This window comes from Petromyzon marinus, chromosome 2 (genome assembly GCF_048934315.1).
Source record: "Petromyzon marinus isolate PM22_M1 ecotype Great Lakes invasive population chromosome 2, UKy_Petmar_22M1.pri1.0, whole genome shotgun sequence".
Taxonomy (NCBI): domain Eukaryota; kingdom Metazoa; phylum Chordata; class Hyperoartia; order Petromyzontiformes; family Petromyzontidae; genus Petromyzon; species Petromyzon marinus.
The window spans coordinates 2,801,598-3,318,573 of record NC_133668.1 but is presented as its reverse complement, the minus strand read 5'-3'; the positions used below and the strand labels follow the sequence as shown (position 1 = coordinate 3,318,573).

At 47.2% G+C, this 516,976-nt stretch overlaps 9 protein-coding genes and 1 non-coding gene across 23 annotated transcripts; 5 read left to right on the top strand and 5 right to left on the bottom strand.

Moving 5' to 3' along the window:
- Positions 1-55,512: 55,512 nt before the first annotated feature.
- On the bottom strand, positions 55,513-73,115 carry LOC116949434 (G protein-activated inward rectifier potassium channel 1-like). 2 transcript variants are annotated; one of them, XM_032966779.2, is made up of 3 exons: positions 71,121-73,115; positions 66,342-66,558; positions 55,513-58,543 (listed from the first exon to the last, which is right to left on the bottom strand). In XM_032966779.2, the coding sequence occupies exons 1-3, from the start codon at positions 71,814-71,816 to the stop codon at positions 57,885-57,887; spliced, it is 1,572 nt and encodes a 523-aa protein (XP_032822670.1). In that variant the 5' UTR covers positions 71,817-73,115; the 3' UTR covers positions 55,513-57,884. The 2 variants fall into 2 exon arrangements, with proteins under 2 accessions (XP_032822670.1, XP_032822679.1); XM_032966788.2 differs by having other exon boundaries at positions 58,425-58,557.
- A 97,619-nt stretch (positions 73,116-170,734) lies between these two features.
- Positions 170,735-170,806, bottom strand: TRNAA-UGC (transfer RNA alanine (anticodon UGC)). The gene has a single exon. It is a non-coding gene; the product is annotated as a tRNA-Ala (tRNA).
- Positions 170,807-175,936: 5,130 nt separating this feature from the next.
- Positions 175,937-193,583, top strand: LOC116949444 (nuclear receptor subfamily 4 group A member 1-like). The gene is made up of 7 exons (XM_032966801.2): positions 175,937-176,107; positions 183,607-184,757; positions 186,365-186,494; positions 187,833-188,011; positions 190,585-190,787; positions 191,901-192,079; positions 193,057-193,583. Exons 2-7 carry the CDS (start codon positions 183,630-183,632, stop codon positions 193,302-193,304), a joined length of 2,067 nt encoding a protein of 688 aa, XP_032822692.2. The 5' UTR covers positions 175,937-176,107; positions 183,607-183,629; the 3' UTR covers positions 193,305-193,583.
- A 41,734-nt stretch (positions 193,584-235,317) lies between these two features.
- LOC116949450 (activin receptor type-1-like) lies at positions 235,318-290,721 on the top strand. Of its 2 annotated transcripts, XM_032966824.2 has the most exons (11): positions 235,318-235,580; positions 262,669-262,801; positions 265,503-265,589; positions 267,185-267,442; positions 273,906-274,114; positions 278,866-278,965; positions 281,183-281,329; positions 281,579-281,854; positions 282,231-282,428; positions 282,982-283,112; positions 283,668-290,721. In XM_032966824.2, the coding sequence occupies exons 3-11, from the start codon at positions 265,523-265,525 to the stop codon at positions 283,800-283,802; spliced, it is 1,521 nt and encodes a 506-aa protein (XP_032822715.1). In that variant the 5' UTR covers positions 235,318-235,580; positions 262,669-262,801; positions 265,503-265,522; the 3' UTR covers positions 283,803-290,721. The 2 variants fall into 2 exon arrangements, with proteins under 2 accessions (XP_032822715.1, XP_032822706.1); XM_032966815.2 differs by lacking the exon at positions 262,669-262,801.
- A 10,703-nt stretch (positions 290,722-301,424) lies between these two features.
- LOC116949461 (TGF-beta receptor type-1-like) lies at positions 301,425-328,505 on the top strand. Of its 3 annotated transcripts, none has more exons than XM_032966853.2 (9): positions 301,425-301,516; positions 311,341-311,589; positions 312,335-312,580; positions 313,419-313,649; positions 315,945-316,112; positions 317,708-317,864; positions 319,632-319,756; positions 323,686-323,816; positions 326,015-328,505. In XM_032966853.2, exons 2-9 carry the CDS (start codon positions 311,439-311,441, stop codon positions 326,138-326,140), a joined length of 1,335 nt encoding a protein of 444 aa, XP_032822744.1. In that variant the 5' UTR covers positions 301,425-301,516; positions 311,341-311,438; the 3' UTR covers positions 326,141-328,505. The 3 variants fall into 3 exon arrangements, with proteins under 3 accessions (XP_032822744.1, XP_032822734.1, XP_032822728.1); XM_032966843.2 differs by lacking the exon at positions 301,425-301,516 and adding an exon at positions 302,315-302,526 and having other exon boundaries at positions 312,338-312,580; XM_032966837.2 differs by lacking the exon at positions 301,425-301,516 and adding an exon at positions 302,316-302,526.
- Positions 328,506-328,785: 280 nt separating this feature from the next.
- On the bottom strand, positions 328,786-357,230 carry LOC116949484 (alpha-catulin-like). Its single transcript, XM_076069195.1, has 14 exons — positions 356,847-357,230; positions 355,389-355,652; positions 354,704-354,916; positions 353,070-353,156; positions 350,917-351,075; positions 349,478-349,570; positions 349,147-349,288; positions 347,607-347,641; positions 341,401-341,579; positions 337,430-337,490; positions 334,147-334,203; positions 330,325-330,459; positions 329,457-329,540; positions 328,786-328,950 (listed from the first exon to the last, which is right to left on the bottom strand). Exons 4-14 carry the CDS (start codon positions 353,121-353,123, stop codon positions 328,939-328,941), a joined length of 1,011 nt encoding a protein of 336 aa, XP_075925310.1. The 5' UTR covers positions 353,124-353,156; positions 354,704-354,916; positions 355,389-355,652; positions 356,847-357,230; the 3' UTR covers positions 328,786-328,938.
- Positions 357,231-357,642: 412 nt separating this feature from the next.
- Positions 357,643-366,667, bottom strand: LOC116950800 (alpha-catulin-like). 2 transcript variants are annotated; one of them, XM_076069196.1, is made up of 5 exons: positions 366,441-366,667; positions 360,852-361,047; positions 359,834-360,060; positions 359,571-359,690; positions 357,643-358,202 (listed from the first exon to the last, which is right to left on the bottom strand). In XM_076069196.1, the coding sequence occupies exons 1-5, from the start codon at positions 366,504-366,506 to the stop codon at positions 358,059-358,061; spliced, it is 753 nt and encodes a 250-aa protein (XP_075925311.1). In that variant the 5' UTR covers positions 366,507-366,667; the 3' UTR covers positions 357,643-358,058. The 2 variants fall into 2 exon arrangements, with proteins under 2 accessions (XP_075925311.1, XP_075925312.1); XM_076069197.1 differs by having other exon boundaries at positions 358,062-358,876.
- On the top strand, positions 366,483-396,312 carry LOC116944346 (polypeptide N-acetylgalactosaminyltransferase 5-like). 4 transcript variants are annotated; one of them, XM_076069193.1, is made up of 11 exons: positions 366,483-366,562; positions 382,281-383,760; positions 385,246-385,412; positions 387,731-387,850; positions 389,566-389,701; positions 389,842-389,961; positions 390,537-390,654; positions 391,649-392,032; positions 393,405-393,494; positions 394,141-394,293; positions 395,637-396,312. In XM_076069193.1, exons 2-11 carry the CDS (start codon positions 382,364-382,366, stop codon positions 395,766-395,768), a joined length of 2,817 nt encoding a protein of 938 aa, XP_075925308.1. In that variant the 5' UTR covers positions 366,483-366,562; positions 382,281-382,363; the 3' UTR covers positions 395,769-396,312. The 4 variants fall into 4 exon arrangements, with proteins under 4 accessions (XP_075925308.1, XP_075925306.1, XP_032813800.2 ...); XM_076069191.1 differs by lacking the exon at positions 366,483-366,562 and adding an exon at positions 376,352-376,553; XM_032957909.2 differs by lacking the exon at positions 366,483-366,562 and adding an exon at positions 376,352-376,559.
- Positions 396,313-396,623: 311 nt separating this feature from the next.
- Positions 396,624-482,368, bottom strand: LOC116949498 (polypeptide N-acetylgalactosaminyltransferase 13). 3 transcript variants are annotated; one of them, XM_032966881.2, is made up of 12 exons: positions 482,006-482,368; positions 476,137-476,786; positions 460,372-460,540; positions 443,870-444,036; positions 432,774-432,981; positions 431,017-431,187; positions 419,466-419,583; positions 412,729-412,909; positions 410,702-410,841; positions 405,835-405,933; positions 400,889-401,023; positions 396,624-399,221 (listed from the first exon to the last, which is right to left on the bottom strand). In XM_032966881.2, the coding sequence occupies exons 2-12, from the start codon at positions 476,276-476,278 to the stop codon at positions 399,081-399,083; spliced, it is 1,671 nt and encodes a 556-aa protein (XP_032822772.1). In that variant the 5' UTR covers positions 476,279-476,786; positions 482,006-482,368; the 3' UTR covers positions 396,624-399,080. The 3 variants fall into 3 exon arrangements, with proteins under 3 accessions (XP_032822772.1, XP_032822779.1, XP_075925309.1); XM_032966888.2 differs by lacking the exon at positions 476,137-476,786 and having other exon boundaries at positions 482,006-482,367; XM_076069194.1 differs by lacking the exons at positions 443,870-444,036; positions 476,137-476,786; positions 482,006-482,368 and having other exon boundaries at positions 460,372-460,503.
- Positions 482,369-497,177: 14,809 nt separating this feature from the next.
- On the top strand, positions 497,178-512,942 carry LOC116949515 (protein reprimo A-like). Of its 4 annotated transcripts, none has more exons than XR_004403910.2 (3): positions 497,178-497,476; positions 497,747-497,797; positions 500,787-502,530. XR_004403910.2 is itself a non-coding variant. In XM_076069190.1 (3 exons), exon 3 carries the CDS (start codon positions 511,405-511,407, stop codon positions 511,789-511,791), a length of 387 nt encoding a protein of 128 aa, XP_075925305.1. In that variant the 5' UTR covers positions 497,195-497,476; positions 497,747-497,797; positions 509,629-511,404; the 3' UTR covers positions 511,792-512,942. The 4 variants fall into 4 exon arrangements, 3 of the variants coding, with proteins under 3 accessions (XP_075925305.1, XP_075925304.1, XP_075925303.1); XM_076069190.1 differs by lacking the exon at positions 500,787-502,530 and adding an exon at positions 509,629-512,942 and having other exon boundaries at positions 497,195-497,476; XM_076069189.1 differs by lacking the exon at positions 500,787-502,530 and adding an exon at positions 509,626-512,942 and having other exon boundaries at positions 497,195-497,476.
- The last annotated feature ends 4,034 nt before the right edge of the window (positions 512,943-516,976 follow it).

Below are 516,976 nucleotides of genomic sequence, written 5' to 3'. Positions count from 1 at the left end.
GACATAGCACTCTCTCTCTCTCTCAATATGACTCGATTAACGATCTGCTGCTGTACAGCGGCATGGGGCCCAGAGAATGATAACCGCAGGGGACAGGCAGAGTGGCGTGTGGGGAGCGGTAGCGCAGAGGTTAACGCGCTGCGCTACAAACCCAGCGGCCAACACCAGTGACGATTCCATAATACAGGGTTTTTTTTTGTTGGGTTAGATCGCGTAAATATATAAATGTGTCGTTGAACCCGCCACCACCCGACACAGCCAATTGGTAAGGTTTGTCACGTAAAGAACGTGCCAATTCGTCACTAGTACAGCACACCGGTGTGCTGCAGAGCTAAGCCACAACATTTACAATCTGAGTACTCAGATTGAGTACTCAGATTGTAAATGTGTACTGTTTACGTATTCTATGAGACATCCTTTGCCAGTAGCAAGATATAGTAATAGGTTTTTACCCTATTACTATATCTTGCTACTGGCAAAGGATGTCTCATAGTGTAAATGCTTACCCCGAGCTCTCAATACTCAGATAATGCGCTGTTTTTGAGTTGTACGCCTTTTGGCGTCTTCTGGTCCAACACCAGTGGAGACTAGGCTCTAAGAGAAGCTGTCTCGGGTGTGAACCAATCAATTTCAAGGACAGTGCATTTCATTATCAGAGTTGTCTCTTTTTGTTTGCATTTTGACTGCTTTTGTTGTGGTTATTGCAAACATGATCCCTTGTATAAAGGTGTCAGTTTTTGTGCCAGATAAAAGTGTAAAAACCTATTACTATGTTTACGTATTTTTTACGTGACAACCCTTACTAATTGGATGAGTCGGGTGGTGGCGGGTTTAACGACGCATTTATATATTTACGCGATCTAACCTAAACAAAAACCTTTGTCATGAATGATATTGGTCGCAAAAGCCTACGTGTTTAAACTGACCAGTGACGATTATCTGAACAGGTCCTGCGCCTCCTCTAGGTCGACTCAGCCTCATAATGAGTCCCTGATGCGCTCTGTAAACATCGGAGGGAGACAAAGGCGAAGCAGCCCCTTTTCGTGCCTGGCCGGCCTTCATTGGTGCTCGCGAACGGCACTTTGCCCCTACATTCTGCCAAAGGCTACACGGGGTATCGTTGTCTTTTGTGGCAGGCAGCGCTAGCTATGGGAGATCTGTCCGGGTGCCACTGTTTGGGAGAGCGCTTCAATCAGAATCGGACGAGTCGGTGATCGATTCAGCCCATCGCATCTTTGTGTGTAGGCAGCCCTTTTGTCAGTCCACCGCGAGGTGAGTGCCTCCCCAGGCCTTATGCGTTAGGGGGGGGTTATTTATGTCCCTACTTCAACATGATGGTCGGTGCTGGCTGGTGAGGGCAGGGACCATAGACACGGAAGCATCGCAGTTGAAGTGCAGCAATGGAAATTGCTGCACTTCAATGGAAATTGCTGCACTTCAACTATGCCGGTTCATTCCACTGCCGATCAGCTTGGGCCGTGGAAACAAAAAGAGATGTTCATAGCTCATCGGGTCCTTAATAAAAAAAAATATCCGTCTATCCCAAGGTCTAACAATCTTGCGGATTGCAGGTGCTGATCGTGAGCACTCATCTCTCTCCGGGACATAAGTTCTACCTTGTTGGCAGTCGAATAGACAATCTGCTTTAGAGCTACTGGCCCCCGTTACATGGATTTTTAATTTGTCAATTTCTCAGGACTCCAGAGACACGGGAGGGGCGATAGTGCCCCCAAGCTCATTTAAACAGGGAGCTGCTTCGATTTCAACCTCACTACCTCGAGAATAAGTGAAGACTGCACCGAAACATTCCTCGGTGACACATGGGAACAGCCGAGGGTCGGTCTCCTGACCAGATCAGTACAATTGGCGTCACCCCTCCCTTCCCTTCCCCCCGAGAAGGGATCTTCGCTGAAGATCCCCCCGAGAAGGGATCTTCAGTTTCACAAAAAAATCCACTGCCGCTCAAGCGTCGCCGCCACCGCCGCACCCAAAGCCCCATCCCTCTGCTGAGTCGTAGACATCGCTCGCTAAACATCGCCACGCAACACCAACCGTCGCAGGCAGGCAACACGGGAAAAGCAAAAAAAATTGGCGACTTAATGGATTTGCATGCGCGCTGACAGCACGCGATTCAATTAGGCTAATTGAAAGTGATCGAAAAGCCATCAGCCGTCGCTGTTCAACGGAGCAGAGCGTATGAGAGAGGCTTCGACGGGGCTTCAAAACAATTGGTGCACGGTGGTCCAGGAACATTATTTCAGGGCTGACAAGTGACGTATGTATGTCTGCTGAACTTCTTTCGCACCGTACGTAGCCAAACGTGCTAATCGGAGGTGCGGGGGGGGGAATGACAAGAATCAAACACAGATAACAGTGGGGTGCACGTGAAGACGCGTCTTCGGTTTGCTTTCGGGGGACGGGTGCAGGACGTCGCCTCCGTGAAGATCTACCGCGGAGTAACGCAAGACTCATCACTCTCTCGGAGTGCAGAGCAACAGAATGCAAATTGTTACGTTGATTACAGACCAGTCCTGGCTTCACCGGAACGGATCTGCTTGCGCGGGGCTTTCTTCTGCTGTTTGAGCCGTCTGTGCGACGTTAAAAGGAAGACCGTCATTAGCGCGTGCCAGCATATCCGTTCTTTTTTTTTACGTTTCATCCACCACCCATCGCTCGTCATAGCGTGTGGCAGCATTTGCACGTCATTTCGTGCAGCATTTAATTGGGATTTTGTCAGATATATTTCTTACTCTCCCTGAGAAGCTTTCCCAGGGCGGAGGGCTGCAGAATCCCCGAGGCTTCAAACCCCGCACCTCATTATCCTGCGAGCATCACCAGGACGCGTTGCATCTCCTTCTGTAAGGCTTCGTGTAATACTCCACACAAGCAGCAGCAGCAGGAGGATGAGGAGGAACCCCACAGATTCAACCAACTGCAGACAATCCCCCAGCACGCACGGCGACTGCGCAATTCGAGGCATTGTGATGGTGGTTGGGGGCTAGACTACTGTTCCATGGCTTCACGTCTGTTGTTGTTGATGATGAATAATGACGATGGTGATAATACAGGAGGTTGATTGCTGTTTGATGATGATGTTGATGATTCCAATGGGATTTCTCGGACAAGTGCAAGACCCTCTTGCCACAACACTCCACCGCACCCCTGTGGAATAGGGGATAACTCGTGAAGGTTCGGGATGAATGAAATAATAGGCGGTCACCCTACCGAGTTTGAACGGCAAAAGTGCTTCAATGTGTGCGGAAGGCACTAGAGAACGGCTCTAAGGTCACAGACTCGAGGCTCTGTTGGCTGCTCCCTGAAAAGCTCCACTGAATTCCCACAAAGTGTCAGTGCTTTCAAGCAGGGGCCACATTTGTCTGTCGGGATTTAAAAATGGAATTGGCGGTGATTGATATTTTAATGTGGCATTGAGAGAGAGAGAGTAGCCATAACTGATCCTTTCCAATCTGGCTGCAGGCCTGGCCAGGATGATGATTGTTTACAATATGTAGCTGTCTTGCGAAACGGATGAATACGTTATATTACGTATTGCTTTTCAAAATTATATTTTTGTTAACACATTTCCTGCAAGCCAATAATTGAGATTTGTTTTTATTTTTTAATCTCGTATTCAATGCAGACAGACACACTTGTTGATGTGGCACAGTGCTGTTAAGCGAGCATGGTGCAGCCATTGTGTTACACGGAGCCACTTGAAATTGCAATTTGTATGACCGAGATGAGCGTTTACAACTTTTCAACACCCACAGACCGTCAGGTGCGGGGGGGGGGGGGGTGAGGAAATCAAACTGAACACCCCACTGCTATCTGTGTTTGATTCTTGTCATTCCCCCCCCCCCGCACCTCCGATTTGCACGTTTGGCTACGTACGGTACGAAAGAAGTTCAGCAGACATGCATACGTCACTTGTCAGCCCTTAAATAATGTTTCTGGACCACCGTGCACCAATAACGTATTTTTTTATTATAAAATTGCTCTAAAAGTGCTGTCAAATCTTAATGACTTTTTTTTTAAAAGATTAACTTGCTTTTTTAATTGACTAGTCTAAACAGTTGTGCAATGAACACAAACACTCAAGAGATCCATCAATAATACTCTACTACCTTATGAGAAAAAAAAACATTCATAATAAGCGATGCTTTGGGCAATGGTGCGCTCCTAACAGAACGTAAAGAAAGAGTCCAGAGAGTCAACAAGGGTGAGAGACTGCACACGGGGAGAATTACATTTTAATAAATGTCTCCTGACGATCAGGTTTTAAATAGGCACCACTGCTGCCAACGCAGCGTCGCCAAAGAGGATGCTTGAATCGTTTCGCGGCGTGCAGGAAACAAACGAAAACAATTATTTGTTTACAACAGACTGTTTGGGGGCAAGTTGTCATGAGCGAGTACCACCCATGAAGGTCGGCACGGCGCAACGCGTGGGTGGGTGGCTAGCACCACGCCCCGGTCGCCTTTGTTTCCCTCCTGAAGATGTTTACACGCCGCACCAGGTACGTGTACTCATTTGAGGCTGAGTCGACCTCGGGGAGGCCCATGACCCGTTCAGACAATCGCCACTGGTGTGGGCCGTGATCGGAAATCGAACTTGGGTCGCTAATCAGCGTGGTGAGATTATGGTCAAATAACCCCTTTGCGATGGTTAAACTCATCTGTGCCTCCCATGCTACCGACTGAGTGTTGAATGGATTTGTTCGCTAAAAGACCGCAAGTTAAATTGTAAAATTTTAATTATTTGCAAATCATATATGCGCTGTATTGTATATGACAATGGTTCGCATTGGCCTGGTTATCTTAATTAAAGCGTCTGCATTGAATCATTAAATCGAACTGGTCCAAACACCCTCGGAACATAGTCGTGCCAGAAGTTGAGTTGCTGAGAAGTCTCAAGCAAATGTGATACAACCAAAAAGAATGCTTGCCGGAGCATAAATAATGTTCAAATCATATATATTTTTTTATTATTTTATAGAAGGGAAACAACAAAATAAAAAAAAATCCAGAAAAACGCATGTCAAAAAATAATATTTTTTATTTATTATTTTATTGTTTCCCTTCTACGTGACTTTACCGAAAGAGCCAAGAATATGAATCCCTGCAGTCACGAAAGCTTTAAATAAAAATGTAATGTTCAAATCGTTACAAAGGATAATCCTTGCCATAATCAGCTGAGTCGCTCTGGTCAAAAAACCATACGGAAGCATAGCTAATTCTGGTTTAAAACAAACAAAAAAATCATACCCTTATTAGCCTTCGTAATATTTCGATTTAAAGCTTTCGTGACTGCAAGGATTGATCTTCTTTGGTTCTTTCGGTAAAGGCACGTAGAATGAGAATAAAATAATAAATTGATAAAATAAAATAACACAATAATATTCTCACGACGTTTCGGCCACAACACAAGCGGCCTTCATCAGGTGATTTTGTACGGACAGCGTACTCCAGCGCTGTCCTCCAGACAGTCTCGTCCCTTCACCTGATGAAGGCCGCTTGTGTTGTGGCCGAAACGTTGTGAGAATATTATTGCGTTATTTTATTTGATCAATTTATTATTTTATTCTCATTCTACGTGACTTTACCGAAAGAACCAAAGAAGACTTCGTAATATTTTTTTAGACGCTGTGCTTTGACCGCAACCGCCATGTCATGCGAGCGTGGTGACAGTATTCAATCTGCAAACTACATCTCACGTACAGGGCACAGCTATCACTCTGCCCCCAAGCCCGGCACACACTATACTACGCCTTATTAATTCAAATCTGGAGATGTCATGAAGTCTTCAATGTTCTTGCAGTGAGTGAAAAAAGTATTTGATCCCCTGCTGATTTTGTACGTCTGTCCATTGACAAATAAATGATCAGTCTATAATTTTAATGGTAGGTTTATTTAAACAGTGAGAGACAGAATTACAACAACAAAAATCCAGAAAAACACGTCAAAAATGTTATAAATTGATTTGCATTTTAATAAGGGAAATAAGTATTTGACCCCCTCTCAATCAGAAAGATTTCTGGCTCCCAGGTGTCTTTTATACAGGTAACGAGCTGAGATTAGGAGCACACTCTTAAAGGGAGTGCTCCTAATCTCAGCTTGTTACCTACTCTTTGCTTCTATTCGGTAAAGTCGCGTAGGTAAAAAATAAAACAACAACAAAAAATCACGACGTTTCGGCCACAACACAAGTGGCCTTCTTCAGGTGAAGGAACAGAACTGTCGGGACGACAGCGCTTCAATGACCGCTGCTAAGATTCGCAGCGTCTTTTAAGCTCGGTGGGAGGAGCAGGGCGCCTTGACAAAGGAGTTTACATATCAAAAATAGCTGTGTTAAAGTGTTGAAGCAGCAGGGTTTTAAAGTCAGAAAATTAGCTGGGGGATCAGCATGTTGTTGTGTAGAGGGTGCGGAGGATGGGTCACTGTGTGTGTGCAATAGAAACGGAAAACATTTAAGATCGGCAAGAATGTGCTGTCAGGGGAGAGTAGAAAAAGGATTTAATAGAAAGTTCGGAAGGAATATGCTTGGTATACCATTACTAGAAATTGTGTTAGAAATTTGTTGACGTTTGGTATGATTTAAAACGTCTTTCCAATGGTTGCTTAATTTGAAACCATCCTCTCGGTTGAAGTTATGTCTGTGTTTGTATATCTGAATGGCTTCGCGGACAAATCTCTGGTGATAACCTGTAGGTTTACAGAGAACCTTGGTATCGGAGAAGACAATCTCATGATCACCCATAGCGTTGAAACAATGATCAGCCACAGCAGATGAATTCGTTCTGTGAATTAAAACATGTACACCTGGCCCTCAAGAGAAACGGATACTCTGACCGTACCATCCGCCAAGCTGTTTCTCCCTCCATACAGAAACAACCACTTGATACTACAGTCAAAACCATCACACTACCATATATAGCAGGCGTTACTAAAAAGATCTCCAAAATTCTAAACAAACACAAGATCCTGGTCCGGTTCAATACAGTACACAAAATCCGTGACCTGATCCCATCCGTGAAGGATGTCATCCCTGACTTACAGTACCCCGGAGTTTACAAATTGAGTTGTACCTGCGGTGATTGCTATATCGGGGAGACGAAACGACATATCTCTGACCGAATTCGCGAGCACAAATCAGATCTGAAACACGGCAGAACGAATTCATCTGCTGTGGCTGATCATTGTTACAACGCTATGGGTGATCATGAGATTGTCTTCTCCGATACCAAGGTTCTCTGTAAACCTACAGGTTATCACCAGAGATTTGTCCACGAAGCCATTCAGATATACACACAAAGACATAACTTCAACCGAGAGGATGGTTTCAAATTAAGCAACCATTGGAAAGACGTTTTAAATCATACCAAACGTCAACTAATTTCTTACAGCAATTTCAAGTAATGGTATACCAAGCATATTCCTTCCAAACTTTCTATTCAACCCTTTTTTCTACTCTCCCCTGACAGCACATTCTTGCCGATCTTATTTTTTTTCCGTTTCTATTGCACACACAGAGTGACCCATCCTCTGCACCCTCTACACAAAAACATGCTGATCCCCCAGCTAATTTTTTGACTTTAACACTCTGCTGCTTAAACACTTTAACACAGCTATTTTTGATATGTAAACTCCTTTGTCAAGGCACCCTGGTCCTCCCACCGAGCTTAAAAGACGCTGCGAATCTTAGCAGCGGTCATTGAAGTGCTGTCGTCCCGACAGTTCTGTTCCTTCACCTGAAAAAGGCCACTTGTGTTGTGGCCGAAACGTCGTGATTTTTGTTGTTTATTTTTTACCTACGTGACTTTCCCGAATAGAACCAAAGAGTATGGATCCTTGCAGTCACGAAAGCTTCAAATCTAGCTTGTTACCTGTATAAAAGACACCTGTCCACAGAAGCAATCAATCAATTAGATTCCAAACTCTCCACCATGGCCAACACCAAAGAGCTCTCCAAGGATGTCAGGGACACGATTGTAGATCTACACAAGGCTGGAATGGGCTACAAAACCATTGCCAAGCAGCTTGGTGAGAAGGTGACAACAGTTGGTGCGATTAATCGCAAATGGAAGAAACACAAAATAACTGTCAATCTTCCTCGGCCTGGGGCTCCATGCAAGATTTCACCTCGTGGAGTTGCAATGATCATGATAACAGTGAGAAATCAGCCCAGAACTACACGGGAGGATCTTGTCAATGATCTCAAGGCAGCTGGGACCATAGTCACCAAGAAAACGATTGGTAACACACTACGCCGTGAAGGACTGAAATCCTGCAGTGCCCGCAAGGTCCCCCTGCTCAAGAAAGCACATATACATGCCCGTCTGAAGTTTGCCAATGAACATCTGAATGATTCAGAGGACAACTGGGTGAAAGTGTTGTGGTCAGATGAGACCAAAATGGAGCTCTTTGGCATCAACTCAACTCGCAGTGTTTGGAGGAGGAGGAATGCTGCCTATGACCCCAAGAACACCATCCCCACCGTCAAACATGGACGTGGAACCATGTTTTGGGGGTGTTTTTCTGCTAAGGGGACAGGACAAATTCACCGCATCAAAGGGACGAAGGACGGGGCCATGTACCATCAAATTTTGGGTGAGAACCTCCTTCCCTCAGCCAGGGCATTGAAAATGGGTCATGGATGGGTATTCCAGCATGACAATGACCCACAACACACGGCCAAGGCAACAAAGGAGTGGCTCAGGAAGAAACACATTAAGGTCCTGGAGTCGCCTAGCCAGTCTCCAGACCTTAATCCCATAGAAAATCTGTGGAGGGAGCTGAAGGTTCGAGTTGCCAAACGTCAGCCTCGAAACCTTAATGACTTGGAGAAGATCCTCAAAGAGGAGTGGGACAAAATCCCTCCTGAGATGTGTGCAAACCTGGTGGCCAACTACAAGAAACGTCTGACCTCTGTGATTGCCAACAAGGGTTTTGCCACCAAGTACTAAGTCATGTTTTGCAGAGGGGTCAAATACTTATTTCCCTCATTAAAATGCAAATCAATTTATAACATTTTCGACATGCGTTTTTCTGGATTTTGTTGTTATTCTGTCTCTCACTGTTTAAATAAACCTACCATTAAAATTATAGACTGATAATTTCTTTGTCTGTGGGCAAACGTACAAAATCAGCAGGGGATCAAATTCTTTTTTTCCCCTCACTGTAACTTCTTCCCAAGATGATTTTGAATTATTTATTCGTCATATTTATAGGCGACAACTAAATTATACTTGTGGTTTTTCACGAATGCACGTTTATTTCTCTTAAGTAGCCATGCTCCTGGCTTTTTTTATTGCAAAAAAATTAGCTTCTGAGAAGCGTCGTTCAGCTATTTCATTATAGCCCCTGCAGGGCCACAGTGACACTGGAAGTGATTTTTAAAATGAAATATTTTATATCGAAAACACATTATATGCCATAAACTTCACGCAGCACGTACCCCATTATTCCGACTGCTTGTGCTGATGCCCGCAAGTCAAACTTGCGGCTCGTGTTTATATTCCTGAGGGCATGCTGTGTATACTTTCGAATTTCCATTTTTAGGGCTCAACTTTACGAAGCCCACTTACGCCACGAATGTAATGTAATGAACGGCTGCTCTCGAGCACTTGTCTGCTAATGTGACACAGCACTGAGTGTGGCTTCAAAGATATAAAAACAAAAATCCCACTCATGCACGTACCCTCGTTCTCCCAACAAACAAAAAAAGCATGCACAGTAAACAAAGCGAGGATTTGAACTGAAGGAACATAATGGGATTGGATATCTTCTTTCTATCTGCTGAAACAACATGTGTAATCTTCCCGTAGATACACCGAGTGGTTAAACTGGAAGAAATCCCGCGCAAATCTGTCTGGAGGGAGACATTTGATGCTGGGCGATGTGAACACTTTAGTTTTTTTATTGCAGCCTCGGTCTTGCTCACCATTTCAGTTGAACATTTATGCCTCTTTTATTTTCAGTGCTACAGGCCAGCATATCATTAAAAAAAGCCATCACACTTATAGCACTGCATCACAACACACTAAAGTGCTCTTTTGTGGTTGTGAAATTATGTGTTTTTGCCAAAACATCAATACAAACATATTCCACTCCTGTGGGTTAACCGCTCCAGCCCACGGTGTGGTAGGTGTAATACAAAACTGTCCTCGTGTTATAACCAATTAACCTTGCCAAGATCGAAAATTGGAATTATGGCGCAACTTTACGGTCAGCACCGCAATCAAAAGACAGAGGCCCACCGCCGTAGGCTTGCAGTAAACCAACACATGGTCAATGCAAATTGCTCTACCTGGAGGTGCAGACGAAGCAGGCAATAAACTCTCTTGCATAAGCAGCCGGTACGTTCTCCGCTATGCCGGTACATTCTCCACTATACCGGTACATTCTCCACTGTGCTGATACGTTCTCCACTGTGCTGGTACATTCTCCGCTGTGCCGGTACATTCTTCACTATGCCGATATATTCTCCGCTATTCCGGTACATTCTTCGCTATGTCGGTACATTCTTCACTATGCCGGTACATTCTTCGCTATACCGGTACATTCTTCGCTATGGCGGTACATTCTTCACTATGCCGGTACATTCTTCGCTATACCGGTACATTCTTCGCTATGCCGGTACATTCTTCACTATACCGGTACATTCTTCACTATGCCGGTACATTCTTCGCTATGCCGGTACATTCTTCACTATACCGGTACATTCTTCACTATGCCGGTACATTCTTCACTATACCGGTACATTCTTCACTATACCGGTACATTCTCCGCTATGCCGGTACATTCTTCGCTATACCGATAATTCTCCGCTATGCCGGTACATTCTTCGCTATGCCGGTACATTCTTCGCTATGCCGGTACATTCTCCGCTATGCCGGTACATTCTTCGCTATGCCGGTACATTCTTCGCTATTCCGGTACATTCTTCACTATGCCGGTACATTCTTTGCTATGCCGGTACATTCTCCGCTATTCTGGTACATTCTCCGCTATACCGGTACATTCTCCGCTATTCCGGTACATTCTTCACTATGCCGGTACATTCTTCACTATTCCGGTACATTCTTCACTATGCCGGTACATTCTCCACTATTCCGGTACATTCTTCGCTATGCCGGTACATTCTTCGCTATACCGGTACATTTTCCACTATTCCGGTACATTCTTCGCTATGCCGGTACATTCTCCGCTATTCCGGTACATTCTTCGCTATGCTGGTACATTCTCCGCTATTCCGGTACATTCTTCGCTATGCCGGTACATTCTTCACTATACCGGTACATTCTTCGTTGTGCCGGTACATTCTCCGCTGTGCCGGTACATGCATGCACGTACACTCAATGTAGTGAATTGCAGGTATTTTTAAAGTCAGGCATCGAACTCAGGATCTTCTTGCTGTGAGGCACGAGTGTTGCCACTGCGCCACACAGTGCCACCCTAATATGGGACTGATGAAAGAATTTGTACTCGAATGAGATTACATACATCGCAATATCACGCAAGTACATGCAGCCGAATCGGTATCGTCGTCGGATTGTCACATGTCATCGCTGTTGTTGTCAATTTCAATGCAAATACAGTGCTGTACCTAAAGGTATTCTGAATGGAAAGGGAACAAAACAAAAAAAGCAAAGCTGAAGGTTTTGATTTGCTTTCAAGCCGCAAATCTCCCACATTTGTCACCGCGGTGACCTTCGGAAGGATCCAATGAGGAGTGAATTCGCACAATGGCAGTCAGCGTGGCTCTCTTTAGGGAAGGCTTCGCGTCCTGTCGGCGGCTAATGCGGACGTAAATGAGCTGTAAAAAGGTACGTTCCAGGCCGTAATGAATGGTGCCGACGTGGCCATCGCCAGCGCCTGCAGGCACCCTTCTTCTCCAGGACGTTCCTCTGTGACCGTGATGGCCTCCTCCCCAGGTGCTGCTGCTGCTGCTGCTGTTTCCACCCATTCTAAATGACTTCGACCCAATTCCAGCACAGCTAGCGTCGTGCTCGTGATGTTCGGAGAAAGCCATTAAAGAAGAAACATTCTCCAGAATACATTTGATTTATTGCAGCACTGGGGAGCAAATTTTCAAGACGTTTTTTTTTTGCTCAGAAAACTGGACAAAACCGCATGAAAAATGCAATGTACTTTTGGTTTTGGCACATTTTATACATTTAATTAACCAAGAGATTGGTTGGTGTATTATTTAAGTAACCACGTACTTTTTCTGTACACTAATAAAGTGGAAGAAAAAAACCACACGCGCACATTGTGGGAAGTCAACATTTACATATGGGGTGAGACTTGGGCCCTGCAATGAGAACACGGCATTCCCATAGCTGGCTTAATGCCATCAACAAAGATAAGTTCTCACTGCTCTTTTAAGTGGCGAATTTTTGTTGGCTTTGACTCGCAACAAAACATATTTGAAATACCCAAGCAGGGATGAACAGCTGAGTAAATTCCACTACAGGGGAAAAGTATGACATTTAGGGGGAATTATTCTTTTGTCGTATTGTACAATTTCCACTGGGAATGACAGCTGTGTAGCAAGGCTTTAAATTTGGACAGTTGTCCTGAGTTCGATTCCCGCTCACGGCCAACTCCTCCAGTGATGTTTATCTGAACCGGTCATGGGTCTCCGCTCGGGCAACTCAGCCTCAGCTGAGTACCTGGTACCATTTGTAAACATCGTCAATAGGGAGAGAAAGGCGGCCGGGCGTGGTATTGGCCACCCACCTCCTCGTGCGTCGTACTGACCTTCATCGGTGCTACTCGCTAACAGTACCTGCCCCAAGAGTCTGTCAAGGCTATACGGGTGGTCTTTGTAACTTAACGTCATCATCAAGCGTAGTGTTGATTGTTGCAATGTAGAAGAATCGGCCCAATTCCCCCTGTCCTCACCTCGCACTCAGTACTGAGTGAACTAGCTCCCGAGGAGCTGTAAAGAAGGGACAGAGCGACAACATAGAGATAAAGGTGCAGTCCTGTAAATGTTGGTGAAATAACCTCACCCGCAGGGAGCTCTGGAGAGCTCCATCTGGAAGGTATTTTGACCGACTCTTCGAAACTGATTCAAAGATGGTCTTGGAAGAGGCGGGGGCACCCACACTTTCACCCCGGCGCACGTGACCTTTTTGTGGTGAACCCATCCATGTACTCCTGGGTGTAACAGAGGCGGGGGAATACAAAAACAAAACCTGCCCCATTGTTTTAACAGCTGCACCGGGAGATGGAATCGAACCGGTGTCCTCTCGATTGTAAGTCCAGTGTCCAAACCGTTACACCAGGGCAGTTATAACGAAGATGGAAGTCAGAGCTAATTTGTAGAGGGAATGTACAGGGCACAACGAGAATAAATTAATTGAATGCTGGGTATGGCTATTAGCATGCACACGGCTCATTTTCTAGTGACGCTCAAGACCCCACAGGAATAGACTTTATTTTACAAATTTTGCACATACGGGTGATTTGGCTTGACCAGAGGTCACATGGTGGACATGTTTCGGCATTTAACACACACACACACAGATTCCGTTGTTATATCGGCAACTCTGCACAGAAATCGGGAGTCAGTGCTACCACACGTGCATCTGGCAGGACCGACCGACCGACGGTCACGTGACCACGAACCACGCGTATATTTGTGGAATGGCCGCCGCTAGTGCGACCTGCACCGTGGTGGAATAATCACGAGACATCCGCCTGGTGCCCAATGTGGCCTCGGCCGCGCCTGCCAGGTCACCCGCTCGTCTAAACATCGCGTCTCAGGTTGCCCAAGGGGAATCCAGCATTGAGGGCAAACCGCTGCTATTGTTAGTTGGTCGCCGTTGTTCGTCGGGCACGGTAGCGTCCTAATTGCTTGACCGCACGCATCCTCATGCGGTCCCCTCTCCTGCGGGGACCGCTGCATGTGTGTTCGCCACAATGACTTGTTTACGCGAGAACCCCGCTGAGACCTTCCCCCCCTTCACTGACCTTCCCAGGCGGAGGCGAGCTCGCTCTCTGAGCGTCGGGGTAAACGTTCGCGAGGTCCCCTTCCTACGTGACCCGCAGGAGGCTGCGAGGAGGCGTCGTGCCTTGTTTATGGAGATGACCGTAAATCGTGTTCCCCATGGGGCGCGCGTACATTTAAGGGGGCTTTTTTGAATCTCATTTCATCACGGTGGTGGGGGTGGGGGGGGTGTCTCACGAGTATTAACACCTTCTTAGTTGTTTCGGTAAAGTCACGTAGAATGGAAGTAAAATAAAATGTTTTGTTTTTATCATTTGATTTCCATTCTACGTGGTGACTTTACCGAAAGAACCAACAAGATGAATCCCTGAGAGTCACGAAAGCTTCAAATCGAGTATGAACACCGCGAGTTAGGTGTGTGTGTGTTTGTGTGGGTGCTGAACTTTTTTGGCTCCGTCACGTAGCCAACCGGAGGTGCGAACACGTGCTCTTGCCACGTTGGGCATCGGCGATTGCTTCTGCGCCTTTGATTCGGACGAGGACAACGCGCCTCCTGCCCGACACCTCCGTGCCTGCCAACAGAACACAGCTCCATTCTCCCTGGGCGCTGTATGATGCGAACAATAGCAATGTCGTATTAAATTGCTATCATGCCTTTGTCAGCAGTTCCTCGAAACGAGTGCCCTGCGTGTCGATTAACTGCAGCAACATTCGCAAACAACAATAGGAGCAATAATAATAATATAGTAATACATTTATCCAGGAGGTTAACAAAGTCACCTCCATGCCCTTTGTCGTGGACAGGGCTAGTTATGTTAATGTTTCATATTAACATAACTAGCCCCGCCCACTTCATTTATGACCCTTTGGCTACGCCCATTTTTCAACCTTTAAAACAGTCTGCCTCAGCAGCTTTCCCCCTCTTTTTTCCTCCTCGTGATGACGACTGCTTGTGTTGTGATCGAAACGCCGGAGTTTTTGTTGTTATTTTTTTGTTATTTTCCTTGAACCTATCTACGTGACTTTACCGAAAGGCCCAAATAATCTTGATTTTAAGCTTTCGTGACTGCAGGAATCCATACTCGTTGATTCTTTCCGTGAAGTCACGAAGGTAGACAAATTATAGAATGCGACGTTTCTATAGCAACGCAAGCCACCGTCTTCAGGTTGCTTGTGTTGCGATAGAAACGTCGTGACTGTCTTCAGGTCGCTTGTGTTGCCATAGAAACGTCGTGACCGTCTTCAGGTCGCTTGTGTTGCCATAGAAACGTCGTGACCGTCTTCAGGTCGCTTGTGTTGCGATAGAAACGTCGTGACCGTCTTCAGGTCGCTTGTGTTGCCATAGAAACGTCGTGACCGTCTTCAGGTCACTTTTGTTGCGATGGAAACGTCGTGACCGTCTTCAGGTCGCTTGTGTTGCCATAGAAACGTCGTGACCGTCTTCAGGTCGCTTGTGTTGCCATAGAAACGTCGTGACCGTCTTCAGGTCGCTTGTGTTGCCATAGAAACGTCGTGACCGTCTTCAGGTCGCTTGTGTTGCCATAGAAACGTCGTGACCGTCTTCAGGTCGCTTGTGTTGCGATAGAAACGTCGTGACCGTCTTCAGGTCGTTTGTGTTGCCATAGAAATGTCGTGACCCTCTTCAGGTCGCTTGCGTTGCCATAGAAACGTCGTGACCGTCTTCAGGTCGCTTGTGTTGCCATAGAAACGTCGTGACGGTCTTCAGGTCGCTTGTGTTGCCATAGAAACGTCGTGACCCTCTTCAGGTCGCTTGTGTTGCCATAGAAACGTCGTGACCGTCTTCAGGTCGCTTGTGTTGCCATAGAAACGTCGTGACCGTCTTCAGGTCGCTTGTGTTGCGATGGAAACGTCGTGACCGTCTTCGGGTCGCTTGTGTTGCGATAGAAACGTCGTGACCGTCTTCAGGTCGCTTGTGTTGCCATAGAAACGTCGTGACCGTCTTCAGGTCGCTTGTGTTGCGATAGAAACGTCGTGACCATCTTCAGGTCGCTTATGTTGCCATAGAAACGTCGTGACCGTCTTCAGGTCGCTTGTGTTGCCATAGAAACGTCGTGACCGTCTTCAGGTCGCTTGTGTTGCCATAGAAACGTCGTGACCGTCTTCAGGTCGCTTGTGTTGCGATAGAAACGTCGTGACCGTCTTCAGGTCGCTTGTGTTGCCATAGAAACGTCGTGACCGTCTTCAGGTCGCTTGTGTTGCCATAGAAACGTCGTGACCGTCTTCAGGTCGCTTGTGTTGCCATGGAAACGTCGTGACCGTCTTCAGGTCGCTTGTGTTGCCACAGAAACGTTGCGATCTATTATTTTTTTCTACCTACGTCACTTTACCGAAAGAGCCAAAGAGTACCCAAGAATATTGTCCAGACGAGACACACTGAGTGGTGGGGAATAACATCCACAGTGCGGGAACTTGCCCTAGAGGACAGCCACCGTGGATCCGGAGCGATCATGATACCGGCCCACGTGCAGAACGGTCGTAGATTGTTGCTGCATCACAAGACCACAAGACGCAGCCTTCTTTCGCGCTGTATGTACACAGCCGCCGCGCTAATCGGAGGTGCGTGTTGGTTTTCGTTCAGTGGCCGATAATTGCTTGCAAGAGCACGGGATGTATTAATATTGCGGGTTGCGTGAATGATTGGAATTTCGATTTAAAGCTTTCGTGACTGCAAGGATTCATCTTCTTTGGTTATTTCGGTAAAGTCACGCTGAATGAGAATAATATCATAAATTAATAAAATAAAATAACACAATAAAATTCTCACGACGTTTCGGCCACAACACAAGCGGCCTTCTTCAGGTGAAAGGAACAGACCCGTCGCTTGTGTTGTGGCCGAAACGTCGTGAGATTTTTATTGTGTTATTTTATTTTATTCATTTATTATTTTATTCTCATTCTACGTGACATTACCGAAAGAACCAAATAAAATTATTGAAATGTGTGTGTGTGCATTACAGGAAGAAGTCCCGTTGGTGGTCTGTTTTGCCGAAGCATTACTCAGAGAGTTTCTTTGTCAGCCTTTTATTGAATCCCGTTGGCTCAGCAGGGCGGATACGTATTCAGAAAAGTAACACCGAATCTGTATTGCTGCGGCTTTTTTATTGTTATAATTGTGAACGGGTCGTCTTAATCCCTTAGCATATCTGAAAAGAACAGTTAAGAAAGTTCGTTTTAGATTTAAAGCTTTCGTGACTGCAAGGATCCATTCTCTTTGGTTCTATTCGGTAAAGTCACGCGGTCTGAGCGTGGCTGTGTTCCACTCCAGCGCTGTCCTCGAGACAGCCTGATCCCTTCACCTGATGAAGGCCGCTTGTGTTGTGGCCGAAACGTCGTGATTTTTTGTTGTTTTATCTTTTACCTACGTGACTTTACCGAATAGAACCAAAGAGTAAAGTTCGTTTTGTTGCGCGGGGTTTTTTTTTCCATTAAACTTAAATTGAAGGTCCCCCGTTTGTGCAGTGAAAACAAATACAACGCTTCAAGTGCTCACTGCGTTTTGTCTCAAAAGCAAGGGTTCGAATTTCTCAAGTATCGGCGGCAAAAAATACAAATTTAGCAAGACTTTATCGTACCCCATCACAGCATACAATGCGCTCCAGGTAATTGACGGGGCTGCTAAAGTGGGATATATAATTGTAAACATTTCACTTGAGCGGAGCTGTAGCCTCGACCGCCAACCAAATAAAATCCACTGCTGGGTTACGGCTTTCCAACCCCCTTGTCGGCCTTTGGTGGTTGTTTGACCATACTTCACCACGCCGGGGGGGAGATAGAGCCTAAGGGGAACCGGTTCAGATATCCCCCCGCGCCTTTCTGCCAGAAAGGTCCCACGAATAAATGTGAAACTGTATCTGGCATTGTCCCTCCTCCTCCCCTCCTCCTCCTCCCACGCCCCCCTGATGTTATCCTCGGTTTGGGATTGAACTGAGGGTTGGCCGGGTGCATGGTGCCAGGAACGCGGACGATAGCTTCGCCACTTTGGTGGGTTTCAGTGGGCGAGTTCTGCGGGGCATTGTCTGTGTGTTTGGAGACATGAGCTGTTTTTTTTTCTTTTTAAAATTGTGTCTTTAAAAAATGGTTTGGTCTTCATTTGTGTGGTCGATGTTTGCAGCATTTCTATCTCATCGTTTTGTGTTGCGGACGGGAAAGCGCACTTATCGGCGACGAACGTGACATCATCCTGGGCTGCCTCCTCCTTCTCATAGATGTGAGCCTTCAGTTGCGTCGGCATTCATTTATGATTCATTAATAACGTTTTATAATAGCTTGTGATATCAGTGATTCCCACTTAAACTTAATGCTACTTTTCAAATATTGCACACACGCCACGTTCGTATCAGTTCCGTGGTTTATCACGCTGCAGGATGAACCCGGTGAACGTCAGTGGCAAGTGATGTGTGATCCGATCCTGAGCCTTCTAATCACCAGCATGCGGTGTGACGATGGTCAAGTATGGCCATAGTACGATCTTCTGGGTCACCTGATGATGCTGGCTGTGATTCCCAGTAAAAAAAATGTTTGTACGTAGCAGTCAAATGTTGCACGCGTTGCCTTTGAGCACAACACCAGTTTGGCTGAAGGCAAACATCAATCGACATGTCTCGTCCAAGAGACAACTTGATCCGTTCGGCTGTGTCGCGTTGTTTGAGGCTGTACGACTGAAGCGAACCGACCCAGAGCACAATGACCATCCATAATATTGGTCGTGAAAGCCTACGTGTGAAACAATGACAATTGGTCCCGCAAACCAACAAAAAAAACCCCGCAAACAGCCCACATCAGCGACACGGCGCCTCGTGGTCCGCACCCAACTGTTCGTTGACGCACGGCTGAAAATGATCGTTTATTGTTATTATTAATGCTGATTTAAATATAAAGTGTTGAATTTTTATGCGCGTGTGTTTCTGTCACCTGCGATGCTTTGCCGTCCGTGACACTTACAGCGCTGGCTCTGTGGCGAAACAAAACCTTCAATTAACCCGAGGCTGCTTCATAAATCACCTCTGACGCGTGCTGACGGCTGCAGCGAGGTGCCGCGTCATCCGCTGCCGTCTTCAGCGCGCTGCGGCGGTGCCCGGCGTCAACCCCCAGGCTGGGCCCTGTCTCAAAGCGCCCCGTGATGGGCCACTGACTGCTGTCTCTACTAGCCTCGGTGTGGGTTTTGTGTCTGTGGTTGAGTTGGTAAATGACATCTCCGCCGGTCTTGAGCAGCACGCCCCCTATGTCAGGGGGATAGCAAGAGCCATTTTTTTGGTTCGAATTCGCTAAACAAATTCAATATTTCAAGAGCGGCAAGTGCACGCGAATGCGAGACGCTGGTCCTCAATAAAAAACGTCGCCAAGCAGTCCTTTAAAGGGGCCGAGCGCGGCTCCAGAACCGCAGGTTGCCGACCCCTGCCCTAGGGCAACTCGGGATTAAATGAGTACCTGGTGTGGAATATAAACATGAGCCCTGAGGAGACAAATGAGACTAGGCATCGTGCTGGCCACACCACCACCAACGTAGTGCTATGCCGACTTTCGTAGCCTTTTGCTTACAGCACTTGGCCCCAACCGTCTATGTAGGCTACGCTGGGGATGTCTTTGTCTTGGTTTCGGCCCGTGTGAATCACAGAGTGGTGAAATCCACTCAAAAGTTTTCAATTATCCTCGCGTCACCTTTCTAATAACAATAATTATTGTTATTATTCTACACGTGGTCGCGTGCCGCAGTGGTTAGAGGCACACAACGCAAGGTTGTGAGATCAAATCTCAGTCAAGGGTCATCTCGGCCCATCATCCTTTTCAGGGATGATAAAAATGAGTACTATTTTGTGGGCATTTGGACAATCACTCCTGTCAGAGGAATGTGGAGTGTATATTTTTGACTAAGGGCAGGACAGAGGAGAGTGAGAAAAACCTCTTTAACGTTCAGATTTTTTTAGTTGAAAAGTTACATCAATGAATTATACTTTTTTTGTAATGAAATACAGATGACAAACAAAATCCTGTTTTAATTTTTGTTATCACGTTTTGGTTACAAATATTTTTGTTTAAACTGGCATTTGGCATACACAACTGGCAAGTTGATGGCGCACTCCTGCAAAATGCCGCAGCATCCTAAGCCTCAACTTCGCCACAGACGACAACCGCTGGGCAATGTTCTGCAAATAAAAATCACCAGGCAGCTATTTGTTGTTGAGCCATTGGCTCCAGAGACAAAGTGGCCGAGCGATGTACGCTCCAAACCCGCTTGGCCATCCAGATCCAATAAACGAATCATTGTTTATGTATTGATTAAAGCAGGAACATCTGTGTTGATAATCCAAACATGCGGGTGGGGTGGGGCGGGGGAGGGGGGCACTTTTCCATAGATTATTTCACGCGGCACACTGCCGCATAATGGTTCTGCATGATCACCCCCTTAGAACACGGTAAATACATTGACTGCACACGATGGACACCAATTAATATTTGTGGTACGATGTGTTTTTTTCAACCCTTAATTTATCCCTAATTAAGCGGCTTTGGCTTGCGCCGATGGGTAATGAGAAGCTGGGGACACGGTCGGCGTCATGCAGAACAGACTGTCTTCAGACACCCCTAATTACAACAACAACAACAAAAGAGTTCAAACATTTCATTTAATTTGTGTGCGCTCGGGTTTGAGGAGCGACGTTACTGGGGTAATGGTTTGAAAGAGCAATAATAATTATAACGAACGGCCTTTTCACTATTCCACTCACTATCTGATTAAGGCCTTCGCATGCCGTGTCGGTCGTGGTGAAGGGGGGGGGACTATTTGGACGATACTATTTGGACGATACTATTTGGACGATACTATTTGGACGATACTATTTGGACGATACTATTTGGACGATACTATTGGGACGATACTTCGAGATGTGGTCAGGAATTGAACCAAGGTTCGGCCAGTTTTATGGCAGTTACGATTTTTTTGTATTAGAGCTGTAAATTAAATTTAATTAAAGGAGGACATTCATGAGATTCTTCAATAATCCACATTTTATTGTAATCGTGTGACATTCATGGAACACGGGTTTTTTTTAATCCCCCCCCTCCTCCTTCCTTTCGTAAATACTTCAGATGCAAACTTCCACCACCGGGGGAAACCCGGGTGTGGTGGCCGTGGCTGCACCTGATCAAGCAACTGTGCAGGCAGCAGCGATGGTCGGTCTTGTTTGGGCCCTTCCCCGCACCTCCGATTAGCGCGGTTGGCTACGTACGGTGCGAATTAAGTTCAACATTCACACACACGCGTGTTTTATATTTTTTTTTGCTCGTGACGATATGCGTGGAGTTTCCTTGCACGGACGTCACCCATTTAAAAGAATATACATCAGGGAAGCGGATGACCTCGTTCGTCCTCCGATTCGTGAATTGTTACGATTAACGTCGCGCGGCAGCTGATAGGAGCACAGCAATGAGGTGGCGAGGGCCAGGAGACGCGACGGGAGCGCGTGTCTTCGCTGCGCATCTCCAGGTGTCTACATTGTCACATTTCAGTAACGGCAATCCAAGCGCCGAGCGGTGCATTTTGCGTCCAGAGTGGCAAACATCGTGATGGCAGCAATGAAACAGCCTCGCTCCGAACATGTGACCTGACTGACCGCTTGGAATGTATGTGTGTGTGTACCGTACATTGAACTTCTTTCGCACCGTACGTAGCCATCCGTGCTAATCTGAGGTGCGGGGGAAGGACTAAATATAGCGTAAGTTTGTGCTTGATTAAAAGGTGAACATTGCTAGGATATGATGAAGAGGAACAAGGCTGATTATTACACGTGGAGTGATGAATTCCACATATATATTAATAACAGAAAAATATTATTGAAATGTAGCTGTTTCCATGCGTTCTTTGTATTGTGTATTGGAGCTGTGCGCCGTGCCGGCCTTCATAGGTGCTACTCACTAACAGCACTTGCCCCAACAGTCTGTGAAGACTATACGGGGATTGTTGTTAAGAGCTGTGGGACAGTGGTAAGACCACTGGAAAGCCAGCAACCTAAGTTGAATTCCTGGCCACGGCTAACATGAGTGGAAAACGATATCCGAACGGGTTCTAAGCCTGGGCTTCCCTTACAGTGACTCAGCCTTACATGAATACAGTACCAGGTGTAGCGGTTAGCACCTTGCGCTGCAAACCCGGCCACCCGAGTTCGATTCCCGCTCACGGCCAACTCCAGTGACGATTGTCTTAACCGGTCCAAGGCCTCCCCTAGGTCGACTGGGCCTAAAACGAGCACCTGGTGCGGTGTGCTAAAACATCGCCACTTGGGGAGACAAAGGCGGTCGGGCATGGTGCTGGCCACCCACCCCCCTCGTGTGCCGTGCCGTCCTTCATAGGTGCTCGCTAACAGCGCTTGCCCCAACAGCCTGTTCGGGTGGTTCGCATGCATACACAAGAGCCTCGGGGTCATTGTCGGCGAACACTATTTTCTTCGCTTCGCTCGACAACTTCAGACTGCCGTCGCGATGGGAGATGGCAAGAGGAGCCCAATTAAAGCGCATTTGTCGAGAATCCATCTCAATAGGCAGTTTCATTCACACCGCTGACTGCCCTCCTTCATTTTTCCTACCCGACCTGTCTGACGGATGCGACCTTTGGGGATCCTCCTGGCTGGCATTGCGCTAAACGGAGGCTCCCTTTGTCAAGGAACTCGTCCCAGATATCGTCTGCCACACAGACCGTTGTTTGACGCACGATCGCTGCCTGTTGACTTTAATAATGCCACGGAATTAGCAATGTCAAAGGCACAAAGATGATATGTTTAAAAAAAACCCCGCCACTTTTTCCAGATTTTTTTGCCGTGGTTTTCACACCTGATGATGACTGCTTGTGTTGCAGTCGAAACGTCGTGAGAATTTTATTGTTTTATATTTTTATTATTTTATTGTTTCCCTTCCACGTGACTTTACCGAAAGACCCAAGAATATGTTAGAATCAGTATATGTATTGACACAGGAGGAATTCGACGAGCTATAAAGCCATATTTCACAGATGTCCAGTCGACATATAGAGCACAGAAATATGAGCATTTATTCTCCCTCCGTTGACGCGGCTAGCAAACAACACACGTGTTTTTTTTTTTTAACGAGGATAAATAAATTTCCGTTCACACGTAAATTCAATACGAGACAATTAACAGGGTGACTTCATGCTAAGCCCTCGATTGCTCCCTAGGATCGCCATTTCCAGTGGAACCCTCTGGCTGTGTCGGTCTTCTTCATCCGTACGGCTGCTGATGTAGATGCGGAGCGACAGACTACAATGTCCCATTCAGGTGGTCGAGCCCAGATCGACCGCGTCAGGAGGAGCAGTGGAGCGGTGTATCATTGTCGCTGTGATGTCTCCTTGGTATTTGTGGATGTGGCATTACGCCGTCATACGATGTACGGGTCTGTTCTGGACGGCCCACAGCCGCACGCTGGAGAGTTTCTCATTTTTACATTTGTGCGTCAGGTTATCCGCATCTGCCATGGTTTGTGCAGTGGATGCCCTTGAGGGTGCGACGTGAGCTTCGTGGAAGGTCAAGCCCAGGGATCTTCGGTGTTTTGTTTCGTGCGTTATTTTGAACTTCATTCAGATCTCCAAGCTGTCGGTAAAAGATGACAACTCTGTAAATGGGAAAACGAGGTTAATTTTATATACGTGGGCTTTCACGACCAATGTGATGATTCGTAGTGGGTTTCTTTCCGGTTATATCGACGTGTCGGTATGAATATCCATATATTTTTTGTTACTATAACCCTCCGGCACCCTATTGAGGTAATCAAATTAAGTTGTCACGTCATGGGCAAATGAGCCAGTTTATTTGGTTTATGAACAAAAGCGCCTTTTGGCGTCCTCTGGTCTAACACCGTTTGAGAGGAGGCTCAAAAGAAAGCTGTCTCTGGTGTGGACCAATCAGTTTCAAGGACAATGCATGGATTATCAGAGTATGTTTATTGTTTGCATTCTGACCACAAGCATTGTGGTTAATGCAGACATGATTCCTTGTAAAAGGTTTCAGTTTGGCGTTTTAACATGTTAACACAACTGTTTTGTTGCCAGAAAAAAAAGGGGAAAAACCTATTATCAAAAAGCAGGAATGTTGAAGGCAAGCAACATTCTTTGACAATCGTCGACGTATTTTATCTGCACGTGTGTTTTATGTTCGTAAATAAAGTTGTCAACAACTTTGCTCAGTGCTCAACATTCCTTCTTTGCTTATAAAGCACAAGCTTATTGGCAACGTTTGCCCAATTTTATTGGGCTCTGCTGGATGGTTGGAGGAATGGGGTAACACCGTTGACACGATACCGACACGAGCCGAGCCTAAAGAAAACTTAATTGGCGAAATGAGGCAATAATGCAAAACATAAATCATGTTCTCTGTGCAGCTGACATATCTGTGCTGCCGGGCAAAGCAGAAAATAACCTCAATTCTGCGTAAAATCTGCGGTCCTTCTCTCTCTGGCGTTAACTACTTTTCCTGTGTGACCTCAAGTGCAATCCGTCAGCGTTGTTCGGCTTAAGTTTAATTGCACGCACACAAATCGAATAAAGTGATTTATGTATGCGTGGTGTAATTACAATAATACGTTTGGCAACACAATTATTTAGTGCCTCGGATTTTAATAAACATGACAAATAGAGATGCTAGGCTGGAGCGTCGATGTTAATGAACACAACGACTTACCATTTGCGTGCTCACTGCTGTCGGTTAAGAGATGTTGATGTGAAGGAGATGGGAGTACATATGGCACATCCCATTCGAAATGCACTCGAAAGCATCTAGGGCACATTAAGGGCTGCTACTTTCAGGGGGAGCTGAGCCATACGCACACAGCATGTTTCAATAAAATTCATGAAATATCGTTTGCTCCATTTTTTTACATTTAATTTCATTGTAATAGTAGAACTTTAAATTTACATCTCATTATATTATATTTGGCCAGGTGGCTCAGCGGGATAGCGAGTGGCTAGACATTATCGAGTTCAAATCCTAGTTGCGTTTTTTTGACTCTGCCCATCATCCCTCCGGGGTTGACAAAATTTTTTGTACCGCTTTGCCGTGAAGTCAACAGCGGTTGTCCTAATGGAGAGGCTCACCCCCCACCCCCACCACCCCCACCATGGGACTTGCGGAATTCCCACCACTGGCTCGGAGGCTGTAAAGCAGGAGGTGAGCACCGCCCCGACGCTCATTTGAGCCGGAGATCGCTTCCACTTTGACCACTTCACCTCTGGCGCCATGCGCGTGTGTACGTGAGACGCGCGTGGGGTGACCGCAGTCATGCGCTACCTCCCACTGTGGCCGCCGCTCTTTACCTTGCATGGCGAACAAACCCACCAAGATTAAGCGGCTGTATAATTAATTGCGAAGTGGTCAAAGCTCGCGTAGCGTTACGGTCTCCTCGGGAAACGGCGTCTTTGGAGGGTTTGTGCGGTCCTGGTTTTTTTGGTTTCATTTTGAATCGCGGACCCCTGAATGTGAACTCTTTCGCGAATTGCCGGGGAGGATGACTTATCACACCTCGAATTAAAATCTTAACACATTTATCACAAACAACTACTGTTTTTACAAAATGTTACATATCGATGGCTCAATGTATTATGCATGTGTGAATGTAGTATACGCGCAAAATAACGGATGCTGCGTCTGTTCACAGTTGTAATGAAAACACGAGGTCAAAATACATTATTCACTCTGTGACCATTTTTATTTTTCCACGTTTGACGGAAGAATTTCTTTTGTTCTACATTAATGAATGACTGCATGCAGTAGTAGCTTGAGAAATACCGAGGGAGGCATCACTTTGGTACAAATACATTCAAGATACAGTCTCACAAAAAAGGTGATTTTTTTTAAAGGTATAATGGGTTTCTTTTAAAAAATTCATGACACGGCACTAATGCTTTCTTGCGGGGTAAAGTGTTACTCCTGAAAGTCTGCTGCTGCTGTGCTTCTCCTCCCGCTGTTTGTACGTATGGCTCTCCAGCAGATCGGAAGGAACACTCAGAGACCTTTGAGGTCATGTATTTGAAGTCATACCTCTATGGCATTTCTGGGCATTCATGTTATGGCTTTAAGTTTAGCCTGTGACAAAATCACTCCGCATGCCCCCAGTCATCGTCATGGGACTTGTTTGGGCATACTTCACCACAAACTTCACCACACACTTCACCACATACTGAACCACGTACTGCACCACGTACTGCACCACACACTTCACGTACTTCACCACATACTGCTCCACACACTTCACCACACACTTCACCACACACTTCACCACACACTTCACTACACACTTCATCACATACTTCACCACATACTGTACCACGTACTTCACCACATACTTCATCACATACTTCACCACATACTGTACCACGTACTTCACCACTCGCTTCACCACACACTTCACCACATACTTCACCACATACTTCACCACATACTTCACCACACACTTCACCACATACTTCACCACACACTTCACCACATACTTCACCACATACTTCATCACATACTTCACCACGTACTTCACCACACACTTCACCACATACTGTACCACGTAATTCACCACATACTTCACCACATACTGCACCACACACTTCACCACATACTTTACCACACACTTCACTACATACTTCATCACATACTTCACCACATACTTCACCACACACTTCACCACATACTTCACCACACACTTCACCACATACTTCACCACATACTTCACCACATACTGCACCACACACTTCACCACATACTTCACCACACACTTCACTACATACTTCATCACATACTTCATCACATACTTCACCACATATGTACCACGTACTTCACCACATACTTCACCACATACTTCACCACATACTGTACCACATACTTCACGTACTTCACCACACACTTCACTACATACGTCATCACATACTTCACCACGTACTTCACCACGGTGGTCACTGTAAGCTGGCCCAGGAGACGCTGAGACATCAGTCGCAATCGAGGTGAGCACTGTGTTTGTTGTTAGCTGTGGTCGGTAGTCAAACTCGGGTCAATCGCGCTTTTAGGGAAATGCACTCGACACTACCGCTTCCAAAAATGAACAAAATGAAAAGTTGGGAAGGAAGAACTGCATGTAAAATAACAGCCGAGTAGAGGTGTCCATTAAATATAATGTAAACAATTTGTGACGAATCATTTTTTGTTTATTTTATCAGGTAAGGCTCCACTGAGATATATAGCTCTTTTTCAGAAGCGATCTGGCCACAAAAAAGAAACGACAGCTCAACGAAATGGCTTATTGCGTGAAAGTTTATAGCAGCCAATTACTCTCGAATGCACGTTTATAAATGTGGAGGGAAAAATAGGAGGAACCCGGAGAAAAACCCACGCGACCACGTGGAGAGAGACACGCAAACTCCAAATATACAGCAGCAGCAGCAGGCGTCAGGGATCGAACCCACGACCTCCTGCATACCGGGCGAGGCAGTTACCATCTCGTCACCACTGCGGTGCCCGTTTCAGTGACAGCATGCACAAAGGGGCCGCATGCTTTCAGCTAATTGAAAAATGCGAGCATTATATCCACGTTAGAGCCGTGCATTTAATAAGCTTTTGGTAATTACTCTGCAGCATACTTTGCTATTTTTTTTTTATATATCGTGGTTGTGTGTTTTGAAATGCTACGAGTCTCATCCAACGGTGTTATTGCATGTCGCTTGAGCACAAGTCTCTGTGTTCGAAATCAACGGGTCCATTTAAAGTAAAACACGCTTTGTATGTCCGTATATAACAGTGATTCATGGGCAGTCACTGTGAACTTAAGAATGCTTTCGCTTTCACTTCCAGCGGTGATTTATGGAGGAACATATTGAACATAGGAACGCTTTTCCCGATGACCTATTGCAATGATTGGAAAGTGAACATTTTCGACCTAAGAGCGCTTCGTTTTTCCACCTACACACCAGCGATTGGGTATTGTTTATACTACTTTTGAAAATCATCATCCGCGTTCTAGCCACTGCTGCATAAAGGCCTCCCACCGTATGTCGGTTGCCATCTGTCATGGGCCTGCAATGCCACAATCCATTTCAATCATGCACGTGACACGTTTTCATTACCCAGACTCCTCAGTGGGAGGCCCCTTGGGCGCTCCTTCGACTGCCATTCCGTAACCAGTCTCATCCATCAGCCGTCACTGCCTTTCAGCGATCTTCTCCGACCCATGCATTTCTATTTCCATCTCTCGACGTAAATTCCAGCAATCATCTTCCCATGCTTCTCTTTTTGTACTCTTCAGATAATATATGATTACAAACAAAAAGTTGTGTTATTGTCACTGCTAACACATTCAAGAGCATGGTGGAGGCAGTACAAAGCATCTCACAATGCTGGCGTTTATTACATCTTGAACCAATTTCACAACCTTGAGAGTCTTTCCAGGAGGCCCGTGAAAGCGATGCCCCATATACTGTAGCTCTTTCAAAGTTGCAGCCCGCATGCGAGGAATACCAATGTGAGTTGCAACTGCTTAAGCCTGCGCGCACGGGATGGATGCACTGCTTGACAATGACTTCTACGAGCAATGCTCTTGCAAGAGGTGTGTTGTTTTTTACCAACACCGCCGGAGCTAGGATTTAGTTGCAAATTACATTTGTTGGACGCGTGCTCTTTGTTTTCGAATTGATGCTGAACAAAGTTTAATTTCACAGGTCGGTAAAAAATGAAAGAAAGTCCAGTACAAAGGATACTTGATAACAAATTCTGGCTTTGAAGTTGCGGGGCAGCTCTTGCAGCAATAGGCAATCACATATCTTATTCTCTTTGGTTCTATTCGGTAAAGTCACGTAGGTAAAAAATAAAACAACGTGACTTTACCGAATAGAACCAAAGAGAACCAAAGAGTATGGATCCTTGCAGTTACGAAAGCTTCAAATCTAAAATATCTTATTCTTTATTAACCATTGTACTAGTACCTTCAATACACACGTGTAATCAGGTTTCCCACCTAATTGCAGTGGGAGGTATAGGACCCCGCAGATGTATTAAGAAAGTGCTCTGTGAACCAAACCTGAAAATTACCGCATTGAATACGATGTTTTTTTTTTAAATATGTGCAGTCATTAGTCACTGGGCTTCAGGACCATCAATATGGTAATGCTTTGAGAAACCTGTTTAAAGTACGGGTGTCTGCAATGATTGGAATCCTGGCTCTCGCCTATACGGTTTGAGCCATGTAGAAGTCACGAGGCTACCTCCGACTGCAATTATTTGTTCCTTACGTTAATACTTCTCTATTTGTGCAAATAATTGTGCCATTATCATGGGACCTTTTTTGCCAGCATCGAAGTATGAAAAATGAGAGTAGGTTTCACCCTTTCTGGCAATAAAACAGGAGGTGTTAAGATGTTCAAACACCAAACATAAACCTTGTGCAAGGAATCGAGTCTACATTAACCGCACACAGTACTTGTGGTGAACATGCAAACAAACACGCTCTCATAATTACATATGGCATTGTCTTTGATTGGCCTACACCAGAGACAGCCTTCTTTATGTCCTTGTCTCACCAGTGTCAGACCAAAGAATGCCAGATGGTGTTTGCATGTTCACCACAAGCACTGTGTGTGGTTAATGTAGACTCGATTCCTTGCAAAAGGTATCCTATTTGGTGTTTGAGCATCTCAACGCCTGTTTTATTACCAGAAAGGGTAGAACCTCGTTTTATTCTGTGGTTCTTTCAGTAAAGTCACGTAGAATGAAAATAAATTAAATAATAGAGTACGACGTTTCGATTGCAACACAAGCAACCGTCATCAGGTAGAACTAAATTTGAGAGACCAAACACACCCAACAAATGACTCAGGAGAGAGTCCCTCACCACAGAGATCACACGAGATGGCAGTAGACCCCGCTCCAACTCCAGCTACTGCCATGGAGACTGAGGCTCAGCCAGCCACCCAGCCGTCATTGACAGCCGGACCTTTGAAGAGAAAATGTATAGAGAATTCAGCTTCATTATCTCCAGAGTCAAGTGGGGATGAGGTCGGTCCTTTTAAAGATCTCCCAAAGTTGGAGTCGGACATCGCACCCACGCCTGGGGGAGATACGGGGAGGACTGGTGGCAAAGATGGGTTTTTTGCCATCCCAGATGCCCCTAGAGGTGGAACACGCACAGGGAAGAAACCCCGTGCAGAAACCAAGACCAAGTGCAGGACACCTGCAGAAAATCTGGAGCCTGCAAAAGAAGCGGAGGAAAACGCAATCTATGAAGCGGCAAAGGAAACAAGTGAAGAGGGTCGCACTTCAGATCTCAACGATGCACCCATTGAGGCAGCCGTGGGCTCCCAGGAAACGCGAGCAGCCGAGAGCACAGAGGAGCCCAAACAGGACCCAACTGACCAAACTGCGGGAGGTGACCAAGACAAGGACAATGGAGGGCCGTCTATGGAGGGGCAAGTGGCATCACCCAATAAAGCACCGACAGAGGATACCACGACGACTGAAAATCCTCAAAGTCTCGGGGCTGAGGAGGGAAGCCAAGAAGAGGAGGTGGAAGAAACCCTCACCACAGGAAGTGGGGTGAGCCTGACTGAAGGGGCACCAATATTCTCACAGTCGGAGTTGTGGAACTATTTAGATGGAGTACATGGTTCAGAAGAAAGAGTGACTGCAGCTCTATCAAGGTGGCAAAATGTGTAGGCAATTAAAGCCTCCCTACTCCATGTTGAGCAGGACTTCAAGTGACAGGGAAAATCGTCATTTGGAAAGGAAAGGATCAGGTACTTCCTGAGCTAAATAAATATGTGGAAAGAAAACACACTTGGCAACAACTACACTGACAAATAATGCTGCGGATAGCCGCAATTAAAATAAATGGGTGGAGAGGTGCACTCAAGAGACACTTTGTGCTGTCTCTCATTTAAAAAAAAACACAAAGCCTTGGTGATCTTTGTGCAGGAGACGCATCTTACAACCAGCGAGGAAAATGAATGGGAAACAGAATGGAAAGGTGATTTGTTTTTCAGTCACCTTTCTCATTATTCTTCAGGGGTGGCAACGTTATATGCACCACGGTTTACACCCACAATAGTTAACCAAGTTTGAGGTAGTACCAGGAAGAGCCCTCAACGTAACGATCAAACTTAATGACATTTCTGTCCACCTCATAAACATCTACAGTATACAACCATCAATGAAACGGAACAACTGAATTTTTTTCAATGTGTTTCAGAACTATCTCAAAAACATCCCAAATGACGGGTGTCTGATTTTTGGAGGAGATTTCAACTGTGCACTCGATGTCCTCGACCGCACTGGCACCGAGCAGTCCAAAAGCGGTGTCCTGAACACCTTGCGGCACGTGCTCCACACGTACAGTCTGGTAGACGTGTAGCAGACGAAACATCCAAAGCAGCAAGGTTTCACCTTCACAAGAACCCGAGCTGACAGGACACTGTCGCACTCAAGGATTGACTGTTTTACATCTCAAAAGATCTTTAAAATAGTGCAGTGTCGTCCAGTATTCAGGCAGCATTACTGGCCGATCATCACCTTATACTACTTCAAATGAAAGTACAAGGGGATCGGCATACTGGCATTTCAATAATGCCCTTTTGCAAGACACCACCTTAACTGATCTTTTTGGGGTTTTCTGGGTGGAGTGGTAGGGAAAGAAAGATCGGTTTAATAACCTCGCACAATGGTGGGACAGGGAAAGTACACATCAAAAGACTATGTCAGGTATATGCCTGGGGAAACACAAAAATATTGACCAAGAAATTAGTGAGCTCGCGAATGGTCCACAATTTAGAACAAAGGCGGAAGATTGGAGACGATCCAGGCCTACTGCAGGAATATGTGGAGACCCTAGAATGTCTTAAAGGGTTGCAGAAAGAAAAGGCAAAATGGGCATTTGTACGCTCTCGTTTTAAAGATGCCCTTGATATGGACTCCAGCTTTACACTATTCTTCTCATTAGGGAAGCAGAATGGTGGACGCAAAGCCATGGAGCATTTATTTGATGACAAGGGGGTCCTTGTTTCTAATAATAATCAAATAGCTACAACAGTAGCACAGTACTCTTTGGTTCTATTGGGTAAAGTCACGTAGGTGAAAATAAAATAACAAAAAAATCACGACGTTTCGGCCACAACACAAGCCCCCTTCATCAGGTGAAGGGACGAGACTGTCTGGAGGACAGCGCTGAAGTGGAAGAAGCCACGCTTAGATCACGACCTTTAAGCTGCGTGAGAAGAAAAAGACCAAGCGCCTTGACAAAGGAATTAGCATATAATTTAGCATTGAAATGGCTCATTGAAATAGCTAAGTTAAAGTATACACATCCGCAGCGCTGTCCTCCAGACAGTCTCGTCCCTTCACCTGATGAAGGCCGCTTGTGTTGTGGCCGAAACGTCGTGATTTTTTTTGTTATTTTATTTTCACCTACGTGACTTTACCCAATAGAACCAAAGAGTATGGATCCTAGCAGTCACGAAAGCTTTAAATCTAGAATAGCACAGTACTATGGAAATCTCTTCTCTCCGGAACATATATCCACAGTGGCCCAGAATGAAATCTGTAAGGATCTGCCTACTTTGGGTGAGGACAGGGACCTTCTAGAAGAAGAGGTCAAACAAAGCGACCTGGACATGGCAGTGAGTGCCCTGGCCAGGAACAAATCCCCAGGGATTAGTGGGATGACGGGGGAGTTTTATCACCATTTTTGGCACTCCATACGTAAAGATTACAAAGCTGTTCTAGATGAAGCAGTGGAGACCAACGTGATGCCTCAGTCCTGGAGGAGAGCCGTACTCACACTTACTCCAATAAAGGGCGACCTCAGGCACCTCAAAAATTGGCGTCCAGTCTCAGTGCTGAACACAGACTATAAGATTCTCGCGAAAGCTGCCTCTGCAAGGCTTAAAAGGTTGTTGGCTCATGTTATTGCCGATGACCAGGCATACACTGTTCCAGGGAGGACCATCCATGATGGGATTTTCCCAGTGAGAGATTTGATCAGTCTGTTGGAGCATTTGAATTTTCCACTTGCTTTCTCTCCCTTGATCAAGAGAAAACCTTTGACAGGGCTGATGACCAATATCTTCTTGGCATTCTAAAAGTTTTTGGTTTTGGGACTCTCTTCATGGGATTAGTTTGCTGTACAACATGGCCTAGTGTCTGGTTAAAGTTAATGGTGGACTAATTGTTCCTATAGATTTCAGAAGAGGTATCAGGCAAGGCTGTCCTATGTCAGGACAGCTCTACACTCTCGTTGTGGAGCCTTTTCTGCATCTACTTAGACGCCGAGTCACCGGATTAACTCTAAAAGAGCCCAGTAAGAGGTTTACTCCCCGAGTGCGTCCTCCACCAGGATGAACATGGAGAAGTGCAGTGGGCTGCTTGTTGGGAAGTGGGACGAAGCCCAGTTCCCTGAGTTGGCTAAAACAATAACGTGGAGCAAAGAGAGAGTCTTCACCATCTCGGTGTGCCCCTGGGACCTGGAGAAAATCCTTTGCACTAAAATTGAGATTTCTTGGAAGAGAAGGTGAGGAAACGACTGGACCCTTGGGGGCGCCTGTGCAAATCTCTCACGTTTAGAGGGAAAACCCCCCTGGTGGTGAACCAGTTGGTTGCATCCACCTTGTGGCACCGCGTCTTTTCCCTCACTCCACCCGCATACCTCATAGCAAAACTTCAGAGACTGATAGCTGCCTTCTTCTGGTCGCAGAGGAAGCACCGTGTGGCTTCTGGTATCTTGGCCTTGCCACTGCGGGAGGGCGGGCAAGGTCTGGTGTGTGTACGGAGCCAGCTCTCTACATTTTGTCTACAAGCCATACAGAGGTCTCTCTACACGGCCCCATCACCCATGTGGTGTTCCACAGCATCTTTTTTTTCTAAATAACCTCGGGGGCCTTCAGTGCAGCAAGCAGCTCTTCTTTATGGATATTACGGGTATTCCACTCGCACAGATTCCCCACTTCTACAGGAGTGTCCTACATACCTGGGGTTTCCTTGTCACTGCCCGACTGAATAAACCCCGGTCAGCATCGGAATTAGCTCACGAGCCACTGTTACGGAACCCCAACATGGCACTACCCTCTCTCTTGTGGGCCCTGCCATGGAGAAACGCATGGTAGATGCACGTCTCACGAAGATGGGCGATGTGGTGAAATCAGGCAAGGAGGGGCGGTGGCTTCCCCCTACTGAGATACCTGTAATGGCCGGAATGCACTCAGTGAGACTCGCCGCAAAACTTGTGAATGAGGTACGAAGGTCTTTCTCAACAGCAGTGGGGAGCGCGCCTGCTGTGAGTGTTGGTAACGAGTCAGCCGGCGGTGGCCCAGTGCCACCAAAACTGAATGTCGTCCCAGCAAGGAAGCACACTCACCTCTCTTCATCACAGCAGCACGGTGGACACACCTCGGGGAATGGCCAGGAGGGGTGCTTCTCAGATGTAGACCGGAAAAAGCTGTATGCCCAAATGGTAAATTTCCACCATCAGCAAATAATAACGTCACACAAAAGCTATGCTTGGAGGGACACGATGCCCTGCAGTGATCACGTGAGGCCTCACTGGGAGCTGTTTTACTCAAATCCATCGTGCATGCGCCACGGTGATCTGAGCTGGAGCATTGCCCATGGGACTGTGACCACGAACACAATTTCTGGCACTTTTCACAAACACAAATCCGGAATGCGGATTCTGTGGTGAGCTCGAAACAGTGGCGCATCAATACGTACACTGCAAAAGCCTAGACTCACTCTATAATCTGTTACGAAATATTCAACTGAAATTCGATCTTCATTTCTCCCCCACAATTCTTATTTTTGGATATAGGGGGAACGAGGGTACCAAGGATATAGAGGGGTTGACAAGCTTCATCACGAACAAAGCCACACTGGCTATCTATAGGGCCAGAAGATGCGCAATTGAAGGAAGCGGATTACCCAGCCACTGCAGCATCTTCAAGGCCCTGGTTTCTGCCAGAATTTGGCTCGAATTTCGGTACGCTCAGTTGACGGGGGGTGTCTCATCTTTCTCGATGCGTTGGACTACAGTGGGTGCTTTGTGCAATGTGACAAATGCAGGGGATCTGGTAATGAGTTTTTGAGGGTGAATTTTATTGTTGGTGTCTATGAACACAGTAGCACACCATGGGATTTATGTTACACGGGGAAACCGTGTGATATCATTGATTTAAAAAAGGGGGCACAAAAGCAAACATAAAAAAATAACAACAAAAACGACAAGAAAACCAAATGATGAACGAAGCAAAGTGCCGAAAAACCGAGCATCTTTCTGTTCTGATCGTAAAAAAGGAGGGAGGGCGAACTGTCAGAGCTAACCCCGGACAATGTATGTCTGTTGAACTTCTTTGGTACCGTACGTAGCCAACCGCACTAATCATACTCGACATTAATTGCATTGTTCTCTTAAAGAAATTGGCCCCTGCTACAGGAATGTAGAATTTCAACCACGTTCTCATGGTTGATTTGGAGACAAATGCCAGGTTGCCCGGCACTCCCGTCACCGAGGAGACCTTCAAATGTTTGGCTTTTATCGATAACAAATTCATAGCTAATGAATAGCTAACTACGGCTACCCACGCGTACCACGTGCAAGTGATAATGATGGACTGGATGGACTCCCCCTTGGTTAAATGAAGGACAAATATAGCAAGACATATATTATTCAATTCAGTTGTTTTTAAAGATGCATGCCTATTGAATAGATTTAGCCCCTTCCAATGAATTTCAACAGCCTCCGGTATACGGAGCTAGTTCGAAGTGCATTTTTCTGGGATAGCTGATCAATGTTGAGATGCAAGAGTGAATGATTTGCAGGCAGTTCCCATCTCAGAAGCTTGTAATTTTCGTGATGTACCTCCCTTATGCCATCACTCATTTCACATTTTTTTTCCATTCACTTTCACATCTCTATGAATTCCATATCCATTAATTTTATCCCATTAAAACAGCCTTTTATTATATATTCGCTTTGATTCTGCCAGTTTGGCTTTTACACTCTGGGTAATATTCCCTTTTTAAATTCTGCAGCTCTAATGTGTTTAAGTGTCGCAAGTTATCATTATAAGGGGGGGGGGGAAGGAAATAATTGGGCATTGCAAAGCAGGCTTTTTGGGGGGTTAGTAAGTTTGCCTTTGCATTAAAAATCGGAGAGGATGGGATCTGACACCCGGACTAATAGCAACTCTAAAATGTGTCTCCTTTCGCAGGCACCATTAAACGTCCTTATAACCTACAAGCAAGGCTTCATTTCTCGTGGAATATTTTTCAAGACCCCCCCCCACCACCACATCCACCTCCCTCAACCTCTGAACCCCTTGCCCCCCCCCCCCCCGCCACAGCACAGAGAATGTGGGAGTGGGATGGGGATATTTTTGGAGCTCAGGCCCTGGACAGCTCCAGCTGAGCTTAAGCGTTGCGCCTGCAACTGTGCGTCCGAGATCTCACGTGGCTAATTTGAAGAGCAGAAAACTGTCACAGGTGACCATTGCCAGCCAATAGTTGATCCACACATTATGGTCTCACGTTTTCTGTCTGTTGATTCCATTGGGATCAGCGTGGCTCAATATTGTTGGCTCTCCACTAGAAACATTGCCTTGGGGCTGAGGATAACTAATGATTAGAGGAGATGGGAACGCACCCAAGAGCCTCGGCCGCCATGGAGATGGAGCAACGAGATTGGTTCGTACACAGGTGCTGGGTGAATTGTTGGATTCTTGTGAAATTGTGATGGATGCTGAGACGGCCTTGAAAGGTCATCATCCAGCAGTGGATTGATGTGAATTGTTGGATTCTTGTGAAATTTTGATGGATGCTGAGACGGCCTTGAAAGGTCATCATCCAGCAGTGGATTGATCATGGCTGGCGATGATGACTAAGTTGAACATTATAAGACATTTAAACATTTTGAATTTCAATTCTATTCAGGGGTAAACTCAGCCTTTCCGTCATCCACAAATTCAGAAGTGATTTTTTCAATTCATAGACTGGTCCCTCTCCTGGCTTGGGGTTCTCAGGGTAGATGAGCAATGCCTTTGATGCCACCACAAATTGCCACCGCTTCCTTCCTCATGCCACATCCCTCAACTAGTGCGTTGACCGGACCAGAACCTCATCGTCGGTTCTCACGGCGTCGCACCAACCATGTGCCTTTGGGCCCCTTTCCCTAAGTTCGCCAACCTCTGGGTGCCTGTTCACTTGAGCCTTGCAACAGTTCGACTTGATTGTAGTTACAGAGCTTGACGAACGCATTCGTGTTTAGGAGCGTGCAGCGACACGCCGGTCTGACCTGCTTTATTCGAGTGTCTCATTCAGAAAAGCGACGGGGCAATTTGCTCATTTGCCGGCAGCGTATCTCGGACATTCACAACATCGCCTCCCCCGTGGCCTTCAACTGGCTCACCCAACCTCGACATCAACACCGCACGTTGCTAATCACCCCGTTGTACACGTGAATAGAGCAGGAGAATTCATACTGACACTGCTAAAAGGCGATTTATTTCAATTTGTAAACATTGACCCATCTGCGATGCCAGCTATTTTTATTTGGTTACGAGGAGCGAGTGATGCCTGCAGTGGTTTAAACAGCTAGAATGTTTGTGCTGCAGCCCTTTATCAAAATGCAAAAGCAAATAATTGCGGCGATCATGCATTATTCAACGTTACGTTCCCGGCTGCCGATCATTAATTCATTGTCCCCGCCGCTAATGACGCGCGCGCCTGCGATGCGTCGTGTGGTTGATCGTGGTGGTGGTGGTGGTGTCCTGTCCACGTCGCTCGCTCTCGCCGCGTCCCTGAGGCTCCTCCACCGCAGCACGCCACCTCCTCCTCCTCTCAACACCTCCAGCCGGTCTCTGCTCGATCGGGCGTTTCCCTTCTCCTCCGCGGTCATCCGGTAACCCGCGTATCGAGAATTCCATTTTTAGAGTGCAATTTTATTTGAGGACTACTGTGCGTTGACTTGGTGCGGTCTGGGACTGTTTTTGCTGCCTTGACCACATTTGGGAATTGGTGTACTTACGCAATTTGAACATATTTACGTTTATCTAATGTATGTATTTATTTTGGGATCTCCATTGCCAGTACCAAAATGTGATAATAGGGTTTTCCCCTTTAATTCTGGCAACAAAACAGGTGTTAAGATGTTAAAACACCAAACTGAAACCTTTTACAAGGAATCATGTCAGAAAAAAGTGGAAAAAACCTATTATCATGTATTTACTTTTAGTGATTTTCTTGCCCTTCCTATACTTTTCACGCCTCTCGTTTTTTGTATCCTTTCTTGTTGCAGCTTTCTGATCCCGTACCCCTAACTGGACATCTGTGAAAAAGAGCTTCATAGCTCATCGGATATCTCCAGGATAAATAAATATTCTGATTCTGAACTCGCTACCCCCCTGGATGTCACTGCCGCTAAATCCTTTTGCCGGTGAGATGTTAACTTCCTCTCCTGGTATGCAGGAGGTCGTGGGTTTGATTCCGTGTCTCTCCCCGTCGTCTCGTGGATTTTTCTCTGGGTGCCTCCCCATTTTACCACCACATTTAGAAACATGCGTTTAGATAATTTGTCTGCTATACATTCCACATCAGCAACTTCGGTGAACTATCCTTTGTGGCCAGGTCGCTTCTGAAAATAGCTATATAGCTCAATGGGCCTTACCTGGTAAAATACAGTGAGGGAAAAAAGTATTTGATCCCCTGCTGATTTTGTACGTTTGCCCACTGACAAAGAAATGATCAGTCAATAATTTTAATGGTAGGTTTATTTGAACAGTGAGAGACAGAATAACAACAAAATCCAGAAAAACGCATGTCAAAAATGTTATAAATTGATTGGCATTTTAATGAGGGAAATAAGTACTTGACCCCTCTGCAAAACATGACTTAGTACTTGGTGGCAAAACCCTTGTTGGCAATCACAGAGGTCAGACGTTTCTTGTAGTTGGCCACCAGGTTTGCACACATCTCAAGAGGGATTTTGTCCCACTCCTCTTTGCAGATCTTCTCCAAGTCATTAAGGTTTCGAGGCTGACGTTTGGCAACTCGAACCTTCAGCTCCCTCCACAGATTTTCTATGGGATTAAGGTCTGGAGACTGGCTAGGCCACTCCAGGACCTTAATGTGCTTCTTCTTGAGCCACTCCTTTGTTGCCTTGGCCGTTTGTTTTGGGTCATTGTCATGCTGGAATACCCATCCACGACCCATTTGCAATCCCCTGGCTGAGGGAAGGAGGTTCTCACCCAAGATTTGACGGTACATGGCACCGTCCATCGTCCCTTTGATGCGGTGAAGTTGTCCTGTCCCCTTAGTAGAAAAACACTTCCAAAGCATAATGTTTTCACCTCCATGTTTGACGGTGGGGATGGTGTTCTTGGGGTCATAGGCAGCATTCCTCCTCCAAACACGGCGAGTTGAGTTGATGCCAAAGAGCTCCATTTTGGTCTCATCTGACCACAACACTTTCACCCAGTTGTCCTCTGAGTCGTTCAGATGTTCATTGGCAAACTTCAGACGAGCATGTATATGTGCATTCTTTAGCAGGGGGACCTTGCGGGCGCTGCAGGATTTCAGTCCTTCACGGCGTAGTGTGTTACCAATTGTTTTCTTGGTGACTATGGTCTCAGCAGCCTTGAGATCATTGCAAGATCCTCCCGTGTAGTTCTAGGCTGATTCCTCACCGTTCTCATGATCATTGCAACTCCACAAGGTGAGATCTTGCATGGAGCCCCAGGCCGAGGGAGATTGACAGTTCTTTTGTGTTTCTTCCATTTGCGAATAATCGCACCAACTGTTGTCACCTTCTCACCAAGCTGCTTAGCAATGGTCTTGTAGCCCATTCCAGCCTTGTGTAGGTCTACAATCTTGTCCCTGACATCCTTGGATAGCTCTTTGGTCTTGGCCATGGTGGAGAGTTTGGAATCTGATTGATTGATTGCTTTTGTGTTAAAGGGAGTGCTCCTAATCTCAGCTCGTTACCTGTATAAAAGACACCTGGGAGCTAGAAATCTTTCTGATTGAGAGGGGGTGAAATACTTATTTCACTCATTAAAATGCAAATCAATTTATAACATTTTTTACATGTTTTTTCTGGATTTTTTTGTTGTCATTCTGTCTCTCGCTGTTCAAATAAACCTACCATTAAAATTATAGACTGATCATTTCTTTGTCAGTGGGCAAACGTGCAAAACCAGCAGGGGATCAAATACTTTTTTCCCTCACTGTAATACATTGTTTATATATAAAATATAAATATAGAAAAAAAATACGATTACTCTCTCCCTTCCTCCCTCGAGAACCTTACCCTCCCATGCTCCATCTCCTCCCTACAATCCTCCATCCCTCCGTACATTCCTTCATCCCTCTTTCCCTCGAGAACCTGATTCTATTCGAATTGCACTGTGGTGTTTATCATCGCACTGACCTCATTCATCCATCCCCCCAACATGTGCCACATTTCTCTCCGTCGTTCTCTTCACGTCTCCCCCATGAGCCTCTCATCTCACGGCCCTCCCCTGTGTTGTACCGCGACCTGGGATGTGATTTTATTTGGGCGGCTCCATTCAAATTGTATCATTAGTCTCAGCAGCGAGGGGTGAGGGTACCAAAGGTGACTTGCCTGCCGAGTCGGTGGTGTGACCTGTCGCTCACCTTCTGACTTCACAGGTTTCTGCTTGACAAGCAGATTTTTTTTTCCCCGTTCATAAGCAACTGAATGTGTGCATGTGGTGCGGTGTATGTGCAGGGAGTGGTGGCGCGGTGGTTAGCGCGCTACGCTCAGAGGACCAAAGTTCGATTCACGCTCTTGACCGACAACAATGGCGATTATCTGAACTGGTCCTGGGCCTCACCTAGGTCGACTCGGCCTCAAATGAGTACCGCGTGCGATGTGTACACATCGCCACTCGGGAGACAAAGGTGGCCGGGCGTGGTAACTTTCCACCCACCCCCTGGTGTGCCAGGTTGGCCTTCATATGTGCTACTCACGAAAAGGGCTTGCCCCAACAGTCTCTTAAGGCTAGACGGGGAATCTTTGTCTTTTTTTGGACGTGCTCCGCATGTATATGCCTGATTAATAACAGTGATTGCCTCTTCATCTGCAATGCATAAACTATCAACATTATTTCCTTTATAGAAAGCGAATATGCATGATTTTTTCTGAACAGGGATAAGGTTAAGATTTGTTTTCATGTAAAGGCCATTCCTTGTGGGACTGTTAATGTTTTCCTTCCCTTGGAAAACAAAACGATACTTGTTCATTCCTGTTAGCATGTTGGTATCTCTGCAGAAGGCCAATTCAAGCAAACACTGTCGCAAACGGATTTTTTTTTGAATTGTGCAAATTGTCCTGTGTGACGGTATTGAACAACAATTACTTACAATGAAATAATAACTGCCAAAAAGCCTCGACGTGCGGAAATATGTAACCGTAATTACAACGTTATTCACTTGTCAAACAAAAAAAAACCAGGAACTAATTAAATGTGAAAAATAGCATTTGCGCTCCGCGTGTGTGCGGTGTGGTGAAAGCGTGCGCGCCTCCTCCACTCTCCTCGCTCCTCATCCTCCTCGTCAACAAATCGTTCGTATCGAGAAAGCCGCACGTCGCGTATTTTGCGTGGCTCGTACTTTGTACGAAAACTCGTTCTTTATGTGACTCGTACTTTGTGGGACTCGTACTGTGTGACTCGTACTGTGTGACTCGTACTGTGTGTGACTCGTACTGTGACTCGTACTGTGTGACTCGTACTGTATGACTCGTACTGTGTGACGACTCGTACTGTGTGTGACTCGTACTGTGTGTGACTAGTACTGTGACTCGTACTGTGACTCGTACTGTGTGACGACTCGTACTGTGTGTGACTCGTACTGTGTGTGACTAGTACTGTGACTCGTACTGTGACTCGTACTGTGTGACGACTCGTACTGTGTGTGACTCGTACTGTGTGTGACTCGTACTGTGTGTGACTAGTACTGTGACTCGTACTGTGTGACTCGTACTGTGTGACGACTCGTACTGTCACTCGTACTGTGTGACTAGTACTGCGTGTGACTCGTACTGTGTGACGACTCGTACTGTGTGACTCGTACTGTGTGTGAATCGTACTGTGACTAGTACTGTGTGACTCGTACTGCGTGACTAGTACTGCGTGTGACTCGTACTGTGTGACTCGTACTGTGTGACTCGTACTGTGTGACTAGTACTGTGAGTGACTCGTACTGCGTGTGACAAGTACTGACTCGTACTGTGACTCGTACTGTGTGACTAGTACTGTGACTCGTACTGTGTGACTCGTACTGTGTGTGACTAGTACTGTGACTAGTACTGTGTGTGACTCGTACTGTGTGTGACTAGTACTGTGACTAGTACTGTGACTCGTACTGTGTGACTAGTACTGTGACTAGTACTGTGACTAGTACTGTGACTCGTACTGTGCGTGACGACTCGTACTTTGCGTAATCAAGTGTATTGAGATTCGTCCGAGATGTGTAGCGACTATGAATGAAAATGTTCTTTACTCTGTAATCCCTCGCTGTTGTTTTAGTGGGGCATCTATAAATGAATCGCTACAGAGCTCACCATCACCAGAGTTGAGCATTCAGGGTGCAATGCTTAGAATTGACCATTGTTTATGTTCATTGCTGCGGAGCGACTTGCCTTGATTCACGGTTAGCTCTTTGGACTCGAAGCACTTTTTTTTTTGCAGACGGTGCAATACTTTGCATGAAAGATAATGACAAGTTTGATCAGACGTTTTAATTAAATAGCAGTTCCATGGGCGATAAATTCCATTACGGCTGTTGCAGGATCGAGGGAGAGTGAGATTCTTAATTAAGTGGGAATATGGTCACGTTGTAATTTCACAAATATGTGAGACTGATACCAAGCTAACCATTAGCCAGGCAAGCTTACCTCCATTGCCTGCACAATAACATATCCTCTTATATCTATCAGCGTGGAGCGGAAACAACCGATATTGCTTTTTGTTGTTGTTGTTGTAAATCCGCAGTCGTTCAAACCTTGTTAATTTGCTCCGTAGAGCGCACTAAATAGCATTCGCAGGCATCATCCCGTCGCGGTCGTAATGTTTCTGTTGTTGTGTGATGTCTACTTGTTTATTTATCTCAAGCCTTTGCCAGCAAAAAGACAACAAAAAAACACTTGGCACATTGCAACGTATACACGCACGTACATAGCCCGCTTGTTGGGTGGTGGCTTTCCCACCAGAGGTGCTGAAGCCACGCGACTGTGGTGGGGGAATCACGATTTTTTGCAGCGTTTCACTTGGATGCTGCTTTCAGTTCCTGAAGAAGCCCCCCCCAAGCACGTGGTGTGAAACGTCGGACAACACGGGGGGGGGGGGGGACAAAGAGCGACGTCGAAGCGCCGCACAAGCACGGCCGCGAAATAAAAAAAAATCCTTAATTTTTTAAACGGTTTAATTTTAAAGTGCACTAAAAAGTAAATAACTCGATTTGATAACGGGAAGTGCACGACATCTTGATTACAAGAGACGCGCCGCGCCTGCTCCTTGGGCGAGCCGATTCCACAGTTTAGGGACCGCGGCGTTTCTGACCTACACAAAAATATATAATGAATATGCCGTCCATGAAAAACAAATTGCTTGAATAGAGGCAATTGATTGATTAATTGATGCCGATTTTGATACAGGCATGCGTCGTCACCGGATCTGAGTACGTGCGCAAAATGTGGAATTGATTGGACAACAGGAAGTAGACTAACTTTTGATTACAAGATTTGACCACGACACAGCTTTCAAGTTAAGTAAAACAGTTGGGGAACCCCCCCCCCCCCCTCTGCAGAACCTTCCAGTGGATTTGTGATGCTCTTCCTCAACAGAGTATGTGCGTGCGCCACGTCGCCAAATCGACGTAACCCTCTCCCGCTCCGAGACGTCTGCAGGTTGCAGGGCGTGGGTGTCCCGTTCGCCGCCGAATCTCGGAAACGCGCGAGTGCCTCTTCCTTTCAATTTATTTAGAGAGGCGTAGTAGCGCCGTTGTTTTTTTTTTAAAGACGTTGTTACTCTCCGCAGAGAACCGTAGCCACAAGACGGCGCTCTACGTTAGCTGGCGGCAAACTGTGCCACGCGCCCTCCCGCGTGGCCTTGTGGGGTGCCTCGGTTCCGACAAAGTTTTTGTTTTCAGATTCCGTTTCGATTGACGTACACGTACGTCATCGGAATGGGTTATGGTGTCACGCTGCCCTAACGAGCGCAGGGCGACGTTCATCTCGGTTGGTGGCCCTGAAATAGTGCTGGATATTGAACTTGACTTTGATGGGTCCAGTTTATTAATAGGACAACAGTTCATAATCCGTAATAGATTGTCTTTGGGTTAAATCGCGTAAATATATAAACGTATCGTTAAAACACGCCACCACCCGGCACAGCCAACTAGTAAGGGTTGTCACGTAAATAGAACGTGCCAATTCGTCACTAGTACAGTGACGAATTGGCATGGAGAGCCAAGCCACAACATTTACCATTTGAGTTGTTCACTGCCCACAAAGTGGTACCTATTTTCATCAGTCCTAGATGGATAGTGGGGTGAGTCACCCCCCCCCTCACCACCCCGCCATACGTAACATTATTTCACAATATTCTTGGTTCTTTCGGTAAAGTCACGTAGAAGGTAAACAAAAAAATATATAAAACAATAAAATTATCACGACGTTTCGACTGCAACACAAGCAATCATCATCAGGTGTGAAAACCACAGCAAGAAAATTTGTAAAAAAAAAACGCCACTTTTTTCAAATTTTCTCGCTGTGGTTTTCACACCTGATGATGATTGCTTGTGTTGCAGTCGAACGTCGTGAGAATTTTATTGTTTTATATTTTTATTATTTTATTGTTTACCTTCTACGTGACTTTACCGAAAGAACCAAGAATATAAATCCCTGCAGTCACGAAAGCTTTAAATCAAAATTATTTCACAATGTTTCTGTGCATGGACATAGTAAAGCATCTCCATTTATAATGAAAATGCAGGCACGATTAAGGTCTTACATTTGAGTGAAATCATTATAAACGGTCTGCCCTTCTCAACGTTCCTTCAATGGCGGTTTTAAAATTGTTACGGAAGCGCCCTTCTATAATGTTTTAATGACCGCGGCAATTTGCAGTGACCTAATTAATTCCATCACGTTACGCAACTGATTACAGGCATATACGTGCTGTCAATCTGCAAGAACATGCAGTCACACGTGGCCTTGGTTAAAACTGTCATTACTTGAGTTGAAGTGATAATTGGACCATGCTGGCTGGAGCAGTACATTGCTTTGAAATTTGCAAAATATTTTTTCGAATATTTCCAGAAACTTCGTGAAGACCTGGTATGCCCCCAACACAGTAATAATTTTCATTGTTGTGGAAGCAATCTTATCCTGCACATTGCTTTATCGCCAACTTTGGCCACAGGAGCCTCAGGAGCCTCAGGATAGTTAATTCCGGAAGACTACATGGTGCTCTGTGTAAACAACCTAATTTGAAGAACCGTTAAAAAAAAGTGTGAATGCCAAACGGTACTTGGCACGATGGGACGAGCTCACTGGAGGGAAATCACTCGGGCCAAACAATTTTACCCTAATGCTAACCGTAATTGTAACTGAAACAGCCAATCAGACTGTGGCTCAAACCCCTAGCCCTAACTCACTCGCGATTTAGAACCCTTAATCGAGCACCGACCCTAACAGTACTATCCAGTCGAACACAGACTCAAGTTTTAAACCGAACCAAAACCAACCAATCAAATGTCAACCCTGACCCTAAGGCTGGCTGAGCAAGCCAATTAAAATCTAGCCCTTGTCCCTTAACCCGTCCTTCATCACATTCTTTCCACCGTCTCTTTCACTTTTGACGTTGCCGCTTCTACTCCCTCTTGCGCTTCGCTGCTCCCCCCATGGATCGCGTCTCTCCTGAGACACTCCCAAGGATCAAACTAGATTCGAAGCTTTCGTGACAGCAGGAATTACTCTTTGGTTATTTTGGTAAAGTCACGTAGAAAATAAAGTCAAATAATAGAATACGACGTTTCGGTTGCAACACAAGCAACCATCATCAGGTAAGAATGAATGATACAACACAGACACGGGAACAGCATAGGCAGACACACATGCAGAGAGAGACACACAAAGACACACCGAGCGAGACTCTCTCTGCATGTGTGTCTGCCTATGCTGTTCCCGTGTCTGTCTTTTATCATTAATTCTTACCTGATGATGGTTGCTTGTGTTGCAACCGAAACGTCGTATTTTATTATTATTATTTCATTTTCTACGTGACTTTACCGAAATAACCAAAGAGTGCTCCCAAGGATGTCGACATCCGTGAATACTGGGCATCTGTGGAAAAGAGCTTCGTGGCTCATCGGATTCCTCCTACGGTATAAATACATCTTCTGACTTTGATTCTGTGAAAGCGCCTCCCGGCTTCAAATGAGCTGTGGGGCAGCTGGACGCCTTAGCTCCACTGGCACCCCATGAGCTTGCCACAAATGAACCACAAGTGTACCGTGCTGATGTCAAGGAGCATACATTCAGTGAACTGCAGTCATCCTCGGTTGCTTTTGGCTGGCGATCGAACAAAGACGGACACTGTATCGCGCGTTTTCAGGTGCTCTTGTGCGGCCGTCTACAACGCTCTTCCGATATTAGGAAGCCACTGGAGCTATGCACTTTTAAATCATCGAGGATTGAGCACTCATTCAGAACTCGTGTTTTGTGTTTAGTTCATTGCCCTTGTCCCGCACCTCCGATTAGAACGGTTGGCTACGTACGGTGCGAAAGAAGTTACACGCACGCTAAGCTTGGGGCTAAGGTTTTTCCTGTTGGATTATAATCCGTGTTGTGCGCCTTTGACCAAATTGCCCAGATTGCCACCGGTATCTTTTCAGATTTTGGAGCGCATTGTTGAGACTGGATTCGTGCATTGACACGCGACTAACCACGCATGGCATGACAGGTGTTATAGGCATATCTGTCAACCGATATGGTTTACTCCTATTCTTGTACAGGGAAATTGAGTTTTCAGGTCCATACGGCGTACAGCCGTTTCAATATTTGTTTGTGTTTCTGCCTTGTGATTGGACTTTGGAGGATGCACGTTGAGATGTATAAGGGGCACGGGGTGACCAATAAGATCGGAATTGGTCTGTAAGAAGGTAGGGCACTGAATAATAAGCGGTTGACAGGTACGTGTAGTCTGCTGTGGTGGTTACGTGGTGGGCAATCGGGAGTGCAATGCGGCGAAATGAGTGCACTGTGTAGGAACGTGCGCTTTGGCGTCGATGCACCCTAGCTTCTACCGACCCACTCGGAGCACCGTGGGGAAATGTGGCAACGTCCCCACGACACGCATGGCGTGGGGAAGGCCCTCGTCCAGCAGTGGGTGAACACAATGGCTGTACCGCGTACATGATCACCATCGCTGTTAACTTTAGAAAAAGCGGTTATAAAAACACATGTCACCAGCCACCGTGGGATGGCAGGTTGAGTTTGACATCCAACTGGGTTTCGAACGTGCAGTCTTCTCTGACTTTAACCACCACGTCAGTGGGGGCTGGGGCTATCACCAGCCCGCCGATGCCCTTAAACTCGTTAGATCCACGTCGTTGTGCCGACATACGGCGTGGCATTTGCTTTGGCAAAAATCTGCCACGGCAAATCGGAGCTGCATAGGACATCGCTTTAATGCGAGTTATGATATTTAGCCGCGCCATCATCTTACATAAATGAGCGCACAAAAAAAAGGTTTCGCCGGATAATGAATGTTGCTGCTGCAGCTTTCTATTATTTACATGACTTTTAAAGGTTTTGTTAGTTATAATCCTCCCTACCCCATTGTGATTATTCGATGAGTTCTTACGATTACGTCGTCGCAATTAGAATCAAGAACGAATCTCTTGTTTTTTTTAACACAATGGTTTACAGTGCGTGTACGTGTGCGTCAGCGTCTCTAGAGGCTGCCACGTACAATCTAATAAATATACAATGTGTACGAATCGAGAGTCCCCGTATGAAGCCCGATGCTCGCGCACGCGTCAATCGAGTGCGGCATCCACGAACGCGACAATCGATTTTAATCACCGATATTGATGCGCCGCTGGTTTTAAGTGCCTACCTGGGGGGTGAGCGGGGGGCTTTGCACGTGGAACCGAATTCATTACCGCAATGCACTCTCGTGGCGGGCCCCGTCACGCGGCGGTGAGGATTTGTGTGTGTGTGGGGGGGGGGGGGGGGTGGCCCCCCGCACTTGCGCCCAAACGTTGCCACGCCGATCACCGGTTCGGGAAAACATTCGCAACCTCGGCCCATTTCCTTCCATCGTTTTAGTCTCGGCCGTCATTAGCTGCGCTCGCCTGATCGTGTGCCCCCCAACTTATTGACACAACCGCGAATCACGTGATATGCGTGCCGTTTTTGTTGTCGTGGGTCTGTGCCGGATGAAGCTAGCGCGGGGCCTGTAGCATGATGTTATAAAGGGGCCCTAAATAAAATCAAAAACATAAATATTACAAACGCAACATTTTTAACTTGCATACTAAAGTAAGTACTTTTTCATTTGCTATACAGCCAGATAATACGACAAATCGCTAACCTTAAACACCCAGTCGTTCCTAAAAGTTGAAGGCAGTATAGTACTATAGTAATAGAGCAAGTGCAGAATCACGGAACCGGAATTGATAGCTTGAAAGCATTTAGCGCGGGGCCCTTGAAAGTGCGGGGTCCGTAGCTACTAGGATAATCCGGCACTGCTTCGGGTTATTGAGTACGAACGTATATAGCTCGGGCGCATGAGAGCGTAATTCACCGTAAGGGAAATAAGAGTACTGCAGGTCCCATCGTGCCTCCATCACACCGCAATGCCACATATTGCTTCATATTCCAGTGGGAAGTATTTGTTGTACCCCTGGACATTGACGCAGGGCGGCATGAGATGAAAATCGGCGATTGTCAGCAGCGCTGTCCGTACTCGGCGGTTTTAATCACCGTATCCATCGCAGGGAGAAAGAGAGAGAGAGAGGACCAAAAAAAACAACCTCACACCTCTACCTTTCTCCCCCTTCGACGTCCTGTCAGGGATCTTAACGCACCGGCTGATTTTCTCAGCTGTCGTTCGTTGCTCACGTTCACATTTCCCTTTTGGTTGCGGTCGTGGGGTCGGGTGAAGGTGAACGGGGGAACGTCGTTCCAGAGCGCCGGGGGCTCCGAGACAGGGCTGAGTCGCAAGGTCACGAGCGGTGATATTTTAAGTAGAGTTCACAAAGGTCACCGGCCGGCAATCTCCCTCTACCAAGGATTTGTCATATCACTCCACGGGTCGTAAACAACAACAACAACAACAAAAAATGCCCCCAAGCTTGAAAAGCAGGGCCGGGGCAATTTCCTTACGCCTCTACTGCCCGCTCGGTTTGTGTCGTAAGGAGGAGGGGGAAAACATATGAAGCGATGAGGATACTGTATTTCATCTTCGCTCGATGAAAATTCGTCTCTTCATTATTTTAAGCGATGAATTCGAGTGCCGTATAACGTATCGACGTTGTCATTTTTGAAACCGTTCGATTTTCTGGCGAGATCCGGCTCTGTATTAACAAAGAAAAATGTGAAACCTTTCAAGTTTAGGTCGTATCTTGATCATCATCATCATCATCATAAGCCATGATCTATCCACTGCCGGATGAAGACCTCTGCAAGTCGTCGTCATCTCTCATGGTCTCGCTGTGCAGCGATCCGCCTGATCTGCTGCACCCTGCACACGAGCTGATGTCATTGTTCCTTCTCCGCACGCAGATGTCCTCTTCCTCCTTTGCCTCTCTCGTACCTTGTTGCTAATGGGGTCACAAACGCACGATGCTAGGTTTTGTTTTTATATCTACCTTACATCATTGTTAAACATGCTTCGTTGATAATGTACAAGCTTACCACGTTCTAATTCTTAAAGAAAAAAATAAAATAATTATTTTTATGTCAGTACACCAGTGTTATGCAGAACTCATTTATATTTAGCTCGATGGTATGTCTTGTGTATGCTGCTCGATTGATATCTGAAAGTGATTAACCCTCCTTCATTTGTGACGAAAAATAAAAACGTTTTTTTTTAATTTGGCTGAGCAGACACTCCTTTGTATAGCAACGGAGCAGCGCTTTCCAACAACACAATCACATTAACGCCGTTCTTCAAATGGAATTTAAAAAAAAAATCACTGAAATAGGTCTCGTTTGTGCATCCTGCTATCCGATGCGTTTGTTTGCTGGGGAAATAGGCCCCCGAAAAATAATTCTACATTCTGACGAACATTACGTTTCAAAGCGTGCCGAATCCTCCGGAGGGCTGCGCAATCTGCCCGGTGCATTTATTTTGATTTAATGGATTGAGAGCTCCAAAGATGTTCATAAAATAATGAATGATAAAACAATAGAGACCAAAATTTTGCCTTCAGCCTTCAAAGCCTGGAGAGGTGTGGGCCAGGGGGTAGTAGCTTCGTAAAGTGAGAACATTAACGATGTCTGTCTTGGTTATTTTCAGACACGTGAGCTTCTCTTACGTAATTGGTTTTGCGTGTGCAGGATAAATCGGCGTTTAGTTTAAATCCTCTTTTTTACGGTGGATAAGTACCGGTCCAGGCTTGGTCAAGGAAATTAACACCAATGGCAAGTCGCCAAGCATCCTCTCTCTGCCTCGTACCTACTGTAAGTTAGATGCACGTTGAACTTCTTTTGCACCGTACGCAGCCAACCGTGCTAATCGGCGGTGCAATTAGCACGGAACCTCAGGCCCCCCTCCGAGACGCCGCAAGGATCTTTGTTTACTCGCCCAAGCGAGATCTCGGGATGGCGTGCTTGATTTTATAAATAAGCCGCGGGCTAAAAAAATCGAGTGTTTGAGACGTGCACTGATACTGGCGTTGTTATCATCGTCGATTAATAATAATAAAAAAAGCCGTGCCAGCTAACGTGAGACTGCAACTCCCGGACGCTGCCATGTTTCCGCAAGCTATTCAAATGAGTCTGGTGTGTTTCTAAATGTTGCGGACGCAAACAAACCCGCCGAAATGTCGATAATTCTGTAAGACGGTAATTGCAATCGAAATATCCGAGTGTGTTTTTTTATTTTATTTATTAAACTGTCTTTTCGTTGGCAAAGTGGGAGGTTGCCAATTCATCTCGGTGACATGTGAACAGTGTTGTATGAGTTGGGGGGTGGCGGGGTGGCGGGTCGCACGGTGCCAGCTATGGGTCACGCGCCACCAAAAATGTTCCACAGCCAAGATGTTGGGAACCACACGATGCCACGTCGTCGCAGCAGCGGCGGCTTTTGGCTACCCGTCGGACGAAGACGGTCTATCCGCGTCGCTCTTTCATGCGTGCTTCTGCGGCCGTCTGGAACGCTCTTCCTTCCGATATCGGGAACCCGCGGGAGCGATGCACTTTTGAATCGAGATTGAAAGCGCATTTTTTTAGAACTGTTTTTTTTTGTTGTTGTTTAGTTTTGTTGTCCTTCCCCCTTCACCTCCAATGATCACGGTTGGCTACGTGCGGTGGCAAAAATAAGTTCAACATACGTAACAACGATGGGATCCATTTAAATGCCCCTTTTTGCGTTTGTGCCTGGTTGGCAATGTCTTCTCTTCCAGTAAGAATTGTCAACAGTCTTCAGCCTTAAACAAAAAAAAACTGTCACATGACCCACAGCTTGGTCCATGAGAAGATTCACGAAGCTTTTGCATTCTGGATGGAAAAATAACACGTCGAAAGGACTTCATCAAAAAGCACAAAATTCCCAAGTTACCTTTTGAATCATCGGGTTCTATCAGCTGTGACGCATATTGCAAAAGAAACACCCCGTTGTACGATGTGCGTTGAACTTCTTTCGCACCGTACATAGCCAACCGCGATAATCGGAGGTGCGGGAGATGGACAACAAACTAAACACACGCAAAAATAAGTTCCAAATAAATTAATTGTATAAGCCGGTCTCCCTCTTTGCGAGCAAATGTGCATACGGCCCTGCGATGTGTTTCCGGGTTGTAGGAAAGTCGGAAAACCATGCCTGAACGACATTTGGCACAACCCGAAAACAACGATAGAGCAAAGACAAAGATTCCCCGTGTAGCCTGAACCGACTGTTGGGGCAAGTGCTGTTAGCGAGCGCCTGATTGTAGAGCACAACCCCGACCACAATGCACGTAATCCTCTGCGGCGAATGTATTTATGGATTAGCAAGACCATACTCTTTGGGTCTTTCGGTAAAAGTCACGTAGATAGAAGACCATGCCGTATTTTTTTTTTGCGCCGTGACCCTGTTTTGGAGTTCATGAATAAAGATGATTCGACCAAAGACTGCTTTTTTTTGGCGCCCGCGTTCTCAGTGATGTGTAATCGGAAAAGCGAAGAGGCAACCAGAGCTCACGGTGGTGGCGAACAAACAAACAAAATAAGCTGACATTTTTCGCTTATTTTAGCCACGAACCGTCAAAGAAAATGATCGGCTTGTATGGCGCGGGATCACAGTGCAAACAAACAACGCGTTGACAATAGAAAGGCTGCGGCTAAGCCTTTCGAAGAATAGCTTTACAACAGAGGTGTGCGCGCGCGTGTGCGCGTGTGTGCGTTTGTATATTTCGGTGGCTGCTTTATTCGTATGCATGTCCGTGGATACTGCCTGTCATCGTACTTGTACTGTACGTGCAAATGACAAAGCTGTATACGCACTGGACATATTGGCATACACTTATGTTGACGACAAAGATCCCCCAATGTAGCCTCCACAGGTCGTTACGGTGGTGAGACAGTGCTCTGTTAGCTAGCGCCTACCGAAGGCCAACATGGCACGGCAGGAGGTTACGTGGTCAGCACCACGTCCGGCCGCCTTTGTCACGCCAGTGCTGATATTTGTTTTTATACCCCCGCACCAGGTATTCATTTGAGGCTGAGTCGACCCAGCGGAGGCCCAGGACCGGTTCAGATAATCGCCAATGATGCGAGACTTGGCCATTAATCCAACTCAGTCCGCCAGTTCCTAAGTGCTGTGCGCTAATCAATGTACCACTGCTCTTCGCACGCACACATACCGAGACAAAGAGACCAAAGATGTCCCCGTATGGCCTTTAACAGATTGGTAGGGCAAGTGCTGCAAGCGACCACCTACAGTGAGGGAAAAAAGTATTTGATCCTCTACTGATTTTGTACGTTTGCCCACTGATAAAGAAATGATCAGTCTATAATTTTAATGGTAGGTTTATTTGAATAGTGAGAGAAAGAGTAACAACAACAAAATCCATAAAAACGCATGTCAAAAATGTTAAAAATTGATTGCATTTTAATGAGGGAAATAAGTATTTGACCCCTCTGCAAAACATGACTTAGTACTTGGTGGCAAAACCCTTGTTGGCAATCACAGAGGTCAGACGTTTCTTGTAGTTGGCCACCAGGTTAGCACACATCTCATGAGGGATTTTGTCCCACTCCTCTTTGCAGATCTTCTCCAAGTCATTAAGGTTTCGAGGCTGACGTTTGGCAACTCGAACCTTCAGCTCCCTCCACATATTTTCTATAGGATTAAGGTCTGGAGACTGGCTAGGCCACTCCAGGACCTTAATGTGCTTCTTCTTGAGCCACTCCTTTGTTGCCTCGGCCGTGTGTTTTGGGTCATTGTCATGCTGGAATACCCATCCACGACACATTTTCAATGCCCTGGCTGAGGGAAGGAGGTTCTCACCCAAGGTTTGATGGTACATGGTCCCGTTCATCGTCCCTTTGATGCGGTGAAGTTGTCCTGTCCCCTTAGCAGAAAAACACCCCCAAAGTATGTTTCCACCTCCATGTTTGACGGTGGGGATGGTGTTCTTGGGGTCATAGGCAGCATTTCTCCTCCTCCAAACACGGCGAGTTGAGTTGATGCCAAAGAGCTCCATTTTGGTCTCATCTGACCACAACACTTTGACCCAGTTGTCCTCTGAATCATTCAGATATTCATTGGCAAACTTCAGACGGGCATGTATAAGTGCTTTCTTGAGCAGGGGACCTTGCGGGCGCTGCAGGATTTCAGTCCTTCACGGCGTAGTGTGTTACCAATTGTTTTCTTGGTGACTATGGTCCCAGCTGCCTTGAGATAATTGACAAGATCCTCCCGTGTAGTTGTGGGCTGATTCCTCACCGTTCTTATGATTATTGCAACTCCACGAGGTGAGATCTTGCATGGAGCCCCAGGCCGAGGGAGATTGACAGTTCTTGTGTTTCTTCCATTTGCGAATAATCGCCCCAACTGTTGTCACCTTCTCACCAAGCTGCTTGGCAATGGTCTTGTAGCCCTTTCCAGCCTTGTGTAGGTCTACAATCTTGTCCCTGACATCCTTGGAGAGCTCTTTGGTCTTGTCTATGGTGAAGAGTTTGGAATCTGATTGATTGATTGCTTCTGTGGACAGCTGTCTTTTATACAGGTAACAAGCTGAGATTAGGAGCACTCCCTTTAAGAGTGTGCTCCTAATCTCAGCTCGTTACCTGTATAAAATACACCTGGGAGACAGAAATCTTTATGATTGAGATTGGGTCAAGTACTTTTTTCCCTCATTAAAATGCACATCAATTTATAACATTTTTGACATGCGTTTTTCTGGATTTTGTTGTTGTTATTCTGTCTCTCACTGTTCAAATAAACCTACCATTAAAATTATAGACTGATAATTTATTTGTCAGTGGGCAAACGTACAAAATCAGCAGGGGATCAAATACTTTTTTCCCTCACTGTATGAAGGCTGGCACGGTACACGAGGTGGTGGGTCGTCGACAATATGCATGGCTGCCTTTATCTCTCCGAGTGCTGTTTGTGCACTAATTTAAGGCTGAGTCGACCTAGGGGAGGTCCCGGACCATTGAAAATTTTTCTCCAGTTACTGGTCGTGAGCAGGAATCAAACTCCCATCGCCGGGATCGTGGCACAGTGCGCAAACCACGGTATTGCTGCTCCCCATACACGCACGCGTACACACCTGTAGTCACAAACGCACGTGCGCACACCTGTAGTTACAGATGCACGCGCGCTCACCTGTAGTCACAAACGCACGCACACCTGTAGTCACAAACGCGCGCACACCTGTAGTTACAAACGCACGCGCGCACACCTGTAGTGACAAACACACGCGCGCACACCTGTAGTGACAAACGCACGCGCGCACCCCTGTAGTGACAAACGCACGCGCGCACACCTGTAGTGACAAACGCACGCGCGCACACCTGTAGTCACAAACGCACGCGCGCACACCTGTAGTGACAAACGCACACGCGCTCACCTGTAGTTACAAACGCACGTGCGCACACCTGTAGTGACAAACACACGCGCGCACACCTGTAGTGACAAACGCACGCGCGCACACCTGTAGTGACAAACGCACGCGCGCACACCTGTAGTCACAAACGCACGCGCGCACACCTGCAGTCACAAACGCACGCGCGCGCACAGTCGTAGAAAACCCACAGCTCACGCGTGAATTTCTCACACGCAGCAAATTCAATCTGATGCAAAACCCCGTGAGTTTATTCGCCTTCCGCTTTCCCTGCACGTGCCACGCACACGCTTGTCGTCCCGACACGTACGCTTCCACGCACCGAAGGCCAGATTCACATGGCTACTGCTCCTTGCATTATGCATCCATAAAACCTGGACCCCCCCCCCCATCAGCAGTCCAAGGAGGGGGGATATAATGGCTGCAGGGCGAGGCCTATCATCCCCGAATATATTCTTTTCAACGACGTATCCCAACAACACACAAACAATCGTTTTGCCGGTGTCCATCTCCGTGCGGTGGCACCGAGCCAGCGGAGGAGAGTCTTCTCCGTCCAACTCCTCGCCGTTACAAATTTTCCACCAAGTGGCACTGCATTGTGAAAAGACCCCCCCCCCCCCCCAGGAGAGACGATGTGGTTGAGTCATTATCCCGAGTGGGGACTTTGAACTCTCGAACCGTGAGTAAGGAGCGTTCTGCCACCGTCCCGCCTGGCCAGACAAACGTGAAATTAGGTTGCTGTGTGCATGGTCGAAGGGTTATCCCCATTCTCATCCGGCAGCTCAAAGTTTCGACTCGGCTAGCGGGGCGGTGGGTGGTGGCTGCAGATTACTCACGTAGTCATCATCCGTCACGGCGGACCCGATATAATCCCAAAGAACAGCTTCCTCTTCCTTCGACCCCATCCCCCCACTCCGCCACCCACACAGCATCGCCACAACCGGGTAGGGAATGCCCCCCGTTTATGCCAATGCGTGCCGAGGCGACTCGGCTCGCGTGTGTCGTCGCTCAATTAGAAGCCAACCTTGGCACGCACCACGCTCGGCGAGGGACGGCGTCCCTTCTCATCCTACTCCACTTCCTCCTCCTCCACAGCGGCAGCTGTTCAGGGGCAATGACCCGGGCGCCAATGCACAGTCGACACAGCGGCTCGCAAAGCAGCACGGAGCGCCACTCATGCATCCGTTGGCAAGCTTGGAGATGAGACGAGCGCGTAACGGGAGGGGGACGGGGAGGGGAAGGAGGCGATGCGGTGCGGGTTCAGGGCCGTCAGTGGTTGCCCCGTGAGCGACACTCGTTTACTTGTACACTGAACAACACAACGTAAGCATGGGTGCGGCAGTGGCTGTTGTTATTATTGAGGCTTTGTCATAAAGCCAACGTCCGACTTGTCTAAAATGCTGAATGGATAGAATCGAATACATATGTTTAATGTAAATGCGAATAGACGTTATGTAAATATGCTACGTTTTTTTACTACAGCTGTTACAACGTGCTTAATCAAGTAGGTTTCTTACACGAGAGACATAAACAGCACAGACACTGCATCACCGAGTGACATAAAATATGTAGTGCATGTATTATATGATGATAATTTCGTTTTGTATACACATCACAAAGGGAACACATGAGCAGGTTAAATTATATATCGAAACATTAACGTGTTATAAAATTGTGCAATAAGCTTTACAGCTTCAATAAATGTGTGCTATTTTGTTGCCTTTAATAATAATATAGAATTATGTATATATAGGTAGCCCTGTTTATATTATTGTCACACATGCTAGGGCGAATCAGTAATCAAAGGTCTTTCATTGTAGGCACGGTATTCATGTATGGCATCAAAAAAGCCACTCTGTTACCCTGAAAAATATGCACATTCATCAATGTGAAATTATTTTCGTTCACACTCTCTTTCCCTCCCTCCCTCCCTCTCCAATTTTCTTGCCGACGGTGACCGAAATGCACGCTCGCTCTGCGTGGTAAAACTTTGTGCTATTCGGGATGCCGTCGGTGTGGGCTCGCCGTACGTGAAGGGGGCCGAGAGTTCCGATGTCCCGGAGGGACGGGGAGGTGGGTGGGTGGGTGGGTGGTGGGGGAGGAGGAGGAGGAGCGATGAAAGCAGCACCGGTGGCAAATACCTCGCGGGTCGACGGTGCAGTAAATCCCGAAGATTGTGTCGGCCCCGAAACCAACCATCAGCGGAGTGTGGATTCGAAACCACCGAAGTCCCGTTGCTGTTCGCGGTGTTTCTGTTTCCCCCCCCCCCCCCACCCATGTTGGCGTTTCGCGGCGGGCTCGCGTTGAGTCGCAATTAAAACGGCAACAACAATAACAACAACAACAAAAACAGCCAATGCCTCGTACTGCAGCTCAAGGGGAGATTTCGGCTCGAGAAGTCGGAGGAGCGCCAGCGCCGCCAACGCTCTCACAAGCCGCGAACTTCCCACGTCTCCCGTCGCCCGGCTTCTGCCCGCCCCGTGCTCTCCATCTCCGTCCGCCCGTGGCGATACCGCCAGCGCTCACGCGGGTTAGCACAGCAGCAGCAGCACAGCCGCCACCTCCCCCGCCTCCTTCCCGTACCCGCGCCAGCGCCTATCCGTTCATCTTGCGCAGCTTGGCCGGCAGGATCTCCTCCGGAGCTCGGAAACTGATGCACGTGTTCATCCGCTGCAGCTTGGCCGGCAACTCCGACCTGCCGCCCACCGCCGGGCTCCTCTGCACGCCCGCGTCCGAGTTCATCTTGAAGGTCCTGAGCGGGAAGCGCTCCTCGGGCTCCGAGCCCATGCGCTTCATCCTGAGCGGGATTTCGCTCATGCTGTCGCTGCCCAGGCCGAAGCCGATGCCGGCGCTCGACACCGTCTCGCTGATGGTGGAGCTCATGCGCAGCAGCCGCCTGCTCTGGACGTCGCCGCCTCCCGCGCTCATCCTCTGAAGCTTGGACGGCAGGCGCGCCGCGGCCGCCGGGGCCGCCGCCTCGCCGGGGCCGCCGTCTTGGCAGTCCAAGCCGCCCGAGTCTTTCCTGCGGCTCTCGGCGAGCAGGGCGCGCTGCGGCGACAGCGGCGACTGCAGCAGCGAGGTGGCCTCCTCCTGCTCCTTGATGCTCTGCGGCGCCGTGGGAACCTCGAAGGTGCTGTGGAACTGCGAGTAGTCGACGCGGAAGAAGCCGTCCTCGAGCGACATGACGGGCAGGAAGCGGTGACCCCAGAGCACCTCGTCCTCCGTGTAGGAGGTGCGCGCCTGGCACGTCATGCCTGCGCGACAGCGGCTGCACGGCTTTAATTTGCACGCGGGAGGCACCCGAACTTCGCCGCGGCAAACCGCGAACGTCGATGCGCAGGAGAAGCCGGATGCGAGCACGAGCCGTCGCGAGCAAGTCCAGCTGCGTGCTCACGTAGAAAGTGTTTTGCTTTGATCGGGCATTGTTTCCCTTTGCATGCCCCACCACTGGTCCAATGTAAGGGGGTGCTGTTGCTTATATCCAGCTTCTACTGCATCTCACCTTTAGCTTCGACCGCATGCACGGGCAAGGCGAGTGACCGGAAGGCTTTACAAAAAGCAGTCGTGGTAGCTTTGACAGAGAAGCCGAATTCAGTGGGGGTCGTGCTAGGAGTTCTTACAAGAAGATTTCAAGCAAACACATCATGGGACCTCCTTTGCCAGTACCAAAATATGATAATAGGCTTTCCCCCTTTTTTCTGACCAACAAAACAGGTGTTGAGATGTTAAAACACCAAACTGAAATCTTTTACAAGAATCATGTCTGCATTAACCACAATAATTGTGGTCAGAATGCAAAAAAAGCCTTTTGGCATCCTCTAGTCTAACACCGTTTGAGACGAGGCTCAAAAGAAAGCTGTCTCTGATGTGGACCAATCAGTTTCAAGGACAATGCATATATTATCAGAGGTTATTTTTTGCATTCTGACCACAAGCATTTTGGTTAATGCAGACATGATTCCTTGTAAAAGGTTTCAGTTTGGTGTTTTAACATCTTAACACCTGTTTTGTTGCCAGAAAAAAAGAGGAAAAACCTATTATCATTACAAGAAAAGTTAGAATTAATTTATCGTAAGAAACAAATTCGGTTTCATGAAAGGGTGCGGGGCATGAGAAACGATGAGAATGCTTTGTGAACGGTGCATAGAACATGGCCAGGCGTTGTGTGTGTGTGTGTGCGTCGTGGACTATGAGAAGGTTGTCATTGACAGGTTTGCAGATTTTCAAGGGATGGTGGCAGGCACGTATGTATGTACAGTGAGGGGAAAAAAGTATTTGATCCCCTGCTGATTTTGTACGTTTGCCCACTGACAAAGAAATGATCAGTCTATAATTTTAATGGTAGGTTTATTTGAACAGTGAGAGACAGAATGACAACAACAAAATCCAGAAAAACGCATGTCAAAAATGTTATAAATTGATTTGCATTTTAATGTGGGAAATAATTATTTGACCCCCTATCAATCAGAAAGATTTCTGGCTCCCAGGTGTCTTTTATACAGGTAACGAGCTGAGATTAGGAGTACACTCTTAAAGGGAGTGCTCCTAATCTCAGCTTGTTACCTGTATAAAAGGACAGCTGTCCACAGAAGCAATCAATCAATCAGATCCTTAACTCTCCACCAAGGCCAAGACCAAGGAGTTCTCCAAGGATGTCAGGGACAAGATTGTAGACCTACACAAGGCTGTAATGGGCTACAAGACCATTTCCAAGCAGCTTGGTGAGAAGGTGACAACAGTTGGTGCGATTATTCGCAAATGGAAGAAACACAAAAGAACTGTCAATCTCCCTCGGCATGGGGGTCCATGCAAGATCTCACCTCGTGGAGTTGCAATGATCAAGAGAACGGTGAGGAATCAGCCCAGAACTACACGGGAGGATCTTGTCAATGATTTCAAGGCAGCTGGGACCATAGTCACCAAGAAAACAATTGGTAACACACTACGCTGTGAAGGACTGAAATCCTGCAGCGCCCGCAAGGTCCCCCTGCTCAAGAAAGCACATATACATGCCCGTCTGAAGTTTGCCAATGAACATCTGAATGATTCAGAGGACAACTGGGTGAAAGTGTTGTGGTCAGATGAGACCAAAATGGAGCTCTTTGGCATCAACTCAACTCGCCGTGTTTGTAGGAGGAGGAATGCTGCCTATGCCCCAAGAACACCATCCCCACCGTCAAACATGGAGGTGGAAACATTATACTTTGGGGGTGTTGTTCTGCTAAAGGGACGGGACAACTTCACCGCATCAAAGGGACGATGGACGGGGCCATGTACCGTCAAATCTTGGGTGAGAACCTCCTTCCCTCAGCCAGGGCATTGAAAATTGGTCGTGGATGGGTATTCCAGCATGACAATGACCCAAAACACACGGCCAAGGCAACAAAGGAGTGGCTCAAGAAGAAGCACATTAAGGTCCTGGAGTGGCCTAGCCAGTCTCCAGACCTTAATCCCATAGAAAATCTGTGGGGGGAGCTGAAGGTTCGAGTTGCCAAACGTCAGCCTCGAAACCTTAATGACTTGGAGAAGATCTTCAAAGAGGAGTGGGACAAAATCCCTCCTGAGATGTGAGCAAACCTGGTGGCCAACTACAAGAAACGTCTGACCTCTGTGATTGCCAACAAGGGTTTTGCCACCAAGTACTAAGTCATGTTTTTCAGAGGGGTCAAATACTTATTTCCCTCATTAAAATGCAAATCAATTATAACATTTTTGACACGCGTTTTTGTGGATTTGTTGTTGTTGTTATTCTGTCTCTCACTGTTCAAATAAACCTACCATTAAAATTGTAGACTGATCACATCTTTGTCAATGGGCAAACGTACAAAATCAGCAGGGGATCAAATACTTTTTTCCCTCACTGTATGTGTGTTGATATTATTTCGCACCATACATAACTAACCGTACCGATTGGCTGACGAGTGAGTTAATCAACACGGCAAAGCCAGATGGGTACAATGATCAATGTAGATAGGACAAAAGTTATGAGATTGTCAAGGAAAGTCTGAGGAATATTGAATGTCAAGATTGACGAACAATGGGTAGAACTGTTGAAGACATTGAGGATCCTGTGCGCATTGATCCGTGGAAGATGGATTGGCGTGTCGCAGAAAACAAAGATTGGGGATTGACGGTGGAGGAAGAGGCATTCAGGAAGAAGAAAGAGTTGCTGACAAGAACGACGAGTGAAATGGTGAAGAAGGATGAGACGATGAAGAAGGTGAAGAAGAAGATCAAGAAGAAGAAGAAGAAGAAAAAGAAGAAGACGAAGGAAAAAGAAGAAGATGAAGAAGATGAAGAAGATGAAGAAGATGAAGAAGGAGAAGATGAAAAAGGAGAAGAAGAATATGAAGAAGGAGAAGATCAAGAAGAAGATGAAGAATAAGATGAAGAAGAAGATGAAAAAGGAGAAGGAGAATATGAAGAAGGAGAAGATCAAGAAGGATAAGATGAAGAAGGAGAAGGATAAGATGAAGAAGTGGTGTGGAAGTGTAGCTCTGCGCGGAGCGAAAAACGTGGTTACTGAGAAAAGACGCGGCGAGACTTTGGAAGCGTTAGGAGACGTGGATGTTGGATGAGGATGCAGAGAGTGAGGCTGGACAGAGAAGAAGACCAGTGAAGGGATATTGCAACGCACCAACGGAGGAGGAAGGAGAAAGGAAGTCACTGGAAGGAGTGAGAAGAACTGGATTGGACGCATTCCAAGAGGGGACGTTTAAATTAACAAAGGCACCACAGGAGGAAGTCGTGACTGGAAAAGAAGGCCAAGGATTACGATGTTGAAAGAGCCAAAAGGAATAAAAATTGTTTCGTGGAAATGAGGAAAGCAGAGAACAGAGGAAGATGGGGAAGATTTTTTTTTAATTTATGCTTACGAGGTAAGGCCCAGTGAGCTATATAACTTTTTTTAGAAGCGACCTGGCCACAAATGATAGCCCAATGAAGTGGCTTATCACGTGGAAATTTATAGCAGACAAATACTCTAAATGCGTGATGTTGATTCTAAATGTGGAGGGAAAACCCGGAACACCTGGAGAATAATCTGCGCCACCACAGGAGGAACATGCAAACTCCAAATATACAGCAGGCGTCAGGGTCAGGATCAAACCCAGGCAAGTTAGTAAACATCTCACCACCACAGCCAAGGTCCTGCCGTTACTGTTGCTCGTCATCTCGGAGAGGCACTTCGAGTGACAAGGCACATTTTTTTGTCACCAAGGTCAACGAGTAGCCAATTCCTTCCTGCGTGAATTATCTCGTGGGTTGAAACTGGATTACTCAAGGGAGAAAACACACAAACATACAGACTAGTCTACAAGGCACTCGAGTACACCTCCCTGCTGATTGGGACTCCCACGCACGTGGAGGCCTTTTGCACAATAGAAGAGCCCGCCACCTCTGAAGCGGCTGCATTACAGGTGGGCAGATGCCCATACTGGACATGTGTGGGGAAAAAAAGAAGAGCTTACCAGCTCATCGGATTCCTCCTGCAGCCGAAATAAAGATTCCGATTCTGGGAGCCGAAAACGCTTGGCAGGTCACACGAGAAGGACAAACCCGTGACTTAATGATTTTGTGACTGCAGGAATTAATATTATTGGGTCTTTCGGTAAAGTCACGTAGATAGGTTCAAATAAAATTTCCGACGTGACTTTACCAAAAGACCCAAAAATAAGGACAAACCCGTTGTATTTTGGGGGAGGGGGTCAGCGCACTTCTGGTCACAACGCTTCTCTATCTGCTTCTTTCCCTCGCACTGCTCCACTTGGGAATTTCCCCCCTCTCTTTTTCCACAAAGGTCTCGTAATGATCTTTGCTCACTTCGAGAAATGCGTTACACATCGCTTATCCTCACCTTCAAATTAGCATGACGTACATATTTTACAAATTTTACGGTATTGTGTGTTGCTGGCCGCTTAATGTTGCATGCAGGAGATCGTGGATTCAATCCGGAGCCTGACGATGCCTGTTGTGTATCTGTAATTCCGCAAGTTCTCTCCTGGTGGTCGCGTGGATTTTTCTCTGGGTTCCTCCAGTATTGCCCTCCACTTTCAGAAGCACGCGTTTACATGACTTCACTGCTCCCCGAAATTCCCACGTGTGATGATATGAGCCACTGCGGTGAGCATTCATGCGTGGCCAGGTATCCTCTGAAACAGAGCTGATAGCTCAGCTTGGCTTCATCTGGTAAGTAAAATGGTACGCAAAAAAAAAACTGCGCTGTAAACAAATATTATTTTTTAATATATATATAAAATCGCAGCTAAGCGTGAAACAGCTTTGCGTTCCACCAAGGTAGCTTCCAGGCGGCTTTTATCCCCAAGGGCCGTGAGAGGCGCTGCACGGCACACATGGCAACAGCGGCAGAGTGGTTGGCCGCTCTTCACTTGTGAGATTAGAAAATATGTAGATATTCCCATAATTCCTTCATCGGCTTTATAGTGTGTAGGTTGTCAACCTTGTCGGTGGTCACACCTTGACATGGGGGGGGGTGGGTGGGGAGGGGGCAGAATTGGCCGAGCGATTGAGCCCGAGGTGGCGAGCTCGTTGTGCGATCGCGACCGTACGACGTTTGATTAGAGAGGGAGCTAAAAATCGCAAAGCTGATTGCGCACGCTTACCAAACAAAAAAACAAGACAATATCGCTCCAGCGTGCGCATCAACAGCAACCACGGTGTCTGGCGTAATGGCGTGCGTCAAGTGTGTAAAATAGCACCGTCCTACTTCAATGCAAACGCCTTCATTAAGATTCTCTACGTGGGGTCCCTTCTTTTTCTACGCGGCTATTAATAAACTAATGGATTGCTAAAATCACAACGCTTGTCAAAATTAACCCCTTTATTAACATCAATTAATGTAGGCTCAGCGGGGCGGGATCAGCTGCATCATCTGCACACGCCGGGGAATCAATCAGCGTTGGCACCTGGGGGTCGCGCTCCGAGCGCGAGGGCATTGCGGGTGGCCAGGGCTCGCCGCTGCTGCCACCCCAATGCGCGGTGGGGGAGCGGCGGTGCAGCGGTCCAGCGCACCGAGTTACGGTAGCCGGCCACCGGGGTTTCGATTCACGCCGTCGGCTAACGCCGATGACGGTTCGTCTGAACCCCGGTCATGGGCCTCGCCTAGGTCGACGCAGCCTCAAATAGGCCGTTCAGATTTGGCTGCTGTAAAGTGTTTGGCTGTGATATATGTCTACGTGATAAGCCACTTCGTTGAGCGATCATTTGTGGCCAGGTCGCTTCTGAAAAAGAGCTACAGCATAGCTCAGTAGCCCTCACCTGGTAAAATAATAAAAATTGTTGATAGTTTAGTTTCAAATGCGTACCTGGCACGGTATGTAAACATCGCCACTGAGGAGACAAAGACGTTCGGGTGTGGTGTTGACCATCCACCCCCTCTCGTGCCGCATGCTGGCCTTCATAAGCGCTCGCTAACAGCACCTGCCCCAACATACCGTTAAGACTACACGGGGGATCTTTGTCTTTAATGAGCTGTGTGCTCCCAGTTCGGAGGGATAATGTAACAGACAGCCGCGTTTCTCTCTTGTGGAGAAGACAAAGGGACGGTGCTCTGCATCGCTTGGAGACAGGAGGGAAGCTCTACCGCTTGAGTGTGGAAATCGAAAAAAAGACAGTGCCGCAGTTACTCATCTGCCAAACGGGCGTAATGCCGCTCGGATGCAGTGGCCTTGCTGACTGATTGTGAGGCTCCGTTTGTGGGTAGGCACTCGGCAGCACGTACGGGTTTTTTTTTTTGACAAACAAGCCACTCGTTTGAGCCAATCAAGGGAGAGTGGTGTGTGAGCGGTTCAGGGATTTTCAGGCTGTGCGATGTACGGTGACTGACCGTCATCCTGGGGTTACACATGGGCATTAGCTGTGCAGGCTTTCAAGGCAGAACGAATGACGACATGGAATATACGCCGCAATTATTTGTCCTACACCTGAGCGTGACGGCAGCGCTCTGACGCAGCTGTGCCACCAAACTCGGCACTCAGAGGGGCGGCGTCGGTCATTTCCATCTCAGCGCGTGAGCAGGTACGACGTCTAACACTTCACAGACAGCGTGCAGCTAATGCGACTCGTGAGCGCTCTTCGTGTGTCTCTTGAGTCATATCATGTTTCTGTCTAATGAGACATTGTGGGTTGGCGCTCATAAAGACTTGGAGTTTTGCCAAATAACATGTTTCGCCCATTAACACAGTTGATTCCTGTCATTGCCTCTGTCACCCAGTGATTATTTTGGAACTTTACAATGGTAACGTGGTGTGATGGAACTCAATGCCTCTAGTTACTCTGTTACAAAACTCTGCTCCGGTAGCTCTCATCCGATCGAGCGCGATTCTCTAAAACGTCAAACACAGGTGGGCGAAGAAACCACATGCGATCCTGTTTGGGCCTGTGCTGTGTGCTCGGGCCCCAGCTGTTGTAAAACCAGAGCGTAAGAACATTGCGCTGCAGTCGAGATGAGATAAAAACCCAGGCGGTGGAGAGCATTTACTTTACGTTGCAATAAAAGCCCAATTAAACTACTTAAAAAAACTATTTTTTATTTTAGCAGTTAAGGCCCATTGAGCCAAATATCTCTTTTTTCAGAAGCGATCTTGCCACAAATGATAGCACCTCAACGAAGTGGCCTATCATTGCGTGGAAATTTACAGGAGCCAAATACTGTAAACGCGCATTGCTTCTCAATGTGAAGGGAAAAACCGGAAGACCCAGAGATAAAATCCACGCATTGGGGTGCCGATTGGGGGTCCTGGAGAAAAATCCACGCATTGGGGTCCCGATTGGGGGTCCTGGAGAAAAATCCACGCATTAGGGTGCCGATTGGGCCACCCGGAAAAAAAATCCACGCATTAGGGCCAGATTGGGGGGACCTGCAGAAAAATCCACGCATTGGGGTCCGATCGCGGGACCCGGAGAAAAATCCACGCATTGGGACCCAACGGGAAAACGGCTTGAGCAGAAGCTCACACACAAGGCGCGTCCGCCGTTTATAACGCCGCGTCGGCGCAGCCCAACTCCGAGTTTGCCGGCGCGGCGCTCTCTCACCGGTCGTCTCGACGATGCCCTCGAGGATGACGACGATCTCGAATTGCTCCGTCTGCATGGAGCGATAGGAGAGCTCGTAGAAGGGGCTGTTGGTGTCGATGACGTGGCAGATGGTGAGGGGCGACACCAGAAACAGCTGATCGGCGCCCGTGCCGAATCCCACGTCCAGCTCCAGCTGATCCAGCGGCAGGAACTCGCCCTCGGGCGTCTGCCGCGACTGCCCGCCCGGCCACGCGCGCACACGGCAGGGGTCTCGTTACGGTCGCGCGGACGCTCGCAGGTAAGACTCCGGCAGGGCTCGGAACGCGTTCTCTACGCCTTCTTGTTTACCCAGCAACAAAAAACTTTAACAAAAAACTTTTTTTTTGTTAAGCATTTTTTTTGTCGTCGTTTACAGAACCCAGAATGCAGGTGGGAAATTTTAAAAAAGGAAGGGTTAAAAAAAAACAACAGGTAACGTGTAACAAGCTAGGTGCGTAACGCACCCTCGGAATTAGGGAATGACCGAGGGCGCCCAGGCTGGCTGCCCAAACCGCAGGTGGGAGTGACGATTGGGAGGCAGTGAATGTAAGTTGAGCGGGGAGGGGAGATGAGAGAATGGGAGAAAAGGGAGTGGAGAGGTAATGTAACCAAACAGACCCCCCCCCCCCAAAAAAAAACGCGATGTCCAAGTTTGTCAATGTTGTGACCTCCAAGGAGTAACGGTTACAGTACCCAGAGTTGAACTCAGCAATCACTGGCGATATCATGGGACCTTGTTTGCCAGTATTGACAGCTGTGTTAAATATTTTTAAACGCCAAATAGGCACCTTTTGCAAGCAATCGAGTCTACATTAACCACACGCACTTGTGGCGAACATGCAAACAAACATCTCTTATAATGTGTGCATTGTCTTTGAAACGCAATGTCTCTGGTGTCGGCCAACCAGTTTCAAAGACAATGCGTATATCATAAGAGCGTGTTTGCTTTCATGCTTCGACACAAGCACAGGCGCCTCATGCAGACTCGATTGCTTGCAAAAGGTGCCTATTTGGCGTTTGAACATCTTAACACCTCCTGTTTTACTGTCGGCAAGGGTTCAACCTATTCGTAGTTTTCACACTCCAGCAAAAAAAAACTTTTACCGGCACACATCTCCACTGCAACGAAGGTCGTTTACGGCGAATCTTTACATTTTATTTCGCGTTCAGTGTGGCTTTGCCTCGAGCATGCATTGTTTTTTTTTATAGTGACTTTACCGAAAGAATCAAGAATATGTCTTGGGCTCTGCCAATTAAATTAAGTCTGCTGTTTTCACCTTGTGCTTACGTGTGGTACCTGCTCTGTCAAGTGCAGCAACTGCGGGGTGTTTCACACGGGCAGTGGGCTTTGCCTGGTAGGATGGGGATGGCTTAGGTTAATTTGTTTGTGTTTGGGTAATTTGTTTACCTCTCTTGTACTCTGCACTCCTATCTTGTTTTAGTAACTGTTTGTTGTTGCAACGTTCTTACCCGGCCCCTACTTTGATAAATAAATATCCTGATTTTTGAAAGAAGAAAAAAAACTGCAATCTCACTGCGCAGTTGACGTCTGCAGGCAAGTCGCCCGTCAGAGAGTGTGTCACAGATGACGCATTCACTCTCGTTGCCTTTAAAGCGAGGGAAATGTAAACTGACAAATGTTAATATAATAACAGTTTTTTTTTGGGGGGGGGGGGTGAGATCGCGTAAATGTAAATGTGCCGTTAAACCCGCCACCACCCGACACAGCCAATTCGCAAGGTTTGCCACGTAAACAAAACGTGCCAATGAGTGACGACTTCAGAACAACCGGTGTGTTGGAGAGCAAAACCCACGACCTTTACAATTTGAGTACGACTTACAAATATTCTGCCAAGGCGTACGCCAACACTTTGAAAATGCAACTTGACGCGAATATACTTAGCTTGAACACTTCAACATATCTCCTGCGGCTGGAGACCACAATTGTTCTATTATCATCTTCAATAGCAGTAGACCGCATGGGGAACAAGTGACTGATGATAATAATTAAATGCCGGATGGCCCAATTCGGTATAAGGCAAGCCTCTGAAGGGATCTATGTGCAACGTGATGAATGCATTGTGGACACAAAACAGCGGTGTCATTGAGTCACCCTCACGGAGACAGCCAATAATTGGGTCTGCTGGCTCCACCAGGTCCGGTCGAGTCATCAGAATTTCGTAACCCCCCCCCCCCTTTCGGACGGGTAGGAACATTGCAGGCGGCTACGGAGAGATAAATGAGCCACTGATGCATTCGTCCATTTCGCTAAAGACTTATGGCTCCCCCGGGTTCCGCGGCAGGGCGATGTGAAGGTGCACGGTGGGGGTGGAGATCACTGCGGGTGGATGGGGCGCCACTGGCAGCCAGCCGTAAATCAGGGGGCGACACGCGCGCGCACACACAATGCGTTTACTGCCGAATGGCGAATTCCCAAGCAATATACACACGATGACAATTGTCTCAAACAAATACCGCGCAGAAAATTAAATTGCATTCCCTCCGAAGCTTTTGGCCGGCATCGGTTTGTTAAATGTATCGGGCATTTCGCGTCCAATTGCTCGGTTGGCCGAGCATTCTATCCGTCATGGGGCACATGGCTATGGCATTGCTTAATTTATACATCACCCCCCCCCCCCGCTCCTTGCGCATCGCACGAATGAATCTTTGTTGGAAATGCGTGATTACAGCGTAGTTATATTCTTGGTTCTTTCGGTAAAGTCACGTAGAAGGGAAACAATAAAATAATAAAATAATATTTTATTGTTTCCCTTCTAATAAAAATATATTTTATTGTTTCCCTTCTACGTGACTTTACCGAAAGAACCAATAACATGAATCCCTGCAGTCACGAAAGCTTTAAATCAAAATTTTACAGCGTAGTTACTTGCTCCGGTACGGTATTGGTGTGGCGTGCAGATTAATTTGCTTTGTGTTAGTTCATGGGAACGAGCTTCGTCACCTGCCCCAAACAATGTAAAACATTTTCTGAGACTGATGCAATTGAGACAAAACACGAGTATGTACCGACGTGTGAAATTGCAATATGTGTCCTATTGGTTTTGGTTGCAAGATTTCATATTCGAGAACGGTTTTAGGGCCAGCTCAAACTTTCTGTTCCCAGGTACTGTGCGGATACAACTCTTAACATGATTGGGATGCCAATGTCACGTCAAGATAATCCCCCCCCCAAAAATAGATCCGAAGAAGACCAGACTTCACACAAAACGTGAAATCCCCGAGATGGGTTTAATCGAAAAGAGGGCTTCGTGAGGACAGAAAGTGCCGGGCCCAGTCATGGCGAAGACAGCAGATTGGTTTGTTTGCCAAATAGACAGCTGTTTAAGTTAATTAACTTTTTGTCTCTAATTAAAAACGTATATGTATATTTTAGAATGACGCTCTAGTTTCAATGTAAAGCTTTCGTGACTGCAAGGATTCATCTTCTTTGGTTCTTTCGGTAAAGTCACGTAGAATGAGAATAAAATTATAAAATAAAATAAGACAATAAAATTCTCACGACGTTTCGGCCACAACACAAGTAGCCTTCATCAGGTGAAAGAACAGAACTGTCGGGACGACAGTGCTTCAATGGAAGCTCTGATTGAAGCACTGTCATCCCGACAGTTCTGTTCTTTCACCTGATGAAGGCTACTTGTGTTGTGGCCGAAACGTCGTGAAAATTGTATTGTCTTATTTTGTTTTATTATTTTATTCTCATTCTACGTGACTTCATCGAAAGAACCAAAGAAGACGCTCTCGTTGCCATAAACTTGACAAGAACACACGAGAAGTACCCTCTCAATCACAGCTAATGTTGTGTTTTAATCAAATTATTCTATATTGGGTGCGGGTAAATGTATTGGAAAGTAAAAAACGTCGAGCTTGCGATGTTTGGTTCGAGCCGAGTTCCGACACCCACATTTAAAACAAAGCCTCGGGTAGGATCTCAAAAGTGACATCACTCCGTGTGCCCTGCTCAAAGCACGCGTAGGGCTGTTACTCAATTCCGCACGATTGCGCGTGGAATTTCCACGTTCCAATGGGCGGGGATCATCATATATGGTACAAAACTAATTTCCTGCCCGCACAGCGATTCCAGTAATTTATAGGCGCCCGGAGGCACGTTCGGTTGATTTGAACCCCGTGATTCCATTTGCCCTCCCGCTACCGCTTGCGGGTTGCGCGCTCGAAGCACAACGACCGAGAAGAGGAAGAAGAGAGAAAACCTCGACCAGTGAGAGTGTCCCCCAGCTCGCTCTAAACGAGGGCGGCACGAGCTCGCGAGATGAAGTCGCCACCGACTCAGCCCCAGAACCGCAGCGTTGGGGGGGGGGGGGCGCGCGGGAGTGCGAGCTGAGCCCCATCCCCATACTCAAGGCCCAGACATCCCCTTCTATATTCGTAGTCATGTCAAGACATATTCTTGGTTCTTTCGGTAAAGTCACGTAAATAGAAAACAAAAAATAGAAGCAAAAATAAAACTCCACGACGTTTCGATCGCAACACAAGCGATCTTCATCAGGCAGAGAGAATAAAGTCAAGACATATCGGTGCCCTAGAAACATAGAGTGGTGGTGGTGGGGGGGGGGCTGGAGTAGAACGCACGACAGACAAACGCGCGTCACATCGTGACTCATTCCGTTGAGGGTCACCAACATTTGTTGAAAGTTTGTTTAGCGTCCACTCTGTCGCCCCACCTCCCCTCAACCGCCCCCCTCACTATTCAAACAACCTCGCGCTGCCGTGTTTACTCACCCTGAGCAGCTTGCAGCGGATCTGCGCCGACACCATGTGGCTGTTGCGCAGGTTCCCGACGCGGAACATGAGACAGAGTCTCCCGTCGCGCATCGAGATGACCGCGCTCTCGCTGAACATGAGCGTCTCGGCGCGCTTCTTGGGCTGCGACATCTTGATGAACATGCAGCCCACGAGGAAGGCGTCCACGATGGAGCCGAGCAGCGACTGGAAGAGGAAGAGGAGGATGCCCTCGGGGCACCGCTCCGTGATGTAGCGGTGGCCGTAGCCGATGGTGGCCTCCGTCTCGATGAAGAAGAGGAAGGCCGACGGGAAGTTGTAGACGTTGGCGACGCATGGCGTGTAATCCGCGTCGCGCGCGATGTCCATGTCTCCGCGCACGTAGGCGATGAGCCACCAGAATCCGGCCATCACGAGCCACGCCACGGTGTAGGTGAGGATGAAGATGAGCAGGTTCCAGCGCCACTTGAGGTCGACGAGCGTGGTGAAGATGTCGGAGATGTATCGGCCCGTCTCGCCGCTCACGTTGCCGTGCTGCACGTTGCAGCGGCCGTTCTTGGCGACGAAGCGCTGCCTCTTTTTCTTCTTCTTGAAGTCCGTGCCGCGACCTCCTCGGCCTCCGACGCCCCCGGGCCCGCTCACCACGCTAGACACCACCTGATACTCCTCCACGGATCGTCTGCAGAACAGGGACATGCTTGAGGCGTCGCTGCTGGGGAGAAGTGGGGGAGGGGGGCGAGCGGGGGTGGGGGGGTGGTGGAACCGTTCCGACTACAGCCGTGCGTTCTGGGGGTTCTGTGCCGAGGCCGCTTAGGCGCCGTCGCCGTTGATGCTGCTGCTGCTGCTGAAGCTTGCGGTGGTGCCTCTCGTGAAGAGCCAGGTGATGTGTCTTCGAGATGACTTCCTCCGAATCCTCGATCTCACCATCTCGCACACGTGACAACCGTGGCCCTTGTGTTGTTGTGTGTGTGTGTGTTTTATCCCAAAGGGTCCGTGGTTCCGTTGTTTTGTTTGTTTGGTTAAAAAAAAAAGTGCGACTGCTCGCAATGGAAAGCGGGCGAAATGAGCCCGCCGTGTGAGTGGTGTGAGGGAGAGAGCAGAGGAACAGCGCTGAGTATGAGGCGTGGAGGAGGAGTGGTTCGTGCGGGTGGGGGGGGATGTGTGGGGGGAGGTGATGGTGGCTGGGGAGGAGCGCTGGGCGGGCCTTGGTGCTGAAATGGACAGCGTCTCGGCAAGGGCTCAGTGCCCATTACATAACACGCCCCGTGCTGATCCGAGACGTGACCGCGCTGCGCCTTTAAGCCAACGGAGCAATGCAATCGGAACGAGGGTTTCTGGAGCGGTGGGTCGCGTCCTCTCCCTGTGTGCGCGCGCGCGCTTTAAGGCTTCTCCACGCGCTATGCGGTGTGACAAAGGAAAGGCAGATTCGATATTAATTCAGGCACGGGAAATTATGTAAATGGAGCATGTTTTGCCCGGACAATGCAAGAGGAACGATGTCGGTGTTTGTCCGTGCCGATATCTTTGTAGCAGATTTGCTTCGGCTCGTGGTGTCCGTGTGTTTTTGATGTAGATTATTCCAGAAGAGACGCATTCGTACCGCCATAGGGAAGTACAATTAACAAAACGAGATCGCCTGATCTTCCTTCCCAAGAAATTGGCATTTTGAATGAGAGATGATAAATAAATGAAACTAAAATAGTGTAAATGCTTGTAATTACAGAGCACCAGGTTGCTTAAAGTTAGTCTTTGTATGCCTGCTCCTTAACTTCTGAAGCTGCATTGCACACATTTCTGTCTGGTACGGTATATTTTTGTTACAAGTGAGTGTTAACAGTGGTGTATTATCAGTTTGGAGGATTATCGGATGATTTTCAAAACAAAACAACCACGAAAGTAGAATGAAGTAAGAAAATACGAAATACTCAATAAATCTGGAAAAGGAGGTTCACCGATTACATAAGGTACTGTTACAAAAAATGTAAGTGAACAATAGGAAAGCTAAACGTGTTGGGATCAAGATAAATAAATATGATCAAAGCTAATTCTGTGTACAACAAGTTCACTCGACATGATGACGTCAACAAGTTCACTCGACATGAAGACGTCAACAAGTTCACTCGACATGAAGACGTCAACAAGTTCACTCGACATGACGTCAACAAGTTCACTCAACATGAAGACGTCAACAAGTTCACTCAACATGAAGACGTCAACAAGTTCACTCAACATGACGTCAGCAAGTTCACTCGACATGACGTCAGCAAGTTCACTCAACATGAAGACGTCAACAAGTTCACTCAACATGAAGACGTCAACAAGTTCACTCGACATGAAGACGTCAGCAAGTTCACTCAACATGACGTCAACAAGTTCACTCAACATGAAGACGTCAACAAGTTTACTCAACATGACGTCAGCAAGTTCACTCGACATGAAGACGTCAACAAGTTCACTCAACATGATGACGTCAACAAGTTCACTCAACATGAAGACGTCAGCAAGTTCACTCAACATGACGTCAACAAGTTCACTCAACATGACGTCAACAAGTTCACTCAACATGAAGACGTCAACAAGTTCACTCAACATGACGTCAACAAGTTCACTCAACATGAAGACGTCAACAAGTTCACTCAACATGACGTCAACAAGTTCACTCAACATGACGTCAACAAGTTCACTCAACATGAAGACGTCAACAAGTTCACTCGACATGAAGACGTCAACAAGTTCACTCGACATGACGTCAACAAGTTCACTCGACATGAAGACGTCAACAAGTTCACTCGACATGTAGACGTCAACAAGTTCACTCGACATGACGTCAACAAGTTCACTCAACATGAAGACGTCAACAAGTTCACTCAACATGACGTCAACAAGTTCACTCAACATGAAGACGTCAACAAGTTCACTCAACATGAAGACGTCAACAAGTTCACTCGACATGAAGACATCAACAAGTTCACTCAACATGACGTCAACAAGTTCACTCGACATGACGTCAACAAGTTCACTCAACATGAAGACGTCAACAAGTTCACTCGACATGACGTCAGCAAGTTCACTCAACATGAAGACGTCAACAAGTTCACTCGACATGAAGACGTCAACAAGTTCACTCAACATGACGTCAACAAGTTCACTCAACATGACGTCAACAAGTTCACTCAACATGAAGACGTCAGCAAGTTCACTCAACATGAAGACGTCAACAAGTTCACTCAACATGACGTCAACAAGTTCACTCAACATGAAGACGTCAGCAAGTTCACTCAACATGATGACGTCAACAAGTTCACTCAACATGAAGACGTCAACAAGTTCACTCAACATGACGTCAACAAGTTCACTCAACATGACGTCAACAAGTTCACTCAACATGAAGACGTCAACAAGTTCACTCAACATGAAGACGTCAACAAGTTCACTCAACATGACGTCAACAAGTTCACTCAACATGAAGACGTCAACAAGTTCACTCGACATGAAGACGTCAACAAGTTCACTCGACATGACGTCAACAAGTTCACTCGACATGAAGACGTCAACAAGTTCACTCGACATGTAGACGTCAACAAGTTCACTCGACATGACGTCAACAAGTTCACTCAACATGAAGACGTCAACAAGTTCACTCAACATGACGTCAACAAGTTCACTCAACATGACGTCAGCAAGTTCACTCAACATGACGACGTCAACAAGTTCACTCAACATGACGTCAACAAGTTCACTCAACATGAAGACGTCAACAAGTTCACTCAACATGAAGACGTCAACAAGTTCACTCAACATGACGTCAACAAGTTCACTCAACATGACGTCAACAAGTTCACTCAACATGAAGACGTCAACAAGTTCACTCAACATGAAGACGTCAACAAGTTCACTCGACATGAAGACGTCAACAAGTTCACTCAACATGACGACGTCAACAAGTTCACGCAACATGATGACGTTAACAAGTTCACTCAACATGATGACGTCAACAAGTTCACTCAACATGAAGACGTCAGCAAGTTCACTCAACATGACGTCAACAAGTTCACTCAACATGACGTCAGCAAGTTCACTCAACATGAAGACGTCAACAAGTTCACTCGACATGAAGACGTCAACAAGTTCACTCAACATGACGTCAACAAGTTCACTCAACATGAAGACGTCAACAAGTTCACTCGACATGAAGACGTCAACAAGTTCACTCGACATGACGTCAACAAGTTCACTCAACATGACGTCAACAAGTTCACTCAACATGAAGACGTCAACAAGTTCACTCAACATGACGTCAACAAGTTCACTCGACATGAAGACGTCAGCAAGTTCACTCAACATGACGTCAACAAGTTCACTCGACATGTAGACGTCAACAAGTTCACTCGACATGACGTCAACAAGTTCACTCGACATGTAGACGTCAACAAGTTCACTCGACATGACGTCAACAAGTTCACTCAACATGAAGACGTCAACAAGTTCACTCAACATGACGTCAACAAGTTCACTCAACATGACGTCAACAAGTTCACTCAACATGAAGACGTCAACAAGTTCACTCAACATGAAGACGTCAACAAGTTCACTCGACATGACGTCAACAAGTTCACTCAACAAGACGTCAACAAGTTCACTCAACAAGACGTCAACAAGTTCACTCGACATGAAGACGTCAACAAGTTCACTCAACATGACGTCAACAAGTTCACTCAACATGACGTCAACAAGTTCACTCAACATGAAGACGTCAACAAGTTCACTCAACATGAAGACGTCAACAAGTTCACTCAACATGACGTCAACAAGTTCACTCGACATGACGTCAACAAGTTCACTCAACATGAAGACGTCAACAAGTTCACTCGACATGACGTCAACAAGTTCACTCAACATAAAGACGTCAACAAGTTCACTCGACATGAAGACGTCAACAAGTTCACTCAACATGACGTCAACAAGTTCACTCAACATGACGTCAACAAGTTCACTCAACATGAAGACGTCAGCAAGTTCACTCAACATGAAGACGTCAACAAGTTCACTCAACATGACGTCAACAAGTTCACTCAACATGAAGACGTCAGCAAGTTCACTCAACATGATGACGTCAACAAGTTCACTCAACATGAAGACGTCAACAAGTTCACTCAACATGACGTCAACAAGTTCACTCAACATGACGTCAACAAGTTCACTCAACATGAAGACGTCAACAAGTTCACTCGACATGACGTCAACAAATTCACTAAACATGAAGACGTCAACAAGTTCACTCAACATGAAGACGTCAACAAGTTCACTCAACAAGACGTCAACAAGTTCACTCGACATGACGTCAACAAGTTCACTCAACATGAAGACATCAGCAAGTTCACTCAACATGAAGACGTCAACAAGTTCACTCAACATGACGTCAGCAAGTTCACTCGACATGACGTCAACAAATTCACTCAACATGAAGACGTCAAGAAGTTCACTCGACATGAAGACGTCAACAAGTTCACTCAACATGACGTCAACAAGTTCACTCGACAAGACGTCAACAAGTTCACTCGACATGAAGACGTCAGCAAGTTCTCTCAACATGAAGACGTCAACAAGTTCTCTCAACATGACGTCAACAAGTTCACTCAACATGAAGACGTCAACAAGTTCACTCGACATGAAGACATCAACAAGTTCACTCAACATGACGTCAACAAGTTCACTCGACATGACGTCAACAAGTTCACTCAACATGAAGACGTCAACAAGTTCACTCGACATGACGTCAGCAAGTTCACTCAACATGAAGACGTCGACAAGTTCACTCGACATGAAGACGTCAACAAGTTCACTCAACATGACGTCAACAAGTTCACTCAACATGACGTCAACAAGTTCACTCAACATGAAGACGTCAGCAAGTTCACTCAACATGAAGACGTCAACAAGTTCACTCAACATGACGTCAACAAGTTCACTCAACATGAGACGTCAGCAAGTTCACTCAACATGATGACGTCAACAAGTTCACTCAACATGAAGACGTCAACAAGTTCACTTAACATGACGTCAACAAGTTCACTCAACATGAAGACGTCAACAAGTTCACTCGACATGACGTCAACAAATTCACTCAACATGAAGACGTCAACAAGTTCACTCAACATGAAGACGTCAACAAGTTCACTCAACATGACGTCAACAAGTTTACTCAACATGAAGACATCAGCAAGTTCACTCAACATGAAGACGTCAACAAGTTCACTCAACATGACGTCAGCAAGTTCACTCGACATGACGTCAACAAATTCACTCAACATGAAGACGTCAAGAAGTTCACTCGACATGAAGACGTCAACAAGTTCACTCAACATGACGTCAACAAGTTCACTCGACAAGACGTCAACAAGTTCACTCGACATGAAGACGTCAGCAAGTTCTCTCAACATGAAGATGTCAACAAGTTCTCTCAACATGACGTCAACAAGTTCACTCGACATGAAGACGTCAACAAGTTCACTCAACATGATGACGTCAACAAGTTCACTCAACATGATGACGTCAACAAGTTCACTCGACATGAAGACGTCAACAAGTTCTCTCAACATGAAGACGTCAACAAGTTCTCTCAACAAGACGTCAACAAGTTCACTCAACATGAAGACGTCAACAAGTTCACTCGACATGAAGACGTCAACAAGTTCACTCAACATGACGTCAACAAGTTCACTCAACATGATGACGTCAACAAGTTCACTCAACATGAAGACGTCAACAAGTTCACTCAACATGATGACGTCAACAAGTTCACTCAACATGATGACGTCAACAAGTTCACTCGACATGACGTCAGCAAGTTCACTCAACATGAAGACGTCAACAAGTTCACTCAACATGACGTCAACAAGTTCACTCAACATGAAGACATCAACAAGTTCACGCGATATGAAGACGTCATCAAGTTCACTCAACATGAAGACGTCAACAAGTTCACTCAACATGAAGACGTCAACAAGTTCACTCGACATGACGTCAACAAGTTCACTCGACATGACGTCAACAAGTTCACTCAACATGATGACGTCAACAAGTTCACTCGACATGAAGACGTCAACAAGTTCACTCAACATAAAGACGTCAACAAGTTCACTCGACATGACGTCAACAAGTTCACTCGACATGAAGACGTCAGCAAGTTCACTCAACATGAAGACGTCAACAAGTTCACTCGACATGATGACGTCAACAAGTTCACTCAACATGAAGACGTCAACAAGTTCACTCGACATGACGTCAACAAGTTCACTCAACATGAAGACGTCAACAAGTTCACTCAACATGACGTCAACAAGTTCACTCAACATGACGTCAACAAGTTCACTCAACATGAAGACGTCAACAAGTTCACTCAACATGACGTCAACAAGTTCACGCAACATGAAGACGTCAACAAGTTCACTCAACATGACGTCAACAAGTTCACGCGACATGAAGACGTCAGCAAGTTCACTCAACATGAAGACGTCAGCAAGTTCACTCAACATGACGTCAACAAGTTCACTCGACATGACGTCAACAAGTTCACTCAACATGAAGACGTCAACAAGTTCACTCAACATGAAGACGTCAACAAGTTCACTCAACATGACGTCAGCAAGTTCACTCAACATGACGTCAACAAGTTCACTCAACATGAAGACGTCAACAAGTTCACGCGACATGAAGACGTCATCAAGTTCACTCAACATGAAGACGTCAACAAGTTCACTCAACAAGACGTCAACAAGTTCACTCGACATGACGTCAGCAAGTTCACTCAACATGATGTCAACAAGTTCACTCAACATGAAGACGTCAACAAGTTCACACGACATGAAGACGTCAACAAGTTCACGCAACATGACGTCAACAAGTTCACTCAACATGAAGACGTCAACAAGTTCACGCGACATGAAGACGTCAACAAGTTCACTCGACATGACGTCAACAAGTTCACTCAACATGAAGACGTCAGCAAGTTCACTCAACATGAAGACGTCAACAAGTTCACTCAACATGACGTCAACAAGTTCACTCGACATGACGTCAGCAAGTTCACTCAACAAGACGTCAACAAGTTCACTCAACATGAAGACGTCAACAAGTTCACTCAACAAGACGTTAACAAGTTCACTCAACATGATGACGTCAGCAAGTTCACTCAACATGACGTCAACAAGTTCACTCAACATGACGTCAACAAGTTCACGCAACATGAAGACGTCAACAAGTTCACTCGACATGAAGACGTCAACAAGTTCACTCAACATGATGACGTCAACAAGTTCACTCAACATGATGACGTCAACAAGTTCACTCAACATGACATCAACAAGTTCACTCAACATGAAGACGTCAACAAGTTCACTCGACATGAAGACGTCAGCAAGTTCACTCAACATGAAGACGTCAACAAGTTCACTCAACATGACGTCAACATGTTCACTCGCCATGACGTCAACAAGTTCACTCAACATGACGTCAACAAGTTCACTCAACATGAAGACGTCAACAAGTTCACTCGACATGAAGACGTCAACAAGTTCACTCGACATGAAGACGTCAACAAGTTCACTCGACATGACGTCAACAAGTTCACTCGACATGAAGACGTCAGCAAGTTCACTCAACATGACGTCAGCAAGTTCACTCAACATGACGTCAACAAGTTCACTCAACAAGACGTCAGCAAGTTCACTCAACATGAAGACATCAACAAGTTCACTCGACATGAAGACGTCAACAAGTTCACTCAACATGACGTCAACAAGTTCACTCAACATGATGACGTCAACAAGTTCACTCAACATGAAGACGTCAACAAGTTCACTCAACATGACGTCAGCAAGTTCACTCGACATGAAGACGTCAGCAAGTTCACTCGACATGAAGACGTCAACAAGTTCACTCAACATGACGTCAACAAGTTCACTCAACATGATGACGTCAACAAGTTCACTCAACATGAAGACGTCAACAAGTTCACTCAACATGATGACGTCAACAAGTTCACTCAACATGATGACGTCAACAAGTTCACTCGACATGACGTCAGCAAGTTCACTCAACATGAAGACGTCAACAAGTTCACTCAACATGACGTCAACAAGTTCACTCAACATGAAGACATCAACAAGTTCACGCGATATGAAGACGTCATCAAGTTCACTCAACATGAAGACGTCAACAAGTTCACTCAACATGAAGACGTCAACAAGTTCACTCGACATGACGTCAACAAGTTCACTCGACATGACGTCAACAAGTTCACTCAACATGATGACGTCAACAAGTTCACTCGACATGAAGACGTCAACAAGTTCACTCAACATAAAGACGTCAACAAGTTCACTCGACATGACGTCAACAAGTTCACTCGACATGAAGACGTCAGCAAGTTCACTCAACATGAAGACGTCAACAAGTTCACTCGACATGATGACGTCAACAAGTTCACTCAACATGAAGACGTCAACAAGTTCACTCGACATGACGTCAACAAGTTCACTCAACATGAAGACGTCAACAAGTTCACTCAACATGACGTCAACAAGTTCACTCAACATGAAGACGTCAACAAGTTCACTCAACATGACGTCAACAAGTTCACGCAACATGAAGACGTCAACAAGTTCACTCAACATGACGTCAACAAGTTCACGCGACATGAAGACGTCAGCAAGTTCACTCAACATGAAGACGTCAGCAAGTTCACTCAACATGACGTCAACAAGTTCACTCGACATGACGTCAACAAGTTCACTCAACATGAAGACGTCAACAAGTTCACTCAACATGAAGACGTCAACAAGTTCACTCAACATGACGTCAGCAAGTTCACTCAACATGACGTCAACAAGTTCACTCAACATGAAGACGTCAACAAGTTCACGCGACATGAAGACGTCATCAAGTTCACTCAACATGAAGACGTCAACAAGTTCACTCAACAAGACGTCAACAAGTTCACTCGACATGACGTCAGCAAGTTCACTCAACATGACGTCAACAAGTTCACTCAACATGAAGACGTCAACAAGTTCACACGACATGAAGACGTCAACAAGTTCACGCAACATGACGTCAACAAGTTCACTCAACATGAAGACGTCAACAAGTTCACGCGACATGAAGACGTCAACAAGTTCACTCGACATGACGTCAACAAGTTCACTCAACATGAAGACGTCAGCAAGTTCACTCAACATGAAGACGTCAACAAGTTCACTCAACATGACGTCAACAAGTTCACTCGACATGACGTCAGCAAGTTCACTCAACAAGACGTCAACAAGTTCACTCAACATGAAGACGTCAACAAGTTCACTCAACAAGACGTTAACAAGTTCACTCAACATGATGACGTCAGCAAGTTCACTCAACATGACGTCAACAAGTTCACTCAACATGACGTCAACAAGTTCACGCAACATGAAGACGTCAACAAGTTCACTCGACATGAAGACGTCAACAAGTTCACTCAACATGATGACGTCAACAAGTTCACTCAACATGATGACGTCAACAAGTTCACTCAACATGACATCAACAAGTTCACTCAACATGAAGACGTCAACAAGTTCACTCGACATGAAGACGTCAGCAAGTTCACTCAACATGAAGACGTCAACAAGTTCACTCAACATGACGTCAACATGTTCACTCGCCATGACGTCAACAAGTTCACTCAACATGACGTCAACAAGTTCACTCAACATGAAGACGTCAACAAGTTCACTCGACATGAAGACGTCAACAAGTTCACTCGACATGAAGACGTCAACAAGTTCACTCGACATGACGTCAACAAGTTCACTCGACATGAAGACGTCAGCAAGTTCACTCAACATGACGTCAGCAAGTTCACTCAACATGACGTCAACAAGTTCACTCAACAAGACGTCAGCAAGTTCACTCAACATGAAGACATCAACAAGTTCACTCGACATGAAGACGTCAACAAGTTCACTCAACATGACGTCAACAAGTTCACTCAACATGATGACGTCAACAAGTTCACTCAACATGAAGACGTCAACAAGTTCACTCAACATGACGTCAGCAAGTTCACTCGACATGAAGACGTCAGCAAGTTCACTCAACATGACGTCAGCAAGTTCACTCGACATGAAGACGTCAACAAGTTCACTCAACATGACGTCAACAAGTTCACTCAACATGAAGACGTCAACAAGTTCACTCAACATGAAGACGTCAACAAGTTCACTCAACATGACGTCAGCAAGTTCACTCGACATGAAGACGTCAGCAAGTTCACTCAACATGACGTCAGCAAGTTCACTCGACATGAAGACGTCAACAAGTTCACTCGACATGAAGACGTCAACAAGTTCACTCAACATGACGTCAACAAGTTCACTCAACATGACGTCAACAAGTTCACTCAACATGAAGACGTCAACAAGTTCACTCAACATGACGTCAACAAGTTCACTCAACATGATGACGTCAACAAGTTCACTCAACATGAAGACGTCAACAAGTTCACTCGCCATGACGTCAACAAGTTCACTCAACATGACGTCAACAAGTTCACTCAACATGATGACGTCAACAAGTTCACTCAACATGAAGACGTCAACAAGTTCACTCAACATGAAGACGTCAACAAGTTCACTCAACATGACGTCAGCAAGTTCACTCGACATGAAGACGTCAGCAAGTTCACTCAACATGACGTCAGCAAGTTCACTCAACAAGACGTCAACAAGTTCACTCGACATGACGTCAACAAGTTCACTCGCCATGACGTCAACAAGTTCACTCAACATGAAGACGTAAACAAATTCACTCAACATGATGACGTCAACAAGTTCACTCAACATGAAGACGTCAACAAGTTCACTCAACATGAAGACGTCAACAAGTTCACTCAACATGACGTCAGCAAGTTCACTCGACATGAAGACGTCAGAAAGTTCACTCAACATGACGTCAGCAAGTTCACTCAACAAGACGTCAACAAGTTCACTCGACATGACGTCAGCAAGTTCACTCAACAAGACGTCAACAAGTTCACTCAACATGAAGACGTAAACAAATTCACTCAACATGAACAGGTCAACAAGTTCACTCAACATGACGTCAACAAGTTCACTCAACATGAAGACGTCAACAAGTTCACTCAACATGACGTCAGCAAGTTCACTCGACATGAAGACGTCAACAAGTTCACTCAACATGACGTCAGCAAGTTCACTCAACAAGACGTCAACAAGTTCACTCGACATGACGTCAGCAAGTTCACTCAACATGACGTCAACAAGTTCACTCAACATGAAGACGTCAACAAGTTCACTCAACATGACGTCAGCAAGTTCACTCGACATGAAGACGTCAACAAGTTCACTCAACATGACGTCAGCAAGTTCACTCAACAAGACGTCAACAAGTTCACTCGACATGACGTCAGCAAGTTCACTCAACAAGACGTCAACAAGTTCACTCAACATGAAGACGTCAACAAGTTCACTCGACATGAAGACGTCAACAAGTTCACTCAACATGAAGACGTCAACAAGTTCACTCAACATGACGTCAACAAGTTCACTCAACATGACGTCAACAAGTTCACTCGTCATGAAGACGTCAACAAGTTCACTCAACATGACGTCAACAAGTTCACTCAACATGAAGACGTCAACAAATTCACTCAACATGAACAGGTCAACAAGTTCACTCGACATGAAGACGTCATTATTCAATGCAAGGACAACCCCTGACAAAACACATCAGACTGTCTAAACCTAACCGAGACCAATTCTAGGAGCGTCATGAAGATAAAAATAATGAAATAATGAAATGAACGAGACCAGGTCGGAAGGGTTGGAAGAGTGATTCTGCAATAAATCTGAAACATATCCCCCAATCTTGTGTCTTAGATACATCTGGCTGGTAACTGCCTGATGATGTTGGCTGTAACTATCAACAAAACATCTTACCAATCCATGAAATGTTGTGAATCGCTCTCCAGCACACCGGTGTTGCGGAAGCAGTTTGTTCATCACGTGGCAACCTTCTTGATCGGCTGTGTCGGGTGGAGGAGGCTGCACGACACACATGTTACCTATATGTGATCTGACCCAAACATATATTATTTATTCACAATATTCGTCGCAAAAGCCGATTGCATGTTCAATTTGATTGCGACTAGATCTGGGATATTTAAGATGTGTTCTTCATTGACAGGTCAGATATCACATTATTGACTACTATAATAAGCCAAGAATGTCTGTGTGTCCCGCGCGTGACATCACTCCACGCCGGCCAGCCCCCCTCATTAATAATCATGAACAGGTAACGTCCTCCACATGGACCCCCCTCTCATTAATAATCATGAGTGGGTGACGTCACTCCGCATGGAGAACCCTTATTAATAATCAAGACCAGGTGACGTCCTCCAAATGGACACCACTCCCCCATTAATAATAATTAGCGGCTGACGTCACTCCACATGGGGGTGGGGGGGGGGGCGAGGCGCCTCCTCCCCCCTCCTCGGCGTCGACTTACAACCCTCACTACAAAGGCAGAACCCTCACGTCACGCGATCTCCGTTATGCTATTGAGACATCGAAGTAAAAAGGACGTCATGATGAACAAGGGATTTTAACCTTTAAATGAAATAGGTCTGTGTCACTGTGCCCTTACAAATTGCACGCGAATGGATGCAATGAATATCACGTCGCGGTCTGTTTTTCGCTTGCAAGTTTCAGATTTACTGCAATACACCCGTCCTTGGACGGGCAAAAGGCCAATTTACTTTAATCATGGAAAACCAGCCTTTCCAAATTGCCCAAAGTACCTGTGCGAGAGATTAATTGTGGAATGTGGGATGGCAACAGTTTGGGAGGAACTTTTTTAAACAGTGGATAAAACATCCCTGATAATTACGAGGATGCTCTAACTTATGAAACATATCTGCAGTGGATCTTATATGGTGTTTTAACTTCCTGCATTATAATTGTGCATCCACACACAAACACATCTATTTCACAATTCACACTTTACATTGTGACATTGCAAAAGTCGACTGCATACACAGTGGACTTTTAGGCACTCACCCCATGGAGTAATATCCTAATGCAATGCCCTCATTCACACATCTCTGACAGGCACACACATTACGATTTATAATTATCACTGACGTCATCGAACGCCACACAGAAGACATGTGCTTGTTTGGGAATACGGTATTATTTAGATGCCAAATAGGGTTAAAACACTCCTTAGAGGTGACCGATTTTTACATAAACTTTCGGAAATTTTAGTACACTGTTTAAATTCCACTAATTATATTCCACTGATGTACATTTTCTATAAATGCTCTGTGTGTACATTTGTAACAACGTGGACATATCCCAATGGATATCCCTCTAAAGTGCACGTTGTGGTGATAATTCAACAATTCTACTTGCAATTATTCCAGCTATATAGTTGTTTTGAGACTGCATATTCAGTAGAGCCAATGTCAATGATGTACGGCATTGGGGTGACATTCTTACTTATGGATGCATAAATATGCCCCATCTAGCTGTATAGTGAAGCCAGTTTTAGATAGAGGCCAGACATAGCATTCTCCAGCAGGTATCCAACGTGCATGATGTGGTGCCGGATGAGTGACATGGCATGGTGAAGAGAAAGCGTGGTGCATTTGCACAGAAATCCCAAAAATGTTAATGCAATGAGCAAAAGTAAAGAAACCCAATCAATAATGCATGCTTTTAAAATACAGTCATTTAAAGCAATACCTTCGATAACGAGAGTCTTGAGACCCAGTAGCTTTCATGGGCGTTTCGTGATTATATCGCTATTTTCTGCGACATTCAAATTCCAATTTATTATTTCCTGATCATTTCAAAGTGTTAATATTTTCCAAATTCCATCCCATTGCAGTTTCTGCATGTTAATTTGTCAATCACACTTCAGTATCGCTCACAGGTCGTGGCACGATACGTTTCATTTTCGCTCTTGGGAACGTCACTGCCTGGGGACGATATTCTTTCCCTCGTGTCGGCAGCGGTCGTCACGCTCATCTGGCGTAACTTTCACGTCGCCTCTGCCCTTTCAAGAGTCCTCAGCGGCGATCCGTTCCAGCTCCGGTGGACTGGCACCTCATTTGGCCTGCCTCCGTCTCCCCAGGTTGATGGAGTCAGCGCTGGTCACTGGTTAATTGGCTATTTGTTCAAAAATAGAAGCCTATCCCAGCTGAGGGGTGAGGTGCTCTGCTGACAGGGTCTGTGAGTAAAACTTGTTGTTTGGGTGCATTCATTTGGGCTATCTATGCAGAATGAATGTTGTCAAAGAACACATTTATTCACAGGGGAAATATTAATGTTATTTTCCTTGGGTCTTTCGGTAAAGTCACGTAGATAGGTTCGAATAAAATATCAAAAGACTCCGACGTTTCGATCGCAAAACACAAGCGGTCCTTTTTCTGATGACGACCGCTTTGTGTTGCGATCGAAAAGTCGTCGTTTTTTGTATATTTTCTGTGAACCTATCTACGTGACTTTACTGAAAGACCCAAATAATATGGATTCCTGCAGTCACGAAAGCTTTAAGTCAAGATGTATTCATGTTATTCTTCTCTAATCGAACCTAACATTGGGATGGACCAATGTCACGGTGATTCGCGCACTGCGCTATTTACCCGGTAAATCTGAGTTTGATTCCTGATCCACTGCTCGCCAGTGATGAGTGAATCAGTTCTGAGCACCCCCTCCCCTCCCCCGCCTTTCACCAACACCGACTGACCAGTGTGGTGAAGTATGGCCAAACAACCTCAATGACCGAAAGACATGGAGTGGCCTTCCCACAGCACCGGATTGCCAAAGGGCTGTACATATCACTGCAATGTTACATTGAAATTATACTTTATATAATTTCGTCACACAAGGCAATCGTGTTTTTTTTTACAAACACGGGTAGGTAATCTTTCTGCTGTCCTGATTAACATTGCCTCGTAATAGAACACACATGTCAGGCTAACATTTTAGACATAGGCTATTTGCTTTTTTTCCCTATAAATATTGATCGCTGTTAACAATGCTAGTCTACTGCTTTTTGTGCACGTTTTTTTTAAATATATATAGGGCAGTGCTAATGAGACCGGTACATTGTTCTTGATACAATATGGTAAAACGTCCTTTTAAATTTACTTCAGCTGCTTGGTCCCATTGAGCTTAAGCGGCTTCGTTATGAGGACGACCACAGAGGCCAAGACTGCCAGTCGTGGCGGCAGTCACAGGACATTGCGAAGTGGAGGCAATTTGCAAACGCACAAGAGCAAAAACAACAACAACAACGACAAATTATCTACACGAAACCCACGCCAAAACTTACTGCAAGCAGGATAAACGACAAGCAGCGCTTACACACAAATACAAAAAAACCAACAATTTGTCAACAAATTCCGTCACGGGCGCGTGTAAAATAAACCGCGTACGATAGTTTGAGAAGCGACGCTGCAATGTTACAGAGATAGCACCCCGCGATAGAGACGAGGGAGGGGGTGTAACTCTGCAGCATGACCTTAAATCACGTGGCTAGAGAAGGTCATCTGTGGCTATGAGGGAGGGACATTCCCAAATGTGGATGCTGTGCGGGAGAAGGCCCTGAAACCATTCTGAGTTGTTAAAAAAAAATGCGCATTTATATTCGATGGATTTGCAATCCCAACGGACGAGATCGTCAGCAAGTATTTTAAGAGCTCCGTGAAATAGTTTCGGTCAATAATTTCCACAGCATAAGTTTCTGTAAGTTTCTGTATATATATGAAAGTTATCAACTAAGCTGTCAAGAGGATAATGCAATAGGACAGGTATAAGTAGACTCAGAGTCAGATGACCCCTGCCCAGCATGAAATAATTGGCGTAAATGCCCTGGAAGTGAAATCCAGAAGGATATGGTAGCGCGTTAAGTCATACACTCTTCGATTACGGTGACTTTGAAGTGAGCCATGAGAGGAAGAGGATGGCTTGCGATCGTCATTATACTTAAGTGTTGGATCAAACATATTTATTGCATTAATTAATTGCTCTCACCGTATTGGCTGCTGCGAATTATGGTCGTGTAGAAGTGTCGATTTTAACATTGTTCACCGTAATCCGACCGCGATGGCTGAAACTGAGGTTGTACTCGGTGTGAAACACAAAATTAATTAATAATTCGTGTTGTTGCGGAGAAAATAAACAAAAAAATTGTCTGCATTCTCTGCATATTTATTTTGCAACGGGTACGTGTGTGTTTGCGCACAAGAGAGCCAATGCGTCAAACATCGCTTCATGAGTGGCAGTGGCGGTGGGCAATTGGATACAAATTGAGCATTTACCAAGTCCTTTCGTATTCTGATTGCTGCGAGTCACTTTAGCCAGGAGTTACCAACACACAAACTACGTGATTAATGTGATTAACGGAACTTAACCTGGAGATGTTTTTTTCTCCTTGCGATGACAAGCTTTTGGCTGCTCCTGACATTGACTTTTAAGAAACTCCCCGCAAAGCTCATTACTTATTCACGCGTAGATTTCGCAGTGGATATTTGGCTGCCTGAACTTGAGGCTTTAAGGAGGCAGCAGCAGTTCGGTGCGAACCTTTGGATATTAGCTGTCAGCGTGATGTGAGTGCGTGCATATTGCCAGGGGTATTATTGGAATCCGTGTTTTATTATACGAGCCAGAAATTAAATGACAATGCAGTTTTGTCTTTGAAATATATAACAATAAAAAGCGGGGGGAAATTTTGTTTGAACATTTCTCACGGTGAGCCTGCATAGCTTTTTAATATCGTGTTCTGGTCGAAAGTGTTTTATTTGACTGATAGGTGTTGCCTATGGTTTTAACCAATCAGTGCACTGTAGGTCGGTGGCATAAAAAAACACACTATCTTGTATTTATTTTCGGATTGGGTGGCTTAAAACGAAAGAGTGAACATTCCCATTATAATTGCGTAATTATTATTATTGTCATTGTTCTAATTATAGCTCGTTTATCCAGGAGAACCGCACAGAGTCTCAAAACCATTCGAGGACTCTCCCGGCCAGTTTTGTTTCGCATTCGGAGGGGGCGATGTGCCTACCGAGTAATCATTAAGTCGCTTTCAGCAACCGCGTTACCCAACTGTTTGCCGAACGTGCACGGATAGAACCCAGTTGACCACGCACCGGACACACAGGTGCAGGTTTTTAATGCTTCCGTACTGCGGTTGACGCGACGTTGATCACCACTGTTGCTGCGTGTCACGTTGGGGTTGAGTGAGCCAGCGGACGACCTCGGTGTTGGGGGGCGTGGGGGGGCTAAACCCCGGAGTCAATCTTCAACGTGCACCAGCGAATGTTCAAAGTGGGCAGTGGCAATAGCTATGTGTGGTCCACCGTTTGAGATTGGTGCATTGGTGCACCGTGGACTCATTCCTGATTGTCCGTGGTTCGTGTCGGAGATAGCCACACCTGCGTTGCAATGAGACCAATGCTCATATCGGGGTGAATTGCCATCGAAAGCAAATATTGCTTTTAAATTTAGTCGATGCAATGTTATACGGACAAAATAACAGCGCCATCTTTGAAAAGGTTTCAGTTTGGTGTTTTAATATCTTAACACCTGTTTTGTTGCCAGAAAAAAGGGGAATACCTATTCTCATATTTCGTACTGGCAAAGGAGATCCCATGATGTAGCGCCATCTTATATTTAGAAAAACCTTAAAATAAATATATATAATAGGCAACGTTTCGAGCAATGGACCTTCATCACAGCGCATAAAATTGAATTGTCATGACTCAGGTTCGTGGTTCAAATCAAGAATCGTTGATATTACAATTACAGCTAACGTAGCGGCCTCTGGTGGCAGCGGAGGGTGACGTGAACATGCGGACCTTTGCGAATCAAAAGGAATCGGATGTTTTGCTCCGCACTATCGACATATCCACGGGCATGAGAATCAATGTTACTCGTCGATACATCTAGAGTGCCACCGTCCTGGTGATGATACCTCACCACCCACCCGGTACCTCGAGTCGAATTTTCAACACGTTTCCGGTGCAGTGGAATAAACACCTCTTTTTGTTCAAATAAAAACGTTGTACTACCACCCGTGTTACGGCGTTCAACGTTGCCGTTCATTATGACGACGGCAGGAGCCGGCTTTATTTAGTTATTTATTTATACCCTCCTTACATCCACATGTAAATGTATTGCTTCTCACCCAATCTGCGAGGGTGCGCGAGCAAGCGAGCGCGTGCACAGTTTGACAGCCCACGGCGCCTCCCAATCCGGCCATTGGAATGCCTCTACGACGGCGTCCGCATTTCGCAATTAGCTATCCACCAGCGCTTTTAGATTTCCTCCCAGCATCAGCTTGCCGCAACCATCAAGGCTGCGTACATACCTGCCGCCTGCATCTCCAAAACCCCCTTCCAGTCACTCGGCCGTTTGTCTCGCGTCGATGCCAATTTTGTATCATTAAGCCCGCTGGAAGCCAGCCGTAGGGAGAGTGTGATGGGCTGCGGCGTGAGGGCTCGTTTGATCCGAAGCACACGTGTTGGCCCTCCTTTGAGTGTTCCTTCAATACCGTTGCTGTTAAAATCCCCAATTTACATATACCGAGAGCTTCCAAATCACTGCTGATGCTGCTTAGGATTGCCACGTTTGATGCATCCAGCTTACCAATGTGAGATTAATAAGGATAAGTGTAGGATTATTTGAATAACGGTCGCTCACACTGCCACTTATGTAAAATTACTCTTTCGGCTCCAGCGCACATTCGTGCCATAACTGCAAAATGCATTGCAGTAATGCGGAATGGTCAAACACATAATCATGCAGCTTCTAATAACAGGGTACAGATGCCCATTCAGGCACAGCAGCTGAGGACCGCTGGCGAACTCTGCGGAGCTGTACGTGTGCTGAACGTCCTTCTCACCGCACGTAGCCTACCGGTGCTAATCGGAGATGCGGAGTTCTGCCGAGGTTCCAGATCAGAGCCCAGTCGAGGGTTACCTCGCCACTGCTCCGCGCGGCTTTGGACCTGCTACGAAAACTGTGGCGGTGGCGGCAGCTCCTCCATTAACCGCTTCGGAAAACGACGAACTGCTCGCCGCCGCTTCCGCTGCTACTGCGGCGGCACGCCTCTTCTTTCACGCGCAAGGCTGGATTATGGACCGGGCCAGTGGGGCCAGTGCCCTGGGGCCTCGGACTGCCAGGGGGCCTCCAAGCCTCAGGCCACGAGCGGTGCGTGGCCCAAGAACTTCCGAAGGAAGTTGAACGCCAGGGCCCTCAGTGCGCACAGCGCAAGCTGACCACTAGGCCCCTGGGTGCTTAGAGCGTGAGCTCACCACCAGGGCCCCCCAGACCCCACAGCGCTTACAATGTGAGGGCTCCCAGACCCCTTGGTGTTTAAAACGTGAGCTGATCACTACTGCCCCCAGACACCTCAGCACTTACAATGTGAGGACCCCCAGGCGCCTTGGTGTTTAAAACGTGAGCTGACCACTACTGCCCCCAGACACCTCTGCACTTACAATGTGAGGGCTCCTAGACCCCTTGGTGTTTAAAACGTGAGCTGACCACTACTGCCCCCAGACACCTCAGCACTTACAATGTGAGGACCCCCGGGCGCCTTGGTGTTTAAAACGTGAGCTGACCACTACTGCCCCCAGACACCTCAGCACTTACAATGTGAGGACCCCCAGGCGCCTTGGTGTTTAAAACGTGAACTGACCACTACTGCCCCCAGACACCTCAGCACTTACAATGTGAGGACCCCCGGGCGCCTTGGTGTATTAAACGTAAGCTGACCACTAGGGCCCCCGAGCCCCTCAGCGCTTACAGTGTGAGGGCTCCCAGGCCCCTTGGCGTTTAAAGAGTGAGCTGACCACTAGGGCCCCTGGGTGCTAACAGTGTAAGTTTTTAAAGGGTTAGGGTTATGTTATTTTATGTGCTTTTCTATTTTTTTCTTTCATCTACTCAAAGTTGCCTTTAGGTACAAGTAGACTATGAAATACTACCACTTGATTGTATTTTCCAACAACAGTTTTTAGGAGGGTGTTGTCATTATGAATATATATTAATTCAATTATCATTTAATAAGTACTGAGATATGCTATAAATATATTCGTATAAATAGCATACTAGTTCTGAAATATGGATCGCAAACGTTGGAATAGTGGTGCTTCCAAAAGGAAAGCCAAAAAATAAAAGGAGTCAAGAGGGGCAGGTTTGCTTCAAAGTGTTCCACTCATTGCCAACTTCTTTCAAAAACCCTCTGATAGTAATCACGATGACAGCAGCAGCACTCTTGTCAGCTGTGAGGAAGGAACTAGCACGAGTTCAGTTTCCAGTAATGTTGTCACTCCCCCAGAGACATCCCTTGAAGGCGAACCCTCAACAGCTAATGGTATACAAGAACCATCATTTCTACCTCAGGAGCAGTTGGGCAGTTCACAAGAATCAAATCAGCAACCAAGCCATTCTTGGTGCCATGAGGTCACTGACCCTGCATTATGTCAAAGCACTTCCAGTGACATTGTTAAGTCAGTGCTTATTGAAAGAGGAGCAGTCCCCTTCCAAAGCAGCAGTGAAAAATACCCAGTTTCAGTCCGCGATAGAACGTTTGGTGGAAAGACTAGAAGTTTCCACAAATATCTTTTGAACTGTATATTGCCAAATGGGCAGAAGGTTTCTAGACAGTGGCTACTGTACTCACCCTCAACAGGTTGTGTGTAACTGTTTTGCATGCAAACTGTTCTCCAGCAAGCTCGGTGGCTTTCGTCAGGGGTTTAGTGACTGCAAGCACTCTGAAGAAATAGGGGAAGACGACAAGAGTGCAGAACACAGATCATGCATGCTTGCCTTGCACCAGCGGACAAAGGGCAGTGCTATAGATGCAGATCTCATGCAGAAACTTGATAGGGAACGTAAATACTGGAGGGACATTTTGAAAAGAGTTGTAGCAGTGATCAAGTTCTTGGGTGAAAGAGGACTTGCGTTTAGGGGGAGATGATGAACGGTTTGGGCCAAACCCATAACGGTAATTGCCTTGGCATCCTAGAATTGCTATCACAATTTGACCCATTTTTAGCTGAACATATTAAACAGTTTGGCGGAAAAGGAAGAGGCACAGTGTCCTATCTGTCATCGACAATATGTGAATAACTCCTTGAGTGAATAACTCATTGAGCGAATGTGTCAGAAAATTCGCCAAACAATAGCAGATTAGATTCGGGATGCCAAATATTTTTCAATAATTTCTGAGTCCACCCCAGACCTGTCACATGTGGACCAATTTACGTTCATATTCCGGTTTATTAACAGCAGCGGGAATGTGGTGCAGCGATTCCTGGGCTTTGGGCCAATTGAGAGTCACACTGCTAAAAGTTTAGCAGACTGTGTGACTTTGATGGTGGAGAGCCTTGGGTTGGACCTCTCAAACTGTAGAGGTCAGTCATATGACAATGCAAGCAACATGTTAAGAAAATACAATTGGCTACAGGCCCACCTGAAAAAAACCCTCTGATAGAGTATGTGCCTTGCGCAGCGCATTCACTTACCTTAGTTGGTGTTGACACCTTAGACGGCAGTAGCCCAGAGGCGGACGAGTTTTTTTAACATGTTGCAATCATATTCTTAGCTCTTTCGGTAAAGTCACGTCGAAGGGAAACAATACAATAATAAAATATATATAAAACAATAAAAATTCTCACGACGTTTCGACCATAACACAAACGGTCGTCATCAGGTGTGTCAGTTTGCATAAATTTATTTATTTAAAACGGTGCATCTATTTATTTATTTAAAAAAACGTCAGTGCCACGCGCAGCGATTTGGCAGTTTATTTAGAAGGACTAGTCCATCTATGTTCTGAAAGAGGAGGGGGGAGACGAAAAATTAATGTATGCTGTCTGAAAGCCACTGTAAGCGTGAACAATCAATTAAGACCTGAAATGGTTTATCAAATCTTTCCAATGATTGCTAAGCCAGAATCCATCTTCTCGGTTGAAATTGTCTCTGTGCTTGTATATGTGGATAGCCTCATGAACGAATCTCTCATGGTAGCCAGATGGCTTACAAAGAACCTCTGTCTTGGAAAAGTCAATGTCATGTGAGCCTACTGAATAATAACAATGATCTGCCATGGCCGAGGTGTTGGTCCTACCGTGTTTAAGGTCTGCTTTGTGTTCACGAATGCGGTCCGAGACAGAGCTTGGTGTACGTGCTTGAGTTCACTGCCTATGTGTTCCTGGTCGGATATGCATTGGGCTCTATGATACAGAGTCTTGATGAGAGAATTCTTCTGTGATGGATGGTGGTGGGAATCCGGTTTTAGATAAGCATCCGTATGGGTAGCTTTCCTGTAGACAGAGTGGCTCATTGAACCATCAGGTCTCTTTTCAATAAGGACATCCAAAAAAGGTAGCTTGCCATCTTTTTCGACTTCCATGGTAAATCTGATGGCTGGGTGTATGGAATTGATGTGGTCGAAGAATTGGTCTAGAGCAGGCCGGCCATGTGGCCAGATGACAAAAGTGTCATCCACGTACCTCTTCCATAAGGTTGGGCGCAGAGTGGCAGTCTGGATAGTGTCAGTCTCAAATTTCTCCATGAAAATGTTAGCTATAACCGGAGATAGGGGGGAGCCCGTTGGGGTGCCCTCAGTTTGTTTGTAGAAAGTTCCATTCCAAGTGAAGTATGTATTGGTTAAACAGTGTCTCACCAGGGGGGGTACCTCAGTGTTTAGTCCTTGATGAACCAAGTCTTCAATGATTGCGATGGTGTCAGGTACAGGAACCTTGGTGAATAAGGAAACTACATCAAAACTCTACATCAAGCTCTTAAGGCTAATGGTTACTCCGACTATACAATCCGCAAAGCTATCACTCAAACCATGAAGAAGGACCCTCTTGAAGAGCCTTTCAAAACCATCACTTTACCCTACATTGCGGGGATCACAATAAAGATCTCCAAAATCTTGAATAAACACAAGATCCAGGTCCGTTTCAACACATTACATAAAATCCGTGATCTGGTTCTGTCTGTAAAAGATGTGATTCTGGACGTACAGTACCCTGGTGTCTACAAACTAAGTTGCCTCTGTGGTAGTAGTTGCATTGGAGAAACCAAACGCCATGTCTCGGACCGCATTCGTGAACATAAAGCAGACCTTAAACACGGTAGGACCAACACCTCGGCCGTGGCAGATCATTGTTATAATTCGGTAGGCTCACATGACATTGACTTTTCCAAGACAGAGGTTCTTTGTAAGCCATCTGGCTACCATGAGAGATTCGTTCATGAGGCTATCCACATATACAAGCACAGAGACAATTTCAACCGAGAAGATGGATTCTATCTTAGCAATCATTGGAAAGATTTGATAAACCATTTCAGGTCTTAATTGATTGTTCACGCTTACGGTGGCTTTCAGACAGCACACATTAATTTTTCGTCTCCCCCCTCCTCTTTTCAGAACATAGATGGACTAGTCCTTCTAAATAAACTGCCAAATCGCTGCGCGTGGCGCTGACGTTTTTTATAAATAAATAAATACACCGTTTAGAAATTAATAAATTTATGCAAACCGACACACCTGATGACGACCGTTTGTGTTATGGTCGAAACGTCGTGAGAATTTTTATTGTTTTATATATATTTTATTATTTTATTGTTTCCCTTCAACGTGACTTTACCGAAAGAGCTAAGAATATGAATTACTGCAGTCACGAAAGCTTTAAATCAAAATGTTGCAATCACTCTGCACATTTTGCTCTTCATCCACACACAGATGGGGGAAAGTCTTTCAGAAGACAGATGTCAGACTGGCATTAAAATCGCTGTCCAGTACTCGGTGGAGTGCTCAGGGCAGAGTCAACCAAGGCACTGTGGAGAAATTACACCCACATTAGAGAGGTCTTCGGTGGTATGTGCAATGATGGTAATGAGAAAAGAGATACTCGAATTGAGGCCGCTGGACTATGTGCTAAATTGGACACCTTAGAGATGGTGTTCATGGCACATTTCTGGGACGTCATACTTGACCGGTTCCACGCTAAAAGCATGTACCTACAGAAAAGTGAAATTGACATCTCTGTAGCAGCACAGCTTTTGGCTTTGTTGAGGGATTTTGTGGCGGGACAGCGAAACCGTTTGAGGCTTTTGAAAGGGCAGCCTTGAATGTGACAGGTTCTCTCTCAGTCATATAAGCACGATCTTCAGCGAAAGAGGAAACGCAAAACATTTTCAGATGAGAGCTTAGAGCCAGGTGTGACACTTGAGGGGAGGGAGAAGTTCAAAATAGAAACATTTTATGTGGTCATTGATAAGCTGGTAGCATGCCTTGAGCATCGCTTGGACGCTTACAAGCGTGTGACCAGTCTCTTTGGAGTTCTGTTTATGTCAGATCAGGTGTCTAACAGTGACGTCATAGTGGAAAAGGTCAATGCACTCTCCGCTGCATATCCATCAGACCTCGATATGGACTTTGCCAACGAACTCATCCAATTCAAGTCTTTCATGTCTGACTCTGAGGGTGAGAAGTGCCCAACTAAATAGCTTGAGACGTTGCAGGCACTTAATCTGCAGTCAGTGTCCCCCACTGTTTTCGTGGCACTTGGGATTTTTCTATCTCTCCCAGTGACAAACTGCCAGGGTGAGAGGACATTTTCCCTTTTAGGCAGAACAAAAAATGAGCTGCGGAGTAGCCTGTTGCCAAACGCGTCTCAGCTCATTGTCACTTATGTCAATAGAGTCAGACGTTGTCAGACAGCGAGATTTTGACGATCTAGTGGATGATTTTGCGAGGAGGAAGGCAAGAAAGACACCGATATAGGAAAGCCGGGGGGGGGGGGGGAGGGCTCCAAAAGACACGTGACCAGGGGCCTCACGGGACCATGATCCGGCCCTGTCCACACGTGGGACATTCAGAAACGGCGACCCACAGGGCAATCAGCGTGGCCAAACAAATTGGCCGCATCGCGAACGACTTTTTCGTCCTATGCCGGCTCTCCGGCCGCCCGGACGGTGTTCGTCGCGCCCAACTCCGGCGGAGCCTCCTGCCACGTGGCTCACAGAGCTGGACGCGTCATGTACACAAAAAACTTGCCAGACCTTTCTTCCGACGGGAGGGAAACCTGCCGTCGCCGTTTTTGTGGACGCGTCGCCCGTCGTCGGCGCTTCGTAAAACGCCAGCGAAATTGGGCGCTTCGGTTTGGCGCACGACGTTCCAAGTGGGCCGCGAGCCCTCGAACGAACGGCAGCGCCCTCCGCGTGCTCGCCCCGTGGATCAAACAGAATCACTCGAGACGACTGCATACGGCGGCCAAGAGCAGTCGATGCGAATGCCGCCGTGAGGAGGTCACTCGTTTGGCGCGCAACGGTTCCTTCGCTCACCGTCCGGTGATGAATGAATCTCATACGATAGAAGACGAAGAAGAAGAAGAGGCAGCAGCAGCAGCTAGTCGATACAAAGACAAAGATCCCCCGTATTGCCTGAAAAGACTGTTGGGGCAAGTGCTGTTAGCGAGTACCAATGAAGGCCAGAACGGTACTCGAGGGGGCAGGTGACCAGCACCACGCCCGGCCGACCCTGTCTCCCAAGTGGCGATGTTTTTTACACAACGCACCAGGCACTCATTTGAGGTTGAGTCGACCTAGGGGAGGCCCAGGACCGGTTCAGATAATCGTCACTGATGTTTTCCGTGAGCGGGAATCGAATTCGGGTCACCAGGTTCGTAGCGCAGGGCACATTCCCTCCATCAACGAAACGTGCAGCTTCGAGAGAGGTCCCTTTGACCATCGGTGATATCCGGGCTGTATTAACACAGCTCAATAATGGTCAGGAGCATGGGGGGCATCCCGTGACTCCAACCAAACGGCCCAGAATGCTTTCGAGTTCCCACGAGTGTACACACGTTATTGTGCGCTATTTATCACTTGACAGACAACAAGACAGTCGGAGGTTCTTTTTAGTTGTGCTGCCTTTGCTTGGCGCTCCAAGCCGTGAGCGGAGAGCATTTTTCACCAAGGTGTCTTGACCTCAAACGTGCGAGGCAGGTGCTCTCCTCTTGTCCTGCATGGGAAGTAGGAGAGGATATGAAGGTGTACGCATCCTTCGTAGCGTTAACAGTTCAGTGAACCATTGATCCACTTTCATATTCATGTGTGTGCCGCCCCGGCTTGAAGATATCAAGAATCTGTCCACGCACGTGTACCCAGCTTATAAGATGTTCCTAGAGCAAGGTGCAACGTCATGCCATTACACGTGTTAACAAATATTCACCTTTCATATTTCAATTGTGTCACACAACGGAATTTCAGTCCAAGAATATGAGACACGGTGATTTTTAAATGGGCTCGTTTATGTACCACGCCTGTTGTGTGTGTGTTTTTTTGTATCGTTCGTCGTTGTAACGTTCTTACCCGTACCGACTGGACATCGGATCCCTCCAGTTGTAAATGAATATTCTGATTCTGTCCCTAGGGTACGGCGAATCGGGTCGATCGCCCTGGGGGGGGGGGGGGGGGGGGCCTGCAGCTTCGTCCTCACGGTGTCAGATGCAATACTTCGTGTTTAGTCTGAAGGCGCTGCGGCGGTGGGGAGGGGTCCACACGGTGGAATTCGCCCCTGGGCCCCGCGCACTCCCTCCCCCCAACATCGACGGTCCGGATCACACCAACGTATTTCTCTCTCCGATTGCGAGGGCGATGGAGAAACGGCTTCCTGTCGACATCGTTATCCTGTTTTTGTTGCTGCCGCTTGAGTTGCCTGGCACATTTCCACGCGCGTGCCTTCAGTAAGGGGAGACGATGCTTCTTTACCATTTGCGATGCCACTTTTCTCTTTATCGCGCAAAATTGAATCGGGAAATGCCGCAATGAGGCTGCCCTTGGCTTGATTCATTATAGTAGATGCGCCCACAAGAATAAAGGCGAAAGGTCTCCAGCGCTGCCTGTCCGCCCATGTCTCGAATGTATGGCGAATATTAAATGTCAAATCCCATTGCGATGACAGATACGCGAACGGTGGGGGGGGGAGTGTTTGCGTTGTTTTCAAAGTGCCCTTTTTATTGTTTGCATTGGTACGAAGGAGCCGCACATGCAAATTAAACAACCCGAAGGGTCCAACGGTAAATAATAGCAACAACTCTGAAGCCGCAAGGCGCTGCATAATGTTTGTGTTGACAGTGCAGCGGACTGAAGGCTTTCCCACACATCATGCCAGTCACGTGGGTTGTTTTATCCATACTTCACCATGCTGGTCAGTACGGGTTGCTGAAGTAGGGGCGCCACGAATGGGGCGTAGATTTTGCTCTGCGCTCGCTCGAGGCGTGACGGGGGAATTGGTTTATTGCCGGGACTGTGCCTCGCTTGCCAAAGGCAAGCGAGTTACGTGCTGAGCAGCGCCTTGCTGGGTGTCTGGGCAGCTTCTGCCTACGCAGGCACCTGAAGGCCACGACTTCGAGACACCGGCCAGACGTTGAGACGTAGGAGGTCCTCCTCCTGATGGGCCAACAAAAAACAGCAACAACAAAAAAGCGCTTCCTGTCCATTTTCGATAAGCGTATCAAAGAACACTTAGGGAACAGGCCGAGAAGACATGGCTCGGAACCCAACTCGGGTTGATGAGTTCAGAACGCATTGTGCTAATCATTGTGCCACCTCTACACTCTGTGCTATACTTAAGCGGTCTAAATACTTGCATTATTACCAGACTAGTTACGTTAGTAAACGTTACTTTTTGTCATATTTCACTGACATTTACCTCGTCATCATACTGCAGTCAACAAAAACCAAACCAATTCATGCACGTCTTACAAATCAACTAGTGCCTAATGATCTCATGAATAAATACTTTGTAAATCACATCAGTGACTGATCAGTGACTGATGTGATTTATATATATATTTTTTAAAATTTTACCAGGTAAGGCCCACTGAGCTATCCGGCTGTTATTCAGAAGCGACTTGCTCACAAATGATAGCTCAACGAAGTGACTTATCACCAAGTGGGCATTGAAAGCAGCCGAATACTCTAAACGCACGTTGATTCTAAATGTGGAAGTTGAAAAACCGGAGGACCCGGAGAAAAATCCACAGGACCACGGGGATAGAGACACGCAAACGCCAAACATACAGCAGGCGTCAGGGATCGAACCCACGGTCCTCCTGCATACCAGGCGAGGGAGATGATTTCTCGCCACCGCTGCACCACAAAGCAGTTGGGAGGCGTGACTGTGAGGACCGGCTGGGGCCCGTGGTGCGAGCGGGATTGTTGCAGCAAAGCCATCGCCTCCAGGCGCTGTAGGGAATCCCGTAATCAGGCACAATGCGTGCCGCTCCTTCGCAGTAAAACAGTCTCAGCATACATAAGCAGTTGTAATTCCACGTGAATATTTCTGTAATGGCGTTAAATCAAAACGTGTTCATCCCGAGTAATTATTTTGCCCGTGCCATGATTTCCTTTGCATGGTTAATGGCTCGTTTACCCTCGGTGTATGCTGTTTACCGTACTGGGTTTCCCCTGTGTATGTGTGTGTTGAACTTCTTTCGCACCGCGCGTAGCCAACCGCGATAATCCTAAGTGTTTGAGAAGGACAACACAACGAAACACTTCACCGCTGATGCTTCCCTTGGCTGGTAAAACTAACATCAACAGCTTTTTTCCGAATGTGGTTTGTTTCTCAGAAATACCGTTTCGTTTCGAAAAAATGTCGACTAAAATTTCCTTTTCAGAGATCTTGACGAACAAAATACAATGAATCCATTGTGTCCACGGGTACCAGGTGGATTGGTGCGTCACAGGATCCAGCAGTGGATTGATCACAGATGATTCGTAATAAAAAAAAACGTGAAGAAATGCTGATGATATGTAGAGCCAGCACATTCTAGAACTGAAAGATCTTGGGGTCTTACGGCATGATGATGATGGTGATGATACGGGTGTCGTCTCAGGCGATCGTGATTCAGAGGAGAGAGGCACGCACCTCACGCTCGAGGGATTCCCACGTGGGGGCACGGGCGTGCCCGGAGTGCATCGTTTGGGAAGGCTCAGAAGCACCCTGAAGTGTTTGCTCATCGCGTGGTCCGTTCACACGGAAATTGCCTGTTTACAATGCTGTTAACGGTGCGATCTAGGCCACCGTTAACCCACGGCTGGCTGGCCGACTCAAGACGCGTGCAGGGGTGCGATGCTAATTTTAACAAGACCCATTTTTCCATTCGTTACCTTGTCCTGAGCTGAGCCGAACGGAGCTAGTACAGGCTTGTTATACCCAGTAGCTACGGGATTCATTTCACACTTGAATGGCCGGCTCATTCAAACGAGAATATTGTCAGAGCTGTTACATCTTGCTTGCGTGCAATTTCAACAAAAAAATGTCCCTTTGCTATAATTGTATATATTTATGAGTTTACGGTAATACGTGAGCATCTTGCAACTATTGTGTACCTGTAATTGCATGCAGCTGCACTCGTAGTATATATTAAAACAATTTTTATTTTACCAGGTAAGACCCATTGAGCTGCATCGCTCTTTTTCAGAACCCACCTGGGCCACAAATAATATCTCAACGAGAAGTGGCTTATCGCGTGGAAATGTATAGCAGTCAAATGCTATTAATGCACGTTGGTTCTGAACGTGGAGGGAAAAAAAAACAGAGGACCCGGTGAAAAATCCACGCGACCACGCGGAGAGCACGCAAACTCCAAATGTACATGCGTCAGGATCAGGATCGAAACCCACGACCTCCTGTATACCAGGAGAGGTAGTTAACATTTCTCCACCGTGGCACCCTTTATTAAACGGGGGCTTTCAAGACTGAAATGTTTACGTAGAAAACAGGATGATTGAATTATAGAGTGCTCTACCGGACAGCATAATGCTGTTTGAGATATTAAACATTTGCACTCACAATAATTATGGTAGCAATTATCGTCGTTATATCGTGCTTACGGAAATGACTGTAAAATATGTTCGTTATAGAGCGCACATACATTTCAGAAGTTCTGAATCTCATTTCATCACGGGAGTTTCACTCGCGTGGGTTAACACCGTGTGTATGTATGTTGAACTTCTTTCGCACCGTACGTAGCCAACCGTGCTAATTGAAAGCGCGGTGTGGAGCATGACTCGGTCTTACCGTCTGCTTTTCGCCAACACTTCGACTCTCAGACATTTGATCCGATCTTCGCACAGCACCTTCACCATAATTACACGCCAGAGCAATCACGTTTTGACGCTTAATTCCTCACGTGGTGCTTTTAAAGGCTTTCTCTCCGAGTGCGCCGGGTTTTCACAACTTTCGCACGAGTGTGTGTGTGTTTACTTCAGGTGGGGAGCGTTAGTGTAATGGTTAGCGCGCTGCGCTACGAACCTGGTGACCCGAGTTCGAATTCCGCTCACGGCCAACACCAGGGACGATTATTTGAACCGGTGCTGGGCCTCCCCTAGGTCAGCCTCAAATTAATACCTCGTGCGGTGTGTAAACATCGTCACGGGGGAGACAAAGACAGTCGGGCGTGGTCCTGGCCACCCACCCCATTGTGTACCGTTCCAGCCTTCATAGGTGCTGCTCGCTAACAGCACTTACCCCAGCAGTCTAAGGCTATACGGGGGGATCTGTGTCTTTGTTGTGTTTACTTTGTTACATAACTCAGTTTTTTAAGAGAAATCCCGTTGTGTAAAACTCACAGCGAAACGGCTCTCGTTAGAAGAGCTGAGATGTGATTTTTTTAAGGGGTTCACAATAATCCTACTCTGACCCAAACTACTTTGATATACGCAGAAAACACCGCAGCCGTAATCTCGAACATATGGTAACGCCCCTTATTTTATTGTGGCATTAATTTTCAAACATCTGCCGCGTTTTCTCACATTGCACGAAGACTAAACTCTCAAATTATTCTTTGTCGTCACATCAAAATGTCATTATCTTTATGGCGCAACTTTGCAATTACCCCGCATGAATCCAATGACATTGAATGGCGATGCGTTGTCAGTGAAATGTGTTCAAGCTTGTAATGGACATGTGATGGGGGACACGTGGTTGGTGTCACTGCTTGTCTGCAACAAAAAAACACACGTGGCGAGGCAACCTGCAATTGTAGCAGCAGAGAGTTCCATGCAGCCTCAAATTCATCGACGAACAGACGTACGTACATAATAGAGTTTCATTTTTTACTAGTTGGCTGTGTCGGGTGGTGGCGGGTTTTAACGACACATTTATATATTTACGCGATCTAACCCCCCCCCCCCAAAAAAAAAAACACCTCTGTTATGGATGATATTGGTCGCGAAAGCCTGCCAACGTGTTGAACAGACGTGCGTACGCCATCTGCAAACATTAGCGGATCGTTCTGTTGATGCATATGCAGCAACAACAACAAAAAGGCACCATTCTTTGTGCTCAGTTAAGTATACTTAAAACATGGTGATGGGTTTTTTGGGGAATTGTAAGATATCAATATTTTAATAAATATCAATCATTTTGATGATGGTCTGCCCGTATGAAATATCGTGTCTATATTCATTCCGCCATTAAATTGTTGTTGGCCGTACATGTGTGCTTTAGGTGGAACCCGTGTATTATTTATGCCTTTAATATGTGGGACGCTGACCATTCACGCCGCTGCCTATCGGGTTATCTGTGAACATTTGTTTTTATACATAAAACGGCCCATCCGTCGCGGGCTCTGGATGAGATATCACTCTCCCGTGCGTCCGGGAGCCTATCGATCACAGAGAGAGCATTTTAACTGTGCACAATAACAACGATAATAATAGCACTGCTACCTGCGACTTGAGGAGCTCGCAATCCCCCCCATTATCGATGATTGAGAAGGGAGCCGTGTGACCGGGGTCGCGAGTGTCAGGAGCCGGTTTTTGTTGTCGCCCCCTTTGAGTCTGACCTCCCTCCCTCCCTCGGGGTGCAACATTACGCACCTCCCTTCCTTTCCGTTCAGGAGTCGATACAATGAGCATCACTTTGTGGGGAATTCACCAGTGGGTGCCCTGTGATAGAGAGACGCCCTGACGTGGAATTTCCACCACGTGCTCAGCAGGGGCCTGTGCACACTGAATGAGCACCAATGCCCCAACGCCGATTTGAGCAGGAAATCACTCTGACTTTAGATTACTTGAGGTGTCTTCTCGACACAATCTCCGCAGTCCATATTAAATGGTTTAAAAAAAAATCACATATGTCGCAGAAGGTGTAATTATGTTTTCTGAGCAACGGTATCAAAATTCGATGAATGATAGGTGTTTATGTATTTGTATTAACGTGAACCGAGACACTTAATTTTTACTGCAGGATATTGTCTTTTAATGTCGCTACGCTTGCCGTACGCTGAGGCTCTGGAAGGCAACGATCGGGGGTGTAACATTACGCACCTATACAGGATGATCACATTAGCAATAAGTGTGGGGTAATTTGCATCGTATTATCATCTCTGTCATTTTCGGCTCCGACACCGATACAACCCATTGGGCAGAGGCAGTGGCCTCGTTTTACGTGATAAGCCACCCCCCACACCTCCTCCCCTCTTCTTTGACCAGTGATAAATGACCTGTTCTGCCTTCATTCCCGAAGGGATGGCAATAAAGATGGTAAACCCCACTTTCGCTATTCTCGTACTGGCGTGAGGTCAGCTGGGACAACGATCTCGTACGTTTACGGACGTGCACGAGACGACGTTCGCTCGGTTTGTCTCAGAAAATAATTTAGGTCACGCTTAAACATTATCATAACTGTGGCTGCGTTTACTGTGGGGCTGCACATTTTTTATTTTGCTTTCGTACGCCACCGTCTCTAGCTCTGCGCTGTAAGAATCTGTAATTTGTTTTACAACGCGCTGTCGATGTTCGAAGACGGCAGTGAACCGGCAGTGAACGATATGTATATACTTGCTTACGTCTTCAGAGTTGATGTTTCATTCATGCGAGAGGAAATGTTGAAAAGCAATCACATTTAATTTTTAAACCTACACAGTCGAACCCAAAATATCGGTCGTGATGGGCCCACGTACAGTGAGGGAAAAAAAGTATTTGATCCCCTGCTGATTTTGTACGTTTGCCCACTGACAAAAAAATGATTAGTCTATAATTTTAATGGTAGGTTTATTTGAACAGTGAGAGACAGAATAACAACAACCACAAAAAATCCAGAAAAAACGCATGTCAAAATGTTATAAATTGATTTGCATTTTAATGAGGGAAATAAGTATTTGACCCCTCTGCAAAACATGACTAAGTACTTGGTGGCCAAACCCTTGTTGGCAATCACAGAGGTCAGATGTTTCTTGTAGTTGGCCACCAGGTTTGCACACATCTCAGGAGGGATTTTGTCCGACTCCTCTTTGCAGATCTTCTCCAAGTCATTAAGGTTTCGAGGCTAACGTTTGGCAACTCGAACCTTCAGCTCCCTCCACAGATTTTCTATGGGATTAAGGTCTGGAGACTGGCTAGGCCACTCCAGGACCTTAATGTGCTTCTTCTTTGTTGCCTTGGCCGTGTGTTTTGGGTCATTGTCATCCTGGAATACCCATCCACGACCCATTTTCAATGCCCTGGCTGAGGGAAGGAGGTTCTCACCCAAGATTTGACGGTACATGGCCCCGTCCATCGTCCCTTTGATGCGGTGAAGTTGTCCTGCCCCCTTAGCAGAAAAACACCCCCAAAGCATAATGTTTCCACCTCCATGTTTGACGGTGGGGATGGTGTTCTTGGGGTCATAGGCAGCATTGCTCCTCCTCCAAAAACGGCGAGTTGAGTTGATGCCAAAGAGCTCCATTTTGGTCTCATCTGACCACAACACTTTCACCCAGTTGTCCTCTGAATCATTCAGATGTTCATTGGCAAACTTTAGACGGGCATGTATATATGCTTTCTTGAGCAGGGGGACTTTGCGGGCACTGCAGGATTTCAGTCCTTCACGGCGTAAAGTGTTACCAATTGTTTTCTTGGTGACTATGGTCCCAGCTGCCTTGAGATCATTGACAAGATCCTCCCGGGTAGTTCTGAGCTGATTCCTCACCGTTCTCATGATCATTGCAACTCCACGAGGTGAGATCTTGCATGGAGCCCAAGGCCGAGGGAGATTGACAGTTCTTTTGTGTTTTTTCCATTTGCGAATAATCGCACCAACTGTTGTCACCTTCTCACCAAGCTGCTTGGCAATGGTCTTGTAGCCCATTCCAGTCTTGTGTAGGTCTACAATCTCGTCCCTGACATCCTTGAAGAGCTCTTTGGTCTTGGCCATGGTGTAGAGTTTGGAATCTGATTGATTGCTTCTGTGGACAGGTGTCTTTTATACAGGTAACGAGCTGAGATTATGAGCACACTCTTAAAGGGAGTGCTCCTAATCTCAGCTTGACACAATAAACCCCCTGGGAGCCCGAAATCTTTCTGATTGAGAGGGGGTCAAATACTTATTTCCCTCATTAAATGCAAATCAATTTATAACATTTTTGACATGCGTTTTTCTGGATTTTTGTTGTTGTTATTCTGTCTCTCACTGTTCAAATAAACCTATAATTAAAATTATAGACTGATCATTTCTTTGTCAGTGGGCAAACGTACAAAATCAGCAGGGGATCAAATACTTTTTTCCCTCACTGTATTGGAAACTCTGTCCGCCATAAAAAAATAAATGCTCGTAAACTTGAATGGGGAAACATCTCCGCTGTCGCAGGTGACATTTTATACCCGCTGTAAAATGAATATTTCGGCCAGAAAAGATCTGTAAGGCGACCCGCAAGGCGACACAATAAACCCGGTCAAGTGGCCCGTGGATTTCACACACGCGCAGCCCTTCTAGGCCCGAGACGTAATAGAAATGCGATTGCATATTTCTAAAAGCTGCATTATTGATCAAGTTCGAGGCTTGGTGAGAATTCTAATGAGGAAGAGCTCGACTGTGCTCATGTTTACAGTAAAGTTGCAGCATCAACAACTCCCCTAATCCACCACAGTACAACTGCGAAATCGTAAAAAAATATATATCTCGATCGTTCACAATATTTCAGTGGTACCGTCTTTAGCAATTAATGGCGTTCCCGCATGAATGTGACCTATCATTTGATCCCTCCGTGTCTTCGGCAAACATCGATTGGCAGAGATGAGACACCAGTTAATAAAACACCTCCGAGGCGTTGACATCACTTGTCGCACAATAGGCATCAGCAGCTGCTTGGCTACATCGGCTCCTCGTGAACGCGGTGGGGTGTAGGTGCTGGCACGACGTTGGGTGCATCCGTGTCTCGAACCACTTAGCCGCGCGTGCGTTTTGCGTCGACTTAAGTCGCGTCGACGTTGCAAAGGTCGACGTAAAAAAAATATCCGCCGCGAGGCCTCGCTCTTGGTTGCCTCCCGTCCCTGCACGACAAAGATTATCTCCCCCCACCCCCACCGCGTAGCCTTCACAGACTATTGGGACAAAATCTGTTAGCGAGCAGCACCGATAAAGGCCGGCAAACTGTGGCGCACGAGAGGGTGGGTGGTCAGCACCACGCCCGGCCGCCCTTGTCTCCCGAGAGGCGATGTTTAATACGCCACACCACGTACTCATCTGAGGCTGAGTCGATCTGGGGGGGGGGGGGGGTCCCAGCACCGGTTGAGATAATCGTCACCGGTGTTGGCCGTAAGCGGGAATCGAACTCGGGTCGCCGGGTTTGCAGCGCATCGCGCTGACCGCTACACTGCAGCTCCCCGTGCGCGTCCCACATTCACGCAGACATCATAAGGCTTCTGTATCGGCAGTCTTTACGGTAAATGTCGCACCACGTTGCTTGGCCGTGAGATTGGCGCGGGTGTCAATATTTAGCGTAAATATCGACGCGAGCCCCTTCACGTGAGCGCTTAGGTCATACGGGCGGTAGGGTGACGCAGTGGAAGCGCTCGTGGCTCACAGCAAGAAGGTTCCTGGGTTCGATTCCCAACTCGGGCGCCTTGCTTCGTGGAGTGTGCACGTTCTCTCCCGCCCCCCTGTTCTCGATGGGTTCCATCTGAGTTCTCCGGTTTCCTGCCATAGCAAAACAACCCCTAAAAATATATATACAATGTAACCGGTATTTGTCAGAGCATCCCAATGGATAACCAAATGACGAGGGCAAATTTCCCCATTGGCATTATGCGTAGCAAGAACACCTGCATTGCAGCATCGCAGGGCCGTCCTGAAAAAAAAGTGTCTCGAGACTCAGCTGAGGCGTTTGTCGGCGTAAGAGGCTTCTCACACGGGGCAGATAGGGAGACGAAACTTACGGCGATAAGGATGATGTCATCTGGAAAGCCTCGCTGTGTCCGACTGTCAAAGTAGTCTCTGAGAATACGCTCCAAAATTCAATGTCCCGTATCAAGAGCAATAATATTATATTTTAACGTGCAGTATATTAATCTGTTATATATGTTTTTCGTGTATTAAGAACATATTTCGTCACAGGTGCTGATTTTTCTTCTGATAGTCATGCGCTGGGAACTTTCTTCCGATATTAGGAAGCCACTTGAGCTTCGCACTTTTAAACCTTGATTGAAAACTAATTTCTTTAGAACTTCTTTTTGTGTTGAGTTTGTTGTCCTTTGCCCGCACCTCCGATTAGCACCGTTGGCTACGTACTGTGCAAAAGAAGTTCAACATACATCTGGACATACTGACTTGACCTGCAATAGGAATGTGAAATTTCCACCACTAACTCCTCAAGTACTCGGGGGGGGGGGGGGGGGGAAGTGACTCCATTATTTATTTGGGAGGAGATGGGATGCTTCGGCAGTTATTAAAGCACAAAGTCAAGATCGAGGTCTTAAAAGATGATCACATATGGTGCTCACAAATCTTTTCTTGCATTTAAATTGCTCCACGTTGCACAAAAAAAATAAACCTCGTGGCGGCAACGGAGATCGATTGCTCGTGGAAAACATAGGGGAAGTCGCGCCCCCCCCCCCCCCCCCCCCGTTTTGTGGAATAATAATAATATTATTATAAAAAATCTCTCCGCCGTGTTTCCAGGTCGTACCCGCGAGCTGTTGAGCACGAGGTGCGACGTTTTCCTCGCCTGCGCCGGGAAGGGTTTCAGTGAAGCTCGCGAAGATGCATCCCGGCGTGCGCAGCGAAACGTCGGTAGCGTCGCGGTGAACAGCACGTGGGGCACGACCCGGAAACACCGCAGAGCCGCGCGACACAACCGAGGAAACCTACGCAGCTGTGCGACATTCAAATGGTTCATGCCGGACGGTAATTTAATTCTCTATGCCATTTTGCGTTTGGCGTGAAAAACGCGTATGGTGAGCCGTTGGCTAATAAACGTTCATCAGAAGGTTTAGTACGTGGTGTAAACGAGTGTAGTCCTCTAACCTAGATGAATAACAGGGGAGCCATCAGTCTCATGTAATGAATTACAATCTGTCCATACAAGGATAGCTAGTTAATGGTATTGGTAATCAGAATGCAATAAAACGCCATCTGTCTCATACATCATATGGCACTGACATAAGCTTCCAAATCGCATTTTATTGCACGTCTCATGGCGAAATATAAACTGAGCATCTGTTTAGTGGCCAGATTATGCAAAAGTGCCTAATTTTTAGTCTTTAAATGCATTGCAATGTTCCCGTGTTAGTGTTCCGGCTTGCTCAACTGTATTCAGAGTATTAAATGCGTTCATTCGCATTTGGTATTGCTGTTTTCTGGCAGATAATGTTTCGAAATTACTGCACGAGCTTTTGAATGCAGTCCTGCAGGTAATACCGCCGGTTATTTGCGTCTTTAAATTTCCTCTAAAACAACATCTGATGAGCCAGATATAATGGCTAATGGCAAAGCATCATTACGAATTGCCATCGTTTCTCGGTTACTCGGTATATCTCTGTGAACTCCGAACAGTGGCAGAGAGGCTCTAATTGAACGTGTCATTTGTATCAATAGCGTACAGAAAAATATGAAGGTGCTGTTTTGGAAAACGCTGCAGACGATGTGCATGCCTCATGAATCCCTTCCATCGATTCCCCACCAATTACTAGAGCCAACCCTTCCACCTCCGATTGTATTTCTGCCCAGCATTGTTCCAACTCTGAGGTCACTGTTTATATAAATCGTGCTGCCTTCGAAGCGAACGGACGTTGACGGGCCATTTGGTTTCTTGTTGTTGTTTTGTTGTCGTTGTTGTTGCCTCACTCGGAATTGCTCGACCGCATCGCCAGCCCCTTATCGCCACCCCTGGTCACTCTTGCAAATGGGACTCATCCTAGCATCTCGAGTCTTTTTTCTTCTCCTGGTAGAAACGACAAAAATAAACGCGTGATAATTGAGCCTACTTTTTAGACGATTCATTATTTAATCTGTTTTTTGTTATTTCCTAAAAAAAAACATTTATTCGCTTTATTTTGACTGTTTGTGAAATTGACCAAAATAAATGTTGAACCGAGGGCATGTGCATTAACAATTTTACATGGACGCGTAAATATACTGTATATGTCAATGCACAAAAAGGCGAGATTGGATTAGGAGTCACAGACCGTGCCATATACTATGCAAGTAACCCTGACATATCGGAGCTCACGCCGCCACGACGGAAATTAATCCTCGCCACATGTGGCGGTTACGTAACGCCTAGTTCATTAGTTAAAACGTGTGTTGCGTTTTCCGATGCGTGCCAATTCTACACACGGAACTCATTATGCATTAAACGTTCATGATCAATGGCACGCGGCTTATAGACAGCTCCGTTTGTGGCAGGACGGCTGTGATCTTTGGTGGCTGCAAACATCCCTTGCTCCAGGGTTAGGCAGCCGAATCGCTTGTGCGACCTTGAAGCGAGAAAGGGGCCTCACTTGGCCTTCCCAAGTGGGGCGCCTGTCTGTGTGGGAGGTTCTGTGTTTCGCTTCGGTTTCCCCCTGGGTTCTCCGCTTTCCTCCAATTGCTAAAACAAAAGAAGGCAATCATACAAGGTCACTAATATTGGCCAAACAGCCCAATGCATAAAATGTACAGTAACTGCAAATTTACGCAATTGTGATTACACGTAGCAGCAACATTGCCCCCTACTGTGAAAACATGGGCAGGACCCTCCAAAAAATATAGAAGAGTTAAAAAATATTGTACTCACTGAGGCCATTATTGGATGAACAAGCGTAATAATGATAACAATAATTAAAAAAACGAGTACTGGGCAGCTACTGTTTCCAATCTCGGCACTGAGGCAGTTTGAGAAACTTCACAGCTGTGACTGCGTAGGTATTCTTCACAGTTGCACTGTATTAATAATAATAATAATTTACATTTATAAAGCGCCCTTTAACAATCTTTCTCAGGGCGCTACGCATGAAAATGTGGAAAAGAGTTTCACATCAACCAAGGAAAGAATAAAGTGAGAAAGACGTTTGAAAATAACTAAAGAGAGAGAAAGCCATTTTAAACAGACATGTTTTAGTCGAGATTTGAAAATGTTGTAAGTGTCTTGGAAGTCGCTGACCTTGAAGGTCAACGGGTTCCAGAGTTCAGCTGCCGCAATTGCCAAGACGCCGTCACCCCCAGTTGTGAAGCCTAGGTCGTGGTGACAGTGAGCAATGCACAATCTGAGCATCTTAAAGATCTCGATAGAATATTCGTGGCTGAAGGAGGTCATGAATGTAGGTAGGAGCAAGTCCATTTGAGGCCTTTAACACCAGCGAGAGAATCTTAAAATAAATACCGGTGCGGACAGGGAGCCAGTGAAGGGACATGATCACAGGTGTGATGTGTTCCTTAAAGGGTGTACCGATTAGCACATTGGCGGCCTCATTTTGAACATACTGCAGCTTCACTTAAAGTTTTCGTGACTGCAGGAATTCATATTCTGCAGCTTGTTTAGGAGCTTGCTCGGGGCTCCAAAACCAGGGCATTGCAGTCGTCAATGCGGCAGGAGGCAAATGCGCGGATCGGTCTTTCGGTGTCTGCAGTGTCAAGGATGTGATGCAGCTGGGATTATGTTTCCCGGGTGGACAAAAAAGAGGTTCTCGCTATTTGCTCCTACGATGTGTCTTCGGGTTGTACCGCGTGCTGATGTCGGACTTTTTGCGATACGTGTGTTTTTGGAGCTTCTTCAGGTCCTGGCGGAGGGAGAATTAAATTCTCGAAGAAGCTCCCCGGCTCGTGGAGGGTGAAATGTAGGACAATCGTGGCGAACGATAACGAGGCACAACCCGAAGAACAGTGAAGAGCTAAGACACTAAACTCTTTGGTTCTTTAGGTAAAGTCACGTAGTTAGAAAAATAATTGATCACGACGTTTCGATCGCAACACAAGCAATCGTCATCAGGTGAGACAACCACAGCAAGAAACAAAAACTACTTCAGCAGCTTATTCTTGCTGTAGTTGTCTCACCTGATGACGATTGCTTGTGTTGCGATCGAAACGTCGTATTCTATTATTTTTCTACCTACGTGACTTTACCGAAAGAACCAAAGATTATGGATTCCTGCAGTCACGAAAGCTTCAAATCAAGCTAAGACACTCTTTACTCACCGCAAAGTGGAACTCATTTCATCAACCACGGCCAAACGTAGTACAAGCGTTGTTGTTAATAGAGCCCATATATAATAATAATAAAATGCGTAACGTATTTCTACGATGTAGAGAGCTGATTTTTGCAAGTTCCCCCCAGGGATTCTGCAATTGATTGCATTTTGTCTTGAACACTACATTTGCTGAGCTTAGCCCACGCAAAACAAACTCATTTAAAAAACAAAATCGACGTTCCGTCTCTTCGGTTAAATATGCGCGTGCACGGTACATCTAGCATTGACAGAAACTGCTCTTAAACTCCGGCGTCTGACATTCATCAAACTGACCCTGCGTTTCGCCGAGGCGGGGACGTGATTCCGCTCCCGGATGTTTGTCCGGCAATCTTCCACCACGCGGTTCAACGGATACTTTATGCTCGACAATATCACCATAAGTCAATGTTCTCTTGGAATCATGCCGAGGCAGGAAACCCCATAATCTATATATATAAGGGAAATTTGTGAATGTGCGTGTGTCTGTTCAAAATGTTTAGCATACTTCCCAACAGGCAACAAACTTGAAATGTGGCACGTGGGTAGCTTCCAGACTGTACACAATGCAAACAGTATAAAAATAGACTTTTGTATTTTGGGGGGGTGGGGGCGCAATAATGGATGTGACGTCACATCTGTGATGTCACCCGCATGCGGCAGCGTCACGCATTGTGCCTGCTGACGTCACGCACCCCCCCCCCACCCTCCGCGTAGGCCGTGTATTAATCCAAGACAAGAATCCAAGTCTCGGGCGAAACCGGGTAGTAAAACTAGTAAGTCATGAAATCAATTGGGCAGATAAAAAATGTGCATTGTGCTTATATGGCCAAGTGATAAGAGGTGCTCGTAGTCCCTTAGACAGAGTGATGGTGATGGTGATGTGTTTGACCGTGAATAAAAGTGATGACCTCGTGTCATGCACAGTATTCCCATGGCATTTGACCTTTCCTTTGACGAAGGTCACGGGCGCGTCGCGTTTATGGATGGCTTTAGAAACACTAATGCCTGGCGCGAACTCCGTACGGCGACGTGTGATTGCATTGGTTGGCGACACAAATACGAGTTTATCAGTCACCGACTTCACCACACCGCCAAGCCCGGTGCCGTTTGGCTTTGATAAATCGTGCCTTTGCATCAGTCAGCGATGACATCAGATTGTCAGCGATGACATTCAGAGAGTAGTTAGCTATGTGGTGGATTAAAGTTGATATTTTTTTCTTACAATGCATGCAAATATGTTTTATTGTTGTCAGTAAACTAACTTGAAAATTCGTTCAAGTTGTATTTGTTTGCTAATATTTGTCAAATTTAATCAAATGTATGGTTGATTGTGTGGCACAATGTGACCATTTCATGCGTGTGCTATTGAATAAATTAATACTTACGTTGATGAACACGAAGTAAATGAATACATAACCAGATTAACAAAGGGATGTGAGAGTCAAGTATTGTCTGGCATGCAGCTGAGCTCCGGTGTCGGTTGACTTGTTTAGAGAATACACACTCGAGGTCAAGTGTATCTTTACCTCTAGCGAATTCATATATTTCTACTTCAAGCAGCGTGACCTTCATATCCACACCAGTCTCCTAATGATCGGACCATTGCTCGTTGTTTTTATGCTGCTCCTCTGGCCTATAATTGACCTTCATCTTGCCACCTATAATTTTAAATCAGCGGTTCTTAACCTGGGGTGCAGGCCCCCTCTTTGGCGTGCGAGATGCCCTTTCTGTGGGTCCGAGGCATGGCCGGATTGTTTTAGGAGGTAAATAATCGAAAAAAACGAATTAAGCACGGGCACGTGAGTGCAACTACTTTGTTTAATCAAACCCTCGATGTATTTATTAACATACTCTTTTTACGATCGTGAACCAAAGGGGTGCAAGACTGCAGCAAACGTTAAAACCCACCGTTTTTAAACGAATCCCCATATCCCATTCTTTCTCATACTTGCTTTATGTTGGTAAGCACTCGAGGTCGTATTCTGTGCACTCTATTTACGAGTCACATATTTCACCGGTGTACACTGTTTGAGTTTACAGTTTGTTTATATCTGGACCGCTGGTGCTGCGGTAGGAACACTTCGACTCCCAATCACACGATAATTCACCCGGGCCAATCTTTCCTCCATGGTGCGTGATTACTCGACGACTGGACTTGACAATGGGAACGTGGAATTTCGGCCACTGGCTCAGTAGGTTACTTATGGAGATCAGCTCGCGTTCCTTTGCTTCCTTTAGCAGCGAGACACTCTGATCTTCTCTGCTTCACCCTCACTTAATCTCCAATGTAATCGTTCCACAGCGTGTACAACGTCAAAGCCTCACCAAAAGCGGCGCTGATATTTATTCAGATATTGTTTTGCACGCACGCGGCTGTGACTTTCATTGCAATAGGTTTGTATGTACGTTTGACTTTGTTGGCACTGTACGTAATCAGCCGTGCTAATCGGAGGTGTGGGGGAAGGACAACAAACACACAACGCAGTTCTAAGGAAATTAGTTTTCATCCTAGATTTACAAGTGCATAGCTCCAGTGGCTTCCACACACACACTCAATAACGGGCCTTCATCATTTGAATTCCTACAGCACTGAAGTGATACATCTCCCATATTACTATATAACATATTCATACATTTTCGTCGGTAACCGATTCATAATGCAACGATTGTTTTCTTAAATAAAAGCACGACGTGCGTCCAAAAGCAATGATACCAATGAAGGAGAGGGCTCTGTTATTAATGTGACTGACTGATTTTCATATCGGTGGAATAAGACGACCGTTCTGAAGCCCGATTTAAAAGTCCGCAATGGACCACAGACGCAATAAACTACACGTGGTTTTTTTTTTGTGCTCGCGCTTAGCCATCTCGACGCATGGGACGCAATGACGTTTTGTTTGCGACGCAACGTACGTAATTTTATAGATTCGTGCGGTGCCACGATTGGCAAGATCACCATCGCGGCGCCTGTCGTCTCTCGAGCTCGAGTGAACACTATTATTCGAGCAGGCGCTAACCATCTACACCGAATCGTTCGCTTCGTTTTCACTCTAAAGCACGCTCAGGTGCATCGGCGATGAAATGCACGCGACATTCCGGCCTGCGCTAATTCGCAAGGATGGCACGGGCGCGGACTTTGAAATCGAGTTGGCGAAGGCGCGCGGATGGCTACGCGAGAAGCCCGCTTGCACGCTCTCGTTGTCTCGCATTCATTACCATCCTCAGCCTTGATCTATCCACTGCTGGAATCAGGGCCCTCCCACAAACAATCACACCTTCCATCAAGAGTTTTTGTGGTGCTCCCCGCACGTGAGCTAACCTCGCCGCTCCATCTCCGCCCTGTGCATCCTTTTGGGCCCCTTCTCTCCCTTTGGGTGCCGGTTTTTTTTTCCATCGTCAGTATTGACCAATCCCGGGTCCCTTGTCCCTTCTGAGCGATGGAGCGCTGCTGAAGTGCCACATTACCCCCGCCCCCCCCCCCCCCCCCCGAACGCGTCGCAATGTGATGACTCTAATTTGCATTTGTTCTCTGAGCCACGAATATCCACTCCTTTCTGTCTCTCGGTGCAGTGCCAAGCGTCAACCTCCGCCCCCCCCCCCCCCCCCCGTGCTCCTTTGGGCAAATTTCAGCTCATGTTCCATATATTTTGTCAGTGAGCATGCTGCTGAATTCGTACGTCATTGCTGGGGATTCCCCCAGTCTAAATAAAGATGCTGATTCTGGAAGCACGCCACTGATTGAGACATCCTTGTTGAAGGTGGCACGCCAGTGCATCGCTTTACACAATAAAGATCAGTTTTACGAAATCGTTCCAATCTTCTTTCGCTCTCCTCTCGGCCATCATTTTCATTGCAGTCCATCTTCAATCATTTCCCCCTCGGTGGAGATACACCGATGTGTTTTTTTATCTAATTGTGTCCCCCCCCACCCCACCCCGATATATCTTCATTTTAACACGTCAAGGTTTGCGCAGCCGCTTGTTACCAAACTCCTGAAGATGCCCGCAGCGGGGCGTGAAGAACGCCTGCGAGAGACGAAGCAGCCGTCGCGCTGGCCGACCCCGGAAAGCCTGCACTTGGCAGTATCTTCATCTGTTCCGCTCTGTGTTTTGTTACGACGCAGAATATCCCTGGCCTCGATCCTCCGCCAGGGGCTTCACGAGCGCGGCCGTAAACCGCATCCGTGCGCAGAGGCTGCAGCAGCAGCAGCAGCAGCGGTTACTCGATGCACAAATGGGAACATTTGAAACTCTCCGGTCTGCGGCGACTGTCGTCATCCCGGAACAGAGCCATGGAGCGTGCAACGGCTCTGCCGCGTTGACAGATTCGAAGGAGGCATCGTCGCGGCGCGCCTCCGATTAGCACGGTTGGCTACGTACGGTGCGAGAGAAGTTCAACGTAGGTACGGTGTGATTCGCCACTCCGCTACTGCGGACGCTATCACCTGGCTCATCAACCGCCTCGATATAAAATTATAACTGCTGCTGCTGCTGCTGCTGCTGCTCGACAGCAACATCAGCAGCCATGCGACGAAAACTTTGTTTGGCAAACTTGTAACACGTGGCGTTGGTTTATCTTGGTCCCACATTTCCAGCCTTGTCAAGTTCATGAATCAATTCCAGCGATGCATTTTCATTGGCTGTTATAACGACAATGTCATCAGCAAATTTGTGAATGATAATATCTTTATTTCTCCAAACCAACCTTCAGAAAAAAAACTTATTTCGTCACTCATCTTCTTGGTTCTTTCGGTAAAGTCACGTAGAAGGGAAATAATAAAACAATAAAAATAAAACATAATAAAATAAAATTCTCACGACGTTTTGGCCACAACACAAGTAGCCTTTCTCAGGTGAAAAAACAGAACTGTCGAAAAGACAGCGCTCCAATAAACACTGCTAAGCTTGGCAGCGTATTTTAAGCTGGGTGACTTTACCGAAATAACCAAGAAGATGAATCCCTGCAGTCACGAAAGCTTTAAATAGAAATTTATTTCGTCACTGTGAATAACTTTTGTGAATTCGTGTCCCTGTGCCCGACTTCCCTTCTCATCAGTATTTTCTCACACTCTTTGTGAAATTAGAAGCCAAATATATATGTGTGTAGTGGTTCAACGCGCGCGTATTCGATAACGGCTGCATGTCCACACTCGGCAGCCAGAAGAGGCGGTGGGCGAGCATCATTGTTTGGAACTTCGAGAGCAGCCGGGGTCAGGGTGACCGTTGGGGTAAACAAGGGGTGGAGGTGGACCGGAATTGAAGAGACCGGTACCTGCCAATCATAGAGGAATCTTCCGGTCAGAATGTTCTGGAAAGGGGTCGCGAGGGATATATAAGACGAGCAAACGAGCCCCTAGCGGCAGTATGATGAAGACAGAAGACAAGAGAAGGTGAAGTCGGACCCGCCCAGGCTAGTTAGAGTATTCCAGGGCGAGAGTAGTCCTGTGTGGACCTGCATAGGCTAGGATAGGGTCGCTAGGGGCGTAAGCGCAGTCCGTACGTCGGCACTCTTGATCCCCGGGGCTACCGTGGTACCGACTCACTGAGACAGCGAGACACGGCAGCCGAGAGGGGTGAGGAAAGGAGTGTAGAGAATAGGATAGGGACGTGGCGAGTGAGGGAGCGAACGAGCGACGGACGGCGGATTCTCGGCAAAGTGAACAAGTGTTGTAGAACAGACTGTAATAAAGTGGCCCGGGAAAAAGGCAAGAAGTCGTCCGCCTTTATTTACAACACGACATGTGTTTACCTTATTAATGTATAACATGTGCAAATCATGAGATAACCATGACACGTCTGTGTTTAGAAATTGATAAGATATTTTTTTTACAATCGCAGCACAGCTACGTGGAGATCGCCTTCCATTGTAGATTCGCCGGTTTCCAAATAATTTGTAGTGCACATTAAAATCACTTAACAATGTTAATGAGATAATCAGTAACAGAAGTCGTCAAAGCAAGAAGATTACATTCACATCGCTAATTAAACAGCAGGGTATTCTTAATCTTAAATATATATTTCGTGAGCACACGATGATCTTACCACCCAGTAGAATTGCAGATTTAATTCATAATGCGGTGTGAGATTACTGCGAGAGAACAATTACCATGAAGATTTTCTTCACAGTGGAATATTGTGTAATTTGTACTTCGCACTCGGGAGGAAAACATTTACATCGTGTGCCCAAGGTGTACAGAACGTTACACACACACACATCTCAGTCAGCCAAATCAATACCATTCATTGCGTCATCAGCAAAATGAGCCCCATTATGGCAACGAGTTTCCTGTACGGGGAGACCTTTTCTAAGGCTGGCTGTGTATGCTTATGAGCACAGACATTGAAAAGGCATTCAGTGGCCTGGGCTACCCATGGATATATATACACGGGCAGCACAAGCCACTGATATATACAGAAGTTATATTTATTTTTATCAAATGTTCAAACTGAATCCCATTAACATTAAAACGCATGATCACTTTTGTAACAGATGAAAATCCAATGTTTCTGTCAGGGTGCAGCATATCAAAGTCTTCAGCGAGTGATCGGTGCGTGCTGCCTCCTTCAGCATGCATAGAAATTAATTGAACTCGTTCATCTTTAGTCAATTTTCGTAACATCTTAAAATGTCATCTGAATAGGAAGACTACAAATAGATTTTAATAATGATAATAGATTAAATGTTAACTTAGAGAATAAACAATGTTTTAATGCCAGTGTTAAAATAAACGAAACAACCCGATGTGTTCTGACTTTCGGGCCACCCTGTGTTCATGGACACGTATTGTTATTACAGTTGCTGTGCACAGGCCCGCAAGCGCCCAAAGGTCAGCAACAGACAGCACATTGAAAGGTGTAATAGCTAAAGAGTTACCATTGTAAGAACTTGGGAAAAGTGACGGCGGGACGGAATTCCAGTGTCAAGAAGTGCATGGAAAGAAGCAGTGCATTGAGGTGCAGTGCGGTGAGTTAAACACGTGGGAGGCTTTCGCGAACAATATTTTATTCATGATAATAACGGTTTTTGGGTTAGGTCGCGTGAGTATAAATGTGTCGTTACCCTCCACCACCCGACACGGCCAACTACTACAACTAGTAAAGGGATTTGTCACGTGAACAAAACGCCAATAAGTTACTATTTCAGCCCACTGGTGTGTTGGAGAGTAAATCCGCAACATTTACAATTTGAGTAGTACGACGTTCAGCTGGTAATTACATCCAGGATCATCGGGAAAGTCGCTCAAATTTTAAATGTTGTGGATTTACTTTCCAAAACACCGATGGGCTGAAATAGTAACTAATTGGCGTTTTGTTTACGTGACAAATCCCCTTACTAATTGGCTGTGTCGGGTGGTGGAGGGTTACGACACATTTATATTTACGCAATGTAACCCAAAAACCTTTATTATGCAGTGTGGTGGTTAAGCACGGTATGGATGAGCTGGTATGGATGGGATGGAATGAATGAAATTGTACGGATGAGGTGATATGAATGGGATGGTATCGATGGGATGGTATGGATTAGATGTTATCGATTAGATGATATGGATGAGATGGGATGGATGGGATGGTACGAGCAGTCTGGTCGACTGAATCGTCCGTGCCGTTGCTGTTTCGAGCCAAAAGGCTCTTCTGCCTAAATTCCTCTACGTGCAGGAGGGAGCGACGTGGAACCACGCGATCTTTTTACTGAAAGTTATCGATCGCAAAGTGCGCAATCGCCTCTCGCCACCGAGTCTGGCCGGAACTGACATGGTGTGCATTTGGAACTGGGGGTGATCCTCCTTGTTCTCACGCGAGCCTGATTAAGACCCTGAAGCCGATCTTACCTCAGACCGAGACCGTGATGTCTCCAACAATTATTATTTTTTTAAGTCCTCGTCAAAGGTCCCTGGTCGGTGATCTAGTCAAGGAACGTTCACCCTGGAGGATTTGATAGGCCTACAAATAACAAACCTATAAAATGCCCTCTAAAATTTCCCCTAAACGCACCTGACTAAACCCAAAAACGTGTCATAGGTAGAGCAGGTGAAGGGCCTTGCCTTCACCTTGAAGATCATCCACAATGCAGCGAGTATGAGCCGAGCCGCGTGTGTAACGAGGGTGACGGACACACACACACGCACAGGAGCCTGGATGGCACCACAGGAGCTGGACAGATCGTTGGGACCATGAAGATCGTAAAGGGTGGAGAGTGAGCTCATGGTCCCACGGTCCGAGGCGTGCAGCAAGTTCCCAAGGTGATCCACTGGACATCGGTGAAAAAGAGCTTCATAGCTCTTCGGATTTCTCCAGTATATTTACATATTCTGATATTAAACCTGCAGAGGGGAACTTCTCCCACACACAACTACTCTTCAGTTACCCAGCCTACCAGCTTATCAGTTTTTTTTTAATGTGATGTCTATTTTACACAATAACTTACTGTGAAATACTCGGCCTGGCGGCGGAGCTGCGGTCAGAGTGCTGGCGTGGGTGCTACAAAAAGAGATGAGTGGCGAAAAATGTCTCGCTTGAGCTCGCGTACACGACCCTGATGATGGTACACGACAAACGTCACACTCCTTACATCACCAGCTGGACGAGGGCATCGCCCGAGCTGCCACCATCTCTCACAATCCTGAGATGCAATGATCCACGTAGCGCCTGCACGCGAGCTGAATTCATCGTCTTTCATCTCCCTCTGTGGAGGTCCTCTCAGATGTTGTTCCATGCCTCGACAATGGTGACTTCCAGAAACGTACCCGAGCCTAAATCCGCTAAGTTTTCCGATTCTTTTTTTTAAAGTTGTAATTAAACTGCGTGTAATCTCGAATCCGTGTGTCCATCTGCCTCTCGATGTAATGTCATTCAGGAGAGCATGAACCCGTCTTATTCTTCTTGATGATATGTTCCAGATTGATATATATCAACCGTATGTTTAGCATTAGGAGGCTCTGTGACGTGCCCCGCTCTGGGAGATCGTAAAACCACTGCGTTGACAGGATGACAGATTTGAACTCTTAAGCCGTTCATGCGTGAGGCCATGAATGCTACATCATTAATATATGTGCGTGTAAAATGTGCACGTGTCTGTTTATCTGGCTGTGTGTGTCTGTCCGTGAGCCTCTCCTGCCAGAAAATGAACAAATATTGACAAATGTGGCCCCATAGGAATCTGAATGGCGTGTCTGTCATAAGGTTACAGAAAAATGCAATTGATTGGTTTGACCTTTAATCGTCAATACATGACATTTATAATATCGCATAGAATGTACAACATAACAAAAAACTCCTACGAAGCCATTGGGCAGCCGAAAGTGTCAAATATTTAAGTCAGTGGATTCACATTTCTTCTTCATTAACTGTTTAAGCTATCTGGTTTACAATGCAACTGCATTTTTTTCTGACCTACGATGGCCTTTCGTGCTCGTAGATTCAAGAACACGCGTGTCAATTTTCATCTCTGCTCTTCATTTTTTTTCCATGATCCCAATGGAAACGACGGCGCCACACTTTGGTGCGCGTTAAACTTTCGTCGCGATTTAGTCGCGTTTCTTAACAACAACAACAAAACAACAACCCAAATCTTGACCCTTCAACCAATCACGTCGCGTGTTTGCGTCGTCACCAACACGTGGCGCGCTGCCAGCGCACACCGCGCGACCTGTTGCCATGGCGCCCCTGTTGCCATGGCGCCCCTGTTGCCATGGCGCCCGGGGTTTGCCGATGCCCATCATTCATTTTGGCATTCCCAGCATCCTTCGCCGAATGGGATTCTCCGCTCGGGCTTGCGAAGTCAGCACTTTTTTTTCTTCTTCTTCTTCCTCCAGCAAATCCACAGCCCGAGGCCCCACAGATGACTTTCTGGTAGTCGGGCAAAGAAGCAATGTGCATCGAGAGGGTGTACCGCGCCCCTTCGTGAATTAAGCATTCGAAGAGTAAACCATCGTCACGGAAACTCCGCTCATCCTCGCAGCCGCTTGTGGCTGGCCGTCGAAGAAAGAGGACCGTCACCGCATCGCGCTCGTTCCGGTGCGCCTCTGCGGTCATCTGGAGCGCTCTTTTCTTCTTGATATCAGGGAGCCACGAGAGCTATGCAACGTTTCAATCTAGATTGAAAAGACTCAGTCCTTCAGAACTGCTTTTTTTTGTGTGTTTAGTCTGTTGTCTATCGCCCGCACGATTAGCACGGTTGGCTACGTACGGTGCAAGAAGAAGTTCAACATAAATATCATTTTATTTTTATCATGTTTTCGTTTTATTATTTTATTATGTTTTATTTTTATTATTTTATTTCCATTCTACGTGACTTTACCGAAAGAACCAAGAAGATGAATATCATGCTCGAGTGTCTGCGTTCCCCGCCTTCACGAGGTTGTTGCAGACTAGCACGGCCAATTATAACCCCCAAGGCTTGCAGAGCTTTTGGAGGCCCTCATCCAGCAGTGAATGTTCACATGAGGCATGAGCTAAGTGGGGTCTTCTTCCACCCTTGTAAGTGTTCATGCACGCACGCTCCTCAGTCCTCCTCAAAATGTGACCGTGGAACTCTCACCGCTAAATTTCACTGCATGTAGAGGCACCGGCAATTGCATTAACATCTCGGATTCCCTCCACGAAACAAGGTTAATCGTTATTATTATTGTTATCGTAGGAAATGTTATTTAAACGATGCAAAACGTCATTAAAGTGAAACGCTCCGTTTACAACAGCAAAAAAAATCATGTAGACATTGCGATCTACTTTTCAGCAGGAAGGCACAATTTCTACGCGGATGAAGTTTCCTGGCTTCGTCTGCCTTGATTCAATCCACCGCTAGACGAACGTCTCCCCGTTGGCCGTCGTCATCCGTCACGATCCTGCGACGACACATTCCACCCGGCGCCTGCGCGCGAGAGGATTCCGCCGCTCCATCTCCAGCGGTAAGGTACACCCCTGCGCCGGTGCATATTCTCTGCTCGAGTAAAGGTCCCTGGTGCCGCACCTGACGACGGAAGAGAGTTTTGAGCAACAAATCAACCTTTCCCGCAATGCGTGCCAATCACGCTCCACTCGGCACAGCGGACAGCCCCGGCAGCGGCTCACATCGTATGGTATAAGCCAAGATCGGTGAGAAGCATCGGGACGTGTGCTCATCGTGTGCCTCGCGGGCATATTCTGGGCTAAAACAAAACCCACTGTCATGCGCACTCTGAGCAGAAGACGTGCCAAAAGTATTGCAGTTGAAGTCTAAAGGAACTGACAGCGAATTAGGATTTTTTTTTCCAGACCGATTGTACTTGCGCAAGTCCGCTGAGCACTGAGCAATGTGCAGCGGTGCACAAATGTCCCGCTTGCCTGGCGTGTCATCAACATTTATTTATTTCTATATATTTAATATCTCGTGTTCATAAATGAAAGACAAGCTGTACAGCGGGACAAGTGTGTCTCAGTTGCATGCGAGCGCTTTCATGATGCAACGGATTACAGCTTGCAGCGACTGAAAGAAAACACGTGACGTTCTAAAATATAAAAAAAAAATCTATGAAAAAAATAAGTCAAAATTGCGTGGGATCATAGCGTTGTAAAAGGAAGAATTAATGTGGCAGTAGGATCGGACCAATGAAATGTACTCCAGCGTGCATTCAGAGAAAAAGAGACGAAGCAAAAATGGAATTCGGAGTCACGGACGGTTTAAGGAGTTACACGGGGACATTGAAAGGCAACGAAGCAATAATTTAATCCACCGCTGGCTTTGTTTTATTAGTTTGTGTACCTAATTATTTTTTGCCTTTAAAAGAACCCTCAAGTGCGGCTCTCACTCTCTCCCTCTACCTGCTGAAGGCGCTTGAGACATGGTGGGTGTGAGGTGGTGCTGGGCTCAGCACTACCACGGGGTCCCATTGGCCCACTCAAGTTCACTCCCCTTAGCGGTCCATCACTGTTACGGTGCCTCCACCCTAGGCCTCGGCAAGGTAAGGTGAAAGGTGAAAACAACGAGCCTACCTTTACTCTACCTTTTACCTTACCACAATACAATCACTCTACCCTACCTTTTACCCTTCAGCAGGTAAGGTAAAAGGCCAAAAGCAACGAGCCTACCTTTACCCTACCTTTTACCCTTACCCCATACAAATTACCCGATTACAGGGTAATTACTGGGGTACTACACATTAAAAAGGTTTATAACAGGTAAATGGTAGGTAGAGTGCTTTATTCATATATAATACTCTCGATGATTCCAATTTTACACGCTTTCTTTAAACTCACTCTGTTGTTGTATCCTCAAATAATTTAACTCAATTTTAACCCACTTCCCAATGTGGTTTCGACTGCAAACTTGGTATACTTATGTCATACTGATGACAATACTATATTCTATCATTAAAAAATAAAATACAAATATTTTTAAACATTTTATATGTTATGTTTCGGCTTGGGTCTAATTGTCCACGCTCAACTAACGTTGGCTGTAATTGCCCACGGCCCCTTACGCTGTGGCCAAGCTTCGGGGCCACTTCCTGGAGTCGTGGAGTTCTGCCATTACTCGCACATTTCATTAAAGCGTGTTTTAAAAAAAGTTTAAAAAATATATAACTTATTAAATGGAGGCCATGGACTGCGCCACGGAGCTTTTAGCGGTAAACAATGTACCGTATTTTCCGGGTAATCGCGCTACCTTTACCCTACCGGGTAATTCTTCCGAGCTACCTTTACCCTACCCTTTACCTTACCCCTTGGCATGTTGACACCTTTACCTTTTTACCCGGTAAAAAAGGTAAATTACCTTACCTTGCCGAGGCCTACTCCACCCCCACCCACAACGGCTCTGCTGGCCCTCCCCACTCCTCCCCCCACCATTCCGAGAGGAGCTGGTGCCGTGCCTCTGTGTCATTTAACCTTCTTTTTTGCTCTATTCACTGCGATGCGTAAAGCGCATTGTCCCCCGCTGGGGCCCCATATTTTTGTTGTTCAAATGCACAATGTCTGGGCACAACAAAGGTATCTCCTTTCTTCTATTTTGTTGCTGACAGAAGACCTATATACACGTGTCGTTCCTTTATTAGGAGGGCCGCCTTTGAGAGTACAAAGGTTCTTGAAGAATTCATTAGGGCAGGTCAAAGCTCTTCCCCAGACACCGCGTGGTTCTGGCTGCTGGCCTCATTAGAGAGGGGATATTGAGGCAGTTAGTGGGGGGGGGGGGGGGGCGGCTGAGAATCAAGAAGCTACAGCCGCATATCTTGGATACAAGTCAATGGCAACAGAAAACAATGCTCTTCAACTGAATGGACTGCGTGTGCGTATGTTGAACTTCTCTCGCACCCTGCGTAGCCAATCGTGCCAATCGGACGCGCGATTGCAGAGGTAACCGTGTTCGTTCGATGGCTTAGCCAAAAGCCGCTGCTACTGCGAGAATAACCGGAATTCGCGTGATGGCTTATGCCCCTTTGACGAGATCAGCAAGGTATCATTTGTGGCAAACACCTTGTTCGTTCTTTGCTTAATTCGGTAAAGTCACGTGGAAAGAAATTAAATTAAATCATAATAGAATACGACGTTTCGATTGCAACATAAGCAACCATCATCAGGTACAAATGAATGAGAAAACAAACCTAGTAAACTTGGAAATATAATGCAATACAACACCTTATTTTTGGTTCTTTCGGTAAAAGTCACGTAGAAGGGAAATAATAAAATAATAAAGATAAAACAATATGATAAAATTCTCACGACGTTTCGGCCACAACGCAAGCAGCAGCAAGTGAAGAAACAGCGCTGTCGGAAAGACAGCGTCCTAATGAACACTGCTAAGCTGTCTTTCCGACAGTTCTGTTTGTTCACCTGAGGACGGTTGCTTGCGTTGTGGCCGAAACGTCGTGAGAATTTTATGATATTATGTATTATTATTTTATTATTTCCCTTCTACGTGACTTTACCGAAAGAACCAAGAATATGAATCTCTGCAGTCACGAAAGCTTTAAATCGAATTACACACCTGGTTTGTAATGAATGATTCTACGAGTAAAAGATCACAGCAATATACTTTGAAGTAGGTAAAGTATAACATTGTCATCTAAACATTATTATTACTGAATTAATTAAAAAGTATTTTGAATAAGCAGTCATATTAAAAAAAAATCTAAGTGTCTTTGAGAGGAAACAAGGATAAGTACTCACTCTAGCCGGTCTTAAGCCAATGTTGCAAATTCCACATTGCTATGACCGAGGCCTGTTTAGCCAGAGTGCAGCTACATGTTATCGAGACTGGAGGAGCGATGGGGTCAGTTGACCTCCAAATGGGATTTGAACTCCACGGACTTTCCCATTGTGAATAAAAAAAAAACCTTGGTACAGCACCACCTGGCTCGCGCCGTCAAATTAGTTAAATATTCATTTATTTCAGCAAACAACATGTGCCTATTTGTTAATCTTTACAATAGTTTATCCATGCCAAAATGTTCACCTTTTCCATTGAACATTTTTGTTCGCAGCAACCCAATTTCAAGTTACATTAAAATGTTTTTTTTTCCCCAAAACTTTATCCCCCCCCCCAGCCCCGCCAAAGCATTTTAAATTCTGGAGGAAAAAAATCCGATAAGCAGCCCTGCAGGGTGCTGTGTGATGGAGGAGCTTTCTGTGGCCGTGTCCCAGTGGTAGGAACGTTGATATCGCGTTGTTTATCAAGTCCTAGCCTTGTCCAGAAAGGAATGGGTTTTAATAATCGGGTACCCGTAATATTTATTGTACACATACTGTCTTATATAAAACATATATACCAGTATGCATACTGCCACATTTCAACTGATTACAGCTTAACCGTATACACTGCCTAGATTTGTATCTCCAAAATAAAAGCGATTTGTTCGTGTTGTTCAATTAGTAAACTAAAATAAAAATAGCGGTGGTCATCGTGAGACAGTTGAAGTGCATTAACACGGTCCCATTAGCCCATGTGCCAGAGTAGAAATCGGTACCCATCTCAGGTAGCAAGACTTTAGGAGTGCCCATTCATTTCTACGGCGAATGAGACCGAATAATTTGACAGCCCAATCATTTGAAGTGATTCTCACATAATTCACTGTTACTGGCCACGTTGAGAAATTGGAACCCGCTAACGTTGTGGTACAGTACCGGCAACTGAATTAGCATTTTTGTGTTCAGTGTTTATTGTTCTTCTCTCGCAGATCCGATGTGCACGGTTGACTCCGTATGGTGTAAAAGAAGTTCAACATGCAATACATACAATATACATGCATACATTTAGTCTGGGCCCACGGACTAGATTTAGTGGTGAGCCTAATACTGCAGCCGAACAATGTTCAGCGCCAACCTATGCAAAGTTCATACGTTGAATTGTATCTCAAAGCACTCGTGTAGTGTGTAGCCATGCGGGAGTATATCTTTTGCACTCATATGCAAGGGAACATCGGCTGGAGTGCCATTAGAAAGCTTCGTCTTATCAATGTTTTATCTTCTTGTTTGAAAGGGATAAAAATAACCCAGCCCTTCATTAAATTTTACTCATGATTTTGGGATATATTTATTTTTTCACAAGCAATCCGTAAAGTGGCTATTTCAGCTCGTTTTAACTCTTAACATTTGTTTCTATTACATTTTTTTAAAAAGCGCAACCTTGTGCGGATAGACCACGCACACATTTTTTTTGCTGCATCTGCCGAATGTTCAAGAACATCACAAGTGCGGCGGCCTTGAGGTCCAATGATTTATCTTTTTTTATTTGTGTTATTTTAAAACCAAATTTGCCTCATTTTCCTATAGATGTGAGGCAGTATTCATGTCTATTGGGGGGGCGCGGGGGGGGGGGAGGAACTGAATTCGTGGTGGAAATTACACATTTCCAGGGCATGGCCAGTTTTCTCGAATTGACTTCGCACAAAATCGCGATTTAACCGACCCCCATTGGGAAAATGATTGGAGTCACCATGCTCCCCCCCCCACTACCTCTGCCCCCCACTACCCCTGCCCCTCTCACTATAACCCCCCCCACTATTCCCCCACTACCTCTAACCCCCACACTAATACCCCTGCCCCCCCACTACCCCCCCTACTTCCCCCCCACTACCCCTGCCCCCCCCTCCCACTATCACACCCCACTATTCCCCCCACTACCCCTGCCCTCCCACTTTCCCCCCCCCACTACCCTTGCACCCCCCCCCCCCACTAGCCCTGCCCCTGCACTATCCCCCCCCCCACTACCCTTACACCCCACCCCCACTACCCCCCACGACCCCCCACTTTCCCTGCCCACCACCCTCTCCCACCGACCGAGATTTTAACGATCAACCTTCGGCGTTGGGAGTCCGAGCAACCTCTAATGAGTACGTTAAAGGGCGTGGGTGCACCTGCAGTCTGCCGTGCAAAACAATGCGTGGTTGCTTCTCGTAAAAAAAAAAGCCAGCGCCGCCAGCCGTCTCTGGGCTTTTCCGTAAACAAAGAGGCAGCAGCAGCAGGCCGATCGTCTCTCCCCACCCACCCACCCACACCCCGTGTCTCCCCGCAGTGGGTGACCGATGCGAGGGGGAGCTGAGACGCATGCCACCGGGCACGTCGTGTTTGTGGGCACACGACGGGTGAGACGGCGGCAAGTCGACGTCGCGGCTTTGCGACCCCATTGGCTTTGGAGAGGGCCGAGAAAATACATCGAGGGACCTCCCTTGCCAGTGTCAAAATATACGAATTGCCAGAAAGGGTAAAACTCATTACGATAAAACAAATTGAATTATCCATTAGGCGATTGCTACTCTGGGAGAGAGCGTTTTATTTTTGCAATTGAGATGCATAGCAATGGAGATGCATTATAAGGTCGCCCTGATTACACACAAAGTGCTTGCCACAAATGAACCACAATGCCTTGCTGATCTCGTCAAGGAGCAAAAACCATCATCACGCGAACTCCCACAGTCATCCTCGCAGCAGCAGCGGCTTTTGGCTGGCCATCGGACAAAGACGATCGCTGCATCGCGCGCTTTCGGATGCGCTTCTGCGGCCGTCTGGAACGCTCTTCCTTCCGACACCAGATTGAAAACTCGTTGCGTTACAACTGCTTTTGGCGTTTAGTTTGTTGTCCTTCCCCCGCACCTCCCCGATGAGCACGGTTGGCTACGCACGGTGCGAAAGAAGTTCAACTCGCGTACGTCGTTCCGCGTATGAGGGAGCATCGTGGGTGGAAGCAAACGTATCCGAGCCGAGGAGTGTTTACTCAGTAAACGTAGTCTCACACTTGGGTAGGTACGTCGGTGGCCTTGGAAATACTGCAATCCAATGGCACGGGGTCAGCCAGTCTCTCTAGAGGACGACCACTGTTGGCTTCCCACAATGTGGAACGTATTTCTACCAACCACCCCATGGGGGGGAGGGGGGGCATGATGGGCTTTTAACCTTTGACCAGTATTTGTACTCACAATTGTAAGTGAAGCACTCTGCCTGGATAATGATTTAAGTTTGGAGTCGTAAGAACATCATGAACCATACGAATAAAGATCGCTTCCTATACTGCGTATGCTGCTTATGTTGCTGCTACGACTGATACAATTCCAGATAATTCATCTCGCTGTAGCTCATGATCTGATCTCGTCACTCCATCTCTCTGGGGTTGTCATCCTCTCATAATGATCAAGATGAAAATTACAATCTCTGTAAATTCCCCCCAAAATCACTGCATTATTGACACGATCGTCACCTCGTCTCGCAGAGATAATCGTAATGATAAACACATCTAATCTTTTCTGGTATATACTGTATATCATGTTTTTTGTAAATGTCTTTTTTTTACTTTCAGCAAATGTGATCGTGGCAGAATCACATTTCCAGTCAAGTGATTGGGGAGGGATTCAATACGAAAAATGTTACATTTTAATTCAATCATTGTTCATTACGTATAGCAGCAAATCTTTAATCGTGTAATTTTGTGGAAATAAAAAAAGTGCGATGATATGAAATTCAATAGAAAACAATAGAATGTTATCAGTAGCAGCAGCATAAGCACTAGAGCTACCGATGTGTATTCTTCTGCCACAAATGAATGTCTCAGTGCACATTAATCCTCTTCCCACCGTCGTGTACCCTTTTTCCAAAGCCTTCTGCCAATAAATAGTTTCAAATTTAGTCGTTACAATATTTAAATCCATTTGTGCATTGTTTGCATGCTCAATTCCCATGCTACAAAGAAGTTGCTGCCAAACATGCAGTAAGGTCTGATGTGCAAATGGTCATACACGTGAAGTTGTGAAAAACCAATACGTAATATTTGGTTTTACCCCACGGCAAAAAAAGTTGTTTTGAGTCTTACATCAACACGGCACATTTATATTGAACTTTATTAAGCTCTTAAATGGTGTAAGGCACCCTGACCACCTGGTTACGTGGGAATCGCCCAAGCGATCCACTGCATGGGCATAGGATTTCTATTGTGATAAAAGCACAGGAATTAGTTCAGATATTTTGTGCGTGTGTGTATATGCATGTTGTGTTCCCTATGTGCAAATGTACAGCCCTAATGTCAATATGCTGCTGACAGTCTAGCCCTGCCATGTGGGTCGCCGGGGGTTATCAAAACATTTTTCACCACGCTAGTCGGTGGCGAGAGAATCCGTGGTGGCTTGGAGATGTTAACCACCTCGCCTGGTATACATGAGGTCGTGGGTTCGATCCCTACCTGACGCCTGTACATTTGGAGTGTGGATTTTTCTCCGGATCCTCCGGTTTTTCCCTCCACATTTCAAATCGACATCACGCGTTTAGAGTCTTTGGCTGCTATACATTTCCACGTGATAAGTCACATGGTTGAGCTGTCATTTGTGGCCAGGTCGCTTCTAAAACAAGTAGCTAAATCGCTTAGTGGGCCTGACCTGGTAAAATAAAAAATATATTTTAGTTTAAATATGTTAGTGTCAGTGCGGGTTTGGTGAATACGGGAATATAGGACGTGGGAATAACAGAAGTACAGAACGTCAACAACAATTTATTTCCCTGGACTCTCCTTTTCCAACCACCACGTAGCCCTACAGAAGCTTACATTCGCCATCTGTATTATGCAAGCTGTTTTTTTTTACTGTGACTTTTAAAGCACGTTTTAATGCGTGTTTTGTGCACGGGGTGTATGCCACGTTAATGCAGCACTTTTTTTATAATTAACTTTCCGAAGCCCTGAAATCTGAAAGCCCACATCAAACACCTCCTGTCTTCTGGGAATTGTGAATCGAGTATTTTCACGCGTATTGTGAGAGCATATATACTGCGCCATAAGCCCAACATAAATGAGTTCAGATCTGTTTGCATCTGTGAAATGATCATTATTATTAATCATTATTATTATATATGCAATATTGTACATTTTATACAGGCTTTGCGACACCACAGATGCGTGTGTGATGGCTTTGCGGAGAGACGCATCTATCGATCACAGCTGATGATGATGAGTGTGTGTGCATGGGCAGAGTTTGCGGGGGGGGGGTGGGGGCAACGGCCCGCCCAAAATGCACACCTATATTAATTCATTTTCAGTAGTTTACAATTAAGATTTTAAAAGATATGTCATCATATGCTCCCGCGATTCCTCACGTGAGGGACAATTGAATCCCTGTCCCACCCTACCCAACGCCCCCACCCAAATATAGAAGTCAATCTCCGCCTATGTGTGTGTGTCGAGTCTGTGTGCTCTCAAGATCACAAGCATACGCTGCCACATTAAAAAACACATCTGCCTGATTGCGCCGTGGGCTTCAGCGTGTGAAATCCGTCTAACTTGCAGGGAAACTCGCGCCGATAAAGACGGCCGCTTGTGCACGAGGCCCAGGGTCTAGTTTCCGGTGACGAGGGGGATTTTTCTTTCTGCCAAAAATTGATTTCGCTAGCCACAATTATGGGGGATGGGGGGGGGGGGGTGCTTGGTCCACAGCGTCAGCATCGCATTAAAAATAAATATAATTTTTGTCGTGATGGTCCATGAATATTGATCAGTATTTTTGTACCTTGGCTGCTTCGTTGCCACTAGGGCTCTTTGTTAAAGAAAACATGCATTTAGAGTATTTGGCTGCTTTACATTTCCTCGTAATAAGTAACTTCGTTAAGCTATCAGTTGTGGGCAGGTGGCTTCTGAAAAAGAAGCTAATAGCTCAGGGGGCTTTACCTGGTAAAATTTTAACTAGTTTCTTAGTACGCCTTTTGGCGTCATCAGGTCGAGCACCAATTGGGTCGAGGCTCAAAATTAACAGCCGTCCCTTGGTGTGGACCAATCAGTTTCAAGGACAAAGCATATATTAACATAGTATGTTTTTTGTTTGCATTTTGACTGCAGGTATTGTGGTTAATGCAGTAGACATGAATCCTTGTAAAAAGGTTTCAGTTTTGTTGCAAGAAAAAAGGGGAAAAAACCCTATTATTATTAGTTTCTAGTTGTATATATATTATTATTTATAAAAATCAGCAGGTTTATTTTCAATCCACTGCTGGATGAGGGCCTCCGCATACCGGATTTGCTCGTGGGGTTGCTGTTTGACTATATTGACTATACTTCACAGCGCTGGCCTAAATGTGGGTTGCCAGCTATCTCCCTTCACCGCCGACGTTAGCCGTGATGGGGAATCGAACTGGAGTTCATGGCACAGGCCACAGACAAATGCACCGCCACTCCCTACTGGTGGTTTATTTCTTTCGTGCGTTTAAGTGTTTGTGATTCGTTTCCTCAAGTACCTGGCACAGAAATGCTTCGGCTGCAATGTTGCAATCGCCGCCCAAGTCATGTTTAGATTAGGTCTGTGTTAAATACTCAGCATCGGATGCATCGATCTGTAAGCAGGGATCTAAACACTAGCAATGTTTTTCAAGCTTTGAGTTCTGTGGGGAGTAATGTATATAATTATATATAATTACAGACGTAAAAATATGTTCATGTTTGCAGAAAATCCATTATGAACACATCATCCGGAATCAATTGGAATGACTGTATGCTGACCCAGCAGTGTAATTAATAAGTAATTTTATATTGCAGTTCACTACTTACTCGAAGGGTAAATTACAATGAAATTTGCATGTATATGGCTAAATGAGACCACATCTCAAGAATCTGGACATGATGATGATGATGATATGAAGGGTTTTTTTCCACTCCCCTTCCTACAAATAAATTCCTATATTACCTCCAAACACAACGACGTTATTAACATCCCTTTTTACACTAGAGTAAGTAACACATTTTAACGTAGCCATTTTAAACTAAATGATCATTTCGTCTTTTAACATCTTAACGTCTGTTTTGTTGCCAGAAAAAAGGTGAAAAACCTATTCTCGCAAATGGTCATTATAAACACTGTTCAAAACCTTCAAAAGATGGATCCAGCCTGCACACTTCTTGTTAAAATGCAGAATATATCTATATTAATGCTGCATCATCATGTCACACTGCAGCCAATGAAATATGAATGGTGACAGCAGCTGACATTTATTGCTGTGACTGCTCACATAATTACAATAATTTAAACTTGTAACGTGCCACACAGTATTCACTCACTCTTGCAGAGGGCGACTCAAAGGCTCGAGAAGGAACCAAAGGCAAGCAGGAATGCAGCCACGCGACGAGCCGGCGACAACAAATCTCCTGCGGTCCACGATGCATTAAGGTGTTATCGTCCAAATCAGTGATTGCTTACACGTGGGAGAAAATCCGAGCGCCTGCAACAAAACGCACGCGTGCGAGGGGGAAACACGCTATCCCATTTACACGGAACTGGTGAAGTCTACATTATTTTGCTGTGCCGCCTTCTCCTGGCGAGCCAGGGTATGGCACCGAGACGCCCATGGGAAGGGGCTTTCTCAATATTCGTGTGCGGTGATCCAACAAACCCTCGCTACCTCCACAGGACTGGATTATCGGCATGCATAGCCACCACTGCCCAGCTTCTGACATGGTACAGTAAAGAATAGCTGGCCTGGTATTTTAAAGGGATGCTTTGTTCGGACGGAAATTCCTGTGGCTTTTAAAACTCGACGATCTTGCTTTTAGACATCCCAGGTATTCAGTGAAGGAAAGTAATCCTGATGCATTGAAACTACTGTATAGCTCTCAATGTGTTTTGGTTGTATTGTTCGGCACGATATCCAATGTTTTGCTCCAAGTAATGGGCGCTTCTTCAGGAACAGATTTGAGCAAGCTCACTTCTCCCTCGATTATGTATGTACGTATGTTGAACTTTTTTTCGCACCATACGTAGCGAACCACGTTAATCGGAGGTGCGGGGGAAGGGCAACGAACTAAACACAAAAAAAGCCCTTCTAAAGAAATTACTTTTTAAATCTAGATTTAAAAGTGCAGTGCTCCAGTGGCTTCCTAATATCGGAAGGAAGAGCGTTCCAGACGGCCGCCGCTGGTGTTACTGGTTCTTGAAGCAGCCGGCATCGCAATATAAGGGACGGAGTGAGTGAACTGCTCGATTAAAATATCGAATAAGCTCTCAACACGTTGATCGAAAACGTCAGACATCGTTCTGAACAACACGTGGTACGACCCGAGAGCTGTACAGCAAAACTGAAGACAAAAAACACTCAGTCGCACAACAGCCGAGAATATGTATTTTAGTCGCACGTGTTACACAGAGCTTAAAACACGATACGTGAAAAATAACACCAGATGAATGTAAATTGTCTTGAGAGCAGTATCGTTTTGTCAAGACCTCTCTTGTCCAATATAATGCAAGTAGGCAGGTTCAGTGTACCCTCTTTAAAGGACATGAGCACATACAAGCGCATGAATGTGCTCGGGCTCCCATATGTGGAAGAGCGCTTTATTTGGTTTCCAATTACGGAACATTAATATGAGCATGCAGCTTCCGGAGTCCAAAGAATACCGCATTTGCATTCCGTTTAGGTCACGGCTGTCACAAGGAGGTTTACTGTTGCTCCCTTGAGTCTCTTTTTATATTAGATGTGATCTCAAATAACCAAATAAATGTCTATCTATCCGTGGCACATGTGCTGTTGGCATTGGAGGGCCGGCGATTCACCGCAGTGAATTTTAATTAGAAGGTTTCCCAGTCGACTCAGCCGTGTTGGTACTTATCCTCCTCCAGGGAGTACTTTCTGGGTCGATGTATTGATTGGCACGGAAAATTAATTGCAATCGGGGCGAGCAACAGGTTGGGACATAATTTCACGTTTACTCTGACCTGTCTCAGCGGCCCAGGGAAAATCAGTGCCGTCCGTCTGAATCCACCATCCCTTAAGATCAGGGAGAGATTTTGCTGTTTTTTTTTGACGACAGTGAATTTTTCAAACTTTTTTTTTGATGGAGTGCACGAGTGATTAATGCCTGCGCTGAGCTGACAGCAGAAATGTATGATAATATCGCATCGGCATTTACGTATCCGATTCCAATAAATTTTCTACAGGCAAAAACTGAAAGTAGCGCCGTATACTCCGTTGGTTCCGAACACAGTGGTGGATACTCAACATTCCCACGGTTGGAAAAGTTACTCATGTAACAACAATGGTTGATTTCCCAAAAATTTGTCCTCATTTTTATCGACCCTAGAGAGATGATTATGGGCTTAGTAGACACCAGACTGAGATTTGAACTCCCAGACGAACATCACAGATCCTATCATCTGCGATGCTACCCACAAATCTACTCCACTTATCCATGGAGGAATAACGCGGCTAATTGTGGATAATAGTAAGTATACTCTTTGGTTCTTTCGGTAAAGTCACGTAGGTAGAAACAAAAATAGATCACGACGTTTCGATCACAACACAAGCGACCGTCATCAGGGTAAGACAATCACCGCAGGGAAACTGCTAGAAACAGTCTAGATATTTGGCTGCTATACATTTCCACGTGACAAGCCATTTCGTTGAGCTATCATTGGCCTGTTTCAGCAGTTTCCCTGCTGTGATTGTCTCACCCTGATGACGGTCGCTTATGTTGCGATCGAAACTTCGTGATCTATTTTATTTTTCTACCCACGTGACTTTAGCGACAAAAACAAAGAGTATGTATTCCTGCAGTCACGGAAGCTTCAAATCCAAATCGTAAATATAGTGGGTGTATCATACATTTTGTGGACCCTACAGCTCACACGAATAGTAGGTGCTATGGATAATAGGGTCACAGATAATAGACGTTCTAACAACTATTTATTTTACCAGGTAAGGACCACTGAGCTATATAGCTCTGTTTTCAGAAGCGACCTGGTCACAAATAATAGCTCAACGAAATGGCTTTTCACGTGGAAATGTATAGCAGCCAAATATCTAAACGCATGTGTTTTTTAATGTGGAAGGAAAACCCGGATGACCCGGAGAAAAATCCATGCGACCACGGTGAGACACATGCAAACTCCAAATATACATGTGGAGTCAGGGTTGGGATCGAACCCACGGATCCCGTGTATACCAGGCGAGGTAGTTAATATCTCGCCTCTGCGGTACCCGATACAGTACATAAGATATTTATAGAGTTTCCACACATGCACGCTGTATACCTAACATCTGGCTCCTCCTACACTTGCACACATCCATCGTTGACCTAAGCAACGAGACCTGCCAGAACACACATGTCCTGGCGTGTGCACCGTAGCCTCTGCAGGAAGTGTGTTTACGCCTATTCTATTCTTGGGCATGGCAATATAGTTCAGGAGCTAAATGCCAATATCGAGGTCTGCTAGCCACGAGAGGGACTCAGGAGAGAGATTGTGTAGTTTTTGCTATCCCCACTCCTCCTCCCCCTCCGTTAAAGGAGCGCAGACGACTGTACCATGTGGTCCACGGAGTGCATCTGATCATCAAAGCACGATTCCGATCTCTGGCTTGCGCGTGATAGGGCAGACGAAGAGGCAAATTCTCTACAACATTGTTATTTTTGTTGTCGTTGTTGTTGTCGTGGCTGTGCTCAAGCATCACCACGGATCTCCCGTGTAAAATAGCCGGGGGGCAACGGGCTAAACGGGGTCATCATCCGTGTAACAAATAAAATGTATTTAAATTTCCTGCTGTGTTTTTTTTCGCTTGCCATCGCAGTGTGGTTGTTGACCACGGCGTCAACACTCACGCGTTGCACAGCTAAAGGTTTAAAGCCAGATGGTGATGTCGTGCGAAATCATCCTGTACGTACTTAGCGTCCATTTGTAGGCATTTGGTAGGCGCTTACAATGTTTAAGTCTCGCTCATTTAAGCAGGGAGCCACTTTCACTTGAGGATTATTACAAATGCAGAATGGTGTGAAAAGCCACGGACCGTATTTAATTACTCTCTTTTTACAAGCTATTGGCTGTTCTGCAGAGGCAACAAAAAGCATAACATGTCTATGTATTTATCACAGAACCTGTGTTGTACAAATCACAAGATACGTTAAGGGGTGCACTGTGTGTCGTCTGGAAACCGTTTGCAAGTCTCACCGCTGATTTCAATAAGTACCATTTGAGTGCATCAATCATTTGAATCAATTAGTTTTATGCAAAATGTGTTCAAATACACACATTTTGGGCCAGTTTCATTTTTCGGAGTCACATCAGCCCAACGAGGAGTTACTGTATTGGAGTAAAATCGATCCTTATGGTTGTAACCCGGGGTACCAAGTAATACTAAATGGCCGAGGCCAATTAAATATTTTATTTCTGGGACACTATTTTTTCCAGGGGTGTACTTAACTCCGCGACTGGGGTAATCAATCCGAAATCAGTGCTACTCCGTGCATCGAGTACAGCTCGTCGAGATGAGTCGAATGCCGGATCGCCGACCATCAACAGACTAAGAATGACTGCATCACGGACATTATGTACTATGGATACCCCGGGGTGACCGCCATAAGGTTCAATTGTCAAAGTTGTTTATAAGTTATGTAGAATGGCGACCTCTAGCGTTACACTATGAACACTACAACGAAATAAAAAAAGTTATACTCTCTTTACCGAAAGAACCAGAGAGTATGGATTCCTGCAGTCACGAAAGCTTCAAGTCAAGATCAAAACAGTTATCTTGTATTTAGTTTTACCAAGTGAGGAATGAAGAGACCATTTTGCGAAAATGACCTGGGACAATAATCTGCCAGCAGGTGGCGATGATTGCTCTGTTATAGTCCCAGTCGATTCATTTGCGGGTCATTTTCGAATCTCGTAATTTTTGGGTTTTGAAGTTTCAATTGCAATGGGGAGATCGGCGGTGCCGCTCGTGAGAGGCTCGCGGCTGAGCTGCGCTCGAATTTACCTCCTCTGGGACCTCTTTCGTGAAAAAAAAGTGTCTCGTGTGATTAATTGAATCCGATTTTTTTTACTGAGCCGTGCTCGAATTGAAATTAATAACCATATATCACATTTGGATTTCATTATTGTTATCATCTAGTTTGAGTAGAGTAATCGTTACAATTATTGCTACAACGGCCGAAGTACAGACGTGATAACCACGGTGCTCATCTCCCGTTTACAGCCCGAGCCCGATTGGGGAAATTCCACATTACTATGACGGGGACGCGTTAAACCAAAGGGGCCGTCCATAAATGACGTCACGCGATTTTTGGACGATTTTTGACCCCCCCCCTCGTCACACGGCGTCACAAAAAGTCAGACCCCCCCTCAAATATGACGTCACAAAGCTCTGCCCCCCCCCTCCCCAAAACCATATTTCCATTTTGAAACATAAAACATGCTTCAAATCGCTTTAAACTATTGTCATTGTAGTGCGTATTTAATGTGGCGCTGCACTCTGATGTTGTAGGAGAAAACATTTATTAAAAAAGTCTATTTAATTAAGTAGAACGTTTTCTTGGTTCTTAATAAAAAAATATTTTTATTATTTTATTGTTTCCCTTCTACGTGACTTTACCGAAAGAACCGAGAATATGAATCCCTGCAGTCACGAAAGCTTTAAATCAAAATTTAAGTAGAACGTGTTGTCTATATTTATTTAAAGTTGCGCATTTTGATGTGACGTCACATTTCTCAACCCTCCCCTCCTCGTCACACATCGTCACAAATGTCTGACCCCCCTCCCTCCCCCTAGGTGCGTGACGTCATTTATGGACGGTCCCAAAGGAGAATCGAGCGCTTCGCTGATAGGGGATGGGTGGATCCGCGTATGTTTTGTGAACCTCCCAAACTATGTTTAGACTGCTTACTCGCCAGAAGATGGCAGTGCAGCAATTGGGTTCATTTGCGAGTGTATATGGACCATTCAGCGTTACGTCCCGGGACCTTTGATCCACAGATACGAAGGAGACATCACAGCGATGCACTCCGCCGCTCCTGACGCGGTGATCTGGACGTGAGCACTTTGAATGTGAAATTCGCAATGCGGGCGACAAGAGTACAGCAGAGTCGATGTCTAATGGCGCACTTGGGTGGAGGCCTCTCGCCACACCTTGCGTGGATGACGGCTGCGTGGATGTCCTTGGCTGGACAAGTGAGAGGCGAGCTCAGTCGACCGTGGCCTTGCAAGGCCGCGGGGCCACTGGCTGCCCCTGGTGGCCTTCGGTGCGGCCCCCTGACGTGCGGACCCCCCGAAAGTACACAGACACGTGACAACAACCCCAGCCGTGCTGTTGTCAAACCCCAATGGTTTCAAATGGTGTGGCGGTCCTCACGCTGATGATGTCTTATCGGCGACAGTGACCCCCCTCTAAAATGAGTGAAGAACATCGACTTAAGGGACACTCAATTTCTTCCCCAGTTGAAATATGTTCTTAATAGAGCCAACATCCTAAGGCAAGACCCTCATGAAGAATAGTCTCTTGAGGCTCCTGAAAAATAAGTGCTTGCAAGGAAGCGTTCGAACATATTTAGTGAATGGAAATGCGTCCTAGAGGATTATCCAGGGAGATGGAGCGATGCAATGAGCTCGTGTGCGGATGCTCGGGTTATTATATCACAGGGTCGTGAGCGGTGGTGGTGCATTCGGGAGGTCTTCATCCAGCAGTGGATTGACCGTGGCTGATGCCCAGAATGAGCGAATATCAATTCGTCCGTTTCAGGGTTCGTTTGGTGTCGCAGCGCCACCTGGTGGCAAAAATTAGAAAAGACAAAGATCGCCCGCCCCCCGTGTAGCCTTTAAATAAACCTTTGGGGCAAGTTGCTGTTCGCGAGCCACCAGTGGAGGGCCGTTAACGACACCCGAGGGGGTGGGTGGCCAGCACCACGCGCGGCCGCCTTTGTCTCGCTCGTGGCCATTCTTTTACACATCGCACCAGGTGCTCATTTAAGCCGAGTCAACCCGAGGGAGGTACAGAACTGCTTCAAAGACACCGTTACGTGTGGTGGTGGCCGTGATCGGCAAACGAACTCGGGTGATATACCACAGCCCGGCGGTGGGGCAGGCGGTGTGACTGCACCGGGCTCCCACGGCCCCCCCAGGGGCCTCGGGCTCTGGGTGTGGGGGGGGGGGCTAGGCTCTGGGTGTGGGGGGGGGGCTATGCTCTGGGTGTGGGGGGGGGGGGGCTAGGCTCTGGGTGTGGGGGGGGCTAGGCTCTGGGTGTGGGGAGGGGGGCTAGGCTCTGGGTGTGGGAGGGGGGCTAGGCTCTGGGTGGGGGGGGGGGGGCTATGCTCTGGGTGTGGGGGGGGGCTAGGCTCTGGGTGTGGGGGGGGGCTAGGCTCTGGGTGTGGGGGGGGGCTAGACTCTGGGTGTGGGGGGGGCTAGGGCTCTGGGTGTTGGGGGGGGGGGCTAGGCTCTGGGTGTGGGGGGGGGGCTAGGCTCTGGGTGTGGGGGGGGGGCTAGGCTCTGGGTGTGTGGGGGGGGGGCTAGGCTCTGGGTGTGTGGGGGGGGGCTAGGCTCTGGGTGTGGGGGGGGGCTAGGCTCTGGGTGTGGGGGGGGGGGCTAGGCTCTGGGTGTGGGGGGGGCTAGACTCTGGGTGTGGGGGGGGCTAGGCTCTGGGTGTGGGGGGGGCTAGGCTCTGGGTGTGGGGGGGGGGCTAGGCTCTGGGTGTGGGGGGGGGCTAGGCTCTGGGGTGTGTGGGGGGGGGCTAGGCTCTGGGTGTGGGGGGGCTAGGCTCTGGGTGTGGGGGGGGGCTAGGCTCTGGGTGTGGGGGGGGCTAGGCTCTGAGTGTGGGGGGAGCCTAGGCTCTGGGTGTGTGGGGGGGGCTAGGCTCTGGGTGTGGGGGGGCCTAGGCTCTGAGTGTGGGGGGAGCCTAGGCTCTGGGTGTGTGGGGGGGGGCTAGGCTCTGGGTGTGGGGGGGAGGCTCTGGGTGTGTGGGGGGGGCTAGGCTCTGGGTGTGGGGGGGGCTAGGCTCTGGGTGTGGGGGGGGGCTCGGCTCTGGGTGTGGGGGGGGCCTCGGCTCTGGCTGTGGGTGGGGGGCTAGGCTCTGGGTGTGGGGGGGGGCTAGGCTCTGGGTGTGGGGGGGCTAGGCTCTAGGTGTGGGGGGGCCTAGGCTCTGGGTGTGGGGGGGGGGCTAGGCTCTGAGTGTGGGGGGGGGCTAGGCTCTGGGTGTGTGGGGGGGCTAGGCTCTGTGTGTGGGGGGGGGGTATTGGACAGTCCCTTCCCGCCCACTTTATTCCGTGCCGAGGACCCATGCCAACCAAGCTTCACGACTCCCTTGAATCCACAGTCACACGCGAGACCTTGCAGTTCAGTTTTCAGTTTATTTATTTTGGTATAGCCCTGTGAGCCATGCGGCTCTTGAATCGGGTGCAACCACAACAAACAAAAACACAAAAACACGAACAAGAAAAACATCTGCAGTGAGAAGTAAACAGCGGTTGTCCCATGGAGGTAAATCGTCCCGGCCATAGGAATGTGGAGTTTCTATCACTGGATCTGGACTGTAAACGGGAAATGTTCATTTTCCAGCCAGTTGACTTTCGACTTCATCCATGACGGTCATCGCCCGGACCTTAAACATCGCTGGGTGGCACTGTGACCAGGGATTTGACTCTCGATTGAAAAATGTTTCTCGCTCGCGCCGCTGCTGGTGGAAGGGTCGCCCACTCGGGGCGAACTCTGGAGGGTATTTGGTCTGCCACGCTGGGCAGACGTGTTGGAAGCCGTCCACACTTTACCCCACCACTACCTGCCGATCAACCAACTGTGGTTGTACCCATACACAGGACCGTATCCTGTTGGCTGGACAGAGTTTCGTCGGGGGAGGGAGGAAGGGAGGGAGGGGGGAATTGAATTAGCTTAACAATTATAATTATTGCTTTTTCCCCTTTTTTTTCTGGCAACAAAACTGAAACCTTTTTTTTACGAGGAATCACGTTACAGCATTGACCACAATACTCGTGGTCAGAATGCAAACAAAAAACACACTCTGATAATATGATGCATTGTCCTTGAGACTGATTGGTCCACACCAGAGACAGCTTTCTTTTGAGCCTCGTCTCAAACGGTGTTAGACCAGAGGACGCCAAAATGACGGCTTATTTTAGACCAGAGGACGCCTTTTGGTGTCCTCTGGTCTAACACCGTTTGAGACGAGGCTCAAAAGAAAGCTGTCTCTGGTGTGGACCAATCAGTTTCAAGGACAATGCAGATGTATTATCATCAGACATGATTCCTTGTAAAAAAGGTTTCAGTTTTGGTGCCAGAAAATAGGGGAAACCCCTATTCTTACATTTTGGTACTGGCAAAGGAAGTCCCATGATGTAGAAGCTTAGGGACCGTCCATAAATGACGTCACGCGATTTTGGACGATTTTAGACCCCCCCCCCCTTCGTCACACGGCGTCACAAAAAGTTAGACCCCCCCTCAAATATGACGTCACAAAGCTCTGCCCCCCCCAAAAAAAAAACATGCTTCAAATCGCTTTAAACTATTGTCATTGTAGTGCGTATTTAATGTGGCGCTGCACTCTGATGTTGTAGGAGAAAACATTTATTAAAAAGTCTATTTAATTGAGCAGAACGTGTTGTCTATATTAATTTAAAGTTGCGCATTTTGATGTGACGTAACATTTCTCTAACCCCCCCCTCCCTCCCTCGTCACACATCGTCACAAATGTCTGACCCCCCCCCCCCTAGGTGCGTGACGTCATTTATGGACGACCCCTTAACAATTGTTTCAATCGAACCCGGCGACCTCTGAAATACAATTCCCAAGGTTCTGACCATCACACCACGCGTTCAAATCGTATACGGCAGTCGACAGCGAATAAGTTCAAACTTGTGTCGCATTACCACGGCTTAGCCCTTTAGTCTCCCAGTTATGAAGGAGATATGCGCGTCTGCCTGGTACGTACGTACGTATGTTGAACTTCTTTTGTTGCACCGCATGTAGCCCACCGTGCTAGTCGCAAGTACGGGGAAGGATGAAGGTTACGCCCGCGTCTTCCTGGGGGAATGTTCAAAGCAAGGAGGTGCCAAGTTTGTGTCTCGAATGAGGTGGGTTTTTTTTCTGGACACCCACGCAGGGCGCTGCGGTGGCTAGGAGATGTTAACTACCTCACCTGGTGTGCAGGAGGTCGTGGGTTCCATCCCGACCCTGACGCCTGCTGCTGCTGCTGCTGTATATTTGGAGTTTGTGTGTCTCTCTCTCATCATCATCACGGTGGCTAGGAGATGTTAACTTCCTCGCCTGGTATGCAGGAGGTGGTGAGTTCGATCCCGACCCTGACGCCTGCTGCTGCTGTATATTTGGAGTTTTTGTGTCTCTCTCTCTCATCATCATCACGGTGGCTAGGAGATGTTAACTCCCTCGCCTGGTATGCAGGAGGTCGTGAGTTCGATCCCGACCCTGACGCCTGCTGCTGTATATTTGGAGTTTGTGTCTCTCTCTCTCATCATCATGACGGTGGCTAGGAGATGTTAACTACCTCGCCCTGGTATACAGGAGGTCGTGGGTTCGGTCACCAACCCTGATGCCTGCTGTATATTTGGAGTTTGTGTGTCTCTTTCTCATCACCATCACGGTGGCTAGGAGATGTTAACTCTCTCGCCTGGTATGCAGGAGGTCGTGAATTCGATCCCGACCCTGACGCCTGCTGCTGCTGCTGTATATTTGGAGTTTGTGTGTCTCTCTCTCATCATCATCACGGTGGCTAGGAGATGTTAACTCCCTCGCCTGGTATGCAGGAGGTCGTGGGTTCGATCACCAATCCTGACGCCTGCTGCTGTATATTTGGAGTTTGTGTGTCCCTCTCTCATCATCATCATCACGATGGCTAGAATATGTTAACTCCCTCGCCTGGTATGCAGGAGGTTGTGGGTTCCATCCCGACCCTGACGCCTGCTGCTGCTGTATATTTGGAGTTTGTGTCTTTCTCATCATCACGGTGGCTAGGAGATGTTAACTCCCTCGCCTTGTATGCAGGAGGTCGTGAATTCGATCCCGACCCTGACGCCTGCTGCTGCTGTATATTTGGAGTTTGTGTGTCTCTCTCTCATCATCATCACGGTGGCTAGGAGATGTTAACTCCCTCGCCTGGTATGGAGGAGGTTGTGGGTTCCATCCCGACCCTGACGCCTGCTGCTGTATATTTGGAGTTTGTGTGTCTCTCTCATCATCATCACGGTGGCTAGATGTTAACTCCCTCGCCTGGTATGCATGAGGTCGTGGGTTCCTTCCCGACCCTGGCGCCTGCTGTATATTTGGAGTTTGTGTGTGTCTCTCTCTCATCATCATCACGGTGGCTAGGAGATGTTAACTCCCTTACCTGGTATTCAGGAGGTCGTGGGTTCCATCCCGACCCTGACGCCTGCTGCTGTATATTTGGAATTTGTGTTTCTCTCTGTCATCATCATCACGATGGCTAGAAAATGTTAACTCCCTCGCCTGGTATGCACGAGGTCGTGGGTTCCATCCCGACCCTGACGCCTGCTGCTGTATATTTGGAGTTTGTGTGTCTCTCTCATCATCATCACGGTGGCTAGGAGATGTTAACTCCCTCGCCTGGTATGCAGGAGGTCGTGGGTTCCATCCCGACCCTGACGCCTGCTGCTGTATATTTGGAGTTTGTGTGTCTGTCTCTCATCATCATCAGCACGGTGACTAGGAGATGTTAACTACCTCGCCTGGTATACAGGAGGTCGTGGGTTCGGTCACCAACCCTGATGCCTGCTGTATATTTGGAGTTTGTGTGTCTCTTTCTCATCACCATCACGGTGGCTAGGAGATGTTAACTCTCTCGCCTGGTATGCAGGAGGTCGTGAATTCGATCCCGACCCTGACGCCTGCTGCTGCTGCTGTATATTTGGAGTTTGTGTGTCTCTCTCTCATCATCATCACGGTGGCTAGGAGATGTTAACTCCCTCGCCTGGTATGCAGGAGGTCGTGGGTTCGATCACCAATCCTGACGCCTGCTGCTGTATATTTGGAGTTTGTGTGTCCCTCTCTCATCATCATCATCACGATGGCTAGAATATGTTAACTCCCTCGCCTGGTATGCAGGAGGTTGTGGGTTCCATCCCGACCCTGACGCCTGCTGCTGCTGTATATTTGGAGTTTGTGTCTTTCTCATCATCACGGTGGCTAGGAGATGTTAACTCCCTCGCCTTGTATGCAGGAGGTCGTGAATTCGATCCCGACCCTGACGCCTGCTGCTGCTGTATATTTGGAGTTTGTGTGTCTCTCTCTCATCATCATCACGGTGGCTAGGAGATGTTAACTCCCTCGCCTGGTATGGAGGAGGTTGTGGGTTCCATCCCGACCCTGACGCCTGCTGCTGTATATTTGGAGTTTGTGTGTCTCTCTCATCATCATCACGGTGGCTAGATGTTAACTCCCTCGCCTGGTATGCATGAGGTCGTGGGTTCCTTCCCGACCCTGGCGCCTGCTGTATATTTGGAGTTTGTGTGTGTCTCTCTCTCATCATCATCACGGTGGCTAGGAGATGTTAACTCCCTTACCTGGTATTCAGGAGGTCGTGGGTTCCATCCCGACCCTGACGCCTGCTGCTGTATATTTGGAATTTGTGTTTCTCTCTGTCATCATCATCACGATGGCTAGAAAATATTAACTCCCTCGCCTGGTATGCACGAGGTCGTGGGTTCCATCCCGACCCTGACGCCTGCTGCTGTATATTTGGAGTTTGTGTGTCTCTCTCATCATCATCACGGTGGCTAGGAGATGTTAACTCCCTCGCCTGGTATGCAGGAGGTCGTGGGTTCCATCCCGACCCTGACGCCTGCTGCTGTATATTTGGAGTTTGTGTGTCTCTCTCTCATCATCACGGTGGCTAGGAGATGTTAATTACCTCGCCTGGTATGCAGGAGGTCGTGGGTTCCATCCCGACCCTGACGCCTGCAGCTGTATATTTGGAGTTTTTTTGTGTCTGTCTCTCATCATCATCAGTACGGTGGCTAGGAGATGTTAACTACCTCGCCCGGTATGCAGGAGGTCGTGGGTTCCATCCCGACCCTGACGCCTGCTGCTGTATATTTGGAGTTTGTGTGTCTGTCTCTCATCATCATCAGCACGGTGACTAGGAGATGTTAACTACCTCGCCCGGTATGCAGGAGGTCGTGGGTTCCATCCCGACCCTGACGCCTGCTGCTGTATATTTGGAGTTTGCTTGTTCTCTCTCCCCGTAGTCGCGTAGATTTTTCTCCTCGTCCACTGGGTTTTCCCTCCACATTTAGCATCAACATCACTCGTTTAGAATATATGGCTGCTATACATGTCCACGTGATAAGCCACTTCGTTGACCTATATCATTTGTGGCCAGGTCGCTTCTGAAAAAAGAGCTATTTCGCTTAGTGGGTCTTACCTGGTCAAAAACAAATAGCTTAATAGTTTTCGTTTTCTGTGCCTCTTCTCAGCAACTAGTTTTTAGTTCCACTGCAATAATAATGGACACGTATACGGTACATGAGGCGACTCCGCTTAATGAATGTGTCTTGCAATACCATGCCTCTTTCCAATCGCGTCAAGGCGCTGGACAATCGCAAACAACGTTCAACCGGCACATCACATGATCGGTGCATAATTTAAGAATATCTTCTAAAATAACATTCAGGGCCGATAAAAAAAAACAGAAAGACAGGGTTACGCTCTCGTTTCAAAGCTGAATTTCATGAGCTTTTGAAAAACAAATGAAGGGTTCTAGATATGTGGTAGTGGGACGACTTCTTGCGTTCCGCCCATTACGTGTTTCCGCGTCACCTTCAACACAGCTAATTACTCTTTCGTTCTTTCGGTAAAGTCACGTAGAAAGAAATTAAATAATAATAGAATACGACGTTTCGATTGCAACACAAGCAACCATCATCAGGTACAAATGAATGAGACAACAAACGTAGTAAACTTGGAAATATAATGCAATACAACACAGAGAGTCGGCCAACACAACATTCAACACCCTACCTGGTTGATTACGTTCTTCCAAAGATTGCTAAATTTGAGAGAGAGAGACAAGACACAGACACGGAGACACACAGACAGACACACAAGCAGAGAGAGACTCACACAGAGACAAACAGAGAGAGAAACACGTACGCACAGAGAAAGACAACGTCTCTGTGTCGAGGCCTTAAATAGAGAGGGGAGGGGGCAGAGGGGGAGTTGTGTGGAAATACTGCCCATAGCGGCCGGAGGAAAGAATGGACTTATAAACAAGCACGGTAGAAATAAATAAGAACAAATTTGACCTCAGGTCTTCGCTCATTTACCAGCTTCACATTCCATATTGCCGTACAAAAACCGGAGGAAGGGCCTTTGCTATTGATGCCCCCAGGGTCTGGAATGCTATTGCCAATAAACTGCAACTTGAATCACTACCTATGAGATCTTCACTCAAAACTGCTCTAGAGGAGTTGTACACCCCTAGCTGCCACTGCTATTCAGTGGCCTAAAATATGGCTCTAGGATTTGGTGTTATAATTTATTTATGTAGTTTATTGTTAAAAATTCGGTCACAGTCCCTATGATCACTGTTGCATTGCATTTATGGCTTTTATTTTGGTATTTCGAAAAGTTTTTTTGGTTTGGCCATGTTTTGGTTTATTGTAGTACGGAGTTAGACTAATGGCCTAAATCTTAGTTGTCTTGTGGTTGTTGTTGTTGTTGTTTGACTTGCATCCCACTGGGATTTTTGCACACAGCGTTGGTGTACGGTGCTATTTCAGGAATATTTTGATGTTTTTTTTCCTGGATTTTCTGTTTGTACAGTCACATAATCACTTTAAGATGTTTTCTTGTTCTTGTTTTTTTGTTTGTTGCGGCTGCACCCGATTCAAGAGCCGAATGTCTCGCAGGGCTACACCAAATAAATGGAACAATGAACTAAATTTTAGTAAAATTAGAAAGTGTAATGCAATGCAACACAGAGAGTCTGTTAGCACACAGTTAACGCATAGCCTGGTTGATTGCGTTCTTCCAAAGATTGCTAAATTATAAGTTAAGTGTGAAACAAACAAGCATGGCAAACCCTCCCAGGAGAGGTGGTTCAAACTCGATTCGAAGCTTTTGTGGTTGCAAGAATTACTCTTTGGTTCTGTCGGTAAAGTCACGGCCTCGACACAGAGACGTTGTCTTTCTCTGTGCCTACGTGTGTCTCTCTGTCTCTGTGTGAGTCTCTCTCTGCTTGTGTGTCTGTCTGTGTGTGTCCGTGTCTATGTTTTGTCTCTCTCTCAAATTTAGCAATCTTTGGAAGAACGTAATGAACCAGGTGGGGTGTTGGCTGTTGTGTTGGCCGACTCTCTGTGTTGTATTGCATTATATTTCCAAGTTTAAGATGTTTTTTCTCATTTATTTTTACCTGATGATGGTTGCTTGTGTTGCAATCGAAACGTCGTATTCTATTTTTATTTTATTTTATTTCTACATGACTTTACCGAAAGAACCAAAGAGTAATTCCTGCAGTCACGAAAGCTTCGAATCTAGTTTGACAGCTAACACCGTCAGCTGGGCGAATTTGACGCCGTTAATTCGAATTCAGATGGGATCAGTCGAGCTAAATGCGCCACTCACTCAAGGCAAGCATTTCAATGCTAAATTATATGCTAATTCCTTTGTCAAGGCGCTTTGTTTTCTTCTCACACAGCTTAAAGGTCGTGATCTAAGCGTGGCTTTTCTCACTCCAGCGCTGTCCTCCAGACAGTCTTGTCCCTTCACCTGATGAAGGCCGCTTGTGTTGTGGCCGAAACGTCGTGATTTTTTGTTATTTTATTTTCACCTACGTGACTTTACCCAATAGAACCAAAGAGTATGGATCCTAGCAGTCACGAAAGCTTTAAATCTAGAAATGCTTGTTGCCTTACACGTGTGCATCGACAGATTCTTCTCTTCTCGTGATATGTCCCAGTTTTTGTTTTTGTATATGTTTTGAAAATAAACAACTTGACACATTCGTCAATAACAAAGAGAGGGCCAGAGGTGTCGATCTCAGGCCTCCCTATGTGCTCTAAGGAAGGACTATTGCCCGAAACGTCACCTAATGTATTATATATTTTCTTTTTAAGGCCACGGTGTTATTGAGAAATGTGCTGAGTTTATTCTTTTGCCGTGTGTGCACCACTGCCGACGCTGCTGCATCAACAAAACAACTTAGCGGCAACGGCATTTGAAGAACCCGCCGTTGGAGAACAACTTTCCACGCTTTTGCCGTGATGCTACACAGCCTTAAACAGCGGCCACTGTAAGGGACAACTGCGCAAGTCTCGGTAGGACATACTTAACCCACACTTGCCTTTAGCATCTCCCCCCACCCCCCCCCCCTTCCCCACAAGCTACACTTAAATGCGTTCAAAAGTCTATCCTTGTCCGGACAAGCACCGTGTGCAGGTGCTGGCCTTTAATCGTCGAAGCCAGCTGAATATTAGCGGCCAGCGCCCAGCTGTTGGGTTCATTTGGCCAAGCGCTGTGGAATGACTCGCCTGGCGGTGTCCCAATCCATCTGATGTCGTTCCATACCGTGCCCCTCCACCCCAATCCGCCCACAGCTGCTGGGCGAGGCAGTAGCAGCAGCGACATTCCCCCAGCTCCACCACCCTCCCCCCTCTCTCCCCCGAGGCAGCGGTGGCGAGCGTACGGACGGCGTAACGAGATTTTCAGGCATTTTTTTTTTCGCCCGACGTGAAGGTGTTTTCTCTCATAGTGCATGTCACAAGAGCCTTCCTATCTGTTAGCCGCTCCGAAGAGTTTGCTGCGTTTGGACCTTCTAATTGTCATCGTATTGGGTTGAGTGGCGATGCGCTGTAACGCTGTACCACTACGCGACGCAGTCCCGCATTCATTAGCTCGGTAGGGGTTTGCATTGTTATAGTCTTAGGTTATTTGGCAAACGGCTTTGTCAAAATTACTTAATAAGGTAGAATGTTGTTTTACGGCTTGTTGCTGGTCAGTGTTGTGTGTAATTACCATGTGTGTGTGTGTTATTATTAGCATACAGTTATTTCAATGTATTCTACGATATGTGAGCAAAGTGGGCGAGCGATGTTATTGGACTTTTAAATAAGGGTTTATACCATGCAATTTGTTTAACAGCAATATTTACACGTGTTATTATGGCGATCCGTGATGAAACACCCATGTTTCATGGCGGTAAAATCGGATGCGTAGGGTAAGTAGGGTTTTTTCTCTCTCTCCAAACTTCAATCCTCGCGACCCACCATCAAGCGCCACCAGACCTCCCGCGTATTTGCCTGTTTACCCCCCTCCCATCCCACTACAAATTAACTCGTTCCACACTGCACGCGCCCGATGAGATTCGCCCATGGGGCCATTCCGTCAGTAAGCCTGCAAATTCCGCCGCTTTTGCGGACCACTCAGGCTGATGATTAATGAACCCTTTTAAGGTGTGCATATTAACATCAAAATGTGTTTTTCTTCTTCTTCGTGTTAATGCGATTTTTAGGATGCAACATAACTCCATAAATGTGACGAAGACGTTTAATATAATTTCAGAGCGGTCGTACGTATTTCACGAAAGAAAGGGGAGAAAGAAAACCCACCTTCGTCGTGAAAAAAAAGAAAATAATTCGCGACGTTTCGGGCGATTACCCTTCCTACACAGCGGGGAAGTCATTTCCTTCAGAGCAATCCACCGGTGGACGCGATTGCACGAGCGTAGGGTTTGCTGATGCCGTGCAGCGCTAGGCGCTGACCTGAGAGGCTGTGGCTGAGAGGCTCCTCTGTTGTGCGTGCGTGGCGAGGTCGCGGCACAAATGTGGGTGAGTGATGTTTGTCGGTGTGGTGTTGTTGGGTGGATTATGACCCCGATGCGAATGTGAGCAGTTGCGTGAAGTCGCTGGATTGAGGCGCTTTTCATCCGACACGGCGACACGTTAACGTTCTTCTGCGAAACAAATAAAAAAATATATGCCATAATAGGGTCTTTTTTCGTGGGGTTAGATTGCGTAAATATATAACTTTGTCGTTAAACCCGTCACCAACCGACACAGCCCCACTAGTAAGGGTAAATGTTGTGGTTTGGCTCTCCAACGCACCGGTGTGGCTGTACTATTGACGAATTGGCCACGTTCTGTTTACGTGACAAACCTGACGAATCGGCTGTGCCGGGTGGCGGCGGGTTTAACGACACATTTATATATTTACGCGATATAACCCCCCCCCCCCAAAAACATCTCTTATGGATGATATTGGTTGCAAAAACCTTCTACGTGTTAAACCAAATTTCAAATAAAAACCCTTCGGAGATGCGTCGGATGAGCAGCGGTGCCCAAGAGGCTGCCGCTTGGGAGTCTGGCGGGCCCAGCCTCATGCATTCATGGGGCTGCGTGAGCGGCACTCAAACATTACCTGGGGCGTTACGTCTGCCCACCGCATTCATGTTGACGCAAGCCAGTTACCGACCATCTCGTGGTTGCCAATGTAACTGCCCTGCGGAGAAATGAGAAACACACAGACGCAGTGCCCCCCATCAATTAAAAGTGCAATTTTGTCGAACGCTTATGGCAGGAGGTTGCCAAAAAAAAAAAAAACACATGGTCATTTTTGTTTTCGCTTTATCTGCCGGTGGGCGCGTCTCGCGCAAACGCCGAATTCGGGTCGTGCCCGAATCGCAATCGGGGTACCACTGCGCGATTTTCCGCAAGTACTTGGCGCGAGTAAAAGCCCCGCAACGTGAAAACAACGCCGTTGGATGATCGCAAACCGACAACGCTTCTTCCCAACTCGCCCCGACCGCAATCGCGCAGAAACTCTACGGGGGGCTTTACCGCAGCGCGGTGGCGCTCACGGGTTCCGCTGCGTCCTCTTCCCCCGTCTCCGGAGAGCGAGGGGGTGTTCGGGGGTTGAAGAGGTTTAATGAGTAAAAGATGGGAGATCGAGGGGGGGGGGGTGGGTGGGTGGGTCGGGGGGGGAGGGGGTGATGGCACTTTTCATTTCCAACACCGGCCGAGCTTTAATGTCAACCCGCCTTGCCGCGAAATGAACTCGCAGACTTTCATTAGACGCGCACCGGCTCGGTGTGATTAACGTGTGCTCTCGCCGGATCGCCGATCCCAAGGTAAATTCCAGGGATGCGGTGGGGGAAAAAAATCGCACGCGCGCGCGCGCTCGAGAGAGCCACGCAGACAAAATGGCATTTTAATTCGATTAGCGCATCGCACCACGCCACGCTCTTGCTCGCCACGACATATGCGAAAAGCCGGCCGCTAAACGATTTGTAATTGCACCGGGTAGCGTCGGCATGGAAATGTATTTATTCTGAATATATATCTCCCGGCCGTTATCGAAGACGAGTTTTTTTTTCTTCTTCTTTTTTTAATGGTAAATGGCAACGGATTATTCCGTCCGAATGCGAGAGCGTGTGGCGGTGCTTGCAGCATGCAATCTTCGTTGGAATGCAATAATGGACGCAAAAGGTGTCATTTGTCCACCGTTATAACGTCCGTACATCGTGTACACCATCATACACGTCCGTTAAAAAAAGCCCCCCCACAATTGTGTAAGTGCTCGGATTAAATGACACTTTTCATCCCAAATCCGACATCAAACGAGCGATTTATATTGAATGCACGTAATGTTTTTAGTTTTTGTTTGCTCCATTTAGGAGACATTTGCACGCTGACTTTGCCAGCTCAAAATCTCGTTAGTACTCAGATTTTGATTTAGCGGGGGGGGGGGGGGGGGGGGGGGTGGGTCGTTTTTTTGTCTGCTTGCGTTATTTACTCCGCCAAAAAAGTTAAGCGGTGGGGACCGCCCGTGCAGCGGTGTAACGTTGCAGGCGTTGTAGTCTACCCAAACTAATGCCCGGATCATATCGGGGGACGAGTAGATGAGTGCCAGCGCTGCCCATGTTAAAATCGAATGTATTTGACGGTGGTGGCAGATGTATTTCTTTGTGTCGAAAAAGCTGGGGCAAGAGAGCGTCGCACAGCTTCATCTTTGATCGTAAAAACCCATTCCCGCGATATTTACTCTTCAGCTGCAAAACTCTTAATGGAAAGCATAATATCATCACAAAGCGCACGGACGGGTATAAAGTTGCAGCTGAATAATGGAAACCACATTTTAGCCGCGGAACAGATATTCAGACAACTTCGCACGGGAGACACATAATAAGCGGACATCGCTCAAAAGGTCGTACATCCGCCGTGCGGTCAACAATTGCAGGCTCTTCGTTACGATGGAAAAAAAACGGCCGCGTCTTCGTGGCGACGTCTCAATCAGCGACGATGACGAAAATGAAGGCTGCTTTGGGTGCGAATGCAAGAGGCATTGACACCTTCCACGTGATAGAAGCACGTGATAGAGGCACGTGATAGAAGCACGTGATAGAGGCACGTGATAGAAGCACGTGATAGAAGCACCGGATAGATGCACGTGATAGAAGCACGTGATAGAAGCACGTGATAGAAGCACGCGATAGATGCACGTGATAGATGCACGCGATAGAAGCACGCGATAGAAGCACGTGATAGATGCACGTGATAGAAGCACGCGATAGATGCACGTGATAGAAGCACGTGATAGATGCACGCGATAGAAGCACGTGATAGATGCACGCGATAGAAGCACCGGATAGATGCATGCGATAGAAGCACGTGATAGATGCACGTGACAGAAGCACGTGATAGATGCACGTGATAGAAGCACGTGATAGATGCACGTGATAGAAGCACGTGATAGATGCACGTGATAGAAGCACGTGATAGAAGCACGTGATAGATGCACGTGATAAATGCACCGGATAGATGCACGCGATAGAAGCACGCGATAGATGCACGTGATAGAAGCACGTGATAGATGCACGTGATAGAAGCACCGGATAGATGCACGTGATAAATGCACCGGATAGATGCACGTGATAGAAGCACGTGATAGATGCACGCGATAGAAGCACGCGATAGAAGCACGTGATAGATGGACGCGATAGAAGCACGTGATAGATGCACGTAATAGAAGCACGTGATAGAAGCACGTGATAGAAGCACGTGATAGATGCACCGGATAGATGCACGTGATAGAAGCACGTGATAGAAGCACGTGATAGAAGCACGCGATAGATGCACGCGATAGAAGCACGCGATAGAAGCACGTGATAGATGCACGCGATAGAAGCACGTGATAGATGCACGTGATAGAAGCACGCGATAGATGCACGTGATAGATACACGTGATAGCAGCACATGATAGATGCACGTGATAGAAGCACGTGATAGAAGCACGCGATAGAAGCACGCGATAGAGGCACGTGATAGAAGCACGTGATAGAAGCACGTGATAGATGCACGTGATAGATGCACGTGATAGCAGCACGTGATAGATGCACGTGATAGATGCACGTGATAGAAGCACGCGATAGATGCACGCGATAGAAGCACGCGATAGAGGCACGTGATAGAAGCACGTGATAGAAGCACGTGATAGAAGCACCGGATAGAAGCACGTGATAGATGCACGTGATAGATGCACGTGATAGAAGCACGTGATAGATGCACGTGATAGATGCACGTGATAGATGCACGTGATAGAAGCACGCGATAGAAGCACGTGATAGAGGCACGCGATAGAAGCACCGGATAGAAGCACCGGATAGATGCACGAGATAGAGGCACGTGATAGAGGCACGTGATAGAAGCACGTGATAGAAGCACGTGATAGATGCACGCGATAGAGGCACGCGATAGATGCACGAGATAGATGCACGTGATAGATGCACGTGATAGAAGCACGTGATAGAAGCACCGGATAGATGCGCGTGATAGCAGCACGTGATAGAAGCACGTGATAGATGCACGTGATAGAAGCAAGTGCCTGTCGCCCAGCGCCTGGGCTGTGCTTCGTGGCTGCGGTCCGCACTCAGGAGGCGTTGCGAGGGGTCCCTTTGCCTGTGGCTGTGACGGCAATCAAAACGCATTGAGTTTTAATTCGCTCACTCGACGGCAATGTTTCGTACGTATGTATGTTGAACTTCTTTCGCACCGTACGTCGCCAATTGCGCTAATCGGAGGTGCGGGGGGAAGGACAACAAGCTAAACATAAAAAAGCGGTTCCACAGAAGATCCGTTTTCAGTCTCGATTTAAAAGTGCTCCAGTGGCTTCCTAATAATTGTCTTTCTCAAAGACGTCAGCGATCGTTGCCTTCCTTCTGCCATTTACAGTACCTCTGTCCATGATATTGCTCAAGGACGTTGTGTTAGATACTCTTCCCAGATGAATCCCGTTGCTCAAATTATCCGTGCGCTTAACTCTCTTCCCCCAGCTTATTTTACCTGCAGTTTAGTTTCAAATTGCAATTATTTTATACAAGTGCCATTTATTTGAATAAAAGTTATTTGGTAATATTGATAGGACATATACAAAAGCTCTACAGTGAGGGAAAAAAAGTATTTGATCCCCTGCTGATTTTGTACGTTTGCCCACTGACAAAGAAATGATCAGTCTATACTTTTAATAGTAGGTTTATTTGAACAGTGAGAGACAGAATAACAACAAAAAAATCCAGAAAAACGCATGTCAAAAATGTTATAAATTGATTTGCATTTTAATGAGGGAAATAAGAATTTGACCCCCTCTCATTCAGTAAGATTTCTGGCTCCCAGGTGTCTTTTATACAGGTAACGAGCTGAGATTAGGAGCACTCTTAAAAGGGAGTGCTCCTAATCTCAACTTGTTACCTGTATAAAAGACACCTGTCCACAGAAGCAATCAATCAATCAGATTCCAAACTCTCCACCATGGCCAAGACCAAAGAGCTCTCCAAGGATGTCAGGGACAAGATTGTAGACCTACGCAAGGCTGGAATGGGCTACAAGACCATTGCCAAGCAGCCTGGTGAGAAAGTGACAACAGTTAGTGCGATTATTCGCAAATGGAAGAAACACAAAAGAACTGTCAATCTCCCTCGGCCTGGGGCTCCATGCAAGATCTCACCTCGTGGAGTTGCAATGATCATGAGAACGGTGAGGAATCAGCCCACAACTACACGGGAGGATCTTGTCAATGATCTCAAGGCAGCTGGGACCATAGTCACCAAGAAAACAATTGGTAACACTACGCCGTGAAGGACTGAAATCCTGCAGCGCCCGCAAGGTCCCCCTGCTCAAGAAAGCACATGTACATGCCCGTCTGAAGTTTGCCAATGAACATCTGAGTGATTCAGAGGACAACTGGGTGAAAGTGTTGTGGTCAGATGAGACCAAAATGGAGCTCTTTGGCATCAACTCAACGCGCCGTGTTTGGAGGAGGAGGAATGCTGCCTATGACCCCAAGAACACCATCCCCGCCATCAAACATGGAGGGGAAAACATTATGCTTTGGGGGTGTTTTTCTGCTAAGGGGACAGGACAACTTCACCACATCAAAGGGACGACGGACGGGGCCATGTACCGTGAAATCTTGGGTGAGAACCTCCTTCCCTCAGCCAGGGCATTGAAAATGGGTCGTGGATGGGTATTCCAGCATGACAATGACCCAAAACACACGGCCAAGACAACAAAGGAGTGGCTCAAGAAGAAGCACATTAAGGTCCTGGAGTGGCCTAGCCAGTCTGCAGACCTTAATCCCATAGAAAATCTGTGGGGGGAGCTGAAGGTTCGAGTTGCCAAACGTCAGTCTCGAAACCTAAATGACTTGGAGAAGATTTGCAAAGAGGAGTGGGACAAAATCCCTCATGAGATGTGTGCTAACCTGGTGGCTAACTATAAGAAACGTCTGACCTCTGTGATTGCCAACATGGGTTTTGCCACCAAGTACTAAGTCATGTTTTGCAGAGGGGTCAAATACTTATTTCCCTCATTAAAATGCAAATCAATTTATAACATTTTTGATATGCGTTTTTCTGGATTATTTTGTTGTTATTCTGTCTTTCACTGTTCAATTAAACCTACCATTAAAATTCTAGACTGATCATTTCTTTGTCAGTGGGCAAACGTACAAAATCAGCAGGGGATCAAATACTTTTTTTCCCTCACTGTACGTCCTTTCTGAAATATGTATACTACTTGCAGAAAACGTAGCAATGTGATTCATAACTAGTTTCTTTGGGGTTATATCTGTAGGTACGATGCAAAATTTTGTGTAATGAACAATAACCCTCCACCACCCGACAAAACCAAACGAATCAAGTTGTCACGTGGGCAAACGTGGCACTTGATTAGTTTTTTCTTCATCATCAAAACAGGAGGAATGTTGAAAAGCAAGCACAATTTTGGCAATGTTCGACGTCGAAGATAAAGGGCCGTCCATAAATGACGTCACGCGATTTTGGACGATTTTTGACCCCCCCCCCCCCTGGTCACACGGCGTCACAAAATGTCAGACCCCCCCTCAAATATAACGTCACAAAGCTCTGCCCCCCCAAATATATGTATATAAAACATGCTTCAAATCGCTTTAAACTATTGTAGAACGCGTTGTCTATATTTATTTAAAGTTGCGCATTTTGATGTGACGTCACATTTCCCAAACCCCCCCCCCCCTCGTCACACATCGTCACAAATGTCTGACCCCCCCCCCCTAGGTGCGTGACGTCATTTATGGACGGCCCCTTATACCCCCGCACCGTCCGGGGTGAACAGAATCTCAGCTTTTGATTTAAAGCTTTCGTGACTGCAGTAATTCATATTCTTAGCTCTTTTGGTAAAGTCACGTTGAAGGGAAACGTCGTAAGAATTTTTATTGTTTTGTATATATTTTATTATTTTATTGTTTCCCTTCAACGTGACTTTACCGAAAGAGCTAAGAATAAGAATCTCAGCTGTCGTGCGGAACGCAGCGGTGTGTCATCTCCAGCGAAACGTCGTCCAAACTAAATCGTCAAAAAAATGTTTTGGCTTTTCAACGCTCGCCCCGTTTTCGCTGACAAAAACAAAATCAATTGGCGTACTTACCAATGACGTGACAACTTGATTTGATTGGCACTGTCGGGTGGTGGAGGATTGTTGTAAAATAAAATACAATAAAAAAAAATCTACGCCTTCCCAACACGACGACCTTTACCCAAAAGAAACTCGATCGTGAATCACAACCTTTGGTCGTGAAAGTCTACACGTAAAAACACGGCAACCAAGTATGCATCCTTAATATGTTCTTGAATAAATACTGTATATTTAGCACGCTGTGAATAAGTCGAAACTGGCGACACGTGTTGGATTTTGCGCAACTGCGGACAGTCATAATTGGAATGTTATTATGAAAAACAATGAATTAGTCGCAAGTTAGCGATGCCAGTCATGACTGTGTAAGGGAAACAATGTCACGCTTGACAATGGCGAGTTGCTCCGCTTATTCAGATAAACACAGGGCACGTCGTTATTGATTGGAATAAGTCAATTACGCTGCTACTTGTATGTATGTTGCACTTCTTTCGCACCGTATGTAGCCAAGCTTGCTAATCGGAGATACTTAACGGGAACATCGGGGGACAAATGCTTGACGTATTAACGGCTTTCAAGAAAGTCACTCTATTGTTATTTTATTTTTGCAAAGGAGACGCGATGGTGCGACAACATGAACACCGTTTAGGGAGGGCACCGATTGTGCTCGTGGCAGAGTGATGCATTGCAAACGTAAATTAAACGCAAATTAAATTCGGTCAAATACTAATGGATATTTTGGTAAAGACTTAATTGCATATTTACATCTTCGAAAATATCACAATGCATTTAATTGTATCCATTTATATCTTCCAGAGCACTGTTCTCGTATTTAGCTGTGCCACAATGACTTCTGACCCGGTTGGTTCGCTTCGTTTGCCACTAACTGTGCTCGCTTTGGTCATCGCCAGGTGGCTCAGCGGGAGAGCGAGCGGCTCACAAGCGAAAGGTCGAGAGTTCAATCTCGGTTGGGCGTTGAGTCGGCCCATCATCCCTTCAGGGTCAATAAAATGAGGACCACTTTGGCGAGGAAATCGACACTGCTTGTTCTGTGGATAGACCAGGGGTCGGCAACCAAAATAACAAGAACAGCCATTGTCTTCGAATTCGGTAAAACAAAAAAAAAACCCGCAATATTTCAAGAGCCGTAATGCACTGTGAACACGAGACGGTGGTGGTCCTTAATAAATAACGTCACGAAGCAGTCCTAAAGAGCCACATGCCGCTCCGGAGTGGCAGGTTACCGAGCCCTGCCCGTGGTGAACTGGACTTCCATGGTAAACTGGACTTCCATGGTGAACTGGACTTCCATGGTGAACTGGACTTCCATGGTGAACTGCACTTCCATGGTGAACTGGACTTCAATGGTGAACTAGACTTCCATGGTGAACTGGACTTCCATGGTAAACTGGACTTCCATGGTGAACTGAACTTCCATGCTAAACTGGACTTCCATGGTGAACTGGACTTCCATGGTGAACTGGACTTCCGTGGTGAACTGGACTTCAGTGGTCAGGGGTCGGCACACGAAAATAACAAGAAGAGACAAAAAAATATATTTCGAATTTCAAGAGCCGCTCTGTGCAATCCTTAAAAGAGCAACCGCGCGCTGCCCGGGAGCCGCAGATTGCCGGCCCCTGGGATGTGCTCGTCCCACCGTGGGAATGTTGAACTTCCACCGCCGGCTCAGGGCTGTACAGCGGGAAGACGAGTGCCACATCGGTACTCATTTGAGCTGCAGGAAATCGCGTTCACTTTGACTTGGGTCATCGCCAGACCAGGACCACTCGTGCCAGGAGGAGACAGCTGTTACCCGAGGAGCGCACGTTAAAGTCTGGGTGGGCATTCCTTTACCCATTGGCCCACACATCAGGAATACTGAGCAGGGCCAAAGCTATTATGAAGTTCTGCAAGGTTTATAACTGCAAGTTAGAAACCTGCTGGCTCCGTACACTAACCGAGATTAATAAAGAATGTTGATGTTATTCTTATTTTTCTCTTTGGCGACGCAACTGCCTCTTTTGTTTACATTAAACTTCGGTAATTTATTACAATTACAATTTATATTCATTAAAAAAAACACATAGGAATCATGTTTTTTCAGCGGGGGGCGGGGGGCGGGGGGCTGCTTTTGATTGTTCCACGGTGTCTAGTTGCTCCCGACAGCACCGCTCTAAATGTCGGCGCGCTTTGGACCGAATAGCGTGGCAGTGGCAGGAGTTGGTTGTACAGTAACAGCGTAGGACTCGGGAAGGGTGGAGGATGGCACTGAAGATTTGTGGGAATGTGTTGAGATCTGCGCTTGTCACCCCTCCCCCTCCCCCCGCCTGATGATCTTTCGTCTTCTTTGGTTCTTCCGGTAAAGTCACGTAGAATGAGAATAAAATAATAAATTGATCAAATAAAATAACACAATAATATTCTCACGACGTTTCGCCCACAACACAAGCGGCCTTCATCAGGTGAAGGGGGCGAGATGAAGGCCGCTTGTGTTGTGGCCGAAACGTCGTGAGAATATTATTGTGTTATTTTATTTTATCAATTTATTATTTTATTCTCATTCTACGTGACTTTACCGAAAGAACCAAAGAAGATGAATCATTGCAGTCACGAAAGCTTTAAATAAATCTTTCGTCTGCAGCGACAGATCTGCAAGGTTGGGCACGTTTTAGACACCGTGCCGTGAATCTAGGATGGGAATCTGCTCGCCATCCGCTGCCTTTGACTTTGGGGTTCTCGTACGTGTGTAGGCTTTTCCGACCAATGCCACGATTTCGTAAGTAGTTCATCTTCGGCATCAAATCCGTGTACAGTTTAATAATAATAATAATAATGCCAATTAGAGCTGAAGCTCAGCTACACTCCACCGAGCCGGAAATGTTGTATTGATTTTGTCCCATTTCATATATATAAAAAAAATTGTGAATTTGTTTGATCCCTTGACAATTTTGTCAATTTACTGGAACAAAGTTGTCAACGTTTTGTTCGCTTTTCAACTTAACCGGTTGGTTGAAAGAAAAAAAAGCAAAGCCAAATTGCGACATCTATCCACGTGATAGCTACGATTTGTTTGGCTTTGTCGGGATTTTTCGACGATTGCCGCTCTAATTGACACGATACCCACACACTCTTGACCCACAGAGAAACCAATTACCTCGACTCAATCAGAACTCCGATGAATTACTACAACTAGATGAGAAACCTAGGAACTGTTTCAACCTAATAGACCACTGTTACAAAGTAACCTTAAATATATGTATAGCACGCGTTAAGGATTTTTTTATTTATTATTCCCCCTCTATATGGTGGATGCAGTTGAATGAAATGCTTACCGCTTTAATGTTTATATACAGTATATAACCTTGCAAAGACCGTAAAATGTTTTAGAAGTACTACGGTTATTAAATAAAATAATGAGAAACATAAATAGGAAAGTATTACATTTTCCTAGCCTAGTCGCTGAAAATGAATCGGAGCTTTTGGGTTATGTGTGTGTGTGGGGCTGGTTTTTTTTTGTAACGTACGAAATGAAAATGAAACTGCAGCCAATCTCCCGAGTGTTTCTGCTGAATGTTTTGACGATACTCTTCCCAGATGCACGTGGACTGGCTACAGCTTCATTAATGTGGTTACCATTTGCAGATGTTACATTGCATTCGTTTGGAGGTGGTTTTACAACCGATCCCAGTATGAGCGTGCGTGCGTGTGCGTGCGTGTGTGTGTTTATTCTCTGCCAGAAAAAACACTTTTTTTTTTGGTAGTCTGCTCAAGACGGCACTTGATTATAATGAGATGTAACGTGAATGTGATTCTGACGGTGGTGGGGGAGGGATTCACGTGGTGAAGTACAGATTCTACCGAATCTCGTCCTTTTGTATCCTCCGTGTCATGATTCACTGACATCGTTTGCAATAGTCAAACAACTTATTTGGTGGTGGTGATGCTGCTACTGCTGAGTTGCTGGTGGTGCAACTAACAAAAACACTTAACACATTCGTCAATTACGCTGTCGCCTTCAAAGGAAAAATATATCATAGGCGACGTTTCAAGCAATTGCCCTTTTTTCATGGGCTGAAAGAACCAAAAATATGAATCCCTGCAGTCACGAAAGATTTAAATAAAAAAATAAAAACTTAGTCCAATCGATAATAAACCGAAGAAAGCATTTAAAATTGCAGATGAGTAAATTTTTACGAGTGAAAAAATATTATTGAAAGTAAATCAGTGATTATGAATAAACCAAAATGTGCTGATGGTAATATATATATTTTACATTCCATTAATCCCCGAATAGTGTTGTGAAACACACGGATTGTCATACAGAGATCAGACGCGCAGCGGTTGGATGGGAAGATGAAAACTTCATGAGCAAGAAATTGGCAAACCCTCCGTTCCTGACAGTACAATTTCGTTTTTTTCCACGAGCAATACCAGAATGTCTGTTCTGCATAGTTGAATATTCGTATGATTTACAAACTCTCAAGTTCAATATGTGTTTTTTTTTTATATATAACAACAATAATAGTAACTCTACACCAGAATCTTCAATTCCAAGTCGTTCGTTTAATAAAGGTGGGCAAGACAACAAGAGAGAGAGCAATGTTTGTGCTTTGAGCTGTACGTTGAACTTCTTTCACACCGTACGTAGCCAACCGTGCTAATCGGACGTGCGGGGGAAGGACAGCAAACTAAACACAAAGAACAGTTCTAAAGAAATTAGTTTTTAATCTAGATTTAAAAGCGCATAGCTCCGGTGGCTTCCTAACATCGGAAGGAAAGAGTGTCGCAGATGGCCGCGGAAGCGCACCCGTGAGCGCGCGATGCGGTGACCTTCCTTGGTCGATGGTTCGCCAAAAGTCGCTGCTGCTGCTGCTGCTGCGAGGATGACCGGAGTTTGCGTGACCCCGCACCATGATGATGATAATTTAAATTTGTAACGGACGCACGGCACAGTATTCGCTCGCTGTCGTAGGGGATCAAAGCCATTGCAGTGCGTCGATGAAGGGCAGAGCTCCGCGCTCAACAATACCACACCTCGCCACCCAACAGATCCTGCAACGTAGTCAAGCGCTCAACTTTGTGTACACTCTACCGGGAATGTATATGCACATACACAATGTACGCTGTGCATCACTGGTCATCGTAATGATCGCGTGATGGTGGTTTTCGGGGCAATACGCCGTCAGTTTTTTTTTGCTCGCGTTCAGTTTTCCTGCCCATGCCGCTCGCAGGCCGAGCTCAGGGACGAATTCCTTTACCGCTGGATGCAATTGCCAGCGAAACGTCGTACTACTCAAATTGTAAATGTTGTGGATTTACTCTCCAACACGCCGGTGGGCTGGAGTAGTAACTAATTGGCGTTTTGTTTACGTGACAAATCCCCTTACTAATTGTCTGTGTCGGGTGGTGGAGGGTTGCGACGCATTAATATTTACTCGATCTAATCCAAAAAAAACCTTTATTATGGACGAATACCTAAACGGCGTCGTTATTTTAACAAACACAAATCGTGCTGATCAGGTGATTCATTGGAAACGTTTGCGTGGCCGACATCGTAACGCGCTTACCTTGATGAGAACTCAGAGCGAACTCGCCTTGGACGCACATTTTGGCCAGCGAACGTGCTTTTATTATACCATCAAGTCCTCCCTGAGGCGCGGGAATACAAAGTCAACTTTCAAGACTGCGAGGAGCGGCAGGCTGCCGACCATCTCGTGGGGGGTGGTGGAGTGGGGGGCACCGCTGCATCCAGCATCAGGCCACCGCGAGGGCCTCACTTCGAGACCCCCCCCCCCCCACGTGTCGAAGTGAATCGCCGCCCAAAAAAGAAAGTGAAAAGGAAACGAACCCCGGCACTGCGGATTCCAACTTCCTTCTGGGACCTGCGGCGGGCCCTCAACGCCCAAAAGATCCGCGGATCGAGGATTGGAACTCCTTCGGCCACCTCAAGAGCCGCCACTAAAACCTGATGGACCTCATCCTCGAACCACCCCGCGAGGGACTGCCGACGATCACGATGACGACGGACACATCATTCTCCTCCGTACATCATGGATGCATGTCACAGGCTCGCTTGCATATGAAAACTTCAAGGCACGGACCTAATTGGTGGTAAATTGTTGGGAGGTTTTTGTGTGTGTGTGTGTGAATAACCAGTGACGATTATCTTAACCGGTCCCGAGCCTCCCCTAGGTCGACTCAGCCTCAAATGAGTACCTGGTGCAGTGTGTAAACATTGCCACTAGGGAGACAAAGGCGGTCGGGCGTGGTGCTGGCCACCCACCCCCTCGTGTACCGTTACCGGCCTGCATAGGTGCTCGCTAACAGCACTTGCCCCTACAGTCTGTTAAGGCTATATGGGGGATCTTTATCTTTGTGTGTCTGTATGTGTCTGTGTGTGCTGTAAGCTCCAGGCTACTTTGGGCTCGCCTTCCCATCAACAGGAGGCGAGGAGTGGTGGTCGTGGTTACTTATGCCCCCACCGAAGACGAACATCCGTGGAGGGATGCAGGCAAAGCCGATGAGTCAGATGCCTTCTATGACCTCCTGTCACAGGTGCTGGCTAAAGTGGCCCCTCGGGATAGAGTCATCTTGTTGGGTGACTTCATTGCCCGAGTTGGTCATGATGCTGGCACCTGGTCTGGAGTGATTGGAGGGCATGGGCCAGATCAGCTCAATAACAACGGTAGGAGGCTGTTAGATTTTTGTGCAGCCCATGGGCTTGTAATTACCAACACGCTGGTTGTGTGGATGCGCCGACATCATGGATGCATGCCGGGTCCAAGCAAGAACATCTGCTGGACTACATTGTGACGGACCAGCGGATGCGAGCCCATGTCCTTGACATCAGGACCTACCGTGGAGCTGATCTGCCCTCTGACCATCGAGTAGTCATCTGTAAGATGCGCCTGCCATTCTTCCACTCCGGTGGTGGGTGTACACCCAGGACCCCATTCCAACCTAAAGTGGCCTAGTCTCAGTTATCTGATGAAAGTTGCAAGCGAGAATTTCATCATCGCTTGCGACTGGGGTTGGCATCGTCCCCCACTCCTCCTGATGTTGAGGGTAAATGGGCGAGGTTCAGGACTATCACTCATGCAGCTGCATTGTCTGCTTTGGGTACGCGGTCCAGACCTCCCCAGAGACCCTGGCTGACAGAGGAGGTGTTCAGGATAGTTGAGAAAAAGCAACAGGCCCACTGTCATCGGCTACAGAATCCCACGTCAGAGAATGAGGAGGCTTACCGCAGCCTTCGCCCGGAGGTTCGGAGAGCCGTGAGGCGCTGCAAGGATGGGTGGTGGTCGCGGGTTGCTGAGGAGATGGAGCCTGCCTCAGTGGCCCGCGATCACAAATCTCTATTTAACTCCATCAAAAAAATAACCTGCAGCGCCACACCTATTACCATCATTAGGGGAAAAAACGGTGATCCAATCTCTGACGCCCAGGAACAGGTTTGCAGATTTGCTGAGCATTTCTGTGAGATCTTGGGGGAGGGAAAATCCCTCAGCCAGGAAAACATCGTGGCACAAAGTGGGGATGACCCTGCTGAGGCTGCGGTGCTTCAAATATTGGAAGAAGTCACCCCCTGTGAGTGGCTGGCTGAGGTGCCATCTGTTGAGGAAGTACTGAAGGCGATCCGGAGTCTGAGACTAGAAAAGGCACCGGGCAGAGATGATCTCCCAAGCGAAATGCTGAGGGAGGGTGGCGTTTGTGCACAGACTGCCCTATATGACATCATAACAACAGTCTGGACCACTGGACGGGTTCCGCAGGATTGGAAGGATGTAACAACTACAGGGGCATCTCACTCCTCAGTGTGCCGGGAAAGGTCCTGGCCAGGATTATTCAACATCGCCTTGCCAGGCACGCTGAGGAGAGGCTTGCGGAGCCCCAATGCAGTTTCAGGAAAGGGCGGTCCTGCACAGATGCCATATTTTCTGTTCGTCTGCTACAGCAGAGGTGTAGGGAATTCCAGCAAGACCTACATCTCTGCTTTATTGACCTGGTCAAGGCCTATGATACCATCAGTAGGCCTGGCCTCTGGGTTGTTCTTCGTGTTTTTGGAGTCCCTGACCCTCTGCTCAGGATCATTAAGGACCTTCAATGATGGTGAGCGAGCCCGGATAAAACTATGTGGCCGGGAGTCAGAGCCATTCCCTGTACACATTGGGGTGCGACAGGCATGTCCTCTGACTTCCACATTATTTAACATCTATTTTGACCACGTAGTTCGTGAAGCCTTCAATAGCTGTACGGGGGGAATCTCCATATGGTACAGATGTAATGGGAGGCTGATCGATGCCTGGGTGCGGTCAAGGGATGGCTCCCTATTGCTCAACCACGTTATGTATGCCGATGATTTTGTAATAGCTGCTCATTCAGAGGAGGAGTTGGAGACGCTGCTGCTGAGACTGGAGCGTGCCACTAAGAGATGGGGCCTTACCATTAGCCCCAACAAAACTAAGCACCTGCCTGGGTATTTTGTACCATCGGACACTCCACCCCCACAACTCCCAATCGATGATGGGGCAGTTGTGGAGAGAGTGGAGAGTTTCCCATACTTGGGCAGTGTGCTTATGACCGGCTCCAGTTTAACAGCAGAGGTCTCAATCCGAATCAGTTGAGCGGCAATATATTTTCATCGGTTGCGTAACGCTGTGTGGAAGCTACCTGGTCTGTCGCTCCGCACTAAGCTTCAGGTCTTCTCGGCCACGGTCATTCCCTCCCTTCTCTACGTTTGTGAAACGTGGACCCCCCCTAATGGAACATCTTCGCCGGTTAGAAACATTTAGGCTAGCCTGCCTACGATCCATGCTGGGTTTAACCAGGCTGGATTGTGTGAGGAGCTCACAAATCCTCGAAAGATCTGGGAAAGGTCCCATCGGTGAGCTCCTCCGGCAGGCAAGGCGGCGTTGGCTGGGTCATGTAGCCCGCATGCCCAGCCACCGCATGCCGAAACAGCTTTTGTTCGGCCGGATCGAGGGGGCTAAACGGACGCGGCACGTACTAGAGAAGAGATGGAGTGACGTGGTACAGGAGGACGTGTTGCTGAGTGGACTTGCCGATGACTGGTACCAGCGGTGTCAAGATCGGCCTCTGTGGAGGAGGCTTGTGAAGGACGCTGCTGGGCAGTTGGAGGCAGTCGCCCTCCAAAAACAACGGAGGGCGGAGGAGCGATGCTCACAACGAGCGGAGCTCCGGGTGGCTAAAGTACAGCAGGTTGGCACAGTAGGGGGCACAGGTGGTGCATCAGCCAGTCATCTCAGTCAGTCGACCCGTGGCACCTGGGTCTGCCCCGTGACCTGCCAGCGGGCGTTCGACACTTCACGTGGTCTCAAGGTGCACATGGCCTGGCACAAGCGTCGTGGTGACGTCACCGCCACTTAGTGGCCGACTCAGCCTCAAATGAGTACCTGGTGCGGTGTGTAAACATTGCCACTAGGGAGACAAAGGCGGTCGGGCGTGGTGCTGGCCACCCACCCCTCGTGTACCGTTCCGGCCTTCATAGGTGCTCGCTAACAGCACTTGCCCCTACAGTCTGTTAAGGCTATATGGGGGATCTTTGTCTTTGTGTCTGTGTGTGTGAACAAGCAGGGCATTGAAGGGGGTTTTGTTTTTGATGTACTCGTAAGGGCATTGTCCATTGCAGCAGCAAATTGACAATGCCGCCTGTGCGGAACAGAAGGAGGAGAGGGAGAGGTGGTAGGAGGAGAGGGAGACGGAGGGAGGGGTCGGAGGAGGGGAGGGAGATAGGGGGAGGGGTGGGAGGAGAGGAGGGAGGGGTGGGAGGAGGAGGGCATCGGACGTGACGAGAGAAGAGGCACAGAAAACTAAAACTATTCAGCTATCTTCTTTGGTTCTTTCGGTAAGGTCACGTAGAATGAGAATAAAATAATAAAATAACACAATAAAATTCTTACGACGTTTCGGCCACAACGCAAGCGGCCGTCTTCAGGTGAAAGGTACAGACCTGTCGGGACGACAGAGCTTCTACGTGACCTTACGAAAGAACCAAAGAAGATGAATCCTTGCAGTCACGAAAGCTTTAAATCGAAACTATTAAGCTCTGTTTTTATGTTACTAGGTAAGGCCTTCTGTAGCTGCTATATAACAATCTTTTTCAGAAGCGACCTGTCCACAAATGATAGCTCAACGAAGTGGCTTATCATCATGTGGACATTTTAAATAAAGATTCTGATTTTAGCAGCCACATACTCTAAACGCGTGGTGTTGATTCTAAACGCGACCACGAGGAGAGACACTCGGACTCCAAATACAGGGTGTTTTAAAGAGATGGACCCAATTTCAAAGCAGTATATATTACGATGGCAACATGTTACAATTACACAAAAAGTAGAAAACGGTTTAATGAGTTATAACGTTTTACAAACTATTTTATAAATGCTCTATGTGCCCTCCATCTGCTGTATGGACAACATCGAGACGATAGTTGAATTAGTCCCAATTACGGATTCAGTCTTGCTGAATTGCAGAACGCAAAACGCCCCTTGTGTTGCAGGGTCACCGTCTTGCGAATGACTGAGGCTAGGGGCTGTTCGTGCGCTGGGGTCACCATCTAGAGAGTGACTGAGGCTAGGGGCTGTTTGTGCGTTGGGAGACGCATCTAGCGGTCATCATTTGAAACTCTATGCCCCGCCCTCTCTATGCCCCGCCCTCTCTATGCCCCGCCTTTTCAAGTGGTAAGAGTTTCATTCATGGGCGGTTCGCGGTTACAGAGATTATAGCGATTTCAAATTTGGTCCGTCATTTTCAAACACCCAGCAGCAGGCATCGGTCAGGGTCTTGGGAACGAACTCGCGCACCTCGTGCATACCAGACCGAGGGAGTTGACATCTGGCTGCCGTGACACCGGTTGCAATGAGAAGGTTTCATAGGAACGACGGATCACTTAGCACAGGAACTTGGCGGGCAGAGTCACCTCTGCTGGTGGATATGCAAGATACTTGTAAATGTTTGACATCTCCCCAAAGGAATCAGCAAATATGAATCGATGGGGGGGAAAAAAAATTGCTAACTTGTTCGCGTTTGTGGTGAGTGGTGCTTGTCCGAACACGTGAACTCATACATATTGCTTCTTCGTTTTTTCTTCTTGTGAAACAATTAACTTGATCTCACAAAGGTGCGGCGGTTCCAGGATTTTGTCGTTGGAACGCCGCATTCGACTGGGCACGTCAACGAGTGGCCCTGCTGAAGTTGTGCATGAAACATACGGCGGCAGAACTCTTCTGGAAATAATACCAAGTTATTTGTCGAGAGGTCTCCGTGCTGATACCGACAATCTGTCGGCGTATATCAATCAGCAGTGTTCGTCAATTTTTTTGCGCCGATATCTTCGCGCATGACTCACCTGTTGACCTTTGTGGGGCATTACGTTTTTATTGTTTCCCTTCTACGTGACTTTACCGAAAGAACCACGAATATGAATCCCTGCAGTCACGAAAGCTTTAAATCAAAATTTAATGCATTGTTGTTGCAATGCAATGCGCTCCACGCATTGAAACGTAAAATAATATTTTATTGTTTCCCTTCTACGTGACTTTACCGAAAGAACCAAGAATAACAATGTATTACTTTACCTGGAAACACACTACCCGTGATTGGAGAATTCAGCTCCTGAAAGGGGCACGTGGGACGAAACGTCGGACACGAAGCGGAGAGGTGTATAGCAACAACGGCGAATCCTCACGCGGGGAGTGCGGAAACGACTTTTTTAATGTTCGATGCACACTCGCGAAACATAACTTTGCAGTTTTAAAACGCTTTTACAAACGATGCATGTTTTCGTGCGAAGCGTTTTACAAATTGCACCCGACTTTCTTGAATTATGGGGGAAGTTGAAATACGCTTTACGTACTTAAAAAGTTCAAAATCCTGAAAAAAAGTGTCGCGTGGAAACATGCGCCAAAGGCAGGTTTAAAAAAAAAATGTGGAGATGCCGGGGATTGAACCCGGGGCCTCATACATGCAAAGCATGCGCTCTACCACTGAGCTACATCCCCCCTGTGGGTAGGAAGGGCGAGCATTGCCCCACTTGTAGTACACTTACGCCTGGGTGTTTGTCGCAATACTTTTGGGTTAGGCCACATGGTGATGGTGGTAGTTTTAGATTGTTTGCTTGGCGTTGTCGCGTACTGACCCCAGTGACTCCACCGGACACCTGTGCACAAAAAGAGCTTTATAGCTCATGCGATTCCTCCAGAATAAATAAATATTCTGAATGTTCATTAAAATCATCTCAATTAACCCTCCACAAGCTGACAAGACTTGTCACGTTTACAAAGACATAATTTGCCCGTGGCCAATGTACCGATCAAATTCTGACCGATAAGACCTCCTCCACCAGCGATTTAACACCGTTCACGACTGAATTCAACAATGAACGTACGACCGTGCTTCTACCCAAAACGGTTGTGAGCTTCATCAAGCCACGAATTCGCAATTTGAGCAGCGCTGCATGACAAATATCCACTTTGACAACACCAACCTCACAAAGCATGGCTCATTTCTATGTGTTTGTATTATTGTCATCGTTTTTTTTATTTTAATGCACGGCTCACATACATACACACACGCACTTCAATGCGCGATGCAGAATAAAGACGTTGAATTTCAAATGGACATTTACAGCCTCCGTCGTGAACAATGCCATTACACGTGAAAGGAGTGATGCGGTGTATTAACAGGGAAAATGTATTACGGAACAGAAATTATACGGAAAAAATCCCCATCCGTTTTCATATAAACTTTTCAACAAAAAAATATTGTAACAAACAGAATACGCTTATGTTCTCTGTATAGAAAAAAAATATTATTAGCGAAAACCAAAAATGGAAATACTAAACGACAGCGAATTTTGTGTCCTCTTGTTATTTGCCCGTTACAATTGTGTGCTCGGGTTTATCTAATCTCTTCTTCTAAAAACTCCGTACAGTCCATAATAGAGGGTTTTTTTGGGTTAGATCGCGTAAATATATAAATGTGTCGTTAAAACCCGCCACCACCCGACACAGCCAACTAGTAAAAAATGAAACTCTATTATGTACGTACGTCTGTGTCGTCGATGAATTTGAGTACAGCACACCGGTGTGTTGGAGAGCTAAGCCACAACATTAATAATCTGAGTACGACGTTTCGCCAGTAATTACAACTAACTTCATCAGGCGACAGCCAGATTTGTGGAGAAGTCCACGTGTTTCTGTCCTTGTATAGAGGCGTAGATGTGGTGACCCCACTTCTGTGCTCTTCCACAAAGTGGGGGGTCTAACCTAAAAAACCTCTATTATGGATGATATTGGTCGCCGAAGCCTACGTGTTAAAACAAAAACAAAAAGACTCCCTACCGTACTCCACACATTGTTGGAAGTTGACAGGTTCAGGCTCTGACATCTTGCGTTGAGAAATGCCCTTTGTGAACTCTTAAGTTGCGCCACTCGACATAAAAAATTACTCAGATGCTAAAACACAGAATAGACTTCGTCAAAGCATTACGTATCCGTGCGTATAATTCGCTCGGCAATAATACATTAGTCTCATTAATATTGACGGGTGTTTTTTTTCTGTACAAATGTGAACTGGGAATTTTACGTCAATAATAGTAAAATATAAAATGTACTGCCCATTCTCAATCCACTGCTGGATGAGAGCCTCTCCACACTCTGCTGCTCATTGGGGGGGGGGGGGGAGGTTCGTTTAGCCGTACTTCGCCAGGAATGTATCAGACAGTGTGTACTCTATATGGGGTGGAATGGTGGTGGCACCGTGGTTAGTGCTCTGTTGCGCTGTGAACCTGGCCACCTGGGTTTGATTCCTGGCCATGGCCACCATCAGTGAGTGGGGAAGTAATATCTGATCTTAGCTCATCTCCCACCACTGTACTTACATTTTATTACGATGATCAAATTATGCACAGTGTACATTGTATGCGCATATACATTTACAGTACGGTGTACACACAGTTCAGCGGTTAACTATATTGCAGACTCTGTTTAGCAGCGAGGTGTGGTATTGTTGAGTGCTACCACTGCCCTTCATCGACATACGGCAATGGCTTTGATCCCCCCAGGACTGAGGCTACAGGTTATTAATTCAACGCTCATTAATCGCCCGATAGCACCTCAATATATCGAGGATCGCAGAGCTTGGACAATTGTTGGGCACCGGTTTATCGCGAGGCTGCTGTCTGTGGTTCTTCCTCGCCCACCCCTCCGAGTCCGGTCCTCCTTCAACGACAGCGAGCGAATACTGTGCCGCGCGTCGCTGCAAGTTGAAATTATTATCATCATTATCATTGTTATACTTGAGACAATTACACGTCGTGAAGTCGCATCCAATCACTCGGCAGGCTGCGTCCATGAACATCGATCTCAGTGGATTACGGTGTGCGGGGTCACGCGAACTCTCACGGTCATCCTCGCAGCAGCAGCAGCGACTTCTGGCTGGCTATCGAACAAAGACGGTCACCGCGTCGCGTGCTCTCAGATGCGCTTCTGCGGCCGTCTGGAACGCTCTTCGTTCCGATATTAGGAAGCCACTGGGGAGCTGTGTAATTTTAAATCCAGATTAAAAACTAATTTCTTTAGAACCGTTTGTTTGTGTGTTTAGTTTGTCGCCCTTGCCCCGCACCTCCGATTAGCGCGGTTGGCTACGTACGGTGCGAATGAAGTTCAACATACAGACACATTCTTGGCTCGATCGGTAAAGTCACGTAGAAGGGAAATATTTGTATTTATTAATTTCATTTGTATTATTTCCCTTGTACGTGAATTTACCGAAAGAACCAAGTATTAATATGAAGCCCCGCAGTCACGAAAGCTATAAATCGAAATACAAACACATGATGATGATGGTGAAGGTGACAGGGGCCGGCGGGCGGGCGCTACGGCGTAGGTGTCCACGAATGGTCCGAGCCCCGGCCCGGCGTGACATCCCGAGAGTTCTAAGCCCCGCGCTCCCTGCTGGCCTTTTTGCACGCACGCACGCACAACCCCGTTGTCTCGCCGAGGCTCCACGTACGGAACACGCCTCCGATCAGCACGGTTTGGCCACGTGCGGCGAGAAAGAAGTTCAACGCACGAGCGCCGCGCCACGCCTCTCTCACAGCCCCGTGGCTGCGCCGCCCAAACAAATATGTTTATTTAAACAAAAAATCCGCGGCGACATCCGCGCCTACCGATTGCCGCCGCCGCCGCTGCCTTCGTGACGCGCGGCGAGGAGGGAAGATGCGCGCACCCGAGGCAGATTTCTCAGTGATTGCCTCACGCGTCTCACAGAGAGAGAGAGGAGGGGATGGGGAGCCGTCGCTCAGGTTAAACCTGATATGTGCGCGCGTTCGTGGACGCACACGCGCGAGCTTGCGCGCGCGCGCACGTGCTGGTTATCACGATGCTGTTGTTGTGTGTCTGTGTACGTGTTGTGGGTGTGTATTTATAGAATGTCGGCGCCGTGCAATTATTGCTTGAGTGCGTATATCTAGCCACGCCTGTTTTTTTGTTTTGTTTTGTAAGGAACATGCTGAAAGTTAAAATGTAGCTCTTAATACCTAGGATTAGTGCTCGTGGTGCTATATGTTGCATTGCTTTAAGTGGTTTTAATTCGTCTAAAGTTACCGTAATGTATACCAGACGAATCTAAACTCTTAAATAATAAGTTGAGATTGGCTTTCGCGAGGATATGTAAATGCACGCTGTTTGCTGTACCCAAACCATTTCAGCAGCATTTGTTGAATGCTATAAGCATTTTTAAAAAAATATAAATATACATTTACATTACGGTATGCACCAACAAAAGTGTAAAAGGAAGGCGCATTCATGATTCCATCGACGCGTTCGGCCCTGACTCACTGCAGATCATGACATGAAAACATCATCGCTCTATTGTTGGCTTCATCTTTTTTTTTACAGAAACCACTTAAAGAGAGTCTCGCATATACAAAGAGCTCATTGTGCAGATTGTATCGGGGGCAACTACAGCTAAGCGACAACCATCTCACGGTCTCGTCGCCAGCGGTTCAGGGGGGCTTCTTTAACCTCCACAGGTACATTCATTACGCCGGCATTCGAGGTAGCAGCAGCAGTGGCAACAGCGGCGGCGTGGAAATGCCAAGGACGTTCCTTTTTGCATTTCGAGCTACGGGGTCGAGACGCTTTGTCCGTTTGTCATGCACAGCGCGCGGTCAATGAAGCCGCTCCAGTCGAGATGATGATGATGGTGGTGGTGCGTGTGGTAGAGGATGAACGTGGACACCGCATTGTACGACGGTGCCCGCGTGGGGGGGGGACAAAGACACAGAGGTGGAACGGCGCCAATGCCATCGGGCAAACATCGATTACCGTAAGAGCAAGCCCCCATTGTAATAATAATTATCCCGGCTCCACGCCCCTAGCGCAGAGACCCCCTTCTAACGAGCACTGATCGTGTGAGTGTGTGGGCGGGGAGGGGTCTAGTGGTTAGCGCACCGTGTTATGGACCCCGGGGTGAACCGAGTTAAATTTCTGCTCACGGCCACCATAGGTGACGATTATCTGAACCGGTCACGGGCGTGACCCCCCCTCCCCTCCTAGTAGCGACTCAGCCTTAAATGAGTACCTGGTATGATGTGTATAAATAAACATCGCTACTGGGGGAGACAAAGGCGGCCGGCAGTTCGTGGTTTTGGCCTCCAGAAGCACGTCTCATCCGTGTGCCGCGTCGGCCTTTATATGTGCTCGCTTTAACGGCAGCACTTGCCCCAACAGTCCGCTAAAGGCTATACGGGGGCTCTTTATCCTTGTGGGTGGGTAGCGGGGGGAGCGGTGGAGGGGTTGGCTCGGGGTGCGGGCTATACCGCCTCCCCTCCTGCCCCCCCCCCCCCCCCCTTAGCATATCAATGCCTCCATAATGCTTGCGCGGACATCGAAGTAACGAGGGTTCCCCCATCGCGGGCCACCGGGCGTTTGGTGGCGCGCACTCCGCGTCGGCACGGGTGGCGGCGGCGGCGGCGGAGGTGGTGCCGACCGATTGGGCCGGCCCCCCAGTGGACGAGTGGGATGGGTGGGTGGTGGGGTATTGTGGGCGTGAATGTGCGCGCGGGGGGGTGGGGTGGCCGTGTGACGCCCGTGGCCCACGGGAGCGCGGCTCGCTCATTGGCAGCGACGGAACGACGCTCCCGGTATATCAGCGGTGGACGCGCGCGACAGGTACGGGCTCATTATTTACGATGTGTCGCGCGCGGGGATTCCGCGCCGTGGGATTTAGCGGCCGCGCGTGAAGGGAGGGACCCTTCCCTGGCGAAGTGTCTTTAAAGATCCACGCTTGTAGCGAAGGTACGTCGGGTGGCGCTGCGGTGTGGGGAGGAGGTGCGAGCTACTTCGCCTGGTACGCAGGAGCGCGTGGGTTCGATCCCAGGACGCTGACCGATGCCTGTTTGTGAATGTGTCTGGTCTTTTGCCTGTTCTCTCTCGCCCCAGTGCTGTGCGTGGATTTACCTCGGGGTTGCCTCCCTGTTTTTTCCCTCCACGTTTAGAAACACATGTTTAGATGATCTTGGCTTGCTGCTATAAAGTCCCCACGCGTGATGGCATCTGCCACTTACATGAGATAACATCGCCTCTGAAAAAAGAGCAAATAGCTCAGTGGGCTTTACCTAGCGAACTCAACAGTATTAGTTGTATACCTCTAAGGAAATATTATTTCAGCCTCATCAAGTATTCTTATGACGTTGCTGTCCAGCGACAGCTGTGACGTGAGGTCGAGGTTGGTCGATGATTGCGTCAGGAGGAGCGCTTTGTGACGATGCCTCCTCATTGCGTGGCATTACTTGTGAACGTTAGCTTGCGTGAAAGAATAAAATAAAACATTCAAATAAATACAACGCTATTCTACATTTTAAGAAAAGGTTATACTGCATCGTAGTAATATATTATTTCATGTTTACGGAAGGGGTGGCCACCGTGATACAGACCAATAACCATACAGTGTCCAAGAGTTAAATCTTGACTTAAAGCTTTCGTGACTGCAGGACGTCATATTCTTTGGGTCTTTCGGTAAAGTCACGTAGATAGGTTCAAAGACAATAACAAAAAGCTACGACGTTTCGATCGCAACACAAGCGGTCGTCTTCAGGAAAAGGGGGGTTAGCTTCCAAAGACAAACTATAAGAGTTCTGCACAGATCCAAGTTTGTATATACGTGTATCTATATTGATAGAGGCGAAACTTCTGAAATGCCTTTAATTGTAATAATAACTTTCTTTGGTTCTTTCGGTAAAGTCACGTAGAATGAGAATAAAATAATAAAATAAAACAATAAAATTCTCACGACGTTTCGGCCACAACACAAGTAGCCTTCTTCAGGTGAAGGAACAGAACCGTCGGGACGACAGAGCTTTAATGAGCGCTGCTAAGATTCGTAACGTCTTTTTAAACTGGTTGAGAGAAGTGAGGCACCTTTACCGAAAGAACCAAAGAAGATGAATCCTTGCAGTCACGAAAGCTTTAAATCGAAAAATGTAATAATCACCTTTTGATTAAAAAAAACCGGTCAACTTGTTTCGAGACGTGTTGCGTTGGTTGATGCACGGCTGGGTCCCATCCTCTCGAAGCGCAGCGATTTGGCCTGTGCCCGGACACGCTGTCCCAAAAACAGTGACATAGACGAGCCTCCTCGTGTCACACACAAAGACACAGATCCCCCATATAGTCTTAACGGACTGTAGGGGCAAGTGCTGTTAGCGAGCAGCAACGACGAAGGCCGGCACGGCACACGAAGGGGTGGGTAGCCAGCACCACGCCCGGCCACCTTTGTCTCCCTGGTACCAATTTAAGGATGAGTCGGCCTAGGGGAGGCCCAAGAACCGGTTCAGGTTAATCGTCTCCGGTGTTGGCTGCGAGCCTGGAATCGACCCCCCCCCCCCCCGCCACCCCCTCCAGGTCGACCGGACTCGTAGCGCACAACAATTCGGTCTTCATGTCAAAACCTTACCTCCAACTGTTTCGATATCGGACGTACCCATCAGAACCCCGGGACAACCCTCTGTGCGCAAGCAAGCGAGCAGTGCCTGTGTGCACGCGAGGCAGGCTTACACCGAGATTATACACATTATGAAGAATTGTTATTGTACTCGGGGAAACATCAGCAGGGCATTTGAAGCCGTGTAGTAGCCGAGGGAATCCACGCTGCCACGTGGTTGCGCTTACGTGATGACTGCTGCGCGACTTGCCCTTGTTGAGTTACTGCGTAAGAGTTATCTTTGATAAATCTTAGTCGTAGTAAAAAAAAATACCAGAACTCTAGAGCCTTTGATTGAGCTGAAGGGGTTTTTCTTGTTGTTGCAAGGTGTTGCCGAAACAATGCGGTGTTAACTTGTAATATTTTTTTTGTTTTTTTAGACGTGACCGATATTGACCAACTCACGTGCTCTATATACGAACCCTCTGATAACACGAGATGTAGATTAATCAATAACACCGTCGCCAGCAGTGTGTGCGTGTCTCTCCATCACTCACTCTGGGCCGTGTCTTTTTCTCAAAGAGCATCGGCGATCGTGGAATTCCTCCCGCCGTGCAGCTCTGTCCACGAAATATTCACTTACGAACGTCGCATCGGACGCTCCTCTTCCTCCTCCCAGTTGCGTGCGATTCTTCAAAATCGCTGTGAAGTGCAATCGAAGCGCTGTCTCCGCCTAGCTTAGTGCACCTCGCAGCAGCAGCAGCAGCAGCGACTTTTGGCCGTGGCCATCGAACAAAGGCGGTGGCCACCGCGTCGCGCGGCGTTTCCAGACGCGCTTCCGCGGCCGTCTGGAACGCTCTCCCTTCCGATATTAGGACGTCACTGGAGCTATGCACTTTCACATATAAATTGAAAAACGAATTTCTTTACAACTGTGTTTTTGTGCGCGTGTGTGTTTAGTTTGTTGTCCTTTCCCCGCACCTCCGATTAGTGCAGTTGGCTACGTACGGTGCGAAAGAAGTTCAACATACATGCGTATTATCCCCAGGCACAACATTCAATTCAGTCTCTTGTTTTCTCATTACATTAGATGTGTATACCGCATTTAAATGGCATGAATTCATTTAGGTTAACATGATGTCGAAAGTATGCAAGTATATACAATATAATTTTTCTTAATTATAAGACGCAAAACGCATCACCATAGTCAATTTAAACACTCTTTTATTACAATTTTGCCGATTATATTACTAATCCAAGCCGTCACTTCAAATTCATCTTACAAGCTAGATTACACGATGGATTTACATAAAGGAATATGCCAACGGCTATATCATTATAGACGTGTGGAATAAGTAATTATTCTTTTTAAAAGTTAGAGTATGAAAATATATTCATTAAAGTTACAACAATTGCCACTGAATGTGTTTCGTAAATTGCAACCACGAATGCTCGTGATATCGTATTGGCTTTGGTGACACTGGGCTAGGCCAGTATGTATGTTGAACTTCTATTGCATCGTGCGTAGCCAACCGTGCTAGCCGAAGGTGGACATAGTACGCGTGCCCTCTGTACTCTTTACGCGTCCAATAGTCACCCGTGATTGACCTGTATCTCAAACCTGTCCTTCGCCATATCTGCTCAGTTCAAGTCATTCTCTTTCAACAGTCAACATCTCCGGTAACATTTAGTCCTCTGCGCCAATATCTATGTGCGTGCAGAAAATCATACATCTGAAAGAAGTAACTTTTTTGCAGTTAGTTAACGCAAATATTTTACACGTATCGCCGCACACGTACGCGTGGGCTCGCGTGCGTGTGCGGCATTTGTGGTTGCGGCTTGGGAAAGGCGAAACGCAGACCTGTTGTGCTCCTTCGTCAATGCGTGCGAGCTACAGCCCCGCAAAGCCCTACGTGCCGCCACCTCTGTATAGACGCATCGCCGTCTCGGTTAAGCGGTGCTGTCGCAAGCATCGCGCCGGGCTTATGAACCCTGGGGTAAGAGTTCAACTCCCGACCCGCAGCTCACAAGCGTGATGAAGTATGGCCAACCATCTGTCACGCCAAACGTAGCACGAGGAGGCTTTCATCTACCATTTACACGGCACTGTCTTGAGGTTATTACTATCGATGATGATGATGATAATGAATCTTGATTTGAAGCTTTCGTGACCGCAGGAATCCATACTTTTTTGGTTCTTTCGGTAAAGTCACGTAGGTAGAAATAAAATCAAATAAATCACGAGGAAGCAGATATCGTTGCTGCTCGCAGCAGACACCGGAACTGTCGCGATTTTCACCTGAAGACGGGCGCTTGTGTTGCCTTCGAAACGTCGTGATTTATTTTATTTCTGCCTACGTGACTTTACCGAAAGAACCAAAGAGTGCAATGATAATGAAATAAAATAAATAAATTGTAGAGCATACATTTTTCAATGAAACTAAACAAAACAAAAACACGCAGATATTGCCGTAGAGAAGCGAGTCCATATGACATCAGAAATACCAGCATCTCACGAGTTACATGTATGTGACACTAGTGCTGAAATCGGAGGTTCTTGCGGCTGCGCTGTCTGGCCCTCCGAAGTTGTATTCGGCTGAGACTCTGGTACAACCTGAACACCGCGTTGGGCAACTGTGCAGTTGTAATATCGTTATAAAGCTTACAAACAGACCCACCGACACACACACACACATGCAGGAATGTCGAAGAGAACTGGGAGGGAAGTGCCACTGCAACCTTGTATGTTGAACTTCTTTCCCACCGTACGTAGCCAACCGTGCTAATCGGAGGTGCGTGGGAAGGACAACAATACTAAACACAACAAAAAAGCAGAGAATTTGGTTGTTTCTTTAACTCGATCGACTCGGCTTCTGCGTGCCAGTGAGTTTGAATGGATAATTGTATATTCTTGATTATTTCGGTATAGTCACGTAGACGGGAAACAATAAAATAATAAAAATATAAAACATCATGATGATGATTGCTTGTGTTGCAGTCGAAACGTCGTGAGAATTTTATTGTTTTATATTTTTATTATTTTATCGTTTCCCTTCTACGTGACTTTACCGAAAGAACCAAGAATATGAATCCCTGCAGTCACGAAAGCTTTAAATCAAAGGATAATTGTATGTTTACTATAATTACAATGCATAATCAAACTAAAGAGACATATTACATTGGCTTCAATATCGTGTCATAGTGTATTCAATATAGCGCCAAATAGTTTGCTTCACGGCATTGGCTCAACAACAGTTTTTCCATACATATATTTTTTAAAAAAAATCTTATTTTGCATGTATTTTCTGTTCCGTTATTTTGTGTTTTTTTTTCTTCGTAAATTTTCACAAGGTTTGGAAATTAGTCTGGGGACAGCCGTGGTGTTTAGTCTGAAAACTCCACTCAAATATTTCCGTTCGGAATCCTCGCAAAGGCTCTCAACAGACGTACTTTAAATGTCACAGGATGCAACCGGATTCTGCACTGTTATATTTAATAATTCACAGCAATTGGTTTTAATTTGAATATTGATCGCAAGTTACATTTATAATTAACGTAGCCCCTCCGTTGCATTGCAGAGTACAATTTGAAATGTCCGGTGTTTTTTTTAACACATACATTTTCGCTGTACGCAAATTATTTTTCCACGTTACTTTCGTAATTTTAACTTATTTAAAACAGACGTTCATTCTTGTTCAATGAAACGAAGGGAAACTGATGAACACCCGTGTAATTTGTGGATTTGTATTCATTTAGAGCGAGAGGTTCAATATCGTTCCGATCAAACCATCTTGATGCCTACTGATGTAGCATTCAGCTCCCACCACCGACGTAACAGATCAACAAACGCACGATATTTCTTCGAGCGAAGATGCCAAACTACTTTCTGTGTTTTTCCATCTCATGGCCACCTCTTATCACGAAATAACTAACCGTCGTTATGGAGAGTATCAGCAACAAAACAAAAAAAACGCAGACAACAATATCCCACCTTCCCATATCTGTCTCACCACGTACATTGTTTTTATGTTTTATTATTTTACGCATCCCATGGGCCATGTGGCTTTCTGGGGGTGACTTTTTTTTCCCCCAGCACCGTTAGTCTTAATGCAAGCGAACTCTGGACTGGTTTCGGCATTCAGTCTCATCGGCAGAATCTCGCTCGCTTGACGCCAATCCTGGTGAACCCTCTCTGTTAGATACGGGTCCTAGATCGACGCAGAACTATGTGTTGAATTAGAGATGTGGTGCACCACTATTCCCGAGAGAATGCGAATAGCTAATAAAAGCCACATTAATAGCGATTGAACAAAGCAATCAAATGTTTATGAAATAAATATTAGGCTACAGCATTGGAATTGTCAGTCAACAACTTTTCCTAGTGTGGAACCATATTAAAAAAACACTTTATATAGCCATATAATTTATTACATATATTATATTAATCATATTGCTATATCATATGCTCTATGTATGCACATACATACTTTATGTGGAACTTCTTTCGCACCGTATGTAGCCAACCGTGCTAATCGGAGGTGCGGGGCAACAACAACAAACTAAACGCAAAACGCAAGAAGTAACTTCTTTAAAATGAGTTTTCGATCTAGATTTAAAAGTGTACAGCTCCAGTGGCTTGCTAATATCTGAAGGAAGAGCGTTCCAGACGGCCACAGGAGCGCACTTGAAAGCACCGCGCTGACCCCTCTTTGTTTGACGGCAAGCCGAAAGCCGTCGTTGCGAGGATGACCGCAGTTCACGTGATGGTTCACGGTCCTTGACGAGAATATATAAAGGGCATCCGCAGCGTGTTTAAACGAGGACACAAATTGCACGACAGAATGTTTCTCGTGGGTATGTAGCCATCTAGTGATGGCGAGATGTTAATTACCTCGCCTGGTGTGCAGGAGGTCGTGGGTTCAATTCTGACCCTGACGCCTGTTGTATATTTGGAGTTTGCACGCTCTCCTCGTGATCGCGTGGATTTTTTTTCTTCCGGCTTCTCCCAGCTTCAAATCAACATCATGCGTTTAGAGTATTTGGCTGCTTTAAATTGCCGCGCGATGATGAGTCACTTCGTTGAGCTGTCATTTGTGATGGCCCAGGCCGCTTATGAAAAAGAGCTCTCTATAGCTCAGTGGGGCTTTACTTGGTAATTAAAAAAAAGAATCGTCGCAATATATATATTTTGTTTAAACCGACGCCCGGCGAAAGCTGTCCCGGGTACCGTAGCCCCCAAAGAGCGTCGCGTGGACACTCTTGGCTCTCTGTGGCCGGCTGCCAAGGTGACGGCAGCGTGTTTGGCTCCGTAAACAATTGACCGAGAGCCTCGAGGAAAAAAGGCGGACCGCCCAGGTGACGTCCGCGCGCGATATTAAAACACGGGCTCGTGGGGCAACCGACGGAAAAAAAAACTTTAAAAAGAAAAAACATTTGCCGCGCTCCAAGTTTTTTTTTATTTTTGTGTCCAATTTACTAAAAGAGAGATCGGCCGGCTGGACCGTTGGTGACGGGGCTGCGTGCTCTCCGAACACCGTCGCCGTGTCGTAGATAATGGTTTAAACGATCGGCAGAATAGGTGCGTGCTTGCCTGTGCGTGCATGTTCGGTGGGGGGGGGGGGGGGGTTGGGGGAAATAAGCGCCACCAAAGTGCAAATTTACAACCGTGTCATTGCTTGAGCGTCAGATTGAAAACGAATTTCTTCAGAACTACTTTTTTCGCGTTTAGTTTGGTGTCCTTCCATCCGCACCTCCGATTAGCGCGGTTGGCTACGTACGGTGCGAAAAAGAAAATTCAGCGTACACACGCGTGAGAAGCGCGCGTGTACGCACGCCTCTCACGCTCCCGTGCGCCGTTCTCTCCCCCCTCGCGCAGAACCCCGAAGCAACGACCGACAAATGAGCGCAGCGGCGGCGGACGTGCTCAGATCGCCGAGCGGACGAGAGCCGAGCGCCGGACCGCTTCGCGACCCCCGGCCGCTGGACCTGAGTCCCCGACTCATGGACACTCCCGAGTTTGTGAGGCTCAACATGGAGCTGACGAACGCCGACGCGCCCGCGGGGGTCGTCCACTACGACGGCAAGGTGGGCGACTTCGCGTACCACCCCTACCACGGCGTGAAGGAGGAGCGGCCGATGGTCCACGGCTTCCTGGCCCGCGACCTGAGCCCCATCGACTTCTACAAGCAGTCTCCTCCCTCCACGCCCGAGTCCATCGACTCGCTGCAGCCATCGCTGTGGGACGAACAGAGCGGCTCGCACGCCCAGTACAGCCTCACCAACCTCGCCAGCGTGGAGAGGAAGCCGGCACCGCACACGATGGGCTTCAAGCAGCTGCCCGTGCCGTGCACCATCCCCTCCCCGCCGAGCATGAAGATCTACCTGCCGCCCCATCCCGGCGACTCGGAATCGTTTTACAGGCAAGGGATGCCGGGGTACGGCTTCGTGAGGCCCATCGCGGCCGAGAGGCGCCCCCACTTCTTGACGAAATTCTCCATGCCGCCGGACTCTGACCACGGACCGCCCCAGCCCGCCGGTCCCCTGCAAGACCCGGAGGCATCGCCCCCGGTCAAGAGGCGACTTCACCCCGGCATGGACGCCCTGCCGGTGGGACGGGCCGTGCCGGGGTACCCGATGGCCCTGTCGCACTTGGAGCACACCCTCGGCAGGATGCGGCCACTCGCCGAATGTCCCTCCGCCGTCAAAATGTCAGGCTTCCACCCGAGCCCGGCTTCGCAGCGCCACTACGAACCGGCCCACTATGCCGGGCCGTTCCACGACGGTGGAGACTTTGGTATCGAGCGGCAGCATCAGCAGCAGCAGCAGCATTTGCCAGATTCCTGCGCTCCAGACTTTGGCAGAGGAGTCCCCCGGCTCGGCTCCTCTCGGTCGGTCGTGCCGACGATGATGCCTCCGGTGGGCGACTCTCCGCCGGCGGCCGAGGGCATGTGCGCCGTGTGCGGAGACAACGCGGCGTGCCAGCACTACGGCGTGCGCACCTGCGAAGGCTGCAAGGGCTTCTTCAAGGTGAGCAGGCAACCTCCTCCTACCACCCCGAGTTGGCACGACGAGGCTCTGCAACAACCGCGAGTGTCTCCTCCCCGCTGGGGTTGAGCCGCTCATCCTCAGAGTCGGCAGCCGGTTGTGAAAATTTCGCATTCCGGGGGCGATCTCTCTGCAGGACAGCCGTTGTTGATTTCCCATAAAGTGGCACGTATTTTTATCATTCCCCCAAGGGGTGAATGGCTGAGTTGACTCTGACCCGGCCTTCATGGTTGTAACAATTAACACACCCCCCCACCCCTCCACCACTCGTGAATTGATCAATTGTCATAATTCATGGTTCGTGATTGACTTCAAGAATCGATTCTCTTTTTACCATCCTGGTGAATGTAACGGCCTGCAGTGGCTACATGGGTCAACGTGAACACATTACATAAATCATATATTCCAATCGAGATATATATTTAACAAACAAAAAAAACCACACAAATTGCAAAACGTGTCATTCGATTTACGTCATCGTAACCTGAGTAATGTAACGCACCGTTACACCCCTACTGGGATATGAACCCATAATCTCGTGGCAGTTAGGCAAATCCTGTGACCACAGTGGCGTCCGGCGTGACGGCTAGAGCGGGCGTCATTTCAGCGCGCGCACAGTTCCACTTCATCTGTTGGACGTTTCTGGGCTGTCATGAGAAACAACTGCACCCACACTCTTTAGAAACACAAACTTTCAACCGCGATGCGGTCCTGCAATTGCCAACGGTGAATGCGATGGTGGTTGTGGCGATGCCGCAGGCCGTTGGAACGTGCATCATTCAGTGCGTTCATTCTGTATTTCGAGGAGCATTTTAAATGTAATCCACTCGTTAATGGAATTCGTCCAATGTCCCAAATGTAGCGCCAGAGATGGAGCATGGGCAGTTGTTGGTAGAACCGTATTCTGGCTGTCTCCCCGCTCGTCTGTGATTCACGGTGCCTCTGAAACGTGCGGCACGTTACAGATTTCTAACTTTAACGTCAACGGCGGGATAGGGTAAGCAACTTGACATTTGGGAGAGAGGAAAAAATACGCGGCATTAAATAATTGGAGGCGTTAGGAACAGGAGCTTTGCGATGATTGGTGTGTATTTGTAGGGTGGCAGGTAATCCACAACGTATTGGAGTGGCAAACATAGCTTGTCGTCTTCAGGCCGCGATGGCGAGATGTGAACTACCTCGCTTGGTATATACCTATATATTTGGAGTTTGCGTGTTTCGTCCCCCATGGTCGCGTGGATTTTTCTCCGTGTCCTCCGGTTGTTCCCTCTGCATTTAGAAACATTTTTTTTATTATTTGGCTGCTGCTATAAATTTCCACGTGACAATCCACTTTATTGGGCCATCATTTGTGAGCACCAGGTCACTTCTTGAAAAAGAGCCAGAGATCTCAGTGGGCCTTACCTGGTGGTACGTAGTAAAAATAAATCAGCGGAAGGTTGGAAATCGGGCCAGATGAGTGGGACTCTATTTTCACAGACGGTGGTGGTCGGGTGTCCGTGCGTCTTGCGGTGGCGTCGGTCCGCAGTGGGCCACGGTGACCTCTCGACCCTTCCCCTCTGCGTGCGCGATGTTGTGACTGCTCACAGAGGACGGTGCAGAAGGACGCCAAGTACGTGTGCCTGGCCAACAGGAACTGTCCCGTGGACAAGCGGCGGCGCAACCGCTGCCAGTACTGCCGCTACCAGAAGTGCCTCACCGTGGGCATGATCAAAGAAGGTGGGGGGGGGGCGGGGGCATGTTGCACTCATGCGGCCGTCTGGAACGCTCTTCCTTACCATACTAGGAAGCCACCGGAGCTATGCACTTTTAAATGAAGATATAAAGCTCATTTCTTTAGAACTGCTCTGTGTTGCGTTTAGTTTGTTGTCATTATCCCACAACTCTGATTGGCACAGTTGGCTATGTACGGTGCGAAAGAAGTTCAACATACATACATACTACACTACTATACACCACTCTATACACTAAACTATACATTACTATACACTACACTACTATACACTACACTATACACTACACTGTACACTACACCACTACAACATTGAAAACACACCTGATGACGACCGTTTGTGTTATGGTCGAAACGTCGTGAGAATTTTTATTGTTTTATATATATTTTATTATTTTATTGTTTCCCTTCAACGTGACTTTAACCGAAAGAGCTAAGAATATGAACTGCTTTCTGCGTCTAGTGTTGTTGTCCTTCCCCCGCACAACCAATTAGCACGGTTGGCTATGTACGGTATGAAAGAAGTTCCACATCATACATACGTACATGCATACGTACAACATACACACACACACACGATGGGCCGGATTGCTCCGCGCGCCTGTTTGAAATGTTCACGTCACCTCTTCCTCGGGTGCTCCGCTAGACAGGTTGACGTGCGCGCGACGTTCCGCGGTATTTTTCGTGCGGTGATTTGGTCCGTAGCTTGATGAGGTTTAGACAACTCGCGTTGGTGGTGCTGCTGCTGCTGCTGCAGCGGCGTTTCCAGTGGTGCCCAACAACAATTAACAACAACAAACAACAACAACAACAAAGTGCTCAGTTGCACTGCTTTTAAAAATAAAAAATAAACATATAATAGGCGACGTGACGGGCCATAGCCCGTCTTCACAGCACGCACGGTGTCGAGTTTGTATTATTATTATTTACAAATAACACTGCGGTTAACATGTTTATAAAGTCCCTAAAAGTTTTCACTTTTACCAATTAAAGTGCCAAAACGCTTCTCGTTGGCCATCCGAAGGTAAATATCGATAGGGATCGGGCCGATGCCCAGGCGTTGGCCATTCTGCGGGGCCCTTTGTCAGAGTCAATGCAAACCCCGCAGGTTTTTATTCTTTCAGTTTCAATTGAAAAATATTATTGACGCGCGTTGAGCAGCGGTTGCCTCTCCGCAGGATATTCGATGTGACGTGAACTCTCACGGCGCGCTCTGCGCAAGGGTTACTACTACGCGCTGTTGTTGTTGTTGTTGTCGTCGTCGCCGCTGTTGTTGTTGTTGTTGTGCGAATGACAATCGGGAGACCCACCTGTGTGGGATGCAGTGGTGCGCACGGACAACCTGAAGGGCAGGCGGGGCCGGCTGCCCTCCAAGCCGAAGGGCCCGGCGCCGACGGCAGAGACCGGCGCGTCACGTCAGCCCCCCTACGACAGCTACCTGCAGGAGCTGGTGCAAGCGCACGTCGAGGTCTGGCCGGCCACTTCCCAGCTGGACTTCTCACAGGTGTGCGACTCGCTTTGCTGCTTGCGTTTGTTTGTTTGTTTTCCTCTCTTTCTCTTATACCCCCTCCTGTCCGCTTGCCTCCGCCCTCGTTGCCGAACGTTCCCGCTCTCCCGCGCCAGGCGTCTTGACGCTCAGAATAGAAAGTTCAACAAATGCCGGTCCATCCGCACGACTCGGCCAGTGAGTAAAGTCGTCGCGTGAACAAGCGTGCCGGTTTATTACTGCCTCAGAAACATCGCCGTGTCGGAGAGCGGTCTACAACATTTTAATAATTTGGCGAGACGACTATCCGTAGTATATATTCGTTCTCATTGTATAAAAATTAGGTTTTTTTATGTTCATAAGTATTAATGTAATGGCACTTCTCGGTGGAATATTTGTGCCAGAGAGGCGCCACGTGTTGAAGTAAAAATTAAATTGACTCGGCTTCAGATGTACGTACGTACAGTATGTTGAACCTCTTCCGCACCGTACGTAGCCGACCGTGCAAATCGGAGGTGCGGGGGGTGAAGGCCAACAAACAAAAAGCACGAAAATCAGTTCGAGATGAATTGGTTTTCAAACTAGATTTAAAGTGCACAGCTCCAGTGGCTTCCTAATATTGGAAGTAAAATGTGAGCGTGGATTTCTATCCAACACCACCCGCGCCGGTGCTGCCAAAGCGGGCGTAAAAATTGGCCACGTTTGTTCATCACGTGACAGCTTTGTTCATTGACCGTGTCGGGTGAAAAGAGGGTGGAGGACACACATTTCACTCTACACCATCTGACCCAGAAGTTAATCATATATTGTAATAAGTAGTCGTGAAATGCTGTGTGTTTACAATACCTTCCCCTGTTTTTTTTATATTTCTGGAACACACTCTTGAGATATGATGTGTTTGTGGATGGCTTTTACTCAGTGTAAGGTCACCCCGTGGCGTGATTAAACAAGGTTCACCCATCTATTGATATTCAGTGAAGTTGAAGTCGGTACCCGTGTTTGCATCCCTTGAACAAATGCTAACAGAAATCTATTTATCCATAAGGACCATTGTTTACCGCATTACATACGATCGCAGTTCAACGATTTTCATCAGTCCTGTTACCCACTTAATTTTTTTTGCACTGGGATACCAATGCTTTATATAAATACAAAAAATGGCTGTCTTGTACATTCCTCCGCTGTGACTTGTGCTCGTACAGAGGCTGCCCACGTTGCTCAGCTTTTGTTCTTTGCAAAGCTTTGGGGCAGTGTGTTCCGACACAGAAATATTTAAAAAAACAGGGGAATGTATTGTAAACACATAGCATTTCACGACTACTATTACAATTTATGATTAACTTCTGGGTCAGATCGCAGACTACACGGCACGTGCCGTGTCCTGCCCTTACGTCGTCAACGTTTGCTTAGAATGGTGGGAAGTGCCCTGGCGGTTTAGAAGCACACGCACGTCTAAGGTTTCTGAGCCATTGTCTCCGCGATGTGGTTTTTTTTGTGTTCCAGCCCCCGGGTTAATCTGCTAAATTAAAATGTTCACGTGCACGGGCGGATCTCGATTGTCTCGGCTTGGTGATTGTTTTTTTTAAAGATAAACATTCTGGGAATTGGTCCCCGCGCTCGGTTCATATGTACCTGGGCCCCCTAAGAGCACCGACAAGAGAGCCGGAGTTTCTCGTAGTTGCTGACTTACGCAGACTGGACCGGCACTGGCAGAACCACCTTGAGAGCCTTCTCACTTCCCTGCCAGGCTGTCGCTGCTGTATGCTGCTCGTGGCAGAAGAACATTGGCATGAATAAAAGATCATTTGTTACAAGGAAGCACAGATACATTTAGTCCAATTGAACCTTGAGAACCTAAGATTTTCTATCTGCATGAAACATTTAAGGAATATCAAATCTAAAGAACCGTGTACTTTTTAATTTGCATGGCGCATGCGTTTTCTATTGAGGCGATGAGAATAAACAGGCTTGGTTCATCCGTTGGTGCAGCATGGCAGTTCACGAGAATATTTGCTCAGTAACTACCGCAATGTAGCGATATTAGAAGCGCATTTCACAATTTTTATGAAGCTGGCTGCGTGCTGCACCTTTGGCGTATTGAAGAAGAGTCAAAGTTGAGGCCACATGAATGCACTCGTTGTGCAGCGTTCAATTGTCATCAGCACGATTCTGAGCGAAACGGTGAGGTCCTGTTCTCACAGTACGACCAGTTTTGAATTGCAACAAAATGTTACTCTCCTTGCTATCAACGGCCAACAGAATGACGAGACAAGATTTAAACGCAATGCCTTCCACCAACATAACTCCAAACGACTGCATTGGAAATCCACGTAACAGTTTCAACATGGCCCCGGTGCTCAATTCAACTTACGACTCACAGGGACAGCTGCCGCCGGGGGGGAGGGGGGGGGGTCCCCTTTCTGTAGTGCACATTGGAATGTGCTGCATGAGAGGTTCGGTATGAATATTAAGCGGTGATGGTGATGATGGCGAAGGGGGCGGGGGTGGGTGTTGGTGGTGCACGGTGGGGACGGTGTCGCGGCGCTGATTTTACATCGCACCATCGCACGCCCGCGTTGGCACGCCCGCAGATGAACCCGATGAGCGAGCGCTCCAAGGTGCCCCTGGACTCGGAGCACGTCCACCACTTCTACGAGGTGCTCTCGGGCTCCGTGCAGGTTTCGCGAGACTGGGCCGCCCGCCTGCCCAGCTTCCAGGAGCTGCCGGGCTGCGACCGCGAGTTGCTGCTCAGCTCCTCCTACCTGGAGCTCTTCCTGCTCAGGCTCGCCTACAGGTAGGTCACCTCTGGCCTGCGGCACATACTGGCTCACCCACAGGTGAGACGACATCGTATGTTATCCATCGATTTAAGACCGAAACAGGAGGGGGATTTGGCCACAACTCTGGCTGTCGCCTGATGATGCTGGTTGTAATTACCGGCGGAACGTCACGGTGCTCGAATTGTAAATGTCGTGGTGGGTTTACTCTCCAACACACCGGTGTGCTGTACTAGTAACGAACAGGCATGTTTTGTTTACGTGACAAACCTTACTAATTGGCTGTGTCGGGTGGTGGCGAGTTTAACGGACACATTTATATTCATGCAATCTAACCCAGAAACCTCGATTAAGGTTATCGCGATGTGAAGTTAGGTCATCGCCACACGCTGCACCTTACAGTTTATTTGTTCGTGTGTTGAACTTCTTTCCCACCGTACGTAGCCGACCGTGCTAATTGGAAGTGCGGGGCTGTGTTTTCCCCCATTTTTTCCAAACTATCATCACTAGATGTGGCCAAACATTCCAATGTATGACCCCTTCTAAGAAAGAGTCTCAAGACTCAGCGAGGCCTTCCTGGATAAATAAATGGCACTACGATTATTATTATTATTACTTCCTCGCCTCAGTGGATTTCCGGATGGCATTTGAGCTCACTGTCTTCCGACAGTGAGTTGAGTGCACAACATATATCTGCATAATCAATATCCCGTACATGTTGACTTGTGGTACAAGGACTTCAGTGGCATCTATTACACACAGCACCAGGTCAGAGCAGCACTGATGAGGATTGCTTACCCAAGTTAGTCCGTGAGCCCAGGCCAGACATTTCACTTGCCGGTACCACCTGAGGTGATGTCATTCAAGCGGGTTCCAATTTCTCTATGGCGGGCACCTCCGATCAGCACGGTTGGCTACGCGCGGTGTGAAATAAATTCAACGTGCGCACATACAACAAGAGCCAATTACGCGATAAAGATTTGAAATGAGTTGGCCATCAATGAATTGACTTGAATTGCCCGTGTAAATACATCAGTGCCGTTACAGTTTCGCTACCATTGTTGCCACCATTCCTGTTCTGGCACCGCGGACTAATTAATGGTGGCTTCTCTTGGGGATGCTTCGCGCAGGTCCAACCCGAAGGAGGAGCGCCTGGTGTTCTGCACGGGCCTGGCGCTGCACCTCAGCCAGTGCGTGCGCGTGTTTGGCGAGTGGCTCTACAGCATCCTGAGCTTCTCCGACACGCTGCAGGCGCTCGAGCCGGACATCGCCACCGTGGCCTGCCTGTCCGCGGCCGTTCTCTTCGGCGGTACGGTCTCTGGCGTCGCGTGGCCGCTGCGCGTCGCGCGGACGCCTCTGAAAAGGCGCGAACGGCACCGGCGGAGCGCTGGGCGCAATTCGGCCTAGTGTGTTGTTTTGTTTTTTTGTGTTTCCACCTCCACCGTACGCCTGTTTGCACGATGCAGTGCTCCCGCCCTGGTGTTTGTTGTCTAAACCGTCACGCTCTGAATGCCGCCGCCGCCCGTGTCACAACAATGCGCTGCGCGCGCGTATGTCTAAAAATAATCATGCAAAATAATAATTTAAAAAAACACAAACTTAAAATCTATTATTTGGATTTGTAACGTTTAAAACTTCGCTCGTGTTTAATAGTAGCAATACGACTCGATATACGATTGGGATTTACGACGTTTAAAACGTCGCTCATGTGTAGCAATAATAATAGGACTTTAAGCCACAATATAAATGCACATAGGGTCTGAAGGTGACCATAGTGGGCTGTGGGTGGATGCATTTTGTAGGGAGAGAGGCAGCAATGCCACACCATCGTGTGTGTACTGCAGCTTGTCGCTGTGTAACACTTATATAATGAAGCCTGGTAATTGACAGGCGCATTAAACGCTCATGAGTGAAAGTTGGCCAAACGTTCCAATATAGGATCACAGAGCTTGGGCAATTGCTGCTGCTGGTTTCTGGCCGCCTTCCCGCACCGCTGCGGTCTCGCTCAGGTTTTGCTTTTTTGCCGGTGGTAGCGCGCGCTTCACGCTCGTCGAAAAGTCCAAGGCGTTTCGAGGCGCAACCTGCGACAAGCGGTTGCCGCTGCACGCAGATCAAACAATTCTTCTTCTCGCTGTTGTGATTCATCGGGCGAGGGTGAAAGCACTCGAGACGTGAGCGGTACCGCCCTTACACGAATGACAAACACGCGACGAATTTGGCGGCTTGTCTTTTCGGGACGAGGTTTAACACGTCGCGGTGATGCTCGCGCGTGCCTCCTGCGTGCAGAGCGACGTGGCCTACGGCATCCCAAGCGGGTGGAGGAGCTGAGGAACAAGGTGCAGCGCATCCTGCGCGAGCACCTGGACTCGCTGGGAGCGAGGCCGGCCAAGGTGAGGCAGCTTTTGAGTCAGCCGGGCCTCCTGCACTCGCTGAGCATGATGGGCCTGCAGCGCATCTTCTACCTCAAGATGGAAGACCTCGTGCAGACGCCCGACTTTGTGGATAACTTATTCAAGGATTCGCTACCTTTCTGAGTGTGCGCGCGTGCCTTAGCGCATGGGTGTTTGTATTTTTTCCAGATTAGAAGTTTTCGTGACTGCAAGGATTCATATTCTTTGGTTCTTTCGGTAAAGTCACGTAGGTGGAAAAAAATATAAAAATAAAATGAAATAATAATAAAATCACGACGTTTAGATTGCAACACAAGCAATCATCATCAGGTGTGACAGCCCACTTCAGTAAAAAAATATGTATTGCTGTGGTTGTCACATCTGATGATGATTGCTTGTGTTGCAATCAAAACGTCGTGATATTTTTATTATTATTATTATTATTATTTTTCCACCTACGTGACTTTACCGAAAGAACCAAAGAATATGTTTGTATTTTGTGTGTAGTGTGCCGGGTGTTTGTGCTTAGTGTGGAGTATGTGTGTGTGTGTGTTTGGTGAACTTCTTTTGCACCGTACGTGAGGGGGAAGGACAACAAACTAAACACAAAATTCAGTTCTTAAGAAATGAGTTTCCAGTCTGGATTCAAAAATTGCTTAACTCCAGTGGCTTCGTAATATTGGAAGAACGTTCCAGACGGCCGTAGAAGCGCATCTGAAAGCGCGAGATGCAGCACGTAGAACGGTAAGCAGTTGCTGATTCAGCAGGTACACGTTAGGATGAATAAACCTGTAGTGACAACGAACAAAAAAAGTAGTAGAATGTAGAAATGCCCCCTTTGCTCTTTTTTGTTGTGTTAAATTGTGACTTCGGCTCCACGATGGAGGACTTTGGAACCACAACAAAGCGTGCGCAGCATGTGTTTGTTTGGCTGTTAAAAAAAAAAATACATATATAAAATAAAATCCTGACACTGCGCTTGTGCCAGGGTCACAACCATATTGGAAGAAAATCTCCCCGTTGCTAAATTACCAGATGGCTCCATCGTGAAATCTTACGAGGATTATGATCTCCCTGTTGCCGAGATGATGAAGATGATCCTTCTGGTGGGAAACTGCAGTGAGGCAATGCATGGCGTAAGAATGAATATGTATGTAAATTATGGGTAGGTTGATATTATTATTATTGTTGTTATTTTTTTTTAACGGAGCAGCACTTACAAATAAGTGCACTGGCGTCGTCGCTGCAGCAGTGGGAAAATAGACCCGGCATCAAAGCGCCCTCTTCCCAACGGGATCGCACGGCCACCCTACAGGGCACACGTGCTGCCCATGGCTCGGCAGACGTTGAGTTGCACTGTGGGCCCGGGTCTCTGGTCGCTCGCCTCATTCGAGCGCAGCGTGCGCACAACACACAGCACTGCAATACCATTGCGACTGCGAGTCGAACGACGCTTTTAAATACCATTTGCCCCGTGTATTGAAAAGGCGTTGCTGAAGAGAGACACGACACCGCTGTGCTCCTGTTCGAACGACGTCTTTTGGTATCTCTCGCCGAACGAAACCTTGGCTCGATTCAGAATCTGAAATCTTTATTTAGCTCGGAGGAATCCGATGAGCTATTAGGCTCTTTTTTTTTCCACAGATGTCCAGTACCGGGGCCGCTCAGTAAGTTACAACAGCAAACAATAAAAAAAAACACGATAGCAGTGCTAAAATAGAGAAAAATGCCCACGCCCGTTCACCACGCTCGGTGTAGCAAATCACTTTACGATGCCTTCGTTACGACTCAACAAGTTTGATTTGGTGAATTCGTTTTTTTTTGTTGCGCCAGTAAAAGAACGCGTTTTATTTACTCGTTAATTTATGAATGTGATACTTATTTTTAAGAAGCAATTGTGTGCCGTTTTTTTATATTGAATACGGCAGTTTTGCTGAAAGGTTGCGTGTAAAATCTTCACGCGATGCAAACATGTCTGGGCAGTCGACGCAGAAGAAAACCAGTCGTGTTAGAATCATGTTGGGGGTAAATATTCACAAACAGCTGATCCCACACCTCCCGTTCAGAAAATTATCTTCACGGACATTCGCAATGCGGAGTGTTTGTTCCTGTGTGGCAGCGCGTGCCGACATTGCGTACGAGTACGTGACGACTGATGTTAATGGATATATATGCGCCACCTTTGTTTTGTAGAGACGTATCAGGAGAGGCAGGGATGAACTTCTTTTCGCACCGTCCGTGCGTTGAACTTCTTTCGCACCGTGCGTAGCCAACCGTGTGTCGAGTCCACACGTAAATCCCCGACTACTTGTTTTCATTTTGTCGAGTGGAGTAAAACATCCTAAGCTGCCCGTACCCTCTGTACATTTGAGCGTGGACCGTGGATTTGAACGTTTGTTTGCTTTAAATGTCATGGCCCCTCGCGGTTCGGCGTCTCTTGGTGTATCGTGTAACGTAGGGGGCTTGTGCATGCAAGAGACTTATTTTCGTAGTGCCTTATTGTAAAGAAAATAATTACAATATATCGTAAAACGTTTCTGGTGTTGAGGGTTTGTTGTGCGTTTACGTGACTGTATATAAATATGTAAATTAATGTCGTAAGAAAATTGTGGAATAAAAGTCAAGGATTTTAATAAAAATGTATCGGTGTACAGCGAATGAAACTAAAGAGTTCCTTCCACGGGATGAATTGACTTAAGATGAATTTACCTAAAATGAATGCCATGTGAAAACATTCAGGTTAAATCACTTTGGCTCGGTCTCTCGTCGAGCACAACACTATTTAGTTCCATGTCTGTAATGTATATGCATAAACGTTATTAATATTAAAATATACCGAATACGGAGAATGCCCATTACAGCCTCTATTTCTTATGCTGGAGTCTGTACGATTGAGTTATCGGGACATAAAGCAGACACAACACGAGTTTTAATAACTTAAATGTGACCACCTACAGTACAGCGTTACAAATGGAACGTGACGTGTCCAACTTGCGGGTTATCCAAACACAAAAATATTCCACTGTTTGTGAACTGAATTCAGAAATTTCAGAACACGAACATGTTTATTTGTTTTTTTTTTAAGTGAACCGCAATTAATTAATGGATTGTGTTTGAAAATGTTCAGTCCGTTTATTAATGCATGAGCGCAGGCTAATGGTTACGTTCCGATTTGATCTGCGATCGTCTAAGTCTGCCAAGATGCATTGGTTATACTCTGGTGCTGTGTTGAGAAGGGCCTGGTAAACAATAATCAAGTCTAGTAGCAGCACAAACGCAGTAAATATAAAGTCACAAGTTGCGTGCTTTTTGAAGGGGAGAGACTTGCAGGCACCATGTTGCCAAAGTGCACTGCCAATTTTCGCTTTGAATGTAACAATCATATTATTATTGTTACTCTTAAAACGGTTTTGGAGTGCCAGGCTCTCAAGACCAGTCAGGCCGGTGCTGATCGGTTGTTTTTGTTAGTTTCCTGTCCTTGCCCCGCACCTCCGATTAGCACGGTTGGCTGGCTATGTACGGTGCGAAAGAAGTTCAGCATACGTGCACACGTGCTGGCCTGCGTGCTTGGAACGTGCTTAAGCAACCCTCGTGACGAACAGGACGCCGAGGAAGCCTTCATCCAGCATTGGATTTGTGTACATCAAGGGTCGACCATTGTGAGCGTTCCTTTCCACGTTTACAAAACCGCCGCATCATCTTGCACCTCCTTCCGTTGCGTTCTCCCTGCCGATGATTTGGCGCTACCAACGTCACATTTGAACGTCCCGTTCATTTGTTGCAACGTTTTCAAGCGGAAACCTCCGGTTTTTTTTTGCACTCCAGCTTCAGAAGCTATTTTCGAGAACCAATTTTGGAAGGGACATTTTACAAAATTGAACATTTCTCGCAAATGAGAATATAAACATTTGGCACGCAATTTTTTGTTGTCGGCAAAACGTTTTTTTTTCTTTCTTTCTAACACCATTTTCCATATCTGTTTACCCAACGGCCGCGCAACAATGGGAGACATCGGTGGCTGCACTAAAACCATTCTGGTAAAACGCGCATGCGACCAGAGGCGTCAACGCCGGCTGGCATGTAAACAGGAGACGAACACAAAGGGGAAGCTCGCTCTACTCGGGCGGGGCCCCGTGATGGAAGAAGCCCCCCCGTCCCCCGTTCCCCGTTGTCGACACGAGGGAGCGGCTTACGGAGTAAAGATCCCTGGTGGCAGGGCGAAGGGGAAGCGAACAAGGACGCACGCCAGGAAGCGGGCTGCGTGGTCGGCGAGAGATGAAACGTCCGCACCTGGACACAGGTCGCGTGTGCTCCCGGCAGCCCGGGGCCGCCTCCTACTCCTTCCTACTCCTTCCTCCTACTTCCTCCTCCTACTCCTTCCTACTCCTCCTACTCCTTCCTCCTCCTTCCTCCTCCTACTCCTTCCTACTCCTCCTACTCCTTCCTACTCCTTCCTCCTCCTACTCCTTCCTACTCCTACTCCTTCCTACTCCTTCCTCTTCCTACTCCTTCCTACTCCTCCTACTCCTTCCTCCTCCTACTCCTTCCTACTCCTCCCTACTCCTACTCCTCCTACTCCTTCCTACTCCTCCTACTCCTTCCTCCTCCTACTCCTTCCTACTCCTTCCTCCTCCTACTCCTTCCTACTCCTCCTACTCCTTCCTACTCCTACTCCTTCCTACTCCTCCTACTCTTTCCGACTCCTTCCTCCTCCTACGCCTTCCTACTCCTTCCTACTCCTCCTACTCCTTCTTCCTCCTACTCCTTCCTACTCCTCCTACTCTTTCCTCCTCCTACTCTTCCTACTCCTCCCTACTCCTTCCTACTCCTGCTCCTTCCTACTCCTTCCTACTCTTTCCTACTCCTCCTACTCCTTCCTATTCCTTCCTCCTCCTACGCCTTCCTACTCCTCCTACTCCTTCCTCCTCCTACTCCTTCCTACTCCTCCCTACTCCTACTCCTTCCTACTCCTTCCTCCTCCTACTCCCTCCTCCTTCCTCCTCCTCATACTCCTCCTTCTCCTTCCTCCTCCTTACTCCTTCCTACTCCTTCCTCCTCCTTCCTCCTCCTACCTACTCCTTCCAACTCCTTCCTCCTCCTACTCCTTCCTCCTGCTTGCCGAGTGCCATGCGAGCTTCGTGCATCGCTGTTATAGGAAAATTAATCTGGCACGCCATGCCGCGCGTCACATCTGTTCTTCATGAAACTACACACGCTGCCACCGACAATACTTTTAGAAAATGAGCCTTGCTTTTATTTTCTTCCATTTTAATAAACCTTTGAGGTTGAATCACAGTATGCTGCAATCGTTATGGTATTATTTGGACCACACTGATGCGAAGTTTTGGGAAACTCTGGTTCCTAAAACTTGAGCGGTGGGCTCATGGTTACTTACTCAGCCTTTGGACCAGGTTCAGGCATCGTTTTCTCAAATGGTTTCACATAAATGCATATTAAAGTTTTCCCTCCTGCCATATTGCGTGCACAAGACGCATGCATTTGCAGCACGATGTTCTTTGGCGTTTCTTTTTTTATTATTTTCTCTTACAGGAAATGTAGAATTTGAGTGGAAAATAAAGTAACCTTACGACGTGCTTGAATGGGGTAATACGTAAGTGAAAATAATAATTAGTGCAACCTTGCGTGACTAATTTTGTGAATAACTCTGGAAACCTTCTTAGATATTTTTCTACGGCAACTGTATCCTAAAACGACGTCGATGGCACTATTGAATCACTCAACATTTCACGACAGCATAATTAAACGACTGTAGAGAACTTTGGGCCTGAACATATAAATACTGTTTGCATAATGCTTGCAATATACTTTGTAAGAAAGATACAATTTTGCAGGATCATTTCCAGTTGGATAAATGTATGGATTACACTATGCAACACAATTTTTGTTCTTGGATAGTAAGTGTCATTTCGAAATTGCAAATGCCGAACATTTTTTTTTTAATTGCTATTATTCCCCCACAAACTTTGCTTTTGTGACCAGGACAGTGATATTTTGAAATTGACCTACTTTCAATGAGAAAACGGGCGAATTTGTGTCTTTTCGTTCACAGAAAGTAAAAAACAACAACATATGAATCAAAATTAACATGTATTTATACTTAAGTAATACAAAAATGACTACAAAAGATTTAGAAGTGAGTAGTTGTTCGAGATTTACGATTATACTGTAAATCACTTTCACGAATCAGCCCCCAAATGTAGTCACCCATGATGTTCTCGTTATACTGTCCTTGGTAGCGGCATTCAAAGTCCTGGTGGAAGCGCTCGCCTTGCTCCTCCGAGTACGCTCCCATGTTCTTGAATTTATCAAGATGATCATCAAAGATATAGACTTTGAGGGACATCCTACAGCCCAATGTGCCGTAGTTCTTCACCAGAGTCTCAACCAGCTCCACATAGTTTTCGACCTTGTGATTGCCCAGGAAGCCACGAACCACTGCGACAAAGCTGTCCCAAGCCGCTTTCTCCTTACTAGTGAGCAACTTGGGGATTTCATTGCACTCCAGGATCTTCTTTATCTCTGGTCCGACGAAGACACCGGCTTTGACCTTTGCCTCCGACAGCTTAGGGAAGAAGTATTTAAGGTACTTGAAGGCTGCCGACTCTTTATCTGACAAATTGGGCCTCATGAATTGTTTCATAAGGCCCAATTTGATGTGCAGTGGTGGCATCCGCATCTTCCGGGGGTCCACCAGTGGCTCCCACTTGACGTTGTTCCTCTCCACAGAGAACTCGGTCCACTGTGGCCAGTCCCGCCTGTGGTAGTGCGGCTTGGTATCCCTGCTGTCCCAAAGGCAAAGATAGCAGGGAAACTTGGTAAAACCGCCTTGGAGACCCATCAGGAATGCCACCATTTTGAAGTCTCCGATGACCTCCCAGCCGTACTCATCATACTTCAAGGCGTCCAGCAAGGTCTTGATGCTGTTGTAATCCTCTTTGAGGTGCACCGAGTGAGCCAGGGGAAGAGACAGGTACTTGTTACCATTATGGAACAGCACGGCTTTGAGGCTCCTGGATGAGCTGTCAATAAAGAGGCGCCACTCATTCTGGTTGCAGGCTAGTCCGATTGCCTCGAACAGACTGGTCACATTGTGGCAGAAGCAGAGTCCATCTTGATGGGTCAAGAAGCTGCAAAAAGGTTGGTGATGCTTCCTCTGATCTGCGACTTGCACACTTTTATCCAACAAGTTCCACTGCTTGAGCCTAGACGTCAAAAGCTCGGCATTGGACTTGGTGAGACCAAGATCTCTGATCAAGTCGTTGAGGTCTTTTTGGTTGGGGTAGTATGGGTTTCTCTCCTCAGCTTCACCTCTGAAATTGTCATCTGGATCTACAACGTCTTCCTCGCTCTCTGACTTGCTGCTCTCTTCTAAAGACGGTTGCTCTCTCTCTGGAGGAGTGGGTACGGGGAGTTCATGGCGGTGTGGCACCGGGGCGATGGATGAAGGAAGGTCTGGATATGTGATAGCAGGTGTATTCTTACCAGTCCGACGTTTGGAAGGGTTCACCATGCAGAAGTAGCAGTTGCTTGTGTGGTCAGTGGGTTCCCACCAAATTTTTGGGATATCGAACTTCATGGCTCTCTTTTCCCCTCTTTACCATCCTACAAAAATACATTTCACCCATGACTAATGTGTAGGAGATTCTCCTAAAACATTTTTCATATATGATATATATTGTTTCAATAACATTGAAAATTGTAAAACATTTTAAAATTAAAAACTTTTACAATTTTAAAAATTTTCACGTAAAATTCCGAGTAACAATTGTACATCTTACATTCCAGAGATGTTTTGCATTGCTCGCAGGTGAAATGAGGTGCCCAGGATTTGTCTTGATCCCCGACAGGCATGCCGAAATATGCCTTGTAGGCCTCACACATCTTAGCAGATGCTTCCACAGTACTTTTTCGCTCTTGTCTTCATAAATTGGCCGCAGACAAAGCAAAATGCGTCTGCCGGATGTTTGCAGCCTCTTGATGCCATCTCAGAAAAATGCAGATATGTATCCACTTAGGCAGCTGGAACTAAACTGAACTGGTGGGCTTAAGGCCCCTGTATTTATACTACTATTTATATTACTGGAAAGTTCGAGAATGTTCTACAAGTTACTCCAAGTTTACTCAGCACTGAATCTATCTGGAATGTTCTGGAAAATAGGTAAATTTCTAAATATCAATGTCCTGGTCAGAAAAGCAAAGTTCCTGGGGATTAATTGCCATTTTCTGTACTTTTCAGGCATACATAATTAGGAAATAACACTCACTATCCAGGAACAAAACAGAAATAAAAATATATTACACAGTGTTATAACACACTAGCTGGAGTTTACTTGGGCTATAATCTATTTGCCTCTCCTCGAAATTCACGACCCAAAGTTGCCATTCGACTAAAGCAGTGGCTCTGAACCTGGGATGCGCGGAATGCCCTGTCTGGGGGTGCGAGACATGGCCAGATTTTGTTTTAGAAGGTAATCCATCGAAACACAAATTAAGCATGGGCACGCAAGTACAACTGTCCTCCAGACAGTCTCGTCCCTTCACCTGATGAAGGCCACTTGTGTTGTGGCCGAAACGTCGTGAGAATTTTATTATGTTGTTTTATTTTATTAATTTATTATTTTATTCTCATTCTACGTGACTTTACCGAAAGAACCAAAGAAGATGAATCCTTGCAGTCACGCAAGCTTTAAATCGAAACTTATGTATTTATCAGCATCGTAAAAACAAATTTACGATTGGGAACCAAAAGGACGCAAGGCTGCAGTAAAGTTTAAGAACAACTGAATTCCAGGATTTAAATTATATTTAACATTACATTTTTGGTCAGTGGTAGCGGCCTCTAGTGGCTAAAGGGACCAGGTGAATGCATGAGTACACCTACACCGAGCAGTGGTGACGCACATGCATGTACTGCCGCATGTTGCTGAACTTCTTTCGCACCATACGTAGCCAACCGTGCTCGTGTGAGGTGCGGGAATCACATCCGTAGTCAATCCCGCGCTGCGGATTAGGCGAGAGTTGGTCGATCACACAAATCTTGTGAAACGCCCTTCCCGTGGGTGTCGAGGAAGTGCCATACCCTGGCTTGCGAGGAGAAAGCAGCGTAGCAAGCGGACTGACTTACATCTATTTCCATCTGTACGGGGATAGAGTGTTGCCCCCTTGCGCGGCGCGGGTTTTCTGCGGGTGCATTTGCTTTCCTCCCGCTTGTATAATGGACACTCATCTTCAATTTGATGAAAACATCTGAAAATTACAACCCCAATGCAGTAAAACCCTCGTGAAAATGAAGTCCTCCAACTTAGCGTGCCTTTGCTGGGTAAATGAGTATTAAGTATGACTATAGTTGTATGAGTAAAACATGGTTGGTTCGTACACACGCGATGCCTCTGTGGTGGTCACTCTGTTTATACGCACACACTGCACAGTACTTACCAGAACGGGGTCATTGGTATCCCTGATCAAGACCCCGCCTGAGGGGTGGAGGCTGTGAAGTGTGTGTGTGGGATCCCCTAGAACCCTGGTCCTAGACAGAAAGTGGGATCGAACAAACACAGATTGTTTGGGCTTCCTGTGGCCAGCACCTCCCCTCGGCGGGGGAATCGTATAAAAGGCGAGCTCCTGAGAGCAGAGGGAGTTGGTCTCAAGCCGAAGCCGGGGAGCCGCCTGAAGAAGTAGAGACCCTGGACCCCAAGCCCCGACGTCCTTCTGAGGGCCGGGGCTCAGTGTGGTGCCAGTGGTCTGTAGGCTAGGACCCTGAGGTTCCCTCAGCCCGACGTCCTTCTCAGGGCCGGGTCTGGACGGGCCAGTGGTCAGGGACCCACCGGTGCCAGCGGTGGGTCAGCCTCCCCTAGGTCCAGCCACCCGGAGGGCTATAGGAGTAGTCGGGCCAACGGCTAGGGTACGATAGCCCGGAGGCTGTACCTCCTCAGGTTGTGTGGGTAGAAGGGGCCATTACCCCTTCGTGTCAGGGACCTAGTGAATTGTGATGAGATATAAATAAAAGTATTTTCTTACCACTACGACTCCGTCTCAATCTACGACTACTACACCTCTGACGCGAGCTTAATAATTCAATTGTAATTGATGAATCCATGTATCATTACACGCTTGAGTGTTTATGAATTCTGAGGTCTGTCGCATGGAGCACAGGTTACAACAGTTGCTCTTTATACACAACATTGCACTTCACATTGTTGGTCAATGTGTACAATTTCAATTTAAAATCATTATTTTTTGTGTCAAGATAATTGTCTTTCCCACGTAGTTTTTTTTACTCTCCTTTGTTGAGATTTGACATCAAAATTGTTAATGTATTATTTTATTCCTTAGGCTACTGTAGATTATATCTCTGTAAATCACACACACGCATGCACGCCCTTGGCAAATGTTATCGGTTGCGATGTATCGTATGTAACATTTTTTGTGTTTATCAGCACGTGAATGTGCTGTTTAAATCGTTCTATGTACGACAATAGGTGTGGCTTGACAGGCGCGCACGTGTCTACGCGAATGCTGTGAGTCAACACAAAATTGTGCTCTTACGTTTGAGTCACTTAATGTTGACAGTTGCCCAATAAAAAAAGGCACCACACCTGCTAAGGAGTATCACCACCACGGTGGATTTTTTATTTTATTTCATTTCCTCTTGAGAGCATTGCTCAGTGACCTTAAAGCAGGTTGCACTCTGTGACCTCCCCCGATGTATTTATGTTCATAAATCAACACGCATCGCTGGATGAGGCTCAGCAGTGCCCTCACGGTTAGTAATGGTCTCCTCAGACATCGGGAACCACAGAGTCTTGAAACCGAACCATCCGATTATGTAAATATTTATTTTGTGATGTTATTTTATACCCCCCACCCCCGGCCGAAGACATGACAATGCATCTCTCTGCTCATTTGAGTGTCCAGTGGTGCTGATTTGTATTGCCCTCTCGGAGATAAACCTGTCTCTCTGTAGGGCAACCACTGTTGATTTCCGGAAAAGTGGTCCTTATTTTATTGACCTCACATGGGCGATGGGCTCTGAGTTGACCCATAATCAGGACGTGTGGGTTGAGCTCTCTAACCACACCCATCATACAGCCAGATATATTTCTTCCAGCAGCTTTGTAAATATAGCATTCTCATTATATATATCACTATTGTTTTAAATACCAAATGTCAACAGATAGTATCGGTAAAAAGGTTGTTTCAATATTTTGCTCTATAAACATATTAATGTGTTACACCATACCCTGATAAGAAAGCAATAGTATCATATGTTAGAAGGGTCACCATCTGCCACTGTAGTTTGCTGTCCTTCCCCCGCACCTCCCATTAGAACGGTTGGCTACATACGGTGTGAAAGAAGTTCAACGTGCATACACACGTACGGCCAGCATGGTGAAGTTTGGTCTAACACAACCCTCGTGAGATTTAAGGTCGCTTTTAATTTTAAACATAGTTTTGCACGCACGACAGTTTTGAGCTCAATAACTGCCCCGGGCACTGAAGCCAAAGAAGCTGAGCGGCAGTTCTCCTATAAATACATTCTGGTACGTGAGAAATGTCACGGGCCCAGGGTATTTAGAACTAAAGCAGAGTTGAAATTAAGTGTACGGCAGAAGGATTATCCATGTCTGATAATGACAATCGTGATATTTGTATATATGTATGTATGTTCAACTTATTTTGCACCGAAGGAGAATACAGGAATATCACGAGCCTCCGTTTTCAGATATATTTCTGATACCTTTGGAAGTGTTTCACACTGGGTTAATCTCGCGCTGGACATCGAAGTTCTACGCAGTATTTATCATAATCCAGGAGAATACAGCAGCACTCCACTGTACGTTGCACTGTTGGCTATGTACGGCACAAAATAAGTTCAACCTACAGCTGGACTACAGCTCAGCAGCCAGAGCTGAATTAATAAAGTATTAAAGCTTTCGTGACTATATAAAATTACTCATTGTTTTTTTCGGTAAAGTCACGTATGTAGAAATACAATAAAATTATATTAAAACAAAACAATCACGACGTTTCGATCACAACACAAGCGATCTTCATCAGGTGTCAAGAACAAATCATGGAGGTAAATACAACAAAAACAAGATGAGAGACGAGAATTCAACAAACCTGAAAAAACATTATGTGAAGCACATCCAGTCAGGCCAACAACACAGTTAGACACTTCCTGGCGGGCCACGAATTTCAGAAGAGTGTTAAATTTCGTGTTCAACCTCTGGATTGCACATACCAGCATAGAAAGAGTGAAAAAATACGAGGTACACGGTCAGTAGAAATACATATACAAGTCCACCAAGAGGTAAGGAGGGAGAAAAGACGGGCAGGGAGGCAAGGAGAGAGAGAGGGGGGGGGCGGAGGGAGGAATAGAGCTTAAATAGCAACCATGAGACCCGAGCAGAAAGTGAGGTGAGCAATGAGTCCTTGCTCCGGAGACCCGGAGATCGCCGATCGCTGATCGCTGTTCGATCGCATGGATTGTGATGGCGTTCGTCGTGATTTCTCACTGAAGAGATTGGGCCAGGTGAAGGCTGCCATCTTCCACTCGAGGTGATCGGTACTGTGTGTCTATATTGCGTGGTCTAAACAAAACCCCCGTGAGCTGCACGGTCTGGCGAGTCCTTGTTTATGCCGTGGATCGGCAAAGTGCTGTAAATAATACAAAGGACAAATATTTGTGTGATGCCGTGTTACTTTAAAGGCCCATTGTTACTACCCCCCCCGCCGCCCCGCACACCATCTACACCACAGCCGCAGCAAACAACTGCTGTACAAACAAATATAATAGTGTCGACGTGAACATATTTAGTGTTTAATAATATTAAAAAGGGGCCGTCCATAAATGATGTCACGTGATTTTGGACGATTTTTGACCCCCCCCCCTCATCACAATATGACGTCACAAAGTTCTGCCCCCCCCCAAAAAAAACCATATTTCCATTTTTTTAAATAAAACATGCTTCAAATGGCTTTATACTATTGTCAGTGTAGTGCGTATTTAATGTGGCGCTGCACTCTGATGTTGTAGGAGTGTTGTTATAACAATTAGTGTTGTTATAACAATTCTATATTTATTGAAAGCTGCGCATTTTGATGTGACGTCACATTTCTGAACCCCCCCCCCCCTCGTCACACATCGTCACAAATGTCTGACCCCCCCCCCCCCCAGGTGCGTGACGTCATTTATGGACGGCCCCTGAGTGTTTCGGCAGGTGTATAATATTGTCTTTTGGACTATAATCAAGCGTTAAAGAGTACTGCATGTTGCTGACCGCTTGCGCTTTAGCCACATGCTCAGGTACCGTGATAACAATTTTATTTTAAATAACTTTGTGGCAACTTCCTGACTTAGCTCTGCCATCCATGGCGCCGTTACATCAAACACAGACGACATGACAGAGCAAAAAAATAATATTAAAAAAGTACATTTTTTATCCAATTCAAAAGCACGAACACAATTCTTAAAATATCAATAATAAGTAGATGTGGTTGTGAGTTAATTGTTATAAGTGAGTGCATAGAGATGTGGTTGTAAGTTTGTTCTTATTTGACAGGAGTCATTTTGAAGCCAGTTCAGTGCTAATCGACACTCAGGTGACATCGCCTTCAGAACTCTCTAGACTCACAATCGGAATCAATCCGATTGGGAAATCTCAAGGCATGATCATCCCTCGCGGTCATGACGATATAAATACCACTTTTGGTGGGAAGTCAACAGTCGTTGTCCGATGACTGAGGCGTTGCCACTATAGGAATCTGCAATATCCACCGCTGAATCGGTGCCACCGATGTTAGTGATGACTGCCCCAACATTCGTATGAGTATGGGAACGCGCCTCGAGTGCGAGTGTTGAAACAGTTTCAGTTTCAGTTTATTTTGGTATAGCCCTGTGAGCCATTAGGCTCTTGAATCGGGTGCAACCGCAACAAACAAAAACACAAAAACACGAACAAGAAAAACTTCTTAAGGTGACTATGTGTGACTGTGCAATCAGAAAAGCCATGGAAAAAAAAAACAGCAAAATATTCCTGAAAAAAGCACCGTACACCAACGCTGTGTGCAAAAAATCCCAGTGGGATGCAAGTCAAACAACAACAACCACAAGAAAACTTAGATTAAGGCCATCAGTCTAACTCCGTACTACAACAAAACAAACATGTCCAAACCAAAAAACTTTTCGAAATCACCATAAAATAAAGCCACAATTGCAACGTAACAGTGATCACAGGGACTGTGACCGGATTCAGCCGCTGTACATTGATCAACTAACGCAGGGATTTCTATACAAACCAATTGCTCTCGTTCGGCCGCAAATTGTCGATACGACTGAACAGGAAGCAGATTGACGAGGCGCCCGATTTCTCTACCGCACGAAGACACGGCTCGGCTACGCGTGACCTCAATGTCTCTTGTGAGGTCCTTTTCAAGGAGAGATTCTTCCAAAAATGAAACCCGAGATCCATTTTTAAATGCCACCCACCGCCTCCCCTACTCTGACTGCCCGGGACGAGTAGATGAGTGCGTGCCTGCATTGTGGGGCTTTCCACGGCTTAATTGGCCATCTGGGAGGCACCTGATAAGGGCTTTGTTTGTCTTTGTTTACGCTGTCTTTGGGTCCCCCTGCCTTGCATTGTGCTGCTGCTTGCTGCACGTGTGACGCTGCCTCTGGTAATTATCGAGTGGCGCTGTAATGAGGGTGATTTGATTGCTGCGCGCTTGATGTCAATAAATCATTGTGACATTTCGTGAAGGGGCGTCTTCTAAAATAAAACCACTCGGATTGTCCATGTATTGCATATTGTCTAAGGTGGATGCAATTATAATCTACGGCCCCATTTGTCAATCCACTGCCGGAAAAAAAGGCGTCACAGGGCTGGCTGGTGAACGGGGAGGACTCAGGACCGGTTCAGATATCGCACGCACACCGTGGCCGGGAATCAAACTCAGCTCGCCGGCTTCACGAACCACGTTCCCAGGGCTACACCGCAAACCAAGTGTGCTTTGTTGCAAGGCCCGTGAGCCACTGGCTGCCCCTGGTAGCCTTTAGTGCGGCCCCCTGACGTGCGGACCCCCTGATAGTGCACAACACGTGACAACAACCCCAGCGTGCTGCTGTCAAACCCCCAGTGGTTTCAAATGGTGTGGCGGCCCTCACGCTGATGATGTCTTATCGGCGACAGTGACCCCCCCCCCCCTTCTGAAATTTAGGGAAGATCACTGCCGTAAACGGTGGGAAATAATTCTACAATGTTGCTAACTACCCTCGACAGCTGTTCTCTGCCGCCGGAAATGAAAGTGGTGTTTTGTTGCACTCGCTCCGAATGTGGTTACGTGTTGAGAAACGCGTTTTTTGATGCCGCAGAGTTCGCTTGCGTTGAAGTCTTTTAACCAATTCCGTTTTGAACATCGTGTTGTTGTTGGTTGATGAACGCAGCAATTGAAAGCGGCGTGGCGTGGTGATTATTTCATGAACACCGCCAGAAAAGCTGATATCACAATTGCCCTCTTGTAATAACGCTTTAAGGGAACAACTCTGGGTGGATCTGGGAGACAAGAGTGGCGTCACATACCCCACACTCAGGATTCGAAGGTAAATGTCGTGTCACAGCAGAATTAATGAGATCCTTGTCTGTCCTTGCAGCGATACGTTGATTCTCATTGCGATTTCAATGTCTCTGTTATCCATGTCGGTGTGGCGTTTAAATGTCTAAATACTTTAGGTGTCTCTAGATTTACCGCACAGGTGTGATGCACTATATATATGACAGATAATGATGGTGATGATGATGATATATTTCTACAGTACGAATTAGTGTCTTCTGTGGATATTTTGTTTCGATATTAGAATGTTTTAAATGCGGGTAAATATGAAAGAAATAGAGTACTATGAAGGCTGTGGGACCCGATTCGCATGTTTCAGAGTGTTCCGTTGGTGGAAAATTTTCCCAACGTCCTCTTTACGAACAATGCGGAAACTCGCGCGGTTGGGGAGGAGGTGTCAGCCAACATGTGACAAGGTGTGTATGCCGGTGTGCATTTTACTGCACATCTGTGAAAAAAGAGTTTTATAGCTCATCTGATTCCTCTAGTATGAATGAAATAAATATTCTGATTCTGCATGTATGTTTAACTTCTTTCGCACCGTACGTAGTCAACCTCGCTAATCGGAGGTGTGGAGAAAGGACAACAAACTGAACACAAAAAGCAGTTCTAAAGAGTTTAGTTTTCAACGTGAATGTGAGTATACGCTCACATACATTTTAAAATTAATGTGAGCATATACTTTCTCATAATTGCAACTTTCATTTCATATGCACCGTGAGAATATTGATCAGTATACGGCAAAGGTAACTGGATGGTACTATTCACGCAGCACGTGTGCGTTTGTATATATGCCACTTTATTCATCGCCCCTCTGTTTTTGTACCACTTTACTTCATATCATCCGTTCGAGAGATTGACTTAAGATGTGGAAACTAACCTCATTTGTCATCAAGAAAGTGAATCGAAATGCAGTTGGGTAGAATCTGTTTTTTCAGAAACTGGAGAGAAAACACTGAACGAGCCAATTGCAGAGTTTATATATATATTATTTTCTTCATATAAAATACTCACCCATCCCCACCCTTACTCTCGCCTCTCCGGATCCAGGCAAGCGCAAGCAGATCACGTGATCCACGTGAACAACCGTGACTCCCCGTGACTCCTGCCGCTGCCCTGTCATCCTATTTCAATTATTTGCAAAGCTCTCAATACCGCGGTTATCCCACCCACGTTCCCGCTCCTGTAGGGAACACACGCGCAAGCGGTGCTTTTATGACCTTTTCTGGATTTAACAAAAAAAAATTCAATCACAAAGTAGTGATCTTTTTTTTAACGCACAGCGTAACTTCTGCCAGCGCCCCTTCGTTTTAAAGGGCTCTCTGTAACACAAAATCCATCCGAATTAAGTTAACTGATACGGTTCGTATGGTTTTGGGATCTAAAAAAAAATGCACATTTTCTTTGGAGACAAAGTCAAGTTCTGCGCATCCATCCTTTTCTGGTTTGCAGCCCACACCAATATCGTTGCAATGTACATCTTCACTTTGATATTGCCCATTTGAGATATTCAACACGTGTTGCATTTACCCTGCATGTTTGTCTTGTCTGTGCACATCCAAATAATGTCCAAAAGTTCTTCAAAGTTAACTTCAAACAAATGCTGCTGGATAATATTGGTCGGGAAAGCCAACAATAGGCCGATAGAATCGAAAACATTTTTATTCATTCATTCATGTAGACAAATAATGGATTTTTGCTTGTACGTGCATATATTCATAATGATCCCCAATAAGAAATGATGAGTTAGTTAAATGTATAGTTTAGATATTCATATTCTTGGTTCTTTCGGTAAAGTCACGTAGAAGGGAAATAATAAAATAACAAAAATAAAACATAATATAATAAAATTCTCACGACGTTTCGGCCACAACGCAAGCAGGCGTCCTCAGGTGAAGAAACAGAGCTGTCGGAAAGACAGCGTCCTAATGAACACTGCTAAGCTTGGCAGCGTATTTTAAGCTGGGTGCGTTGGCTGAAACGTCGTGAGAATTTTATTATATTATGTTTTATTTTTATTATTTTATTATTTCCCTTCTACGTGACTTTAACGAAAGAACCAAGAATATGAATCCCTGCAGTCACGAAAGCTTTAAATAGAAATTTATAGTTTAGATATTTATTGTGAGACTTTGTGGCGTTAATGATTAAAAAAACACATTCGTCAATAACACGTGGCCTTTAAATAAAAGCAAAATTTCAGGCAATGACCCCCTCTTCATTGGTATTAATGATGCATAAGTAGTTAAATCTTGACTTGAAGCTTTCGTGACTGCAGGAATTCATATTCTTTGGGTCTTTCGGTAAAGTCACGTGGATCGGTTCAAGGAAAATAACAAAAACCCACGACGTTTCGATCGCAACACACAAGCGGTCTTCATCAGGCGGAGAGAAAAGACGAAGACCGCTTGTGTGGCGATCAAAACGTCGTGGTTTTTTGCTTTTATTATATTCAAAGTATTTTTTTATTTTCTATCTACGTGACTTCACCGAAAGAACCAACTATGAATTCCTGCAGTCACGAAAGTTTTAAGTCAAAATTTTTAGTTAAATTTTTTGCAGTCTGTTGACATCCCTTGTTTGGAGCCCTGGATCTGGGCGTAATTCCTTCTGTTTAAGTAAAGCGACATTGATGCCCTTCCTTAATTTCCCTCTTTCGTCATAAACGTTCCCAACATTTGGTCTTCGTTGCCCAGCTTTGTCAACGTTATTTATTTTATATTTATACCACTGCCATGTCCCCTCTGTTTCTTAACAACAAATGTGATAACGACATCCAGCGCTGTCCGAGCCATGACTTTCAGTCAATCAGAGAACGTTTGGGCTGGTGGCGAAACAGTTTTGTGCATTGTGATCACTGCAATAATAGCATGTCAAGTCACGGTGTCCTTTGAAATAAAAAATAAAATAAAAGGAAACAAACCCTTTGAATGTTTCTGCTTTAAAGGAAACATTGGGGATTGAAGTTAAGTTATTTCGTAGACTGCCAACACTCCGCCCCCCCACTTGCATGCGAGTGACACTGTTGGTATTCGCATTAGCCGCTGATTGTCTTCAAACTTCAAAAAGAAAAACTTAAGAAGAGAAGTTACAGCGACACTTGTTGGGGGGAGGCGGTGGCAATGTGGCAGTAGTCACCACCCACAGGGCATCGACCTCTCGCATTGCATCGTCCGTGCATGCTCTTCTGGACATTGGCAGGAGACAAGCGGGCGTCGTGCCGTGCATGGTGGCGTTCGCATCGCGCAGGTCACCGATTGCGTTTGTCGAAGCAGCGAACAAAGTTGGAGCCCCTTTTCCCGCGGGGGCTACATGACCAAGTCGCGTGTCGTGACGCTGTGTAGACCAAGGAGGGTTGGGGGGGGGGGCAGTTCGCAACCTGCGTCTCTTTAAGGAACTGTTCCGTGGCCTTACTCATTTAAGGAGCCACCGTCCCGTATTCACATTGGGGGGGGGGGGGGTACCGAATTCGAAAAAAAAATTACTCTCCTTTATTATTTTGGTTACCGGCCTCTGCTGTAGACCGATATTACAGATGTGATGTGACTAGTGAAACACTTCTGACTACACAAAACCACTTTACTTGCCCCTACGACGCGAGTGAGAAGCGAATATCTCAACTCACCCGTGATTTCTTATTTTAAGAATGTCTATTTCAATTAAGCCGGGGCGAAGCCCTTCGTGTTAGAGCCCCCCACTGATTATATTGCACGCTCCATCATCACGACAGCTTGGGGTTTGAGGCTCTGCCTCCGTCAGGGTTTAAGCGTGCTGCGTCAGTTCTCATCGGCGTGACTTCGACTCTCCAACCCATCCGCATCGCTCCCACCCGCCGACAGCTCTCCCCGCCCACTGTCCTCTCGAGTGTGAGCTGCCGTGCATGCCCTAAGGGGAGGGGGCGGCCGGGCTTGTCATTACTCTGTTTGCCATAATTGTTTTGGTTTCCAGGGGGACTGGTTTCGTCTGCTTTGACCAAGTAAAATGATTTAGCTAGCAAACTAGAATTGGCGTGACCTTAGCAGATATAATGTTGCCCTAATTCCAGGGTCGTGGCCGGGATTATTTACCTAATCATAACTTTATATGAGACTACCGAACATATATACACACACACACTACGCTATTAATATACATATATCCTTAAGCCTAAAAAGCAGTGTTAGCATTGCAAAAAGCGTATACAGAGTAGCCTCTTATTTTTATTTCGACCAACAGTTCCATTGCTGTGTAGGTGCTCGCGATTGTTTCGCACGGCCCTCGGACCAGCACGTGGAACAAAACGTCGGACATCATTCCGAACAATACGTGGTACTACCCGACAACAAAGAGGAGCGCTAAACAGGTTTAATTGCGTAGAGAATTGTACTAGTTTGTGCACACGAGATGCGATCCTTCACTGAATACCGTACTTGATATAATGAAAATTCTTACTGGGATTTTTCAAAGCCAACGTTTGGTATGCAGAATGATACCACCTATAAATGTTGAACTCCATCCCAGTAGACATGGAAAGTTTTTTCCAACGCTTACAGCCGCATGCCAATGTTGGCCCAAAGTTGGCGTGTTTGCTGATATTTCTTCTTGCATAAACTCTGTACGATAATCTGGTTGGATCCTTTTGTTTTTTTATTTTGGCATTGACAAGTATGCACATCATCTTAAGATATCGTCACATTTAGACACCCTCTGTGGATCTCTATATTTTTTTGGCACGTGGGGTACACGGTAACATTTTATCACGTGTGTGTGTGTAATGACTTCTTGCAACCTTGCGAATCAGTCATACGTGCAATTGCTTGAATTTGAAAAATAACCAATATTGTAACTGCAGCGATGACTTTCCGAATAAAATAACACACACACATCAATGTGCACTACCCTATATATAGCAAACCGCGGTTTGGCACAGAGCAAAAACAACTCCTTCGACGTTCTCATTCATCCCATGTAATGCGCCGTTTCGTATTCATGCCAATTTTGTCGACAGGATGGAACACAGACGAAACTAATTGAATGTGGCTTTTTTTTTGTTGACAACGGGGCGTTTGAAGTTTGTGGATGCCACTGTGGCTCACGTACACACTAGGCTCACCCAGTGTGACTTCGCTCTTCTCTCTAGGTTCTCTCAGCCGTGATGGGAACGAGTAGCCCGTCCCCTTTGAGAGCAGCCCCTCCATAGCCGAGCCGTGTTTTGTGATGCTGTTCCCAAGCTGGAGAGATTAAAGACAACCTAGAGTGATAACGGCACGCAAACAAAAAGCACGCAAACTTTGACCAAGGAATCATTTTCTCACCCCACCCCTACTCTCTCCCCCGCCATAACTAACACGACAGATGCACGTAAGACATAAATGCAAGTTTTATCGTCGTCGTCAGCCATGATCAATCCACTGCTGGATGAAAGCCATCCCCAAGCTGTTGCCATCGCTCACGATCCTGCGATGCAACAATCCACCCTGCACCTGCGCACAAAACTTATTTATTCGTTCCATCTCCTCGCGGCACGTCCTCCCGGATGCGTACCAATGCTTGGCTGCCACTTTGTCATTATCACAACATATTTTGATATTTGAGTTCGTAATCGTAGAACCTTCAGAAACGGACGTATTTTGGAATGCGATGTTGTGGATGTTTTGACAGATTACGAACATGGCTCGTATTTCATCGAGACGCTGGCTCATTCACATGGCTCTGACAGGTCACACATGTTGCTCTAAGTGAAGACACTACACACATCTCATTAGTGGCATGTTTTGTTGGCAAAAAAATGTGTATATTAAATATTTAAGATATATTGGTATATATAGATATATAAATATATATATTGTTGCTTAAAATATTATGGGGGAAATCGCTGTTGTTAGTTCTGTATTTGCACAAACAATCCCTTTGTGTATAAGCCCATGAGAAAAAAAAAACACGCGTATTCCATACACTGATACTACATCAGCATCAGCCATGATCAAGCCACTGCTGGATGAAGGCCCTCTCCAAGCCATCTCTCTCTTTCAACCGCTGCGGCGTAGCAGCAGCAGCAGCATTACCCATTGTATGCTAGGATATGTATTTAAATCGCGTAGCCTTGGACGGCGTTAAATTAAATTGTGCAGATTTTTGGTAGCACTGTTCACTTAAACCCACCACCATTTGATGAAACGAGAAGCTGGGAAGTTTAAGTCAAAGACACAGTCCACAGGAAATGTATTAGAGCTGAGCCTGAGAGCCCTGGGGCTTTAGGGTTGGACGTAGGGCTCGGCAGAGTTGTGTCAAAGCGATTGCATACCAGGGTGGGGTTTTCAGAGCCACACGCCCGCACGCCAAAAAAAGGAGTTGAATTAATAACCTACAATGACGTTCAACTTGTTGTTAAATTGCCGAAGGTATATTTTACCCCGCTGCTTATTCTATTCGCGCTTTCCATTGACGCACTTGAGCTACTGCTGCGGGTGGGTTGTTTTAAAAAAAAATTGGCTCGCAGCTTCTATGAAAATAGCGCCCGTCTCGCACGCTGTGGATCTGATACCAGCGCTGCTGTGTTGCCTGGAAACACGAGTGGACATATCCATACCACGGCAACATTTTGACACACTCGAACAATCTATCGTGCAAAATGAATTGTTTCACAGTAAGTGGCCAATCACAGTTTGCGTTAACTTTTGTACGATGAGAGTATCAAGATTGTGCGAGCATATCTTATTATGCGGCTTATGACTTCCACATTATCGTCATCACTGTATTCCAAAAAATGGAAGAGTAGGCCAAAACACCCTCGCGCGAGGCTCTCTACAGCTACCTCCGGTGGACGTTCTTTCGCCAGAAGCAACTGATGGGTGTGTGTGTGTCAAAGAATATTTAAATGGACCACAGGTGCCAGGTGTTGGGGTTACGGCAGGCAGAGTAACATCGGTTTACAAATGTGTAATTAAGGCACTGCTTTAGGCGCCGATGTTTACACAAAATAATAGTAAGTACTTTATGTATTAGACTTCTTTCTCGCCGTACGTAGCCAACCGTTCCAATCGGAGGTGCGGGGAAAGGACAACACACTGAACACAACAAAAAGCAGTTCTAAATAAATGAGTAAAATAGTAATCTAACATATAACGTGTATGTGTTATATACTGTTAAGCAGGTTGGTATGATGGGACATGTTCTGTCTTATGGTGTGTCAAAATAAATAGTGTATGCTTTGACATGGGAAAATACTGGTGAGATACTCTGTAACAATGCCTCTCTGTTTAATATTGGTATTCATATGTGTATCGATGTACGTCGTCTGATATTCTAAAGCATGTTACAACCCTTGTGTTCAGAGACCAGTGTGTGGGGTTTGTTTCAGTAAACATTCATGATAACGTCCGTGTTTGTTGGCATTTCCATGGTTTCAGAGTTGACTATTTTCTCGTATAATTTCCAACGGTTTCAGTAAAAGCACAACATTACAAATGATAATATTTCAGTGTCTTATCACCATGAAGCATTTTGTCTGAAAGATCTTGTATGGCATTCAAAACCACTGATAAGTGTATGATGTAATGCTTTCCTGTATCACCATGCAATGCAATTGACCTTTATCAGAACGGTGACTTTCATCATTACACATAATTTGTTACAACATTTCTTTGTCAATGAAAAGAATTACTTGAACATAAAAAACTCCACTTCCGATGAACCTGATTGCTTTATTTACTGATGTGTTTTGATCGTATCGATATCACCATGGCTGCAAGCAGTGGGAAGTGAGTGGGAGGAACTGGATTTTAAACAAGTTTTACCTTTCACTCTTGGGGTTTCATTACTTATGAAATTGTTCAATTCCATCACCTTACTAGCAACGTAAATTACATCTTCATGGTATTCGCATGTTATCATAAAAAAACCCACTTTCTGAAATCTCGTATTAATCGTAAGAGCTGAGAGAAAAATACTGAAAGTGCTGATGGTAATTTTGTACAACGTGTGTTCTCGCTTGGACACCAGATTGCCAGTGCAGCGTTCGAAAAAATATATATATATTTTAAAATTCTGAAATTACTAAACATCTACAATAATATTCACGACAATTTTTGTTTGTTTTTCTTTCACCTACTAAAATAACGCTTAATTTAAGTAGTTATTAATGTACAATACTATTTTTAAAAAATAAAGCCGATGACACCTTCTCGGGGCACTTTACAAATGTAGCATTTTTTTTCTTGAACATTCTTATCGCACTGGAATACAAAAATGAAAACAAATTATACTGCCATCATGACGCTACATTTTGTTCTGAGCCATTTTCATGGATTTTCTGTTTGCACAGTCACATAATCACTTTAAGATGTTTGTATTGTTCGTGTTTTTGTTTTTTATTTGTTGTTGTTGCACCCGATTCAAGAGCCGAATGGCTCACAGGGCTATACCAAAATAAATAAACTGTAACTGAAATTAAGGCATTGTACGGTTGGAGCAGTATGCTTCTGCCCTCTGATGGCCAAAACTGAAACCTTCCTGTAAATGAGCATCGCAGCTGATAGCAAAACTACACGGGTAAGTTTCGATTTAAAGATTTCGTGACTGCAGGGATTGATCTTCTTGGTTCTTTCGGTAAAGTCACGTAGAAGGGAAATAATAAAATAATAAAACATATTGAAATAAAAGATGTTTTATTATTATTACTTTATTATTTCCCTTCTACGTGACTTTACCGAAAGAACCAAGAAGATGCACGGGTAAGTTATATATGTAATTCCAGTGCTAAATGGAGCCATCATTTCTCCTAGGAAGGCGTTTCGGGGACTGTGGGGGCACTGTCCGATTTTGCGTCCCATAAGTGGAGCTCTATTCGAGGATCAGAGAAGGATCCCCGAGGAGGGACAAACCCTTCACCGCAGCTCTCTAAGGGGCCGTCCATAAATGACGTCACGCTATTTTGAACGATTTTTTTACCCCCCCCCCTCCTCGTCACACGGCGTCACAAAAAGTCAGACCCCCCATCAAATATGACGTCACAAAGCTCTGCCCCCCCCCAACCATATTTCCATTTTGAAAATAAAACATGCTTCAAATCGCTTTAAACTATTGTCATTGTAGTGCGTATTTAATGTCGCGCTGCACTCTGATGTTGTAGGAGTGTTGTTATAACAATTAGTGTTGTATTATTTTATTTAAAGCTTTCGTGACTGCAGGGATTCATATTATTGGTTCTTTCGGTAAAGTCACGTAGAAGGGAAAAATAAAATAAAACAATATATTTTTTGTTTTATATATATTTTGTTATTTTGTTGTTTCTCTTCAATGTGACTTTACCGAAAAAACTAAGAATATGAATATATTTTTTATTATTTCATTGTTATCCCTTCTAAGTGACTTTATCGAAAGAACCAAGAATATAATTAGTGTTGTTATAATAATTCTATATTTATTTAAAGTTGCGCATTTTGATGTGACGTCACATTTCTCACCCCCCCCCCCTCTCGTCACACATGCCCAAGCCTAGGGACAAGGCTTGGGCATGTGCTCAGAAAAGTAATTTGGTAAATGACTGGCTAGAATACAGGATTTTAAGGAAAAGATGCGAAAAAAAATACGGCATGCAAAAAATGCCTACTTTTCCTCCACTCTCCTGGAATCACATGGAAATGCCAGGATTTTTTGGAAAACAAGCAAATCTATCGAAAAAGGCATCCAAAACAGACAATCTGCCCGTTGAGCTTAACCGAAATGGGGAATATTTTTCAGATCCCAAAAAAATAGTTGACAATTTTAACCTTCATTTTTCTGAAGCTGGTAATCTTTTTGATAATGTATTGGGAGTCACCCCTGCTCATGCAAATTCCTACACCCCTGTCCAAACATTAAACGAATTTAGTTTCCAACCAATCCACGAAAGTAATGTTCTGAAACAACTGTCCTACCTCAAAGGGTCCTCCTCTACCGGAGTAGATAGTTTTCCCGTCTTTGCTCTACTAACTGTTGGTCACCTAATATACAAACCTATAGCCCATATTTTCAACCTGTGCATCAAAGAAGCATCAGTTCCTCTAGAATGGAAACATTCCTATGCCCGTCCACTTCACAAAGGGGGCCCTAAAGATGATCCCAATAACTACCGACCTATCTCAATTTTGTCCCCATTGATGAAAATTTTTGAAAAATGATTGAACTACCAAATTAGCAGTTTCCTGTCCACCAACAATCTACTACATCTAAAACAATCTGGGTTCCGAAAAAAATACAGCACCACATCTGCTGCATTAGACTCTTTGAATCAAATTTACAATTGCCTTCACAATAAGCAGTAGTGTGCCTGTCTTTTTCTTGACCTGTCCAAAGCTTTTGATACAGTAGACCACAACACCCTGCTTAGTAAACTAAGTTGCCTCGGTTTTTCCGAAAACACAGTACAATGGTTAAAAAATTACCTCTTTTCTCGCACCCAAACTGTATTCACAGATGGTTGGAGGTCAAACAGTGTTAAGATGACAAAAGGGGTTCCACAGGGTTCCATCCTCGGCCCCCTCTTGTTCTCTCTTTATGTCAATGACTTGGGCACTGACCTGGATCATTCCAGGGTAAATCTTTTTGCAGATGACACGATACTGATTACTGCTGGCCGCTCTCCAGATGACGTGATTGCTAAGCTCCAGGGTGATTTCAACAAACTACAACATCAGCTAGTTTCTCTTAAACTAATCCTGAATACCTCCAAAACCAAGGTGCTATGCTTCTCACCGGGACTAAAGCAGGAAGATATTTTTCCCAAATTACATTCCTTGAATAATTATCAAATAGAGCAAGTCAAGCTCTATAAGTATCTTGGGGTCATCCTGGATTCAAAACTTAATTTTGAAGATCACATTGATTATATTGGTAAAAAGACAAAAATAAAAATTGGTTTTATGTATCGACACAAGCACTGCTTCCCCCCAATGTTCCGTTTGGAATTGATAAAAGCTACCATACTGCCTCTACGTGACTACTGTGAGATCTTTAGATTTAAAGCTTTCGTGACTGCAAGGATTCATCTTCTTGGTTCTTTCGGTAAAGTCACGTAGAAGGGAAATGATAAAATAATAAAACATATTGAAATAAAAGATGTTTTATTATTATTACTTTATTATTTCCCTTCTACGTGACTTTACCGAAAGAACCAAGAAGATGCACGGGTAAGTTATATATGTAATTCCAGTGCTAAATGGAGCCATCATTTCTCCTAGGAAGGCGTTTCGGGGACTGTAGGGGCACTGTCCGATTTTGCGTCCCATAAGTGGAGCTCTATTCGAGGATCAGAGAAGGATCCCCGAGGAGGGACAAACCCTTCACCGCAGCTCTCTAAGGGGCCGTCCATAAATGACGTCACGCTATTTTGAACGATTTTTTACCCCCCCCCCTCCTCGTCACACGGCGTCACAAAAAGTCAGACCCCCCCTCAAATATGACGTCACAAAGCTCTGCCCCCCCCCAACCATATTTCCATTTTGAAAATAAAACATGCTTCAAATCGCTTTAAACTATTGTCATTGTAGTGCGTATTTAATGTCGCGCTGCACTCTGATGTTGTAGGAGTGTTGTTATAACAATTAGTGTTGTATTATTTTATTTAAAGCTTTCGTGACTGCAGGGATTCATATTATTGGTTCTTTCGGTAAAGTCACGTAGAAGGGAAAAAGAAAATAAAACAATATATTTTTTATTATTTCATTGTCATCCCTTCTAAGTGACTTTATCGAAAGAACCAAGAATATAATTAGTGTTGTTATAATAATTCTATATTTATTTAAAGTTGCGCATTTTGATGTGACGTCACATTTCTCACCCCCCCCCCCCCTCTCGTCACACATGCCCAAGCCTAGGGACAAGGCTTGGGCATGTGCTCAGAAAAGTAATTTGGTAAATGACTGGCTAGAATACAGGATTTTAAGGAAAAGATGCGAAAAAAAATACGGCATGCAAAAAATGCCTACTTTTCCTCCACTCTCCTGGAATCACATGGAAATGCCAGGATTTTTTGGAAAACAAGCAAATCTATCGAAAAAGGCATCCAAAACAGACAATCTGCCCGTTGAGCTTAACCGAAATGGGGAATATTTTTCAGATCCCAAAAAAATAGTTGACAATTTTAACCTTCATTTTTCTGAAGCTGGTAATCTTTTTGATAATGTATTGGGAGTCACCCCTGCTCATGCAAATTCCTACACCCCTGTCCAAACATTAAACGAATTTAGTTTCCAACCAATCCACGAAAGTAATGTTCTGAAACAACTGTCCTACCTCAAAGGGTCCTCCTCTACCGGAGTAGATAGTTTTCCCGTCTTTGCTCTACTAACTGTTGGTCACCTAATATACAAACCTATAGCCCATATTTTCAACCTGTGCATCAAAGAAGCATCAGTTCCTCTAGAATGGAAACATTCCTATGTCCGTCCACTTCACAAAGGGGGCCCTAAAGATGATCCCAATAACTACCGACCTATCTCAATTTTGTCCCCATTGATGAAAATTTTTGAAAAATGATTGAACTACCAAATTAGCAGTTTCCTGTCCACCAACAATCTACTACATCTAAAATAATCTGGGTTCCGAAAAAAATACAGCACCACATCTGCTGCATTAGACTCTTTGAATCAAATTTACAATTGCCTTCACAATAAGCAGTAGTGTGCCTGTCTTTTTCTTGACCTGTCCAAAGCTTTTGATACAGTAGACCACAACACCCTGCTTAGTAAACTAAGTTGCCTCGGTTTTTCCGAAAACACAGTACAATGGTTAAAAAATTACCTCTTTTCTCGCACCCAAACTGTATTCACAGATGGTTGGAGGTCAAACAGTGTTAAGATGACAAAAGGGGTTCCACAGGGTTCCATCCTCGGCCCCCTCTTGTTCTCTCTTTATGTCAATGACTTGGGCACTGACCTGGATCATTCCAGGGTAAATCTTTTTGCAGATGACACGATACTGATTACTGCTGGCCGCTCTCCGGATGACGTGATTGCTAAGCTCCAGGGTGATTTCAACAAACTACAACATCAGCTAGTTTCTCTTAAACTAATCCTGAATACCTCCAAAACCAAGGTGCTATGCTTCTCACCGGGACTAAAGCAGGAAGATATTTTTCCCAAATTACATTCCTTGAATAATTATCAAATAGAGCAAGTCAAGATCTATAAGTATCTTGGGGTCATCCTGGATTCAAAACTTAATTTTGAAGATCACATTGATTATATTGGTAAAAAGACAAAAATAAAAATTGGTTTTATGTATCGACACAAGCACTGCTTCCCCCCAATGTTCCGTTTGGAATTGATAAAAGCTACCATACTGCCTCTACGTGACTACTGTGAGATCTTTAGATTTAAAGCTTTCGTGACTGCAAGGATTCATCTTCTTGGTTCTTTCGGTAAAGTCACGTAGAAGGGAAATAATAAAATAATAAAACATATTGAAATAAAAGATGTTTTATTATTATTACTTTATTATTTCCCTTCTACGTGACTTTACCGAAAGAACCAAGAAGATGCACGGGTAAGTTATATATGTAATTCCAGTGCTAAATGGAGCCATCATTTCTCCTAGGAAGGCGTTTCGGGGACTGTAGGGGCACTGTCCGATTTTGCGTCCCATAAGTGGAGCTCTATTCGAGGATCAGAGAAGGATCCCCGAGGAGGGACAAACCCTTCACCGCAGCTCTCTAAGGGGCCGTCCATAAATGACGTCACGCTATTTTGAACGATTTTTTTACCCCCCCCCCCTCCTCGTCACACGGCATCACAAAAAGTCAGACCCCCCCTCAAATATGACGTCACAAAGCTCTGCCCCCCCCAACCATATTTCCATTTTGAAAATAAAACATGCTTCAAATCGCTTTAAACTATTGTCATTGTAGTGCGTATTTAATGTTGCGCTGCACTCTGATGTTGTAGGAGTGTTGTTATAACAATTAGTGTTGTATTATTTTATTTAAAGCTTTCGTGACTGCAGGGATTCATATTATTGGTTCTTTCGGTAAAGTCACGTAGAAGGGAAAAATAAAATAAAACAATATATTTTTTATTATTTCATTGTTATCCCTTCTAAGTGACTTTATCGAAAGAACCAAGAATATAATTAGTGTTGTTATAATAATTCTATATTTATTTAAAGTTGCGCATTTTGATGTGACGTCACATTTCTCACCCCCCCCCCTCTCGTCACACATGCCCAAGCCTAGGGACAAGGCTTGGGCATGTGCTCAGAAAAGTAATTTGGTAAATGACTGGCTAGAATACAGGATTTTAAGGAAAAGATGCGAAAAAAATACGGCATGCAAAAAATGCCTACTTTTCCTCCACTCTCCTGGAATCACATGGAAATGCCAGGATTTTTTGGAAAACAATCAAATCTATCGAAAAAGGCATCCAAAACAGACAATCTGCCCGTTGAGCTTAACCGAAATGTGGAATATTTTTCAGATCCCCAAAAAATAGTTGACAATTTTAACCTTCATTTTTCTGAAGCTGGTAATCTTTTTGATAATGTATTGGGAGTCACCCCTGCTCATGCAAATTCCTACACCCCTGTCCAAACATTAAACGAATTTAGTTTCCAACCAATCCACGAAAGTAATGTTCTGAAACAACTGTCCTACCTCAAAGGGTCCTCCTCTACCGGAGCAGATAGTTTTCCCGTCTTTGCTCTACTAACTGTTGGTCACCTAATATACAAACCTATTGCCCATATTTTCAACCTGTCCATCAAAGAAGCATCAGTTCCTCTAGAATGGAAACATTCCTATGTCCGTCCACTTCACAAAGGGGGCCCTAAAGATGATCCCAATAACTACCGACCTATCTCAATTTTGTCCCCATTGATGAAAATTTTTGAAAAATGATTGAACTACCAAATTAGCAGTTTCCTGTCCACCAACAATCTACTACATCTAAAACAATCTGGGTTCCGAAAAAAATACAGCACCACATCTGCTGCATTAGACTCTTTGAATCAAATTTACAATTGCCTTCACAATAAGCAGTAGTGTGCCTGTCTTTTTCTTGACCTGTCCAAAGCTTTTCATACAGTAGACCACAACACCCTGCTTAGTAAACTAAGTTGCCTCGGTTTTTCCGAAAACACAGTACAATGGTTAAAAAATTACCTCTTTTCTCGCACCCAAACTGTATTCACAGATGGTTGGAGGTCAAACAGTGTTAAGATGACAAAAGGGGTTCCACAGGGTTCCATCCTCGGCCCCCTCTTGTTCTCTCTTTATGTCAATGACTTGGGCACTGACCTGGATCATTCCAGGGTAAATCTTTTTGCAGATGACACGATACTGATTACTGCTGGCCGCTCTCCGGATGACGTGATTGCTAAGCTCCAGGGTGATTTCAACAAACTACAACATCAGCTAGTTTCTCTTAAACTAATCCTGAATACCTCCAAAACCAAGGTGCTATGCTTCTCACCGGGACTAAAGCATGAAGTTATTTTTCCCCAATTACATTCCTTGAATAATTATCAAATAGAGCAAGTCAAGATCTATAAGTATCTTGGGGTCATCCTGGATTCAAAACTTAATTTTGAAGATCACATTGATTATATTGGTAAAAAGACAAAAATAAAAATTGGTTTTATGTATCGACACAAGCACTGCTTCCCCCCAATGTTCCGTTTGGAATTGATAAAAGCTACCATACTGCCTCTACGTGACTACTGTGAGATCTTTAGATTTAAAGCTTTCGTGACTGCAAGGATTCATCTTCTTTGGTTCCTTCGGTAAAGTCACATAGAATGACAATACAATAACAAATTGATAAAATAAAATACATTTCTGATGGTCTGAAATCCGTCTTAGCTAAAGGTCTAAACTTTGCTGTCACACCGACACACATACCGGTTAATGATATCATTGCCCATGTCGACGTTGCACTCAAGGGCTTGAGTCACATCTCTGCAGACGTAGCAAGATCTGAAATCGCTGCAACCCTCAAAAACGCTAAGTTGCCACCCAGCAACATCAGCAAAGATGAACGCTTTGAATTATCTTAATTAAAAAAGAGAGATGATATTGTCGTCCTCTCAGCCGACAAGGGCAATGCCACTGTCATCATGAACAAAACAGAATATAACAACAAAATTCAAGAACTACTCAACGATGGCAGCTATACAAAAATAAAAAGAGATCCCACCAACAGCCTGGTTACCAAAACGAACAAAATCATCTCTGATTCAACAGCATTAATTGATGAGACCAAACAGTTCTCGTTGAAACACTCTGCTGCCAGACCACCAAGATTATATGGCCTTCCAAAGATACACAAAGAAGATACACCCCTTCGTCCCATCGTCTCTACTATCAGGTTAAAGAGGCCCAACGCATGCTCGCCGATCAGATTCTGAGTGTGGAGCGAGCAAATCCAGATTCGTTGGTTATCGTACTTGGCGACTTTAACAAAGGTAATCTCAGCCACGAACTCCCCAAATACATACAATTCATTAAATGCCCAACCAGAGAAGGGAACACTCTGGATCACTGTTACACTACAGTCAGTAGAGCCTACCACGCCGTCCCCCGAGCAGCATTAGGACACTCTGACCATGCCATGGTCCACCTGATTCCTGCATACAGGCAGAAACTAAAACTCTGTAAACCTGCTGTGAGGACATCTAAACAGTGGACCAGTGAGGCTGTGGAAGATTTGCGGGCGTGCTTAGACTGTACTGACTGGGATATGTTCACGACTGCTACCAATAGTCTGGATGAACTCACAGAGGCTGTGACGTCCTACATCAGCTTCTGTGAGGACTGCTGTATCCCAACACGTACCAGGGTGAACTTTAACAACAATAAGCCCTGGTTCTCAGCAAAGCTCAGAAGGTTGAGGTTGGAGAAGGAGGAAGCGTTTAGGAGTGGAGATAGAGACAGATTCAAGGAGTCGAAGAACAGGTTTAGCAAAGCGGTGAGAGAGGCTAAACGACTGTACTCAGAGAGACTAAAACACCAGTTCTCTACAAACGACGCTGCTTCTGTCTGGAGAGGGCTCAGGCAGATCACCAACTACAAACCCAGAGCCCCCCACACCACTAACGACTCCCGCCTAGCCAACGACCTGAACGAGTTCTACTGTAGATTTGAAAGACAATTGGACTGTCCTGAACCACCCCTTCCAACCCAAGAGGCCCCATCCCCCACCAATACTACAGAGACGACTATCTCCTTTCAGGAGGGAGAAGTTAATAGACTTTTCAAGAGGCAGAATCCACGCAAAGCAGCCGGACCGGACTCTGTCTCTCCAGCCACCCTCAGGCACTGCGCTGACCAGCTGTCTCCGGTGTTCACCAACATCTTTAACACCTCCCTGGAGACATGCCATGTACCAGCCTGTCTCAAGTCCTCCACCATCATCCCTGTGCCCAAAAAGCTAAGGCCAACAGGACTAAATGATTACAGACCGGTCGCCCTTACATCTGTGGTAATGAAGTCTTTTGAGCGCCTGGTCCTGGCACACCTCAAAGCCATCACAGACCCTCTCCTGGACCCCCTTCAGTTTGCCTACAGAGCCAACAGGTCTGTGGACGATGCAGTTAACATGGCCCTCCACTTCACCCTACAGCATCTGGACGCCCCAGCATCCTACGCCAGGATCCTGTTTGTGGACTTCAGCTCTGCCTTCAACACCATCATCCCTGCCCTGCTTCAGGACAAGCTCTTCCAGCTGAACGTGCCATACACCACCTGTAAATGGATCACAGACTTCCTGTCTGACAGGAAGCAGTGCGTTAAGCTGGGAACACAAGTCTCTGGCTCCAGGTCCATCAGCACCGGAACTCCACAGGGCTGCGTCCTTTTCCCTCTGCTCTTCTCCCTGTATACCAACAGCTGCACCTCCAATCATCTGTCCGTCAAACTATTGAAGTTTGCGGATGACACCACCCTCATTGGGCTGATCTCTGGTGGGGATGAGTCTGACTATAGGTGGGAAGCTGACAATCTGGTGACCTGGTGTAGCCAGAACAACTTAGAGCTAAATGCTCTAAAGACAGTTGAGATGGTTGTGGACTTCAGGAAGAATACAGCACCACTAACCCCCATCACCCTGTTAGACTCCCCAGTAAAAATTGTAGAGTCCTTCCGCTTCCTGGGCACTATTCTCTCCCGGGACCTCAAGTGGGAATTGAACATCAGCTCCCTCACCAAGAAAGCTCAACAGAGGATGTACTTTCTACGGCAGCTGAAGAAATTCAACCTGCCAAAGACAATGATGGTGCAATTCTATACAGCGATCATTGAATCCATCCTCACCTCCTCCATAACCGTCTGGTACGCTGCTGCCACTGCCAAGGACAAGAGCAGACTGCAGCGTATCATCCACACTGCTGAGAAGGTAATTGCCTGCAATCTACCGACCCTCGAGGACCTGCACACGACAAGGTCTATGAGGCGAGCGAGGAAGATTATGGCCGATTTCTCCCACCCTGGACACTCTCTGTTTCAGCTACTCCCCTCCGGCAGAAGGCTTCGGTCCATCAGGACCAAAACCTCACGCCATAAAAACAGTTTCTTCCCATCTGCTGCTGGCCTGTTAAACAAGGCCAAGGGCTAACACTGTTTTTAACATTTGATCTACATAACGACACGTTGCTGATATTAACTATGTTTCCCTATTTGTATTTTTAAATTATATCTTAAAGCTATTTTATATTCAATATTTATTTAATTTTATATACTTCAGCCCCTTAGTGTTAGACTTTTAACCCTTATTATAGTAAGACTTGTTTAAAACTTATTTAAGATTTTAGATTCCTATATGTTGAATGTATGCACCATCCTGCCAAAGTAAATTCCGTGTCGGTGTGAACTTACATGGCGAATAAAACCCTTTCTGATTCTGATTCTGATAAACTGGCACGTTTTCTTGCTGATATACTGCGACCTTTCACTGGAAAAACCACCTCTGCGGTACTAAATTCTACTCACCTGGTATCGACAATCAAAGGCATTTCCCTGTCCCCAGACGACCTGCTTGTCAGTATTGATGTGGTGTCCTTGTTCACCAAAGTCCCGGTACCTGACACCATCGCTATCATTGAAGACCTGGTTCATCAAGGACTGCATACTGATGTACCCCCCCTGGTGAGACATTGCTTAACCAACACATACTTCACCTGGAATGGAACTTTCTACAAACAAACTGAGGGCACCCCAATGGGCTCCCCCCTATCTCCGGTTGTAGCCAACGTATTCATGGAAAATTTTGAAACTGACGCTATCCAGACTGCCACTCTACGCCCGACCTTATGGAAGAGGTACGTGGATGACACCTTTGTCATCTGGCCACATGGCCAGCCTGCTCTAGACCAATTCCGCGACCACATCAATTCCATACACCCAGCCATCGGATTTACCATGGAGGTCGAAAAAGATGGCAAACTACCCTTTTTGGATGTCTTAATTAAAAGGAGACATGATGGTTCAATGAGCCACTCTGTCTACAGGAAAGCTACCCATACAGATGCTTACTTGAAACCGGATTCCCACCACCATCCATCCCAGAAGAACTCCCTCATCAAGACTCTATACCATTGAGCCCAATGCATTTCCGACCAGGAACACATTACCAGTGAACTCAAGCACGTACACCAGGCTCTCAGGGCTAATAGTTACTCTGACTACACAATCCGCAAAGCCATCACTCCAGCCATGAAGAAGAATCCTCTTGTGGAGCCACTCAAAACCATCACCTTACCCTACATTGCAGGGGTCACTAAAAAGATCTCCATAATCCTGAATAAACACAAGGTCCAGGTCCGATTCAACACAGTACATAAAATCCGTGATCTAGTTCCATCTGTAAAAGATGCTGTTCCAGACATACAGTACCTGGGCGTTTACAAATTAAAGTGCCTCTGTGGTAGTAGCTACATTGGAGAAACCAAACGACATATCTCGGACCGCATCCGCGAACATAAAGCAGACTTGAAACACGGTAGAACGAACTCCTCTGCCGTGGCAGATCACTGTTATAATTCAGTGGGCTCACATGACTTTGACTTATCCAAGATGGAGGTTCTTTACAAGCCAACCGGCTACCATGATAGATTCGTCCATGAGGCCATTCACATATACAAGCACAGAGACAATTGCAACCGAGAAGATGGATTCTGGCTTAGTAACCATTGGAAAGATGTTTTAAACCATTTCCGTTCTTAATTAATTGTATTTTACGATGACCTTCAGACCGCAGCTCTTTCGCTGGCATTGACTCTTAATACCTCTCACACCACGGTTAATGGCATGGTTTACAACATGGAGTATAACAGCGCCTCGCAGCTGTCTCTCTCCCCCTCCTCTGTTCCGAGTTATTTCAATGCTAAATTCTCCTAGTTATTTCAATGCTAAATTCTCCTGTTTGATTTGTACTAGGTGCCTCTGTGAATGTGTATGCTCTGACTTTAACATAGCTATTTCTGTGACCAGTCACAAGCTAATCACTCAGCTATTTCAATGCTAAATTCTATGCTAATTCATTTGTCAAGGGGTGCCTCTGTGGATGTGGATGCTTTAACTTTAACATAGCCATTTCTGTGACCAGTCACAACCTAATCACTCAGCTATTTCAATGCTAAATTCTATGCTAATTCCTTTGTCAAGGCACTTTGTTTCTTCTCACACAGCTTAAAGGTCGCGATCTGAGCGTGGCTTTTTCGCTCCAGCGCTGTCCTCCAGACAGTCTCGTCCCTTCACCTGATGAAGGCCGCTTGTGTTGTGGCCGAAACGTCGTGAGAATTTTATTGTGTTATTTTATTTTATCAATTTATTATTTTATTCTCATTCTACGTGACTGTACCGAAAGAACCAAAGAAGATACTGTGACATCGTGTATAAATCAGCCCCAAGTACTGTACTGAAGAGCTTGATTTCATCTATCACTCGGCCTTAAGATTTGCATTGAACTGCCCATATAGGACTTACCACTGTGATCTCTACATTGGGTCAAACTTAACATCTCTTAATGTTCGACGGCTTGTGCACCAGATCTTATTTATTCACGATGTACTTACAAACAAATCCGCAGACTACCTACTGGATCTCCTCTCTGTTTCAAAGAACAAATCTGACCTCAGGTCTTCGCTCATTTACCAGCTTCACATTCCCTATTGCCGTGCAAAAAACGGAGGAAAGGCCTTTGCTATTGATGCCCCCAGGGTCTGGAATGCAATTGCCAATAAACTGCAACTTGAATCACTACCTATGATATATACTCTTTGGTTCTATTGGGTAAAGTCACGTAGGTGAAAATAAAATAACAAAAAATCACGACGTTTCGGCCACAACACAAGCGGCCTTCATCAGGTGAAGGGACTCAGACAGTCTCGTCCCTTCACCTGATGAAGACCGCTTGTGTTGTGGCCGAAACGTCGTGATTTTTTGTTATTTTATTTTCATCTACGTGACTTTACCCAATATAACCAAAGAGTATGGATCCTAGCAGTCACGAAAGCTTTAAATCTAGAATTACCTATGATATCTTCACTCAAAACTGCTCTAGAGGAGTTGTACACCCCTAGCTGCCACTGCTATTCAGTGGCCTAAAATATGGCTCTAGATTTTGGTGTTATAATTTATTTATGTAGTTTATTGTAAAAATTCGGTCACAGTCCCTATGATCACTGTTACATTGCATTTATGGCTTTTATTTTGGTGATTTCGAAAAGTTTTTTTTGTTTTGGCCATGTTTTTGTTTATTGTAGTACGGAGTTAGACTGATGGCCTTAATCTTAGTTGTCTTGTGGTTGTTGTTGTTATTTGACTTGCATCCCACTGGGATTTTTGCACACAGCGTTGGTGTACGGTGCTATTTCAGGAATATTTTGATGTTTTTTTCCTGGATTTTCTGTTTGTACAGTCACATAATCACTTTAAGATGTTTTCTTGTTCATGTTTTTGTTTGTTGCGGTTGCACCCGATCCAAGAGCCGAATGGCTCACAGGGCTATACCAAATAAATTAACTATGGAACTATGGAACACATCGTCACAAATGTTTGACCCCCCCCCCCCCTAGGTGCGTGACGTCATTTATGGACGGCCCCTTATCACAGCCATGCATGCCATTCTGCTGGACCTCTCTCATCTCATCCCACACTCCCCCCGCGCACTCTCCGCTTCGACAACCAAGACTTTCTGTCAAAGCCCCCAGGCAACCTTTCATGCGTTGGGGGGGGGGGGGTCACTCAGTCTCCTCTGCTGGCTCCCCCCACCACTGATTTGGAACTCCCTTCCCCATCCATCTGTGCTGCCAACTGCCTGCCACTATTCATTCCCAGACTCGAGACGTTTATTTTACGTTAATTTTGTTCATCGGCCTATGATGGTCTGCCTCTCTCTATAAAATAAGCAGGACAATTGTTTCTGTACAGCATTTTGAGATGCAGTTGGATTGGATGTTATTTTAATCCATGACCTCCTAGCACCAGCATCAGATGTAAGAAAATGTGAACCTGTCCCTGTATCCATTCAGCAATGTTTCTCAAATTTCAGCTCGTGAGCCCTCCACCCACTAATCCCACTGTAAAATGTATGTTGAACTTCTTTGGCACCGTACGTAGCCCGCCACGCTAATTGGAGGTGCAGGGGAAGGACAACAACATTAACCACAGAACGCAGTTGTAAAGAAATACGTTTTCAATACAGACTTTCAAGTGCATTGCTCCAGTGGCATCTGAAAGCGCGCGATGCAGTGACCGTCTTTGCTCCATGGTGAGCCAAAAGCCGCTGCGAGGATGACCACAGATCGCGTGCTGGTTTATGTCCAGCCTTTCTGCCTAATGACCAGTGCTAGCAATCGTTCTTAAATTGGAACGTGTACACTTGCATTCATGCATTGATGGATAAAGTTGCAGAGCAGTATCGTGGGAGAGGCACCGGGGCTGACATTGTGAGAAACGGCGCTATCAAAGAAGCACTGACGACTGATTCTCACACTGTCCTAATACTATGCTCACTGCATGTTAAATGGCCACTTAGCAGAGATTGCAAAGAATGCACTTCGTGCGTAATTAAGGCTAGGTTTTGACACATCCCGAGCATTAACATATCACAATAGTACTATATTGTCTAATTACAAAACCAGTGTGCGCGTTTGGTTGACGTGTAGATTTGTGTAACTTTTGCTTCTCGTTGAACCTTGCAAACTGTGTTTCTAAGTTAAGCTGTGATGATTTCTCAACGTGTTGTTTGCAGAATATTTGTGAAATGTGAGAATGACTATGGGTACCTTGCAAATTGTGCATGTTTCTAAAATCAAGTAAAAGTGTCTCCCTACTCATACACGTGGGACAAACCTGACTTACTGGTAAAAACTCTACATTAATATAATATTGTGTGCCTCTCGTTAATAGTTATTTCCTATGTACACCTTATTGGGCACAGGTAATGCTGCATGCACACACACACGAGGTTGTAAAATTAAAATCATATTTAAAAAAATGTGTACCCTACTCATGTACATGATTAAATGTCATTTGCATTCAAATAGATGCTGGGATTGATTAGATGTGAAGATGGATAACTGCAAGTGTTGTGCTTCATCCGATTCCAGACAGCTATAATCATAAAGCTGCAGTGAAAAGAATGAACACATCACCGAATATGGATAACAGTGGGCTTTAATTGCCCACTGCATCAATTAAAGAGCACAAACTGTCTTTTGTAAAATGAGAAGTTGCTCAACTTTTACAAGCACAATCGAGTACGGTAATTTAATACGTTGATTTACGTCTTCTACTTCGTGATGGAAATTCAGTGAGAGTTTTGTTTAATATGCGTTAAAGAAACATAGAAGAGCCTTTTTCACCACGTAAAAATACAATTACGGTACATTTTGGCCCAACAGTCTATGGACCTTCTAGTCCAGTTTACATATTCTATCAACATTTGTGTAAGCGGAGTGAACCCTGGACTTATTTTGAATTCCTGACGTGCATGATCAACAAAGGCGTTTTCCAGGATTGAAATCGCAATGTTAGTCTTGGAGATATCAAGTTTTTTAATGTAAAGCCATCTCCTCCATGTGCCGTTGTTATGCGCTGTGCCGTAGTTGTTTTTAAACTTCACCTTACACAGACGTCTTCCTCATTGTCATGTTTTTTTTTATCAGAGGGGGGAACAACATACGGGTAAAGCGTTGTAGATACGCATCGAATACCACCACCTCATCCAGCAGGTGGTCTCGCTGTGCGCCTCAAAGAAGCTTTCCCAGTTAAATGCACCCAGTTTTTTTTTGCCTCGTGTATATACATATCCACTTTTTGCACGAAGGTAAATACAGTTTTTCAACCCACGAAAGTAAATAGTTCAACTCAGTTCAGCCGGTTTGACTGAATTGTTCAAGACAAAATTAGGTCAAACTATTTCTCAAAATGTCGCAAAAATATAAACTGCCCCAACAAAACAAAGTACCATAGTTTATATTTTGGTCCGAATACGGTGCGTTACACAAAGATGTATTATCCTGTAACACACGCATGTAGGTAGGAGCCTCCTGGTTACACCAGCCCACAGGGGGTTATTGTGTCCGTCCGTCCGTCGTGCATCCAAAAATGGGAGGGGTGGGGCTGGGTGGAGAGGGAAGGGTGGGGAGGGAGGGGCTGGGTGGGGAGGGTGGGGCTGGGTGTGGAGGGTGGGGCTGGGTGTGGAGAGTGAGGAGGGGCTGGATGGGGAGGGTGCGGCTGGGTGGGGAGGGATGGGGCTGGGTGGGGAGGGTCTGGTCACCCCGTGGTGCACTTATAAAACTCAACGTTTAACCTACTCACGCCGGCTTGCGCCCGCCCTCACAGTCGGGCATATTTGCGGAATACACCACGTGCCGCCGTTGACCCTGGCCATTGACCGAGCAACCCAACGTTCCTACCAGCTCCCTCCGCAGGAGAATGTGTTCCCTTTAAGGGGATACCGCCAATTTGATGGTATAAAGAAACGTGCATGGCCAAAGACAAAGTACCCCCCTTATAGCCTTAACAGACTGTGGGGGCAAATGCTTTAAAGGCTGGCACGGCACGTGAGAGGGTGGGTGGACAACACCACGCCCGGCCACCTTTGTCTCACCGCACCAAGTACTAATCTAGAGCTGATGGAGGCCCACGACCGGTAAAGATATATTGCGTTGCGTTGGCTGTGACAGGGAATCGAACTCGGGTAGACAGGTTTGTTGGCCGGCACGCTAACCACTGCGCCACCGCTCCTCACACGCACAAACGCATACATATGCAAGCGGATGTACACATAAGGATTGCGTGCACACCCATGCACACACACACATACACTAGTAAAGCTGGTACATAGAGTAACGTGATTAAAACATACACCAATCTTGCTCAAAATGTATATAGATCTGGAAATTGGTATTGGAAATCTGTGGAGTATTTTTTTTGTTTAGATTGTTTTCGAGGTTATGTCGTTTTCATGAAACCACGTGAAGTGTTCTCAGAAGGAGAGATGAACACACAATATATTCCGGACATAGAAATGCAATTAAAAGCCTATTAAACCGACAGCCCAGCTTTAATCTATAATGCAGTACAGTACATTAACAGCAAATAAAAGCAGAACTCCATTCTGTCTCCACATTTAAAGACAAATGTTTTAAGACATCGGCCTCACAGTATTACTGGCCTTCAAGACAAATATTTGTCAAAGCAACGACAACTCTGGACCGGTTTCAACCTTCTGGGTCTCATCGGGCGGTTGTTGAACAAAGGTTTAAGTTGAAAAAAAAAAACCCATTTGAGCCTAATGCACAAAACCAAAATCCGTAGGATTAACCAGATTGTTTTTTTTACACGCTTTCATTTAACTCACTCTGTTGTATCCTCAAATCTTGTAACTCAATTTTAACCCACTTCCCAATGTGCTATCGACTGCAAACTTGGTATACTCATGTCATACTGATGACAATACTATATTCTATCATAAAAATAAAATAAAATATATATCTTTTTAAACAATATTTTCTATATGTTGTTTCGGCTTGGCTCTAATTGCCCACTGTCAACTGACGTTGGCTGTAATTGGCCCACGGTCCCCTTAAGTTGTGGCAAGCTTCGGGGCCACTTCCTAGAGTCGTGGAGTTCTTACATTACTAGCAAAGTACATTTAATAAACGCGTTCTCTTTTAAATATATTACTTCTTTTGTGTGCGTGTCTGTGTTGGCAACGAGACTCCCAATACCAACACAGCGTTGGTGTACGGTGCTATTTCAGGAATATTTTGATGGGTTTTTTTCCCTGAATTTTCTGTTTGCACATGCACAAAGTCACTTTAAGATATTTTCTTGTTCATGTTTTTTTTTTGTTTGTTGCGGTTGCACCCGATTCAAGAGCCGAACGGCTGGCTCACAAGGGCTATACCAAATAAATGTAAACTATGAAATGAAACTATGAAGAAATACGGCCGATGTGTTCCACGGGACTGCAGGGGGCGCCGTGACGCCGCCGCCGCCGCCGCCTGCCCGCCACTCTCCCCGGCAGGGAGCGAGGGGGCCGGGCCGGGGCCGTCAGGGCTGGGGGGGGGCAGGGCAGGGGCTGGGCCCGGCCGAGGTTTCCTTCGCTCGGGCTAGACGCGGGGGTAGATTACGGGTCGGGGCTGTGCAGAGGTAGAAACAGCAGCAGCGGTAGCTGCAGCATCGTCAGCAGCAGCATCATATCAACAGAAGTAGCAGGAGAAGTGGACGAACAAGAAGAAGGAGGAGGAGGAAGAGGAGGAGCAGGGGAGAGACTCCAGGACTGCACACGCCGAAGCATCGCTCGGCGTGTGCCGCGGCACGGCAGGGAGGTGAGCTCCTCCGCGTTCGCTCGTCGCGGGGCCACGGCAGCTGCGACGGTCAATGAATGTTTGAGTTAATTGCGACTTGTTCGGCACCCCTCCTCATCTTCCCCGGCCTTTGGGATGGCGGGGGTAGACGTCGCGCGCTTCAAACACCCCCCCACGTCCCCTCTTCCCACTGGGCCCGATCTCTCGAGCGAAGCCTCGATCTGGCCTAGACGCTTGGCCGAGATGGGAACGCCTCTCGCCGGCCGAGCACCCTTGCCCTCCCACCTCACTTTCCTCTCTGTCTGTTCACTCTCCGCGCTCCCTCATTGCTCGGTGATTGATTAAAACGGAACAGCGGGAGCGTATTTTTTTTTGTATAAACGTATCCAGGTCGTGCGTCACAAGCTGTCCAAGGCGAATGATTTTATTATTTGAAAGCGTCGTTCATGTGAAAGGAGTACTTTAAAAGTTGCGGTCAGACTCGCCGCTCGAGGGCTCGAGTGATTCCAATGCATTGGCGCATTGAAACGTGTAAATATTTACAGGGTGTGTACATCAGCAAAGTGCTGTACCCACAATTGAATGCAACTTCATAGCAATTTTTTTAAAAATATGTAATTAACGAAGCTTCAAACCGCGTGTTGGACAGCTAGACGTGTTATTTCCCATCGTTGTTGCATTTCCAAACTACTAAAATAAACATACTCATGGTATACGCTTGGCCACTGCAACTGCCCTTAAATTGGAGGCATTCTCGGAATAATAACAGCACGGGGGGGTAGGGGGGAGGTGTGTGATCGCTGTGAGAGAGAGATGCCTTTGGTGCCTTGCCCTGTTTGTGTAGCGTTGAACATCTTCGTGAAATTTAATAACAATTAGTCCGCGTATTTGCATTCGGAGTCCCTTGCCCAGCAGGGATTCATTCATTCCACTCGGACGGGGCCCATCCCGACCTCTTGGCTGTAATATTTTGTCCACGTTGACGGGCAACGTTGAAACTTCCCTTGCAGCAGTCCATCAAAAAGAAAATTCCGATCTCAAAATCCCACTTCTAGTGAGTGGACTTTATTTGAAAGGGACTGTGCGAAAGGCATCGTGTGTCGTTGTTATTATATTACGACTGCGTCATGATTATTTCGGTGGGAAACATTAAGTTCTACCTTCCGTAAGGAATATTGGTCCGCTTAACGTTTTCTTTTCGGTTGTCATAAGAATTACTGCTTTAATATGAATTTTCTGTGAAATTCTATTAAAACGTATACCCCAGCAATATTTCATGAAGTTATGTTTTTAAGTGATTGAGTACTATATATCATTGGTTATTTCGGTAAAGTCACGTAGAAGGGAAACAATCAAATAATAAAATATATAAAACAATACAATTCTCACGACGTTTCGACTGCAACACAAGCAGTCATCATCAGGTGATTGAGTGCTATTCAAAAAGTGTTTTATGTCTGTCTGCCAGTGGGAAATGTTTGCATCTGCCTTGATATCCTGTACTTTGTTTTCTAGTGAATGTCTGGTTAACACGTGCAATAATGAATCATGCCAGTAAGCAATACCAGTGGCCTAGCGTATGTCAGAGATTCCACCTCTGCCCAGATTTATTTGCCTGTTTTATATTAGTATAAGGGCGTATTGGGTGCCACACATTTGTAGCGAGCACCAAACAAATCATTGCTCAATGTTGCCTACCTCTTAACATGAACGAATCATTGTTTATTGGAAAATCCCACTTACAAAATTATTAACTTGCCACTCAAACATTTACATTTTGCAATCTACATCTGTACAAGTGGCTCAATTCTCTGGTTACTTTGTGACCATTAGCCTTTTGCATAATTTAATGCTGTAAATCCTGCAAAATGTTAAGTATTTTTTTTGTAAAATCAGCATTTAAACTACCGTTTATATATATTTTTTATTATTATAGCGATGTCTGCATCATTTTACTCGCAATATGTGAATTATGAAGCTGCATTATTGAACTATTTGAGTAAAATGATGACGTGATAATTATAAAATACTGGTTTGGTCACGTGCTCATCCTTACAGACCCAAGCTGATCTTGAGCCATTCCCACCGCGCCTCATTTGCATCGCTAAGATAAAAAAAACACATTTAATTTTGATTGGAGCTCGTAATGAAGGATAGACTATTGATAGCACTTATTGCTGGTGAGCAGAATGTGCACGGACCATACCGACTTTGCCAGCAAATGTTAGAACGACTCGTGTGATATTACAGTCCGTTTTTTTTTACCAGTTTAAATGAAACTGCTTATAGTAACAGAATAAAGTTACTTCAATTAATGATTGAAATAAAATGTAAGTTTAAGACATTCAATGTGTAGTAATGTCATAGGGCTTTTTAAGACCGTTCATGAAGACATTGAATATATTCTTAAGTCGGTATTGGATGATTCGGCAGCAGTTTAACGATTGGATATTGCAAACATTGCAGCGAACACATTTTCCCATTAAACTTTGCTTTCATTTGCCATTTTGTTCTTCCGAAGTTCCTAGAATGTGGACTCTCGTTTGTACTTCCAGCAGGTGTTATTTCCACACCTATTATTTTCTCAGCATGTATATAATGTGTCAAAAACTTCTGAAATAAGTGTCACTTGAAAGCCTCTTTTCCACATTTTTACTTGTAGTATCAAAAACACGCTTGTTCCATATTCACAACATCTTAATTGGCTTGCATTGTGCAGAACATATTTTTTTATAACTTCCCTCATTGATCTCTCATTGAATATAGTTTGCTTTGTTGGCACGGAGTGTCTAGTGTATAGACAGCCTTTGCACATTAACTTGCTTTCTTTGAAACCGACTGGGGTATAAATGTAGTGATGTTAAGAGACATGGACACCAAAAGTATATTGTTACATATTCTTTGGTTTTTTCGGTGAAGTCACGTAGGTAAAAAAAAATGAAAACAACAAAAAAATGTTTTACCTACGTGACTTTACCGAAAAAACCAAAGAGTATGAATCCTTGCAGTCACGAAAGCTTCAAATATATTGTTACAGCTTGTCTGCTTTGTTGGCAAAACATGCGATCAGTATCTCAATATCATTGTCCTATTTAAAAAAAAAGACTTGCTATGCATTTTAGGCTGTTATTTTAAAAAAAAATGCAGTTGCCATCTGAACAGATTGACACGCGCTTTTGGCTGCCTGCATCCCTGCACCAAGACCTGCTTGGATCATATGGTTGGGTTTCAAAGGCAAATTAAAGGGACAATTGAAGGCTCATACCAGAAGCATGCTGTCATGTGCTTACAACAGCCGTATAGTGTCTGAACGAGCACTACAGTGATTTTTTTTCCACCACCCCCCCAGTGTATTACTTTAAGGGATTTGGTCATCATCATTTCACAACTCTTACAGTGCTTTATTAAACCCAGCAGGAGGTTTGTGGAATTGGAAAAAAAAAATTGTAAATGTTTTTCAGTCTTAGATAATAAAAAAAAATGTATTCTTATTTATGCACATGCATAGTTATGTTAATGACTTCTGAATTAAATTGTTAACCTCATTTGATTTGTCATTATAGTGTGAGTCCTTTATCCATATGTTCTTCATATTATCCACATCTCCGATTTAAGTTTTTTTTTTAAATCCTATGAGTTTTTCTTTATCCAGTTAGCTTTTGCACAGATGAGGAATTCACAAATTAATTCTATTTAAACTCTTCTTTGGATAAAAGTCACTGGGAAGTGGTCACTTGCATATACGACTTGCTTCCTGTGATGTGCGCTTTCGCACTGAATGAGAGGAGTGAATCGGAACTCGTTTCAAATTCATCCTACATACCTGTGTTTAGCTGCACTTTACTCCTCGGATATGGAGAAAAATGCATTGGGGAAAAAAAAAACCCCACTGATAATAGGATCGGCCCTTAACACCCACTACAACAAATCAGATACAAAATATTATCACTCTTGTGGTAGAAGCAACCTTACCGTTAAAAAAGTTGATATTTAACAGTTCACTTATTGATTGTAATGTGATATACTTAACCAAATCTGATTTGATAATTGCATAAATGTCATTGATAATGAATGTCTAGCAGTGTGATGGAGTAAATTGCAGTGCATGCAGGTTTCCTGTCTCACAGATTATTTGTAACCTTCCATGCGCCATATGGTTTGCATTTTATGCCACAGTAGGGAATGTATGTCTGAAAATCATGTTAGGCGATGCCCTACTTTGCGAAGCACTACTAGCAGCTGTGTTGTGTGCATGGTTAGCCTTTACTTGCACTGAATTAATTTAAAATGGTCAGAAGCACAAAAGGTTTTGGTCATTATTAAAATAATAGTTTTATGAAACACGTAAATCTGATTAAATGCTTTCTCTGCAGAGGTTAAGGCTGCGGTATGGAGTGGTCTTTTTCTAAACGTACAAATGGCAGTTTAACATGTTTGTTAATTGTGGCTTTTACCAGATGTGCTGAAGCTGCCTCTAAATAATGTGTTTTTTTTATCGTGTGCAGGAATGCCAAACATGCTTATCAACCAACGATTTAAAAACATGCTTTGTATTTTAATTACAATTGAACATTACCCAATAAGCTGAGCACAAATGCTATCTAATGGTAATATTTGTAAGAGTCATTTCTGGGTACTCGTGTGAAATTCTGTGTAAGGCTTGGCACACTAAACACAAAGTAGTGCTGATGAGAGACCTCTTTATTCTTCATAGTTAAGCGAGCAGAGGGCTTTCCATAGTCTCATGCGCTGGCAATTACTAGTGATGTATTACCGATGTTTAAAATTTAATTATCATGCTGCCTTAAGTGCAGCATTTTCCAAATGGTGTCAGAGACCATATTGCGACCAACATAGGTTGCACATTATTACCGTGTTGTGATTGCATTGGCCAGGCACCGTTTTTGTTTTATAACTTACCTTTGCTTGGTTATTAATTATTAGGCTTCCTAATTCACACGCCAATACGGCGATTGTGGAAGGGGAACACAGTTTGGATGTACAAATGCAAACCGTGGTCATTTTTTAAATGCAAACTGACTCGGCTTTTAGTACTAAGTTATGGATGTTACTATATAGAATACAGATGTCTTTTGACGTAATCGCAATGGGAATTAAGCCAAGGGAGTGAAATAGTGGACCGTTTTCTATTAAATGGCTACTCCCTCTCAAAAATGTACAATTATTGCCAGTTTTTTTATTGCTCACATTTGTTGTGTTGTAAAACGACATTTTATTGGCTGTTGCATCTTCTATATTTCCCTTTATGTAGAAAAGCAAATGATGTACACCGTGATGTGGTGTTTAAATAGGTAGTTCCATCAGTTCCCCAACGTTGATACAATTCACCTCTTTCGCTATTTTTAATGCACGCTCAAAGTCTCATGTCATTGAAATTGAATATGATGCAACTATAAATCATTGCCTGATTATGGTCTGTCTGTTAAAGCCCTATGCATTAGGTTGTCATAGTAAGAGGACTGATTCCGTTTTAAACTATAGAAACGTTGGTTGCTTCCAGCTAGAGGGTTTAAAAAGCATATATAATAGGTGTTCTCTTGACCCCAAAAGAGACAAAAACAGAAACGTGTGGCCAAATGAGGCTCGGTATTGCACGCCTGGCTTTATAATGACCAGGGGTTGGGGTCAATTGCAGAGAAGCATGATCTACTTTTGTCTTTATCCACTTGAGCATAGCTGCTCATGTCAAGCACGTTCTGTGTAATGCAATGAGTGCATATTACATACCCAAACATTTCAATCAGCCTTTTTATTGTTTAATGGAAGGGTAGACATAACTTGGATGGATTTGACATATATTTACAGCAGGACATTTGCAATGTATGGATAGGCCTCATGGCCCCTGTTTATTTTTCTGGGAGGGCATTTTTTTTGGAGCATGCGATTCAACCAAACGTCAGAACTTTTGTCCAACAGATGAAAGAGTAATCCTGCTTTTCTATTGCTTTGATGTGGCCTCGTACTGTTTCCATCGGGCCACATTTGTTGTTTCTGGATGGCAAAAGCCGGTGTGATTTTTAAGATTTATGCCCAGCCGAGCCCTCTCGGTAGTCCAGGCATGTCCTGCCTTCTGTGCAAAATGTGGTTATGAAGTCTCGATGTCATCCGTTGGTTCCTTTGCTTGTTTTTTGCCGTGGTGATTGAAAGCTGCAGTTATTTAATAGCAATATGTGCAAGTTTCTAAGTATAGTATTCACGTAAAAATACTGATTAGGAATGTTTCTAATGGCCTTAATCTAAGTTGTCTTGTGGTTGTTGTTGTTGTTTGACTTGCATCCCACTGGTATTTTTGCACACAGCGTTGGTGTACGGTGCTTTTTCAGGAATATTTTGCTGTTTTTTTCCTGGATTTTCTGTTTGCACAGTCACACAGTCACTTTAAGATGTTTTCTTGTTCATGTTTTTGTTTTTTGTTCGTTGCGGTTGCACCCGATTCAACAGCCGAATGGCTCACAGGGCTACACCAAATAAACGTGAACTGAACGAATGCCGTGTGATTTTTACCTTTTACATATCGTTTCGGTGAAATAAGAGGGGTATGAATTACGTTACCGAATGTGAACATCTGCATAAAATTGGCACGGTTTTGCCGTTGCTGGACAAACACTTTGCATCAATGTTTATATTTTGTATTCCTTTATCGACGACGGTACACTTTATTTGTGTACTGGTTTGTTTCTATCCCTAAAAACATCGCTCAGGCGAAGTGATTATATTGGTACTAATAAGAAAACATTTAAAAAAAAACATTTTTAATAAAGCAGTTATATTTTTGTTGCAGCTGCTCAACCTTCCTTCATGTCTGTGCTGCTGCGGGGGTGGGGGATATCACGTCTTGGAAGTTTGCCAAAACTTGAAAGAGTGGAGAAGTGTGTAGGAGGGGGAGGGGGATGATGCAGTCATAGGGACAAGGGAAGGAGAATATGGGCAAAGGAAGAAGCAGTGCCTCAAGGGAGATGGAGCGGAGTTTGTTGGCTTTTGTTTTCATGGCCCTGCAATGGTGGCTTGCTTCCAAGGAGTGCTGCAATAAGCCAAGCCCTACTGCGGCTTGGCTGACCAAATGAACACGCATCACATCTGTCAGTTTATGCACGGAGCTCTCACGCCATCTCCCCCCCCCCTCTCTCTTCGATCTACTTTGTTTCTGTTGCCCTAGTCCATTCTTTGCACCAGGGCTGGAAAGCGTTGTTTGTAAGTTCATTACTGAAGTCGACTGTTAAACGCTTCGTTTACATTTCTGTTTCGGTTTGTGTTATTTTTATTGTCTGCAGCCGTTTAGAGCAGTTGCAGAGAATGAACAGAAATGCTCCAGTAGAGTGAATATGTTCAATAAATGTATGATATGTCATTTAAAATATACCTTTCTAATATAATATTGGTTATTGCTACCCTGAATTAAACAGTTTTTGTAAAGAGCTTTGTTCAAGATGAATTGGTGGATGCACAAGATTTCTGTCAACCTTCTGTCATGTATATATACAGCATTGAGCGCCTTTCAATGTTGAGTAAAGATAACATTCGCTAAACAATTTGTGAAAGAATTTCACTGAGTAGCAACATATGAAAAAGCAAATTCCTAATTTTCCATCTAATCACACCTGCATCAGACAAAAGGAGGAGGCATGTTACAATCCGTCTTTGAGGACAGTTAATTCATGCAGTGCTGTGTCAAAACCACATTTAACAATACTGAATTTTAAATCCGCATCATCCTAATCTGCCAACTTGCAGAGTTAAAAAAATAATACGCTCTTGCCTGGCGATACATTTCACATTGTTTAAAAAATATATTGGTACGTCAACGAAAATTGAAGCAAAAATAGTTTGAAGGCAGTGCAATATAATTCAAAAAGTCAAAGATGTGAAATGTTATATTGCATTCGTTTTAAACTTTTTTCCTTGACATAAAATCCACGTGGTTATATATTAGAATTCTGTAACATTTTTACGTATGTACGTTTAACTTTTTTTACACCTTATTCTTATCCTGTACTTAGAAAATACCTTTCGACCTGCTTTAACATTTAGATCGGACACATAGACACTGATGGTGAAAATGTAACACATTAATTCACCTCTATATATATAAAGGGAAATTTGTGATTATGTTCATAGTTCCATTTATTTGGTATAGCCCTGTAAGCCATTCGGCTCTTGAATCGGGTGCAACCGCAACAAACAAAAAATAAAAACATGACCAAGAAAACATCTTAAAGTGACTATGTGACTGTGCAAACAGAAAATCCAGGAAAAAAAACATCAAAATATTCCTGAAATAGCACCGTACACCAACGCTGTGTGCAAAAATCCCAGTGGGATGCAAGTCAAATAACAACAACAACCACAAGACAACTAAGATTAAGGCCATCAGTCTAACTCTGTACTACAATAAACAAAAACATGGCCAAACCAGAAAACTTTTCGAATTCAAAATAAAGCCATAAATGCAATGTAACAGTGATCATAGGGACTGTGACCGAATTTTTAACAATAAACTACATAAATAACCTGTAACACCAAACCCTAGAGCCATAGCTGGCTGCACGAGTCACTCCACAACAACAGGAGCATCAGTCGGAGTATCACATTTTTCAATGCACCTTTAAGATCAGCACACTAAATCAAAATACAGTTAATACTTTGCAGCGGTCATCCGGAGCGAAACATTTTATTTTAGGCCACTGAATAGCAGTAGCAGCTAGGGGTGTACAACTCCAGTTTTGATTGAAGATCTCATAGGTAGTGATTCAAGTTGCAGTTTATTAGCAATAGCATTCCAGACCCTGGAGGCATCAATAGCAAAGGCCCTTCCTCCGGTTTTTGTACGGCAATAGGGAATGTGAAGCTGGTAAATGAGCGAAGACCTGAGGTCAAATTTGTTCTTTGAAACAGAGAGGAGATCCAGCAGGTAGTCTGCGGATTATTTTGTAAGTACATCGTGAATAAATTTGATCTGGTGTACAAGCCGCAGAACATTAAGAGATGTTAAGTTTGACCCAATGTAGAGATCACAGTGGTGAGTCCTGTATGAGGAGTTCAATGCAAATCTTAAGGCCAAGTGATAGATGGAATCAAGCTTCTTCAGTACATTACTTGGGACTGATTTATACACGAGATCACAGTAATCAAGTAGAGGCAGTATGGTAGCTTTTATCAATTCCAAACGGAACATAGGGGGGAAGCAGTGGTTGTGTCGATACAGAAAACCAATTTTTATTTTTGTCTTTTTACCAATATAATCAATGTGATCTTCAAAATTCAGTTTTGAATCCAGGATGACCCCAATATACTTATAGATCTTGACTTGCTCTATTTGATAATTATTTAATGAATGTATTTGGGGAAAAATAACTTCCTGCTTTAGTCCCGGTGAGAAGCATAGCACCTTGGTCTTGTTCAAAATGTTTAGCGTACTTCCCGACATGCAGCAAACTTGAAATTTGCCATGTGGGTACATAACATACTGTACACCATGCAAAAATTATAAAAATACACTTTTGTATATATTTTTATTTGGGGGGGGGGGGGGGGCTCAATAATGAATATATTTTTTTGCACGGCAAGTGAGCTGTGACGTCACATCTGTCATGTGACCCGCGTGTGAGGAAGCGAAACGCAGTGTGCCTGCTGATCGCGGGTAAAGTGCCATACAAATGTGTTGCAGGTCTAAGGCGTTCTTCGCGCGGCATTGCTTTATTATTTGAGTCGTTTACTGCCGTACGCACCCTGAAAGTTGTGTGTGTGTGTCTGCAGCAAGCGCGTGTTATGTGTACCTATGGTTAGCGCTACGCTGCGCTACGAACCTGGCGACCCGAGTTCGATTCCCGCTCACGGCCACCACCGGTGACGATTATTTGAACACGGTCCTGGGCCTCCCCTAGGTCGACTCAGCCTCAAACGAGCAACTGCTATGGTGTGTGAACATCGCCACTGGGGAGACAAAGGCGGCCGGGCGTGGCGAATCCAAGTCCCGGGCGAAGCCGGGTAGTAAAGCTAGTATTTATATAAAGAAGCTTCAAGATATGCACGCTGGAAATTACACTGACAGACAATAAGAGGAACAGCACTCCATCACCATGAAACGTAAATTAACACACTGACGAGCAAATGCAAATCAGACACATCGCATGTCAACTTAACAAAACGGCAAGTTTTGACTTGGGTGGCACACATGGCTAGCCGGGCTGCTGGCTGACGGACAAGGTCGATGACAGAGTGGCCAAGCAGGGGAGCCATCGGACTGTCGAGATCGGCCTAAGCAGAGATGAAGCGATGAGATTGGCTCGTGTGAGAGCAAGATGATGGGATATAAGCATGAGGAATGGCCATTGTGTGGAAGAGGCCCTTAGTCCAGTGGTGGATAGAAGTTGTGGCTGATGACTGCATAATAATATTTTCCAATAGAATATTCAGAAATATGCGTTAACATTACTGTGAATACCCTTGGAAAGAGTGCAACTCCTTGCCTGACTCTTATTATTTCATTTTTGTCACTTCAATCAGTTTCAGTGTAGCCGCTTCATCATTCTAGATTATGCCGATGCTTTTTGTATTTTATTTTATTAAGCCATTACGTAGCAATAGTAAAATTATTAAACATGAAGCATTTTACATAATTTATTCTGAGTGTGTAAAGACGAATTTTATATTCTTGAACGTTTACCATTGTATACCAAATATTAACACACTTCACTGTGGCCTTGTCAGAATATGTATGCATGTGCAGTGAAATTATAAAATGTGTCGTGAAGATTTGTAGATGTTTCATGTCATCTCTGAGTCTCTAGATATAGACAATTGAGTTGTTGATGACTTCGGCGCATTCATCTCAGTCTTGCAAATTCAGGCTTGTTTGGCTTTCCTTGACATGCTTATGCTCTAAATTGCTGATAGAATTCACACACTGCTCACACATTATTAGTAGTCGTGAAGAGTGTTGAAAGTTTTCTGGGGCTCATTATATAAGCTACGGTAATTTTTAGCATTAAAAAAAAAAGAATTTAGGATAACGTGATGCTTGAAATATGTTTAATTGGGTTAGCCTTCTGACATTGGCATTGATTTTGTAATCTATAATTGTGTAACTTTCACGAAGCAAGTCATTCACATGAATGATTAAACACCACTCGGCGTCAGCCAATTTTTCCTTCAGTGTTTATATTGGTGCCAAATTTAATGCGAATGCAAAGGGCAAAGTAATATTGTTTTGTTTCATTTACCTTTTACGTTGGGGACAACAGCCACCCCCCTCGGTTTTGCTGTTTTTCTTGATTTTACAGAGCAAGCCCAACTGGATGCGAGTCGAGAATGGGACCATTGTACAGACGTTATCTGGACGTCTGGTATTTTTATGAGCTACTCCAGAATAGGTCTTTTCGGCACAGAGACGTATTGCGGAAGTTCGGACCGTACACGCGCTGATGTCAAACTATGACGCTTCATTTCTTTTGAAGTTCAAAGTTGCGTTTTAGGCTGTAAAAGAAATATACGGTTCTGCAATTGTATTCGTACTGTTTACGTTTTGTCTTGTATGTTAAACTAACCAACCTCTGTGTGTTTCGTGCACAGCATTGATTGCTATTTCAATTGTACCGTTTGTTTAGTCTCATGTCATTGTTGTGTTTATGTCTAGGACAGTCGAGACAAAAACTATAATAGCTATTGCAGGGAAGCTATGCTCAGACCTCATATTTTTCCATTGATCATATTATCCACTCCATGCTGATATGGATTCGTTTTTGTCTGAATGCACGGGTAGTATTATCACACTTTCTCTTTGAGGCAGTAGTAGTTTGAGCCACTGCGCTCCGGTTGCATATTGGTACATTTCATACCACTGATTTTATTTTACAAGACAGACGGTCATTATTTTGACATTCTTGAAATTTTAAATACAACAAACTTTTCAACTATAGTTACGAGTACAACTGCAGTACATTATTTAATTTAAGTAAAGCTAGCATTGAGATTATTCAAATGTATAACATTCTGAAGTATATTGAGATATGGGAATATTAAATATACATCTGTAAAATAAAATGATTTGCTCAAACGTGTCCACTAAAGCCATGAATATGGAATGTACAGTATAAAAGGCATGAATTGGCCTAAGGTAATCTATATTTGTGACATTTAGAATATGCAGATGTAAATTTGAGTTATCCTGGACTTTGCCTGGAGGCATTGCAGTTTTTGCCAGTTTTCTACCTCGTTTCCATTATTACTTGATCCGCCATACTGGATGTCTGTGAAAAAGAGCTTCATAGCTCATCAGATTCCTCCAGTCTAAATAAAGATTCCGATTCTAACTTGGAACAAAACCGTGCCAGCTCAGTAACAAGTTGCGAATGGCCTAGGGAACAGCAGTAGCAGAGCCTGGCCGTCGGCCCTGACACTCGATGAGGAAATAATTATCCGTCGCAGGCTTGGTGCTTATGGCTACATCCACCCTGCCTTTGCTTCCCCCCTACCCTTGACATCGGTGGAGGGGTGGTCAGATAGTGATCTAAAAAACAAAGTTGTTACAGACCAAATTGAACTTGCGCCTGGATTTACGGTCGGCTATGAAGCCTGATATATGTATTTTTTATGATTTTGTTGGCCACGTTCCTCTTGTGCTTCGAAGAAAGCTTGGGCACAGGTGCCTCGTTTCCAAATTGACCCTGCGACTTCGACATCGGCACTCGGGGTGTTCCAGCTCAAGTGGGTAACACGATTATAAATGGGAGCCAGGCAGCTTGCTGCTGGAACTATTATTGAGCTGTACTTCCAGAGCGAGTTGCAGTGAGGGACGGACAAGGCTTCCCTTAGGTACTGATTCTGGGCCTTAAGGTGAGCTCTGCTAATATTAAAGAACTGCTGTTATCAATGGTAATATGGGAGATCAATATATATATATCTGGGGGACCAATATATTTTAATATCAATATAACAATATCCTATTATATGTAGGTTATTTGCGATTTTATTCTTATCTGCACAGGAAAAGAAATCGCAGAAAACTCCTGCGGATAGTAGGATGGATTTACCTCTCGGCGACTCTTATCCGTGAAATAATCATAGCAGTAATGACTTGCTGCCAATTATCTGTGGGCTGATAACCTGCTGGTAATTGGGTGAATTTGCTGTGCAAGTCTTTAAGTGTGCAGCAGGCTCTTTGAAGCACAGCGTGTTTGCACCCGGCGCTGTGCTTCAAAGACACGCATCTTGTCTCTTTGTATGTCCACGTGAGCAACAGACGCGCCAGAGATACAGAGAAGCAAAAACACGCGAGACACAGAGATAGACATGGAAATATACAAAGATGGAGACACACAAAGGACTCGTGATGTGTCCTGTCCAAGCCAACTTACAGAAACGGATAAGTGTTTCCCTGGCTTCATATATCTCCGTGTCTGTCTTTTTTGTCTGTGGCGAGATGTTAACTACCTTGCTTGGTATGCAGGAGGTTTTGTGTTTGATCCCAAACTTGACGTCTGCATATTTGGAGTTTGCATGTTATCCCTGTGGTCGCATGGATTTTTCTCCTGGTCCTGCGGATTTTCCCTCCACATTTAGAAACATGCATTTAGAGTATTTGCCTGCTATAAATTTACACATGATAAGCCATTTCGTTGAGTTATTATTTGTGGCCAGGTCACTTCTGAAAAAGAGCTATATAGCTCAGTGGGCTTTACCTGATAAAAAAAAATATTACGTGTGTGTCTCTCTGCTCCGTGTGTGGATAAACATGGGTATTTGGAATAAATTACCGCGTGATTATTTATCTGTGAAAAGATTGCGAGTATCAGGAAGCTGCTTCACATTGCATTTTGGGAAAATCCCAGTTAAAAGGAAGAAATAGGGCCACAGACAATTAAATTTCGATTTAAAGCTTTCGTGACTGCAATGATTCATCTTATTTGGGTCTTTCGGTTGACAAAATATTATATGTACAGCATGTGCTAAACTATTTTAATGCTTTTAAAAATGTATTTTCATGCCAATTTAAATGTAATTGACTAGTTTTATTTCTATAGTTTTGTAGTAACCGATGTTGAAACATACGTACTATATTGTATGTTAACATGATGGCAATGTTTACTTGTCTCTCTGGTAAATCAGTTAAAAATATTGTTCATAATTCCTCCACGTATAGTTTCAATCATTTCCTTTCAACCGAGCTATTTTAGTCCAAATGTAGTCGCTGGTTTTCTCATTTTACAATCAATAATAACTGACCCCGATAGCCATGCGAAAGGGTATAGGGTTCCATGTGATTTACCCTATTGATTAATGCAACCTTGGTCAATGTAAATCTTGAAAAGAACATTGATTGAATGTACTTTAACTAGCCTGGCCGTGTGGAAACTTCTATCAGTGCCTTGCAGCCGAGTTTGATTAATTGAAACCTGCGACACCTTGTATTATGAAAACTATTGTTCGTTATCATTGGCCCCCTTTGTGTGTTACGTCTTGCCCTTTCTGTATTATACACCAGCGGGCTGCCTATGCAGACAAGGTGAGACCTTGACTGTAAAGGTAAAGACTGCTGTAAAGGTGGCTGTGTTTCACGTGGGCTTGTCTGGCTTCCTTGCACGCACCGATGATTTGGCAGCTGCTGCTGCTTTGAAATTCCCAAAGAGGAAGATGAGGCTGTAAAGCTGATATGAGTTTGTATGGTTTATAAGGGCCATTGTGTGTGTGTGTCGTTTTCTTTGTGCGCGCGTGTAAATGTTTGTGTGTGTGTGTGTGCGCGCTGAGCGTGCCTGTAAGCCACTGTTGTACAATTTAAACAACTTTTGTTTCTGTTGATCCAACACGTAGAGGACAACCGGAGTTATTGTAGTCTGCTCCAATGGTTTTGAAGACGTTGCACTTACACATAATAGGCCTGTTGTCCGCGTGGAATGCTTTGAGGGATTGCTACCGTTAACTAAACTGTGATTAATTGCAACGTATTTGCTGCTCCACTTCGAATTTGCCGTTTTTTTTTAATTCCATCTGACCTTCCAGATAAGACGACTGCATTTTCCCTGAAAGAGATTGAATTGTGTTTGTTTCAAGAGCTGTTCGGTTGTGCAACGCTGTGTTGTGGGCTTGTCTGTAATCGTGTTTGAGTTGTGCATTGTCCTTTGGTGCAATAACAGGCTACTCGAAGTAGTCGGGGCACAATGAATCATCTGTCGCAGAATAATTACACAGGGGGGAGGGAGGGGGAGAGACACGGCCTGTGTAATCTTCTTTCTTAGTCATTCCTGTGAATCGGTGATAAAAAAACAATTTGGCCAACTTTGATGCTTGTTGTTAAACCGTGTCGCAACTCCTTCCCGTTGGCCATTCATTCCACTCTGGTGTAATTCCTAAGCCGGGGTGCACGCTTGCACGCTTAATTGGTAGCCGTACTCGTATCGATCATTGAAAAATCACGGTGCTGCATATATAAGTAATATTTAAAAAATACTTTTTTTAAACACGCTTTAATGAAATGTACCGTACTAGTAATGGAAGAACTCCACGACTCCAGGAAGTGGCCCCGAAGCTTGCCACAACGTAAGGGACCGTGGCCAATTACAGCCAACGTCAGTTGAGCGTGGACAATTAAACCAAAGCTGAAACATAACCTTGAAAAAATATTGTTTAAAAAAATATATTTTTTTTATGATAGAATATAGTATTGTCATCAGTGTGACATACGTATACCAAGTTTGCAGTCGATACCACATTGGGAAGTGGGTTAAAATTGAGTTACAAGATTTGAGGATACAACAACAGACAAGAGTGAGTTAATAGAAAGCGCGTAATAAAAAAAAATAGCGACCGTCCCGGAACGGATTGAGCGACGTGGCAGGCGCGACTTGGTGGTGCAGGTTGGTTGGAACAAAGCCTGCTCGGCTTGGTAAATGTAACGCTCTTCGCGTACACGAGTAGGGCACTTTGGTGCGCGCGGGGGTGGGTGGGTGGGTGGGATGACAGATTCAGGCACAGGCGACGTGAAGAGCTGGTCAGCGAAAAATTGTGGTGGCTGCTCAACGCGAGCCGAAATCGCACGGGTGTGTTTGGCTTCGGTGGTCATTTATTTAACGTTCAGATTATCCCGCGAGGGCTACTTTACAACCAAATGTTAAATTCTGCATGATGGAGCTAGGACTGTTTTTTTTTAAAATGAACTCTTTATAATGTGTAATAATTACCGTTACTTATGCCGTAAACCTTTATGGCTAATTTTCATCAGCAGTAGATTATTTTAAAGGTTGTGTTATAAATATCATACCTTTGTTGGAAAATAGCCAAGTTTGTGGTCAGTAAAAAACAAATATTTGCATGATACTAACTTTGGTTTATCCAGTATATTATTTGTCAGTGTTGTAAATGTTACGCGAGCAACACTCGTTAACCTCATTCTATTTCAGAAAAAAAACTGTGATGCAGTCGTCATATTTGTCTGCGTCATTTCCCCCATTACAGGTGTAGAATGTTATTTTGTATGAAATTGGAACGTGCAATATAACAGCAAATTGAGTTACGTATACCACTGCATTTGCATATTGTTCCTTTTTGCGAAATGAAATAAAATACACAAACCATTGCCGTTGCATTAAACTCTTCGCTTTTAATCACCTCCTGTGCACCGCTGCTAAGGATTAGTCGGTTTAGAAAGTGATTTCTTTTATACGCTTTGTAGATAAAATTCTTGTTTTAGACTTTATGTTTTGGATGTCCTCCAAATTCTTGCTTGCTCATAAAGCGATTTTCTGGAAAGGTTATACAAAGCGGAACAACAAAGGAATTACAATTTCAAAATACCATCGATGTTGTTTGCTAAATTTGCCATGAGCTAAACTTGACGAAAAAGAAAACTGATTAATCTAGGGTCTGTGCGGGGGGGGGGGGGGGGGGGTGGTAGATGGTGAGCTGGGAAAATGTTATTCTGGGTTGATTCTCATGTGGAGCACAAGGACTGGAGGCGCACGATCACTGCCAAGCCTGAATCTACCCCCCCCCATCCCCACGCATCTTGCAAAGTAATTTTCCTTGGCATGTGTGGTGCTGCTTTGGATGCGCTCCTGTTGCGAGGCAAAGTGCTGGGAAGCGCTGCAACAAAACTGGCGGAGGGGGTGAGGTGGTGGTGGTGGGGGGGTGAACAAGCAGAGCTTTTACTCGGGTTGTTAAACGACTACCGGTGGCCCGTTCCTATTATCCATCACGGGTTACAAAAGTCGGGAACCGTCGACTGTTGCGCGTGGAATCTTGGCAAAGAGTGCGCCGATTGGCACGGTGCGTGCGTACAAACGGCACGGTGGGTGCGACTCTGCTTGGCCAGGCGGGAGCCGCCTCGCATGAACGCGCGTGTGTGTGTGTGTATATACTGGTTGGTCCTTTCGGTAAAGTCACGTAGGTATAAAATGAAATATATCACGACGTTTCGATCGCAACACAAAGCGGTCGTCCGTCCTCGGGCGGAAAAAAATATAATCCAGCAGTGGAACTGCTGAACCGACCGCTTGCGTGGCGATCAAAACGTCGTGATTTATTCTATTTTCTACCTACGTGACTTTACCGAAAGAACCAAAGAGTATGGATTCCTGCAGTCACGAAAGCTCCAAATCAAGCGCGTGTGTATGTTGAGCTTCTTTGTTGTTCCCCCCCCCCCCACCGCACACTTCCGATTGGTGCGGTTGGCTACGTGCGGTGTGAAAGAAGTTCGACATACGTACATAGCTACGGTAGGTCCAGTTAAGTCCCCGCGTGCTACGTCTCTGGTTCTCTGTTTAGGTAGAAGGTGAAAAGGTGCAACCCGGCCTGCTTTTAAAGCACTTGGGTGGTGGTGAAAGAGCCGGGAGCGTACCCACACGTTACCCCACTGCCGCACACAACCTGACGGTCAATAAAACAAAAAGTGCCCATTCAGCTGTTTGGGTGGACAGAGGCAGGGAAATTGAATGAACCCTTCCCCACTGTTTCACGCGCCCTGCCGGGAGCTGGAGTCGAATCGGCGACGTGAAGGTTGCAAGGCAAGCGTGATGAACATTACACTACTGTGGTAGCTGCCTTTGCTTCTCAGTTAAGGGGTAAAGCATTCGCGTTTATTGCCGGGACGTTTCTATGTGTGCGGCAAACCGGTGACCATTTTTCAACGTCGTTTTCATTCGGTTACAGATAAAATCGCAAACATTTTAATAGACCCACTTTTGAGTACCAGTCCTGTAGGCTTTTGTGTGTAGAGTTTGGACCGGACTAAAATAACAAAGTGAAAACTGTATTAATTTAATAATAGGCCTGTTGCTGAAAGCCACAGCTGGGTTTTCTGTATGGGCCATGTTTGCTTCTAAAATTACTCCACACACTGTATGTATGTACAATATTAGGAAACACGTCGTGGATGTTATTGAATCGAAGTAAATCTCGAGCGCAAGGCAGGCCAGTTTTTTTGAGCCACATAATGCTTCACTAAGGGGCTTTTGCATTGCATAGCGTTCTTTTTATTATTGCACTGTATGAGCATCTGTTTCTTGGCTAAACCACCGTAAAAAAAAATGCCATTTTTTTCCGGCATTGCTAACGAGCCACTGCCCTCTCGCACGCGTACATGTCACGGCAAGTCTTTCAGAAATGAAGATAAATAGTAGTTAAGTCTCACAATTTATTAGAAAAAAAATCGCGCGCATCGCACAGTCGCGGACACTTTGTACACACCACCTTGCGTTGCTGCTAATGAGTGTTACTGGCATGAGTGCCTATATTGCGTGGTTATTTTTTTTTTGGGGGGGGGGGGGTGTGGTGTTTTCAGTGCGCCGTGTAGAATTTGCTTCCCGCAAATGCGTGAACCGCCACCACAATCGGGGGGCATTGCGATCTGTCGCCTCTTCTCTTCGTGCATCGTCTGCATCGCTGTGATGTGTTGCGCCGTGCAAGGGAGCGCCTTGTCAATTAATTGCGCAGCTTACGTGTGTTTGGTTAGTTGCTCATACACGCATTGGCCACATACGGTAACAAAAAAAAATCCGCAAAGGTAGAGGGGGGGCAGTCCAGCAGTTAGTTGCTCAAGCCAAGTGCCTCCAATTTTAGAGCGAACTCGCGTTGGAAGGATATTTGGTCGAATCATTCACGTCTTATCGGACACGTTGGGCTTACGTGTGCTTGGTAGTTGATGATACATTGGCCACGTACGGTAACTAAAAATCCACGAAGGTAAAGGGGCAGTCCACCAATTAGTTTATCACGCCAATGCTGGCAGAAGTGCCTCCGACGTAGAGCGAACTCCTGTTTGGAAGTGTGTTTGGTCTCATCATTGGAGGAGATGGGCGACAGACTGCAGTGTACCCGTTGACAGGCATACAGTACGTATGATAAAACATAATAATCAGGCTTTGAAAATGCCAGCAAACATTTCATGACCACAACAAACTTTATTACAGTAATGCATTTCCATAAGCTTTTTCAAACTGTCGTATATTTATAGGAGATACGTTCGATCCACACAAACCTTTTCACTCGACGGTTGCGTTCATATCTATTTCAGTGAACATAGCAGGCGAACCGTCGCTTCTAGCAACATTTGTGCTTTTACATTTGCTTGCATTGCTCTTCAAATGAAGGAAATGCGCGACATTCGGACACGACGGGTGGCTCGGAGAAGCTCAGTACCATGAGTATAAACTAATAAATGTTTAATGTGCGTACAGTTACCATGATCGTTGGCGCCAAGCTACGGAGCAGTATGCCGTGTCACCACTGTACGTCTCGTCGCTGAGAATCGTTTGACAGGATCTCAATTTCAGTGCGGTGGCGTGGCCTTGTTCGGAGAGGGGGGGGGGAGGTAAGGAAGCGGAAAGAGAGGAAGATCGGTGCCAGAGAGATGTGGCACCACCTGAGCCTATTGGCACCAGAGAGGGGAAAGTGGGAACACATTTCGAAATGTGCCGTGGACACCGACGGGGCTTATCTGCCCCATGGATCGTGACGACGACGACGCCGATGATAATGAGTGGTCCGCTCCACGTTTTGTTATTTTCACGGGGGCATCTCTGCCTCAGCCGGGGGTGGTGGGGGTGACAGTTTCCAGTGCGCTTCACTCGTGACGGACGAGCATGTGTAACAGCAGCGCTTGCGTGTGGAGCAAATCCAACTTCTGCCCTTCTTGGCAGTGGCTTTTGTGTTCCAGCATTAATGCAGCCAAGCAAAAGTATCTGAAAAACGTCCTCATTTGTAATCGCTGTAATTTGTGCCTGTTATATACAGTACGCACAAATGTAGTGCGTTTAAAGCTGAGTATTTTTTTTTAAATGACCCACGTCGATGCTTATCAAAAAAACACTGTCCTGAATGCAATGGGGCGCTGCTCGTGCAAGACATTTTAAACTTTGAACGCATACCTGGCCCCAAATGACAGCTCAACAAAAGTGACATATCACGTGGAAATTTACAGCAGCCAAATACTCTGCACGCGTGTCTCTAAATGTAGAGGGGAAAACCGGAGGAACACGGGAGAAAAATCCTCGCGGCCACGGGCAGAGCATGCACCAGGCTTGGGATCGAACCCACAACCTCTTGTATAACGGGCGAGGCAGTTAACATCTCTCCACCGCGGGACCCCCTTATCCATTGACATTATACGAGTGGTTCCCAACCTTTGTTCTGCGGAACTGTTGCAGATGCAATCTGTTTGATTTTTAATCACAAACGCCATCGAGGTCCCGTCGAACACCCCCCTCTTGGTTGACGGTGATCCCGCGGATCAGGCTCGAGTTGAGAACCACTAACATTGATTTAAACTACGTGTTTAATATTCGGCACGTTTTACACATTAAGGGTGGAGCAGTCTACGCCACACTCGATATTCCTCCTTTCCCACCGCTTGCTGTCTCCGTGATGGTTTTTTGTTAACTAGAGCAACAGATTACATTTGTTTGCCTGCTTTGTCATGTACGGTACGTGGAACTGCTTTCGCACCGTAAGTAGCCAACCGTGCTAATCGGAGGTGCAGGGGAACTATGGGTCTCTATGTGAGTGTATGGGTCTCTGCGTGTTTCTATGTACGTTGAACTTCATTCGCACCGTACGTAGCCAACCGTGCTAATTTGAGGTGCGGGGGAAGGACAACAAAGTCAACACGAAAAGCAGTTCGAGTAAAATGAGTTTTCAATCTATATTTAAAAGTGCATAGCTCCAGTGGCTTCTTAATCATACCGTTATTTTAGCACATACTTGTGTTTTGGAGAGGTTAATGTATTTTGTAAGCATTGGTATTTCCCCCCCCCCCCCCCCTGTATTATATGAAAAAAAATAAGTGTGTGTGTGAGCAACTGAAGCTGTAGGGAATTCACTCGTGAGATAACGGACACGTGAGCCCGTCTAAGTTGCGTGCACATGCCTTGCCGATCAATGCGAGATTTAAACATCCTGCTCACGATTTTGTGACACGGTTTAAAGATCCTCTCGGCCGTTCGTGAGAACGTCGCAGACGCTGCACATTTTTTCAAAAGTTCAACGTAATGTTATTAATTCTATTATTTTCTTGCTGTGGTTTTCACACCTGATGATGATTGCTTGTGTTGCAGTCGAAACGTCGTGAGAATTTTATTGTTTTATATTTTTATTTTATTGTTTCCCTTCGACGTGATTTTACCGAAAGAACCAAGAATATGAATCCCTGCAGTCACGAAAGCTTTAAATCTAAATTTAATTATATTATTGTTATTAATTCTGCTTGTAAAATAAATACTAGAACCGTTCGAAAGGCATCGACGTTTTAGCTTTTCGCTGGGTGATGGGTGACGTGATAACCAGCCTGGCGCCAAACACGATAGTTTATCAGCTGCTGATATTGAAGATGATGAATCTACCCCCAGTGCCCAACTGCTGTGGCTTCAGCATGATTGAGCACATCCTACTGAGCAGCTGCAGTCAGACTTGGAATTTCTTTTTTTAAAGAAAGAAACGTTAAGTCTTAAAGTAAGACGCTTACAATGCGTCGGAGTTGTTTATACGTTAGTTGTTTTGTTTAGGTTTAGAAAAACAAAATAGCTTCACGTGACAAAATAAAGTGGTTGAGTCACTTCCCCCCCCCCCCCGCGCACAGCTGTGCTTGGGAGTGACGCTGCTTTACGAGGGACAACTTGCCCAGTTGACTTTAGATTATTTAAGGGCGAATGATTCGGTTTGCGAATTTAATTAGGGAAGCCACGTTGGCGTCATACTAACTACCTCGCCTGGTATACAGGAGGTCGTGGGTTCCATCCCTACCCCGACTCCTGCTGTGTATTTGGAGTTCGCATGTCTCTCTCTCTCTCAGTGGCCGCGTGGATTTTTTCTCCGGGTCCTCCTGTATTTCCATCTACATTTATAATCAGCATCACACGCGTCGAGTATTTGGCCGCAATAATTTTTCACGTGACGATGACTCCACTTCGTTGAGCTATTATTTGTCCACCCGTGGCTCGCCGAACTGCATTGGCTGCCGGTTGCTGAACTAATACATTTTTAAACGCGCTCATTTACGCACACCCAAGTGCTTGCCACAAATGAACCACAATTACCTTGCTGATCTCGTCCAGGAGCATAAACCATCATCACGCGAACTCTCACGGTCATCCTCGCAGCGCTTTTGGCGAACCACCGACCAAAGACGGTCACTGCGTCGAGCGCTTTCAGATGCGCTCCTGCGGCCGTCTGGAATGCTCTTCCTTCTGATATTAGTAAGCCACTGGTTTGTTGTCCTTCCCCCGCACCTCCCGATTAGCACGGCTGGCTATGTACGGTACGAAAGAAGTTCAACATATTTCGATGTAAAGCTTTCGTGACTGCAAGGATTCATCTTCTTGGGTTCTTTCGGTAAAGTCACGTAGAATGAGAATAAAATAATAAATTGATAAAATAAAATAACACTAATATTCTCACGAAGCAGCAACAAAATAAAGACCAATTTATAATTTTATTCTCATTCTACGTGACTTTACCGAAAGAACCAAAGAAGAAGTTCAACATACACACATACAACACATGGACGTGTATGGACACTCGTACAGAGTATTTATTGCATGCAACTTTACACAATAGCAAGATTAGTATGAATACACGTACACAAAACTCACAAACACATGTGCGCGCGCGTGCGCGCACACACACACACACGTATAGGACCGTGAGCGATCGGAAGAGATACGCAAGGAGAGAAACATGAGTAGAGGCGAGGGAGGGGAAAGGCAGGAATTGAAATACAATTAGATTGAGAGCAGTGGGAGAAATGTGAGCGATTTGCAAGATGGGATTATAATAAGATGGAGAGAAAGAAATAGGAATAGACACAGTAGGAGACATGGGCAGAGAGACAAGAGAGACAAGAGAGAGAGACGGGGAAAGAGGCTTCGTTTATTTGATTTGTTCACACGCCGGTCCGGTTTAGCCAGTAGCCCGGCTATGTATCTCCCGTGGTGCGTGAGCGCAGCAGCAGCAGCAACAAAATAAAGACCAAAAAAAACACACGAGAGCGAGTAAGTACAGCGGCTAACAAGAAGGGCATTTAACGGTCATAAACGAAACACGCGCGGGGAGTAAGAAGAGGCTTCGGAATTAAAAAAAACGTGGTACAGGTGCGAGAATGCTGTGTGTTTGGTTTACAGTTTACGGGCAAATAAAGAGGGGGAGTGATGGGGATGGGAGGGAACCAAGCTGCAGTTTAACCGATAATGGGATTCCACAAACGTGGAACAGCAACTTTGGATATACTTTAGTTTTTTTTTTCAACCAAAGTTTTGGGATACGGGGGATATACACGCACACAATTAGAAAAAAAACACATGCGCACACGGAGGTGAAAGAGACGTGGTGCATGTACGTATGTTGAGCTTCTTTCACACCGTACGTAGCCAACCGTGCTAATCGACGGTAATGAGATGAAGACGGGAATAGAGACACACAAGGAGAGAGAGAGAGAGATGGGGAGAGAGACACGATGGAATAAAGACAGGGAGAGAAAATGGCCCAGCGAGGGATTGATCGGGAGAGAGACAAAAGTAGGGGAGACACTTCCGTACCCCCCCCCCCCCTTGATTACAGGAGGTCATGACCCCCCATTTGAGAAGCACTGATTTAAGCAAACAGAGCCCACCATGTGGACGATTAGTTGGCAACACCGGATTCTTGTCGTTTGTGATATTTGCGAGACATTGTTACAGGGACTCCTCTACTTACAAACGAGTTGGGTTCCAGAGGTCTGTTCATAAGTCGATTTGTTCCCAAGTCCAACTTTTCTCCTGTCGATTCCAAACGTTGTTGTACGGCGTGGATTTAAAAGTTGTTTAATTCCCTGGAGATGTAGATGCCACTGGTTCTTCATGTTCTGCAGATGTAGATGCCACCACCACCATCTATTGCACGGCAGTTGAACTTACGACTCTCGGTCCGAACAGGCAACTGGACATACAGACAGGTTTGTTCGTATCTCTGAAAGTTCATAAGTCGAATGTTCGTAAGTAGAGGAGTCCCTGTACGTACATCTCAATTTCTGTAGTAATGATTGGTACTTCACACCAATAAAAGCACGTTTTGTGTTATTCATGTTTGTATAATTGTATTTCACCAGGTGAGAGGCAATTAAGTACAATACTTCCCTTTCCAAGTGAGCCCTGAGAGAGACCATTGCTGTGTAGACTATTAATCATTAAGTGGGCAGTTTTCACATTCATTACTGCAGTACAGTTTGTGTGCTGTGCTGTGTCGGTTTCACGCAATAGCTTTGTAGAGCGAATGTTGATGTTACACTTCGCAGCAAATGGGGTACTTTGATAATGCCTATAGAGATTAGACTGACTATTTACTAATTTTATTTTAGCAGGTAAGGCCCACTGAGCTAATACCTCTTTTTAAGAAGCGACCTGGCCACGAATGATAGCTCAATGAAGTGGCTTATCATGTGGAAATTTATAGCAGAAAAAATACTCTATACGCATGTTTCTAAATATGAACCTCATGGTGGTACCCCGTGATGCAGTCATTGTTAGTCTGATGATGGTCGGCTATGCGGCAATCGACTCCTCTCGACGAGCTGTACACTACGATGCACCACCACGGTGCGTACGAGCGTTCAGGGTTTCGGCACAATCGTCCTCGCTGCGTTTCGACATCGCGGAGTCGTGCACTGATTTCGGATTGATTGATACCCCAGTCGTGGAGTGAAGTACACCCCTGGAAAAAATTGTGTCCCAGAAATGAAATATTTAATTGCCTCTGCCATTTTGTATTTTTTGGTACCCCGGGTTACCGCCATGAGGATCATATGGAGGGTAAAACCGGAGGACCCTCAGAAAAATCCAAGCGACCAACGAGGAGAACATGCCAAATATACAGCAGGCGTCAGGGTCGAGATCGAACCCACGACATTCCTGTATATCAGGTGAGGGAGATAACATCTCCTAGCCACCGCCGGCTGTATAACTTGAACCACAGATGCCGTACAAATTACTGAACCTGTTGACCTCTGGGCTTTCCAGCCGTGTAAAAAAAAAAACTAAGCAGAGTTGCGTGCAGTCGCTTTGGCTACGTAGTCTGGCAGCTTCACGGCAGACTTCATGTCAGCTGCCTATATTGATCGTCATGGCACTGTTTGAGTCTGTGGATTAATGTCTTTCGGTTATTGCGAAAGAGAACCGGGATTGCAAGAGGCAACTGTGTAGACATGTAGCTGAACCAAGATCATTTAAACAAAGTGTGCCATAAACAGAAGCCCTCTGTGTTTACATTGAGGTTTTTTTTCAGGACTTCAAGATTGCTCGGGCTGCTTCGTATCTGCACTGCCAAATTGCGGAAACGTTTTGTAAACATTCACATATTGAACGTTAACATTGTATCATGGGCCCAGATATATCCAGGATTTTGTGTGCGCGGCAGATGCTGTAGACCGCATTGCAGTGGTGCATTAAAAGATGTGTATTTGTGCTAATCAAACGCATGCCTTTGGCAATTAATGATGCCATCACAGCCTAATGAGCACTGCAGTGCACAGTGCTTTGTCAGCCAAACTGCTTAACTGAATTGGCCATGAAAGTTGTCTGCAGGGCAAACCTTTTCCATTGCTGTATTTGAGACGCAATTGTATTTGGATGAATAAGCGCATTGTAAGTCCCAAATTATATCGTAATTGTATTTCCCTATATAGGCAGTGCGAACTCTTTATAGCACTTGATAATGAAAACGGCTTATTTCAATTTGCGTTTCATCTTGACGTATCGAATAATGGAGCATTGTGCTAGTTACTAATGTTCCCATCAAAGGCAAGTTCCAGTGCTTTTATGCTCAAATAAGCACTTGGCGAGAACTCATCTATGTTGCCAGCACTGATCCAGCGGTGTAAATTCGAACTGTCTATGGTGGGGAGCAGTTTATCCATGGGATAGCCGGAAGAAGTCGGACATCGAAAGCCCATTGTTGATTTCCCACAAAGTGGTGTTCATATTTGTTACCAACTCTGGTGACATTTGGGGCAGGGATTGTGATGCACATAAATGGCTCTTTGCTGACCTATCGTGGAGAGGGAAAAGGAGAAAATGGGGCTGCTAAAGAGAACAGAGGGTAGCGAGTAGGTTGAGTGAACAGAAGGAGCAGATGGATGGGGTGAGGTTCACGACTGCCATATATTGCACTGTATCTTGCACTCACCTTCCGATCGCATAATTTTAAATAAATGAAAATGTGTGTCTGGTGTGCCATTGTGGTTCGGGGTCAGAGTGAATACCACTTTTCGAGTTCATTGGCTCTGTACTTTTACATAATGTTTAAATATATACGGGTTGGTTTATTCTCACAGGAGTTCAATTGTCAAGCAAAAACCAACGAAGCTGTTATGTCAAAAACATTCCGTGGAAATACGCCTGTAATGACGGTTATCTCGGAATACTAGGCTTTTGAAGATACTAGACTGATTATGGATTGAAATAAGGACATGTGCCTTGTTCGAGCGTCTTAACTTGCAAGAGTGGCAGAGTTGCTGTCAGCAAATTGAGGGCAAGTCGACTGCAGAACTTGGAAACGTGAAACCGTCAGACTTCTTGGCTTTTGCTCAACTATTTTTCTGTTTCTCCCTCTTTTGTTTTTGTTCCGTACCCGAGTGCAGCTGTGCCTCGTGTGCTACTGTGAGTGATGAAACTACACTGGGAAAGAAAGAAAGAAAATCATCATCAAAGAGCATTTCCAACAGTGGCTTAAACACACTCATTTGTGCCACTCTCTATTTTTTTTTAAACAAGGTATTCAGCAATGCGTGGTATTTAGCTGAACTTTTAAGTATATGTTCATATTTGTCACAACAAAGGTTGGTATGGACTTGATAGTGTACTAAAATTACATTGGCCACTGTCCAAAACAAAATAAACCATACCGCAGCTAATTATTTCCTATATTAACTCTGCACGTACGGAAGAAGTGTACGCTTCGAGGCCAACTCTAAAATTTTAGAGCCAAATGAGCCGACCTGGATTTGACGGTTTACAAACCCCTTCGGTGTTCATCATCGCCATTAATTGAATAGTTATTATTTTTTTCTGTGCAAGCTCATCATTTGGCCAGACACCTCTGCTGCTGTTGGCAGATTCTGCAGAAGCCACCAGGACTGGGCTCATTGCCTAATGGGAGTGGTGTTGCGCTGGAACGCAGACTGCCGCAGTCATTGCAGCCTTCCGATTCATTCCACTGTACACTTTAGTGTGCAAGTTGCAGTGTCTTTTTTTTTGTATACGAGTCTCGTCTGTGACCGTCATTATCACTGAGCGATATTTATTAGTTTGCGAAGCCGGCGAACTGTCTCTGTTCCCTCTTGCTCGCTCGCAACATGGAAGTTTAATGCCAACGCTCACTTTGGGTGTGATCACAGAAAACACGTGTGGTGGCTGCGGTGGTGGCGGTGGGCAGAGGCCCTCAAAGTATTGAGCCGCAGTGCCAACGGCTTGCCGGTGGGGTATGTCAGACAGAGGGAACGTTCTACTTTGGGGGCGGGGGGGGGGTGTTACAGTGGCCCATTGTGGTGTGGGGTTTGCGAAGAATAAAAATTGGGGCAGGCGAAAAGAGAGTCGAAAAAACGAGCTCGTGGCTTTTGTATTGTCACAACATCTCAAGGACGACAATGTATGGTGGGGCTTCTGTAAACTTGTCAGAGTGTGGTGGTGCTTGTCTGCTTTGGTTCTGTGTCATATCCTTCAACCAATGTAATGTATTTACATGCATAATGTACGTACATACCGTATGTCTGCACTGTAGAATGTATACATGCGGATAGGAACAGTGTGCTGTCTGGCAAGTTGCAGACACAAATGAATGACTAAAACCGCAAAATTTCAGCAATTGTTTAAGCTCTTAAGTAGTGCAAATTTCAGCAAACTCCAGCCATTTTCTTATACTTTAGAGCTTAACCCGCATACTTACAAAACGTGTGTTGGAAGTTTATTATTTAACTCTTATGCCTTGGGCAATGAGTAATATTTCCTAAACTCGTGTGACAAATTATGCTAAACAGTATCGCTTCAAGTGTGCGGTGACATTACGTTTTGGGGTTCACGTGCAAAGTTTGTGAGAGCAATATTTTACATGTAGCCTCTTTAAATGTTGCGCACTTTACATTTGACTGAATTACATGGTACAACCTGCATAGCATTCACTCAGTATTCCATGTATATAAAATTATCATTTACATTTGCTAGGTGCTTTTTTCTGTGGATGCCAATAGACACAATGCACCAGCTACTTGTTCCATGGATTTTCTTTTGCATGAAATAGTGCCACGATAATTGTTTTAACAATTTAAATTATGCATTTGATATTTTTTAAATTGTAATAGAATTACCTGGCTGAGTAGATAACACTTTAAATCACATTGTCACTTTGAATCACATTGTCATCTCGTGTTGTTTACAGTTGTAGTTATATTAATCCGTAGTGTAGCATTATCGAGATATAATCCATGAGTACACAATCTATGTACGGTACATGCCAATGTAGCATACAATTCCTATTTTTTCATTTAAAAGAATAAGACCAGGTGTATGGTGTGGGGAGCGGCAGTGTAGCGGTTAGCACGCTGTGCTACGAACCCGGCGACCCAGGTTCAATACCCACTTAGGGTCATCGCCAGTGACGATTATCTTGGTCTCCCCTAGGTCGACTCAGCCTCATTAATACTTAGTGCAGTGTGTAAACATCGCCACTAGTGAGACAAAGGTGGCCGGGCGTGGTGCCTGCCTTCATAGGTGCTCGTTATCAGCACTTACCCTAACGGTACTCATTGTGAAATGAGTACCAACAGTAGTTAACCTTTGCAAAATTGGATATACCAGCCTCTGCCACTGGAATGTGGAATTTCCACCACAGACTCAGGGCCACCAGCAGGGATGAGCTCCACTCTCCATGGTCATTTTAGCAAAGATACACTTATTAGTCCGCTTTTTTTTTTACACTCGTGAAGGAAAGTCTGCCTCGGGCTTACTTTGCAGAAAAGTTCTGTGCCCACAGTTTTCACCTCCAAAACCCGAATAATGTCCCAAGAACAATGAATAGTTGCCGCTTCAGTATTCTATTTTAGTAGCGACTCCTGAGTGGTAAACACTACCGGTTTCCTTGCCATGTATTGACCATTCTTCCGATCTCATTTTCCCTGCCAAAATTTCTCACCCGTGACACAGATAAAGTGCCAGCGTAGGCCATTTGTGGGCTACCATGCACAGCGTATCGCTGTTTTGTGCCAGAATGATATTGCCTTTAGTTGTGCAGGACATGACGGAATTCCTGTCCGCTAACTTATCTTGATACGCACGGCGCGGTTGTAGTCTATGCCGCGGAGCCCGCGTTCTTCGTGGAGAAGTCTGCGATTCGCGGACGTTTCTAAGACGTATTTTTCAAAAGTGAATTAGTTTTTTTTGTGCGCGCGTGTGTGTGTGTGTGCGTGCATTTGTCTTGCAGCCACAGCGTACGCGGCTGCCATGGGGGTGTGGGTGGTGAGCATCGCCACGCTGACCTACTTCTGTGTGTCATCATTCGCAGCCAAAGGTAACAGCTGCACGCAGCAAGGATCTGCGAAGGCCCTGGCATGGGGCATGTGGCTACGCCGTTTACATTCTCCACTGGACTTCAAATAACGCGACCGTTTGTGTGCCAAGTTTACTTATGTATCCAGGGAAAAATCCACGCCGAGACGTTAGGACTGTTTTTTTTTAAGAAGGGGGGGGGGGGGTCCTGCTGTTGCTGCTACATTGGGTTTTTTTAAAGAAGATGTTTTCAGCGAATTCATCACGAGTGTTTATTATACACGTGGGAGTAGAACCGGAGCACCTCCAGGGGGCCACAGTCTCATCATCTTCTTCCATTTAATAGTTTAAAGAAATTCAGTAGAAATGCCAGACATTTGACATGCGGAATACTGATAATAAAAGTAAGTTATTGTAGTGAGTTTTGCAATTTTTTTTATATGCGGCATTAGGTAAGAGCTTTTGTTTGTCATGGCCAAGATGATTTAACTAGTTGCTGTGTGCAGGCTGTTCGTTATGCAGGTTTGCCCTCTTGTGGCAAGAAATATAATTTTTTTATTTGTCCTTTTATTAAATAGCAGCTGAACGAATAAAAAAAAATCGGTTTCTGTATATGTTTACTTAAGAATGTGTGAGAATATTTCAGTTTTTTTCTCCATAATTTTTAGCTTTACAAGTATCATTCAAGTATGGAACGCGGTTTGGTAAATTATTCTGAATAACCCCAGGTTATTTAATCTGTTACCACCGTGGTCCTTGAAACTGCCGTACATGAAGAAGGTCCATTAACCAAAACATCATAACAGCAGGGTCAAGGTGCAATCATTATGCACATGGTACACTGCTGTTAACGCACTCTTTGAAGTTTCAGTCGGCATTAACAGAGTGGATTAATATTGATTGTCTCTATATTTGAATGGACCCCACTACAGGTGGTAATGTATGTATTGTTGATATTTCAAATGAAAATGTAGCAATACAAAGTTCTACATTAAATAGATATTTACATTTTACTCGTTAAAAGTGCTCGCCACAAATGGCCCACAATACCTTGCAGATCTGGTCAAGGAGCATAAACCCATCATCACGCAAACTCTCACGGTCATCCTCGCCGCGGCTTTTGGCTAACTGTCGTACAAAGACGGTCACTGCAATTGCGCGCTTTCCGATGTGCTTTTGCGGCCACCTGGAAGGTTCTTCCTTCAGATATTAGGAAGTCACATGGAGCCATGCACTTTGAAATCTTCTTGATTGAAAACTCAAAATCTGTAGAACTGCTTTTTGTGTTTAGTTTTGTTGTCCTTTCACCGCACCTCCCGATTATCACGGTTGGCTACGTACGGTGCGAACGAAGTTCAACGTGCACGCTTTGTAGAAAGTCACTAGTGCTCATCCTTTGGACATTGCAGAGTGATGTCGGTGTCCTGCCTACAGAGATGGGAGATAGCTGCCCATTGCTCATTTGAGCAGGAAGACACTTAGATTGAATACTGTTTTGTTAAGTCGCTCTACAAAATAACCAATTGAAACGATTCTGTACCAACAAACTAACGACCAACCATTAACTCGCCGCGTGTGTATTAACACATTTACTCTCCGTGCCTCCCCGTGTATGAGATGTGGGCTTGGAGAGCCCGCCGTTTGTCTGCGCGTGCGAAGGCATCTGCGGCGAAGAGTCTCAGTGCAACGGGCAGCGCTGCTATTCCGCCCTAGAGCTGACTAATGGGCGCTACGTGGAACTGAAAGGCTGCCTTCCCAATGCCGAGCAAGTACGGCTGACCTGCAGCACCCCCGCCTCGACCAGCCAAGTGGTGATCGAGTGCTGCACAGGAGACTGGTGCAACTCCAACCTCACCGCCACACCGCCCCCTGATGGTAAACTATAAACTATTTCAAACGTAAACTATTTCCTATTTTACCAGGTGAAGGCCCACTGACCCTCCGTAGCTCTTTTTCAGAAGCGACCTGGCCACAAATGATATCGCAACAAAGCGGCTTATCTATCATGTGGAAATTTATAAGCAGCCAAATGCTCTAAGCGCACGTTGATTCTAAATGTGGAGGGGAAAAGAAGGAAGAAACTCTAAATATACAGGCGTCAAGAGTGTTGGGATCGAACCCACGGCCTCTTTTATACCAGCCGAGTGAGATAACGTCTCGCCACCGTGGCCGTCCCTGGTAAGCACTGCACAGCCGTGTGCTGGGCTGCACGCTTAGACACGTAGACGCAGTCTGTCCGCCACATAGGGCCTTGCCGAGCTGGTTGGATCTTAAAGTTTTATTTAAAGCTTTCGTGCCTGCAGAGATTCACATTTTTGGTTCTTTCGGTAAAGTCACGTAGAAGGGAAACAATAAAATAATAAAAATATAAAACAATAAAATTCTCACGACGTTTCGACTGCAACACAAGCAACCATCATGAGGTGTGAAAACCACAGCAAGAAAATTTGAAAAAAGTGGCGTTATTTTTTTACGTTGGCACCACGGAGAGCGTTTTGGCAGTTATTTAAATGGACGAGTCCATCTATGTTCGGAAAAGAGGAGGGAGGAGTCGAAAATAATGCATGCGGTCTGAAAGCCACCGTAAGCGTAAACAATCAATTAAGACCCGAAATGGTTTATCAAATCCTTCCAATTATTGCTAAGCCAGAATCCATCTTCTCGTGATAATTTTATTGTTTTGTATTTTTATTATTTTATTGTTTCCCTTCTACGTGACTTTACCGAAATAACCAAGAATACGAATCCCTGCAGTCACGAAAGCTTTAAATCAAAACATTGCGATTAGTACACTTACTCTACTGCCTTCTCCTGGCGACCCAGGGTTATGGCATCTCGACACCCACGAAAATGGAGTTTCACGACGTTTGTGTGGTCCACTAATCCTCGTCTCCACAGTGCTGGATTACAGGCCACGTGCATAGCCACCACCGCCAGTATTAAGCTGAGCAGTTGGATGGTATTTAGCGAGGTGACCTCTGTGCACGAGTAGGTGATCATAGGCTTCTCTAGATTTAAAGCTTTCGTGACTGCTAGGATCCATACTCTTTGGTTCTATTGGGTAAAGTCACGTAGGTGACTTTACCAAATACGTGACTTTACTCAATAGAACCAAAGAGTATGGATCATAGGCTTGCAGGACGACATGGTGGCCAGCAGAGGGCAGTGCAGGAACGTCCATTGCTGTGTTGAATGCATAACTCCCTGTGTCTGAAGCCTGCATTCACCAACCCGTATTGACAAGCATGGTGAGGTATGGGAAAATAACGCCTGCGACCGGTGCGGTGTGGGGAGGCCCTTGTCCAGCAGTGGATTGATGAACGGCTGAATTTGGACACGTAGAATCACAAATGTCACCATCGGTACTGTTTGTTTTGTAAATAATACAATGTGAGTCGACAGCAGGTATAGCATGACACACAAAACAGTGTGCAAGGTGTCTGTAAGGCCTGTGATGTCATATGTACATCCTATTTTTTATTGTGGAATTGACCGTCTATAAATGCTATACTAGGCCTATGTTCTACACATTTCTGGGGTGTCTTGGGGAAATTGCAGTAAACAGGGGCGAACCGCATTAATGCCAAAATCTTATTTTCAAATCGCACAGATAATTCATTCAGGCATAGTGCACTTAAAAGTGCGTAATAAATAGGCACAGGTAAAGACCAAGCTAATGGTGCACCTTTAAAATCACCCCCACGCTTGCACAAACATGTTTTCATTTTAAAGTGACGTAAAATTCCCATATGTTCAGCAGGTATTTTTTAGAGGCTGTTATTTTAAAAACAAACCATAGTTTCTGGTTTTCAATCAGAAATGTCTGTAGAGGGCATCCATGCAAAAGTTAATGTGCTTCTTCTAATAATGTAATAGAGGAGAAGAGAAAGTAATATATGTCAAAATTGCACAACAGATGTTCTGCATTTTAGAGTGACATGGAAAATTAGGCAGATGGGTAGTATATTGATGAGAGTGCTTGTCACTGAACTAGCTTACATGGGGTCAAAAGGTCAATTCCTGCAAGCATGCTTCATTGTAGACATAGGCCCTGTGGCACGGTAGGAAGAGTCTGCTATCTGTTGCTAATCTCATGGTCAAAAAACAACTGATAACTCAACAGAATAGTTAACCAGAAACGTAACGGTTATATCTCAATGGGTGAACGGCAGCCATGGTAAATATGTGAACAATGTAATCTGCGCGAAATATTGCTGCAGATGCATTGTATAAGAACCGACATTTTAGTCGTGTAGAATGTACACAATCCTGTTATAAAAGAGGTATAGGTGGGAATATCACATGGCTACGGTGACTGTGTAAAGTCTTGTGACTATTTGCTTGATCGACATTTTGGATGCCGGTGCTTGTCGGCAGAGCACTGCCACAACGTTCAGAAGTGGCTTCACGGTGAAGTTGGCAAAATGTAGAAAATCACGCCGGAGCTTCATGGCTACACCGCCATATCGATGCATAAACTCTTTATAGTTGAGGCATGTGACGTCGAAACACAAGCCGGCACAATACAAAAATATCTCGGCAGTGGCCACAGCCAACAGCAAAGCTCTGACGAGACACAGAAGGTTGAAATGGTGCAGGACAGTGCATTGGCCTCTATCATTAATATAATTTGTGTCTGTTGGGTACGTTGGAGAGGTCATGGGATGTGTGAGCCATGATTTTTCCCTTCCAGTGTCCTCACGCACTAGTCGAACACCGATGATACATTTCCTTATTGCAGGCGGTGTGTAAAAAGTGTATTTTAATGTTTATGCATTGGAAAACAGTCGTTGCTCACTGCATTTATATATTGCAGCTGTGATAAACCTTGCATCTACCGACGGTATTGGCAAAACGAACATTTGTTTGATCAAAAGGATTTCCGTGAAGAGTATTCCAATGAAATTAGACATTGACAGTGAGGTTTATTGCCTGCTGCTGAGTTTCTATTGAGAGGATTTGTTTACTGCATTCATTAGCGAAGAGGCAAACCTTGTTCCACATGAATAGTTAATGTTAATGCTCCTCAACAAAAGCGCAAACATTACACCATCACATTAAAACAATATTTTTCCATATGTCTGCTTTTAAACCCTGTGTACAGTCATTACTCATTGAAACTGAATATTGAAGTGCTGCTATTCATAGAAACTGGTATCAGCGTCAATATTGTCTGTTTGAAATGTACATGACGGTTATTCGTGTTATTCGCAAAAAATACAACTCAAGTCCCGTTAATAAATGTGCTTTTAAATGAGACTTCAAGGGATTTGAGTTTCAATATAGTGCACGTATAATGCTGCGGTGGCTATCTACTCTCGAATATTGACGTAGTTTGGCAGATGATGTGAAAAACTGAAGCTGCAGTAATAAATGTTTCATACATTTTGAATAATAGTTCATGTTTTGATTTAAAGTTTTCGTGACTGCAGGGATTCATATTTTTGGTTCTTTCGGTAAAGTCACGTCGAAGGGAAACAATAAAATAATAAAAATATAAAACAATAAAATTATCACGACGTTTCGACTGCAACACAAGCAATCATCATCAGGTGTGAAAATTTCGAGAGAAGAAAATTTTCTTGCTGTGGTTTTCACACCTGATGATGATTGCTTGTGTTGCAGTCGAAACGTCGTGAGAATTTTATTATTTTATATTATTATTTTATTGTTTCCCTTCTACGTGACTTTACCGAAAGAACCAAGAATATAATAGTTCATGCTAATGGTGCTGCGGACAAACATAACTTGAATAAGTAATTTCTGTCACATGCAGGTACAATCCGCTTCCAACCCTGCAATACATGAATATTTTCACTCGGTCTGCCTGTTTGAATAAAACATAATTCAGGGCTTGGGACTTTACACTAGATTTGTCTGCACATGCATAAAAAATATATGCGCATTTGCTATATTCATAATTTGTAGCGTCATGCTCGAGACGGAAAGGTAACGTGTGTTTTTCATTCACAAACTATGCTTTCACGGAATGCTCATTGGCATGGAAGAACATGTAATGTGCACACGCCTAATTAGGTAGCGGAAAACCTTTTTTGTGGAAAGCTATGAAATGTTTACTGTCCCGAGTAGGTGAAACAGAATACTCCTTTATGGGTCCTGCCAATGAGGGAGCATTTTAGCGCCGAAATATACGGTGGTGTATCTTGCGGCAGAATGCAGATTATCATTCAGTAGCCTGCGCACTCCTAAAATTACCGTCCGGTAATTACATTGCAAAACAGAAACTTTATTGACGAATCATTCGACTTTCATTCGTTTAATAATATATTTTAATTCTTCTTCTTGTGCTAATCATTTTTTTTTATAAATGCATGTTTAGCGTTACCAGTTTATGCACCAGCCCAAACATGAAACATACTTGACACTGACTTATCGTGAAGGATTTGGCTTTTTAACATTAATTACATTGATAAAGCTGCTTCCTGGTATAGAGATTTAGTTGCAAACCTAAAGTGCCCCGCTTGTAATAACCAAACTCTCCCCACGGCTATTATTAACCTGAAAACATGTTGGAAACATGGATCAATCCCAGGGTTTAAATTTGGGACCATACATTCTGTAACGTTTATAGATCTTGATTTAAAGCTTTCGTGACTGCAGGGATTCATATTCTTGGTTCCTTCGGTAAAGTCACGTAGAAGGGAAACAATAAAATAATAAAAATTTAAAATTCTCACGACGTTTCGACTGCAACACAAGCAATCATCATCAGGTGTGAAAACCACAGCAAGAAAATTTGAAAAAAGTGGCGTTTTTTTTAACGTTAGCACCACGGAGAGCGATTTGGCAGTTATTCAGGTGGACGAGTCCATCTATGTTCGGAAAAGAGGAGGGGGGAGATGAAAATAATGGATGCGGTCTGAAAGCCATCGTAAGCGTGAACAATCAATTAAGACCCGAAATGGTTTATTAAATCCTTCAAATGATTGCTAAGCCAGAATCCATCTTCTTGGTTTGAATTGTCTCTGTGTTTGTATATGTGGATAGCCTCATGAACGAATCTCTCATGGTAGCCAGATGGCTTGCAAATAACCTCTGTCTTGGAGAAGTCAATGTTATGTGAGCCTACTGAATTATAACAGTGATCTGCCACGGCCGAGGTGTTGGTCCTACCGTGTTTTAGGTCTGCTTTGTGTTCACGGATGCGGTCCGAGACATGTCGTTTGGTTTCTCCAATGTAACTACTACCACAGAGGCAACTTAGTTTGTAGACGCCAGGGTACTGTATGTCCAGAATCACATCTTTTACAGACGGAACCAGATTACGGATTTTATGTAATGTGTTGAATCGGACCTGGATCTTGTGTTTATTCAAGATTTTGGAGATATTTTTTGTGATCCCCGCAATGTAGGGTAAAGTGATGGTTTTGAAAGGCTCCTCAAGAGGGTCCTTCTTCATGGTTGGAGTGATAGCTTTGCAGATTGTGTAGTCGGAGTAACCATTAGCCTTAAGAGCTGGTGTACGTGCTTGAGTTCACTGGCTATGTGTTCCTGGTCGGATATGCATTGGGCTCTATGGTGCAGAGTCTTGATGAGGGAATTCTTCTGGGATGGATGGTGGTGGGAATCCGGTTTCAGGTAAGCATCTGTATGGGTAGCTTTCCTGTAGACAGAGTGGCTCATTGAACCATCAGGCGTCTTTTTTATTTTTCTAATTTTCTTGCTGTGGTTTTCACACCTGATGATGATTGCTTGTGTTGCAGTCGAAACGTCGTGAGAATTTTATTATTTTATTCTTTTCCTTCTACGTGACTTTACCGAAAGAACCAAGAATATGTTTATAGATCTGTCTTCGAGCTATAGAACGAGCGCGCTTTAATCTGTCGTTTCATAGAGGAATGATGAGCAGGCTCCATCTGGAGAATAGGTCTTTCCATTTAGCCATTGAATCAGGTGCCGTAGCACAGCAGTTCTATGCATTATTCACGTTTAAATCACGCTTGTACGTAGTAAAACCGGATTAATTAACGTATTTCTCATTCGGTGTATCTGGATTGCTGAACCACACCATGAAGCAATGTGTGCTGTTACTTGCAATATGACCTATTGTGTAATTAACAAAAAGACATCAATACATTCTTCAATAACACTGCCATAAAATGGGGAAAATATATATTCTAGCTGACCTTTTGAGAATGAGCCCTTGGTGGCACACGCATGCATGTATGTTAAACTTCTTGTGCACCGTAAATAGCCAAACGTGCTAATCGGAGGTGCCGGTGGGGAAGGACAACTACATATGCAATTAACACCAGGGTTTTCTACTGCACGCGCTGCGTGCATGCGTGATGCACACGTGCCTCTCGTTGCTTTACAGACGAGATCGAGGTGCTTCCGTACAGCCCGGGCACCCTGGCAGTGGTCATCGCCGGCCCTCTCGTAGTCCTCGTGGCCCTGCTGACGGCCGCCGCGCTGCTGTGCCGATCGCTGCACAAGCAGCGTGCCCGCCACCTGCACGCTCGCGACGTGGAGCGCGGTGCCGCCGACGGGCTCATCACGTCCAACGTGGGCGACAGCACCCTTGCCGTGAGTGCTCACCACCCCCCCCCCCCCCCACAACCGCCGTCGCTCGTACGCTCGCTGCATGGACGTGACTCGAGCCAGGCGGTGGAGGCTATGCTGCACGTGGCCTGTAATACTTCACCACGAAAGGCAGCCAGGGTTGGTGGATCGCGGCACAAATATTGCTTGTATGTATGTTGAACTTCTTTCGCACCGTACGTAGCCAACGGCGCTGATCGGAGGTGCCGGGGAAAGACGGCAAACTTAACACAAAAAATCAGTTTAAACGAAATTAGTTTTTCAATCTAGAATTAAAAGTGCATCGCTGCAGTGGCTTCCGAATATCGGAAGGAAGAGCGTTCCCGACCGTCAAATAAGCGCATTTGAAAGCGCGCGATGCTTTGTGTTGCGGTTACCGCGCTGCACTACGAACCTCGCGGCCCGAGTTTGATTCCCGCTCACGGCCAACACCAGTGACGGTTATTTAAACTGGTCCTGGGCCTCAACTGACTCGGCCTCAAATGAGTACTTGGTGCAGTGTTTAATAATCGCCACCGGGGAGACGATAGCGACCCGGCGTGGTACTGGCCGCCGACTCCCACGTGCGCTGTTCCGGCCTTCGTAGGTGCTCACTGATAGAACGTTCCCCAACAGTCTGTTCAGGCTGTACGGGGGATCTTTGTACCCTGGCTTTCCAGGAGAAGGCGGCACAGCAAAATGTGGACTCCACCTGTTCTGTCTGTATGGAATAGTGTTTCCTCCCTCGCACACGTGGGTTTGCTCTGGGTGCTCTGGTTTCCTCCCACACATGAACACTCATTAATTGGCCGATGACACCTTAATGTATAGAGGACTACAGAGCTCGGGCAAGTGTTGGCACCGGCTCATTGTGTGACTGCCTTCCCGCTTGTTAGAGTCAGATCATTATTTATTGATACTGGAGGAATCTGATGACCTAAAGCTCTTTTTCACAGATGTCCCATAGGGGCGAGTAAGAACGTTACAACAACAAACAGTACAAAAACATGATAGTAGTGCAAAGTACAAGAAAGGTAAACACAATGGCGGAGCCAGGATTTTCAGGTAGGGAGGGGCAACCCCTCCAGCAATGAAAAACGATAGAGGAGATTTTAGTAAGTAAGGACCTGTCCATTGCTTTTTATTTCACGCGTGTGCGGCGAAGGCACAGCCATCGATCGAAGGTCGAATTCGAACCGCGTTGTGTGATCGCCATCGCGCTCGCTGAAGGTGAATACCTTCAGGGAAGTCGTGGACTGTATAGGCAACTAAGCACAATTCTGTGAGTCACTTATAACCGCTTTGCCGTTACTTATTGCCAATTATGGACTCGGACTATTGTCCTATCATCTCATAGAGTCCCTGGAATGTAATAATATGCTACGCAGTGGGGGTCGCAAAATGCCGATTTATTACTAACAAACCCCAATGATCCAATCGAAATTAGGGATTTCGATCGGATCATTGGGGGGGGGGGGGCACGTGCCACCCCACCCCCCTCCATTAGCTCTGCTAGTGGGTAAACAAATCACCCAAACACATATAAATAAAAACTAAACCATCCCCATCCTACCAGGCAAAGCCCACTGAGGTATTAACTTATTTTTCAGAAGCGACCTGGCCACCAATGATAGCTCAACAAGGTGGCCCACCATTTGGACATTTATAGCACTTTAAAATAATAAAAAACTATCTAAATGCATGATTCTAAACATGGAGGGAAAAACCGGAGGATCCGGAAAAAAAAATCCACGCGACCACGGGGAGAACACGCAAAGTCGAAGTATACAGGCGTCGGGGTCGGGATCGAACCCCCGGCCTCCTGCATACCAGGCGAGGAAGATGACATCTCACCACCACACCTCTGATTTGTTCTCTGTCGAAAACAGTAAGCGAATACTGTGCACGTTGCACGTTGAAGTTATAATTATTCTCCGAGTGAATCCAAATTCGGTCGGGCTCTCTAATGTGTTTTCGGGTTGTGCACCGCGGTATTATTCAGCATGGTTTGCGATGATGTTTTTGCTCCAATGGTGCGAGAGCATTATCGACACTTGAAATGTTGGGTGGTACTCTTCTGTTTTTCCACGCTTTTATTTAACTCGCTCCGTCTGTTGTCGTGTCCTCAAATCTTGTAACTCAATTTCAACCGTCTTCCCAATGTCGTATCGACTGCAAACTTGGTATAGGTATGTCATACTGATGACAAGACTATATTCTATCATTAAACATAAAAATATATATTTTAAACAATCTTTTTTTACGGGTCTAATTGTCCACGCTCAACTCACGTTGGCTGTAAATCACCACGGCCCCCTTACGTTGTGGCAAGCCTCGGGGCCACTTCCTGGAGTCGTGGAGTTCTGCCGTTACTCGTACGGTACATTTCATTAAAGAGTGTTTAAAAAAAAAGTATTTTTAAATATTACATATTCATTGACAGCTCTGAAGCGGGATTATAAACATTTCCGATTTCCAAGGCGTGCGGGGGGGGGGGGTCAGTAACTCCGTTTGAGTTTGACGTTGGCCAGTCTGCCAAGGTGTAGCTCTCTCTGGCAGGTTTCAAATTGTGTTTCCAAGGGCTCTCGACCAGATAAGTCAACTCTCGACCCATCGTCGCGATACAAAATTAAGCGCCACTTTCCGTGACGTTGACACCGGTGGGCCCCGATGGGAGATGTTGAGCACCATCTGAAGAAGTGGGAAATCCCAACCACTGCCTGTGAACTGCCGCGGAAGATCTTTGGTGGTGACGCTTATTGATCGGTTAGCGTTTTTACGGGCAACGCTGAAAAATCAATATGATAAATCATATGCTTTAATGTTAAAGGTCAGACATTTGTTTTGCATTATAAACAAGTGTTAATATATTTCGAGAATATTGTTTTTTTGATGTCGCAGTATTAAATGTCATCGTGGGTTTTTTTTGTTACCAAAGGGTAAACGATGCAAGTTATATTTGTTACAAGGTTATCCATTATATGAGTAGTCATGTTGCTGTTGTGTTGCTCGTACTTTGGACTGATAAATTGTTGGGTCATGCAGATTAAATGTCACGAAGTAGCATGTTACATAAGTGAAGCCAATGGAACAGTTTGTGATTGGGCAGTAGTAGGTTCATGGCTTTGGCATCCTAGCTACACTCGTGCTGTTTATGTGTTTGCCTGGTGTTTGTCACACTACTGGCATATCAGGGCAGGTCATCAGTACTTTGTAACATGACTCTTATGATTTAAAGCTTTCGTGACTGCAGGGATTCATATTCTTGGTTCTTTCGGTAAAGTCCCCACGTAGAAGGGAAACAATAAAATAATATTGTTTTATGTTTTTATTATTTTATTGTTTCCCTTTCTACGTGACTTTACCGAAAGAACCAAGAATATGACTCTCATGGTGGAGATTAAGCACTATAGAGCTGTTTGATTGCTATAATTTGCTTTTGGAACACGAGAGTGAAATCATCATCATCATCATCATCTTTATCAGCCATGATCAATCCACTTCTGGATTGTTACATCCCCGTGATACAACAATCCCCACCTAGCACCTGCTCACGAGCTGATCTCAATCGCTCCACCTCTGTGCTGCGCCTCTTGTTTGGCTGCCACCGCGTACTTTATCTCGCCCAGCGACCGTCATCCCTTCCAGCGATGCGCCCTGCCGAGGTCCGTTTGCCTTTCTAAACCGGCCAAACTCAGTGCCTCGAACCGGGCCATACCTTCTCCAATCCTTGTTCCCTTTCTCTGCATAATCCCAAGTGCGTATCTCTCCAAACTTCTTAGTGCATTTTTGAGCTTTTTGTTCAATCCTCCCCATCTCTGTTCATGTTTCCAATCCAAATGTCCGAGCAGGAGAAGTATGCACTGATTCAAATCTTTCTTCTTTAGAGGCATTGTTATATTGGGTTTTCTTGTCAAGTTCAGCTTTCAAATGTTGCTCCATCTCACCCTTATTTATAACTTCATTTCATAATTTTGATCTCGATCTGCCTTCAATGATTGTCCCGTGAAGTAGAGTACTGGACAAACTAGCACTTAACTCCTTTTTACTCTCAAGCAGTATACTTTACGTCAGTGTATCGTCTGAAATAATTATTATAATTTCAGCGATATATAGACATTGGTTTGGATGTCACGAGTGAAGAGCCAAATACATCAGCTATTTAGTTTCACACCTAAACACCAGTCTGGGTTTAAACACAATAGCTGTATTTTATACATGCTATCTGATGTTTGTCCTCAATGAAGTTAACTCCTTTCACCGATAATGGGAAGCATATGTACAGTGTTTGCACATACTAACAAGTTAATGCAAGAGGGGAATTTGTCGTAAATTGGATGTCGCGCTTTTGCCGAAGGGGCCAACACGTTCACAACTCACAGTTCGACTGGTATGGGCTTGTGACAACTGTAACTCAACAAACGTATGCAGGTTGCCATTTAGCCCCACATTTAGTCTCCCATTTAGCCTTTCTTGCCCGGTATTTATCTTGATTCGAAGCTGTCGTGACTGGAGGAATCTATGCTCTTTGGTTCTTTCGGTAAAGTCACGTAGGTAGAAAATAAAATAAACCTACGTGGCTTTACCGAAAGAACCAAAGAGTGCATGTATTTATGGATGTTGAACTTCTTTCGCACCGGCTATGTACGATGCGCAATAAGTTCAACATACACGCATTCAACATTAATCATCCGTGGTATGTTTTAGTGCGCCATTGACAACAAAATTAATTTGCTTTTTGTTTCCCCCAATGGCAGGACTTGTTGGACCACTCCTGTACATCGGGCAGTGGCTCAGGCCTCCCTTTTCTTGTACAGCGGACAGTGGCTCGTCAAATCACGCTCATTGAATGCGTCGGTAAGGTGGCAGATGTTGACGCTTGACCCGCCGGTACTGAACCTTATTCGCATCCAGACGCACGGAGTTTTTTGTGCGGTGCCTTGAACATTTGTGTTGAGTGAATTCTGGGAAATGTTTACCTCTTGAGCATTTGGGTAGTTATTATTTTAGGTTACACGAATCGAATAAATGTATTGGTTAATGGAGACGAAGATATTTGATACATTTACCGTAGACCAGAGGTGGCCAACTGGCGTCTCCCAAGCAGCATGCGGCTCTTTAATCCACCGCATGCGACTATCGCAAGGGCATAACGTAGAACGTACTATCATAGTTGAGAAGAATAATGAATATTACCCGTATTGTGCCGAAAATTGTCAATATACAGTGAAGGAAAAAAGTATTTGATCCCCTGCTGATTTTGTACGTTTGCCCACTGACAAAGAAATGATCAGTCTGTAATTTTAATCGTAGGTTTATTTGAACAGTGAGAGACAGAATAACAACAACAAAATCCAGAAAAACGCATGTCAAAAATGTTATAAATTGATTTGCATTTTAATGAGGGTAATAAGTATTTGACCCCTCTGCAAAACATGCCTTAGTACTTGGTGGCAAAACCCTTGTGGGCAATCACAGAGGTCAGACGTTTCTTGTAGTTGGCCACCAGGTTTGCACACATCTCAGGAGGGATTTTGTCCCACTCCTCTTTGCAGATCTTTTCCAAGTCATTAAGGTTTCGAGGCTGACGTTTGGCAACTCGAACCTTCAGCTCCCTCCACAGATTTTCTATGGGATTAAGGTCTGGAGACTGGCTAGGCCACTCCAGGACCTTAATGTGCTTCTTCTTGAGCCACTCCTTTGTTGCCCTGGCCGTGTGTTTTGGGTCATTGTCATGCTGGAATACCCATCCACGACAAATTTTGAATGCCCTGGCTGAGGGAAGGAGGTTCTCACCCAATATTGGACGGTACATAGCCCCGTCCATCATCCCTTTGATGCGGTGAAGTTGTCCTGTCCCCTTAACAGAAAACACCCCCAAAGCATAATGTTTCCACCTCCATGTTTGACGGTGGGGATGGTGTTCTTGGGGTCATAGGCAGCATTCCTCCTCCTCCAAACACGGCGAATTGCAGACATGATGCCTTGAATAAAGGTCAGTTTTCTGTGCCAGTTAAAAGGGTAAAACCTATTACTACTACGGCGAGTTGAGTTGATGCCAAAGAGCTCCATTTTGGTCTCATCTGACCACAACACTTTCACCCAGTTGTCCTCTGAATCATTCAGATATTCATTGGCAAACTTCAGACGGGCATGTATATGTGCTTTCTTGAGCAGGGGGACCTTGCGGGCACTGGAGGATTTCAGTCCTTCACGGTGTAGTGTGTTACCAATTGTTTTCTTTGTGACTATGGTCCCATCTGCCTTGAGATCATTGACAAGATCCTCCCGTGTAGTTCTGGGCTGATTCCTAACCGTTCTCATGATATTGCAACTCCACGAGGTGAGATCTTGCATGGAGCCCCAGGCCGAGGGAGATTGACAGTTCATTTCTGTTTCTTCCGTTTGCGAATAATCGCACCAACTGTTGTCACCTTCTCACCAAGCTGCTTGGCAATGGTCTTGTAGCCCATTCCAGCCTTGTGTAGGTCGACAATCTTGTCCCTGACATCTTTGGAGAGCTCTTTGGTCTTGGCCATGGGGGAGAGTTTGGAATCTGATTGATTGATTGCTTCTGTGGACAGGTGTCTTTAATACAGGTAACAAGCTGAGATTAGGAGCACTCCCTTTAAGAGTGCGCTCCTAATCTCAGCTCGTTACCTGTATAAAAGACACCTGGGAGCCAGAAATCTTTCTGATTGAGAGGGGGTCAAATACTTATTTCCCTCATTAAAATGCAAATCAATTTATAACATTTTTTACATGCGTTTTTCTGGATTTTTGTTGTTGTTATTCTGTCTCTCTCTGTTCAAATAAACCTACCATTAAAATTATAGACTGATCGTTTCTTTGTCAGTGGGCAAACGTACAAAATCAGCAGGGGATCAAATACTTTTTTCCCTCGCTGTATATATACACTTATATATACTTTGCAGAACTCATGGGTACTTTTACATTACAGCTTGGCCACCCCTACCACAGATAAATGTAGCAACCCCGCCAGCCTTACCAAGTATGTGCAGCCGTGCGTTTTTAAACGCAAGTTGATGTGCATTGTCGCGTTTCCTCGACTAGGCAAGGGGCGGTACGGCGAGGTGTGGCGCGGACAGTGGCAGGGTGAAAACGTCGCTGTGAAAATCTTCTCTTCGAGAGACGAGAAGTCTTGGTGCCGCGAGACGGAAATCTACAACACGGTGCTGCTCCGGCACGAGAACATTCTCGGTGCGAGAGTCGCACCACAGCACAATGCGCGATTGTGATGCACTTGCTACTGTCTTACAAATAGCGTGTTTGTGCGTCCGCTGTTCCGCCACACTCTTAACATTTGCCTTGGCAGCAGTTGTCTGTTTTTTTACATATATGAATCGTTGCAGCATACATATTTCGCTATCGATTTCAAATCGAGATTCATTCACGTAATAAGAAAAAAGGCCGTTTTATAAATCAAAGTCGCTCGTTTGCCCATTTCAGGATTCATTGCGTCGGACATGACGTCACGCAACTCGAGCACTCAGCTTTGGCTCATCACACACTACCACGAGTGTGGCTCGCTCTACGATTGGCTGCAGCGCTGGCCCCTGGAGGCGTCCTCCTGCCTGCGCCTCGCCCTGTCTGTGGCCGCCGGCCTTTCTCACCTCCACGGGGAGATCTTTGGCACGCACGGAAAGCCTGCCATCGCGCATCGTGACCTCAAGAGCAAGAACATCTTGGTGAAGGGCAATGGCCAGTGCTGCATTGCTGACCTTGGTGCGTGAAGAAAGGACTTCCCCAATTATTTTGCAAAGATTTAGCAAATAAGATTGTTTTTGTTTTAAATTGTTTTGGAGAGGTTGTCACTTTGGAATGTTGGCTGTCACCTCTCTCCGCTTTTGCCTGTCCTTTTCAGTATTTGATGTTGTGTTGACTTATCAGTCCGTGTTCACAACAGAAGCAAATATATATTTTATTTCTTGCATTCGTTTCTGCAAGAACATGCACTGCAAAGGACGGGGGAAAGTGCAGAGAGTTGACAGCCGAGGCATCGGTGGCACCCCCACCACGACCCCTTGAAGGAATAGACGGTGGCAAATCGCACACAAGTCGGACGTTGATGTGACATATGTAACGTGCTTTCGGCCTGCAGGCCTCGCTGTGATGCATTCGCAGGAGTGGAGCCGGCTGGACATTGGGCAAAACCCACGCGTGGGCACGGTGCGGTTCATGGCGCCAGAGGTGTTGGATGAGACGCTACAGACAGATTGCTTTGATGCGTACAAGCGTGCCGATATCTGGGCTTTGGGGCTTGTTCTCTGGGAGATCGCGCGCCGTACTCTCAGTAATGGTGCGTATCACACGCGCGCACGCACGGTCAAACAATCACAAACACTTTCCTCCTTCCCTTAAGATTTTATGAGACCAATTGGCTTAAAATTGTTTACTTTTTGTCTGCCTCTTTTTTGGGAAAGTCGTTGGCTTTTAAACATGTTGGTACTCTACTCTTTGGTTCTTTCGGTAAAGTCACGTAGGTAAATAAAAAATGTAATGAAATAAAACAAAAATGAAAAACAACTCAATTAAATCACGACGTTTCGGAGGCAACATAAGCTTCCTTTAACAGGTGTAAAAAAAAAGCACAGCAAGGACGCTTGTGTTGCCTCCGAAACGTCGTGATTTAATTTAGTTTTTTTTTCATTTTTGTATTTATTTATTTTTTACCTACGTGTGCTTACCGAAAGAACCAAAGAGTATGGATCTTCGCAGTCACGAAAACTTCAAATCTAGAATGTTTGTACTCTACCTACATTTTTAATCTACTCAAAAGCGCTACGTTTAGTATATCTTAATTATGCTACTAAATTAAGAGTTTTTTTGTTTTTGTTTAATACTCTCATTAGGCATTGCGGAAGAATACCGCGTGCCCTTCCATGACGCAGTGCCCAGCGATCCGAGCTTCGATGAGATGAAGAAGGTGGTTTGTGTGGAGCAGCAACGACCGAACATCCCCAACCGCTGGTTCTCTGACCCGGTAAACCCACACATTTGGCAGATGCAAGTTGCAGTTGCACAACAAGGAATTTGTTTCCTTTTCTGGTCATGTCTGTGTGTGATATTGCAGTAACCTGTTGAATATTCAGAAGTCAAAGCATGGTGATGATGCCCATCTCTACTGGCATTCGTGAACCGTTCCTGTAGTGCGGCCACACATAGGTCAAATGGTGTTGACTTCCCACAGAAGTGGTGCTCATTCTATCGACCCTTGAGGGATGATGGGCTGTGTTGATCCCTGATTGGGATTGAAACACGTAACATTACCACTCTGGTAATGTAACTATTTTATATAAAACCACCATAATTGAAAACAGAAGTATCATTGACAGACATTATCTCATCTCAAATATGTGAATCTTATTGTACTTTTAAAATATTTTTTTTTATCCCGGATCATTCAGTTTGTGTATACTGCTTTGTATCGAGCTGTTTCATTCTGACGTCCTCTGCGTGCATGTATGTGTGTGAGTCTGCATGTGTTTTTGTGTGTGTGTGCGTATATACTATTCATTCCCTTCTTCTCCTACCGTAGAGCCTGACGGCGCTGGCCAAACTGATGAAGGAATGTTGGTACCAAAACCCATCGGCCCGCCTGACTGCCCTCCGTATCAAGAAGACCCTGGCCAAAATCTCTGGATGTCTTGACAAAAGCAAAGCTGACTGTTGAACATGCAAACAACGAAAACTTCAAAAACATACAGCCAAACGTGGCTTTGCAATTTTATTCCACAATAATGAGCTTTTTGTATCTCCCAGGGATTCGAAAGTCTTGGAAATGTTTAAATTGCATTTTCCGTCAACTCTGTGCCAGAATGCAGTTCATGTTACTTTAAAGAAATGCAAGTTCTTTTTTCCTCTCGAACAGAATGATATGCTTCCCTGATTTCTCCCCAAGTATCGAAGTGCAACCTTGGATTGTTGTCGCTCGAGAAGTTTGCATAGGCATGAAGAGAATGCAAGTTGTGAAGGGGGAGGAGGCCGAACTTTATAGCAAAAAATGTGTACGGTTTATGATTTGTCACGTTGTAGAGTTTGGTAACCGACGTCATGCAATAGCTACAGAAGGCTGTACAAAAAAAAATTTTGTCCAAAAATGTTTCCTGAGAAGGAATCCTGTCGTGTGTGCTTTCAGTACCTATAACCTGTATACTTGAAAGGTGGAAAAGCAAGGTCCTTTTAAACATTGCGAAGGTGTGTATTTTTAAGTAAAGTCAATGTATATGATTTTGTTTGTAATTAGTAGATTAGGAAATTGAAATGCATTGTAATAGTGGATTTCATACCGTGCAGCACACAACCCAGGATGTTGAATCCAAATAAGCGTTAAACATATTCTCCTATTCAAAGCTTTTGTTTCACCTGTGGAATAACCTCTCGCTTTGTAATTAACAATTCACCTGTGAACTACACGTAATTGCCTAGTTTAAAAGTAAGTAATGTGGTTTTTGGTCACTGGAAGATCAAAATAAGTGGATGTCTCGTGAATAATGAAACTTACATTAAAACAAATGTAGCGTTCTCAATTAACCCGTGTTAATTGCTAACGACGCTTGGTGTGAGAGACAGCAAGAAAAATAGGTTAATCAAAGACGAAAGCCAAAACAAAACGGATGTAATTGGCTCAAGAGGGATTGGACGGAGTGGCTGGAGAAGTGAGTGGTGGTGGGGGGGGAGGCAGTTGAGAGGGAGACAGCGGCGGATTCGGAGGAGAGATCGTTGAAGAGTGTGTGTATGTGTGTGTATGGAAGGGGCTGGAACAGGGTTTAATCAGGAAAGAAGTCAGGACCAGGCCAGACTTGAGTGTGGAGAGCACATGGGGGGAGCGGGGGGGGGGGCAAGCAGGCCAAACGAAGTACGCATTGGAGAAGAGACAGACGCCACGACGCCAAGTGGGAGCAGCATACGGGAGGACTGAGCTGGAGAGCGTGACGGGGTGGGCGACCACGCAGAGAGATTGGGGGAGATTGGTCAGGGATCATTTCTCAAGATTGTGAGTGCGCCCTGCACCCGCAGATTAAAAAAACGACCACGTGTGAGGGTGTGCGTGCTTGACTTGAAGTGGGCTTAATTAAAGAGCTATTGTATATGTATGGTCGCGAAGGAAGGGGTGACGATGCACTTAAGTGATGTCCATTCATAACAGTGATATTCTATTAAAATCCTGAAATGCAGATTTCATGTTTTAGAATGCAAGACAAAACCCAGACATGAATCTAAATTTCGAGTTTTTTTTTTTAAACATACATTTATTTGTCTGCTGAATCAAGCAACGCTTGTTTGGATTGGATACAAAGTGTGCGTCGACACTTGGGCTGACCTCTCTTTAAGAAACCTCTTTGTTCTGAGATTTCCATCTCTCCAGCAAGCTTGCAGACCAGTTCCAAGAACTGCATGTTGTATTTTATGAAATGCAAATATTCAAAGGGACTCAGTATAGGTACTGTAGATCTAACTGCAAAAATAATTGCTGTGTTCCCATTACATTGGTAATCTTTGTTCACGAATGGACTTGTTATTTACAGTGAGGGAAAAGAGTATTTGATCCCCTGCTGATTTTGTACGTTTGCCCACTGACAGAAATGATCAGTCTGTAATTTTAATGGTAGGTTTTTTTGAACAGTGAGAGACAGAATAACAACAAAAAAATCCAGAAAAACGCATGTCAGAAATGTTATAAATTGATTTGCATTTTAATGAGGGAAATAAGTATTTGACCCCTCTGCAAAACATGACTTAGTACTTGGTGGCAAAACCCTTGTGGGCAATCACAGAGGTCAGACGTTTCTTGTAGTTGGCCACCAGGTTTGCACACATCTCAGGAGGGATTTTGTCCCACTCCTCTTTGCAGATCTTCTCCAAGTCATTAAGGTTTCGAGGCTGACGTTTGGCAACTCGAACCTTAATAATACATTTTATTTGTGAGCGCTTTTCTGAATACTCAGACACTTTACATAAAATCATAAAAGCAGCAAAAACAACATCAAATGGTAAAAACCCTAAAAACACATCAAACTTAGCTAAACATTCAAAGCAATTTTAAAAAGGTGAGTTTTAGTCAATGATTTGAACGCTGGAAGGTCGGTGCAGTCACGGATTTGTTTTGGGAGAGAGTTCCAAAGTGAGGGGGCAGCTATAGAGAAGGCTCTGTCGTCCCAGGTTCGATGCTTGGTCCTGAGAGGTAGAGTCAGGAGGTTGGCCTCAGGTGAGCGAAGGCTACGGGATGGGTTGTGGCGGTGGAGCAGGCCAGTGAGGTAGGACGGGGCCTGGTTATGAAGGGCTTTATGTGTGAGGAGGAGGATTTTGAATTGAATTCGTTGTGGGACCAGGAGCCAATGGAGGTTCTGGAGGACAGGGGTAATGTGGTCATCAGTGCGGGCGTGAGTGAGCAGATGAGCAGCAGAGTTCTGGATGTACTGGAGTTTATTTAATGTTTTGGTTGAGGTGCCGTATAGGAATCGATTACTGCTGTCGATTACTGCTGTTGCAGTAATCGATTCTGGAGGTGATGAAGGTGTGGATGAGGGTTTCTACAGCGGAGAAAGAGAGTGATGGGCGAAGTCTGGAGATGTTTTTGAGGTGAAAAAAGGCAGTTCTGGTGATTTGTTTTATGTGGTGTTCAAAGGAGAGGTTAGTATCAAAAGTGACTCTAAGGTTGCGACTTTGAAGGGATGGAGACAGGGTGTAGGTGTCGACAGTGACGGAGAAACTGTGAATGGATTTATTGATAGATTTGGGACCGATGATGATCATATCTGTTTTGTCGCAGTTAAGTTTAAGGAAATTGTTGCGCATCCACGATTTAATGTCAGCGAGGCAGTTAGAGAGAGTGGAGTGGGTAGCGGAGGTGATGGATTTGGTGGAGATGTAGAGCTGGACATCATCGGCATAGCAGTGAAAGTTAAGACCATGGTGGCGAATGACGTTGCCAAGGGGAAGCAGGTATAGTATGAAGAGCAAAGGACCAAGCACCGAGCCCTGGGGGACACCTTGGGACAACGGAGCGGTGGAGGCGGTGCAGTTGTTGATGTGGATGAACTGTTGTCTGTCGGTGAGATAAGATTGGAGCCAGGAGAGGGCGGTGCCAGTGATGTTGAGGGTAGATTTGAGGCAAGAGAAAAGAATGGTGTGGTTGATAGTGTCAAAAGCTGAAGTGATGTCCAGGAGGATGAGGATGCTGAGGTGACCAGAGTCTGCGGAGAGGAGGATGTCGTTGGTAACTCTGAGGAGGGCTGTTTCAGTGCTGTGTTGTGAACGGAAGCCAGATTGAAATGGTTCGAACAGGTCATTTGAGGAAAGGTGGGTTTTGAGTTGTTTGGCGACAGTGCGTTCCAGTATCTTGGACAGAAAGGGGAGATTGGAAATGGGCCGAATGTTTGACATAACCTTCAGCTCCCTCCACAGATTTTCTATGGGATTAAGGTCTGGAGACTGGCTAGGCCACTCCAGGACCTTAATGTGCTTCTTCTTGAGCCACTCCTTAGTTGCCTTGGCCATGTGTTTTGGGTCATTTTCATGCTGGAATACCCATCCACGACCCATTTTCAATGCCCTGGCTGAGGGAAGGAGGTTCTCACCCAAGATTTGACGGTACATGGCCCCGTCCATAGTCCCTTTGATGCGGTGAAGTTGTCCTGTCCCCTTAGCAGAAAAAACACCCCCAAAGCATAATGTTTCCACCTCCATGTTTGACGGTGGAGATGGTGTTCTTGGGGTCATAGGCAGCATTCCTCCTCCAAACACGGCGAGTTGAGTTGATGCCAAAGAGCTCCATTTTGGTCTCATCTGACCACAACACTTTCACCCAGTTGTCCTCTGAATCATTCAGGTGTTCATTGGCAAACTTCAAACGGGCATGTATATGTGCTTTCTTGAGCAGGGGGACCTTGCGGGCTCTGCAGGATTTCAGTCCTTCACGGCGTAGTGTGTTACCAATTGTTTTCTTTGTGACTATGGTCCCATCTGCCTTGAGATCATTGACAAGATCCTCCCGTGTAGTTCTGGGCTGATTCCTCACCGTTCTCATGATCATTGCAACTCCACAAGGTGAGATCTTACATGGAGCCCCAGGCCGAGGGAGATTGACAGTTATTTTGTGTTTCTTCCATTTGCGAATAATCGCACCAACTGTTGTCACCTCACCAAGCTGCTTGGCAATGGTCTTGTAGCACATTCCAGCCTTGTGTAGGTCTACAATCGTGTCCCTGACATCCTTGGAGAGCTCTTTGGTCTTGGCCATGGTGGAGAGTTTGGAATCTGATTGATTGCTTCTGTGGACAGGTGCCTTTTTATACAGGTAACAAGCTGAGATTAGGAGCACTCCCTTTAAGAGTGTGCTCCGAATCTCAGCTCGTTACCTGTATAAAAGACACCTGGGAGCCAGAAATCTTTCTGATTGAGAGGGGGTCAAATACTTATTTCCCTCATTAAAATGCAAATCAATTTATAACATTTTTGACATGCGTTTTTCTGGATTTTTTTGTTGTTATTCTGTCTCACTGTTCAAATAAACCTACCATTAAAATTTTAGACTGATCATTTCTTTGTCAGTGGGCAAACGTACAAAATCAGCAGGGGATCAAATACTTTTTTCCCTCACTGTAATTGAGAACTCGATGTTCATAGATGGTATATAGTCAATCTTTCATATCTTGGGTTTGTGGTATTTATACTCTTTGGTTTTATTCGGTAAAGTCGCGTAGATAAAATAAAATAATTAAATCACGACGTTTCGGAGGCAACACAAGCTTCCGTTTTCAGGTGGAAAAGTCAACGCAGAATATCTGTGTCAGGAGCACAGTTCAGAGACAACCGGGATTATATACAGGTTAAGGGAGGGGGAGGAGTCGGTAAGGGGGCGTGGGTGGGTGGGAGGGCTGGGTTAAGCACCCTTTTGATAGGCTGTTGCGGGTAACAACCACTTCGCACTGCACGGGAGTGGTATTTATTTAAGTTTTTGGACCTTTACCCAACTGCATAAACTGCATTAACATTAAAGTCGTTGCAAGTGGTTGTAATTGTTTTATTAGCAATTTGTACTTGTAAAACAATATAGTAGTAGCAGCATCATTGCCTAGATAATAATTTGGTAAGGGTTGCTGGGAGAGCAAATGTCTCATTTAAAGATTGACAGAGCCTCTTGAATAAAGTTATGTTGTAGTTGGTAGGGTACCGTTCGTTATAGTGAGGGGCTTGTGCAAAACTTAGAAGTACCATTGTATCTTTTATTCTGGGTCGTTACACATTGAGGCACTGTGTCAATGCAGATATTAATCACTGCACCCAATACATTGTTATAGTAAAAGGCAGTAAGTCCACGAGAGATGGTCGCTGAGCAGTGTAGCTTTAAGCCATCCAAGTCAGAGAATAGGCTGGCAATGCTTATGAATGCTTCGATTTAGCAGTGGCAGCACCTTATCACTACATACATGGACACTCCGTTTAGCAGGAAACATAGTGATGTTTTTATGTTTGCGTTCCTATGTGCTGTACACTGATTTTGTTTAAACAAAAAATAACAACGGATTGTTGACAAACTGAATCCTTTGTGAAGAATGCATTGACTTGAATTATATCTGTTCGTGTCTATTAAAACAGACTTTGAATACATATAATCTGATTTTCAGATATTTTCAGATTTCATAGTAAATATAAATAGATCATATTCCCCATTGTGTGTCTATTCGCAAAAACGGTTATTTCATTCATTTAGGACGTTTAAGAGTACATGACATTAAAAAGGTTGTTTAATGAACACGACACTCATGTACATAATGTACTGTTACAAGTATTGAATATTACACTAATTGGGAAACTTTTATCAATGATCCCATCAATTCATTTTAATCGTACATAATACCCCTAGAATCCCATCTCTTAGTTGTTTGAAGTGTCTTTAAACGCATTTTACATAATAACGTACAGTATCTTGCTTTATGGCAAGTCTTTCCAGAAAACATTTTTTATATTACCTCTCCCGTGTGTAGTTCAATTTTTTTCAGATATTGTTAAGTGTGCATCTATCATAGACTAATTAACCAACACCGTATCCATTACTATATTTAACGTATCACGGATTTGAGCTGACTCGCTATTGTTAGCATGTTGTTACGCATAAATCCCCAGCTTAATCATTACTGGCTTTCGTTATTGAGTGTGCATACAGTCGAGTTCATTTGGTGGCATTGAATTTCGCAGTTGCGTGCATTATTGTTTGTGGCTGACTTCTGCGAGATTGTGAACACTTTACGTTTAGGCTTGCCAAAAATTGTACAATAGCGTTACAATTTTGTACATTCTGCATGCACCTGCAGCGTCCGAGGCAACTGACCCAATACATGCCAAGCTGCGAGAGAGAATGATAATAATTGTTCGGTAGTTACCGCAACGAAAAATTACTCTATCGGTACCCAAAACAATTGATATGTTATCTCTTCAATATTGCTAATGCTTATAAGTAAAGTAAATAAATGAATAAGTATAAACAAAAAGAATAAAACTGTACAAACAGTTTGTGCATTAAAAAAAATGTTTTTTTGTAAACATCTGCTAACTTGAATGTATTAAACTTAACACAAAGTTGCATCGTGTATTTTTTTGGGTTGTCCTGAGCTGTTATTGATGTCTCTTCACCTCTGGGTCAACGCACTCTCGCTTGTTTTTGCAAAATATGTCCATGTGTCGTAGTTTAAGTATGAACTTTTGTGACCTGTGTTAAAGAGTTTTAGATTTAACTCTTGCGATGATCAGCTGTGTGGACATTTGGCATAAAAACAAGATCGTATTACTTGTACTGGCAGTGCTCATATATCTCATGATCAATATAAGAGTGTGCTCCGTCATATAGATGACACACATACAGGAGTGCTTATGTGTTTATATACTGTATTGTGTGGGGGGAGCCTTTTGGAACCCAACTCACTTAAGATGTTGACATTTTCAAAAGCTGTGCTGCGTAAGTTGTAAGGGTCACTAATGCAGTGGGCCCCGACATGCGATGAGCAGTATTCCGCCACATCCGTGGGTCTCCGTGGCTCTGCCTGTGAGCCAGGCATTTTCTGTAATGCAGGGAAGACTACGAAACGCTGCATTTTGACGGCATGCAATGGGATCCCAGAGAGCATTGTGGGTAGGATTGGCTGTGGTCATCACTTTGTCAGACAAAGCCTTATAACGAATGCAACTTGCTCCACATAACGGCAATGCATACAGCATGCACTCGTTAAGTCGCAAGCCAAAGTGCATCCATCTTTTTAATACTCTGCTGTGTAATCTCATAAAGGTAATGAGCGCTGGATAGTGCTGTTATTGATTGTTGGCCGTCGGCCAATAGTTGAAATTTCATGTGCAGTGTGGTGCCACGATCCCCTCCCGGCCCCCGCACTAAACACACACCCGCACGCAGCGCACCCATGTAGTAGTGTCCTGACGGGGGGGTTGCCTGGCACATCGGGTTTTAACCCGAAGGGCCCCTAGAGGGAGAGTCCCATGGTTTCTCGGTGCCAGGAGATTGGCTGACCCTCGCAGGCCCGGTTACATTGCGGTGCCCCTAAATTGGCTTAAAATTGTATGGGCGCACAGAAACTCACCGGGCTAACCGCAATGAGAACGCTCACAGCACGGGGGGAGGGGCTAGGGGGGAAATAGCAGATGGGGATGGGGGAGGGAGGGAAAGCCCTGGACCCAGGCGTAATGGAAAATAACGCTCCAGGTAAGGGCGGGGCATCGGTTTAAAATCGAAAGGCAGGCGCATGATTGGCTGCGTGGCGCGACGTCTCCCTGGGCCTGTGAGGTTTAGAGAATAAAGGTGGGAGCCCCGAGACAATTAGCTCTTGTCTTCAACCTCCGGGCGGCCAAGACCCTCTCCCTGCCATCCTGCCTCTTCGAGCCGCTCACAGCATCTGTGTGATGCCAGCGAGTGCTGCTGCGAGACAGTGAAAGGTCAAGTCTTCTCTCGTCCTTTTTCCGACTCTCATCGTCCGTGGGACGCCGTGAGTCCAGCTCCGAGGTACGTGGTAGGACGTTTGAGCAACTGCGTTCGTAGGCAGAGTTAGGCTAAGCTCTTCCCGCAAAATATCTCCCCCAGGTAGGGTGTATTTGCGCTGGTAATAAACTTTAGTTCAGAGGATCGGTGCCGTGTGATTTCTGTGTGGGGGGAACCTCGGCGCGGTGCTGGTAATTTGAGCGTGTGTGTTAGGCACGCGTGTATTAAAACATACACGGCCGCCGACGCTGGCGCGTGTTTACGCGTGCGTGTGTGAAAGCACGTCGCGTCCCGCCTGCTCAGAGGGAGCGGGGAGGCGGGCGTCGGCCCCCACAATTTGGTGTAAGAGGTGGTACGACCCCCCACGCCTCCAAGGGAGAGTGGCACCACACACCAAGCGAAGGTAAGATACGTATTCACTGGACAAGGGATTCCATCATGCAAATCGTTTGCCCGGAACCTCGCGTACACTAAAGATATGAACAGCTGGACGGAAGCGCAAGCGTTACAACAGATGAATAAGCATTTGGATGGACGGGCAGCTGACTTTGTTGAAGCGCTCCCCACAAGTGGACCTGGCGGTGGTGGAGGCTGCCCTGCGGGAGGAAAAAGTTCGCATACAGGGACCCTGGAGTGGTTTGTACGCCCGGTTGTGTGTAAAGAACGGGGTGGTACGGGAACTAACTGAAGCCGGGCAGCCGGGATGCATCTGTGTTCCCGCCTAGGTGCGGCCCCAGCTGCTATGGCTGGTGCACGACTACCCGCTCGGGGGCCATGATGGGGAACGGCGCACTCGGGAGACCCTGAGTTGCCAGTATCTCTGGCCCAAACTGACGCAAGACGTGGCCACCTGGGTACAGGGCTGCCGCGCTTGTCAACAGTGTGGGCAGAAACCGGCGTGGTATCAGGTGCCCTTGAGGCCGTTCTACGTCAGCCGGGCGAACCAGCTAGTTGGAGTCGACCTACAGGGGCCATTCCCGCGATCCCACCGAGCCAACCGGTATATACTTGTAGCGGTAGAGTATTTCAATCGCTGTCCAGTGGCAGTGGCCATCCCCGATAAGACAGCCCTTGTGGTCGCCCGGGCATTTGTGGAGCATTACGTGCTTAAACATGGGATCCCCGAAAAAGGCATTACTGACCAGGGTAGTGCATTCGAGGCAGAGCTATTTCAGGTGCTGTGCTGGGAGTTCAGAATCCAAAAGGACCGAACCACAGCATACCACCCCCAGGCAAATGGTATGGTGGAGCGCATGAACCAGACCTTAGCCGGGAAGCTCAAACGTATGGCGGCTGCCAATCAGCAGGATTGGGACGAACACCTCCCCTATGCTCTGTTCGCCTACACCACCACGGTGCACACCTCCACTGGGCAGACCCCCTTCCTAATGATGTTTGGTCGGGAGTCTCGCCTACCGGCGGATCTGTTGTTCGGCGTGCCCCCACCACTACCGGAGGAAGGGAACCAGCCCGTGGAGCACCTGATGGGGACCCTGCGGGGGGCCCGTGGCCGGGCCTACCAACAGGGGGAGGCCGCTCATCAGCGGCAAGAGCGGGGCGCCCACCCCCATTTGGAGCCCCCCTTCTACACGGCTGGCTCTAAGGTATGGCTGCATACCCCACACGTAGGGGCCGGACAGGTGGGGAAGCTGACCACCTGCTGGCCCGGACCCTGAACTGTGGTGCAGCAGATCTCCACCTAGACCAGGGGTCGGGAACCTATGGCTCGCGAGCCAGATGTGGCTCTTTTGATGATTGCATATGGCTCGCAGATAAAACAAAATATTCTCACTTGTTTTAATCCATCCATCGATTTTTCACTGCGCATGTCCTGTTCAGGGCTGCAGGAGCAATTGTCCATTATTTTAATTGGATGATACTGGCCTACGTTTGCCGTTGCTGGGTAAAACAGGTAAACGCCCCCTTTTGAATCAGTCTGAGACTGCGTCTGCTCGGTCATTAGCTCAAAGCTAACCCTTCGACGAAGAAGATGGCGAAAAGAAAAAAAGACGACGAGTATCGTACATTTCAGGACGAATGCACCGAAGAATTCGCCTTTGTGGAGAGAGCGGGTTCTGCGGTGTGTCTAATTTGCAATGACAAAATTACATCGTTGAAACGGTCGAATGTAAAGCGGCACTTCGACACGCGCCACGCTACCTTTGCATCAAAATACCCTGCGGGAGACAGCAGATAGAAAGCGTGCCAAGAGCTTCTGAGCAGGGTGCAAGCTAGCCAGCAGCAACTCCGCGTATGGACCCGGCAAGGTGACTATAATTCGGCTAGCTTTGCTGGTTCTTTAGCAATAGTGAGGAACGGAAAACCATTCACAGATGGCGAGTATGCTAAAACGTTCATGCTGGATGTAGCCAATGAACTTTTTGATGATCTTCCGAACAAAGACAAGATAATCAAACGGATACAAGACATGCCTCTGTCGGCAAGAACTGTTCATGATCGTACCATCGTGATGGCAAACAAAGTGGAGGAAACGCAAGTGAAGGACATCAATGCAGCGCCGTTCTTTTCTCTGGCTTTGGATGAGTCAACAGACGTGAGCCATTTGTCGCAGTTCAGCGTGATTGCAAGATATGCTGTTGGTGACACACTGCGCGAAGAAAGTCTTGCTGTTCTGCCATTAAAAGGGTCCACAAGAGGTGAGGATTTATTCAAGTCTTTCATGGAGTTTGCTCAAGAAAAAAGTCTACCTATGGATAAACTTCTCTCAGTGTGTACTGATGGTGCTCCGTGTATGGTGGGGAAAAACAAAGGATTTGTGGCGCTTCTCCGTGAACATGAAAATAGACCCATCCTAAGTTTCCATTGCATTATACACCAGGAGGCACTTTGTGCTCAGATGTGTGACAGGCAGTTTGGCGAAGTGATGTCGCTGGTCATTCGTGTGATCAACTTTATTGTTGCCCGAGCCTTAAATGATCGCCAGTTTAAAACACTGCTGGATGAAGTTGTAAATAACTATCCTGGTCTGCTTTTGCACAGCAATGTGCGTTGGTTGTCAAGAGGGAAGGTGCTTAGCCGTTTTGCGGCTTGCCTGAACGAAATCCGGACTTTCCTTGAAATGAAAGGCGTCGGGCATCCTGAGCTAGCCGACACCGAGTGGCTCCTCAAGTTTTACTATCTCGTAGATCTGACTGAACATCTGAACCAGCTCAACGTGAAAATGCAAGGCATTGGAAATACAGTGTTATCCCTTCAACAAGCTGTATTTGCTTTTGAAAACAAGCTGGAGCTTTTCATCACGGATCTTGAAACAGGTCGTTTACTACATTTTGAAAAACTGAGCCAATTTAAAGATGCATGCACAGCAAGTGAGCCCATTCAAAACCTTGATCTCCACCAGCTAGCTGGCTGCACATCCAGTCTCCTACAGTCCTTCAAAGCACGCTTTGGAGAATTTCGTGAGCACACTCGTCTTTTTAAGTTCATCACCCATCCAAACGAGTGTTCACTGAACACAGCCGACCTGAATTACATCCCTGGTGTCTCCGTCAGAGATTTTGAAGCAGAAGTGGCTGACCTGAAGGCCTCAGACATGTGGGTGAATAAGTTCAAGTCACTGAATGAAGATTTGGAAAGAATCACACGACAGAAAGCGGAGTTGGCGAGCAAGCACATGTGGACAGAAATGAAAAAACTCCAACCCGAAGACCAGCTGATTCTCAAAACTTGGAACGCGCTTCCTGTCACATACCACACACTGCAGCGTGTGAGTATTGCTGTATTGACCATGTTTGGATCTACGTATGCATGTGAGCAGTCATTCTCACATCTTAAAAACATCAAGTCCAACCTACGATCACGTTTAACGGATGAAAGCCTCAACGCTTGCATGAAGCTTAACCTCACCAAGTACCAACCCGACTACAAAGACATCAGCAAATCCATGCAGCACCAGAAGTCGCATTAATGGTGAGTGTTATAACAACATTATTTAAAAGAATAAATTCAGAGGCTTATTATACTGACATTTAGTTGAATTCACTTTTAAAATATATTATATGGCTCTCACTGAAATAAATTTCCAAATTTTTTGCTTTCATGGCTCTCTTAGTCAAAAAGGTTCCCGACCCCTGACCTAGACGGTACTGATCCAGGGCGGGGAGAGGGGCCGAGAGACGGTGGTCAATGTCTGCCGACTAAAACCATGGAGGGCGGCCCCGGCGGGAGAGGCACCCGCCCTTCGGGTACCCCGAAACCCCGGAATCCCCGCGCCATCCATGCCCCCCATACCCGACGGCTTCGCACCATACATGGGTCCCGCTGGGTCCCAGTTCAGCGGACCCCGGCCCGGCAAGGAGGCGGCGGGCGCGGCGGCACTTAAATCCCTCCGCCCCTGAGTTTGTTCCCCAGCCAGCGGACGCCCGAGGACGGGAGGCTCCTCTGGAATGGAGATGGAGACCACCGCCGGAGCCACGGACAGCAGAGCCACCGCCTCTGAAACCGGCAACGAGGGCCGGACGAGTCCCACAGACTCCGCGACGCTACCTGGTTGGAGCAGCCCAGGTGAGGTGCTCCAGTCAACCCGGGACGACCGTGGAGCAACTCCACAAACGCCGCGATCCCTTCCCAGACCCGGCACTAAACACACACCCACACACAGCGCACCCATGTAGTGTCCTGACGGGGGGTGCCTGGCACATCGGGTTTTAATCCAAAGGGCCCCTAGAGGGAGAGTCCCATGGTTTCCCAGTGACAGGAGATTGGCTGACCCTTGCAGGCCCGGTTACATTGCGGTGCCCCTAATTGGCTTAAAATTGTATGGGCGCACAGAAACTCACCGGGCTAACCGCAATGAGAACGCTCACAGCACGGGGGGAGGGGCCAGAGCGGAAATAGCATGCGGGCGGCGCAGACGGGGATGGGGGAGGAAGAGAAAGCCCTGGACCCAGCAACACCGACTCAACCGGCTGAAACCGAAAGGGGGACGGCGGGCGCGTAGACAATGGGTCGAGGCGTAACGGAAAATAACGCTCCAGGTAAGGGCGGGGCATCGGTTTAAAATCGAAAGGCAGGCGCATGATTGGCTGCGCGGCGTGACGTCCCCCTGGGCCTGTGAAGTTTAGAGAATAAAGGTGGGAGCCCCAGGACAATTAGCTCTTGTCTTCAACCTCCGGGCGGCCAAGACCCTCTCCCTGCCATCCTGCCTCTTCGAGCCGCTCACAGCATCCGTGTGATGCCAGCGAGTGCTGCTGCGAGACAGTGATAGGTCAAGTCTTCTCTCATCCTTCTCCCTCCGACTCTCTCGGCGTCCGTGGGACTCCGTGAGTACAGCTTCGAGGTACGTGGTAGGATGTTTGAGCAACTGGGTTCGAAGGCAGAGTTAGGCTAAGCTCTTCCCGCAAAATATCCCCCCCCCCCAGGTAGAATGTATTTGTACCGGTAATAAACTTTAGTTCAGAGGATCGGTAGAGTGTGATTTCTGTGTGTGTGGGGGGGAACGTCGGCGCAGTGCTGGTAATTTGAGCGTGTTTACGTGCGCGTGTGTGAAACACGAGCGCCTGCAGTGTGCCGCTTGAGTAATTAGGGTGGGTGCGATAAACCCGCTCGCCAGCGTTTACACAGCGTGTTTACACAGCGACAATAGCATTAACGGAGAGGCGTGCGCGCAAATTCATGCAGCCCTTTTGCATTAGCCTTTGTGTGGTGCGAATTAGGGCTTAGCCACCCGGAGGGGTGGACGATTTTTGACCCCCCCCCCCGCCCTTGTCACACGGCTTCACAAAAAGTCAGACCCCCCACAAAGCTCTGCCCCCCCCAAAACCATATTTCCTTTTTTAAAATAAAACATGCTTCAAATCGCTTTAAACTATTGTCATTGTAGAGCGCATTTAATGTGGCGCTGCACTCTGATGTTGTAGGAGAAAACATTTATTAAAAAGTCTATTGAATAAAGTAGAACGTGTTGTTTATATTTATTTAAATTGCACATTCTCATGTGACGTCACATTTCTCAACCCCCCCCCCCCCCCTCGTCACACATCGTCACAAATGTCTAACCCCCCCCCCCACCCTAGGTGCCTGACGTCATTTATGGACGGCCCCTTTGCGCGGAATAAGCGCGTGCACGCCTCCGCGTTTGCTTGTGTGGTGGTGTACGTGGGCGTGTGCGAGATAACCCCGGGCGGTGGTGAGCCAGCCACTTCGCCATGTCCCTCAGAGAGCTGGCGCTGGTGCGGGGGGGGGCGATCACCCGATCGGCGGGGGGCCCGGCGAGAGGCGGCCGACGAGGAGGGGGGGGGGGTGGACGTCGCGCCCCGCCCGCTCACAGGGAGAGGGGAGGCGGGCGTCGGCCCCCACAGATGTGATGGAACCCGGTCTCTACTTATGACTACTAGTCGTGTCTGTTCACTGTGGTGCCCACCGAATACGTAGATGCATACGTTCTGCGTGATATAACAATACGTTTTGTAAAGCTTGAGCGATCCGAATACAACAAGGTAGGGTACGGAGCACTTGTTTGTATTGTTCAACGCAATGGACAGCGGCAGCGTAATTTGTGGCGTCCCATAATGCATCTCCATCTACTATAGCAGTTTGCGAATCGGGAGTGGTGGCATGCGTCAGAGCGTTCTCTCTGTATATAATTTCGCAATTAAGGCATTTAAACTGAGTGCCACGTGCGGCCTAGAGAACTGCACTTTAGCAATCCCAGGACTCGTCAATCTGAACACACTTCACCTGTCGAATGTGATCAGGGTGCATCCCACGTTATTCAAATGACTCTATGTCCATGTCATTATCCCACAGGACTGTTGCGAGCCAGCACCAGTCGCATTTAAATATGCATCATGTATCAGAATCAGCATATTTATACCGGAGAAATCCGATGAGCTATGAATCTCTTTTTTCAGAGATGTCTAGTAGGGGCGGGTTTGAACGTTACAACAACACACAGGACAAAAGCATGACTGTAGTGCAAAGAACATGAAACGTAAACAAGTCGCCCAAACACAAACAAATTAAACTAAGTCATCCCCATCCTAGCAGGCAAAACCCCCTGAGGTATTCACTTTTTTTTTCAGAAGCGACCTGGCCACCAATGATAGCTCAACAAAGTGGCCCGTCATTTTGACATTTATAGCGCCAAAATAATCTAAATAATACTCTTTGTTTTTTTCGGTAAAGTCACGTAGGTAAAAAAAACAATAAAATAATGGGGAGACAAGTGATTTAATTTAGTTGTTTTCATTTATTTTATTGAATTTTTTACGTGACTTTACCGAAAAAACCAAAGAGTATGAATCCTTGCAGTCACGAAAGCTTCAAATCTAGAATCTAAATAATCTCCATGCGTGTTTCTAAATTTGACTAGTCGGTTATAATAATATAAAAAAAACATAAATGATGAAATCTCAGTTCAAATTTGCAAACATTAAAAAAACATACCAACAAATTACGAGCAAAGCTTTAATTGCTCCTCCCTCCTTGGCAGACGAATGATGCCCATCGCTAAGCTCGGAGCCGCACGGGTACAGCTGCCAATGGTGAGGATTTGCGCCCTGAAACTTTAAACGGTGTCGTTGGAAGTTAATTAATTTACTTTGTAGCGATAAGACACGGTGAAGGATGGTGCTGTTGAAGTTTTGTATGGATTTGTCGCACGCCGTTAATGGTAGGCGATATCCGTCTGAAATAGCGCCTTCGTTTAAGCCCTGGGTCACATAAATGGTGCGAATACCAAATGTACTAAGAGGCTTTTCTGACTGATAGGCTGAACTTCAAGCCCATAGCACTCGCCTCTCCATAATCCATGGCTTTATGAAGTGAAATGAACTGCAGTGTAATATGAAATAATATAGTGCAGACTATTTGCGTTTACAAACATCTACATCCAGCACATGCAACAATGACACAGCTCTAAATATCTTCTGGTCACTACGTGACTTTGCTGAAAGAACCCAGAAGTCACGAAAACTTTAAATCGAAAAGCTCTAAATATGTTTAAACACTGGGATAAGGATAGCGCAAATTCTGCAGTATTGTATAGTACAGTATACACATGCATTTGTAATTCCACTACTTGACAAAGGCCTCCCCCACACGATAGGGGAGGGCTGTTTTATAATGGCTGTGTGAGCATACTTCTCCATCGCTAGCACTGCAACAAATATGGGCAGATTCGTTTCATATGCTTTCACCAAAGGTTATTGTTTGTATGAAGTCATACTACACTTGTGGCCATCATGGCTCGATCACTTTTCATCACATCCATTACCCTGTTCACCTCCCGACACCAAATTCCATGCTAGCGATCTTGCACCATATCCACGGACTGGTTTAGGTGGTTTACAATTTACCTTCTATGGTGACACCATCACAGTCGCCATTCGCCACCAAGTGCCAATGCCACCACAGCGCCTGTGCCAGGCCAGGTGCACTTTGAGGCCACGTGAAGCTTCCAGTGCTCTGTGGCGAGGCCACGGGTCAGACCCAGGTCCCGAGTGTTATGGGTTTGGCCGAGATGACTAGCATTATCCACTTCACCTGTCCGTCAAATAAAGCAAAGTACTTTTATAGTGATAAGTGTGTGTGAGGTGAAAGGGGCTTTTGAGGGTATCATGGACCTAACAACATCGGGCCAGATAGGCATCTCGTGGGTTTTACAGAGAACCGCCGTTTTGTCCGCATTAAAAAGAGCTGGGTTGTTGAGACGACAAGAGCTGGCCATTGAGATTAGGGGGTGTGACATCCTGTTGTGCAAGGCTGTCGTCGGTGGTCACAATGGGGTGGGTGGGGGGAGAGTCCGGGGTCTTCTAGACACCTCGCCAGCTCCGTGGAAGAGAGAAAAAGTGCCCTCCCTGGGCGCGGGCATTGATAGTGATGAGGGGGCTTCAGGGAGGGGAGGGGATGGGAGGCATGGTTTGTTTGGTCAAGAGGACGAGATGGATGGAGGAGGAGGAGGGGGTGATTGTGTGGGTTTTGTTTGATGAGCACGAGATTAGGGGCGTATTTATTATTTACTAATCACACAACAGCAGCACGTTTCGCTGGAGGAATCCGATGCGCTTTAAAGCTATTCTTTTATTGACAGACGTCCAGCAGTGCAACTACGTGTTCATGAAACGTCGCTTGCGTGAATTATATCACGTGCGTCCCCGGCTGGCCGAGAACGCCATATAAAACAAAGATCACCCGTATAGCCTTCAACAGACTGTTGGGGCAAGTGCTATTAGCGGGTAGCACCTATAAAGGCCGGCACGGCACACGAGGGTGGCCAGCAACCACGCCCGACCGCCTTTGTCTCCCCCAGTGACGATTGCTTTATACGACACCGCACCAAGGTGCTCACTTGAGGCTGAGTCGACCTCGGGGGAGGAGGGCCCCGAACCGGTGCAGATTGTTGTTGGACCGTGAGCGGGAAGTCGAACCCAGGTGGCCAGGTTCGTAGTGCCATATAAACACGCACACACGCACACACCTACCGGATAACAAGACGCACTCCCAACGTTTGCTTTGAAATACCCAGGGGGGCGGCGGTGGGCATCAATGATTTTGTAATCCGGTGGGGTTGTTTGTTTGCGCGCACGTGTGACCGCATTGCCTCGCGACACCGCGACGCGGCCTCAAAGTGCACCTAGCCTGGCACGGGGCACCGCGGTGACATCCCCGTCGGTTTTGCTGGTTAGTGGCGGCAAGATTCGTGTCACTTGGCAGCGTCTCGCTATCTCTCTCTCTCTCTCTTACCCCCCCGAGTGTCTTATAAAGCCGCTAGAGTAACGGCGTCTGCTGAAATTCCCCGCTTTGGATTTCAAACAAGGTTTGGGAAATATTGACTTAAAGCTTTCGTGACTGCAGGAATTAATATTCCTTCGTTGTTGTCGGTAAAGTCACGTAGATGGGTTCAAATGAATAAAAAAACCCCATAAAATTAACAAAACCCACGACGTTTCGTTCACAACACAAGCGATCGTCCCGATGGTCGATCGCTTGTGTTGTGATCGTGGTTTCTTATTTTTTTTAAATTAATTTGAACCTACCTACGTGACTTTACCGAAAGAACCAAAGATTTTGGATTCCTGCAGTCACGAAAGCCTCACATCAAGATTGACCCAAAGAACACAAAGTTGGGGAAATTGAAGGGGCGGGGCCGACGCTGCAGGGGGGTGGAGGTGGGGGAGGGGAGGGGGGTTAAGGGGGGGGGCCACAGAGTCGTATCCCTCCGCCTGCTCGGCTCATCCCCGCGGAAGCAGTCGCGGCGGTGAATAGGGGGGGAGGGGGGACCCAGCTGATTCGGGCACTGCACAGCGGCCACGCGGCATGGCCAAGAGGTGGTGGTGGTGGCGGCGGCTCTGTGGCCTCCAGGGCCCGCGGGCCTCCTGCCCGTCCGGCCCGCCAGTCCTGGCCGCCCTGAGTCTCGCGTCTATCGCATGCCTCCTACAGCCAGCCACAGGTACGTGCTGCTGCTGCTGCGAAGGGGCACCCACCCCCCCGTCACCCTCTGTATCTGTCCCCCGGTGTGTGCGGAGGACATGGCGGGACGACGAGGTGGAGGAGGTGGCGGTAGGGGCAGCAGTAGCAGCGTCGTCGTCCGTACGGTCGAAGCGAGGGAGCGTGCTTCAGTGTGTCTGTGTGTCTGTCTGTGTGTCTGTGTGACTGTGTGTCTGTGTGACTGTGTCTGTGTGTCTGTGTGTCTGTCTGTGTGTCTGTGTGACTGTGTGTCTGTGTGTCTGTCTGTGTGTCTGTCTGTGTGTCTGTCTGTGTGTCTGTGTGACTGTGTGTCTGTCTGTGTGTCTGTGTGACTGTGTGTCTGTCTGTGTGTCTGTGTGACTGTGTGTCTGTGTGTGTGTGTGACTGTGTGTCTGTGTGACTGTGTCTGTGTGTCTGTCTGTGTGTCTGTGTGACTGTGTGTCTGTCTGTGTGTCTGTGTGACTGTGTGTCTGTCTGTGTGTCTGTGTGACTGTGTGTCTGTCTGTGTGTCTGTGTGACTGTGTGTCTGTCTGTGTGTCTGTGTGACTGTGTGTCTGTCTGTCTGTGTGACTGTGTGTCTGTCTGTGTGTGTGTCTGTGTGTCTGTGTGTCTGTCTGTGTGTCTGTGTGTCTGTCTGTGTGTCTGTGTGTCTGTCTGTGTGTCTGTCTGTGTGTCTGTGTGTCTGTGTGTGTGTCTGTCTGTGTGTCTGTCTGTGTGTCTGTGTGTCTGTCTGTGTGTCTGTGTGTCTGTCTGTGTTTCTGTCTGTCTGTGTGTCTGTCTGTGTGTCTGTGTGACTGTGTGTCTGTCTATGTGTCTGTGTGACTGTCTGTGTGTCTGTGTGACTGTGTGTCTGTCTATGTGTCTGTCTGTGTATCTGTCTGTGTCTGTGTGACTGTGTGTCTGTCTGTGTGTCTGTGTGACTGTCTGTGTGTCTGTGTGTCTGTCTGTGTATCTGTGTGTATGTGTGACTGTGTGTCTGTCTGTGTGACTGTGTCTGTGTGACTCTGTGTGTCTGTGTGACTGTGTGTCGTGTGTGTCTGTGTTACTGTGTGTCTGTCTGTATGATTGTGTGTCTGTCTGTGTGACTGTGTGTCTGTCTGTGTATCTGTGTGTCTGTGTGACTGTGTGTCTGTGCGTGTGCCTGTGTGACTGTGTGTATGTGTGACTGTCTGTGTGTCTGTGTGACTGTGTGTCTGTGTGTCTGTGTGTCTGTGTGTCTGTGTGACTGTCTGTCTGTGTGTCTGTGTGTCTGTCTGTGTGCCTGTGTGACTGTGTGTCTGTGTGTCTGTGTGACTGTGTGTCTGTGTGACTGTGTGTCTGTGTGACTGTCTGTCTGTGTGTCTGTGTGACTGTGTGTCTGTCTGTGTATCTGTGTGACTGTGTGTCTGTGTGACTGTGTGTCTGTGTGACTGTGTGTCTGTCTGTGTGCCTGTGTGACTGTGTGTCTGTCTGTGTGCCTGTGTGTCTGTGTGTCTGTGTGACTGTGTGTCTGTCTGACTGTCTGTCTTTGTGACTGTATGTCTGTGTGACTGTGTGTCTGTTTGTGTATCTGTGTGACTGTGTGTCTGTGTGACTGTGTGTCTGTCTGTGTGCCTGTGTGACTGTGTGTCTGTCTGTGTGCCTGTGTGACTGTCTGTGTGTCTGTGTGACTGTGTGTCTGTTTGTGTATCTGTGTGACTGTGTGTCTGTGTGTCTGTGTGACTGTGTGTCTGTCTGTCTGTGTGACTGTGTCTGTGTGACTGTGTGACTGTGTGTCTGTGTATCTGTGTGACTGTCTGTGTGACTGTGTGTCTTTCTGTGTATCTGTGTGTCTGTGTGACTGTGTGTCTGTGTGACTGTGTGTCTCTCTTTGTATCTGTGTGTCTGTTTGACTGTGTGTCTGTGTGACTGTGTGTCTGTGTGACTGTGTGTCTGACTGTGTGTCTGTGTGACTGTGTGTCTGGCTGTGTGACTGTGTGACTGTGTCTGTGTGACTATGTCTGTGTGACTGTGTGTCTCTGTGACTGTGTGTCTGTGTGACTGTGTGTCTGTGTTACTGTGTGTCTGACTGTGTGTCTGTCTGTGTGCCTGTGTGACTGTCTGTGTGTCTGTGTGACTGTGTGTCTGTTTGTGTATCTGTGTGACTGTGTGTCTGTGTGTCTGTGTGACTGTGTGTCTGTCTGTCTGTGTGACTGTGTCTGTGTGACTGTGTGACTGTGTGTCTGTGTATCTGTGTGTCTGTGTGACTGTCTGTGTGACTGTGTGTCTTTCTGTGTATCTGTGTGTCTGTGTGACTGTGTGTCTGTGTGACTGTGTGTCTCTCTTTGTATCTGTGTGTCTGTTTGACTGTGTGTCTGTGTGACTGTGTGTCTGTGTGACTGTGTGTCTGACTGTGTGTCTGTGTGACTGTGTGTCTGGCTGTGTGACTGTGTGACTGTGTCTGTGTGACTATGTCTGTGTGACTGTGTGTCTCTGTGACTGTGTGTCTGTGTGAGTGTGTGTCTGTGTTACTGTGTGTCTGACTGTGTGTCTGTCTGTGTGACTGTGTGTCTGTCTGTGTGACTGTGTATCTGTGTGACTGTGTATCTGTGTGACTGTCTGTGTCTGTGTGTCTGACTGTGTGACTGTGTGTCTGTCTGTGTGACTGTCCCACTCTGTGTCTGTGTATCCGTGTCTGTGTATCTGTGTGACTGTGTGTGTGACTGTGTCTCTGTATCTGTGTGACTGTGTGTCTGTGTGACTGTGTGTGTCTGTGCGACTGTGTGTCTGTGTGACTGTGTGTCTGTGTATCTGTGTATCTCTGTGACTGTGTGTCTGTGTGACTGTATGTCTGTGTGACTGTGTGTCTGTGTGGTGGACGCGCGGTTGTGTATCGAGCGAAACCGCCACACTCGCACGTGCTCTGATGTCGTTGCGAGGAGGAGGAGAGGAGGAGGAAGAGGAGGAGGAGGCGCGGTTGGGGGGTCCTCCTCTCTCTCCTCTCCCTTGCTAGCTTGTTCATTCATCGCCTTTCATTTGGAGGTTTTAAAAGCGCGCACACCGCGTGTCGAGCTGAGTGGTGGCGAGCCACTGGTGGTCCCTTGCACCTACCAACAATATATCTAGTGCGTTGGTACGTACTTACCGATATCGCTCGTGTTAGCCGGGGCCGGGAATCGAGCTGAGGTTGCAGGATTCCTAACGCAGTGCGCTAACCGCTGCGCCACCACTCCCACCCTCTGGACCGCAGGGCAGACCAAACCCCCACTCATCCGCTCTTAAGTGGTTCAAATACATTCACTCATAAGGAGTCGACTACGCTAGCGCAGTGCAACGCAAAACACATAGGCTCACTCCCATACACGTGGACCATTGACTCAATCACAATATTAGTAAAACACGATCTAAACCATTCCCCATCCAGCAGTAGATAGAGGACGCCGTGGTTTGAGCACACTTCGCGCTGACCAATGCGGGCTTGGTTGCCAGTCTTGCGCCTGATGGCAGCGATGTGGTTCGGGCATGTGGAGGGTTCTGTGCGCCGCGGGAGGGCTTTCGGGAGAGAGTTTGCGTGCTTTTTGTTTTACTTTCCCCTTCTCCATATGGAGCAGCGCAGACGACGGTGGTCCTGTACGCCCTGGGACACGACTCGCAACGCATGGCCAAATCTATCGCTCGTCAACACCGACGTTAGACACGTGGGTCGCCTGGTTCACTTCCTACGCCACCGCGCTGAACAAACCCGCACTATTGCAGGTCACAATCAAACATTCACTCGTCCCACCCACTCGTACGCTCTCGTTCATTGGATGTCACGTCGCTTCTCTTTCTGCGCCCTCACCTCGTTGCCACTGCTGCTCACCCATTGGAATTCCCGTCCCATCGTCTCCTTCCCACATTGCTCGATGATAACCGTTGCTCAATTCAACTCGTAGCCGCTGCAGTACAAACGGTGACTGCGCGTCTACTTGTTGTTCGGCGTTTTTTGGGCAAGTGCTTTGCTGTGGCGGTTAAACAAATAGATTGCACTGATCGCCCACAATCTTGCCTCCACATGTCTCGCCGCACGCCCACGTGCGCGTTCTCAAACACGTGCGCGTTCTCAAACACGTGCAAACACTCGCCGACATCATCACACCACTCGGTCGTAGGATATACAACAGCACCGAGCCTTATTGCCAGATTGCTTCAGCATAGTGCATTCAATCCCGCAGTCAAAAATACGAAGGTTCCCTCCCCGTCGCGTGAAGAACGTTTGAGTTAGAGGCGCTGTTAGGAAGCAACCCATTCTAAGGTCACAACGACACGCGTGAGGTTTTGGGGGTTTCCATGCATGGGGCCAGAATCTGGCCTTGCTGGGCATTTGTCTTTCAAGCGGCCGCGTCAGTGGCTTCACCGCTTGAGGGTTTAATCGTGGCCCTGCTGGGATCGAATTTGGGAATGGTGCCGGGTTCGTTGCGCGCCGAGTGCAATAAACCACAACACACGCACTGCTCTGCCCATGCATGCTGCACCCAGACCTAGAACACGTGTGTATGTGTCAATATATAGACACGCGCATAGACTCCCAAAAACAACCGCCGTTCGCCACCTATGTGGCGGCGATGTCACCCACGGGGCTTGTGCCAGGCTAAGTGCACTTTAAGGCCATGTGAAGTGAACCTCATGGCGGGACCCCGGGGTCTCATAAGCCTCCGACCCTCGCGTAAACTGCGTTGGGACGTCATTTTATGCCTGTTGAAGGCGACCGACACGGCGATCTATTCCTCTCGACGAGCTCTACACGATGCACTAATCAAAGTTTTGTTTCTTCTGTGCATTCGTCCTCGCTGCTGCGATTGGACGACACGACAACAGAGTGATCCGTGCCAGGCGGGTCGCGGCGTTTATGTGCGCGGTGGGGTGGAGTCGCCAAAAATAAATTCATCAATTACGATTTTGAATTCCGTTTATTCGGAATCCCGGGGTCCCGCCATAAGGTTTTAGTGTCGAACGCTCGCTGGCAACAGCTCACGGGAAAGATCCAGGTGCCATGGGTTGACCGACTCGTACACACACACACGAGCTCATACATACTCACACAAACCCCAACACCTACAAACATACTCGTGTAATGGGTTCAACTGAGTCGCAGACGTAGACTTGGAGGCAACACATTTATTTAACTCCAACACACGGGGTAACTTTCCCCTTAACAGAATAACAACCTGTGGTGGTGACCACCAGGCTAACTACACTAGTTACTATGTAACTGGTGTAGTTATCCAGGTGGTGACCACCAGGCTAACTACACTAGTTACCACGTGGCTGGTGTAGTTAACTGGGTGGTGACCACCAGGCTAACTACACTAGTTACCACGTGTAGTTAGCCTGGTGACCACCACACTAGTTACAACGTAACTGCTACTACAGACCGGGACCAACAGCTTGGGTCCGGGTCCACGTGTTGGAGACTCGTTGAACGGAGAACGTAGACGAAGGGTTTCTTCCAGGATGAACAACAACAACCCCGGTCCCTCTCGGGACCCGGCTTATCGTCTCTGCGTCGTGGCCGGCTCCGCATTTGGCCACGACCACCTTCCAGATCCCTCGGCAAGGATCTGGGTCCCAACCACGTGACCACCCCCAGCCACCACTTGGGGCCCCTTTGTAGAGTTGACCGGTCACGTGTCCTCCCGGGTCAACCAGAGTGCCATGGCCTTTAGTAACCTCATCCCTCGGCCGGCATCCACACACCCTGTCCTGTAGGGGCCGGCACTGCACGTTGACATCCAGCGATGTCTATATTCTTTGGTTCTTTCGGTAAAGTCACGTAGGTGAAAAAAATAAAATAAATTAAATCACGACGTTTCGATTGCAACACAAGCAATCATCATCAGGTGTGACAACCACACCTGATGATGCTTGCTTGTGTTGCACCTGATGATGATTGCTTGTGTTGCAATCGAAACGTCGTGATTTCATTTATTTTATTTGTTTCACCTGCGTGACTTTACCGAAAGAACCAAAGAATATGGATCCTTGCAGTCACGAAAACTTCAAATCTAGAATCCAGCGATGTCCCTACACTCGTACAGACTCCAGAACGTACACTCAAGCGCATACTTATACACATAGATAGGCTTGGCGAACACATTCGTCGTATGCATAGCTGTCACAAACCCCCAAGCATAAACAATACCGCGTGTGTATTAAGTAAGGCCTCTTCGCACACACACTTAACGAATTCCACACACACACGCACATCTAGATAGAGTAAAAACTCCGTTCAAACTGCATTTTCGTGTTGAGTTCAGTTAGAACTTCCCCCGCACCTCCGATTAGCACGGTTGGCTACGTGCGGCGTGAAAGAAGTTCAGCGCTACAGGAACGTACGCACGCGTGCTTCTCACACGCATGCTTCTCACACGCGTGCTTCTCACACGCATGCTTCTCACACGCGTGCGTGCGCGACATACACGGAGCCGGTTGGAGACGACGTCTATTTGGCCGCATCAGCTCTGCCCGTGGTGCGAGGTGTTGACGGCCTCCAGCATCGCATCCGCGATTGCCAGCCAGTGAGCCAGCGAGCGAGCCAGCCAGTGAGCCAGCCAGTGAGCCAGTGAGTCAGCCAGTGAGCCAGCCAGCCAGTGAGCCAGCCAGCCAGCGAGCCAGCCAGTCAGCCAGCCAGCGAGCCAACCAGTGAGCCAGCCTGCGAGTCAGCCAGTCAGCCAGCCAGTGAGCCAGCCAACCAGTGAGCCAGCCAGCGAGCCAGCCAGCCAGTGAGCCAGCCAGCCAGCGAGGGTGGCTCCGTTTTGTCGCACGGTGTTTGTCTCCCTGTGGTTTTCTCCCTCCACCCCCACCCCGATTTGCGTGTGATCACCGCCGTGTTTGAACTTTCGTGCCCTCCACCACCACCACCCTCATTGTGACGCTCTCGGCGCTTGTGGCCCTAATGTCTCTTACCAGTTGTGTCAAAGTTGTCATATCCCTCTCCTCGTTGTATCCACCGCGTTTCACCACACCCTTGCCCTGTGCGTTTGGCGATGCACGTACCTGTGTCTCAGTCCATGCATGCCCCCGGTGTATTCGTGCACGCTTACCCACACCCTGTGCCTGCGTGTGTGTACTGCCCATGTCTGCCCCTGTGTGTTAGTCCATGCATGCCCCACCAGTGTGTCGGTGGGCTTGTGAGGGCACGCTGAGTATTAATAACTCGCGTGAGATGGCCCCTGCATATTGCGGGTGGGCGGGCGAGCGATTCATCAAAAGCCGTGCTCCCATAAGAGTGCACACAAGGGCAACGTTTTAATGTTTTCTATTTAAATGCAATGAATAGTAACCGAGGTGCAAGCAAAGCTGGTTGGAGATGTGGCTGTTTTCTATATACAGTACTACGCAACAAAATATATAACACTGTTTACTCTGCCTGAAATAGTCTTCGATTTGAATAATGTATGTCTTTTAGTAAAGAGATTGCATACACCTGCAGTGTTGAACGTTATCCTAAACGCCAAGTCTGTAAATTGGCTACTTATTCATGTCCGTATCCTTATTTGAATTTAACTTTGGGCGAATAGCTACATCGGTGTGTGTGTGTGCCCCATTTATTCCCCCCACCCCCACCGAGTCAACGGTGCTTATCAATCTTGATTTGAAGCTTTCGTGACTGCGGAATTTTTTTTTTCTACCTACGCGACTTTACCGAAAGAACCAAAGAGTATAGTGCTAATCAAATTCATAAAACCGGCCTGCATCACGGGAATGGGAAATTTCCATCGCTTAACTCGGGACCACCAAATGCAGCCATGCAACCATCTAAGACCTGCTTTTTCGCATAGAGGCACATTGAATTCGGGCCTGGCGAAACAGTAGTATCACGCTTGTGAAGTCAATTCCAGCGGTGGTAGGTTTTAGCCAGCGTGCGCAGACTGTTCTCTTAAATGCGCCCACCGTGCTCAAACACCAGGCAATGTCGGAATTTACCGCACATTCTGGTTGCATAGACTAATCTTCACGTGCAGATTTTCCCGATAAAAACACTGGACGTCAGACACATCGTACAGTACTGGATGCTTTGACGTAGCCTTTAAAAGTACACGCAGCACGAAATGCAATTTTAATTGCATTTCGTCGATGATTATACGTTTGTGAAATAAAAGTAATTTTATACTGATAAGAAATGGATCTACACTTTTCATTCCCATAAAAAGGTAAACATTTTAAACTCAAGAAATGTCATCGTCCACCAGTCCAATAAACACTTCCAACTTGCCTTCACAGGACGTGTGGATTAAAGTTTAACTCGAACACAAAAGTCTTTCAAATGGCAACAATGTTTGGTTGGTATAAACAAGAATCACAATGTGAGTGTGGCAGTCCCCGGAAGCAGCCTCAAGTCTCATTCCCTTGTAATGTGCAGGTGTACACGTGTGTGTGCCTCCATGAGTCGACTCAGCCTCAAATGAGTACCTGGTGCGGTGGATAAAAACATTGCCACTGGGTAGACTAAGGCGGTCGGGCGTGGTGCTGGCCACCCACCCCCTCGTGTACCGTTCCGGCCTTCATAGGTGCTCGCTAACAGCACTTGCCCCTACAGTCTGTTGAGGCTATACGGGGGACCTTTGTCTTTGTCTTTGTGCCTCCATGAGTACCTGGTGCGGTGTGTAAACATCGCCACTGTGGAGACAAATGCGGTCGGGGCGCGGTGCTGGCCACCCCAGCCGCTCGTGTGCCGTGGCGGCCTTCACAGGTGCTGCTCGCTAACAGCACTTGCCCCAACAGTCTGGTGAAGGCTACACGGGGGATCTTTGCCTTAGTGTGCTTGCGCGTGTGTGCGCGCGTGCGCGCCTCCTCCCAGGCCTGCGCTGCGTGTGCCAGCTGTGCGCGCGCAGCAATTTCACGTGCGAGACCGACGGCCTCTGCCTCGTGTCCGTCACGCACACCCCGGACAACGGGATGGCGTACATACGAGTGTGCATCCCGGCACGTGACCTGCAGCCACCCGACCGGCCGTTCTTCTGCGCCCGCTCGGCCCCGCCAAGCAGAACGCGCTGCTGCAACACCGACTTCTGTAACGACGTCGACCTGAGCCTGTCGGACCCAGCCGGTGGGTGTTCTCGTGGACCAAACTGACGGTGTCAGTGAATAGCCCTCGGGCAGTTTCCGTATCACATGGCTTCAAATATAGTCGCTGTACTGTACTTCAAATGCGCAGAGTCTTTTGACCGTCCGCGCTGATACCCAAGTTTTTATATCTTGGCTTTCCCTTCTCGCCGGTGACTAATGAGGCCCATTTCTCGCAACTGTTCTCTCTTATTTTATTTGTGACTTCCACACAAATGGTTTCCATGAAGCCAACGTATTTGAAATTCAAAACTTTTCCAGTTACAAAAGCACAGCTATTCGATGGGTTGTAAGTTAATATATATTTTTTATTTTAGTTTGTTTTATCAATGTCGCGTGAACGTTTATAGTGAGCTAAAGCGAATACATTGTTGCCATGGCTGCAGTCATCCGTATCAAGATGCCTCCACATAAAGGGATTCATACAGTGCTGTCTCTAAACCAGTGGTGTCTGGCCTGGGGAATGGGGGCTGCTGAATTTGTCAGAGGAATAGGGGATGTTAATTTAAACAACAGGGGAGGCTAAGAGATTAAGAGCTGCGTCTTTTGAGGGAAAGGCTTGTTGATTTAAAACCTAATCCCAGCCTGCGTTTCGTTTGTTTGTGGTTTGTATAGCACTAACTGGGAGATTTCAAAGCCCTTGCCTTAACGGCAAATCCCCAAAACATTACTCCTTCAACAGTTGTTTTGTTTTGGCCACTTTGATTTCAATGTTGCTCGTTTCCCAGAAGAGCGTGAGGCCGACTCGGAATTTGGGCCGCTGGAGATGGTGGTGGCAGTGGGGGTGCCGGCCTGCCTGCTCTGCCTACTTGTCACGGCCGGCCTGTGCATCCTTCGGGGACACCGGGGTACCCGTAGGGCCCTGCACGTGCCGCTGCACACCAAGGAGCCGCTGCCGCTGGAGCAGGTGTTCATCGACGAGGGAACGAGCATCCGTGACCTCTACGACAACACCACCACCGGCTCAGGCTCTGGTATGCACAACTGTTGCACTTTCTAAAACGTTGTAAAGGTACATCCGTGCAATTGCCCACTCAGGCCACTTACGGCTTCAGGGCCCCCACAAAAGGGAGCTCGAGAAATCCCCCCCCTCTGGGATTTTTTGGGCCTCGTCTACCACGATGGTCGGGCGTCTCGAAAAGAGGTTGGAGTACCCACACTATCGCATGACACGCACACTGCCAATCAACTAAAAACACTAACCAAAGGTAACCTCATCTTTCTAACACAATGTGCGAGTCTCCATTCTAGTTAAGCTTTGGGTAGTGCTCATCTCTGTTGGCCAAGACCAGCGGCCCTATATAAATACCCGCTGCTGCTGCTGCCCCGCAAACTGGCATTTATCTACCCTAGCAGGATGATGGGCTGAGATGACCCCTGAATCTGGTGTGAGGTGAGCGCTTTTATCACGCTGTGACCCGGGCATGTTTTGAAATGCTGCCTTTGTACGACCCAAGCCGCTTCAGTCCCTGCAAATATCAGCTTTTGTTAGAGTGATAAGATTAACGGGGCTCAGTAGAGGGAATCTTGGCTTGCCCGAGTGCCCGCCCTGTGCCCGCATTTCTCCCCGCCACCCCCCACCCCACCACAGCTAGATACACGTGCCCTGCTGGGGTTTGGTTCACACACAAGTGCTTATTACATTTGGCCACTGAAACTGAATATGGTGGGGGTCATGCCACTGAAATGTTTCGATGCGCTCGCCCTGCCCTGCGCTCGCAAATGATTCCCTGCTGCGAGGGAATCGATGTACCCAACACCCGGCCGAAGTTCCCGCACGCCAACGCAAACGCCGCTGCACCCCGCGCGCAGGCCTGCCGCTGCTGGTGCAGCGCACCATCGCGCGCACGATCATGCTGCAGGACAGCATCGGCAAGGGCCGCTTCGGCGAGGTGTGGCGCGGCCGGTGGCGCGGGGAGGACGTCGCCGTCAAGATCTTCTCGTCGCGCGAGGAGCGCTCGTGGTTCCGCGAGGCCGAGATCTACCAGACAGTCATGCTGCGCCACGAGAACATCCTGGGCTTCATCGCCGCCGACAATAAGGGTGACCTGGCCTCCGCAACCCCCCGCACTCCCCACACACCATCCCCCCCCCCCCCGCCCCCCACCTACACAAAGCCATGTTTCCTCACACGTCAGTGTTTTGTGTGATACGGTGCAACGTTGCATATCTGACCATCACACATCCACCCTGGAAATTAACCGTCCAGTTTCGTACGGCGTTGTGGAGAGTTGGATGTTGATCGTATGGGTAGGTCAGCCTCTGCGGCAAACGTTTGAAATTTTAACCAACGGCTCTGGATTTTGCATGACAATTGGACCGTATAACCATGCTGCTTTGAGCGAGGTGACACTTTTTTATTTTTGATAGGATTAGTGATTTTGATTTAAAGCTTTCGTGACTGCAGTAATTCATATTCTTAGTTTTTTCGGTAAAGTCACGTTGAAGAGAAACAACAAAATAACAAAATATATATAAAACAATAAAAAATTCTCACGACGTTTCGACCATAACTCAAACGGTCATCATCAGGTGTGTCGGTTTGCATAAATTTATTTTGAAAACGGCATATTAATTTATTTATATATATAAAAAATAACGTTTGCGTCACGCGCAACGATTGGCTGTTTGCCAGGACTAGTCCATCTATTTTTTGAAAAGAGGAGGGGGGAGACGAAATTTGTTTTTATGTATGCTGTCTGAAAGCCACTGTAAGCGTGAACAATCAATCAAGAACTGAAATGATTTATCAAATCTTTCCAATGATTGCTAAGATAGAATCCATCTTCTCGGTTGAAATTGTCTCTGTGTTTGTATATGTGGATAGCCTCATGAACGAATCTCTCATGGAAGCCAGATCAATTCCATACACCCAGCCATCAGATTTACCATGGAAGTCGAAATAGATGGCAAGATACCTTTTTTGGATGTCCTAATTAAAAAGAGATCTGATGGTTCAATGAGCCACTCTGTCTACAGGAAAGCTACCCATACGGATGCTTATCTGAAACCGGATTCCCACCACCATCCATCACAGAAGAATTCTCTCATCAAGACTCTGTATCATAGAGCCCAATGCATATCCGACCAGGAACACATAAGCAGTGAACTCAAGCACGTACACCAAGCTCTTAGGGCTAATGGTTACTCCGACTATACAATCCGCAAAGCTATCACTCAAACCATGAAGAAGAACCCTCTTGAGGAGCCTTTCAAAACCATCACTTTACCCTACATTGCTGGGATCACAAAAAAGATCTCCAAAATCTTGAATAAACACAAGATCCAGGTCCGTTTCAACACATTACATAAAATCCGTGATCTGGTTCCGTCTGTAAAAGATGTGATTCCGGACATACAATACCCTGGTGTCTACAAACTAAGTTGCCTCTGTGGTAGTAGTTACATTGGAGAAACCAAACGCCATATCTCGGACCGCATTCGTGAACATAAAGCAGACCTTAAACACGGTAGGACCAACACCTCGGCCGTAGCAGATCATTGTTCTAATTCAGTAGGCTCACATGCCATTGACTTTTCCAAGACGGAGGTTCTTTGTAAGCCATCTGGCTTCCATGAGAGATTCGTTCATGAGGCTATCCACATATACAAACACAGAGACAATTTCAACCGAGAAGATGGATTCTATCTTAGCAATCATTGGAAAGATTTGATAAATCATTTCAGTTCTTGATTGATTGTTCACGCTTACAGTGGCTTTCAGACAGCATACATAAAAACAAATTTCGTCTCCCCCCTCCTCTTTTCAAAAAATAGATGGACTAGTCCTGGCAAACAGCCAATCGTTGCGCGTGACGCAAACGTTATTTTTTATATATATATAAATAAATATGCCGTTTTCAAAATAAATTTATGCAAACCGACACACCTGATGATGACCGTTTGAGTTATGGTCGAAACGTCGTGAGAATTTTTTATTGTTTTATATATATTTTGTTATTTTGTTGTTTCTCTTCAACGTGACTTTACCGAAAAAACTAAGAATAGGATTAGTGATGTTTGGTTTAACTTTGTCTTGCCAAAGTTTGCTCACGTGTTGTGTGTGGGGAGTGGTGGCCCAGTGGCGATCTGAGTTTGATTCCTGCTTTATGGCCAACACCAGTAATGATTATTTGAACCGATGCTGGACCTCCCCTAGGTCGACTCAGCCTTAAACGAGTACCCGGTGCGGTGTGTAAAGGTCGGCATGGGAGAGTATTAAAGGAGCCGGTGTGCCGCGTTGGCCTTAATAGGTGTGCTCGCTACCAACACTTGCTCAAACAGTCTTGTTAAAGGGCCTATTGCGGGGAATCTCTTGCCCTTTTGGTATTTCCACAGACAACGGGACATGGACGCAGCTGTGGCTGGTGTCCGATTACCATGAGCTGGGCTCACTCTTTGACTACCTGAATCGCTTCAGTCTGTCGGTGGAAGAGCTCGTCAAGTTCTCGCTGTCTGTGGCCAGCGGCCTGGCCCACCTTCACATGGATATCGTCGGCACGCAGGGTAAGAGCGCTGGTTTCCGCAATGTCAAACGTCTCATTCCATGTGCTGGGAGCTTTTTCGGAAAACCGAATTGACTTTTTTCTCCCTACGTTTGGGAGCGAAACGTTGGACAACGTGGTGGAACAAGTCGAAAAACACATGGGGGGGAGCGGGAAGTGCTTCTTCGGCCACCTGTGTTTGTGTTTGCTTTGGTAACTCTTTTTCCCTGGAAGGGGGCCCAGCTTGTGCATGTCACTGCTGTATTTGCCAAATGGCTCGCATGCACACTGTCATTCATTGGGTTATTGGATTCATTAAATTACGTGTGTGTCAGAGCGATTTTGAAGAGGAGGTTTTATGTTCGCTATGATTGTGGTCTCACGGAAGCTCATATCGGTGCCCTTAACAGTCTCGCAAATTAATTGCCAAATTGTTTTGTTGTGAGCCATGAAGTAGGTTGTGGGATTTTTTTGAATGTTGTGAAAGGAGGTTATTTGTAAAATTGGCAAATTGAGGTGCATTGTCTCATCTTTTGTTATTACATTTTCAAAACTACTTGTTATAAAACCCTCGATCAGTATTCCGTCAAAACATTCATTTAAAGTGCGTCACTTGCGAATCGGTTTGTCTCGATTGTTCAACGTGTTTGTGTCCCTACATGCAGTCATAAAGACATTGAATTCCAAAATTCACTTTGTAAATGCATAGTTTTTGGTACAAATGAATGGCTTATATTTCACAAGCTTTTGTATACACTCATGTCGAACTTCGTCGCGCATCGTACGGAGCCAACCGTGCTAATCGGAGGTTCCGGAGGGAAGGAACAAGCGGCATTAAGTGGCAGTTGCCGGGTTGTGTCACAGTGCAGAAAGATTCCTGGTGGCATCATGGCAAAGTGACTGACGTTGCGGGAATTATTTATGAAACACAGCTTGTAAAATGGTTCTGAAATGGCTATAGTTTAGCTGTAACACATTGAAACAAAACACGCATGCTGTAGCTGTGTTTTCCTTGACTTAATGGTAACGTTTTAATGGTTTGAAGTCAATTGAAATGCAAAAATATTTGTATTTTTGCATGACAGTTAACTCTTTCCCATTCCTATTTACATACTTGTTCCTTAATGGAAGTAAAATATTGATATAAAAATAATAAAATATATATCATTACGTCATCTGGAATGAAGATGTACCGAGGCTCCCACAAGGCCATGCAGGAGGCTGAGTGGCTCAGTTTGGCACCAGCTATCGTAGGGTGCGGTCATGTCGCTATCATTCTCTGCGGTGTGGTTGTGTCATTACGTAATTTAACCACTATTTTTGGCGCAATTTTTTTTAATATATTGAAATTTTCATATCTGCATGAAAAGCAATAATTTCCCTTCAAAATTAGACCAAAATTAGTCCGATATGTTTCAAAACAACTGTGCTATGCCCCTCTAGGCAAAATTAACGGTAACCGCTTGCGCGTTCCGAGATTCGGCGGTGAACAGAACGCCCACCCTGCAGCCTGCAGACGTCTCTGAAACGAGAATGCATTCAGGTGTCGTCACGTCAACGGGCGTTTCAGAAGGGGAGAGCATTGAGGTGGCGCTGTGCGTGGCGTTGCGTGCGCAGGGAAGCCGGCCATCGCCCATCGGGACATCAAGTCCAAGAACATCCTGGTGAAGCGGAACCGCACGTGCTGCATCGCAGACCTGGGCCTCGCCGTGCGACACGACTCGACCACAGACTCCATCGACATCGCGCCCAACAACCGGGTGGGCACCAAGAGGTCAGTGAGGGCAGCCCTCCCACACTCTCCCGGCCCCCCCCCCCTTCCCCCCACGGTCTCCCAGCGCATGTGAACCTGCTCCGGATAATAATGCACTTACGTATGCGTGTTGAACTTCTTTCGCACCGTACGTAGCTAACCATGCTAATCAGAGGTGCAGTGGAAGGACAGAAAACGAAACGCAAAAAGCGGTTCTAAAGAAATTATTTTTCAATCTAGATTTAAAAGTGCTTAGCTCCAGTGGCTTCCTAATATTTGATGGAAGAGCATTCCATATGGCCGCAGAAGCCAATGCAGTTCAGCAAGCACTAATATATTGTTATTTTACTCTTAGGCTTGTTTACCCAGGAAAGTCTTGATGACTCTCCAAGACTCCTTTTTTCCCAGGAGGGTCCTGCCAGTTTTTCACACTAATGAATTATGCTGCTCTGTGTAATCCCAGTTGAATAATTTTCAGAATTTTTTTTATCAGCATAGAGATGTTTTCTTTTCGTTACCAATTCGATCCCCTGGTTGCGACCGTCTTTAGTCTGTACATTTGTGTGACTCGACTTTGCGGATTGATTCAAGAATCAATTCTTTATTCTACGTTCTGGCGAACGTAACCTAACCTGTTAAATACAACATGCACGCATGGAAGAACGAACATTACCCCACGTGCAATTCGATCCATGTATCGTGCGCTTAAGAAGTGACATTAATGTGTGAAGCGATGCCTCATTAGATCATTATAGGGCAGTGATTCGACCAAATTTTCGTATTGCCCAAGTGACGTCTGCTGTTTGTGAATCACGTAAAAATGAATAACACCGCAATGCAAGTAGTGTTTGTCAAATCGCTAATTCTGCTGTGATGCTGCAGGGTGGGCGAGCCGTAATGCTACGCCTCTGATGTGAGATCCACTAAAACACATCAATCCCTTTCACACAAATTCAAAATCTTACAATCGTGCTTGACCAAACTCCGTGCTATAATTAAGCAAAAACACACCAACGCAGAGTAACCCAGAGAAAATTCGTGATCAGGATTCCATTCATTAAATAAGTTGAAGTGCGGCAATTTACAACGATTGATACATATACATATAACATATGTATAAAACAGAAATCTATATTCACACGATGCTGTATTTCAGCTGTTCGGACATGACCAGCTGATATTGATGAGCAACACTTGTGCGTGTCTGCAACTTAATGGGTGAGGTTTCGCAATTCAAGACAGTCGGGTGCATTGTCGTCATGGGCTGCACGTTAGCTGAGGACACAGGGTCACGGTACGAGACCCCGTGCTCCACATCATGGGAACAAAACACCGACGACAGCTTTGGTGCTCTTGACCTCCCGTTTCGTTTTAAACTGGGTCCGTTCATGCAGCCTTCCGTGTAAAAACCTGTGGCCAAGTGCTGCGCTGTGGTTAGTGCTTAACGCGCATTCAGAAGGGCCGCATGGCTCACAGGGCTATACCTAATAAATGAAACTTGAAAAAACTTGAAACTTGCGGGTTCAAATCCGGTGAGGAATTGACTCGTCATTTCGGTGTATTGATAAAGACGAAGCAGCACTTTGTGGGAATTTACCATTGTCTACGATTGCTGTTCCAGTTTTCTCTTGGCGCTGGGCAGCAGCTTCTATCAGGATGTTGAAGGTAATGATCTGTTCCTAGCGTCTACAGCCAGTGGACAAATGTGGGAGGTTTTTTTTTTTTAGTTAGCCTTCATTTACACAATCGACCCTAAATATTCCCACGCGTGGCGTACGTCTGCAACAGGTACATGGCACCAGAGGTCCTGGACGATACAATCAACATGAAGCATTTCGACTCATTCAAGCGCGGAGACATCTACGCCTTTGGGCTGGTGCTGTGGGAGATCTCACGGCGTTGCGTTGTCGGAGGTGAGGTCGCACTGCAAGGCCTGGCTTCGTGTGACCAGCAGGAGCGGCCCAGGGCTGAGCTCTAGAAAATGTTCCGTGACAATGCAATCCCAGATTGCACGGGCTCGAGAAGGCACGGTCATAAATGCGCCTTCCGTGGCACTCATGAGTCAGCGTTAGATTCCTAGAAATATGAAAGAGAATTGCAATGGGAGGATTCGTGGAAGCATTGACTTGCCTTATTCATCAGTCCCTGTGTCACTGTAGTGTCGTTTGGGTATTTGCATATTCATGCATTGATATCTGAATGGCAGGTGAAGGCACACGCCTAGCCCAACAGCTCAGAAATATTTTTTGCGGAAAGCCCTGGATTGGAGCCAGTGAGTGTGCCAGTGGTGTCGTGGTTAGTGCACTGCTCTACGAAACGGACTTGTCGAGCCAAGTTTGGTTCCCGCTCACAGACGAACATCTAAACCGGTCCTTGGCATCTCCCGAGGTCGACTCAACCTCAAATCAGTACCTGGTGCGGTGTGTAAAAATACCGCCGCTGGGGATACAAAGGCGGTGGTGTTGGCCACCCACCCCGTCGTGTGCCGTTGCCGGCCTTCATAGGTGCTCGTTATAAGCACTTGCCCCAACAGTCTGTTGAGGTTATACGGGGACCTTTGTCTTTTTGTATACAATCACACACGCCTAAGCTTGTTGTGGCCTCCATATGGTGCGATTTAACCATTGGCAGTCACTGAAGAGCACCCTGTTTCCACTGCCCTGCATAACCGATACCAAATTTTACGATTGTTGTATAACACAGCCATTGTCAACCAAGGAAAATTAAAATACTGTTGTCACTTTCGGAACACCGGTAGAAGACGCTGTGCTCATATTTTTTTATTGAATCCTTAGCAGGGCACGCGTAAAAAGCCTGAAGGTGGCTCGTCCATCGTCGGTCAACGTAAAATAAATACCGAATGAGGTCGCATTTTCAGACAATGACCCTTTTTTTAAATCTCTGCACCAAATAAAATTCCACTGGTTCTCCGTTATAAGGATATGTTAATAATGAGGACAGCGCCAAGACCTTGCTGTATTTGTCCATTCTTGGAATGGTCAAATTAGGCAGAAGCGCACTCTCATTGAGTGCACATTGGAGTAGCGGAGAGGGGTGGGGGCACTTGGGGCTCTTTCGCCTTGACGACGCATCTCCTCCCACTGGAGGAGGTAGCGGCGACTGCGGTAGACGCACACCACGCCTGTGCGTCGTGCATCTTGAAGACAACAGGTTGCGAGTTCAGTTCCTGGTTCGGGGGTTGACGGGTGCCACAGTGGTGAGATGTTAGTTACCTCGCCTCGTATACAGGAGGTCGTGGGTTTGATCCCAACCCTGACGCCTGCTGCTGTATATTTGGAGTCTGTGGTCGTGTGCATTCTTCTCGGTCCTCCGGTTTCTCACGCTCCACATTTGGAATCGACGTGCGTTTTTAGAGTTATTGGCCACAATGCATGTCCACGTGAAAAGCCGCTTCGTTGAGCTATCATTTGTGGCCAGGTCACTTGTGAAAAAGAGCTGCTCTATATCTCGGTGGGCCTTACCTGCTGAAATAAAAATAGTAAAACATTATTTCATCATCCCTCCTGGGTCGATAAAGTCGGGGTACTGCTTTGTGGGAGAAGTCAATACTGGTCTTTGGTTCCCGCTCACAGCCTCACATTTTGTGACAAATATCTGAACCGGTCGTGAGCCTCCCGTCAGTCGAAATTGGCTGTATAAACATCAGCACCAGGGGAGATGAAGGTGGTCCAGACGTGGTGCTGACCACCCACGCCCCCTCGTGTGCCGTGCCGGCCTTCAGAGGGTGCTCGCTTAACAGCACTTGCCCCTACAAGTCTGTTAAAGGCTATACTGTGGTGGTGGTGGTGGGGAGGGGGGGGGGGTATCTTTGTCTTTTTGTACCAGTGTGTGCCAGTGTGCTGTTGTTGGTGGAGCCCAGCGATGTGCTGCGCACGTGCACACCTAGGAATTTGGAAATGTAGCCAGCGTGGCTCATTGAAGCGTACGAAACCCGATCGTTGCTGGAGGCAAACACAGAAACCCACCGTCACAGTGTTTAACATGCTGCCTCATCGCATAACAGAACTATGGGAGGGTAACGGTGCAGGCAATGGCAAAGCAGTCCCCATGCTCCCAAAGTAGGCAACTGCACAAAACTTTAGATAACTTTTTGTTTGTTTGTTGTAATGCGTTGTGATTGGTGGTATTGGAGACCCATTTAAAGTCTGCTTGCAAATGCACCACTGAGAGTGGATTAGGGTTCGGGTTTGATTTGGGTAACCGTCACGACTGTAATGCATCTCTTAGCAATTGTGTGAAACTCTCGGGAGTTCTTTGCTACTTAATTTTCGGTGGTCATTGCCAGTGAAGTACATATCTGCATATCTGGCCTCACGGCTGCAAAACATTGCCCTGTTGGTGGTGATGCAGGTTCTTTTGGGGCACAAGTTATTGGTTGTCACGTCGTGGATTTGACTGGATGTGTGCACAGAAACCAACTACCAATTGATGTGCGAAAAATCCTTTCGGCCCTGAATTGGTAATGATATACAAGCAGAGACCTATGACACATCATCCTTTTCTTTAACATTGCCGAATAATAAACATTGCTGGCTAATAACTGGACTCTAAAATAGGGATCTTGCCTGGCACGCACTGAATATTTATTTATTTTCTACTGGAGTGGTGGTGTAGCTCAGCAGCACATTGGGCCCCTTGTTACTGAGGTTCATGGTTGGAATCCGGCAGGCCACCCTGGTTAATTGCTGCAGGTACAGTAACTGTTAAATATGAACTGTTAAATATGCGCGGTCTTCTTCGTGGTGGGAGTTATATCCCGTGATGCCATTTAAAAAGTGCGTAGACCATTAATAATAGGGTTTTTCCCCTTTATCTGGCAACAAAACTGAAACCTTTTTACTAGGACTCATGTGTGCATTAACCACAATACTTGTGGTCAAAATGTTGCAAAATGTTTGCATTTTTACTACAAGTATTGTGGTTAATGCACAGGTTTCAGTTTTGTTGCCAGAAAAAAGGGGAAAAACCCCATTAATGATTATATTTTGGTACTGGCAAAGGAGGTCTAATGGCGTAGACCATTATTTGATGGTGTGCATTGCCCAAATTTGCCAAATTCAAATAACAACCCGGAGAATACTCGATCGGGAAAAAATTGCAACATCACTCACCTCTGGTGAAACTACTGCAGACTGTCATTGTAAAACATCAAATTCCTTCGCGCTAACCTTGCACCATAAGAATGATATAGTGATTACCAAATGTATTGAGTTATGAGGCAGCGACAATACAGGATGGTAGTGAGATTTTTTTTTGTTCATATCACATTGATACGCACGCACATTCAAATAAAAAACTAAATCTTCATATTATGTTGAACTTCTTTTGCCCACCGTGCGCAGCCAGTCGTGCTAATCAGAGATGCGAGGGAAGGACACCAAACTAAAACACAAAAAGCACTTCTCAAGAAATGAGTTTTCATTTTAGGTTCAAAAGTGCACAGCTCCAGTGGATTCCTAATATCGGACGGAAGAGCGTTCCAGACAGCTGCAGAAGCGCATCTGAAAGGGCGCGATGGAGCGACCGACTTTGTTCGATGGTTAGCCAAAAAGTCGCTGCGAGAATGACCGGAGGTTTCGTGACGGGTTTATGCTCCCGTGACGAGATAAAGCTATTGTGGTTCATTTTGTGGCAAGAGCTTTGTGCGTAACGAGCGCGAGCTTATCACGAATCCGTTCAGCAACCTGAAAGCCAAATGCAGCTCGGCAAGCACCGGACGGACACGGGTTCCGGATCTTGCAGTACCCCGTCAACGACACGTGCCAAAGAATTTGGCAAATGCCGCAGCTTGCTGAAGTCTTAAGAAGTCTTCTCTTTGCAGGAATTACCGAGGACTACCAGCTGCCGTACCATGACATGGTATCCCCAGACCCCTCCGTGGACGACATGCGGAGGGTCGTGTGCGAGCAGAGTCTCCGGCCTAACGTCCCCAACCGCTGGCAGAGCTCCGAGGTACGCGTGCGTGGTTCGTGCGCTGTGCTATGAACCCAGTTGCCAGAGTTCGATTCTCGCTCGCGGCATCGACATCAGTGACGAACATCTAAACCGGTCCTGGGCATCTCCCGAGGTCGACTCAGCCTCAAACGGGTACCTGGTGCAGTGTGTAAAAACGCCGCCGCTGGGGATACAAAGGCGGTGGTGCTGGCCACCCACCCCGTCGTGTGCCGTTGCCGGCCTTCATAGGTGCTCGCTATAAGCACTCGCCCCGACAGTCTGTTGAGGATATACGGGAACCTTTCTCTTTTTGTATACAATCACACATGCCCAAGCGGCATAGTGCTTGTTGTTGCCTGCATATGGTGCGATTTAACCTTTGACAGTCACTCAAGACCACCCGAGTTCCACCGCCCTGCATAACCGATACCAAATTTTACGATTGCCGTATAACACAGCCATTGTCAACCAAGGAAAATTAAAACACTGTTGTCACTTTCGGAACACCGATGGAAGACGCTGTGCTCATATTTTTATTTAATCCTTAATTTCACGTAAAAATTTAAGAGAACTGCATCGGTAGCAGGGCACGCGTAAAAAAAACCTGAAGGTGTATTTGTCCATTCTTGGAATGGTCAAATTAGGCAGGAGCGCACTCTCATTGAGTGCACATTGGAGTAGCGGAGAGGGGTGGGGGCACTTGGGGCTCTTTCGCCTTGACGACGCATCTCCTCCCACTGGAGGAGGTAGCGGCGACTGCGGTAGACGCACACCACGCCTGTGCATCGTGCATCTTGAAGACAACAGGTTGCGAGTTCAGTTCCTGGTTCGGGGGTTGACGGGTGCCACAGTGGTGAGATGTTAGTTACCTCGCCTCGTATACAGGAGGTCGTGGGTTTGATCCCAACCCTGACGCCTGCTGCTGTATATTTGGAGTCTGTGGTCGTGTGCATTCTTCTCGGTCCTCCGGTTTTCCCCTCCACATTTGGAATCGACGTGCGTTTAGAGTTCTTGGCCACAATGCATGTCCACGTGAAAAGCCGCTTCGTTGAGCTATCATTTGTGGCCAGGTCACTTGTGAAAAAGAGCTGCTATATATCTCGGTGGGCCTTACCTGCTGAAATAAAAATAGTAAAACAAAATTATTTTATCATCCCTCCTGGGTCGATAAAGTGTGTGTGGCGGGGGGGGGGTACTGCTTTGTGGGAGAAGTCAATACTGGTCTTCCTGCGGATAAACTCGCCCCCTGCCAAAGTAATGCGGAATTTCCACTGCTGGCTCTGGGCGGCATACTGGTGATGAGCACCGCTTGTGCACACGTGAGCAGGAAATCACTTTTGACCGCATCACCGCGAGTACATTGTTTGGTATTCGGGCCATTCTCGTAGCACCGGGGCTGTCACGAAGGTGCCACGTTCTACAGCCTGCCATGTTGTTGCAGTTGGAGTGGGTGGGGGCGGCAATGTACGTATAATAGGAATAGGATTGACCCTTTCTGGCAATAAAACACAACGGGTGTTAAGAGGTTGAAACACCAAACCGATATGAAAAGACAAGAATAGGTTCGATACCTTTAGTTTGCATGTTCACCACAAGTACGTGTGGTTAATGCAGACATTGGGAAAGGTTTATTTTGGTGTTTGAACATCTTAATAACTGTTTTATTGCCAGAAAGGGTAAAACCTAGTCTTATTTTTCATACTTTGATACTGGCCAAAAGGTCCAATGATGTATGTATGTTGAACTTCTTTCGCACCGTACATAGCCGCCCGTGCTAATCGGAGGTGCAATGTTGCTTGATTCAAATAGATTATTTTGGGGGGGGTACATTTTATAATTTGTAACGCGATGCCGGCACACACTTGCCTACAGCATGGGCTCTTTAACGTTCTCCGATTTAGCGCGGTTGGTTACGTACGGTGCGAAAGAATTTCCGCATGCACACACACATAGCGGCAAAGTGGGGACGACAACAACAACCCCCATTCGCCACTAAGTGGCGGTGACGTCACCACGACGCTTGTGCCAGGCTATGTGCACCTTGAGGCCACGTGAAGTGGTGGACGACACACACACACACATTATACACACGATCCAGCTGCGGTATTGTCCAGAGCGGCCTGCCTGGATTCGAACCACGAACCTCGGCAACAAGCGGAGAACGAGCCACCTCAACCGCCTTGACCGTGCCCTGTGTTTGTGCTGCCGTTTCGCAGAGCCTGCGCGTGATGGGGAGAGTGATGCGCGAGTGCTGGTATGCCAACGCCTCCGCCCGCCTCACCGCCCTGCGCGTCAAAAAGTCCCTCTCCCAACTCAGCCAACTGGAGGACATCAAGATGTAGCCGGTCGGAGGCAAAAAACTTTACTCTGGGGGAAAAAGAAAAAAAAAAGACAATCTTTTCTCTCTTGGATCTGAACGTGGTGTGACCCAAAGTGTGAGTGCCAATTCCTTTTGCAGCAATTGGTTAGGCCATTCAATATTCTCCACGCGGCCAACAAGGTATGGCGGTCTATTGGGTGCTTGTTTCAGTATTCAGCACCGGCTGTCCGAGGTACATTGGTCCCAATTAGGTGGGACATTTATTTTTGCCCATTTACTGCCAAAGTCGTTTGCTACATGAGCGGTGAAAGTAGTTGGAGCTTTCACACATTGCTAGGCTGCATTGACTCGCGTCAGACTGGACCAGCTCACGGCAACTGCTCACTTTTAAACACTGCAGGCCGCACTACTCAGGACAGCGCTCTGGCCGTTTGGAGGCTGCTGTGACCGTCAAGACTTCACGAGAAACCCTTGAATGTAAATGGTGCGTTTGCATCACCCATTTTTCTATCTTTTTTTTAAAAATGTTGCCGAACACGTTACCGAAAAATAACATTTGCTGAACAAGTCACTCGCTGTGTAATTCACGATCGTGCCTTCATTGTTTCCGTAACTCATGGCTATTGATGACACGTGCGCGCAAACACACACACACGTGCCATTCACTTGCTATATAACATGTGTTGCCATTTACATGCAGGGCTGTAGCTTGGTGGGGAATCGCCGATGTTCAAAGCAAAGGGGCAAAATTCCGTTACTCCCAAACCACAATTGTTGGGTATCGATTGTAGCAGTGCACGGTTACTGTGAAGTATTAACCTTGATTGACGCTCCTCCAAGACCGGTTTTAAACCCTTTTATGATACGACTGTAATTATCGTGTACCTGCAGATTTTTTTTATTTTTTTTGGGGGGGGGGGAGGGTTTATGTTACGATTCACCTCGTGTTCGCTGTAAGGTGAATTCATATAATGAGCCCTAATCCAGCATAATTTACGCAGCAGTCGCAGATGTCGAAAAATACGATTGAAGGTGCAATTTACTTGAATGAATGAGAACGGTTTGATTTAAATTGTTTACTACGTGTCCTGCAAGTCGGGTCGAGACGAACGGGGAGGGGGGGAGGTTGGTGAGGTTGAGTTTGTGTAATCGCGGCTGTTTTTTAGGAGCCCCGATGGTGTATATATCGCCGGGGATGTAAGGTGTTGCAACGTACGCGAGCGAGTGCACTGTCCAATAATCCTGTTGATGCCTCCCGTGCGATGTTATTGGTAACGGAGACTGCGACTTGAGGTGTGTCCTAATAATTGGGTTACTTGCACCCTGTGAGGGGGTGCGGGTTACATCCCAACAGTGATTGAACCCAGCGGTGATTGTAGAGCCATTATTTGTTATCTGCTGGCCTGTTGTTATCACTGTGAAGTCGATGTCATTGTGAGCTACAACATGCAAACGCCGTGAATGACGACGGCATGAAGTAAATCTTTAACTTATCGAGTCGCTTGCTAGAGTAGGCCCATGAATGATGGAAAGACTAATGGTAATGATTTTAAGGCCTGTGTACAAATTGATTTTTAAAACTCGCTTAGGGAAGCTGTGGTCGTTTAGCAATTATTTCTTTAATATTTATTGCATTTTTAAGTTGCTGCTATTCATCTGTATATTTTATTGATGTCGCGTGGATAAATACTGAATGTAGCTGCCAAATGCATCCCTGCCAATGTTAAGCAAAGTGGTTTGGTTTGAACTTTTTCCCCGACCGCCCTAGAGATGCGTCGCGTTTCAGCGTGACCTAATCACACTATTTTGAAAACGAGAAAATCTATTTTAGAAGCGTTATAAAGAGTAGATATTTTTTTTAAAAAATGTTTTTTTTTAAACTAAAGCCAGTGTTAAGTGTGTGGTGCTTTATTAAGTGTTAGAAATTCTAAGTCGGTCTGAGTGGCGGGCTTCGTGATCAATTACATTGAATAAATTGCGCAAATGGGATGCAGTAAGATTGGCAGGCCCTGTGGAATTTTAATTACAGCTCGCCAATCAATGCCAAAGCTTATTTTTTTTGGGTAGTGCGGGGTTAGGGGAAGAAAGTGCAATTGTTTGTAAACAGATAAGTATCGTGATCTTGGGAAAGCTCAACATATATTCCAGAGATTATATCAGAGGCATATACGTTTACTTGTGGGTTTGTTGTAAGTGTAATAAGTGTTTTTTGTGGCTTTAATATGTTGGAAGCAGCTGCTTAAATGTTGATGAATAAATAAAACCAATGCGATTAAATATATATTAATAGCTGTGACCTTTTGCATTAGCTCAAATCTGCATTCGGGTATTTTTATGAGTACTGTACAGCAGAGATCTAAATGTAATTACAATAACTTTTTTCCCAATTGATTTGTGTCGGTTTCATTTGTGGATAATACATGGACTGCCGATCATTTTTCATAGGCACTTTAGCACCCCCGCGCCTTTATTAATCTCATATGGCATAATTCATGCAAATTGCATCTCAATAAGCTGGAGAGTGAAGCACATCAACAGAAAAGGATCGGAACACCACGGAGACGACGGATAAAACAAGATCCATGTGGTAGAGGAGGAGGGGGGGGGGGAGGAACCCAGTATGATGGTAAACACGGGGGGTGGGGGGGGATGAGTCACATGTGCTGACAGTGGCATTGCAATCATACGGTGGTGATGATGGTGCTTGGAGCCAGAGGTCTGGATGATGAACACTTGCGCTCGCGCGTTTGCTGGGGTCGCTTGGGCCCCATGGGAGGTTGCCTCCGCTGTCTCCATGGGGCCAGGTGAATCTGAACGCTGCTACGCTCCCATCTGTAATTACATACAAACGGGTCATTGACGATCATTCTTGTACTGCTGAGGGTGTGATACGTGTCGTTAAAAGCCTTGGTAGCGTTGAAATAAATACGTTTCGTTGGCTTTCCCCCCCCCCCCCACCGTAAATATGTAATTTCGCAACTTAACATTCTGCATCATCGCTATCGTAACATTTTGCGACAATTTGAAACATGTGTTGAAAGGACACAAAGAGTTGGGTGAGAGTACTTTGGGACTGCTTTTTTTTAGAAAACTGAACATTATCCGTTCGGATTAAAGGTATTCGTTTTAAACAATGAACAGTGGCCATCAAACACGTTGCAATCATGCACAGCAGCTTCTCGGGCGATGATCAAAATTGGCGACGGAACCTCGTGGCGAGCGATGCGCGCGACCGGCAGGAACCACGTGCCGCTCTGTAGCGAGGGAGACTGCATTTGGAGTGTTGTTTTTCCGCCGCCGCCGCCGCCGCCGCTGCTGCTGCTGCTGTTGTTGTTTACCTTCTCCTTCAACGTCCGAGCTATCTGCACGGTGGGCAGGAGCGTTGCCAGCAAGTCCTCCGCCGCCTGCATCACGTCCGCGACCTGAAACGAGGCACGGGGGCACCTCACGCGAAGTTGCTCCCGGGGCGGGCGGGCGGGCGGGCGGGGGGGGGGGGGTGTACCACGCGCGCGTGCCCAACGATTCGCTCCCGGCACGAACGGACGGAGCTCCCTTTCCCGAAACGTCGGACGCCACGACGAAACGGCACGCGGTACCAACGGGACAGGGCGGCCGTGAAAACGCCGCGCAGGTAGCGCAAATGCGGCAAGTCCGTTCATCGGCAATTGATGTTGCGCATACACGTGCGTAAAATACTGTATGTTTACGTATTTGTAAAAACATGGTATTTTCATTTAATGTTAACTTCACATATGATCAAAATATATGGTTTGATCAAATAGCTTACGCTTGTCCATGTTTATATAGGGCGCCACGGTGGTGAGATGTTAACTATCTCGCATGGGAAACAGGAGCGCATGGGTGAGACCCTGACCCCGCATGCCTCGAAATTTGGAATCCCCTTGGCCGCGTGGATTTTTCTCCGGATCCTCCGGTTTTTCCCCTCCACATTTAGAATCAACATCACGCTAACCACCATCACGACGACGATAATATCAATCATCAAAATGTTTCCCCCATTCTATTGCACCCGTAGAGCATAAACACAAACCCCCAACACACACAGCCGGGGTTGCTGGCTTCCTCCACAGCAACCTTCACAAATTGGTGTCCTCAGTGAACCTGGCCGGAGCGCTCGGCTCGCCTCCTCTCTCCAGCACCCCTCCACCATCCCCCACCACACCCCACCACCACCACCAGAGTTACCTTCGCAGTTGCCTCCTGAACAGGGACAGCGCTTGCGTCTCGCACGGCCGTCAAGCACAGCCTCGCCTGCTCCACGCAAAGCCTCGCCTGCTCCACGCCGGCCCCCAGCCGCGCTCGCCCCTTGCCGCGCGCCAGCTGAGACCGCCCCGAGCCCCGCCGGCACCCCGGTGACAGATCCGCACAGATTCCGATTTGTGGGCAGGGGTGGAGTGGGTGGGGAGAGAGAGGTCAGCGTGGGGTTCCACTACGCGATGACCTCGTCCGTTGAGTTATCGCTCTCCCTCCCGGTGTGTCTGTGTGTGGGGTGTGTGTGGGGTGTGTGTGGGGTGTATATGGTGTGTTTGTGGTGTGTGTGTGGTGTATATGGTGTGTGGTGTATATGGTGTGTGTGTTGTGAGTGTGTGGTGAGTGTGTGGTGTGTGTGTGGTGTGTGTGTGGTGTGTGTGTGGTGTGTGTGTGGGGTGTATATGGTGTGTTTGTGGTGTGTGTGTGGTGTATATGGTGTGTGGTGTATATGGGTGAGTGTGTGGTGTGTTTGTGGTGTGTGTGTGGTTTGTTTCGTTCGGTCCGTCCGTGCTGTCCGTGTGTGTTTGTGGGGGTGTATGTGGTGTGTGGTGTATGTGGTGTGTGTGTGGTGAGTGTGTGGTGAGTGTGTGGTGAGTGTGTGGTGAGTGTGTGGTGAGTGTGTGGTGAGTGTGTGGTGAGTGTGTGGTGAGTGTGTGGTGAGTGTGTGGTGAGTGTGTGGTGAGTGTGTGGTGAGTGTGTGGTGTGTGTGTGGGGTGTGTGTGGGGTGTATGTGGTGTATATGGTGTGTTTGTGGTGTGTGTGTGGTGTATATGTGGTGTGTGTGGTGTGTGTGTGGTGTGTGTGTGGGGTGTGTGTGGGGTGTGTGTGGGGTGTGTGTGGGGTGTGTGTGGGGTGTGTGTGGGGTGTGTGTGGGGTGTGTGTGGGGTGTGTGTGGGGTGTATGTGGGGTGTATGTGGGGTGTATGTGGGGTGTATGTGGGGTGTATGTGGGGTGTATGTGGGGTGTATGTGGGGTGTATGTGGGGTGTATGTGGGGTGTATGTGGGGTGTATGTGGGGTGTATGTGGGGTGTATGTGGGGTGTATGTGGGGTGTATGTGGGGTGTATGTGGGGTGTATGTGGGGTGTATGTGGGGTGTATGTGGGGTGTATGTGGGGTGTATGTGGGGTGTATGTGGGGTGTATGTGGGGTGTATGTGGGGTGTATGTGGGGTGTATGTGGGGTGTATGTGGGGTGTATGTGGGGTGTATGTGGGGTGTATGTGGGGTGTATGTGGGGTGTATGTGGGGTGTATGTGGGGTGTATGTGGGGTGTATGTGGGGTGTATGTGGGGTGTATGTGGGGTGTATGTGGGGTGTATGTGGGGTGTATGTGGGGTGTGTGTGGGGTGTGTGTGGGGTGTGTGTGGGGTGTGTGTGGGGTGTGTGTGGGGTGTGTGTGGGGTGTGTGTGGGGTGTGTGTGGGGTGTGTGTGGGGTGTGTGTGGGGTGTGTGTGGGGTGTGTGTGGGGTGTGTGTGGGGTGTGTGTGGGGTGTGTGTGGGGTGTGTGTGGGGTGTGTGTGGGGTGTGTGTGGGGTGTGTGTGGGGTGTGTGTGGGGTGTGTGTGGGGTGTGTGTGGGGTGTGTGTGGGGTGTGTGTGGGGTGTGTGTGGTGTGTTTGTGGTGTGTGTGGGGTGTGTGTGGGGTGTGTGTGGGGTGTGTGTGGGGTGTGTGTGGGGTGTGTGTGGGGTGTGTGTGGGGTGTGTGTGGGGTGTGTGTGGTGAGTGTGTGGTGAGTGTGTGGTGAGTGTGTGGTGAGTGTGTGGTGTATATGGTGTGTTTGTGGTGTGTGTGTGGTGTGTGATATGTGTGTGGTGTGTGTGGAGTGTATGTGGTGAGTGTGTGGTGTATATGGTGTGTTTGTGGTGTGTGTGTGGTGTGTGATGTGTGTGTGGTGTGTGCGTGGGGTGTATGTGGTGTGTGGTGTATATGGTGTGTTTGTGGTGTGTGTGTGGTGTGTGATGTGTTTGTGGTGTGTGTGTGGTGTGTGATGTGTTGTGGTGTGTGTGTGGTGTGTGCGTGGCGTGTGTGTGGTGCGTATGGGGAGCGGTAGTGTAGCAGTTAGCGCTACGAACCCGGCGACCCGGGTTCGATTCCCGCTCACGGCCGACACGCAGCGACGATTATCTGAACCGGTCATGGGCCTCCCCTAGGTCGACTCAGCCTCAAATGAGTACCTGGTGCGGTGCGTAATGCCGCTGGGGAGACAAAGGCGGCCGGGCGTGGTGCTGGCCACCTACCCACACCCTCGTTGTGCCGTTCTGGCCTTCATCAGGTGCTCGCTAACAGCACTTGCCCCAACAGTCTGCTGAGGCTATACGGGGGATCTTTGCCTCTCGTGTGTTCGGCTCGCACAGTCGCGTGCAGACACGCTCGCCGCGATTGTCCCGACGTTTCGCTCCGCGCCGGCCCCGGCCAGCTCCGTCAGCGACTGGGCTGTAAGAAGCTCGCGGTCACGCCGTAGGGCAAAGTGGGAACATCTGCTGCGGACATCGTGCGAGCGGTAAAAGCACGACTCGGACAACACGCCCCAACACCCACGCGGCGGTGATCGATGGGTCATTCGTCAATATTTAAGATGCGCAGCGTCCTTCGTTCGCGGGTTTTTGTCCAAATCGTTCACGAAACATCCCGTGAGTTGAAAACTTCAAAGTGGATTCGAAGCTTTGGTGACATGCAGGGATTTACACTTTTGGTTCTTTCGGTAAAGTCGCGGAGAAAGAAAAGAAGTTAAATAATAATAGAATACGACGTTTCGATTGCAACACAAGCAACCATCATCAGGTACGAATGAATGAGAGGAAAAAAGAAACTTCACTTTCAAATTATGAAGAAAAAATATATTGATGTGAAAATGCCGAAACGCATCATACGTTGTATCCGAGGGGTTCAGCAACAGCCGTTGAGAATAATATATCACGTAACGAAGGTTGTTGTTAGTGCGGGGCCTGTAGCATAATTTATAAAGGGTCCCTAAATTACCATAATAAATATTAAAACACATTTTTTTAACTCGCGTAGTAAAGTATTTGTATTTTTCCATTTGCTATACAGCCAGATAATACGACAAATCGCTAACCTTAAACACCCAGTCGATCATAAAAGATGAAGGCGGTATAGTACTATGGTAATAGAGCAAGTGCAGAATCACTTAACCGGAATTGATAGCTTGAAAGCATTTAGCGCGGGGCCCTTGAAAGTGCGGGGCACGTAGCTACATTAGTAGTAGCTACTTTTGCTACGAGGATAATCCGGCACTGTTACCAGGGCGTGCTGATTTAAAGGAGGCGGTGCATGGCCCAGCGGGAGCATGGTAGGCGGTTGCTGCAGAGGCTCGCGGTCGCATTCCGGCAGGCCGCCCTGGTTAATACTCTTAAGAGAAAATTTTATACGTGATCGAAATTTGCCAGCGTCGTGGTCCAAAAGCGACTTGTAAAATTACTTAATTGTGGGAACTTAGCAGGACCCTGTTGAAAGGAGTTGAGCAGCAAGAGCCTGTCCTGGGTAGACACGTGTAATAATAATAATGAGGTGAGAGTTCTATTGTGGTAAGTGGTAGAGCATGGATCAGCTGATTTTAATAAGGATACATTGCACGCTCCGCTGTTGAACTGTCTTGGACCTATGGAGTATTATGTTGAACTTCTTTCGCGCCGCACGTTAGCCAACCGTGCGAATCGGAGCTTTTAAACGCTTCACGAATCTGTGCGGAGTAAACCAAACCACGTCTTGCAAAACAGCAAAGCCCACGATTTCATACCTTACTCACAATGTTTTCCAACAAGGATGACAACTTCACGCACTCATCTGCAAGTACCTGTGGAGGCATGAGCAATGAAAGGGATGTTTCATTATTACATCCGTTGCTTCTGAACAATGTAAAGCAAGATGCATGTTTTTTAGAACTTGTATATACGTAAAAAAAAAGATCACGACAGGTTTGTTTTCTTTAAAATAGATGACTTATAGAGCCTTCGCAATGCTGGATGAAGGTCTTCGCACGCCTTCACTACCCATCACGGTCCTGCGATGCCACAATCCATCTCGCTCCTGCACACTGGGGCGACTCGAGAAACCGAGGGGTTGGTCGTCCAGTTCGACTCCACCTTCAAGCGTGGCAATCGACACAACGGTGGGGGGCACGTTTCTCAAATCGCCTCCGGTATAAATGGGTTCACCGCCATAGTCGATGCGCAGGTTTTGCGTGTGGTGATGTGATGACGTGTGGGTATACCCACCTCTACCAAACACACACACCTGCTAGAACAAAAACACAGCCCCTCTAGAGCTCCTTCGAAGCGGAGGCCCCTTTCCGTCAGCAGTGGCGTGAGCAAGCAATTGCAGGGCTGCGCCTTTTGTCAGCACCCGTTCGCGAAGCGCTAAACGACTCCCCCAATTGTGCGTTGCCACTGGATCTGCCCACGAGTGTCTGTTTTTTTTTTACACCTCAACATAGACCCTCGGGGAACAAAAACCGCTGACATCTCCACGCACAGCTCTCTCTCTCGCTCTCTCTTTCATGCTAATGCACGCAACGTGCTTCGGAGCCAAAGATCCCGCATGTAGCCTTAACCAGGCGACTGGGGCAGGTGCTGTAAGCGAGCAGCACTGATGAAGGCCGGCACGGCACACGAGAGGGTGGGCTGGCAAACACCACGCCCGGACGCCTTTGTCTCCCCAGTGGCGATGTTCACACACCCGCATCAGCTGATCGCTTGAGGCCGAGTCCACCTAGGGGAGGCCCAGAACCGATTCAATATTCATATTCTTAGCTCTTTCGGTAAAGTCACGTTGAAGGGAAACAATAAAATATATATAAAACAATACAATTCTCACGACGTTTCGACCATAACACAAACGGTCATCATCAGGTGTGAAAACCAACGGCAAGAAACATTTGAAAGAAGTGGCGGTTTGCATTTATTTTATTTTTAAACGTTAGCACCACGGGCAGCGATTGCTTGCCGTTAGTTTTCACACCTGATGATGACCGTTTGTGTTATGGTCGAAACGTCGTGAGAATTTTATTGTTTTATACATATTTTATTATTTCCCTTCAACGTGACTTTACCGAAAGAGCTAAGAATATGAATTACTGCAGTCACGAAAGCTTTAAATCAAAATTCGATTCAACATTATCGTCACTGATGTGGACCGTGAGCGGGAATCGAACCCCGGCGGCCGAGGCTGGTAACGCAGCTCGCTAACCGCCGCACAACCGCCCCCCACTACACTGCACACGCTCGAGGCGGAACGCGCGGGTTCACAGCCACGAGCAGCATCCCACGGCTCCCTTGTCAAGGCAGAGACTGAACCCCCCAAATTAGGGGCGCGACCAGGAAGGCAGAGAGACCCGCGGAGGGAAACGGGGTGAGCGGGCTTGGAGCACGTTCGATGGCGTTGTTGCGGAGGCTCGCGGGTTCGAATGTGGCAGTACCGCCCTGGTTATAACAGATGAATCACAATACCTTGGCTGAGCTCGTCGAGGGGCATAAACCAGATTCTGGCTGGCCATCGAGCAAAGGCAGCGGTCACCGCATCGCGCGCTTTCAGATGCGCTTCTGCGGCCGTCTGGAACGCTCTTCTTTCCGATATTGGAAGGCACCGGTGCTATGCACTTTTAAATCATTTGGATTTAAAACTCATTTCAGATTTGCGTGTGTTCGTCTGTTGTCCTTCCCCCCGCACCTCCGATTAGCACTGTTGGCTACGTACGGTGCGAAAGAAGTGCAACACGTTAAAGAGGAGCCCCGTGACATCATTCGAAAACGGTAGGCCACTGTGTGCTGACGTCATAGTCCAATTTTTTTTCTTCAAAATTTGGAAAATTACTCGATTGGGATTACACGAAGCAAGATGTGCCCCCCCCTCCCCCACCCCCGAGACTGAAACTACTGCAGACTGTGTCTGTGTCTGTGCAACATCGCGGCTTTCTTTGGGATAGCATTGCCGCTGTAATAATGCGAGCGCGAATGCGCAATGGCAGCGAGAAATTATCCTGGATTAAAAACGAGTTCATCGTTTGAAATAGCCACTGTGGCAGTGCCCAAAGTTAACCGCTGGAGAACAATGGGCTTATCGCTCTGGGCAACGTTGAGTTGCTCCGCGATGTGAATGGACAAGCACGGTTGTGGTAGCAGTGGTCACGGTGAGACATCGGGTAGTATTGACAGCGTAGACGCGGTGGAGAAATGTTAACGACCTCGCCTGGTATGCAGGAGGTCGTGGGTTCGATCCCGACCCTGACGCCTGCTGCTATATATTTGTAGTTTGTCTCTCTCATCATCATAATCATCACGGTGGCTAGGAGATGTTAACGACCTCGCCTCGTATGCAGGAAGTCGTGGGTTCGATCCCGACCCTGACGCCTGCTGCTGTATATTTGGAGTGTGTCTGTCTCTCTCATCATCATCATCACGGTGGCTAGGAGATGTTAACGACCTCGCCTGGTATGCAGGAGGTCGTGGGTTCGATCCTAACCCTGACGCCTGCTGCTGTATATTTGGAGTTTGCATGTTCTCCCCGTGGTCACGTGGATTTTTTTTCCAGGTCCTCCGGTTTTCTTTCCTCCACATCTATAAACATGCGCTTAAGAGTATTTGGCTGCTATACATTTCCACATTATAAGCCAATTCGTCGGCCTATCATTTGTGGCCAGGTCGCTTCTGAAAAAAAAGGGCTGCAGAGCTCAGTGATACCTGACCTGGTGGTGGTATATCTAAAAAAAAATAAAGCTTAAGTTTCAGTTTATCGGAAACAGAGTGGAAAAATTGAGACAAACGCGCGCGCAAATATCAACGCAGCGCACCTCGAAAACATTTCCCGGCGATGCATATTCAAGAGTTTGCGATCACCCCACAATTCAGGCCTGTCCGGTGTTCTCTCTCTCTCTCTCCCCGAACATTTGCATACCCCCTCTTTTGATCTCCTAATGATGCGTGCGTGCGTTCTGTTGACGCGCATTCATTGCCCCGCGTTGCGCCATCGCCGTCCCCGATGAATATTCACGGTGTGCGGCGGTCGTTCCGTGTTCACCCCCTTACCGCGGCCTTCTTGAGAAGGTCGGGCGTGCATTTGTGCAGGCCTCCTCCTCCTCCGCCTCCTCTGTAGGCGATACACAGATCGGGGCAGGCGTTTGACGAGTGAGATACATCATAGACAGCCGTCAAAGTCAACGTCATCCGTCGCTTTGTAAGTTACGGACTGGACCCTAGTTGAGAGAACATTATACCGGACATTCTTAGTCGTATTGTTGTTATTATTCTGCTTGTTTGCCCAGGAAAGCCTCGCCGAGTCTCAAGACTATTTGTCAGACGGGTGAAGCCAACATTGTCACAGCAGGGTGGCAGGGGGGAGGCGCGAGGTTTCTCTGTGTGTAATCCCAATTGAGAAATGTGCAGGTAACCATTCAGCATTTGGGAGTGTTTAGCAAAGGACAGTTACATCGGATTGATTATTAAGCTACGTGAGGAAACCAGAGAATCGGGAGGAAACCCATGCAGAACAGGGGGAGAACATACAAATTCCACACGCACAAAGGCATCCGAGTCGGGAATCAAACCCAGGCGCCTGTAGCCAAGGGGCACGCGGCGTGCTCGCACTGCGCCACCGTACCGCGCACGACAAGGTGCAGCTTTGTAGAGAGACGTCAAGCCCTCGGAGATCTGGCGACCCTGTTGTAAAATGTACAAAAGTTACAAGACTCGAAGCGGCAGTTACACAGTGACAGACAACTGTGGACTGGTTTAGTCCCTATGAGGACTCATCAGCACGGTTTTAGTCACCAATGCTGACTGAGAAAGATGATGACTCTGAATGCGGATGAAACCGGTGATGATGACTGTGAAGACCACAATGCATTTCTTCATAGAGCTGCTGCTGCTGATGATGATGATGATTTGTATGACATAATGCACAGAGGCTGTGTGTGGTTTGTGTGCACGTTTCTGTGCGCTTATTGTTTAAACTTCTGCTTTTCCGGCCCGTACTCTTTTGTTCTTACGACTTTGCTTTTCTCATGAATTGTTATAGATTTTGATCGAACATTCACAAACACCGCACTGTACGGCGTGGTACCTTCCCTGTTCTAAATGTACTTCTCTCCCCCCCCCTCCCCTATTTTCAGTTTTTTTTTTTTAATCAACGACCGAGTCTTTGCCATGCAGGTCAGTGCAGAGTTGCTCGTGGGTCAGCGGTTGCCTTGCATCGTGCGTTCCATAAACGGAGCGTATTCACCGCGCAATTACCCAGACGGTTATGCAACCGCGCATTACGTGGGCACACGGCGCGGGGGTTATCTCAAGCGGGTGGGCAACTCGGGGACAAACTGAGCCGCCCCGGCCACGTGAGGTCCACACGGTTAACGTGTACGCCACGAACCAAAGGGGGGGGGGGGGAGGGGGCGCAACAGGTGAACAGCGCCGCCTCTTTCTCTTTAACAAGATGATTAATCGCCACCTGGGAGCACTCGCTGTGCATTTGTTTCTGGTGTACGATCAACAACAGCTTGCCCTGAAAGTGCGGGGAGGGCCTGGCAATCACATCACGCCTGCGTGATAGAACCACTTGCCCTTCGAAAGACAAATTACGTCGCTTACACGTAGCCTAGGGGCGTTCGTTTCGGGTGGTTTGAGGACTCAAAAAGCACAGGCACGAGGTTTAGAATTACAATTTCCTTAAGCCGTGGGTCGACTCAGCCCATGGTCCCTCTCTGGGGATCGATGTAGATATAGAAATGCATGCATGCACCGTACGTAGCCAACCGTGCAAATCGGACGTGCGGGGGAAGGACAACAAACGAACCACACAAAAAAAACGGTTCTAATTAAATGAGTTTCCAATCCGGATTTAAAAGCGCACAGCTCCAGTGGCTTCGTAATATCGGAAGGAAGAGCGTTCCAGACGGCCGCAGAAGCGCATCTGAGAGAATTGGAATACCCATCCCCGATTGGGTTGCCCGCGGAGAACTGTGCCGCCCGCGGTCGATGGACCCCCGTGGCTCGCGTCGGCTGTAACGGCACGCGACTGGTTCACGGCTGTAGTACAGGGTGTTTAAAGTGATGGACCCGATTTGAAATCGCTATATCTCTGTAAACACGAACCGCCCACGAATGAAACTCTTACCACTTGAAAGGGCGCGGCATAGAGTTTCAAATGATTACCGCGAGATGCCTCTCCCAGCGCACAAACAGCCCCTAGCCTCAGTCATTCGCAAGACAACACTGCCTCAACGTTGGATTGGTCGCACGGGACCCTAAGACTTGGCGCTACACTCTTGGCCCCCAAGATCCCCAGACATCACCACACCCTGCGACTTTTTCTCGTGGGGATACGTCAAAGACCCGTGGTGTTTTTGTGCCACCATTAGCGACTAATCTGGATGACCTCAAAAACAGAATCATGGCAGCGGTGACTTCAGTGTAAGAAGACTTCACTTTGAGAGGCGTGTGGGACGGATTCAACTATCGTCTCGATGTTGTCCATACAGCAGGTGGAGGGCACAAAGAGGATTTATAAAATCCTCTATGTGTAATTAACGGATTACTAACGTAGCATATAATCACAATAACACACATTACAACGAATTACTAATCTACAACTCATTACTAATCATAATCATTGACTGATTACCAATCGATTATATAATTACAATACCCCCCCTCCGCCTCAAATCACTGCACCTGAAATGAGTTAAATGATGACGTCACCCTGCTGCTCTATTTAAGACCGGGAGCAAGCGAGGGCTTTACCATTCTGGCGAATTGCCCGATGATGCTGGATGTAATTACCAGCGAAACGTCGTACTCAAACTGTAAATGTTGTGGATTCACTCTTCAACACACCGGTGGGCTAAGGTAGTGAACTATTTTTTTTGTCAACGTGACACCTTTTTTTGCTGATTGGCCGTGTCGGGTGGTGGAGGGCTATGACACATTTATAAATAACGCGATCTAACCCAAAACCTTTATTATGAATAATATTGGTCGCGAAAGCCTACGTGTTAAACTGATTTATAAAATGGTTAGTAAAACTTGATAACTCATTAAACCGTTTGTGACTTATTTGTGTAATTGTAACATGTTGTCGTCGTGAAATATGCTGCTTTGAAATTGTGTCAAACTTTTTTTATACACCCCGTATTTCTTTTTTTTATTTAAAGCGTTCGTGACTGCAGGGATTCATATTCTTGGTTATTTTGGTAAAATCACGTAGAAGGGAAACAATAAAATAATGTTTTATATTTTCATTATTTTATTGTTTCCCTTCTACGTGACTTTACCGAAAGAACCAAGAATATGAAACCCTGTATTTCGTCACACGCGTGTTCTAAGCCGTCACACGCGTGTTCTAAGCCGGCTCTCTGGAGGTTCGTGGGTAAGGCAAGGATGGTCGCGTAACTGAGGCTCTCCCCACCACTCTGCAATGCTCCGATGTGGCCAGGAAATGGCAGGAGAGCTGCAAGAATGCTGAATCGCTTTTGCAGAATTGTACGAGCATTATCTGACTCGTACTCTAAACACACACTATTACAAAAAGAAAACAAATCGTGAGGTTTTCCTGGATAACATTCTTATCATCATCCTTGGTGTTGTTACTCAGTGGTAGCGCGTTCGCCGCTTGTTGCTGCAGGGGTCCGTGGTTGAAATCCGGCAGGCCGCCATGGTTAACACTGCGGCGTGTGTTGACCATTAAAGATCCCGTGGCATCGCTCAAAGCAGAGGAGGGCCATTGCGTGTCGGCGTCAGGCTCCAGATTTGCAAAAATGTTGGTCATTTACTCGGCAAATCGCTCGATTGGAAAGTGCATAGACATTGCCACCCAAAAAACTTGGCAGGGCCCTCCTGAATAAGGGTCTTGAGACTCGGCGAGAACCTTTCCTGGGTCAAAACAAGTCTTAAGATTGACAACAACAATAATGATATTAAACAAAAAACAGTGACCATAATAACACGGCACTCTGCGGCGGCGGTGGCCACCGGTGGCCACCGAATTGGTGGCCGCTACCGTGGCTCACTTGGCGAGGAGGCACGCGGCATAAGCAGCGTTGCACACGTTCTGCACACAGAGGAGCACGGCCGCGTCCTCCTCCTCCTCCTCGCCACCCCCGCCGCCGGGCCAGCGCTCCACCTCGGCCTCCAGCTCGCTCGTGCGCTCCCGCACGCCGCCGGCCAGGCGAGCCACCTCTGCCTCGTCCTGCGCACGTGTAAGCCCAACAAGCCACCACCATCGCCGTCATCTGTCAGCAGCAGCAGCAGCACCTCCACCCAATTCTGAACTCCTGGGCAAGAGACGCTCTTTGTGCACCAAAGGATAAATTAGAACCGTGCAAATTTTGACTTGAAACTTTCGTGACTGTTGCGATCGAAACGTCGTGGGGTGTTTATGGCTATTATTTTAAATTTTAATTTCTTTTTTAATTTTAATTTAATTTAAATTTTATATCTATGTGACTTCACCGAAAGAACCAAAAATAGAACCGTGCACTTATATGTCTTGTAAACGAGCCTCAGTGAATTCTCAGCTTTAATATAATAGCAGGAGCCTGCGGTAGAACTGGATTTGCATTTTGGCGTCCCGCTACCCAAGTACCCAAATTGGAAGCTGCTCAAAGTCACATTGGCAGAAAGCAATTTTTGTTACGTGTTTTTCATGACAACATGTAAAATGGGTCGCAGGTTTCCGCTGTATGTGATGAAGAGGCTTTACAATCATTTCCGCGGCTCCGACGACGCCACCGACAAAGCAGCACAAAACATGTTTACTCGATTTTGATTTAAAGCTTTCGTGACTGCAGTAATTCATATTCTTAGTTTTTTCGGTAAAGTCACGTTGAAGAGAAACAACAAAATAACAAAATATATATAAAACAATAAAAAATTCTCACGACGTTTCGACCATAACTCAAACGGTCATCATCACACCTGATGATCATCATCACACCTGATGATGACCGTTTGAGTTATGGTCGAAACGTCGTAAGAATTTTTTATTGTTTTATATATATTTTGTTATTTTGTTGTTTCTCTTCAACGTGACTTTACCGAAAAAACTAAGAATATGTTTACTCGAATTCATCGAAACGATGTTGCGTCACGAATCACATGCATTTGTGAAGCGACGGTTCGTGCAGACCCCCCCCCCCCCCCGCAGCGGAGCCTCGTTTGGACGTCACTGGAATTGGTTTACTTTGCCAGAGCGTTCTGGACGAATTAAGCAAATCGTAAAACGAAGGCAAGGCCGATTCTCTGGGACGAAACCTGGCGATTTGGCATCCGAACGGTGAATCTGAACCCCCCCCCCCCCACGCCTCTCGAGCTGAGCCACTGCAGATCCATCTACGAATGGGAAACACATTGGCTCGTTTGAGCTCAACGCTATCACTCGCTGTTTGTAATACAAGCGACAGGGCTCTTATTTGTGATCCCAGTGTTAGCGATGATATTTTAAAAACGTAGGATTTGACGCTCGGGTTAGAAGTATGAAAAGCTCCTAGAGTTGGGGGTCAGGGTAAATAATCGATTTAGTAATATAGTCAACCTGAGGAGTATGGTAAGGGTTAATTATTTTAAAATGGTGAGCCCCATGGCGAGGTGTTTAATTAACTCTAAAGATTGTGGTTAACATTCGGAGAAACCAAAGGATTATGGTTGGGGTTCACCATAGAGATGGAGTTTGGGTTAATCCTAGGTATGGGTTAAACACAGGGTTAACCCTATCTCTAAACATAACATTCATAGATAACGTGCGTGGCTTATCTCGCGAGTGACCCCCGTTTAAGAATTTGGACGCACAAGCAACAGATCTCATTGCCAGCAGCGTATCCACGAGGCTGCCCCGGGTTACGCCTCCGCCGCCGATGATTTGAATAATCGTGGAAAACACTGGAGGCAGGAGGCCCGAATCCAGCGCAGATGCGGCACTCGTCGCCGTGCAGAGTGACACGGTGTCACTCCGCACGCAGGTGTCACTCCGCACGCGGTGTCACTCCGCACGCGGTGTCACTCCGCACGCGGTGTCACTCCGCACGCGGTGTCACTCCGCACGCGGTGCCACTCCGCACGCGGTGCCACTCCGCACGCGGTGCCACTCCGCACGCGGTGCCACTCCGCACGCGGTGTCACTCCGCACGCGGTGTCACTCCGCACGCGGTGTCACTCCGCACGCGGTGTCACTCCGCACGCGGTGTCACTAATCGCGCCGGCCCCACGTGACACGCCGCCCGAGTGCAACACCAACGAGATGGACGCACTCCGTAGGGAAACCGCTGGGAGGGTTCGCAACCGTAACAAAAAATAATCACGTAACGGATTTCGTTTTTAAGACAAATTTAGGCGACTTGAGTGGCTCGGGAGTGAGAGGGCTGAGCTGATACCGCTGGGTTGAACCGCGTCCCCTCTGGTGTGACGAGTTGATGCTTCTCAGCCACGTCACCAACGAGTGTATGAAGAAAAGCCATGACATCGAATGCGGTTGTTCCACTTAGTTTGATGCATTCGGGTGCTCGGAGAGTGTACAGTGTTGCTTAACTGACGTGCGACAGACATCTGTAAAAGCGGGGAATGTAGATAAGTGCAGAGGGCAGAGGTCACCTGAAGCAATCTCAGAAGTAGTTCTGCCATGCCAGTGACATCGCACCACGCGGGCCCTTTAAACAACAACACGAGGTGGTGCACCGGTTCTACGGGGATTCCGAACGCCTTCTTTGTCCCATTAGGCCATGGACCACGGCAGAAATCGCGACCAATTAAGGGAGCAAAACCTTGTCTGTGCGGTACCGGTGTATTTATACGGCCAATGAGAGTGAATTATTTCCTAACTTGCCCATTTCAAGAGGTGCCTGTTAAATTTTGATTTAAAGCTTTCGTGACTGCATGGATTCATCTTCTTGGTTCTTTCGGTGAAGTCACGTAGAAGGGAAATAATAAAATAATGAAAATAAAACATAATAAAATTCTCACGACGTTTCGGCCACAACATAAGCAGCCGTCTTCAAGTGAAGAAACAGAACTGTCGGGAAGACAGCGTTCCAGTGAACACTGCTAAGCTTGGCAGCGACTTTTAAGCTGGGTGGGAGGAGCAAAGCGCCTTGACAAAGGAGTTTACATATCAACAGAAGAATTTAGCATTGAAGTAGCTAAGTTGATGTGATAGATTAGCAGGATGTTAAAGTCAGAAATTATCATGTAACTGGGAAATTATATTGAACATTACACTGAAAGGTACTAAGAGATTAGCAGAATGTTAAAGTGAGAAATGAGCATATAACTGGGAGATTAGCATGATGTTAATGTGAGGATTTAGCCACGGAAGTAGCTATGTTAAAGTCAGAGTTTACATATCAACAGAGGCATTTAGTATATTAACGCTAAAGAATTGCAACTATCCACCTATCATACAATACACCGATGTGAAAGAACTAAATATAAACTACATCAATATAATCAATGTACTCAATATATTCTCCAATAAGTTGAGCTATTAACATTAAGTAACTGGGTATACACTACACTATATAATGAATACCATATAGTAAACTGATAAAAAAAACTAAAATATAAACTACATCAATATTATCAATAAACTCAATATACTATCCAATCAATTGAGCTACTAGCAATAAGTCACTATAAATTACAATTCTATGTCGAAAAAAGTAGCGGTTTCTTTTCAACGTTAGCACCACAGAAAGCGGCGAGCTTTGTTCAGATGGACGAGTCCATCTATGCTCGGAACGGAGGAGGGGGGAGAGAGAGAAACAACCACGGTGCACTACTCTGTCCTGTGTTGCGTTACAACTATGTTATGAACTAGACTACTATACATTACAATATTATACCTTCCAATCTGAACTACACTGTATAATATCGTATACACAGCCCAATATAAGCTCTAACATGCATTATATTGATATGCCTCCAACTAAACTTTTTTCTACATTGCACGACTATACACCGTACTATACACTGCCATAGATAAACCCACCATTGAATTATACAATGCGTTACTATACACTACCCTATACTTTAGAATACAATAATATTAGACTTGTAATATTACACTATGTATTATTCTACCAACCCTACTGTATACCACACTGCTGTATATTCACTATACAATTACGATACTATATATTGCCTTATAAATTATATTAAACATTACACTATTATACTATTTTATTATTATACAACATGCTATAAACCATATCATTGGCCGTCGCGTGAAAGGTATTAAGAGGCAATGCCAGCGAATGGACTGCAGTCTGAAAGTCACCGTAAAACACAATCAATCAAGAACGGAAATTGTTGATCACGTCCTTCCAGTGATTACTAAGCCATAATTCATCTTCTCGGTTGAAATTGTCTCTGTGTTTGTATATGTGGATGGCCTCATGAACGAATCTCTCATGTGAGCCTACTGAATTATAATAGGGATCTGCCACGGCTGAGGTGTTCGTCCTACCGTGTTTCAGGTCTGCTTTATGTTCACTGATGCGGTCCGAGATATGTCGTTTGGTTTCTCCAATGTAACTGCGATCATAGAGGCAACTTAGTTTGTAGACGCCCGGGTACTGTATGTCTGGAACCACATCTTTTACAGACGGGACCAGATCACGGATTTTATGTACTGTGTTGAATCGGACCTGTATCTTGTGTTTATTCAGGATTCCAATGGGCTCCCCCCTATCTCCGGTTGAAGCCAATGTTTTCATGGAGAAATTTGAGACTGACGCCATCCAGACTGCCACTCTACGCCCGACCTTATGGAAGAGGTACGTGGATGACACTTTTGTCATCTGGCCACATGCCGGCCGGCTCTAGACCAATTCCTCGACCACATCAATTCCATACACCCAGCCATCAGATTCACCATGGAAGTCGAAAAAGATGGCAAGCTACCCTTTTTGGATGTCCTAATTAAAAGGAGACCTGAAGGTTCAATGAGCCACTCTGTCTACCGAAAAGCTACCCATACGGATGCTTACCTAAAACCGGATTCCCACTACCATCCATCCCAGAAGAATTCCCTCATCAAGACTCTACATCATAGAGCCAAATGCATCTCCGACCAGGAACACATTGCTAGTGAACTCAAGCACGCACACCAAGCTCTTAAGGCTAATGGTTACTCCGACTACACAATCCGCAAAGCCATCACTCCAACCATGAAGAAGGATCCTCTTGAGGAGCCATTCAAAACCATCACCTTACCCTACATTGCGGGGGTCACAAAAAATATCTCCACATGGTGACTTTAACATAGCCACTTCTGTGAACAGTTACATGCTAAATCCTCACATTAGCATGATGCTAATCTCTCAGTTACATGCTAATTTCTCACTTTAACATCCTGCTAATCTCTTAGTACCTTTCAGTGTAATGTTCAATATAATTTCCCAGTTACATGCTCATTTCTGACTTTAACATCCTGCTAATCTATCACAATAACTTAGCTACTTCAATGCTAAATTCTTCTGTTGATTTGTAAACTCCTTTGTCAAGGTGCTCTGCTCCTCCCACCCAGCTTAAAAGTCGCTGCCAAGCTTAGCAGTGTTCATTGGAACGCTGTCTTCCCGACAGTTCTGTTTCTTCACCTGAATACGGCTGCTTGTGTTGTGGCCGAAACGTCGTGAGAATTTTATTTCATTATGTTTTATTTTTATTATTTTATTATTTTCCTTCTACGTGACTTTACCGAAAGAACCAAGAAGATGAGGTGCCTCTTGTTGGACACACAGGAACAATTGGAACCCGCCGCACTGTCATGCCACCTCAGCTGATACCAACAAGTGAAATGCGGACCGCGTGTAACGACGCCGATGGCTCCACTACAATAGATACATAAATTGTGAAATAAACAGATGAATGGGGGCAGGTTGGAGCGCCGTTGGAAAAGCCGAACACGGTCGCGAAAAATAACATCCAAGGTTGCCAACGGAAGAAAGATTTTCCAATCAATGCGCACGACCAGCTGCGATGTCTCAGTAAATAAGCGCGTGCGTGCGTGCGTGCAACGGCAATTTGAAAGCAAAAGTTTGACGACGGAGAATGGGAGCTCTCAATGCGTGCACAAGTGGATTGACCCCGTGTACAAGGTAACCCGACGGGGGATGGAGCCACTGTGTTGTCAACAAACACGAGCGCGGCGCATTGCAGATCCCTCGTCACGAGGTCCAAAAAAGCACTCATGTACTGCACACAGCAGCAGCGGCACTCGTCTTACCCCGTGCCTGTGGAGCGATTGGCTCGAGCCTTTCTCTGGAGGAAGGAAAACAAACACAAAAGAGGAAGAAATAAAAACCCAACAAGGAGTTAAAATAACCTCGCTCCCACCGTCAAAAATGCTTTTAAAATCTCTGCTCGGCCACCGCTTCTGTTTTCAATGCCGCGACCTCCACCCCCCACGCCCCCGCCCGCCTAGCCACCCGGCTGAAACTCGACCACGCGGCAGAAGAGGGGAGCGGCGTGGTCTCTTACCTATTGCCACATTACGCGCGTTGTGTTGGAGGGCGCTCTGCCAATATAGGGGGTGGGAGGGAGGGAGGGAGAAGGGGGTCGTGTCCTTGCAGAACAACACGGGCGCGGAGAGCAACGGGGTCGCCCGTCCGCGCTCCGCACAGCGGTACGACATGCAGAGCATCCAGCAGCTCCCGGTTGAGAAAGTCACGGAGGGGGGATGGAGGTGGGGGGGGGGAGGGATACGGGGGGCAGGGGAGGAGGTCTCCCCAACGATACGAACCCCGTGCCGATGGGGGAACGTTGATTTGTGGCAACAGCACGGCAACAGTGGCACTACCACGCGGGCACATTGCTGCCGCGTCTTGACAAGCGACGGAATTTTTGTCGTGGGTGCCAGCTATGTTAGCGTTGCATAACAATCATAATTATTCTTTGGGCAAGCCTCACTGAGTCACGAGACTCTATTTCAGGAGGGTACCGTCAAGTTGTTTGGAGTCGGCGGCGATGTTGCTGTGTGGAATCGAAAGAGTAATTTGCGAGTATTTTTATTTTCTTGAATTGGTATTTGCCGACGCCAGTGACACTGTGTTTATTTTAGCTATGGGAGGAAACCGCATAGCCCAGAGGCAATGCATGCAGAACAGGGGGAGAAGATACGATCTTCACACAGAAAAACGCCCTCGTCAGGAATCGAACCCAGGGTCTTATTTCCGTGAGGCACGATTGGTACCACCCTACCACGCTGACATCCAACACTAGATGCAGCTTTTGCAGAGACATCAAGGCCTAGGACATCTGATAATCCTGTCATTAGATATACAAACGCATCTACAAAAAGCACTTGTGTGCATTACGCAAAAACCATCAGCAGTCTTTGAAGAACTGCACTTCGGTCCACATCAAAATAAATGCGAGCGTGAGAAAACTCGGATGCATGGAGAAAAACACACAAACGGTCCAACAAACCCCCGTACGCATCTCTACGTGTGCCACCAAGCCCAGCCACGTGTGTGCACGTGCGAGCGCCACGCATGCCCACAGCTTCCAAGTTCACAGCGGACCCGCAGAGCCACGTCAGGGGTCAAGCCGCAGGTCACGATGCGCAACCGAAAACAGCGCCGTTATCTCGTTCGACGTGTTCTGCTCCGGCTGTCCCGGTTGTGCCGGAGGTTGGGGAGCGAGAGCCTGGGCCCTATCCCCTACCCCTCTAACCCCAGACCACCTGCCCTATCTCCCACTCTCCTCTCCCGCTCGCCCACTCGTCCCGCTCCCCCCCGCCGCCGCCGCCCGCAGCACCCACGCACCGTGGGAGGCGTCGACGGTGTCGCGCACGAGCACGGTGAGCGCCGCCAGGCACTCGGCCCACGCCTGGCGGCAAACCTCGAGGAGCTCGAGCGCCGCTCGGCTCTCGGGGTTCTGCACCAGCACCTGGCTCGCGGAGAGAATCTGGAGTGGGGGAACAGCGACGGAAAAAAATAAACGATAGCCCACAGGGCAAACGCGGTCGCCGCTGTCCCCCAGGGTGACCGCGGTGGGCGTTGTCCACCAGGGCGACTTCTTTGCCAACCTACAGCCTCTTTTGGAGTCTCAGAAAAATGTGCGATGTACGGAGGAGAAATTGACCGTGGGTGGTACCTGTTGCACGGTGGACTGGATGCAGTCGTCGAGGTGAGAGCACCTGATGCCCAGCGGCTCCGTCTCCGCCACGTGTCGCAGCAGCCGGCAAACCTGCAAGCCGCACATTACTGGTGAACGGGCCATCGTTAAATGTCACCGGTGGACGAGATGTCATTATACCTGGTGGATAAGCCATCATTATTCCTCGTGGATCGTGCAAACACGAATCGCCGCGAATTGATGAGGTGTTAGAATTTATAATTTAAAAGAACGATCTATTTTTACCATTGTAAACATCGAATCAAGGGTATGACGAGTGCATACATGTACACATATGCTTTTTGGAATCGAAAGTGCTTCATTTAATTCTTACACAATCTATCATGGGATCTTTTTTTGCAAGTAACAAAGTATGAAAAATAACGCAAATCGGTTTCAAAGATAATCCAAGTATCATGAGAGCATGTTTGTTTGCATGTTCGCCACAAGTACCGTTTGCGTGGTTAATGCAGTACTTGAATGTTAGCAAAAGGTAATCTATTTGGTGTTTGAACATTTTAACACCTCTGTTTTATTGCCGGGCAGGGTATGAACCTATTACGCTTGAGAACCCGGCGAAATCGCCACTCAGCTCCACACCAGTTAGGGGAGTTAGTGCCTTGAATGAGGAAGAATGGGGAGCGATTGAAGTGCCACCCGGCCCACAGAAGCCACGGCGAAGCCAGTAGCTGCCAGGTGAGCCGGCAGCGATGGATCCCCATCGTATTTCAGATGTTTCACCGAAACGATGGCAATTTTAAAAAACACAACCGCCAACACGGCCGTGATTGGTCAGTGCCGACCGCTGAACGAGGGCTCCGGAGCAAGTCGGAGGCGGAGAGGGGGGGTGGTCGCGGGCAGCAAGAATTCCAATTTGCCGTGGATTGACGGTGGCCGAACCAGGAATTATAATCAGATCGATGGCAACGGAGTCCGAGATGTGCAGACGGGCGCACGCCGGCTCGTCCCAGCGTCTCCACCGGCCTTGCCTCCCGAAACCAGCATCTGGCGACCGTGCTCCGTGACCCCCGCGAGGGAAACCGGGTCGGTCAGGTCCATGACGGATGGCGATTGTGATCGCGTGGCCCGTGAGACTAGCATGTTGTGGAAGAGAGACATTACGCAATGGCCGCGTACTCATTCGAAGCCGAGATAAGCTCAGCTTTGAACGAGTACCTGGCGCAATGTGATGCTGGCCACCCACCCACCCACCCCCTCGTGTACCGTGCCAGGCCATCATAGGTGCTACTCGTTAACAGCACCCTTAAAGGCTCCACGGGGAATCTTTGTCTTCATTCGCTTGTATGCGAGCCCACACGTGAATGCGAGTTTCCGTGCGAACGAACGCGGATCCAAGGCGTGACCCGAAAGATGCGGGCACGACGGTGACGATGTCGTGCGATGGCGACGGCGAGCACCTCGGAGAGAGCCTCCTGCCGCTCGCAGAGGCTGGCGGCCAGCTCGCTCACACCGCCCACGTGGCCCGTGGCGGCCTCCTCGGGGAGGCGGGCCAGGGCACGCTCCCCCGGCCGCGACGACAGCAGACGCATGGCACCCGCCACGGCCGCCACCTGCAGCTGGGCCGGCGGGGGGAGGCCGGACACGGGCGGGAGAGACCGGGGGGGCACGGCGCGCCGGTTCAGGCGAGGGACGCACGCGAGTGCAGCCGTGTCAGTAACAATACCGCCCCTCTCCCACCACCAGCCCACCTCATTCTGCCGCGTCTCCGATTAGCACGCTTGGCGACGTACGGTGCGAAAGAAGTTCAACGCGCATACAAAAACAATTCGCACCCCCGTGCCCTTTTACAAACCCAGACCTTGGACGCACATTCCAAAGAGTCGGTGCTCACCTCCTGTGTGCATTTTTGTTTTAAGAACTTAAAACATTGCCTGTTCAGCCTGGTTTTCACAGACGACAACTGAAGAATCGTTTACACAAATCTGCGGTTGCAGATCAACCCAATCGCTACTTTAATTGCATGCTTTCAAAGTTTTAATGGGAGGGGGGGGGGTGTAACATTACGTAAGGTTTTAATAAAGGTGCCTTTAAATTAATGAAGTTTGATTGATCCTGGTTACAGAAGCTCAGGCAATGGTGGAAATTCAAGCTTGACCTCCATTGTTCAGTTTATCTGTGGTGTCATGGGAGGCGCAGAAAAGCGTGACGAAACCTCTTCATCAAATATAGCGGAAACCTGTGACCGAAATTACACGTTGTTGCGAAAGCTGGCAAAACGTCGCTTTGCGCCTTTGTACCCAGAAGCAACTTCCAATTTGGCTACTGAGAGGGCGGTGACCCGGCCTGGAGAGAGCGAGAAATGTCCACGCTCGGTTAGTTGCGATCGCTCACCGAATTACTGTACAATTTCAAATCATCACGCGACTCCTTGTCCGTCATTGTACCGTCAACGCCAGACTCAGAAGCGAGAGCGAATTCCCGCTTGCATCAGCATAGAGGCAGTGTCGTCTGTATCCAGCTTGTAGCCGGCGGGAGAAATTACACGTTCCCCTGTCGGGTGCGAGTCTATCCATGGCACAACCGCTGTTGGACTTCCCCACCAGGCGGTATCTATTTTGTCGACCCCGGAGGAATGATGGGACGAGTTTAACCTCCAACCAGGATTTCGAACTCACCGCCCTTCTACTGCCGAGCCGCCTGGCCGGAAAGCAACGTTCTGAACACCACCCCGACAATAGAAACTAGTGCTACGAACTGTCCTACGAGCACGACTAACATCAGCGGCGAGCGATGGCCGAGTCGGTCCTGGGCACCCTCCTTCATCGACCCGTACTGACTAGCATGGTGAAGTATGGTCAAACAATCCCCCCCCCCACCCACGACCGACACGGCGTGGGGAGGCATTCATTCAGCAGTGGATTGATGGAGGGGCTGTGGTGCATGCACACAGGTATGACACGTGAATGTTTGTGCATCTGCCATTGTGTTCATATTTCTGGCCTTGCAAACCCTACTCCTAAGTGACAGACTCCTTATTTTATTCATATAAAACCCTATTTTTATTCATATAAAAGCCTGTTTTTATTCATATAAAAGCCTGTTTTTACAATAGTCTGCAAGCTTCTGCCCTCACGGAAATGAGTGAGTCTTAATAATAAGTATAGTTTTACTTGGAGCCAGGCTGGAATATTACGTGACAATGACATTTTCTTGAAAAGGGTGTAAGGAATGCACGGGTTTAACCCATGCCACGGATTACAGAAAAATAATTTACAAGCGTCTAGTTTAAGCCAACCTGGTGGAATTTTTTTCTCTCTTTTCATTAACCGCGTGCGCTTTTCATTAAAGATCAATCGTCCCGTTCTGCGACGGCATTCTCAGAATACAACGCAAGCGTGCGAGCGTCGCCAAAATCGCCGTCGTTCAGTTGACATAAACGGGCTCGATAATTATCCCGGAATGAGCCAATCTAGGACCGAGCGGTCCCAAGGTGCTCCCTAATGGCGTGCGCAATCGCCGCCGCCGCCACGGCCGCCGTCGTATTAAGTGCCCCTTGCGATGAGGGCGTTTTTCCTGCGGCGGTGACGGCGACGCACGGCTGGGGCCAAACCTGTTTCTTGAGCTGATCCAGAGTCTGGCACGCGGCGATGAGAGTCAGCTCCATCTCGTGGCCGCGCTGGGATTGCTCCGGGGGAACCTGCAACGGCGGGGTCAGAGTCAGGCTCGCTGGCTGGGCCGTCGGACGAAGACGGTGGTCGTCGCCGCGCTTTTCGGATGCGCTTCCGCGCCCGTCTGGAACGCTCTCCCTTCCGATATGAGGAAGCCACTGGAGCTGTGCACTTTTAAATCATCTAGATTGATTAAAAAAAATAATAACTTCTTTCGAACTGCTTGTTGTTGGGTTTAGTTTGTTGTCATTCGCCCGCACCTCCGATTAGCACGGTTGGTTACATGCGGTGCGAAATAAGTTCATACACTTACATCATGGGACCTCCTTTGCCAGTACAAAAATATGAGAGTAAGTTTTTCCCCTTTTATTTGGCAACAAAACAGGTGTTGAGTTGTTAAAACACCAAACTGAAACCTTTTACAAGGAATCATGTCTGCATTAACTACAATACTTGTGGTCAAAATGCAAAAAAAACATACTCTGATAATATATGCATTGTCTTTGAAACTGATTGGTCCACACCAGAGATAGCTTTCAACGCACCTACATACACTGCAACCTAAGCTTGCCAGAATCAGAATATCTATTTATCCTGAAGGAATCCAGTGAGCTATAAAGTTATTTTTCACTGTCCAGAGCATAAACCGACTGGGACATTATCGTGGGATGACTATCTCACAAGACCAGACGAGGGGAAAATCTACATGTGCATTCTATCGTCGTGAGCGGTAGATTATTACTTGTGGTGGATTATTATGCAACATGACGCCCTGGTGAAATATTTTAATTGAAAAAAAAAACACTCAATCTCTTGCACGTTACATATTCGCTTAGGCTGACCACCTACGTTCAAATAAACTAAGGGATGTGTTCGCTTAAGGCGCGCTATTCGACCGGCCATTGGAATATCAATGTCCCCGGGAAGACTTTCACAGATTTTCCAGGAGAGCCACCTCAAAAGGAGGACGTCTTGGGAAGACCAGCACAGGGGTGAAGTGTACGGTTTATTTTGCTTAACGAGTCGAGAAAGCTACAGGGCGCAGGAAAGACTCCGTTTGTGCACGTGAACCTAGGGGTCACCAAAATGCAAAAGAATTGACGTCGCACGAAGCGCAACGACGGAGCGAATAGAAACCAGCGCGAAAAGCAACCTCATTGACGGAAGAAACGGAAAAGGGCGCGCCAACACGAACGGACGTTAAAGTCAAGTTAAAGTATAAACGTCCTCGCTGCAAGTGCAACGGATCCGCTCCATTTCCGAGCCCGCTACCCGATGAGGCTGATGCGAGCGACGCGTCCCCGCGCGTTGGCGACGCGCGTTGGCCGCGGGGGGAGCTTCAACCGGTCGGAATTTGTTCGACACTTCTGGCGACGACTCTGCGAGGTCGACACAACGGGTCGGTCGATCGGTCGGGCGGCGGCGGAGGAGGAGGAGGGGGGGGTTCACGACGACGACCATTTTTTTAGGCCAGGAACTGGGACGCGGCGGGCCCCCGACCCCCCAAAACACACGAACCCGCTCGTCCCGCAACAGACGGTCTCCTCGAAACCGGCGGCGAGCCCTCGGCGCTCACCGCCTGCTCGACGGCCCCGGCGATCGCGTCGACGCGGACCTGCGCCTCCGCCCACAGCCGCAGCAGCCGTTCGCGGTGCTCGCCGCTCACGCACGCCGCCTCCGTGAAGTCGCGGACGCCGCCCCGCGCCGGGCCCAGCAGCAGCAGCAGCAGCCGAGCGCGCTCCAGACGCCTCGCTTGCAGGCGGCCCTCGCGCAGGCCCTCCACGTGCGTCTGTCGGCCGGACGCGGGTAGCGGGGGCGAGGGAGGCAGAGTGAGCGTGGCAACGGCAGCCGGAGGTGCGATCGCGAGTGCCGGGGGAGCCGCGAGCTTGGATCTAGGAAGGTAATTGCACTGATGGCGCGGTATCGTGGCAGGGGACACGAATCTCGGTGAAAAGGTTCAATCCTGTTTGCGACCAGCTTCTGTTTGCCACTTGAGTTCATTATCCCAGGGCTGTACACAAAGGTGGAGGAGCAGGGGGTAAGTTATTCCCAGGTCTCGCTTATAAGGAGGCTTTAGAAAGAGCCGAGGAGATGGCGCACGTGGTGTCCGCGTACATCATTTTACACGTTTTCCACGGGCCGTGCCCAGCCGCAATCCCCCCCTGCCCCCCCCCCCCCCCACGTGTGCTGGTGTCGAGCAGGGAACGCTCTGCTCCGTGACTCCTCTGTGACTCGCGACCAACGCGTAGCGGCCCGCCGACCTTGACCGCGTCCACGGCGCCGCACAGCCAGGGAAGAGCTTCGTCGCGAGCGTCCTCATCCCTCCGGGCCCCGTCTGTCGCAGCCTGCCCGGGCACGCCGGCCCACGTGCCGGGGCCCGACCCGGTCGTCCAAGCGGCAGCTGCCACCGATGATGCCGGCGCGGGCCACTCCTCCTCCCGCTGGAGCGTGGGTCCCCACGGAGGGGAGCCGGGGGGGCGCGCCGCCGCGGCGGGGCACAACGTAGCCGTGCCGTCGGGCAGCAGCTGTGGAAGTACGTGGCCAAGCGTGCCAGTCGGAGGTGCGGGGGAAGGACAAACTGAAGAGAACAACAAGCAGTTCTAAAGAAATGAGTTTGTCGATCTAGATTATTCGAGAGTGCACGGCTCCAGTGGCTTCCGAATATCGGAAGGAAGAGCGTTCCAGACGGCCGCAGAAGCGCGCCTGAATGCGCGCGATGCGGCGGCCGTCTATTTGTTCCGACGGTTTGCCAAAAGCCGCCTCTGCTGCTGCTGCGAGGATGACCGTGAGAGTTCGCGTGACGATGGTTCATGCCCCCTGACGGGATCACCAAGGTATCGTCGTTTACTTTTGTGGCGAGCACTTTGCGTGTATAATGAGCGCGACCTTGTAACACGTAGGCTTTCGCGACCAATATTATTCGTAATAAAGGTTTTTGGGTTAGATCGCGTTTATTTATAAATGTGTCGTAACCCTCCACCACCCGACACGGCCAATCAGCAAAAAGTGTCACGTTGACAAAAGACAAATAATTCACTACTTCAGCCCACCGGTGTGTTGAAGAGTTAATCCATATTTACAGTTTGAGTACGACGTTTCGCTGGTAAATACATCCAGCATCATAACGTTCTCGTTCAGCAACCGGAAGCCAATGCAGCTCAGCGGGCATTGGACGGACACGGTCGGATCTTTGCAGTACGGCCAATTAGTCGATACAGCTTGGGAGCACCTTCCATCAGTATGCTAATGACAGGACCCTTAAGGGTTAGGATTTGCATTGATTGCAGTGCTTAATGCCACAGTGTTTCAAAGCACACATCACGTTCAAATGCTACTTGGATGATAATAATGAATAATTTTCGCTGGGGAATGGGTAAATACCCCTTTGGAGTTAAAAGGCGCACGAATGCGACTGTGTGTGAGCAACAGGTTAATTAAATGTGGTAACGTGCGCTGCGAAGCGTTCCAATCAGCGGCCGAGCCAACTGGGATGCAGGATGCTTGCATGCTACCCCGGGGCCTTCCGCTGCTCCGTCTCCCATCGTCCTCGCGACTAAAACTGAAACGGCGACTGTTCATCCCTGGGCCGTCCAGCCCAGTTTTCCACGTCCCGAAATATGCACGTGTGCATGTGCGCTCGGGCTACTTAACGAAAATATCTTCTGGAGAAAGTGCGGTCGTGTATGGAACTCGGGGCCGGGTGGAGCCGGGCGACTCACCGCGGTGCCGGTGGGGACGCGGTTCCCGCCGGCGGCGACGATGTCGACCACCCGGCACGTGGCCGCGCGCACGCGGCCCAGCACGCGCTCGCGGGCCGCCCGCGCATCCCCGCAGCCGCCGTGCGACAGCAGCGTCTGCGACCGGCGAGCGCCCCCCGGGTCAGGCGGGCGGACGAGCCGGGGGTCGCGCGTGGGGCATTCGCGAGCGGCGCGGCCGACGCGCTGCTCGCCGGGAGGGGGGTTTCGTTCCGGTCGGGTCCACGTGCCGGCACGAGCGTCGAGGTTTGTTTTTTTGTGGCCTTGACTGTGGCCCTCGAACGGCCCGACGGAGCCTATCGAATCGAGTTTTGCCGCCTCCGTGGGCAAAAATGCGCCGGGACATTCGGTTCATCGGCGAAACCGGAACGTTGTGAAAAGCGAGCGAACATCTTGACAAATCTAAGCATTGTCAAAACGTCGTTTGATTGGCTCTGTCGGGTGGTGGAGGGTTATAGGTAATCATTGACGTTATACCAACACGACGATCTGACCCGAAACAAACTCATCGTGAATCAAATAAATCGGGTTGACAACAACATGTGCTTGACTTGACGATGGTGTCGGCCTTCGTAGCTGCTGGCCAACAGCGCTTGCCCCACCCGGTCTCTCGCAGGCCACACGGGCATCGTCGTTTGTGTCACGTGGTAACTCGGGCACGGGGACGCCCTCCCGCGCATACCACGGTGCGCAGTGCGGGGCCTGTGACATATGCTATGAAGGGGCCCTAATAATAATAATTAAAAAACACGTACAAATGTGAACGCACATTGTTTTGCTTGCATAGTAAAGTAATTGGATTTTTTCATTTGCCGTGCAGCCAGATAATACGACAAATCGCTAAACCTTAAACACCCGGTCGTTCGTACAAGTCGAAGGCGGTATAGTACTATAGTAATAGAGCATGTGCAGAATCACCGAACCGGAATTGATAGCTTGAAAGCATTTAGCGCGGGGCCCTTGAAAGTGCGGGGCCCGTAGCTACTACATATGTAGCAGCTACACGTGTAGCTGCTACACGTGTAGCTGCTACACGTGTAGCTGCTACACGTGTAGCTACTACACGTGAAGCTACTACACGTGTAGCTACTACACGTGTCGTAGCTACTACATTAGTAGCTACATATGTAGTAGCTACTACATATGTAGCTACTACACATGTAGCTACTTTTGCTCCTAGAATAATCCGGCGCTGCGGTTGCAGCGCGTGCGGCAGGCAACCTCACTTGCCTTGCACGCAGCGAGCAGCATCATGGGGGCCTTCTCCAGCACATCCCGAGCGGCTCCGATCCGCGCCGCCTGCCGCTCGTCCTTGAGATCCTGAGCGCCGGCGCGGAGAGACCGATTCTCACGAGTTCACGCACCCCCCCCCCCCCCCTCAAGCCAGGAGAGCACACCTATTGTCGTGCGCACGTACGGTTGAATTTTTTTCGCGCCGTACGTAGCCGAAACCGGAGGCGCAACAAACTGAACGCAAGTGTTTTTGACCGTGCTCATCTGTGTCGGTCAGTCTTGAGCTCGTGGCGGAAATTCCACATTACCATTGCACGGATAATTCATGGAACGGCCTGACAGCAGCGCTACCGATTTCATCGAGTGTAGGGAGACGAAGAGGCGACCCTTGACAGGGATTTATGATCTTCCCACCGCAGGCCAAGTTCTCTCCTACAGTGCCATGCTGCCAACCAAGATTAAAATAATCATGCCATCATGGTCAATACAGTAGATGCCACCACACCTTGCCAACTCTCCGTTCTGCCACGCATCCTGTAGCTCCTAAACAGTAGAGACACGACCTCTGAGATAGCACAAAACAGTAGCCCCCCATCTGGTGTTAGGCTGCCAAAATTGTGGAGACAGACGTCGATCACCACTATCATCATTGGTTATGGTCAATCCACTGCTGGATGAAGGCCTCCCGAATCCACCATCGACTCTCGTGATCTTGCCATGCATCAATCCATTCAGCACTGGCACACGAACTGCTCAGATCCCTAATGGGGCGAAAGCAAATTGTGACTACGACGAATATGATTGCGATGATGTAGGTGATTATGATGATGTAGGTGATGATGATGATGATGTAGGTGATGATCATGATGTAGGAGATGATGATGATGATGTATGTGATGACCATGATATAGGAGATGATGATGATGTAGGTAATGATCATGATGTAGGAGATGATGATGATGATGATGTAGGTGATGATGATGTAGGTGATGATGATGATGATGTAGGTGATGATCATGATGTAGGAGATGATTAATATGATGATGTAGGTGATGATGATGATGATGTATGTGATGATCATGATGTAGGTGATGATCATGATGTAGGAGATGATGATGATGTAGGTGATGATGATGATGTAGGAGATGATGATGATGATGTAGGTGATGATGATGATGCATGTGATGATGATGATGTAGGTTATGATCATGATGTAGGAGATGATGATGATGATGATGTAGGTGATGATGATGATGATGTATGTGATGATCATGATGTAGGTGATGATCATGATGTAGGAGATGATGATGATGATGTAGGTGATGATGATGATGTAGGAGATGATGATGATGATGTAGGTGATGATGATGATGATGTAGGTGATGATCATGATGTAGGAGATGATGATGATGATGATGTAGGTGATGATGGTGTGAGAGGGACAGTGGGGCACACCTGCTCCCGCTCGGCCGAGAGGTTGACGAAGGGCTCGATGGCTTCGGAGAAGTCGTTGAAGGCCAGCACCATCTCCGCAGGGCTCTCAGCACTCTCCAGGCCCTCCAGACTCTGCAGCACCTGCACCCAGCCACGCCACGGTGAGACAACCTCGCCACGGTGACTGACTCGGCCATGCCACGGTGACTGACTCGGCCGTGCCACGGTTAGACAACCGCGCCACCGCTCCCTACCGGGAGGCACGCACACACACACGCTCGCACCTGGTTGCGGAATCCGACGATGTGCTTGATGGCGGCGCGGTCGGCCAGGAGCAGCGTGCGTGCCACGGAGGAGAGCAGCAGGCGGGCCGCTCGCGCCAGCCCGGGCTGCTCCGGCGCGGCGTCCGGGAGCCCTGACCTCTGACCTCGATCCGGAGCAGGGTCGTCCTCCTCCTCCTCCTCCTGCCCTCCCTGGACACCTGCGCCCATCAGCTCCGCGATCCTCCTGCCTGCGAGCGCGCGCGCCAGAGACGCCGCTAAAATCTCCATCGGAGACGAACCTCGCGGATAAGCGGCCGCAGGTGCAGCCCGTTGGCGAGGCCACATCCGAGCTCGACGAGTATGAGCGGGGGGGGGGGGGGGGCCTTGCGTTACATGCCCATTCAATCCACCGCTGGATGAGGGCTCCACGTAGGTGGTCTCCATTAGCAGATCCCACACGTGCCCTTGGCCACGGACAGACGGGCTAATTGATGCGCGTCACTGGAAACTAATTTTCCGTTGATTATGCACGAAAAAAGATCGCAAATCCAAATCAGTGGGGGGAAAAAAAAATCAAATAACCAACTTGAGAGCAAGCTGCCTCTCCTCCAACGCGAGCCTTTGGTCCCGGTGCTCAGGAGCCACAGCTGCGTGGCGCCGAGATCACGGCGCAGGGCTGGGCTCGCTGTAAAACGTTGAAATTTGGCAAATTTGGACCATGAGCACCGGCGCACACGGCACCTTCAACGTCTGCTGCGACGCAGACGGCACGCGTTTCGTACGCCCTCAGCATTAGCCGGGACGGCCGCAGGGTTCGAACCACCGCCAACCTCCGCAACGAGCGGCAAGCCGACGCGCGAAGTCATCACTGCCCCACGTGTCCCCCCCCCCCCTCACCCCCCGCGACTCCCACGTCCCACCTCCCCCATGTCCCGCCGCCTCTGAACCCCCCACCACCGTGTCCGCCCCCCCCCTCCACTTCCCCTCCCCCCCCACCCCTGTGCCCCCCCCCCCCACCGACCCCCGCGTCCCTCCGCACCCGCTCCGCGGACGTCGGCGCTGGCCCGCAGTGCGGCCGGCTCCAGCTGGGGCTCCTGGGCGGCCAGCAGCTCCCCGAGGCAGGCGAAGCGCTCCACGGCCCCCCGGAGGTCACGCCCGGCCCGCGCAGCCCCGGCCGCCTCCGCCGGCCCGGCTGGCCAGCGCCGAGCCGCCTGCCAGTTCACGAGGGTGGTGGTCTGCGTGGAGCACGTAACGCGTGGCCGTTAAACCGCCGACTGAAACGATGTTTCTGTTGGCCAGGTGAGGCCCGCTAAAAGGGGCCGTCCATAAATGACGTCACGCGATTTTGGAAGATTTTTGACCCCCGCCCCCCCCCCACCCCCCCATCGTCACACGGCGTCACAAAAAGTCAGACCCCCCCCCCCCTGAAATATGACGTCACAAAACTCTGCCCCCCCCACCTCCACAAAAAATAAAACATGCTTCAAATCGCTTTAAACTATTGTCATTGTAGTGCGTATTTAATGTGGCGCTGCACTCTGATGTTGTAGGAGAAAACATTTATTATAAAGTCTATTTAATTAAGTAGAACGTGTTGTCTATATTTATTTAAAGTTGCGCATTTTGATGTGACGTCACATTTCTCAAACCCCCCCCCCTCGTCACACATCGTCACAAATGTCTGACCCCCCCCCCCCCGGGTGCGTGACGTCATTTATGGACGGCCCCTGATCTACGTGTGTGGCTCCTTTTTTCAGAAGCGACCTGGCTATCGCGGGGAGAGAAAGAGACACGCACACTCCAAATATACAGCAGCAGCAGGCGTCAGGGTCGGGATGGAACCCACGACCTCCTGCATACCAGGCGAGGGAGTTAACATCTCCTAGCCACCGTGATGATGATGAGAGAGAGACACACAAACTCAAAATATACAGCAGCAGGCGTCAGGGTCGGGATCGAACCCACGCCTCCTGCATACCAGGCGAGGGAGTTAACACCTCGCCAGTGGTAGTGAATAGTGGGGGGGGGGGGGTCCTTATCCATGGAGGTGCTGCCACAGGGCTTCAGAGCTGTCGCGCTGGCTTTGCCTTCCCGGAGTCACCGGTTCCATCGCCCGGCGCGGCAGTTGAAAGTTTCTTGAATCTTCCCAGCCGCCTTGGTCCACCAAGCTGTGTCCACTGGGCTCGTCCTCAGGCGGGTGATCGGCGGGTCGCGAGTAAGGTAAGCGGGGGGGGGGGGGGGGTAAGGTGTTCGGTTTACTTTCTTTAACCAGGCGGTGGGCGCTCAAGAGAGCAGGAGGAGTCTCATTTGCAAGTGACCTTGAGGCATCAGTCTGCCAGTAGGGGCGAGGATTGCTGCTTTTTCTTATTATTCCAATTGGGTAATTTGCGTGCAATTCCCACGTGTTCCTGGCCAGTGTGGAAGATAAGGCCAAATGCCACTCTGGAGGGGCTCTCTAAAGTGCTCCCTCTAGCGGAGCCCCCCCCCCTCCCCCCCCCCCCCTTTACTTGCCTGCAGGGGCACCGGCGCCCCATGGCCGCAAGCTCCGATTCCAGTCTCGGGCGCGGGGTGGGGGGGGGTCAACTTTTCCCCGGCCATTCCTCCGAGGCTGATTGAAACTAAGTAACAGCTCTCCCCGAGACCTGTGCATGCCATAGGAATGCGGAATACTGAAGCCCCCTGACGTTGACAACGGCCAGCAGAGGTGGCTGCTGCTCATCGCTCGTTTAGAGCAGGGAGACACCTGAACTCTGTGTGACCTTACTATGTTTCGTCTCTCTCTCTCTCAAATTTAGCAATATTTTGGAGGAACATAATTAACCAGGTGAGGTGTTGGCTCTTGTGTTGGCCGATTCTCTGTGTTGCATTGCATTATATTTCCAAGTTTACTCCGTTCGTTTTCTCATTCATTTGGACCTGATGATGGTTGCTTGTTTTGCAATCGCAACGTCGTATTCTATTATTATTTTATTTAATTTCTTTCCACGTGACTGTACCGAAAAGAACCAAAGAGTAATCCCTGCGGTCACGAAAGCTTCGAATCTAGTTTGACCTTACGCAGTTAGTCCACACGAAAGGAACCAACGCAAAAAAATATCTGACGCGCGGGATCGGCTTGTAAAATGAAAGAGAGGTATATTTCACCCGCCAGGGAACCCATATTTTGGTCACAGCACCCTCCCCTCCACCCCCCAACAACCGGGTCGTGAGAGAGGCAAGCAGCTGTCTAAAGAAGGCGCGGATTTTACGGGCCCGAATGCCAGCCATTCCGCCGGCATCGTCACACCGAGGCAGCAGTGGAAGGATCAAGGCTGGGCCCGGCCACGTGCGCGATCACCTTACAGCGGCTAAAACCGGACGTGTGTGTGTGTGAATCTAGGACACGTGGCGTTGTGGTGGTAGTCTCTGAGAGTGGTTAGAGCCTGGCGCTACGAGTTTGATTTCTGGCCAGGTGAAATATGAGCGGTGAGCGATATCCGAAACCGGCGCTAATTCTCCCCGCGTTTCGCCGACCCACACTTACCGGTGTGGTGAAGTATGGTCAAATATCTGACCTTTGAGAAATAACAAAAATTTACACAATTGTCAATAACACTGTGTGTGGTCTTGAGAGGAAATATATATAGTATACGCTACATTTTGGAAAATGGCTCTTCATAACACAGAGAGAGGCTAGAGATGAGAGGATGCTAAGAGTTGGAAATTTCACTATACACAATGGGGCCTTGATGAGAATAACATTAAATTTCGATTTAAAGCTTTCGTGACTGCAAGGATAACATTTATGATGACCAATTTTGTAATTGGCATATGGGTAGTTACACTAACAGTCGCAACTAAGTACCAGACATACACCGCCCGGACGATGACCTCCTCCTCTCCAGCATGGAGAGAGGAGGTCATCGTCAGCATGAAGAGAGGTTGTCATCTGGCAGTGGACTGACAAAGCTACCGGTAAGATCACGACTAATGGGCTGCGTGTTATCAAATTAGCAGAGGAAGCAGGTGGTATGGGTAATTTCATATTTGTACTCTCATGTTTTAGCATGCAATAAGATTAACGTCACTGAACGATGCATCGGTTGATTACATTTTCATGATTACTGTAACCTTTTATTTTGTGAGCGTGTCGGCGGCTGGGGCTGAACGCAAGAACAGCTGCCGCCCATCCATGCGCAGATCACGTTACGAAACGTTACGAACTTAGCGGGGTGCCGTGACTTCAACCAACTAATAAACATGCGTTTAAGAAAAAAAAATATATGACCTTACTTTTGAACATAACCGATTAAAGCATGACGTTATGCGAGACAATTACCTATTGCTCCATGGAGTAATCGGCAAATTATTAATTTCCTAAACAAACCCTCTCAACACTTTATATAGAGCAGTGCTGGTATGAAAGCCTCTAATTGTCCACCATAATACGTCATGTCCTATCCACTGCTAGATGAAATACCTCCCCACGCCACGACCATGGTCTAGTCACACTGTACTGACTCTCGCTCCCACACGTGATCTAATATTTCATCGCTCTGTCTCCACGACGGGCGTCCTCCCGTTTGTGATCCCCCCCCAGCCCCCCCTTGGCTAGGAAGAGTTCGAAGGGATTTGGACGAGAGCGGCGGTGGCCGACGGAGGGAACTCTCTCCGAGAGGTCGTCCATTGCGGAGATGGAGTGACCAGATTGGCTCTTGCGCAGGAGCACGATTGATTGTTGAACCTTGATATAAAAAAAAGGCTTGGAGAAGGCTTCATCCAGCAGTGGATAGGTCATGGCTGCTGCTGCTGATGATTACGTCGGACTTTGCATGAGGAGTGGGACTTCCACGGTGCCCTCTCTATGTGCGCATGCAAAACGACCGTGCGGAGTTTCATTTGCGCGAATGTTTTTTTGCGAACATCGTGTTGCTAACCCAACGGAGACACCCCGATTCCGTAGTTGTAGAAGTAGCCACTGCCACAAGCGTTTAGCACCGCAGCGCCGCCGCCACGACCACGCAACTTGTGTCAATGAAAATAGCTGCGCCCTAAAATTGGACGGACGTTCTTGCAACTTCTTCGCATCTGTGGGTCGGTTTTCAGAAATGATCCCCCGGGCCTCCTAGAATGCAGAGAGGACGGGAGTGGTCTGCGCACGGGCGGAGTTTGCTGGTACGGCGACGGCGCACAACATCGCGAGCCCCTCCACCTCGTAAAACTTCACGGGTGGATCCAACATTTAGGAGAAGTGGCGCGAGATGCCGCGCCTCCACATCGGGAATAGACAAATGCGGTTCGGCCCCGTCGGCCTTCCCGGCAAACGTGCCAACGTCCCGTGTTTACCGTGGGCTGCGTTGCATGTACGTTGAACTTCTTTCGCGCCGCGCGTAGCCAAACCGTGCTGACAGCTCAGCACAAGGGAGCAGTTCGAAAGAAACGTGTGTGGCTGTCCAGAGCAATATCGAAGGAAGCAAGCAAACTGTGCACCGGTCTCTTTGGACAAATGCACATTTGTGTTAACACGTGGAGACGCAAGCCGCGCAACAGCGCATGGAGTTTGTACGATCATTCATTATGGTTGATCAGATATTTGGGGTTCAAAATGTGTGGAACTTTCAAAGCGAGTCAAAGTGTCGTGCCTGTACAAGCGAGTACCGGAGTCATCTCAATAGAGCATGGCCCCCTGAGCCTGTGGTGGAAATTCCACATTCCTCTGGCAGGGTCAGCATTTTGGATAGGATGACGACTATTGGCTCCCCACGAAGCGGTACTGAGCTTTGTAGCCGCGCATGAACAACCAAACAAAAATCACAAGCTGGCTGAACAATCTGCTGGGAAATTAATTTACAGCCGTAACCCTCCCACAGTCGCGAATATCAAATCCGTGCCAACTGAACGAAGAAAACTGAACGGCTCTAAAACATTGATTATATTAACGCGCCCACGCCTCCAAGTCTGCCTCCTAAAAGGTACAAATCAGCGGGGCACCTCTCACGCGGTCCATCACAGGGCACCGAATGCCACACTCGATCAATCGCGAACGCCGCTCAGCCGCCACGGTAAGTGCTCAGCGCACGCGGAAGGTGACACCTGTAGCGCTTGCACCCAAAAAGCATGCTCGTTGTCACCAAATATAACATAAACTCAGCAGCAGCTGCAGCAACGAACTGCCAGTTTCCACACGCTTGCAAATTCAGCCAGCGACCTCACCTGGAAAGGCGAAGGGAGTTTCTACTCACAAAGACAAAGATCCCCCACGTATAGCCTGCACAGACTGTTGGGGCAAGTGATGTTAGCGAGCACCTATGAAGGCCGGTACGGCACACGAGGAGGTGCATGGGCCAGCACCACGCCCGGCCGCCTTTGTCTCCCTAGTGGCGATGTTTACACACCGCGCTAGGCGCTCATTTTAGGCTGAGTCGACCTAGGGGAGGCCCAGGACCGGTTCAGATAATCGTCACTGGTGTTGGAATCGAACTCGGGTGGCCAGGTTCGTAGTGCAACGCGCTAACCGCTACGCTGCCGCTACTTTGTGGGGTGTGGGGTGGGGTGGGTGAGGGGGGAGCGTCACACACACACACGGGGGTGGGGGGGGGGCTCCGAGATAATCTGAGGGTCCAGGTGGAGCCACAAGGGGGAGCCTCACCTGCGCCATCAGCAGGGTGAGGATGTGCTCCACTGAACGCGTCTGCACCGCCTCCTCCTCCTCCATGGCCCCGTCTGCCTCTCGCGTCCTGGCTCCGGGCTCCTCTCGCCTCCCGTCGTGGGGTGAGCGGGGGGGGGGTGGTTGTGGGGTGGTTGTGGGGGGACTCAACAGAGCCAGGGGCTGGGGGTGCCGAGCCCGGGCAACTGAAGTCTCACCACCCACCCCCACCACCCCCACCACCACCCCCCACCACCCCCCCCACCACCACCCACCCACCACCACCACCCCACCACCACCCCCCCACCACCACCCCCCACCACCGCCTGTCTAACCCTGGGCCACTAGAGGGCGCTGTTACTGCCCAGCGTGAGAAGCGAATGACGAGTGGAGAGAGGACTGATGGAGGGCGAATGGGTGGAGGGGGGGGTGATACGGAGAGGGTTTCGGTGGAGGGGAGAGTGGCTGTGTTGTGATTGGCAGATGTTAGCAAACAGCACGGGATGGAGTTATCGCGGTAATTGGCTCGTACGGTAATGGCAATTAGTCCAATCAGTGTAATTTGTCATATTAGCGGTCGGGGGTGATAGTTGGAACTGATGAGCTAATGCGGGTTCACGGTTGGCTTTAGGGGCATTGGTGAGATTCGGATTGGCGAGCGTCCTACCGCATACACAACAAAGTGCGGGCCTCTCCCTCCCCGTGCCAGGCAGCGCCTCGCCATCTGGGGTTCGTCTCGGGATGTCACGGGCGCACAGCAGCAGCAGCGCTCACGCGAGTCCCGTTCCTTACGTTCGTTCGTCTCACCGATTGAGCCCCAACTCGGTTATATCCTCCACCCCCACGTGGCTTTGCTCACATCCACTGTAAGGAACCCTTCCCTAGTACCCATGCCACCCGACCCCCCATCCCCCCACCCTCTCGTGGGGTCTCGGCGAGCGAGTTGACGAGTCGGAGGAGGAGGGAGGGAGTCACAGTGCCACCTTCGGGCCACTCGAGTGCTTGCAGGTTGCTGACGGGCGCGGCAGTGTCGATACAAGCGGCGGCTGCGCACGTGGTGGATCAGGAGAGGCGATGGCCCATCCCCTGGCCCCCTTGGACGGCTGGATGAAAGCGGTGGCTTGGTGGGGAGATGGTGATGGTGGTGGTGATGGTGGTGGTGATGGTGGTGGTTGGTGGTGGTGATGGTGGTGGTGGTGATGGTGGCTTGGTGGGGAGATGGTGATGGTGGTGGTGATGGTAGTGGTGATGGTGGTGGTGATGGTGGCTTGGTGGGGAGATGGTGGTGATGATGGTGGTTGGTGGTGGTGATGGTGGTGGTGATGATGGTTGGTGGTGGTGGTGGCTTGGTGGGGGAGATGGTGATGGTGGTGGTGGCTTGGTGGGGAGATGGTGGTGGTGATGGTGATGGTGGTTGGTAGTGGTGGTGATGGTGGTGGTGATGGTGGCTTGGTGGGGAGATGGTGGCTTGTGGGGAGATGGTGGTTGGTGGTGGTGATGGTGGTTGGTAGTGGTGGTGGTTGGTAGTGGTGATGGTGGTTGGTAGTGGTGGTGATGGTGGTTGGTGGTGATGGTAGTGGTGGTGATGGTGGCTTGGTGGGAGATGGTGGCTTGGTGGGGAGATGGTGGTTGGTGGTGGTGATGGTGGTTGGTAGTGGTGGTGATGGTGGTTGGTAGTGGTGATGGTGGTTGGTAGTGGTGGTGATGGTGGTTGGTGGTGATGGTAGTGGTGGTGATGGTGGCTTGGTGGGGAGATGGTGGTTGGTGGTGGTGATGGTGGTTGGTAGTGGTGGTGATGGTGGTTCTAGTGGTGGTGATGGTGGTGGTGATGGTAGTGGTGGGTTGGTGGTGGTGATGGTGGTGGTGATGGTGGTTGGTGGTGATGGTAGTGGTGGTGATGGTGGTGGTGATGGTGGCTTGGTGGGGAGATAGTGGTTGGTGGTGGTGATGGTGGTTGGTAGTGGTGGTGATGGTGGTTGGTAGTGGTGGTGATGGTGGTTGGTAGTGGTGGTGATGGTGATGGTGGTAGTGGTGGTGATGGTGGTGGTGATGGTAGTGGTGGGTTGGTGGTGGTGATGGTGGTGGTGATGGTGGTGGTGATGGTGGTTGGTGGTGATGGTAGTGGTGGTGATGGTAGTGGTTGGTAGTGGTGGTGATGGTGGTTGGTGGTGATGGTGGTGGTTGGTAGTGGTGGTGATGGTAGTGGTGGTGATGGTGGTGGTGGTGGTGATGGTGGTAGTGGTGGTGATGGTGGTAGTGGTGGTGATGGTAGTGGTGGTGATGGTGGTTGGTAGTAATGGTGGTGATGGTGGTTGGTGGTGATGGTGGTGGTGAAGGTGGTGATGGTGGTGGTGATGGTGGTTGGTAGTGGTGGTGATGGTGGTTGGTGGTGATGGTAGTGGTGGTGGTGATGGTGGTGATGGTGGTTGGTAGTGGTTGGTTGGTGGTGGTGATGGTAGTGGTGGTGATGGTGGTTGGTAGTGGTGGTGGTGGTTGGTGGTGATGGTGATGGTAGTGGTAGTAATGGTGGTTGGTAGTGGTGGTGATGGTGGTTGGTAGTGGTGGTGATGGTAGTGGTGGTGATGGTGGTTGGTAGTGGTGGTGATGATGGTTGGTAGTGGTGGTGATGGTAGTGGTGGTGGTGATGGTGGTTGGTAGTGATGGTAGTGGTGATGGTGGTTGGTAGTGGTGGTGATGGTGGTGGTGATGGTGGTGGTTGGTAGTGGTGGTGACAGTGGTAGTGGTGACATCCTCGGGGCAGTGTGCAAACTTTTCAGAGTTGAAATTTGAGAAGTAGCGGGGCATTGGCACTGCAGGAAGTAGCCTACTGGAGGTGATTAATTACCTCCCAGTGTATTATTGTACGGATAGGGGCAAAACATGTCAAGTTTGGGCCCATTGTGAAAAAAAAAATACCGCGTGTGCAGTGAGACTCAACGGCGCGTTCATCGATGAAGGGAAAGGCGTAGCAGCAGCAGAAGCAGCGAATGAATGGGAGAATGAGTGGATATTTGGGACAAGTCTGTGCGTCTGTGCATTGGGGCCGTCCATAAATGACATCACGCGATTTTGGACGATGTTTGACCCCCCCCCCCTCGTCACAGGGCGTCACAAAAAGTGAGACCCCCCCCTCAAATATGACGTCACAAAGCTCTGCCCCCCCCCCAAAAAAAAACATGCTTCAAATCGCTTTAAACTATTATCATTGTAGTGCGTATTTAATGTGGTGCTGCACTCTGATGTTGTAGGAGTAAACATTTATTAAAAAGTCTATTTATTTAAGTAGAACGTGTTGTTTATATTTTTTAAAGTTGCGCATTTTGATGTGACGTCACATTTCTCAACCCCCCCCCCTCGTCACACATCGTCACGCCTGACCCCCCCCCCCCTAGGTGCGTGACGTCATTTATGGACGGCCCCTTTGCAGCCATTGTGCTCACCCATTTACTGGACGAGCGTCCACAAACAACCCTCGTCAGTCCCCCGCGTCCAAGGCAATCGAAATAATCATCTGGGCCATTTTTATTCTCCGTTCGACCGACGACAATTGAACTTTGACCTCGGCCGTGCAGCGGCAAAGGCTCAGACGCACGACGCGAGCCGGGGCTGGAAGTGCGCAAAGAGGCGCCGGAGTGACTCGAGACGGGATAGGGGTGAGGGCAGTGCCGGATCATATCCTCGTAGCAAAAGTAGCGACATGTGTAGTCGCTACATATGTAGTGGCGACGCTCTAGAGGGACGTCGCCACGCTCTAGAGGGACGTCGCCACGCTCTAGAGGGACGTCGCCACGCTGTAGAGGGACGTCGCCACGCTCTAGAGAGACGTCGCCACGCTCTAGAGAGACGTCGCCACGCTCTGGAGGAACGTCGCCACGCTCTAGAGAGACGTCGCCACGCTCTAGAGAGACGTCGCCACGCTCTGGAGGAACGTCGCCACGCTCTAGAGAGACGTCGCCACGCTCTAGAGAGACGTCGCCACGCTCTAGAGGGACGTCGCCACGCTCTAGAGAGACGTCGCCACGCTCTAGAGAGACGTCGCCACGCTCTAGAGAGACGTCGCCACGCTCTAGAGAGACGTCGCCACGCTCTAGAGAGACGTCGCCACGCTCTAGAGGGACGTCGCCACGCTCTAGAGGGACGTCGTCACGCTCTAGAGAGACGTCGCCACGCTCTAGAGAGACGTCGCCACGCTCTGGAGGAACGTCGCCACGCTCTAGAGAGACGTCGCCACGCTCTAGAGAGACGTCGCCACGCTCAAAAGAGACGTCGCCACGCTCTAGAGAGACGTCGCCACGCTGTAGAGGGACGTCGCCACGCTCTAGAGGGACGTCGCCACGCTCTAGAGGGACGTCGCCACGCTCTGGAGGGACGTCGCCACGCTCTAGAGGGACGTCGCCACGCTCTAGAGGGACGTCGCCACGCTCTAGAGGGACGTCGCCACGCTCTAGAGAGACGTCGCCACGCTCTAGAGAGACGTCGCCACGCTCTAGAGAGACGTCGCCACGCTCTAGAGAGACGTCGCCACGCTCTAGAGAGACGTCGCCACGCTCTAGAGGGACGTCGCCACGCTCTAGAGAGACGTCGCCACGCTCTAGAGGGACGTCGCCACGCTCTAGAGGGACGTCGCCACGCTCTAGAGGGACGTCGCCACGCTCTAGAGAGACGTCGCCACGCTCTAGAGGGACGTCGCCACGCTCTAGAGAGACGTTGTCACGCTCTAGAGGGACGTCGCCACGCTCTAGAGGGACGTCGCCACGCTCTAGAGGGACGTCGCCACGCTCTAGAGAGACGTCGCCACGCTCTGGAGGAACGTCGCCACGCTCTAGAGAGACGTCGCCACGCTCTAGAGAGACGTCGCCACGCTCTAGAGAGACGTCGCCACGCTCTAGAGAGACGTCGCCACGCTCTAGAGGGACGTCGCCACGCTCTAGAGAGACGTCGCCACGCTCTAGAGAGACGTCGCCACGCTCTAGAGGGACGTCGCCACGCTCTAGAGAGACGTCGCCACGCTCTAGAGAGACGTCGCCACGCTCTAGAGAGACGTCGCCACGCTCTAGAGAGACGTCGCCACGCTCTAGAGGGACGTCGCCACGCTCTAGAGAGACGTCGCCACGCTCTAGAGAGACGTCGCCACGCTCTGGAGGAACGTCGCCACGCTCTAGAGAGACGTCGCCACGCTCTAGAGAGACGTCGCCACGCTCAAAAGAGACGTCGCCACGCTCTAGAGAGACGTCGCCACGCTGTAGAGGGACGTCGCCACGCTCTAGAGGGACGTCGCCACGCTCTAGAGGGACGTCGCCACGCTCTGGAGGGACGTCGCCACGCTCTAGAGGGACGTCGCCACGCTCTAGAGGGACGTCGCCACGCTCTAGAGGGACGTCGCCACGCTCTAGAGAGACGTCGCCACGCTCTAGAGAGACGTCGCCACGCTCTAGAGAGACGTCGCCACGCTCTAGAGAGACGTCGCCACGCTCTAGAGAGACGTCGCCACGCTCTAGAGGGACGTCGCCACGCTCTAGAGAGACGTCGCCACGCTCTAGAGGGACGTCGCCACGCTCTAGAGGGACGTCGCCACGCTCTAGAGAGACGTCGCCACGCTCTAGAGGGACGTCGCCACGCTCTAGAGAGACGTTGTCACGCTCTAGAGGGACGTCGCCACGCTCTAGAGGGACGTCGCCACGCTCTAGAGGGACGTCGCCACGCTCTAGAGAGACGTCGCCACGCTCTAGAGGGACGTCGCCACGCTCCAGAGGGGCGTCGCCACGCTCTAGAGGGACGTCGCCACGCTCTAGAGAGACGTCGCCACGCTCTAGAGAGACGTCGCCACGCTCTAGAGGGACGTCGCCACGCTCTAGAGAGACGTCGCCACGCTCTAGAGGGACGTCGCCACGCTCTAGAGATACGTCGCCACGCTCTAGAGAGACGTCGCCACGCTCTAGAGAGACGTCGCCACGCTCTAGAGAGACGTCGCCACGCTCTAGAGGGACGTCGCCACGCTCTAGAGGGACGTCGCCACGCTCTAGAGGGACGTCGCCACGCTCTAGAGGGACGTCGCCACGCTCTAGAGGGACGTCGCCACGCTCTAGAGGGACGTCGCCACGCTCTAGAGGGACGTCGCCACGCTCTAGAGGGACGTCGCCACGCTCTAGAGAGACGTCGCCACGCTCTAGAGAGACGTCGCCACGCTCTGGAGGGACGTCGCCACGCTCTAGAGAGACGTCGCCACGCTCTAGAGGGATGTCGTCACGCTCTAGAGAGACGTCGCCACGCTCTAGAGAGACGTCGCCACGCGGAGGAGCCCATGGCATCAGCTGCTCGTGCACGGCATGCAGCGAGACGGATGTTTTTTTGTTGTTTGTTTGTTACATCGCGCGGTCCGTTAAAGAGATGACGATGGCTTGAGGAGGGCCTTCGTCCGGCAGTGGAAGTTTGAATATCGCGGAGAGCGAAGGAGGCAGTGAGTCAGAGGCAGAGGGGGGAAGCTAAGTTCTTGAGTCTGGGGGGAAGGGAGAGTGCGTGGAGGGGGGGGGGGTGCAGTGAGATGGGCACTGAGAGGTAGGAGAGTGAGTGGAGGGGAGTAGTGAGATGAGAGGGGGGAGTAGAGTGAGATGAGAGAGTGAGTGGAGGAGATAGAGTGAGATGAGAGAGTGAGTGGTGGGGAGCAGAGTGAGATGAGAGGGGAGAGTGAGTGGAGGGGAGTAGAGTGAGTGGAGTAGAGTGAGTGGAGGGGAGTAGAGTGAGTGGAGTAGAGTGAGTGGAGGGGAGTAGAGTGAGTGGAGGGGAGTAGAGTGAGTGGAGTAGAGTGAGTGGAGGGGAGTAGAGTGAGTGGAGTAGAGTGAGTGGAGGGGAGTAGAGTGAGTGGAGGGGAGTAGAGTGAGTGGAGGGGAGTAGAGTGAGTGGAGGGGAGTAGAGTGAGTGGAGGGGAGTAGAGTGAGATGAGAGAGTGAGTGGAGGGGAGTAGAGTGAGATGAGAGGGGAGAGTGAGTGGAGGGGAGTGAGATGAGAGGGGAGAGTGAGTGGAGGGGAGTAGAATGAGATGAGAGGGGAGAGTGAGTGGAGGGGAGTAGAGTGAGATGAGAGGGGAGAGTGAGTGGAGGGGAGTAGAGTGAGATGAGAGGAGAGAGTGAGTGGAGGGGAGTAGTGAGATGAGAGGGGAGAGTGAGTGGAGGGGAGTAGAGTGAGATGAGAGGGGAGAGTGAGTGGAGTGGAGTGAGATGAGAAGGGAGAGTGAGTGGAGTGGAGGGGAGTGAGATGAGAGAGTGAGTGGAGTAGAGTAGAGTGAGATGAGAGGGGAGAGTGAGTGGAGTGGAGCGGAGTGAGATGAGAGGGGAGAGTGAGTGGAGTGGAGTGAGATGAGAGGGGAGAGTGAGTGGAGTGGAGTAGAGTGAGATGAGAGGGGAGAGTGAGTGGAGGGGAGTAGTGAGATGAGAGGGGAGAGTGAGTGGAGGGGAGTAGAGTGAGATGAGAGGGGAGAGTGAGTGGAGTGGAGTGAGATGAGAAGGGAGAGTGAGTGGAGTGGAGGGGAGTGAGATGAGAGAGTGAGTGGAGTAGAGTAGAGTGAGATGAGAGGGGAGAGTGAGTGGAGGGGAGTGAGATGAGAGGGGAGAGTGAGTGGAGTGGAGTAGAGTGAGATGAGAGGGGAGAGTGAGTGGAGTGGAGTAGTGAAATGAGAGGGGAGAGTGAGTGGAGTAGAGTGAGATGAGAGGGGAGAGTGAGTGGAGGGGAATAGAGTGAGATGAGAGGGGAGAGTGAGTGGAGTGGAGTAGTGAGATGAGAGGGGAGAGTGAGTGGAGTAGAGTGAGATGAGAGGGGAGAGTGAGTGGAGTCTAGTAGAGTGAGATGAGAGGGGAGAGTGAGTGGAGTGGGGTAGAGTGAGATGAGAGGGCAGAGTGAGTGGAGGGGAGTAGTGAGATGAGAGGGGAGAGTGAGTGGAGTAGAGTAGAGTGAGATGAGAGGGGAGAGTGAGTGGAGTGGAGTAGAGTAAGATGAGAGGGGAGAGTGAGTGGAGTAGAGTGAGATGAGAGAGTGAGTGGAGTGGAGTAGAGTGAGATGAGAGGGGAGAGTGAGTGGAGTGGAGTAGAGTCAGATGAGAGGGGAGAGTGGAGGGGAGTAGAGTGAGATGAGAGGGCAGAGTGAGTGGAGGGGAGTAAAGTGAGATGAGAGGGGAGAGTGAGTGGAGTAGATTGAGATGAGAGGGGAGAGTGAGTGGAGTGGAGTAGAGTGAGATGAGAGGGGAGAGTGAGTGGAGTGGAGTAGAGTGAGATGAGAGGGGAGAGTGAGTGGAGTAGAGTGAGATGAGAGAGTGAGTGGAGTGGAGTAGAGTGAGATGAGAGGGGAGAGTGAGTGGAGTGGAGTAGAGTGAGATGAGAGGGGAGAGTGAGTGGAGTGGAGTAGAGTGAGATGAGAGGGGAGAGTGAGTGGAGTCTAGTAGAGTGAGATGAGAGAGTGAGTGGAGGGGATAGAGTGAGATGAGAGGGGAGAGTGAGTGGAGGGGATAGAGTGAGATGAGAGGGGAGAGTGAGTGGAGTGCAGTAGAGTGAGATGAGAGGGGAGAGTGAGTGGAGTAGAGTGAGATGAGAGGGCAGAGTGGAGGGGAGTAGTGAGATGAGAGGGGAGAGTGAGTGGAGGGGAGTAGAGTGAGATGAGAGAGTGAGTGGAGTGGAGTAGAGTGAGATGAGAGGGGAGAGTGAGTGGAGTGGAGTAGTGAAATGAGAGGGGAGATGGTGGCGAGTCCACGTATTTGGGGTGGCGCATTCGGGGAAAGTTCGGGCTCGAGTCCAAACTGCACACTAAGCACAGCGTGCTATGTCATGTTAATTAAAACCATAGCAACACACACACACAGCACATTCGCAATACTTACAGAGCGTTCATGTAAAATTGTCAATGTAAGATGCTTAAATTACCACAGGCACATCGCCTACCTCTCCCCTCTCATCTGCAGCATTTTCTTTCAAATATGTATTTCGTCGACATTAAAGTCATAGAAATGTGGTTACGTATACTGTACACCCACATCCAACTCCCACTTTCAAGTGCGGGGGGGGGGGGGGTGCGTCTTATAATCCGGGACACGCAGTATTATCTGCGTCTTGCGTTCAGTGCGTGTTGTCATTCCCCCTGCACCTCCGATTCGCACGCGTTGGCTACGTACGGTGCGAAAGAAGGTCCGCGTACATACACGTATATACATATACGTGCATACACGTGCGATCATGAGTCCGAGGGACACACGGGGCCCCAGAGTCGAGAGAGAGCTGGTTGGGGGGTTATCATCAACATCATCATCATCAACATCATCAACATCATCACTCCCAAGGGGGAGCTGCCCCGATCCGGGTCGTGAGAGTGGGGGGAGTAGCCCTGAAGGAGCAGTAGGGAGTGTGTGTGTGTGGAGTGTGTGTGGCGTGTGTGTGTGTGGCGTGTGTGTGTGTGGCGTGTGTGTGTGTGGCGTGTGTGTGTGTGGCGTGTGTGTGTGTGGCGTGTGTGTGTGTGTGGTGTGTGGCGTGTGTGTGTGTGGAGTGTGTGTGTGTGTGGCGTGTGTGTGTGTGTGGCGTGTGTGTGTGTGGCGTGTGTGGAGTGTGTGTGGAGTGTGTGTGTGTGGAGTGTGTGTGGAGTGTGTGTGTGTGGAGTGTGTGTGGAGTGTGTGTGTGTCGTGTGTGTGGAGTGTGTGTGTGTGTAGTGTGTGTGTGTGGAGTGTGTGTGTGGAGTGTATGTGGAGTGTGTGTGTAGTGTATGTGGAGTGTGTGTGTGTAGTGTGTGGAGTGTGTGTGTGTGGTGTGTGTGGAGTGTGTGTGTGTGTGGAGTGTGTGTGTGTGGAGTGTGTGTGTGGTGTGTGTGGTGTGTGTGGTGTGTGTGTGTGGTGTGTGGAGCGTGTGTGTTTGGGTGTGTGTGTGGGGGGTGTTGTAGAGGGGGAGAGAGAAGGAGCGTCGCGAGAGAGTTGGGCCGAGGAGGGGTGGAGCGTGCTTGGAAAGAGGGGCGAGGCTGCGAATGGGAAACGCAGCGCCACGCATGCAGAAGTTACGTGGTGGTTGTGGTATCAACACCATTGGCATCAGCATCATCAGCAGCAGCATCAGCGGCGGAGGGCTCGCGTCCCACGAGAATACCCGCTCGGTCAGCGTGAGTCTCCACATTCCCCGGTGCTGATGTGTCTCTCTTAAAACCGACGTCTCTCTCTCTCCTCGCTCTCAAAACCGATGTCTCTCTCAAAACCGATGTGTCTCTCCTCGCTCGCTCTGTGGGACGTGGAGTGAACGCGTGACAGCGGCAGCAGCAGCACTAGGTCTGCGTACTTGACGACGGCGATGGTGATGATGGTGGCGAGGGGTGATGCTGCGTCAACTGATAGCGATGCCACGGAGTCGGGGATGCGTGGTTGATGATGGGGGGCGGGCGGTGAGGATTCTCGCGTGAGCGACGAGCGGCATCCGAGAGTTTGTTATCAGTCGCCTCGCCTCGCCACGTGTTCTTCCAGCAACCGCTTGTAACGCCACCCCCACAGTCACGCTGTGTGTGTGGTGTGTGTGTGGTTAGCGCGCTGTGTGTGGTGTGTGTGTGTGGTTAGCGCGCTGTGTGTGTGTGGTGTGTGTGTGTGGTTAGCGCGCTGTGTGTGTGTGTGGTTAGCGCGGTGTGTGTGGTTAGCGCGCTGTGTGTGTGTGGTTAACGCGCTGTGTGTGTGTGGTTAACGCGCTGTGTGTGTGGTTAACGAGCTGTGTGTGTGGTTAGCGAGCTGTGTGTGTGGTTAGCGAGCTGTGTGTGTGGTTAGCGAGCTGTGTGTGTGTGGTTAGCGCGCTGTGTGTGTGTGGTTAGCGCGCTGTGTGTGTGTGGTTAACGCGCTGTGTGTGTGTGTGGTTAGCGCGGTGTGTGTGGTTAGCGCGCTGTGTGTGTGTGGTTAGCGCGCTGTGTGTGTGGTTAGCGCGGTGTGTGTGGTTAACGCGCTGTGTGTGTGTGGTTAACGTGCTGTGTGTGTGTGGTTAGCGCGCTGTGTGTGTGTGGTTAACGCGCTGTGTGTGTGGTTAGCGAGCTGTGTGTGTGTGGTTAACGCGCTGTGTGTGTGTGTGGTTAACGCGCTGTGTGTGTGGTTAGCGAGCTGTGTGTGTGTGGTTAACGCGCTGTGTGTGTGTGGTTAACGTGATGTGTGTGTGGTTAACGCGCTGTGTGTGTGGTTAGCGCGCTGTGTGTGTGTGGTTAACGTGATGTGTGTGTGTGGTTAACGCGCTGTGTGTGTGTGTGGTTAACGCGCTGTGTGTGTGTGGTTAGCGCACTGTGTGTGTGGTTAACGCGCTGTGTGTGTGTGGTTAACGCGCTGTGTGTGTGGTTAGCGCGCTGTGTGTGTGTGTGGTTAACGTGATGTGTGTGTGTGGTTAACGCGCTGTGTGTGTGTGTGTGTGGTTAACGCGCTGTGTGTGTGTGCGCGCGTCCAGTGACGATTGTCTGAACCGGCCCTGGATCTCGCCTAGGTCGACTCGGCCTCAAATGAGTACCTGATGCGGTGTTGACCACCCACCCCATTGTGTGCCACAGTGCCGGCCTTCAGAAGGTTCTTCGCGGACAGCACTCGCCAGAAAAAGTCTGCTGAGGCTACGGCGGAAGGATATTTTTGTATTAAAACGCTGCTGCGGATTTTTGAAATGTAACCACGTGCAGTTGAGAGGAGTGTTGAGCGTCTCCCGGAGTATTCGGATCCGATCGCCGACAATCCACAACCTCCTGTCCCCGATATCCCTTGCAATCTCCTTTGCTCTCCTCAATGTACCTATTTCACATGGTCCCACCGCGTTTGCCCTGCATTATTCATCGTTGTACATTTATTGAACGTTTCTTTGCGTTTTCACATTTTACGATGGCCTGGCACACTCTCGTAAATGAGTGTAGGGGAGTGGTCTCTACGAATTTCTCACCTGGTATAACCAAACATTGTGAACGTGGACACATGGCATCTAGCTGCTGCATCCATCCATCTACTCGAAATCTCCCATCAACTCTCTCTGTGTCTCTGGCGCGCTCTCCCTCCACCCCTCCTCCTTCTCTCCCTGTCTCCTCGCATCCTCCAACAACCAGGGGAACCGGCCCGGCTGGGTTTCATTTGCAGCATCTGGCAGAGCCGCCGGGCCCACCACGTGTCATTGCGGGTGAGCCCGTGACGCCAGCCCAGCAGCGGCAGACACAGACTTAAAAAAATATATTGCCGCCAGCAGCAACAGCACTGGAGGCGATTCCGATATGAAACACGCAAAGTCACCAGCAACACAAATAAACGCTATAAATCCACGCGCTGTGGCGCTAAATGCACTGCGCACAACATGAAAGAATAGTCACGTGGTGGTGGTGGTGGTGATGGTGGTGATCATCGCGCACGCCACGGTGACGAGCGAGCGCTTCAGGAGGTGAATACGTGGGGTGCCGTCCACGCTGGTACAGAGAGGGGCATCTTCTCCCCAGCGTTCGAACAAGACGTGCACATCACCGGCACGTGTGTGGTACATGGCGTGCTCCAGGCGGAGCCGCGCTTTAAGCAGGTCTCTGAACACTGGAAGCAGCACAGAGCAGCCGTCAGTGTCACCTTGCAGCATCTTTTTCCTCGTTCTGTACACCGCCATCTTCGCCTGAGCACAGGCGAAGTTGGCGAGGTCATGGCACAGAGAGAGAGAGGGGGGGCGGAGAGAGAAACTCGTTCATCGCTCCACCCGCGGTGAACGGAGGCGGCGTCGTTTCGCATCAAGAGTAAAGTGAAGTGAGCGACGCGGCTGCTAACCAAACGGGAACGTGTTCACAGAGAGTTCGCACGTGTTCCACCTGCAGGCAGTTTACACGTGCCCACCTGCAGACAGTTGACACGTGTTCACCTGCAGGCAGTTGACACGTGTTCCACCTGCAGTTTGTACGTGTTCCACCTGCAGTTGACACGTGTTCACCTGCAGTTCGCACGTGTTCCACCTGCAGGCAGTTGACACGTGTTCCACCTGCAGGCAGTTGACACGTGTTCACCTGCAGGCAGTTGACACGTGTTCCACCTGCAGTTTGCACGTGTTCCACCTGCAGTTTGCACGTGTTCCACCTGCAGTTCGCACGTGTTCCACCTGCAGTTTGCACGTATTCCACCTGCAGGCAGTTGACACGTGTCCACCTGCAGGCAGTTGACACGTTCTCACGTGCAGTTGACACGTGCTCACGTGCAGTTGACACGTGTTCACCTGCAGTTGACACGTGTTCAACCTGCAGGCAGTTGACACGTGTTCACCTGCAGGCAGTTGACACGTGTTCACCTGCAGTTGACACGTGTTCCACCTGCAGGCAGTTGACACGTGTTCACCTGCAGGCAGTTGACACGTGTTCACCTGCAGGCAGTTGACACGTGTTCACCTGCAGTTGTTTGGGACTCGTGTCCTGTCGACTCGACTCTGTTTCCTGTTTACATTAAAACAAAAACACAGTACAGTTTGTACTCGCTTTATGCGGAAGATGCATTCGAAAATAAAGGTTAAAACGATCAACTAAACTTTTTTTTTATTTTACCAGGTAAGGCCCACTGAGCTATGCTGTAGCTCTTTTTCAGAAGCGACCCGGCCACAAATGACAGCTCAACGAAGTGGCTCGTCGCGTGGACATTTATTGCAGCCAAATACTCTAAAAGGCACGTTTCTAAAAAAAATTGATCACAAAGTGGAACCGCACGAGGAGACAGCTGCCTGCCGAGTAGCACACACAGCACACACAGGGTACACACAGGGTACACACAGCACACACACAGCACACACACAGGGTACACACACGGTACACACAGGGTACACACAGGGTACACACACGGTACACACAGCACACATACAGGGTACACACACAGGGCACACACACAGGGTACACACACAGGGTACACACACGGTACACACAGCACACACAGTACGTACACAATGTTGTCCCACGTCCGACCGCATAGCCGCACATGAGTCAATTCAAACCGCATACTTTAAATTAATTTCTTTTTTTTTGGTATAAACAGGTTGGCCACGTGTACGTGAATTCTCACAAAGCGAACCCGCCTAAAGCAAGGGCAACCTGCCATTCTGTGCACGTGCAACGGCTCTTTGTGTCAATCCACCGCTGGATGAGTGCCTCTTACACGCCGCGCAGAGTCTGCGGGAGTTGCTCGACCATACTTCACCGCGCTGGTCAGTGCGGGTTGGCGAAGACCACGAGCGTGAACCTCGGGAGCATTGAAGTCGACTACAACGTCGTTGGTTGCTCCACTGCCCTCTCTGCTGCCCACACCCTAGCCCGGCTGCCCTGCCTCGTCTCGTGGGATTCACTCCAAACTCGAGTACTAGCCAGGCTCGCTCAACTCCCTGATTGGCTACTGAGATCTGGTGAGATCTTGAGCGATTTAAGCGCTCTGCACGCGCGCAAAACTGTTCACGCGTTTTAAATGTCAACCTTCTCAGAGCAACCCGCGGTGTGTGACCTGCATCCCTTCGACCAAGCTGGGGCGACCTTGTCCACAGTCAAGTGCTGCCCTCTCTGCTCTGTATGAGGGCCACGAGCCGAAACGGCGACTTATTTACGCTCTCATTATTAGGCGGGTAACGATGACGAATGTAGCGAGAGGAGTTTTTTTTCTCCTGATTTTCGCCCGCGTGTTTGGATAAGATCTGGTTGCCGAGAGTTAGACGTGGTGCGACCGCATTTGCCCCTCCCCTCCGCCGTGAGTCACAGGTAAACACAGGTGTGGCTGAACCTGTTGGCCCTGCGTATAAAGGACTTTCAACTGTTGGAAAGGCTACGCTGGTGGGTTTAAAAACTATCAAGGGCTATTTTTTGTTATTTTACCAGGTAAGGCCCACTGAGCTGTAAAGCTCTTTTTCAGAAGTGACCTGGCCACAAATGATAGCTCAACGAAGTGGCTTGTCACGTGGAAATATCTAGCAGCCAAATGCTATGAATGCGCGATGTTGATTTTAAATGTGGAGGGAAAAAAAAAACGGAAGGACCTGGAAAAAAATCCGCACGACCTCGGGGAGAGAGACATGCAAACTCCAAATCAGGTGTCAGGGTGGGGATCGAACCCATAACATCTCGCCACTGTGAGTTGGGGGTTATGTAGGATTTAATATAATAGTGATGATGTGTGTGTGTATACAAATATCATTTTAACCGTGTTTGTAAAAATGCAGGCTCATGAGAGATTGTGGTGATGGCTTAAGGGGAGGGCCTTTGATCCAACAGTGGATTGATCATGACTGATGATGTTAAAAGTTGACGTGACCTAAAATACTGCGATGAAATAAAGAAACTTCGAGTAGAACGGATCCCATCACCGTGGATATTATTCACACGGCCTTAAACGAAATGAAAACAAAAGCTCTGTTTTTTTTTCGTGGAAACAGCCCTTCGGAGCGGAGGAAAAAAAATAACGCCGCGGTGCGTTTAGCTTCACAACGCAGATCCTGCACTAGTCAGCAACGCTCACGCACCGTGACCCAACAGCACCGCCCATCACCACCCTCCCTGTGCTGCCGGCTCACGTGCCACCCAGCTCCTTATAGCAATGGGGGGGGGGAGGGAGCTAAGCCCCCCCCCCCCCCCCACCTTTTTAAGTCATCACAATACAATTTAGCGATGGGCGTCACAGCCTATCCTCATGCACGCGGCGGGTGAGAGCCGGAACAAAATGCGTGGCAGGCAGAAGCAGATTTGCTTGCCGTTCAAAGTCTTTTCACCGTTGGCCGTGCAGCTATTGCAAGGCCTCCTTTTAAACAGGGGTCACGCTGCGGGTTTGTCTGCTTCCCCTCTTCTCCGTGCTGCCTCAATCTGCCCTCCCTCTCTTCCCCCACTCCCTCCGTCCCTCAGGTTCGTGAGACGGCTGGAGGAGGCGCGAGCGGGGCCGAGCGGCGGTGTGGGCGGGGGAGGGGCGCCGCGACGATCTCCTCCTCATGGCGGTGCGCCTGAGCGGCCGCCTGCGCCGCCTCTGCCGGGGCAGCGGCCGCGTGCTCGCCTTGGTGGTCGCGGCCTCCGTGCTGTGGCTGCTGTTCGACATGGCCGCGCTGCGCGTCTCCTTCGCCGGCTCCGAGTATTCCAAGCCGGAGAAGAGGATCCTGGGGGACCGGGACGCCCTGGGCGAGCGCACCAGGCGCCACCCGCGCTTCGGCTTCCTCCGGGCCGCGGGGGGCGCCGCCTCGACGCGGGCCGCCCCCGGGCCCGGGGCGGACGACCCGCGGCCCAACTTGGTCGACAAGCGCTTCGGCCGGCGGAGGGGGGCCCCCGACCCCGCCAAGGGAAACGCGAGCCGCCCTCGCGAGCCTCCCGCGGCGGCGAAAGTGGACAAGCGGAGGTTCGTCGTCGGCCAGCGTGCCGGCGCGAACGAGAACGCGGCGGGGCGGCCCGGCGTCGGCGCCGCGGGGCCCGCCGCGGGCCCGGGCCCGGGCTCGCCGCTTCCCGACGCCGACGCGAAGGCGGCGGAGGTCCGCGCGGCGGGGGCGCGATCCGCCCCGCCGGTGGAGACGGCGAGGCCGGAAGAGCCACGGGGGGCTCCGATCCCGCGAGCCGCGGCGGCCGTCGACGCCCGACGGGGCGAGGCTCCGGCGAACGCGACTTCGCCGGTGGCGGCCGGGCACGAGGCCGACGGAGGTCGGCCGGAGCGCGTCGCGAACGGAGCGGCGAAGGAAACGAAGCCGGCGGGGGAAATTGCGGACGGAGGCGGCGTCGGAGGAAGTCGAATTGGGCGCACGACGTCAAAGGTCATTATTGACGCACTGGGCGATGGGGGGGTCAAGTCACGCGATGTGTCAAAAGCGCACGGTGTCGCCAATAAATCCGCCGATGCAGCCGGCGTGTTGACGGCCAACCGCACGCAGGACGCCGGCGTTGCTCGTGGCTTGTCCGCGACGGCAAAGCTTTCCGCAAAAATGAAAATCGCCACCCCGCCGCTCGCACGCTGGACCCGCCAAACGAACGAAGCCGTCGAAAGGTCGCTTACCGCTCCGCCGCGGCGGAGGAACGATTCGCGTTTGCCGGAGCTCAACCGGGCAAGTCGTGACGCCGCCAGCCCAGGCCGGGCGGCCACCGGCCCGCTCCACCGCGTACACGCGGCGTCGGCCAACGGCACGGGCCGCGCCGCCGTGGCGGAGGGGCCGCGGCACCGCCTGCTGGCGCTGGACGCCACGCTGTCTCCCCGGGACCCCCACGCACCGGGCCAGTTTGGCTACGGCGTGACGGTGCGGCCCGAAGACCAGGAGCTCGCTGACCGGAGGTGGAGGGAGGGCGCCTTCAACGTGTTCGTCAGCGATCAGATCCCCCTGGACCGGGCACTGCCGGACACGAGACCCCCAGCGTGAGTTTGTGCCTTTTCACGGACAAAGATCCCCCGTGTGGCCTGTAACAGACTGTTGGGGCAAGTGCTGTTAGCGAGAACCTATGAAGGCCGGCACGGCACACGAGGGTGTGGGTCGCCAGCACCACTAAAATTGGATGTGATGTGCCTGGTGCAGGAATGGTTTCCGATCGCCCGTAGACTGCAGGAGATACGTGACTAGTAGCCACAGCCGATAAGCGAGAGATATACTGGATGTGCCTTGCCATTTGTGGGGATGTTTTCTGGGTCCCTGACCAAGATTGAGATTAAGCGCTGGTTCTACCCGCAGAGGGTATTTGAAAAGTGCCTTTGCAACGATAATTCAGGATGTTTAGCCACAACATGAACGGCCCAGTTCCACGATCAACTTGTGACATCCGTGTGAAAAGTGAAATGTTGAGGGACATAAGTAAAATAACGCACGCCAACTCCACGGGTTAGTATGATCCAACTTTTACCGTGTGCCATGCCAGCGGTAATGATATTGGAATGGTAAGAAAATATTAATCACGGAAAAATGTCACGAAAAACCTGGTTCGCTTCATTTTTCTCACCAAGGCATGTTTTCTCCGAGCCCCCGTAAGAGATCGTCCGAAACTCTCGGCAATCGAGGTTCGTACCTTCTCGTGGGCAGATCCCCACATCCCGTCATGCTTTTGCTGGTCAGACGCTGCGAATTCTACAGCAGCGGTGCTTAATTTCACCCCTCTCTGTCCACGTCAGAAATGTTTCCCCGTACCTGTGGGTTTCTGTTTATTGAGTTTTTTGAGCGAGCTGGCCAGGATTGGTCAAGGACACGACGGCGCTCCACGCTCGCCCTTCGTTATACCCGGCACACCACGTCCAGTACTCCCTTCGCCATAGCCGTGGCTACTCTGCGGTCCCGTCTCTATGCCTACTCCAGTCTACAAGTGACACGGGCACGCTGTCACCGTGTAATGGCTGGAGGTCACCGGTTCGATCTCCCGGCATGGCCTTTTATTAAATACCTCCACATCTCCGCCCAGTAGTGTACGTGGGTACGTCACAGTTGATAGGCAGGCCATGTGTGGTGGGTTAAAGTGTGGGTGCCTCCCACCCATTGACCAGCATGACAGAGTAATCCAGATTTTACGAAACGATTTTTTTTTACATTTTACTAGCTATTGGCACTTCTTTTGCAGAAGCGACCTGGCCCCAAATCGTAGCTCAACTAAGTGGCTTACCATCACGTGGAAAATTATAGCAGCCGAATAAGTAACCTTCTGGAGGGGCCCTCTGGAGCGCCCTCTGATGGGGAGTCCATTCCGCCAGCCAGTGTGTACGTACGCACGTCGGACCTCTTCCGCCCCGTACGTCGCCGACCGTGCTTATCGGTGGAGCGAGCAGGGCATTCGCGGGGCCGCACCGTTACCGTATCTTTAACGTTCGCGGTACCGGTGACGTCTGACGAGAGCTCCGTCGCCGCGCTCCGTTGCCGTCCAGGTGCGCGGATCAGACGGTGCCCGATGCGCTGCCGCTGGTCAGCGTCATCATCTGCTTCATCGACGAGGCGTGGAGCACCCTCCTGCGCTCCGTGCACAGCGTCCTCAACCGATCGCCGCCGGGCCTCCTCCGCGAGCTCATCCTGGTGGACGACTTCAGCACCAAGGGTGACCGCCACCCTCCCCCACCCCTCACGGTGGCTAGGAGATGTTAACTACCTCGCCTGGTGTACAGGAGGTCGTGGGTTCGATTCCGACCCTGACGCCTGCTGCTGCTGTATATTTGGAGTTTGTGTGTCTCTCTCTCATTATCATCACGGTGGCTAGGAGATGTTAACTCCCTCGCCTGCTGTGGAGGAGGCCGTGGGTTCCATCCCGACCCTGACGCCTGCTGCTGTATATTTGGAGTTTGTGTGTCCCTCTCTCATCATCATCACTGTGGCTAGGAGATGTTAACTACCTCGCCTGGTGTACAGGAGGTCGTGGGTTCTATTCCGACCCTGACGCCTGCTGCTGCTGTATATTTGGAGTTTGTGTGTCTCTCTCTCATTATCATCACGGTGGCTAGGAGATGTTAACTCCCTCGCCTGCTGTGGAGGAGGCCGTGGGTTCCATCCCGACCCTGACGCCTGCTGCTGTATATTTGGAGTTTGTGTGTCCCTCTCTCATCATCATCACTGTGGCTAGGAGATGTTAACTACCTCGCCTGGTGTACAGGAGGTCGTGGGTTCTATTCCGACCCTGACGCCTGCTGCTGCTGTATATTTGGAGTTTGCTTGTTCTCTCTCCCCGTGGTCACGTGGATTTTTCTTCCGGGTCCTCTGGCTTTTCACCTCCACATTTAGAATCAACATCACGCCTTTGGAGTATTTGGCTGCTATACATTTCTCACGTGATAAGCCACTTCGTTGATTTGTGGCCAGGTGGCTTCTGAAAAAAGAGCTATATAGCTGAGCAAGGCCTTTCCTGGTAAAATAACAAATAGTTTAGTTGAGATTTTCCTATGAATACACTCGCCCACCTCCCCCAACCCTGTCGTAAGAATCTGGAATTTTTCCACCGCTCATTCGGGGCTGTAATCGGGAGGTGAGCACTGGCCTCGCTGCTCGTTTGAGAGAGAGAGGAAGTCTCTTCGCGTGTTTTATTTATTTATTCATATTTTTATTCATAATAAAGGTTTTTTTGGGTTAGATCGCGTTATTTATAAATGTGTCGTAACCCTCCACCACCCGACACGGCTAATCAGAAAAAAAGTGTCACGTTGACAAAAGACAAATAGTTCACTACTTTAGCCCACCGGTGTGTTGAAGAGTGAATCCACAACATTTAACGCGATCTAACCCAAAAACCTTTATCATGAATAATATTGGTCGCGAAAGCCTACGTGTTAAATATATTTTTTACTTTGACGGCCGCGGCACAGACGGCGCATCGCGCGAGATGCCACTCGGAGGGAAGTGGCCAAGGGCATCGTACTACTTGCCTACGGCCGTGGCAGGCGTTCATCCAGCAGTGGATAAATCGTGGCCGACGATGGCGACGATAGTTCAGTCGTTGGAGCGGCGGCAGTGGTAACCCTTGTGCCTCGCGGCAAGAAGGGGCCTGGGGTCGATCTCCCGACTCGGATGCCTCTCTCTGTGTGTGGAGATTGTTTGTGCGTGTTATCCCCTAGTTCTGCATGGGCTTCCTCCGGGTTCTTCAGTTTCGTAGCAAAAAAAAAGAAAAATCAAACACCCCAGTAACCTGCAAATCACTCGATTGGGATGACACACTTAGCAACATTGCCCCCTACTGCGAAACAAGCATCTTTGAGATGCAGTGAGGCTTTCCTGGATAAACAAGCTCAACGACAGTCATGCAATCTATAGGGGCATATCAGAATCCGAATATTTATGAATTCTGGAGGAATCCCATGAGCTATGAAGCTCTTTTTCACAGACGTCTATTTAATCGATGGGCTGTTTGCACCACTCTAGTTGGTTCACTTGACGTATTTACCGTTCTGTACCGGTTTTGAGGTTAAAACGTGTTCGCGGTGTGTCTCCTAAAGCCGCTCGAGCATGCGGGGGGGGGGGGGTGTCACAGCAGATGCTTGAACCAATCTTGAGATTTATTTTATTTTCGCATCTTCGCGTGCGGTAGCTGAAGGCAATAGATCTTGCCCAGAGCTGATGTCTTTCCGTTCGTGGGGCAACAGTCTAGGAAACGCATTCGCAGTCTGTGCTTCTACGCCAACCTGCCAACGCATTGCCCGATGCGTCATTGCGTAGGATTGTCGCTGCTACAACAGCTCCCAATGGTGCCATGGGGGAAAGGGGTCATGGCTCTGACTAAATAAACCCCCGCGATTGACAATTCCCGGGGGGGGGGGGGAGGGGAGGGGGGGGGGCGGCATCCATCCACCAATCCAGCAGTGGATTGACAAAGGGCTGAATGAGACAGTTAGTTATTATTTCTACAAACAACTGGACGCTGCCACCCCACAGAACACCTCAAGGAGAAGCTGGACAAGTACTTGGCGAACTTCCCCAAAGTCCGTCTGCTGCGACTCACCGAGCGGCACGGACTCATCCGAGCCAGGCTGGTCGGCTCCGCTGTTTCCACTGGTACCCACAGCCGCAACAAAGACGGAAACACCACCCACCCCCCCGTATAGCCAATGACGGACTCTTGGGGCAAGTGTTGTTAAAGTGGGTGGCCAGCACCACGCCAGACCCCCTTTGTCTCCCCAGTGGCGATGCTTACACGTCGCACCAGGTACTCATTTGATAATAATCGTCATTGGTGTTGACCTTTAGCCGGAATCGAACTCGGGTCGCCGGGTTTAAAGTGCACCATGCTAACCACCGTGCCACCGCTCCCCATACACGCACGCACAGAAACACGAGTCCGCACGGGGCGACAATACGGGGTATACGAGCTGGGCCTGTCGAATTTTTATTTTATAATTCGACAGCGGGGGGGGGGGGGGCATGTGCAGTCACTTTCCTACACTTTCAGCGGTCATCACTCTTGACTCGTAAAACCTTGGTCCTCTCACTGGTGAAACATGTCAGTGCATGACCCTGTAGGCCAAACTACCGATGTCCGCTATGGCTTTGCCCGCGACCGCCGGAGTGCATCGTACACGCTGCCGCGAACAATCCGCCGCCGTGCGACGCCTTTGGCGAATTCGCTTGGTCCGCACCCAACGGTTAGCGCGGTCAGATACGTACGGTGCAAAAGAAGTTCAGCGTACGCGCGCACGTAACAAACCTCACCAACCTTGGTTGCACTCAAATGACCCGTCGATGGCTACACTGCACATTACACGTCCACAAGATGACCAGGTCACCCCCCAGCTATTCTGTTCCTGCTTGCGGCGATATGCTTCAGGAGTTGAATAGATGCCAATGTTGGGGGGTCTGCTCGCCACGACGGGGCTTGGGGGCAGTGAGTTTCGTGTAGTTGTTTTTTCCCATCCCTCCTCCATTGAAGGAGCGCAGACTACAGTGGAGTATTATTATTCGGTCCACAGTGTGGGTTGTGTGTGGCCACGGTCACACCATGACCGTGGCTTGCCTTTCATTTTCCATCCGTGTGGATGTGCGCTCTGATGCGGGGTTAATGGTTACACCACCGGTGTCTTTGAGGATTGTCAGAACCGGGGAGGTGAGATGTTTGGGTCTCATACGAAGTGTTTATTCTGGATGTCCGCGTTATTTGCTCTCTGTTGGCCAACTGCCAAACATGATTATTTAAATCCAGAGGCGTTGGCGGGCGGGTCTCTCCCATGTTCTGCCGTCTTCTTTCAAAGGGGTAACACCCTTGCTAATGAACTTGGGAGAGAAAAAAAACACTCGCCCACTGCAGGATTTTCTCCTTTTAAACGCAACTGGACAAACGTTGATTCAGAACATGTATTGGTCAACGGAATAAATAGTTGTTATTGTATCTTCGCAATTATACAGACGCTTTGTCTGGGTATTGGACAAGTGGAGTTCTGCAGAAGCCGCATCTGTATGTATGTATGTATGCTGAACTTCTTTCGCACCCTACATAGCTAACTGTGCTAATCGGTCGTGCGGAGGGCAAGGACAACAAACTAAAAACAAAAAGCAGTTCTCAATAAATTAGTTTTTAATCTGAATTATTTAAAAGTGCGTGGCTCCAGTGTCTTCCTAACATCAGAAGGGAAGAGAGCGTTCCAGACGGCCAGCCAAAATCCACCGCTTGTGACGATGACCGTAGTTCGCGTGACGATGGCTCATGCGCCCTTGGCAAGGCACCGTGTTTCATTCCGTGGCCGTGCCCGTCTGCCGGGTGGCGCGTGTGAGCGCAGGCGACATCCTGCTGTTCCTCGACTCGCACGTGGAGTGCAACGTGGGCTGGCTCGAGCCGCTCGTGGCCCGGATCCACGCCAACCGCAGCCGCGTGGCGTGCCCCGTCATCGAGGTGATCAACGAGAAGGACATGAGGTGCGAGCTCCCCGAAAACGACACTCGTCCCAAACCCACCCCCGCACCCCCCCCCCCCCCCCGTTCGCTCACGATTAAACTGTGCGTGGAAACGTCCGACACCGGCACCCTCGATCGCATCGCCCGCTCCTCTTGCGCAGCTACCAGCACGTCACGGACTTCCTGCGAGGGGTCTTCGAGTGGCCGCTGAACTTTGGCTGGAGGGCGACACCGGTCGACGTCGTGACGGCGCTTGGCCTGAAGAGAGAGGACCCCTTCCCGTGAGTGCTCGCCGCGCGCGCGGAGGCTCCCGCGCCTGTGTAGGCCTCGGCAGGAGCGAGCGCTGCGAGTGGCACCTGGCAAGGCCGGCACCGCGACACACTGAGGGGGGTGGGGTGGCCAGCACCACGTCCTGGGCGCAGTTGCCTCCCCGGTGGCGATGATTTCGGACGCCCCGTACCAAAGTACTCATTTAAGGCTGAGTCGACCTTGGGGAGGCCCAGGACCAGTTGAAATAATCGTCACTGGCGTTGGTGGCTGCGAGCGGAAATCGAGGAATCGAACCCGCGTCGCCGGGGTTGACCTGGAGTTTGCGTGACGGCCTATGGTCCTTGACGAGATCAGCAACGTCTCGATTTCAGACGGGAGAAGGGCGCTTTTCCTTTTTTTTTTGGGGCGGGTGATTTGACGCCGCTGTGCAATAGCTGGGGAAGATTTGCGTGTCCCACATCAGCGACGGTGTTTCCGCACTGTGGCCACGAGAGGGCGCCCGTGGAGCGCACGTGAATTGCGGGGACTAACCCCACCACCACCATCTATCTATCTCTCTGTCCCCGTGCCCTTCCCTGCGTGGCAGGTGTCCTGTGATGGCAGGGGGTCTCTTTGCCATCGACAAGCGCTATTTTTACGAGCTGGGCACCTACGACCCTGGCCTCGAGGTGTGGGGAGGCGAGAATCTTGAGCTGTCCTTCAAGGTATGTGGGGCTCCGTGACAAAAAAACAAAGTTTCTTTCGGATAGGGAGATCTGTTTGTGGTGTAATCGTCGTCGGCCATGGTCGATCCGCTGCTGGATGAAGGACTCCCCCCCCCCTCAGCTGTCGCCATATCTTATGATCCTGCAGTATAGTACAACAACGGCCATTCGCCACGGAAGTGGCGGTGACGTCACCGCGGTGCTTGTGCCAGGCTACGTGCACTTTAAGCGTCGAACGCCCGCTGGCAGGAGGTCAGAGGGATGGACTTAGATGACTGGCGGATGCACCAGCTGTATAATAAGCCAGCCAGCATCAGCGCACGCGAGCTGATGCATCGCTCCGTCTCCATCGTGGACGTTCCCCTCGAGCTGTTTCCATTCCTCGGCTCGGATGCGTCTCCATTCTTGACAATTGGCCAGTTAATATTTCACGGCGGAAATTTTAATTCTCCCCCTCCCCCCCCCCCCCCAAAAAAAAGCCGTAATGACACGTTAACAACGGGGGATCAAAAGCCAACGGCGAAACAAATGACTCTGAGCATTTACATAGCTAAGTGGATTAAAATAATTGTCATCAACAATAACAAATTGCGATTGTTCTTGACATTCGTTCGGGTTAATACATGTGATAATAGCCGCTCTAGCTAGCCTGAAACGTTCACTCTCCGATTGGATATTTCCGGCAGCGCAAGCCGCGCCCGTTGCGCTGTGTGGACTCGTAACATGCTCGGATGCAACCAAGCGCGCTGCCGCTTGCACGCAAGAAGCGTGACCTATGGGGAATCGTGCAAACAAACGCGCTCTGATAATACGCGCATCGCCTTTGAAACTGATGGGGCCCTGCGACAGAGACGGCCTTCTTTATGGTCTCACCAGTGTTGGACCAGAGAACGCCAAAAGGCGAAACGGCAGTTCAATCGACACTGCCAAGAAAGGCCCAACAGATACACGAATAGAAGATCGTGCGCCACTCAACCCCGCCCCCGTATTTCAGGTGTGGATGTGCGGCGGCGAGATCGAGATCGTGCCGTGCTCGCGCGTGGGCCACGTGTACCGGGCGGACAACCCGTACCCGTTCCCCGGCGGCGACAAGGTGTCCACGGTGCAGAGGAACCTGCGGCGGGTGGCCGACGTGTGGCTCGACGAGTACGCCGAGGTCTTCTACGGCCGCGGCTACGGCAACGCGCTGCGTTCGCGCGGCGCCGGCGGCGGCGTGCTGCCCGAGGGCGAGTTCGCCGCTCGCTTCGTCCGCAGCTCCGTGGGGGACGTCGAGCCGCAGAGGCGGCTGCGCCAGGCCCTCGGCTGCCGGAGCTTCGGCTGGTACCTGGAGAACGTCTACGCGGACCTGCGGGCTCCGCTCGTGCAGGCCGACGGATGGGTGCGCACGCCACCGCTGGACGATTCAGCGTCGCTTACCCCCCCCACCCCCACCATCCCTCCTACTTCTACCACCCCGATACAAAGACAAAGATCGCGCACACACACACACACTCTCTCGCTCACTTTCACACACAAAGACAAAGATCCCCGCCGCATAGCCTTCAACAGACCGTTGGGGCAAGTGCTGTTTGCGAGCGAGGCACACGACGGGGTGGGGTAGCCAGCACCACACCCGGCCGCCTTTGTCTCCCCAGTGGCGATGTTTTTACACACCACCAGGTACTCATTTGAGGCCGAGTCGACCTAGGGGAGGCCCAGGACCGGTTTAAAAGAGCGTCACTGGCGTTGGCCGTCAGCGGGAATCGAACTCGGGTCACCGGGTTTGTAGCGCAGCGTAGCGCTATTGGCAACACCACCGCTTCCCCCCCCCCGACACACTTGGTTCTCTTCCCACTCCTTTACAGAGGCCGCAGGATCCAGAAACTCCCAGCAGCAGCAGCAGCAGTCCTGCACTGTTGGCGATCACGGTCGTGTCATCTGTTGCCGACGTTCCCATATCAATCCTCTGTGATCTGCTGTTATACTGCAATACTTGTTATGCATCCAGGAAAGACTCGCCAAGAAGGGCCTTCCTGAGAAGAGTCGAGTCTTTCTTGAGTTAGTAAAGTATTATTATATTCAGGAGCAGAGGCACAGTGGTTAGCACACTGCACTATGAGCCTGGCCATCCGAGTTTGATTCCCGGCCGCGGTGAACATCGGGGGCGAGCGACGTCTGGACCAGTCCCGGAATCCCCATTCACCAACCTCCACGTCCCTGGACGCTTGTGTACGGACGAGAAACCCCACGTGACCAATATGCCATAGGGTGGGGGAGAGGCCTTCTAAGGTTTGGGAATAATGTTTCATTATTATTATTACGAGTAAGGTTCCTGAATATATTGAGTGTTCCAGGATTCAGGAGGAAACAGCAGGCTGGATGCCAGGCCGGCCGACCTGCTGGCTTGTGGCAGGCCGGCAGGCCGGCCGGCCGGACACGTTGCGCATTGCTAGTACGTACGCGAGGAAAACAAAAGTCCCGGGGATGTTTTTTTCTTTCCCTTTCATTGTGGACTTTGGTGATGAAAACGAGCGAAGAGGTTTGTTGGCACTTCACATTTACTCCCTTTGGAGCATCCTTGTTGCGTAGGCTGGCATGCTCAGGCTAATTACCGCCATGTGGCTCGATCGCGGAAATTATAACCGGCCTCTGCACCCTCCGATTGCGATGGCAAGCGCAGCGCAAGGCCGATCTTGGCAAGTCACCGTGATGAACTGCCGTGATTATCGCTCGTCACACATGGGAGATTTCCACCGTTTCTCTTTTGACAGGTGTGGAACGAGGGATCCAATCAGTGCCTGACAGTCATCAATAATAGCATTGAAGTGCACCTGTGCATTCAGACTGGTGGGGTGTCGAAGGTAAGTGCATCACGGTGAACTTGAAACTGCATGAGTAGTCATCACAGTGCTTTCTGATATAGTTGATTTGGCTGCTACGTAAACTTAAATCATCAGTTATATATCCATTCTTTCGTGGGATGTCAACGCTGCTTGTAGGAATGTTGAACTTATTTTGCCACCGTACATTGCCAACCGTGCTAATGAGTCTGCCACAGGAATGTGGAATTTCCATTCTTGGGAAAAGGCCAACAACAGAGCTGAATATCGCGGCATGTTTATTTTGGCTTCATGCCCGAATTGTGTGCTGTGCAGAATTATGCATTTTTCTGGGTAGAAACGGCGTCTATTTCCATGCTCATTGCAAACATGGGTGATAATAAGAAATCATTTCGCGTTATTCGCCATTCAGTGAGCAGCATCTGACGGAAAATATCGCCTTTTGCGTCGGGCTTAAAGACACCGGTTCCAAAATCAAATTATTTTCCCACTAAAAATAACAAAGGCCGAATTAATGCGATGTTGCTTCGCGCCGTAAGTAAACACCGAGGTCTAACGGGCCCACGTAACGAGACGGTTACATTATTTCGCTTAAGAGCCGTATGTTAACGAGACACCGTAGCCTTCGATTTAATAGCCCCACTCTACCCGCCGCGCTCTCTCCCAGCCGCAGCAGTTTAACTACACGTGGTGGCAGCAGCTGCGGCAGGACGGGCTGTGCTTGGCGGCGTTGGCGGGCGCTGGCACCGTGGGGCTAGCGGGCTGCAGGCCGGCCAGCGAGCCCCAGGCCTGGCTACACTCGCACAGCGAGCAGCCTCTGGTAAGAGCTCCCGACGATCGTTACCTCGTTTATGACGCCGTGGTCATCCAGAACAGGCCGTAGCGACGTGTAATGCCGCAGTGCCCGAAGCACGAATACGGAGGAGACGTCGCGGCGATGGTAACGCCCATCGACTCCCGATGCCGTTCATCTGGTGCTTGACCACCTGAATGTGAAATTGCGGTTGTTGCTCTGGATCTCCATCAGCCATACGAAAGAAGAAGACTGCTCCCGATGATCGCTACCCCTACCTTATAGTCACTGATCCTGACGATCGTTACCCCAGTAGGGAAGAGAGCCCGGACAGGGCCCCCTCGTTCGTTCCAGAAATTTCCGGGTGCGTTGCGTTGTTGCGCGTGTTCCGCGTTTTTTTTTAATTCTCCCCTTTTGAAATTCCCCGCTAGTATTCTGGGTTCTTTAATGACAATAAAAAAATGCTGGTGTGTGTATATATAAAACAAACACACACTCTTTGGTAAGGATCGTGTGAAAAGCTAGGCCTCTAAACCAGGGGTTGTGGGAGGGGGCTTAATTAAATTGATTCCTGTCTGTACTGCGGAAATACCAACACCCTCTATAGAAATGCGGTTCAGGGCTGCTAAACTAAACTTTTTAAACTACTTTAAGTATATTCTTGGTTCTTTCGGTAAAGTCACGTAGAAGGGAAACAATAAAATAAAAAAAATATACATATATAAAACAATAACATTCTCACGACGTTTCGACTGCAACACAAGCAATCATCATCAGGTGTGAAAACCACAGCAAGAAATTATTCTTTCGGTGTTTTTCGAAACGTGAGAATTTAATTGTTGTATATTTTTATTATTGTATTGTTTCCCTTATACGTTACTTTACCGAAAGAACCAAGAATATGAATCCCTGCAGTCACGAAAGCTTTAAATCAAAATGTACTTTAAGTATTTTTTTATTTTACCAGAAAAGGCCCACTCAACGATGTAGCTCTTTTTCAGAAGCATCCTTGCCACAAGTGATAGCTCAACAACGTGGCTTATCACGTGGAAATTTAAAGCAGCCAAATACTTCGAACGCAGATTTGTAAATGTGGAGGGAAACACTGGAGGACCCGGGCAAAAATCCACGCGATCACGGTAAGAACATGCAAACTCGAAATACACAGGCGTCAGGGTTGGAATCTAACCCACGACCTCCTGGATACCCGGCGTGGCCGTGGCACCGTGACTACTGATCGTGCCCCACGCTTGCTTGAGCGGAGGGTGGGGGGGGAGATGCTTTGACAGTGACTTATAATGTTTTTACGGTAAACAAATGTTTTTAACAGGCTTCATTAAAACAGTAATTTTTTGTATTCTGATGGCCAGGCGAAGCACATTGTGAAGGCGTCCGTCAGAGAGTCTCTGTGCCTGGCGCAAGTTGGGAAAGGCCTGAAGCTCAGCTCCTGCGACGTCCTGAACGCCTACCAAAAGTGGAACTTCGGCAGATATTTCGAGTAGCCCCAAGTGCTCAAGCGTTGTTGGAACTCTCCTATCCCGTTACTTGATGGCTCATTGCCAGCAAAAAAAAACTAGAGACCAGCATGCTGGGGACAGTTTCCCCAGAGCGTCGCTACACATGTCGTATAGTTTTACAATTATGGTAACGTTGGGCCCAAAGACTGAAATATTATGGCTACAGTGTAGCTCTAATGTAAACACTAATTCCAGCGGGGGTTCGTAGTTAATTAATGCCTTTGCTCCTTATGCACTCTTTGAAATTGCCACACAAGACCACTGACTGAGGTTGGCAAATTGGGCTTGAACACGTAGTTGTGAATGTTTCACGAAATGGGTGTGGGAAGATGGAATAGCAATCATTTAATTTAATTCGCGGGAATGTGGTGAGCGTTTTTGTAAATAGTGTAATCAAACGGAATAGCAGTGTAGTTTGTCACAGAAGGCAGTGGTGTTCTTCATTTTGTAAACATTTATTATTGCCGATGTTCAAGTAGTGGTAACCCTAAATTTAATAAAGACAAACTATTTTTGTAGTGTTCGAGAGGCTGCTTTGTGTGCTCTTCCATTTGTCCATCGTGCGCGATTCCCAGGATCCTTTAACTTAACATGGTGCATTGTTTTTGAAATGTTAACGAGTTGCCCGCTGTCATGAATGATGAGGTGGGATGCGATTGGGTCTTCCGATGGCAGGCTCGTCAATTTGGCATGGCGTGAAATTCCTTGGGTGGGGGAAGGAACTGTAAAATAATTTGTTAAAAATCCGTAAGAAAGTGTGTTTTACGATGTTGATATTGATGTTCAATGAAGCATAAGATTGAGCTACAAGACGCATAAAATGTAACGCCGAGTCGAATGAACAATTTCACATTTTTATTTCCCCCCCCCACCCCCCACACCTCACACACAAAAGACACAGTGTACATTTCCGTCTCTCTATGAACTCGTTACTCGCCCGCTAGTTTAAGTGAACACTATGTCCATATTTTGACCCTGTTGAATAACCTCATCAACTCGAAGGTGAATGAAAATTGCAAAAGAAATCAAAAGTGAAGAGGGGGTGGCCGGGTGGCCGGGTGGGTGGGTGGGGCAGAAGAAGGGTTAAGCACCATGGTTAAGGGTTATAGGTTGGACTCTGGTTATGATTTGATTGGCTAATGCGGTTCAGAGGTTTGGGGTGGGGGGTGGGGCTTCGGGATCCAATTGGCCAATGGAGCCAATGCCCGCAAAATGTGGACGTCGCTATTTTTGGTCACTTTTGGCGTCGTTACGGTGTCCTCCTGTGCACGTTGAACGTCTTTCGCGCACCGTACGTAGCCGACCGCGCTACGATTCGGAGGTGCCGGGTGGTGGGGGGCGGTGGGTAAGTGAAGGACAACAAAATCATCCACCGAGCACACAAAAATGACTTTCCGGTGCCTCCAGAGGTGCCCCCTTGCCCAGAGCTGCACCCCCCCCCCCAGTCCTCCACCCCCCCCCCCCCCCGTCGTGACGCGACAAGAGCGGTGGCGCGCACGTCCGAGCGGGTGGTTCACGTCGTCAAGTCAACTTCTTCGTTAACGAATTTAATAAAAGGGGTGGTGGGTGGTGGGAAACGTTCTTAAAAAAATCAAACGTTAAAACAAACTGCCTTTTCCCATCGTATACATATCCTAAATTCCTCCTAATCGTAGTGCAAGTAAACATTGAAATTGGTTTATAATCAAATATATAATTATATATTTTAACCGATGAGCACTTTTTCAACACCGCCACGAATTTTTTTTTTGGCGAAATCCACACGCTAAACTTTCTCCTGAAACTGCCGCACATGTATTTTTTTTTGCGCTACCTTACTGCGATTCGATATCGCAACGCCTCGCATTCGCGACTCGACTCCCGTTGTCGTAAAAAGCTGTATTTTGAGACGTACATTTCCTTTTAAAATGTATTGTTTGCAAGATAAAAAATGCAAAAAAACGGTTAACAAAAAAAATGACACGCGCACTTGCACACTCGCACAGCACTGGCATTAGTGCAGTGCCTACAATTAAAAAACAACGCCGTCATTCATTGCCTTGAACAATTGAAACGTTTTATAAACTTTGCACCAGAACCCTCGCAATCACCCCCCCCCCCACCGCCACCACCCACCACGTGCGCGCAATAGCGGCAGGGGGTGAACTCGGCTGCGTGCAGGTAGGGGACACAGAGACGGCAGGGCAAGGGCCCAATGCTTCTGAGCAGCCACTCGAGTCACTGGCCGTGACCTCCGCGGCTGGCGAGGTGTCCGATTGCTTCAAAGTGTTGAGGGGATTCGGTCACTGAACGTGATCTCCTTGCTGCTTTGGAGTGGTGTATTGGTGTGGTACAAATGAGGATCTTGGCCCATTTCCATATGTGAATAACTATCCAGAGTGGGAACGATCCTGGCTTAGACCTCAGGTTGATGGCTCGAAATAACAGCTTTCCATTACTTAGTTTCTAAAATGGATTGCAAACGGCTGCCAAATTACATAGTTCAAGCCAATTCCATAGTTACAACAAACCATCGTTTGTAAATTCTATTCATCGCTTGCGAAAGAATGTAAACTAGACAACGTCCCAACGAAATAGTGTGCTGTTTCTAGACTACAAATATCCGAAATCAACCATTCGCGTCATGCCAAATAAATTAATTGCTTTGACAACGTGAATTCAGCTGTAACCATGAACTGAAATATAAAAAAAAGAATCCTTCGATGTTGCTTGCTCTTAACAGAATGCTGTTCAGTCAAGAAAAGAACCATTCCTCAATTCAATATTGAATTATAAATTAGTCCTTCATCCTTCAAGAATAAAACATACGAAAGCCTAATGCAGATATTTTGACTGGTGCCACAAACCTAATTGTACAAAGTCTGAGTGTACCTTTTACACAATGGGACACAAAGCAAAAGCCTTGCCCACTCGTACTGCGCTCGGGGGGTGGGGGGGGCGGGGAGAGAAAAAAAAAGAGCACGCGGACAGCCGAGCAATTTCCCCGCAAGAGTCGATCTCTTGCAATACTGCACTGCCACGACCCGAACTGCCGTAGCGCACACCGCACGCCAAGGTATCATCATCGTGCTCACCACCACCACCACCACCAAGCTCCTTCCCCCCGGGAGTCTGCGCGTCTCACCACGCCCGGCCTGCGCGATCCTCGCGGCCGATGCGAACCCCGGCCAGGAGGCGCGCCTGCCGCGGGGGTTGGTTGATGCACGCTGCCCTGCAAGTTCCAGCTTAGGCTGGGGTAGGAGGTTGCCCGCTCCACTCCCCATCACTCGGGGGGGGAGGGAGGGGGGGGGGGAGAGCCTACACCCCCAGTGTCACGTTGCGGAGAAGCCACTGCTGCGAACGGCCGTTGTTGCAGTCGCTGATCGTGGGCGCCTGGCGGTCTTCCTCGCCGGCCTTGTCCAGACACTGGTTGCTGTTCACGTGACGCAGCGTCATCTTCTGTAAAAGCAACGGTGGCAGAGGTTGAGGTGATGGGAGTGTCTCAAATGTGTTTTTCTTCAGTCGGCACCTCTTAATTGTGAAGTCTCTAGTGGTTGTGCTACGTAAGAGACTGGTCTCTGCCATAGGGATGTGTAATGTCCAACACTGGTTCTGGTCCACCGGTAGCAACTAGCAGCCACCAAACATAGTCCCGCGTTTTGAATGAACACTTTGAAAGAAAAAACGCTTCATGAGTAAATGACGCTTCATATGCAAGGATAGGGCACAATTAGCATTTTTGGAGTCGGCCTATTCCTGCTCAAATGATGGAATGGTGCTCATCGCCATTAGGAGCACTGAGCCAGAGGTCCTTTCCACGCACCTCCGATTAGCACGGTTGGCAACGTATGGTGCGAATGAAGTTCAACATGCAGTACATACAAAGTCCACGATTCCATGGTGGGTGTCAGTCTCTCCAAAGGACAACCACTGTTGACTTCTCACAAAGTGGTACTCAATTTTATCGACCCCCCCAGAGAGATGCAAGGCTGTTGACCCTCAACCGTAATTAGAACTCATCATGAGATTCCTGCCACAGTGCCGGCCAGCCAGATATAAAGAATGCACGAGATTATAAAGATCACCGATTTTGTAACAAGAAACATGAACCGAAGCAGCTGCATCATCAGCATCAAAGTTGAAAAATTACCAACAAATTACTCAATCATCGCCCGCTTCCAGCGAAAACGTTTCAGAAACCCTCTTGGGAAAAAAAAGTCATGATATTCAGCGAGGCTTCTCTGGACAAGCAAGGTTAACAATAATAATAATGAACCGCAGGAGCATCATCAATGTCAGTGTAAAAATCCCTCCCGGTAGAGGGCCCTCTCGAGCAGCCTAGCCTCCAGTGGCAGCCCAAGGTCCGGACCCCTTTTGCATTCTAGGACCTTGCACGCAATACCTCTCCACCGACAATCCCACGGTGAGTCTCATGTTCCATTACAGTTTCTCTTCCGACAGCTGCAAACACGAAGAGGCCACGTGTGCTCACATCAATAGGAGACGTACGACTCCTGGCAAAGTGCACAGGCTCATATTTTTTTTTAATTCTGCCAGTTTGTCACAATGTTTCTTACCAAGTTACTTGGGAGATGTTGAAAAATGGCCCTCTGGCAATGAATCTGGTTAGGAATGTGGAAACGGTGGTAAAATATTTTTGGAGAGACAAGGCATTTGTTTTTGTTTTAAGGGGAGATGTGTTTTTTTATTTTTTAATGATTTATGAAAGCACACTAATATAAGAACCTACGTGCATAAGAATGCACGTTTTTCTGTGTTGGCAAGAGTGTGAAGATAGTCTTTGTTTTTACCCATAGCAATGCTGATCATGCTGCATGCAAGAGAAAGCTGTGATACACACGACGGACCTAAGGCCCCCCCCCCCCCCCAAAAAAAAAAACGAGTATAATTAATTATGTACCTGCAAAAAATTGGCAGCAAAAAAAAAAGCAATACTTAACAAGCCGCTGGCTGGAATTGGAGCTCGGCCAATGAATCATATCGTCCGCCAAAATCACCAAGATGCAAAAATGACATTCAAATGAAGCCAAACTCGAAAGTGAGCGGGGCTGATTAATTCACACCGCAGGCCCACGGGAGCCAGGAGGAGGGAGGCCGGCGCGCACCTCGCGGTCGTAGTGCCACAGCTGGTTTCCCTTGAGGTGGTGGCACTTGAGCATCATGACGGGGCCGCTGAGCCGCGACACGTCCAGGCACAGGTCGTCCGAACGCAGCTCCTGCTCCGCCGTGTATGAGAACACCTGCCCGTCACACACACATACACACACACGCCGTCACCGCAGCTCCACTTCACCCCCCCCCACCACGACAGGCCGACCGCTGGCTCACGCGCCCGTGTACGAGAACACCTGCGGCAGCGGCCGGGGGGCAGCAAGAGGGCATTTTCGTGATAACGACGTGGAGTTCATTTGTTTGGGCGGCAGGCGCTCACCACACGCGTGTGGGCTGGGAGGACGGTTTGAGTCACAAAATGAAGATGATAATGATGACCCAGGGGTGTGTCATCACAAATTAACGTGTGCGGAATGAGTTGAGGGAAAGGGGACAGTGTGTGTGAGAGAGAGAGAGAGAAAGAGAGGCGATGGGAGTTGGTTGACCTCGATCTGTACCCCCTGGTGATCCCAGCTGGTCCTGAATTTCATGCTTCAAATTATTGCCACGTTATCAGCACCAATGTTGCATATCAAGAATTGCTATGGCTGTTTTGTTTTGCCGTAATTTTTTTTCCTGCGAAATTTCATTGACAGCTCCATGGAGTCGTTTCTAACACGGAGGGGTGATGCACATCACATTTTTACAAATACTCCAAACCAATCAGCTGCTTAATATGCGCTTCATACTGATCATTATTGGAAACGATGGAATTTTTGTTTTTACAGATTGAAAAGTTATCGTAATTTACAGTAACCCCCCCACTATAAGTTATCACATTATACGTTGTTTCACATAACCGTTGTCGATTAATCAGGGAACACATTTCATTGCAATTGTAATGCTTAGCATATGCATGAACGCACACATGGTGAACACGGACTACTTCAGGATGTGGTAGCGAACTATACTTGCACAGCGCACACCACCGCAAATCCCTCCACCGTGTGGAGAGGGATTTTCCTCCACGTGGAGGAGAGAGGCAGCTTCCTATGGCTCCCTCGTCAGATGAAGAGGCAGGCGATCCTGCCGCCCCCTTTGTCTGCATGACTCCACCACTGCTCACCCCAAGAGGCCTAGATCAGCAAGGTATTCAACTATCTCTGGTAAGTGCTGTCTAATTATTTGAATATATTACGAGTTAAAATGTATTAAACTTATAATCATATGCATTTCTGCACACTTTTTGGCATTTTTTTCCCCGAATGCAACCTCTCATTTTAACATGATGTTTATGGGGAGTTCACTTAAAATAATTTATAGTTAAATCGCATTTTCCCAGGAACGCATTTCTTATGTATAGCGGGGGATTGCTGTACTTAAAACCAAAAATGTAGCATGAATATTAATATATTAAACACAATGCACCTAATTAATATGAGTTAGAGGTTGGCTTCAAAATAAGGTTCACAACTTCCACAGATAAACAGCTTTCAGCCTTTCCAAATCCCGTAAAAGGCTGCCATGGTTTCAGCTAACGGGACCGCCAGCACATCGCTACTGAGCTTCTGGGAAATTCGTTTGTAGCTTACGTTTTGTGCGATCATAACGTCACCACTCCGTCGGAAAAGTCTGCCATTCATTTAAAGGTTGGAACACGGCAAGGGCATCCCCGTTCCAGTGGAGAGGCCTCGCGTGCTCAACCAACAGACACCAAAAAGGCATGTGAATGAAAGGCAGAACTCTCTCACCCAACGGGGTCGTTATACAAACGAGAGCCACACAGATTACTTTCGGTGTCTCTTTATTCGTAGGCTTTTACGGCCAAAATATTACGATGATTAATAATTCCTTGCTTTTTGTCTTAGATCGTCGTTTAGGTAAAATGCAAATTTGTAACTATAACCCCTCCACCACCCGACGGAGCTCATCGAATCAAACTGTCGCGCCGTGGGGCAAACATGCACATCGATTTTGTTAATCGAAGACGCGAGAGAGGTGAGCTTCCGTTAACAACTGAGGATGCCGGTTGTATTCACCAGCGAAACGTCATACAAGCATCGTCATACAAACATCGTCATACAAACGTGATACAAACATCGTCATACAAACATCGTCATACAAACATCATACAAACATCGTCATACAAACGTCATACAAACATCGTCATACAAACGTCATACAAACATCGTCATACAAACGTCATACAAACATCGTCATACAAACATCGTCATACAAACAATACAAACATCGTCATACAAACATCGTCATACAAACGTCATACAAACATCGTCATACAAACGTCACACAAACATCGTCATACAAACGTCACCCAAACTCTTCATACAAACGTCATACAAACATCGTCATACAAACGTCACACAAACATCGTCATACAAATATCGCCATACAAACATCGTCATACTAACGTCATACAAACATCGTCATACAAACATCGTCATACAAATATCGTACAAACATCGTCAAGAAATGTTGCTTGCTTTTCAACAATCCGCACCTCCGATTAGCACGGTTGGAAATGTACGGCGCGAAAGACGTTCAACATACATTCACACATACGTTCTGACTTTTGCTGATAAACCAAATCAACCGGCATATTTTGCATACGTGACAACGTGATTTGATTGGTTCTATCAAATGGTGGGGGGGGGGGGATACAGTTAAAAAAAAACATTACATTATACCTACACGACAATCGAACCCAAAATAATCTAATGATAAATCACGTCTGATATTTGCTGGTTGAGCACATGGGGTTGATCCACTACAGAGCACTGCTGTTGGCGTGCTGACAAATACAATGACTTTTCCGACGGAGTCATTACAGAATTATCACACGACAGGGCAGCCCCGTGGCAATGTGTTTGGTTGGCTCCGTTCGCTGAATCCATGGCAGACTTTAAACGGCATGTGTCAACGCTGAAAGCTTCGCGTCTATTCATGGAAGTTGGGAATTGTATCTTGAAGCCAACTTGTGTGTAATGTCTGGTATCAGATGTGCTTCTGTGACTGCCTGGAATGCTCTTTTTTCTGATATTAGCAAGCCACCAGAGCTATCCACTTTTAAATCTAGATTGAAAACTCATTTCTTTAGAACTTATTTTTATGCTTTTTTGTTGTTGTCCTTCCCAGCACCTCTGATCTGCACAGCTGGCTACGTACGATGCGAAAGAAGTTCAACATACATACACAGATTAAGGTCTCCAGATATTACTGTTTACATGATAGTGCATGGTCTCCGTGCCTGTGAACACAGTAAATATGTGGAACTTCTTTCGCACCGTACGTAGCCGTTCGCACCGGAACGTAGCTAACCGCGCTAATCAGTATACGGGATAATCCATGTATAGATACCCCATTGATTTTTAATGGCCATCTTTCCGCTTCTTCTCAACATCTGATTGAATGTTGTGAAAGCGATGGACGCCGTAGCTAACAATGGAGAGCGTTAAAATATTTACTGAGTGCATTGAGATTGTGGGGGGGGGGGGAGTGTAGAGGCTGTGAAATTATTTTTTCGTATTCTGCCGACGATGTCGGTGAGTGGATCACCCTGGACGGCAAAAATGCGGGTAAATTATGCCGAGTTAAACAAAACAAAAAAGACGATGTCAAAGGGCCTGGAAAACAAACAGCTTGGATTAAGAAGGATTTTTTGTTTGTTTTATTAAATTCCGTACTCGGTTGTTAGAGCAATGGATGTCTACCGAGAAGGAAGAACAATACGGTAAACAGAACCATTGAATTTCAACACACAATGGTCTCCCCCTTTCGAAATGCAAGGAACCTCAGCGACACATTTTAATCAAATCGCCCAATATTAATAGGAATGTGATTAATTATCGTCTCCATTACATAATGTAAGTCCTCCTTTTTTTTTGTTCGCGTCATTTCAATTACTCGCGAAACACGAATCTGCTCAGCTTCAAGCGAGAGTTGAAAACAGCAACACGACCTTCACGAAGGCCAACGAGCGAATCGACAAGATTGTGCCGCGGGGAAAGAGATTTGCGTGGCGGTGCAACGTAACCACGAGCGGCCCGCGAGGGCAATGCTGCGTTTGAGCCGGTGCAGCTCAGATGCCGGGTTCGGATTCCAGGAGCTGAAAGGCGGTGGATTGAATTGCCTCGGCCTCTGTTGTTGATGGATGAACACGAACTATGCAAAATCGTACTTTCTTTCGTGTAGTTTTTTTTCCCTTCCGTGGTGATTAGTGTACGGTGCTATTTCAGGAATATTTTGATGTTTTTTTTTCCTGGATTTTTTCTGTTTGCACATGCACAAAGTCACTTTAAGATGTTTTCTTGTTCATGTTTTTGTTTTTTTGTTTGTTGCGGTTGCACCCGATTCAAGAGCCGAATGGCTCACAGGGCTATACCAAATAAATTAAACAATGAAACTATTTCATTACCATTGTTTACCCAGGAAAGCCTCAGAGTCTCAATACTCTTCTTCAGGAGGGTCCTGCTTTGTTTTCACAGCGGAAGGCCGCGTTTGCAATGCGTAAATTGTCAGGCATTTAAAAGAAAAATTGGACCATGATCCTGGCTCGCAACGGGGCCCTACCCGTCTTCGGATGATGTCGAATTCATAGTAGTCAAATTATTTCAACGCATGCTTCTCAATGTGGAGGGAAAAACCGGAGGACCTGGATAATAATCCACACGACCACCAAAGGGAGAACTTGCAAACTCCATATATACAGGGTCAGGAATGAACCCATGACGACCTCCTGCACACCAGACGAGGGAGATAACTCGCCACCGTGGCGCCCCAACATGGCCAAATCGGTGTGGAATTGTATTAATATGTTCCTTTCCATGCCAAATACCGGTAACAAAAAACTGCCTTTCCTCCAACACATACATGAGTTTGTGTCTTATTGAGAGCAGTCAGTCTGTATAACAAGGCACCAGTGAGTAAAGCTGCAGACTCTTACCTGGTTCCCACCCATGCCATGACAATTGAAGATTCCAACTTTCTCATTCTCCTTCCTTCCCATGTTGTCCAAGCACTGGTTTGTCTCCATGTTCCTGATCTGAAGACAAAAAACAAAAGCAACCACAAAGTATATTTTTCATAAACTTATCACATTAGGGTAACCACACCTTTGTCAACAAACCAGGTGAATGCGTTTTACATTTCATCCACATTCGTATGGCGTTTGAAAAATGCAGCTGGCTACAATTGTATTGTTAATTTTGTAAGCCATTCCATGTCACCCAGGAGAGGTGGGGGGGGGTAGCCGGGTGGAGACCACTCGTGCCACCAGGATACGTGTATATTTGACAGTCATTGGTGGTTTTTATTTATTGCGCGCGGCTCTGACAGAATGTGAGCGTAGAAGCAGGTCACGAAGTTTGCGGCCGCGCATTTTTTTTAAACGCGCTCATTTAAGCATGTTCTGAATGAAAAGCATGGCGATGTCGCCAAACGTATTACGGATTCGGGTTACATTTGGGCGTTTTTATGTGAACCGCTGTACGAGTTTCCGTTGTTCGCAATGTACCGGCGATACGGATTTTAATTCATTCGGACAGGACAGGCCGGTAATTAAATCCAACAAAGTAATGGCTTAGACGGCCAGGTCACCCCGTGACATCGCTAAACAGAAAACTCGCTTTGATCCACAAAAGTGACCTAAAAAAAAAACCTTCTCCAGGAATCAAGTTGCGAGCCACTGATCCAGAAAACGTGGCCTCGTGTTCTTACAGCTTAAGTGCAAGCGTACACGGCCTGAGAATAAATAAGTAAATGGACGATTAGGTTCACCGCTTCTACCAGAATTGTATTACTCGGGGTGCAGCTTTAGTCGAGGGGCAAGTTCACCGACCAGTAAAACCCAACCCCGCCGGGACCCCCCCCCCCCCCCCCCCCGATGGCGCTCCGTTATTCAGCGCGCGTTCCCCTCTCGCCCCCTGCCCCCGACCCCCCCGCCCCGCCCCCGAGCCGACGCTTTCACTCGCACGGTCACTGAAGCAGCACCACATATCTCAAATCTCAAGTACATGTAACGGCGGTGCAAATAGTTCAAAGGTGTCTGGAAGTCCCCGCTGGCGAGGGTGGGGGGGGGGGGGGGGCTTTTAAACCCCTAGCTCACCACGGAAGCCGTTCCCGCAGGAGGCCGGGCGGGCCGACACACACCGCCACCCCGCTGAGGAGCGCCGTCCTCGATGACCTCCGCGCATGTGATGCAGCACCCGCACGTGACATCTCGCACATCAAGGCATCGTCGGCTGCCACGGCTTGCACCTCCCCCCCCCCTTCCTACCCACCCACACTCTTGGCCACTTTGCCCAAACTCCTGAATCCATAACCTGCTGTCAAAGTCCTCCTATATCAATTATACCAAGTGCACGTCCATTAAATTGCCCTCGGCTGCTCTCTCTGAGATCGCTCAAACCATGCGTAATTTATAATCTCCCGCATTTGTTATCCATTCCTACCACTGCTCTCTGTTTGTTCCACTTATCATGTGAAGCTCGCTTATTTACTATCTGCCGCCTTCACTCCCCTATCAAAAGGCAATGTCACCAGAGCTGTGACGAAATGTTGGGACGAGGGGGGGGGGGCTAGAGGTTGGGGGGGGGGGGGCTCATGCTGATAGTGGTTGAGGCAAAAGTGAGTCTGGCTGTGTTGTTTGACTTTGGCTGCAGAGTTATTCCCCCCCCACCCCTCCACCCTCTGCTTTGTACCGTTATGCTCATGACGCTTATGCAAGGCTTATTAAATTGGGAGATTTACTCACTGGCAAATGCCGCTCGATCTATCAGCCGTCGGGTCTTCAAGTCAGGCACTCTCAGGCATTCACAAGCATTGAGCAACACCTGGAGATGGACGGCTATGAAAGCCGAGAGTGTGTATTATTACTCTGGGTCCTCATACAGTCACAATTGGTAAGGCATGCCAACGAATGACAAATATGAGATCCCAGTAAGCTGAGAGACCACAGCCAAAGCATTGATGCCTATGACACGTTGAAAAAGCAAACATGATGGTAATTATGGTATCGTTTTCTCCAACGTGGTTGTACAGTAAATACACAATACATCACTGCTCAAAGTCAAAAGTCATCACCTTTGGCAGCCCTGAGCCAACAGTGGAAATCTCACATTCCCATGGTGGAGTTTATTGTGTCGATCAGACAACACTGTTGACGCTACATAAAAGGCAGTCATTTTACAAGCAGAAAAACGGATCAAGGGCCGAATCAATCTCCAACTGGGATTGGAAAGGGTAACCTTGTGATTGTGAGTTATCCCCAGCACCGTCTGGCCTGGATTATTGTTAATAAACACTAAGTAGCTTAATTGAGATGATTCAATTTATTATGGCACGTAATAAATGGTACAAATAATAAACTAAGCCATAATTGGGGCCACATATGTAAGTTGAGATTCATTCAAATGTTAAGAATTACCACTCCAAGTGATGCATCCTAATGAATCCTTCCAGAGATTGTCTCATGCGGATAGTAATTTTATCACTCACTGCTTCCAAAAAAAAACAATTTAATTGACCTCCTAATTACAATTAAGGTTAAGATGTATTAAAAGTGGTATTTAAAGTCCCATTAATCATTTGTAAATCTAAATGCCACAACAGGGAGAGCCATATCTGTGAGCCACAATAGAAATTGATGAATGCAAAATTAATTTTACATCACGTGACAAACTGCTGTTGTAAATAAACAGCTTATGTGTTTTATGCAGCTGTCGCATCAGTCATTACTTAACGGGTCAGAAGACAATTAACTGAGAGGCAAGGTCCTGTAAAATATTCAAGCCTTTTCACATTGATTTACTGAAATATTGTACGCCTGAAAAATCTTATTAGGGTCTGATTCATTCTCTTCTTCTACTGGTACTAAATCGATTATAACCCGTTTCCCACTTCTCAAATGGCCGGTAATCTCAGCTTGATTAATATTTAATATCTTCTGGTAGCGTGTGTCTGTGGGCCTACATAACAAGGGGCTATTTTCATCATTTGCTGTGTCCTGCCGTGATGAGGGCCAGTGCGGGCGAGTAATTGAAATATTGGATGCTTCATTACACTACAAAGCGTTCTGCCCATCAATCATGATGAGCTTCTTCTAATAACAGTACCCAACATGAAACAGTTCCCCCACGGGATGGAGTTATTGTTCTTATTTGTTTTAATGTTTGCTTTTATACATAACATTAGTTCATTCAATTACTTAAGTCTCATGAAACAATAAAACATTTAAATGCTGCCCAAGCTCTCCGGGGGAGATCGCAATTTCTCCCTCGGTCGCGCATGTAACAGGGAGCGCATTATTTTTCCCCGCGTGTAAAACAGGTTAATAACCCTCCGCGGGATTTAATACGGGGGCCCACCAGCAAGTGAGATATACACACGTGGCGTGCGCACAATGTGGATGTATGGCGTGTGCTTCTCTCCTTAATAATTAATGTGCTCTCCGCCTTAATGTGGGTACTGAATAATGCGGGGGCGAGTTGTCAATAGTGGCACTGTGGGCTTAATCAGGCGGAGGCGGCTGCGATGGGTGTGTTGCGTGTGCAAGATACGGAGGCCGGCAGTGGGATAGGCACCCAGAGGCCACCAAATAAGTGATACGTATGTGTGTATGTGTGTTGAACTTCTTTCGCCAGATTGCGAATGAGGGCCTTGGAGGTAGACTGCGTGGCAGTTGTAGGAGATGGCAGGAGGGAAGTGATGAACATGGCATCAATGCGATTGGTTGTGATGGCCAGTTGACCTAGGGGCGCCACATTTGCAAGATGTTAACTCCCTCGCCCGGTATGCAGGAGGTACTTCGTTGAGCTATCATTTGCGGCCAGGTCGCTTCTACAAAAGAGACAGATAGCTCACAGTGGGCCTTACATGGTAATATAGAAATAGTTGATAGTTTAATAAGAGGGTTTTTCCCCTTTTTTCTGGCAACAAAACTGAAACCGTTTTACAAGGAATCATGTGTGCATTAGCCACAATACTTGTGGTCAAAATGCAATAAAACACACACTCTGATAACCACAATTATTGTGGTTAATGCACACATGATTCCTCGTAAAAAGGTTTCAGTTTTGTTGCCAGAAAAAAGGGGAAAAACCCTATTATTATATTTTGGTACTGGCAAAGGAGGTCTAATGAAGTTTATAGTTTAGTTTGATCTAAACTGAGTCCACATAATGCAGGTCATAATAACAATTATAGTATTTTCACTTATAAAGTGCTTGTTTAATATGCCTTATCGACGCAATCGCCTTGAGTCACATCTTATCTCAAGACACTCGAAGGCCAGCCCACCAGTGGCAGCTGGTGCCTGTCCAGCGACACAAGGCGACTCAGCACTTGCCTTCATCTATTAGTTGGGGGGCGATGATTTCTGCCGCTGTGTATAATCCCCATTGAGATAGTCCATGAGCCCAGATCAGACATTTCACTTGTCGGTAACACCAGAGGCGGCAAAACGTAAAGTGGTTTCAAAATGTCAGCGGTTCCATAATCCATAAGTGGTTCCAATGTATTTGCGTGGACCAAGAACAGTCAAATAATTCGATAACCATTTGAAACGAGTCGACAAGAAAACAATTAAAATCTCATCGGCCATACAAATCGGCGAGACTGAAATGTTTTCGCTCCAGGTGGGCACCGATTTATGCACTGGCCCACGGGTTTTTTTAAAATCCAGCAAAACTTGGGACCATGAACACCCGCGCACACGACAGCCTCCTCGCTTCGAATGGCATCATCGGGGGTAGGGGAGGGGGGCATTCGTTCTTTCAGATGCGCGGTGAAGCAGCGACAATCGCGTCAGGTACCTCGCCCAGGGAGTAGTAGTGCCGTGGGATCTGAGAGTCCGGGTACACGTTCTCCAGATACCACGAGAAGGGCATGCACTTGAGCCGCTTTCTCAGGGCCTTCCGTGCCGAGACGTCACCGTATTCCACCTTCGTGACGCCTAGGAAACCGCGTGAAGAGAGAACAGCGTGGCGTGGTCGCAGAATCTGTTGTGCGAATGCATCGGTGACGGAATACTTACCGTTTAATTCTTAATGGCGGGCAGGGGGCGGCGGGTGAATAGCAATGCGGCGGTAGATGGACACGGGCTATTGATCTTCAATGTACAACTCCAAAATACCGAGCCTCATAGTCATTTAAATTCAAATACATGAGGATGAATTTCTGTAGCTTTCTTTGCTGTTCTGGAGATTTATCACCAAGTGCATTTCAAAATGCATTATGCATGAGCCTGGAAGCGACATTACTCTGATGCACACTCAAGCGCCACCACAGACTGCGACCCTAACAGCCAACACTGCATCATGGCTGCCTGCAGTGAACAACTATGCATGTGGTGCTGTGTTTCCACATCATTAAGATTAACTGGTTTGCACTTTAGATGCCACCTTCTGTTTGGTTAAAGCTCGCACTCGTGTCACAACTAGGGCTGGGTTCTTAAATCTCGGCGTGGAAATGTCACGCTCCTTCGGAAGCGCGAAAGGAGCGCAATGACTGACGGCTAGCGATCCGGAATCAGAGTCTTTATTTAGCCTTGGAGTCATGCGACCAGCTGTGAAACTCTTTTTTTTCTCTCACAGATGGCCAGTAGGGGCGGGTCAGAATATAGCCGCGCGGAAGCGCTACTACGTACGACAAGGGAATGCACAGCGTGGGAATCATGTGACCGTATATATCACGGCTGCTTGCCAATTTTCTTTCTTGCACTCTGGAAGTTCCCTCTCGCATTTATCTTTTTAGTTCAATCGAATTGAAAAATATGAATTTGTGCATTTTTGCGCGTGCATGTCTTTCGGGACGAAGAAAAGGCTGCACACGCTACACATTCATCTGAGTAAAGGTGGTGGGGGGGGGGGAAGACACGCGCATTTCATTCGTTAACAGGATGAGACGTTGTGTTCTGCAAAGTGACAACCAAACTGTTTTCAAACAATGGAGATTACTCAGTGCAGCAGGCAGCCACTGTGCTGGTGCGAATGAAATATTAATCAAAGCACCGCAGGTAACATGCCACACCACTGCCTCAAAGGCCGATTGTCAATAGAAATATGGGATTTCTGCACCGTAATTTCTTATCCGCCTATTGCCGCCAAAGGATTTAGTTTTGTAAATATGAAGTTATCTGCACGCATCAAAACACTCACGCCACGAGATATATCAGCTGTAAACATAAATTATTTAATGCGAAAGAACCAATGATCTCAGGAACCTAAAATTACGTGGCTAATTGGACAAATGGCATTGCTATAATCTTTGAAGTTGCTTAAATTTTGCGTTCACAGGTAACACATTGTTTCTCCAAGTCAACCAACCTATTGAATTGCCCTGCAACCTCAGGGCAGTTATTGTGGTTCCAATGAGACCGCACGTGTCAAGGTTCAATATTTCTTCTGCGAGTTTTTACCGCCTGCACTGACACTACACACGCACACACACATTTTACGAGCCTTTAAAGATGTGCTGATCCTGACCCCAGTTAAAAACAACCAGGCAATTCTAACACAACCGATTAGCTGGTCCGCACCTTGCACAGGTTAATACGAAAATATGAATACACAGGCTAAATACATTACATAACCGTATTCCTTTCAAGACTTAAGCTAATGATCAAATACATACTTACGTGCCAACACGGTTACTCTCATTCTGAAATAGATTTAAAAAAAAAGCGACGACCGGCATTTGCAGGCATTTAACATTCACCACAATCAGAATCTTTATTTATGCTGGAGGAATCCGATGAACCGTGGAAGCTCTTCACCGGAAGACAAGAGAGAAAGAACACGCGGGAAATCACCCGCGGGATTCGCCATCAAAAGAGTCTCACCGGGAGAGATGACGTAAAAGAACCCCTTGAACTCGTCCATCCACACCTCGGCCAGACGCCGGTTGTTCTTGTTGATCACCTGTCCCGTGCCGCCGGGGAAGGTGTACGGCGTGGCCTTGCGGAACACGTGACCCACGTGCGAGCACGTGACGATCTCCAGCGAGCCACCACACTGCCAGATCTGTGCCGCCACACGCACGCACGCACCCCCCCCCCCTCGTGGCATGACCTCGCTTAAAGGGAGGCAGCGTATAAAAGCTCAGTGAGGGGGGGGAGGGCGAACGCCACGGTCTATCAAGATGGGAATCAACCCCCCAGGATCCTCGTCTACACCCTCTTGTGGTGTTGCCACGAGAGGGGGAGGTGGGGACGGAGCAACTCAGAGAGTGGCCGCACGTGAAACGCATCTGGACACCGAGTCACCGACAAACCGGGCAGGGACCAGATGCGGAGTGGTAATAGTCGGGGGTTGGGGGGGGGGGCAGACAGCGCCGTCTCCTCGTAAAGGCGGGGGGCGGGGGGGTATGTGAGAGGACTACGCGGAGTTTGAACCGACCCAGTAGGGCGACTTTGTTTCGGAATCAGAACATGTATTTCCAATGGAGGAATCTGATGAGCTATAAAGCTCTTTTCCACAGATGCCCAGTAGGGACGGGTCAGAACGTTACAAACAACGAACAATACAAAAACACGATAGGAGTGCAAAGTATAAGAAAGGTAAACAAATCGCTCAGAAAATATATACAAATCAAACTAAAAAAAATGTCTGTCTTACCAGGTAAAGCCCTCTAAGCTATTCTTTTTTCGAAGTGACCTGCCCACAAATGATAGCTCAACGAAGTGGCTTATCACGTGCACATTTATAGCAGCCAAATACTCAATTGGGGGCAAATGTTAAAACAATGTGTCATTGTTGTTAGAGGGAGACAACACGGATTCGCTTACGTGGTGTCATCAATACAACCACGGCTCAAGACGCGATTCAATGAAGGGAAAATTGAGGGCTGGCAATGGGTGAGAGTTTGATCAAAGGGGATGAAATGGGATATCTGTCTTTCTCCCAGTAGCTCTACTGTGGAAATAAAAGCGGTTCTTTAAAGATCAGAACGTACACAGAGACACCACTTACAGTGAGAGAAAAAAGTATTTGATCCCCTGCTGATTTTGTACGTTTGCCCACTGACAAAGAAATTATCAGTCTATAATTTTAATGGTAGGTTTGTTTGAACAGTGAGAGACAGAATAACAACAACAAAATCCAGAAAAATGCATGTCAAAAATCTTATAAATTGATTTGCATTTTAATGAGGGAAATAAGTATTTGACCCCTCTGCAAAACATGACTTAGTATTTGGTGGCAAAACCCTTGTTGGCAATCACAGAAAGTCAGACGTTTCTTGTAGTTGGCCATCAGGTTTGCACACATCTCAGGAGGGATTTTGTCCCACTCCTCTTTGCAGATCTTCTCCAAGTCATTAAGGTTTCGATGTTGACGTTTGACAACTTGAACCTTCAGCTCCCTCCACAGATTTTCTATGGGATTAAGGTCTGGAGACTGGCTAGGCCACTCCAGGACCTTAATGTGCTTCTTCTTGAGCCACTCCTTTGTTGCCTTGGCCGTGTGTTTTGGGTCATTGTCATGCTGGAATACCCATCCACGACCCATTTTAAATGCCCTGGCTGAGGGAAGAAGGTTCATGGCCCCGTCCATCGTCCCTTTGATGCGGTGTGTAAGCATAATGTTTCCACCTCCATGTGTGACGGTGGGGATGGTGTTCTTGGGGTCATAGGCAGCATTCCTCCTCCTCCAAACACGGCGAGTTGAGTTGATGCCAAAGAGCTCCATTTTGGTCTCATCTGACCACAACACTTTCACTTAGTTGTCCTCTGAATCATTCAGATGTTCATTGGCAAACTTCAGACGGGCATGTATATGTGCTTTCTTGAGCAGGGGGACCTTGCGGGCGCTGCAGGATTTCAGTCCTTCACGGCGTAGTGTGTTACCAATTGTTTTCTTGGTGACTATGGTCCCAGCTGCCTTGAGATCATTGACAAGATCCTCCCGTGTAGTTCTTGGCTGATTCCTCACCGTTCTCATGATCATTGCAACTCCACGAGGTGAGATCTTGCATGGAGCCCCAGGCCGAGGGAGATTGACAGTTCTTTTGTGTTTCTTCCATTTGCGAATAATCGCACCAACTGTTGTCACCTTCTCACCAAGCTGCTTGGCAATGGTCTTGTAGCCCATTCCAGCCTTGTGTAGGTCTACAATTTTGTCCCTGACATCCTTGGAGAGCTCTTTGGTATTGGCCATGGTGGAGAGTTTGGAATCTGATTGATTGATTGCTTCTGTGGACAGGTGTCTTTTATACAAGTAACAAGCTGAGATTAGGAGCACTCCCTTTAAGAGTGTGCTCCTAATCTCAGCTCGTTACCTGTATAAAAGACACCTGGGAGCCAGAAATCTTTCTGATTGAGAGGGGGTCAAATACTTATTTCCCTCATTAAAATGCAAATCAATTCATAACATTTTTGAAATGCGTTTTTCTGGATTTTTGTTGTTGTTATTATGTCTCTCACTGTTCAAATAAACCTACCATTAAAATTATAGAATGATCATTTCTTTCTCAGTGGGCAAACGTACAAAATCAGCAGGGGATCAAATACTTTTTTCCTTCACTGTAATTTGTTTGGCACGAGAAGTGTAAAAACCCAGTTCTAGACCAGCCCCAGCTACCCTGTGAAAACGGTGGCATGAGCATTATCCACATTTTTACTCAAAACCCAAGGTCTACCAACACCTGTGCAACAATACCAGCATCTCATTCGCCAACAGCCGCTAGATCACACAGCACAACTCACATTGCACGTACCAGCAAAGATAACTTGGCGAATACGTCACTTTGAAAATCACAACTTTTAAAACGGCATCAGATTACAGCCGCGCATAAATACCCTCTTTATAAGGGCACTCGCAAACACCTGCGATTCAATAAAAACTGACCTTTTTAATTCTCTTTGCTTCTCAGAACCTACGACGCACAGTTTAACTACTAATTGTATCAACAAGCAAAAGTAAATTGCAAAATGTCAAGTCAATACAGTATTTTACCTTAAGGCCTGCCTTAAGCAACTGGTGATCTTTTAAAATAAACACTTATTGATCGAATTCTTCATTGACTGATACAGCAGCCCATAAACATTGACTCAACGCTGCAACATTGCCGCAGTAAAAAGGGTTTATTTTAATTGGTCTGTGACCTTTTTAAACCTCAACGGTTTTAGAACAATATGCAATGAAATCCCCACCGCCGGGGATACCGCCTCATGCAACCTGAACCCCGGGCAGACCTCCATCAGCGGACTCGGGGAGCGAGCGCAAGACCATCACGTGGCAAAAGCGGCAAACGCAAATACCTTCACGGTGACCTTATTTCGATTGTGTGTGTGTGTGTTTTTTTCACTCTCGAATTCAAAGCATTGTTTTCACTCCGCTGAAACATAACAGCATTAAAAATTAATAACCGTCCCGCAAGTTAGACGCAGTTACCATCTGGGCTAAAACAAACAAAAAAACGTTTTATTTCATATCGGCGCCGGATTAAGAACGAAGCGGCCGCCCTCCCCCCAGGAGTTTCCCGCGGTCCACAGGAACGGTGACGCAGAGCTGCGTGGCTCTGGCCACTGCCACTCTCCACGTGCACGTTACGTGTTTAGAGCTAGCCGGCCGACGGTAGCAGCGACTGACACAAGGGATGTACGCTTAATTCACGGTATCATTTAAAACGTATCATCCATCCACTTAAGGAAAACAGGGCCACCCCATGCCGTGGGGGGGGGGGGGGGGAGTTTGTTTGACCATACTTCACCACCACACTTAGCACCGGTTGAGGTATCACTCCTCATACTCTTTGGTTATTTCGGTAAAGTCACGTAGGTATAAAATGAAATTAAAATATATATATATATTTTTTAAATTTAATAATTTTATTTTATTTTATACCCACGTGGCATTACCGAAAGAACCAAAGAGTATGGATTCCTGCTGTCACGAAAGCTTCAAATCAAGATTGTATCACTCCTCATTCGTGTTAAAGCCCTCGCCAGGAATAAGTCAGGACAGGGAGTTTATAGCGCAGTGCGCAAACCACCGCCGGCCCAGCTCTCTCTCACTACGCAAGTCAAAACCAGTGTCTTCGCTTCGCAAGAGTGCTGGGACCACATGAGTAACTCCCCGAGGAGACTGAAATTAAATGTATCCTGGGTTAAGGTATAATGAATATGGGCAACAAATAACGGTGAACTGCAGTGATTCTTTGCATAACCTGTCATATATATAAAAAATACCTCCCTTCAAAGAGCTGCCGTCTTAATCTGCAGGCGAGAAGCCCTTTCTGACAGCTTAAAAGCAAGCAATGTCAATTTCCCTCTCAGAAACAATGCAGCGGCAACGTTGGGAGTGGATCACTGACACGTTAGAAGCATCCACTCAAGGAGCGGCCTGAAGGAATGACAATCGGATGTTATGCATTCAGGCAGCGCTATGCAAGAGAAAAAAAAAAGCGCAGCCAAGAATTGGTGGTTTACATTAAAACAGATAAACAAATACTATGACTTTCAAGGGCAAACGGTAAATCCCCATGGAGGCGGTTTGAGCGGCTTTGCAATTACCTGCGTGAAAACAACCAGGGATTTCTGGTAAAGGCAAGTGGCAACCAGCGAAGGCAAAGCGTAATCAAGTGTGCCGCGCTTTATAAACTCCACGGCTCTCCGCGCTACACCTGGGGGACCGCGGGCGTCGTCGGGCTCGCCGCTAGCCCGACCGCCCTCGCCGCTGCGCACTGCGCGTGGCAGAAGACGAGGCTTCAGGCGCAACGTCCCTGCGTGCCCTTCAGCCTCCCTCCCGGCCCACGGAGAGCAGCCGAGGGTTGGCTCGGCGTGCCGCGGTGTCGCTGCCACTGGAGCGTGAGCTCGGCCAAGCTGCGGTGACCGTGAGCGGGGCAGCCTGCCGCCCGTCGCCGCCGCCGCCGCCGCCGCACGAACAAGTGTCCACGCGTTCGCCACGGTGGCGAGATGTTATCTCCTCCGCCTGGCGCGCAGGAGGACGTGGGCTCGAATCCGAACCCGACGCCTGCACATTTGTAGTTTGCGTGTTCTCTTTCATCGTGATTGCATGCATGTGTTTTTTTACGGGTCTTCCAGTTTTTTCCCCTCCGCATTTAGAATCAGCATACGCTCAGAGTATTTGGCTGCTATAATTTCCACGTGGTGAGCCTTCTTTTGCTCAACTATCATTTGCAGTCAGGTCACTTCTGGAAAAAAAAGCTACATAGCTCAGTGGGCCTTACCTGGTAAAATAGAAATAGTTTTTGTTAGTTTAATGTACGGCCCCTTTGTCAAGCCACCGCTGGATGAAGGCTTCCCCGTGCCAGCGTGCCAGAGTGCCAGCGGTGGCGAGCCCGATTTCATGACACTGGTCAGTGCCTTTTGGTGAAGGTGAGACCCAAGACCGGAATAAGTGTCGCTCTATCCTCATGTGAGCTGCGGTCCCATTAATAGTGCCGTGAGCGGTAACAACTGAGTGACCGCTTTACTCCACGTACAAATTGGCTTCATAGATACAAATGAAGTGTAGAGAATATATGTGCAGATAATGTAAAGCATGTAAATTCCAAGCCGATCATTGCTGTTGTTTTTCTTTTATATTGACAAAGACATTACCTTTCAATACACGCCATTCTGTAAGTAATGAGTACAAATGGACTTTCTAAGGTTGACTGCTCAAGTATAATTTACTCAAGTGCTTGTTTGTCCGTTTAATTCGAGAATCTTTAACCTCATTATCCAAAAACTAATGAGCATGTTTCCTTCACAATAAATAAATTTTTCTCCAAGTTATTAACTTCTTTGTCAAATAACAATTTAAAGTGGAAACTACTTAGTTGTTTTTTTTTATATATTTACAAAGACCCCCCATATAGCCTAAACAGAATGTACGAGCAAGTGCTGTTAGTGAGTACCTATGAAGGCCGGCACAGCACACAGACACCACGCCGGGCCACCTTTGCCTACCGAGTGGTTATGTGTATATCTGAGGCTGAGTTGACCTAGGGGAGGCCCAGGACCAGTTTAGATAATTGTTATTGGTGTTGGCCGTGAGCAGGAATCGAACCCGGGTCGACGGGTTCGTAGCGCAGCGCGCTAACCGCTACACTACCGCTCCCCACACATACACACCCACACTGTAAGCGGGATGGGAAATGGCTTTGCATGCCACTCCGTTCGCTTTACGCTTGACCAGCTGTGCAGTCCAATAATGCTGCAGCCCACGCCCAGATAAAATGAACAAACTTAGCTGCTTTTTCTTCTTCGTAAATCAGACCTGCCAAGTGCACTTTCCGCTGATGGACACCTGAAAGCATACGGCGTAAGTGTGGACACTTTCGCACGTCGTTTATAAAAGCCATCTGAAGCCAACATCTTCGTTCCATTCTAGATTTGAAGCTTTCGTGACTGCAAGGATTCATACTCTTTGGTTTTATTCGGTAAAGTCACGTAGATAAAATAAAACAAAATAATATCTACGTGACTTTATCTTTGTTCCATTGAAGTAAAGATTTGTTCATGTGTACAAATTACTGCGTTAACCCCTCCCCCCCGGCCCCCAGCCCGTGAGGTGAATTTTTAAACTGTCCGAGTGCATTTGAAAACAAAGTGCCTGTTGCGCAACCACTGACCCTGAAAGACATTTCAAGGTTCTCTCCTCCCCAGATGTCCATGCCAGGATCGTAGGTGCCAATCTCCTGAAAGTAGTCACGGTCGATGGCAAACAGCCCTCCTGCCATGGTCGGGGTCCTGAACGCGCCCGCACGGAACACACAAACACGCACGCACCCACCCACGCACACACGAGCGCAACAGAGATGATATGTCACTGTAGTAAGCATCACGGTGAATCAAACACGCATTCACCACCTCTCACCTGTCGGGGGCATTCACCACCTCTCACCTGTCGGTGGCGGCGCTGTGGCGGAGAGAGTGCCCGAATGGCATCCTCAAAACCGCGAGATCAATTCCAGGTTTAGAAATTGACTCGGCCCATCATCCTCCGCGGGAGAAAAATTAAAGGAGTAATATTTTGCGAGAAGTTCACGGTGGGTTTTTCATGGCAATGTGGAATTTCCTTCACTGCCACGGGGACCACCATTAAAAGTGAGAGTTGCACCCTGAAAGTTTTTGAACAAAGACACGTTTGACGGACTTTTGACTCCGTGCACGGATGCCAACACCCGCACGTGGCAGTCACACACGTACACTTCGGACGGAAATTTTCAGAACAAGAATTATAAATTTTACTGATGACATAGATGACAAAAAATAATATACATCATTCCTTACCTTCTAAATCTAAACTTCGTAAGAAAGCAAGAGTTGCACAACATTGAACTTTTGTTGTATTACCACCATGCTAAATAACGTTCCATTTCTACTGTAACAAATAACGCCAAGTAATAATTTAAAAAAAACAATTACAATACAGTGCTATAAGTCATGTTAACAATATGCAATTTCCACCAAAATTATTGCTCCACAAATGTCACCTTTCCAATTTGCAAACCTCCCATAACCTTTTTAGGGAAACATTAACATCCCCCCCCCTCATCGTTGGACAATTTTCATTTCAATAAAGGACTCCTTCATCAGATGAAACCTTTCGCGTCTATCCGATAACAATCAATTCTGAAATTACACTGCGGATGTAAAAGGCAACACAAGGGGGATTCGAAATCACAAATCGCTCCCCTTTCACCACATCTGCACCACGGCAGCTTGGAACGCAGAAGGTGCCCGTTTTTGGAAGCCAAGGCTCTCCTCTCTCACGGCGAGCTTTTTTTTAAGAGCCTTCCAGCAACGCCTCCCTCTCCACTACCCCACCAGAATCGCGCTCCATTCACACTACTGAACCATGTAAGTGTTGAACCATTTCATTTTTCAACAATGCATCCATCAAGTGGAATCTGTCCAACCCCCTGGAGCTCACACCCCCCCCCCTCCTCCCCCCCCAACTCACTGCGACTCTTCCGATCTCGCGTGAAGGCTCATCTGTTATTCTGGGCTTGAATTTCAAGGCGAGTATCTGGCACTAAAAAAATAAATAAATCTATCACTGTATATTAATTGGTTGTTGCCCAATTGTCTGATGGAAATCGTGTAATCGTCCGGCGATGTTATCCATTAGGGGTGATTCAGTTTAATGATAGTGCGTGCGGGCGTTAGCGCGTGCGTTAGCGCGTGCGTGTGCGCGTGCGTGTGCGTGCGTTAGCGCGTGCGTGTGCGTGCGTTAGCGCGTGCGCATTTATAGTTTGCCTTTTTTTTGGGGGGGGGGAGGAGGAGGTGGGGGGCTGGATGCTAAGGGAGTAAATTAAATAGAGCTCGGTTTGAGAGTTCACGCCGGCCATCCATTACATACAGTAGCGTTCCGATCCCATATTTCAAAGGCGCCGATGTGGCGGGCGGTCACTCCCTCCCATCGACCCTCGCCGCTTCTTCTCCGCCCGGGCGTGTTTCACGGCAACCAAACTACCCCGGGAGCAGAGAGAGGTGGTGGTGGGCTGTGAAGCCCTGACAGGCCGAGGTGTTTCCAGCAACCCGAGGACCGCCGAGACCACCCGACTCGATCGGGGGTAATTATCTCATTCAGATAAAACAAAGGAGGGGGTGGGGTGGGGGGACCGCAGAAATCAATCTCACGAAAGGGATGATTCTCCGCGCTGCCACTGCTACGGCGCTTGCGAGTGACAATAATGAAGGATGCTTCCTAGTGCAACACCAAGGTTTAAAGTTTATGGCGTATTCGTGGAATTATAATAACCGGCAAACTCTTCATGGTTGCTTCATTTACATGGCGTATGATATTAGTTGTGTGTAAAATATACAGTGGGGGGAAAACAGTATTTGATCCCCTGCTGATTTTGTACGTTTGCCCACTGACAAAGAAATCATCAGTCTATAATTTTAATGGTAGGTTTATTTGAACAGTGAGAGACAGAATAACAAAAAAACATCCAGAAAAACGCATGTCAAAAATGTTATAAATTGATTTGCATTTTAATAAGGGAAATAAGTATTTGACCCCCTCTCAATCAGAAAGATTTCTTGCTCCCAGGTGTCTTTTATACAGGTAACGAGCTGAGATTAGGAGCACACTATTTAAGGGAATGCTCCTAATCTCAGCTTGTTACCTGTATAAAAGACACCTGTCCACAGAAGCAATCAATCAATCAGATTCCAAACTTTCCACCATGGCCAAGACCGAAGAGCTCTCCAAGGATGTCAGGGACAAGATTGTAGACCTACACAAGGCTGGAATGGGCTATAAGACCATTGCCAAGCAGCTTGGTTTGAAGGTGACAACAGTTGGTGCGATTATTCGCAAATGGAAGAAACACAAAAGAACAGTCAATCTCCCTCGGCCTGGGGCTCCATGCAAGATCTCACCTTGTGGAGTTGCAATGATCATGAGAACAGTGAGGAATCAGCCCAGAACTACACGGGAGGATCTTGTCAATGATCTCAAGGCAGCTGGGACCATAGTCACCAAGAAAGCAATTGGAAACACACTACGCTGTGAAGGACTGAAATCCTGCAGCGCCCGCAAGGTCCCCCTGCTCAAGAAAGCACATACACATGCCCGTCTGAAGTTTGCCAATGAACATCTGAATGATTCAGAGGACAACTAGGTGAAAGTGTTGTGGTCAGATGAGCCCAAAATAGAGCTCTTTGGCATCAACTCAACTCGCCGTAGTAGTAATAGGTTTTACCCTTTTAACTGGCACAGAAAACTGACCTTTATTCAAGGCATCATGTCTGCAATTCGCCGTGTTTGGAGGAGGAGGAATGCTGCCTATGACCCCAAGAACACCATCCCCACCGTCAAACATGGAGGTGGAAACATTATGCTTTGGGGGTGTTTTCTGTTAAGGGGACAGGACAACTTCACCACATCAAAGGGACGATGGACGGGGCCATGTACCGTCAACTCTTGGGTGAGAACCTCCTTCCCTCAGCCAGGGCATTGAAAATGGGTCGCGGATGGGAGTTCCAGTATGACAATGACCCAAAACACACGGCCAAGGCAACAAAGGAGTGGCTCAATAAGAAGCACATTAAGGTCATGGAGTGGCCTAGCCAGTCTCCAGACCTTAATCCCATAGAAAATCTGTGGAGGGAGCTGAAGGTTCGAGTTGCCAAACGTCAGCCTCGAAACCTTAATGACTTGGAAAAGATCTGCAAAGAGGAGTGGGACAAAATCCCTCCTGAGATGTGTGCAAACCTGGTGGCCAACTACAAGAAACGTCTGACCTCTGTGATTGCCAACAAGGATTTTGCCACCAAGTACTAAGTCATGTTTTGCAGAGGGGTCAAGTACTTATTTCCCTCATTAAAATGCAAATCAATTTATAACATTTTTGACATGCGTTTTTCTGGATTTTGTTGTTGTTATTCTGTCTCTTACTGTTCAAATAAACATACCATTAAAATTATAGACTGATAATTTCTTTGTCAGTGGGCAAACGTACAATATCAGCAGGGGATCAAATACTTTTTTCCCTCACTGTATATCTTTAATTGTTTGGTAGTTTAAAAAAAATGTGCGTGAGTACTTACTTTGAGTGCCATTAAAAATAGCACACTGAGGAACAGATATTGCAAGTGTAAAAGTTTTCATCATTTAAGACTTTCATTTAAAAAATAACCCAGCATGAACTAAGCAATATTCGTGACCTTGAAAGCAACACCTACCGAAATCATCCTCACGAGAATATTTACCCAAGTGTGAAAACCCGCAATGCACATCATTAAAATTAAAATCAATTACACGTTTATTGGCATCATGTAACTGTCAACACTTCTAGAACAAATTATATTAATGGCTGTTGCTGTAAGATTTCCATCTCTCTCTCTCACACACACACACGCCAACTACAGCTCCACAGACCCTTATCGGTTATATGCTAATGATCTTTGGTGATGCGTGTAAACGGCCGAACCGATTTTTAACAATTCTTCACCGAGCTGAGGTCTGATGGCATGTGCATGTGTGCCCGCGTGCGGGGAGCGGCAGTGTAGCAGTTAGCACGCTGCGCTACGAACCTGGCGACCTGGATTCGATTCCCGCTCACGGCCAACATGAGTGACGATTACCTGGACCGGTTCTGGGCCTTCTCTAGGTCGACTCAGCCTCAAATGAGTACCTGGTGCGGTGCGTAAAAACATCGCCACGAGGGAGACAAAGACGGCCGGGCGTGGTGTTGGCTACCCATCCCCTCGTGTGCCATTCTGGCCTTCATAGGTGCTTGCTAGCAGCACTTGCCGCTCCAGTCTGTTAAGGCTATACGGGTGATCTTTGGGTGTGGGTGGGTAGTGCAGCGGTTAGCGCGCTGCACTACGACTCGAGTTCGATTTCCGCTCATGGTCAACACCAGTGACGATTATCTGAACTGATCCTGGGCTTACCCTAAATCGACTCAGCCTCAAATGAGTACCCTACCTGGTATGGCATGTAAACATCGTCACTGGGGAGACAAAGGCGGTCGGGCATGGTGCTGGCCACTCTTGTGTGCCGTTGCTGGCCTTCATAGGTGCTCGCTAATAGCACTTGCCCCAACAGTCCGTTGAGGCAATACGGGGGATCTTTGTCTGTGTGTGCGAACAAGGCAGCTGTTTACTGATGGCCAGAAAAATGAGACCTCCCTCGCACGCGGCTAACGATAGCGGTTCTCGCCAGCAGCACACCAGCGCGAATCCTGTGTGCACTATAATTAGAATGCTGCACATGAGGGACTTGAATGAGAGCCACTTTATCTACACCGACCACACGAACCACAGTTAATTATTATACTCCCACGGGTTTCTTACTCAGACATTTCCGACACAGCCCCTGTCCGCACAGATAAGTCACATATGTTTATAACAAAGCTATCCTCCCTTGTGAATGTTAAAAAAGGTCACCTGTCAAAATAAATTGATTCATTCATAGCTTTCTTTATTGATGTCAATGGGTGTGGATGTATGCGATTCAACTTAACGCAAGATCACCAGCCGTTTCATTGCGAAATAATTTTTTGAGCGGTTTTTGTAAGTCTGCTCGAATGACAGTAAGGCAAAGAAATACAATACACGGCTAAACATGCCAAAGGACTCTGCTTTGAAATAAACGCTTCAAAGCGGAGCCCTGTGTAGCATTCCTCGCATGTTCATGTGTAACACGCCGGTGTTCGCATCGCACGTTTCGCAGCTGCACTACGTAGTGTATGGCAAATGCCAAACCTCATCTGTATTCATGGATTCCTTCGGTGAGAATCACAGTGTCAACAAAATCAAAGTGCACACTAAGAGCAGTAGATTCTCGTGCACGGATTGGATTGGAAAATTTACATTTATTGGAGTAAAAGTCTAAATGTTGACCGATAATCACCACGTCAGGGGTGTGTTTTCAGTAAACGTATTCCGCAGTTAGACGTTGAAGGTAAAATATTCAGTTAGGGCGCCTCTTCACAGCAACATTGCAATTGCGCTCATCTCTCCTGTGGCGGTCCTGATCCATGGCAGGGCACCAGCCACTCCAAATGGCAACTTCTGGTACATTCTGACAATATGGTAGCCAGTTTTATATACCCCCGGAGAAGGATGATGAGCTGAGTTGGCCCCTGACCAAGAAGTCGCCTCGCGACATTTTGACTGTGGTTCGCGCGTTCTGGCACACTCAATACTGGCCGAGGATAGTTTAAAATAATAATCTCACACCAAATGGTCCCGACTTTTTAATGGTTAAAGAAAAGAACTTTGGAATTGTACGTTCGTGCCTTCCCATGCTAATCGCTGTCCATCTACAACGTATTGTGCACAATGTTGTATGCACCTGTGAAATTTCTACACGCAAACATCTGACCAAGTTATTTTCGTAAATATGTCACAAGCACTTGCAATCATCAACCTGCACTCATGCACAGCTCCTCAAGAGTTTCAAGTAAGTGTGAATCTGCAAGTGCAGGTTGCACAAAATATATTAAATTATTGCAACATAAAAGCTGTCTGCAATGTACTGGGTGCAGATTAATGCACACTACCTTGTCACCAGTCAATATGTTGCACAATGAAGGGTTTTATTTAACAAGGCAGCTGGGTTGTGTAAGTACAGCTGATTGCCTAGTTCTGAGATTTTACTTTTGGCATATTGAGGAAATGGTATAGGTACATCTTGCCATTCGTGTTTATTTCTTTTTCAGCCTTTCTGGATGGAGTCCCATGTCAGATTACCATACCTGTCAACCCCTTATCAGTGCCCTACCTTATTACAGACCAATTCAGACCTTATTGGTCACCCCGTGCCCTTATACATCTCAACGTTCATCCTACAAAGTCTCATCACAAGGGAGAAACACAAATAGTCAAAAACTTTTTTTAACTCAATTTCCCTGTACAAGAAAACGGGTAAACTGTATGGGTTAAGTATGGATTATCTAGCTGCAATAAGTGCCTCTGCAGTAGTCCTAAGCACCAAAAACACGAATATTCCACAGTTTGGTAAAACTTTGTAACTGTATAAAAATAGGGTTTTTCACATTTTTTCTGGCAACAAAACTGAAACCTTTTTACAAGGATTCATATCTGCATTAACCACAATACCCGCAGTCAAAATGCAAACAAAAAAACATACTATGGGTCGAGGCTCAAAAGAAAGCCGTCCCTTGGTGTGGACCAATCAGTTTCAAGGACAATGCATATATTATCATAGTATGTTTTTTGTTTGCATTTTGACTGCAGGTATTGTGGTTAATGCAGTAACATGAATCCTTGTAAAAAGGTTTCAGTTTTGTTGCCAGAAAAAAGGGGAAAAACCCTATCATTACATTTTGGTACTGGCAAAGGAGGTCTAATTTGTAACTATGTTTAACGCGCACGCCTTCCCGAACGCACATTAACAGAACATAAGTACTGTATTGTAAAAGAACTGGAAATGATATCCCTTGATTATTGTCTACCACTCGAGTGTATACGATAAAATAAATATTTACCTAACCGTACGTCATTGTAATATAGACAATGACAACAAATACTGTAAGACTAAACATCTAACCCGGGGACCCGGCAAACATAATAACAAAAAGAGCCATTTTGTTTAAATTCGGTAAAAAAAAACCATGAGGACCTCAATACATCTTGACTTAAAGCTTTCGTGACTGCAGGAATTCATACTCTTTGGCTCTTTCGGTAAAGTCACGTGGATAGGTTCAAAGAAAATAACAAAAATGCGACGACGTTTCGATCGCAACCCAAAGCCGTCGTTATCAGAAAAAGGGCCGCTTGTGTTGCGATCGAAACGTCGTAGTTTTTTTGTTTGTTATTTTCTTTGAACCGATCTACGTGACTTTACCGAAAAACCCAAAGAACAAGACCTCGATATTTCAAGCGCTGCAATGCACGTGGTGAATACGAGACGGCGATCCTCAAGGAACATCACGACACAGCCGGTCCTCGGCGAATCGCGTGCAGCTTCCGAGCCGAAGGTTGCCGACCCATGACTTGGCCTATAACTAACACATCCCCATTGATCTATCATACCGCTAAGCTTAAAATGGTACATTTGTCATAGATAATTACCTTTACTGAATAACAATACCGTATATTCGCAAGTGGTCCACGGTATTTGACTTATATTTACCTAAATACAGTACAAGGATTAGCTTAAATGACAGAATGATGGCTCATGACTCAAATATGGGTACTAAAATTTGGCAGGTTGGATGTACTGTGGAATTGAACCAGATTTAACATCCGAAGGATTTCAGTTTAAGTCAATTTTTGTGTGTTTAATTTGTTGTCCTTTCCCCGCCCCTCACATTAATAATCAGAGCGGGCTACGTACGTGTATGCGTACGCAACAAAACGTGGCAACACAACCACGGCCACACACCTCAACAACGGCAGCCACGTGCACAGACACCCACACGCCGCAACGAGCGCTCAAACAGCCCCAATCATAAACAAATCGAAACCACAATCACACAAGAAGGGGCGCCAACGCAACCGCGCACGAAACACACCAACCGCGCAGAACGCAACCACAAGCGCAAACACAATAACACCAACAGCAAACACACGCGTACAGCTGCTCAAACACAACGACGGGACACGGATAACTTTCCACGCGTTAGCCGCGTCAAAGACGCGATGGCGGACCCACGGCTGCTCGCTATCATTCGTACAATTGTCGCGGGAATTTACGCAAATTCCCATGCGTAAATCCCGTGTGGGGGAACGTAAGCGCCAAAAAGCTGTCGGGGGTGGGGGCACTTTCGGCGATAAGACATCGTCAGTGCGAGGGCCGCCACAGCGCCTGCAAGGGTAGTGTGTTTCACACGTTGTGTGTTCACGGGGCCCGCACGAAAAAGAGGCCACCAGGGCCAGCCAGTGGTCTCGCGGGCCTTGCAATGGAGAACACTGGCGAAGGCGGACAGGGCTCGGGGTCTCAGCATGGAGATGTGACTCTCTGCCCGTCATTCCTCCGAGACCACGACATTCGTATTGCTCAGTGGGAAGTCCACAATGGTTGTCTCCATAGAGAGGCTGGTCTTGCCGACAGAATGTGGAATTTACACGACTGGCTCCAGAACCACCGACAGACAAGAGCACCGCGCAGTACTTCTTTGAGGATGGCAGAAATGTTCCAGTGCTATTTATGACAAGGGACATTCCAGCCCACAAGTTTCTGGATATGTTACTTGGGAATTGAAATCTACACGCGTTTATGTTCCTGCATAAATAACCGTGAGATCACCAATAAGATGTTTCCGCTATACAGTATACTGGACAACTAACCCATGTGTGTGTGAACACAGGAGACACATTTTCCTGTTGGGCAGCTTATGAATGGATCCTTAGCTTAACCAAGCACGGGTAGCCAGAGGCATGATAACTTCAGCAGGGGATTAATAAAAAATCATCATTTATTTAATACACATTTTAAAAATATACTTCCCAGGAATATATAACGATTTTTAATTACAAGATAACTTCCAACTTTAACCACCGCAAAGTACTTACATTACATATAAATAAAGCAATATATTTTGCGAAATCCTCTTAATCTGATGACCATGTTATGAAATCCAAGTTGATATACAACGTCTCGTTAATAATAATAATACTTGTAGCCAACTCTGTATCGACTAACGAGCCGTGGCATTTAACGGGGTGGCTCGGTCACGGAATACCTACAGATTCAAAGTGGCGGCGGCGGCAAAGCCCCATGGCATTTTCTACATAGTCCCACGTCCCCTGCGAAGATAGCAATCACCTTGAAGAAATTACGAAGCAATTCGAACAAACCTCAACGACTACAGCGGAAAGGCCCCAATGTACTTGACGACTCTTTGTTGAGTGCGTAATGTTGCTTTAATCACTCTCACATCTACGAGTGCAGAACGCGTCCATCATGTCACAACTTCAACTAATTTGTAAATATTTTACATTTTCATTATTTTCAGAAACGGTGTTAAATGTATCTCCTTTACTGGAAGTCAAAGGACGTGATTGACAACAGAGCATACCAATAAAAAATTGCAGGCGGCGTAAAAAAAAAAACACTTCATACTATTGCAGGAAGGTTATTCTATTCTTTAAACGCATTGCTCGCAAAAGTAATATCGTATAAAAAGTGGATAAATATGTTACAGTTCACAAAAAAATACCAATATGTTTTAAATCACCCAGAAGTAGAGAGTCTATCCGGTGAAGGGGGTTTTGATTTGACACTCGCGTCAAAAGTTGCCACATCACACGGCGATCCAAATTCAACTGTCACCTGTCGTATTTCTGTTCCATCACCCTCATCCACAATTACGCGTCGCCTCCGTCGCACAGGCAGCGAGGCACCGCCGTGCAAATCAGGAACACATTTTCATGCTCCTTCAATTTTTCCGACAGAACATGTAAATATTTAAACACTAATATCTCACCGCAACGAACCATGGGAGGCAGGTCACGTCTGCCCGAGCACAAAACTACGTTACGTTGCATCGCACTGCTTATTTATTTACAGCGTCCCCCACCCCCCCCCCCCCCCCCCCCCAACGTACGACTCGCTGCCGAGATGCAACGTCTAATTTACAATGCGGTCATGCTGATGCCGCTGGGTCGCACGCCGTTAAAACAACAAACGACGAGGCGCCGTCTTTGACGACGCACGGTGGCGCGCCAAAAATAACCGAGCGCCGTCGGTGTTTTTTACGCGTCACGCGTAAAAACACCGCCCCGAGAACGCGCAGTATCCGCTCATCGCGGCCCTACGTGCGCCGCCGTCCCCTTGACGGGCAGCAACGTCATTCGTTCGAATGAAAGCAGGCACAGTCGCCAGTCTGGCGGTCGGCGCGACAGGCGGAACAACGTCAAGAGCGTCTGCCCCTGCCCGTAAAAGCGTCCGAGGGTGCTCATCTCCACTGGCGCCCATAGGGATCCGGCGGTGGCAATTTCACGCGAGCCGGGACGGTGGTGGTTGTGCTGTGCGTGGCCTGCGGTCCGGCACTGTGGAGGGCAGCGGCGAGGGTTGGCGGCTGGCACAAAAACGTCGCGAAACTCCCTTTCCCGTGGGCTTCCAATTGCCGTAGCCTGGCTCGGTACAGCAAGTGGACTCATCGCCATCTATTGGGGATCGAGCGTTGCTCCCTTGCACGCGTGGGTTTTCTCCGGGTGCTCCGGTTTGCTCTTATTTGTATGAACACTCGTCTATTGGCCGAAAACATTTTAAAATAAAAATGCCCAATGCAGGACCGTCCTGCAAAATAATCCTTGGACTCAGTGTGACTATTACTGGATAAATAATAATAATTCTTATTATCATACAACATTGCAAGCCCATCTCTTCATAGGTCGACCACTGTTGACGTCTCGCATATTTATCTATCCGAGATGGATGATGGGCCGAGTAAACCCTCAACCAGGATTTGAGCTCGCAACTGGTCCGGTTGCAAGTCAAGCCGACAATCGCGCAAACACCACCCACGCGGTAGTGCACCGACGTACACGCGTGACACACGTTACATTTTAATACGCTTTCACGCACCACCTTTGCATGTAAAACGCGATACATATTGTATGCAAAAATAAAAACTAAAATGTACTTTGAGAATACTCTCCAGCGCAATGGAGGCCGTCAGCGCCACATCACCGCATTCTCCTTGCGACAGCTACGACTGCGACCGATGATTGACCCCGCCAGGCACTCACCTCACCGGCAGCGTCCGGTCGCCCTTTCGCCGGTCCATCTCTCGCTGGGGCACCGGGTACCAGCGGAAGTTGAGTTTCCAGTTGAAGCCACCGTACGTCATGTCAGATCCGGTCAGATACTCAAAGGTCTCGTCACTGATGACGTCAATGACGGGACACACCACTGCCCTCCTGTCAATTCACAGCGTTACGTGTCAGCCGGGTTGCACGCGAGACGTTAAGAGCCCTTTGCGCGTCAAATATCATCACGGTGGCTGCCACCAGCTGCTTGCATTGAATGGATGTTGCAGCCAGGCGCTATATCACACTGTGTGTGTATACGCATAGCGAATATATATGTAGGTATTTGTTGAACTTCCTTCGCACCGTACGTAGCCAACCGTGCTAATCGGAGGTGCGGGGAAAGGACGACAAATTAAACACACAAAAATCAGTTTTCAACAAATGAGTTTTCAATCTTGATTTTACAACGCGTAGCTCAAGTGGCTTCCTAATATCAGAAGGAATATATAGAGAACTAGGCTTCAAATTAGTAACAGGAAAGTTTAATTATTTATATAACGCACAATAATTAAATATTGACTTGACATAGCAATGAAGAACGTTCCAATAAATATTAACAATTCATGAAAAGTGAAAATAGACTCCAAACTTGTATAGCAGGTGTATTGCCGTATAACGGGAGTAAATTAATCCATGGCCGATGATTTTATTAAGCAACTCCTCCACACACTGGTTCACAGTCAAAAGCTTCACACATTTGTCGCCAGAACCGTCGTCATCATCAGCCATGATTTATCCACTGCTGGATGAAGGTCTTCCTCAAGCTGTTACCATCCTTTCACGGTCTCCCAATGCAAATGATCCATCTAGCCTAATTAATTGGCACTTCATCGCTCCCTCTCGGCAGTGGGCACGATTCCTCCTTCGGCTCCCACTCCGTCGTTAGTCTCTCCTAGCGACGTGTTCTGCCCGAGCCCACTGATTTTTCTTGACGCTCGAGTATGCGAGCTCCCTGTGAACCTGACGACGCTGACGATGCTGGATGTAATCTCCAAAGACAACACCGGTGGTTGTTGCTGAAGCGGTAAATAATTTGGCCACGTTTGATTCCGGACCTCCGATTAGCACGGTTGGCGACGTATGGTGCAAAAGAAGTTCAACATACATCCATACATAGATTCACGTGACACTTTGAGGCATTACCTGTGTCGGGTGGAGGAGGGTTTAGACACAATTTTCCACGACCTAACCAAGAAACCCAATTATGAATCTAAATACTGGTCGTGAAAGCGTGCGCATACACTTGGCCAATATGATGATATCTTTAGCTTGCATATTGACAAAGTGTTTCATCGGTGCATATTCTCTGCGATGATCAATGCACCTGAAACATGGGCACTGCCAACAAATATGGAACGAAAGACAAGAGGTGTACAAAGAGGCATGGAGAGGTGCATGCTTGGGGACAGGAAGCAGGAAGATACGAATTAAAGATTACGTGCAATTCGAGATCATATGCAAGTTAAATACTACTCCAGCAGCCAAAACACTCCAATGTGGACTTCACAACACTCCCGACGTGCCGCCGTAACACTCCGCTACGGGGTCACCACACGCGTACGCATGCATGTAAAAAAGAACAAACCCAATTCGTGGCACGGACGCGAAGGGCTCTGGCCTAAAAGCAACGGCTCCTTCTGAGCGCGAACGACGACGGGCGGCCGCTGCGCCGGCGCCGGCGGCGCACCTCTCACCTGTCCTCCTTGATCCTGGCCAAGAGGGGCTCGAGCCAGCCTGTCGTGGCCTCGCAGTGCGCGTCCAGAAACGTGATCACCTGACCCTGGGCGGCGGCCGCCCCCCTCAGTCGGGCGCGGATGAGGCCCGAGCGCTGGGCCATGCGGAGAAGCCGCACGGGCGTCTCCAGCTTGCGTACGTAATCCTCCAGTGGCTTCTTCAGGAAATCTGTGCGAGACGTTCACATCATCCATGATCATCATCATCATCATCATCAATCACCGCCACTTCATATTTATACCGCGCCTCCCACGCAGGACTTCTCGAGGTGCCCTGGGCGGCAGGGAACGCCCGGTCACAGCCATCCCTGTGAGGTCAAGGCACCACCGGCCTGTAAGTGGGCATTCGTTTGCCAGCCGGGGGACTGTGTTGCAACGTGGCGATTACCAATGAATTCATTTGTGTGCTCAATTTATCGCGCTCTGGCAAAAATTTGGACCACCACGCCGGCACGCACGGCCTACGCTTTTCCGAATTTACGTCAAGGGGATGTTTGACGCTCACCGTGAAGCAGGCGGTGTGTACCGCGGGCCAATGAACGTGCAGCATTAACCAGGGCGGGCCACTGGGCTCGAACCGCGGGGGCTATGCAACAAGGAAGAGCTCGAGGGCAGTCATTCTGTTCAGTGTGACGTGGTCACCCCGATATGGCCTGTGAACAGTGAAATTGCCTGCAAGCAAAAACGGCTTAATTCCATTTTGCACATTTAACCCGAGAGATCTCACCGGCTGTAAAAATAAACTGAGCACAAAATATAATAACAATTATTCACATGAATATTTAATTGCAACAAGATTTATGAATATGCGGTAGGTAAGGTCAAAGGGTGGCGATTACAAAAGCACTCGGGAGCTTGCAACCTTACGAAAAATAGTAGCAGTATTTGTTTGGTTACGTTCCAACTTTTTTTGCCATCGCGGCAACAATAACAAAACAAAAACTGGGACAATTTAGTGTTATATAAGCCACTGTGGGAAAAGCATTGGCACAATTCTGTTTTTGCACTCAAACCCACACTGCTGGTACCAAAGAGACTCCTTGCATCCCTCCTTCCATCTGCCTCTAAAAACCTGCTGCACCATCCACTTTCCATCTGCCCCGAAGCCTCCAACACAAATCCATCTTCTTCCAGGTCACTTTCTTTGTGATTTAGTGAGCAGCTGCTCGCTTTCCTGCGTGGCTCTGCACATCCCTCATCCTATCAGGCCGACAAGCCCCCTCAGCCACCATCCATCACTCGGCCCAAGCAAGAACGCACAAGGGGAAAGGCAAACGCCTCATTCCATTCTGCGGCCCAAGTGGTTCTTGACTATTTCACTTCTACATTCTGACGGTTTGTTACTAACGGTATTGAGAGGGGCCAAAAAAAAAAAACAGCTGAGCAAGCCGGTCCCAATCAAGGGGCCTCCCCGGTGACTTTAAAACGCTCAGTGGCTTAAACGTCCGTAAAATACTCCGGCAAGGACTACACACGTCGACCAAATGCAATCCAACGAGGTCAACGTTATATATTTCACTTTGACCAGTAGAAAAATACAACGCAAGACTGTTGTATGTCTATCCTGTGCAAAACCACCTGCCTACTCAAAAACAGGACAATTGGTTATGGTTATCAAAATTCGGATCCAGTAATAGTGGCGGTCAGGGGCTATTACAACAGGCTATGAATCCCAGCACCCGAGTTAAATTCCCGGTGATGGCAAACATCAGTGGCGAGTGATATCTGAACCACACCTAGCCCCGTCTCCCCGAACTTTTCTAAACTATTTTATTTATTTTACCAGGTAAGGTCCACTCAGCTACGCAGCTCTTTTTCAGAAGCGAGCTGGCCACACATGATAGCCCAACGAAGTGGTGTATCACGTGGAAATGTATAGCAGCCAAATACTCCGAACGAATGTTTTTAAATGTGATGGGAAAAACCGGAGGATCCGCAGAAAATTCCACACTGCCACAGGGAGAACATTCAAATTCTAAATATACAGGCATCATCAGGGTCAGGATCGAAACCCACGACCCCATGCGTGTCAGGCGAGGTAGTCAACATCTCGCCACCGTGACATTCATTTAGACTGACCAGTGTGGTGGTGAAGTAGCTCAAACAACCCCAAAGACACAACATCGAGAGACCTTTCAAGAGAGTATTCACATCAAACAAATTCGCGAAAGCACCAGATATAATGACAAAAATAAAACATTGCAGTACACAGATTTTTCGTGTAAATATTGGCGCACATTTGATGAAACATTTTTTTTAAGTATCTATCAACTTTATTTTAGCAAATAAAAATGTATGCATTGCTTTTCATTTCTATTACTGATGCACACGAAGCGAGTTTAATTATGAGCAGATGTTGCCGAACAACTAACATTTTTTTTTCATACGGAAATTCGTTCTAGTGCTCTCAAGTGGATCAAAAAATACATTAACGAGCAAATCGGATTAAAATCTTCACACCTTTCAAGAAAATATTACTTTTAAGTAACTAATTCGGCCGCATAACTTGCTCCTCTTGAGAACGGCACAGGGTGATGGTGATGGTAAACAATTTAGTTAGAATCCTATTTATGCAGGATACCACCAACTGGGGATATCCTTTTATATTTTCTCAAGAAGTTCTTTAATATTTTTAATGGAAACTGGGCAGATAGGATCTGTCTGTCGTTGCTCGTGTATCATTAAAGACATTGGACCGCACACAGCACAATACGCTGCTGGCATCGCGGGAGGACAAAAGTATAACTCTGTTTCAGAGAGGTTAGTGCCCCCTACTGATAACTCCTGATCCCATTACGAGTAAGGAATTTGGGGTTCTCAGGGTGGAGGGGTCGCCTCATCCAAGTCGAGCTCACGACTGATCCTGCGTAGCGACTGGAATTGACGGACCCCTGGTTGCGGCGTGGAGTAGTGACTGACCTGAACGTGTGCATTGCCCGAGATCATTCCCTTGACGGGACAACTCAGTGAAGGGTTGTTTCACTTTAACGGTGAGCTTGGTGTGGGTGGTGCGTGCCCGTGATCCGGCATTTTGGAGGCAAGAGATTGGTGGAGCGAACGAATACATTTGTGAAGATCGCAAACCCTCCGGGCGGCGAGGTAGCCACTAGAGATGAGATTACAGCAAAGCGAGAGCTTGGAATCCATCTGTGCAGATTTTTAAATGTTGTCCCTTCGTATGCGCGAGTTTTCCCTGGGTTTCTGTGGCAGCCACTCATTCATGGAATCAGCCAAACATCCCGATGGGGGACTCTCCTGAATAATAATAGTCCTATGTATATACTGTGCAGCTAAAAACTCAACGTATCATTGCATCACAAATACATGCCTCATGCCCATGGTTGAAAGAAAACCCTTGAGGGAACATCAATGGTCAAAAATAATGTGCAATGCTTTCGAGTGCCCTGCAAATGAGTGTTAGAGCTGGAACACATGTATTAGGGTACTGTATTGCAAAACAAAAGATCCTTTATATTCTATGAAACAATTTCAAAGTATTCTGCTTCTTCTATTATTTTCCTTGTGTCCATAGGCAAGCGTCTCTGCGTATCAAAACTCTTTTTCAGGAGGTTCCTATCAGGTTTTCGGGTTACTCTTTGGTTCTTTCGGTAAAGTCACGTAGAAAGAAAATGAATTAAATAATGGAATACGACGTTTCGATTGCAACGCAAGCAGTTGTCATCAGGTAGAACTAAATTTGAGAGAGAGACAAAACACAGACACGGAGACACACAGACAGACACAAAAGCAGAGAGAGACTCACACAGAGACACAGACAGACACATAAGCAGAGAGAGACTCACACAGAGACAAACAGAGAGACACAGAGACACACAGAGAGAGACACACAACATAGACACACAGACAGACAAGCAGAGAGAGACAACACAGAGACACACATAGAGACACACAAGCAGAGAGAGACTCACACAGAGACAAACAGAGAGAGAGACACAACATAGACACACAGAGAGAGACACAGAGAGAGAGACACAGAGACACACAGAGAGAGACACACAACATATACACACAGACAGACACACAAGCAGAGAGAGACAACACAGAGACACACATGGAGACACAAGCAGAGAGAGACAACACAAGCAGAGAGAGACAACACAGAGACACACAGAGAGACACACAGACAGAGAGAGACAACACAGAGACACACAACATAGACACACAGAGACCCATGTTTTCGGGTGTTGTTGCTGCTGTGTGTAATGTCAATTGAGTAATTTGCAGGTAAACTTTCAGCATTGGTATGCTTGACCAATACCGGTTATATTGTATGTGTGTGTTTATTTGTTTGTTTTTTTAGCCATGGACGGATACCCAAAACACCTGGGTGAAAACCCACGCAAAACAGGGGGAGAACAAAACCAACTCCGTCAAGAAAAAAAGGGCGTCCGATTCGGGAATCAAACCCAGGCCCTTCTACCCGTGAGACACGAGTGATATCCCCACGCCACCCTTGCCCGCCAGGATCTCTTTCACGATTGCAATAGACCCGACCGTTCAGTTTCATCGCAGCATTTTGAGATTGCACGCCGCAGAAGGAAAAAAAAACAAAATCCTCTCGTCAGATTTGCAACAAATGTGGTCTGTCGACAGTTTATCAGAACAATTGGTGCCTTGAAACGATATGGTGCCCCAGACCATAGGTCAAGGACAAGGTCAGAGTCAATTTTAAAAATGTCAGGAATCCAAGGCTTAAATTAAACGTGCGCAAGCAAATAAGCGGGAATAATGAGCCATTGCTTCTAGCGGGAACAATTTCCGCGTAACAAGAAATAATGAAAGGAGATCTAATCATCCTTTTAATTGACCCTCCAACACACTATAGCCTCAGACGGTCGCAAAGCTGTGACAAAAACTGGATTGTCATCACATATTTATACTCGGCCTTGAAATGGCAGTTCAATCTAAAGTGGCTCAAGACATTTAACCATCATTTAAGCCACAAAACAGTGAAAGTGCCCAATAAAATACCCTTCAGAGCCAACGTAAGAGTCATTTTTTGCTGAGCTGTTTCAATTGCCAGTCAGTCGCTCAGCTGGCATCACCCCCTTTAGGATTCAATGAACAAATTTCCCCATGGAAAGAATGGACGTTTGGCGCTCTGTGTGACAATAACGCGAATCTCGGTGTCATGATGAAAATGGTGACATATTTTACGTGAATGGCAGCGATGGAAAATGCGCACAAATACAATAAACTTTTTTCTTCTTCTTTTTTAAGCAAAACCTTCACAAGAATACGCATCTTGTCATTATTAGAACGCACAAGCCTTCATGGGCAAATACTGTACACCACCCATCACCTTTGGGTTAAAATGCGCATCGTGCGAAGTGTGAGCCTTATATAAGATAGAGATAAAAAAAGGTGCGACCCTGATAATTTCTTGCTCATGCCACTGTTGGAAGAAGGGCATCCAGGAGAGAGGGTATCCGGCCGACACTTCCACGGCGGCCAGATGTCTTGGAAGAGGCGGGAGGACCCGTGCATTGCCCCACCACACGTGGGCACACCGCAGGTCTGTGGTGTGCCCATTCATACTGCTTGCTGAGCCTAATACAGTATGAATTTCCTGTTATTGGAAAGTGTGAATGATGATAATGGTGATGAAGTGTTTTGCAAGCAAACTGTTTCTACACCACTGCCAACCGATCCCTTGCGGGGTATTTCGTCTCTAGAACTTTCATTGCTACCATGTGCCGCAAGATTACTTATTTTCGCTCTGCAAACAGACACCCGAACATGCATTCATAATGCAAAACAGCCAACAACAGTCGAGTAATAGCAGGTCAGGGTTGGGGAGCCTCCACATCAATCTGCTCCACACTATCTGATGGCCACGTGGTGTGTGTGTGTGCGCCCGACCACTCAGTTGTCTATCGTCGCCATCTCCGTTCAGCAGCACGTGGTGACACGCTGATCGTTCGGCACACTCAGACAGCGAGATTTGGACCTGGCAGCTTTGCGGTTAGCGGCCCATTGGCCTGGAACTCGCTACCCACTCACTCACCTACTCACCCACCCACTAACCTACTCAGTAGTCCATCAGTCTGAAACTCACCACCCACTCACTCACCTACTCACCCACCCACTAACCTACTCACCCGCCCACTAGCCTACTCAGTAGTCCATCAGCCTGAAACTCACCACCCACTCACTCACCTACTCAACCACCCACTCACCTACTCAGTAGTCCATCAGCCTGAAACTCACCACCCACTCACTCACCTACTCACCCACCCACTCACCTACTCAGTAGTCCATCAGCCTGAAACTCACCACCCACTCACTCACCTACTCACCCACCCACTCACCTACTCAGTAGTCCATGAGACTGGAACTCACCACCCACTCACTCACCTACTCACCCACCCACTAACCTACTCAGTAGTCCATCGGCCTGAAACTCACCACCCACTCACTCACCTACTCACCCACCCACTCACCTACTCAGTAATCCATCGGCCTGGAACTCACCACCCACTCACTCACCTACTCACCCACCCATTAACCTACTCAGTAATCCATCGGCCTGGAACTCACCACCCACTCACTCACCTACTCACCCACCCACTCACCTACTCAGTAGTCCATCAGCCTCGAACTCACCTACCCACTCACTCACCTACTCACCCACCCACTAACCTACTCAGTAGTCCATCAGCCTCGAACTCACCACCCACTCACTCACCTACTCACCCACCCACTAACCTACTCAGTAGTCCATCGGCCTGTAACTCACCACCCACTCACTCACCTACACATCCACCCACTAACCTACTCAGTAGTCCATCAGCCTGAAACTCACCACCCACTCACTCACCTACTCACCCACCCACCCACCCACTAACCTACTCAGTAGTCCATCGGCCTGGAACTCACCACCCACTCACTCACCTACTCACCCACCCACCCACTAACCTACTCAGTAGTCCATCAGCCTCGAACTCACCTACCCACTCACTCACCTACTCACGCACCCACTCACCTACTCAGTAGTCCATCAGCCTGAAACTCACCACCCAAACACTCACCTACTCACCCACCCACCCACTAATCTACTCAGTAGTCCATCGGCCTGGAACTCACCACCCACTCACTCACCTACTCACCCACCCACTAGCCTACTCAGTAGTCCATCGGCCTGTAACTCACCACCCACTCACTCACCTACTCACCCACCCACTAGCCTACTCAGTAGTCCATCGGCCTGTAACTCACCACCCACTCACTCACCTACTCACCCACCCACTAGCCTACTCAGTAGTCCATCGGCCTGTAACTCACCACCCACTCACTCACCTACTCACCCACCCACTAACCTACTCAGTTGTCCATCAGCCTGGAACTCACCACCCACTCACTCACCTACTCATCTACTCAGCAGTCCTCCAGCCTGGAACTAAACCTACCCGCTCACTCACCTACTCATGCACCCACTCACCTACTCACCGGTCCATCGACCTGGAACTCACCACCCGCTCACTCACCTACTCACGCACCCACTCACCTACTCAGTAGTCCACCAGCCTGGAACTAAACCTACCCGCTCACTCACCTACTCACGCACCCACTCACCTACTCAGTAGTCCACCAGCCTGGAACTAAACCTACCCGCTCACTCACCTACTCACCCACCCACTCACCTACTCAGCGGTCCATCGGCCTGGAACTCACTGCCGCTGTGTGATGTTTGAGACTCTTCACCGATAATTTACCAGTTCAGTAGTAAAAGATAGAAGTGTTCAATAGAGATAACAATGTATTGATTTTGTGCACTCGTGATAACCTAGGCTATAAGAGCTGTGCCTTTATGAATGTACTTACTTACTTTTGGATCTAGTAAAATAAAAACAAAGCAAAGACCTACTCAAAACAAGCATTGGGATTGTGTGCATCTACATCGGTGGTCCTGAGGCAGCGGAGTAAATTAAACAACCATATCGTGGGGACAACGCTCCCTCGTCAAGGGTGTCGATCACCTCCATACATTATTTTATTTAAGTCCTGGTTTGTGAGAGCCCGTTGATGACTATATCGGTTTCTAAATAATCAACCCTCTTTCCTTTTTTACGTTCTTAGAGCGCCTATAGAGCTCAGGGCACTTTGTGACGTAGATTGGAGAAACAACCTTGCGGATAATGCGGTCCAAATATCCATTCATCTTAACGGCCTGGTGTACGTGCTCCAGTTTACTGGCTAGGTGGTGTTGGTCAGAAATGCAGTGGGCCCTATGGTGTCGTGTTTTGATGAGGGAATTCTTCTGTGTCGGATGGTGGTGGGAATCAGGTTTCAGATAGGAATCTGTGTGGGTGGCTTTCCTGTAGACAGAGTGTCCCAAAGAGCCATCAGGTCTCTTCTCAAACAAAACATCCAGGAATGGTAGCTTACCATCCTTCTCCACTTCCATGGTGAATTTGATGGATGGGTGTATGGAATTAATGTGGTTGAGAAATTGGTTCAATGCTGGTAGGCCATGTGGCCAAATGACGAAAGTGTCATCCACATATCTCTTCCACAAGGAAGGACGTAAGGTGCATGTCTGGATGGCATCTGTTTCAAAATTCCCACTTCATTGATACTATCCACAATTACTCCATCTGGTTCTAAGGCTTTTCATCTTTCTGACTTTTCATTTTCAAACTGTGACAGGCGGTGATTATGTCTTCAGATGTGACATTGGAAACATCCTCCGCCTACTCAACCAAAAAATATTAATTTCCTTGGGTATATGATTTGTTTTGCTCTAAAGAGCTGCAGAGAATTCCTTAACATTTTCTACGACTCTCTCTCTCTCAAGCACTTCTATGGTTCAATCCTAGTCTCTTCGGGCCACAATTTATGAATTAATAATAATCAACTTGTACCGTGCACAGTAGCCGCTCACTCTCGCCGAGAGACAGAAGAGAGTGGCTTAGAGGGTGCAAGGAGGAACCAGAGACAGTGGAAAGGTCACAACCAGGCGATGAGCCGATGGAAAATTCCCCCCAGTCCTTCCCCAACTCCTGTGGTCCTCTATGTCCTGAGGTGTTATTGGCCAATCGATGGATGATAAGCGGGAGGAAACCGGAGCTCCCGGTGAAAAGCCATGCGTGCTTGGGGGTCGACGTTCTATCCCATACAGGTCGAGCAGGCGGAGTCTATAGTTCAGAATCAAAATCAGAATCTGTATTTATACTAGAGGAATCATCAATGTACCTTCTTTGTGCGTTCATGATCCCATTCCTTGTTATCAGATCTAAAATCATGTTTGTGTTGAGTGTCCCCCATTTGCTCATTATTTCCCCAATTATGTTACAGGAGTTCTATGTAAATAATGTTTTATTTTATATTTTAATAACTCTTCGCATATATCCATTTTTTTACGTGGATTTTGTAACGATAAGAGTTTCTTGGGCTAGGCTGCGTGCATGTAAAAGTGTAAAAAAAGCATTTTGTGGTTTCAGAAAAAGTTGCCCCATGTTTTCTTCAGCTCGCCACTTCTTGGGCACTATTCCATTACACTGTTCGTAGCAAAACACAGGGAAGAAAATATACTTGTGAAAAACAGCCAGGAAATGGGCTACACACTCAGTGAGTCTATTCAATTTCATTTTTCAGCTTATTTATTTTGGTATAGCCCTGTGAGCCATTCGGCTCTTGAATCGGGTGCAACCACAACAAACAAAAAACCAAAAACACGAACAAGAAAAACATCTTAAAGTGACTATGTGACTGTGCAAACAGAAAATCCATGGAAAAAAACCAGCAAAATATTCCTGAAAAAAGCACCGTACACCAACGCTGTGTGCAAAAAATCCCAGTGGGATGCAAGTCAAACAACAACAACCACAAGAAAACTTAGATTAAGGCCACTACAACATAACAAACATGTCCAAACCAAAAAACGTTTTCGAAATCACCAAAAAATAAAGCCATAATTGCAACGCCACAGTGATCACAGGGACTGCGACCGAATTTTTACAATAAACTACATAAATAACATGTAACACCAAATCCTAGAGCCATAGCTGGCTGCATGAGTTACTCCACAACAACAGAAGCATCAGTCGGAGTATCAAAATTTTCAATGCACCTTTAAGATCAGCACGCTAAATCAAAATACAGATAATACTTTGCAGCGTCATCCAGAGCGAAAACATTTCATTTTATTTTACGCCAATGAATAGCAGTGGCAGCTAGGGGTGTACACTAGAAACATCTTTCTAAAACAAAAAGTATGATCATGAAAAGCAACCGAAGCAAAAGCACTTACTAGTGCTTATGGACTCGAAACATGGAACTCTGACAAAGTACATGGGAGCAAAAGCTGAAAAGCGCACAAAGTAGCATGTAGAGATGCATGCTGGGTATTGCACTGAGAGACAAAAAGCTACACGTGGATAATGGAACAGACTCAAACTAGAGACAACACACCGACTCCTCGGGAAAAGTGTGTCGGCTTCTAGCAGAACACATCGCTATTACGCGTGACTGGTGATAGAAAGGAAGCCAAAAGAACGGTAATGCCCAAAGGAGACCTCCACCGTGGCGACGGAGTAAAAAGATTAGCTCGTGGGCACGTGGACTGTGACAGTGGAGGAACGTGAGATGATAACCTCTGCCCACTCATGATCTGGAGAGGGGGTTCATCTAGCACTGGATAGAACACGGCCGACGAAGATAGGACGCTGGCAGGGACCATATTCTCCCCGCGCACGACCGCTGTTTGTCGACTGCCCGCGAAGCGGCAGGCATTGTTTATTCACTGTGGAGCAATGTTGCTCTCGCACAGTTAGTACCCGCGTGAGGGTAACCGACACGACAGAGAAGCCTTTTGCAGAGTCAACCGCTCGCTGACCAGCGTACGAACTCGGAACCCTCCAATTGTGGGTTTGAGCAAGCTTTTGCGTACGTACTTATGTATGTATAACATATTTTGCACCGTACGTAGCCGACCATGCTAATGGGGGGGGGGTTGGGGGGGGGTTTAGGGAGTGGGGGGGGTGTGTGTGGAGGTGGTGGGGGGGGGTGGTGGGGGCATCGGGGGCCCAGCCCACCTCTCTCGCTGGCGTCATCCACCAGCACGATCTCCTTGAGGAGGTGTCGCGGGGAGCGGCCGATCACGCTGTGCAGCGTGCGCAGCAGCGTGCTCCACGCCTCGTTGTGGAACACGATGACCACCGTGGTGGCGGGCAGCCCGTCCGCGTACGCCTTCGTCTTGCACCTGGGCACACCGGTTTGCAATGCGGGGCGTCGGCGAGGCTGCGGCTTTGGCGTGGTAAATTTTTTGTATTTAATATCTTTTTGGTTAAAAGGGAAAAAAAAATAATGGGCGGACAAGGTGCAAGAAGTTTAAAAAAAAAAAGTACGATCATTAAAGTAAAGGTCAAGGAATGAGGTGCACCACCAACAAATTTGCTCGCTTTTTTGTTTCAATCATTTTTTTTTTATAATTACAACTCAACACGAACTCGGCACAAAGCGGCTATCACAGGGCGAACGAACGCCCGAGGTTGGGCGCTGCGGGGCTTCGTGAAGGGGGAGAATTGGGCTCACTGCCCCACCACCCAGATTTGGGGACCACAAGCGAGGGCATAAAAAAGTTGATATGGGGAGTGGGAAAAGGGTCGGGAGAAGGACAACGGATGGGACAACAAAACCCACATGGGACAGGGCAGAAGAGGGGAAGGAGGGAGGGAGAACTGGGGGTGAGGAGGGGGACATTTTTACAAAATAAGTTGCCATATTTCTACATTTAAAAATAATCAAATTGTAGAGTGCATGGTTTCCATGGGACAGCCATATGACCCCTTCCAGCCCGCACCCAACGTGGTGTGCCATGAACAACAGATTTGTATTTTCGGCACCATGATGCACGGCATGTTTGAAAGAAAATAAGGGAAGTGCCTAATCTAATTTGCTTCTGCAGTGATTTCCAAGATTTCACTTGAGACGTTATCCAAACTCACGATGTTCACAAGGACCGTGACCCTCCCCCCCCCCCCAGACAGCATTCAGCACCGCCGTTGCCTGGGTGAACAGCAGGGTGGATCAACCAGAGCAGCCTGCTGGCGGGGGACCACTTTTCATTACAAGAATGCTTACATAAATAATGAAAGAAGTCTCGATTTAAAGCTTTCGTGACTGCAAGGATTCATCTTCTTTGGTTCTTTCGGTAAAGTCATGTAGAATGAGGACGAGTCTCGTCCCTTCACCTGATGAAGGCCGCTTGTGTTGTGGCCGAAACGTCGTGAGAATTTTATTGTGTTATTTTATTTTATCAATTTATTATTTTATTCTCATTCTACGTGACTTTACCGAAAGAACCAAAAGAAAATGAAAGAAGTCATCAATGTGTATTTGAGTTGAGTTGAGTAAAAACAATTCTGCCGTCTAATTTCGTTTTTTTGTTGTTTAATGTTTGCAATCATTGGAGTGAATGCGAATTTTAATGAGATCGTCTCTACGCCCTTTTCCCGTTCACGCTTTCTGGAATGCGCTTTTCACTTCTCGGTGCCCTACCTCCCATGAGCACGGTTGGCGACATGCGGTGTGAAAGAAGTTCAAAGGGCAAACGTACGTGACACACATACGTACCCTCATTGGGCCAATCCGAGCGTCCAACGGCAGTGACGTCACAGAGCACCACGCCAAATATTACAATCGAATTGGGTCATGACAATTGAACAAAACCAGCCTCGGTTTGTAAATAATGTTCCAGGAATTAATAGCCAGACCATAGCTGATAATGCAGTCCAGATGAGACAAACACAGCTATTACTCGACTGTCCTGATCAATGGGCTGTTCATTTATCCACTCAGGCATATGTATTATTATTAGATGTGGCTGTGGTTAGAAAGCAGCACCGTTTGTATCGTATTTCATGTTCAGGATCAGAGGGAGATGTGCGGAACTGCTATCACACAACGTCCTGCCATTGACACGAACGCTTATTTGAAAGCCAATGGGTATCAGGAAAGACAAGTTACAATCTCAGTGAAGAAATAAAAAATGCTTTAAGAGGAATAATGTAATCAGCCACACATAAAACATTCATCACAGGTCTTTTTGTGGCACTTTGATGTCATTAAAGAAAGGAGATTACAATGAAATTCACCAAAAAAGTTGTGTCGGAGTAAAACAGAGGCATGCCATGCAAAATTGATGTTACTAAAAAAGCTCATGACAAAATGGTTTTAGATTATTCAAATTAACTTGTAGCATTTAAATACATCATCAACACTTAAGACATATCTAGGTGGTGAAGGTAAAAGGTACAGCCCTGAAATCCCTTCCTCGTTTGTTGTGAAAATTCGGTCACAGTTCCTATAATCACTGTTATATTGCTTTTATGGCTTTATTTTGGTGATTTCGAAAAGTTTTTTTGGTTTGGCCATGTTTGTTTGTTGTAGTACGGAGTTAAACTGAGGGCCAAAATCTAAGCTGTCTTGTAGTTGTTGTTTGACTTGCATCCCTACTGGGATTTTTGCACACAGCGTTGGTGTACGGTGCTATTTCAGGAATATTTTGATGTTTTTTTCCTGGATTTTCTGTTTGCACAGTCACACAGTCACTTTAAGATGTTTTCTTGTTCATGTTTTTTGTTTGTTGCGGTTGCACCTGATTCAAGAGTCGAACGGCTCACAGGGCTATACCAAATAAATGCAAATAAATAAATGAAACTGCTGGCAGAAGAAAATTCCCGCTAGATGGAGCTCGAGAGAGCCCCTCTTCCACCCAGTCCAGGTGTCTCGGGACAAGTGGGGGGGGGGTGCCCAAAATTGACCCACACGTGGCCTCACGATCGACTCACTTTGGTGTACCCAATGCCGACCCAGTGCCGGATTATCGTAGCTACATGTGTAGTAGCTACATGTGTAGTAGCTACATGTGTAGTAGCTACATGTGTAGTAGCTACATGTGTAGTAGCTACATGTGTAGTAGCTACATGTGTAGTAGCTACATGTGTAGTAGCTACATGTGTAGTAGCTACATGTGTAGTAGCTACATGTGTAGTAGCTACATGTGTAGTAGCTACATGTGTAGTAGCTACATGTGTAGTAGCTACATGTGTAGTAGCTACATGTGTAGTCGCTACGGGCCCTGCACTTTCAAGGGCCCCACGCTAAATGCTTTCAAGCTATCAATTCTGTCTTGATTTGAAGCCTTCGTGACTGCAGGGATGCATAGTCTTTGGTTCTTTCGGTAAAGTCACGTACAAAAATAACAATAGATCACGACCTTTCGATCGCCACTCAAGCGATCGCGTGTGTGGCGATCGAAACGTCGTGATCTATTATTATTTTTCTACGTCACTTTACCGAAAGAACCAAAGACTATCAATTCTGGTTCAGTGATTCAGCACTTGCTCTATTACTATAGTACTATACTGCCTTCAACTTTTATGAACGACTGGGTGTTTAAGGTTAGCGATTTTGTCGTATTACCTGGCTGTATTGCAAATAAAAAAAATAAAATTACTTTACTATGCTACAGGCCCCGCAGTGTGCCGACTGCATATACAATTGATCAAAATACATTTCATCCATTGGAACACAAATGTATGGACCCTGCAGGAGACAATTATACAATGATCGAAACAATCCTTTCAAATAAGCACCATCGCTGCGTTGACCTTGATCTCCTCTCGAGCCAATGTGAACAATTTCCCCATCACCGCATAGTGCGTACACGCCAACCGCACAATGTGCGCGTTCCGAGGTTCTCGCCGCTTCGGAATCATTTCGGCCTCACTTTGGCTCAAATCGGCCGCACAACCATGTCGACGCATCGTGTCGGGCCACTTAGTCTATTCAGCAAAACAAAATTGACGAAGAACACGTCGATGGATCGAGCGGAGCTGGAGGAGGAGTGAGCGTGGCGAGGGAGGCTGTTTAAATAGCGGGACGCATATGCACGCGCGTGTGTTGAACTTCTTTCGCACCATTAGTCGCCAACCGTGCTCATCGAAGGTGCGGGATCACCGGATTGGAGAGCGGTGCGAATACAGATCGACGTGCAGCAGCGGCACGGACGGACGAACGGACGGACGGATGGAAGGGCAGCACGAGTATTTCAAGGGCGTGGGGGGCTGAGATAGATGGATGTGAGGAGATGATGCCACGAAGCCATGATCAGTACAAAAAAAACCGCCCCAATTTTTTTTTGGGGGGTGGGTGGGGGGGAAGAGCATCGAGAGCCACGCTCGTGTGCCGTAACGCGGCATGAGTTTTCAGGAAGCAACGTGCCGCGCCCCCCGCCGCCACCGCCTACAACTCGTGATAGATACGCCGCGTGACTAAATTCGCATTATTTTGTCGTTCCGTCTCGCGCCGTGGTATTTCCAATATCAGCGCTATCAATGGCTGAAATGTTATCACTCATTCGAGAAAAAAAACGAATGAGTAACAAAGTGCTTGCTGCGCGGTGCTCCGAGCGTGGGTGGATGCCGAGGCATGGGGGTAATTCCCGAACGGGGATGGCTTTTCTGCTTGGCAAAACGAGCTGTGCTCCACCGTGCAATGTGTAAGACCTTGAAATATTAATGTTTAGGTTGACCATTATATCGAACGTAGTAGAAGTAGCATGGCCCTTTGTCAATGGACAGCTGGATAAAGGGCCTTGCCGCACCGTGCAGGTGGTCATGGAGGTTGCTTTTGGACATACTTCACCTTGCTAGTCAATTTGAGTTGAAGGCAGGCAGGTAATAGATGTGAAGGCTTAGAAGTACAGTGCTCTGCTGCCCACAACAAAGCATCCACAGCCTATAATGACTGGTATGCAAGGTTGTCGCCCATCCAAGCACTATCCAGTCTCAACCATGCTTAGCTTCCGAAATCTGATAAGATAGGGCACATTCAGGCAGATATGGTAATTGGCGTTAAATTCTCACGTGTGCACTCAACAGGACTCTTAAACTGAATATGCTGATCGATATACCAATATGGTGACACATTGAGTATCATCGACATATACTTCCACGTGCGTACATGTAGCGTCATATGTGCGTGCGTATTGACACGTACAATCTGTGTATATGTACATCCCGCGTAGCCTTTAACAGACTGTTGCGGCAAGAGCTGCAAGCAAGCGGCACCGATGATGGCCTGTACGGCAGGTCAGCGTAGCCAACACCACGTCCAAATGCCTTCGTCTCCACTATGCTGATGTACGCACTTGAAGTTGAGTCAACGTCAGGGAGGTCCAGGAAACGCCTCAAATATCCACCACTGTTATTGGGATGGAATCAAACTTAGGTCTCCGGGTTCGTAGCCCAGCGCGCTAACCGCTACGCGGTCGCTCTCAACGGTATACGTAGACACACAGACGCGCGTGCGTGCGTGCGTGGACGCATTTAACGCACGCCAATCTGAGTTCATTCGAAATCCCATACCTAGTTATGAACGTCAGAAGTTGCGAATGCAATGGCGGCTCGGAGTAGCTGTTTCATTGTCACCGAGGTCCGACCCCTGTCAGTCACCATTGTGACGGACGTACACGGGCAAGAGTGACTCCCCATATGCACCGAGTGTCCATCGCGATGCAGGAGGCACCGATGCTCTGGCTCTGCAATATTTCCCCCTTTCCTATTGCTTTTGCAGGGCGGAAGGCTCCAATGCTTTTGTCGGGGAACAAAAAAAAACTGCGACACGGCATTAATAATGTATAATCCGTCACCACAGCATCGGCAAAATGTTGCCTTTCCCTGTACGGGTTCCGTCACCACCATTATTGGGTCATTATTTCAGCGTCACTGAATTATTATTACTACGACATTGTTATACTTGTTGTTTATCATTATTAAATAAAAAAAGCTCGTGTTGCTGCTCCGTGCCGGGGAAATTTACAGGAAATGTTTTGACTCGGACTTGGAGCATCGTAACAACTTGTGTTGCCCGCGTGAGGATATGCCTGACGTGCGCGCACAATGAGTTTCTTTTGCCACCATTAAAGAAACGGGGTGACTTTCCCCGTCAAAACAAATCACGCCCTAACAAAGGCAATAAAGTGGTGGCTAAATGAGCACATTATTTACAGTTATGTATGGGCATTTTTTTAAAAAAATGTGCCCTCAAGTGCCACTTGAGACAACCAACAGGCTACCAAACTGCCCTACTTCTGAAAAGGATCTTTGTGGGTCAAATTACACCATGTCCATGGGCAGGCCACGTGGCATTAAAGAAAGTCAGTACCCTACTGGTGGGCAATCGGTAGTCCGATCGTGTTCTTGTACTGTTTGTTGTTGTAATGTTCTGACCTGCCTCTACTGGACATCTGTAAAAAAAGAGCTTTATAGCTCATCGTATTCTTCCTGTATAAATAAAGATTCTGGTTGGCTATGTCAGGTGCGAAAGGAGTTCCACATGCATACATACATACGGCAAGGGCCAGCACCAAGCCCCTGCAATTTGTCTCCCCAGTGGCGATGTTTACACATCGCGCCAGGTACTCATTTGAGGTAGTGATGATCAGAAACGGCTAGAGTTAGAGGTGTGTGCATTGCTCAAAGAGGCAACCTGGTGACTCAGTCATTGCCCAAGTGCACCATGGGTAAACCTGCCACTGAGCCGGAAAGAAAGATGCCAGCGCAGTAATACGTTTGGTGTGCCAATATGCCCGGGGATGTGAGCCGACCCAGTCACAATAATAAAGTTATTACTTCTGATATAATGGCCTCTTCTCCAAGGGTATCATTTGCAAGTCAAAGTGCTGCCTGAGTAATAACCCAGAGGGTGCAAACATATACCAGTGGCTTCTCCAAATGAAATTATCAAAACCACAGAACTTCCATTCTGCCCTTTTTTTTTATTTCACTACTTATCACTAATGGCGGCCCTGTGATTTGGTATCATCAACAAAGACCACACACCCTTTTTGTTAGGTAAATATGATAACGTTTCAGAGGATAATCATTGATACAATCACTGGTAGTATTGCTGGCACAGGTCTGTGGCCAATTTAATGGGTGGACACATGGTGTGAGGCAGCCTGGGCTTCAACACAACCTAATTAGACAATGAGCAAGCTGGCATATGGACCTTCCGTAGCTGCAGGGCAGCTTGTAAGGTGTGCAGTACATACAGAAGGGGATACATACAATGAACTTACCAAGGGGTTTGCTGGAATCAAAACCGTGCCACATCCGTACTCAATTAATTGCATTGAAACTGGCATCTGTGGATGACATCTCTAATACACTACAGATGGAGATTTCCATTGATCACACGTAAATTATTGTAAAGATTTGTAGGTTCGTAAGCTGTTTAAGCGTACATCTGTCACTGTTATTCTTCCAAAAGCCTCTCTCACAGCACGCTTTCTAAATTGGCCGGCTTTTGTATAAAACTGGAGGTCCAGATTCTACTGGGAACCTTGGTGTAATTAGCTCTCTGTCGTTTGTCCGCACTCAGTAACGCCCAAGGTTGCAGTGTCCTAGCTGCCAAATGAAGGACAACTTCCGCAGCCGTCACACTAAATCAACTCTCCCAGGGAGGCTTCAGATGAACCCAATCCAGGCAAATTTATTCACAGCCAAAAAAGCAGCCCCAGCAACCAACAGCCAAAACCAGATGAGGCATCAAAAAAACCCCACCGCACTTCCACTCACTGTATGCAACACAACGCTCGCTATCGCCAATACAGCTGGCGCATCTAACCCGCTACGCAAACCTGCAATAACCAAATACCGCAGGGAGCAATCCAGATTTGGCCTTTATTTACCACGTGAGAAAATATTTACATTCAATTAATGCACCCTCCGCGGCTTTTTTTTATTTTTCATGTATATAAGCACACCGATTCAGCGATGCAGCCACAAAATCTCCATTGTTGTATCACGCCTGTTAAATACGTTAAAACGTGCGATGGCATTTGTGATTAATGTCGCCCTGCTTTTGACCCATAGTCCTCCTTGCAGGAAGAGATATTGCATCGCAATGGGCTCTTACCTGGTTATAAATAAAAGCGGCTGATTGATTTATACCCAGGGATTTTTTTTTTACTTTGCACAAATACACCTGAAACACTTCAGATACGCCCGCAGGCACCGCGCACTCGTAACCTCTCCAACGGGGCCCCCTTTAATTATATCCCCGTCACCTCGGCCCCCCCCCCCCCTCATAGTCGGGCCACATCGTGCCCTGTGGAGCCCTCGCCGCAATGGAGGTTAATCTTAAAAACACGGGGAACGAGGTCGTCAAGACACGAGCTCTGTGCATTAACCGTCTCACAATTACGCAGTCTTAACAACGTTCGTCACAAGCTGTCGTCGCAGAATGTGGTGACCCGCTTCAACGTATTTACGAAATACTTGTCAAACACCCGGCGGGTTTTTCAATATGAGCGACGGATTTTTTTTCTTTCTAACTAATATAACGATTAACATCTGTCTGACGGCACCCTCGGTGATGCTCATTTTGTCTGCCCCCTTGTATGAATCTACGTCTAACTTCTTTCGCACCGTACGTAGCCCACCGTGCCAATCGGTGGTGCCGGGACCGTATACTGAAATGCCATCACTCTTTTGCCGATGGCATTTATCTGGTCTCATCACCACACCTTGAGCTATGGTCTTCGAATTACAAAGGGAACTGGTAATAATGAGAATGCCTACCAATAAGTCAGCATTGGACAATGTATATTTAAAACGGTTTGAAAAGATTGTCCAAGATACATCTGAATGGCTAATCTGGTCTCTTGATTGATTACTTGGTTTAACAAAATTAACTTGAAGCATGAATCTTATTAATGATGATCATCATCATTTCCGGCTACGGTCAATCCACTGCTACATGAAGGGGTTCCCAAGCAGTCGCCGACTCTCATGGTCTTACGGAGGCAACAATGATCAAGAGCGTTTGAAATCTGAACGTAATACTGCGGCGACTCTCGTTCATGCAATTGAATTTACAAAACGTTTTGGTGAATACAATAAAAAAAAACTGTCATGCAATTTATGGGAGTCTAAAGTATGCACTTGGTGGCTGATGTTAAACTGTGGGAGGAGCATTAATAAATAAAGCGATAATTGACCTTTCTTTTCATTATACTTACCCTTGGCTGATTTCAGTGCTTCAACTGTTCAGGTATTGAAAACGATTGCAAAAACACATACTCTGCGCACAAAAGCCGATTAAAAAAACGATTTGCAGGCATGCAAAAATCACGTCCTGTAAATAAGAGTACGCAATGTTACGGGACATAACGATTAAAGCATTAGATGGCCCACATAGAGCTAATGATGGGGAAATGTATAATAATTACATTTTATATAGCTTCATGAATACAATTGCATCTCAGAACGCTTTGCAATAATTTCCATATTTAAATCAAAGAAGGGGCTAAAACCCCATCAAATTACCTCGTGCACAACATTCCCGAGTTCCGAAATCAACAAAATTACATGTAATAGTCTGGGTGACCGTCAATGTATACTATGCATTAATTCAATAAATACTATACTCCAAATTATATTTAGAATAACGGAGCAGTTTGGTGCAGTTGAATGTGGAGAATTTTGAGATTGGCTCCTATTTAGTTATTTAGATATTTGGATACTTATAAATCTGAATTTCATTGCATGTTATCTCCCTCACTTGGGACGCAGATGGTTATGGGTTCGATCCCGACCCTGACAATGCCCGTTGTATATTTGGAGTTCTCTGGTTTCATCTCTGTCCGTGGTGGTGTGTGTTTTTTCCTCCGGCTCCTCCGGTTTTACCGCCCACGATGTATTCCCACATATGACGATACAAGCCACCTCGATGAGTTATCTCGTGTGGCCAGGTTGCCTCTGAGAAAGCGCTAACAGCTCCGTGGGCTTTTACCTGCTCAAATAAAATAAGAGGCAGTTGCATTGAAAAATGTATTTTCGCAAATGTGCTGTCCTTAAAAAAAAGGGTGTTCTACAGTGCGTTTTTGTGTACTGACGTATAACAAAGAGTAGTCAATACTTGAAAAAGAAACGAAATGGCAGGCTTATGCTGCAGTGGTGGCCACCGTCCCAGTCTTCATTGCAATTTCATACCAGCGCTTAAGATTTTAAGTCCTCTGTGTCCCAGTTCCAGCACACATGAACGGCACATCACAACGGCTGTTAGTTCGTCGTGTAAATTACATTGCACGGTTCTTTCGGACGCGAGGCTGTGTCTGCCAAAGAGGAATTCTTAACGAATGCATCAATGCATTATATAAGAAACGTTAATCACAGTCGCGCAATGTTATTGGGAAAAATATTATTAATTAGCGTCGTCCCGGACAACAAACGGCTTTTATTGGAATTATGTTTGCTATTTCTCGCTTGTTCCTTCTCAGATAAAAAAAACACAGTATACTATCTTATTCTCTTAATATAATTCGCAGTAACATATTTACTGAATTAATGCGCAATGTCTTCGTTAGCTCTATGTGGCGCAGGTGCACGTACGCTTTAATCGTCAGGAGTTATGCTCACATTGCATACTCTTTCATTTTAAATAAACATGCGTAAATAATTTGGGGAAACACGCAGCGTGTATAATTCATAACGTTTTCAACATTTTATGTTTCAATCAAATATGTTGTTTTGCATTTTACAATTAAAGCTGCATTATTAAATATTCATATATATATATCTCTTTCATGAATAAGACACAGCGGTAGATAATGAAGCTATTCAAGTAAGACTGCTGTCCACTGAGATTAGGCTTCGAATGCTCCGACTAGACTGGATTGCAGCTCGCAGATAATCCACTTTATTGACCTTCATAAACACAGACGCGCAGGCATTTCACACTGCCTGCCAAAATGACAGAGCCTGGACATTTAATGCCATCACAGTAATACTTAACTTGACAGACTAATGTTTGCAGCTTTCTATAAGGAACAATGGGAGTTATGGTTTTGTGATTGAGTCCCAAAAGAAACCCATCATCCAAAAAATTACAGTGCCCATCTGGTGAACTGATTGAGTTTTGCTTTTGATGACCCAGTCATGAGCATCAATCAACTGAAGCACATATGACAAACAGGATGGAAGCATGCTGCTAGACATTCTTGTTTATTAAACATTCGTGATTAGGATTACAAACGCTTCATCTATAGTGGCATCATATAAAGGCCTGTTTATATTCTGTACAGATGTAGTGACGTATATTGGGTCACCAGAGTAGATATGGCATAGAAGGGGGCCCGAGGGGGCAGGAGGCATGGTTCTGGCGACAGTCAGAGAGAGGGCAGTTGAGGACGTGACAGTCTGGGTGAACCAGAGAGGGCACGTGACCAGGACAGGATAATGAGGGGGGCGGGGGGGGGGGCAAAAGGTGGCGAGAGGCACACGTGATGTATGGCCCAGAACCTTATAGTAGGATATAGAAGGGGGCGTGGCTGAGGGCGGAGCCAGGCCACGCTCAGGGGCATAAAAGGGAGGTCCCGAGAGCTGATCGGGGCTGTCTGTTGGAATGGAACCCGTCGGTGCTACGTCTCTTCGATCCTTGGTCCTCGGTCTTCAGTCTTCACGCTCGGCATCGTGGGTCAGGCAGTGTGTTACTGACTGACCCGGTTGTGTAGTTACCCCGTTGTGGTCTAGTTAACCTGTTGTACGTTCATGCAGTTACCCTGTTGGGGTGTGAGAATAAACGTGTTGCCACCAAGTTCAAGTGTGTGCATCCGTGGAACCCCCTACACATATGTCACTTGAACTTCTTTCGCACCATGCTTAGCCATTCGTACTAATCGGAGATGATACTACACAGAAACATCATATTACTTTCATAATCGACATCACATTAAACATAATGCACATTTAATATTCCCTAATGTATGGCTTGCCACTAAAAGTGCACTTCCTGTCTTGCGCACAGCCGACTGCACATGAGAGTCACATTTTTTCCATGACGAGTGGAAGTACAATAATCCTAAATTTAGCCGAGGAAAAAAAATAGCAATGGTGATTTATATTCCTTAATTCCATACAATGAACCCCTGTCACTGATAATGCATTTCTGCTAAGCAGGTATCTGCTGAGCGCCAGAGGCAGCATCATCGCTCGTGCAAATCTAATCAATGGTCATTAACTTACCCAGGGTTTTATTAATTTACGGAAGACAATGTAGATATAAATGGAAGTCTTAAATGACAGGCGAGCTCCAATAGGCTGGCTGAGCAGCAGCACTGCGCTAATACCCCAAAGCAGCATTATACTTTGCAGAATATATATTTATTTAATCTTGCAAAAATCGCCGTTCTATTCTTTATTTCAAAAATTCCAGTACAAGTGATGTGAAGAAAAAAAAAGTAACAAAGGGAAAGATTTAATGAAATATGACAGCGAAAAAGAAAACTCAACCTGCATTTCCATCTGAATTTTCAGATCAGTGTTCGATTAGAAAGCAGAGTAGTAATTACATCCGGTATTGTGATTGTAGATGCCGCACGGTCGACACGACGAGCAAAACCATGCGGACATTTACACCGTGCACGCTAACGGTGGGCTGAATCCAAACACCTTGTGAACATTTAACTGGGATTTTAGTGTTGTTTTATTTCGTTTTGTAACGTGCGGAGGCCTGCGAGGCGAAGTAGAAATGTTGTCCTTGCCGTGACGCCGTGCGTGCTGTGGGTCACGCTCCCCATTACAGGCAGCCTCCCCTTCTGCTCCACCCTTCTTATCGGCCATTCTGTTGCTTTATGAATGAACACAAAAGGACCTTGAGGTTGCAAAGTCTGGATATTCTGAGATTAGCCTCTCTGTATATATATAGAAAAATATATACCGTTATAAGGAATCGTTTTGAGCGTCTGACGTGTTGAAGGTAGCTGGAGAAAACCCGACGAAAACAAACAAACAAAAAAAACTCCGCGCAAGAATGACACAATAGATTTGATAAATAAAAATTGCCCTGTTTCTTCGCTGCTGCTGCTGCTGCTCAGGCTGGTTTCAGATACCAATGCATGCTTGGCTGCTCTCTGCTCTGCCATACAAACCGCCGTGGTGTCTAAATTCAATTCGTGCATGGGGGGGGGGGCGTGTAAAATTAGCGGTGTACAAGCAGGTTTGTGTTGGTAAAAAAACCACCGTGCTCTGGCCATGCTGACCCAAAACCCTTCAAGGTACGCAGCACATTAAGATGCTGTAACAGAATGCCATGCGCGCGTGTGTGTTTGCGTGTTTTTTTTTTGGCAGGGCCATTGTCTACTGGCTAAGAAAGCTTCCCATCAGAAAACCCATCACCTCCATGGCTCTTTAGATTGGCTGCCACTGCGCCCAGCTGGGTCTTTTAGCTTGGCCCACATGGCTAATTGTTCCGTGTCAGAATATTAAATGAAAGTGATGCAATATTACAAAATACATTCTTGCCTATGCATGAAAACAATCGACATTAGCCGCAGCTATTTATATAAATTCTCACAGGGTTAAAAAAAAACAAATACAAAGACTATCATTTTAAGTAATGACGTGTGGAGCATGAACTTACCTTGCTACTTTATAATTACTAGTAACCTTGACTCCCTTATCTTCATGTTTCTCCTCCATATAGCACTGAATGCCTGAGATTAACATTGATGTTTTGCAGTTACAAACCCGTTACCCTGCTGCTGTAATTTCTCATCATTCACAATGTGCACACAAATTCGCATGTACACAACACTAAATAAATAATAAGCACGCGCACAAAATATTACAGGCACACGATAAAACAGTCACACAACCGACACAACATCGACACTATTTCACAATGCTATATATCATGGTGGAATTCAAGTAACATTGGTGTCCCACTTAAATATGAAACAGCTCTGAATAGTATTCTTGGTTCTTTCGGTAAAGTCACGTAGAAGGGAAACAATAAAATAATACGTGACTTTACCGAAAGAACCAATAATATGAATCCCTGCAGTCACAAAAGCTTCAAATCAAAATTTAGCTCTGAATAGGATATATAACTATGTTTTTACATTATTTCCAGTGTTCTCGAAGACATCAGTATCATGGCCACCTGATTAAAGTGTTGCTTAATGGACCACTGTTTTAAGTGAAGGCTGACAGATGAAGCTACAACCACTTATTTCTCTCCAGCGGATATTAGAGGTGAAAGGGTTAATTCGGGCATTATTACGTTCGCACAAACGTTTAAGCATAGCTAAGCTGCACGAGTATGCCGTGACACTGGAAAGTATGCGTTACACGCAGAACTGGCGATAACACTTTTCTCAAGTAAAATGCATAGAAATTGGTTACTCGCAAGGCCACAGACACAATCTTTGGAAGGGCACTTTTGATTAAAATAAAAAAAACACTGGCTTCCCACATGGGTATGCGTGTGCAAGGATCCTCGACACAAGACAGCCGGAGAGCTCATTCAGAGTGCACAGCCGAGCGCTTTTTGAAGACAGCTCAGGGCGCATTGGAAACAGTCGGCAGTTAACATGAGCAAATTTAGACAACTTGTAGGGAGAACATTGGGGGATGGGAGAGGGAGGGAACTTACATTATTATTAAATAAAAAAAATGCTTTCACATTCACTGTAAAGTTAAATGGCAGCAGCGAGTTTCAAACAAAAGGGCTCTGATAAATCGAATCAGACACCACTTTGAGTAATAATTCAGGAAGTATTGTGCCGCTGGGGTTGGAGATGTCTCAAGAATGCCACGCACGCTCCACAAGGTTACACGCCTGTCGACCTTACAAACGATGAAGTTGAAGACGACGAAGAGGGTGCAATGTAGAGTAAATTGTTTACAGTTTCCAAGGGAAATATGGATTCACAACGGCAGATTGACAAATGGCAAAAAGGCCCCAAAAATGAACATGATGACTGCTGCCGAGTGCCAATGCTTCAAATACCCCACTGGATTGTACCAGAATTTGTGAGTGCACAAGCGTACGTATGAAAGACCCACCCGTACCGGTGGGGAACAAATATAACTGAAAACTAGAAATCAAAAAGCTCTTCCAATGAGAAAACGAATGTGTTCAAGCAAAATTCAAGCAGGGACTATGACCAAAGCATCCAGAATGCGCCCGACCTCAGCGGATCTCAGACGCTAAACAGCGCTGCAAATTACCAGCGTTTGGATACGCCGACCACAAAGCACAAAGCAGGTTGCTATAGCTATGTTGTGAGAAACAGAGGCATGTGCAGAAAAATCCATTGTTGTAATGCACACCTATGGTCCCATATATATGCTCCCTGCCTTCACCAAGCCGTGCTTACCAGTGTGATGAAGTATGATAAATTAAACCCCTCCACAACCCACAAGGCGTAGGAAGGCCCTCATCCAGCACTGGATTGATTGCACACGTAAAGGAATGCCCCAATGTCCACTTGTACTTATCACGCTCGGATATGTCGTGATAAACAAGTTGAACATCTTGTTTTTTAACGCGTGGTTACCCAGTCACATCAGCTCTAGGGCGTTACCTAGCTCACTGAACAGCGATTATAAGTCAATTAACATTAAATGCAATGTGTCTACGAGAACGTACATTCACTGTGCACGTGATAAAATGTTATTTAATTAAAAAAACGAGCACAAACTGGTTGGCACGGTGGTGATACAGTTTGTATCGGCGTAAATCATTTTTTTTATTCCAATAGTAGAGTCAAGGTCATTGTGCCTCTCTCTGCTTCAAGGAGCACCGAGGCAACAGTCAACTCCATTGTCAGCCCTGAGCCAATGATGCAAAGTCCACATTCCCATGGCAGGGCCCAGTGCCGGTTCGATATTCCCGGCGCGGCAGTTGATACTAAAACTAGAAACATTTTTTTTATATTACCAGTAAAGGCTCACCGAGCTATACATCTCTTTTTCAGAAGCAACCCGGCCACAAATGGTCACTCAACGAAGTGGCCCATCACGTGGAAATGTATGGCATCCAAAAACTCTAAACGCGTGTGTTGATTCTAAATGTGGAGAGAAAAACCGGAGGACCCGGAGCAAAATCCACACGGCCACAGGGAGAACAAGCACACTCCAAATATAGAGGCGTCGGGGTGAGGATCGAACCCACGACCCGTATACCAAGCGAGGCAGTTAACATCTCGCCACCATGATACAATGGCACGGTGTCTTCAATCCCCCCCCGCCTCTGTTCACCCAGCAGTATAAATGGGTCACACCGCAGTGAGGCAATCGGCAGGTCGTGAGTAGTGGGGTAAAGTGCGGCTACTCCCATCTCCCCCAAGATGTCTGGCCGGCGTGGAAGAGTAGGCCAAATACTCTGTAGGAGAGGCTCGCTGGAGTGCCCTCTCGTGGAGGTCCTTCTGCTAGCGGTGGAACTAGCATGCAATTGCAGCGCTGCACCTTTGAGCTATTGCCACCGATGACGTCCGACAACGTAGTGCTCATTTCATGGATTCCGGACGAAATCATTGGCAGAATCGGCCGTCGACCAGGATTTCAACTCGTAACCATCCGACTTTGAGCCGAGCGTTCCTGCCGCAGCACCATCTGCTGGCTCAACGGCGAACGAGGCAGCGTGGAGTCAAAAGTAAACCGCGGGTGTCATAAAGGGCGGTTGAAATTAGAGGCGAGCTTAACGCAATCCGTAATTACAATAATCGGTTTTCAAAACGTACCCGTCGAGGCGAACGTCTGGAAGAGACCTGTTTAGCGCGATCTTGTCGCTCACCAGCAGGTTAAACTGATTGATTTTGAACAAGTCCCTCATGTGCTCCTCCTCCACCTTGGGGATGTGCACAGCCTTGCCCATCTCCCCAGGGCCCTCTCGGGGACGGGAGATCGCGCCTGCACACACGTGCAGAGCACAAGCAACACACACGACACACACGTGGATTACGGACAGATCACACCCCAGCACCAAGACGCACGGGCAAACACACAGAGTACGGACGGACAGCGCAGCAGTCGATTTTTGTGGCAGACTTTTTTTTTATTGTTCTTGCAATTCCCACTATCTTCCTGCACCATAACGCTAACTCTTGCAGGCTGATAGGAAGCAGGTGGAGTCAGCAAATGTGGGAGAGAGAATGTAATTACTCTTGACTCATAGCAGTATAATTGTTCGAAGAACACGAACCAATAGTTTATGCTTTTTTTTCATTTACGTACTCTTCCCAAAACAAATTTCAAACAAAATAATATATTACATCAACGGCTACAATTAATAAAGGCTACCTGCAAAGACGGTAGGTTAGTTTTTTTTTACGTTGTACTTCCACCGGTGTCGCTACACATTGAACAGGTTATTCGTATTGTGAAAACCGTCTTGCAAAAACGGATACCAAACACACGCACAGAGCGATCCACAATGCAACATTGCTAATAATGCCGTTCTTCTGGTGATATGCAATATGTCACACTCAATATCTCGTCGGCTTCAAATGCTCCATATATACTTGACAGACCCACCGAGACGTCATACGTCTCCGACGAGAGCAGAGTTATTTTTTTTACTTTCTCATTCCCATTCAATTGTTGTTACAATTGTTATAATTGAGTACATTTGAATCGTGGCACCAAGGAGCCTATGGCTGCCACGTGGAGGACCGTCGAGTTGATGTCCCCTCTGTAACAACCACTGTGCACACTCCCGCAGCACACGAGCCAGCCATCACGGTGCAGTGTCAGGTTACACTTAACCAAGGCTTATCTGAAAATGGTGTCATTAATGGTTCCACTGGTCTTTGAAGTGCACTATTCAACCCTTAATACATTATTACAATTACAAGTAAGGCCATGCTCCAGGATATCCGTGCCACATGGATGGTCTAATTACGAGTCAATGTTTCTCATTAAAGGGAAAGTCTTCAATTAGTTCGAGGGAATTCAAATCCAGCAATTTTATAACGGCCGCGCATGTGTGTGTGTGTGGAGCGGTAGTGTAGCGGTTAGTGCGCTGCGCTACGAACCTGGTGACCCAAGTTCGATCCCTGCTCACGGCCAACACCAGCGACAATTATCTGAACCGATCCTGGGCTTCCCCTAGGTCGACTCAGCCTCATATGAGTCCCCGACGGCAGTGTAAAAACATCGCCACTGGGAAGACAAAGGCGGTCGGGCGTGGTGCTAGCCACCTACCCCCTCGTGTGCTGTGTCGGCCTTCATCGGTGTTACTCGCTAACAGCACTTGCCCCAACGGTGCGTTAAGGCTCTACGGGGACTCGTTGTCTTGTTTGTCTTTGTTAAAGACTCGGCGGCAAGAGGTTTGCAATGTACGTGGAGAGTCTCTGAAGCCGGCGTGCGGAAAGGAGCTTCCCACGTTCCCGTTTAAAATTATTTAAGAGAATCAAGGATATTCCGTAAGCTCTTTTAAAATATTAATAAAATGGTAATGGCAAGCCAACCTAAAAAAAAATGTCTCCCTCATGCATAATAAAACTGTCTATTCAAGTGCTAATCATATTCTTTAGAACACCCAACGCACACAGCACATACATTTTACAATAAACTTTCCTTTTTATTTAAAAAAAACACTATATTTGGCACCAAAGCAGCGGCTTCTTTATACACTCGAATTGCAAATAAAGCAGGACCATTAAGGTAGCACACGTCAGAGGGCAACATGTGTGAGAGAAGAACAATGTGAAAGGAATGGGCACAAGGAATGTTCCCATGTAGGGGAATAGCAGTTCCCTGCTATTTAATGAGAAACGTTATATTTCAAGCTAGAGTAATTCAAATTACATGTCACTTGATGTATTGAGCATAATATTACACATTTTCAATAGGTACACGCTACATTTTTTTCTTTCTCTGTGATAATGAAATACACAACATCAATTTTGCAGCCACTACAACGTAGCCGAAGGGGGATCTGTGCTCACTCAGAGCAGGGAGTCACCAATTTTCACTTTAAGCACGGAGCTGTACAGTGATGGAAAAAAGTATTTGATCCCCTGCTGAGTTTGTACGTTTGCCCACTGACAAATAAATGATCAGTCTATCATTTTAATGGTAGGTTTATTTGAACAGTGAGAGACAGAATAACAACAACAAAATCCAGAAATGCGCATGTCAAAAATGTTATAAATTGATTTGCATTTTAATGAGGGAAATAAGTATTTGACCCCTCTGCAAAACATGACTTAGTACTTGGTGGCAAAACCCTTGTTGGCAAATCACAGAGGTCAGACGTTTCTTGTAGTTGGCCACAAGGTTTGCACACATCTCCTCTTTGCAGATCTTCTCCAAGTCATTAAGGTTTCGAGGCTGACGTTTGGCAACTCGAATCTTCAGCTCCCTCCACAGATTTTTCTATGGGATTAAGGTCTGGAGACTGGCTAGGCCCCTCCAGAACCTTAATGTGCTTCTTCTTGAGCCACTCCTTTGTTGCCTTGGCCGTGTGTTTTGGGTCATTGTCATGCTGGAATACCCATCCACGACTCATTTTCAATGCCCTGGCTGAGGGAAGGAGGTTCTCACCCAAGATTTGACGGTACATGGCCCCGTCCATCGTCCGTTTTGATGCGGTGAAGTTGTCCTGTCCCCTTAGCAGAAAAACACCCCCAAAGCATAATGTTTCCACCTCCATGTTTGATGGTGGGGATGGTGTTCGTGGGGTCATAGGCAGCATTCCTCCTCCTCCTCCAAACACGGCGAATTGAGTTGATGCCAAAGAGCTCCATTTTGGTCTCATCTGACCACAACACTTGCACCCAGTTGTCCTCTGAATCATTCAGATGTTCATTGGCAAACTTCAGACGGGCATGTATATGTGCTTTCTTGAGCAGGGGGACCTTGCGGGCGCTGCAGGATTTCAGTCCTTCACGGCGTAGTGTGTTACCAATTGTTTTCTTGGTGACTATGGTCCCAGCTGTCTTGAGATCATTGACAAGATCCTCCCGTGTAGTTCTGGGCTGATTCCTCACCGTTCTCATGATCATTGCAACTCCACGAAGTGAGATCTTGCATGGAGCCACAGGCCGAGGGAGATGACAGTTTTTTTGTGTTTCTTCCATTTGCGAATAATCGCACCAACTGTTGTCACCTTCTCACCAAGCTGCTTGGCAATGGTCTTGTAGCCCATTCCAGCCTTGTGTAGGTCTACAATCTTGTCCCTGACATCCTTGGAGAGCTCTTTGGTCTTGGCCATGGTGGAGAGTTTGGCATGTGATTGATTGATTGCTTCTGTGGATAGGTTTCTTTTATACAGGTAACAAGCTGAGATTAGGAGCACTCCCTTTAAGAGTGTGCTCCTAATCTCAGTTTGTTACCTGTATAAAAGACACCTGGGAGCCAGAAATATTTCTGATTGAAAGGGGGTCAAATACTTATTTCCCTCATTAAAATGCAAATCAATTTATAACATTTTTGACATGCGTTTTTCTGGATTTTTTTGTTGTTATTCTGTCTCGCACTGTTCAAATAAACCTACCATTAAAAATTATAGACTGATCATTTCTTTGTCAGTGGGCAAACGTATAAAATCAGCTGGGGATTAAATACTTTTTTCCCTCACTGTACATCAAGCAAAGCATCAAAAAGCATTGGTCACAATCAAAAAGAGACGTGAACACATCACAGCAATGTGCCTGGAGATATTAAACATGTGCAATGTTCGCCAGAACAAAAACACTAGACAATAATAATGTACAAGTATACAAATAAACTCGCACGTAGGTTAATTTAATGTTGGGCACAGGATGCCGAAAGCCCGTGCAAACGAACTTCCCGTTCAAAATTTGTATTTAGAGCATAACAAAAATGTAAGCTCTTTTGAAATATTCATAAAAGGGTAATTCCAGGCCAACCTAAATTTTATGAAAGGGTTTCATCATATATTATTTTGTATTAACGTTGCGATCATCTACACTTGTTTCAAACACCTACGCATATTCTCGAGGACATTAAATGCATAAGAGGTGAAAGCAGTTTTTTTTTGGTATAGCAACCCTGTACTTTCACAATAAGCTGTCCAATTTCTTTTCCATCCTGCCACTGTTTATCGCTACTGTGGTGCCCAGCTTACCGGTGACCGCCACCAAATTTGGCTGTTAAAAATCGATCACAGAAACCGGTACCAGCAAAGTGTAGTGCAGAGGGCTTGCACAGGTTGCACGCATTATGAGCATAAATGGTGTGTGCTATCAGCAACCCTGGTTATGACCGTGAAATAGAACCAAGACCTATATTACATGCGCACGCACACAACTCCAACATTCTCGCGCGCGTACACACACAAACATATACACTGTAAAGGCTCACAAACCAAAGGAAGAATGTTTCAGGGCATTATTTGTTTGATTTCGTTATTCTCTTTAAATTAGTTGACATCAAAAGGGAAACTTGGGAAGTGGCCTGCCTTCAACACTGCACTAAAAAGGCCGGTGATTGAATTCAACTTTACTATGCGACACAAATGTCCCCTTTTACTGCACATCAAATATCTGACCTGTGTTCTGTTTAATTGTGATCATACACAATGGCAATGCAAGCCCTGAATATATTTATATTGGGAAATCATAATTATACAGCCTTTTGTCAAACATCCTCATGCTGTGTCAGTCAAGGAGGTTATTTGACCATATTTCAGGACGTTGGTCAGTGCCAGTTAGTGAACGAGGGAAGGGGGGGGGGGGGGTGACTGGTCCAGATACCACTGACATTAATACTAATAAAAAATAAAATACGGTACATAACCAGGTGGAGTGGTGGTGCGGTGGTTAGGGCACTGCCCTCTGAGTTCGGAAGAATATATCAGTGGGGAGTGATATTTGAATCAGTCCTTGCCTCCGCCACTCCCTTTTCACCAATCCGCCATGACCAGCATGGTGAAGTATGGCCCAAACAACGCCTACGCCTGATGCAGTGTGGGGGAGGCCTTCACTCTACAGTGGATTGAGAGAGGAGTTTTAAATTACTATGACAGCACGTATAGGAATAGACGCTCCTTGACCAATGTCGGATAAAAATGTTCCCATAATCCCTTTCAATTTTCAGGTGATTAAAAGTAAGAAAAGTCAATTTCAATGTAGTATAAGCCGGTTATGAATATATGACCGTGCAACCCCCCCCATCCTCATCGTAAGCTACCGTGTTTATTAATCTATAATTGAACCACTGCTACATATAGATTCCGTCGGAGCTTTGTTAAAATAAAAAAAATGTAGGAGCTAAGTTATGCACCAAGGATGATTCAAGAAAGCGCCTCGCAACCAACACACGTGCAACATAGCAATGAAGACAGCATGTTGTGCATTACGACCGCCACTACCAGGATGACTCGATGAATTTGACGTGATTCAGGGTCACAGTTTCACGGCTGGTTGTCCCATTTCATTTGTACAGGTTTTGTTTATCACAGTTAGCCCGAATCTAACATCAGCATATCATTTGCATCAATTGAAAATAACCGAGTGTCACACAGCACAATTCGAGGCATGTATCATAAACATTGGTGTGTATATATTATTTTTCATCGAAATGATACATCTTTACAGGACTGCACCCTTTCGGAGCATGTCCACAATTGAGACGGCTGGGGTAATGCATTCATGAAATTTAAACAATTTAGCAGATTGGACCCAATACCAATCCGTCAGAGCAGGATTAAAATTAATATGTGCTGCTCCGCTGGCTGAGCTACGTACGTTCTGTATCCATCAGTGTCCCAATTCTGTTTTCTGGTGGCCCCGAACTAGAAAATTCCATGCTGCTGCTGTGATGGGGATTGGTCGCTCCCATAGGACAATCATTGTTAAATTCACAGCAGATTTTGCTCACCTGGTGATGATGCTCATTTTAACCGAACTCTGTGAAGTATTCAGATGAGCGTGTACGTATACATTGTGAACTTATTTCGCACTGTACGAAGCATACGTACGCTGTAATATAAGTTCTACATACGTACAACCGTGCTCATTGAAAATGTGGGGGGAAGGACAACAAACTAAACACCAAAAGTAGTTCTAAAGAAATTAGTTTTCAATCTAGCGTTAAAATTGCATAGCTCCAGTGGCTTCCTATACATACTGACCTTAGCTGGGATTTGAACTTATGTTCTCATGATGAGGAACCCTCCTGCTCTACACGAACATAACTTAAGTGGCAAGGAAAACCCCACCGATGCAGAGTTGCACTTGATCTTGGCCTTAATTCAGCAGGCAGTCACAGATATAATTAATTTGGTAGACTTCCTGGAAGTACAGTCAAGCTGATGCCGAAGATGATGATGCTAATGATGCTGATAGTGAGGTTAAAGCACGCAAGCTTTAAAAGCTTTTATCTAATGATATGTGGCAACATTGCAAAAATACTGAAAGGTATTTAATTTGCACCCATGGAAATGTATGTTACCCAACTCTGACACTCTACAAGTGTAGTGACCGACTCAGAGACACTAAGAGTAGGAGGCACTCTTGTTTATTAACACGGCCTGACAGTAACACTTAGTAACACGGTTCCCAGGTCAGGAGAGCTGGTAGACTGCTGTACTGGCGACGCCGAGATGGTGAAGACGGTGGCGGCGACGAAGACTCCAGCAGCAGCACGACGGGGATCCCACTCCATATGACAGTCCCGAGGTCCCCTTCCGGGGCCCCTCTTATACCGTCAGCGTGGCCTGGCTCCACCCCCGGCCACGGCCCCTTCTGGAACCTTCCAGCAGGTTCTCGATGTGCCCCTTCCATAACCTTTCCCCTTGATCAATCTCCGGTCTATCACGTGGCCTGCTGTCAGTCAGGGCTGCTGTAAACTAAGATCCCCTTCCCTGCCAGCAGCCAGCGCTATGCCGCTAAGTGACCGATTCTATGTCACTACACTAGTATTGTGAATGACTCAATATTTCATTTGTGAAGTGCTATAGGTCCCAAGAACGACTTATTCCCATATAGTATGGACTATATCATGTTTATATCTCTTATTATCTACGGATAGGGTTCAAGTTTAGCAGTCTAAAGTTTAGTATTCGTACACAAAACACATTTCCCAAATCTGTACAAAAATAACATCTGACATGTTTGGAATGCATGATGAAACACAATTCAAATGCATTGCAATTACTTGATAAATACTTACATTGTTGTGTTCTGGGCGGTAAAACAAAGCATGCGTTTATACTTTCCTTGAGTAGAATATTGTATCTTCTTTAGTTCTTTCGGTAAAGTCACAAAGCTCTGACGTCCCGACAGTTTTGTTCCCTCAACAAAACTGAAGAAGGGTACTTGTGCTGTGGCCGAAACGTCGTGAGAATTTTATTGTTTTATTTTATTATTTTATTCTCATTCTACGTGACTTTACCGAAAAAAACAAAGAAGATGAATCTTTGCAGTCACGAAAGCTTTAAATCGAAATAGAATATTGTAATTATGCATTCTTGACACTCCATGGAGGACTAATTAAAACATGTTGGACCAGTCGTTAAATATTCTGCTCAACGAGATGATGACGACAAAGATAATGATGATATTGTTGATGACCTAGCACAAGCTCACTGTATTTAACAGCTGACTGGGACAGTCATAGCCGAAGGCAGTACGTCTACTGTATTAGTGAAAGCATAGACCAAGGTGGAATATGATTAAGGACTAGAAAACATCAGTGGATAATTAACCACCATCATCCCCATCAGCCACGGTCAATCAAACGCTGGATGAAGGCCTCCCAAAGCTGGTGCCATTTTTCGTTATCCTGCGATGCAAATTATTCAACACTAACTCTTAAACCCACGGCATAAGGAGCGGCACCAATCACTCGTAATAAACTGGCAACGATGAACAGATTTTTTAAAAATATATTTATTTTGGCACGAACACTGAAAACCTCCAATATTTACACATGTAAACATATACTTAAACAGATCTGTTCCTAAGGTCCCCTTGGCTGTGAAAAATGCAATAAAGAAGCATGCGGGTATAAAGCCAAGCCACCGGCCACCATCTGGCACAACACAACGCAACGTGGCGCCATTCAGTTAGTCTCTGCCATGGAAACATTTAGCCGCAATCCCCACAAGCCAACTGCGTTTCTGTGAAAAATTGACATTATAAAGCTAATTGGGCACATTTCAAGCATTGAGGGAATTATGTCCAGTGTATCATTATAAAGACACACACTATAATTGTGTTTTTTTATTACGTTTGTACTTTTCAGCGACGACTGATAATATTTTGATGAACGTATGCAGCCCACACAATCCATTTGCATTTGATTTTAAATGGGCTTCAAGGTACCCTTCTTCTTAGCAGTATAATCACACCAAATGCTACATGATAGGCATATAATCTTCAGCATGGCCAATGCAGGAGGGACACCATCTGTAAAACCCCACGCTGCCACAGGCAGATTAATCGACAAAACATAATAAGACAATTTAGCAGCGAGCCATCCAATATTTAGCATTGAATTTGGGTATTTGGTAAACCATGACAGGAATGTAAACAGATACGTAAAGTTTAATACGTGAAGTAAACTTCGTGTTTTTCTTACTTTATTGTTGTCATATCCTCCACACGCTAACAGTATGGACTTGGGAAAATCTGTTGAATAATTATGAATGTTTTCCTCATTCACGTACAGCAAAGCATCACATTAACGAAGCAACGCTGAATAATTAATGAACAGACATTTACGTCACACATCCTGCATTGTCGTCTCATTTTTTATTATTAAATATGATCTTAAAAGTTTCGAATTGGGGCCGAACACAGATAAATGGTTGACAAGCTGAAAAAAGTGAAATAGGCCGGAGGTCAGCGATCCATATTTTAATTTATATTACATCATGATGTGACCCCCACGTACGAAATAATGTAACAATAACCCATTGTTGGCAGTCACTGTTCTGGTACGAAAGCTGTTAACATAATATTTTATCACAGGGCTCAAAATGCTTTCTCGATTACAAGCTCTAAAGAGCCGCATTACACACACAGGTGCGCATGATTCAATAAACACAGCAAGTGATGTGTAGCAGATTTAAGTGAAAACCATCCGAGCAGCCACACACAAGCACACACACACAAGCTCCTGCTTTCCTGTGACAGACACCCTCATCCCCACCCCACGGTAAAAGGGGATCTATCTGACACATGAAGGCCATATGCAGCCGAGAGCTACAGCGGCACGTGAAACTGGAGCTGCTATGAATCAGAGCTTCCTTAATACATTTTCCCACACAGCTCCAGATGGCTTTAACACGTCATGTAGCACGGAGCCCTCTCCCCAACTATCGGGCCCGGTTGGACACGCTCACTAAACCACACATCATGCACGATTCCCTACAGCCCAGCTGCACGTTCAAATAGTGGAAAGGTTCTCGCAGCATCAAACTCGACGAGCGGACGAAAATTGGAATCGGGAAATTGCAAGAATTACGGCACAATGACGATGGAAAATTGTGGGTAATAGTTCGAAAAATAGTCGCACGCTTTCATAGAAAATTTGCACTCTTTGTGTCGTGATATTACACGTAGGAGGGGAAAAAAATCACAAATACTTGATGTGTATGTTGCCCAAATGTCATATTATTCGTGATATATATTATTCAAGGAGAGACATTGCGACAAGGAAAAATTAGTTGGAGAAAGCAACAAACTATTTAAACTATTCACACAGTTTGCAAATTAGCCATCGAGGCTAACAGCCAATGGCACATAGGCGAGGGGAATCATTTGTAGTTTCGTCGGCTACAAGGCTGCATGAAATATATGACCTCACAGGAAGCTCATCCCAGGCACAGCACGCATTATCTGCATGCACATCGAGCCACGATCGACTACGAATGTACGGAACAACGTGTTTAATTTAAAATTCGGAAACAAACATCTGGATCAACATTGCCAATATTACAATGCAAATCCCTGACATGCAGACAGATGGTGCTACCTCCCGAGTAGTGGTAAAAATGTGATTGATACCGCATCCTTGGCTATAAAGAAAAATGTTTCAAGCTTTATCACGGTGTATGCATATGCAATGGCAAAGATAAAATTCATAGGTTAAGCTTTACAAGCACTTTACTCATTCCACCCCCTCCCCCCCCACCACTCTTTCACGAGACAGCTCATTCTGTGAGAGAAAATAAAAAGAGTGAGCGTGAATGGACAACTTCAGGAAAAAAAAGAGACTTCCAAAACTTCCCGTCCTCAGCTTGTCGTGCCAATGCCAGCCTATACAAACAATAGCACGATCCCCAAAGGCTCCCTAAATGTCGACGGTGTATTGTGCCTGAGATCGTTGCACGTTATCTGTTGTTTTGATCCTGTTTATTTTTTGTTATAAATCTACTTTGTACTCTGAGGGTTTTTTTTATGACGATAAAAAAGTATATATTTGAAAAAATGCACACAGTGACTCACAAGAAAAAAAAACAATTGCACAAGATAAAACACGCGTGTTCATAAGTATGCGGTACATTAATTTTATACATTCTAAATGTACATCCCGTTTGCCTATCCACTGTTGGTTGAGGGGGTTACCCATGCCATGTCAGCCACTTCAAGTTGATTAGCCATACTTCACCTTGCTGGTCAATGCAGGTTGGTGAAAGACGGAGAGGGGGGGGGGGCAGGTCCGATTGAGGTATCACTCGTCACTGACGTTAGCCGTGGCACAGGAATCGAAATGCGGTGGTCGGGGTTCGTCGTGCTAACCACCGCGCCGCCGCTCCGCCGACTCTGTACGTGCTACTTGCGCTTACATTCCAACCTCTTCTGATTATACTTCACTAATTCAACCTCCGCGGAGATTAGAAATCGTTAAATTGTTTTTTCAACATACATTAAAACACAATGCGTGAAATTTGCGAAATCAGCAGCAATTTCGAAAGCGTTACTCAATTTGCCAAACCTCCCCGTGTGGAGCTGAGATGGGCATCAAACTAATGAACTTCAAATCCCTGCTGTGACTTGTATTGTTTTTGCCCGTTTGACAATGATGGTTTGAGAAATTCGTACAAACTGCAAGTGAGCTAACGTTTCTCCTCCGTGTCGAATATGACCTTTCAGCATATGAACGCTAAAGTTAAGTAAAAAAAAATCGCTGTTAATGTGCCACATGCATAATACACGCAAGCACACTTTCACCAGACACACCATGACGTTTACACCAAAATCCACTCATGGTTGTACTATATTAGGACATAAAAGGTGCAAGAATCGCATGATAATTGAATGCACTGCTGTGCATGTAGACATAAGGCGTTGCGCTATTTTATACAAGTTCCTAAAACACCCCTGTTTCATTATAGAATTGCAAGTCAACTTTGTTGTGCACACGTACGTAAAGTATGACGGTATTTTCTTCACGTTGCATTTGCCGGATGATGATGAGGAGTCGTGACCTTAAAACGGAGACACGCTAGGGCACTGTATACTTTCATCAGCCTCAGAAATGCCATCCACATAGAGCGCAGTCAAAATGTTTCAACACCAGCCCATTGAAGTATCGTAACACTCAGGTTATGCTTTTTTTTACTTTAAAGACCCGTCACATCATGGAAGAATCATGCCAAAGTATAGACAAGGAAGTTAAGAGTTGGCGCACTACATCCAATATCCAATTTTCAAACCCTTTGGACTGGCCCGCGTAGACCTGCTTTATATAAATCATGTGATCATTACCTACTAAGGCAAGCCGTGATCATAAAAAAGAGATAAGTGCTGCTATCTCCCTGATAGATACTACAGCCATTAACATCATCACTACATTCCATTAAGCATTACCGGTGAAGCAATCCTCGGAGCACGTGACACACATCGCGGCTTCGCTCGAACCCTTCGGCACTGCCCAGAGTTCATCTTACCAATCCCTCTCGCAAGTTTTTTTCAAGCTCGCAACTTTTGAAAACTACAAATTACCAATCAACAAAATCTGTTACATTTTTAGAAGTATTCCTACGACTTAGGTGAAACTTTCAAAATGTGTTCTCTTTTTTTTATATATAAACAAGACTACAAAGCGAGGGTAAAAAAAATAATAATAATGTGAATGCAGAGGCAGAAAAGAAGCCCGGACCACAAGTCTTGTTTTGAGAAAATGTTTTAAACATTCAGCGGTGCACACTGTGCAGCCTTTGGTGACAGACTGTTGAAAATTGGAGATACCTTGCACAAGCTGTTTGTCCCAACCCTTTGAAACATCGACAGGGCTGCCTGCCACTGAATGGTCTGGCGGGCATTTGCATAAGCATTGCAAGGGAAACCCGCTGGCAGAAACGCGTTAAACGAGTTGCCGCTCACAATTGTAGGCTCCCGAAAAATAAATAGCAAAACGCAATTAAACGCAGGATTGTGGTCCAATTCAACTTGTGATATCAACAAAAAGGATTGATGTGTGGTGCGAGTCGGAGTGTAACGTTTATTTCATATTTCTCCACACCGTCCGTATAATTTAAAATACTCATGCTTTCTTGCAAGCTTTGGTAAGATTAAACATCGTCCGTGCACACGAATATGTACATACGAGAAGTGATCAGTAGACTTTAGCAATGCAATGTTGGCGATAAGCAGATTCACGCTAATTTTGTAATTTTATTTTCAATAAAATGATCACGGTGTGGTATGTCATGTAATTTGTATACCGAGCAGAGCTTCAAATAAGGACAAGAATTGTGATTGTGACATTTTTATTACATGCGCTAATATATGCACACGTGATTACATGTAATCTGGTATTTGTTTGTTATATTTTTGACATAATGCAATTTCATCAAGTAGACTAACGGGCAGAGACAGGCTCCGTCAGAGGCACTGTAAGACTTAGTTTTTATTTTCTACAAGGTTACATGTGGTGAAAGACTGTTTCAAGCTACGGCAGGCTTAGCAGTAAATTGGACCCCCATCAGAGCCAGACCCTAACAGCTGTGGCAGGACCTGCCAAAAAAAAAAGAGTTCTCCATTTCAGCCTGCGTTATCTCACGCGACCTAACACATCGCTTCAGCGGTAATGTACATTAACGGATGAAACTGTGAAAAGACAGGTGACCTACGCGGCGCAACGGACGGCGTACCGATGGCCATGCAAAGAGAAATGTAAAAGGGTATGTTAATGTCGACATATGCCAATGTCAAGGCTGAAATGTCACACCTGTGGCCCAGCCGAAGGGAATGCAAAGATGACATTTTTAGATGCTGCAATAAAGAATGAGACATGGAAAGCAATTTCGCTCTCTTCTTCGTTGTTAATGTTCGTGGCTAGTCAGCCTTGGACTGATCCTAAGGAATAGTGGTCAAATTGAATTCTAGATGGCAAAGATTATAGAGGTTAAAAAAAAAAGCTTTCAAGCTCCCCTGAACAGAATATCCTGAAGGCAGAATGTTCCTTCTGATCTCGTTTCTGCAATCACTACACTCTCTCCAAATAACTATTCAATTATCGACCAACAAATAAAACGTCTCATGTATCTCTGCATTGTTAACAAAATGTCTATATTTCTTAATTAAAAGAGATATCATAGAGTGCCGGGCTGCATTGTTACTGAAAAAGCTACAAAGTGCAATCCAATGAGACTCTCCGGTAGTCACTAAGGGTGGAAATGGTGCATCGATTGATTCGTATTAACTCTTGAAGCTCACGATACATACATCGAATACGCATGTGTAAGAATCGATGCTTTCAATGAATATGGCTTATACGAAATTGATTCATGTCGCACCTGCAGCCACTCATGGTGGTTAACATTCATCGACATATAGAGAAATTATAGATTTTTACTGCAACCATGAATTGTGACAAATCATCAAATCGGCGAATGGGTGAGTTGTTCCACCTCTGGTAGTCACAGTGAGTTATTGTATATTTTTATGGACAGCCATTCTGAGAAATAACATTTATTGGTGACATGGAAAATGCTCAGTCACAAATATTCTGGGGCAGGATAAGTCTGGGACAGGCTTTGATTTATACTGACAATTTAGTCGCTGCATAAAGTCATAAATACAAAGGTACTTCTTCTTGCACCCTCGGATTTATCACACACCATCACTAATAACAAATGTACGGACATGAAAGCAACACACTATTGTTCTGTAAAGGATTTCGCATTGTTCAGTATTATACAGAATCTTCAAAGTAACGTCCTTATTTCTGCATGTGAAATCAATGGAGTAAATCCCAACCGTTCATCAACAACTGCTGGTGAGAGCCTCCACACTTCGTGGCAGTTGTGGATTTTGTTTGACCATACTTCCCCACACTGATCAGTGCAGATTTGTGAAGGGGATCCCATCCAGGACCGGTTTTAAACTATCACTCGCCACTGACGTTAGCCATGGCTGGAAAGTGAGCCAACCACTGCACCACTGATGCACTGAGCATAATGTAAGAAATGCATGAGTGTAGTGTATGTAGATAACACACCCTTGTTCATGTCTGCGTGCATATCATGGAGGGAGCGGTTGTGTAAAAGAAGTTCAACATAAATACAAAGCGTGCTGCGTGAAGAACCCAGCGACCCGAGTTCGATTTCCGCTAACGACCAATAACAGTGGCGAATATTCAAACCAGTCCTGGGCCTCCCCTAGGTCGACTCAGCCTCAAATGAGTACCTGGTGCGGCATGTAAACATTGCCGCTGGAGAAGCAAAGGCGACCGGGCGGGCTACTGGCCACCCCCCCTCTTGTGTGCCATCTAAGCCTTCATAGGTGCTAGCTTACAGCACTTGCCCCAACAGTCTGTTAAGGCTGTACGGGGGTCTTTATCTTCATGCAGATTATAAGCGTGATGAGCTCTGAGTGACTGGAAACATTGCTTCAAATCAGTGCAATTAAATTGCAAATGATAAAAATCAAGAAGAGTAGCTCAGGGTGTATGGCAGAGAGAAAAGTGGATGCCAGCTATGATGGGTTTCACTGTTGTAAAAACACCTTCGGGCAATGCAAATCGTGAAGCCCTGCCACCGTCCCATTGTTGAAAAAGAACACCTGTACACGCATCGTGAATGGAACGTATGCTTATATGCCGGGTGTTTATGTGAACATGCCTGATGATGGCAGGCAATGCTCGTTACCCACATAAGTTGTTATTATGAGCTTTACCGAATGCTCAAAAACACCTGCAAGCAATCCAGCACAACACATATTTCATTGTACTGTATCAGCCATTTAGTTTAATTAGACCCTTCAAGGCGCATTTACATAAAACCCAAGCTCTTGCGTGAAGGCAGGAACGGCGGCGGTGTCAAATTCTATGACAAATGCATGTCAACATCATTAATTCCATGTCAGTGTTTTTTTTTTAAATTTACAGGAGAGTATTCCTCAAGCAGATCTTTTTCCTTCAAAACGAATGGGACAATCCGAGCGATACCCTTTACACGGCAATGAGGGCATACTTTACGTTGCGCATTCAAAGTGCTCGGCGCATAACCGCAGAAGAGTGGAATATAAATGCAAAGTGCCGACAATAGAGCGGATGGGATCGCGGAGCCAGGCCAGGGCACCCACCGTTAAGAACGGGAAGAAGACCCCGGGGCTTCTTGTCTTCGCACTTGTTGCACTCGCTGAAGTAGAGCAGTAGAAATCCGTCGAGCAGCACCCACACGAGCGACGTGGCGAGCACCACTTTGCAGTAGGCGACGCGTCGCATGGTGCACCGCAACACCGCCACAGCGGCGGCGTCTGGGTAGCTCCCCACCGCAGGTGCAGCCCCCCCACGTCCCACACCTCCCCACTACGCCCACCCCACCCCAGGCAAGAGGCGAAAGCGGAGATTCACGCTCGTTGTAACTGCGCCCACACCAAAGATTACAAATTTGCGATTCTAAAAATGTCTTGCCGCTGGTTATTGTTAAATGGCTTCGTGGCGTTGCTCTTGGTGCATTTATTTTAATGCCAAATATTATGACCTCCACGTGCAACCAACATGGCAATGCAGAAGGCCAGACCGCCCCGCTCCGTTCAATCCCTCCTGTTTTTGCGGAACAAAACTGCAGTGTGTGGTGGAGACCCACAAAATGACTTCATATCATTAGGAATTGAAGGCAACGGGCGCCAAGGTCATAGTCTGGTTATAGATCGCGTCATAACATTGCATTACGTGCCATCCACATTTTCAACTCGGGAGGCACGGACGAAGCTGGTATTATTTCTTAGACCTAGAAGAAAACGAAAGAAGAAAAGTACATATATTGCACGAGGTCAATTTACCATAACCTGCCACGTCAACGATAATCAACATAGAGCGCGCCGTATGCATGGCACGCCTTGCAGTATCGTGAATGGTTTAAAGTAAATAGTTTCTTTGACAATATATTTTTTAGAAGAAATGCATCAAAATGTAAATAATAAATGCTGCATAGTCACTTTCTGCACAAAAAAAATAGTATTTCAATGGGCACCACCATTTCACATGATTTCTGCGTTGCCAGAGGGGGTGCTTGTAACATTATGCAGGACTTGGGTAAGGTGTCACACGAAGGAATAAAGATGATAATAAAAATACAGCTAATGTCCAACAATAATAAGATCCTGACATCATTATTTTGGTAAATGGAATAATTACCATTAAACAAGGGGACCTTGGTCAACATTTAAAATTACATGTTGTATACTCATTTAAAATGTAAAATATAAACTGAATATTAAACCAAATCTGAAATAAATCCGTTATTCTGAACAAACATATGATGATAAATGCCTCAGAGTGAAAATTATTTTTTTTACAATTTAAAATATGCTTTGAAGCCTAATAATTAAAATCAGGCTTTTCACAAAAATGAAACGTTATACGTGATTGCAGTGCCCATTAACAAACACGTGCTATTTTTGTTGTCAATTCCATTTTACAGCTGCCCAGTTGATTATATTGACACTGCGTTATCGCCGAGCCAAAATTTGTGAACGCTCAAGGTTTTACATGAACGTTTATAGATGTGAAGAAACAAAGGCATTCAAGTGTAATTGTGCACCTCTTACAAAAGTTGTAAAGATCCTTTGTATTTGAATTGAGAAATTGAATTAACATTTTTTTACCCAACTTAATATAAACAGCATGGAATTAAAAAGTGACAGCTGAAAGTTGGTGTTGGTATTTATGTATTTTTCACAAGTTATTCATATCACACTTCCATATAAGAAACGTTGAACAAGCTAGGCAGTGTGAACACAACAATGCATTCTATGACAGACAAAAATATATTACTGTAGTATATCATGTATTCCACGGTACATGTATACAGTGTTCTTATTCCCCTGGGTGTTTTGTATAGACCATAATTTGTTTCGCAACTCGTTAGTCAGACTTCCCATTGCCTCTGGGTTCTGAGCATGCGGTGCTAATTTAGAGCTGAAAAAATATTACATCACGAAAATGTCACAAGTCAACGGTAAAAGCACTCCCGCCTCCCGTTTGGAAAGTGCTGCCAAGAAAAACGTCAAGCATACAACCAGTTTTACAATTCTATCACTAGTGACAGTGTTCTCATAAACAGATGTAGGCAACAGTATGGCTGCGTCTGCTGCATGCCTGACATTTTCATGGGAGGAAATGTAACTTTTTTATTTGCAAAATTCACAGAATAAACTGAGACTACTTATTTTATACACAACTCGCCAATATAGTCTCCAATTTTATACTACTGCTCGCGATAAAGGCATCTTTATTAGTTTCAAAAATCGTATGATCTACACATTTCTTTGGTCAATAAAAGTCGGTGTCTCCCAAATCAAGCCAGTATGGGGCATTGCTCTATGGAAATAATTGTCTGTCCATAAACAACCACTGTTGACTTCTCACCATGGACTCAGGTGGGATTATCGGGTGCAAATACTTATTCTAACACGATTTAGTTGACTTGGAATTTAGCAGCGACTACTTGCAAACCCACCTGGCCATTTATTAATTCTCCACCTTGTATTTTCGTAACCAATAATACCGAGCAATGGTGGTGAGATGTTAACTACCTCGCCTGGTATGCAGGTCGTGGGTTCGATTCAGACCCTGATTCCTGTATATTTGGAGTTTGCATGTCCTCCCCGTGGTCTTGTGGATATTGGCCTCCGATTTTTCCCTCCACATTTAGAAACACGCGTTTCAGAGGCTGCTATAAATTTCCAATTATTAAACGACTTTATTGAGCTATCATTTGTGGCCAAATTGCTTCTGAAAAACAGCTATATAGCTCAGTGGGCTTAACCTGGTAAAATACAGTTTTATTTTAACCGCATGCTCATGGTTATAGCTCGGGCATTGCTGGAGGTAAGTGCCATAATGACTTAAAAGCAAAGTTTGAGTCAAAAGTGGGGAGTTAAGTTATAACTAGGAGGGGTTTTTTTTCCTTTAACAGGCATGAATTTTCTTGGCCAATTTCCCCAATCCACTTCATTAAAGTCGACTATATAAGTGATGCCGCCAATTTGTGGAGGGTAAAAAGTCCACCCGAAACCCCCCTGCACATAAGGTCAAATGTGGCTTTTTTTTACCACAGTCACAATTCGCTAAGGACACCCCAAACTGCATTGTAAATCATAACGGAGCCAATGCCAGGCTCACAAGAATTAGAGCAGCAGAGCTGACCATAGGATGACGCTAGGTTTACAATGCGAGGTCTGTCTGGCGAGGTGGAAGTGGCGATTGATGGACCCTGAATAAATGGCACCGTCATTTACGAGAAACACTACAGCAAGTATTAGGCTGCTGACCTCTATTTTAAATGTTGGATGTCATCCTCTCATTTTCCAGGCATTTTCTCTGGATACTGACATTTCCTCCATCGCGCATAAGACGAATAGAATGAGAGATCGGTCCAAACAAACCCAAACAAGATTGAGAGATTTTCCTGGAGAAATTAATGTATTTTTACCACATTAGAGAGCAGCCCGCGTTTCACCTGGAGAAGCGCTTGAGAGAAGAACCACCAATGTATCTCCTCCTCCCCCGAGTCACCCCTGCTTCATTGAGCTCCCAATCATCCTCCTATTCCCCTTTGTCCACCATTCACCTTTAGTTACCCCCCCTCCTCCCGTGTCCTCTTACGTCTCCCCTCCTCTGCACCCATTTCCCCTCGTCCCTCCTCCACCTCTCACTACTTGCACGCACTCATCTCTCTTTCTTTTTTTACGATCAGAGGAAACAAGAAGATGCTCGATGTAGTCAGCACTTTGCTTCATTCATCATGTCGGTTTTTTTTTCCATTGCTTTGTTTTATGTGCTCCCCCCCCCCCCCCTTTTAAATGAAATTTTCCCATTGTGAAATAAAATCAATCTGTGCTACTTTCTTCGTAGACACAAACATCAACACGAAGAAGCATGCTCTGCTCCTCTTCCTTACCCCTTTCCTCTCTCTCTACCCCCTCTCTCTCTACCCCTCTCTCTCTACCCCCTCTCTCTCTACCCCCTCTCTCTCTACCCCCTCTCTCTCTACCCCCTCTCTCTCTACCCCCTCTCTCTCTACCCCCTCTCTCTCTACCCCCTCTCTCTCTACCCCCTCTCTCTCTACCCCCTCTCTCTCTACTCCCTCTCTCTCTACTCCCTCTCTCTCTACCCCCTTTCTCTCTCTACCTCTCTCTCTCTCTACCGCCTCGCTCTCTCTCTCTACCGCCTCGCTCTCTCTCTCTCTCTACCGCCTCGCTCTCTCTCTCTCTCTCTACCCCCTCGCTCTCTCTACCCCCTCGCTCTCTCTCTACCCCCTCGCTCTCTCTCTACCCCCTCGCTCTCTCTCTACCCCCTCGCTCTCTCTCTACCCCCTCGCTCTCTCTCTACCCCCTCGCTCTCTCTCTACCCCCTCGCTCTCTCTCTACCCCCTCGCTCTCTCTCTACCCCCTCGCTCTCTCTCTACCCCCTCTCTCTCTTTACCCCCTCTCTCTCTACCCCCTCTCTCTCTCTACCCCCTCTCTCTCTCTACCCCCTCTCTCTCTCTACCCCCTCTCTCTCTCTCTACCCCCTCTCTCTCTCTCTACCCCCTCTCTCTCTCTACCCCCTCTCTCTCTCTCTACCCCCTCTCTCTCTCTACCCCCTCGCTCTCTCTACCCCCTCGCTCTCTACCCCCTCGCTCTCTACCCCCTCGCTCTCTACCCCCTCGCTCTCTACCCCCGCGCTCTCTCTACCCCCTCTCTCTCTACCCCCTCTCTCTCTCTACCCCCTCTCTCTCTACTCCCTCTCTCTCTCTCTACCCCCTCTTCTCTCTCTACCCCCTCTTCTCTCTCTACCCCCTCTTCTCTCTACCCCCTCTCTCTCTACCCCCTCTCTCTCTCTCTACCCCCTCTCTCTCTCTCTACCCCCTCTCTCTCTCTCTACCCCCTCTCTCTCTCTACCCCCTCGCTCTCTCTACCCCCTCGCTCTCTCTACCCCCTCTCTCTCCACGTTCCCCCTGTTTTCTACGTAAATAAAAAAAATACCCTCGGTTCGCTTTCATTCATCTGCTCCATCTGCTCCACACCTTCGCTCCCTGACCCCCTCCCTCTCTCCCCTTCTCTCCCTGTCCCCTTGGTCTCCCTTGTATCCCCTTCTCACCCTGCCCCCCCCTAATAGCCCTTCCGTCCGTGTTCCCCTCGGTTCTCCGAGTCCCTGTTTTCCTCCTCCTGGTCATCCGACACCCTCCAATCCCGCGATTTGCCGAGGGGCGATGCCCTTCTTCATCATCATCATCCCGCTTCTGATGCTGCTGCCTCTCTATTTTGTTTTTACGATCAGAGGAAACAAGAAGATGCTCGGTGTAGTCGGAACTTTGCTTCGTTCATCATTTCGGTTTTTTGTTTTCAATGCTTTGCTTTATGTCCCCCCCCCCCATTTTTAAATGAAATATTTCACAAAAAGATTTCACGCTCTGCTCTCCTCCTTCTCACCCCTTCCCTCTCTCTCTCTCTACCCCCTCTCTCCCTACTCAATGTCTATGTTCCCCCGATGTTTTCTATGGATTTTTATTTTTACTACGACTCTCACTTCGCGCCCCCTCTCCCCGTCCCAACATCACCAACGCAATCCACACAACATGAACACCGACGTCTAGTTTACTCGCAAACTACGACTGCGGCGCTGTGGTTGTTGTTGTTACAGCGGGGGGAGGAGGATGAGCAGCGAGGGGGGTCGTGTCTCCTCGCTCTCGGGAGTCACTCACTGAGGGAGGGGGGGGTAGCCGAAACGTCGCTCGCTTGTGACGGGGACGCGAACGGCAGCCCACCACACAACTCGGCTGCGTGTACGGATCGAGGGCTCCTCACAAGACCACCACCACCACCAACAACAACAACTCGTAACTAATATAAAAAAATAACTGGCGGAAAATTTAAAAGTCGGAAGCCGCCAAAACACCACCCACCACCACCCCCACAAAACAAATCACAGCCCACCACCACCAACACCACCCACTGAACTTACCTGGGTTGGAAAGCAGCGGAGCGGACTCAGCTGCCAAGGACACGTTGGTTGTTGTTAGTGGTTGTTGTTGTTGGTGGTGGAGTGCTGACGAACAACAACAAAACTCTTAAAGAGACCTCCGCCACCACCACACACGTTCGAGCGGCGAGGGAGGAGCGCGCGCGAGAGAGACTCGGCAGAGGAAGACGAAGAAGCCGGGCGAGGAGACAGAGATCGAGCTGAGAGGGAAGAGCCCCTGGGAGAGATGAGAGGGAGATGAGAGGGAGCCGGCGTCTCTCCACGCCGCCGCCGCTGCTGCCGCGACTCCTCCTCGCGCTCCCCCTCAGGGCAGCGAAGAGCCGCACCGCCCCACGGGGGAGTGGAGGGGGGGGGTGTGGTTGGACGCTACTAAGTACGCGCACCCCCCTCTCTCTCTCATCAACGGGGGGGAGGGGGAGCGTCGGCGTGTCCAAGTCGCGAAACGGCATTGTTCATTGGCTGCCATGTTGTCACGTGATGAGGCGAGTCCATCTTGAGTGAGTGAGGAGGGGGGGAGGCGGTGGTTGAAGGTGTGTGAGACGCACGCGCGCGCGCGCTCGCTCGCTCCGAGCGTGGAGTTAGCGGAGCCGCTGCGGAGCGGTGGGAACCCGGCTTCGTAATCGCGGCTCCCGCGGACGAAGCGTTGCGATTGAAGGGGTTGGGGTGTTCATCGTCGAGCCCGCCGGAGCAATGGGCAACAGCTGGGACGTGCAGCTGTTGACGGCCACGAGACTTCTGCAGAGCGCCGGTGTGTTTGTGGGGGTGGGGGGGTGGTGGTTGCAGGCAGCTGACGAGCGTGCTTCTGGCTGCTGTTTGCTGTAAGGAGCATGGTGAATGGAGATGTGTGGAGACCGGGTTCTCGGGTCCAAGGGACCAGGTACTTCACTGCTCCAGTGGGGGGGAGGGGGGGGCTTGGTTCTCACTCGCCTCCCCACGCCCCCACCGAGTGACCCACCCCTTGCCGACTGGAAATCTGTGAAAAAGAGCTTTGTAGCTCATCGGATTTCTCCGGTATGAATACATATTCTGGTTCAGAGGTGCGCCCCCTCCACCCACAGTTATTACTTCGCAAGGTTGGGGATGGGGGTGAATAGTGCTGGGGTAACTCGCGTCTCGAAACCCAAAACCAGACGCGAATTCGTGAAACTTAACCGGACCTTCGCCCAGCTGGATGAGTTAACTCCAATGAAAATGTCTCATCCCATTGAAACAATCACCCCTGTTTTAACACAAGAGGCTTTACGGGAAGAAACTTTTGAACGAAAAGAGCCGCCGGTGCAATTCAAACAGAAAACTTACAGCACGAGCCGATAAGGGGCAATCATGTTTAGCAAGGCGACATCCGGATTATAATCACGCGGAACAAACACGGCATTCCAAGATTTCGCAGGGAAAACTTCCCCCCCCGGCCCCCCCCCCCCCGTTTTTAAAGTCCCCATTGTTGTTGTTGTATCCCTGCCATAAGCAATCCCATTCAATATTAATGACCGGAGCCCGTGGATCAGAAAACAATGCGCGTGAGAGGACATTTCATATCCCGCTGGCAGAGACACGACGGCCTTCCCACCCCCCACCACCACGCCATCACCTCCCTCCACGTGTACGAGTCGTACCTGCTGACGTGTAGACAGATGCGTCTATGTAAATAACCCTCGCGTGAATGTAAACCTGTGTGTGTGTGCGCGCTAACCACTTAGACTCTTCATTCGTCACGGAGCCGCCACTTCGGGCATCAGAAAGAAAAAAAACTCCCGGTTCGAAGCTCCAGAAACGTCGTCGTCTCTTATTATTATTCCTCGCCAACTTTTCTGAAATCTCACTGAAGAGCGCTCTTGCCAATGGCAATCCGGTGATTCGGCTGCATTTTGTTCAACAAAGCCTGCTGCCTCTGCTGATGAGATCCAGGAGGTCTAAACCGGGGCATCATTTCCTTGCTTAAGTGCCTCCTTCATTATAGTTTTGCCAAATAGGCTGATGGGCTATAATTTTCGTTGTGTGTGTGACTGCGTTGTGCGTGGAGACGGAACGGAGTTCTGATTATGTAGCTCAATGAAGCGATGGATTGGCGTCACAGCCTTCCCTCATACACACAGCGGGTGAGATAGCCGGAGCATAATGCACAGAATGCACGACAGACAAGAGCTGAGCACATCGTTTTTCACTCTCTGTTGTGTTTTGACCATTTGTCTTAAGTTTGGCTGAACATTGACAGTGTCGTTCGCGAGCACATCTCACGCGTTCATCACGGCACACGCCTCTCACGCACGCACGTGAGTACACGTCACTTACGCACAGCGAGCTCACCAACAACCTCAAAGACACCCCAAGACCCCCATCACCCTCCCGACATACGCACAGGGACGCACACAGCACAGAGACATCGTGTTAGCAAGCACACAGACACATCAAAAAACACACACATATAGCAGTACACAAGAGTACACCTCCTTACAGACAGACCTCGCAGACACAGGTGCATAGGGGAGCACCACTCACAGACGCACCGAGAGCACACACCTGGTAGACAAGGAGAAGTGCATCTCAGTCACACGGAGGTGGGTAGGAGTGCACACATCACAGACGCACCAAGAGCCGCCGTACAGCCCCGGGCTGCCTCGTCTCCTCCTATAGCGTAGGGGAGTCCCACCCGGGTTTGCCGCTGATTTATTGTGCTTGTCGCTCGCTTAGTTGTGGAAATTTCTCAACGCCAAAAGGATTGCTAATAAATTAACCTAAAGGAGTGAACTGTTGTATTCCCAATGCAACACCCGTGAGGTTTTGTGAATACTGCGGTCACTACGTTTTATACGTTGCGCATGTTGTGTTTAACTTACCTCGAATTGCACTTCCAGGTTATTGCGGCTGTAGATGATCAAGTTTCAATTAGAGTGTTACTTATTTAAAGAGAGGGATGTACGCAAATCAGAAGCGAGCGTGTGTTTGTGTGTGCGTTCTCGGTACTGTTCACCAATTCCTAACGTTATCGCCGACATCAAAGCTTCTGTACGCTTTATCGCATTTAAGAGAATAGCTGTATATACTGATATAAACTGCGCAGTATATCACGTCTTCCCGTTCCATGTTTTATGTTGAGACCCGAATGTGCCGCTTGTACATGTCACTTGCAGAGAGCGTATATAATGCAGTGCTTCGACATCAAACGGGCACGGCAACAACGGACTCGCCGTACGCGAAGTCACAAGCAAACGCGCGCTCCGGCGAACGTGTGCATTTTGGCGTATTCAAGAGAGGCACTCGCGAATGCACGAGACGACCCCTCCCGATTCGCAAAAAGACGCCAAAATTATTCACGGGCAACTGCATTCGCGGACACATCTGAATGCACAGGGACACGCGAAGGGACTCCTCGCATTTGCAGAGTCGCGGAATTTTTCAAGGGGGATGGCTTCCAGGGCCCACCGGCATTGGAGGTGTTCAATCGATAACAGCGGCCAGTCAATCGCACCGCCGCTGGCAGCTGAAGGGGAAGTATGTGGGTCCATCGGGAGCTGTCACAGCCCAGGCAGCCTGGCTTTTCCCAACAGGGCTTTTGCTTGCGCCCAGCGCTTGCTCGCCTGCACGGGAGCTGAATTGTGTATCACTGTCGCGTACAGAAGACACGCATTCGTTAATAAAGAGTACACAGAGATGACCTTTATTTACGATCGCGAAACAGCCCTTTGAGACCGGGAGTCTTCGTATATCCAGAGACCTGGGATTAAATATATGCAGATAAGCAGGCAACGTGTTGGCAAAACAAAGCGGGGAACACGCTCGTTCTAAAACATTGAACACCATCGTCATTACCGGCCATGATCTATCCACTGCTGAATGAAGGCCGCTGCCAAATTGCCGCAATCCCTCATTGTCCCCGCGAGCCGATTTCATAGCTCCTACGGTGAACATCCTCTCGAATGTGCTGCCTCCCGCCTTTGGCTGGAATTCCGTCATAAGTCTCAACCATCGAAAATCGTCCTTTTGTGTGATGTGCAAGGCCACCTATTGTTGTGTCTCCAATTTGAGTTTTATCTCGAATCTGTGTCTTTAGCTCAATGTCTCCCAGTGCAATTCAAAGCGATGTTCCACTTCTTCTTTGCATGTGTTTAAGTGTTTGTCCAATTTTATTTATCCACACTCATATTTCACATCCATATCTTACGTGAAGTAATGTGCGCTGAACGATTCTTTTAGGCACACTGGAATATTGCTTCTCACTATTACCTTAAGGTTTCAAAAATATTCGAACGTGCATATCACTCACTTAATAATTTATAGGGTTACATACATGTGAAATTCATACTCTGATGTTTTATCTGCTTGAATTCCTCCAACAAAAATTATTCACTTGCTTACCATACTTGTAATTTGCTCGTATATATATATTTGGAGTCCAACCTTTTCATGTATTTTATGGGTCTATATCTCTAATACAATTTCAGAAAACATTTGCCAATTTCGCTGCAATTAACTTTGGTGAAGACATGTCTCATTGGCAGGATAAAACTAGGGTAAGCTCCTGGAACTTATATTACAACTGCGGACATCATCAAAGAAGCGGGACCAGTTATCAGAATAAAAGCAGTTGAATCAATTTACAAAATGTTCTCAGGAAAATCTAGATACTGTACTTCAATTATGGATGATGCCTCAATCATGTTTTTATATATACAGTGAGGGAAACAAGTATTTGATCCCCTGCTGATTTTGTACATTTGCCCACTGACAAAGAAATGATGAGTCTATAATTATTAATGGTAGGTTTATTTGAACAGTGAGAGACAGAATAACAATAACAAAATTCAGAAAAACGTATGTCAAAAAATGTTATAAATTGATTTGCATTTTAATGAGGGAAATAAGTATTTGACCCCCTCTCAATCAGAAAGATTTCTGGCTCCCAGGTGTCTGAGATTAGGAACACACTCTTAAAGGGAGTGCTCCTAATCTTAGCTTGTTACCTGTATAACAGACACCTGTCCAAAGAAGCAATCAATCAATCAGATTCCAAACTCTCCACCATGGCCAAGACCAAAGAGCTCTCCAAGGATGTCAGAGACAAGATTGTAGACCTACTCAAGGCTGGAATGGGCTACAAGACCATTGCCAAGCAGCTTGGTGAGAAGGTGACAGCAGTTGGTGCGATTATTCGCAAATGGAAGAAACACAAAAGAACTGTCAATTTCCCTCGGCCTGGCGCTCCATGCAAGATCTCACCTCGTGGAGTTGCAATGATCATGAGAACGGTGAGGAATCAGCCCAGAACTACACGGGAGAATCTTGTCAATGATCTCAAGGCAGCTGGGACCATAGTCACCAAGAAAACAAATGGTAACACACTGCGCCGTGAAAGACTGAAATCCTGCAGCGCCTGAAAGGTCCCCCTGCTCAAGAAAGCACATATACATGCCCGTCTGAAGTTTGCCAATGAACATCTGAATGATTCAGAGGACAACTGGGTGAAAGTGTTGTGGTCAGATGAGACCAAAATAGAGCTCTTTGGTATCAACTCAACTCGCCGTGTTTGGAGAAGGAGGAGGAATGCTGCCTATGACCCCAAGAACACCATCCCCACCGTCAAACATGGAGGTGGGAATATTATTCTTTGGGGGTGTTTTTCTGCTACGGGGACAGGACAACTTCACCGCATCAAAGGGACGATGGACGGGGCCATGTACCATCAAATCTTGGGTGAGAATCTCCTTCCCTCAGCCAGGGCATTGAAAGTAGGTCGTGGATGGGTATTCCAGCATGAGAATGACCCAAAACACACGGCCAAGGCAACAAAGGAGTGGCTAAAGAAGAAGCACATTAAGGTCCTGGAGTGGCCTAGCCAGTCTCCAGACCTTAATCCCATAGACAATCTGTGGAGAGAGCTGAAGGTTCGAGTTGCCAAACGTCAGCCTCGAAGCCCTAATGACTTGGAGAAGATCAGCAAAGAGGAGTGGGACAAAATCCCTCTGAGATGTGTCCAAACCTGGTGGCCATCTACAAGAAACGTCTGACCTCTGTGATTGCCAACAAGGGTTTTGCCACCAAGTACTAAGTCATGTTTTGCAGAGGGGTCAAATACTTATTTCCCTCATTAAAATGCAAATCAATTTAACACATTTTTGACATGCGTTTTTCTGATTTTTTTTGTTATTCTGTCTCTCACTGTTCACATAAACCTACAATTAGAATCATAGACTGATCATTTCTATGTCAGTGAGCAAACGTACAAAATCAGCAGGGGATCAAATACTTTTTTCCCTCACTGCGTATATAAAAGTTTAGCGACAAAAGTAACTTTCAAAATTTCCGATCCATTGTCCTCTTATGCCATGTAAATAATGTTTTACTTAATTTATTGGGAGCATAATAACATGGAAAATGTAGTCCAACGACCCACATGCGCAAGCTAGGTTTAACATAAGAATTTTCTCCCATCTACACAAGATTATGAATATATATTACACAGATTAATCGCAAATTCCAGGATGCCCAGCATTTGTGGAATATAGCAAAGCATGTCACTCAGTGGAAAAGTTTGCATTCATCCAGGCTCTCACAAATTATGTCTAGTCATGTATGCTAATTTGCGATCAAGACAAAATGACGGAGACTTGAAGGATAAATGAATATATGCTAAATGTGATCCCTACACATCACTCCAAATGTCAGCAGCATCACATACGAAAGCGCATTTTAAGCACAAAGTGTTCCATTTTGTAGCATGATAACATTTTTGAATGCCTTTGAGGTTAGCCACTGTGTGAGCTGGGGTGGTGAGATTTTGGTGTCTGCCTTGTAAACACATTTAGACCAGTGCAAGTCCTCGCTTAATGACACGGAAAGAAAGCAGGATTATTGTAAATGTGACAATGATGGACTGAGTAATTTTGAGCAAAGGAAAATCAACTCTAAAATGTTTATGGTTATAATTGGGGCCACTTTGTACACCATCACCATAATCAATAACTGTCATTAAAAATATATTGTATAAGTTCAGAACATATGTGTGGGTGAGCAGGTCCCTGTGGTATTGTAATCGTTTGCAGTGAGGAGCAGTCGCATAATGGTTCGCGCACTGCACTACGAACCCGGTGAACTGAGTTCCATTCCCACTCAAGGCCAACATCAGTGACGAAATTTTAAACCAATCCCAGTCCTGGGCCTCCTCTATTTCAACTCATCCTCAAATGAGTTCCTTGTGTGGTATATAAAACACCACCTCTGGGGAGACAAAGGTGGCCGGGCGTGGTGCTGACCACACCACCTCCTCGTGTGTCATTCCAGCCTTCATAGGTGCTCACTAACAACATTTTCCCCAGCAGTCTGTATGGCTAAAGGGGAGTGGGGGGGGGATCTTTCTTTGAAGTGTTTTTTTTTTAATTGCGCTATGATGACCAGCATAAGCACCCTACGTTGAACTCAGCATGGTGTGAGTGAAGATCGACAATCTGGAGACGGACAAAGACGGGCACACGGTGCTCCATGCTAGCCTTCATATGTGGTCACGAACAGCACTTGCTCTGGCTGTCCATACGGCTAGCCGGGAGATCTTTGTCTTTGTGTCTGCAAGTGTGCGAGCCCTTACTCCTACAGAAATAAGAGAATGCACTGACAAATGTGGTTTCAATGGAATGAGAATGGTTCCACAAAAGCTTAAAGGACGATTATATTGGCTTCCTCAGTCATAGACCCTCCCATTGAATGCACACAGTTAAGTAACTTTAAACACTACATTGCAACAATGCCATGTGCCCCTCGGCATCACCGTGTAAAACCAATTGGCGGATTAACATTGCAATTTAATTAATGACATGGTTCCACTAGAGCTGGCTTCCCCCCCCCCCCCCCCATCCTGGAATGGCTATTTTTCTTGCAAATAAAACATTATCATGGGCTGCAGAGAGACATCACAATGATGTGCTGCATGCACAGAGACACACGGGACACAGTAAGATGTGTTGGGAAAGGAGGCTGGCGATATTGAAATCTTGCTCAGATTCACACTTGCTCATGGAATTTTTTTCAGCATATTAACCGTTGTAACACTCACTTGGCGATTAGCATATAAATATGAACATTACGTGTAATCTTTGGAATTAGGTCAGCGCAGTATTTTCGCATCTCCTTTTCAAAACGTTTTGATTGCTCTGGAATACATAGAGAGAGAGAGACACAAAGAGAGATTTTGTTTTCATTTCACTGTGATGTGTCCATTGTTTTATATAACAAGATAAAATAGACGTATGAATACTTGTGGTCGGGTTTTTTTTCTCGTGCCAGACGGCTTATAACACCAACAATAAAAGCCCCAAAGAGTTTACATTCTCTCTTGTAATCGCAATATACCGTCGTGTCGTTGTCTGCTAATGCTGTAATTTAATTTCTTTCGTACGTGAAATACACATATATCACTCAACATTCGTGCAATAAGCATTTGGTATTCATGCATCCTCACGCTTAAAGGATATTACAGCATGCAGAAATCATAATTACCGTGTTCTATAAAATGACGAGAAGCATATGCATGTATTGATATGATTTGTATGCAGAATGGTTTGGTGAAATATGCTGCAGAGTTTCACAGTGCGAGACGAAATATATATAGCAGGCACTGCCATCAGTAATGGATTTCTGAATGGAGATTTTCATTTTGGCAAATGCGCAGGCAATGCTGTGCGTAAACAACATAGGTGGCTTCGTTGTTTGAATTTTAACATGGATTCATTGTGCTTTGAAAATATACAACTGGGTGCTCCGTAAACGGTGTGGTATTGTTGCTGTTGTTGTGCTAATGCGTGTTCACTGCTCGTTCAGACGCAGCATCCCGGTCTGGAAAGAGGAACAAACACCACATGGCCACGCTGCTTTGTGCATGTCAAGCTTTGCAGATAATGAGGCAGGATCTCTACAAGCGCTTATAACCAACAACAGCAACAACACTTTCCGGCAATGAGACAATCGCTGTATGACAGATGGCAAGGAATATAACCTCAAGCGAGAGGAACAAAACCGTTCCATATTCATTTACATTTTAGTAGATTTTAAGTATCGAAACCTGCCAATGTATTATTACGTAAACTACAATGTTGGTACGGCATTTGATGTGAATTCGGAACGCGACAGGGGAATGTATTTTTTCTTTCGGAAATGTATAACTTGCTGTGTCCGGCGATGTTTATCACTAAATTGCAAGCGATCGTTTAGTACAGTAGATACAAATGCAATGACATGCTACGTAAATACTTTTTTGCGTGTGTGTGCTCATTGTTCCTGCATGCTGGCCTTGAGTGCCGAGTACTGGAATGCTGACAATTGTGCTGTGCAAATCCGCGCGTTGTGCGCGCTTGTGAGTGGGAGGAGCAGGTTCACGCGAGGGACCCTGTGAACAGTAGCGCTCCCTCCAGCACAACAACAGCAACAACAACGTGATCAGTGCAGCTGCAATCCAAGGGCACGCTCACTCATCAGCCACGCTGAGAAAAGCAGTTATTCACAAATGAAAAGGTGACGTTAAATGTGCCTTTGTCGTGCAGCCCTGCTCGAACACGTCTTCATCCCCATTACTTTGTCCGCGTGATCTCCGCGAATGAATGCATGTCATTTGTTTCCTTCTCGGCGCATACGGCTCCTAATCTGTCGCTCGCGTGGACTTGCCTCCGTCATCACCGGGCAATATGAAGTGCAATAAATTCGGTGCCATTCTCGGCATTTCATTTTGATTTGCCCGTCAGCCAATGTTGACCCAAAAACACGTGTTTGCATTGCAGAGTAGTGTACTCTAACGCGCGACAACCAGGATTCACTATCTTCCATCTGGTGGTGTCAAACGTGCAAACGCATCCGTCTCTTTGGAGAGGACATACATCTCCGTCTCACCTCGCCCGCTCGACCGACGGATGCAATGTGCGTTTGCCGAGCACATAAACAGTCAAAAGTAATTTTGTGAAATTCCGTTTGCTTAAAAATTCTGCAAATAAAAAAAAACCCACAAAACCCCCCCCCCCCTTTAGCCAAACGTTCGTCAAAGCGGCGTGTTGAGCGTGCCATGCATGGGTGCAGGGCCAGGAGGAAGACACCGCCACTCTCAAGAGCGGCTCCACGTAGACCCCCCCCACACGTGCAAGCCGTGATGAATGCCACGGGACGAAAGTGGCAGTATTCTCATTACCGGCGACGTGCGGGCTTAGCCCATTAACAGCGACACACACTCGGGTTTTAATTAGCCACCATCGGTGCATGTTTCATAAAGGGATTGATATTAGTGAGACAAATGCGCTGCCAGAACCCAAATCGGGCGTTTCATTTGTCTTGCGATTAGGGGCCGTGCGCCATTAACTCCGCCACACCTTTCATATCCAGTTGTCACCTACGGCTGAATGGGGGCGAAAAAAAATACACATTTGTCATGACCATTCACCTGGTTTTCGATTACTCCAAAATTCCATGCCATTATACTGAACCAAACTCGATTTGAAGCTTTCGCGACTGCAGGAATAACTCTTTGGTTCTTTCGGTAAAGTCACGTGGAAAGACAATAAATTAAATAATAGAGTGCGACGTTTCGATTGCAACACAAGCAACCGTCATCAGGTAAGAATGAATGAGAAAACAAACTTAGAAATGTAATGCAATACAACACAGAGAGTCGGCTAACACAACAGTCAACACCCTACCTGGTTGATTACGTTCTTCCAACGATTGCTAAATTTGACAGACAAAATACAGTTATGACATCATCGGTGTCTACGCCACTGCGCAGATTGTTCTGTTGTGCTGTTGCCTGAGCTAACAAATGAATAAAAAAACTAATCAAATCCAGACTGCGTCGTTATATAAACTATCCTTTTACTGGTAGGAACCTCCTGGTTACACCAGCCCACAGGGGATTATTGTGTCCGTCCGTCCGTAGTGCATCCAAAAATGGGAGGGGTGGGGCTGGGTGGGGAGGGGAGGGTGGGGAGGGAGGGGCTGGGTGAGGAGTGGGGCTGGGTGGGGAGGGGCTGGGTGGGGAGGATTGGGCTGGGTTGGGGGTGGGAGGGGTGTGGCTGGGTGGGGAGGGGCTGGTCACCCCGTGGTGCCCTTATAAAACTCAACGTTTAACCTACTCACGCCAGCTTGTGCCCGCCCTCACAGTCGGGCATATTTGCCGAATACACCACGCCGCCGTTGACCCTGGCCATTGACCGAGCAACCCAACGTTCCTACCAGCTCCCTCCGCAGGAATGTGTTTCCCGTCCAAGGACGGGTGTATTGCAGTAAATCTGAAACTTTCAAGTGAAAAGCAGCCCGTGACGAGATATTCATTGCATCAATTCGCGTGCAATATGTAAGGCCGCGGTGACACAGACTTACTTCATTTTAAGGTTATAATCCCTTGTTCATCATGACGTCCTTTTTACTTCGATGTCTCAACAGCGTCACGGAGATCACGTGACGTGAGGGTTCTGCCTTTGCAGTGAGGGTTGTGAGTTGACGCCGAGGAGGGGGGAGGAGGCGCCTCGCCCCCCATTGTGGAGTGACGTCAGCTGCTAATTATTATTAATGGAGGGGGGGTGTCCATTTGGAGGACGTCACCTGTTCATGATTATTAATGAGGGGGGCTGGTCGACGTGGATTGACGTTACGCGCGGGACACAGACATTATTGTCTCATTATAGTAGTAAATATATATGTTCTAGAATTTAATTTACAGCAGCGGAATGGAAGGTAGTTAAAGGACACTGCGTGGTGAAAGAATAGTAAAAGCGAGTACACAATAGGAGCATGTGCGCGCGCAGGCGTTAGGCCAATAAGAATACTGTCTATTGTGCACTCTCCAAATGTCCTTTACAAATTGTCACGTGGTTGTGGCAGTGAAAACAGCAGTCGACATCTGAATGAAGCCAACCCACAGTCCTTGTATGGATCAAGGTCCTAGGCCATAATGAAGACACAATTAGGACAATTATAACGTGAATTTAAAACAAAGGTCTTTTGTAGCCAACACAATGGGAGGGAAAACAATGATCTCACTATTCTTATTTTTAAAAAGTACAATTATTATGCCTATTCTTATGTAAAATGTGTCACAATATACAGGGTGGTCCAGATATCTTGTGGCCCGCATTTCATTATCTAAAACATAATATTGTTTTAAAGTAAGGTTCATTGAAAGCAGAAATTAATATGCAAAGGAACAAAAATGATGTTATGGGTCAATTAATTGGGGGGGGGGGGGGGGGGGTCACAAGACATCTGAACCATCCTCTACAACTTTATTCCAATCATCTGCTGGATGAAGGCCTCTCAATGGCTTGTCAGTCCTTGTGGGGGGGGGGGGGGGGTGATCACACTTCACCGCACTGATTACAGCAGGTTGGTAAACAGTGGGTGTCTCGGTCCAGCTCAGGTCTACACTTGCCGCTCATTCTATCCGTACACGCAGGGTTCATAATGCAGTGCCCCAACCATTCCGCCACCACTCCACCTCAATACGAATGCATGAAGAGAAATGTCAGCCGAACACGACGTTCAGACTTCAAATGGGTTGTTGACTACAACGAGTGAGTGAATGAACGCGTTCCGCTACAATACAATACATCACAGCGGCACCTCATTACAACTACGCTGAAGAGGGATTCATTAACGATTTGTATTGCAATTGGCCAATTATGCAAATTTAGGATTTTCATTGTATTTCAAATAGGCTGTTATGAAATTAAAACTGAACGGACGCCATGAAACATGTTCCTTTGTAAATGGGACGTATGGCAACAGTATCGGCCACCAGCTCTTTATTTCATAATAGAGGTTTTCTTGGGTTAGATCGCGTATATATATAAATGTTGAGTCGTTAAAACCCGCCACCGCCCGACACAGCCAACTAGTAAGGGTTGTCACGTAAACAACGTGACAATTAGTTACTTGTACAGCACACCGGTGTGTTGGAGAGCCAAGCCACAACATTTATAATCTGAGTACGACGTTTCGCCAGTAATTACAACTAGCTTCATCATGTTCTGTTTACGTGACAATCCTTACTAGTTGGCTGTGTCGGATGGTGGCGGGTTTTAACGACACAACATTTGAAGCAATTGGCGGGACCCCGGGGTTCCATCACTGCCACGGGGTGGGAAAAACCGCGTAGCGACACGAGTCTTGTTGCCTTACCGACAACAAAACTAGTGGTCAATCGATTGGCCTCGTCGAGAGCTACTCGGGGACACTAAGTTTCGTAAAAAGTTGAAAAATTACACAAACACGTTAAATTCACTGCCTGGGGGGCGGTGGGGCCTGCCTTGGCAAAGAAGCTGAGGATCGACGGCTGACCGGAGGGCGTCGTCGCCGCGCGCGACTGCGGCGGACGCCCCCCGGGGCTTGCGTTTGGCCGGTGGGGTGGCGCCCATCGTGTCGATCGCGCCTGCTGCTGGCGCTTGTTGGGGCGAGTCTGGGCGGGCGGCGCGTTGCTGTCGGGATCACGAGTGGGCAGACTGAAAATAATAATTATTGACCTAATTTTTGCGGGACCCCGGGGTCCAGCCAAATGATTCATTTATATATTTACTCGATCTGACCCAAAAAAAAACTTCTTATGGACGACATTGGTCACGAAAGCCTGCCGACGTTTCATTCTACCAATGTATCAGCAGGACGGACCAACAACCATCGCTACATTCACAGAGGCTTCAGAAACATCCGAAGGGCCCGAGGAAGAACATTTCTACTGTCACCCTGGACACGCCCAGGCCCATCATTAGGGTCGGGTCACGATGGCTGGGCTGTTGATGTGGACGGGGAGGTGGAGGGAGGTGCGGTGCATGGTGGGGCGGAGATTGTAGCCTTGCCTGTCAAGTGGAGGCACAGGAGATGGGGACATCGGGCATGTTGGTCTCTGGCCAGGTACAGGCTTCAATCCCATTAATTGTGTTACAGTGCTTAGCGCAGCCTTCGATGCATCTGGACGGCAAACCTGAGTTTGATTCCTCGGGCACGGCTAACGTCAGTGGCGAGTGATGTTTGCGGCGGGATTGTGTTGTTGGTCTTTCACCAAACCGCTCGAATAGGCAGGGCGAAGTGATCGACGCGGCACAGGGAGGCCTTCGTCCAGCAGTGGATTGACAAAAATATTTTAAATTATCACTGTTACATTATCATTAGTCTCATAGGAATGTAAATGTAGTCAAATTACTGCGTTTAGAATCCACAAACCGTTTGATTATTTTATTTTTTACGTTACCTTTATTCCCACTCGTTCCCTTTCGGATTACACGTTTTCAAGTGAATAGGATTACACGTTTTCAAGTGAATTAAAAAATGTTGACTCACCCTTGCTGGCATGAGCGGTCATTCACACGTAAAAGTAAAAATATGAAAACAATAAAAAATAACCAAACATGCTGCATTGCATTTACAATGTGTTTATTGAATTTGCACGTGCATATTATCTAGGTCTCTCGGGAACAAATTACCCATTGTGATTCCAGGGACTTTGCAGGCTCTGACGGCTTTACATCGTGAGCCAGAAATAATAATTTACAAAATGTTTACTTGGAGGCAGTGGGTGCGGGTGTTACAGAACGTTGTGAGTGCTTGGCACGGGAGTCCTACAGGACATGTGTGAACCAAGGGCTCCATATCTTCTCGGATTTTTCCCGTCTAAATAAAGATTCTGAAGGTGTCCGTAGAGAGTAGTTGAAGTTTCGGTGTGGTTTTATTTTTTCTTCATGCCTCGCGAATGTGGACCTCTGTGCACGATTGCGCTCAGAGCTTCTATGCCCACAGTGACTGTCTTTAAATGAAGGCTCAAGGCCTATTTGTATGATTTTATTCTGGCATGCCATGATTATTTTACCGTCTTATTAATTCTTCCTTCTCTTTGTGTATTTTTATTACGAGTGTTTAATATGCTTTTTTTAATGTTGGGTTTCACTTTACTCGCGTGAAGTGGCATTGAACATTGTGGTATGAAAGGCGCTCTATAAAGAAAGGTTATTATTGGGTGCAATAGTGCATCATACAGGGGATTGTGAGACCGTAACGCAGGAAGCGTTAATTTCTTAGCGCGCCACGTGGGACGTGTTTAACGATCAGCGGGCGCGTGCAGCGTTGAACGAGTTAATTTGTATTTCAATGGGGAGGAGTTAATTGGTAAACGCGGATTCACGTCGTTGCGTGGTGGTGGTGGTGATGGGGGTGTGGGGCACGCGAAGACTGGAATTTCGGAAACCCTGGAATAGCCAAATTGGAAAGTTGCAATAGACAATGCTACGAGAGAATTGCAGATATAATTAGTAAGATAAGGTGGCGGAAACATTGAGTGAGGCACGTGCAGGATGGAGGGGGAGGGCGTGCTACCAAAGCGGGCATTCGAGTGACACCCAGAGGTTGGTGACCAAGGAGAAGAACCGAATAAAGCCAGATGGTGGGACGACATCAGAGCAGGCCTTGTGGAAGGACGAGTGTCAATTATGCAGCAGCTGCAAGGTGAGACCAGCAGGAAGGAAGCGATGATGAGGCCATGGCGCCTTCCCACGCCGTCGGCTGCGATGGCCTCCCTCTCTCTCGCGCTCTCTCGTCTCGCTCGCCGTGGTGTCTAGCGATCGTGGGACGTCCCATCGGCTCGAGCGGAGGAGGCTCGTCGCAATCGCTTCGCGGACGTGTTGGATGCACGCAGATAATGAATACAACGCGCAAGTAATAAACAAGCATGCACACCGCATGTCTGTGTGTGTCTGTGCGTGTGCGTGCGTGCAGGCAGGCAGGGCACACGCGCTTGGTGACTGCTCCCCACGCTGGCGTCAGTCCGTGAGTTTGTATGCAGTGATCCTGGGCAGTTGTCATGCGATGCGATACCTATGCGCCCATCGTGTTCGCGGCGGCACAACGCTTGGGCACGACTTCACTGCCAATTATTCATAACAAAAAAAAAGTTGACGGCGGCACGCCGGCGGGGAATAACCGAAATGTGAAAAGGTCGCCGGGAACTTTCTAAGCAGGCGTTGCTTAAGCACCATCAAGCCCGTCGTCAGCGGGGCTCCTCGAGCAGGCAGAGGCTGTGTGGTCCTTCCAGCGAGGACACTCCGGCAGGGGACAACATGTGCAGAGAGCAGCGCACAGGGGCTCACGAAATCAAAGGCCACGAACACGTGGTGGCATTGTCTCACACACACACACAGACCATCTATATTTCGAGAGTAGTGAGAAACAGTTGGTAGTTATGACTGTGAACGATGAGTGACATATCTTCCGGTTGCCGAAACGAACATTCTGAGGTCGCACTCATTTGCACACACCAAGTGCTTGCCACAAATGAACCACAAATACCTTGGTGATCTCGTCAAGAAGCATGAACCATCATCACGCAAACTCTCACGGTCATCCTCGCAGCAGCAGCGGCTTTTGGCTGGTCATCGAACAAACAAGGTCACAGCATGGCGCGTTCAGGTGCGAATCTTCGACCGCCTGGAACGCTCTTACTTCCGATATTAGGAAGCCACTGGAGCTATGCACTTTTAAATCATCTCGATTTAATTTGTTTTTAAGAACTGATTTTTCGTGTTTAGTTTGTTGCCCTTCCCCCCGCGCCTCCGATGAGCACGGTTGGCTACGTACGGTGCGAAAGAAGTTCACCATACATCTATCCAACATACAGTTCCACCTGGGTTTCACAATGGCCAAACTGGTTGGCTGGAAAAGTGGACGAAAATTGTAGCAGGATGAGACGGTGGAGCGGTGTCACTGTGGTCAGCGCATTGCGCTTCGAAACCCCTTGACCCGTGTTCGACTCCCGACGATGGCTATATCATCCTTGGCAGGTGATATTTGAACCAGACCTGGCCTCCACCACCTTCACCAGCCCGCACTGACCGGTGAACGTGGTGAAGTATGGTTAAATTGCGTCCCCATGGCCGACACGGCGTGGAAGGACCACGATTTCCGGTGTATTGACAAAGGGCTGACACAACAAATGGTAAGGAAGTTCAAACAAGAGAAGACAATCATTCCACATACCAGCATGCCAGATGTTGTTGAGTGAAATGCCGGCGTTGACAGAAGCTTACAAATTAAGTGATTGCAGTGAATATTTCGCGTGCACAGAGAACACCCCGCAGGGATGTAAATCGCCCCTTCACCCCTACGACTGTTTTTTTTTTGCTAAAATGCCGCATTAAACATATACCGTCGCTCAATACACGCAACAAAAATAATAGCGTACGTCGGCAAAGCAAAGAATATAATCGGAGATGCTTCGCGCTTTCACGGCACAATGCAGGCGCATTTTACGATTAAAGATAGCTTTCAGATGAGTGATTGGGCACGGGCAGGAAGCGTCGCGTGTGTCGGATCACTTCCAATTCGCCGTCGAGCCTCCGGCGTCCCGCCGACATGGTCAGCAGTGATTGTTATAAAAGTGGCGCTGAATTATTCAGCGCGTCTTCTATGAATAAATAAACTGCTGCATTTATTCGCGGGCAGTTGTCTCTCCGAAGAGCGACTGTGTTGGGGGGGGGGGGGTTCCCTTTGTATTCACCGCGGCGGTGAACATCGGCGCCATCCCACCTAACCCCCCAACGGCATGTGCGACACACACACAGAGAGTCGTGGAATTAAATGTGAACGTTAAAAACACCAAGGTCGGTTGGCCGAAACAAAGCGGCGAATGAAAAAATGCGAGGGCTTTGACATTGCGGGGCCGCGTGCCGCGTAACTTAACGCATTATCGAAATCGATCAGATTTTAATTTCCACCGTGTGGGGGGAGGGGGGGGTTGGAGGTTTTGTAAAGACTTGCGGAGGGTGCATCAGCCCAAATGGAGGAGCAAGCTATAATGTCACATCGAGATGTACAATTGAGATAATTTCGTAACAAAATGAACGGGTCACATTGAGACGTCAGCCGACGCCGTGAGTGCTCTGAATTGTAACGCCCGCAGCTACTCAACGAGGCCCTCGCGCATTTAAATTCCAGAAACCTGCCAGCCCGTCGTGCATTTTCCTCTGCGCCGCATGCAACGGCGCGCGTGTCCTCGCGTCTCGATAACCTCCCGGGGAGGAGGAGTAGGAGGAGGAGGGGGAAAAAAAATCCGCACGGCAGAGCCCCCCACGTGCAACGCCCTTGCGCGAGAGGCGACTTTGGGGCCGCACCGGACGAGGCGATATGGGACGCAGCGTTGGCAGGGCGGAAAGATCGCGCCCAGTGGCAGCGCGTCTCGTGCATTCATTTGGCGTCGCGTATTAACGGCAACGGAAAAAATATCGCCACACAAACCCACACAATGGCAGTGCTTAGGGCACTGAAGCGGGAGAACAATGGCAAAGTACATCACCCTCCCCCCCCCCTCCTCCTCCTCCACAAGAATGGGTCGTGCTGTCATTTCAGCTGAGTCGGTATCCTGTTAAACCTGACCTCCCTCGTCGGGGGGAGGGGGGGGAATATCTATACCACTCTCACAAGAACCCCCACAACTCTGTCCGATGCATCAAACAGTCATTGCCAACGTCGTCGTGAAATTCTGTTCAAGCAGACTCCTCTGAAAAAAAAATTACGTTTCGAAGGGTGGCCGTGAAGGGACGATAACTTAAACTTTCGCCAAAAAATAGGTAGTCCCAGTTTTCAAAAACGAACCTCTGTGTGGAGCTTCCGTCTGATGGTGAGCCCTGAGTCAGTGGTGGAAACTCCACTATCCTGTGGCTGGGGCCCATCTTTCTATATTTCAACCAATTCGGTGCGGCTCATTCCACTAAACACAGAGGGGCGATTAACTTCTTCTTCTTCCGTATGGCTGCTGGTGTAGATGCAGAGCGACAAACTGCAAAGTCACATTCAGGTGGTCAAGCCAGACAACCGCATCAGGAGCAAGCGGAGAAGTATCGTCATCATGGTCATCATCGTCGTCATCGTCACCATTGTTATCATCGTCGTCATCGTCGTCGTCACTATCATCGTCGCTGTGATGTATCCTTCGTTGTTTTGTGGATCGGGGCACATTACACGTTGAGCGGTCTCTGTTCTGGATGACCGCAGTCGCACACCGCTGGAGAGTTTCTAATTTGAACATTTGTGCATCATCCACTATCTGCTATTGCTGCTGCCGCCATTGGTTGTGCAGTGGATGCGGTTTGGGGTGGACCGTGAGCTTCGTGAAAGTTCCAACCCCAGGAATATTTTACGTTGGGTCTTTAACATGGTGTGTCTTTGTGAGTTCTTTCGAACTCCATTCAGCTCTCCAAGCTTTAAGGCGACGATGCGCTGACGAGCAGTTAGTGGCTATATATATACTGCACTGTACGTTGCCCAAGGGCTTAATAAAAAAAATCGTCAAACAAGGCCTTTTGTAATTTCTCCTCACATTAGTAAAATTGCAAAAACGCTATTTTGTGTAAAAAGATAGACCCCACCAGTATGGCTGTTAATATTCTTAACTTTCATACAATTGGTTATCCGTACAGCTCGGAAAATAAGACGTATGTTAGTTCGCAGTCAATTCCCATGTATATGCGTACACTACGTAAATAACGAATAGATACACATATTCACCAACAATCATTACGTTCCTGGTCTTTTTGCATCTTGTTAGCATTTTTAGTAAATTCTCAGAATTTATGAGAAATACTTTGGGTAAAAAATCATAACCTGATGCCACTCGCTAAACAGATTTCAGACTTTAGTGTCTTCCCCAGTTTGATGCTGCTGAATAGGCTGGTGATGGGAAGGTGGAGTGGTAGTGTAGTGGTTAGCGTTCTCTGCTAGCGACGCAGTTCAATTCCCGCTCACAGCTAACACAAGTGACGATTATCTAAACTGGTCCTGGACCTCCCCTAGGTCGACTTAGTCTCAAATGAGTACGTGGTGCGGTGTGTGATCATCAACACTGGGGAGACAAAGGCGGCAGGGCGTGGTGCTTGCCACCCACCCCCTTGCGTACCGTTCCGGCCTTCACCAATGCCAGCTAACAGCACTTGAATCGATTGGCGGTGACCCGGGTCACCATCGTGACCCGGGGGTGCCAAAACCTCCATAACTTCGAAACCAGAAGGCCTATGAAGACGGGAGATGTCACTGAGCCCGATACGCACGCCAAATATGGAAATAAAAAACACACGCAAAACACCCATAAAAAAGGGGGGTTGCTGGGGATTTGTGCGTGGCAACGGCTGTTTATCGCTTGTTTTGAAAGTACATCGGGATGCTGGTCTGGTCATTCCCCAGCACGTTCTGCTTCTTACGGGGTCGGCCACCCCCCTTGTCTTTGGGAGCGAGAACACTTGGAGGCAATGGCACACCAGGCGCTCTCTTGGTACGGCCGGCGGTCATGGTCGTGCTGGCGGGATCGACATCGTCGTCGTGATCATCATCGCTCCCAGCGTCGCCCTCCGGCAGGACAGGGTGGTGGTACCAGCGATGCTCCCAGAAAAAGAAACCTTAAACTATGCCCGGCCCACCAATATTTTGCGGTGGCCCGGGCTACCGCCAATCGATTCACTTGTCCCAACAGTCTGTTAAGAATTTTTAAAATCTAGATTAAAAACTCTTTTTTTCACTGCTTTCTCTGTTTCATTTGGTGTCCTTCCCCCGCGCCTCCGATTAGCATGGTTGGCTATGTGCGGTGCGACAGAAGTTCAAGACTATACAGGGCATCTTGTATTTGATGGGAAGGTTCAGTCAATTATTCAGCCCACAGAACACTGTCGAAAAAAGGCCTGTTTTCCAAGGCATGCTGGCTTTAGTGCCACTTGCCAAGCTACACATATGTCACAAAAGCCACGGCACCCTCTCCCAGTAGGTCACCTATGCAACGACCTCTGCGCCACTGCTAGAAATAATGGCACACCTTTCGGTCACCACATGCCAACTTCACGGTATCCCACAGAATGACGGTGCACGCGATGCCAATTTCCACCAACTTACTGGACGGAGCTTATTTGAACAGCCCAGCAAAATGTTGCCAATGCGCGAGTCTGCACGGTGGTGGCAAAATGCTGGCCCCGTGGAACATAATGTCGGCGCGCGATGCCTGTGTTCAAAATAAAGTCTGGTAATTGTGGGATTTTTGGAGCCTAGCTTGGGTGGTTGGCAGGAAGGTGGTTTTCTCCAATGTAACGGAATTTAAAGTCACATTGCTGCTATTTTCTTCTCATCTGTACATTTTCTCACCGACAATTGGAATTATTTGATCATCTGCCGGCACGTGAAATGGAGCAACGCTTATGAATAGCAAGTTACCAAACAAACAAAAAAACCCATTCAAGCCGATGCCAATCACCGGGTACACGAAATTATGCCATTTGTGCAGAAGAAAATATATCTCCATGCAAACCCCTGCAAAATTACTCATTTGTCCTCGAACTTCGAAAACCTGGTACGACCCTCCTGATAAAAAAAACAGTCTTCAGACTCAGGCGTTCATGGATAAACAAACATAATGATAATAGCAATAATGTAGTTTAAAAAAACGTTCTAATCTAATTGTTTTAATCAGTATGTTTGTCTAAACTTGATTACGGTAATTTTGCATGCATTTGCGTGGAAATCCGTGAGAATTCTCCACGGTCGGCGCGTCCGATTAGCACGGTTGGCTACGTGCGGTGAGAAAGAAGTTCAACATACATAAATACATACATTTAGGCCGAATAACTTTAAGTGCCCTCTTCATTTGAAGCTTTTGTTACTGCAGGAATCCATACTCTTTAGTTCTTTCGGTAAATTCACGTAGGTATAAAATAAAATAAATCGCAACGTTTCGGGCGCTTGTGTTGCGCCCGAAACGTCGTGATTTATTTTATTTTATACCTACGTGACTTTAAGTCGTCCTATTCTTATCGATATGTCTGTCCACTACGAATTGTGACTCTTGAGGTACATCAGCAGGGACAAGGTTCCACGGCATATTCGTTCCTCCCTCCCCGGAGCCCGATCAAACAGAGACGGCCCTTACCCATGAACATCTGGCAGTTCACCAGCATTGGTTGACTCGAAGCCTGTTCTCTGCTGAACAGATACTGAAACGCCGAAACCACTCTAGAGGGTTTGTAATTTGTGTTGCACTAATGCTTGCTGAAATGATGCACTCCCAGAAGGCTCATGAGCGGGTTATTTTTTTTATTATTATTATGATGATAATATATAATTGGACAGATGTGTGAAGGTGTATTATGTCTGCTCATATATATATATTTTTTTACCATCGCTGCTCCGAGGTTGGATTTGCTTTTACTGCCATCTGCTGATGAGAAGTAATGTAATCATCCACGCCTTTCCCTCGTAAAAATATCAGTGGCTTATCATGTGGAAATTTATAGCAACTAAATCCTTGAAACTACCTCATATCTGTGCCCAATCTGGAAGATAGACATTATGAGTCTGCACAAATCTTCAGAATAATTGATGAACTTTATATTTTATTCGTTGCAGCCGAACATATCCCAGTAAATGCCTCGCCGAGTCTGACCTCTCAAAACGGTGGGTATCGATCTGTCCGACTTGGGATGTTTGGCCATTTCCTTCTTGTTGTCAGTTACCCAGCTAGCTTTGCAAGGGAGATCCGTGGTGCAATTAGCACAGAACACGAACAACATCAAAGCGATCCGTACGGAAGAAGGGACAACTGCACGTCCCCCAACACGCTCACAAATCTGACGGCTTCTGGATTTAAACGTGCTTGTACCATAGGCAGCCACTCGACAAGGCATTTGCAAGCGACACGATAAGACGGTCATATTCCATCTGCCCCTGCAGTTATAGCTGGTGTGCATTGTAAGCACATTTTTCTTAGCCAATTGGTGAATGCCTACCGTCATTCGTGATGTGTCCAAACTGAGGATGTTTTCCCGTTCTCGTTTCATTCGTGCCTTCCCTTAAACAGATGAGCCTGTTGATAGGATGTGACACGGCCGTAGCCATGGAGTCAACATTGGGGAGGACCAAATCTTTCAGGGGGTCCTGGGGGGTCCCCCCCGCCCCCCCAGAAAACAAATCTAAATTTGAAAACTAATTTCCTGCCTAAAATATAAAAAAAAATTCACTAACACATAGGATGGACTTTTTATTTATTTTTTACAATAATGTCTAATAGTGTATTGTATTACATTGCTCTGTTTTTTTACCTTTTCTTGTTTCATTGTTTGTAATGGCAGAGATTAGGGATTAATAAAGTACAACCATAACCATAATCATATAAACAAATCTGTTTATAGCAATATATTGGGGGGGACATTTTGAGCATATCCCCCCCCCCCCCCAATATATGTTATAATTACGGCCTTGAGATGTGATAAAGGCGGAGCCCTGCAATAGCTCACTTCACGCCATTGAAAGGCGGAAGGGCGCCCACTAGAGGGACCTCTAGAGAGAGCATTGAGACCATTGATAGACAACAAATTCATTTTTTTATTTGTCATTCTGAACGGAAGGAAAACCGGAGTGATCTGTAAACGCAGTGCTCCGTAGCTGCCAGGAGGAGTCGCTGTGACACTGGACGGAGAGCGAAGCAGCTCTGGTCTTGAGGTTGACTGAGACGGCGAGACAGACACTCGTGAACGCACGTGTCACAGTGTGCCACTCCCGTGCAACAGTGTGCCACTCACACAGCACAGGGAGCTAAAGACTCGGGGGGTGGGACACTATTGCTGGACTGTGAGCCATGATGCGTTTACAGGCTGGTGTGTGTCCTGGTCAGCACCGTGTTTGTGTTGTTTACAGGCTGGTGTGTGTCCTGGTAAGCACCGTGGTTGTGTTGTTTACAGGCTGGTGTGTGTCCTGGTCAGCACCGTGGTTGTGTTGTTTACAGGCTGGTGTGTGTCCTGGTCAGCTCCGTGTTTGTGTTGTTTACAGGCTGGTGTGTGTCCTGGTCAGCACCGTGGTTGTGTTGTTTACAGGCTGGTGTGTGTCCTGGTCAGCTCCGTGTTTGTGTTGTTTACAGGCTGGTGTGTGTCCTGGTCAGCACCGTGGTTGTGTTGTTTACAGGCTGGTGTGTGTCCTGGTCAGCTCCGTGTTTGTGTTGTTTACAGGCTGGTGTGTGTCCTGGTCATCACCGTGTTTGTGTTGTTTACAGGCTGGTGTGTGTCCTGGTCAGCACCGTGTTTGTGTTGTCTACAGGCTGGTGTGTGTCCTGGTCAGCACCGTGGTTGTGTTGTTTACAGGCTGGTGTGTGTCCTGGTCAGCTCCGTGTTTGTGTTGTTTACCGGCTGGTGTGTGTCCTGGTCAGCACCGTGTTTGTGTTGTTTACAGGCTGGTGTGTGTCCTGGTCAGCACCGTGTTTGTGTTGTTTACAGGCTGGTGTGTGTCCTGGTCAGCTCCGTGTTTGTGTTGTTTACAGGCTGGTGTGTGTCCTGGTCAGCTCCGTGTTTGTGTTGTTTACAGGCTGGTGTGTGTCCTGGTCAGCTCCGTGTTTGTGTTGTTTACAGGCTGGTGTGTGTCCTGGTCAGCACCGTGGTTGTGTTGTTTACAGGCTGGTGTGTGTCATTGTCAGTACCGTGTTTGTGTTGTTTACAGGCTGGTGTGTGTCCTGGTCAGCACCGTGGTTGTGTTGTTTACAGGCTGGTGTGTGTCCTGGTCAGCTCCGTGGTTGTGTTGTTTACAGGCTCGTGTGTGTCCTGGTCAGCTCCGTGTTTGTGTTTTTTACAGTCTGGTGTGTGTCCTGGTCAGCTCCGTGGTTGTGTTGTTTACAGGCTGGTGTGTGTCCTGGTCAGCTCCGTGTTTGTGTTGTCTACAGGCTGGTGTGTGTCCTGGTCAGCACCGTGGTTGTGTTGTTTACAGGCTGGTGTGTGTCCTGGTCAGCACCGTGTTTGTGTTGTTTACAGGCTGGTGTGTGTCCTGGTCAGCTCCGTGGTTGTGTTGTTTACAGGCTGGTGTGTGTCCTGGTCAGCACCGTGGTTGTGTTGTTTACAGGCTGGTGTGTGTCCTGGTCAGCACCGTGGTTGTGTTGTTTACAGGCTGGTGTGTGTCATTGTCAGTACCGTGTTTGTGTTGTTTACAGGCTGGTGTGTGTCCTGGTCAGCACCGTGGTTGTGTTGTTTACAGGCTGGTGTGTGTCCTGGTCAGCTCCGTGGTTGTGTTGTTTACAGGCTGGTGTGTGTCCTGGTCAGCTCCGTGTTTGTGTTGTTTACAGGCTGGTGTGTGTCCTGGTCAGCTCCGTGGTTGTGTTGTTTACAGGCTGGTGTGTGTCCTGGTCAGCTCCGTGTTTGTGTTGTCTACAGGCTGGTGTGTGTCCTGGTCAGCACCGTGGTTGTGTTGTTTACAGGCTGGTGTGTGTCCTGGTCAGCACCGTGTTTGTGTTGTTTACAGGCTGGTGTGTGTCCTGGTCAGCTCCGTGGTTGTGTTGTTTACAGGCTGGTGTGTGTCCTGGTCAGCACCGTGTTTATGTTGTTTACAGGCTGGTGTGTGTCCTGGTCAGCTCCGTGTTTGTGTTGTTTACAGGCTGGTGTGTGTCCTGGTTAGTACCGTGGTTGTGTTGTTTACAGGCTGGTGTGTGTCCTGGTCAGCACCGTGTTTGTGTTGTTTACAGGCTGGTGTGTGTCCTGGTCAGCACCGTGTTTGTGTTGTTTACAGGCTGGTGTGTGTCCTGGTCAGCACCGTGGTTGTGTTGTTTACAGGCTGGTGTGTGTCCTGGTCAGCACCGTGGTTGTGTTGTTTACAGGCTGGTGTGTGTCCTGGATAGCACCGTGGTTGTGTCGTTTACAGGCTGGTGTGTTTCCTGGTCAGCTCCGTGTTTGTGTTGTTTACAGGCTGGTGTGTGTCCTGGTCAGCTCCGTGTTTGTGTTGTTTACAGGCTGGTGTGTGTCCTGGTCAGCACCGTGTTTGTGTTGTCTACAGGCTGGTGTGTGTCCTGGTCAGCACCGTGTTTGTGTTGTTTACAGGCTGGTGTGTGTCCTGGTCAGCACCGTGTTTGTGTTGTCTACAGGCTGGTGTGTGTCCTGGTTAGTACCGTGGTTGTGTTGTTTACAGGCTGGTGTGTGTCCTGGTCAGCACCGTGTTTGTGTTGTTTACAGGCTGGTGTGTGTCCTGGTCAGCTCCGTGTTTGTGTTGTTTACAGGCTGGTGTGTGTCCTGGTCAGCACCGTGTTTGTGTTGTTTACAGGCTGGTGTGTGTCCTGGTCAGCTCCGTGTTTGTGTTGTTTACAGGCTGGTGTGTGTCCTGGTCAGCTCCGTGTTTGTGTTGTTTACAGGCTGGTGTGTGTCCTGGTCAGCTCCGTGTTTGTGTTGTTTACAGGCTGGTGTGTGTCCTGGTCAGCACCGTGGTTGTGTTGTTTACAGGCTGGTGTGTGTCCTGGTCAGCACCGTGGTTGTGTTGTTTACAGGCTGGTGTGTGTCCTGGTCAGCACCGTGGTTGTGTTATTTACAGGCTGGTGTGTGTCCTGGTCAGCTCCGTGGTTGTGTTGTTTACAGGCTGGTGTGTGTCCTTGTCAGCTCCGTGTTTGTGTTATTTACAGGCTGGTGTGTGTTCTGGTCAGCACCGTGTTTGTGTTGTTTACAGGCTGGTGTGTGTCCTGGTCAGCACCGTGGTTGTGTTGTTTACAGGCTGGTGTGTGTCCTGGATAGCACCGTGGTTGTGTTGTTTACAGGCTGGTGTGTGTCCTGGTCAGCACCGTGTTTGTGTTGTTTACAGGCTGGTGTGTGTCCTGGTCAGCACCGTGTTTGTGTTGTTTACAGGCTGGTGTGTGTCCTGGTCAGCACCGTGTTTGTGTTGTTTACAGGCTGGTGTGTGTCCTGGTCAGCACCGTGTTTGTGTTGTTTACAGGCTGGTGTGTGTCCTGGTCAGCTCCGTGTTTGTGTTGTTTACAGGCTGGTGTGTGTCCTGGTCAGCACCGTGGTTGTGTCGTGCCTGGCAGGCTGTGAGCTGTAAGTCCAATTTGAAAGACATCTTCAGGTCACCGGGCCGTAGCGTATTTGGCCTGGATCTTGCTGCAGGGATTGCCGTGGGGTCTCTTATTCAAGTGCCCCCCATCCCTTCACCATTATTCGTAGCCCGGCCCCATGCGCCCCCGCAGCTCCGGTGCAGTTGCACCGCCTGCACACTCGAGAGTTGCTTGCGCACCGCTGTTCGCGATGGGCGAGTGCCGCGTGTCGCTTCGGCTGTGTCTGCGAGTTCTCTGTCGCAGTGTCAGCGAGAGGAAGCCACCGCGTGAAAGCAAGTGCACATTTTTAGAAATTGAGAAAGGGGCCGTCCATAAATGACGTCACGCACCCCGGGGGGAGGGGGGTCAGACATTTGTGACGATGTGTGACGAGAGGGGGGGGGGGGGCGTTTGAGAAATGTGACGTCACATCAAAATGCGCAACAGTTATAACAACACTAATTGTTATAACACTCCTACAACATCAGAGTGCAGCGCCACATTAAATACGCACTACAATGACAATAGTTTAAAGCGATTTGAAGCATGTTTTATTTTCAAAATAGAAATACGTTTTTTTTTGGGGGGGGGAGGGCAGAGCTTTGTGACGTCATATTTGAGGGGGGGGGGTCTGACTTTTTGTGACGCCGCATGACGAGGGGGGAGGGGGTGTCATAAATCGTCCAAAATCGCGTGACGTCATTTATGGACGGCCTTAAACGACCTTACCGGGATTCGACGTTTAGAATTCAAGTGTATATTTAGATTATATGTTTTTTTTTTCCTTGTATCTGTGCCTCAGTAGAACGCAGGCATCGCGGCGCGCGTCAAGACAAAGAACCTTTCCCGTCAATCAACGTTGCCGACCTCTCATCAGCGTTCGTCTATGTTTATTTTGGTCGAAACCTAATGACTCAACCTCCCTGACCCGTTGCGATCGGCGCGCGCACACAGCACCGCTCTATAATTCACCCCGCCGGCACGCATTCAAAATCCAGGGGGGGGGGGGGAGGGGTCGCATTCGGTGGTGTTAAAAAAAATATATCTTGCTGGTAAAATAAAAAAAATATCTTGCTGGTAAAATAAAAAAAATATATCTTGCTGGTAAAATAAAAAAAATATCTTGCTGGTAAAATAAAAAAAATATCTTGCTGGTAAAATAAAAAAAATATCTTGCTGGTAAAATAAAAAAAATATCTTGCTGGTAAAATAAAAAAATTAACTCGCCCACATCTTCGGAAGATTGCGCTGCATTTAGCTACAGCCCCCTTACACTGTCCCCAAATAAATATCTGCGGAATCTGAAGTCTTTGTTTCCGTCCAACTAACCGAATAACCTCGCCTCTCACCTCGTCTCTCGCACCCAACCACTGCTTTGCATAGCGATGCAACTCGTGTCAACAACAACAACGACAACGAGGAATTAGCAACAGCAACGACAAAGTCCCCGTGCCTTGCAACGCGCGCTCGTGCACCACGCCGCCTCCCCCCCCCCATCGCTGATCTCCGATGGTCGCTCCCCCTCTGTCTATAAAAGACGAGGAGCCGGGGGAGGTGCCGTCTCTGGCCCCGATATCCGCGCTGCGCTCCTTCGGGTGGTGACACCCCTTTGCCGAGCCGAAACACCACAACAAGCAGGACCCCATAACCAGGACACCCATAACCAGGACACCCATAACCAGGACACCCATAACCAGGACACCCCCCCACCTATTAATCCCCCAGCCCCCCACCCCCCCCCCCTCTCACATGAGCAGGGCTTCGAAGAATGTCACCCCTTGCGTTGCGCTTCAAAGAGACATCGACAGGATCACTCTGTGCGTGGTCTACGTGAGTCGTCCTTAGCGTGTCGCTCTCGAGTCACCCGCTACGACTCAAGTCACCCACCCCCGCGTCACCCGCTACGACTCAAGTCACCCACCCCCGCGTCACCCGCTACGACTCAAGTCACCCACCCCCGAGTCACCCCCTACAACTCAGTCACCCACCCCCGCGTCACCCGCTACGACTCAAGTCACCCACCCCCGCACCCCTGCGCGCCGCTCGCAGGCGTCATTCTGCGCCAGCTCTCGACGCTGCGCTCACAAATCGATCTCCCTCGCGCTGCGAGCACGTGCCGCTGGGCGCTGCGCTTCAGTCACCCGCCGTGCGCCGTGTGCAGGAGTCAACCTCGAGCCGCGTGCACGTGCAGTTGTCACCCTGCGCTGGTGTTCAAAGAGTCGTCGTCGTCGTCCTCGTAGTCGCTGGGCTTCCAGAAGTCACCCTCTGCTGGGTTGCTCACCTTAAAGTCGCCACCGGCTTCCAGGGAGTCACCCCGTGCTCTGCTCATTTAGGAAATCACTCCCGCTGCACCCGGGCTTCCAAGAATCATCCTTGCGCTGCTCTTCCAGCAGCAGTCACCCCTGCGCTATTATTCCAAGAGTCAGCCCCGGGTGACTTTACGAGAGTCTCCCCCTGCGCTGCTCTTCCAGGGGAGTCGCTCTGCGCAGCAGCAGCAGCAGCACCGCGACTGGCGCACCCCGATGCGCTCTGCGCCCTCCTCCATCCCGCGCCCGTCAGCGCCGCGCGGCGTCTCTGCGCCATGAACGCCTCTTCCCTTCTCAACTTGAACGCCTCCCTGCTCGCCCTGAACGACTCCCTGGGCGCGTTCAACGCGACGCTGCTGGGCCACGCTGGGGCGGCAAACGGCTCCGCGCTGGGCCAGTGCTGCAACCTCTCGGCACCGGCGGTGGCGGACGGAGGAGCAGGAGGAGCCGGCTTCCAGGCCCCGCTGCCCGACCCCAGGAACCTGTACATATTCCGCGTGGTGCAGATCGCCGTCATGTGCGTACTCTCTCTCACCGTCGTCTTCGGAGTCTTCTTCCTCGGCTGCAATCTGCTCATCAAGTCCGAGAGCATGATCAACTTTCTGGTGAAGGAGCGGAGGCCCTCCAGGGAGGTGGAGGCTGTCATCATCAGGACCTACTGACGGCGCGCGCGCAACGCGGTGAAGAGAGAGCCGTGCCGTGCCCGAATTCCCGAACTCGTTCGAGGCTTCTGTGCCGGACGCGGGGCTCAACGACTGTCCGTAGTCTGCTGGCTCCATCGAGCTCGATAGTTCCCAAGGCGCTCCATCATCTTGACGGGGATGTGGTCTCCACGCAACCTTCTTGGGCGCTCACCAAGGGGAAGTGTCCTCCACGTGTCTCCTGCTGCCATCCCAGTGCGTACGAAGATGTTGCCGTCTGCAGGGCGAGTCGCGCTGCGCCGATTGCCCGCTCCCAATGGGTAGAATTAAGCGACGCGATGTTCCGTAGATTACGATTGAGGCGCGTTTCGTTTAAGCCATTACTGTGGATATCGTCTCAATCCGAGTGGAGCCGTAGTTTCGTGCGCGTTTGTAATGGTTGTCGTCGGTGGTTGTTTCAGCTGCTGACCGAATGCCGCTTACATTGGGGAAGTGGGCGCACGGGATTTTGTCGGTGGTGTATTTCGCGAATATTACTCGAGTCGTGTTGATGATGTTCGGCATGGGGCGATGTTGGCCGTTCGTAGTTCGCTGTGACTGCTTTTCTTTCTTAATTGCTCTGGTGACGGTTTATACAATGTGAACAAAACACTGTATTTTGCACAAAAAAAACGTTTTCTGAATCAGAAGAAATTAGCTTTTTGTACTCTCGGCTTTCCCGTGCAATGAATGGAAACGTACATACATTTTGTAACAGCAACAAACACAGCAAACACAATTAATTAACTTAAAAAAACTACTTTGTTTAACTGGACGTGTTTTACAGGTTTTGCGCTACGTTTTGTAAAGATGCGGTGATTCCGTGCTTAAGGCTTTCTCACAGTCGTGTGTCAACCACCACCACCACCTCCATCAATGGGAAAGCATGCTTCACGAAAGATGAATTTGTACTAAATCAATTGATAGCGCATGCTTACAATGTTTACTCTGTATGTGCTTTACCAATGACGTTTTTACCGTCTGTCAACAACACAAAAAATGCCTGGAGCTTCGATTTTCACATCGGTTGCATGGAAAGTACATTATATACACTTATATTTTTGCATGGTTGTTATTATCGATATTATGATGAAACGAAAAAGAATCTTGCCATTAAAATCAAGTTAAATGTTTTTTTTTAAAGCATTGGCATTTATTTCAGACGAAACTGATTGGTTTTACCTACTTACCGGGGATGATGAAAACAAGGTCGTAATGAGTGGTTTGTTAATTTATTTCACGTGAATTGAAAACGTGCGCCTGGGTATGACTGCCCCACTCGATTAAACGAGCGGAATCTTTATTCACGCGCTCACTATACCACGCACACACACGTGCGTAATGAACACACACACAGACACACGTGCGTGATGAACACACACACAGACACACGTGCGTGATGAACACACACACAGACACACGTGCGTGATGAACACACACACAGACACACGTGCGTGATGAACACACACAGACACACGTGCGTGATGAACACACACAGACACACGTGCGTGATGAACACACACACAGACACACGTGCGTGATGAACACACACACACACACGTGCGTGATGAACACACACACACACGTGCGTGATGAACACACACACAGACACACGTGCGTGATGAACACACACACAGGCACACGTGCGTGATGAACACACACACAGACACACGTGCGTGATGAACACACACACAGACACACGTGCGTGATGAACACACACACAGACACACGTGCGTGATGAACACACACACAGACACACGTGCGTGATGAACACACACACAGACACACGTGCGTGATGAACACACACACAGACACACGTGCGTGATGAACACACACACAGACACACGTGCGTGATGAACACACACACAGACACACGTGCGTGATGAACACACACACACGTGCGTGATGAACACACACACACAAACGTGCGTGATGAACACACACACACAAACGTGCGTGATGAACACACACACACAAACGTGCGTGATGAACACACACACACAAACGTGCGTGATGAACACACACACACAAACGTGCGTGATGAACACACACACACACGTGCGTGATGAACACACACACACACACACACGTGCGTGATGAACACACACACACACACACGTGCGTGATGAACACACACACACGTGCGTGATGAACACACACACACGTGCGTGATGAACACACACGCACACAAACACACGTGCGTGATGAACACACACGTGCGTGATGAACACACGCACACACGTGCGTGATGAACACACACACACACGTGCGTGATGAACACACACACACGTGCGTGATGAACACACACACACGTGCGTGATGAACACACACAAACACACACGTGCGTGATGAACACACGCACACACGTGCGTGGTGAACACACGCACACACGTGCGTGGTGAAGACACGCACACACGTGCGTGGTGAACACACGCACACACGTGCGTGATGAACACACACAAACACACACGTGCGTGATGAACACACGCACACACGTGCGTGGTGAACACACGCACACACGTGCGTGATGAACACACACACACACACGTGCGTGATGAACACACACACACACACGTGCGTGATGAACACACACAAACACACACACGTGCGTGATGAACACACGCACACACGTGCGTGGTGAACACACGCACACACGTGCGTGATGAACACACACACACGTGCGTGGTCAACACACACACACACACACGTGCGTGATGAACAACAACCGCCGTTCGCCACTAAGTGGCGGTGACGTCACCACGACGCTTGTGCCAGGCCATGTGCACCTTGAGGCCACGTGAAGTGTCGAACGCCCGCCGAGAGGAGGTCACAGGACAGACCCAGCAGGTGCCACGGGTTGACTGACTAAGATGACTGAGACGAGTAGCTGGTGCACCAACTGTGCCCCCTACTGTGCCAACCTGCAGTGCTTTATCCACCCGGCGCTCCGCTAGTTGTTGTGAGCGTCGCTCCTCCGCCCTCCTTTGTTGTTAGAGGGCGACTGCCTCCAACTGCCCAATAGCGTCCTTCACGAGCCTCCTCCACAGAGGCCGATCTTGACACCGCTGGTACCAGTCATCGGCAAGTCCACTCAGCTCCACGTCCTCCTATACCACATCACTCAATTTCTTCTCTAGCCGGTGCCGCGCCCGTTTAGCCCCCTCGATCCGGCCGAACAAAAGCTGTTTTGGCATGCGTTACTAGGCATGCGGGCTACATGACCCAGCCAACGCAGCCTTGCCTGCCGGAGGAGTTCACCGATGGGACCTTGCCCAGATCTTTCAAGGATTTGTGAGCTCCTCACACAATCCAGCCTGGTTAAACCAGGATGGATTGTAGGCAGGCCAGCCTAAATGTTTCCAACCGGCGAAGATGCTCCATTAAGGGGGTCCACGTTTCGCAAGCGTAGAGAAGAAAGGGCATGACCGTGGCCGAGAAGACCTGAAGCTTAGTGTGGAGCGACAGACCAGGTAGCTTCCACATAGCGTTACGCAACCGATGAAAATATATTGCCGCTCGACTGATTCGGAGTGAGACCTCTGCTGTTAAACTGAAGCCGGTCCTAAGCACACTGCCCAAGTATGGGAAACTCTCCACTCTCTCCACAACTGCCCTATCACCGATTGGGAGTTGTGGGGGTGGAGTGTCCGATGGTATAAAATACCCAGGCAGGTGCTTAGTTTGGTGGGGCTGATGGTAAGGCCCCATCTCTTAGTGGCACGCTCCAGTCTCAGCAGCAGCGTCTCCAACTCCTCCTCTGAATGAGCAACTATTACCAAATAATCGGCATACTTAACGTGGTTGAGCAATAGGGAGCCATCCCTTGACCGCACCCGGGCATCGATCAGCCTCACATTATATCTGTACCAAATGGAGATTCCCCCGGTACAGCTATTGAAGGCTTCACGAACTACGTGGTCAAAATAGATGTTAAATAATGTGGGAGCCAGAGGACATCCCTGTCGCACCCCAAGGTGTACAAGGAATGGGCTCTAACTCCCGGCCACGTAGATTTACCCCGGCCCGCTCACCATTATAAAGGTCCTTAATGATCGTGAGCAGAGAGTCAGGGACTCCAAAAGCACGAAGAACAACCCAGAGCCCAGGCCTACTGATGGTATCATAGGCCTTGACCAGGTCAACAAAGCAGAGATGTCGGTCTTGTTGGAATTCCCTACACCTCTGCTGTAGCAGACGGACATAAAATGTCATCTGTGCAGGACCGCCCTTTCCTGAAACCACATTGGGGCTCCTCAAGCCTCGCCTCAGCGTGCGTGGCAAAGCGATGTTGAATAATCCTTGCCAAGACCTTTCCCGGCACACTGAGGAGTGAGATGCCCCTGTAGTTATTACAGTCTGTGCGGTCCCCCTTCTTAAAGAGGGGGACCACCAGGGCATCCTTCCAATCCTGCGGAACCCGTCCAGTGGACCAGACTGTTGTTATGATGTCATATAGGGCAGTCTGTGTACAAACGCCACCCTCCCTCAGCATTTCGCTTGGGAGATCATCTCTGCCCGCTGCCTTTCCTGTGATGAGCACACACACACACGCACGCACACGTGCGTGATGAACACACATACACACGCACACGTGCGTGATGAGCACACACACACGCACACGTGCGTGATGAGCACACACACACACGCGCACGTACACGTGCGTGATGGGCACACACACACACGCGCACGTACACGTGCGTGATGGGCACACACACACACGCGCACGCACACGTGCGTGATGAAGACACGCACGCGCACGTGCTGTGATGAAGACACGCACGCGCACGTGCTGTGATGAACACACGCACGCGCACGTGCTGTGATGAACACACGCACGCGCACGTGCTGTGATGAACACACGCACGCGCACGTGCTGTGATGAATACACGCACGCGCACGTGCTGTGATGAATACACGCACGCGCACGTGCTGTGCTGAACACACGCACGCGCACGTGCTGTGATGAACACACACACACACGCGCACGTGCGTGATGAACACACACACACGCGCACGTGCGTGATGAACACACACACACGCGCACGTGCGTGATGAACACACACACGCGCACGTGCGTGATGAACACACACACACGCGCACGTGCGTGATGAACACACACACACGCGCACGTGCGTGATGAACACACACACACGCGCACGTGCGTGAT

Excerpts from the sequence above, each read along its gene's own strand:
- LOC116949434 (XM_032966779.2), bottom strand. The coding sequence starts at position 71,816 with ATGTCCCTGTTCTGCAGACGATCCGTGGAGGAGTATCAGGTGGTGTCT. Across the intron at positions 66,559-71,120 it reads TCCGCTGCAAGCTGCTCAGG|TCGCGGCAGACGCCCGAGGG; the intron begins GTGAGTAAACAC and ends CCGGGCGGGCAG. Across the intron at positions 58,544-66,341 it reads GGGCATCGTCGAGACGACCG|GCATGACGTGCCAGGCGCGC; the intron begins GTGAGAGAGCGC and ends GCTGTCGCGCAG.
- LOC116949444 (XM_032966801.2), top strand. The coding sequence starts at position 183,630 with ATGAGCGCAGCGGCGGCGGACGTGCTCAGATCGCCGAGCGGACGAGAG. Across the intron at positions 184,758-186,364 it reads GCTGCAAGGGCTTCTTCAAG|AGGACGGTGCAGAAGGACGC; the intron begins GTGAGCAGGCAA and ends GACTGCTCACAG. Across the intron at positions 190,788-191,900 it reads CTGCTCAGGCTCGCCTACAG|GTCCAACCCGAAGGAGGAGC; the intron begins GTAGGTCACCTC and ends TGCTTCGCGCAG.
- LOC116949450 (XM_032966815.2), top strand. The coding sequence starts at position 265,523 with ATGGGGGTGTGGGTGGTGAGCATCGCCACGCTGACCTACTTCTGTGTG. Across the intron at positions 274,115-278,865 it reads TGGGCGACAGCACCCTTGCC|GACTTGTTGGACCACTCCTG; the intron begins GTGAGTGCTCAC and ends CCCCAATGGCAG. Across the intron at positions 278,966-281,182 it reads CACGCTCATTGAATGCGTCG|GCAAGGGGCGGTACGGCGAG; the intron begins GTAAGGTGGCAG and ends TTCCTCGACTAG.
- LOC116949461 (XM_032966837.2), top strand. The coding sequence starts at position 302,394 with ATGGCCAAGAGGTGGTGGTGGTGGCGGCGGCTCTGTGGCCTCCAGGGC. Across the intron at positions 312,581-313,418 it reads CACCACCGGCTCAGGCTCTG|GCCTGCCGCTGCTGGTGCAG; the intron begins GTATGCACAACT and ends CCCCGCGCGCAG. Across the intron at positions 317,865-319,631 it reads AACCGGGTGGGCACCAAGAG|GTACATGGCACCAGAGGTCC; the intron begins GTCAGTGAGGGC and ends CGTCTGCAACAG.
- LOC116949484 (XM_076069195.1), bottom strand. The coding sequence starts at position 353,123 with ATGGAGCTGACTCTCATCGCCGCGTGCCAGACTCTGGATCAGCTCAAG. Across the intron at positions 349,289-349,477 it reads TCCAGTCCACCGTGCAACAG|ATTCTCTCCGCGAGCCAGGT; the intron begins GTACCACCCACG and ends CCCCCACTCCAG. Across the intron at positions 337,491-341,400 it reads GCCGCGTGCCTCCTCGCCAA|AGGAGGCGGAGGAGGAGGAG; the intron begins GTGAGCCACGGT and ends TATCGCCTACAG.
- LOC116950800 (XM_076069196.1), bottom strand. The coding sequence starts at position 366,506 with ATGGAGGAGGAGGAGGCGGTGCAGACGCGTTCAGTGGAGCACATCCTC. Across the intron at positions 359,691-359,833 it reads TCGTCGGATTCCGCAACCAG|GTGCTGCAGAGTCTGGAGGG; the intron begins GTGCGAGCGTGT and ends GGCTGGGTGCAG. Across the intron at positions 358,203-359,570 it reads TCTCGGCCGAGCGGGAGCAG|GATCTCAAGGACGAGCGGCA; the intron begins GTGTGCCCCACT and ends GCCGGCGCTCAG.
- LOC116944346 (XM_076069193.1), top strand. The coding sequence starts at position 382,364 with ATGGCGGTGCGCCTGAGCGGCCGCCTGCGCCGCCTCTGCCGGGGCAGC. Across the intron at positions 385,413-387,730 it reads GGACGACTTCAGCACCAAGG|AACACCTCAAGGAGAAGCTG; the intron begins GTGACCGCCACC and ends GCCACCCCACAG. Across the intron at positions 392,033-393,404 it reads TCGTGCAGGCCGACGGATGG|GTGTGGAACGAGGGATCCAA; the intron begins GTGCGCACGCCA and ends CTCTTTTGACAG.
- LOC116949498 (XM_032966881.2), bottom strand. The coding sequence starts at position 476,278 with ATGCGACGCGTCGCCTACTGCAAAGTGGTGCTCGCCACGTCGCTCGTG. Across the intron at positions 431,188-432,773 it reads GCCAGGATCAAGGAGGACAG|GAGGGCAGTGGTGTGTCCCG; the intron begins GTGAGAGGTGCG and ends GTGAATTGACAG. Across the intron at positions 401,024-405,834 it reads ATGGCATGGGTGGGAACCAG|GTGTTCTCATACACGGCGGA; the intron begins GTAAGAGTCTGC and ends TGTGACGGGCAG.
- LOC116949515 (XM_076069190.1), top strand. The coding sequence starts at position 511,405 with ATGAACGCCTCTTCCCTTCTCAACTTGAACGCCTCCCTGCTCGCCCTG.